Source organism: Pristis pectinata, chromosome 16, assembly GCF_009764475.1.
Source record: "Pristis pectinata isolate sPriPec2 chromosome 16, sPriPec2.1.pri, whole genome shotgun sequence".
Taxonomy (NCBI): Eukaryota; Metazoa; Chordata; class Chondrichthyes; order Rhinopristiformes; family Pristidae; genus Pristis; species Pristis pectinata.
The window spans coordinates 40,969,065-41,465,759 of record NC_067420.1 but is presented as its reverse complement, the minus strand read 5'-3'; the positions used below and the strand labels follow the sequence as shown (position 1 = coordinate 41,465,759).

The 496,695-nt window shown below is 45.2% G+C and overlaps 7 protein-coding genes and 2 long non-coding RNA genes across 20 annotated transcripts; 5 read left to right on the top strand and 4 right to left on the bottom strand.

Moving 5' to 3' along the window:
• The first annotated feature begins 4,449 nt into the window (after positions 1-4,449).
• On the top strand, positions 4,450-31,182 carry sdc4 (syndecan 4). The gene is made up of 5 exons (XM_052030965.1): positions 4,450-4,700; positions 22,334-22,472; positions 24,371-24,399; positions 25,721-25,907; positions 27,176-31,182. The coding sequence occupies exons 1-5, from the start codon at positions 4,632-4,634 to the stop codon at positions 27,325-27,327; spliced, it is 576 nt and encodes a 191-aa protein (XP_051886925.1). The 5' UTR covers positions 4,450-4,631; the 3' UTR covers positions 27,328-31,182.
• A 31,030-nt stretch (positions 31,183-62,212) lies between these two features.
• On the bottom strand, positions 62,213-469,899 carry LOC127579052 (uncharacterized). Its single transcript, XM_052031684.1, has 4 exons — positions 469,472-469,899; positions 445,119-445,180; positions 428,926-429,106; positions 62,213-62,231 (listed from the first exon to the last, which is right to left on the bottom strand). Exons 1-4 carry the CDS (start codon positions 469,897-469,899, stop codon positions 62,213-62,215), a joined length of 690 nt encoding a protein of 229 aa, XP_051887644.1.
• Positions 80,237-104,324, top strand: LOC127578979 (uncharacterized). Of its 2 annotated transcripts, XR_007957610.1 has the most exons (5): positions 80,237-80,332; positions 81,915-81,994; positions 83,072-83,183; positions 101,804-101,896; positions 104,141-104,324. It is a non-coding gene; the product is annotated as an uncharacterized LOC127578979 (long non-coding RNA). The 2 variants fall into 2 exon arrangements; XR_007957609.1 differs by lacking the exon at positions 104,141-104,324 and having other exon boundaries at positions 101,804-101,952.
• On the top strand, positions 114,834-159,393 carry LOC127578980 (uncharacterized). Its single transcript, XR_007957611.1, has 3 exons — positions 114,834-115,021; positions 119,203-119,351; positions 159,246-159,393. It is a non-coding gene; the product is annotated as an uncharacterized LOC127578980 (long non-coding RNA).
• On the bottom strand, positions 181,147-213,031 carry oser1 (oxidative stress responsive serine-rich 1). 9 transcript variants are annotated; one of them, XM_052031583.1, is made up of 5 exons: positions 212,903-213,023; positions 199,453-199,571; positions 190,401-190,510; positions 187,197-187,316; positions 181,147-185,676 (listed from the first exon to the last, which is right to left on the bottom strand). In XM_052031583.1, the coding sequence occupies exons 3-5, from the start codon at positions 190,478-190,480 to the stop codon at positions 184,959-184,961; spliced, it is 918 nt and encodes a 305-aa protein (XP_051887543.1). In that variant the 5' UTR covers positions 190,481-190,510; positions 199,453-199,571; positions 212,903-213,023; the 3' UTR covers positions 181,147-184,958. The 9 variants fall into 9 exon arrangements, with proteins under 9 accessions (XP_051887543.1, XP_051887545.1, XP_051887542.1 ...); XM_052031585.1 differs by having other exon boundaries at positions 212,906-212,971; XM_052031582.1 differs by lacking the exon at positions 212,903-213,023 and adding an exon at positions 212,858-212,899.
• On the bottom strand, positions 321,715-376,843 carry rbpjl (recombination signal binding protein for immunoglobulin kappa J region-like). The gene is made up of 12 exons (XM_052031577.1): positions 376,711-376,843; positions 358,404-358,584; positions 353,287-353,412; positions 350,642-350,712; positions 341,682-341,797; positions 334,347-334,521; positions 331,031-331,168; positions 329,746-329,855; positions 328,079-328,219; positions 326,604-326,759; positions 324,724-324,827; positions 321,715-322,749 (listed from the first exon to the last, which is right to left on the bottom strand). The coding sequence occupies exons 1-12, from the start codon at positions 376,757-376,759 to the stop codon at positions 322,476-322,478; spliced, it is 1,641 nt and encodes a 546-aa protein (XP_051887537.1). The 5' UTR covers positions 376,760-376,843; the 3' UTR covers positions 321,715-322,475.
• Positions 358,182-419,195, top strand: matn4 (matrilin 4). Of its 2 annotated transcripts, XM_052031575.1 has the most exons (12): positions 358,182-358,331; positions 390,744-390,899; positions 393,608-394,177; positions 395,678-395,800; positions 398,051-398,173; positions 402,619-402,741; positions 405,120-405,242; positions 407,982-408,104; positions 413,241-413,363; positions 414,996-415,409; positions 415,936-416,088; positions 418,686-419,195. In XM_052031575.1, exons 2-12 carry the CDS (start codon positions 390,788-390,790, stop codon positions 418,901-418,903), a joined length of 2,205 nt encoding a protein of 734 aa, XP_051887535.1. In that variant the 5' UTR covers positions 358,182-358,331; positions 390,744-390,787; the 3' UTR covers positions 418,904-419,195. The 2 variants fall into 2 exon arrangements, with proteins under 2 accessions (XP_051887535.1, XP_051887536.1); XM_052031576.1 differs by lacking the exons at positions 358,182-358,331; positions 390,744-390,899 and adding an exon at positions 393,251-393,353.
• LOC127578978 (uncharacterized) lies at positions 438,610-444,807 on the bottom strand. The gene is made up of 3 exons (XM_052031589.1): positions 444,413-444,807; positions 441,871-441,926; positions 438,610-439,573 (listed from the first exon to the last, which is right to left on the bottom strand). Exons 1-3 carry the CDS (start codon positions 444,590-444,592, stop codon positions 439,198-439,200), a joined length of 612 nt encoding a protein of 203 aa, XP_051887549.1. The 5' UTR covers positions 444,593-444,807; the 3' UTR covers positions 438,610-439,197.
• Positions 469,541-495,028, top strand: si:dkey-43k4.5 (potassium voltage-gated channel subfamily S member 1). 2 transcript variants are annotated; one of them, XM_052031579.1, is made up of 4 exons: positions 469,541-469,863; positions 470,339-470,865; positions 482,433-483,427; positions 487,192-495,028. In XM_052031579.1, exons 3-4 carry the CDS (start codon positions 482,462-482,464, stop codon positions 487,516-487,518), a joined length of 1,293 nt encoding a protein of 430 aa, XP_051887539.1. In that variant the 5' UTR covers positions 469,541-469,863; positions 470,339-470,865; positions 482,433-482,461; the 3' UTR covers positions 487,519-495,028. The 2 variants fall into 2 exon arrangements, with proteins under 2 accessions (XP_051887539.1, XP_051887538.1); XM_052031578.1 differs by having other exon boundaries at positions 469,542-469,863; positions 470,339-470,802.
• The last annotated feature ends 1,667 nt before the right edge of the window (positions 495,029-496,695 follow it).

The window sequence follows — 496,695 nt, the reverse complement described above, 5'->3', positions numbered from 1 at the left end:
TGCCCAGAAGCGATTTACAACCTTGCTGTACCAATGCGCGAAAGGCAACAACCAAATTTTTTTTTGTACAGCAAAAGCATTGAGGTAATGAAGCAGCCCCACACACTCCCCAAGCCCTCCGACACTAGAGCTTGAAATGTTTGCTCTGCAATCTCTGGAGTGGGGTTTGAAGATCTGACTGGGGTGTAGCAATAAGCCACAGGTGATGGGACTGAGCAGGAGAGTGAGGAAGGGTTGGCAGACTTGGCTACACAGTGCAGTGTAATACACAGCTGAGGAAGTAATCCAGGTGGCTTTAACTGTTCCCTACAAAACGTCACAGAGCCTTGGTCTACCCCACAAACCGCAACACAGTCATTGCAACGTAGGGAAACTACATCCTTTTTTATATCATAGTTATCTGTGATCAGCCTGGCATTTCTAAACCACTGATGTAACACCGCAGCATATTTTATCTTTATACTGAGTTGCAGAGGAGAACACTGTATGACTGATGGGTGCTGAGTTCAGCAGGGGGGTGGGAGGAGGGGCAGTGTTGTAATTAATCTCCAGAGCTCCGCGGAAGGGTGAGAAATCCAGTTCCGGTGTTGTCAGCTCTGGTCTAGTGGGCGGCTTCAAGTCAGAAAGTTAAAGCCATTCAGTCCCAATCAACAGACTTGAACACGTAATCTACCCTGACCTTCCTGCACAGCGCAGTTGGGCATCTTTCAGATGACGTTAAACAGAGTCTTCTGTATAAAAGATCCCAAGACTGCTCTCTGGAAGAAGAGAGAGGGGGATCTCTCTTTCATTCCAGCCAATACTTACCCCTCAGTAAAAATGAAATGTTTGATTATTTATCTTGCGCTGTTTGTGGATCTTGCTGTGCACAGTGGGGTCCTACATTATCGCGTTAATTCGACTGGACTGGTGGCTCTAAGGTGCTTTTGGGAACACCCCTGAAGCTATAGAAATGCAAGCCTTTCTTGCTGGCAAGTGCTGGATTCGAGCAGGACTGGCATGGTCTCTGATGCATCCCTGTAGGTACTCGTCAGTCAGGCCTAATTGGGGTTGGGGCAGGGAGATAGATCAATGTTCACTGGTGTGGTTTCTAGCATCTGCCCTGGCATCTCGATAGACTTTCCAGAAGTACCCAGGGTACTGAGAAAGAACTTATCAACCTCTCTTCAAGGACTCTCTTAGATGAACTGGGGAAGTGGGCCAAGAAATGGCAGATGGGCAAGTGCGAAGTGTTGCGTTCAGGGACGTTAAACCAGGGCAGGACTTCCACAGGAAATGCCAGGGCATTGGAGACTGTTGTAGAACAGAGAGACCTAGGGGTACAGGTATATAGTGGTGACACAGGTAGACAGGGTGGTGAAGAAGGCATTTGGCACACTTGTCTTTATCGGCCAGGGCACTGAGTACAAGAGTTGGGGCGTCATGTTACAACTGTACAAGACATTGGTGAGACCGCACTTGGAATATTGTGTGCAGTTCTGGTCACCTGGCTATAGGAAGGATGTCATTAAGCAAAAGAACTTCACAAGGATGTTGCCGGGACTGGAGGGCTTGAGTCATAGGGAGAGTCTGGATGGGCTTGGACTGTTTTCCCTGGAGCGAAGGAGGCTGAGGGGCAAAGATAAGGGGAATGGTCACAGTTTTTTCCCCAGGGTAGGGGAGTCTAAAAATCAAAGGCATAGGTTTAAGGCGAGAGGGGAAAGATTTAAAGGGGACCTGAGGGGCCACTTTTTCACACTGAATAATGTGGAACGAGCTGCCAGAGGAAGTTGTAGAGGCAGGTACAATTACAATGTTTAAAAGATATTTATTCAGGTACATGGATAGGAAAGGTTTAGAGGGATATGGGCCAAACACAGGCAAATGGGACAAACTCAGTTAAGCACCTTGGTCAGCATGGAAGAGTTGGGCCGAAGGACCTGTTTCCATGCTGTATAACTTTATGATGCTAAGAACGTCCAAGACACTTTACAGCTAATTTTCAATGACACATCTTCTTCTTAGGCAGTTCCGCGGGGTGAAGGTGACACACTTCCACTGTGGGTTCGGAGATGACTGACGAGGCCGAAGTGGGGAAGAAGAGACTCTACCCAGGTCCCTGGCACTGTGAGACAGCAGGTCCAGCAGCTGTATCACAGTACCAACTCAAGACCATCCTGAATGTTCCTCTACCACATAGAGCGGACATGGGCCAGAGATTCCCAGGAGCTGTGGGGAGATGGGAAATGTTCAACGTTTCAAAGAACATAAGAAACAACCAGATGAAGGGTCTCGACCTGAAACGTCAACTGTCCATTTCCCTCCACAGATGCTGCCTGACCCGCTGAGTTCCTCCAGCGGATTGTTTCTTGCTCCAGGTTCCAGCATCTGCAGTCTCTTGTGTCTCCAATGAGAAACAACCTGCCTGCTACTCAACACCGTGCAGGACACAAAAGACTGCAGGTGCTGGAATCTGGATCACAAAACAAACTGCTGGAGGAACTCAGTGAGTCTGGATGAAGGGTCTCGACCCGAAAAGTCCACTGTCCGTTTCCCTCCACAGATGCTGCCTGACCCGCTGAGTTCCTCCAGCATAGTCATAGAGTAATACAGCACAGAAACAGGCCCGTCGGCCCAACTCGTCCCTGGGCAGGCACGGTAGTGTAGAGGTTAGCGTAACGCTTTACAGCGCCAGCGACCCGGGTTCAAATCCGGCCGCTGTCTGTAAGGAGTTTGTACGTTCTTCCCGTGTCCGTGTAGGTTTCCTCCAGGTGCTCTGGTTTCCTTCCACATTCCAAAGACATATGGGTTAGGAAATTGTGGGCATGCTATCTTGGCGCTGGAAGCATGGTGACACTTGCGGGCTGCCCCCAGAACACTACGTAAAAGATGCATTTCACTGTGTGTTTTGATGTACATGTGACTAATAAAGATATCTTATCTTATCTTATAACCTTGGTGCCACCAATCTAGTCCTTTCTCACAATTGGCCCGTATCCCTCTAACCTTTCCTATCCATGAACTTATCCAAGTGTCACTTAAATGTTGTTATTATACTTGCCTCAACCACTTTCTCTGGCAGCTCGTTCCATACACGCAGTTGTTTCTTTGATTCAATGCCATGCCGTGATCACTGATATAACTTGGGAAAATGTGGAAAGAGAAACCGAGATAATGTTTCAGGTTGAAGATCCTCCATCAGTTCCTTTTAAGTAACGTTAACTCATTTTCTCTTTCTACATGTGCTGTCTGACACACTGAGTGTTTTTTAGCTTTTTCTGTTTCCTGTCTCTCCCATTCACCCTGTATGGGCCTCCCACAAACACCTCCAAGAAGTTCATAGAACAGAGAAGAGAACAGCACGGGACAGGCCATTCGGCCACATTGTTGTGCTGACCTTGATGCCAATTTATACTAAACGTCTTCTCCTGTGGATCATCCATACCCCTCCATTCCCTTCACATTCATGTGTCTATCTAAAAGCCTCTTAAACTCCACCAAACCGCCTGTTCCCACTACTACCTTGGTAATGGTGGTGTAGTGGTTAGCACATTGGTCTCACACACGAAAGGTCCCCAGTTCAATTCCAAGGGCAGGCACAGTAGTGTAGCGGTTAGTGTAACGCTATTACAGCGCCAGCGACCCGGGTTCAATTCCCGCCGCTGTCTGTAAGGAGTTTGTACGTTCTCCCCGTGTCTGCGTGGGTTTCCTCCGGGTACTCCGGATTCCTCCCACATTCCAAAGACGTACGGGTTAGGAAGTTGTGGGCATGCTACGTTGGCGCCAGAAGCGTGGCGACACTTGCGGGCTGCCCCCAGAAAACTACGCAACAGAAAACACTGTGTGTTTCGATGTACATGTACAATAAACAAGTATCTTAAAAATATCTTAACCCATTTCAGGCACACACCACTCTCTGCACTCTCGTCACCTTTCAACCTCCCCCTTCCCAACCTTATAAACATTGGTGTTTGATATTTCTACTCCCCGGTAAAGACTCTGTCTATGCCTCTCATAATTTTAAAACCCTCTATCAGGTCTCTAGGGACAACAACGCAGAGGTTCGTTTCATAGAAGCCACAGAGGGAATTCCAGAGGACAGATGACATTGCGAAAGTGCATGAGCTCATCGGAATTTTTGTTTTAACGATCAGCCAAGAAAATGGAGCCATGTTCCGCCACCTCTCACGGGAAGCCCGCAGAATGTGCTTGAAAGAAATGAAATCCCCCTTTCTATTGCTTCTGGAGGGCTGGTGTGAAGTTAGTTTAACCCGGGGGGGTGGGGGGGGGGGGAAGACGAACCCCAAAACAATTCTACACCGGGGCATTCTTTCCCCAGTTGGTCTACTTACGTGCCAGAACACGGGTTTTTTTTAAAAGCGTGTTCCAGCACGTCATAGACGTAGACGTAATGTAAACTGGAAAATTGCCAGCGAGAGGCGGAGTATAAAACAGGAACGCTCCTGTAGCGGGCTGGCACTGCTAATGCGAGTTAATTTCTGGGTGAAACGTACAGGGAAACTCGCCTCCCAAGTTATCTCGCAGCTCGGGACCCAGCGGGAGATCGGAGGAAATTTAACGCCGAGAGACCTCCTCAGTTGAGACATTTCAGCGCGTTAAAACTTCAGGAGGTTTAATCAGAAAGTTCAAACATGTTTAAAATCTGGGCAGTGGTTACTGTGCTGGTTATCTTCACCTGGAACGTTTCTTCAGCCAAGGCGGTAAGTTGTTTTGTTCTTAAAGTAGTCACTTCACTAGAACAAGTAAACAGCCCGATTTTTATTTAGCGTGGGTCGGGGTTACTGGGGTCGCGGCAATCGAGTTGTTTTTTTTTGTTAAATAAAACTTGTTTTTAATCTATGTTTACTATAAGTACCCAGTTCCCCCAACCCCTTTAACTACAATCTACTAATCCCTTTGAGTGATTTAGATAAACGAGTATCAATGTGTCTGCCTGCGACTAGTTTTGCATCGTTCATTGGGATTCCTTATACTTTCTTCTGAGGGAGGGATACGATTCCTCCGGCAAGGAGTCCCAAACGTTTACTTCAGTCGTGAAGTGACATCCGTTGCACTTCCCTGCGAGTCCCTACGACTCTCGGAGCAGCGGTAAAACTTTCCATCGCTTTTACTAGCCCCCCCCCCCTCCCAAATCTCCTCCAGACGGGATCAGAAGCCTTCCTCAAATGAGGAATTGAAGCCCAGAGCGTGTGACTTTGTTTCCCAGAATTACTGGGAGCAAGGGATTGGGTGCAGGGCTCCGGGAGACCACAGGCACTTGGGGTATTTGTGGATGGATTGGGATGGCGCCCTCCCCTCTCTCTACAGTCTCCCCCTTGGTAAAATCCCAACTAACCTACCCCTCCGGACGGGCGGGGAAGGTAAAAGGTTATCATTTACCTGTCTGCTAAACGTGCCTCCACTAACAAACTTTTACTTGGAAGAACTTTTAACGTCGTTTATAAACGGCTACACTTCGCCCGCTGATATATGGTACATATTGTACCAGAGTACTATCTCGGTTGGGCCTTTACATTGCAAACTCTTAATCAGAGTGCATTGAAACAATGTCACTGGCGCTGCTGAGTACTTTATAATGAAAGTTTGCAGTTAACACATACTTGTTACTGTGCATGAAGGCCACTTGGTCTAGCGGGTCCACACTGCCTTGCCAGAGCCGTTCCATTGGTTCTATTCCCGTGCACCCCTGCAACTTGTTCTCTCACAAGCCTATCACCTGCCCTCTGTTTCCTAGACTGGGGTGATTTATAGTGGCTAGTTAACCTACCAGTGGGAGGAAACTAGAACACCCAGGGTAAACCCATGAGGTGGCAAGGAGAATGGGTAAACATCACACAGACAACACTGGGTTAGGATAGGATTCCTTCCCCAGTTATGGCATCTTGATCAGAATTGAGAATGAGGTTTGCTGTTGAGAGACTTTTGTAGCACAGGGCCATTTGTATCTCTCTGGATGTAATCGTTCACCACCCTGTTCTTGCTCTAATCTTTCCTGTTACAAGCATCTATCCAATTGGCTGTGTAATGTTACAGGCTGTGTCTTGCTGGCTGTAATTTAAGACATTCAGCGCTAAGAATATTTCAGAGTTCAACAAGTGATACTTACACTTGTTTAGCTTCCTAAACCACACTTGGACTTGGTATTATTGCAATGTAATAAAACCCTGCAGGTAATTAGCACATGGAACAGATCATTTGTTGTGGCACTGAATAGATCATTTGTTTTGTTTTTATTGGTGGTGATACAACAACATTTACCAAAGGTAAAAGTCTGAATTTTCTCAATACAGTGTATTGTTATCAGCAGATTAGAATTTCCGTGATCCTTCCAACATAAAATGTTGCAGGGGCTATCGATTCTCAAGTGCTATTTTTCGCCAAATTAAGAATGGTTGACTTGAAGGATGATCCTTCCTGTTCCCTCTCAAACTAAAGTTTGTGCGGTTAGCGCCAGTGTCTCCTGAGTTGGTTACAGGCTGGGTTGGAGGGGGTATTAAGGATGAGCTTGCTTTTGTGGCCAGGCAACATGGAGGGAAAAGAACCAGAGGGTAACACTCTGGTTGAGATGGGCACATTAGCGATGTTTGAAAGCCATCTAGATGAGTACATGGATAGGAGAAGTTGAGGGCTATGGGCCAAACATGGATACTTCCAACTAGCTCGCTGGGCAACAGTTGGCATGGATGAGTTGGGCCGAATGGCCTGTTTCCATGCTGTAAGACTCTGTGCCTCTATATTCATCTTTGCACCCTTTCTCCCCCTCCAACCACTAACCCACAGTGATACAACCCTGATATTTCTCGCCTTGACTGAGTTATCAGGAATATAAAACATTTTCCCCACTTCACTCTCCTTGGTGGTTTATTCCAGAAATTATTTGTACAATATCCCCTCTGTTGCAAAAGCCTCCTTTATCACCCTACCCCTCAGACTTTGATGGGCTATTAATGTGGGAAGCTTTCGAGAAGAGCCTAGAGCACTGGGCTGTCCTGTCATGCATTTAGTCTGCTGGTACTTGAAGCATTCTATTTGTTTTTGTACATAATGATTTATAAAGTTTGCTTTGAGCATGTACATATTAGCATTCCGGGAATTCCTAGAGTTTTGAAAAAAAATAGGTCAGTTACTTGAGACTACACTGGAGTGTGTTGTCCTTTTACTGTGAAGTGATGGAGAAATCTGTGCACTGAATGGGCCCCAATACATCTGAGTTACAATTAAAATGATTTTTATTTATTTTAAGTTGCATGCATTGGATAGCAGACCATAATGTCTTTTCTGAGGGTACGTAGCAGACCATAACGTCTTTTCTGAGGGTACAATGTCACCTTCACGGTGATATTGGCCTCTGGGGTAATATTGCCTCCATGTGGTAGATTGTCATTTATCGTAATCAAGCTGCAGTATTTGGCAAATGCATAGGAAAGGTTTTTCAGAACCTGTTTAAACTCCCATTGGCTTTGAAGCAACTATATTTCTAAAAGATCTCCATCTGCAGCATGGATTGGGAATATTTAATGTTTAATATTCCTTGTTTTTACCTTTTTTGAGCTTGAATTCAGTTGATGATCTTGTTCTTCTCTCAGCTTGATCCCACCACTTGTGTACCATGGCACTTGGCTGTTGCAAGACATTGTTTGCCCACTTTAGGACTACCTCTTTGTAAATGAGTTTCAAACTGAGGTTTGGGACCCATTTGATGGTTTATATAGTGAAATGGCCATGCAGGTTAAGTAACTAACCTGCAGTGGCACTTTGTGTAATTGGAACTGTGTTTTGATTTAGTTGTTCAATTCACTCTGGGTGCAATTGTAAAACTACCTATTTATGCCATGAGTGAGCTACGGTACAAAACATTCCTGCTTGTGTGGTGTTGAAAGAAAAAGGTTGTATTTGTAACGTACCTTGAGACTTCTATAGGAAGGAATCTTATTATAAACCAGTGAAGCTTCAGCTAAGGGTTTTATTTCCTTCGTCTGAACACAGGCAATGAACTTGTGGAGAACATTTTCCCTGTCAAAGGAAAAAGTCCTATTTCAAACCAAATTGTTGTGCTCTTCTCTGAGATGCCTGAATGCAGGCAGTCAAAATACAAAATCTGTCTGTTGCTTTCTGAATCCAGATTTCTGTATGCACAGCAGAAATGCTGTTATATGGGGCTGAAGGATGGGCTTTCATTTTCCTTCAGAAAGTTGGAGTTTATTAGAAGTTGATAGAAAGTTATTTTGTCTAGAAGCAAGTTTTGGAACCTTTAAAGCTAGCTTGTTCATTGGTGATGCTGGGAAACCTTTCTTTATATTCCCATGGCTCTACTGGCTAGGTGAAGCTCTTTCCACCCCTTCCTTCCCTGCCACAGAGGCTGGAAGGTAACTGTGAAATTGAGTTTTATTTTAGATTGCAGAACAAGTATTTAGATGGCGAACATCCATTTTACTAAACACATGGTGGGATAGTCTCAGGTGGGCTGAGTGGCCTTCTCTTGAAACTGTGATCCAGAGGATCGCAGATAAGGATCTAATTGAGGTGGCAATCATTTTAAAAAGTAATTGTCCCCTCCCCAAGACAGATTTACAACCTATAATTAAAGTTGCAGGTTTATACACAGTTTGCCCTCAGCGTATGACTAGAATCCCACCATTTATCTAAAATGCCTTTCTGTTAACACTTGAATTAAACAAAAGACAGCCAGGTGTTTCATATAGCCTGGATGGATACATTGGGAGGTTAGATCTGAAATTCTCTGAAACTCAGCATGCAGTGTTCAGAATGAAGCTCTTTCATTGTTAATCCAAATTTATTGGGACTTGTATTTCTTTTAATTCTTTCATTTGTAGCACCCTTCACAAACTGAAGTCTGTCGTGACTTTGTTTGCAACTGGAGTCACGAGGAACAGAAATCCTGGGTAATTTCCTCTGGCCTACCCCTAGTACTCCTTTGGTTGTCACTGGCACTGCTGGCTAATGCTGAGACTGTGGTACCTCAGGACCGGTGTGGCTTAATCCACCAACACACTTTAATGTGATCACAAGGCAGAGATGCAGAGTTGGCCATTCAGCCCACTGGGTCTGTGACTACCAATACTTGTTTGTTCCACAGTTTGGAAGTCTGACTTGTGACACTTTGGGGTGTTTGGGTGTTGACTAGCAGAATGCAAAGCAGTGTTTTTTTTTTGACATGTACCTGGGGTTTAAATGGCAAGAGAACCAGTTATTTTTAAACTGTGGAGGTGGTCCTGTCATTGAATAGTGTGACACCTTTATCTTCAAAGAGATGCATTATTACATCTGTCAGCATACTTTGGGGGATTTTCAGCCTATTAGTACCATGACTTGTTAGTAGTGACTTTCTCTTTGTATAGAGTTGTATAGGATCAGAAAGCAGGCAAGGCAACAAATCTGCAGAGAAGGAAGCAAGTTGACATTTGGGTTAATGCCAGTGGTGGAAAAAACTGCTGTGTAAATTGGATGTCAAGATTAAACAGGGTTATTTGTGTTATTGGTGAATATTGTCCAGACCATTAGCTCCCCCTGTTCAAACTAGTGTCAAGTGCCTACTTGAGTACACTTGAGAGAAGAGAGTATGGTTTAGTTTTTCCACTGGAAAAGTGGCACTTTTGACTTGCACTCCCTCAGTACTGCACTGGAATGTTGGTCTGGAGTTTTCTGCTTAGACTCTGGGACTGGAGGTGTGTCCCCTCTTCCCTTTTGAAGGGAGAGGAGTACTGTGCCACAGTTTCAGTGCTGTCAGTAATTGGTGCCCACAAAGGGACCACTGCTGGGCTTGTCCTGGTTGTGTGCCACCTCTAGTTTGGACAGACCTAGTTCCTTGTGTATGAACAGCTCTCCTTGGGATGTCTCTTTTAGTCTGGTCTTTACTTCCTTCCTTTGCAGAGTTGGACTGTTGCCATAGCCAGGTGCAAGGTTCTGATGTATGTGGGCTCAAAGCTGGTGGTATCAGAAATGATGGTTGAATTGTCTAACCTAGAACATCACTGGATATGTCAGTTTCTCTTCCCTATTTTCTTTGTGCATGTGAGATTTTGGAGACTTCAAGGTCTCTTTACATGAACTGCTATCTGCATAAATTAGATTAAACTGCATGGCAAACAGTTACATTTTCAAATGAGTAGACAATTCAGCATCTAACTGCTTGAATAGCAATCTCAGCTGCATTGTTTTGGACTTCTTTGAAGGTGTATTTTTTTTCTTCCTGTTTGAACTAGTTAAAATTCTGTGGCCAAAGACCTTTTTCTAATACAAAAGGCCCATGTTATTCACAATGCACTCTTGTCAAATCTACTTCCCTTGCTGAAGGAAGGGGATTTTGAGGGGAATTGACTGGATGGTCCATTGGGCTTGGTTCAATGCTCCATCCTGGTGATCTGGAAGGATTACAAGTTGCTGCTATGCTTGTCTGTTAGTTAATGTTCCTGCTAATCATCCCAGCTGGGGATTCTTCCTATCAGTCTCTATTACCCCCAGTAGAGGATGCAAATAAATGCTCCCTTGGGTACTTGAGCTTGCAGAGCTCTCCTGGGCAAGGTTGAGATCTAGTTCTGATTGAGATGCTTCTCAGGGTTGACAAGCAGTCCACCTCTGACAGGTCAATGTACAAGAGTGACATCTTGGCCAAAGTAGCATGGGAACCATGTGACCTCCAGAAGGTGAAAGGTACGGAGGATGGCGTTGCATTGCAGTTAGCAAAACTCCCACAGAATGTCACTACTTTTACTTCATCAAATGGAGCAGGCCACCACTTACAAGTTCCCCCCACGTTGCATGCCATCCTGACTTGGAGGTGCATCACCAGTCCTCCATGTCACTGGGTCTAGATCCTTGAACTCCTTCCCAACAGCACTGGGAGTGCCTCCACCTGAAGGACTATAGAGGTTCAAGAAGGTGGCTTCTTGAGTGCAGTAAGGGATGGGCAATATGTGCTGGCAATGCCAGTGATGTACAGGTCTTTTAAAAGCTTAATTTTTAGAAACTTCATTCCAAATCTCCTAGGTGTATTGCTTAATTTTAGACCCTCAAATGTCTGCACCCACTTACAATAGTCCCTGGTGTTTTTGTGTGTGAGTTGAGGTAGGAAAGTGCCTCCCCAGAGCAGGGAGTGGCTCCCTTCTATTCTTTCACCAGTAGGCAAAGTGGCAAACCTTCCAGCAGTTGCATCAGCTACTGCACACTGGTTTAGGAAAGCATTGCACCCTTGCTAGTGAAACAGGTTTTAACTCTAGAAAGTGGTCTTAATCAGTGCACTAGTGTTATTGTTTGTGTAACTTTGCAATCCAGCCCCTCCAACTTATTAATTAATGGGAGTTGCCTTGCTTCAGAAAAGGTGGTTTCCTTGTCCATGTTTATGGAGTAGCCTCAAGCTGCTGTGTTACCCCAGTCCTATACACTCAGAATGCTGTGGTTGTGATCCTATACAAGGAATGGGAGCATGAGTTAGCCACCTGACCTTCAAGTCTGCTCTATCCATTCAAGATCATTGATCTTCATTCAAAACAAATCCAGAAATCTATTGATCATTAAGGGAATCAAAGGATGTTGGGGGAGAAAATGGTGCTGAGATTGAAGTTGGTGATTCAGCCTGGGGTTGGTTTGGTGGAGAAAATTCCAAATATTTGCTGCACTCAATGTGAAGAAATCTCTCTTCCTCCTTAAATCTCTCCTCCTATTAATCCTAAACAGACTGCTCCCTGGTTCTCAGCTCTTCTGCCTTATCCAGCCTGCAAAGCCCTGAGGCTTTAAGTTTTGGACCTGAAACCTTTATCTCAGTAACAGTTAATCACCTGTGAAACTTTCCAAGGAGAGTTGGCAAGACATTTGAATCTAGTGTTTCAGTACAAAGATCACTTGGCCCACCTCACTGTACTAGCCAATAAGGTGCTTCCTAGACTAATCACACCTCCCAGTTCTTTATCTGGAACTCCACAGGCCAGGCAGCATCTGTGGAGGGAAATAGGCAATTGCCATTTCAGGTCAAGACCCTTCACCTGCACTGCAGTCCAAATAAAGGGACTTGATCCAAAATGTCAACTATCTATTTCCCTCCACAGATGCTGCCTGACCCACTGAGTTCCTCCAGCCACTTTTTTTTGCTCCAGATTCCAGAATCTGGAGTCTCTTGTCTTAAGCTAAAGCCTTGTCTGTGCTATTTCCCCCATGTGCCTACGGTGTTTCGGTGGCTGCAGAATCAACTATAGCCGAGGTTTTGGGTTGAGCTGAAGCTAAGAAAGATTGCATAGAAATGCAACTCTTTGCTCCCATATCTGACAATAATTAAAATAGTAACTGTTGGATCCACTGGCCCATTCTGGTGCTCAGGAGGTTTCTGTTGCCTTGGGTGGAGTATGCTTTAGTTCCTAGCAAGGTATGAAGTCCAAGCAGTTCATATATAGAATTTGAGCCAATTGAAGTCTGCCATGGCCTGGCAGATGTTTGATCTGTGCCTGGGGGCCACTGTCTCTCCTTCCCCCTATCCTCCCACCATTGTACTTTGTTTCAAGCATAAATAGTATGGAGTTTTAGGAACTTTTACTGAAACAAAAGTCAGAATTCTTTTCTCAAAGATCAGTGACTAGAGGTCTATTTGACTTCTGCCTTAAAAACCCTTATCACCTTGTGTGTCATTAAATGGGGCAAAGGTTGGGGGTCCCCCTCTTAAACTGAGGGGGATTAAGTGATCTTGTGGGCATCAGCCAATGTTGAGATGAGGAAGATGAAACAAAGAGATGGAAGTATTTCAGTGAGGTAAAAGGTTTGAGGTTTTAAATCTAGGAATGGAAAAGTAGGATCTGTTTTGCCTAGAGATTGATAGACAGCAAAGGTTCTTCTCACAGGTGTCCTAGTCAACTGCGTATCAGTGTTAACAAAAATAGGACTTGTTTTGGGAGCTTGCTGTGCACATTGGCTGCCACCCCTTCAACACTTCAGCTGTGAGGTACTTTGAGGTATCTAGGGGCTGTGGAGAATGCAACATGAACACTAGTCTTTATTGGGACTGAAGGGTATTTGAGTTTGAGGCCACCTTTTGGTCTCTTCAGTTGGAGTGCCATTGACTGGTCTAAGTCACCAGATTGGCATTAAAGTTTCCTCTATAGTGGCATCCCACTGGGAATGCCAATGATCCGAGAGGGTGTGCAATCTAACTTGAGTTATTGAAGGGGATGTTGCTATCCTGCTGGCCCACACAGCTGATCCTGGTACTTGCTGTGAACATCAATGGATCCAGGAGCATTTGGTTCAACTGAATGAACAGTCTGCTTGAGATATGCCTGTGCAGATAGAGGAGCCAGTAACTCCTCCACCTGCTGTTACCAAGGGCAGGCTCAGGGGTTCTTGTCCTCACAGGACAAGCCTAATGGTCCTGACTGGCTGCCCCCATGCTGATAGCAGAACCAATAACGTTCAAGTCCTCTGTGGTGCATAAACCCTTGTCTTGACCCATTTAAGTTGCCTTTTAGACTGCTGAAGACATTCTGCCTCTCAGCTGGTGGTTTTGAGAAGGTGTACTGATAGGTTTGTGTTGGCAGCTTGCCTTAGTAATGGTCAACACTATGTATTGCACGTTTTAATCTCAATCCTGGTAGAATTGGGTTACCCCATCTTCCTCCACCCTCTTGGATTGCTGGTGTGATTTTAGGTGAACATTATCATTGGTGTGTGCAACTCTCCCACACTTGTAAATCTTGCAACCAAAGATACACACTCTGGCTTGTGTGCTGTTGTCTGGCATATCTATGCACACTGATGCTCCAAAGCTGTAGCAGCTAGTAGCAACAGCTTGAATTCTTCGTAGAAATAAGAATTGGACCAGAAGCCACAGCCCTTTGAACCAACTCCAGCATCCATTGGGATCATGGTTGATTTTCCACCTTGGTACTATTTTCTTGCACTATCCCCATGTCCCCTGATTCCTTTAATGGCTAGAGATCTATTGATTCCAACTAACACAATGACTGAGCCTCCTTTCTGTTTAATACAATACCTAAGCTACTCGTTACCTGACAAATTTTGACTCTGAAACTAGAATGTTGGGGTAGTTGACCAAAGGATTCTTGAAAAAAGATTAAGGCTTGAGGTTAAGATTTAAGGTGGTTTATAGCCATCAGTGGACAATGGAAAATCGAAGGAAGAAGATCACGGAGAGGGTTATTGGGCTGGAGGAGGTTACAGTGACAGTGAGGTAATGGAAATACAAAGGTTTCAGAAGTTTGTTGCAATTCTAGAACTTTCAATCAGTACAGTAACTCAAGCAGCACTTCGTGAATTCAGGATTAGGAGTACAGGTACATAGGGACTGATTCTTGTAGAAAGTGTCATCATGGTATGGAACATTTACCTTAAGTGATAGTTGAAGCAAAGTCATTGTGGCATTTAGGAGTAGCTGAGGAAGGAGAACATTAAAAGGTGTAGGGAATTGGAATTAGCACCACCCATGTGGACTCCTTCCATCCAGTGATCTTGGGTGCTGTTTGGGAGCCTGCACAGGAGCAATCTCTGCTGCTAGAGAGAGATTCTTGCAACAGTCTGAATTTTGGGCTGTTTCCAAGTGTTTGCAAGTCCTGACCTGAGAGATCGGGGCGATAGTGGTATGATCATGATCAAAACAGAATGGTAGTCACTCCCTACACTCAGCTTGTTTCCAGAAGTCCCTTGTCTCTGGGTGTATTGAGCTCTTGACCAAGCCACAACATGTACCCACCCAACCTGCACTGTGGCAATGAAAGCAAGACTGGGAGTGGTTTTGAGTTGGATTGCTGCTACTCACTCGCCCAGGAACAACAGAACCACCTGAAAACTACTCTTCAGATGTGGGATATGTTTCATGATGTGTAACTCTGGAAGCACCAGTGCCAATAGCTAGGTTACAATTTTGCAAGTTGAGAGCTACCAACCACAAAGGTAAAGGGCAGTCAGACCTTTAAAGCTTTCCCTTGGAAGCTGAAGGTTGAATTAGAAATTTTCCATAATATGATCCAGTTTGTAGTTTGTGACATCAATGGGCTTAAGATTTTGTCATGTGGGATACCTTGCTCCCATAAAGTCCACATTCATGTAAACCTGAGTAAAATTTGTAATGCTCATCAAGTTAGAGCTTGACTGGTGATGAAGCAAAGTGTAGACCTATATCCCTATGATGTAACAAACTGAAGATTTAATAAGTATGTAATCTGATCTAGAAGTTGGACAATTCTTCATGAGGTCCCTTTCAGTTGTGGGGTGGGGGGGGTGGTGCATTACATCCAATTTGCCAGAGCCTTTAAGGCAAAAGTGTCATTATCTTAATCCAAATTAGTGCTGCCTTCAACTAATCTTCAATTAAGGATTGGCAAATTCTGGTCAACTTCTAGTTTGAGATGCCAACAAATATTTTTCTTGGCATTAATGTTTGTTAATCTGATGGAAGCAAGTCTTTCAGGTGTAAAACTAACAGATACTTTTATGTGCACAAAGTAGAAAATTGGAACTCTTTTCTAGAAATGGCAATTGATGCTTAGTCAGTAATTTTAATTACTAAGATTTTTCTAAACTAAAGACAGTTTAGATTTGGGTTAAGGGCTGGCCATTATTGAAAGATGAATGTGGTTTGGAGGTGAATATGGGTATTCCCATATCCTTGCAATGAACCTTCCTTGGGGAGGGTGGTGGTGGGTGGGGGGGGGGGGGGGGGGGGGGTGTCCTTTCTTTAACAAAAAACACAATGTTGGAAAAACAGACTGTCAGACAGCATCTGTAGAAAGAAACCAGTCAATATTTCTGCTTTGAAAACTGTAAACCCTCCACTCTCTGCCTGCCACTCCCTCCAGTTCTGAGGATCTGAAATATTGGCAGGTTTCTCTCCTCAGAGGTTGCTTGACTGTGACTTCTTCCAGCATTTTGGTGGCTGCTTCAGATTCTGGCATCTGTAATTTTATTTCTTTTCTCCATTAAGAACTGATGTTTGACAATTAATCCAGAATATGACTACATTGCACTTTCAACCTGAGCATTCAAGATCTTGATATGAACCTTTGCAAGATTTGGTATTTTTTTTCAAAAAACTCCATGGGGAGGGAGAGAACTGTTAATTTTCCCTGACTTGGGACAGGGATTGCTTTATCTGGTTTGAATTGAACATTACATGATGATACCTCTTTCTAATCTGAGTTGACCTTGTGATATTAATTAGTGGGATTTTCTGCTCAGTAGATCTGCCCATTGGTAGGGGGTCCCCCTCTCTGTGGGAGAAGGGTGGGTGTCTCTGAAGGTACTGACAGTGCTGCCTCTGCCAGTTTGCAGGTTGCACATTGATATCCTCCAGCAGAGAGAGCATGCAGATGTCAGCTGTTTGATATCAATCTTTTCAAAAAGTATGCAAGTTACATAGTCACATTACATCTGGCTTTCTGTCTGGGGCCAGCCTTTCAACAGGGAAGTGCAGAATTCAATCCAGTGAGAACTGTCCAAGCTATTAATAAACTAGCTTAATAGAATATTTCTTAGCTGCTGTCTGTTTCAATTAAACCAAAAGATTAATTGAAAGTCAAGAGGCATGTGTCATTTGGTGTGGATGTGTTTCCAGCTATCTCTCTCTGCCTCTTGTGCTGAAGGGTAAGGGGCCAGTTACTGCGGACTCTGGGACAGCACATATTGGCCACAAGACTTTGGGTGTTGGTTTGTTTTCTTGTGCTGCTGGTCTCTGAAGCTCATCAATAAACAGTGCTGGAGGAGTGGAGACCCCTGTCTTCTCAGGCAGCAGGTTGTGTGTTGGGTGAGCAGGGAGCCAATGCAAGTCACTTTCTGGATTGGACTTTGGCTCTTGGGTTTGGTCATGTTCCCAGGCCATTAGGCTTTGGAGTTGTCCTTGTTCAAGAGTGGATATGTGGCAAAAATCACTGTCCTGGGACCCCAGTGCTGAATGTCTTATCTGGATATTGGGTGAGATTGGGATTGAACAACATGGGCTTTCTTCCACCAAGGTGTAAGGAAAACCTTGTGCTGGGGTGGGCAGTTCATCTGGGATGATGGAAGCAGGGCCAAAGGGAATTGAGCAGACGCTGGAGAGAAAATGACTTGCTGGGCTATCGGGAAAGTGGAACTAATTGAATTGCTCTACAAAGAGCAAGTATAGACTCTATGGGCCAAATGGCCTCCTATTTTGCAATGGTGTGTTTAGATGGTGGCATTGAGACCAATCCAAATCTCCATGGAAGATGTTCCAAATTACTTGAAATGGGAGGGTCAGGTCCACTCAAGCAAGTCTTTTACCTGGGCTTTGTTACCACAGTGAGGGATGCTGGCTTCACATCCAGTGCCTCTGACTTGCTCACTTCTGGGCAATGCAGGGATAAACTACCAGCCTGTAGCTTTGTTACAATCTGTGCACTCAAATCAAAAGGCACCTTCTGTTCCAGTTATTTAACTTGTTTGGTTAAAGGGTGCAGAGGAGATTTATCAGGATGCTGCCTGGTTTGGAGAGTATGCATTGAGGAGAGACTAAGGGAGCTAGGGCTTCTCTCTTTGGAGAGGAGGAGGAGGATGAGAGGAGACATGATAGATGTACAGAATATTGAGAGGAATGGATAGTGGACAGCCAGCACCTCTTTCCCAGGGCACCAGTGCTCAATACAAGAGGACATGGCTTTAAAGTAGTGGGTGGGAAGTTCAAGGGAGATATCAGGAAGGTTTTTTACCCAGAGAGTGGTGGGGGCATGGAATGTGCTGCCTGGGGCAGTGGTGGAGGCAGGTACATTGGTCAAATTCAAGAGATAAGCATCTCTCTATTTTAAATTCCTCCATATGTGGGAGGAAGGGGTTAGATAGTCTTAGGTGAGGTTTAAGGGCTGGCACAACATTATGGGCTGAAGGGCCTGTATTGTGCTGTACTGTTCTATGTAAATGCTTGGAAGTTCGCCTGCTGTTACTGTTCGCTTTGCAATCATGCAGGCTATTGACTGAGCTCCAACTTGTCCTGACCAGCCAGATGTGACTGGTGAAGGCACTTTTTCTTTTCAATTGCTCCCACTTTATGGCTGGTCTGCCTGTCCTGTGCCAGACTCCCATGTTTACACAGCTGTAGTGTGAAGATGTTTCTGACTTGATTATCCTGCTGCCCAGTGGATTTAACAGAGCCTCTTTCTGCTGTGGTCCCAGTCTGTGATATTTATGCAGTGCCTCTGCCTCTATGGCTTCATGCAGGAACAATGCAGAAGGCTCAAGTGACCTAGAGCTTGAGCAAGAAAGGATGGTGAAGTCCAGGGAGGCCCAAGGTAGAAGTGGTATGATTTTAAATTGGGGATGGGTACAAAGATCAAAGGACCTTGCAGAGAGGGGCAAGAATATGGAAGGTTTCAAAACCAAGGTTGTGGGTTTTGTATTTGAAGTGTCTTGAGCCAAGACCAGAAGTGTTGTGGCATGCAGTCTTGTGAAGGTTTTGTTCTTGGAACACAGAAACAGTACATACAGCACAGGAACAGTCCCTTCAGCCCACATTGTGTGCTGACCATGATGCAAAATTCAACTCATCCCTTCTGCCTGCACGTGATCCTTATCCCTCTATTCCCAGCAAGTTCATATTCCTATCTAAAAGCCTCTTTAAACACTGCTACCACACTCCTTCCACCACCCCAGAAGCCCACTCCAGGTATCTACCACTGTTTATATTTTAAAAACAAACTTGCCCCACACACTCCTTTGAACTTCCCCCTTCTCGCCTTAAATGTCCTCCTAAATACTTGACATTTCCACCCTGGGATAGATCTGTCTACCCTATCTGCACCTCTCCTAACTTTATGAACCCTCTATCAGGTGTCCCCTCAGTCTCCAATGCTCCAGAGAAAACCCAAGTTTGTCCAACCTCCTTTTAGTTTGTACTCCATAATCCAGGCAGCCATCCTGTTACCCTTTTGCCCTGGAGCTGACGAGAGAGATGGCCATGATATGATCAGCCTCTGAATTCTAGGGCCAGGGAAATCAGTTGGGTTTTCCACCACTTCCGCTTACTGTTTGGAGATCCAGCTCTGTGAAGGATGTTTTAAGATTTGGCAAGAGGCAAACTTGTATGTCCTGTTAAGCTAAAAATTTCCATGACTAAGGATGTCACAAGTGAATGAATCAGTAACATCTCAGAACAAATTCTTCATGACTAACCTAACTTTGTCACAGATTGTTTTTGAAACAAATCTGCCCTGCGTCAAATTGTAAAGTTACAGACTATTTAGTACAATTGGAGGTGAGGGGGAGGAAATGACTTTAATTTTAATGCTGACAGGCTAAAGCTGAATAGCATTGACTCAACCCCAGTGTACTGAATGGTAGGAGCCATTTGGCTCCTCTATACTAGCCTGTCATTCAATTTTTTAAAAAATTGGCAAATATAAAGAGTAGAGACACGAGAGACTGCTGGAGATTCCAGCAATATCAGATGCTGGAGGAGCTCAATGGGTTAGGCAGCATCTGTGGAGGGAAGTGGACAGTCAGTGTTTTGGGTTAATCCTTCTGGATTCTGGGAAACATGAATAGACTACTTGACCCTTTTGAACTTATTCTGTTGTACAATACAATGATAGCAGGTTCTCTGTATCAATACTATATTCCTCACCTCTCCCTATGCCTCTTAGTACTTTTACTATTTGTAAATCAATTGCCATCCTTTAAATTTCCTCAGTGACTTGTCCCCTCGCTTGCCTTCTGTGGCAATGGTGTGAGATGCTAATCAGTTAAGTCCCTCAAATCATGATTGAAACTTAAAATTGCCTTCATTCCTGCAGGATCTTGGGCTCCATCACCTGCATAGGCTATGAAAATTCTGAATCATTCACTTGGAGGAAGAGGTTATTAGTTGCAGACATTATCTACAAGAATGTTGCCAGGACTTGGCCTGAGTTCTAGGGAGAGCTTGGGCAGGCTAGGACTTTATTCCTTGGAACATAGACTGAGGGGCAACCTTAGTGTATAAAATCATGAATGGCACAAATGGGGGTGAATGCGGAGACCTTTTCCAAGGCAAAGGGAGTTTAAAAACTAGAGGGCATGTGTTTAAGGTGGGAGGGGAAAGGTTTAAGAGACCTTGGTGGGGGATGGTGGGAAGAGAATTTCTTCAGAGGGTGGTGTGTATATGGAACAAGGTGCCAGAGAAGTAATTGAGGCAGGTACAAGAACAATTAAAAGACTTATTTGGATAAGTACGTGATTAGGAAAGGTTTAGAGGGATATGGGACTAGCCAAGGTGAGCACCTTGGTCAGCATGGGTGAGATGGGCTGAAGGGCCTGTTTCTGTGCTATATTACTGATTGTTTAATGATGGGAGGCTCAATCTGTCAGGAATCATTGGAGCATGCAGTTGGAAGGAATAACTTCAGTCTGGTGATACAAGAGATGGTGCCTCCTTAATCCTCATGTATGAGGGATGGGTCAGTAAAATAAATTAATTGAAGTAGTGTACAGTGGTAATCCTATCTCTGCATTAACTGGCTGGGGAATCTGAGCTGGCATCCCAAGTGCAAGTTAGTGCTGTCACTGAGAGACCAGTTGTGATGAAGGTTGTTTGGGTTACTTGATCCTGTCATTCCACGATCTCTCAATCACTGCCCCCCCACCACCAGAAACCCTTATAAAAAGGACTAGAGGGATCAGATTGGATGCAGGGTTGAAATGGGACTGTGGATTAATTTTCAAGCCTCAAACCCTGCTCCACCCAGGATGGAGTGCAGTTGAGCTGCAGGAAGGTCACCCACTTGTGTACAAGTGGTGCTTGGAAATGGGAAAGCTGCCAATTTAGCTTCGTTGAGCTGTTTGCTGTTGCTAGCTGCTGGAATGTTAGATATGTGGCTTATGAGCTGTAACTCTACACGGCATCTATTTTAAATCTCCCCTCTCTCCTACTTGCACCTTCTCTCTGGTTCTGTGGACTTGTCTCCCTCCTCCTGCCCCCACAGCCTAAGTGACCATTGCTTGTGCCAAGGCATAGATGTGGGTACAAAGTTTGGGCTTGGTTTCTCAAGAGCTCCTTCACCCTAATCTAGAGCCCCTGACCAATCTTCCATCCTTGGGAGCCCTGAAAGCATTTGAGTGCTGAGTCTCTACTGGGCTGTTCTTTCCTCTCCCTTTTTTTATACTGGCTGTAACATAGTAAGGCAGCACAAGCAGGGGCCCTTCAGCCCATCTAGTCTATGCCAACCAAGCACTCGTTTACACTAATCCCCACTGCCCCCAAATTCTACCACTAATCTACACACTAGTGGCAATTTACCATGGGCAGTTAACTCTCCAAACTGTGCACCTTTGGATGTGGGAGGAAACTGGAGCACCCAGAGGAAACCCACGTAGTCACAGAATGTGCAAACTCCACACAGATGGCACTATGGGAGAGGGTGGGTCAGTATTGAACTTGGGTCCTTGGAGCTGTGAGGCAGCACCTCTTACCGTGACATTGTATTGCTCTGAGAATTTTTGTTACTTGCTGTCTCATTATCCTACACCTGTAAACCAAGGGGGGGAGCTGGTTCTCATATTTCCATTGCTCTACTGGGTGTTCCTGAATACATTGCTGTCAATTTTAGTCTCTGACACTGTCTTTCCAACAGTTCCCAACTCCCACATTTTTAGGAAAAAAACTCTGTACTCTGATCATGGCAAAACCAAATCTCCCAATAGGAAGTCTGTATTCAGTCTGATGTATCAGACTGAATGTTCCATTTAGCTGAGCCAAGGTCAAGGCTCCCTGATGTTTGTTCCATCTCCCTCAGGACATCAAGTGCTGCTGATGACACCAACACACATTATAACTTAATGTACCATTCATTAAATGTGCAGAAGAGTTCTGTAGGGTCCTTTACTGAAAATGGGCACACCCTTATTGAGTTACATTCAATACAAGTGCAGTGTATTGTGATAACTGTTTGGATCAAACCAGTTAAATTGCATTTTCTGGTATGGTCACAATGGGTTTTAATGAAATTGTTGGAAAAAAGAAATTGAAATTAGATTTTGCTGTCACAGTAGAGCAGAAGGTCTCTTTCATCCAGTTGCATTGATAAGTAGGGTATATATTTATAGCTCCCTTCCTGTTTGTCCTCAGTGGAATGCTTTAACTCTAACAGCAAGAATGTAGCACTTGTTTCTTTTCTAACATGTGATTTGGAGCTTGTGCTAGACTGACCTTGTTGGGAAGGAGAAAATGGGGGAGACACTGAAATAAAAATCCCCAATTAACTATAAACTAGTGTTAAACTGTCTGTAAGAGGGAGGTGGCAGGGGAAAGAAATCTACCTCCCTGATAATTAATCCAACTATCTCTAGTGTTGTGCACTCTTCACTAACAATATATCCTTTAACCCCGAAACAGCAAAAAGATTTGGCAAAGGATTCTGACAGGAGCCACCTCAATGAACTGGAGGGTTCTGGTTACCCAGGGCCAAGCCTATACCCTGACCAGATGGAGGACCATGGCTCTGGCTGGGCTTCTGGAGATGACACTGACAGTGGTAACTATCTTGTTTCTTGATCTACTTCAGTTTTTGAGGGAAATGGCTTTTGTTTTTAACAATAAGGGTTTTGTGATGGAGTAGCAAGATGGATTGATTTTTACCCTTGGAGACTCAGAGGGGAAGGATCCATAAGCTCCCACAAGGGAGCCAGGAATAAGACCTCCAGCATTCCTAATAATACAAGGCACTCCATCTATAACAAGTATTCAACTTGCCAACACTTGTAACCCTGCTCCCTCCTAATACAATTCCCACTTTCTGTGCACATTGAACCCCACTTTTTTTAAGTAATCTCCCACTTTATAATTGCTTTAGAACAGCCAAGTTCCCAATCAGCCACTTGCAAAACCTCTAATCTGTACACACTTTGCTCGCAATTAACCTTTTTATCATTATTCTCTTAAACCACAAAGACCACTTTTAGCTTGCTTTTGGTTTAAGGTTGACTACAAAAAAAACCCAGACTATTGCTTCATAATTCATTGCAATGTGATATTTGCATATCCCTTCCTGTATTCTTCTCTGCTGACTGCATGAGATTTGCAAATAAATTCAGACAATGGAACCTGGTCCCCATAGCCTTGCCCAGGGAAGGAGTGTTCCAAAGTCAGTCTCTTAACTGGCAAGTCATTCACTTTGAGAGGGATCCAAGACCATTTAGGATCTTCTTGTTGCTGGTTCCAGATTTCTTGCAGAATAGAGTTGCTCTGGATTCTAATCCCTGACTGGTCTTGTTTTTAAGAACAAAGGGATAGAGCTAAATATTAGGAGAAGGAAATAAGATTCAAAAGTCCTATTGAAAGCACTGCTTCTAAGTACTTTGCTCTTCAGTGGCTAGACCAACAGGTCTTCCCTATTGTCACTTAAAGCAGAGGGAGAAGGGAAAGAAGTCACAATTTTTGCACTTCATGGAGCACGGGCTAGCAAAGGAATACTTTGGATTTGTGATTGTGTTCAGGAATAGAGGCTTGGTGGGAGTCAGGCAAAACTGTTTTTTGATCTGTGGCTGAGAGGAATCCTGAAAGTTTGCCAGCTTTTTTCCCTCATTCCCCTGCTTCTTTACAGGGCTGTCATGTACAGTGCTGAGCTGCTGCTGAAATAGGAAGTGGTTTTGAGGATTGCAGTGTTCTTAGCTATTGAGGCCTCTGCTCCTATATTACAGTAAATCTGTAACTGCAGGGGTTTCTCTGCTCTGCCTGTTAGCATTGCATTTCTCGTCCCCACCTTTGTTCTGACAGCAAGCAGTGGAATTTCCAGCTTGCTTGTTTGTGGAAAGGCTGCTGACACACTCAAATCTTTATCACCAGTGCCTAGGTGTAGGCACAATGAAATTGTACACAAACGTATACACCATTTAACTGCATGCTGACTGTCTTTGTGCCTCTACAACTTCATTACTGCCCTGCCTAACAAAGCAAGCACCCAAGAGTTTCATTAAACTATCTGGGCAGATTGATTTACCAGCCTACTGGGAAGAAGCAGTGGAATGGAACTGATGGGATTTGCTATTCAAAGGGCTGGTGTGGACACAATGGAGGGGTCTCCCCTCGTTTGTCCTGCTGTTGCCTTGTGTGGTGGCAGTCTACCCTGTGGGAGAGGGTGCAGAAGAGGTTCACCAGGCTGTTGCCTGGATTAGAGTATTATCTATCAGGACAGGTTGGACAAACTTGGATTGATTGATTTTTTTTTTCTGGGGGGTGACCTGATAGAAACTTATAAAATTGAGGTGTAAATAAGGGTAGATGTTCCACCTCCCACCTGCCGCTGCCCCCCCCCCCCCCCCCCCCCCCCAAGGGTGGCAATGTCAAATACTGGGAATATAATCTTGCTGTGCATATAGATGTTGTAAATGGCAGTGTTTAATTTGCAAATGACCAACTTTTTTTTTCTTTCAGATGAAGATGGTGATCTAGATGACAATGAGGTGAGTTGAGTTCTAGTCTTCAGGCATCAGTGGGATTGTGTGGGCACCCAATGATAAAAACATTAGGCAATTTATTGACTGGTCAATGGGTTGAGTTTAAAAAAAATCAGATTTATCACTGGCATGACATGAACTGTGGTGTTTTGGAGCAGCAGTACAGTGCAAAGACAAATCTATAAATTACAAAAATTAATGGTGCAAAAAATGCAATAATGAGGTAGTTTTCATGGATCATTCAGGAATGTGATGGCAGAGGGGAAGTTGATCCTGAATCATTAAGTGTGGGGCTTCAGGTCTCATACCTGCTCCCCATTGGTCGTAATGAGAAGAGGGCATATCCTGGATGGTGAGGTCCTTAGTGATAGATGCCTCCTCCTTGAGGCACTGCCTCTTGATGTCCTTAATGGCAGGGAGGGTGGTGCCTGTGATGAAGCTGGCTGAGTCTACAACCCTCTGCAGCCTCTTGTGATCCTGTGCATTGGAGGCTCCATACCAGGCTGTAATACAGCCAGGGATCCCCATTGACCTTTCTGCCTAACCCTAACCAGAGAAGGGCAGAGGACTGAGACAATTCAGCCCTTCACCTTGGTGACAGCTGTGTACTGGACAATCCAAAGTGAACTTCCAACATGGATGTTGCTGCCATCTTGTCCACTTCTAGCATTGTCCTCCCTGAGCTGAGGAACTAGTTAAGAATCCATCTGGAATGGCACCAGTGCCAGACCAAGGATGGCGGATTTCCTCTTGAATGACATGAAACTGTAAACCAGATAAGCTTTTAACTGCCAATCCAGTAGTTTCATAGCCACCATTATGGAGGCTAGCATTTTATGAAATAACTAGAATTTTGGGGAAAAGTCTTAAATTTCCAAGTTACTGTAGTGAGACTTGAACTCTCTGGGCCATAGTCCCGAGCCCTGTATGCCAAGATCTGCAAACAACCAATAAGCCATCTTATCTGCTGGCCTCTGTTCTCCCCATGGCAGAGCTGCAGCCCTTGCCCATGTCAGGCAGACTGATGTGGACTTGTTGCCTGCTCTGAATTCTGCTCCAAAGCAGATGTGTTGCAGAGTCATGGGACTACTTGGGAAGATCAGATCTTCCATTCCCCACAGAAGTGTAACAAGACCTGGGTTAGGTTGCCAATAATGACATTGTGGTGGGGCTGGAAGTGATCATTAACAGCAGATTTCAACTGATTGTACAGATGTTGAAGTCCTGACTCATTAGTCCAGAGGCAGTGTTTTGGTTTCACTGACAGAACTGGGACACTTCAGGAGAGAAATAATATCTAATAATGCAACTGTTCCTCCTTTTTTAGGATGAAGAGGAACTTGACAATTACATCGTTGAGGATGAGAACATGCCAGTCAAAGAGAATCCTATTCAGAGCAATGAGGTGCTCTTGAACAAAAATGCCCCGTCGCACGACAACATCGACAACAGGGTTGCCATGGCGAGCACAAACAACAACAGCAGCATGTTTGCAAGCACAGAGATGCTAGCAGGTACAGGATAAAGATGGAACGTAGGGTTTGGTGTAAAATGTCTTGCAATCCAGTTACCAGGCAGAGGACAGATCTTCTCCCTTGTCCTGTCCCCACAAAAATATCCAACATGGAAACAGTCCATGTGGCTTGGCACTCCATCCCCTTTTGTTTGGAGTCATTGGCAGTGCCCACGTCATCCATCTGTAACTGCTCCTTAACTGTGGAAGCAATTACAAATGGCCACGTTGAGTCTGGCATCTTGCATCAGACTGGCAAAGGATGGCAGATCTGTCCCTGACTGGTAGTGGTCAACAAAGGAGTCAAGCTCTTTATCATGCTGAGCTGTTGCAATTTGACTATGGATACTGAGGCTGGTTTAGAACGAGACACTGATTTGACCTCAAGGAATTTTACTCTTCCTCCAGGTTGTCCTGCAGTGAATGCTTTTTGATCTGGGCTGTCTTCTCAAGGCTTGTAATGGTTGGACAACAATGGTTCATGTGTTGCTCGGGGGATGAATGTTGAAAGTACAAAGAAAGCTTGGGTTGATGTAGCTTAATGGATGGGTTGTGGGCGGTGGAGTCAGTGTGGTCTTGACTCTTGGCCACTGTTTAGGGGGCATTACCTTGGCTCCAAGGTAGGAGTTGTGGGTTCAATCCCCACTCCAGAGTTGAGCACATAATTTGGCGGTGTTACCATGAATGAGGAGCACTGAGAAGTCTAAGGTGCCACCTTAAACACAATGTGCTCAAGGATGCTAGATGTGAATGTTGGGATGTGCCATTAAGGTGAGAGGGGGAATGTTAAAGGAGATATGCAGGGCAAGTTTATTTTGGTGGTGGGTGCCTGGAATGCACTGCTGGGGGGGTGGTGGTGGAAGCAGATGCAATAGTGGCATTTAAGAGGCTTTTAGATAAAGAAATGAATCTGCAGAGGATGGAGACACATGGATCATGTACAAGCAGAGATTTGGCTTAATTCTGCATCATGCTCAGCACAAACATTGGGCTGAAGGGCCTCATCCTGTACTGTTCTAGGGACAGATTCCATGACAATCTAGAGGAATGGGAAATTGTCTTGGTTAAAATCAACACCTAGCTTTTGCCTTTCTGTGGGAGCTTACTCTGAACTAACTGGCTGCCACGTTACATCAGTAACAGCACTCCAGACTGTAGGATATTCAGGAATGTTTAAAGATCATAAGTCCTAGAAATGGAGCTTGTGTTGGGAGATATGATTGCAAGACCTCACTGATGACTCTCTCTCTCTCTCTCTCTCTCCCTCAGCAATGATTGCTGGTGGTACCATTGGCCTCCTGTTTGCCATTCTCCTCATCCTGCTGCTAGTCTACCGCATGAGGAAGAAGGATGAGGGCAGCTATGACTTGAGCAAGAAGCCCATCTACAAGAAGGCCCCCACCACAGAGTTCTACGCATAAACCTTAGCAGGAACTTCTGAACAACAGACTTTGTATTCTCTCCAAGAGCTTCTGCCTTAACAAGAAAGAAGTGGAGCAACACTTGCAGCTAGTTTAAAGTCTCTGCTAATCTTTTGTATATTACACATGAAAAGTAACAAAACCCACTGTAAACTGGGATAATTTGTCAATCCCAGATTTTGAAAACATTTTGTAAAGTACGAGGCTGGAAAACTACCTCTGGCATCGTCTATTGTCCACAATGAGTATTTCTGCCAAGGTTTGAGGAGGAGGAGGAGGTAAAGAAAGATTTCACTGTCCTAACATTTCCATTTTTTTGTTTTTCCCTTGCTGTCTTCCTTGGGCAGGTAACTCGATGGGTTAGCCTCGCTTTCCCACAAACCTGCAGTCTCAAACACTAATCAGCCAACTGCAGCATCCCTTTTCAAGAACCACAATTGTATTTCCTTCTGGAAGTTTTAAACATCAGACTGCTTTGAGAGTTGATCTTTCCCAACACAGGAAATTGTTTTCTGTTGCTTTTTGCATCCTGTGCTTTCTTCTCCTCCCTGAAACTGATAAATTGGATTTTGTTAAATTGCTATAGTCATGTGTTTAATCATAGATCAATTTTGTAGCATTTTGCTAGTATACAACTACATTCATTGACAATCTTTGTAGAATTGGTTCTAACAAATTCCATGCTTTTTAAAAATTAATTTAATGCTTTAATTCCCTCTATTTCCATGTGACTTTTTTTGAATACAATGTTTTGGATGAATGACTTAAATTCTAGGACAATATTTCTAATTGCAATTTCATTTTCTAACCAATGTGGCAATTGATAGATTCCCATCACTGGGGCAGCTGTCATTTCCTTTAAATTGATGCATCACAAGATGTAGGTCAGTCACAAGTGAGTGAAAGGTTTCCTTTTTATTGGAGAAAGGAAACTTGCAAAAAAAAAAAAGTTTCTGAAAATGCCCTTTATTTTCTGCAGGTAGGGGCAGAACAAAGAAACTGCCAGCATGTCACAGTTGAATAGTCTTCAATCTTCACTTACTGAATTTGACCAAGGTTCTTGTTGCTAGGAGACTTTGATATTCTGTAAGAAATGTGCAAAAGTCAACCACCTATCAGTTTGCACTCCTAGTCCCTAGGTACTTGAGGTCATTTTAATTTAAATCCTTTTGGGGATATTTTGTACACTAATCTCTCAAGTAGTTGGAATCTCTTAATTTTTGTATAAACTCTAACGTAAAGGCCTTGGACATCGATGCTTTTTATTAAATTGGCAGACATGAACATTTGGCTGGGTTAATTCCTCAGTCAGTTTCATGAGACTAACATCCTATGACAATTGGAATGAACCAGTAAAAGAAACTGATCTTTTACAGACACTGAAACTTTTGGGTTCTTTGTTTGTCCCCAGTGACTTGCCATTTGAGGAACCTTGGCTCTGGAATAAATTAAATCTTCCTATGCCTCGGTGTACAAGTAAATCTATAGACTGCAGAGTATGGAAAACCAGTTTGTGGGTTTAAATTACATCTGGAATAATTTCTTGGGTCCCATTCATGTTTTTGTTGAACAATGCCACTGAGACTGACAAACATCTGTCTTTTTCCTTTGCTTTGAAAGAATTTTCATCCCTTTTAGATCTAACCATTGTCCACTCAAGGCCAAATGCATTCTGTAGGCAGGGTTAGTCCATCTGAGACTGGATTTTTTTTTGTTGATGGAGGATGGTTATCTTAAACTTTGGTTTTTTTTTTGTGACACTGTCCAACATCCTCGTGCTGTTTTGCAAGAACATTGTGGCTGTGTCCAATTTTTGAAGAGGGGTTTGGAGGGAATTGCAAACGTAGGGACCAGATAGTTGGGGGCATGATAAATGGGAACAAAAGTTGCAGAGGTGCCTTTTCGTACTAAAATGTAACCTTGAGGGGATTTGGGCCTTCACCAAATTGGGGGAAAAATAACCCCTTTTCTCATTTGTTCCAGCAATCAAATGCTTGAAGTGCCCTTCAATCTTGCGGGATGAGATTCCAGCAAGCCCTTGGGGTAATATCAAAACTATGCAGAACTGTAATGGCTGGGTTCTTGTGTAGAGGTCTTTTTAGAGGTTGAGATATTGGGTTAACAACTTCTGATTTAAATGAGATCTGCTAGTTGGGTACTGGTCTTGGTATTTGTTTTACTCCCAAAGCTTGCTGTGCATCAATGTTGGCTTTATTCAAGCTGGAGGTGGGGGTTGGATTCCATGGGTTCCAGGTCTTTCTCCTTCCTACTTGACTTGCTAGAACAGACTTGTCTTTTATTTAGAGAGATTGGGATGGAACTTGTCCTCTGCAGGATGTGTCAATTGTCAATAATATACTCTACTTCCGCCCACTTTAATGGAACCAATTTTATAACGTGTAGTTGTTAAATTACACAATTAATGCATCATGAGGGCTGCTTAACATCCCATCAGTGCCACAAATTACTGAATTGTTACTTTACTGGAGTTCAGCTAAGCCAATACTATTTCTGTATTGTTTGACCAAGATAGTGACCCATTCTCTAATTGTAACCCCATTTTTTTTTTTGCACCTTTATGCCACCCAGTAAGAAAGATTGAACTTTTTTTTAAAAATCCTTATCTGCTTTGAAACACTTTGCAAAGTGCTCATGTACTGTCTAGTATTTGAGAAGTATGCCCAGGTACAAATCACTATATATTAAAAGTATAATTTTTGGTTTTTCAATAAAACTATATTTTGGTACGTAAAAGAATTTTAGTGATTCTTTGGATTAATGTTGGTGTAAATATTAATGGTAACATTCTTAATGGCACTTGGTGTAGGAGAGGGGAAGGGATTTTATAAAACGGGTGTACCATAGAACATATCTGTGGCTGCAACCCCTGCCATAATTCAGCCCAAAAATAAAGCATAACAGGAGTGAGATGGGGCATTTCTTTTAACATTTGGCTTTGAAGTCCAGCTTCTTTCTTCTGTGTGCTAACTTTCGTGTTTAACCTCAGGGTCCGAAGAGCTCTGGTGTTTGAGGGAGGGTTGGAAGCTTCCTGTGCTTCACAGTATGTGGCTGCCTGGTTTCTGGAGTGGTTTGAGAGTTGGGAATAGTTTTGAATTGTAAGTCTAGTCACTAGACTTGCTTGCACAGTCCTTGAGGACTTGAAGCCCCTGTGCTGCATGAGTGAAATGGGGTTTCTTGAGAATTGGTGATGTTCAGTAGAGAACTGTAACTCTCCCCCAGTTGAGGGTGGGGATGCTCAGGTGTGTAGGTGGTGGAGGAAGTGCCATTGTTTGCTCTAAGTATTTTGGGTAAAATTTGTGTACCTGGACAGGTACATTAGCTGACTGCTGGAGTAGTATGGCACCAGTGAGTGTAATATGTTCCAATTTAAGATTGTCGCTACTCTGAATACCGGTATTCTTTGTGTGTGTGTGTGTGTGTGTGTGTGCGCAGTATCTGCATTGGTCTGGGTCTACTGAAGATCCATGCAGTTAGACCCAGTGTCAGCAGATAACTTTTGAGGGCAATTTTTACCTGTTAACCTGCCAGGTGAGAAACAGATGGGGTTAATTGGAACACTGGTTTCACACCTGGTCTGACACTACTGAGATTCCATGGAGTACTGTCTGACCAGATCTCATTAGTTTCCTGATTAGGTTAAAATTGCTCCCTCAAAGTTGCAAACTGTCTTAACACCAGTGGAAAAGCTGTAACTTGTCTTCTGTTAACTAATTATTTTGTCTATGGATTTAAAAAAAGTGATTTTGCTATTTTCAGATCTGTATATATTCATATGTTTTAATTTGTTCTATTTCTGGATGTATTATGTATAAATAAAGCTATCTTTACACAGGCTGGGATGTTCTGCCTTTGTAATGATTGATGGGAGATTTGGTTACATAAACTTGAGTTATCCCCAACTGCATTCACATTCTTCTGTGCAAGAGATATGGTAAAATTTTGCATAGCAAGATCTCAAGCTCCAAGCTAATTGCAGGAAATCTAATTAGGGAGGACACCAGGGAGAGATCCCTTGCTCTTGAAATAATGCCATAGAGTGAGGTGTTCTGGTTAAACATCTTTCCCAAAAAAAACACTTCACTTCCCACTACTGTTCTGAGCTTTTGAGCAGAGAATGCAGTGTCCAAAGGTTTTGCTATTAATCTTTTGCTATCAATAGCTGAACCTTGAAGATAGTGGTGAACCATATTCTTGAGCAGCCTTGGACCTTGTGAAAGTACTCCCACAGAAATTCTGGGGATGTTTACCAGTGATATCAAAGGTACCACAGATACACTTGCAAATTAGATGCTGTGTGAATCGAAGGCAGTGGTGTGTATTATCTGTTGCCTTTAAAGGTGGGGGAATTCCCAATGTTGGTCTCCCTAGCCCTCGAGCTACATGCAGAAGCCAAAGCACCTCGGCACTTACAAGTTTGACACATGAAGTAGAGGTGATGTTTCTGTAGGAGTGTTAAGGTCAGTAATTATAGATTCAACCCATAGAACAATACAGGCCTTCTGGCCCACCATGTTGTGCTGACCTTTAAACCATACCTAAGACTATCTAACCCCTTCCTCCCACATATCCCTCTATTTTAAATTCCTCCATATGCTTATCTAACAATCTTTTGAACTTGACCAACTTATCAGCCTCCACCACCACCCCAGGCAGCACATTCCATGCACCAACCACTCTGGGTTTTAAAAAAAACCTCCCTCTGATATCTCCCTTGAACTTCCCACCCATTACCTTAAAGCCATGAAGCCATGCCCTCTTGTATTGAGCATTGGTGCCCTGGAAAAGAGGTGCTGGCTGTCCACCATCTATTCCTCCTAATATTTTGTATACCTCTAAAATGTCTCCCATCCTCCTCTCCAATGAGTAAAGCCCTAGCTCCTTTAGTTTCTCCTCATAATCCATATGCTCTAATCCAGGCAGCATCCTGGTAAATCTCCTCTGCACCCTTTCCAATGCTTCCACATCCTTCCTATAATGAGGTGACCAGAATTGGACACCAAGTGTGGCCTAACCAGAGTTTTGTAGAGCTGCATCATTACCTCATGGCTCTTAAACTCAGTCCTACAATTTATGAAAGCTAACATCCCATAAACTTAACTACCCTATCCACCTGTGAGGCAACTTTCAGGGATCTGTGGATATGAACCCCCAGATCCCTCTGCTCCTCCACACTCCCCAGAATCTTGCCATTAACCTTGTACTCCGCTTTGGAGTTTGTCCTTCCAAAGTGTACCACCTCACACTTCTCCGGATTGAACTCCATCTGCCACTTGTCAGCCCAGCTCTGCATCCTATCAATATCCCTCTGTAAGCTTCAACAGCCCTCCACGCTATCCACAACACTACTGACCTTTGTGTCATCTGCAAACTTACTAATTCACCCTTCATTGTGAGAAAGGTTCTTTTGGATCTTAAAGATAGAGATCTGGACACAGTCTTTGTACTTCAAAAAGGAGAATTTTTATTTCCAAAGACAGACGCAGGAACAGAATGGAAAAGAACAAATGCACACTCGTGCACTCTCAAGCAGGAGATCGCAAATGTGGAGGGAATCGCAACGGGGTGAGGTGCGTGTGTGCACACACACACATATACAATAACTGGTTACAAATGATCAGGGAATAAACAATACAATGTTTGAACACCCTGACATTCTGGACAAATATTGGCTCTTTGGTCTCAGGAGTCCTTAACTAACTGCCCTCAAGTAGTGCACAGCTCACCTCAACATCCTCGGAGACAGAGAGAGCAGTAGAAAACCACACATGCAGCACTTTTATACTGCTGGGGGGCTGGGTGGTCCAACAAGGACAAAGGTGTTTAAACGGGCCAGTGGTAGGTGTGCCCAGGAACAAAAGTGCTCGCACAGACCAATCCGAGTGGTCCAGCAAGGACAAAGGTGTTTACCTAGTGGGGTGGAGCCAAACCTTGATTGACAGTGGTGTTGCTTTCAGCCATGTGCTCAATGGTGTCATCCCAGCCAGAGGGGTCAGTGTTGTCATGGTCACATGACAGCCATGACCTTTTACACTACACCCTTCCACCCCCTCATTCAAGTCATTAATAAATATCATGAAAAGTAGAGGTCCCAGAACCAATCCCTGTGGGACACCACTAGTCACAGCCCTCCAATCTGAATGCACTCCCTCCACCACAACCCTCTGCTTTCTACAGGCAAGTCAATTCTGAATCCACACAGCCAAGCCTCCCTGGATCCATTGCCCTCTGACCTTCTGAAGAAGCTTACCATGTGGATCCTTGTCAAACACCTTACTAAAATCCATGTAGACCACATCCACTGCACTACCCTCATCAATATTCCTGGTCACCTCCTCAGAGAACCCTATCAGGCTTGTGAGGCAAGATCTTCCCTTCACAAAGCCGTGCTGGCTGTCCCTAATTAGTCCATGATTCTCTAAATGCTGATAGATCCTATCTCTTAGAATCCTTTCTAACAGCTTGCCCACCACAGACATAAGGCTCACTGATCTGTAATTCCCTGGACTATCCCTACTACCATTTTCGAATAAGGGGACAACATTTGCTACCCTCCAATCCTCTGGTACCATTCCCGTGGACCACGAGGACTCAAAGATCCTAGCCAATGATTCAGCAATCTCCTCCCTCGCCTCACGAAGCAGCCTGGGGAATATTCCTTCAGGGCCCGGGGACTTATCTGTCCTAATATTTTCTAACATCTCCAACACATCCTCTGTACTGATATCTACATACTCTAGAATATTACCCTTACCAAAACTGTCCTCAGTGTCATCAAGACCCCTCTCCTTGGTGAATACTGAAGAGAAGTATTCATTGAGAACCTCACCCACTTCCACAGCTTCCAGGCACATCTTCCTACCTTTACTCTCGTCATCTTTCTGCTCTTCACATACGAGAAAAGAGCCTTGGGATTCTCCTTAACCCTGCTCGCCAAAGTCTCTTCATGTCCCCTTCTTGCTCTCCTCAGCCCCTTCTTAAATTCCTTCCTTGCTACTCTATATTCCTCACGAGCCCTATCTGATCCTTGCTGCTTACACCTTATGTACGCTGCCTTCTTCTTCCTAACTAGTTGTTCCACCTCTCTCGTCACCCATGGTTCCTTCACCCTGCCATTCTTTCTCTGCCTCACCGAAACAAATTTATCCCTAACGTCCTGCAAGAGATACCTGAACATCGACCACATCTCCATAGTACATTTCCCATGTTATGCATTTACTGACTTTCAGTACTACTTGACCTAATGAAATTCAGGTGGCATACAATGGTGTGGTTAAACCTATAATATAAAGCAGAATGTTTGGAAGTGCTCAGCAGATCAGGTGGTAGGTATCTGTGGAAGGAAAAATAAGCTTAACATTCCAGGTGAAAAAATCTTCCATCAGACGCTGCCTAACCTGCGAAGTGTTTCCAACCTTTCTGGTTTTGTGTCTGCTTTCCAGCATCTATGGGTTTTTGGTTTTGAATCAATGGTTTCCCATTAATTCATGGATGACATTGGCAAGGCCAGCATTTAATGCCTTCTGCCAAGTTGCCCCTGAACGTGATGGCTCACTGGGTCATTTCAGAGGGCAGCTGAGAGTCAACCACATTGATGGGTCAGGAGTCATGTGTCCACTAGGTTGGAGAAGGAGGCAGATCTCCTCCACTGAAAGCCAAAGGAATGAGATGGGTCAAGTAGTTTCATGGTTAGCATTGAATTTGCAGATCCTTAGTTGAGACTAAGGAGAGGTTGGCCAAGCTAATTCAGCACACAGAAAATGGGCAAAGGGTAAGGTCTCAATGAAAACTGGGATTGGTACGTTTGGGGAGGGAGAAAACCAGGGAAGGAGAGACTGCAGCCAATTTAGGTGTAGCAAAGTTGTTTGTCAGGATATTGAAACTCTGACCTCAAACAATCGGAGAAGCAGAACCCTTTTGTAGAGGAAACTTAACGGAAAATGGATTGATAAGCCAAAGGAGAAAGGCATGGGCCCATTCTCTCCAGAGTTTACAAGAATGGGAAGTGATTCCATTGAAGCATGTAAAATTCTTAAAGGAATTGACTGGGTAGGAGCAGGAGTTGTGTCAAGTTCAGGTTTCAAGTTCATGTTTATTTTTGTCAAAGACATACATAGAAAAATTCCATGAAAATTAGCTTTTTGCAGCAGCAGCACAGTTCCTTACAAGATGAGGTCAAATATGTTAACATAAACTTAACATAAATTACACATAATTTACACATTTAATTTATGTGAATTATGGCATAATTCATGCAGATTATGTTGCATCTGGCTGACGTATTGGACCCTGGGGGTCTCAGCCTCACAGTAAGGGGGGTCAGCCATTCAGGGCTGAGCTGAGAACAAATTTCTTCAACAGGAAGGTGGTGCGTGTTTGGAGCTCTCTACCCAAGAGGGTTGTGGGGGCAGAGTCGAGACTGACATCGATAGATCTTGGATGGTTAGGGGATGGGGACAGTGCAGGAAAGTGGCACTAAGGCAGAAAATTAACTGTAAACTTATCAAATAACAGAGCAGGCACAAGGGTCTGAATGGCCTCTCTTTTACTTCTTGCATTCTTATAAAAGGCTGTCAGCTGAGCAAGCTTGGAGGGGATACTGTTATTATTTTTGATTCTCTTTTTTGCTCTCTCTCAATCTTCTTCTGCCTTTTACTGGACTAAGTTGTCCAAAGCATTCCCTCTCTTTTTTTGGAGTCAATCAGCATGGAAGCAGGCCCTTCGGCCCAACTCATCCCTGCTGACCAAGTCGTTTAGCTGAGCCAATCCCCGTTTGCCTGTGTTTGGCCCATATTCCTCTAAACTTTTCTTGTCCGTGTACCTGTCTAAATGTCTTTTAAATCTTGTAATTATACCCGCCTTTACCACTTCCTCTGGCAGCTCCTTCCACTTACCCACTGCCCTCTGTGTGAAAAAGTTGCCCCTCAGGTCCCCTGTAATCTTTACCCTCTTACCTTAAACCCTCCGGCTTTAGACTCCCCTACCCTGGGAAAAAGACAGCGACCGTCCACCCTCATGATTTTATAACCTCCACAAGGTCACCCCTCAGCCTCCTACGCTCCAGACAAGACAGCCCCAGTCTATCCAGCCTCTCCTTATAGTTCAAGCCGTCCAGTCCCAGCAACATGCTTGTGAATATTTTCTACACCCTTTTGAGCTTAATGATATTTGATATGGCATTTGATTTAAGTAACCATAAAGCCTTAGAATCACAGAGTTGTACAGCATAGAAACAGGCTCTTCAGCCCATTGCATCTGTGCCAACAGAATGCCTATCCACGCTAATCCCATTGCCTGTATTAGTTCCACTTCCCAGTAAGGCTGGAATAAAATGCCTGATACAAAAACCATATAACAAACTCCAGAGCTCTGAAACCAGCTAGTGTGCCAATCCTTGGGGGTGGCGGGGGAGCACTAGTTGTGGGCGATAGAAGTCAAAGGCTAAGAGAAATGAGCTGTAACTTTTGTTGGTTTCACAATTTGTTGCTGGAAAGAATTGAACAAAAGTCCCTTAAGGTTTATTTTCTGAAAAAAGAAATGCCGCATTGCTGAAGTGTGGGGAAGTGATACATACCACACAAAGGAAATGAATCAGATGTGAAATCCGAACATTACCAGGTTCCCGATTATTTGCATATGATGTTTGTAGGTGATAGGAGTCTGGAGTCCTGATTATAACTTGAGATTTAAACGGTTACAGGTATCGCTGTCTTTCTTCATTAAATCAACTGGGAGAGGACGCTTGGCCCATTGTGCCTGTGCTAGTTCTGTGAGAGGAGGGTCCAAAAGGTTCCCCTCCCTTGCTCTTTCCCCACAGCCCTGCTTTATAATTTGGTATTGGTACTGGTTTATTATTTTCACTTGTACCGAGGTACAGTGAAAAACTTATCTTACATACTATTCACACAGATCAATTCATTACATAGTGCATTGAGATAGTACAGAGTGCATTGAGGTAGTACAGAGTGCATTGAGATAGTACACAGTGCATTGAGGTAGTACAGAGTGCATTGAGGTAGAACAGCGTGCATTGAGGTAGTACAGAGTGCATTGAGGTAGAACAGCGTGCATTGAGGTAGAACAGAGTGCATTGAGGTAGAACAGAGTGCATTGAGGTAGTGCAGAGTGCATTGAGATAGTACAGAGTGCATTGAGGTAGTACAGAGTGCATTGAGGTAGAACAGAGTGCATTGAGGTAGAACAGCGTGCATTGAGGTAGAACAGCGTGCATTGAGGGTGCATTGAGGTAGTACAGGGTAAAAACAAGTGCAGGGAAATGGAATTAATGGAATAACTCTTTCAAAAGTTGATGGGATGAATGTCCTCGTTCGGGTCTTGATCGTATCATACCCTTTTAACTTCTGGAGAATAAAGCCTTAGTTTGTTGAAACTCTTCTCCTAATTTAACCCTTAGACTCCAGGGATTATTATGCTGTTCATCCTTCAAGACCAATATGTCCTGCTTAGGGTTCGAACTGTTCTAAAAGTCTTGGTGCAGGAGGGGTTGGAGAAGGGAGTAAGTGGGATACAACACTGAGCCACTGATATGTCAGAATGGCTGCCGAGTTTGAAGCTTGGACTTGCATCTGGGCTGGAGGTTACAACAGGGCCCAGAGCTCTGGTAACATCTCTGAAGCCATTCAGATTCTTCAATAATACTGTAACTGGTAATTGCTTTATTATTGTCACATGTACCTAGCTAGAGTGAAAGACTTTGTTTTGCATGCCATCCATACAGATCATTTCATCACATCAGTGCATTGAGGTAGTACAAGGGAAAAATGATAACAGAATGCAAAATATAGTGTTACAGTTACAGAGAAAGTGCAGTGCAGGCAGGCAATAAGGTGCAAGGGCCATGACGAGGTGGACTGTGAGGATAAGAGTCCATCTTTATTCTGCAAGAGGTCCGTTCAATAGTCTTATAACAGCAGGATAGAAGCTGTCCTTGAGCCTGGTGGTATGTGCTTTCAGGCTTTTGTATCTCCTACCTGATGGGAGGGGGGAAGAGAGAATATCTGGGGTGGGAGGGGTCCTTGATTATGTTGGCTGCTTTCCTGACTCAGCAAGAAGTGTAGACAGAAGTCCATGGAAGTGAGGCTGGTTTCCGTGAGGTGCTGGGCTGTGTCCACAAGTCTCTGCAGTTTCTTGCGGTCACGGGCAGAGCAGTTGCCAGACCAAGCCGTGATGCATCCGGATAGGATGCTTTCCATGGTGCATCTATAAAGATTGGTGAGGCTTAATGGGGACTTGCTGAATTTCTTTAGCCTCCTTAGAAAGTAGAGGCACTGGCCATGGCGTCTGCTTGATTGGACCAGGAGAGGCTATTGGTGATGTTTACAACTAGGAACTTGAAGCTCTCAGCCATCTCCATCTTAGCACCATTGAGGTAAACAGGAGTGTGTGCACTGCCCGCTTCCCGAAATCGATGACCAGTCCTTTCTTGAACCAGTGTACCATACACCAGTTAGCAATATCTCTCGACATGATATCACTGAGTATATCATTCAGGGCAGAGACTCTGAACATCTTAAAATCATTCCATTGATCAGAGAGGGATTGGCAAGGATTTGTAGATGGGAATTTGTGCTTGTGGAAAATAAGTCTAGTTTAACGAAGGATAAAGTAGCGGACAGGAACTTCCTATAGGAGTGAGTTGTAGAAAATCATTTGATAAAGTCCCTCATTTGATAAAAGGACTTTATCAAATGCCTTTTTACAACTCACTCCAATAGGAAGTTATTAACAAAACTTGAAGCTCACAGGACTGAAGACAATTTATTGGCCTGGATTGACGATTGACTGCGCAGAGTCACAGAGTCATAGAGAAATACGGCACGGATACAGGCCCTTCGGCCCAACCAGTCCATGCCGACCACGGTGTCCACCCAGCTAGTCCCAATTTCCTGCGTTCGGCCTATATCCCTCGAAGCCCCGTCCCTCCATGTACCTATCCAACTGCTTCTTAAATGATACTGTTGTACCTGCCTCACCCACTTCCTCTGGCAGCTCGTTCCATATACTCACCACCCTCTGTGTGAAAAAGTTGCCCCTCAGGTCCCTTTTAAATCTTTCCCCTCTCAACCTAAATCTATGCTGCCTAGTTTTGGACTCACTTACTCTGAGGAAGAGACTGTTAGCATCCACTTTATCTATGCCCCTCAGGATTTTATAAACTTCTATAAGATCACCCCTCATTCTCCTATGCTCTAAGGAATAAAGACCCAGCCTGGCCAACCTCTCCCTATAACTCAGGCCCTCTAGTCCTGGCAACATCCTCGTATATCTTTTCTGCACTCTTTCTAGTTTAACCATGTCTTTCCTATAACAAGGTGACCAAACCCATACACAGTGCTCCAAGTGCAGCCTCACCGACAACTTATACAACTGCAACATAATGTCCCAACTCCTATACTCATTGCCCTGACTGATAAAAGCCAATGTACTAAATGCTTTTCTCACCACCCTGTCTACCTGTGATGCCGCTTTCAATGAACTGTGCACTTGTGCTCCTAGGTCCCTCTGTTCCATTACACTCCCTCGTGCCCTACGCTGGTTTGACTTTCCAAAATGAATCACCTCACGCTTACCTGTATTGAAATCCACTTGCCACTCCTCGGCCCACTTCCCTAACTGATCAAGACCCCCCTGTAATCTACGATAACCTTCTTCACTATCAACAACACCTCCTAATTTTGTATCATCCGCAAACTTACTAATCAATCCTTGTGCATTCGCATCCAAATCATTTATATAAATAACGAATAACAAGGGTCCCAACACCGAGCCCTGCAGCACACCACTAGGTACTGGCCTCCATTCTGAGAAACAACCTTCAACCACCACCCTCTGCTTCCTACCTCTGAGCCAATTTTGAATCCACCTAACTAGCTCTCCCTGCATTCCATGGGACCTAACCTTCCAGAACAGCCTACCATGTGGGATTTTGTCGAAGGTCTTGCTAAAGTCCAAATAAACAACATCCACTCCCCTACCCTCATCTACCATTACAGTTACCTCTTCAAAAGACACTGGAAGTTTTGTCAAGCATGACTTTCCATGCACAAAGCCATGTTGACTCTTCCTAATCAGACTCTGTCTATCCAAATACTGGTAGATCTTGTCCCTCAGAATTCCCTCCAGTAACTTCTCAATTACTGATGTCAGGCTGACTGGCCTGTAGTTCCCTGGTTTGTCCTTGCTACTTTTTTTAAACAACGGAACAACATTAGCCACCTTCCATTCTTCGGGAACTTCACCAGTGGCTAATGATGAAGCAAGTATCTCCACAAGGACCTCCGCAATTTCTCCTCTAGCCTCCCACAAAGTCCGAGGATGCACTTGGTCAGGCCCTGAGGATTTATTCACCTTAATGCACCATAAGGCTGCAAATACCTCCTCCCTGGTAATATGAATGTTCTCCAAAACATCCCCATGAGTTTCCCTTATCTCTTGAGAAACCATGAGTTTCTCCTCAGTAAACACCGAGGAGAAATATTCGTTAAAAATCCCACCCAACTCCTGTGGCTCAAGACACAGGCGGCCCTGCTGATTTCTAAGGGGACCTACTCTCTCTCCCTGGCCATCCTCTTACTCTTTATATAGCTAGAGAGCCTCTTAGGATTTTCCTTAACCTTACCTGCCAGATCCATCTCAAACCCTCTCTTTGCCCTCCTGATTTCCCCCTTAAGACTAATCTTAATCTTTTTATAGTCATCAAGGGATTCACTCGTCCCCGACCTCCTAAACCCAATGTAGGCTTCCTTCTTTTTCTTGACATCTCTCATCAGCCAAGCTTCCTTAAACTTGCCAGGTTTACTCTTCACCCTAACAGGAGCATGCTGCTCCTGGACTTTGGATATCACAATCTTACAAGCCTCCCACTTGCCTGAGGTGCAAGGGCCACGACGAGGTAGGTTGTGAGATCGAGAGCTCATCCTTAGCATATAAGAGGTCTGTTCAAGAATCTGATAACAGCAGGCTAGAAGCTGCCCTTGAGCCTGGTGGTACGTGTTCTCAAGCTTTTGTATCTTCTGCCTGATGGGAGGGGGGAGAAGAGGGATGTCTGGGGTGGGTGGGGTCTTTGATTATGCTGGCTGTTTTCCCGAGGCAGCAGGAAGTGTAGACGGAGTCCATGGCGGGGAGGCTGGTTTCCGTGATGGACCAATAGAACCCAATAGCATGGGCAGAGAGAGGCTACTCCCCCTGAATGGGGAATCTTTGACAAGGAGGCAGAGGCTAACATTAGAGATGGGGCTTCAAGGGCTTTAATCCAATTGCACAGTACGGTAGAAACGTGCATCTCCCTTCCATAACTGGCTATTGACATTGGATTATTTGTCAATTTTGAATCTGTGATTGATAGATTTTTGTTAACCCGAGCTTTCATCTGAGTGAGACGGTGGTGCTTGGAGATAGACAGCAGATCAGTCTTGATCTTAATGAATGTGTGAACAGGCTTGAAGAGGCTTTGGAGAGGTTGCCAGAGAAATTCACAAGATCATTAATTGCTTTATTGATTGTGATCAATAAATATCATTTATTGGTATTTATGATATTTATGCATTGTACCAAGACACAGTGAAAAGCTTTGTTCTGCGTGCTATCCAGATAGATCATTCCAAACATAAGTACATCGAGGTTACAGAAGGGAAAACAATGCAGAATATATTGCTACAGTTACAGAGAAAGCACAGTGCAGGTGGACGTAAAGTGCAAGGGCCAAAATGGTTGCAGCTTCGAGGGATCAGACATTCAAGAGCGTGCGGAAGGAGGGGCTGTTCCCTTCAGAGCAGGCATGGCTAAGGGGAGATTTGATAGAAATGTCTCAACTCGGGACTGGCCTCAGATCAAGTAAATCAAGTTTCTACTGCCTGAAGGGTCAATATCCAGAGAGCACAGGTATAAATACACCAGGGTAGTGGGAAGCATCTCAGTGGAACACCCTGTGCAATTGGGTGGAAGCAGATTCCATGCCAATCCCCAAAGGGAAATGGAGAGGTGTTCAAAGGAGCAAACAACTGCAGGGAATGGGGGCTGACTAGATTCGTCTTTCTGTAAATGGCCTCCCCCTGAGCTGCGGTGATGTGTGACTCAGGACGCAGTCAGCACTTCTGTGTTCCTGTTCCTCATCACTGGTTAATAAAGGGAAGTAGTAAAAGGCTCTTCTGAGTGATTCACCTGTGTTGTGAGACTCCTCGCCCACCACCCCTGTCATATTCACTCCCCTTGATGATTAGCAATATAAATGTGTGTCTGTGTGTGTCTGTTTGTGTGTGTGTTTGTGTGTCTGTGTGTGTGTGAGTGTGTGTGTGTGTCTCTGTGTGTGTGAGTGTGTGTCTGTGAGTGTGTGTGTCTGTGTGTGTGTGAAGGTGTGTGTATGTGTCTGTGTGTGTGTGAGTGTGTGTGTCTGTGTGTGTGTGTGTGTGTGTGAGTGTGTGTCTGTGAGCGTGTGTGTCTGTGTGTGTGTGTGAGAGTGTGTGTGTGTCTGTGTGTGTGAGTGTGTGTCTGTGTGTGTGTGTGTGTGAGAGTGTGTGTGAGAGTGTGTGTGTGTGTCTGTGTGTGTGTCTGTGTGCGTGTGTGTCTGTGTGTCTGTGTGTGTGTGAGTGTGTGTCTGTGAGTGTGTGTGTCTGTGTGTGTGTGTGAGAGTGTGTGTGTGTGTGCGTGCGTGTGTGTGTGTGTGTGTGTCTGTGTGTGTGTGTGTGGGTGTGGGTGTGTGCGTGTGGGTGTGTGGGTGTGTGTGTGGGTGTGAGAGTCTGTATCATTATTATTGTTATTACCATCTTGAAAAATTCTTTGAAATTGTGGGAGAATTTGCACAAAGTCAGATTGCCAGAAGTCAGGTCTTCTGTATCCTGGAAAGCCCCTGTATATAATTTGGAATTTATTTCTTTCATTTAGATACAAGACTGGTGGGAATAGAGTGAATCAGGGAATTGAATAACTACTTGGGGGAAAATATTTTACAGGTAACTGAATACATTGCTCCACTGGGAGCCAGTTGGGGATCAAATTGTTTGTGTGCCTTAGGTATGTATGACTCAATGATGTGGTGCCTTTAACGTATTGAACTGTCTCAAGGTGCTTAACTGGAAGTATCAAACAAGTTCTGACACACAACCGTATCATGAGATGTTCGGACAGAAGTTGAGTCAAAGAGGGAGATAGCTAGATGGAGAGGTTTAGGGAGGGAATTCCAGAGGCTGGGATTTCTGCAGCTGCAGGCACATCCACCATTGGTGGATCAATTAAATCTGGGATCAGCAAGTAACCAAAACCAGTGTGGAGATCTCAGAGGGCTTTGGGGCCAGAGGGGTTGACAGCGAGAGGGTCAAGATTGCAGGGGAAATTGAGAACTTTAAAGTTCGGATGAAGAGCATGCAGTATGAGTTTGGGCTCAGGCAGCTGAATTCTGGATGAGCTTAAGAGTATGAAGATTGGAGGGTGACTGGCTGCCAACTAATGGGTCCCCTGCGGGTTAAGGCCCTATGACATGAGCAAGAATGCCGTAGCTCAATGTTAGCACACTTGTTCTGAATTAGGAGGTTCCCAGTTCAAGACTCGCTTCGGAGACCTGAATACCCAAAGTGATAGTTGATCCTCTCTTTGCAATACTGAGGGAGCTTTGCACTGTCAATGGTGCTGCTGTTCAGATAATAGGCTGAGTCCTGGTTCTCTCTCTCAGGTACTGAGATCCCACATTTTGAAGAAGACCAGGGAGATTCCCACAGTTTTTAGGCCAATATCTACCTGTCAACCATTAACTAGTTAACTAACTAGTCAATTATCACATTGCTGCTTGGGGAGCAATCCAATTTGGCACCCAGGTTGTATACTTTTCCGTCGTGCCTACACATCAAATGGGCTTCATTGGTTGGGATGTGAGTTACAGTCATAGAGTTCATAGAGTCATACAGCATGGAAACAGGCCTTTCAGCCCAACTGGTTCATGCCAACCAAGATGCCCCAACCAAGTTAGTCCCATTTGCCAGCGTTTGGCCCATAACCTTCTAAACCTTTCCTGTCCATGTACCTGTCCAGCTGTCTTTTAAAAGTTGTTGTTCTACCTGCCTCAACCACTTCCTCTGGCAGCTCGTTCCACATACATAATACCCTTTGTGTAAAAAAGTTGCCCCTCAAGTTCCTATTAATTCTTTCCCCTCTCACCTTAAACCTATGCCCTCTAGTTCTTGATTCCCCAACCCTGGGAAAAACATTCATCCAATCTCTGCCCCTCATGATTTTATATGCCTCTATAAGATCACCTCTCAGTCTCCTATGCTCCAAGGAGTAAAATCCAACCTCTCCCTATAACTCAGTTCCTCAAGTCCCGGCAACATCCTTGTAAATCTTTTCTGCACTCTTTCCAGTTGAATAACATCTTTCCCATAGCAGGGTGACCAAAACTGAACACAATATTCCAAGTGCGGCCTCACCAACGTCCTGTACAACCGCACCAAGACCTCCCCACTTTTATACTCAGTGCCCTGACTGATGAAGGCCAGGGTGCCAAAAGCCTTCTTCACCACCCTGACTACCTGTGACTCCACTTTCAGGGAAACATGTACTTGTATTCCAAGGTCCCCTTGTTCTACAACACTCCCTAATGCCCACCGTTCACTGTGGAAGTCTTACGTGATTTGACTTTCCAAAATGCAAAACCTCGTACTTATCTGACTTATGATGTCATTCTGTGACCAACACTATGCTGCTTTAAAATGTGGGTCTAGATTCATGGAGTTATAGAGTTGTACAGCACAGAACTTGTCCGAACTCATTCATGCCGACCTTGATGCCTTTCTATACTCATCCAATTTGCCCACATGAGGCTCGTATCCTTCCCATCCAAGTAGCTGTCCAAATGCCTTTGAAATGTTGCAATTGTATCTGCTCCCACCACTTCCCCGGAGCACCAGAGACTGAGAGGTGACATGGTAGATCAGAATCAGGTTCATCATCACTGACATAGGTTATGAAACCTGTTGTTTTGTGGCAGCAGTACAGTGCAAGACATAAAGACATAATGTAGCGGTTGGCGTAATGCTATTACAGCGCCAGCAACCTGGGTTCAATTCCGGCTGCTGTCTGTACATTCTCCCCGTGTCTGCGTGGGTTTCCTCCGGGTGATTCGGTTTCCTCCCACATTCTAAAGACGTACGGGTTAGGAAGTTGTGGGCATGCTATGTTGGCGCCGGAAGCATGGCGACACTTGCGGGCTGCCCCCAGAACACTCTATGCAAAAGATGCATTTCACTGTGTGTTTCGACGTACATGTGACTAATAAAGATATCTTATCTTAGTTCTTGATTCCCCAACCCTGGGATAAAATATGTGCACATTCGCCCTATCTATGCGCCTCATGATTTTACACCCCTCTATAAGTTCACCCCTCCTTCTCCTACGCTCCAATGAATAAAGCCCTAACCTACTCAACATCTCTCCATAACTCAGTCTCTCGAGTCCAGGCAACATCCTCGTAAATCCCCCTTTGCACTCTTTCTGGCTTAATGGATTCACGCTATCTATGCCCCCCTCATGATTTTGTCCACTTCTGTAAGATCTGTGGTAGGGTGGAGAGCAGGTGACACTGAATGATGATAGTTGAAAGAGGCTGGTCAAGACTCTTAACTGCAGATGATCTATCCGTAAACTCTGTTAACAATAGATGAGTATTTCTAGCAGTTCTTTTTTTCAATTTTGGCCTTCCAGCAGCTGCAGCTTTTTTATTTAGACTTTTCCTGTCTATATCACTTTGTGATCACTGTGACTCAGAGCACATTCTCAGCCAGCTTTGTATTGTCAGCAGCGTTGGACACAGTACAATCGGGTGCTTTATCTTAGTCACTAATATAGATTGTAGAACGATTGTAAACAGTTCATTGTAAGGTTTTTCCATTTAGTCTGAACTGCTGACTGAGTCAAGTGTGACTGTGGACAGATGTAACAACTTACTTTCTCTGCAATGCTTTCCGAGCCCGTTTGAAACTCAATCAGATCATCTGCAGTGAAGAAGCCTTCACTTGGTTGAATCTCAGACCTGTGGATCGGTGTCGAGTGAGGCCAGACCCTGTCTGCTGCCTCCTTCAAACTGTATCAGTTTCAAACATTAAATTTATCCCCTATTCATTTCCATGGCAGCCCTGCGTTATGTCAGCGGTTGCCATGGCGATTTTTGTAAGGAGTAAATAGCATTCCTTGGGAAAAATAACATTGTAGGGAGTGGCGCAGTAATCTTTGAAAATAAAAAACGTCAGGATTCAAGTTTATGGCAGAAATAAAAAATGATCAGGGCCTGTGTATTACACATTCACCCTGTGATTACAGTCTGTGCATTACACACTGGCCCTGTGATTACAGTCTGTGCATTACACACTGGCCCTGTGATTACAGCCCATGTATGACACATTGACCCAGTGCTTACAGTCCATGTATGACACACTTACCCAGTGATTACAGTCCATGCATTACAGCCCATGTATGACACACTGGCCCTGTGATTACAGTCCGTGCATTACACACTGGTCTAGTTATTACAGTCCATGCATTATACACTGGACTTGTGATTACAAGCTTTGCGACATACATTCACCCTGTGAATACAATCTGTGCATTACACACTGGCCTTGTGATTGCAATCCATGTATTACATACTGGCCTTTGACTACAATCCATGCATTACACATTGGCCCTGAAATTACAGCCCATGCATTACATGTTCACCCTATGATTACAGTCCCTCTATTACACGTTGGCCCTGTGATTACAGTTCACGCATTACACTTTGGCCTGTGGTTCGAGCATCGATTAAAGGAATTGACACTGAGCCATAGGGAAGGATTAAGGGGGCTAGCTCCAAAAACTTGGTGAAACCACCAAGTGGGATTACAAGACCCTGAGTGTCCGTGGTCAGTCATCTGGCTCCTGCAGCTTCATGTGGGTGGTTGTCTCGGGGAGAGCGTTACTGAAGGGCAGCAGGTTTACACTAAGAGCCTGAGGTGATCCTCCAAGAGAGGTTGGTGCACCAGATGTTTAACCCTTGCAACATCGTCAGAGCTTGAAGCACAAGCTAGATTCTGTCTTCAGAATCAATGAACCAAGGGCAGGAAAGAGAGGCACATTTATATAGCACCTGCTACCCCCTCAGGGTGGCCCAGTGTGTTCTGCACCCACTGAAGAACCTCTCAAGGAATATTCATAATTGGGATGAGGGAATCACCAGCTGCCACTGTGTGCATAGCAAGATCCCGAAGAGTGATGTTTACTGAGGGATAGATATTGGGGTAACTCAAATAGACCATAAGACCATAAGACATAGGAGCAGAATTAGGCCATTTGGCCCATCGAATCTGGTCCACCATTCGATCACGGCTGATTTATTTTTCCCTCTCAACCTCATTCTCCTGCAGAAAATGAACAGAGAACATAGAACGTTACAGCACAGTACAGGCCCTTCGGCCCACAATGTTGTGCTGACATTTTATCCTGCTCTAAGATCTATCTAACCCTTCCCTCCCACATAGCCCCCCATTTGGAATGTTCAGCAGGCCAGGCAGGATCAGTGGAAGGCTGGTGACGTTGACATGAAGACTTAACCGTGTTTCTTGCTCCACAGATGCTGTCCAACCTGCTGAGTATTTCCAGCCTTTTCTGCTTTTATTTCAGATTTCAAGCATCTGCAGTATTTTGGGTCGGCAGTGAGGGTAATTCCCTGCTTCTCCGTGGTGCTGTGCTGGGGTATCTTTTATCTGAGATGGCAGATAGACAAGATAGGTGGGGGGACATGGTGGTGCAGGGAGTCTGCAGAAGGACTTGGACAGGTTGGGAGAATGGGCAAAGAAGTGGCAGATGGAGTACAGCGTAGGGAAGTGTGGGGTTATATGCTTTGGTAGGAAGAATAAAGGTGTAGATTATTTTCTAAATGGAGAGAGAATTCAGAAATAAGAGGTGCCAAGGGACTTGGGAGTCCTAGTGCAGGATTCTCTCAAGGTTAACTTGCAGGTTGAGTCAGTAGTAAGGAAAGCAAATGCAACGTTAGCATTCATTTTGAGAGGACTAGAATATAAAAGCAAGGATGTGATGCTGAGGCTTTATAAGGTGTTGGTCAGACCACATTTGGAGTATTGTGAGCAATTCTGGGCCCCATATCTAAGGAAGGATGTGCTTGGCCTTGGGGAGGGTCCAGAGGAGGTTCACAAGAATGATCCCAGGAATGAAAGGGTTAACGTATGAGGAGTGTTTGATGTCTCTGGGCCTATACTCGATGGAGTTCAGAAGGATGGGGGGGGGGGGGGGGGGGGGGTGGGGGGGGGGGATCTCATTGAAACCTACCGGACACTGAAAAGCCTGGATAGAGTGGACGTGGAGAGGATGTTTCCATCAGTGCGAGAGTCCAGGATCCGAGGGCACAGCCTCAGAATAAAGGGACGTCCCTTTAGAACTGAGATGAGGAGGAATTTCTTCATCCAGAGGGTGGTCAATCTGTGGAATTCGTTGCCACAGACGGCTGTGGAGGCCAAGTCATTGGGTGCATTTAAGGCAGAGATTGATAGGTTCTTGATTGGTGAGGGGGTTAAGGGCTACGGGGAGAAGGTGGGAGAGTGAGGTTGAACAAGAGATCAGCCATGATTGAGTGGTGGAGCAGATTCGATGGGCCGAATGGCCTGATTCTGCTTTTGTATTTTCTGATCTTGATTGACATATATCAATATGACACCTTATAGAGTGATGGAGTCATACAGTGGGGAGGCACCGGTTCTTTGGCCCATCGATTACATGTTGACCATCAAACACCTATTTACACTAATCTTATTTTAGTCTCCACACATTCCCATCAACTCCTCCCAGACTTTCCCACTCACCCACACACCGGGGGCTATTTACAGCAGCCAATTAACCCACCGACCCGCACGTCTGTAGGATGTGGGAGGAAACCGGGACACCCGGAGGAAACCCACGCGGTCACAGGGAGAACATGCAAGCTCCACACACGATCCAAGGTCAGGATTGAACCCGGGTCACCGGAGCTGTGAACCTCTAAGACTGTCCTTTATGACAGCTGAAGGGGAAAGTGGATTATCACCATTAACGCCCTGCTGATTTAATTATTTTAAGCAATCAGCTTTTATATAAGAAGGGCTTGAGGGGATGTGCATAAATCAAAACAAAATTGAAGCAATGAATTATGACAGAGGGCCTCTCCCATCAGTAGGATGCTAGCAGGAGTTCTGTTTGTTATTTGGGTTGTTGGTTGTGATTGGTGGGTGGGGGGGGGGGGGAAGGAGGTGTGGTCGGGGTGGAGGGAAGGAGGGGTGGTCACCTGCATGTCCCTGAGCCTGAAAGCTCTGGGATCAAATCCAGCTTCAGGGATTTGTGCATGAAGATTTATGTTGGTGCCATACTGAGGGAGCTCTGAGGTATTGTGTTTCAGGCGTGTTCAAACTGTGGTCCACTTTCAAGGTGGGTCTCATGGGACTCTTTATGGGGTGGGTTTGTTCCTTCTCCAATATCCTGGAGCTAGTCTTTAAACAACATCGCAGAAACAGATTAAACCGCAACGAAAATGTGCCAAGTATGGACAGACTTCACTTAAGAATAGGAAATGCAAGAACTTCTCAGGTGGCGTCTATGGAGAGCATGGAGAAATCGTTTTCTTTTCTGTTATTGTTTAATTTCCCCAGATGCTGCCTAAGCTGCTAACCCTCTCAAACATTTTCTGTTTTAATTGCAGATTGCCTGCACCAGAGGCATTTTGCTTTTGCATTCCTGCAATTGACTATTTAGTCACTATCTCACTGTTCTTTGGTAGGATCTAACAGGGAATAAATTGGCTGCCAACCTTCCAAAATATTACAGAGGCTGTACAGTACTCTGGGACTTCCTGAGGTCAAGAGATTTTGACTCCCTAATTGAGATAAATCATTCCCTCCATATCAGTAATGAGATGATACCACACTGTTCGCCTCTCCACAACCATTGCCTGACCCACTGACTCCAGCATTTTCTGCTCCGTTCAAGGGAGGCTTGTTTGAGCTAATATCCAAAAGCAAAAAAACACAGCTGATGGAATTCTGAAATAAAAGCGGAGGTTGCTGGAGACACTCAAAAGGTCAGGCAGCATCTATGAAGAGGGAAACAGAGTTAATATTTCAGGTCAATGACTCTTCGTCAGTTTGGTCACATTGCAGATTGCCGGAGCTTGCTCTGCACAAATTGGCTGCTATGTTCCCTTCATTAGGGATTGATCGTTTTAGGTATTGAGGGAATCAAGAGTTATAGAGGTGGTGAAGGATACTGGCATTGAGTTAAAAGACCAGCCATGACCTTATTGGATCATGCAGCAGATATGAGAAGCAGAAGGGCCTGCTGCAACTTCTACGCCTTTACTCTTGTGAGAGTTCAGACAACACAAAGACAAATGACTTCCATGGTTTTTCCCTGACCTCTGTGGACTGGAATGTACAGGCAACCCCTGCATTAAGGCTGTCAAGTTACAGAAATCCGCCCTTACAGAGTTCACAAATCACTACCCAAAAATTTGATATACAGAATAAAATTCACTCTCATGGAACTTGTGTGAAGAAGATGCAGATAAATCAGCACAAAATTTATATTTTTTCAACGCGTCTGTTGATGTGGCTTCACGTTCGGGAAAATCGTGATATAGGCCGTTTTCTGGAAACGCAAACCTCCCCCATAACACAGGGGTGGCCTGTACCTTCAGTATCCTTGAGAACATTTCTGTTGTGAGAAGTCCTACTGGTAGCACTGCGAAAACCAAGGAATTGCACCAAAGTTAAACACATGTCTCACCAGAAATAATACAGCAAAGTCAATTTACTTAATAAGCAGTCTAGAGAGCTGTAGTGGTGGCACTGCAGTCAAGTTACCACACAACACACAATCTGCTGCAGGAACTCAGCAGGTCGAGCAGCATCTGTGGGAGGAAAGGAATTGTCGACAATTCAGCTCGAAAGTCTTGATGCAGGGTTTCAACCCGAAATGTTGACAATTCCTTTCCTCCCACAGAGGCTGCTCGCCCCGCTGAGTTCCTCCAGCAGATTGTGTGTTGCTCCAGATTCCAGCATCTGCGGTCTTTGGTGTCTCCAATTAAATTACCATCCTAATAATGCAGAGTTGTAGAATAACAAAGGGACCCAAATTCACATCCTGCCTTGGTAGCTGCAGAGTTTAAAATTCAATTCATAATGATGAATTTGGTGAGTGAATAAGATAAGTGACCTTATTGAAACATACAAAATTCTTGCAGAGCCAAAGTAACAGACTCAAAACGAGGGATCAGACATTCAGGACTGATGAGAATAAATGTCTTTGCTCAGGAGATAGTGAATCATTAGATAAGATAAGATAAAGTTTCTTTATTAGTCACATGTACATCGAAACACACAGTGAAATGCATCTTTTGCGTAGAGTGCTCTGTGAGCAGCCTGCAAGTGTCGCCACGCTTCCGGCACCAACATAGCACGCCCACAACTTCCTAACCCGTATGCCTTTGGAATGTGGGAGGAAACCAGAGCACCCGGAGGAAACCTACACAGACACGGGGAGAACGTACAAACTCCAGCCTTTGTAATGACGACCATAAAATTCCATCTGGTTCACTCATCCCTATCAAGGGAGAACACCTGTCACTCTATGATGCTGGAGGAACTCAGCAGGCCAGGCAGCATCCGTGGAGAAAAGCAGGCGGTCAACATTTTGGGTCAGGATCCTTCTTCAGGACTCACGGATGCTGCCTGGTTGCTGAGTTCCTCCAGCATCATAGTTGTTTTCATCTAGTTTCCAGCATCTGCAGTCCTTTGTTTCTCACCTGTCACTCTTGATTGGCACCCATCAATCACCCTGAACATTGGTGCAGTGTGTACCATTTACAGAAAGCACTTAAGTTAGTCACCCAAGGCTGCTCCAACACAATTCCAAAACCTATCATGAAAACCAGCCTCCCCTCCGTGGACTCTGTCTACACTTCCCGCTGCCTCAGGAAAGTAGCCAACATAATCAAATACGGTAGTCTAGGACAAACTGGAATAGGCAGTAAGTGACCCTGGCTAGTGAGGTTGGCCAGGCTAGGTCTTTATTCCTTGGAATGTAGGAGAATGAGGGGCGACCTTTTAAACCATGAGAGGCACAGATAAGGTGGACAGTCTTTTCCCCAGGGTAGGGGAGTCCAAAACTAGGGGGCATAGGTTTAGGGTGAGAGGGGTAAGATTTAAAAGGGACCTGAGGGGCAACTTTTTCACACAGAGGGTGGTGAGTATATGGAACGAGCTGCCAGAGGAAGTGGGTGAGGCAGGTACAACAGTATCATTTAAGAAGCACTTGGAGAGGTACATGGAGGGGCGGGGCTTGGAGGGATATGGGCCGAACGCAGGAAATTGGGACTAGTTGGGTGGGCACCGTGGTCGGCATGGACTGGTTGGGCCGAAGGGCCTGTATCTGTGCTGTATTGCTCTATGACTCTATGACTCTAGATGGATTGGGAGTGAATTTACATTTTGAACCACATGCAACTGAGTTGGTTGTTAGGTTATTACTGAGAGTGCTTGAGAACCTGTGGAATTAAGAGTTAACCACACGGTAGTCACAAATGGGCCAAATTGGGCAAGGATTACAGATTTGAACCAGGAACACTTTTACAACAATCTGCAAACTCCACGATGACTGCTACTTGTTTTTTTTTCTAGATTTGTTTAATTACTTGAATATATTTTCCAGCTCCCGTGGGGGGGTTTTGAACTCATAACTCTGGAGCTGTGATCCAGGTCTCTGGGTTAAAATCCAACAATTTAACCACAGAATTGGGTGGATTGGCATTTTTTAGCAGAAGGGATGCCCAACCCACCCGATTTTTCCCACTTGTGTGGGTGTCGCTGGCAAGCTCAGAGAAGTTGGCAGGATGGAGCTTAACGCAGGGAAGTGATTTAATTCCATCAGAAGAATGAGGAAAGGTAATGGCCTTGAAACTGGATTTCACTCTTACAAAATAGGTGCTTCATGAAACCTTAATGTCCAATCAAGAGGCCTGCAACAAAGCTAGTGAACTTGGTCAAAAATCCTGAGGAAGGAAGCCACTTTCCTTCACTACGACTCTGTCTATACATTTCTCCACAACAGCAGTACACAGAGTTTACATCTGAATGTGGTGAGTTGAGCCAATGCTTTAAATACTTTGTCAGAGCCAGCCACAATACAATAACATCAGGCTGCCACGGAAGCAGGAAAGAAAGGAAATAGTTTCCACTTATCCTTTATTGTCTGTGACTACACCACCTCATTCTCCACCCTCGCATCTTTGCCACAATTGGCCCTAGGACATCGTGAGTCACAGGCTCATCATAGAAGTGGAGTTCTCAGGATCAACCACTGCTGTGGAAAGCACCTGTAAGTACTGTCTCTCATAGAAATAATCTCCAGTACAAGTGGACAGACAGGTCATCTTACTCAGGGCACACTGATGTCCCAGTAGGGGAGACACTTTAATTCTTGGTGTTGGATTTGCTACTTGTTTTAATGTGAATGAAAAATGCAATTCATAGGTTACACTTCATTGCTCCAATTTATGTCAGTGAGTTAACAGCATTGTGCATGTCGATGGCATCAACACCAGCATGGATAATATTCGGGAAATGACACCTATTTCAAAGGGAATCACACTTGTTAGGAGTTTGAGGGAATTCAGTCCATCACCAAAGACTCTGACAAATTTCTATAGATGTACGGTGGAGAGCATCCTGACTAGTTGCATCACCGCCTGGTATGGAGGCTCCAATGCACAGGATCGCAAGAGGCTGCAGAGGGTTGTAGACTCAGCCAGCTCCATCACGGGCACAACACTCCCCACCATCGAGGACATCTTCAAGAGGCAGCACCTCAAGAAGGCGGCATCCACCACTAAGGACCCTCACCATCCGGGACATGCCCTCTTCTCGTTACTACCATCGGGGAGGAGGTACAGGAGCCTGAAGACCCACACTCAATGTTTCAGGAACAGCTTCTTCCCCTCCACCATCAGGTTTCTGAACGGTCCATGAACCCACGAACATGACCTCTTTATTCCTTTTTTTTCACATTTATTTATTTTGTAATCTATAGTAATTTTTATGTCTTTGCCCTGTACCGCTGCCGCAAAACAACAAATTTCATGTCGTCCAAGTCAGTGATAATAAACCTGATTCTGATTCTGATTCTGGAAGTGCTTTATCTGATTTCTTGATTGCTGAAGTCCATGTAAATCACGCCTACCACTCGAAGAATTGATGAATTTTCTTAGTTACCTCCTCAAAAAAACTATCAGTTTGTGAGACATGACTATGCTGACTCCTAATCAGACCCTGTCTTTCCAAGTGAAATTCTGTCCCTCAGAAATTCCACCAGAAATCCGTGCAAATTATGCAATAAGAACAGGTAAACATTTGGTCCAATTTCTAGGCAAATGTATTAGAGAGGCCATAATTCTAAAAAGAGACCTCAATGTATGTTTACATCAATGTGTGAGGTGGCAGGATAGGTCAGTAAGTGGTTAAGAATAACGGGATCTAGGCATAAACTTCAGAAGTGAGCAAGTTAGGATCAATCCCACCAGGCTCAAGGACAGCTTCTTTCCCACTGTTATAAGTCTCTTGAATGGATCTCTCATATGCTTAAAGATGAACTCTTGATCTCTCAGTCTACCTCATCATGGCCTTGCACCTTACTGTCTACCTGCACTGCACTTTCTCTGTAACTATTCTGCATTCTGTTATTGCTTTCCTTTAGTACTACCTCGATGTACTTATGGATGGAATGATCTGTCTGGGTGGCACGCAAACAAAGCTTTTCACTGTATCTCAGTACATGTGGCTTTAATAAATCAATGTACCAATTACTGAAACCCTGGTTCAGCCACAAGTGAAGAATTGCATCCAATTAGGAAATGTGAAGGCCTTGGAGAAGGCGAGGTCAGGTTTTGCTCGAATGCTTCCAGGTGTGAGGGACTGAACAACTGGGATTGTTCTCCTTGGAGAAGGGAAGGTCAGGATATGTGGAGATGTTCTGAGTGATGAGGGGCCTGCATAGGAAAGAGAGAAGGAAACTGTCCTCATTGGTGGAAGGGTCAAGAATCAGAGCTTTAAGGTCAGTAATTCTCTGGTTCTTGACTGTTCCACCAATTAGCAAAAGAAGCAAGACGAAGAGCTTTTTTTAGACAATGGGTGGTTAGTGTCAGGGATGTGTTGACTGACAGGGTGAGGGAGGCAGTTTCAGTCCTGGCTTCCAAATAGATTTTGAATTGATACATGAATGCAAAGCATTGCCGGACAGTTGGGAGAGGTCGGCTGAGGAGGTCTCACTGCATTGATCATGGTGTGAGCAAGTATGGGCTTGATGGGTCAAACGGCCTTCTTCCTGGCTGTTTACCATTCTATGAAAGGACCTCTCAGTCCTTTCCATCAAAAGCTCCCGTGACACCACTTTGTAGAAGGATTGTTGAGTTCTCCCCAGTGTACTGGGTGCAATATTCATCCCCCAACCAAGAGTCAGCATTACCCTGTAAAGGTCAGAGGCAAAGATGGTAAGTTTAGGGAACCTTGGCTAATGAAGGATATTGAAGGTATGATCAGGAAAAACAAAGAAGTGCATGTCAGGTACAGGATATTGGTATCAAACAAGATGTTTGAGTTTTATAGGGGATATAGGAGAAAACTTAAGAAAGAAAGTAGGATGGCAAAAAGGGGCCATGAAATGATTTTGTCAAGCAGCGTTAAGAAGTTAAAGCCTTTTATAGTAGAAGCAAGAAGATAGCTAAGGAAGGAACAGGTCCCATCAGGCCCCAGAGGGGTAATCTATGTGTGGAGTCAGGGGATATGAGCGCGATCCTAAATGACTACTTCTCATCAGTATTCACCAGGGAGAAGGAGGGGTATGCTGATATTTTGGAGCATTATTGCAGGAAGGAGGACGTGTTTGAAATATCAGAGCATATTAGGGTGGATGAATCCCCAGATGCTAAGGGAAGCAAGGGAGGAGGTTGCTGGGGCTCTGACAGAGATGGTTGCATCTTCATTGTCCATGGGTGAGATACCAGAAGACTGGAAATTAGTAAATGTTGTCCCCCTTGTTCAAAAGGGGCTGTAGAGATAAGCCTGGAAACTACAGGCTGATGAGCCTTACATCAGTGGTAGGGAAGTTGTTGGAGAAGATTCTGAGGGACAGACTTATGTTCACTTCGAAAGGCAGGGACTGGTTAGAAATAGTCAGCATGGTTTTGTGCAGGGGAGATTCTGTCTCATTGACCTGACTGAGTTTTGTGAGGAAATTGATGAAAACAGAGCGATAGACATGGTTTACATGGACTTCATCGAGGCTTTAGACATGGTATCCACAATTGATTCGGGATCCAAAATTGTCTCCGTGATAGGAGGCAGAGGGTAGTGTGGAGGGGTGTTCTTCTGACTGGAAGTCTGTAATAAGTGGTATCTTGTAGGGATCAGTGCTGGGGCCTTTGTTGTTTGTAATATATATAAATGACTTGGACGAGAATGTGGTCTGAATAGTAAGTTTGCAGATGACAAGGAAATTGGTGGAGGCGTACATTGCAAAGAAGGCTGTCTAAGAATACAGCGGTTCATAGATCAGCTGCAGAGCGGATTAATGGCAGGTGGAAATTAATCTAGACAAGTGTGAGGTAATACACTTTCAAATTCCGGTTGGACATGTAGAGTAAACGGCAGGGAACTTAGGAGTGTTGATGTACAGAAAGGCCTTGGGTGCAAATCCATAGCTCCCCTGAAAGTGGTGACACAGGCGGATAGGGTAGTGAAAAAGACATCTGGTTTGCTTCCTTCATGGGCTGAGGCATTGAGTATAGAAGTTGGGATGTGATGATGCAGTTGTACAAAACATCGGTGAGACTGTATTTCGTGGTCACCACACTACAGGAAGGAAGTTGGAGCAATAGAAAGAGCACAGAAGAGATTCACCGGGATGGAGGGTTGTAAGGAGAGATTAGATGGGCTGGGTTTATTCTCATTGGAACATAGGAGGCGAAGAGGTGACCTTATAGAGGTTTATAAAATTATGAGGGGCATAGATAGTCTTTTTCCCAGGGCAGGGGAGTCTAGAACTAGAGGGCACAGGTTTAAGGTGAGAGGGGAGGAATTTAAAGTGGTAAGTTTTTCACACAGAGGGCGGTGAATATCTGGAATGAGCTGCCAGAGGAAGTGGTAGAGGCAGATATAACTACAATGCTTAAAAGGTGTTTGGGCAGGTTCTGGGATACGGAAGTCATAGAGGGAGACGGGCCTAGTGTGGGTAGATGGAGTTAGTGTAGATGGGCATCACAGTTGGCCTGTCTGAGCTGGGACATAAGGGCCCGTTTCTGTGCTGTTGATTCTATGATCTATGATTGCCACTGAAGCCAGTTTGCCTGGTGTTTATCACACTGCAGCCCATGGGATCTTGCTGTGTGACAATTATTTGCCAGGTTTCTTATGTTATTACAGTAACTACAAGAAGAACATTGTTGATTGGGATGTCCTGGGGTCACGAAACCAGCTGTAAATGCACTTTCTTCTTTTATAAATCGATTCCTTTTTAATTAGCCACCAACTGTGCGGATACATTTAATAGCTTAATTGGTGAGGTATTCGTGAAAGCAATAAGTATTGTTTGTGGTTAAATGTGCCCATAAAAATTAGATTCTCAGTCTCCAGTATAATTGCATTTAATTGAATTAATTCCGAGAAAAACCAAAGCACTGGGGAAAGACTGTGATGTGTTCCTTTGTAAAATAAAGTAATTGGAACAATCCAGGTGCAGGGGTAATTACTGAAGGAACTGTGCCAGTCGTGACATTACTCTCAGCTGCATTTCACTTACATAAAAGTTAATGTGGTCTGGAGTAACCCATGTGGACCCTGACAATGATGTCCCACACCTTAACTACACTGTTGCTGCCTTGTGTAGGCAAATCTCCACCAGCACCTGTTTCAGGCATTGGATTAAAATCTCGAAAACACCAACAACAAACAGCTCATTTCACGTTGTAGAAAGGTCTCATTGTGCTTCACAGGGGATATTGGGACAGGTGTTCATTGTGGGAGGTTTCAAGGAGTGTCTTAAAAGGGTAGAAGCAGGAAGGTTTAGGAAAGAGATTCCAGAACTCAGGACCCTGGCAGCTGAAGGAATGGCTGTCAAAGGCGGAGCATTAAATTCAGAGGTGTGCAGGAGACCAGGACTGCAGGATAGCCACAGAGCTGTTGCTAGTTCCAGAGAGACGGAAGATAGAGAATGTCACGCAAACCTTTCCATTGTGTTTATGTCAGACTTATAATGCGAACTGGCTATGTAAATGTGTTATTGTACCCAGAGAAAATAATAAGGGGTAACCATAACTGCAGGAGATGTAATTACAGTGTGATATGTTTACTAAGGTGATCTCTGTACAAAAGTGACCCTTGGAATTTATAATTGAACAATAGGATAGAAAGCACAACTTTAAAACAGGGAACAAGCTATATCAAAGTGCTCTGTTCTAATTATCCTGTAACTCCATTTCCCTGTCAGATGGTTCAATGTCAGTTCTTGCACGCCTGGGCTTGAAGCTCGATAGACTAACACAAAATACAGATTGACTCTGCCAGGGCATCACCAACAGAGTGCTGCACTTTCGTTTGGATGAGGTACCATCTGCTCTGTTGGATACCACGGCCAACATTTGCAACAGTGCAAAGGGCTTCTCCCCATAATCTAGGCCAACCAACATTACTAAACAGCTGGTGCGATTTATACACAATATCTGGATTACTGGACCAATGACATACGTGCAAGGCAAGTATTTTGCTGAGTTTTCACTGAGGTGACACATAGGGAGAAATGTTCGTATCTTTTGTCTTTGACTTCTGCAGTAATTGGCTTGAGATCAATACAATCAGTGCTGACACACACCAGCATTGAGTGGAGGCAGGAGTTGGCTGTAAAGGTCCTCCAGTCCACACCACCTTCAGTTCTCTCTGCCTGCCTGCAGAGCGGTTCCGACAGAGAACCTCCCTCTGCATTCTCTCTGCCACCATCACACTGCATAAAAGCTCAGTTCACTTACAGCTTTATAACCCCGAGCTGGAATTTGAATTTGTTCATTATTGTAACGTGTACCGAGATACAGCGAGAAACTTTCTTTGTGTTCTGTCCAGGCAGATCATGCCGTTCACAGGCAGTAAAAAGGAAACGGAATGCAGGGCGGACACCTTCTACTGATCGGACGGATGACTGTAAAGGATTGACTATCCACAGTTTCATGGTTGTTGGGTCTTCCCTGAATGTGTGAGGGCCCACCGTCCCACTAACACAGCCGTCCACTCTTGAGGCTTCCCAGGCCCCTTGTTTGACAACTTTCCCTCCAACCTTTTAAAACCCTCGTAATCTACTTCCTCCAACATCCAAAGCATTGCTCACTGAAGTGAATTGAATTGAATCGAATTGGTCACATGTACAGAGGTACAGTGAAAAACTTTGTTTTACATGCCATCCATATGGATCACTTCATTACAACAGAGCGTTGAGGTAGTACAAGGGAAAACAATAACAGAATGCAGAATAATGTGTAACAGTTGCAGAGAAAGTGCAGTGCAGGCAGACAATAAGGTGCAAGGTCGTGACGAGGTAGATTGTGAGGTCAAGAATCCATCTTTTCGTACTAGGGAACCGTTCAATAGTCTTATAACAGCGGGATAGAAGCTGTTCTTGAGCCTGGTGGTACGTGCTTTCAGGCTTTTGTATCTTCTGCCCAGTGGAAGTGGGGAGAAGAGAGATTGTCCGGGGTGGGAGGGGTCATTGATTATGTTGGCTTTGATTATGTAGTGAAAAGTGTAGACAGAGTCTGTGGAGGGGAGGCTGGTTTCCGTGATATGCTAGCTGTGTCCACAACTGGAAGGAACATGAAAGATACTAAATAAATACGAGTCTGTCATTACTCTTGCCACACTGGCCATCATTAGGGCATTGAGTACGGAAGTTGGGATGTTAAGTTGCAGTTGTACAAGGCGTTGGTAAGGCCACATTTGGAATATTGTGTTCAGTTTTGGTCACCCTGCTGTAGGAAAGATGCCACTGAGCTGGAAAGAGTGCAGAGGAGATTTACAAGGATGTTGCCGGGACTCGAGGGACTGAGTTATGGAGAGAGCTTGAGCAGGTTGGGACTTTATTCATTGGAGCGTAGGAGAATGAGGGGTGATATTATAGAGGTGTAAAAAATAATGAGGGGCATAGATAGGGTGAATGCACACAGTTTGTTTCCCAGGGCTGGGAATCATAGGTTTCAGGTTGAGAGTGGAAAGATTTAATAGGAACCTGAAAGGCAACTTTTTCACCCAGAGGGTAGTCAGTATATGGAACGAGCTGCCAGAGGAAGTGGTTGAGGCAGGTATATTAACAATATTTAAAAGGCACTTGGACAGGTACAGGGATAGGAATGGTTTAGAGGGATATGGGCCAAACGCAGGCAAATGGGACTAGCTTAGATGGGAATCTTGGTCGGCATGGACCAGTTGGGCTGAAGGGCCTGTTTCCGTGCTGTATGACCCTATGACTCTGACTCTAACCCATTTCCTGTTCCATTCTGACATTCTGTCAAATGGCTTGAGATGTTTTTTTAAGAGAAAGACACCACATAGGGGCTAATGATTACCCTTATCTTAAGCTAACATATGGCTGATCAGAGAATTATCCTCTCCAAGTCTTGCCCCACCCCTGATATCTTGCAAACAATTACAGTCAGAGCAGATGGTTGGTGAAGAAATTATGAAGATCCTGTCATAACACGGCAGCCAAACCTCGTGAAATAATTTGGAGCATTTTTGAATTGATTGGGAAATTCTGGGTAAACCACAATGCTGTGTCAGGTTTGATAAATTTCCAAAGCTGCAAATTCTTTGACCCTTGTGGTCGAGTTTGTTTCCCTGAGCACACACGTGCCTGCACAAATGTTTAGGGGCTGGCATGATCTTCAGTGAAGTGGTCTGGCAGCTGACCCAGAACGGACGAGTCCACTTGATTGGCACCCCTTCTACCCTGAAATCCACTCTTTTCACTGCCAGTTCCCAGTGTGGACCATCTACAAAATGCACCATAGCTGTTTGTACAGCCTGGATTCATCACGTGCAGCAACTGCTCTGTCCAAGACCGCAGGAAATTGCAGAGTTATGAACGCAGCCAGGTCCATCACGCAAACCAGCCTCCCCTCCATCGATTCCGTCTACACTTCCCGCTGCCTCGGGAAAGCAGCCAGAATATCAAGGACCCCTCCCACCCTGGGCATTCTCTTCTCTCCCCTCCTGTCAGGCAGAAGATACAAAAGCTTGAAAGCACGTACCACCAGGCTTCTACCCTGCTGTTGAACCTCGCTCTTGTAACAATAAGATGGACTCTTGACCTCACAATCTACTTTGTCAGGGTCTTGCACCTTATTGTCTGCCTGCACTGCACGTTCTTTGTAACTGTGACACTTTATTCTGCATTCTGTTATTGCTTTTCCCTTGTACTACCTCAATGTACTGATGTGATGAAATAGTCTGCATGGATGGCATGCAAAGCAAAGTTTTTCGCTTACCTGCACCACCTCAATGCACTCTGTACTAACTCAATATAACTGCACTATGTAATGAATTGGATCTGTACGATCGGTTTGCAAGACAAGTTTTTCATTGTACCTCGGTACAAGTGACAATAATAAACCAATACCAATACCAATACACAGTACATGTGACAATAATAAACCAATTACCAATTACCAGTTAAAAAATTTCAGCTTGGTCCTTGAATTTACAGGAGACTGCAGATGCAGAAATCCGGACCAAAAAATAAACAGCTTGGAGGAAACTCAGTGGGTCGAGCAGCATCTGCGTAGGCAGAGGATAGGTCAACATTTCAGGTCAAGACTTGGGATCTTAATGCAGGGCCTTGACCCAAAATGTCACCAATCCCTTTGCCTCCACAAATGCTGCCTGGCCTGCTGAGCTCCTCCAGCTCTTTTTTGTGATCTTTGGCTTTTGGCCCTTGGGCTATCACACTGACTGTTAAGTGTTTTTATTTTAGGAGAAGGATGAGGCCATTCAGCCCTTCTACCATTTATTCAGACCTCACCCACTGCTGCTTCAGATCCACTGTCTGTTCATCATCTAAAAACAAATCCAAACAATCATGAGGAACAGCTTGCAGCATCACTGAAGATCTCAAGGAAATAAGAGGAAGGGACAACATGGATGAAATGGTGGTTGGTGGAAGGGAATAATGGGCGAGGTGTTTTGGGGGATAGCTTGTTCTTATGGTCAGAAAACCTTATGGTCTCAGGGTGTCCTGTGTACTCTGCAACCAGGGTAATATCTTTTAAACTCCTATGATTGATATAAGAAACAGAGTGGCTTATGTGTAAATAGGAAGCTCCTATATACAACAGTAGTGTCTTGATGATGTGTTTTCCTGACAACCGAAGGATAAATCTTGGGCAGGACATTGGGTGAAGTCCTTCCTCTCTTTAAAAAACCAATATCTTTTTTCCAGGATTGAAACATCTAATACTAGAAAGTATGCACTTAAGTTGAGAGGGGGTAAGTACAAAGGGGATGTGTGGGGCAAGTTTTTTACACAGAGAGTGGTGGGTGCCTGGAATATGCTGCCAGGGATGGTGATAGAGACTGATAGCACCGGAGCGTTTAACAGACTCTTAGATAGGCACATGAATATGCAGAGAAGAGAGGGAGATGGTCAATGGGCGGAGAAGAGGAATTAGTTTAATTAGGAGTAATTGGTTTAATTAGTTTGGCACAACATCGTGGGCCAAAGGGATGATCCTATCCTCTACTGTTCTATGTTCTACGTTCTTTCAGACCTACCTGAGAGAAAGGACAGGACTTAAATGTCACATCCAAAAGATGACACCTCCAATGGTGCAGCACCACCACAGTACTGCATCATTAGCTGATATCCTTGTCCTCAAGAGGATCTTGAACCCACTACCTACTGTTCTAGAAACAAGAACTCTACCCATTGAACGACCACTGGCACGTCCAGCTAGCCAGGTACCAGTATCAAAAACCAACCTCAACTTGACGAGAGAGAAACAAATGACTGCAGATGCTGGAATCTCAATGAAAAAACACTGTGATGCTGGAGGAACCTCAGCAGGCCAGGCAGCATCCGTGGAGAAAAGCAGGCGGTCAACGTTTGGGTCAGGACTGAAGAAGGGTCCTGACCTGAAACGTTGACCGCCTGTTTTTCTCCACAGATGCTGCCTGGCCTTGCTGAGTTCCTCCAGCATCATCATGTTTTTCAGTGTGCAAACAGTGGTTTTCCCATGTAACGAATTCCAGTAGCCCAGATCAAGTGGCAGAATGGGCAATAGGGTCTGTGTGCCCAAGTTAAAATTGCAAAGAGAATGAACCTTGGTTTGTTTTACCTTTGCAAAGCCACAGGTAATGAGGCCAATTCTGGTTTCACCCAAGCTACGAGCGAGGGACTTTCCTGTTGTGTTGAGTTCAGTTCTTTACTTGTTAGAGTAAATTCTTAGTAAGGCTTTTCAGCAAGCCACAAACACGAAAAAGAAAAGAACACAAGAACACAAGAAAATAAGAGCAGGAGAAGTCCAGTAGACCCCTTAAGCTTGCCCCACCATTCAACATGATCATCGCTGATCTATGCTGGACCCAACTCCTCCTCTGTGTCAGTTCCCCATGACCTTCAAGTCCTCTATATTCAAATACTTATCTATCTGGCCTGCAGATAATCCTCCCTATGTATAATAAGTGATAGGGCTTTCAGAGAACCTTGAACCAAATGGAAAACCCCAACCAAGCAGACAGAATAAGCGACTGCAGAATCATCAGTACTTTCATAACTGCACCACAGAGATCTGACAAAAAACTGGCCTACAATTTAGCTGATGCAAACATTTTATATTTTAAGTGTTGATTTGATATCAGGTGAGATAGTGGATTTTACTCATTAGAGCTGCCACAGATTCTGTGGGCTGAGTGGCTTCCGTGAGTTTTGTAATAATTCTATGATTAGCAATAAATGCTTCGTTGACACTCAATGGCTAATGTGACCTCATCGTCCCACACCAATGTCCAAAGTCAAAGTGGAGTTTATTGTCATATGCACATGTGTGTACAGGTGCAATAAAAAACTTACTTGCAGCAGCATCACAGGCACATGGCATCAGATACACAACATTCACAAGAAAACATAAGTTAGCAATATAAATTATACAAGAACACAATTAGAACAAGAAACAACAAAGTCCATTGAAGTGTAAAGTGGTCCCAGTGTTGCTATACAGAGGTAGTGATTAAGGTCGTGCAGGTTGGTTCAAGAACCGAATGGTTGAAGGGAAGTAGCTGTTCCTGAAGTTGGTGGTGTGGGACTTCAGGCTTCTGTACCTCCTGCCCGAGGGTGGCTGTGAGAAGATGGCACGGCCCGGATGGTGGGGATCTGTGATGATGGAGGTTGCCTTCTTGAGGCAGTGCCTCCTGTAGATACTTTCGATGGTGTAGTTGCCACACCAATACATTGGGTATTTTATGTAAGTGCAGTTTCCCACTGTATGTGATGGCTAATTTATAGTATGCTAGTACTATCTCAGCAGCACAGACTAGTTGTATGGATTTCTTTTTATTAAGAACATGTTCATGTTGTTATGATGTCGGAGATCATGACCCCAGGAAACTTGCTTCAGGCCACTGCTGTGCTTCCTGGATTTGAACCTGTTTCATCACTGTTTTAAAATCTCTTTAACATCTTCCTGCCCTCCAACCATCTGAAACCTCTGCCCTCTGCCAGTTCCTTGCTTGTTCTGTGCACCGAGGGTGAGCAAAAGTCACCATGACAATGGCAGAGTTTGGACAATGGCCAAGAACGACGCCTCCTTTTGACTGCGACCCCTTGCAGCCCAACTTTTGCGATGACACACTCTTGACTGACCTGGAGAGTGCAGCACCAGCAAGTCTCAAGAAACTCGACACCTTCCAAAACAGAACAGCCCATTCAATTAGCACCCCATCTACCAGCCTAAACACTCACTCCCTCAGTACGCAGTGGCACCTGTGTGTACCACTGATAAAATACGCTGCGGTTACTTGCCCAGACTGCTCCAACAGCCCTCCCAAACCTGTAACCTCTTCCGCCAAGAAGGATGAAGGGCAGCAGTTCCTTTGGAGCATCACCACCTGCAGGTTCCCCTCCAAGTCCCACACCATCCTGACTTGGAATATATTGCCGTTCCTTCATTGTCATTGGATCTAACTCCTGGAACTCCCTCCCCAACAGCAGTGTGGAAACACCTTCGCCAGAAGGACTGAAGCAATTCAAAGTGCCAGCTCACCACCATCAAAGCCAAATAGGATGTTCTGTAAATACAAACCCCTCTTGCCTGCCCCACCATTCAATATGATCATGGCTATTCAATACAGGCCTCAACTCCTCTTCTGTGCCTGTTTCCCCTAGCCCTCAATCCCTTGATCCTTCAAATATTTATCTATCTCCACTTTAAGTATATCTAATGATCCAGCCTCCACCAGCCTTGGGGGCAGAGAATTCCAAAGATTCGCCACCATCGGAGAGAAGGAGTTTCTACATACCTCAGTTTTAAATGCGCGGCTCCTTATTTTGTAGCTGCGTCCCCTTGTTCTTGACTCTGCCTCAAGTGAGACATTCAACATCTAACCTTCCAAGCCTCTTTCTGATCTTATATGTCTGAATAAGATCACTCCTCATTCTCCTAAACGCCAAAGAATATTGTTGTCCCGCTTCTCATTATTGGACAACCCTCTCATTCCAGGAATCCACAGTGAAGATCAATGCAAAATTACTTAATGTTTGTGACTGTTCCTTGTTTGCTGGTATTAATCCCCCAAGCCTTGTTCCCTGGAGGTCCCATACTAACCTTAGCCGTTCTTTTATTCATTCACGCATTACAGACATCGCTGCTAAAGCCATTCTTTCTTGTCCTATCGCTATTGCCTCCTGGGCTACTTCAGAGAGTGGTTAGGACTCAATCATGTTGCTAGATCAATGGTCACGTATAATATCATGGGATGCGGTAGAGTTGCTATCTCTCAGTGCCAGACACCCAGGGTGCTCTCTGTGTGGAGCATGCATGTTCTCCCTGAGACAATGTGGGATTCCTCTGGATGGTTTCCGCCCAGTTTCCAAAGACATACAGGTTGGTAGAGTAATTGGCCACTGTATATTGTCCCTTAGTGTGTGGGTGAGTGGGGTGACTTGCTGAGAATGTGGGGAGGATAAAAATATGGGATTGACATAGGACTGGTGCTTGATGGTTGGTGTGGACTTGGTGTTTCTGTGCTGTTTCTCTCCATGAGACTCTATGAGACCCAGTAAGATTAAGATTATTTATTAGTCACACGTACGTCAAAACACACAGTGAAATGCATCTTTTTGCGTTACTGAGAATGTGCTGGGGGCAGCCCGCAAGTGTCGCCACACTTCCGGCGCCAACATAGCATGCCCACAGCTCCTAAGCCGTACGTCTTTGCAATGTGGGAGGAAACTGGAGCACCCGGAGGAAACCCACGCAGACACGGGGAGAACGTACAAACTCCTTACAGACAGTGGCTGGAATTGAACTTGGGTCGCTGGCGCTGTAATAGCGTTACACTAACTGCTACACTACCGTGCCGCGCTACTGATTTAATGGTAGACACAAGAGACTGGAGATGCTGGAATCTGGAGCAACACACAACGTGCTGGAGGAACTCAGCGGGTGTCAGACTACTCCAACAGCCCTCCCAAACCTGTAACCACTTCCGCCAAGAAGGACGAAAGGCAGCAGGAGCACTGGAGCACCACCACCTGCAGGTTCCCCTCCAAGTCCCACACCATCCTTGACTTGGAATACAACCAAGTGGGAATATAACCACTTGGAATATAACCTGTCTGTAACCCATGAGTTCCTCCAGCTGATTTAATGGCACGTTTCTTTCCCAGTAAACCAGAGAGATTTGCTTCTTAAAATAAAGTCCACCAGTTTCCTGTTTGCCTTTATAGAGGCTAGCTCCTCTAGAGCAGATTTTATTTATTGGTATTGGTATTGGTTTATTATTGTCACTTGTACCAAGGTACAGTGAAAAACTTGTCTTGCATACTGATCGTACAGGTCAATTCATTACACAGTGCAGTTACATTGAGTTAGTGCAGAGTGCATTGAGGTAGCACAGGTAAAAACAATAACAGTACAGAGTAAAGTGTCACAGCTACAGAGAAAGTGCAGTGCAGGTAGATTGTGAGGTCAGAGTCCATCTCATTGTATAAGGGAACCGTTCAATAGTCTTATCACAGTGGGATAGAAGCTGTCCTTAAGCCTGGCGGTACGGGCCCTCAGGCTCCTGTATCTTCTAGTATTTAATTGCTAGAGTTTGACATTTTCCAACTGCCAATGCTGCCATTTGAACTCATGTTTCTGGGATTTATCCAGGGCTGTGGAAATGAAATCAATCAACATAACCAGCCTGGCATCATTGTTATTGCACGTGAGATGAGATTGCAGTGGAGTTTTGAGGGTTTTCCTCCTGTGAGCTCCCACTGAAAGCTATGGCCTTTTGTAGCACAGGCATTGGGCGCCAGCTGGTTGACGTGGATGTTCCAGTGTCCTGCATCAGTGGAAGAGGCAGACAACGGACAGCCTGCCTTAGGCAGGGTTTCCATTGCGTACAAGGTAACATTACAGGGTATCACAGTTCCACCATGTTGTTGCAACAAGATTCACTGAACCGCCTCTCATCTCCATCTTTGATGCCTTTGACCCCAACATAAAAATATGTCTCATTCCTCATCTTGGTAACCTCCCCTGCCCCCCCCCCCCATTCACCCCTGTATGACTCCAACCATCTTCACCCATCCCAAGGCCAAAAGATGCAGATGTGAGTGCATCTGCCTTGTGACAAACTTAGCCATCCATCTCCAGTCGTCTATTCCACACTGAGTGACTCACATTCATCTCACACTGTTACTGCAGAGATCAATGCCACAGGAGATGAACAGGCAAAGTTGACACTGAGCCAAAGAAGGTAGCATTAGAACATGCTGATAGAGGTTTTAAAGAGCATCTTAAAGGAAGAGGGAGAGAGATAGACAGACAGACAGAGAGAGAGAGAGAGAAAGAAAGAGAGAGTGAGAGGAGAGTATGTGTGTGTGTGAGCGAGAGAGGGTATGTGTGTGAGAGAGAGAGTGAGAAAGTATGCGAGAAAGAGAGGGAGACAGAAAGAGAGAGGAAAAGAGAGAGGGAGAGTGTGTGTGAGAGAGAGTGTGAGAGAGGGTGTGTGTGTGTGTGTGAGAGAGAGTGTATGAGAGAGTGTGTGTGTGTGAGGGAGAGTGTGTGTGAGAGAGTGCATGAGACTGAGTGTGAGAGAGAGTGTGTGTGAGAGAGAGTGTGAGAGTGTGTGTATTTGAGAGAGAGAGAGAGAGAGAGAGAGAGAGAGAGAGAGAGAGAGAGAGAGAGAGAGAGGGGGTTGTTGAGAGACCACTCCAGAACTGGAATTATATAACTGAAGGCCAACCAGCGACAGAGAGACAGGAAGAAGCTTTGTACCAGCGGTCAGATCTGGAGGAAGGTGGAGGTTTTGTGTGGATGAAGCAGATTACCGTGATAGAACGGTGACTCCTGACTCGCCTTAACTTGAATAACACATTTGCTAGCTCTGAACATGAAGAAACCTAATGAAGGGCTGAATTACTGTACAACTCTTCCTGTCTCCTGTTGGGCAATGTTCGCAAGGATCAGTGGTGTTTGAAGTGGTTCCTCTCCTGCAATTGATCTGTCACTTTAGTGGTCTGAAGTCACACTAAAACTCAGTGTTTAGTACCAGAATCAGAACCCAGGGGAATTTTCAAGCATCTCTTAAGGATCAGTAAATGAAAGTCGAAGGCTATAGATGCTTGAAATCTGAAATAGAAACTGAAAATGCCGGAAACGCTCAGCGAGTCAGGCAGCAGTTGTAGAAAATAAATACAGTTAACATTTCAGGTCCAAGAGCTTTTGTTAGAACTGGGAAAGTGATGAGGTAAGTTTGACGTGGCAGAAGAGATGAGGAGAGTTGGATAGAATGAAAAGGATATCTCTGATAGGAGGAGGTCAGGGTTGCTATGGTGATATGCTGTTAATGAAGTCTGGTTGATGGATTAATGAGAGGGAGGGAAAACAAAGAGACGTGTTAAAGCCGTGAAATGTAGATGTGGCACCAGAAGGAGAATGCTGGAAATGCCCAGCCAATCAGGCAGCGTCTGTGGAGGGAGAAAAACCAAGCCAATATTACAGGTGGATAACCTACAGCGGAACTGGTCAGTCATAGAGTTATACAGCACGCCAAACGGGCCCTTCAGCCCAACGCGTCCATGCCGACCAAGTTGCCTACCTGAGCTAGTCCCATTTGCCTGCATTAGGCCCATATATTGGTATTGGTATTGGTTTATTATTGTCACTTGGACCGAGGTACAGTGAAAAACTTGTCTTGCATACCGATCGTACAGGTCAATTCATTACAAAATGCAGTAACATTGGGTTAGTACAGAGTGCATTGAGGGAGTACAGGTAAAATCAATAACAGTACAGAGTAAAGTGTCACAGCTACAGAGAAAGTGCAGTTCAATTAGGTGCAAGGTCACAACAAGGTAGATCGTGAGGTCAGAGTCCATCTCATTGTATAAGGGAACTGTTCAATAGTTTTATCACAGTGGGATAGAAGCTGTCCTTAAGTCTACTGGTACGTGCCCTCAGGCTCCTGTATCTTCTACCTGATGGAAGAGGAGAGAAGAGAGAATGACCCAAGTGGGTGGGGTCTTTGATTATGCTGGCTGCTTCACCAAGACAGCGAGAGGTAAAGACAGAGTCCAAGGAGGGGAGGCTGGTGTCCGTGATGCGCTGGGCTGTGTCCACAACTCTCTGCAGTTTCTTGTGGTCCTGGGCAGAGCAGCTGCCGTACCAAGCCGTGATGCATCCAGATAGGATGCTTTCTATGGTGCATCAGTAAAAGTTGGTGAGGGTCAAAGGGGACAAACCGAATTTCTTTAGCCTCCTGAGGAAGTAGAGGCGCTGGTGAGCTTTCTCGGCCGTGGCATCTACGTGATTGGACCAGGACAGGCTGTTGGTGATGTTCACACCCAGGAACTTGAAGCTCTCAACCCTCTCGACCTCAGCACCATTGACGTAGACAGGTGCACGTACACCGCCCCCCATATCCCTCTAAACCTTCCCTATCCATGTACCTGTCCAAATGTCTTTTAAATGTCATAATTGTACCTGCCTCCACCACTTCTGGCAGCTCGTTCCACACACCCACCACCTATGTGTGGAAAAGTTGCCCCACAGATCCCTTTTAACTATTTCCCCTTTAACCCAATGTCCTCTAGTTTTGGACTCCCCAACCCTGGGAAAAAGGCTGTGACTATTCACTTTTTCTCTGCCTCTCATAATTTTATAAAGCGCTGGAGGGTCACCCCTCAGCCTCCTATGCTCCAGGGAAAATAGTCCCAGCCTTTCCAACCCCTCCTTGTAACTCAGACCCTCCAATCCCAGTAACATCCTCGTGAATCTTTTTTGCACCCTCTCTGGTTTAGTGACATCCTTCCCATAGCAGGGTGACCAGAACTGTACGCTGTACTCCAAATGTGGCCTTACCAACGTCCTGTACATCTGTAACATGATGTCCCAACTCCAGTACTCAATATCCTGACCTATGAAGGAGAGTATTCCAAACACTTTCTTCACCACCCTGTCTACCTGAGTCGTCACTTTCAAGGAACTATGTACCTGCACCCCTGGGACTCTCTGTTCTACAACACTCCCCAGGGTCCTGCCATTTACTGTGTGAGTCCTGCCCTGGTCTGTCTTGCCAAAATGCAATGGCTCCCGTTTATCTGAATTAAACTTCATCTGCCATTCCTTGACCCACTGGCCAAGTTGATCCAGATCCCATTGTAATCTTAGATAACATAGAACATAGAACAGTACAGCACAGTACGGGCCCTTCGAATGTCCTCTGATATTTGCTATTGCCGCCCTGGGGAAAAGGTGCTGGCTGTCCACTCTATCTATCCCCCTCATAATCTTATACACCTCTATCAAGTCGCCTCTCATCCCGTGTCACTCCAAAGAGAAAAGCCCTAGCTCACTCAACCTTTCCTCATAAGACATGTTTCTAATCCAGGCAGCATCCTGGTGAATCTCCGCTGCACCCTCTCTAAAGCTTCCACATCCGTTCTATAATGAAGTGACCAGAACTGAACACAATACCCTAAGTGTGGTCTAACCAGAGTTTTATAGCGCTGCAACATTACCTCGCGGCTCTTGAACTCAATCCCCTGACTACTGAAGGCCAACACACCATACGTCTTCTTAACCACCCTAGCAACTTGCATGGCAACTTTGAGGGATCCATAGACTTGGACCCCAAGATCCCTCTGTTCCTCCACACTGCTCAGAATCCTGCCGTTAACCTTGTACTCCGCCTTCACATTCATTCTTCCAAAGTGTATCACTTCACACTTTTCTGGATTGAGCCCCATCTGCCACTTCTCTGCCCCACTCTTCATCCTGTCTATATCCCGTTGTAACCTACGACAACCTTCTACACTCTCCACAACCCCTCCAACCTTTGTGTCATCCACAAACTTACTAATCCATCCCTCCACTTTCTCATCCAAGTCATTTATAAAAATCACAAAGAGCAGGGGGCCCAGAACAGATCCCTTCTTCACTGTCCACTATACCAGCAATTTTAATGTCATCTGCAAACATACTAACTATGCCACCTACACTATCATCCTAATCATTAATATAAATGATGAACAACAGTGGACCCAGCATCGATCCCAGCGGCACACTGCTGGTCACAGACCTCCGGTCTGAAAAATAACCCTCCACCATGACCCTCTGTCTCCTACCAAAGTCAAAGTCAAGTTTATTGTCATCTGCACAAGTCCATGTGTGCACAGGTACAATGAAAAACTTACTTGCAGTAGCATCACAGGCACAGAGCATCAGATAAACAGCAGTCACAGGAAAAGCATAAATTAAGCATGTTAAATACAACTTTTACAAGAAAGAACACAATTAGAACAAGAAAAATGAAGTCCATTTTAGTGCAGTGATCAAAGTGGTCATGGTGTTGCTATACTGAGGTAGTGATTAGGGTTGTGCAGGTTGGTTCAAGAACCGAATGGTTGAAGGGAAGTAGCTGTTCTTGAACCTGGTGGTGTGGGACTTCAGGCTTCTGTACCTCCTGCCCAGTGGTAGCTGTGAGAAGATGGCATGGCCCAGATGGTGGGGATCTTTGATGATGGATGTTGCCTTCTTGAGGCAGTGCCTCCTGTAGGTACCACTGACGGTCGGGAGGGATGTGCCTGTGATGTATTGGGCAGAGACCACTGCTCTCTGCAGCTTCTGACGTTCCTGTGCATTTGAATTGCCATCCCAGACCATGATGCAACCAGTCAGGACACTTCCACAGTACAGGGAGAGTGAGTTAGGTGAAACTGTTGACATCGATATTGAGCCCTGGAGGTTGAAGCCTACCCACAGAAGATAAAGTGCTGTTCCTCAAGCTTATGTTGGTCCTTACTGTAACAGTGTGGGCGGCCACAGACTGATAGTTCAATGAAAGTGGGATAAAGAACTAAATTTGGCTCCATTACCTGTTATATAGAGCTACTCAATCAATCCCAAGTTTTTATCCAATTTGCTTTTGAAAGCTGCTATTGAATATGCTTCCACCATTCTTTCAGGCAGAACCTTCCAGAACACAGCATCCTGTATACAGACTGAATTCTCCTCATCTTCACCACAGCTGGTTTTGCTAATTATTTTACGTCCACAGCTTCTGGTTCCCAAGGCCCCTGCCTAACGTCCAAGTCCACTGAGAAGGTCCGACCTGGGACACGTGAGGGGTAAGCACTGGTGATGTTGGGTTCAAAGTCAGAAGGAAATTGTGCCAGTGCTCTGTTCCATGCACAAACTCTGACCTTTATCCTTCTTTTGATGGAGTCTCACTAAATTTGTCCCCTCACTTGGGAACAGCTCAGGCAAATGTGTCCAGCTGCAATTAAATCCTCCCACCGCTGGCAGAGCTATTTCACCTTCAGTACTGGGAGGGTGTAAAGTCAACATGAACCTTCCATGGGTGAGGAATTGGGAATTTGTGAAGCAAAGGGGTGCTGGAAAAGAGACACCGATTTATGTGTCTTGTAATTTCTTGTAACCTCCATGGACTCTGTCTACACTTCTCGCTGCCTCAGTAAAGCAGAATCAGAATCAGAGTTATTAGGCACGGTAGTGTAGCGGTTAGCTTAACGCTATTACAGCGCCAGTCACCCGGGTTCAATTCCTGCCGCTGTCTGTGAGGAGCTTGTACGTTCTCCCCGTGTCTGCGTGGGTTTCCTCCGGGTGCTCCGGTTTCCTCCCACATTCCAGAGACGTACGGGTTAGGAAGTTGTGGGCGTGCTATGTTGGAACCGGAAGCGTGGCAACACTCGCGGGCTGCCCCCAGCACACTCGACGCAAAAGATGCATTTCACTGTGTGTTTCGATGTACATGTAACTAATAAAGATATCTTATCTTATCATCATAACATAACATAATCAAAGACCCCTCCCACGCTGGACATTCTCTCTTCTCCCCCTTCACATTGGGCAGAAGATACAAAAGTCTGAAAGCACGTATTACCAGGCTCGAGGACGGCTTCTATCCTGCTGTTATAAGACCATTGTACGGTTCCCTAGTACAATAAGATGGACTCTTGACTTTAAAATCTGCCTTGTAATGACCTTGCACCTTATTGTCTGCCTGCACTGCTCTTTCTCTGTAACTGTAACACTTTATTCTGCATTATGCTTTTCCCTTGTACTATCTTAATGCACTGATGTTTTGAAATGATCTGTATGGACGGTATGCAAAACAAAGCTTTTCACTGTACCTCGGTACATGTGACAACAATAAACCAATTTACCAATTTAATCTGCAGTATTTAGTCCCATGGTAGTTTAGTGGTTAAACTACTGAGCAAATTATGCTAAGATCTAGACCAATGTTTATGAGTCCAAATCTTACCATGGAAGCTATGGAATTTATTTCAGCCAGTTAACTAAATCTGGAGTAAAGGTCAACAGTGGTAATGTGAAACTGTCTTCCAAAACCTATGTGATTCATAAACGCCCTTTGAGAAAAGAATTATTGTCAGCAGCTTTGGCCTGTGCATGATTCAGGAGTCATACAGTGTGGTTGACTCTTAATTCTCCACTAATAAGCCAGTCAGTTCAAATTCCTTGCCCGTGATACCCTCATTTAATGAATTAATTTGCTCCTGTACTGTGTACTGACTCTGAAACAGCAAAATTCAACTTTGACCACATCTCTGATTCCGTTGAACTATAGTTCCCTTTAATTCCATTTCTGCAAACACATTTAATTTGGGGGAGAAAAAACGAATGTATATTTCTCAGAAGGAAGCACTAAGGCAGTGTTCTGACTTGGCACTTAGTATTCTGAAGTTACATAAACTCTAACCAGTGTCCTGGGAGGAGCGTTAGAGGCCACATTCCGATGAAGGAATTCCGGAACTTGTATATCCCATGGAAAACTTGGATACTTGGATCAAACTTGGATCAAAGAAGGTTCATGAATTGAAAGACTCCTTTGAAAACTTCACCAGAATCCTGAGGTTAAAATCCAACAGGGAGACGGTTAGCATAACGCTTTACAGGGTCAGTGATCTGGGTTCAAATCCGGCCGCTGTCTGTAAGGAGTTTGTATGTTCTCCCCGTGTCTGTGTGGGTTTCCTCTGGGTGCTCCGGTTTCCTCCCACATTCCAAAGACGTACAGGTTAGGAAGTTGTGGGCATGCTATGTTGGCGCCGGAAGCGTGGCGACACTTGCGGGCTGCCCCCAGAACACTACGCAAAAGGATGTATTTCACTGTGTGTTTCAATGTACATATGACTAATAAAGGTGTCTTACCTAAGGAGAATTCATTTGACACTAGTGGAACTAGAATCAATAGGACGTTTCAGAATGGAGTAGTATTACTTGTAAAGGAATGTTTTACAGGGCTGTAGGGAGAAAGCATAGAGCAATGCACCACGGAAACAGGCCCTTCAGCCCAACTCGTCCATGCTAACAAAGGTGCCCACATAAGCTAGTCCTAATTGTCCAAGTTTGGCCTGTATCCCTCTAAACCCGTCCTATCCATGTACTTGTCCAAATGTCTTTTAAATGTTGTTATTGTACCTGCTGTTGTTATTGTACCTGCATGCGATTGGTACTTATTTGAGAATTTTCTTAAATAGCTAGGAGTAGGCTTGAAGGGTTGAATGTCCTTTTTGTGAGGGTGTTGTCATTCATTTCGCATCAAACCATTCAACACTGGCAGAATAGAAGTTCCCCTCAGCCATCACTGGTTCCTCCATGCGCCTACGGCAGCTCTGCCACCAACCTCTGGAAATGTACAGCGGCCAATTAACCCACCAACCTGCAAGCCATTTAGATGTGGGGGAAACTGGAGCACTCAGAGGAAGCCCCTGCTCCCACCGGCAGAGTGTTTCATCCCTGTTTTTACATCTCCTTAACCTCACATTTGAGAAGTTGGACTTCAATCCCAAACCTTATGTCGTGTGATTGCACACCCTTGTTTGGTGAAGGGTCTCGACCCAAAACATCGACCATCCTTCTGCCTCCACAGATGCTGCCTGACCCGCTGAGTTCCTCCAGCTGTTTCTTTTTGCTTGTTTTTTTAAAAATAAAATTGGTTCATGTCACTGGCGATGCCAGCTCAGAGAGTGGTAGGACTCAGCCAGTTCCATCACGGGTACAGCTCTCCCCACCATCGAGGACATCCACCATCTCAGGACGTCTCAGGAAGGCGACATCCACCATCAGGGACCCCCACCATCTGGGCCGTGCCCTCTTCTCAATGCTGCCATCAGGCAGGAGGTACAGGAGCCTGAAGACCCACACCTCAAGGTTCAACAACAGCTTCTTCCCCACTGCCGTCAGGTCTTGAACCCACCTGAAAAACCTCAACACTACCTCGGACTGGATTTTTTCTCTCTCAATCCTGCACTAGTGTCGTTATGTTTATTTTATTGTTAACAGTGGTGGAGGTGGATATGATAGGGTCTTTTAAGAGACTGTTGGATCGATACATGGAGCTGAGAAAGATAGAGGGCTATGGGTAAGCCTAGTAATTTCTAAGGTAGGGACATGTTCGGCACAGCTATGTGGGCCGAAGGGCCTGAATTATGCTGTAGGTTTTCTATGTTCTATGTTCTATGTTTATTTTCCATGCATGTAAATTATGTATAACGTATGTTAATTTAAGTTTCTGTTAATTATCTTTGTCCTCACCTTGTAATGTACTGCACTGCTGCTGCAAAAACCAAATTTTCATGGCATTTATTCCCTGGATATGTGTGCCGATGACAATAATAAACTTGAACTCTTGTCCTTGAACTCCATTTTATGTCCATCACTAATTTCCCCTGAACTGAGGAGGCAGTTAAGAGTATCAACTGCATTGGCTGGGGCTGGAGTCACACATAGGACGGACACACCCAGTAGGGGCAACAGAGGCCTCACTTGGAGTATTAAGATATCTTTATTCATCACATGTACATCGAAACACACAGTGAAATGCATCTTTTGCATAGAGTGTTCTGGGGGCAGCCCGCAAGTGTCGCCACGCTTCCGGCGCCAACATAGCATGCCCACAACTTCCTAACCCGTACGTCTTTGGAATATGGGAGGAAACCGGACCACCCGGAGGAAATCCATGCAGATACACGGGGAGAACGTACAAACTCCTTACAGACAGCGGCTGGAATTGAACCCGGGTCGCTGGCGCTGTAATAGCGTTATGCTAACCGCTACGGAGTATTGTGTACAGTTTTGGTCACCCTGTTATTGGAAAGATGTTATTAAACTGGAAAGAGTGCAGAAAAGATTTACCAGGATGTTTCTTGGACTTTGGGAGGGGTGGCCTGAGTTACAAGGAGAGGTTGCGTAGATTATATTCCCTGGAATGTAGGAGATTGAGGGGGTGACCTGACAGAGGTGTATAAGGTCAGGAGGGGCATAGACAGGGTGAAAGCACGTAGTCTCTTTCTCAGGGTTGGGGGTGCTAAAAACAAGAGGGCATAGGTTTAAGATCAGAGGTGAGAGATTTAAAAGGGACATCAGGGGCAGCTTCTTCACACAAAGGGTGGTGTGTATTTGGAATGAGCTGCCAGAAATAGTGGTTGAGGTGGGCACATTAGCAACATTTAAAAGCCATCTAGATAAATCCATGGATAGGAGAGGTTTAGAGGGCTATGGGCCAAACATGGGCAGATGGGACCAGCTCGCTGGGCAACTCAGTTGGCACGGACAAGTTGGGCCGCAGGGCCTGTTTCCGTGCTGTATGACTCTATGACTCTACGCAATCTCCTTCCTAAAGTGCATTACTGAACCAGATGGGTCTGTAGAACAATCCAATGGTTTCATGGTTAATTAAAATTGAAGAGTTTAAATTCCTTAGAGGCTGTGAGATATGAACTCACAACTCTGGATCAATGTTCCAGATCTCTGGGCTGGCACTCCCATAACTTCATCACTCCTCTACTGTAACATTAATACTACCTTGTAAATTGGCCCATGGACGTCCTGTAGAGTTAACCATTACCTCCTGTTCCAGGGTGTGTGCCTGAGACCATTAAGCCCTGTCGTAAACTTACTGCTTGCTGGCAATGGTTTCCTTCAGCATGTTTTACTCTTTGAGGCTAATCTTATAAACCATACAATTCTGTGAAACCCCAGTCTCACCTTGCAAGTGTCACAGAGTACAAGAGAGAAAGTGGCCCTGGTTTTATTCACAAACCCACATTTTGTTTTTTGAATGTTTCACCTTGAAGTGTAAAGAAACTCACAACCTCTTTTGTTTGTCTACACGGGCTGGGACTTAGGTTAACGCCAACCCGCCCCACAAATTAGCAGAGCAATTGTTTAACAATCACAAAGATGATTTAAAAAAGGTAAGAGTTACATTTCTAAAGCACTAATGCTGGGCACTTTGCAACCAAAGAATGCGGTTACTGTTGCAATGAGGGGGAATATCTATGCACAGCAGGTTCCCACAAACAGCAAGAAGGATTCTGTCTTAAAGCAAGCAAATAGGTTTAGTGTGGATGGGCCAAAAAAGGATGGCATGGAAGCAATGGGCCCCTTTCTGTGCTGTACATTTTATAACTCCATGCGTCCTTTGTTACAAGATAATCTATTGACATGATGATGAGACAACAATAAGAATTTACCAATACAAGAGGTCTTGCTCTTCAAAATCATGCTTTGAGATCTTCAGCATTGTATGGTAACCTGAAGGAGAAGATAGGACCTCAGTTGAACATCTCCCCCAAAAGATGGCAAAAAATGCTCCTTCATTATCACCATGGGGGTAATGGTGTTCAAAGACGAAGTCGAGTTTATTGTCAGATGCACAAGTACATGTATACACAGGTGCAATGAGAAACTTACTTGCAGCGAATGGGTCTTGTATTCACAGCTGCCTGACTCAAACATAAGAATGTCACCCTCTGAATCTGAATCAGAATCAGATTTATTATCACTGACTTATATGACGTGAAATTTGTTGTTTTTCAGCAGTCCAAAGATATCAAATTACTATAAATTACAAAAATAAATAACTAGAGCAAAAAAAAGAATAACGAGGTAGTGTTCATGGGTTGATGGACCGTTCAGAAATCTGATGGCAGAGGGGAAGAAGCTGTTCCTGAATCGTTGAGTGTGGGTCTTCAGGCTCCTGTACCTCCTCCCCGATGGTAGTAACGAGAAGAGGGCATGTCCCGGGTGGTGAGGGTCCTCAGTGATGGATCCCACCTTCTTGAGGCACCGCCTCTTGAAGATGTCCTCGATGGTGGGCAGGGTTTTGCCCATGATGGAGCTGGCTGAGTCTACAACCCTCTGCAGCCTCTTGCGATCCTGTGCATTGGTGCCTCCGTAACAAGTAGAATGAAAACTTAACAGGACTGGGAGCACATTACTGCTTGAACTGACATCCAAGTGTCTTGACCTGAAACATCGACTGTCCATTCCCCCCGACGGGTGCTGCCTGACCCACTGAGATCCCCCAGCATCTCGTTTGCTGCTCCAGATTCTAGCATCTACTGTCTCTTGTGTCCCTATCTCTCTGAACCCACTCCCCCTTTCAACAGCTGCCCCTTCTAAACATTTGAGAGTCTCTGTGTCGTATTGCCTCTTGGCTTCTGTGTTGATCTGGTGAGGAATGCACAGTGGGTGCATCATAATCCCTAGGCCAGTTCATTACATACGTCTGCAGTGCTGATCAAGGCCTCTCGTACCAACACCGCTCCTTGAAACTGCCTTATAACTGTGGCCTTGCCAGAATTAGTTTGTACTTGATATTTCATGCACTGTCCAAACTGTAGTCGGTTGTTCTATTGTTCAGCTTTCGATGAAGTTGGCAAACCCGACACTAGTATTAGCCAAGAATGTCACAGCTGGTTGGCACAAGCCTGTGTCCTCACTCTGAAAATGCTCTGGGAGCCTGACTAAGTCCCACAGAATAACTTACATCACTATTGTTGATGGAAGTCATCCCTCATTAACCAGATTCCCTGGCAGCTGCATTTTGCTTGCACAATACTGGGGTTTTGGCTTCCATCCATCTTTGCCTGATTCATTGTTACACGTTGGCTCAACCTCATGATTTAGTTTGTGCAATACATGCTCCGTGCTAACAAAATGACAGCTTGCTCCTCCTCCCCACCCCAACACCAACCACCTCTTGGCTTGGTCAATTGGAATAAAGGTTGTTGTGCCAAATAGTATTGCGAGGAATCAGATTTGTGTCTTGCAGGTTGAGAGTGTTGGGGTGGTCCATTGGATATTAGAGCAACAAAGTAGAAGCAGAGGGAGACCATTTAGGAGGTGAGTCTCAGGTCCGAGGGCACAGCCTCAGAATTAAGGGACGTCCCTTTAAAATCGGGATGAGGAGGAATTTCTTCAGGCAGAGGGTGGTGAATTCGTTGCCGCAGAGGGCTGTGCAGGGTGTATTTCAGGCAGAGATTGATAAGTTTTGATTGGTAAGGGGGTTAAGGGTCACGGGGAGGAGGTGGGAGAATAGGTTTGAAAAAAATCAGTCATGATTGAATGGTGGAGCAGACACGATGGGCTGAATGGCCTAATTCTACTCCTATATCTTATGGTCTTGTGGTCTTACTTGGGCCCTTAAGCCTGTCCTAATACTTGGTAAGATCAAGCATGACCCTGTGGCTGATCCGCTCTCCTGTTCAATCCCAATTTCCCACTTGAAAATACTCAACACCTGACTATCGACGGGCCTCTGGAGTGACAAATTCCAGGGTTACAACTATAATGTAAAGAGATTTCTTGTCATTTCCCTGTCAGCTTGGGTTGTTTTCTCTGGAGCGTCAGAGGCTGAGGGGAGACCTGATAGATTATAAGATTATGAGAGGCATAGATAGGGTAGACAGTCTGAATATTTTTCCCAGGGTAGAATATCAAGCACCAGAGGACACGCATTTAAGGTGAGAGGGGGAAAGTTTAAAGGAGATGTGCGGGGCAAGTTTTTTACACAGAGAGTGGTGGGTGCCTGGAATGAGCTGTCGGGAGTAGTAGTGGAAGTAGATACAATGCAGGCATTTAAGAGGCTGTTAGAAAGACAAAAGGATATGCAAGGAATGGAGGGATATAGATCATATACAGGCAGAAGAAAATTAGTTTAATTTGGCATCGTGTTCAGCGCAGACATTGTGGGCTGAAGGGCCTGTTCCTGTGTTGTACTGTTCTATGTTCTATCTCAGGCTTCATTGATTAACCCCTTCTCCTAAAGTGAAATCCTCCAAAATCTAGCATCATTATTTATACATAAAGGCAGGAGTTAGGGTGGTATGTGGGAGGGGTGTGTGAGGGTGCAAAGAGAGTCCAAGGACTAAGCACCCATTTCATTACATTGACAAGGAGGGAGGAAGAGTTGGGAGGGGGGATGGTGGGGAGGAGAAAGCTAGGATCCCTCTAGTCTAGGCTTTTGGAAGAGGCTGCATCCTATCAGCCAAAGCTGAAAGATACGAAGGGCAATTAAATGGGTAAATGTGATCATCTCATTGTGAAATGTGTATTTTTTCTTCATGTTGATACTTTGGTTCCAGTCTCACTTGAGGCATTAGAAATTTCAGTTACTGAGGAAAAATGGCAATTAAAAATATTGCACCCAAATTATTTTGAATGACTTAGTCCACTTTTTTTTACACTGCTCAGTTGTTCTGCCAGAACATTGAGGGGAGGTTGTTTACATTTTAGAAATTTTCCCTTTTTTGATGTTTTTGGCAGTTCCAGTTTATATGTTTTCTATTTCACTTCCACTGTTACTCACCCTGAACCGTGAATAGCTTGGAGCCTCCCCCTACAGTCTCCCTCATCCAAAGCACTGCAATGACCAGGTGAACAAATGCCATTCACACAAGGGGTCTATTATTTCCTTTTGTTACAGAAAAGAGCATAGAACCTGAAGGAGACGGAACTCTCTGGAGGAGATCCCTCATCATTCTCATAGCTAACAGCCACAGAGGGGTAAGCTCTGCAGTTAAATGCCTCCTTGAGGTCTTTGGGTGTCAAAGGACTGAACCAACTTTAGTATCAGGCCATCCACAACTTAGTCAGTCAACTATGATCATCTCCATAACTGTAGGTTATAACATTATGGAGTCTAATATGGCCAAGTGTGAGGTCTTGCACTTTGGGAGACCAAGTGTAAAGGGCCAGTAAACAGATAATGGCAGGATCCTTAACAGTGTTGATGTACAGAGGGATCTTAGGGACAACGTCCATAGCTCCCTTAAAGTGGTTGCACAGGTTGATAGGTGGTAAAGAAGGCATTAGTCAAGGCACTGAGTTCAAGAGACCGGAAGTTATGTTGCAACTTTATAAAAATCTGGTTAGGCCACATCTGGAATATTGCATTCAGTTCTGGTCGCCCCATTACAGGAAGGATGTGGAGGCTTTGGAGAGGGTGCAGAAGAGGTTTACCAGGATGCTGTCTGGATTAGCGGGTGTAAGGACACGTTGGACAAACTTGGGTTGTTTTCTCTGGAGTAGTGGGGGTTGAGGGGAGACCTAATAGAGGTTTATAAGATTATGAGAGACATAAGTAGAGTTGACAGCCAGTATCTTTTTCCCAGGGTCTAAATGTCTAACACCAGTGGGCATGCATTTGAGGTGAGAGGGGGAACATTCAAAGGAGGTGTGCGGGGCAGGTTTTTTACACAAAGAGCGGTGGGTGCCTGGAATGTGCTGCCAGGGGTGGTGATGGAGGCAGATACGATAGATATGTTTAAGAGGTTCTTAAATAGGCACATGAATATGCAGAGAGTGGAGGGATGTGGACCATGTGCAGGCAGAAGGGATTAGGTGTCATTAGCTTAATTAGTTCAGCACAACATTGTGGGCCAAAGGTCCTGTCCTTGTGCTGTACTGTTGTATGTTCGATGTTTTATGTTTTATGTTTCCCTTTGTCCTATACATCCTCCCACTCCCTCTCCTCCTACATTTACTGCAACTTAAAACTAACTTAAATCTAACACTAATTCTGTTTTTCTCTCCACGGATGCTGCCTGACCTGCTGAGTGTTTCCTGCATTTTTTGTTTCAGGGTCCTGGCTCTATGGTATCCAGACAAGGAAAAGAATATCTTTTGAGGGCAGGAACAGCGGGCAGATTGACCCTGTCACAATCGACCTGCATCCTATCACGTATCGCTCAAGGTAAACAATAATGTTCAGATTGAAAATACTGCTCATTTGCAATGTAAACTTTAAAGAACACACAAATTATTGTACTTTACACTCCGTTCCCGGTTATTAACATCAGTCATTTTGGGGTGTGTATATTGACTTAATTGGCAACGACAAGACTATATCGAGGTCAACAGATACAGAAGAAAGTTACAGAGAGAGAAAGGCTGAGAGAGAGAGAGAGAGAGAGAGTGACAGAGAGACAGAGCGGGAGAGAGGGGGGGAAAGAATGAGGAGAGGGGAGAGAGAAAGGGGACAAAATGTGAGGAAGAGAGAGAGACGAGTGAGAGTCACTGGGTGCAAAGAGGGGAATGAAGAAGAGAAGGTGAGGTGTGGGACAGAAGAGAATAAGAATTAAGAAGAATGAGCAGAGAACGAAGCAGCGAAAGAGAGAGAGAGATAGAAAGAGAGAGAATGAGACGGAGAGAACGCGAAGAGAGAATATAGAACAGAAAGAAAAAGCAATGTGATTTAAAAGTGAGAGATAGAGAGAAGGTAAGGGAGAAAGAAAGAGGGAGAAAGAGAGAACGTCTGAGACAGAGAAAGAGAGATGGAATGGGAGAGAAGATCAAGAAAGAAAAAAAAGAGAAGAAAAAAGAAAGTGTGAAAGAAAGAAAATGAAGCAGAAATAAAACAGAATGTGGATGAGAAAAAGAGGAACATGCAGATAAAAATTCCAGGAAACTCTTGGGTTGCTGATTTGGATTCCTGGAACTGTATGACCTTATCTACTGAAACCCTTGTGATCTCCTATTGTCTTGTGCTCTTATGGATAAGTACCTAAAATGAAAGGGCTGTGAGACGGAGTGAGATTGGCTGGATTGCCCTTACCAGGAGCCGATCTGGATTCGATGGGCCGAATGGCCTTTCCCCCTGCTGTAAATATTCTATGGTTCTGTAGAGCCAGTCAGCTGCATAGTTGTACAGCACTGATCGTTTGGGGGGTGGCGGTGGGGGGTGGGGGGGGATGTTATCATGAAAGTACTTGCCCGAACTGATCCAGGACACCAACAGAGACAGAGAGGGAATCAGACACGAGTTACAATGGGCTGATTTTGCAGAAATCTGCTGCTGGAAATGAGATGGAATGTGATTACAACCCACATTCATAGACAGCCATTGATGCAGTCTCAAATTAGTAGGGGAATGTTGATAAATGTATGCACTAGTAATTACCAGAGCCACAGAGTTTTATGGTGACTGGCTCTAGAAAAAAATGTTTTTTATGGAATGCCCAGAGATTTTTTTAAGAGATCAAATGACATGACTCCTTTTTCTTTGGCGTTATGTCTTGTAGTTTGTGTTTCTGTCCTGTGTTCAGAGCCTGTCTGTTTAACAATGCGACACTTCATCAGTGAAGTGCAGGCTGGTGGAGAAATCCTGTCTGGCCAATCCTGTCAGAGCTCTGACCAAGTGATGTGCGGTTCACTGCGAGACATCACTGCAAGACATCCAGTTTCCTTCCCCACTGGTACATGATGCATGTGGAACTGCCCACAACAGTGTTCCACCCAGCCCTGGAAATGGCCAGAGCCTTGGACACCCCTCCTCCAGTAAGCTCAGGTCCCATCACTTACACTCCCACATAAAGCCTGAATCCTTGGGCAGGATACCAGAGGAATGATCTCCCAAGGATGGTGGCATGGATCTTATCACATGTCAACATCTCTCCTAGTGGAGGGAAGAGTTTCTCTTCGGGCAAAATAGAACATAGAACAGTACAGCACAAGAACAGGCCCTTCGGCCCACGATGTCTGTGCTGACCATGATTCCCAATGTAACTAATCCCACTGGCCCAAACATTTTCCCTCCATTCCTTTTTTTAAACTTCATACCACACGGTAACAGGCCCTTCCGGCCCAACGAGACCGCGCTGCCCAATTACACCCTTGTTAACCTCCTAACCCGTACGTCTTTGGAATGTAGGAGGAAACCGGAGCACCCGGAGGCCACCCACGCAGTGATGGGGAGAACGTACAAACTCTTTACAGACAGTGGCGGGACTTGAACCCCAATCGCCGGCGCTGTAATAGCGTCATGCTAACCGCCACGCTACTGTACCACCCTACATGTTCACCTGCCTGTCTAAATGCCTTTTAAATGCCACTATGGTGTCTGCCTCCACCACCACCCCTGGCTGCCAGTTCCAAACACCTATCACTCTCTTTGTCGAAAACTTGTCCCGCACATTTCCCTTAAACTCTCCCCCTCTTGTGTTAAAGCTATGCCTTCTAGTATTTGACAATTCTACCCTGGGAAAAAGACTCCAACTATCTACTCAATCTATGCCTCTCATCATTTTACAAACTTCCATCAGGTCAGCCTCCTCACCCTCATCTTCCAACACTCCAGAGAAAACAATCCAAGTCTGTCCAACCTCTCCCTATAGCTAAAACTCTCAAACCTCTCCGGGCAACATCCTGGTGAACCTCTGCACCCTCTCCAAAGCCTCCACACCTTCCTGTAATGGGGCAACCAAAACTGAACCCAATACTCCAAATGCAGCCAAACCAAAGGTTTATACAGCTGCAACATGACTTCCTGAGTCTTATACTCAGTGCCCTGACCAATGAAGGCAAGCATGCCATACACTTTCTTTACCACCCTATCACTTGTGTTGCCACTTTCAGGGAGCTATGGACTTGGACCCCCAAAGATCCCTCTGTATATCAATGCTTTTGAGAGTCCTGCCATTTACTGTGTACGTTCCCCTTACATTTGACCTCCCAGAACTTAGACCTAAGAGTATTGCTGTGAAGCTTAAGTGCTATCATAGACATATTAGACTGAATGGACTGCTCCTGTTCAATAAATTCAATGCAATTCAACACAGACACCTATCACATTTAACATTCACTCCCTCCACCACCAGCGCTCCATTGGGCAGCACAGTGGTGCAGATAGTAGGGCCGCTGCCTCACAGCTCCAATGATCCAGGTTCGATCCTGACCTCGGGCACTGTCTGCGTGGAGTTTGCACATTCTCCCCGTAACCATGTGGGGTTTTCCCGGGGTGCTCCGGTTTTCTGCCATATCCCAAGGAGCAGGCTGTAAATTGCCCCTAGTGTGTAGGTGAGTGGTAGAGAATAAAACAGGATTAGTGTGAATGGGTGTTTGATGGTCAGCACAGACCCGGACAGCTGAAGGGCCTGTTTCCATGCCTTGTGACTCGGTGACTCTATCAGTCTGCTGCGTGAGTCTTGCTGTGCCACTCTGTTTACATACAACATTCGGAAAGCAACTCAAACAAGCATTGACCGGTCTAATCTGAGTGCAATTCAATGCTTAGCTGTGTGCACACACATAAATATCCATCAGAGCATTTACCATACATCAGACAGATTACAACCAGCTGCAACTTCCCAGTCTAAATCATTTTCATACAATGACTGGAATGAAACATTGCAATGAAGTTATGAACAGACTTATTATGTTCCAGCTCATTATGAGTCCACTAGTTTTAAATGAACTCAGGTTTTTTGAACACAGATTCTTTGAATCTGTAAGCACTCCATAACCAAAGTGGTTTATCCTTTCTTTAAATAGATCTGTGTCCTTGCTAAATGATAGCATGGCTGTTGCTGGGGGCGTATGTCAGGATAGGGAGCTATCTTCAGAGAGCTGGGGGGAAGACAGATTTAAGCTCCCTCCAGTGTATAACGCTATTTGTACCACTGGGACCCTTGGTTATTTGTGACATATCAAGTGGGAAAGCAGTTGTATATAGAGACATAGAGCAATACAGCACGCACACAGGTCCTACGGCCCGACCAGTCCATGCCGACCACTGTGCCCACCCAGCTAGTCCCAATTTCCTGCGTTCGGCCCATATCCCTCCAAGCCCCGCCCCTCCATGTACCTATCCAAGTGCTTCTTAAATGATACTGTTGTACCTGCCTCACCCACTTCCTCTGGCAGCTCGTTCCATATACTCACCACCCTCTGCGTGAAAAAGTTGCCCCTCAGGTCCCTTTTAAACCTTTTCCCTCTCACCCTAAACCTATGCCCCCTAGTTTTGGACTCCCCTACTCTGGGGAAAAGACTGTTACCGTCCACCTTATCTAGGCCCCTCATGATTTTATAAACCTCTATAAGATCACCCTTCATTCTCCTACGCTCCAAGGAATAAAGACCTAATCCACCTTCTAGTAGCAGTATCTGCTACTGCTAGTTTTGCTTTTTAATTTCCTTCTCCACTTTTTTTTATTTGCCTTTCTGTTTGTTGACTTCTCTTGTTTCTCAGTCTTTCCATCTTTCCTTCCTATGCCTGGCTTCTCGTCTTCCCTTATCCTGAAGGTGCTGACTTTTGTCAAGATCTTGATTCAACTACCATGGTCCATACACTGCAGTAACTCGGCAAACACAATTTAACAAGAGCCACCACAGCAGACATCAGCCCAGGCAACCAAATCCTTGAAAATCAAAAGACTACAGATGCTGAAAATCTGAAATAAAAACAGAAAATGCTGGAAATGCTCAGCAGAAAAGAGAAACGGTGAAGAGTCCTGGATGTGAATCAGTGACAATTTTTCTCCACAGTTGCTGCCTGACTTGCTGAGTGTTTCCAGCATCTTTTGGTTTTGATCCAAACTTTTGAAGTAGGTCTTAAGAAATATCTTGAGGAAGGAGAGAGAGCTAAACTAGTTTAGGAAGCTTATTCCAGAGAATTTACCCTCCATCCTGACTTGGAAGTGTATCATTGTTCCTTCAGTATTTCAAATACGAGACAGCATAGGTTTAAGGTGAGAGGAGGAAAGTTTAAAGGAGATTTAGGAAGCATTTTTTTTACACAGAGAGTTGTAGGTGCCTGGAACACATTGCCTGGGGAGGTGGTAGAAGCAAATACAATAGCAACATTTAAGATAAGATATCTTTATTAGTCACATGTACATCAAAACACACAGTGAAATGCATCTTTTTGCGTAGTGATTTGGGGGGCAGCCTGCAAATGTCGCCACGCTTCCAGCGCCAACATAGCATGCCCACAACTTCCTAACCCATATGTCTTTGGAATGTGGGAGGAAACTGGAGCACCCGGAGGAAACCCATGTGGACACAGGGAGAACGTACCAACTCCTTACAGACAGCGGCCGGATTTGAACCCGGGTCGATGGCACTGTAAAGCGTTACGCTAACTGCTACACTACTGTAACAGGCAGGGAGTGGAGGGATATGGACCGTGTGCAGGTAGATGATGGGATTAGTTAGAATGGCATCATGGTCAGCACAGACATAGTGGGCTGAAGGGCCTGTTCCTGTGCTGTACTGTTCTATGTTCTATGTTCTATGCTTGTTGGGTCCAAATCCTTGAACCCCACCAAACTGCTTGACGGGAACCCTTTCACCAGGACGCCAGCAATCCAAGAAAGCCACTCCAATTTACAGGGGGGAGTTAGAGGTGTGGAATAAATGCTGGCCTTGCCAACGATGGCCACATTCCGAAGATTATGACTGAGTCTTTCCTTCCCTGGCCAACAGTTAAGAGAGAGGGACCCCAACATCACTGGAATTTCATCACTTCCTTGAGGTGTCCTGAGGAGCCGTGATCACAGGTAGCATTTGCTGAACGTCAACAGATTACATCACTTGGGCTGTTTTTCCATGCTGAAGGTGCTATGTAAATGCAAGTTGTTTCTTTATTGTGTTTTCCACCCAATACTTTTTCTTAGAAAAGAAAAAGCAAAGCTCTGCAACAGTGAGGGAGGAAACCTTACCGCAGAGCAGACCTCATCTCTGAAGGTGTCTCAGACCCATAGTTACAGGGTTAGCATTTTTCAAGGGAGGAGGTTTTCCCTCGTAATTATAACTTGAGTTTATACACAGTCGTCACATTTGCTGAGCTGATGATGTGGGTGCACCATGGATGTATTGTGGGGGTTCCTGATCCCACATAGCGTTCAGACGGAGAACAGAACCATCATGTTACAAGCCAACAGGCAGAGAACTATAGGCTCTGAGAACGAGCTGCTGGCTCGGGCTCAGTCTTGGCAGAAGGTTGTGAATTCAAGTTCTACTCCAGAAACTTCAGTTTATGAAGCAGACTGTTGCTATTTTCTGTGTAATCATGACCTTTGCAAATTATTGTGTGCAGTTGCATGACAGGTTTGTGGGTTGGAGTCCAACTCCAGTGATCTGAGACACATAAACTAAGGAGACACCCTCTGTGTTTCTCAGTCCTGATGCAGGGTCGACCTGAAACGTCGACAATGTCTTCCGCGCCCCCCCCCCCCCCCCCCCCCCCCCCCCCCCCCCCCCCCGACCCGCTGAGTTCCTCTGGCACTTTTTTTTTACACCCTCTGTGTTCTCTGAAGGATTGGGACTCAGGTTAGCTTATTGTCATGTACACCATGGTGCAATGAAATTCCTTGCTCACATGAAGCTCCCAGAGTATACATGGTAATGATAAGTTGGACAATAAATACAGCAACAAACACAAAGCAACAGAATGGTGCAAAGGTTGTTGTGCAGTCTGAAGTAGTGCAGGAAAAAATGCTGAAGTGACAATAATGGAACAACTGAGAGAGGTAGAACTGAGAGTCTGAAAACGTGGCAGCACCACTGGGAAGGGGATGGGAAAGAGGTGATTGGTTTAGAAGTCTGAGAACAGTGGGGAAGAAGCTGTTTTAAATCTGTTCGTCCAGGCTTTCGAGCTCCTGTATCTTCTCCAGAAGGTAGAAGAGAGAAAAGGGAGTGGTCAGGGTAACAGGCATCCTTGACGATACTATTAGTCTTCCTAAAGCAACGTACCGTGTAGATGGACTGGATGGAGGGAAGTGACGAGTCTGTGACGGACTGGGCAGTGTTTGCCACTCTCTGCAGGGTCCATCGGTCCAGAGCAGAGCAGTTGCCGTACCAGGCTGGGATGTAACCTGTCAGAAACACGGCACGATCAAAGGCACGGTGTTTCAGATGAGACATTGAGCCAAGCCCTTGGGTGGAAGTGCAGAATCCTCACAGCATACTTCTGCTCTGGCACTCCCTCGGGATTAAGGATGGCTTGTCCCCACTCCACTTCTGTGGGTGCTGAAGTGGCTGATGAGGCCAATTTGTGCCCTGGAGACTTTGCCACGGGGGCAAGCAGGCAGGGAGTAGTTTAGGAGGTGGTGTGATCTTTCCAATGCTTTACTGAGCTTCCACATACTCCGGACAGAGACACTCTAATTGCACAGGGCCACCTTGCTTTAATCAACCATGGGCCAGGGATTCCCAGGACCCAATGAGGATGTTACCTTTTTTGCTAGGTTTTGAGAGTTAATTTGAGTTTATTGTCATGCGCACAAGTACAGTGAGGTACAGGTACACTGAAAAAATTGCTTGCAACAGCATCACAGACACGTAGGTACAGGCACCACACAGAACATAAATTATACTGTACATAAATTATATAGGATAGTGAAGGAAAAGACTGTGCAAAACAAGACTGTAGTGCAAAAAAAAATCGGAGACAAGTCCACGGCAATGTAAGAGGTGGTGTGTAGTGTTCCGTTGCTGAGGTAGGGTTAGGGTTGTGCAGGTCGGTTCAAGAACCTGATGGTTGTAGGGAAGTAGCTGTTCCTGAACCAAGTGTTTCCTCTGTCTTCCTGGCAAACGTTGTGGAACCCGGAGCAGAATGCCTATTTCAGGAGTCTGGTGTTGGACATCCGGGTGACATGGTCTGCCCACTGGAGTGTGATTGGAGACGTAGTGCTGGGGATGTTGGCCTTGGAGAAGATGATGGGATTGGCCCACTTATCTTGGAGAAATTTGGGGGAGACAGTGCTCGTGCATACAGGGGGAACAGGGAAAGCATCCTATGCACCATGGAAGGCATCCTATCTGGATGCATCACAGCTTGTTAAGGCAACTGCTCTGCCCGGGACCACAAGAAATTGTAGAGAGTTGTGAACACAGCCAAGTCCATTGCACAAACCAGCCTCCCCTCCATTGACTCTGGCGACACTTCCCACTGCCTTGGGAAAGCAGCCAGCATAATCAAGGATCCTCCCACCCTGGACATTCTCTCTTCTCCCCCCTCCCATAGGATAGAAGATGCAAAAGCTTGAGAGTGCATACCATCAGGCTCAAGGACAGCTTCTATCCCACTTTTATCAGACCTTTTATATGATGAAGGTGAGCTCTTGACCTCTCAATCTACTTCATTGTGGCCCCTGCACCTTATCGTCTACCCTGCACTGCACTTTTTCTGTAACTGTAACACTATATTCTGCATTCTGTTGTCTTCCTCTTGTACTACCTCAACAGAATTGGCTTGCTCTTCTCCCAGTGATGTCGAAGGAAATCTGAGGGAAAGACCACAATCCCAACTCTAAAACAACGGTCTACTCAGCAACAGTGATTGGTAATTGGTTTATTATTGTCACACGTACTGAGATACGGTGAAACACTTCTGTCTGTGTGCCATCCAGACAGATCATTCCAGTACAGCGAAGTAGCACAAAAGGAAAAGCAATAACAGAATGTAGAATATAGTGTTATAGTTACGGAGAAAGTGTCTCTTTATACCAGCTACCTTCCCTCTCCACCCTTAGTTTTGATGCAGCGTCTCAACCCGATATGTTGTTCATCCATTTCCCTCCACAGATTGTGTACTGCTCCAGATTCCAGCATCCGCACTTTCTTCTGTCTCCAAAGTAATGAGAAGCCCAGACAGGGTGATTAAAAAAGGACAAAATTATCCAAAAGGTTAGTTTTAAGGTAACTGGAAGGTTCTAAGCAGAGATAAGGAGTGATGGAGACTAGAAATGACAGCCTGAAACATCACTGGAGCTAGAGATCTGTGGCAGAATTTAAAAAGTAGTGACCTACAAGGGCAGGCACCAAGAAGTGTGACCAACCTAAACTGTCAATTTTTGACCAGATTGACTGTGATGGGTTGCATGGCCTCCTTCTGTGCTGTCAATTTCGACGATTACTCTTGATTTGATGTATGCACGCTCTGTACAGCAGGAATTATCGTCACCCACACATGATCTGAGAGACGATGCAGTACAGTGGAAGGAGGCGGACTTATCCTTGGGTCAGATTGTTGGGGCGTTGGGACAAATTTTAAGAGCATCAACAAGTGTACACTATCACACGAGCTTTATCTGATAGAAGTTTATAAGATTGTGAGATGCATAGCAAGAGTAGACAGCCAGTATCTTTTTCCCAGTGTGGAAATGTCTAATACTGGAAAGCATGCATTTAAGGTGAGAGGGGGAAAGTTCAAAGAAGATGTGTGGGGTAGGTTTTTTACAGAGAGGGTGGTGGGTGCCTGGAATGTGCTGCCAGGGGTGGTGGTGGAAGCAGATATAATAGAGGTGTTTAAGAGGCTCTTAGGTGAATGTGCAGAGAATGGAGGGTTATAGACCTTGTGCTGGCAGGATTAGTTTCATTAGGCGTATTTACCTTAATTAGTTTGGCACAACATCGTGGGCTGAATGGCCTTTTCCTGTGCTGTACTGTTCTGTGTTCTATCTTATTAAATGACAGAGTAGGCTTGAGGGGCTGAGTGGCCTCCTAATTTGCATGTTCATCTTACTGGCATAAACTTTCCTTTGGAATACTGAAGTACTTATTCAAGCAAACCAGGTTATCAGCCCTCCATCTGTATGTGTGGCCTCCTGCACGGTTAAAACACAGCCTAACGTAAGCTCAAGGAACAACTTGTCTTTGGTCTGGGCACGTTGCAGCCTGTAGGACTCAATACTGAATTCTCCACTTTCCGATAACTTGCTCTTTCCTTCTATTTGTATCAGGACTTGCCGTGTTTGCTTCCCTCTCTACCTCTCTTCCTTTTTTACTTACACTTGCATGTCCCAGCTTGCTGGGCATGTCCCAGTACGATACAACATCACCCATACTTACATACAGACAAGGGAGCTTAATTATTGTTTGCCTGCGCTGCACTTTCTCTGTAACTGTAACACTTTATTCTGCATTCTGTTATTATTTTCTCTTGTACTACCTCAATGCACTGTTGTAATGAAATGATCTGTATGGATGGCATGCAAAACATGTTTTTCACTGTACCTCGGTACATGTGACAACAATAAACCAATTTACCAATTTAATGGCTACATTATCTCACCGGATTGCAGACATCCCCTTTTTTCCCCCACCTTTTCTCAGTGTAGACTAACTTGTTTTCCTTGTTAACCTGATGCAGGGATTTTGGCCTGAAATGTTGACAATTCCTTTCTCGCCACAGATGCTGCTCATCCCGTTGAGTTTCTCCAGCGGATTGTGTGTTCTCCAGATTCTGGCATCTTCAGCCTCTTGTGTTTCCACGTTTTTTCAGCTCTGTTGAAGGATCTTCAACTCGAATTGTTTTGGGTTTTGCTTTCCACAGATGCTGCCTGACCAGCAGCTGCAGTTTTATTGTATTACCATCTCTCCGATCCAATCCCTTTCCCTCCAGAACTTGCTTCTGGAATACTGGATTGCACACCTTGAGCTGCCCAGGGAGATGAAGGGATATTGGGAGGAAGGGTCGATTCAGATCAAGTTGACATTGAGAGAATTTTTGGGAAAACAGACGTTGTGGAGCAGGAAACACTTCACCTGAACTAAGTTCAGTGCAGAGAGGGTCCATTAGATGGATGGGTGTAAGCTAGTGATGAGAGAGCTGGAATAGAGAAGGGCAATCAAAGCCCAGAGAGGTTTGTGAGCGTGGTGTGGCTCATGAAGAAGGGAGGCTTGAATGGTTGAGAGAGAGAGAGAGAGGGAGAGAAGTTCTAAAGAGGAATAGACTTGGGGAGGGCAGGAGGGACATTCAAAGAAGAGACAGTGAGAAACCAAACGAGGCTTTGTGGACGTCACAGGGAAGATAGAAGTGTAACCAACACACAGGGCAGCAGAAATAATGGAGCAGATTAAACTGAGCAACAGCCAGTGTCTCTGACCTCCTGCCTGGCCACAGACCCAGCAGCTAAGAACTGACGTGCAGGATAAGATAAGACAAGATACCTTTAATAGTTGCATGTGCATCAAAACACACAGTGTAATACATCTTTTGCGTAGAGTATTCTGGGGGCAGCCCGCAAGTGTCGCCACACTTCCGGCGCCAACATAGCATGGCCACAACTTCCTAACCCGTAAGTCTTTGGAATGTGGGAGGAAACCGGAGCACCCGGAGGAAACCCACACAGACACGAGAGAGATGATGGGTGAGAGGATGGGTGAACTCTATGCCCAGGAGTGCTGGCGAATGCACAGAAACTCCTGCCAATTAGGTTCATGGAGTCAGACAGCAGGGAAATAGGCCCAAATGGTCCATGCCAAACAAGATACCCATTTCAGTTAGTCCCATTTGCCCATATTTGACCCATATCCCTCTAAACCTTTCCTATCCCTGTACCTGTCCATGTTCCTTTTAAATGTTGTTAATGTACCTGCCTCAGCCACTTCCTCTGGCAGCGCATTCCATATACAGACCACCCTCTGGGTGAAAACGTTGCCCCTCAGCTTCCTATTAAATCTTTCCCCTCTCACCTTAAACCTGTGCCCTCTTGTTCTTGATTCCCCAACACTGGGAACAAGACTGTGCACGTTCACCCTGTCTATGCCCCTCATGATTTTATACACCTCTATAAGATCACCCTTCAGTTTCCTATGCTCCAATGAATAAAGTCCCAGCCTGCTGAACATCTCTCCACAATTCAGTCGCTCGAGTCTTGCCAACACCCTCGTAAATCTCCTCTGCACTCTTTCCAGCTCAATGGCACCTTTCCTCTAGCAGGGTGACCAAATCTGAACACAGTATTCCAAACGTGGCTTCACCATTTGTAATCGGTTTGTTATTGCCACATGTACTAAACTACAATGAAAAACTTTGTTTTGCATGCCATCCATATAGATCATTTCACAACATCAGTACATCGAGCTAGTACAAGGGAATAGCAATAACAGAGTGCAGAATATGGTGTTACAGTTCAAGAGAAAATACAGTGCAGGCAGATAATAAGGTGCAAGACCATGATGAGGTAGATTCTGAGGTGAAGAATCCATCTTACCATACAAGAGGTTCATTCAATAGTCTTATAACAGCAGGAAAGGAGCTGTTCTTGAGCTTGGTGGTATGTGCTTTCAGGCTTTTGTATTTTCTGCCCGATGGGAGGGGGGAGAAGAGAGGGTGTCTGGGGTAGGAGTGGTCTTTGATTATGTTGACTATTTTCTCGAGACAGCGAGAAGTGTAGACAGAGTCCATGGAGGGGAGACTAGTTTCCATAATGCGCTGAGCTGTGTCCACAACTCTCTGCAGTTTCTTGCAGTCCCAGGCAGAGCAGTTGCCGTACCAAGCCATGATGCATCCGGATAGGATGCTTTCTATGGTGCATCTATAAAAATTGGTGAGGGTCACAGGGGACATGCCAAATTTCCTTAGAATCCTGAGGAAATAGAGGCTTTCTTGGTGTGCTTTCTTGGCCACGGCGTCTACGTGGTTGGACCAGGACAGGTTATTGGTGATGTTTACATCTTGTACAGAGGGAATTAAATGGGGAGTGCAGGTAAATATTTGAATTTTTATATCTTGTTTTAATATTTTTAAATAGCATTTTAAGCAACTCTACTTAGCTTTAAGTAGTTTTTCTTTCGCACTGTTTAAACCTATTTTAAGCAATTCTCTCAGATGTATTGAGAAATTGAAAAGATTTGACTGAGTTGAGTTGCCATGGCGTCCAGGAAGCAGGCCTTGGGAGTTTGCAGCCTGAGGTCTACTTGCCATTGTGAGCCCACATTACCTCAGGAGGACAACCAGGTCAGCTCGTCCAGCCCTCTGCTTCTGAAAAAGGTGAGGCTGAGCAGGCAAGAAGTGCAGGCAACAGAATGGGCCTAGCACAAGCAGGCTCAGAATTGGCCGGGAAGAAGGAGAAGGAATAATTGTGGCAGAAAGCTGCGTCTAGTTGCTTTAAATAAAACTTGGCTTCAGTGGAGGGGTCAGAGGAGTTTTCGTAGAGTAAGGAAAATCAAGAAGGAAATCGCTGCATAATTTATTAAAGAGAAGGCTACGGCTTTCAAAAGCCAGTAATAACATTCAGGTGGTGTGTCTGTGGACTGCTCTGTGGAATATAAAAAGGGTTTCACATTGCTGAGTGCCCTTTACAGTGAAATGGTTTAAAATGCAAGTGAAGAGGAAATCTCCCAACAGTTCAAAGAGATATAACAGGACCATTAAAATGGAGGCTTTAACCATTTGTAGACTGGTAGCACGCATCTGTAAGGCTTTAAATCGAAAGGAATTCATAGTCCAACTGGTGTAAATTAAGAAAGAAAACCTACTGCTTGTGAAGTAAAAATTAATGTAATAAACTACAGATGCATTTCCAACAAAACGTTCATTAAGTAGGGAGAAGTTAATGGCTCAGAACCAACTCCACCTATATCCTCCTTGGGGAGAAGGGGTCAGGGGAAATAATTCTGGGGGGTGGTGAATAATTTTCAAATTGCTGCCGCTGTATGTTTGGTTCCCTGGGAGACAGGAGTCCCTTATGTAAAATTATGTTTCAGTTGAGTTTCTGGTTGAAGTGGGAATTTCGACGCCTAAGAATGGAAACTAATTTTAACTCTGGGCATCCACCTCTGGCACTGAGGATTTAGTGCAGCATGAGTGGCAGTTGACAGGTAAACGACCTTCCACAAAGGCTCGCCGTCAACACAGAGATCCACTGTATCTGCCGCCATTGACATTTTAGGGAAAAGCCTGGTCTCCAGAGGTGATCCTGGAACCCTGGAGAAAAGCTGACGTTCCTTCTCGACCGGAAACTCTGAATCACTCTCAGCTGACATGATTCATTGTTACTTCAGTCGGGAAGCTCCTGTGTATTCTGAAGCAGGATTTCGCCACTCACTGCGCAATATCCTGTGCTGTGTCAGGGCAGAGGAATGCACTGAAATTGTCACCATGAGTCGCACTCCCCCCCCCCCCCCCCCCCCCCAACTTCTCATCTTCAATCATTTCCTCATCTTAACAGAGAGCTGCCCGTCGCACGGCCAAATCATTTCCAAGCCTTCCAACAACGTGTTCCCCACTGGTGCAGGAAGATAAAATAGTAAAGGAAAATAAAGGGAAAAAAAACTGTTATTGTTTGAGATCAAAAACCTCAGTTAATTGGCGGGGGGATGATTGAGGGAAAGCGTGTAATGGGGCTGACAGCCTCAACACATTTAAACAAGACCGAGAGGACACTGGTGTGCTGTAACCTGGGAGACCTCAGACTGAGAGCCAGAGTGTGAGATTAAACACCTACTGGCCTCCTTCTAGAACGCTGAACGTTGTAAATTGATTTATTATCGTCACATGTACTGAGGTGCAGTAAAAAACTTGTCTTGCATAAAGGTCATACAGATCAATTCACTACACAGTGCATTGAGGTAGTACAAGGTAAAACAATAACAGAATGCAGAATATGGTGTTACAGTTACAGAGAAAGTGCAGTGCAGGCAGACTATAAGGTGCAAGGCCATAACGAGGTAGTTTGTGAGGTTAAGAGTTCATCTTATCGTACCAGGGGACCATTCAATAGCTTTATAACAGCGGGATAGAAGCTGTCCTTGAGCCTGGTGGTACGTGCTTTCAGGCTTTTGTATCTTCTGCCCGATGGGAAGGGGGAAAAGAGAGAATGTCCCAGGTGGGTTGGGTCTTTGATTATGTTGGCTGCTTTACCGAGGCAGTGAGAGATACAGACAGAGTCCGTGGAGGGGAGGCTGGTTTCCATGATGCGCTGAACTGTGTCCACACCTCTCTGCAGTTTCTTGCGGTCCCAGGCAGAGCAGTTGCCGTACCAAGCCATGATGCACCCAGATAGGATGCTGATTGTGCATCTATAAAAATTGGTGAAGGTCAAAGGGGACATGCCAACAGAGAACATAGAACACAGGACATAGACCAGTACAGCACAGGAACAGGCCCTTTGGCCCACGATGTTGTGCTGAACTAATTAAGCTAATGACACCTAATCTCTTCTGCCTGCACAAGGTCCATACGCCTCCATTCTCTGCACATTCATGGGCCTATCTAACAGCCTCTTAAACACCAATATCGAATCTGCCTCCACCACCACCCCTGGCAACGCATTCCAGGCACCCACCACTCTCTCAGTAAAAAACATACCCCTCACACCTGTTCTGAACCTACCCCCTCTCACCTTAAATGCATGCCGCCTGTTATTGGATTGCTCAATAATGGGAAAAAGATATTGCTTGTCCACCCTATCTATGCCCCTCGTAATTTTATACACCTCCAACAGATCGCCCCTCAGCCTCTGCCGCTCCCGAGAAAAGAGCCCACATTTGTCCAGGCTGACAATAATAAACCAATTTACCAATTTATAGAAGTGCAACCTTTTTAGAATGAGGCTCCATCTGACCACTCGCATGCATGTATAAGATCACAGGGCACTCTTGCAAAGAAGGAAAGCAAATTATACCACCCCTCCTTCAGCACATTACTACAAACACATTTGCCCAGAAATTAATTTTCCGGTTGATTGTTTTAAATGAGCAGTACAGAGTTGTTCTACTCTCTTTCCAAAGTTCAGTCTATTGAAGCCAATGGAATGGAGTCCAGAGGCAGAGTATCACGCACTGACGCAGATGTGCTGTGCAATGGTGGAAGATGAACTTCCAGAGGAAGGAAAGGCTTATTAATGCCTTGGGGTTAATAGGAACTTGCTGTGCACGAATTGGCTGGTACACCTTCCCACATCACCGAAGTGATGATTGGCTGTAAAGCACTTTGGGTGGTCCTGGGGCTATGGAAGTTCTTCTGTACACTTGAGGCTGGGTTGTGCTCCCTGTTCTAAATCGATCCCTCAGCATTTCCCAAGGTGCCAGCATAAGGCATGTAAGAACTTTTAGCACATGGTCAGAGGCCGCCCTCTTCCTGACCTGCCAGTCCCATCCCTTTAACAACAGTACTTGGTGTTGCCATGGGTACCAATGGGTGAGTGCACCGTGCAGTAACGTCCAATTTACCTGTGCAGTCGATGTGGGATGATCCTCACCCTATGAGTCACGCTGTGTTTTGCACTGTCTCCCACATGACATATCCTGGCGCTAGTCTAGAACCCAGCTGTTGATCTGAACCTGACTTGGGCGCGGCTGGGCTCAGGTTATGCCAGCCCGCACCTATCCAGATCAGGGGGATTTATTTACTACTATTGCACCTGTCCTTTCTCCCACTCAATGTGTTTAATGCTACAGTAGATCGGGGATGATCAAGGTTGTAAAACTCACGATGATGACCAGGTCCGGCTGGGTATGGAAAAGAAATTGTGCATTCTTGGGCAGGGTTGGGTACAGGTCGATATCAGTCTGGACAGCTTTGGTTCAGCTTTTGATTTTATACCTGAGTAGATCACCCCAGTGTTCCAATCGTGCTCCACCCCAGTGCTCCATCCCAGTGCTCCACCCCAGTGATCCACCCCAGTGATCACTCCAGTGCTCCACCCCAGTGCTCCACCCCAGTGCTCCACCCCAGTGATCACCCCAGTGATCACTCCAGTGATCCACCCCAGTGCTCCACCCCAGTGATCCACCCTAGTGATCACCCCAGTGATCACTCCAGTGAACTACCCCAGTGATCACTCCAGTGCTCCATCCCAGTGCTCCACCCTAGTGATCCACCCCAGTGATCACTCCAGTTCTCCACCCCAGTGATCCACTCCAGTGCTCCTGATGAAGGGTCTCAGCCCGAAATGTCGATTGTCCATTTCCCTCCACAGATGCTGCCTGACCTGCTGATTTCCTCCAGCATTTCGTATGCATTTCTCCAGATCTCCAGCAACTCCAGTCTCTCTTGTTTCTCCGAGATATTAAGGATATCACTTGTTACTGACGGATAACTGGAACAGTGAGAGCTGTGAGCCCTCAGCACAGGTCTGGATGAGTTCAAGTTTGCAATATGTGTGAAGGGTCTATATTTCAATCTGATTATATTGGATCACAGGAAGACATGACTGTACAAGACTGGCGCTCTCAATTCATGCTCTGGTTTCTAGGTCATGCATATTTCAGGCTGTGAAATTAGAAATCTAATTACTGATTAGTTCCAGCTGGGAGGGGCAGACAAAGACAACAGTCAGCAAGATCCCAAATTGTTGTGGGTGCCACCAATGCTCCCGTTGAACCTTCAGCCCTGTGACAGAATTATAAAGCTCCAAGAATCTGGGGCTGAGCCACAATTCCATCAAATCATCACATCCCACTTGCCCTCCAGTGCAACAAGACCAAGGTCTGCTTGAAATCATTTCCGACAGCAATGTCTGAAGGATAAATCAATTCTGTCTCATATCAGCAAAGGTTTCAACAATCCGACCCCTTCCCATTTCCCACCAACCCCACCTTGCTCCACATCTGCATCACGAACATCAGTCAAAATCAGAACCTAAGCATTATATGTATCTAAAAATCCAGTAAGGGCGCATCTGGAGTATTGCATTCAGTTCTGGTCGCCCCATTATAGGAAGGATGTGGAGGCTTTGGAAAGGGTGCAGAAGAGGTTCGCCAGGATGCTGCCTGGATTAGAGGTCGTGTGCTATAAGGAAAGCTTGGACAAACTTGGGTTGTTTTCTCTGGAGTGGCAGAGGCTGAGGGGAGAGCTGATAGAAGTTTACAAAATTATGAGCGGCATAGGTAGAGAAGGCAGCTGGTATCTTTCTCCCAGATTTGAAATATCTAATACTAGAGGGCATGCATTTAAGGTGAGAGGGGGGAAAGTTCAAAGGAGGCAAGTTTTTTTACACAGAGAGTGGTGGATGCCTGGTGGGTGCCTGGAACGCACTGCCAGGGGTGGGAGTGGAGGAGATACGATAGAGGTGTTTAAGAGGTTCTTAGATACACAAACGAATGTGCAGTGAATGGAGGCATATGGACCATGCGCATGCAGAAGGGATTAGGTATCATTAGCTTAATTAATTTGTCACAACATTATGGGCTGAAGGGCCTGTTCCTGTGCTGTACTGTTATTTGTTCTCTGTTCTTCTTAGGGAGTCCCATGGGATGGACGCTGACTTGCTTCCACTCTGGATCTGTGGGTCCGGAGGTGACCGATGAGGCCAATGTGGAATCACAAACTCTTCCACGGATGGAGCAGGAGATGCCTGACGGGATTTGTGGGAGGGTACTTCTTGAGGTGGCGCATTCTGTACGCCCCCGAGTACTGACTCAGTAGGAGTGCTGCATTTCTTCAAGAAGACGTTGAGCACATCTTCGTATCCTCCTGTGTCAGCCGTGCACTCCCTTCCCAGACAGGAAATTACAATGGAGCCAAGCATTATGGGGAGAGGGGGAGAGGGGTGCTGAGGCCATGGTTACATCTGTCGAACGGCAGACAGGTTAGAACAGCTGACTAGCCGACCCCGTTTCTTATGTCCTTATGTAAGTATTAGATGCTGAAGATTTAGAATTGACATGGGAATTGGAAATATAAATCAGCAGTCATCTGTCACCCAGCACGGCTGAGTGTACACGTTAACCTCAGGGCTTCTTGTTCATTAGCGCACTTTGATCAGGTTGGTTAGTGATTAGAACATCAGGTATAGTTTTGTAGAATCTATGGATTATTGAAAACCTCCGTAAATCATCATGTTTTCAATCTGTCTTATCTTCCAGGTCCTCGCCAGGATCCGACAGGGTTCGTATTCTTACCCAGGTCAGAACTGAGTTCCCACACGACAGAAGATACCTACAACCCTGCAGCAGCCGGTGAACTTTACACTTTATTCTGCATTCTGTTATTGTTTTACCTTGTACAACCTCGACGCCCTGTGTAATGAATTGATCTGTACGAACGGTATGCAAGACTAGTTTTTCACTCGGTACAAGTGACAATAATAAACCAATTCCGATTCTAATTCCAAATCCATCCCACTAGTCTCCCAAACATTCATTTGTATGCATGGGCCGTACATAAGTCGGATGTTTGTAACCTTGGTAGGACCTGTACTTATTTACAGAATGCAGGCAGCATTTGTTTTCCATCTGTCAGTACCCTTGAATTGAACAGCTCATTGAGTAATTCCAGAAGACAGTTAAGAGTCGACCACTTTTGGACTGGAGTCACACATAAGGCAGATAAGGATGGGAGATTTCTTTCCTTAAAAATTGAACCAGATGTATTTTACGGACAATCCAGTGACATCATGAACACCATTACTGATGGTACCTGTAGATTTCAAGTTCCAAATTTATTAAATGATCTGAATTTAAATTTCTCAGAAGATGCGGCAGGGTTTGAACTCCTGTCTCCAGATCATCAGACCAGGCCTCTGAACTTGTCTGGTAATGTAACCACAATGCCATCCCTCTGACTTTTTCCGAGAACCCCACCTAAAACAAATACAGGACAAGCCAGGGTTTAGATCAGGGCCTGGAACCATTTAATAGCATTTTCCTTTGAAGCAACTGTATGAGGCTTGTGGGAGTTGCCAGCTCTGGTTGGAAGAATTTCTGGAGTTTACCACACAAGGCTTCCCACATCCAATTTCAGTCCAACTTCTGTCAAACAGCCTTTTGTTCCCCACTTTCCCAATCATTTTACAAGCAATAAACGAGGGCGTTCAAAGCAACAGGAAAAAGACAATTATTATTGGTGCTGCTATAACTTTTCACCCATATTTTGCCAGCAGTGAGGAATGGGAACAAAATTCCTCAATCTGTCAGTCTCAAATCAAGTGAAGTCGAGTTTATGGTCATGTGCACAAGAGCGGTGAGGTACAGGTACAATGAGAGACTTGCTTGCAGCAGCATCACAGGCACGTAGGCACAGACAACACACAGAGCATAAATTATACATAAGTTATACCAGACAGCGAAGAAAAAAAAGTGTACAAAAGAAGACATTAATGCAAAACAAAACACAATCAGAGACAAGTCCACAGTAGAGCAGGAGGTGGTCTTCAGTGTTCCGTTGCTGAGGGAGGGTTAGGGTTGTGCAGGTTGGTTCAAGAACCGAATGGTTGAAGGGAAGTAGCTGTTCCTGAACCTGGTGGTGTGGGACCTCAGGCTTCTGTACCTCCTGCCTGACGGTAGCAGCGGGAAGATGGCAAGGCCCGTACGGTGAGGATCCTTGATGATAGATGTTGCTTCCTTGAGGCAGCGCCTCCTGTAGATGCTGCCAGTGGTGGGGAGGGCTGTGCCCGTGATGGACCGGGCTGCATCCACTCCTCTCTGTACCTTCTTGCATTCCTGTGCATTGGAATTGCCATACCAGGCGGTGATGCAACCAGTTAAAATACTTTTAACAGTGCATCTGTAGAAGGTTGTCAGAGATTTCAGTGACATACCAAATCTCCTCAAGCTTCTTAGAAAATAGAGGTGCTGTCATGCCTCCTTCATGAGTACATCCATGTGCTGGGCCCACAACATAGACTCTGCGACAATCCTAGGATTTTGGCAATGCATAGGTCTAGGGCTGGACCAGAGGTCAGCTTATGTATAGGGTTAACGGTGAACCAACATAAACAATAGATCATTGAGCTCCAACTCCCGTGTAGATCAGCCCACATTGAAGCTGACAACAGCAGTCAACAGCTTCCCCCACCCCACCAGCCCCCCATCACCCTGTTTCTTTCCCCTCCTCCCACCCACTCCATCTTCCCGTCACCCACACACCCCTCCCACTGGCTCCCCCCAACCCCCCCCCCCACTGTTCCCATCTGTCCATGGTCCACTGTCCTCTCCTACCAGATTCCTTCTTCTTCAGCCCTTTGCCTCTTCTACCTATTACCTCTCAGCTTATTACATCTTCTCCCCCTCCCCCACCCACCTACCTTCCCCCTCTCGCCTGGACTCACCCCTCACCTGATCTCACCTGTCACCTGCCTGCGTGTGCTCCTCCCCCCACCTCCCCCCCACCCCCACCTTCTTATTCTGGCTTCTGCCCTCTTCCTTTCCAGTCCAGATGAAGGTTCTCGACCCGAAATGTCAACTGTCCATTTCCCTCCACAGATGCTGCCTGACCCGCTGAGTTCCTCCAGCAGTTTGTTTTCTGCTCCAGAACTCTCCTGTTCTTCAAAATAACAACATGGGGTATTATTTCTTCTTGACGTGGAGCCTCCATTCAACAAAGCATCCACAAGACAGCACCGCCAACAGTGACGCACACCTGCAGCACATCAACTTTGGCTTTGCTTTCAAGCGAGCTTGGTCCCACCGAACTGGCTGCTCTGACTGCAGACACAAGGCACTGCAGATACTGGAATCTGGAGCAACAAGCAATCTGCTGGAAGAACTCGGCGGGTCGAGCAGCATCTGTGGGAGGAAAGGCCAGAACTGATGGAGGCTCACGACCCCAAACGTTGACAGTTCCTTCCTCCCCCCTACAGATGCTGCTTGACCCGCTGAGTTCCTCCAGCAGATAGTTTGTTGCTCTGATTGCAGAGATTGAGAGGTTCGTGGTTGGTAAAGACATTCAGGGTTACGGGGAGAAGGCAGGAGAATGGGGTTGAGAGAAAAAAAGAATCAGCCATGATTGAATGGTGGAACAGACTCGATGGGCTGAATGGCCTAATTCTGTACCTATATCTTATGGTCTTATGGTGTTTGTTCCATATACTGCAACAGTAACTGCAGTTCAAAAGTGTAGAGAGGGCCAGAAGTGCCTTGGGACATCCTGAGGTCGTTAAAGGGTGCACACACATGCAGCTTCTCTGCTTTTATTACAAGGTTGATACGTGATATGCCTTGATACATGGTACACAACCACCAGTGACTGCTAGATGACCCAAGCAGCCTTTGTTGCTCTTTAGAGCTACCCTAAAGGAAGAGTGAAGTTTGAGAGACGCTATTGTGCGGGCACTCTGGAACTTCCTGTTGAGTTCCCGACGTTGTTTCCCAGTCCGGCAAGTAGCCAGAAGCCTTTTTGTGCAGAGATCGTCATTGATGGAGACTCTTTTTATTTCAGATCATTTAAGGTTGGGAGGGCGTTGACAGCTTGGCTAAGATTTATTGCCCATTGCTCACTGCCTTCCTGAAGCAATTGTGAGCAGCCATTACAATAGTGACTGCGCTTCTGGAATGAATGTAAAGTGCTTTGGGCAAACCTACAATGGTGGAGGGCAAATCCCAAACCTTTCTTCAACTGCTCCTGGTGAAGATGCTCCCACTGTGTTGTTGGGGGGGGGGGGGGGGGGGGAGAGTTCCAGGATCTAGACCCAGTGATGATGAAAGGCCAGTGATATATTTCCAAGTTTTTTCTAATTTTATTTACAGTGTGGTAACAGGCCCTTCCGGCCCAACAAGTCCGCACCGCCTATTTTAAACCCAAATTAACCTACCCGTACATCTTTGGAATGTGGGAGGAAACCGGAGCACCCGGAGGAAACCCACGCAGACACGGGGAGAACGTACAAACTCCTGACAGACAGCGAGGGGAATCGAACCCCGATCGCTGGCGCTGTAATAGTGTCGCGCTAACCGCTACGCTACCGTGCCGCCAGAGTGGATGGTATAGGTACAATAACAACATTTAAAAGGACAGGTACATGGGTAAGAAAGGTTTAGAAGGATCTGGGCCAAATGGCGAGCAAATGGAACTAGCTAAGATGGGCACCCTGGTCAGCATGGACCATTTGGGCTGAAGGGCCTGTTCCTGTTCTCATGCTCTTTGACTCTTCCTGTGTGTAACTTGGAGGGGAGTCTGCAGATGGTGGCACTCCCCTGCACCTGCTGCCCTTGTCCTTATAGGTGGTGAGATCACGGGTTTGGAAGGTGCTCCTGGAAGTGCTTGCGCAGGTAATTGCTGTGTTTTATAGATGGTGCACACCGCAGCCACAAGGCAGCAGTGGTGTTGGAAGTGAATGGGGTACAGATCAAGTTGCTTTGTCCTGCATGGTGTCGAGAGCTAGACTCTTCCAAGCAGGGGAGAGTGCTCCATCACTCTCCTGACTTGTGCCTTGACGTGAAAATCAAAAAACTGCAGACGTCGAAAATCTGAAGCCAAAACAAAAAAATGCTAGAAACATTCAGCATGTCAGGCAACATCTGCAGGGAGACGAACAGAGCTAACATTTCAAGTCCAGGATCTGACCTGAAATGTTAACTCTCTTGCTCTTTTCACAGATGCTGCCCGACCTGCTGAGTGTTACCAGCACTTTTTGTTTATATTTGTTCCTTATGTAGTGTTAGTCAAGGAAGAAGTGAGTCATTCACCACAGGACATCCCACACCTGCTTCACTCTTGTGACCACAGTGGCTGGTCCAATTAAGTATCTGGTCCATGGTGACTCCCCATCAATATGATGAAGTGAACGACGTCAGTTGCTTTGGATGTAACCTGCAACTGGCTGAAAGCCGTGAGAAGATACTAAGGCCCTGAGCTTCACTGGGTCAATCACTTTAAGATAATTTTCGAAATGATATTACGTAGCAGCACATTAACTTGCTGTGACTTGGGGAGATACAGGGAGTAAGACGAAGGAAGGTTGAGATCCGATGGAGTTCATAGAGTCATAGAACTGTACCACACAGAAAGGGGCCCTTCAGCCCATCATGTCCATGCTGACCTTTCTGTCCATCTACACTAGTCCCATTTGCCTGCATTAGGGCTATATCCTTCTGTGCCTTATCTGTCTAAATGCCTCTTAAACATGCTTTGAAGAAGCAGCATGTGCTGTGGATAAAGGGGAACCACTGGATGTATTATACTTATACCTACCTGGATACATCACAGCTTGATACAGCAAACTGCTCTGCCCGAGATCGCAAGAGAGTGGTGGACACAGCTGAACGCATACCGGAAACCAGCCTCCTCTTCATGGACTCTGTCCACTCTTCTCGCTGCCTCGGTAGAGCAACCAACATAATCAAAGACTCCTCCCACCCTGGACATTCTCTCTTCTCCCATCAGGCAGAAGATACAAAAGCCTGAAAGCACGTACCACCAGGCTCAAGGACAGCTTCTATCCCACTGTTATAAGACTATTGAACAGTCCCCTAGTACAATAAGATGGACTCTTGACCTCACAATCTACCTCGTCATGGCCTTGCACATTATTGTATGCCTACACTGCACTTTCTCTGTAACTGTAACACTTCATTCTGCATTCTGTTATTGTTTTCCCTTGTACGACCTCAGTGCACTGATGTGATGAAATGATCTGTATGGATGGCATGCAAAACAAAAGTTTTCACTCTACCTCGCGGTACATGTGACAATAATAAACCAATTTACCAATTTACTCAGATTTCCAGAGGATCTTTGATAAAGAATCACATCAAAGATTATTGTGTAAAATGATAGTTGATGTCTAGATGGTAACATTGGTGTGGCTGGAAGATTGATGGACCAACAGGGAGCAGAGAGTAGACATCAATTTTCCTTCTCTGGTTGACATGATACAACATGTGGTCTGTTACAGTGACTGGTGCTGGAGACACATCCTTTTATAATTTATATCAATGAATTAGATAAAGGCACTGACGGTACGGATCGTAAATTTGCAAATTTTATTGTAATTTATAGTAATTTTTATGCCTTTGCACTGTACTGCTGCCACAAAACAACAAATCTCACGTCATATAAGTCAGTGATAATAAATTGGATTCTGATTCTGTTTCTGACAAAAACATAGGTCAGAAAGTAAGTAATGAAGAGTCTATAAGATGCTCCAAAGGGATGTGGATAGGTTATGAGAGTGGACAAAGATCTGGCAAATGGAAAATAATAATTTTGGCATAAAAATATTAATGAGAAATATATTATCTAAAATGGAGAAAGACTATGGAGCTTGGAGATGTGGAGGGATTTGGGTGTCCTAGTGCATGATTCACAAAAGACGAGTGTGTAGGTACATTAAGCAGTCAGGAAAGTTCACAAACTATTATATTTCTGAGGGGAACAGTCAGAATCTGTTCCCCAGGGTAGAAATGTCAAACACCAGAGGACGTGCTTTTAAGGTTGGGGTGGATTAGTTCAAAGGCGACGTGAAGGGCAAGTTTTTACGCAGAGGGTTGTAGGTGCCTGGAATGGGTTACCGGGGTAGTAGTGGAAGCAGGCAGTTTGGTGGAGTTTAAGAGGCTTTTAGATAGACACAGGAATATTAAGGTAATGGAGGGATATGGATGATCCACAGGAGGAGGGCATCTTGTATAAATTGGCATCAAGATCGCCACAACATCGTGGGCCGAATGGCCTGTCCAGTGATGTAATGCTCTATGTTCTATTATAGTTTATTATGAGGAGAAAATGTTGGCAGGTATGTAGTGCATTTGAGACCACACCTGGAGTGCTGTGTATCGTACTGGTCTCCTGATTGAAGCAAGGGTGTGAATGCACTAGAAGCTGTTCAAGCTGATGACCCTTCCTTGGAACTGGGAAATGTAGAAAGCAGGCATGTCTTAAATTGTAGGGAAGAGGGAGGGGTGACGGAGACAAAGGAAATGTTTGTGATAGTGTGGAGACTGTGAATGATACAGATCTGTATCAATGGAGAGAGCGTGGCAGAGTCTTGCTAATAGCAGCTAATCTACTTAACAGAGGTGTAAATAGAGGGAGAAAGAGAGCAGAGGAAAGGCGAAGGGGAGATCTGAACTGTGACATGCAGAACACAGCAGCTGCTGGGAAACTGAGGTGAGGAGGAATTTCTTCAGCCAGAGGGTGGTGAATCTGTGGAATTCATTGCCACAGAGGGCTGTGGAGGCCAAGTCATTGGGCCGTATTTAAGGCAGAGATCGATAGGTTCTGGATTGGTAAGAGGGTTAAGGGTTACGGGAAGAAGGCGGGAAAATGGGGTTGAAAACAAATCAGCCATGATTGGATGGCGGAGCAGACTCGATGGGCCGAATGGCCTAATTCTGCTCCTATATCTTATGGTCTTATGTCTTATTATTATTGGTTTATTATTGTCACATGTAATAAGATACAGTGAAAAGATTTTGTTTTGCATGCCATCCAGATATGTCATACCATGCATAAGTGCATCGACGTAGTAAAATGATAAACAGGATGCAGGATATAGTGTTACAGTTACAGAGAAAGTGCAGTGCAGGCAGATAATAAAATGCAAGGGCCACAACCAAGCAGACTGGGAGACCGAGAGTTCAGGTGTTCACCTTTTAGCATTTGAGACATCTGTTCAAGGGTCCGATAACAGTGGGATAGAAGCTGTCCTTGAGCCTGGTGGTACGTGTTTTCAGGCTTTTGTATCTTCTACCCTATGGGAGAAGAGAGAAGAGAGAATGTCCGGGGTGGGAGGGACCCTTGATTATGTTGGCTGATTTCCTGAAGCAGCGGGAAGTGTAGACAGAGTCAATGGAGGGGAGGCAGAAAGCCCAGCAAGTCAGGCAGCATCTGTGGAGCAGGAAGACTTGTGTTACACAGACATGACTAGGGGCTGAAAAGCAAACAAAAACCCACAGAGGATGAAAATCTGAAACAAAAGTAGAAACTGCTGGAAATGTTCAGCAAACCAGACAATACTCACAGAGAGAGAGAGAGAGAAATAGAGCTGGGGTCTCAGGTCAATACACCCCCACACACCATGAAAGGTCATTGACCACAAACACCAACCCTGGCTCCCTCACCACAGGTTCCTCCAACATACCCAGTACTCCTATCGGTTCTGGCACAAACAGGAAAGGCTGGTTATCTGAAATTGCTGAATTGAATGTCGATTCCCAAAGGCTATAACATGTCTAGATGGAAAATGAGATGTTGTCCCTAACACTGATGTTCGGCTTTGTTGCAACAGTGCTGAAGGCCATAGACAGAGAGGTCAGAGTTAAAGTGGGATGTGATTTATAGTGCCAGACAACTGGAGGCTCAGGGGCACCTCTGGGACCAAACAGGGAGGACAAATGGAAGCCTATCCTAGCTCTGGGTGGGAGGAGAGGAGAGAGGGGTGAGATCTGAAGTACGGGAACTTATTTTGCTTCTCTCTCCTCTATCCTGTCCCTCTATTTTACACCTTCTTTGGAAAATAGCAAGACTTCACGTCCTTTCTCAATCGATACCAACTTGTGCCATCCATTTTCTCTTGGCCTCCAGCCTATCACAGACGATCCATTTATTCTCGAGCCCCACCGCCTTCTCTGCAGCTCCAAACATTCCCACTGTCCAGATCTTACCAACTCTAGCCAAGGGTCGTATGAGCAAGGATCATAGGAGAGGTGTAGACCATAGAGTCATAGAGCCATGGAGTAATACAGCATGGAAACAGTCCCTTCAGCCCACCTAGTCCATGCCAACTATGGTGTCCACCTAGGACATCCCATTTGGCCCATATCCCCCCAAACCCCTTCTATCCATGTACTTATCCAAACGTCTTTTGAATGCTGTTATTGTACCTGCCTCAACCACTTCCCCTGGCAGCTCCTTCCATATACGCACCACCCTCCGTATGAAGATGTCGCATCTCAGGTTCCTTTTAAATCTTTCCCCTCTCACCTCAAACCTGCGCCCTCTAGTTTTAGGTTCCCTTTCCCTATCTATGCCCCCTTATGATTTTATAAGGTCACCCCTCAGTCTCCTGCGTTCCAAGGAATAAAGACCTAGCCTGCCCAACCTCTCCCTATAACTCAGGCCCTCGAGTCCTGGCAGTATCCTCATAAATCTTCTCTGCACTCTTTCGAGTTTAATGATGCCTTTCCCATAATAGTGTGACCAAAACTGTAGATAATACTCCAAATGCGGCCTCATGAACATCTTGTACGACTGCAACATAACGTCCCAACTCTTACACTCAGTGCCCTGACTGGTGAAGGCCAACGTGCCAAACGCCTTCTTCTCCAACCTGTGTACTTTCCCCCTGACCCCTCAAGACTGGTCTATCATTTTATAAGATCATGGCTAACCTCAAGGCTGCACTCCCACCTACCTGAAGTAAACCTTCACCCCCTTTATTATCAGTATCCATCTACCTCGACCTTAAGAATATTCATCAGTCTCCTTCTTTCCCGTCCCCCACCCAGTCCGTCTGCCCACCACCCACACACCCCTCCCACTGGGTCCCCTCCCCCACTGTTCCCAGCTGCCCTCCCCACCTCCCTTGCCTGGTTCCATGCTCCACCTTCCTGTCCTATCAGATTCCATTATCTTCAGCCTTTTGTCACCTCCACCCATCACCTTCCAACCTCTGGTGCTATTCCCACTCTCCCTTCCCTCATCTGTCTATCACCCGTCCTCCCCTGGATCCCCCTATCGCCTGCCAGCTCTTGCCCTACCCCTTGTCCCACCTCTTATTACAGGCTATCTTTCAGTCCAGGTGACAAAATAAACTACTCATAATAAAAGAAACTATATACAATAATAAAACAGTTCAAACCTTTACATTCGTGTACAGTTCAATTCTTAGTGTTACCTTTTTATATATAAAAAACACAGCACCGATGCCACACGTGTGGCTCCCTGGGGTGATACCCCAATCCCATATTTACAACATTTGAGGGGCTTCCTCCCCAGACCCCTCCCCTCCCTCTTCTGTGGCAGAAGAACCCTAAACTGTCGTCTTTCCTCACCGAGCCCTTGCGTTGGCTGCACCCAGCTTCAGTGTGTCCCTCAGCACGTACTCCTGCAGCCTGGAATGTGCCAGTCAGCAGCATTCCCCTACGGACATCTCGCAGTGCTGGGAGACCGACAATTTTCGGGCAGACCAAAGGGCGTCTTTCACCGAGTTGATGATCTTCCAGCAGCAGTTGATGTCCGTCTCTGTGTGCATCCCCAGGAACAGCCCGTAGATCAGAGAATCCTCTGTTACGCAGCTGCTGGGGATGAAACGTGACAAGGACCCCTGCATCTTTCGCCACACCCTCCTCGCAAACCCACAGCCCGCAAAGAGGTGGGCGACCGTCTCGTCCCCAGCGCAGTCCTCCCGGGGGCAGCGCGCGCTGGGGGTGATGCCCCAACCATGCAGGATGGATCTGACTGGGAGGTCCCCTCTCACCGCCAGCCAAGCGAGGTCTTGGTGCTTGTTGGTGAGTTCTGGCGATGAGGCATTCTGCCAGATGTTCTGGACAGTCTGCTCAGGGAACCACCCCACAGTGTCCATCGAGTCCTTCTCCTGCAGTGTCTGCAGGATGTTCCATGCTGACCACTTCCTGATGGCCTTCTAGTCCAAGGGATTGGTCCGGAAAAACTTTTCCACGAAGGATAGGTAAGCAGCAACATCCAGCTGACCGGGACGCCGTGTGGCACGGGGCCGGGCCCATCCTTCACAACAGCCGGGACAGGTAGAACCTCGGTACGTAGTGACACTTGGTGCCCACGTACTTGGTTTTCCATGCAGAGCCTGATGCAGCCACAGACGAAGGGGTCATCAGGATGAGGGCGACACTGGGACACCTTTACCCCCATTGTCCAGGGACTTGTGCATGGTGACCCGTCGGGGATCGCCTACGTGCAGGACAGAGGGGTGGACACCTGCCTGGTCAGCTTGGACCAGGAGAAGGCCTTTCGAAAGGATATCACACACGTACATGTTGGACATGCTGTCCAAAATGCGCTTTGGGGAGGGAATCAGAAATTGGATCCAACTGCTCTACGTAGACATCCGTAGTGCAGTCCAAATCAATGGGTGGGAAACAGACAGCTTTCCCCCATCGAGTCTGGAGTCAGGCAGGGCTGCCCTCTCTCCCCTGTCTTGTTCGTGTGCTGTATAGAACCCTTTGCCGAATCCATCAGGAAGGACCGAGAGCATCAGAGGGGATGACGTTGCCAGGCAGTGAGGTCACCCAGGTGAAAACCTCCCTGTACATGGATGATGTCGCCGTCTTCTGCTCGGACCCCGAGGTCAGTTTGCAGACTCTGACCAGCATCTGCGACCAGTTTGAGTTGGCATCAGGGGGCCAGAGTCAATCCGCGCGAAAAGCAAGGCCATGTTCTTCGGCAAGTGGCCCGACCGATCCAACGTCCCCTTCACTGACAGGCCTGATTATCTGAAGGTGCTGGGGATCTGGTTCGGAGGGGCCGGGGCGTGCAACAAAAGTTGGCGGGAGCGGATTGGGAAGGTGAAGCAGAAACTGGGACTGTGGGAACAGCGCTCCCTATCGATAACTGGGAAGAACTTTGGTCATCATGGTTGTGAGGTGCTCTCAGGGTTGCTGTACTTGGCGCAGGTGTGGCCTGTTCCTTGCTCCTTCAGCTTGGAAATCACCCGTGCCGTTTTCCAGTTCATCTGGAGTCCAGATGATAGATCTCGACCTGAAACATTGACTGTCTATTATATGATACAGGTAAACTCTTGAAATCTCAATCTACCTTGTCACGGCCCTTGCACCTTATTGTCTGCCTGCACCGCACTTTCATTGTAACTTTAACACTATATTCTGCATTCTGTTTTCTTTTTACTACCTCAATGTCCTTATGTATGGAATGATCTGTCTGGATGGCACACACAAAGCTTTTCACTGTATCTTGGTACATGTGACAATAATAAACCATTTTACCATTTCCCTCCACTGATGCTACCCGACCCACTGAATTCCTTCAGCAGTTTGTTTTTTGCTCCAGATTCCAACATTTGTCATCTCTTGTGACATCAAAGACTCTACTTCCACTGCCCTCTGTGAGAGAGAGCGATCCAAAGTCTGACAACCCTCCGATAGTGGAAAATTTGCATCACCTCTGCTGTAGATTTTATTTTTAAACATTGACCTGAAACATTGACTTAGAAGTTTAAGGAGGTTCGGCATGTCACCGAGCACTCTGCAGATGTACTGTTGAAAGTATCCTGACTGGTTGCATCCTGGTCTGGTACAACAATTCAAATGCACAGGAAGCTGCAGAGGGGAGAAAACAGTGCAATACATCCCTCCCCACCATCGGGAGTATCTACAGGAGGCGCTGCCTCAAGAAGGCAACATCCATCATCACAGATCCCCACCATCCGGGCTGTGCCATCTTCTCGCAGCTCCCACCGGGCAGGAGGTACAGAAGCCTGAAGTCCCACACCACCAGGTTCAGGAACAGCTACTTCCCTTCAACCATTCGGTTCTTGAACCAACCACACAACCCTTATCACTACAGTGTAGCAACACTTGTAAAAACTGTGTTTAATATATGTTTAATTAGTATTTATCTTGTGAATGCTGCTTATCTGATGCTGTGTGTCTGTGATGCTGCTGCAAGTTTTTCATTGCACCTGTGCACACATGGACTTGTGCAGATGACAATAAACTTGACTTTGGCTTTTGACTTGGACTTTGACTCTGTTTCTCATTCCTCAGATACTGCCTGACCCGCTGAGTGGTTCCAGTATGTCCCGTCTTCATTTACAGAATCTGCAGTTTGTGCCAATAAAACATGTCAGAACGAGATATTTGTCTCCCAGCTTTCCTTTGTCCTGTTCCGTTCTGATAACCCATGTAAGCATCCTCTATTGATGTGAGATGTGCAGTAAGGTAATCAAGAAGTCCTCATCTCACCCACAGAGGACACCTTCCATGTACACTTCCAGCATGGGGTTAAAAAGAAAAATGAGCACCGTGAATCATCAGAACTTGACTCAGTGACTTTACAGAGTCATTACACAAAAATTAACTCATGCTGTTTTTCTCAATGCAGATTATAGAATATTCTTTATAAAGTGATTGACAGGATGAGGTGTGGTTAGAAATAAATTTCAAGATTATTTTGTCACGGAGTATCATAAGTCATAGGGTCAGGGAGCACATAATTAGGCGCTTCAACCCATTGAATTTGCGTCGATCGTCAAGCACCCATTTACACTAATCCTGCATTAATCGTATTTTATTCTCCGTCCAGCACCCACCTACAGTAGTGGCAACTTGCAGCAGCCAATTATACTATCGACCCACACGTTGTTGGGGTGTGGGAGGAAACCGGAGGACCTAGAGGAACCTCACACGATCACAGGGAGAACCTGCAAACTCCAGGTGAGCAGCACCCAAGGTCAGGATTGAACCCGGGTCGCTGGAGCTGAGAGGCACTGGCTCCACTAGCTCTGCCACTGTGCGACCATTTGGCATCTTCTCTAACAAGACGGATGCATGAGTTCTTTTCATAAACTCACCAAGAGACAAATAGAGTGAGATTGATGACAAATAATTAATTAATAACTGATGTTTCATTAAATCTATCATTCATCCAGTTTCTGCTGGATTTAGACTGATCAGTGATTAAACGATTAATGAATGGTGCCCCAATGACCCTCTGATGTCATAAGTACATTAGAAGTAGGAGTAGGCCATTCAGCCCTTCGTGTCTGTTCCACCATTTAATAAGATTGTGACTGGTCTTTTACTTCATTGTTACTTCCCTGCATTAACTCCATCTCCAGTGAGTCCCTCAGTACCTTAGCATCTGTTAGAACATAGACACAATGACCTGCTGAGTTCCTCCAGCATTTGTGCTTGTTGCATTAGAACATGGAACATAGAACAGTACAGCACAGGAACAGGTCCTTCAGCCCACGATGTCTGTGCCGACCATGATGCCAAATTAAACTAATCCCTTCTGCCTGCACATGATCCTATCCCTCTATTCCCTGCATACTCATGTTGCCTGTCTAAAAGCCTCTTAAACGCCACTATCGTATCTGCTTCCACCAACACCCCTGGCAGCCCATTCCAGGCACCCCGCACATCTTTAAACTTTCCCCCTCTCGCCTTAAAGCTATGCCCTCTAGTACTTGACATTTCTACCCTGGGGAAAAGATTTTGACTGTCTACTCTATCTATGCCTCTCATAATTTTATAAACTTCTCTCAGGTCTCCCCTCAGCCTCCGATGCTCCAGAGAAAACAATCCAAGCTTGTCAAACTTCTATCACTAACTATCTATTGACTACAATCTTAAATATTGTCAGCGATTGATCCTCCTTAGCTCACTTGGGCAGAGAATACCATAGGTTTACAGTACACTGGGTAAAGAAATTTCATCTCATTTCTGTCCTGAATGGCTATCCCTGATTGTGATCCCTGGTTCTAGGCACCCCAGCCAGGGAAACATCTTCCCTGCATCTACCCTATCATTCCTGTAGGAATTCTATGCATTTCCTTCTGTAGTCAATTAGTTTGAAGCTAAAAGCGGCAGTTTCCAGTCTGGTTCGACAACCAAGCTGAGCGTCATACATTAGGCAATTTCTTCAGGCAGGTTAGTCAATTCAAATCAGTTTTGACAAGACCACGGGTACGTACATGGGAAGAACTGAACACAGTCAGTCCTGATCTCACCCACATAAAATCCAGAGACGCGCAGGTGAAGGCAAATAAATAATCTGCCTCAGGACGCCCCTAGCTCCCGCACCTTAAATAATGACTGCAGATTTCTTTCATTAGCATCTTCTTCCCCTAAGGCTATAACTATAATTTAACTATTTGTTAAACTTCTGTGGGATGCTGGTTGGGATACACTTGAGTGCAGGATTCCTTGACTTATGAAAGGCTTGTATTTCTTAAGTAAAATTTTGTAAATCATAAATGCTTGGACAGAATTTGTGATGGGTATTTGGGTACAGTGCATCCTTGTGAATGGAGAGCAGTTCACTTTTCATTATACCAAAAAATAGATTCAGAAACCATGTACTGAAGGGTTAACGGTGTTCTAGTGAAAATTCATCAATAGACTGTTTATAAGTCAAGGGTTACCTGTACTGTCATCATATTAAAAGAAGTGATAATGTGATATATTGTATCATAGGTTCATGGAGTCATGCAGCACGGAAACAGGCCCTTTGGCCCAACTCGTCCATGCTGTCCAAGATACCCATCTGAGCTAGTCCCATTTGCAAATGTTTGGCCCATATCCCTTTAAACCTTTCCTATCTATGCACCTGTCAAATGTCTTTTTATATTGTTATTGTATGTACTTACCTCAACCACCTTCTCTGGTAGCCCGTTCCATATATGCAACGTCTGTGTGAAGAAGTTGCCCTTCAGGTCCCTTTTAAATCTTTCCCCTCTCACCTTAAACCTATGCCTTTTAGTGGATAAAGTGGACGTGGAGAAGATGTTTCCAGTAGTGGAAGAGTCTCGGACCAGAGGGCACGGCCTCATATTTCTGTGGAATGAATCCTGTGGAGTCTAAGTCATTGGGTATATTTAAAATGGAGGTTCATAGGTTTTTGATTAGTTTGGGTGTCAAAGGTTACGGGGAGAAGGCAGGAGAATGGGGTTGAGAGGGAAAAATAAATTGGCCATGATCGAATGGTGGAGCAGACTCAGTGGGCCGAGTGGCCTAATTCTGCTCCTATGCCTTATGGTCTTATTAAGCCTGGCACCCAAGTCCCTTGAGATGATAAAGCAGCTTCCATGTCACTACTGGCAAAGATACGAAGGTCTGACCAATATTTAAACCCTCAACCATAATCATTGCCGTTGAAGCTTGCCTTGCACAATATCAGCTGCACTTTCATTGGCTGTGAAGCAGTTTTGAGGTTGTGAAAGGTGCTCTGCTCGATACCTCCAGGGTACAGGAACAGGAAAAGCCACTCATTCTCGTTTGTGTGGTTCACCTCGCCCTTCAGGAAACTGGAGACTCGGGTGGCACAGTTCGTGCTTGTGCTTGTTGTGGGCCAGTAGAGAACAGGAGGAGGCCATTCAACCCATCGTGCCTGTGCTGCCTCTTTGAACTCTCCCTTTGACCCAATTCCCCTGCACTTTCTTCCTAGCCCTGCACACTATCTATCCAATTCCCATCTTGAAGTTATCAGCCGAGAGGTATTGTTGCAACTATATAGGACCCTGGTCAGACCCCACTTGGAGTACTGTGCTCAGTTCTGGTCACCTCACTACAGGAAGGATGTGGAAGCCATAGAAAGGGTGCAGAGGAGATTTACAAGGATGTTGCCCGGATTGGGGAGCATGGCTTATGAAAGCAGGTTGAGGGAACTCAGCCTTTTCTTCTTGGAACGACGGAGGATGAGGGGGGACCTGATAGATGTATATAAGATGATGAGAGGCATTGATTGGGTAGATAGAGGCTTTTCCCCAGGGCTGAAATGGTGGCCACAAGAGGACACAGGTTTAAGGTGCTGGGGAGTAGGTACAGAGGAGATGTCAGGGGTAAGTTTTTTACTCAGAGAGTGGTGAGTGCGTGGAATGGGCTGCCGGCAACGGTGGTGGAGGCGGATACGATAGGGTCTTTTAAGAGACTGTTGGATAGGTACGTGGAGCTGAGAAAAATAGAGGACTATGGGTAAGCCTAGTAATTTCTACGGTAGGGACATGTTCGGCACAGCTTTGTGGGCCGAAGGGCCTGAATTGTGCTGCAGGTTTTCAACGTTTCTATATTTCTATTGAATCTGGTTACAACAGCCTTCCAGGCACCTTGAGACAACATATTGTATAGAATGATTGTCTCACGCAAACAATGAATCTCAGACACTGCAGAATTCACTCAGCAGAGCACTTGGACTGCCAACCTTGTGTTCATTCACAGTACGTGGTCCCTACCTGTGTCTCATATCCCCAGAATATACAGTAAGGGGTAAGGAGATCGACCCTCTCTGGTAGATCCAACCAGTTAACCCTAGTCCAAGCCAGAAACTGCAGACTCTGCAAATCTGAAATAAAAACTGAATGTGTTGTTCATGTTGTACAAGATGATAAGAGGCATAGATCGAGTGGACAGTCAGAGACTTTTTCCCAGGGTGACAGTGACTAACACGAGGGGGCATAATTTTAAGGTGATTGGAGGAAAGTATAAGGGGGATGTCAGAGGTAAGTTTTTTACACAGAGAGTGGTGGGTGCATGGAACGCACTGCCGGCAGAGGTTGTGGGGGCAGATACATTAGGGACATTTAAGAGAGTCTTAGATAGCCACATGAATGATAGAGAAATGGAAGGCTATGTGGGAGAGAAGGGTTAGATAGATCTTAGAGCAAGATAAGATGCCAGCACAACATTGTGGGCCAAAGGGCCTGTACTGTGCTGTAGTGTTCTATGTTCTATGTTGGAGATACTCAGCAGGTCAGGCAGCATCTGTGGAGAGAGAGCATTCAACTGAAAGGTCACTAACAATGAAATGTTCACTCTCCATGACTGCTGCCAAACCTGTTGAGAATCTCCAGCTTTTTTCCCTTTGTATATCTCACTCCTTTGTTCTCTCTCTATAGTTCAGGAATGTTTTCCTTTGGGCAATCACACTTCTGAAGGTTCCCGGTGAATTGGCTCTGTCCAACCTTCCTGTCATCGGACACCAGACAAAGTTGTTGGGACAGGTGACAATACCAACAACTCACCGTTGAAGAAATAATTTCCTCAGGTCAGTTAATCAATCATTCAACTCTGTCCTCCCATGCTGTAAAGATGCAAAAGCTGTAATGTATAGTCAGGAAGTTATGTCGCGGCTTAATAAAACTCTGGTTAGACCACATCCGGAGTATTGCATTCAGTTCTGGTTGCCCCATTATAGGAAGGATGTGGAGGCTTTGGAGAGGGTGCAGAAAAGGTTTAGCAGGATGTTGCCTGGATTAGAAGGCATGCGCCATAAGGAGAGGTTGGACAAATTTGGGTTGTTTTCTCTGGAGCAGCAGATGCTGAGGGGAGAGCTGATAGAAGTTTATAAAATTATGAGAGGCATAGATAGGGTAGACAGTCAGAATCTTTTCCCCAGGGTTGAAAAGTCTAATACTAAAGCGCATGCATTTAAGATGAGAGGGGGAAAATTCAAAGGAGATGTGCGGAGCAGGTTTTTTAGATAGTGGTGGGTGCCTGGAATGTGCTGCCAGGGGTGGTGGTGGAGGCAGATACAACAGAGGTGTTTCAGAGGCTCTTAGATGGGCACATGGATGTGCAGGGAATGGAGGGATGTGGGTCATGTGCAGGCAGAAGGGATTAAAGGTCATTAGCTTAATGAGTTCAGCACAACATTGTGGGTTGAAAGGCCTGTTCCTGTGCTATACTGTTCTATGTTCAATGTTCTAAAAGGTCCGATACTCCAGAGAAAACAATTCAAGTTTGTCCGACCTCTGCTTATAGCTTATACTTTCTAATCCAGGTGAACCTCCTCTGCACCCTCTCCAAAGCCTCCACATCTTTTCTGTAATGAGCCAAACAGAACTGCACACAATGCTCTAAATGCAGCCTAACTAATGTGTTATACAGCTGCAATATGACTTCATGACTCTTATACTCAATGCCCGACTGATAAAGGCAAGCATGCCGTACACCTTCTTTGCCGCCCTATCCACTTGTGTGGCCACTTCCAGGGAGTGTTGGACTTGGACCCCAAGATCCTTCTGTACATCAGTGCTGCTAAGGGTCCTGCCATCCATTGTGAATGTTCACCTTACTTTCGACCTCCCAACATGCAAAACCCCACCCTTGCCCGTCAAATCTGCGGAGTGAACTAAAGCCAGGTTTGGAAAAATGATGAGATCTTGGAGGGTTGTGGGGGTGGAGGAGGGAGGGAGGGAGGGCTGAGTTGAAGAATGCATTCAAAAGATGAAGGAGAGGATGTTAAAATGAGTTGTTGTTTAACTGAGAGCCAGTGTCGGTCAGTGAGCACAGGGGTGTTGGGGGCGAATGAGAATCAGTGTTAGTTAGGACACCAGCAGTGTTTTGGATGTCTTCATGTTGAAGAATAGGGAGGGTGGTCAGATATGCACTGGGAATTGTTAATCTGGTGTTAACTAGACACCGATGAGAGTTTCAGCAGATTCAAGCATGTCTCCGTGGTCTTAATGAAGACCCAGATATGTGATCCAGAGCTCACCTTTGATCAAATATGACACAAGTTTGTGAACAGTCTGGTTCAGATTTCCCAGGGAGGGCAACAGAGGCTCTAATTACTGGTATTGGTATTGGTTTATTATTGTCACTTGTACCGAGGTACAGTGAAAAACTTGTCTTGCATACCAATCGTACAGATCAATTCATTACACAGTGCACTGAGGTTGTACAAGGTAAAACAATAACAGAATGCAGAATAAAGTATAAAGTACAGGGTAAAAGCAATAACAGAATACAAAGTGTCACAGCTACAAGGAAGTGCATTGCAGGTAGACAATAAGGTGCAAGGTCAAAAAAGTCCATCTCATTGTATAAGGAAATCATTCAATAGTCTTGTTGTGGGATAGAAGCTGTCCTTGAGCCTGGTGGTATGTGCCCTCAGGCAATTAGGAGTTTGTGTTAGGCACTGAGGTCAATATTCAATTGGAGGAACCAAAGTTTTATACAGTTGCATCGTGACTTCTCAACTTTTATACTCAATGTCCTGACCAATGAAGGCAAGCATGCCGTACATCTTCTTCACCACCCTATCTACTTGTGTTGCCACTTTCAGGGAGCTATGAACTTACACCTCAAGATCTCCCTATGTCTGGAAATGTTTCCCTGTTGGAAGATTGCTAGATCCAGCTCAACTTTAAGTGGAGGTATTTTGGAAACCCTATTTCTCACTTTCAACTAAGCATATCAACAGCCCTTTCAAGAGACGCTCCTCAAGGGAAAAAAACATTTCTATCTTTATGTAGTCATCCAATTATTATATTCACAAAGAAAAATATTGCCTTTAGCTACTGTCACTGATGGTTAAGATCGATGGAGGTTTAATGTTCTGTGTTAGTCTTGGCCCTGGATGTGGGTTTAGTCCATCTGATCACACAATAACTGAGTGTGTCAGGAAATAGTTTAGGAATGAGGATTTAGATGTAGCTGGTCTAAGGTTTCTTTTGGATGTTTCTGCCAGCAGATTATCTAAACTCTCCCACACATCCACTGCAGGAACTCGGAGGGATTCTGTCCCTCTGCGACTTCACCACTGTCCCAAGCTTACTCCAGTGTAAGGTTTGAATTTCACTCACACTAGAACGCAGGGAACCAGGAGCAGGAGTAGGCCACTCGGCCCCTCAAGCCTGTCCTACCGTTCAGAATGATCATGGCTGATCTGCCCGAGGGGTCACATCAGAGAGTTGTACAGCCCAGAAATGGTTCTTTCAGCCGACTATGTTCAAGCCGACCTCTCTGCCCATTTGCCCGCATTAGGACCATATTAGGCCAGTATAAAAAGGTGGAGAAATGTGGGGAGGGAAGGTTTTATACCAGCTATCTCTCCTCTTTCTTTCAGTCTAGATGAAGGGTCTCAAAACATCCGAAACATCGACTGTCCATTTCTCTCCACAGATGCTGCCTGACCCGTTGAGTTCCTCCAGCATTTTGTGTGTTGCTCTAATATTTCCTCTGTGGGTTTAAAATCGATTTTCCTTTGGAAGTTGTCACTAAGTCTCTTTCAGATGGTGCAACCTAGATTATAACAATTTATCTCTACACGACATATATAATTATAAATTCTAAACCCTTTTCCAACTTGAAGCAAAATATTTGGCATTTCTGATGATGGAAAAGTACAATTACTATGTGACATCTTTACGTGGGCAGTTTCTGCTATAAATACAGAGAAATTCCTGGATCTGTCATCAACCCAGAGACTTTAACATGTTAGAGACAATGGGTGATGTACATATTTGCCCTCCTTATTAGCTATTCTGCTTTATCAAAATGGAGGACTTCCTGGAAGGAGAATAGAATGCAGGCACGGTAGTGTGGGGCAGGCACGGTAGTGCAGAGGTTATTTATTTCCTGTTCGACTGTTGACTGTTTATTTCCCTCCAAAGATGCTGCCTGACCTGCTGAGTTCCTCCAACACTTTTTGTGTATGTTACACCGTCACTTGACAAGCAGTCACGTGTGTCACGATCATTCTTCTATCTACCTCACAGGTGGATAGAGCAGTTAAGAAGGCCTATGGGATGTTAGCTTTCATAAATCGTGGGATTGAGTTTAAGAGCCGTGAAGTGATGATGCAGCTTTACAAAACTCTAGTTAGACCACACTTAGAGTACTGTGTCCAGTTCTGGTTGCCGCATTATAGGAAGGATGTGGAGGCGTTGGAGAGGGTGCAGAGGAGATTTACTGGGATGCTGCCTGGATTAGAGCATATGGAATATGAGGAATGGCTTAAGGTGCTAGGGCTTTATTCACTGGAAAGGAGGAGGATGAGAGGAGACATGATAGAGGTATATAAAATACTGAGAGGAATAGATAGAGTAGACAGTCAGCACCTCCTTCCCAGGGCACCAATGCTCAAGACGAGAGGGCATGGCTTTAAGGTTGTGGGTGGGAGGTTCAGGGGAGATGTCAGGGGGAGGTTTTTCACCCAGAGAGTGGTTGGTGCATGGAATGCACTGCCTGGGGTGGTGGTGGAGGCAGATACATTGGACAGGTTCAAGAGTTTGTTGGACGGGCACATGGAGGAATGTGAGATAGAGGGATATGCGGGAGGAAAGGGTTAGATAGTGTGAGGGTGGTTTGATGGAGGGCACAACATGGTGGGCCGAAGGGCCTGTTTTGTGCTGTATGGTTCTATAGTTCTATGGTACCTTTCAGGACTTTTATTATTTATTTTATTACTTCACTATTTTATGACTAACTCTTACCTAAGTGCAGCGGTTAGTGTAACACTTTACAGCACCAGCAACCCAGGTTCAATTCCGGCCACTGTCTGTAAGGAGTTTGTACGTTCTCCCCGTGTCTGTGTGGGTTTCCTCCGGGTGCTCTGGTTTCCTCCCACATTACAAAGACGTACGGGTTAGGAAGTTGTGGGCACGCTATGTTGGCGCTGGAAGCATGGCAACACTTGCGGGCTGCCCTCAGAACACTCTACGCAAAAGACGTATTTCTCTGTGTGTTTCAATGTACACGTGACTAATAAAGATGTCTTATCTTTTTCACATGGTCACACTGTCAATCACATGGGCTAAAATCCGTTAAATTACGATGACAGAAATCAGCGTTGTATTCCCTGGAATTCAGAAGGCTAAGAATGTCAGAAGGAACTGATAGAGAGAGAGTGCTTCTACTCTAGAGGCATGCTGTGTGGGAGTACATTAGCAACACTTCCACACCCAGAGAGTGATAGGAAATTGGAAATGTCTTCCTCAAATGGAAAATAGTGCTTCATCAATAGTTAACTTTAAATGTGAGAATGAGAGATTTTTGTAAACCAAAGGCTTTAAGGGATATAGAATCAAGATGAGTCTATGGATTGACCTTTCTCCTGCTGCTGGGGAATTGAGAATGAGATGGCATCGTTTTAAGGTGAGAAGGGTGTGTTTTAGTAGGAACCTGAAGGGCAACTTTTTCACCCAGAGGGTGGTCAGTATATGGAATGAGCTGCCAGACGAAGTGGTTGAGGCAGGTACATTAACAATATTTTAAAGGCACTTGGACAGGTACATGGATGGGAAAGGTTTAGAGGGATATGGACCAAACGCTGGAAAATGGGACTAGCTTGGATGGGCCATCTTGGTCGGCATGGACCAGTTGGGCTGAAGGGTCTGTTTCTGTGCTCTATGACCTCTCTGAATGACCAACCAGGTTGAAATACCACCACCTGTTCTGATGTTCCTATGCCAACAAGACTGGTTGTAAGTTTTCCACATTCCCAAAAATAATTGAGGATTCAGGATTCCTGGGTTGTTCTGGGATAACGCTTGTGGGATTTGCCAAACTGACAACGTCTCTGACTCCTTCAGGTGAAGGTAGAAGTTTCCAAGGCTTGACTTTGAAGAAGGACAATCCCTTGTTCTCCAGCAAATTGTTTGCAGTTTTGTTAATTTTGGCCCTGGACTACTGCACCTTCAGATATAGAAAAGGTCAGGCAAGACTTTGGTAACCTTCAGTGTCAAAGGACCCACAGTCACTTGGATGTGTGTGCCTCCCCCAACGAGAGAGCAGCTACCAATTCATTGCTCTACTTCAAGGCAACACCATCAAAGGGCAGAAAGCTTAGCACTTCTTTGGGAAAAGTATATCACTGAAGGAGAGGAAGGTGTGGGTGGGAACTTTGTCTTTATCAATGGAATCCAAGAGCAGGGGGTTACACTGGAATTAGAACTCTGTGTACAGTTTTGGTCACTGCACTCCAGGGGGGATGTGGTTGGACAGAAGACGGTGCAGAGAGGGTTTACGAGGCTGGAGGATAATCATCACTCTGAAACATTAACTCTGTTTCTCTTTCTGTGGATGCTGTCTGACTTGTGGATGCTGTCTGAGTGTTCCGTCTTCTTCTGGAGAAATTAGGTCTGCTTGGGTATGAAATTAAAACTCAAGCTGAAGCCAAACCAAGAAAGGCCAATCTAAACCATAGCCAGGCCCAATGCATCTTAAGTACATAAAATGACGAGTGATCTGGTCAGGGTGGATAGGGGGAGGTTGTTTCCATTGGAAAGACTGAGGACACAGATATAACACAAGGGGGAAGAGGATTAAGGATGATATGAGGAGAAACTTTTTAATGCCACATGTGATTGGAATTTGGACTGCATCACCTGGGGATGATGTGGGCAGATCCCTCTGTGGCCTTCAAGAGGGAACTGAATAAATACATGGTGAGGAAGCATTTGCAAGGCTGTGGGGAAAGAGTTGGTGGGTGTAACTAGAGAGTTGCTCTGGTAGAGGGCTGGCCTGGACATGATGGGCTGAAAGGTCTGCTTCCATGCTGTAACCACCCTATGATTCTATAAGTTTTTGATCCTCCGTCCAACCCTGGTACGGCGACTGCTCTGCCCGTGACTACAAGAAGCTGCCTCCCCTCCACTCTTGTCTATACTTCTTGCTGCCTCGGTAAAGCAGCCAGCATAATCAAAGACCCCTCCCACCCAGGACATTCTCTCTTCTCTCTGCTTCCGTGATACAAAAGCTTGAAAACACACACCACTAAGCTCAAAGATGCTGCTATAAGACTCTTGAATGGACCTCTTGTACATCAAAGGTGAACTCATGACCTCACAATCTACCTCATCATAGCCCTTACACCTTATTGTCTGCCTGCACTGTACTTTCTCTGTAACTGTAACACTCTATTCTGCATTCTGTTATTGCTTTTCACTGGTACTACCTCAATGCACTGATGTGAAGAAATGATCTGTGTGGATGGCATGTAAAACAAAGTTTTTCACTGTATCTCAGCACATGTGACAATAATAAACCAATTCCAATACCAATGAATAAACTGAAGGATCTGCTTCTGAGTGTGGGAAAGTACTTTGGTTATATGGAGAGACAGTTGGGGTATTCTTTGAAGTATTGGAAAAGGTTTAAGATGAAAGGATCTGGTAGATAAATGCCCTCCAAAGTCACTGAGCTGCTTTGGTTTTAGTTCAAGCTGGTCTTGCAAAGATGGGAAGGATGGGGCCACTTATTCTACACAAGCATCAAGTGACATCCCCCAACAGTCGGACACCCGAAGGATTTTAATAACCCACAGCACCACACATATCCGAGATGGTACATTTCCAACTAAAACAGGCCTCTTATCGTAAATTATCCCTTCTGCTGTAAAATCACAAGGAATGTTTGTTGAGAATTAAGTTTAATTTGTATAAATCCTGTGTTTTCGAGAGAGGGGTTGAACAGGACACTGTGAAAGAGTTGAGCTCACATCTCACAGGCTGATGTGTAAACAACCAGAGCAGCAAAGCTGAACAAAGAAAGCCTTTCACGACTGTCAAACAGCCTGGGCTCTCCTGTGCTGGATACAGTGTCACTGTACTGTATTATAAGATAGGCTCCAAGGTGTCTGCTCAGTCAGTGTTGCAGCCAAGACTGGTGGCCACTTGATCACAGTCGTTTAGTTTCCAGCAGCCTTTAATATCCTCACTTATGCTTGCAATCAGAGGTCACGAACATGATAGTAATTGAGCAGATGAAGGGTCAGACTGCATTGATGGCCTTTCCCATGTGACACACACCTTCCCCATATTCCATTGATTGAGATACTAAAATGCTTTACGTATCTCCCACACACCCATGCATGTGTTCCACACGCAAACCCATATACATATGTACGTGCAAGCCCATTTGCCCAAGTATGTGAATTTGCATATGTACACACTCATACATAAGCATGTTGTTCTTCATCTTAAGCAGTCCGTTGGGATCGAGGATGAATTACTACCAACGTGGTTCTCTAAGTTGGAGACACAAGAGACTGTAAATGCTAGAATCTGTTGCAAGCTGCTCTCTGAAGATCTACTATAATCGTTACACTTTACTCTGTATTCTGTTATTGTTTTTACCCTGTACTACCTCAGTGCAGTGTGAAATGAATTGATCTGTACGAACGGTATGCAAGACAAGTTTTTCACTGTACCTCGGTACAAGTGACATAGTAAAAAATTCCAATACCAACAAACAATCTGCTGGAGGAACTCAGTGGGTGGAGCAGCGTCCGTAAGGGGGAGGGGGGAGGTGGGGGAGGAATTGTCGACGTTTTAGGTCGAGACCCTGCATCAGCTGGGGTGTTGTAGTGTGGGGTATGTTGTGAGTATAAGGCACATGGAACTTGTGTAGGTGCAGGTCCTGATACAGGGTTTCGATCCGAAACGTGGACAATTCCTTTCCCCCCACACCCACAGCTGCTGCTCGACCTGCTGAGTTCCTCCAGTAGGTTGTTTGCTGGTCCTCTAAGTTTTCTGATGAAGACAATGTGGGGACTCCTCCACAGGAGAGGCAGCCGGTGGTTGACAGGACAGCTGGGTGAGTAGTCTGTGAGCTGGTGTGCTCTTTCTGCCACTTACACAGGGAGTCTATGTGCTCCAACACGTGGCCTGGACGTCCTCAGTACCACCCTGAGTGTTCCTTCTCCACTTTGATGTCACCAACTGGGTCAGCCCAATGTAACCTCGGCCTACAATGCTGAGGACATTGACCTGGGAAAGGAGGCTAATATTAGTCCACTTATCCTTCCCATGAGTTTGTAGGATTTTCCAGAGGTAATGTTGATGGCACCTTGAGGTGCCTGTTATAGGTAGTCCAGGTCTCAGAAGCATATAGGAGGGCAGGGATCACTGTTACCCACTAGACCATGAGTGTCGTGTCATTCCGATGGCTTGATCTTCAAATTCCCTTTTCCTCGATCGACCAGAAGCAGTCCAGGATCTTTGAAGGTAGGGTTGACTTTTATCATTGATCTCTGCCTTCTCTGAGAGGTGGTTCTCAACAGGTGGGAAGTAGTCCACTCCACAATACACGTTGTTCAAATATCACAAGGCCTTGGGAACAGATGGTATCCCAAATTAAAGCCTAAAACTTGGCAGTGAAGACCTTCAGTCACAAATCCATCGCCCTATCACCAACTTCTGGGAATCCTCAAAGATATGGCATTTGTGACAATCTTCAAGAAAGGAGCCTGTGATAAACACACACCACCCTGACTTGGAAATGTATTCCTTCACCATCACTGGGTCAAAATCCTGGAACTCTCTCCCTCACCTCAACTCACACCTCAAGGACTGCAGCCGTTCAAGAAGGCAGCTCACCACCACCTCCTCGAGGGCAATGAGGGTTGGGCAATTAAACGCTGGCTCAGCCCGCAAAGACGACATCCCCTGAATGAATAAAAAAAGGAGAAAGAGTGACCAAAGGCTTGGCTTAAGGGTTGTTTTTAAGGATGTCCCTGGAGAATGGGGGAAGCAAGCTGGAGAAGCTTTGGGAGGGAATTCTAGAGCTTAGGATCGTGGCAGTTAGCCACTAACAGAGTGAGGGGTCAGAACTGGAGGAACTCAGAGAAAAACCTTCAAGGTGTTTCTCTAACATAAGATGAGTGAAAAATCTTCAAGGATCAAAGTGCAGGTCTGCTGGGAATAGAATTCCAGAGCTTGGAGCTGATGCAAAGGTCATGGACTATAGACCAGAATGTAGAGGAGGCAGAGAGATGGCATACTTGGGATCAGAGAGTCGGAGGAGATTCCAGAGGCTTGAGAAGCAAAGCCCGAGGGTGCGTGGTTCAAACAAGGTTAGGGACTGGGGGAAACTGACTCGCTGTTTGTGGAAGAGAGGTTGGAAATCAGATGACATTCAGCACACAGGGGGTGCAGGAGATCCCACTGAGATGGGGTTGGTGTGGTTTGGAAAGAGATGGGGATGGTTTCCAAGGACAGGGAGCATGCAGACAGAAAGACACACAGATGGATAGGTAGATTTCATTTAGTTTTGGATTCAGCCTGTAACTAACAAAACTCATTTCACACACCCAGGTGTAAAGACTGGCACAAAGTAAGTCTTGGCGTGCACCAGCCCATTCTGCTTTATTTGTTCTTCGCATAACACAAATGAAGTCTTTTTCTTCTCTGCTGGACAAAGAAATATGCCGAGGGATTGTCTGCTCACCTGTCTGGACTGTACATTGAGACACTTAACACTTTTGGACATCACATCTAGACAGCTGTAAAAAATTAAATCACAGCAAAATAATTTGCTCAAGCTGATCTTTGCATAAAAATTGGGATCCATTTTATCCTTGTTTGTGCCTGTGTATCTGGTTACAATGTCGCAGCCATCATAATCCAGGAACCGAGAGCACCCAGGGTGGGCGACACACTGCTTCATTTCTGTTCCCAAACAAAGGTAACACCTACCTTGGCTGCTGCTAAGGTGCACATCTGCCAGGCAATTTAAAGCAAGGATTTAATATGTGTGTGTGTGTGTGTGTGTGTGTGTGTGTGTGTGTGTGTGTGTGTGTGTGTGTGTGTGTGTGTGCATGTATGTTTGTGTGTGTGTTTTTGTGTGTGAGTGTGTGTGAGTGTGTCTGTGTATGTGTGTGTGAGAGAGAGTGTGAGAGAGTGAGTGTGTATGAGAGAGTGTGTGCATATTTTGATATACTCTGGTGTATATGCAGTATGCACGTGTTTGTGTACATGTGTGTGTCTGTGTGTGTATCTGTAATGGATATATGTACATGCATGTGTGTCTGCGTGTGTGCATGCATGTACATGTATATGTGTGCATATATGGTCTGTGTAGGTACATGTGTATGCGTATACATGGATGTGTGTGTGCATGTGTACACCTGTGTGTGTGCAGTCATGCTTGCACAGGAATGTGGGAATGCAGAAGGCTGCATTTGTTACTTGTTCATAACCTGACAACTGAGAAAGAGCAAATGAAATAGAAGCTGGAGCAGTCCATCTGGCCCCCTGTGCCTGCTTCACCATTCATGGACGATCTTCTACCTCAGTGCCACCTTCCTGCAGTAACCCCATTTCCTTGATGCCCATAATACCCCCAAATTCTATTGGTCACCGATGTCCCTGTACCCAGTGACTGAACCTCCACTGAGACAGAGAATTCCAAAGAGTCACAACCCTCTGGGTGTAGAAGGTCCTTCTTATCTCAGTCCAGAATGGCCAACTCCTATTTTGAGACTGTGACCTCTGGTTGTGGATACCACAGCCAGGGGAAACATTTACCCTGCCAAGCCCCTTAAGAAATTAGTTTTTTTCAATGAGATTGCCTCTCATTCTTTCAAACTCCCTATAGCAGTATAAGCCGAGTTTACTTGATCTCTACTCAGAGGACAATCAAAACCCCTCCCACCCCAGACATTCTCCCCTTTCCCCCCTCCCAAAGGGCAGAAGATATAAAAGCCTGAAAGCACGTACCACCAGGCTCAAGGACAGCTTCTATCCCACTGTTACAAGACTATTGAACAGTTCCCTAGTTTAGGATGGACTCTTGACCTCACAATCTACCTCGTTATGACCTTGCACCTTATTGTCTGCCTGCACTGCATTTTCTCTGTGGCTGTTACACTTTATTCTAAATTCTGTTATTGTTTTACCTTGTACTACCTCAATGCACTGTTGTAATGAATCAATCCGTATGAATGGTATGCAAAGCAAGTGACAATAATAAACCAATTCAATTCAATTAATCCCCCTCCCTTCACAGAATCAATCTGGTTATCCTCTATTGAACTCCCGTTGACAGGAATATATCCTTCCTTACATAGGGAGACTAGAACCATCCTGTGTAATTGAAGTAAATGTCTCACCAAGTTATTCTACAGGGGTAAATCAATTAGTGGGTGAGGATGTGCAGGGGCTGTCTGCCTAATTTTGGCACATGTGCCGCTTAGGTAGTTACAAACAGGCCATCACATCACAGCAGGGCAGGGGATGGACACTGAGGGTAATGACCCCACATTGAGAATGGAGTCACTAGGCTAGACAAGGATTGGAAGGGTGATGGAGTGGTGGATTAACCAACAACTGAAAGGATAAAGTTAAACGAAAAATCACTAATCTTCTGCCACAACAGGAATAGAACCCAATCTCTGAATCCTGTTCAATCATCACCCATGTTCTCAGTGACCTACACAGCAGAATTTACTTCCCTTCAACGTCATTAGTCGAGACATCGTCTTCAAGAGTCAAGAAGTTGCGTTGCAGCTTTATAAAGCTCCGGTTACGCCGCATCTGGAGTATTGCATTCAATTCTGGTCGCCCCTTTATAAGAGGGACGTGGAGGCTTTGCAGAGGGTGCGGAAGAGGTTTACCAGGATCCTGCCTGGATTAAAGGGCATGTGCTTTGAGGAGAGGCTGGGCAAACTTGGGTTGTTTTCTCTGGAGCGGCAGAGACTGAGGGGAGACCTTTTAGAAGTTTATAAGATTACAAGAGGCATAGATTGATTAGACAGCCGGTATCTTCTTCCCGGGGTTGCAATGTCTAATATTAGAGGGCATGCATTTGAGGTGAGAGGGGGAAAGTTCAAAGGAGATGTGCGGGGTAGGTTTTTTACACAGAGGGTGGTGGGTGCCTGGAATGTGCTGCCAGGAGTGGTGGTGGAGGCAGATACGATAGAGGCATTTAAGAGGCTCTTAGCTAGGTACATGAATGTGCAGAGAATGGAGGGATATGGACTTTGTGTAGGCAGAAGGGATTAGTTTAGTTAGGTGTTTAGTTACTAGTTTAATTAGTTCAGCACAACATCGTGGGCAAAAAGGCCTGTTCCTGTGCTGTACTGTGCTATGTTCTATGTAACTACTCAGTTCTTGAACCAACCTGCACAAACGTAGTCACTACCTCAGGATGACTTTGATCACTTTGCACTAAAATAGACTTTTTTTGGTTCCAATTGTGTTCTTTCTTGTATAGTTTTATATAATTTATGCTTTTCTTGTGAATGTGGTGTCTCTGATGCTCTGTGCCTGTGATGCCGCTGCAAGTAAGTTTTTCATTGCACCTGTGCACACATTCACATAACATTAAACTCGACTTTGACCTATCATATGGCTTGGAATCTCTACCAGTCCTCCGGCTCCTTCAGGATCCTGTTCTCCTCCAGTCCCAGCCTCTTGGACATCTCCAGAGTTAGCTGGAGTTCCCTCTGTAAACCTCTCTCCAACTCTTCACTACCTTGTGCAATCTCTCGGCCTACGTCCAAGATTCCCAGCACCTGCCAAAACGTGGCTCAGTGTCAGACTTCTTGTGATAACGTTCCTGGAAGTTGCCTGAGGTGTTTTATAATGTTGGAGGCGCTGTGTAACTGTTGTTGCTATCAACCAGAGTTCCTGGCTGGTCAATGGGTTATGAAGGGGCAGCAAATGGTTGCAACACTTCCAGCTTTTCACAAGCCAGCTGAGAGGACATGACACACTCGTCCACACCCCCCGCGTAGCTTTCGATTGCCATCATGACGTTGTGGGCCGAAGGGCCTGTTCCCGTGCTGTACTGTTTCTATATTTGAAGTTCCTATGACTGCACAAGAACACGGACATACTGTAGAAGGCACGTGGACAGGGCTTGTGGTTGTGGGTCTGGTAGGCTGCAGCTGGGCAATGGTCCCCCTCTGTCCCTTTTCTCTCTCCTCCTGATCTACCCAGTTCTTCCTACACCCACCCCAGCCCCCATCACCTTGGTTATATCCACTCCATTCACCCATCACTCATACACCTCCTATTGGTTCCCCTCTTCTGCTGTTCCCATCTGCCCTCCCCACCTCCCTGGATTGATTCCATGCTCCACCTTTCTCTCCCATCAGAATCCACCTTCAGCCCTTTGTCACCTCCACGGCACGGTAGTGTAGCGGTTAGCGTAACGCTTTACAGCACCAGCGACCCGGGTTCAATTCCGGCCGCCATCTGTAAGGAGTTTGTACGTTCTCCCCGTGTCTGTGTGGGTTTCCTCCGGGTGCTCCGGTTTCCTCCCACATTCCAAAGACGTACGGGTTAGGAAGTTGTGGGCATGTTATGTTGGCGCCGGAAGCGTGGCGACACTTGTGGGCTGCCCCCAGAACACTCTATGCAAAAGATGCATTTCACTGTGTGTTTCGATGTACATGTGACTGATAAAGATATCTTATCTCATCTTTTATCTTATCTGTCACCTCCCAGCCTCTTGTCACTTTTCCCACCCTCCCCTCCTCCATCTGCCTATCCCCCCTCCTCACCTGGATCCACCCATCACCTGCCGGCTCTTGCTCCAACCTTCCCCTCACCTCTTTGTACTGGCTGCCTCCCCTCTATCTTTCAGTCCAGATGTACAGTAAGGTCTCGACCCCAAACGTTGACTGTCCATTTCCCTCCACAGATGCTGCCTGACCTGCTGAGTTGCTCCAGCATCTCGTGTGTTGCTCCACGTTCCATCATCTGCCGTCTCTTGTGTCTCTATCCTGCAACATTACCATTGCTTGCTCGCTCACGGTCGAGCCCACGCAGACATCTCGACTGACCCACAGAGCGGAGTTACAATTGGTCACATGTTTGTCTGTAAGAAGATCAGAGAGATGAGACTGATAAGCAGGTTGCTCTGATGGAGCAATAAGTAGCCTCAGGTTTTGTGATAGAGTAGGAAATGGAACAACATATGCTTACCACTTGTTGTCATATTTTCCACACAGACCAGGGAACAGACAAGCCTAAACCAATGCTGCCAGATCAAAGCTCTTCCTTTCCCAACACCTCGGAAGGAAGGTGTGGAAATCCCCAGCCTGGATGATATAATTCCTGAGGCTTAGTTTCTGACTCCAATGGATTTAAAGCAAGTCCGCTTGAAATCCAAACAATCTGCTGGAGGATCAAGCAGCATCTGTGGGGGGAAAGGAATTGTCGATGTTTCGGGTCAAAACCCAGGTGTCAATCTCAGGGTTTGCTGAATCTTGGTAGCCAGTGGTGATATTCATTTCTTGTTTAATCGTTTACTGGGGGCCTTGGTGGCTTTGCCAGAAGTTTCTTTCTTAACAACTGACTTGATCACACCAACAACCACCGTCTGTCTCACATCACGGACAGCAAAGCGACCAAGAGGTTGATATTCAGGAAAGCTCTCGACACACAGGGGCTTAGATGGAATCATGTCAACAATGGCTGCATCTCCCAACTACACAAATTTGTGACCATCTTCCAACTTCTTGCCAGTTCGATGATCGATCTTTTCCTTCAGCTCATTAGACTTGCAGGCAATGTGAGCAGTGAGACAATCAAGTACTGGGGCATAGCCAGCAGATATCTGGCCAGGATGGTTCAGGATAATGACCTGTGCAGTAAAATCAGAAGTTTCTAATGAGGGATCATTTTTGTTGTCACCAGCAACATAGCCCCGACGGATATCCTTAACAGAAACATTCTCGTGTGTTGCTCCAGATTCCAGCAACTGCAGTCTCTTGTGTCTCCGGCCTGAAAACCAGTTGGCTGTCACTATCACTGTGCAGAGCTCAGTGTTTTTCTGATGCTCCCCAATGAACCAGCTGACTGGAGCATCTCGACTCCCAATCAGATTCCCTCCCTCCACCTCACTATACCCTGACCACTTCCCTCCCTCCCAACCTTTATACACAAAGAATGATAAGTTTTCATAGACTGTTTCATCTGAACATCCCAAAGCACTTTGCAGGCAAACTTTTATATTCTTTTTAATGTCATGTGAGTACCCACAAGTCTGCCATACATTAGACATCCTGTATTACCACTTTCTTAGTGGCTTGCTGTAACATTTAACAGGACAGCCAGGGTGACTGTGGGTCTGGAGTCAGATATAGGCTGGACCTGAATGACTTATCTACTGGTTTCATGGTTACCATTACCAATACCATTTTATAAATATTTGATCAACTGGATTTAAAATTCCCATATGCCACAGTGGGATTCGAACTCAGGTCTCCAGATCGTTAGCTCAGTTCACGAATTGCTACTCTAGTAAAATGACTGCTGAGGGGCCACATGGTTCAGCATTAATGAACTATTGATGCATAGTTAGGTGGTAACACAGAAAATCTGCAGTCAATTTGAGCACAGCAAGATCCCACAAACAGCAATGTAATAATAACCAGATATTCTGATTAAAAGCAAGACTGACTAAGAGACAACATTTGCCCAAGCATCTCCCTACTTTCTTGCTCCCTATTTACCCAACCTGATTCCATATCTCCTGATATTTTAACCCATCAAAAGACTAACAATCCTCGTTTTGTCATTTACATTCTGGTTTTGGGCAGTGTTAAATGTCTCAAACATCTGTTGTGAAACTCTTGAAGTGTCTGGCTCTAATTTCACGTTACGCCCTTTCTCTAGTCTCTCCCGTCAATGGAAATGACTTATCTCTCTCCATCCTATCAAATTCTGAAATCTTATTAAACACCTCAGTTTAACCTCTTCATCACCCATTCTCTACCAAACTCAAGGCTATAATTAACCCTTCTAGTTCCCATCATTCTGGTGAATTGAGGCAGTCACCATTTACCAGTAATGTCCCTCAGTTAAGTTTGACCTGACTAGTGGACGACATGTTTCTTGGTCACCTCCACTTTTCCCCGTCCTCTATCATTAATCATCTGTACACTTCACTGCAATCAAACTCTGCTTTCTTTTATTACAAGTCTTGTTCACCCATGGCCAATGTATCCACCAACCCAATTGGAGTCACCAACCGTCCTGCATTTTACGAGACTTTCTGTATCTAAAGGTGAACTTGGCTGACCTGGAAAGCCCATAGAGGGTGGAATGGTGCTAGGAATCCCCATAACAACCCATCTGCCATTAAAGGAGTATCTGGTGACATAACCACTCAACTCACGGCAAATTTAGAAAGTCTACACCACGTGGTGACCAGGATGAATTTTCTGTACCACTACAATGCCGACTTTATCCAGTGTTGGAGACGAGCCCACCCAGGGTGACAGGGTCTCAGCTGGAGGAGAAAGATGAGGAGAGACTGGAGAAGGGGAGGGTAGAGAGGCTCACTGTGGGTGCTTCCTGGGTCACCAGTAGTGGGGACTACAAGTCATCGTCTATGGGAAGCTCAGTGGTCCAGCAAGGACCCTAGGAGAAAGACACAGGTGGAGTCCATAGATAGGCCTATGGCTCTACTGGAGCACTTGTACCAGTCCAACCAACTCCCAGTTAGAAAAGGCTACAAGTGAGGTAGATGAGTATCGCCCGCTCGTACAACCTGGGGAAAGTGATGCCCTGCCCACAACAAGCCCGGCTGTTAATGAGTCCCATCCACAACTAGCCCTTATTTCCGGCATACTACGTTGGCAACCGGATTCTCAGAGTCATAACTGGAAAGCAAAGTACAGCAGATGTTGGAATTCTGAAGTAAAAACTGTGAATGCTGGAAAGACAGAGCAGGTCAGGGCAGCGGCTGTAGAGAGAGAGACAGAGTTAACATTAAAGCAGGAGTAGGCCATTTTGTGTTGATGACCTTCCACCAGAACTAGAAAGAGCTTAAAACATATTTTAAATTGCAGAGAAGCCTGGGGGGTGGTGGGGGGGAGGGCGGTTGCCTGTAGAGTCCGATCATGGCTTGAACATAAAATTCTCATCCTTGTTTCGAACCTTGTTGATGGCCTCATCCTCCCTGTCTCTGTATTACCTGGTCCAGTCCTGCAACCCGTTGAGTTCTCTGAGTCCATCAGGAAAACCAGCCTCCCCTCCATGGTCTACAACTCTCACTGCCTCGGGAAAGCAGACAACATAATCAAAGACCACACCCACCCTGGACATTCTCTCTTCTCCCCTCCCATCGGGGAGAAGATACAAAAACTTGAAAACACTCACCACCAGGCTCAAGGACAGCTTCTATCCCGCTGCTGTAAGACTATTGAACGGACCTCTTGTACTATAAAGATGAAATCTTGACCTCACAATCTACCTCGTCTTGGCCTTGCACCTTATTGTCTTCCTGCACTGCACTTTCTCTGTAACTGTAACACTCCATTCTGCATTCTGTCCTTCCTTTCCCTTGCACTGCCTCTATGTATTAATGTTTTGAAATGATCTGTATGGATCTCTGTATTTCAGTACACGTGACAGAATCAGAGTTAATATCCTCAATGGCAGGGAGGGTTGTGCCCGTGATGGAGCTGGCTGAGTCTACAACTTTCTGCAGCCTCTTGTGATCCTGTGCATTGGAGCCTCCATACCAGGCGGTGATGTAACCAGTCAGAAAGCTCTCCACCGTACATCTATAGAAATTTGCAAGAGTCTTGGTGACATACCAAATCTCCTCAAACTCCTAATGAAGTAGAGTCGCTCGCTTGCCTTTGTGGTGATTGCATCAACGTGTTAGGCCCAAGATAGATCCTCCGAGATGTTGGCGCCCAGGAACTTGAAGCTGTTCACACTTTCCACCGCTGACCCCTCAGTGAGGACTGGTGTGTTTTCTCCCAACTTCCCCTTCCTGAAGTCCACAGTCAATTCCTTGGTCTTGTTGAGTGCAAGGTTGTTGGTGTGACACCACTCAACCAGCTGATCACTCCTGTACGCATCCTCATCACCATCTGTGAACAGTAAACCAATGACTAATTTTGGCCTGTTGTACCTTCAGACTTGTGGCCATGCCTTCAACTGTGCAGACTATAAGTCTGAAATTCCCTCTCTTAATCTCTCCATCTGTACAAGATGCTCCACCGTTCAACATGATCTTGGCTGAACTGATTGTAACCTTAACTCCACCTTCCTATCTACTGCCCTTTGAGGAAGGGAGTCCCAAAGATTCATCACCCTCTGACAGAAAAAAATTCTGTGTCATCTCTGCTTCATGGATGTTAAACAGTGACCCCTTGTTCTGCAACCCCCCACAAGAGGAAACATGCTCCATACATCCACTCTGTCAAAACCTCTCAGTGTTTCAATCAAATCGCCCTCTCACACTTCCAAATTCCAGTGGGTGTAACCCAGCCTGTCTGACCTCTCCTGGTGAGACAACCTGTCCATTCTAGGTATTAGTCTGGCAAACCTTCTCTGAACTGCTTCCAATGCAATAACATCCTTCACCTCATTAGGAGACCAGTATTAGAGTCATAGATTCACGGAGCCACATAGAAATGAAATGGGCCTTCAGCCCATCACATCCATGCTGACCTTTTTGCCCATCTACACTAAACTGATTTTCCCACATTAGGACCACTTCTTTCTGTACCTTGCCTATTTAAGTGTCTGTCTAACTGCTTCTTACATGCAGTGATTGTATCTGATTCCACCAGCTTGTCTGGCAGCGCATTCCAGATATCAAAGTCAAAGTCAAAGCCGAGTTTATTGCCATCTGCACAAGTCCATGTGTGCACAGGTGCAATGAAAAACTTACTTGCAGCAGCATCACAGGCACATGGCATCAGATACACAACATTCACAAGAAAACATAAGTTAGCAATATAAATTATACAAGAACACAATTAGAACAAGAAACAACAAAGTCCATTGAAGTGTAAAGTGGTCCCAGTGTTGCTATACAGAGGTAGTGATTAAGGTCATGCAGGTTGGTTCAAGAACCGAATGGTTGAAGGGAAGTAGCTGTTCCTGAACCTGGTGGTGTGGGACTTCAGGCTTCTGTACCTCCTACCTGATGGTAACTGCGAGAAGATGGCATGGCCCGGATGGTGGGGATCTGTGATGGATGGATGTTACCTTCTTGAGGAAGCGCCTCCTGTCGATACTACCAATGGTGGGGAGGGATGTGCCCGTGATGTATTGGGCAGAGTCCACTACTCTCTGCAGCTTCTTACGTTCCTGCGCATTAGAATTGCCATACCAGATCATGATGCATCCAGTCAGGATATTTTCAGCAGTATATCTGTGGAAGTTTGTTAGAGTAGAGAAACAAAGGACTACATACTGTATGCTGGAATTCTGGATTGAAAACACGATGATGCTGAGGAATTCAGCAGGCCAGGCAGCATCCGTGGAGAAAAGCAGGTGGTCAATGTTTCGGGTCAGGACCCTTCTTCAGGACTGAAGATAGGAAAAGGGGAAGCCCAATATATGGGAGGGAAAAGCAGAGCAGTGGTAGGTGGACAAAAGAGGGGAGGTGGGGTGAGCACAAGGTGGTGATAGGTAGATGCAGGTAAGAGATAGTAATAGGCCGGTGCAGGGGAGGAGGGGAGAGCAGATCCACCAGGGGACGGGTCAAAAGTAAGGAGATAGAGGAAAAAAAATGGGTAGAAAAAAAGAGATAGGCTAGGAAAAGGAAGAAGAGAAGAAACATGGTGGGGGGGGGGAGGTGTGATGTGGGGTTGTGGGGAAGGGGGTGGGGATTACTTAAAGTAGGAGAATTCAATGTTCATGCCATTAGGCTGCAAGGTTCCAAGACAGAAAATGAGGTGCTGTTCCTCCAGTTTGCGCTTGGAATTCTCCTGGCAGTGGAGGAGGCCGAGGACTGACGTGTCAGTGATAGTATGGGAGGGGGAGTTGAAGTGACTGGCAACGGGGAGATGCAGTTTGTTAGAGTGTCCGGTGACAAGCCGAACCTCCTCAACCTCCTAAGAAAGTAGACACTGGCGTGCTTTCCATGTGATTGCATCTACAACTCTCTGTGTAAAAAACTTTCCCTTAAACCCACGCCCTCTTGTTTTTGATACCCCTACCATAAGAAAAAGAATCTGACTACCTACCCTATCTGTGCCTCTCATAATCCCACATATTCTGTCAAATCACCCCTCAGCCTCCTTCTCTCCAGAGAAAACAAGACCAGCCCATCCAATCATTCTCTGCAGCGAAAGTCCTCCAATCCGGGCAACACCCTGCTAACTACAAAACTCCAGGTGTGGTCACCCCAATTCTCTATATAATTGAAGCATAACATTCCTACTTTCATAATTACGTCACTCCACTATAAAAAGGAGAGAGAGAGGGGGGTGGGGGGGAGGGGGGGGAGAGAGTGAGAGAGAGAGACAGACAGACAGACAGACAGACAGAGAGAGAGACAGAGAATGACGTGGAGTAGATTGGAGTAGTTAAAACCGGAGGTGCCAAGGCACAAAAGCGAGTTTGAGTGATAAACAGCTCAGCTGCCCGAACCCAGAATGAATGTGGATCAGAAACCAGGTGGAGTTCCACAGGTTCCTTGCTGAACAACTCAAATTATGGCAGGTTCGTTCTTGCCTGTCATTCCAGACACTGTTGTTATGATAATCTCAGCGCTTTGCCATTAAATGATCTCACTTTCCTCATGTGGGCAGGTGTACAATGGAGTTGATTGCACTTCCTCACAACAAGTTAATGTGGGGCATGATTGGCCAAGGAATCAGATTAAACCGGCTCAGTCAGAGATCCCAGCTCTGAGCCTTTGTTTGTGGTGGATTGCTGCTAAATCATAGAATCGTAGATTAACACAGCACAGAGACAGGCCCTTCGGCCCAACTGGTCCATGCCGACCAAGATGCCCATCTAAGCTAGTCCCATTTGCCTGCATTTGGCCCATATCCCTCTAAACCTTGTACATGTCCAAGCGTCTTTTAAAAGTTGTTATTGTACCTTCCTCTATCACTTCCTCTGGCAGCTCGTTTGGCAGGAACGGTGGTGTAGCAGTTAACGTAACGTTATTACAGCACCAGCGACCCAGGTTCAATTCTGGCCGCTGTCTGTAAGGAGCTTGTACATTCTCCCCGTGTCTGCGTGCGTTTCCTCCGGGTGCTCCGGTTTCCTCCCACATCCCAAAGTCATGCAGGTTGATAAGTTAATCGACCACTGTAAGTTGTCCCTAGTGTGTAGGTGAGTGGTAGAATCTGGAGGAAGTTGATGGGAATGTGGGGAGAATGACTTATAGGGAAATAAGTAAGGGAATAGGATTGGTGGGATTGTTGTGACAGCCAGGTTAGATGATGGGGCAAATCATTCGTTTATACATGACCATTATTTGCTTTGTGCTAAGTTTTGCCCACACACCAACTGTGACTAAACTCCAAAGTGTTTCAGGATATCAACCCGTTATGAGAATTGCTACCAAATGAAGTCTTTTTTTTATGTTGTGTGGGTACTTTCGGAAGGACAGGGATCTCATGACTGTGAGAACTTGTTACATGCAAGGTCAGGTAGGAAAGTACACCGTGTTCTCTCTGTTAAAGGTCACATTGTCACTGGGTCTTCTAGGCCAACATCTCTAATGTTGCTGCTTCAGTGTACACTGTAGTCTCTTACTAAATTGTGTGCAATTCTGGCCGCCCCATTACAGGAAAGATGTGGAGGCTTTCGAAAGGGTGCAGAAGAGGTTTACCAGGACGCTGCCTGGATTAATGAGTATGAGCTATAATGAGAGGCTGGACAAACTTGGGTTGTTTTCTCTGGAGTGTCGAAGGCTGAGGGGAGAGCTGATAGAAGTTTATAAAATTCTGAGAGAGTAGGTGCTCAAAGTCTTTTTCCCAAGTTGGAAATATCAAATACCAGAGGGTGTAGCTTTATAGTGAGAGGGGTTGAAAGTTTAAGGGAGATTTGTGGGGGCAAGGTTTTTAAAAAGAGAGTGGTGGGTGCCTGGAACAGGCTGCCAGGGGTGGTGGTGGAAGCAGACACAATAGATCTGTTTAAGAGGCTGTTAGACACGTGAATGTGCAGGGAGTGGAGAGAAATGGATCACGTTCAGGCAGAAGAGAATTAGTTTAATTCTGCATTGTGTTCAGTGCAAATAACATGGACTAAAGGGCCTGTTCTTGTGCTGTACTGTTCTATGTTCTAAAGCTTCCAAGAAGTGATTATCTAAGATTTGTTCATCTGGGTTTCTAGGAGTGAGAGGGAGATTGGTGAAGGGGTCAGAGGGAATCATGTAAAAGTAAAAGGAGGCACAACACCCATTAGATCCGTGCACAGCCTCAATGCTGACAGCAGTAGGAAGTGTGAACGTCATTAAACAGCATCTACGTCAAGGCATGAGACCTTGGGTTTCACTTCATCCCTGATTCCGTCCCTTTGCACACAGATGATCTTGTAATAAACTGGACATCCTGTCCCAGGAAAAGCAGTAAGCTTGAGAATGGGGCACATTTTTGAATCCAACACAGGATGACAAAAGAATTGATAAAGCGAGAGAAAGTAGCAGATGAGAGTAGACCAAGAAGAATCATAATGTAAGAGCTTCTATAGGTTGGTTACAAAGGAAAAGTCTAACAAGGGCAAGAGAATGTATTACTTGGAACAAGGAAATGGGAGAGGAACTTATAACAAATACTTTGTATCTATTTTCATGGAAGACACAAAACTCTGAGAGATATTGGAGAACTAAGTCTCCAGTACAATGCAGAAGTAAAAGTGAACGTGGAGAGGATGTTTCCATCAGTAGAAGAGTAGGATCCGAGGGCACAGCCTCAGAATTAAGGGACGTTCCTTTAAAACTGAGATGAGGAGGAATTTCTTCAGCCAGAGGGTGGTGAATCTGTGGAATTCGTTGCCACAGAGGGCGGTGGAGGCCAAGTCATTGGGTGTATTTAAGGCAGCGATCGATAGGTTCTTGATCAGTAAGGGGGTTAAAGGTTATGGGGAGAAGGCGGGAGGAGGGGGTTGAAAGAAAAATCAGCCATGATTGAATGGTGGAACAGACTCGATGGGCCGAATGGCCTGATTCTGCTCCTATATCTTATGGTCTTATGGTCTAAAAGAAAAGCATTAATTGAAGAGATACTGAGATCCCAGGGACCTGTTCCCTGAGTTCTAGATGAAGTGGCTCCGTAGGTATTGGATGTTCTAGTCATCATTTTCCAAAACTTCTGTGGATTCTGGAATGCTTCCTGTGGATTGGAGGGAAGCAATTGCAACTCACTAATGAAGAAAGGAAGGAGGGAAACAGGGAACTCGTGATCTGTCAGCCTGACACCAGTACTGGGGAAATGCTAGTGTTGTATTCCACTCCTCAACCCTTGGTTGTAGTTGGGAGGGGTCACCATATAGTCTTTAATTCCAAGGGTGTTCTTGACTAGCTTACTCAAGGGTAAGCTAGCTTTGAAATTTGTCAATATTCAGCCTGCAAGTTTCAAAGCTAGCTTACCCTTGAGTAAGCTGGTTCTGCCTGGGTGTTTTCCCTGGTTAGTGTATCTGGGAACACCCACCCTCTCCATCACCCCAGTGAGCCACTAATACTCCTGAAACCAATGTGTTCCAGCCCATCCAAGAACTGTTGCTGCTGGGCGATCTGATGGCTGTGGATTGAAGATCCAGCTGGTGCAGTGACACTCAGACACCTTTCAACACAGAATAAGTCAGTCAACTCCAACTCCAAAAGAGCCAGGGGCAAGTCAGGGGTTTCTTCACACCCAATGAAGTTTGCAGAATGGGGTGGAAATTTAAGATGTAAAATAAAAACAGAGAATTCTGTGAAGACTCAGCAGGTCAGGCAGCATCTGTGGAAAGAGAAACAGAGTTAACATTTCACTAGGGTCTAGGGACTAGTCCCTTTGTATCTATTCGCACTGAACTTCCATTTTGGAAGGAAAAATGGAAGAACAGATTATCATTTAAATGGTGAAAGACTGCAGCATGCTGTTGTGCAGAGGGACTTGGGAGTGCTTGTGCATGAATCGCAGAAGGTCGGTTTGCAGGTGCAACAGGTTATCAAGTAGGCAAATGGAATGTTGGCCTTCATTGCTGGAGGGATTGAATTTAAGAGCAGGGAGGTTATTCTGCAACTGTACAGGGTACTGGTGAGGCTGCACCTGGAGTACTGCGTGCAGTTCTGGTCTCCTTACTTAAGGAAAGATATACTGGTTTTGGAGGCGGCACAGAGGAGGTTCACCAGGTTGATTCCAGAGATGATGGGGTTAGCCTATGAGGAGAGATTGAGTTACCTGGGACTATACTCGCTGGAATTCAGAAGAATGAGAGGGGATCTTATAGAAACATATAAAATTATGAAAGGGATAGATAAGATAGAGGCAGGAAGGTTGTTTCCACTGGTAGGTGAGACTAGAACTAAGGGACATTAAACATAAATTAAACACAATTTTTACAAGAAAGAACACAAGAACACAATTAGAACAAAAAAAAAGTCCATTGTAGTGCAAAGTGATCAAAGTGGTCACAGTGTTGCTGTACTGAGGTAGTGATTAGGGTTGTGCCGGTTGGTTCAAGAACCAAATGGTTGAAGGGAAGTAGCTGTTCCTGAACCTGGTGGTGTGGGACTTCAGGCTTCTGTACCTCCTGCCCGATGGGAGCTGTGAGAAGATGGCATGGCCCGGATGGTGGAGATCCATAGAACCATAGAACCATACAGCACAAAACAGGCCCTTCGGCCCACCGTGTCGTGCTGTCCATCAGACCACCCTCACACTACCTAACCACTGCCTCCCGCATATCCCTCTATCTCACGTTCCTCCATATGCCTATCCAACAAGCTCTTGAACCTGTTCAATGTATCTGCCTCCACCACCACCCCAGGCAGTGCATTCCTTGCACCTTGACGGATGTTGCCTTCTTGAGGCAATGTCTCCTGTAGATACTACCGATGGTGGGGAGGGATGTGCCCATGATGTATTGGGCAGAGTCCACTATTCTCTGCAGCTTCTTATGTTCCTGCGCATTCGAATTGCCGTCCCAGACCGTGATGCAACCAGTCAGGATACTTTCAACAGCACATCTGTAGAAGTTTGTTAAAGTATTCGGTGACGAGCCAAACCTCCTCAACCTCCTAAGAAAGTATCTGACCTCTCAGAAGCACTTCCAACCTTTGAGTCACTGACAGTGGCCTTTGGATGGCCCTTCCCTCCCTCTTGGTATGAAGGCATCTGCCTGGGATCCAGTCTTTCTCCTTGCTTATTTTTGCCATGTGTGCGTGCATGTGTGTGTGCATGTGTGTGTTTGTGTGTGTGTTTGTGTGTCTGTATCTGTGTCCATTTGTGTGTGTGTGTGCATGTGTGCTTGTGTGCATGTGTATGTTTGTGTGTGTGTGTGTGTGTGTGTTATGCACAGAATGATGGACAGGGAACATCACAAGGCAAAAACCTTCAGGAGATTCAAATAAAGGCCACTTACAAGAAGGATAGTAATTGGTGGAGAAATTCTTTGGTCTGGCCATGAAGGGTAAGTGTGAGTATGACAAGCCACTGAATGAGAGTGAGAAAGTAGTAAACTCACAACCTCCCCCTCCCACCACCAACCCTACAGTACTAATGGCAACGTCACCAAATTATTCTTTGCTCCTTATGTTCTGAGCAGTTTCAATTCCCTGCAAGGTTTTTTTGCTCTTGGTCAGTCTCAATGACGCCTATCCCTCTCATCCTTGACTGAGTGTGCTTACATGTGAGGATTAGTGATTGTGACATTGTCAGTCAACAAGAAATAAAGGACACTTGTTTACCAGTACAGCCTGCACCTGAGTGAATCTAATTATATGCTGCAATGTTTTTGATATTTCACACTGCTGTTGTCTTTGCTGATCTCGGAAGGCACAGTCAACAAATTCACTTCCCTGTCTGAAGGGCCAGTTTTAATCTCATCTTGGGTACAATGAAGGTTTGTTTGAACAACATTAATCTATAATTAGATGTCATGTTCGATCAGGTGTGTAAGCTGTTGAAGATTGGTGACGCTGCTCCCGAACTTTCCTTTACCGGACAACAACAAGTGCATCAAAAATTGCCCCAGGTAGGTTGGGGTGATGCCACACCTTGTATAATGGGACTGCAAACATAATGTTCCTTGGTCACAGTTGTTTTCCGCTTTGGCTCAGTTGGAAGCACTCTCTGCTTGACTCAGGTGGATTTCACGTCCCAGTCCTTGAGCTGCCTGGCACTCCACTGTTGCACTGTTGGGCATGCCACCTTTCAAATGAGATGTTAGTACAAGGGCCCTGTTTGTTCTTTACCATGGATGTGATGCTGGGGAGTTCACTGAATGTAGCTGTGGTGGCAGCAACCATTCCTGCTTCCCTGTCAGCATCTCGGCCCACAGCTGCCAAAGGTAGTGATAGGAGCAGCAGAGTGACACAGCCAGTAGAGCTGCTGCCTCATAGATCCAACCTCCTCCGGTGCCAGTCTCACACAACTTGCGGTTTCCTTCCACATCCCAAAGTCGTGTGGGTTGGTAGGTTGATCGGCCGCTGCAAATTGCCCCTAGTGACTGGGTGAGCGGTGGAATCTGGGGAAGTGGGGGCATTGATATTGGTTTATTGTTGTCACTTGTACCGAGGTACAGTGAAAAACTTGTCTTGCATACCGATCATACAGGTCAATTCATTACACAGTGCAGTTACATTGGGTTAGTACAGAGTGCATTGATGTAGTACAGGTAAAAACAATAACAGTACAGAGTAAAGTGTCACAGCTACAAAGAAAGTGCAGTGCAATAAGGTGCAAGGTCACAACAAGGTAGATCGTGAGGTCAGAGTCCATCTCATTGTATAAGGGAACCGTCCAATAGTCTTATCACAGTGGGGTAGAAGCTGTCCTTAAGCCTGGTGGTACGTGCCCTCAGGCTCCTGTATCTTCTACCTGATGGAAGAGGAGAGAAGAGAGAATGACCCGGGTGGGTGGGGTCTTTGATTATGCTGGCTGCTACACCAAGGCAGAGAGAGGTAAAGACAAGAGTCCATGGAGGGGAGGCTGGTTTCCGTGATGCGCTGGGCTGTGTCCGCAACTCTGTGCAGTTTTGTGCAGTCCTGGGCAGAGCAGTTGTTCCACCAAGATAGGATGCTTTCTATGGTGCATCGATAAAAGTTGGTGAGTATCAAAGGGGACATACCGAATTTCTTCAGCCTCCTGAGGAAGTAGAGGTGCTGGTGAGCTTTCTTGGCGGTGGCATCTACATGGTTGGACCAGGATAGACTGTTCACTCCCAGGAACTTGAAGCTCTCAACCCTCTTGACCTCAGCACCATTGATGTAGACAGGTGCATGTACACTGCCCCCTTTCCTGAAGTCAATGACCAGCTCTTTTGTTTGTTGACATTGAGGGAAAGGTTGTTGTCATGAGTTAGGGTAAGATTAGTTTAAAAATGGCTGCTTGATATTTGGTGGCGCCTCGGTAGGTCAAAGGGCCTGTTTCCGTTCTCTACGGGTCAGTTAAAGGTGCCCTGCACTAACCCCCTCCTTCACCTAAGCTGCTCCCCAGACCTCTGCATTCAAGCCGAGAGACGCAGATTCCCCACAACGACAGGCAGCCAAGCCCCTCGGAATCAGAGCCCAGTCCTGATGCAGGGTCTCGACAGTTCCTTTCCTCCCACAGATGCTGCTCAACCCACTGAGTTCCTCCAGTCTGTCGACCGATAAACAAAGTGGCTTCGTGGTGATCTGTCATTCTTGATCTGTGTAATGAGTTGTGAATGGTAAGGTGGTGGGACTGACACGGAGGAGGTGTAATTAGGGGAATATGAGTAATGGTACGCAACTACCAGAAAAGAACTCTGATTGTTGGAAATGTCGAGGTCGGGACGGATAATTGTCTGAACTTAATATTAAATCTGGAAAGCTTAATGTCTCTACTGGGAAATGTGTAGGAGGCCAACTACAGTGTTTATACACTGCTAAGAAAACTACTTAGTCAAAAGAAAGTGGTGCATCAACACTGAGTGTGTCTGGAGATGAAGCAAACTCGACAGAAAAACAGCGTCATGCTGAGGAAACTCCACTACAGACTGGCTCCCGGACCCAGCCCACACTGCTTACCGTGTCCATACACTTGACTGTGCATGTGTTTCTATTTGGTCATCTGTTCATGTATCTGTGTGTAGATCTGTATTCTCAGTCCGCAAGACCGGTTGCATCACGGTCTGGGACGGCAATTAGAATGCACAGGAACATAAGAAGCTGCAGAGAGCAGTGGACTCTGCCCAGTGCATCACGGGCACATCACTCCACACCATCTAAAGTATCAACATGAGGCGCTGCCTCAAGAAGGCATCAAAGACCCCCACCATTTGGGCCGTGCCATCTTCTCGCAGCTACCACCGCAGCCACCAAAAATACGTGAACACGGATAAGGACTGAGGCTACTGATGTGGCGGACATTTGTGGTTACGTGCAGACATTGTTGGAATCTGCCTTCCAGGTGAAGCAGTGATTCACCTGCACTTAGTCACAGAGTCATACAGCACAGAAACAGGACCTTCGGCCCAACCTGCCCATGCCGACCAAGATTCCCATCTAAGCTAGTCCCATTTGCCTGTGTTTGGCCCATATCCCTCTAAACCTTTCCTATCCATGTACCTGTCCAAGCGTCTTTGAAATGTTCTTATTTGTCTTTTAACTATTGTTAATACGCTACTTCCAATCTAGTCTACAGCATTCAGTACTCACAACATGGTATCCTCTGGACTGGAGAAACCTCTGCTCAAGAGGTCTCCTCTGTACTGGGGAAACCACTGGAGAACTCCTCTGCCCAAGACCACAGGTTGGCTGACCGCTTTGCTGAAAACCTTTATTCAATCCACAAGTGCGACCCTGAGTTTCCTAGTGACATGGCGTCAAGACAACCACCTCTCCCTCGATGTCAGCAAAACAAAAGAGCTGGTCATTGACTTCAGGAAGCGGGGAGGAGTACACGCCCCCGTCTGTGTCGATGGCGCTGAGGTGCAGGTGGCTGAGAGCTTCCAGTTCCTAGGTATAAACATCACCAACAATATTACGGCGGAGAATTCTCACCAGCTGGAAGAAAGCACTACTTCCTTTCATTCAGCATGTCCCCGATGACCCTCAACAATTTTTACAGATGCACCATAGAAAGCATCCTATCCGGATGTATCACGGCTTGGTACGGCAACTGCTCTGCCCAAAACCGCAAGAAATTGCAGAGGGTCGTGGACACAGCTCGGTCTGTCATGAAACCCACAATCCAGGCCATTGGAAGCTGGTCCAACAACTTCACCACTGTGCCACCTGACCCCCTCTCTCATTGTATTCTCAGCCTGTGTATGCTCCTGTGCCATATCCTGTACCGCCAGTTCATGCCTACATGTGTGTCTGTGTGCATGTATGTATTTGTGTCTATGTATGTATAACATACATGCATTTGTCTGCAGTGGTCTATTTGCATGTACGTACATGCATATGGGTTTGTGCATGTGTGTACACACGTGTGTGTGCGCGTGCGTGTGTGGGTGTGTGTGTGTGTGGGCACACGTGTGTGGGTGTGTGGGCGTGTGTGTGGACATGCATGTATGTGTGTGTGTGTGTGTGTGTGTGTGTGTGTCTGTTTGTCCTGCACTCTGTCCCAGGAAGAGATCACCAGGAGGACAGAGGAGAAGGTTCGGGAATGCTCAAAGCCTCGATGGAGAAATGCAGTCTCCCTACATGTACATCTGTGTGTATATGTGTGTGTGTGTGTGTGTGTGTGTGTGTGTGTGTTTGTGTGTGTGTGTGTTTGTGTGTGTGTGTGTGTGTGCGCGCGCACGTACAGGTATAGCTGTGGTTCCGGGTGTTTCAAGGCCACAGTTTATAAACCATAGCCTCTCATCACTCACAGTTTACAGTGCCAAGCACTGTCTCTATGACTCATGATAAATCCCAGGTCATGTCCAGTTTATCAAAACAAATTATTCCCATTGGTAATTACTGTTACATTTTCACTTTGCAAATTTACGACAATGGAGGGTGGGTTCTCACTTTTAACAGATATTTCCCGAACATGACTTTCAGGAGGTGGTGTTGAGTGCTGGACACAAGCCATGATTCACTTCCCTTCCTCCTGTTGACGAACTCCATCTCACCACCTCTCCCCTACAAAGTTTTTTTCACTTCAGTTTTTAGGATCTGGGTGTCACTGGCAAGGCTAGCATTTGTTGTCCATCCCTAACTGCCCTTGAGCTGAGTGGTTTGCCTGCAGGTGCATCAATCGCGTTGGTTGATTAGGGTTCTGTCAAAGGAATTGTCAACGTTTCAGACTGCATCAGGACTAAGGAAGGATATAATTGTGATAGGTGGGTAAATTGGTAAATTGGTAAATTGGTTTAGTATTGTCACATGTACCAAAGTACAGTGGAAAACTTTTGTTTTGCATACCGTCCATACAGGTCATTTCATCGCATCAGTGCATTGAGGTAGTACAAGGGAAAACAATAACAGACTGCAGAATAAAGTGTTACAGTTACAAAGAGAGTGCAGCGCATGTTGAGACTGTCAGCTTGGAGAGTCCCAAGGCAGAATATGAGGTGTTGCTCCTCCAACCTGCGCCTGGCCTCTAAGTGGCAGTAGAGTGGTAGATTTCTGTAATTTCCGGTAATCCCCTCAGTCTTCCCCATTTCTCCTCACCCCCCCCTTTTGTTTTTTCTCATTCCTGTGGCCCCTCACCCCTTCTCTTCCCCCCACCCCCCCATGACTTGCCCATCACCTCCCTCTGGTTCCCCGGTTCCTTCCCTTTATTCCAGGGTCCACTGTCCTATCCTACTGGATTCCTTCTTCTTCAGCCCTTTGCCTCTTCTACCCATCACCTCTCAGCTTATTACACCTTCTCCCCCCCCCCACCCACCTATCTTGCCCCTCTCACCTGAACTCACCTATCCCCTGCCTGCATGTTCTCCTCCCCCTCCCCGTCCCTTCTTATTCTGGCTTCTGCCCTCTTCATTCCCAGTCCTGATGAAGGGTCTCGGACTGAAACGTCGACTGTTTATTTCCCTCCATAGATGCTGCCTGACCCGCTGAGTTTCTCCTGCACTTTGTGTGTGTTGCTGCAGATTCCAGCAGCTGCAGAATCTCTTGTGTCTCAGTGTAGTTGTTCTGTGTGGCTTACTTCCGGCTCTTTACACTCACCTCCAGGAGCTTGGGAAGGAGGAACGGTAATCAAGGCAAATATTTGGACTGTGTATTTCAGGAAAATGAGAAATTATTGACATTATCTTTGCATTTGGCACAACAGTGAGACAAAGCAAGCAATTCAGAAACGGGCAGGAGCTTGGCAGTATCAGATCCAATGGTGCGATGAAAGGTCAGACAGAAACATGAAACTTTAGGGGCGGCACTGTCGCACAGCTGGTAGGACCGCAAGCTCACAGCACCAGAGACCCAGGTTCAATCCTGACCTTGGCCGCTGCCTGCTGTCTGTGTGGAGTTTGCACGTTCTCCCTATGACCATCCTCCCGGGTGCTCTGGTTTCCTCTCACATCCCAAGGACATGTGGATTAGTGGGTTAATTAGCTTCTGCAAATTGCCTCTAGTGTGTAGGTGAGTGGTACAGTCTGGGGGGAGTTGATGGGATTGTGGGGAGAATAAAATGGGATTAGTGCAGAATTAGTGTAAATGGGTGGTTGATGGTCAGTGCAGGACTCAGTGGGCCAAAGGGCCTGTTTCCATGCTGTATCTCTCTGATTTGTATTACGAGGTTCAGGAACAGCTACTTCCCTTCAACCACTCAGTTCTTGAACCAACCGGCACAACCCTAATAACTACAGTTTAGCAACACTGTGATCACTCTGCTCACTTGCACTGAAATGGACTTGGTGTTTTTCTGTTCTAATTGTGTTTAATTTGTGCATGATTTACGTTTAATTTATATTTTTCTTGTGAATGCTGCTTATCTGATGCTCTGTACCTGTAATGCTGCTGCGAGTAAGTTTTTCGTTGCACCTGTGCACACATGGACTTGTGCAGATGACAATAAACTCGGCTTTGATTTTGACTTGCATTACGATGCCTTTCACATCTCCTTCATGTTGTGAACGCAACCCAGCCTCCCTTCCATTGACTAACTCTGCCTCCTTCTTCACAGACAACACCTGACCCACGAAACATTGCCTGCAGTTTCACCTCTTATTTCTGATCCAGGAGTGACATTCTGGAAGGTCAAAGTCATCATGACTTATTCTGCGGATTTCTTGAGAACTCTGGTATCACTCCTCTGTGCACTCCCACAGCACCAGTTCACATGCATGGGTGGCTGAGGTAGCGTTTGGATCCGAGACCTTCGGATGTAGTGGTGAGAGTGCTAATCCTGAGCCAAGTGTGGCCTGCTGATTTGGGTGAACAGAACTCTGGTTTTGAGAAAGTACCTTGGAGCAGGAGACAGCAGGAAGCTTCGTCTCAATCCCATGGGAACAGTTGGCAAGGTCACGCAGGCTGCCGGATCTGGGATGAAATTGCAGGGGAGCACTTGCTAATGTTGGGAAGGACTAGGAAGCTTAGGGTGCAGAGAACAACTTGCACCACATGCCTTTCACATCCCTTTCATGTTGTGAACACAGCCCAGTCCATGAGGCAAACCAGCCTCCCCTCCATTGACCCCGGCTGCCTCGGGAAAGCAGCCAATGTAACCGACCCCTCCCACCCCGGACATTCTCTCTTCTCCCCCCTCCCATCAGGCAGAAGATACAAAAGCTTGAGAGCACGTACCACCAGGCTCAAGGACAGCTTCTGTCCCGCTGTTATAAGACTCTTGAACGGACCTCTTGTATGCTATAAGATGAACTCTTGATCTCCCAGTGTACCTCATGGTGGCCCTTGCACCTTATTGTCTACCTGCGCTGCACTTTCTCTGTAAATGTAACACTATATTCTGCATTCTGTTTTCCTTTTTACTACCCCAATGTACTTATGTATGGAATGATCTGTCTGGATGGCATGCAAACAAAAGCTTCTCACTGTGTCTCAGTACATGTGACAATAATAAACCAATACCAATAAAATACTTCTGAATTACTGCCATGACTAGTAGAAAAAAGAGCAGGTGAGTTGTGCACAGAAAGCGCCAATGAACAGTGGTGTGGTTGCAGCTGGATTACCTTGATTTAGAACATAGAACGCAAAACATAGTACAGCCCTTCAGCCCACAATGTTGCGCCGAACTAATTAAACTAATGGCACCTAATCCCTTGTGCCTGCACGTGGTCCATATCCCTCCATTCTCTGCATATTCATGTGACTATCTAAGAGCATCTTAAACACCTCTATCGTATCTGCCTCCACCACCACCCCTGGCAGCACATTCCAGGCACCCACCACTCTCTGTGTAAAAAGCTTGCCCCGCACATCTCCTTTAAACTTTCCCCCTCTCATCTTAAATGCATTCCCTCTAGTATCAGACATTTCGACACTGGGAAAAAGATACCGGCTGTCTACTCAATCTATGCCTCTCATAATTTTATAAACTTCCATCAGTAAATTCTAAATCCTTTATCACTAAATTCTATTTAGATTTATGATCCCAGAGATAGAAGGTAGTAGGCGCCATGGTAGTGTAGGCGGCACAGTAGTATAGCGGTTAGCATAACGCTATTACAGTGCCAGCGACCCGGGTTCAATTCCGGCCGCTGTCTGTAAGGAGTTTGTACGTTCTCCCCGTGTCTGCGTGGGTTCCCTCCGGGTGCTCCGGCTTCATCCCACATTCCAAAGACGTACGGGTTTGGAAGTTGTGGGCATGCTATGTTGGCACCGGAAGTGTGGCGACACTTGTAGGCTGCCCCCAGAACACTCTATGCAAAAGATGCATTTCACTGTGTGTTCCAATGTACATGTGACTAATAAAGAAATCCTATCTTCAGTAAAACCTTCTACATCCACCTGAGAGAGTGGGCAGAGCGCTCATTTGTATGTCAGCAACTTTGACCTTGCAGAATTCCGGACTCAAACGCCGGCTCTTGCCACCCACCAGCCCCAAAGTTCGGACCTTGGCCCTAGCTCCAGCCACACACCCCAGCTGAACTCTGGACCCCCGACTCACAGTCCAGACTAACAAGTGAGCCAAGTGCTGGACCATCAGGATTTCTGAACAATCAGATGTCAGATGCCGGGGTGCATCTCAGCCTGGAATGGCAACTGCTCTGCTGTGGACCGACGGTGAGGGGTAAACACTACCCAGTCCGTCACAGGCTCCTCACTTCCTTCCATCCAGACCACCTTCACCGTGCGTTGCATCAGGAAGGCTGACGGTATCGTCAAGGATTCCTGCCCCCCTGGCCATTCCCTTCTGTCTCTTCTACCTTCTGGGAGAAGATACAGGAGCTTGAAAGCCCGGATGTCCGGACTCAAGAACAGCTTCTTCCCCACTGCTGTCAGACTCCTGAACCAGCCACCTCTGTCACATCCCCTTCCCAATGGCACTGCCATGTTCTCAAACTCTTTCTATCTCTTCTGTTATTGTCACTTTAGCATTTCTTTCTGCACTACCTCAGATTGCACTACGAGCTTTGCACCATTCTGTTGCTTTGCCCTGCTCACTGTATGTATTGTTGGATTTATTATTATCCTGTACACTGTTTACTCTGTGAGCTTCACGGGAGCGAGGAATTTCATTGTACCCTGGTGTATATGACAATAAACTTAACTATCAGAGCTTCATCCATGCTATAATTCCTTTCAGGTAGGAACAGGAGCCTGAAGACCCACACTCAATGATTTAAGCAAAGCTTCTTCACCTCCGCCATCAGATTTCTGAACGGTCCATGAGCCCATGAACACTACCTCGTTATTCTTTTTTTTTGCACTATTTATTTATTTTTGTAAGTCATCGTAATTCGCACTGTACTGCTGACACAAAACAACAAATTTCAGGTCATAATAAACCTGATTCTGATTTCTTCACTATTAAAACAGAAATACTATTCGAGATAGCTTCCGATAACATGCGGTGAAATGCACCTAGATGGCTGTTCCGCTTGGATTAAGGTTCATTTTATCAGGAAAGGTTTAGACTCACATGTTGATCTTAATCAAGTGTCCTTAATGTAATATGGAACCAAAACAGCTGCAGAACAGATCCCTGCTAACTCTGGGTATGAGCTTCGGGAACTGGAGCTGTGGATTTCCAAAGTGTTTTGTGGAGCTTGCAAGGTTAACCATCGCAAAACCGCCACGCTGTTTCTGAAAGCCTAAGAATGGAAGTTATTTTCTTAAAGATTGTTTCAGGATGTGTCAAAGTCTGCTGAGACCACCAACAGTGCCCTTTTTATAGAATCCTATATGGTGGTCTGATGTAAAGAGAGAACACGAAGGAACCTGTTGCCTGTGGCCTAACTAATTGTCAGCCTGCTTGCCTGACATCCCTGTGCTCATTGGTCTGCAGGGGGTCTAGGGATTTAAAATTCCCACTCATCTTATTCTTGCTTTACACTGGAACAGAGCTACCTCCGGTGGTCTGGAGAAGGGTATGGAATTTGCAAAACACCAATACCTCACCTACTCCGAGAGAGAGAGAGAGAGAGAGAGAGAGAGAGAGAGAGTGGGGGAGCAAGAGAGAGAGAAGGAGAGAGTGAAGGGGAGAGAGAGGGGGAAGAGAAAGGGGGAAATGGATAGAGAGGGGGAGAGGGGGGATAAGAGAGATGGAGAGAGAGGGAGAAAGTGAGGGAGAGAGAGAGAGGAGGAGAAAGAGAGGGGAGTGAGAGAGAGAGGGAGAGGGAGAGAGAGCATATTTACAGGGCTACGGGAAATAAGGAGGGGGGGATGGGACTGCTGGCTTTGATCTGACATTCCACTGGGAGCTGGCATGGAGCCAGTGGGCTGAATGGCCTCCTTCTGTGTTGTAAAAGGTAAGTTGTTTTTTCAATCTTGCCTTCAGTACCTTGAAACTTCAAAGATGACAATGAAAAGGTGGATGGCGGCAGTCTTTTTCCCAGGGTAGGGGAGTCTAAAACTAGAGCGCATAGGTTTAAGGTGAGAGGGGAAAGATTTAAAAGGGATCTGAGGGGCAATTTTTTCACACACAGGGAGTTGAATGCATGGAACGAGCTGCCAGAGGAAGTGGTAGAGGTGGGGACAATTACAACATCTCAAAGGCATTTAGACAGGTACATGAATAGAAAAGGTTATGGGCCAAACGCAGGAAAATGGGACTGGCTTAGATAGGCATCTTGGTCAGTATGAATGAGTTGGGCCAAAGGGCTTGTTTCCTTGCTGTAACTCTATGATTCTATAACTCTATGACCCTAAAACTCAATGACCTTTTGACTCTATAATTCTATGGCTCTATACAGAATCTATAATCTTAATACCCTTATAAAAATGCCCATTTCAGTTTTGGAATTTTGATTTGACCGCAGACTTGGCAACCTGTTGAAGGAGAGCGTTCCATCTTTTGTGTTAAGTCACGCTTGCTGGTGTCACTGGTGAATGGCCTGCCCCTAACTTTATGGCAGCACTCCTTGTTTTGTATTCCCTCCCACCAAAGGAGTCAGAATCTACTCTATCAACTCCATTAATCATTTGAGTTCAGAAGCAACAGCACTGATCTTATGGCAATGCATGAGGCTCCGAGGACACTTGGTAAGGTAAAGTTTCGTCTGGCAGTGAATAAGGGGCCTCCGTTTAAGACGGAGGTGAGAAGTAATTTCTTTTCTTAGAGGTTTGTGAGGTCTATGTATTCTCTACTGCAGGAGCTGAGGAGACTGAACCACTGGAAAGACTGCAACAAACAATCTGCTGGAGATCACAAGATCACAAGACAAGGGAGCAGAAGTAGGCCATTCGGCTCTTTGAGTCTGCTCCAAAGAAAAGGAAAAAAGAAAAAGAAATGAGAAATTGGGGGGGGGGCAAAAAAAACCTAACCCCAATTTCCGGCCTTATCCCCATATCCCTTCATACCCCAACTATTTAGATATCTATCTATCTCTTCCTTAAATGCCTCCAATGATCTGGCCTCCACTGTTGTACGTGGCAAGGAATTCCACAAATTCACCACCCTCTGGCTAAAGAAATTTCTCCTCATCTCCGTTTTAAACCTGTACCCTCTAATTCTAAGATTGTGCCCTCTGGTCCTGGACTCACCCACCAAGGGAAACAGCTTGACCACATCTACTCTGTCCAGTCTTTTCAACATTTTAAATGTCTCTATGAGGTCCCCTCTCATTCTTCTGTACTCCAGCAAGTACAGTCCAAGAGCCAACAAACGCTCATCATACGTAAGCCCTTTCATTCCGGGAATCATCCTCGTAAATCTCCTCTGAACCCTCTCTAACATCAGCACATCTTTCCTAAGATATGGGGTCCAAAACTGTGCACAGTATTCCAAATGAGGCCTCACTAGTGCCCCATGGAGCCTCATCAACACTTCCTTACTTTTATACACTATACCTCTCGAAATGAATGCCAACATAGCATTCGCTTTCACCACCGATCCGACCTGGTGGTTAACCTTTAAGGTACCCTGCACGAGTAGCCCCAAGTCCCTTTGTACTTCTGTACTTTGAATTTTCTCTCCTCTAGATAATAATCTGCCCATTTATTTCTGTTTCCAAAGTGTTCAACTGCACATTTCTCAACATTGAATCTCACCTGCCATTTCCTTGCCCATTCTCCTAAACTATCTAGGTCTCTCTGCAACCTTCCTGTCTCCTCAATACTCTTTACTCCTCCACCTATCTTGGTGTCATCCGCAAACTTAGCCACAAAACCACTTACTCCAGCATCCAAATCGTTAATGTACAAGGTAAAAAGATTGGCCCCAACACCGATCTGCAGTCTCTTGTGCCTTCACTGAATATATTCAAGGTCAAGACAGGCAGGACTTTGGTCTATTGGGCTCTGAAGGGTTATGAGGAACAGACAGGGAGGTGGAGCAATGTCAGCTAAACAAAAGAGATGGTCATTGACTTCAGGAGGTGGGGCAGTGCTGAGGTCAGGAGGGTTGAGAACTTCAAGTTCTTGGGTGTAAATATCACCAAAAGCCTGTCCTGGTCCAACCATGTGGATGCCATGGCCAAGAAAGCTCACTAGCACCTCTACTTCCTCAGGAGGCTAAAGAAATTCAGCAGGTACCCATTGACCCTCACCAATTTTTATAGATGCACCACGGAAAGCATCCTATCCAGATGCATCATGGCTTGGTACTGCGGAGAGCTGTGGACACAAAAACCAGCCTCCCCTCTATGGATTCTGGCGAGGTAGATTGTGAGGTCAAGAGTCCATCTTATTGTACCAGGGGATCATTCAATAGTCTTATAACAGCGGGATAGAAACTGTCCTTGAGCCTGGTGGTACGTGCTTTCGGGCTTTTGTATCTTCTGCCTGGTGGGAGGAGGGAGAAGAGAGAATGTTTGGGGTGGGCGGGTTTTGATTATGTTGGCTGCTTTACTGAGGCAGCAAGAAGTGTAGACAGGGTCCACGGAGGGGAGGCTGGTTTCCGTGATGTGCTGAGCTGTGTCCACAACTCTCTGCAGTTTCTTGCAGCCAGTTGCCATACCAAGCCATGATGCATCCGGATAGGATGCTTGCTATTGTGCATTGATAAACGTAATGTCAAAGGGGACATACACAATTTCTTTAGCCTTGTGAGGAAGTAGAGGTGCTGGTGAGCATTCTTGGCCATGGCGTTTACGTGGTTGGACCAGGAGAGGCTATTGGTGATGCTCACTCCCAGGAACCTGAAGCTCTCAACCCTCTCGACCTCAGCAACTATTGTGAGAATAAGCTACACAAAGCATAAACTAACAGGGGAAAGCAACTGAGTCATGGACTAAAACAACAAAGGAAGGGGGTGTAAAGTCAGCTTAAAATCAGATGCAGAAGGAGAATTAGAGAAGTAGAAAGGACTGGAAGGGAAGGTAAAAGTTTTTTATAAATTAGTTTTGAAACTTTTAAAGTTGCCAACAGAATCTGAAATTAAAAGAGATGTAATGGTTAGTTTTCAGGGCGGAGAGGTTATACAACAGTGACTGACATGGTTTGTATTGTTAAAGGGTACTTGATTTAGAATTTCTTAACATCCGTGTGAGTCGAGCTTACAGTTACCACTAGAATGCAGCAAGTTCACTCCATTCACTGCACCTCATTATCGAGTCACCACATGTGCAAAACCAATGGCAGACTGAGGTACGTTGCTGAAGTAGCTTTTGGGCACTTAGATTAGCTCGTTCTGATATATTATGGCTTGGTATGGCAACTGCGCCGCCCGAGACCACAAGAAACTGCAGAGAGTTGTGGACACAGCTCAGTACGTCACGGAAACCAGCCTCCCCTCCATGGACTCTGTCTACACTTCTCGCTGCCTCGGTAAAGCAGCCGGCATAATCAAAGACCCCACACACACTGGACATTCTCTCCTCTCCCCCCTCTCATTGGGCGGAAGATACAAAAGCCTGAAAGCACGTACCACCAGGCTCAAGGACAGCTTCTAGGCCACTGTTATAAGGCTATTGAACGGTTCCCTGGAACGATAAGATGGACTCGTGACCTCACAATCTACCTCATTATGGTCTTGCACCTTATTGTCTGCCTGCACTGCACCTTCTCTGTAACTTTAAAAAAACTTTATAAAACTTTATTTTTACAGCACGGTAACAGGCCCTTCCAGCCCAACAAGCCTGCGCCACTCAATTACACCCATGTTAACCTACTAACCCATACGTCTTTGGAATGTGGGAGGAAACCGGAGCACCCGGAGGAAACCCGCGCAGTCATGGGGAGAACATACAAACTCCTTACAGACAGCGGCCAGAATTGTAACATTTTATTCTGCATTCTGTTTTTGCTTTTCCCTTGTACTACCTCAATGTACTGATGTGATGTAATGATCTGTATGGATGCCATGCAGAACAAGGATTTTCACTGTACCTAGGTACATGTGACAATAATAAACCAATTTACCAATTTACATTGAAATTTATATGTATTTTGTGCTGCAAGTTGCTGCAAGTGGGAGCTGGTGATGGTGTCGTGAGATAGGGCAGTTTAAGGTATGTGGAACCAAAGCTAACAGTAGAAGCAATTGTGTAAAGGACCAGGACATAAAGATAGGAAGAAGAGAGAAAGGAGGTATAGATCAGACAAAGCCAATTTGAAGCCATCAGGCAGTGGTCAGCTCGGACAGTCCTGTAGACACCGTGGGACAGGGAGCCGATGGATTCTGTGGGGTGCTTCCCTGAGCACACTGTCCAAATCATCTGGCAGAACGCCTCATTGCCAGAACCCACCAACAAGCACCAAGACCTCACTTGGCTGGCGGTGAGAGGGGCCCTCACAGTCAGATCCTTCCTGCACAGACAACATCTCACCCCCAATGTACACTGTCCTCGGGACGGCTACGGTGAGGAGGAGACGGTCACCCACCTCTTTGCAGACTGTGGATTTGATAAGAGGGTGTGGAGACGGATGCAAGAGTCCTCGTCCCATTTCATCCCCAGCAGCTGCGTAACAGAGGACTCTCTGATCTATGGGCTGTTCCTGGGGACACACACTGAGATAGACATCAAGTGCTGGTGGAAGGTATTTGTATTGGTTTATTATTGTCACTTGTATCGAAGTACAGTGCAAAACTTAGAACATAGAACATTACAGCACAGGACAGGCCTTTGGCCCACGATCTTGTGCCAACATTTTATCCTGCTAACTTACCTTGTCTTGCATACCGTTCGTACAGAGTAATTCATTACACAGTGTATTGAGGTAGTACAGGGTAAAAACAATAACAGGATACAGATTAAAGTGTCACAGCTACAGAGGAAGTGCAGTGCAGGTAGACAACAAGGTGCAAGGTCATAATTGTGAGGTCAAGAATCCATCTCATCGTATAAGGGAACCATTCAATAGTCTTATCACCATGGGATAGAAGCTGTCCTTGAGAATGACCTGGGTGGGTGGGGTCTTTGATTATGCTGCCAGCTTCACCAAGGCAGTGAGAGGTAAAGACAGAGTCCATCATCAACTCAGTGAAATACGCCCTTTGGTCTGCACAAAACTTGTTTGTCTCCCAGCACAGCAGGATATCCGTAAGGGAATGCTGCCGATTGGCACATTCCAGACTGCAGGAGTACGTGCTGGGGGATGCACCGAAGCTCAGTGCAGCCAATGCACAGGCTCTGTGGGGAAGGACCACAGTCTGGGCTCCTTCCGCTACCGCACATGGAGGGGCTGAGTCGGGTGGAGAAGCCCCTCAAACATTGAAATGGTGCATCACCGCTGGGGGACACATGAATGACAATGGTGCTATGGTTTAAATAAAAGTTGTTAACACTTGAATCAGAATTAGAATCAGGTTTATTATCACTGACATATGTCATGGAATTTGTTGTTTTGGGGCAACAGTACAGTGCAGGGCATAAAAATTACTTTAAGTTACAAAAATAAGTAAATAGTGCGATGGAGGACTAACGAGGTAGTGTTGACGGTGAGTGTAGAAAGCTTTGCACTGTGGTTATGCTTTTGTATATATATTTTTAATATTAATAAAGTTTAGTTTTATAATTAAAAAATATTGAAATCGTTCCTGAATCATTTACTGTATAACACTGGGGTACGGTACCGGTGGGGACGGGTCTGCCACTGTATAACACTGGGGTACGGTACCGGTGGGGATGGGTCTGTCACTGTATAACACTGGGGTACAGTACCAGTGGGGATGGGTCTGTCGCTGTATAACACTGGGGTACAGTACTGGTGGGGACGGGTCTGCCACTGTATAACACTGGGGTACAGTACCGGTGGGGACGGGTCTGCCACTGTATAACACCGGGGTACAGTATTGGTGGGGATGGGTCTGTCACTGTATAACACCAGGGCACAGTGCTAGTGGGGATGGGTCTTTCGCTGTATAACACTGGGGTACAGTACCAGTGAGGACGGGTCTGTCACTGTATAACCCTGGGGTACAGTACTGGTGGGGACGGGTCTGTCACTGTATAACACTGGGGTACAGTACCGGTGGGGACGGGTCTGTCACTGTATAACACTGGGGTATGGTACCGGTGGGGACGGGTCTGTTGCTGTATAACACCGGGGTACAGTACCGGTGGGGACGGGTCTGTCGCTGTATAACACCGGGGTACAGTACCGGTGGGGATGGGTCTGTCGCTGTATAACACCGGGGTACAGTACTGGTGAGGACAGGTCTGTCACTGTATAACACCGGGGTACAGTACTGGTGGGGCAGGTCTGTCACTGTATAACTGGGGTACAGTACTGGTGGGGATGGGTCTGTCACTGTACAACACCGGGGTACAGTACTGGTGGGGATGGGTCTGTCGCTGTATAACTGGGGTATAGTACCGGTGGGGACAGGTCTGCCACTGTATTCCTCACCTGAAGCCACTATACCACCTGTATCTTACATAGCAGCTAGTTCACTAGTGTTATAACCATTCACTAGTCTTATACCAGTGGGATAGAACAGGGACAAAGAAACGGAACTGGAAAGGCATTGATCAGCAAAAACACAAACTGACTAAGAGGAAAAGAAACCAATTCAGCAATTGTTCAGCATAAGAACCTTAATCTCTCAGCAAAAAGAAATTATGAATTAAGGAGGTGGAAATCAAAAGGGAACTGAAGACGTGTGAAATGCTTTTACTCATCAGTTCTTGGCTGAAGATACGTTCACTGGGTTACATCAGATCTAAGTTTCTAAATGTGGAACAGACAGCCACGTCTCCAAGTTTGCTGATTAGACAAAGATAGGCGGCACTGTAATCAACATAGAAAGGAGCATTAAATTACAGAGATTTTAGCCGATTGAATGGGCAAAACTGCGGCAAATGGATTTCAGTGCCAGTGATTGTTATGTCACCGTCTCAGGGCCAATAAAGGACAGGGCAGGATACATCTTGATGGATGGGAAGGAAGATCCAAAGGGTCTGTGTGTGTAGATCATTAAACTGTCACGATGGGTCCAGAGAATAACCATAGAGGTGATTGGAATGGTGGCCTTTTTATCTTGAGGACCAGTAAATGAGAGGGTAAAAGGTGCAGAACTGGTGGGGATGGGTCTGTCACTGTATAACACTGGGGCACAGTGCTAGTGGGGATGGGTCTGTCACTGTATAACACTGGGTACAGTATTGGTGGGGATGGGTCTGTCACTGTATAACACCAGGGCACAGTGCTAGTGGGGATGGGTCTTTCGCTGTATAACACTGGGGTACAGTACCAGTGAGGACGGGTCTGTCACTGTATAACCCTGGGGTACAGTACTGGTGGGGACGGGTCTGTCACTGTATAACACTGGGGTACAGTACCGGTGGGGATGTGTCTGTCACTGTATAACACTGGGGTACAGTACTGGTGGGACAGGTCTGTCACTGTATAACACTGGAGTACAGTACTGGCAGGGATGTGTCTGTCACTGTATAACACTGGGATACAGTACTGGTGGGGACGGGTCTGTCACTGTATAACCCTGGGGTACAGTACTGGTGGGGATGGATTTATCACTGTATAACCCTGGAGTACAGTACCGGTGGGGACGGGTCTGTCACTGTCTAACACCAGGGTACAGTACCGGTGGGGATGTGTCTGTCACTGTATAACACTGGGATATAGTACTGGTGGGGACAGGTCTGTCACTGTATAACACTGGGGTACAGTACTGGCGGGGATGTGTCTGTCACTGTATAACACTGGGGTACAGTACCGGTGGGGATGTGTCTGTCGCTGTATAACACTGGGGTACAGTACTGGTGGGGACGGGTCTGTCACTGTATAACACTGGGGTACAGTACCGGTGGGGATGTGTCTGTCACTGTATAACACTGGGGTACAGTTGCAAAACACAACAGCACTCTTTCCAGCTTAATGACATCTTTCCTATAGCAGGGCGACAAAAACTGAACACAAAATTCCAAATGCAGCCTCACTTTTTCCGTGCTGTATGACTCTATGTCTTGGTTTCTCCAGTCATTTGTGATAGTGATTTCCACACTTAACCACTGAGTGAAGACATTTCTGCATACCTCCATCCTAAATGTCTGACCCCATATCCTGAGACTGAACCCTCATGCTTTAGACACCTCGGTTGTGTCATCAGCTGAGTCTGTCTGGCCGTGTCAGAATTCAGTAAATTTCCATTCACTCCTCTCTCATTGTTCCTAGCTGTATGGATCACAGGCCTGGGTGTTGTAACTTCTCTGCAGATGGCATTCCAGTAATCAATCTGGTGAACCTTCTCTGCAATCCCTCTTTGGTAAGTATAATCTTCCTTAGGTTCCGAGAACAGAACCACACACACTACCCAAATATGGTCTCACATTGGCTGTTTAATCTGGAATCCCAAGATGTTGAGACTAGTTAAAATATTATTCTATCTTAAAAATGCCTGAAATTCAGATTCCTGGAACTCCCTGGCTCTTCCTCTCCTATACACAAGAAATTTCTCACTATTTATCTTCAATGAACTACAGGAGTCCCTGTACTTATTTATATGAAGGAGATTCAAAATGTTTGCTTCACCAACATAATCAAAGACCCCAGCCACCCCAGACATTCTCTCTTCTCCCTTCTCCCATCTGGCAGAAGATACAAAAGTCTGAAAGCACGTACCGCCAGGCTCAAGGACAGTTTCTATCCTACTGTTGTAACACTATGAAAAATCCCCCTAGTACGATAAGATGGACTTCTGACCTCACAGTCTACCATGTCATGGCCTTGCACCTGATTGTCTACCTGCACTGCACTTTCTCTGTAACGGTAACACTTTATTCTGCATTTTGTATTACACTACCTTAATGTACTGATGTGAAATGATCTGTATGGATGGCATGCAGAACAAAGTTTTTCACTTTACCTCCGTACATGTGACAATAATAAACCAATTTACCAATTTATTTGGCTCATTCAGAAGGTAGTTGAAAGTCAATCACAATGGTGTGATTCACATCTAGGCCCAAACTGCGTGTGAGCTGTTGGTTTCCTTTGCGAAAGGTCATTAGTGAACGTGTTGGGTTTACAGGACACTGTGGCACAGCCAGTAGGACTTCTGCCTTACAGCTCCAGTGATTCAGGTTCGAACCTGACCTTCGCAACTGTTTATGTACAGTTTGCACATTATTCCCGTGACTGCGTGGGTTTCCTCCGGGTGCTCTGGTTTCTTCCACTTCACAAAGACCTGCAGGTTAGTAGGTTAATTGGCTGCTGTAAATTTTCCCTAGTGTGTAAGTGAGTGGTGGAACCTGGAGGATTTGACAGGAATGTGGGGAGAATTAAAATGGGTAAGGGTAGGGCTAGTGTAAAAAGGTGCATGTAATGGTTGGAGCAAACTCGATGGGCTGAAGGGCCTTTTACTGAGCTGTATTTCTCTATGCTGTTTCAAAGGCATTTAGACAGGTACGTGGATAGAAAACGTTTAAAGAGATAGGGGCCAAATGAAGGCAAATGATACTAGCTCGGATAGATATCTTGGTTGGCATGGATGAGTTGGGCTGAAGGTTACCTGTTTCCCTGCTGTGTAACTCTATGACAATTGAACATAGCAAAGTAATTTACATGAAGGAGGTGGTGTGGGCTCTGGTGTTCCATTGAATGAAGTTAGTGGCCTATCTGCAATCTGGGCCTAAATGCCAAACCACACCATTGTTGTTGACTTATGACTGCCCTCTGAATAAACCTACCAAATTACATGGTACAGGTCCATGGTTCCCTGAAAGTGGAGTCACAGGTAGACAGGGTGGTGAAGAAGGCTTTTGGCAGGCTGGCCTTCATCAGTCAGGCCACAGAGTATAGAAGTTGGGATTTCATGTTGCAGTTGTACAATATGTGGTTGAGGCCACATTTGGAATATTGTGTTCAGCTTTGGTCACCCTGCTATAGGAAAGATGCCATTAAACTGGAAAGAGTGAAGAAAAGATTTACAAGGATGTTGCCAGGACTGAAGGGACTGTGTTCTGGAGAGAGGTTGAGCAAGCTGGGACTTCATCCATGAGTGTAGGAGAATGAGGGGTGATCTTATAGAGGTATATAAAATCATGAGGGGCATAGATAGGGTGAATGCGCACTTTTTTTCCCAGGGTTGAGGAATCAAGAACTAGAGGGCGCAGGTTTGGGGTGAGAGGGCAGAGATATAATAGGAACCTGAAGGGCAACTTTTACACCCAGAGAGTGGTCTGTATATGGAACAAGCTGCCAGAGGAAGTGGTTGAGGCAGGTACATTGACAACATTTAAGAGGCATTTGGACAGGTCTACGGATAGGGAAGGTTTAGAGGGGTATGGGCCAAATGTGGCAGCTGGGACTAAAATGGAACCTTGGCTGGCATGGACCAGTTGGGCCGAAAGGCCTGTTTCTGTGCTGTATGACTCTATGACTCGGTGACTTTGTGACTCTACTCACTTGAATGAGAACTGCTACCATTGATTCAAGAAGGCAACCAACTACCAGGGCGGCTATTGATAGGCTCTATCAGTGGTGTTGACATCCCCAACAATGGTCTTTAAATAAAATGACCCTTCTATGTTGTGAAGCACCCACTTATGTACACATCAGAATGGCAAGGAAGCCCTGCCAGTGCCAAGAAGAATAAAAATTACTATAGTGTAGGAGAGCAGGAGAGAATGAGAAACCATAGGTTTCGGGAACCTAAATGACGAGAATTTAAGGCAACAATAATATGTCAGGTCATTTCACCATGAAATTGGTAAATTGGTTTATTATTGTCACATGTACTGAGGTACAGTGAAAAACTTTGTTTTGCATGCCATCCATACAGATTACTTCTTTACATTAGTGCATTGAGGTAGTACAATGGAAAACAATAACAGAATGCAGAATAAAGTGTTACAGTTACAGAGAAAGTGCAGCGCAGGCAGGCAATAAGGTGCAAGGCCACAACGAGGTAGATTGTGAGGTCAAGAGTCCATCTTATCGTACGAGGGAACTGTTCAGTAGTCTTATAACAGCAAATAGAAGCTGTCCTTGAGCTTGGTGGTATGTGCTTTTGTATCTTCTGCCTGATGGGAGGGTGGAGAAGAGAGAATGACCGGGGCGGGAGGGGTCTTTGATTATGTTGGCTACTTTCCTGAGGCAGTGATAGAGTCCATGGAGGCCTCCAACATTTAGTTTCTCTACTGGTTAACATATTTGAATAATACTTGCATTTTCATTCCAGTGCAGATGACAATTGTGATACATGTTGGGCTCATAGTTTCATTGTCGCTATGCTCAAACAGGGTGGAAAACTAATTTGCAAACACACCCTCTTTACTTTCATACAAATTCCACGTACAAACCATTGCTGATACTGCAATTACTGGCCAGGAAGCATGGAGATAAATACATTTCACAGCTGTGTCTGTACTAGCAGTGTTAATGTGGTAATAACATTGAGTCATCCATCACCAAGTTCACAATTAGGTCTCAGGTTTGCAAAGCAACCTTTGCATAACAACGTGGAGTTTTACCTAATCGGTCTGTGTTCATGGGCATTTGCTTCTAATCCTATGTGTCTGTTTTGTTGTTGTGTCACTAGTTTCATCCTGAATGAAGGGGTAGAAAATTGTCCTTGATTGTCTGACCTGAACATAGATCAAAGAACAGGCCCTTCAGCCCACAATGCCTGTGCTGACCATTATGCTAATTTATACTGCACATCTGCCTGCAGATGGTCCATATCCCTCAATTCCCTGCATGTTCATGTGCCTTTCTAAATGGCTCTTAAATGTTGCTCTTGTTTCTGCTTCCACCACTTCCCCTGGCAGCATGTTCCAGACACCCACCACTCTCTGCGTAAATTGGTAAATTGGTTGATTATTGTCACATGTACCAAAGTACAGTGAAAACTTTGCTTTGCGTGCCATCTATACAGATCATTTCATTACGACAGTGTATTGAGGTAGAACAAGGGAAAACAATAACAGAATGCAGAATAAAGTGTTACAGTTACAGAGTAAGTGCAGTGCAGGCAGACAATAAGGTGCAAGGCCATAACGAGGTAGATAACGAGGCAGGCACGGTAGTGTAGTGGTTAACGTAACACTATTACAATGCCAGCGACCCGAGTTCAATTCCGGCCGCTGTCTGTAAGGAGTTTGTGCATTCTCCCCGTGTCTGCGTGGGTTTCCTCCGGGTGCTCTGGTTTCCTCCCACATTCCAAAGATGTACGGGTTAGGAAGTTGTGGGCATGCTATGTTGGCACCAGAAACATGGCGACACTTGCAGGCTGCCCCCAGAACACTCTAGGCAAAAGATGCATTTCACTGTGTGTTTCGATGTACATGTGACTAATTAAGATATCTTATATCTTTTAAAAACTTGCCTCATAAAAGACGGTCTTTGGTCTGCCGGAAACCTTATGGTCTCCCAGCACAGCGAGATGTCCGTCAGGGAATGCTGCTGACTGGCACATTCCAGGCAGCAGGAGTACGTCTTGGGGAACACACTGAAGCTTGGTGCAGCCAATGCAAGGGCTCCACAGGGAAGGACCACAGTCTGGGCTCCTTCTGCTACTGGACGTTGAGGGAATGAGTCGGGTGGCAGAGCCCCTCAAACAAAGTAAAGGTCGCCACGAGTGGCAAAGGAGTTATGGTTTAAAAACGTGTTAACACTACTGAATGTATTGACCAAATCACAATAAGAATGTAAAGAGCTTTGCACTGTGTTTTTCTTTTTGTATATATATTTTATTATGAATAAAGGTTATTTTTAAAATAAAAGAAATATACTTTCATCAGGTCACCTCTCCCATACCTGCCTCCCTTTATATATCTGTCACTTGCTGACAACCCCAAAGGCGCTACCAGTGTTGCTCCCACCTCTATGCCTTACCTCACCTCCACTGCCACTCTTTGGATCTTTCCATGCACCCATCAGCTCAAAGCTTCCTTTGACCTCTAAATTATTCAAACTGCAAACTAAAAACAGTGCAGCAAGAGCCACTGCCACCTCAGTGATTGACAGGACAAACAGCCCTTAACCCATGAGACTCGGATGCAGAAGTGAATCAGGGAAGGAAATGGAACATATTAAAGCAAAATCTAATATCAAAGGAGAAATGGACAGGAAAAGAATTGAGAAAGATGAAAGAAAATCAGATGTATTTAAAATCTTCAACAAGCATTGTCTGAAGGAATGAGACTCCATATGCTTAATATACGTAATGCTGCCTGACCTGCTGATTTCCTCCAGCAGTGTGTTGCTCCATAATATGAGACAAGAGGTTGATTAACAGTCAAGGGAAAGTTGTTTGGATAAACTAACTGCAGAGGAGCTCAAATTAATAAACAACTTGGGGGTCTCCCTTTCTTCCCTGCCGTAAGTGATTCACTCATCAATAATGGTGTTTCTGTATTCAGATAATTTTTTAAATTACGTTCTGGATGACGCCTTGCAATTGTGGCTTTATATGTACACTGCAGAGGTCCAGAGCACCTCAAATTCAGCATTAAATCCGAAATTGCATTTTTAGGTGACCAAAACACCTCAAAGTTGGATCTTTTCTGACTCGAACCCAACTCGAACCCAAACATAATTGGCATCACTCAAAGCTCCCAAACAAGAAAGACAACAAGCAGCTAATTCAGGCTTGTTGCACAGTCTTTCAAGTGCGCTGGAACATGTCCAACTTGACTCATCCACATGAGGAGTTTTGTTTAATGGGTGTTTTTTTTAAATCTAATCCCCAAATCACAAACAGATATAAAACACTCTCCTGACAAGTATAGGCATGCTTTGCAATTCCAGTCAGATCCACATCAAGAGCAACTGCAGAGGGTTTCCCAGAAGTGCCTTTTATGACTATCATATTTACCCGTCCCTGTGATGCTATCTGTGAAATGACACAATATTCTTGCTCAGAGGCACCATCAGTCACATTAGATGAAGCAGAGTCAATGAAGTCAGTAATTCATTTAGTTCCATTCATTTGCTCCAGATCAAAAATGAAACAATGGGAACCCTAAACTAAGACTGAACCTCTTGAGGGATATGTAGAACATTCCTAGTCCAGTTCTGTTCAGGCTGCATCCCCCACCGTTTTTCTGATACGTTGATCACTGCATCGGTGCTGCATGAATGAATGCATTCTGACTGGTTGCATCACGGCCTGGTATGGAAACTCCAATGCACAGGAACGCAAGAGGCTACAGAGAGTGGTGGACTCAGCCAGTTCCATCACGGGTACAGCTCTCCCCATCAGTGATGACGTCTACAAGAAGTGATGTCTCAGGAAGGTGACATCCATCATCAGTGACCCCCATCATCCGGGTCGTGCCCTCTTCCCGATGCTGCCATCAGGCAGGAGGTACAGGAGCCTGAAGACCTACACCTCAAGGTTCAACAACAGCTTCTTCCCCACTGCCATCAGGTTCTTGAACTGACCTGAGAAACCCTAACACTACCTCAGACTATACGTATTTCCCTCAACTTGTACTAATGTCGTTATGTTATTCTTGTTTATTGTATCATGTAAATTATGTATCCTTTATGTTAATTTAAGTGTATGTAATTTATGTTTGTAATGTACTGAGCTGCTGTTGCAAAAAGCTAATTTCCATGGCATTTATACCCTGTCCATGGCAATAAACTTGAACTTGAACTAAACTCTCTTATCGACTTGAAGGTTTCATCACTTTTGCTGCCACTGTCAACCTGCTCTCCCTTTCAAATTATGCACCAATTCTTCCCTTTGTCAACTTTTCTACCATGCAGAGGATGGGTCAACTAACCCGCCTACCTCTGGATCATCGGCAAATGTGGTCCCTTCATTGAAATCATTTGTATTGATTAGATTCTAAATAATTGAGATGTCAGCACCAACTCCTGTCAAAGTCAAAGTCGAGTTTATCGTCAGATGCACAAGTTCATGTGTGCACAGGTGCAATGAAAAACTTACTTGCAGCAGCATCACACGCACAGAGCATCAGATACACAACATTCACAAGAAAATTAAACATAAGTTATACACAATTTTTACAAGAAAGTACACAAATAAAATAAAAAAAACAAAGTCCATTGGAGTGCAAAGTGGTAACAGTGTTGCTATACTGAGGCAGTGATTAGGGTTGTACCAGTTGGTTCAAGAAACGACTTGTTGAAGGGAAGCAGCTGTTCCTGAACCTGGTGGTGTGGGACTTCAGGCTTCTGTACTTCCTGCCCAATGGTAGCTGTAAGAAGATGGCATGGCCCGGATGGTGGGGATCTTTGATGATAGATGTGGCCTACTTGAGTCAATGCCTCCTGTAGGTACTACTGATGGTGGGGAGGAAATGTGCCCGTGATGTATTGGGCTGAGTCCACTACTCTCCACAGCTTCTTACGTTCCTGCGCATTCGAATTGCCGTACCAGACCATGATGCAACCAGTCAGGATACCCCACTAGTGATTCCAATCCAAAATAACCCATTTATCCTGAATTCTGTTTCTGTAAATGTTCTTTGCACCGTCTCCACTGGCTCTACATAATTTATAAATACTAAGTGTGGTCTGACCAAGGTTCAGTACAGGTTGAGCATAACATTCCTGTTTTTCAGTTCTCTCACTCTCTCTGGAAATAAACTTTAGTGCTTGGTTTGCTTTTTTTATGACCTTACTAACATGTGAAGCAACCTGTGGTGGTTGGTGTGTTTGTGTTCCGAGATCCCGTTGTTTCTCTACCCGGTCTAGATTCACACCTTCCGGATAATAAGTGGCTTCTCTATACCTCTTATCAGAATGTGCTGCCTAGTATTTATCTTCACTTAATGGGGAAGAAGCTGTTTTTGAACCCTGAGGTGTGGGTCTTCAGGCTCCTGTACCTCCTGCCTGATGGCAGCATTGAGAAGAGGGCATAGGGCATTGGCTTGGCAGCATGGTTAGCACTGATATGTTGGGCTGAAGGGCTTGCTCCTGTGCTGCACTGTTCTACATGCTATATTCCACAAATCCACCCATCACCAGTCATTGCCTTTCTTTCTTATCAGATTCCATGATTGTGCAGCCCTTTGGAGACACAAGAGATTGCTATTTCTGGTGGAGAGCATTCTGACAGGTTGCATCACTGCCTGGTATGGAGGCTCCAACGCACAGGATCACAAGAGGCTGCAGAGGGTTGTAGACTCAGCCAGCTCCATCACAGGCACAACCCTCCCCACCAAAGAGGACATCTTCAAGAGGTGGTTCCTCAAGAAGGCAGCATCCATCACGAAGGACCCTCACCACCTGGGACATGCCCTCTTCTCATTACTACCATTGGGGAGGAGGTACAGGAGCCTGAAGACCCACACTCAATTGATTCAGGAACTGCTTCTTCGCCTCCGCCATCAGATTTCTGAACAGTCCATGAACCCATGAACACTACCTCGTTATTCCTTTTTTTTGCACTATTTATTTATTTTGTAATTTATAGTAATTTTTATGTCTTTGCACTGTATTACTGCTGCAAAAAAAATTTCATGTCATGAGTCAGTGATAATAAACCTGATTCTGATTCTGGTTCTGACAGTAACTGGCCAACATATGGGGGAGGGGGAAGGTGCTAGTCAAAGGGAGCTCTGCAATGAAGCTATGTGCTTACTTAATTAGAAGCACACAAGATGTCAAAAAGCTGGAGGTTTATTTGTGAGAAATGAGGAAGTGTTGAAAAGCTAACTATCTGATCCTGACTCCAGTCAACCTGACACTGTACTGAACACAAAAGTGTAAAAAGAACCCACTTTTCAAGGCATGTTCTCACTGTAACTAAGAAATATTAAGATTAAGATATCTTTATTAGTCACATGTACATCAGAACACACAGTGGAATGTACCTTTTGCGTAGTGTTCTGGGGGCAGCCCGCATGTGTCGTCACGCTTCCGGCGTCAAAATAGCATGCCCACAACTTCCTAACCCGTACGTCTTTGTAATGTGGGAGGAAACCAGAGCACCTGGAGGAAACCCACGCAGACACGGGGGGAACGTACAAACTCCTTACAGACAGCAGCTGGAATTTAACGCAGGTCACTTGCGCTGTAAAGCGTAACGCTAACCACTACACTAAGGTAAGAGTTAGTCATAAAATAGTGAAGTAATAAAATAAATAAAAAAAGCCCTGAAAGGTAAATAGAAGAATGATTGTGACACACATGACTGCTTGTCAAGTGACGGTGTAACGTACACAATAAGTGCTGGAGGAACTCAGCAGGTCAGGCAGCATCTATAGGGGGAAATAAACAGTCGATGTTTTGGGCCGAGACACTTCATCAGGACTGGAAAGGAAGAGGGCAGAAGCCATTGATGCTGCCTGACCTGCTGAGTTCCTCCAGCACTTTTTGTGTATTGCTTCAGATTCCAGCATCTGCAGAATTTTTTGTGTCTCTGTGTGACGGTGTTGCGCAGCTTTGTTAGGTATGGAAAGGAGAGGTCTAGTCAGAGACCGGACGAGGACAATTTAATCATTGAGTCACGATGTGCCATATATTTCCCTAGTTCCATTTTAATGAAAAGCCCTTTCCATTTGTCATATGAAATTAAACTCAAAGGTCTATTGTTTAAAGCAGGATGTGTTAGATAAAAGAGCTTTGTTGAAATCAAGGTAAACAATAACCCATTCAGAGTGATAGCATCCAGCCAAATAAGGTTATTAGATAAATCAACATAAGGGGCACAGCCAGCCTGTATTCAAACAACATGCATTTTTATTATGCCTTGAAGGTAATAAGACATCCCAAAGTGTTTCATGGGAACAATTATCAAACAAACTCTGGCATGGAGCCACATGATATCATGAAAGGTGGCAAAGGGTGTTATTAAGATGTTTGAAAGGAGGAAGGGGAGCTGGAGAAGTTTTGGGGAGGGGGTTTCAGAGCCCAGCGTCCCTGGGAACTCTGCATTTAGTTTATAGAACATAGAACATAGAACACTACAGCACAGTACAGGCCCTTCGGCCCACAATGTTGTGCCGACATTTTACCTTGCCCTAAGATCTATCTAACCTTTCCTCCCCACATCGCCCCCCATTTCTCTATCATTCTTGTGGAAGTTACTGAAGCTTCATATCTCATGGCAAAGACAAGGACATTGCAGAATGAAATCCAGTGCTGCTAATGCTCGAACTGGGGGAAATGCAGACATCAGATTGTAGTGCTGTGGTTTAGGGAGAGAGGGAGGTGCATGGGCATGGAAGGATTTAAGAACAAGGATGAGAATTTTATAAAAACAGAAGGTTTGTTTAACCATTGAAGGTGATCAATGAAGGTAGAGCAGTGGCTGTTGACTACATGGACTTTAGTAAGGGATTTGACAAGGTCCCTCATGGTAGGCTCATTCAGAAAATGAAAATCCATGGGATCCACGGTGACTTGGCTGTTTGGATTCAGAATTGGCTTGCCCATAGAAGACAGAGGGTAGTGGTTGATGGGACTTATTGTGGCTGGAGGTCTGTGACCAGTGGTGTTCCGCAGGGATCCGTACTGGGACCTCTGCTGTTTGTGTTTATAGATAAACAACTTGGATGAAAACCTGGATGGGTGGTTTAGTATGCTTGCAGATGACACAAAGATTGGTGGTGTCGTAGAAGGTTGCCAAGGGATACAGAGGGATATAGATCGGTTGCACAAATGGGCGGAGAAATGGCAGATGGAGTTTGATCCAGGCAAACGTGAGGTCAAATGTAAAGGGACAGGACACAGTTAATGGCAGAACTCTTAACAGCATTGATGTACAGAGGGATCTTGGAATCCAAGTCCATGGGTCCCTGAAAGTGGCTGCACAGGTTGGTAAGGTGGAAAATAAGGTGCATGGCATGCTTGCCTTTATTAGTCGAGGCACTGAGTTCAAGGGTCAGGAAGTTACGTTGCAACTTTATCAAACTCTGGTTAGTACTGCATTCAATTCTGGTCACCTAATTATAGGAAGGATGTGGAGGCTTTGGAGAGGTTCACCAGAATGCTGCCTGGATTAGAGGGCACGTGCTATAAGGAGAGGTTGGACAAACTTGGGTTGTTTTCTCTGGAGTGGTGGAGGCCGAGGGGAGGCCTGATAGAAGTTTATAAAACTATGAGGCATAGACAGGCAAGACAGTCAGAACAGCAACACTATGACCACTTTGCAATACAATGGACTTTTTTTTTGTTCTAATTGTGTTCTTTCTTGTAAAAATTGTGTATAATTTATGTTTAATTTATGCTTTTCTTGTGAATGTTGTATATCTGATGCTCTGTGCCTATGATACTGCTGCAAATAAGATTTTCATTGCACCTGTGCACACATGGACTTGTGCATATGAAAATAAACTCAACTTTGACGCATGGCTTTACATCTAAGAAAGCAACAATGAACCATGAACAAACCCCCAGAGAGATGCAAGGAGCAGTTGATTCACCAAGGCTGCCTCACGCCACAGAAACTTCAACCCACTGAGTTCACACTGATCTATTTACACTAATCCTACGTTAATTCCCATTTCTTATTCCCCCCAGATTCTACCCCTCACCTACACACTAGGGGCAATTTACAGTGGCCCAATTAATGCACCAACCTGCATAACTTTGGGACGTGGGAGGAAACCAGAGCACCTGAGGGAAACCCACGCGTTCTCAAGGAGAACGTGCAAACTCCACATGGACAGAAACTGAGGTCAGGATTGAACCCATCTCACTGGCACTGTCAGGCAGCAGCTCTACTAGAATCATGGCCAATCACTTACTTCCTCATGGCATGTACTAGAATACAGAACAAGTACAGCACAGGAACAGCTACTTCCCTCCAACCATTCGGTTCTTGAACCAACCGGCAAAACCCTAATCACTGCCTCAGTACAGCAACGCTATGACCACTTTGATCACTTTGCACTAAAATGAACTTTGTTTTATTTTGTTCTAGTTATGTTCTTTTTTGTAAAAGTGGTGTATAATTTATGTTTACTTCATGTTTAACTTATGTTTTTTCTTGTGAATGCTGCTGCGAGTAAGTTTTTCATTGCACCTGTGCATACATGTACTTGTGCAGATGACAATAAACTTGACTTCGGCCCATGATGTCTGTGCCGACTATCTCTGGGACGGGAGATGATGGGAGAAAATGTTGCAGTGCGTCCCTGAATTACAGAAGTGCTGGATTCTGACAACCTGAGGAATACAAACACAAGAGTGTCTCTTCTCACTTATTTGATGCTCCTACAAAGATTGTTTTAGTTTCACTTAACATAGAAAGTTTAAATTAATTTAATTTAAAATAAATAATTTAATATTTAAAAATAATTTAAATTTAAATTAAGTTGGCTTATTATTGTCACATGTACTGAGGTACATTGAAAACCTTTGTTTTGCATGTCATCCATACAGATTATTTCATTACAACAGTGCATTGAGGTAGTACAGGGAAAACAATAACAGAATGCAGAATCTAGTGTTACAGTTACAGAGAAAGTGCAGTGCAGGCAGACAATAAGGTGCAAGGCCGTGGTGAGGTAGATTGTGATTTCAAGAGTCCATTTATCGTACTAGGGGGCAGTTCGATATTCTCATAACAGCGGGTTAGAAGTTGCCCGTGAGCCTGGTGGTCCGTGCTTTCAGGCTTTTGTATCTTCTGCCCGATGGGAGGGGGGAGAAGAGAGAATCACTTAAGTCACGTTTTGATGTTTAGTTCCTTGGACAAAAGAAAATCCTTTGTTTGAAAGTAGAATCACAGAATGGTACAGAAAATCAGGGGTCCAGCAAAAAAAATCTTTTAAGTCTGTATCTTCAAGTTCAAGTTTATTGTCACAGGCACACATACCCAGAGTATAAATGCCATGAAAATTAGCTTCTTGCAGCAGCAGCGCAGTACATTACAAACATACGTTAACATAAGCAACGCACAAAACGCTGGAGGAACTCAGCGGGTCAGGCAGCATCTATGGAGGGAAATGGACAGTTGACGTTTTGTGTCGAGACCCTTCATCAGGACTCTAGATTTCCAGCAACTGCAGTCTCTCTCGCGCCTCCATAAGTTAACATAAACTTAAATTAACATAACTTACACAACAAAATAAAAAAAATAACATCAGTGCAAGTTGAGGGAAATATTGTCACAGATAGAATTAAGGTTTCTCAGGTCAGTTCAAGAACCTGACGGCAGTGGGGAAGAAGCTGTTGTTGAATCTTGAGGTGTGGGTCTTCAGGCTCCTGTACCTCCTGCCTGGTGGCAGCATCAAGAAGAGGGCATGGCCCGGATGGTGGGGGTCCCTGATGATGGATGTCATCTTCCTGAGACATCACCTCTTGTGGTGGGGAGAGCTGTACCCGTGATGGAACTGGCCGAGTCCACCATATGCATACCAGATTTGTTCCTGTACTTGTATCAAGAGGTCTGGACTATTGACAAATTCAAACCCCAGCTTTGTGAGTGAAGAATTTAGACTCAAGTACTTAAATAAAACTGGAATTAGAAAGCTAGTGTCAGTTAATGGTGATCATGAAACAATTGGATTGTTATGAAATCCCATCTTGTTCACTAACCACCTTTAGAGAAAGAGATCTGCCATTTCCAAATTCTGAATGACTCTGACATGGTCTATTTAGTTGAGGGTGCAGGAAGAGGTGAACAATGAAATCCACGTCCCACAAACGAATAAATAAACGCAGAATATTTTTGTTTCTCAGATTTCCAGCATCCACTGTATTTTGTATTCCTTTCAGGAAGCATTGTTTAAACCCAGGAGTGTTACAGAAGCACAGGTATCACATCTGTGACAGCCACTAAGCACAAAAAATACTTCCACTAAAACCACTGGAGAAACAGCTGTTTTGAACCAGATGTGCTACTGAGGCAGGAGGGGAAATGGAAGCCGGGAATTTTTTTAGGTCATTATTCCTATCCAGCGATCAGTTGCGAGTTGGAAATCAGGACCGCAGTACCCAAAAGCAGATTCAGTAGTAATCTTCAAAAAACATATGGAGGGATAAATTTGCGAGCATTCAGGGAAAGCAGAAGTGTGGAACAAACTGAATCCACAGAATCAGTTGAATGGTCCCTTTCTTTGCCATTATGATTTCATAAGACCGTGACTATCTAAGTACTACTGACTTGCACGACCTTAATCCGACCTCAGCAATGGAAAACTACTGACCACCATTTGCACATTGATGCAATCATGAAGAAGGCACGCTGGCGGCTCTACTTTGCTAGGAGCTTGAGCAGATCTGGTATGTCACCAAAGACACTTACATAGATGTGCGGTGGAGAGCATTATGACTGGTTGCATCACTGCCTGGTATGGAGGCTCCAATGCACAGGATCGCAAGAGGCTGCAGAGGGTTGTAGACTCAGCCAGCTCCATCACGGGCACAATACTCCCTGCCATCGAGGACATCTTCAAGAGGCGGTGCCTCAAGAAGGTAACATCCATCTCTAATGACCCTCACCATCCAGGACATGCCCTCTTTCCATCAGGGATGAGGTACAGGAGCCTGAAGACCCACGCTTAATGTTTTAGGGACAGCTTCTTCACCATCTTGATGGTCCTCTTTTGCACCACTTATTTTTGTAACTTATAGTCACTTTTATGTCTTGCACTGTACTGCTGCCACAAAACAACAGATCTCACAACATATGTCAGTGATAATAAACCCAATTCTGATTCCTTAAATATTACCCCTCTCATCTTAAACTTGTCCTCCAGGTTTAGACTCCCCTAACCTTGGGCATCAACCCTATGTATGCTCCTCAGTTTTATAAACCTCTACAAGGTCACCCCTCAGCCTACTGTGCTCCAGTGGGAACAATCTAGCCTATTCAATCTCGTTGTAATGAAAACCTTCCATTCTGGGCAATGCTCTGATCAATCTCTTCTGCACTCTTTCTAGCACTACCACATCTTTTCTATTGTGTGATGAACAGCACACAATATCCCAAGCGTGGCCTAACCAATGTCTTGTACAGTTACAAGATGTCCCAACTTAATACCCCTGCCAACAAAGGCAAGCAAGCCAACGCCATCTCCACCACCCTATGTGGCATTTTCAGGGAACGAGGAACTGCACCCCAAGGTCCCTCAGTACATCAATACTTCAAAAGGTTCCTGCCATTTACTGTACATGCCCTGCTGCTGTTAGACGACCCAAATTGTATTACCTCACACTTGCCTGAATTAAATTCCACCTGTCACCGCTCCACTCAACTTTTCAGCTGATCTATGTCCCTCTGTATCCTTGGGTGTACAATTCTATCAATCTTCCAGTTGCCAGCAGACTTATCAGACCACAGATATTCTTATCCAAGTCATAATTTATGTACTAAAACCCTGCTAAAGTCCATGTCTAACACCTTGCCTTCATCAATTTTCTTAGTAACCCTCTCAAAAACATGATTTATGAGCCAGGAATTCCCCTGTACAAAACTATGCTGACTCCACCTAATTAGCCCCTGCCTTTCCAAGTGATTATAAATCCTACCCTTAAGAATGTTTTCTAAGTTTCCCTCCTAACAGCTTGTGGCTCAGCAGTCTAGTTCCCTGGTTTATCCCTACCACCCTTCTTGAACATGGGAACAACATGTTCTATACCTCACCTGTGGCTAAAGAGGATGCAAAAATCTGTCAGAGCCCCAGCAATCTTCTCCCTTGATTCCCACAAGTACTTTGGGATAGATTCCATCAGACTATGGGGATTTATCCACCTTAATGTTCAGCAGTATCTCCAACACTTCTTCCTGATGCACAGGTTCCAGACCATCAGTGTACACTGACCCCACCCCAATCTTCCATCCTTCCCCTTTGTGAATTTGGAAGGCATCGAAAATTGAAAACACAACTGTCAGGTAATGAGCTACTGCAACCCCCTGGGTGGACGGACTACAATTCACTGGTGGTAGGAGGTGGTGCCTAAAATAAGCCAGGACTCCAGATTCTGTATTAACATTAGCAGCTCCCCGTGCAAGTCTGGTATGTGGCGAGGTGAAAGGTAGACATCAAGTAAGTGGGGGTGGGGAGGGGGGGGGGGGTGGAAATCAAAGAAAAACTGCAGATGCTGGAAATCTAAGATAAAAACAGAAAATGCTGGAAACACTCAGGACAGGTAGCAGCTGTGAGAAAAGGAGCTAATGTTTCAGTTCAGAAACATGAACTTTGTTTCTCTTCCCACAGATGTGGCCTGAGTTACTAAGCATCCCTGCACTTTGTTTTTGTTGAAGGTTAGACAGCAACTGAGAACTGTAACTGGATCCTTGACTTTCTAACAAACAGACCGCAATCAGTGAGAATAGTCAGCAATACCTCTGGCATGATTATTCTCAACACTAGTACCCCACAAGGCTGCATCCTCAGCCCTCTACTCTGCTCCCTATACACTTATGACCATGTGGCCAGATTCTGCTCTAACTCCATCTACAAGTTTGCAGATGATACCACCATTGTAGGCAATATCTCAAACAGTGATGAGTCAGAGTACAGGAAAGAGATAGAGAGCTTAGTGGAATGGTGTCATGACAACCTTTCCCTCAATATCAACAGAAGAGCTGGTCATTGACTTCAGGAAAGGGGGTAGTGTACATGCAACTGTCTACATCAATGGTGCTGAGGTCGAGAGGGTTGAGAGCTTCAAGTTCTGGGAGTAAACATCACCAACAGCCTGTCCTGGTCCAATCACATAGATGCCATGGCCAAGAAAGCTCACCAGCACCTCTACTTCCTCAGGAGGCTAAAGAAATTTGGTTTGTCCCCTTTGACTCTCACCAACTTTTACCAATGCACCACAGAAAGCAGCCTATCTGGATGTATCACGGCTTGGTACGGCAACTGTTCTGCCCAGGACCACAAGAAACTGCAGAGAGTTGTGGACACAGCCCAGCACATCACGGACACCAGCTTCCCCTCCTTGGACTCTGTCTTTACCTCTCATTGTCTTGGTGAAGCAGCCAGCATAATCAAAGACGCCACCCACCTGGGACATTCTCCCCTCTTCCATCGGGTAGAAGATACAGGTGCCTGAGGGCACGTACCACCAGACTTAAGGACAGGTTCTACCCCACTGTGATAAGACTATTGAATGGTTCCTTTATACAATGAGATGGACTCTGACCTCACAATCTACCTTGTTGTGACCTTGCAACTTATTGCACTGCACTTTCTGTAGCTGTGACACTTTGTACTGTTACTGTTTTTACCTGTACTACATCAATGCACTTTGTACTAACTCAATGTAACTACACAGTGTAATAAATTGACCTGCACGATCGGTTTGTAAGGCAAGCTTTTCACTGTACCTCAGTACAAGTGACAATAATAAACCAATACCAAAATACCATCAGACTTAACTCCAGACCCATCAGGCTCAAGGACCGTGCAAAAGCAGATAACCTGAGGGGAATATGCCACTTTTGAAACCAAGAAAGGAGGTTACATGTACTAGTCAGGAAATCACAGAGTGGAATTAATTTTGAGAATGAAGAAATTTTACCAACTTTAATTGAATTGATCTTTGCAAAATGAATTAAATCTAAATGGGATGCTCTATCCCTCTGAACCAACCCCCATTTAACCCTGTATCAACAATGTATGTAATGGCAGTACAGCCCAGTACAAAGACACAGTAATCCGATTACCTATTTACATGTGGCTTTATTGGAAAGAACATCATAGGTTTTGATGCATAAAATACTCACTGCAGCATGGGAACATGGTATTAGCTTCAGAATTTGTTAACATTCAAAACAGGGTTTGACAGTCTTTGTAGAATTCTGGCACATCCAATTATCTGTTTAAAACTAAGAACCTAGACAATACAATCCAATGTGATCCTACCATGAAACAGTTCAGAATGGTACAGTATATACATGCAGCTATCATTTTCTCATTTGGCCACAGAGGTTTTCACCATGAACTTGCCTCAAGGTCCTAGGTTATTTTTTCCTTTTGAAATTAATAAAAACAGATGGAATTAAGACTTATCCACTCATTTTATCCATTGTATACATCCTCAACAACATCCCAACACCCATTTTGAACATTATGTCCACTTAGTCCATCACAGTTGTGAGGTTACGTGCTCAATTCTTGGCGTAGGGTTAGGATCCACACACCTCTGGAGGCAAGCATATGGATAACTAATGCAGGCTCTAGCTCAGACTTGTAAAGGTAACCGTCAGCAGGGATGAACTTTAGAAAGATTTAACAGCCCATTATAAAGCAAGCATCTCTACACAATGAGAGTTTACCTTGAATCTGTATGGCGATGTACAGGTTTGTATGCAGTGATGGGATGGAGGGCAGAGAAATTGACATAACTAACAAAAATCCCCAAACATTTAACAATAAGCAGCAAATTTTATAATTCAGGAAACATTACACATTTTGCACTGTTGAAATGGACATCACGATGTATCAATCTTTACCGCGAGGTTCAGTGAATACATCAAGCCATAACACTTGATTACGAGCATCATTGCAGCTTTATTTTTGCAAGATCTGGTTTTTCAGCATACTTGTCCAAATATAATTTCTGGGATCTACTAAAATAAACAAGTCATGCATATGCAAATGGCAACACCCAGGGATGGAACTGCAACATATTTTACTTAATGCAATAACATTTCAAAACATACAGCAAGGAGAGGGATGCAGTGCTCAAGTTGCAATGGATCACAGGATTAGGTAGCATACATCTTTAAACAGCTATATGAAACTTCAGCTGTGATACATTTCAAAAATGGCAGTATTGTTATTAGAAAAACCTTATTTCCATCCCTGATCAATATCTAAATTAATGTGTTTGAAGCCAAATGGTAACCTCTGCCGCCAGTCAAAATGGTCATTTCCTGAATTTACTTTAGTGTAAGTTTGGCACAATTGTTAACAGTGTTAATCATGCTGAGGTTTTATTTTTAAATAACAAATGGCCTCCAAACCAGAACAGAATGGTGCCATGTACAGGCACAGCAAACGATAATTTTATATATGGACTTGTACAAGCTTGCAAATATTACATGTGACAAGCTACTTTTCAATTTAGAACTTGAGAGAAGCTATGTTGTGGCCAACTCTGAACTACCCTCCGTCTTCAACAAGCCTCCAATCTGTTGCACCAAATTATCCATCTCCGATTCAGTGCAGCTTGGAGTTGGCTTTGTAAGCAACATCCACTTTGCGAAAGTAAATTACCTGCATTGCCTCAACGTTTGTTTTAAGTGCTTCACCTATTGGGCAGTCAAACCACAGCCAGTACGTCAGGAACCGAGGACTTCAGCAAGCAGAAGCTCACATTAGCTGTTTGACCACTGTTGCTAACTGAAGTAAAACTAAAATGTATTCCAAGTTAAATAAGATTTTAAGTTAGATCTTTGGAGGCAGTAAGTCTTCTATCCTTTCCCACTGCTAAATTCTGTTTTACTGATTCAAACTGATTTGAATCATCCATTTTTGTTTGGTGTGCAAAAAGACAGTAAACAATATAAGGAGTACTCATCCTACTTCAGAACTTCTAGGATTACCTCCACTTTAATCCTACCAGAAGGATCATTTTAATACTCAATGCACTATCTTCTGTTGAAGTAAAGAAATCTAAAAGAATTAAATTCAACAGATATGGCACAATCTGTGATTGAGTCAATCCAAAAGAGCTCTCCAGTCTTGTCTGTTTCAGAGATGTTTTAAGCTTTGTTTTCTCCAAAATAGATTAGCTTTAAATAGTTCACTTCCTCAAAACTGAAGTTCTGTTAACCTACCAAATTTCTCTTTCACAACCCAGGTGAATAATTAACTGCAAGTCAATTCCCCACTCTCTATACACACCCACAAGCACACACATACAACCCGGGAGTGCAAGGGCCAGCTGCAGCATTTTATCCACTTCCCAATTAAGATAGTTTACCTTAATGGGTCAGGAACTTCCCATTTAAGATCATCTACCTTAATGGGTCAGGAAGGGATCAATATACTTGGGTTTCATCATTCAGCTACTCAATGACTTAGCAAGCTAGTGCAGTAAGCAACTATTTCAAGAAAAAAACCTGAAGGGTACAAATCAGTTTGGGTCACAGCCATCAGGTAATTCCAAATCACAGTATCCAGCTAGTGTAAACAACTGGTAGAGCCTCAAATCAAAGGTCAATTGGCTGTTAAGATTTTAAATAGTCATAATGTAAAACAAAAGAGCTGGAAATGCTCAACAGGTCAGGCAGAATCTACAGTGAAGGGAAAAAGCAGTTACTGCTTCTCTCCAGACTAGTTGACCTGCTGATCATTTCCAGCATTCAGTGGTTTCTTTTGGGATTTCCAGCATCTGCAGTTTTTTTTGGATTGTTAAATCTATCTGCCATCAGATTTCTGAACAGCCCATGAATGCTACTTCATTATTCCTTTGTTTTGCACTATTTTGTAATTTATAGTAATTGTGTCTTTGTACTGTACTGCTGCCACAAAACAAAATTTCACAATATACAAGTCAGTGATAATAAACCAGATTCTGATTCTAAATACCTATCATTAACAGCTGACATTAGCCAAGGTCTCTTCAAAATGGATTGGTGTTCCAATAAATTAGAGTTGTGTACAAAGTAATTCTGAAGAATGCAAGTAGCCAGTTATGCCAAATAACACTGACTTTGCATTGTCTGCTTCCAAAATTCAATTCCATTGTAGTCCATAGGCCTGATTTTTTGGAAGTAGAGTACAACGTGTGGCCACTATTGTTTCTACTCGTTTAGTACAGGGTGAATTTCTACCCCTTGGTCTTTCATCCAGCTCAGAAAACACTTGTGATCCATGCTACTGAAGACAGAGTACACCTTTGTGAATAAACTGGAGAGCAATACTCCATCACCACTCCGTTCAGAGAGGAGAAAAGTACAAGGTTAGGGTGGCACTAGATTTTACACTCAAAGAGAATGCATTAGAAATGGCTGTCACACTCAATATTACCATGTTTAAATTACATGGCAATTCAGCCTTAACATTCCAGCCAAGGGTTGTTTAGACTGTTCTGTTAGAGGAATTCCAGCCAAAGTTGTACCCTACAGTTTCTTTCAAAGCCTCCATTTTTTAAAAAATTTGTGCAAAAAACAATTTTCTCTGCTGTAGATATAGTGCGAACGCAAGAACATTTTTCTGATTAATTTGATTGCTGACTTTATTATGTAAACAGTTAACTTCAGACATCTTAAGCCTGTGTCCTAAACACGCACATTGGACCAACAGCTTCATATTTTCACGTGACACTCGTGAAGGCTCCAAACTACATCAAGGGGCAAAAAAAAGGGAGAAGTGGGCGAGAGGCAGGGAAAAGAAATTACTTCAGAAGTCAAATCAAAACAATAAAGAAATCAATTCTTGCATAATTCATCTAAGCCAGTCTTCCTTCCAACTTTTGTTTTCACACCAGTCACATTAGTTTGAAATCAGCCATTGAGGGTGCAATCCTTCTTTTAAGTGTACATCATTTCTGCCATGTGTGACATTTTTTTGGGGATGTACAGGTAATACTCCATATATCCTGAAAGGTCTTCGATGGTGATGTCTTCAACAAATGCCCTGGCCTCCTCAGAGCAGGAACGCGGGGAACCTGTGGCCCCGGAGCCCGGCTGAGTTCTTCGGCAAGGTGACGTGTGCCGGCCAGCCTCGGCTGCGCCCCTCTCACACTCGGATATGACACTGCGGAGCCCGGTGAAGGAGTATACCTCGACGTCTTGCCACCGCTTGCAGCGGCATTCCTTCTCTTGCGAGCAACGGCACAGGTCGGTCTGGTGAAGCTTCGACAGAGACTGGAAGTCGGACGTGGGCTTAGACTCCTGGCTCGACTCCAGTGCTGCTGCGGCCGCTGCCAGTTTGGGGGACTCGGATGGGGAGTCAGTGCATGATTTGGTGCCGTTTACACTGGCAGATTCTTCCGAAGACTCCAGTGAGAAGACAGTGGGAACTTTAGCACCAAACACAGCGTCAGGCTGCCCGGCCTTACAGCACTCTTTCGGAGGCTGAACAGCAAGGCCCTGGTAAGGCTCTGTTTGGTTGCCGTGTTTCACCTGAGAGCTGGCTGCAGGTGCTGTAGAACTGCAATAAGTAAATTTAGGAGGGTGAAGAATTGGCGATTTGGAACGTCTTCTCCGCTGCGTTCTGATGGCGCCACGCGGTGGCTTTCTGGTAGAGCTGTAGGTGGGTAAAAGGAAAAACAAAATTGTTAATGTTTGTCAGAAGTGTCACCTTTCAACTGCAACAACGCACTGGAGTCTACGATGCACTTAATTTGTGAACTGGGGCTCGAGACCAACCCCTTGGTGACTGGGGGAGGCACCTACTCAATAGCTTGACTTGCAATGGCAAGAGTCCCAGCCCCACCAATTGAGAACATAGGCAAGAGGTCTTACCACAAACTAGAAATACCTTGCCACAGACACCAAACATTGGACACTGTCAAAAGGATGGAGTGAAGAGGAACAAATGGATAGACTGGTATTTCTACAGCGCCATTCAGGACAAAGACAACCAAGTGCTTCTGAAGTGAAGCCACTTTTGCAATGTAGCATGGTACAGCAAGCTCTCACAAACACCAATGCAACAGGGAATCTTAAATAATCTGCTCTGGTAGTGCTGATTAAGGAATAAGTACTTAAACCCATTCCAAAAATAGCAATTAGCTCTGAGCAAGGCTCCTTACTTAAGAATTTAAAACTTAAGAATGATATGTAGGGGCATGTACACTACAATTAGAAGGTTCTTCACAAATGGATGCAAAGTATTCACAGCATATACACATTAAAGAATGTTTTCCAGTCCCTACTAAAAATTCAAACAAAGCAATGAGAAAGCTGTATTCCAGGTAGTAGATGTTTCCTACATATAGACACTTCTGTTGTGAATGGGATTCTTCATGAGTAGAGTCACCTCACAATGTACAGTGGAAAGGGTTACTCAAGTCTGCTTGACCACTTGTGGCATAAATGATCTGCATGTCGAAGTCACCCATTCAGATCAGGGATCAGGATATTCACAAAACAAAGTGGGATCAGACACAGGGTTTAACACTCAAGGCAAATATTCACTTTATTGATTCCTCGTCAGTCATTAATGATGAAGATTCAATGAAAATCTACATCAGAAAAGAGGGACTTTAGCCTTAAAGCAATGATATCTAATACGACCTTTGCAAGGACATTAACATGATGGAACAAACTTGAACAGGGTAGGGGGGGAAGGGGTAGGGGAGAGCCATTTTGAGAGCAAAGTGAAAAGTTTGATGCTTTCAATCAACCTTTGGTGCTATTGAAATGTGGCACAGCAGAAGGAATTCTGTATGGAGCTGAAGTTCTGGTTACAGTTCTTCATCCTGTCACTTTGTGCACAGCCTTCAAAAGGTTTGCTACTCAGAGCATCTGTGCAGTTTGACCTAGACCAGAATTCCAATTAAATTGGAATCCAGTTAAAACATTAAACAGCAGCTCTATCAAGATTGCCCATCTACAATGATTGGTTCAATAGATTTCACCTCCTCAGAAGTCCAAGATAGTTTGCTCAACCCTTGCAAGCTTCCAGTCAATAATTCAACCTTTATGTTGTGTATTTATTATATTATGCAACTAGAGGGTAGAACTGGTTTAGTGAACAGGTTTACACAAACCTCAGACTTATGGATGCAATCTTCAAAACCAATGCGAGTAACAGCTGCTTACCCATGCCAGCTTTCTTTGGAAGAACATACTGTCCTGGGTTTAGCTCCATCAGGGCTGCCTCGTATTGATGTCCTTGAAGTAGCTGTTTCAGTGTTTATGTGGACAGATGCAGGCGCAGCACTGCAAAGCAGAAATGCACACAACAGACGGCAATAATTTTCTCACTTGTTCTCAATCCATCAGCTCTAAAAGACAAGTGTTAAACATGCCTACTCTGATCACAAGCAATTCATGCAAATGAAACAAATTAACTTATCTGAGACAGCACAAGTCAACTACTCCCTCTCTCCACCACCCCCCCCAAGAGTAAACAGAGGTGGACACTTTCCATTCTAATGTGCACTGTGAGAAACCCCAGCAAGAAACAAATGTACCCCAATATTGAGTCTAAAACCTAAAATGAAAATTTAAAGTAACAAATTGCCAGTTTCACTGGACTGCAGCTGTTAACTTGCATTTTCTCCCCCCAACATGAGCTGATAGATCTCCAAAGTAACACCCAGCTTATACCAAATAACTGATTAAGTTAGATAACAAGATGCTTTATTGTTCCCAACTTATGACAACAAACTTAAAAATAAAATCACTCACTTGCTGTAATACTTCATTTGCTGTTTTAATACTTGCACCAACACCCACCATAAATACAACTTTGAAAGTTATTTATAAAATCACAGCAAAGGACAGAGAACAAGACTGTGCATATCACTGTGCTCAGATGGAAGCGACTCTAATCTTAGGGTTTTCAAAAGCTTCATAATCATTGTGGGATCTTGAGGCAGCTTAGCCTGAAGCCTGCAGACATTCAAAGGAGCCAACAGTAACAGTCAGGATATTAACTAAATCAGGGCCCAACTAATATGATGAAATAAAAAAAAACACAAAATGTTGGAAATTATGTCGGGCAGCATCTGTGGAGCAGTAACAGAATTGAAGTTTCAGGTTGATCATCTTTTGTTGGAATTCAGAAAAAAGTTAGGGGTGGGGGTGGGGGGGGGGGGAAAGAGAAGGGAGAAGATGCAGACAGACTGAATGACACAAATGGTGGTGGTGGCAGCTGAGGGGGTGTAATGTCTTGTTAAATGTAGCCAGTCCATCCAGAGGAGATACAACTAGAAGGACAGAGAGTAAAATAAAAATCCTGATACCGTGGGATACACAACATGGCACTTGCTGGAAATGTGTAATAAAAGATTGTGACAAAACTGATCAGAGTGCCTTTTGATTAGTGAGCTACCAGATCTTGCTGACCAAGGTGGAAGGCATCGAAAACTTCCAGATGCCAGTTTTCATCATTCTCAATAAACGTTTTGCCAAAGCAAGGCAAACCAAATATTTTAGAATCCACTTTGCCTGCAATGATTAATTGAGCAATTTTCAAATCAATGAGCAGGTATCACAACATCAAAAGCAGTTTTAAATCCCCCTTGGCTTTTGACATTGATGTTGTCACTTGACCCCATTATTTGCCTATTTGTGATTCAACTTTCTTCTACTTTAGTAAAACATTTGACAAGGCCCCTCATAGTAGGCTGAGCCAGAAGATTAAGGCATATGGAATACACAGGGACCTGGTGGATCGGATTAAAAATTGGCTTGGCCATTGCTGACGGAATGTAGTGGTGGAGTGGTGTTATTCTGACTGGAGATCTGTGACCAGTGGCGTTCTGCAAGGATCAGCGCTCACACCTCTTGTTTGTGATATTTTGACAAAAATGTAGGTGGTCTGATTAGTAAGTTTACAGACAACAAAAAATTGGGGCAGTGGATAGTGAGAAAGGTTGTCACAGGACACAGCAGGATATAGACCAGTTGGAAATTTGGCAGAGAAATGGCAGATGGCCAAGTGTGAGGCGTCGCAATTTGGGAGGTCAAATGCTAGAGCAAAGTAATGGCAGGACCCTTAGGAGCAATGATGTACAGAGGGATCTTGGGGCACAAGTCCATAGCTCCCAGAAAGTGGCAACACAAGTGGATAGGGTGGTACAGAATGTGTACGGCATACTTGTCTCCATCAGTCAGGGTTTTGAGTATAAAAGTTGGGAAGTCATGTTGCAACTGTACAAAACTTTGCTTACGCTACATTCAGAGGGTTGTGTCCAATTCTGGTAGCTGCATTACAAGAAAGATGTGGAGACTTTGGAGTGGGTGCAAAGGAGGTTCCCCAGGATGTTGCCTGGATTGGAGTGTATTAGCTACAAGGAGAGGTTGGATAAACTTAGATTGTTTCCTCTGGAGCACTGGAGGCTGGAGGGAGACTTGATAGGAGTATATATAAATAGTAAGCATAGCATAGATTGGGTAGGTAATCCATCAGCGTCTTTAACCCAGAGTGAAAATGTCAAATACTAGCGGGTACAGCTTTAAGCTTGGGGGAGGGAGGTAACAAAAGATCCGAGGCAAAATTTTATTTATACACAGCAGCAGGTGCCTGGAATGTGCTGCCAGAAGAGATACTGGAAGCAGATATGAAAGCAACGTTTAAGATGCATTTTAAACAAGCACCTGAAGCGATATAGACCACATGCAGGCAGATGGGATTGATTTAATTTGGCAGTATGGTCGGAATAGACACTGTGGGCCGAAGGGCCTGTTCCTGTGTTGTAAGTTCTATTTAAAGAGTGGATCCTAGAACTTAAGAGTCTACAGACTGAGGAGCAAGTGGCTGTCTTCTGGAGAGTCTCCCTTTCAATGCTTCCAGAGGAAAGATAATGAAGGGATTACCACACAAATATGGATTGCTAGAAAAAGTCAAAGAACAGATAGTTTACCCGAGCTGCTCTGGATAGGTGGCACTGACTGCTACAATTACCTCCCTTTAATGGATCTATAGCAATTGGCCCTAAATAGCTCACCTGTGTATAAACTCCATTTCCAGAATGTGGCACTTGCTGCTCTTCTTTTAGACTTTGCTGGCTTCCTTGCTAGTCAAGTTGTCTATTATCTCCAGTGCTGCCAATGCAGTTAGTCAGCTTTATCACCTTCTACTGCACCAGATCTTGGCTTTTCCTCCTGTGATTAGTTGCCCCCCTCCAATTCTGGCAAATATTCAGGATCCACTTTAGTCAGCTCCACACTAACAATACATGAAATGCTACAAGCTGGATTTGGGCTCTCTCAGAATCAATGTTCCCCCTGAAGGGCTGGATGTAGAAGGATGACATTCACGTGCACTCCCCCCACTGAATGGCCATCTGGACTTACCGTTCAGAGTCCACTTTAAGTTTTTTGAATGCCATCTGCAGGCTCTCCTCATCCTCACCACCTTTCCCCTCTGATTCCATATTGGGGACAACAGCCTGGCTAGATGTTATCTGTAACAGAGATCACAAAGCAAGTTGTCACAAAATTGAAAGTCTACATTTAAAGAAGTTTCAGGTTTTCAAAATTCATTCAAGTGCTACACTGATTGTACAAACAAAAATCCCTGCAATCCTACAAGCTCCAGAAACTCTAATCCATCAAACCTGGTCTCACATGGTTCCCACTCTCTCCCCCCAACATTAGTATCTTACACATTTCCTACATTGTTATTCCATAAGGATAGGTTGCGTGAGCTAGGTCTTTTCTCTTTGGAGTGAAGGAGGATAAGAGGTGACTTGACAGAGGTGTTCAAGATGATAAGAGGCATAGATAGAGTGGACAGTCAGAGACTTTTTCCCCCAGGGTGAAAATGGCTAACACAAGGGGGGCATCATTTTAAGGTGATTGGAGGAAGGTATAAGGGGGATATCAGAGTGTGGTGGGTGTGTGGAATGCACTGCCGGCAGAGTTGTGGGGCAGATACATTAGGGACATTTAAGAGACTCTTAGGCAGGCACATGAATGATAGAAAAATCAAGGGCTATGTGGGAGGGAAGGTTTAGATAGGTCCTAGAACAGGATAAAATGTCAGCATAACATGGTGGGCTGAAGGGCCTGTAGTGTTCTATGTCTATTCTCTCTTTCCCACCCACCCAAATTAATCAAATCTAAAAATTAAAAGCAGAACATGCTGAAAATACTCAGGTCAGGCAGCATCTGTGGCGAGAGAAACCGAGTTAATGTTTCAAGTTGAAGAGTCAGATTTACAGTACTTGCAAATTTTGCATTTTGATCAGAGTTAATATTTCAGGTGGCTAACCTCACCAGATCTTTGATCCTGCCCTTTAAAATTATTCTTGAAACCTTTTGATGAAACTTTTACCCATCACTCTCAGGTTTTGTGTGAATTGTTACAACATTTTGCACCCTCGATCACAAAGCAAAGTTGTTGAGCACATCCGAAGTGAAGAGCTTTTTGAAGGTTTGGTGCCATCATGTGGTCAATGAAGTGAACACCAGCACCAAATTATTTGCACATCAGCCCAAGTAATGGTCCTGCCAACTACAACCACCCCTGCAGAAACTTTCTTGTAAAATGAGCAAGGTGTCTAAGCTCATGCTCTATTTTAAAGTTATAAACTCTCCCTCCATTGAATGAAACATCTTTGACTATAATAACAACACCACAAAGAGACATTGAAGAGGAGAGTGGAAGTAGAGGAGTTCAGACCAATACATGATTAAGGAGGTGGTAACTAAACAAATTTTAAACTCAGGCTTTAAGGAGAGCTGTAGGTTTAACAGAAAACAAATGTTAGTTGCGGGCTCTCCCATTGAAATTGGAAGAGGGAGAGAAAGATGCTTGGTATGACAACTGCTCTACCCAAGACTGGAAGAAACTGCAGAGTTGTGGATACAGCTCAACACATCACGAAAACCAGCCTCCCCTCCATGGACTGTCTACAGTTCTCACTACCTCAGTAAAGCAGCCAACACAGTCAAAGACCCCCCCCCTCCTACCCCAGACATTCTTTCTTCCACCCCCCACCACCCTCAAGGACAGCTTCTCTCCCACTGTTTTAAAACTACTGAATGGACCTACTGTACAATAAGATGGACTTGACCTCCATCTACTTTGTCATGGCCTTGCACCTTATTGTCTACCTGCACTGCTCTCTTTTTCAATCTTATTAGTTTTCAAATTAATAAACATTAATATAACATCAATGTACATGTAATACAAAGATCAGGAGAACAATCATGGCATAATCATAAAGAATAATAAGGAAAAATCAGTACATACAACGATCTCTTAGTAAATGAATATAATACAAAAGAAAGGAAAGAAAAAGATATATAAAAAAGAAAGAAAAAATCCCCAAATCAATAAGAAAAATTATAAACAATATCAAACCAAACTAAACAAAAATTTCAAAAGAAACAAAGAAAAAAAGACTGGACTGAAATTTCAGTAGAAACAGAGCACTATTATGTCATCAACTCTGTTCCTCTAAATTGGAAAGTTATTGAAAGGGGATCTATATCATGTGAAAATATTGAATAAATGGACTCCAAATATCTCACTGCACTCTCAGTGTAACATTATATTCTGTATTCTATTATTGCTTTTCCCTTGTACTACCTCACTGTACTGATGTGATGAAATGATCTTTATGGATGGAATGCAAAACAAAGTTTTTCACTGTATCTTTGTGGATGTGACAATAATAAACCAATTTGATCAGTCAGACAAAAATATCAGGGTAGTGATTAGGGAAAGATGACAGGAGAAATAAAGTTACTGGAGAATTAGCCAACAGAGGTGATATAGATCAGGGTGATAGGAGAGCTCCACCATGGAGATGGCAAAGCAGAGATCTGGATGAGAGAGGTTGGCTATATTGGGGCTGGGGAAGTACCTAAAAAAAACTAAGGCACAGGTAATAAAGGCAGGGGAAGTCTAAGTGACAACTGAGGGGATTTACAGCTCTGTTCAGAATTAAAGAGGGCAGCACAGGTTGTGCACGTACAGGTTCAGTCTCAGGTAACAGTTCAAAGATAGAGTGAGTGCTGATCAAATCCCGCTAATACTGAACTACAAAACGTTCTAGTTTATCCAAGGTGGTTTAAGCCAATTGTACATGACAACCACGTACTTGATTGCTGGTGGAGAAAATGAAGCCCAGTCTTATGACAAAGTGATGAGAGGTGCACCTGTCCTGGTCTTGTGGCTGCCAGCAGGGTAGAAACCAAACCATACAGAGAATGGTGGGAGGGGTGGCTAGTGATGAAATATTATACAAGAAACACTTATACAAAATACAGATGGAACTGTGAGAAAGCACAGCAGGATGCAAGGCTCGTGAGCAGTCATCGTAAACACTACAAAGTCCTGCACAAAATTGATTTGAAGTCGAGTATTCAGAAGTCATGGAGGTGAAAATCCTGGAATCACTTAAGAAACAGTCAAAACCAATGTCAGGCAGGGAGCAGGTTGTGTCAGGGAGCACGTGGGGAGGTGGTGGTGAAGAGGCAGCACTCTTACTGACAGGACAGGTAGTAATTGGAATGGTCTTTGCTGTCATTAACTGTCTTAAAATTATAGGGGGGAAAAGTTACAAAAAGCCACAGTACAAGGTTCCAATGGCTGAAATTTTACCATCTTAAAACTTAACCATTATGCTCTGATACAGTGTGGTAACAACTATACAGCTACAGTCATTGATATATTCACATAACAGCTATACCTTGGGAAGATTAAAGTTACTATATTAGTGATTTAAGGAAGTGACAATAAGGATGTGATCCAACCACTGAAACAAACAGTATTTATTCCCAAGTAAATATTTTTCTCTCAAAGGCTAAACAACTGGCAATGAAGATAGTTATGGGTGCAAATAAAGTTACTTAGTTTAACTGCACTATGGCTGATTAATAGTTAAGGGGCCAATGATTTCACTCCTGAACAGAAGCCTTTGAAGGACAAGTCATGCAAAAACAGCTGCTATTAATTGTAAAGAATGGCAGGCAAATTAATTCACCCAGATCTGCACGAAATAGATTTAAGGGAAAGTGAAAGTAAATAATCCTAAATGGGAGAAATTAGTGTCATTCAACAGAATTAAATTGCAGAATTAAATTGCAGACTGTGGCAGGTCACTTCTCAACTTCATGCAAGCCTCTCCCCATAATCCATTTTACAAGTGCACATCAGCATTGCCAGTTCTATGTCACCTCTCTCCCAAAATTAGAAGTTATTTGCTACTTTATCATAAACAGAAAAATGGCTGAGTTGTCCTCACACTGGTCGACTAGATTCAGTGAGTTCTCATCTGCAGACTTGCTCCACAATAACAGTGGAATTAATGTTCTCTGCACAGCACACGTTGGACCCACATTAATTAACCACACTAACTTCATCTTTCCCCACTTCTTTTTGAGAGGTATGACTGAATGTCCACCCTCTACCTTCAAGAGAAGTCTTTCAGATGGAAATACTACACAGATCACTGTTACAATCATCAACCTAATCTACAATCAGCAACCTGCAAGTGTCCAATTTGATAATTTTTATTAGCTTCGGAGTCTGGGACTCCTTATCCATTGCCAAGCCTGTTCTCCCCCAGGAAGCTGCCTGACTTGCTGAGCCTTTCCAGTATTTTGCTTTTCAGACCTCCAGCATCCAATTGCTTTTTCCTGGCTTTCTTGTTTTCTAGACTGGGGATAGCAGCAGCATAAGAACAGGAGTTGGTTCAGAACTCCAATAACCAAGATTCAATTCTGAACTCTACTGGAGCCCATGTGGAGTTTGCACATTCTCCCTGTGTTTCCATGGGCTTCCCCCAAATGTTCTGGGTTCATCCCAAAGACATGTGGGTTGGTAAGTCAATTGGCCACTATAAAGTGCCCCTAGTTGTTTGACAAAACCTATTTGGGGGGGGGGGGGCGAGAAAAGGGAGAGGGGCAGAAGTTGTGGGAATGTGTAGAGAATACGTTACAGGAAGATTACTGAGGGAATGGGATTGCTTTATAAGCTGGTACAACTCACTGGGCCCAATGCCACCCTTCTGTCAGAAAATATGGTAACAGTTCATTTTTATTTGCTTCAGCTAACAGAGTAAAAACACAATCCACAAGAGGATCTCCCGGACTGACATTCATCCACCTTGTGCAACTGTATTCACACAGCCACCAAGTGGCGCCATGGAGAAGCCTGGCAATGTAAGGCAATGCTTTACAGCTCCACCAACTGGCTAGCGGAAAAAAAGGTTTTAAAATTCATCTTTACATTATGACCTGCATATTCTCAGCAAACCTTGCTAACTAGCAATTCCAGAGTTTCAGACATTAAAACCTTAGCAAGTCTTACATATGTGCTGTTGAGTGCAGACCCCAGATACTTGCTAACTTTTTAAAAAGAAATCTCAATGAACAATACAAGTCTTCAGTAGGCTTATGTTCTCAATCTTGCAATAAAATAATCAGTATTCATACCACTGAACTAAACAAAAAAAAAGGGGCAAAATGCCATTAAAGAGCTACAATTTGTGTCTCCTTCATACAAGGAGGAAGTGACAGGTCACCAGGAGACAAATTATGTGGTCTGTGCAGTTTAGTGTGTATAAAATTTACATGGTTTGGCATCAATCTATATAGTATATCACATGACTGCAGTTTCAAAAAGAGCTGATCAAAGGCTGAATCAAACAGAAGGCCTCCAATGGAAACAGATCTATCATTCAGTCTCCTCTCAAAATCACATATTGGAATGCAGCATACAAACTACATGGCTGGTGAAGAAATTCTACTAAGTGCTGTATTTGGTACAAGCCATTTTCTTCTCCCCATCAGAAAGGCACCTCCAACTGTTTTACAAAGAAGCAGAAGAATTATTAGTGAGCAGGAGTGAAAGGAGGAGGATACATAGAAATATTTACAAGAATGAGTTTGTAGGTTGTAAACATAGATAGCGAGGTGAAGAGAATGGCTAAAGATGCACTGACTGCCAGCAATGGGAGGAAGTAAATGAAAATAAATACACCCCTTCCATACGCAAGGGTGTATGGCAGATAAATGAACGTCACTACCTGATGATTAATCACACATCAGCACCATTGGCCTTAGCAACCCTGATCAAATATTTCTATGCAAACAAAGCTTCCATAAGTGTGTAAAACAAGTGAAATTCTTCTGCCTTTGTTTACTCAAACCAATGGCTATAAATGAAAGCCATAACTCACAACAAGACTAAAATGGAATCAAAGACAGCTGAATTGCTAAGAATTCACCTTGTTCACATAAAACTCTCTCACCTTGAGGCTTTGCCAAAAGATAAATCTGACTCAAAAACATCTTGCTGAGGATCAGACCCAAAATGCAAAGTTCTAACAAAATGGTATTTACTAATTATGTACAGTTTATTTAACATAAATTATGACCAATATTTAGACACTTATTCGGTTTGAGGAAATGGCAAAATGTGCTCAGGGAATTGCACACATTCGCAAATAAATATGCAAGTGCATGATTGGAAGCTAATTATAGCCAGCAAGACAATCTACACATGGGAAATTTGATCTGCACCTGGAAATTCCAGACCAAGGCAGATCAGAAACATAAAATTCTGGGGGAAAGCCCAATCTGAAATGGTCACTGAAGCAGGATAACATCTGGGCTTTGCTAAGCAGTAATTACTACGTTTTCTGCTTCTGTTGAATCACAAATTTGGAGATACTTCAAAATAGTTTCAAAACAAACTACAATTCCTACAAAACAAACTACCATTCTAGCACAGCAGTACTTTACAATAAAATTTAAATACAATTCCCAATAGGAGCTTTCACCCATTTCAGAACCTACATTCACTCACTCATTTTCACCAACTTGACCAGCAAACTGACAAGTTGATTCCACAAGGCTCTGCAATAGACAAACAGTCTCCATTTCAATGGGATAAGCACACAGGTGCTATAAAGAATGGGTGAAACACTCAATTTGTTAGAGTGACAAATAAATGCCAGGATTTTACCACCCAAATTGTGAAGGTGATTTGTACTCCCAAATGGAACTGGCTACCAGCAACTAATCTATCCCAGATCACAGGGACATCTCTGTAATGGTCATACAGTCAGCTTTGACTCTTCAAAAATCTTGTGCTGAAGGCAGATTTTCCATTTAATTTCTTTAGAATAATTTTCAGTCTCATTAGTCACTACATAACCAGATTATACAGATCTGATGTAGGAATCATTCAGCCAACAATGTGACTACTCCTTATGCAACCAGTAGTTAGTCTCAAGGTAACAAACTAGGACTTGTGCATCTTGTATAGTACACTTTTAGGATCTGCAGAGACAATCACAAGATAAGGGAGCAGAAGTAGGCCATTCGGCCCATCGAGTCTACTTCAAAGAAAAGGAAAAAAGAAAAAGAAATGAGAAATTGGGGGGGGGGGGGGGGCAAAAAACCTAACCCCAATTTCCGGCCTTATCCCCAAATCCCTTGATACCCCGACTATTTAGATATCTCTCTCTTCCTTAAATGCCTCCAATGATCTGGCCTCCACTGCTGTACATGGTAAGGAATTCCACAAATTCACCACCCTCTGGCTAAAGAAATTTCTCCTCATCTCTGTTTTAAACCTGTACCCTCTAATTCTAAGATTGTGCCCTCTGGTCCTGGACTCACCCACCAAGGGAAACAGCTTGACCACATCTACTCTGTCCAGTCTTTTCAACATTTTAAATGTCTCTATGAGGTCCCCTCTCATTCTTCTGTACTCCAGCGAGTACAGTCCAAGAGCCAACAAACGCTCATCATACGTAAGCCCTTTCATTCCGGGAATCATCCTTGTAAATCTCCTCTGAACCCTCTCTAACATCAGCACATCTTTTCTAAGATATGGGGCCCAAAACTGTGCACAGTATTCCAAATGAGGCCTCACTAGTGCCCCACAGAGCCTCATCAACACTTCCTTACTTTTATACACTATACCTCTCGAAATGAATGCCAACATAGCAATCGCTTTACCACCGATCCGACTTGGTGGTTAACCTTTAAGGTACCCTGCACGAGTACCCCCAAGTCCCTTTGTACTTCTGTACTTTGAATTTTCTCTCCTTCTAGATAATAATCTGCCCGTTTATTTCTGTTTCCAAAGTGTTCAACTGCACATTTCTCAATATTGAATCTCATCTGCCATTTCCTTGCCCATTCTCCTAAACTATCTAGGTCTCTCTGCAACCTTCCTGTCTCCTCAATACTCTCTACTCCTCCACCTATCTTGGTGTCATCCGCAAACTTAGCCACAAAACCATTTACTCCATCATCCAAATCGTTAATGTACAAGGTAAAAAGGAGCGGCCCCAACACCGACCCCTGCGGAACACCACTAGTAACCGGTAGCCAACCAGAACAAGATCCTTTTATTCCCACCCTTTGCTTCCTGCCAACCAGCCAATGCTCCACCCATTCTGTTATCCTACCTGTAATCCCATGACCTCTCATCTTATTAATCAGTCTTTTATATGGCACCTTGTCAAAGGCCTTTTGAAAGTCTAAATACACAACATCTACTGCTTCTCCCTTATCCACCCTGTGATTTCTTCAAAAAACTCCAATAGGTTGGTCAGGCAGGATATTCCCTTCACAAAACCATGTTGGCTAGGACCTATCTTGCTTTGCACCTCTAGGTATTCCATAACCCCATCCTTGAGGATCAATTCCAATAACTTTCCCACCACTGACATCAGACTAATAGGTCTGTAATTTCCTTTACGCTGCCTCCCACCTTTCTTATACAGCGGAACTACATTTGCGACCCTCCAGTCCTCTGGAACCATGCCGGAGTCTATCGATTCCTGGAAAATTATCACCAATGCCTCCGCTATCTCTAAAGCCAACTCCTTCAGAACCCAGGGATGCACCTCATCCGGTCCGGGAGACTTTAGTCCATTTAGTTTTCCTAGCACCTTCTCCCTAGTAATCTTAAGTGAACTCAGTTCCATTCCATGAGACCCCTGACTAACTGGTATATTGCTGATGTCCTCCACAGTGAAGACCGATGCAAAATACTCATTTAGTTCTTCTGCCATCTCTTTATCATCCATTATAATCTCTCCTGCACCGTTATCGATTGGTCCTATATCAACCCGTGTCTGTCTTTTACTCCTTATATATTTAAAAAAAACATAGTATCCTTTTGAATGTTATCTGCCAACTTCCTTTCATAATTCATCTTTTCTTTCCTAATGACCTTATATAATCAGAAAGACCAGGCAAAATTAAATAGAATGCACAAAAAAATCCCACTATTTGCTTAATAAAAGACCACAATGACGATTCCACTTTGTTCAAAGGTAGAAAATTACTTTCCTCTCAATATTTTAATAATATTGCAATGACATCATTTTCTAATCACATGCCAATTTTTCATTCCCACAGGAAGTCCTACCTTTAAACAGTCATACAAGCAACTGGAATTTCCCTCATTTAGTTTCTCGAAGTCATTGATCTTAATCTTTCTCTTGCTCTCATTTTCTATGCAGCCTTGTGAAACACTGGTCAGTTTTTCTTGCATGTGGGGAGAAAAATAAATGTAGGAATGACTTGACATTCAAAAGCAAACAAAGAAATCACCTTTCAGCACACAATCAGGATATAATTAAAATCCATAATTATTTTGTAGATGACATCGCAGTTAACATTACTTCGCCTTCCTCTCCTTTGATACATATATCTGCACCTTAGTTTATTATTACGTTTCTGTAAATTGACTCAATGGGTAAAGTTTAAGGTACCACTTCAAATACTATGAACCCACCTAGTTAAACAATTCTTCTAATAGGAGTGAAACAAAGGACCCTCCTCACTTATTGCTAAAGCTATGCAGGATTGCTGTAATACCAGAATTTTACAGGAACAACTATAGCTAAATATATTTGATCACACACAAGACATTTTCATTTGTGTTTGTTAATTGATTTTAGAACTAAAAAAATTTAGTAACAATCACCATGAAACAGCAGCCTGTCATTAAAATTCAATAAATGTCTTTTTGGAAATATAATTGCTGCCTTTAGTATGGCAGCTTTGCCCTTTAGGACCTGACAAACTCAGTGTTGTTGCCATGATACCTTGGCAAGGGGCAATGGAGTCCCCACTCATTCTATGCCTTCATTCTATGGCAGGACAGCCAGCATCTTTTTCCCCCAGGGTTGAAATATCCAATACTAGAGGGCGTTCATTTAAGGTGGGGGGGGTTTAAGTTCAAAGGAGATGTGTGGCTTTTTTTTATATATATATAGGCACATGAATGTGCAGAGAATGGAGGAATATGAACATTGTGTAGGCAGAAGGGATTAGTTTAGTCTGGCATTTATTTACTGGTTTAATTAGTTCGGCTCAACGTCGTGGACATATCAGCATTGATATGTCAACTAAGGGTAAGCTGTATCAAGTTTCCTTGCTCATGCTGGACCGGATGTGAAACTTCAGTGATTACTCACTCCCTCTTATGGCATATCACACTCATGCCACTACTGATGACTCTTCTCTGGAGGTGGGATAGAATGTAACCACGGAATATGCTGGAAGAGTCTAAGAAAATGGTCAAAAGATCCAATACTGATAGTACATTACTTTATTAGCTTTTGGGACAGCTCTCTCAATTTCAGCATGTCCCCAAATGTTTGTGAGGTGCACAATTCAGAGTCAACTGGACTGGGTGTACTTCAGCTAAGACCAAATCCACTGTCTAGGTCAATGCTTCACCAGGGCTTATTATTGCTGCACTTTGCCTAGTGGTTAAGGTACAACTGAGTGAAATTGCTGGGCAATTTCAAATAGCATAAAAATATGGTTGAAGGATATGGTCTTCAACCATATTGCTATGGATGTAAAGACCAGAGCAAGGGCAATATTATTACCACCACCACCACCCCCCCCGCCAACAAGGATATTTGTGAATTAGGCGAGTGTTTATCAACCACTATTTCATTGTCAACATTATTGACACCTCAATTCTGGATTCAAATTTAACTAATTGAACTTCAATCCCCAGCTGCCGTGAGATTTGAACTTAACTCCAGATCTCCTGTCCAAGGTAATAATTTAACTATACCATTGCAATTACAACAACAACTTTGTGCATTAACACTAACCTGTAGAAAATATTTCACAAGGTCTGACATTGAACTACAAGACAAACAAATTTAGGTGATCTAAACCTTGGTCAAAAGGGCAAGTCTTAACTAACATCTTAACAGAGAAGCTGGAAGTGGATAAACTTGAGGAGATACCGCAGTTTAAGGTACAGGCAGCTGAAGGCACAGCAGATACACAAGAAACAAGTAATACCAAGAGCCCGGAAGACTTAGTATGTTGTATGGTTGAAGGAATGCAGAGATAACGAGGGGCAAGGTCATGGAGGGATTTGAAAATATGCTATATTTCTCATAGTCAGTGTTTGTTTAGTCTGACTTTTCTTTACCTTTTATATTCTTTAATCCAAGAATAGGAGTGAGAAATTTTGTACTGCAAGACTGGGCCTCATTCACTACAATCATGGCTAATCCTATGCCCAAGTACACTTTGCCATCTGATCCTGATCACCATATCCTCTGATGCCCTTGGCTCTAGCATCAATTGCTCTCGCCCTTAAATATATCTGATGACTGCCACAGCAACTGCATCTACAAGAGTCAACTTAAAGTCCATTCAGCAGACAAAACTGATTTGATGTAAACCTTGTACTACAAGAATTTCCAATTCATTTCAATGTTGGGAGCTTCACAATTAAGAACACAGTGCATTATATTTTTTTTTAAATCTAATACCACATTGCAGCAATACACAAGAAGTGCTGGAGGAACTCAGCAGATTAGGCAGCATCCATGGAGGGAAATAAACAGTTGGCATTTTGGGCTGAGACCCTTCATCAGGACTGGAAAGGAAGAGGTTGGAAGCCGGGGGAGGAATACAAGCATGCAGGGGAAAGGTGAGTTCAGGGGATAGGCGAGTCCAGGTGAGAGGGGAGGTAGTGGGAGGGGGAGAAGATGTAATAAGCTGAGAAGTGATAGGTAGAACAGGAAAAGGGCTGAAGGAGGAGGAATCTGGTAGGAGAGGGCTGTGGACCATGGAATAAAAAAGGATGGGGGAGGGAAGGAGAGGAGATGGGCAGGTCAAGGCAGCCATACGAATAAGGGAAGACAAAGGAGTGGGGAGAAAAAGAGAGGGATGGGGTTGGAGAAATTAGAGAAATAGGAGCTGTTCTTCCTCTCACCTGCGCCTGGCCTCAATGTGGCAGTAGAGGCAGTCATGTCAGTATGGGAATGGGACGTGGAATTGAAGTGGGTGGCCACCAGGAGATCCTGGCTGTTGCGGTGGACTGCATACCACACTGCAAAGTTTCAGAGCTTTCCACACAAATATTTTTGAATTGTGTATATTTGCTAGACTTGTACAGTCATCAGACTAGGCTGGACTACCTCCTACAAATTATGGTAGGATTAGCGGAGGAGGAATATATGCCAGGAAGCTTCCCCACCCTTCATAAGTGGGATTCTAATATCCATCTATCCAGGTAAGTGATGTCAAAAACAACAACATACAGCCCCCTTTCACCTAAATATCTTAAGGTACTTCACAAAAACAATACATCAATGATCAAATGCAGTAATTCAAAGAAAAGTGCAAATGATACCAAAATTAGCAGAGAGACTTAGTGGACAAGACGACAGTAACAGGTGGGCAAAATTCAATCCAGAAGTACGAGGTAATACATGAAGACCAAACAAGCTTGGCACAATAAACGTTAGGATACTGAAGTATCAAGAGATCGTGATTAAGACCCACACAGATACTGCCTTGAATGAACTGAGGCACAAAATACAAGAGCAGGTAGGTCACGATGGAACTGTATGCAACACCAGTTGGCCTACAGCATTAGTACAGTGTACAGTTCTAGTCACTTTTATAAATGAAGGATTTGATGGCACTAGAAAGGAGGCACAAGAAATTTACAAGAATGTTGTAAGAGAAAGAATTTCAGGAATAGAAGAGGTTGGCTAAGCAGCATTGCCTTTATTAGGTCGAAAGCAGGCTGAGGGGGAATGTAATGAGGATGCATAAAATTACGAGTCTAGACAACGTCACCATCCTAAATAGTCACTCTCCTTCAACATCCACTATCTACAAAACGCACTGTGACAGCCTGCCATGGTTTCTTCAGCAATACCTCCCAAGCCTGTAATGATTACCAGCTACAAAAGGCAGCAGGCACATGAGAACACCAACTTTTGCAAGTTTCCCCTTGTGTCTCACACACACAATCAGGACATGGAAGTATGCAACCATTCCTCTATTGTGGCTGTCGAAACCCTGGAAAACTGAGGTGGCAGCAGCAGCAATGCAAGGCAGATCTACTATCTTTTCAGTATTATGCAACAAGCAACTAGAGATGGGTTATGCCAGAACTGCTGTCACGACCTGGATAGATTCAAAACAAAGGTTTCATATTGAATCTTACATAACCAATCACCTGCTAACCAGTACCAAAAGAGAACTGATATTTAAGTTTGAAGCCCTTTTTTTAAATAACACATCACATTCTTCCTCTTCACTCCTTTATTTTTCAGCCAAATCCTATCTGGCATGCTTCACTTTATTACAATGTGATCATTTGGATGAAGCCAAAACCAAGCCTCTACAGTTGGCTCTAATGGATGTTAAGAGGTCACAAATTTAAAGAGCAGAGAATCCTTTCAGTATTATGGACAACCACACCATGCATTCATGTCCCTGCTTCTAGCTCAGTTCAACTTATGGCATTGAGAACTTCAAGTCCACAACGATCACACATCCCTCCACCATCTCTCTGGAGTCCTCTTCCAATGCCTTGACCTGAAACATCAACTATTCCTTTGCCGTCACAGATGCTGCTCAACCCACTGAGATACTCTAGCAGTTTAAAACACTATGATGCTGGAGGAACTAAGTAGGTCCGGCAGCATCTGTGGAAAAAAGCAGGTGGTAAACGTTTCGGGTCAGGACCCTTCTTCAAGACTGAAGATAGAAAAAGGGGAAGTCCAATATATAGGAGGGAAAAGCAAAGCAGTGATAGGTGGACAAAAGAGGGGAGGTGGGGTGGGCACAAGGTGGTGATAGGTAGATGCAGGTAAGAGACAGTGAAAGGCACTTGCAGGGGAGGAGGAGAGGAGAGCAGATCCACCGAGGGATAGGTCAAAAGGAGGAGGGGGTGGAGGGAGGTAGAAAAAGAGAGAGAGGCAAGGAAAGGGAAAAGAGACACGGTGGGCATGAACATTGAATTCTCCCACTTTAAGTAACCCCCCCCCCCCCCCCACCCCCCTTCTTCCCTTTCCTACCCCTCTTATGGGTTCTATATAGCCTTCAAAGGCCATATTGTGGCTTCAGAATAGAAGAACAAAAGCAATGATATAAACTAAAGCAACTCTGTTTTACACTGCTCGTGCAGGATATTTATAATGGAGCCAGCTCATTTCATTAAAAGATATTAAATAGTCAACTCAATAAATTTGGGGTGTGCCAACAAGGCATTCAATACTGCAACTCCAGAAGTCAGGCAAGCCTTTCAAACTTGTTCTTAAAAAGCACATCTCAAATTCTGCTTCCAACATTAACAAACTTGATACAATATTTAAAACATCTTAAATCTTAGTTACCAAAGCACGAGGATGCAGCTTGCACTCAGACAGGACTGATGATGAACAGGTGCCTCATGAGTGGTTTTATTAACTTCTGACCATTTGCTCCCTCAAGATTTCCTGCACAGTGGCCTCAAAAAAGAAACAACCAAAGCCCCAGTGCTGGAAATACACATGGTAAACATCAACACTAACAAAATGACCAAGGCAAGCCATTCAGTGCTGGCCTGAGAGAAGAGTGGCATTTCACTCTCAGTGCATCACCAGTAGCTGTTCAACTCCCAGGGTCAGATGTCTGGCCCGCAGCTCCAGATAGAGAGCGAAAGGATGACATGGTGGTAAAAGGAGACCGTAGATCTCCTGCTCAGTGTATCACATTTACTAAAGCACAAGTCTGTTTGTTTTATCAAAGCCTCTTGATGTACAATTCTACATTTGTGTATGCAAGGGAACCAGTGCATGCTTCACATCGCTGGCAAAACCAACATGTACCATCTATACCTTTGTCCATGACAGTGTTGAGCCCGAAGTTTGATGAAATACTCTCACTTGCCAGAATGAGTACAGCTCCAACAATATTCCTGTTGTGCATCTTGCAGGTGGTGAAATGGCTTCAGTGTCAGATGGAATCACTTCACCGCATAATACTGAAGAGCAGCTTTAAGAGCCACACAGTAATTCACATGGCAAGTTCAATTTAGTTACTAGTCAGGAACTCAGGTGATAGCAATGCCATGCAATATCAAAGATAGGTTATACTTCCTTGCTGGAGATGGTCCAAGCCTTCCATTTGTGTGGCACAAATATTATTTGCCACTTACCAATCCACACCTGAATACTATCCAAGTCTTCTACATCCAAGCATGAACTACAAATGAAATTGAACATGACAATCTGAAGACCTGCTTCTGATTTTTATTGTGGATGGTAGGTCATTGATGAAGTTAATAAAGATGGTTGGGTCTAGGACACAGCCCCAAGGACACAGTGAGATCCAGAGCCTCAGATGACTGATCTCCAACCAGCACTTTCTTTCAGGCAAGCTACGAGTCCAACTATTGGAGCATTTTGTATTTGAAACTCATTGACAAGTTTTTCCCAGAGTCCTCTGATATCAACTTGGTCAAATGCTACCTTGGAGGTTGCCCTCACCTCAGCAATTCAGCTCCTGGATCCAGGTTTGGACCAAGGCTGTGATGAGTTTTAGCACCAGGTGGTGATGGTAAAATTACAACTGGGCATCTACAAGAACAAGCAGGAGCAGGAGTAGGCCACCAGATCCCTCAGGCCTGCCCCACCATTCATTATAATCATGACCAACCTATGCTGACCTCAACCCCTCTTCTGTGCCAGTTCCCCATAATCCTCAATCTTCAAATATTTAACTCCAGAAATAAAATGATTTAAGCAGGTTATTGGAGAACAGATACTGCTTCTTAGCATTCCTAATGACACCTTCCATCACTTTGTTAATGATCAAGACTAATAACTGTACAGTCTAGTTAAACCGGATGTGTCTTGCTTTTGTAAATATAAAGCAACTTTCCACATTATCAGGTGGACATCACTGTTGAGTGTACTGGGACAGCTTGCTTGGAGCCATGGCTAATTCTGGAGGAGAAGTCTTCATTACTACATCCAGGTTATCGTTCAATCTCATTACCATTACTATTTACAATGCTCTGTCAGCCATTTCTTGATGTGGATCAAATTTGCTGAAGGTTGTGAGAAGATCTGTGATGGGACCTCACAAGAAAGTCAAAATGAATATCCACTCTGTACATCCAGCTGAGCATGACGCAATTGCTTCAGTCTCATCTCTAGCGCTCGCATATTGAACTCCACGGTCTTTGAGATGGGGATACTCTTGGAGCCTCCTACAAGATGTTTAATTGTTCCCGACAGGGCTGTGACAGGATTGCAGATCTTTGATCTCATCAGTTGGCTTTTCCCCAACTAATGCAATAGTTGCTACACCAGCTTGGCACTTCATTTTTAGGCACGTCTCACGCTGCTCCCAGCGTGCCCTTCTACACTCCTCACTGAAGCAGAATTGATCTGAGCTTGAATGTAGTGATAATATGATGGATATGCTGGGCCACAAGTTTACACATTGTAATGGAACAAATTTCTGCTGCTACTAATGATTTCCAGTGCCTCAAAGATGCCCAGCTTCCAGAGGTGATGCAAAAGTGACTATCCTTGATATCAAGGTAGGATATGGAGTGTTTAAGAGCACTAGTAAAATTTCTCAATGGGAAGCAGGAGCAAAAAACTCTTCACTGACTGGCATCACACCAAGAATTGTCGCCATTATATTTGTACAAGGAGGTCAATCCAAGAACCCCAGGTCACATTCTGCAAGGTACTGTCCCAGGCCATACAGTTTTCAGTTCTTTTACCAATGATCCTGCTTTATCACAAAACCAGAAGTGGGATTCCTGCTGATAAGTACACAACATTCCTTTCCATTGTCACCATTTCAAATAGTGCATTTTCTCTGCAACCTAAAACATGTTTGATTTCTAACTTTTCCTGGTTCTGATGAAAAGTCATAACTTATTTTGTTAACCGTTTTTTCTCCCTCTGCAGTTCTGCTGAGTATATCCAGCATTTTAGTTTTTATTTTAGCTAGTGAAGCAGTCTGAGAGAGACCTGGACAACACCAAGAATCAGTCTGAGTAACAATGGCACAACACAGATAAACAGCATTGACAGTTTCCAACAAGAGAGATCGTAACCTCCACTCAACATTTATTAGAACATAACTAAAAGCAGGAGTTAGCCATTCAACTCTTGGAACCTGCTTCATCATTCAATATCGTGGTTCTACTTTCCCACATGATCCACAGCATTTTCTGTTTCATTTCAGATTTCCACTATTTCATCATGATCAGTGACTGGAGACGTTAAACTCCCGATTCTTGTGGCTACTAACACACAAAAGAGTCTCACAAACAATTTAACAAGGATGAATCTTTGAACATAGAATGGAATCTTTTCCTTTGAAAGCACTCAGCAGTTTAAAAACTCACCAGTAGTCTTCCTCCAACAGCCTCACTGATTACTCTGCCACTTGGTCCCATCTCTGCTTCTTTTAACTATTCATCTCACAAATAACTCTCAATATACAGAGAGAGAAGAACACGGCAATTATACTACGAATATGTCAGACGTGGAACCTGCCGGAAGTTTAGATGAATTATGAACTTGGCAGACTGGCGGGATACAAAACATTAAACTAAGTTCTAAAAATCAATTACAGAACATTAGTACTAATAATGAATACAAAATACAAGAGAAGCTCATTTACAATTGATACATTTGCCACACTACTACTACTTGATGCAGCCAATTTAATTGCAAAATTATAATGCAAGGAAGTCAATTCACTCCACGGCTACTGGTACTTAACTATTTAAAATAGCCCGCATAGACAACTACAGGAAGATATCTGAGACCAAAGAATTAATGAGAACTCAACATAGCACTAGTTCATTAATGACTACGCATCTCAAAATTGCTGGATTGTACAGCAATGGAAAAAACATACCATGTCTTCTTAACCATCTACATGCTTACATTCATTAACTGATGTAAAAGGAGTGTCCCACTTCCCTAAACAGATGATTTTTTTTTTTAAGTGATGCACAAGGATAAACACCAGGAGAATTCCCCCGTTTGTCTTCATATAGTCCCATGCAATCTCCTGTACTCACCCAAGAGAAAATATGGGCTGTGGTTTAAATTACTCAAAGTACCACAGACATGGCAGCACCTGTTCAGAAATGCACTTAGAGAATCATACTAGATGGTCTGCACTAACCTCTAGATTGAAGCTGAAATCCAAAGCTTTCTGGTTAAGGAAGGATGGTGCCAGGTGAGTGGGACTAGTAGAAGCTACCAGTTCAAATTTATTCCAGAAATTAATCACTAGTCCAGGATGGGAACTCTCAATAATCAGAGTTATGGAACTCTCAGTAATCAAGCCAACAAAAAAATGATTAACCAAATTGAACTATACTACCCATAAGAAACCTTAAAAAAAAAGTGTAGTTATACCCTTTATAATATCTGGAAGGTTAAGGTACAGAATACTATCCCAATTCTGAGCTCATTAACCAATAGGGCATTTCAACTGCCCACAGCACCCCTCGGGAAAAGGAGATTACAAAAAAAATGCTAATGTCTCTACTATTGGTCACTATCTAGAGATTTGTGGAACTGGATGGCCATTTAGAAACCTCACGATATACCTTGTTGTGACCTTGCACCTTATTGCACTCTGTAGCTGTGACACTTTACTCTGTACTGTTACTGTTTTTAACCTGTACTACATCAATGCACTCTGTACTAACTCAATGTAACTGCACTGTGTAATGAATTGACCTGTACGATCAATATGATCGTACCTCGGAACAAGTGACAATGATAAACCAATACCAGAAACAATAGCTTTCTCCCTTCTCACCTATCCAAATACCTTGATGTACACGGACTCCCCACCACAACTGAATAGCAGCATAAAAAAAACTGCTGGAGGAATCCAACATGTCAGGGAGCATCTGTAGAGGGAAAGGGATGGCCAACCTTAGATGCTGCCTGATCCACTGAGTTACTCCAACAGTTTGGTTTTTTTTGCTCCAGATTCCAGCATCTGCAGTCTTTGTCTCCACAATTGAATAGTTTGTCAAAGTTCTACTCTGGATTACATGGGAGAGGGAAAAAACTATACAAAGAAAGAGATATAGGAGCAGAATTAGGCCATTGGGCCTACTGTCTACTCCAACATTCAATCATAGCTGATTTTTCTTCCTCAATCACATTCTCGCCATAACCCTTAGCCTCCTTACCATTCAGGAACTTATCAATCTCTGCCTAATGACTTGGTATCCACAGCCCTCCATGGTAACAAATTCCACATATTCACCAGACTCTAGCAAAAGAAATTCCTCCTGATATCAGTTCTAAAGGGACATCCCTTTATTCTGAGGCTGTGCCCTTGGATCCTAGGCTCTCCCGCTGATGGGAGCATCCTCTCCATGTCTACTCTATCCAGGCCTTTCAGTATTCAGTAGGTTTCCATGAGATCCCTCCCCATTCCCCCATCCTTCTGAACACCCTTCTCAAGTACAAGCCCAGAGTCATCAAACGCTCCGTATACATTAAGCCTCTCATTCCTGGGATCATTTGTGTGAACCTCCTCTGGACCCTCTCCAAGGCCAGCACATCCTTCCTTAGATACAGGGCCCAAAATTGCTCACAATATTCCAAATGCGGTCTGACCAGACCTTATAAAGCCTCAGCAGTATACCCTTGCTTTTATATTCTAGTTCTCTTGAAATGAATGCTAATGTTGCATTTGGAGAGAAGAGAAAACAGGAGAGCAGTGAGAAAAGGTCACACAGAACTCCCATTGGAGAGAAGGTCTTAATGCAGGGTTTTGACCTAAATCGTCAATAATTCCTTCCGTCCACCCACCACTCCCCCGCTACTCAACCCACTGAGTTCCTTCAGCAGATTGTTTGTTGCTAAACATTGCATTTGACTTCCTTACTACCAATTACCTTTCTGCCAAAACTAACTAGAAGCACAAAAAAGAATTGCAAGAAATACTCTGCAGGTCAGGCAGCATTGGTGGAAACAGGTTTCAGATCCAAGACCTTCTATCAGAGCTGGGAAAACAAGTTTGATGCCAATGGTTGATGCCCTCAAAATAATGGATTAGCATAAATAGGGGCATGAATAACCAACAAACAATCTGGTGGAGGAACTCTGGATTCATCCTGATGCAGGACTTGGACCCGAAATGTTGAGAGTTCCTCTCCCTCCCCCTACAGATGTCCATGTCTCCAAAGTTTTCACCTCCACTAGCCCACCAAGAAATCCAATCCAAACGTGTGAAGAACCTCTCAGAGGTTGAATTTGCCTCTCTGGTGGAAGTAAAAGATCCCACGGTACTACCCAAAGAGGGGCAGTGCAGCTCTTCTTGGGTCTGTTCAACATCATTAAGAGACCATAAAACATAGAAGAATTAGGCCACTCAGCCCATCGAGTCTGCTCCGCCATTCGATCATGGCTGATTTATTTTTTCCTTTCAACCCCATTCTCCTGCCTTCTCCCCGTAACCTTTGACACCCAAACTAATCAAGAACCTATCAACCTCCGCTTTAAATACACGCAATGAATTGGTCTCCACAGCTGTCTGTAGCAATGAATTCCACAGATTCATCACCCTTCGGCTAAATAAAACAATTCCTCTTCACCTCAGTTCTAAAGTGACGTCTTTCTATTCTGAGGCTGTGCCCTCTGGTCCTAGACTCTCCCACTACTGGAAACATCCTCTCTATCCAGACCTTTAAATACTTGTTTGTACAGATTTGCCTTGCATCAACTGAATACCAAGTTTCCCCTACACTTAAAAAAAACATTTCATTGATTGGAAAACTGTGACATCTTGATGTTGTGAAAAGCCAAATACAAATCCAACCAACTTTTACCAGTTTACAACCCATGTCACCTTGCTGAACTCCATCCAGTGCAGACCCAGAGCCATCCAAAGCCTTTCATTCCTGGGATCATCTTGAGAACCTCCCCTGGACCAGCACAAACTTCCTTGGACAAGGGTCCCAGAATCGCTCACAATATTCTGAATGCAGTCCTACTCTCCCAATACAACGTCAAAACAATTCCCTCCCTCCCCACACACATCCCTCCCCAACCTCCACCCACCATCATCCCCCACCAACACCACCCTCCACACCCCATGCGCGCACACACAACCCCCCCACCCCATCATCCCCCCCACCGACCTCTATGCACACTGCCCTCCCCACCCACCACCCTTCCTTAGACAAGGGGCCCAGAATTGCTCTCAAATATTCCGAATGGAGTCCTACTCTCCCAATACAATGTCAGAACAATTCCCTCCCTCCCCACACACATCACTCCCCAACCCCACACCCACCCACCCCCACCAACCCACACACCCACCACCCTCCACACCCCTCACACACGCACACAACCCCTACCCCATCATCCCCCCACAACACCGCCCTCCCCACCCCACACCACCCCCACCATTCCTTAGACAAGGGGCCCAGAATTGCTCACAAATATTCCGAATGGAGTCCTACTCTCCCAATACAACATTAAAACAATTCCCTCCCCAACCCTACACACACACCACCCCCCACCCCATCATCCCCCCACAACACCCTCCACACACCACCCCAACCCTTGCTTAGACAAGGGACCCAGAATTGCTCACAAATATTCCGAATGAAGCCCTCCTCTCCCAATACAACGTCAAAACAATTCCCTCCCCAACCCTACACACACCACCCCCCCACCCCATCATCCCCCCACAACACCCTCCACACACACCGCCCTCCCCACCCCATCATCCCCCCACAACACCCTCCACACACACCACCCCCCACCCCATCATCCCCCCACAACACCCTCCACACACACCGCCCTCCCCACCCCATCATCCCCCCACAACACCCTCCACACACACCATCCCCCCACCCCATCATCCCCCCACACACACCGCCCTCCCCACCCCATCATCCCCCCACAACACCCTCCACACACACCGCCCTCCCCACCCCACACCACCCCAACCCTTGCTTAGACAAGGGGCCCAGAATTGCTCACAAATATTCCGAATGAAGCCCTACTCTCCCAATACAACGTCAAAACAATTCCCTCCCCACCACCCCCCCCCCAAACACACCCCCCCGCCCCACTGAATTCTTCCAGCAGCTGCGGTCCCCCAGGTGCCCTCCATGAATGAACAAGCCCGGGCACAGCCGAGTGACACAGCAACGTGGGCCTCCTGCTGCGGCTCCGCACCGGGCCGCCCTTCCCCGCACCCCGGGGTGAGTCAGGAGTTTTGAGCGGGGAAAGGGACGAGTTCCCGGCAGACGTGGTTACAGCCCCCACCGGGAGGGAAACAAGGCCAGGGCTCGGGGCTGGGGTCCAGCCTTACCTGCCGTGTCCCCGGCCGGGCGGCCAGGCCCCGGGAGTTAGGCCGCGACCGCCGGCTGGGCGAGGAGCGGGCACCGGCGGGGCCGAGGCCTCCCGCCGCCGCCCCCCGGTCTGAGGGAGGGAGGGAGGGGGGTGCCCGCCGAGGCCTGGAACCGTGCCGACCGACCGACCGCCGCCTACCGCTCCGTGACCGAGCCCGACGCCGCTTGTTTACATTCAACCCACCACCACCGCCGCCGCCGCCGCCGCACAGAAACGCGTGACGTAGACAGACAGAGCTCGCTGACGTCAGCTAAATTGGCGCGTCGCCTTCGGTCTTCGGGGAGAAAACCCCGGCGGGGTCGCCGTTCCCGCCTCCTCGCCGGCCACGTGACCACCAGCCCCGACGTTGAATATTAATGAAGGGGCGGAGCGATCCCCCCCTCCAACTTGGTCTTGAATATTAAAATGAGAGGGCGGTCTCCACGCCCTCATTTGGGCTGCGGGTGGAATATTAATGAGGGAATGGGGCGGGGCCACACAGGAGTATTGAATATTAATGAAGGGGCGGGGCAAGCCCTCCAGGTGAGTGACAGGTGGATGGGAGAGGGTTCTGCAGGATAAATGGGAAGCTGTTCGACCTCTGCAATTTGCACTCTGGAACGAAAGTTTAATTCGAGCCAGGTCAAAGTCGAGTTTATTGTCAGATGCATAATTATATGTGTGCAGAGGTGCAGTGAAAAACTTACCTGCAGCAGCATCCCAGGTACAGGGCATCAGATAAGCAGCATTCACAAGAAAAAAAACAAATAATACACAATCTTTTACAAGAAACACAATGAGAAAACTTTCAGCATTAGACTGGTGAATTCACATCTGGAATCACATACAGAAAGCTAAACAAAGTAAGGCAAAGAAATGGTTTCAGAGAGAGAGGAGATGCAAAAGCAATTAATTTTCAATGTTTTAATGGAAATATTTCTTGGTGACTGCCTGACAAAGGAGTATATTACACCTAGCCAGTAGATGGGGCTACAGAACCACAGGGAACCTCTGTGCTAGTGTTAATGGCAAACTCCATGTACATCACCATCGCACGTCACCATGACCTTGCAAACAGCCAGCACATCCAGCTCATCTCCTCTGGTTGTCCTGCATCACAGCATCCAACTCTTAAACAGTCCTAGGCCTTTCAGCACTACAGCACAGTAAGGGCCCTTCGGCCCACGATGTTGTGCCGACATTTTATCCTGCTCTAAGATCTATCAAACCCTTCCCTCCCACATATCCCCCTATTTTTCCATCATTCGTGTGTCTATCTAAGAGTCTCTTAAATGTCCCTAATGTATCTGCCTCCACAATCTCTGCAGTGTGTACCACGCACCCACCACTCTCTGTGTAAAAAAACTTACCCCTGACATCCCCCTTAAACCTTCCTTCAATCACCTTAAAATTATCTCCCCTCATGTTAGCCATTGTCACACTGAGAAGAAGTCTCTGACTGTCCACTCGATCTATGCCTCTTATCATCTTGTACATCTCTTATCATCTTTGCTTGTATTAACTCAGCCAAAGACAGTTTTAGCTGCTGACCACTACATATGTAGTGTTTCCTGATATCAGACCCAAATGTGCTTGCTTTATTTACTGTTGTCTTTATGCCTTTGTCCTGAGGTAGCTTTAGATGCTAGATTATCATAAAAACCTAAATAATTCACTAACATTCTTTCAATGGAAATAGTCTGCCGTCCTTAATTGATCTGATCAAAAGGTGACTGAAAGCCTACATACATGGCAGTAGTTGGCACTAGCTACCCACTAAATGAGTGGTGCTCACTTGCACCAGCAGTTCAAGAAGGAGGGCTCCCATCTTCTCAGGGCAACGGTAAAAAGACACTAAATGCTGACACTAGAGAGTCATAAAAGGGAAAATAGGGAGTCCTGTCTCCTCAGTCTGAATCTTCTGAGCTCTGCTTCCATATTTGATCACATTAGATTTTCTTGAGAATAACGGTCTATGAGTAATTGGAAATTTGAGACAGCAAATTTAGTATGGGTTGTGGTGGGGTGGGGGGTGTGGCATGGAATGGAGGGGGAAATTAGACCTCTGATTCCCAAAACTGTCCATCTCTCGGTGTTTCCTGAGAATCAACTTACAAAAAATTGTTGTGGTTAATATGGAGACACAAGAGACTGCAGATACTGGAACCTGGAGCAACCCACAAGATGCTGGAGGAACTCAGTGGGTCAGGCAGCATCTGTGGAGGGAAATGGACAGTCAGTGTTTTGGGTTGAGACTCATCATCTGGGGAGTTGGAGAATTTTGGGAACCAGAGGTCCAATTTCCACCCCCTCTGCCCCCAACCCACAAAATACTCACAATATGACGTCTCTGATTACTCAGACTGTTATTCTCTCAAGAAAATCTGATTTGCTCAAATATGGAATCAGAGCTCAGGAAATTCAGACTGAGGAGGCAGGAATGTTTGTTGGAATTGGTTTATTATTGTCACATGTACCGAGGTAGAGTGAAAAACTTGTCTTGCGTACCATTCATACAGATCAATTCATTACAGAGTGCATTGAGGTAGTACAGGGTAAAAACAATACAGAATGCAGTAAAGTGTGACAGCTACAGAGAAAGTGCAGTGCAGGTAATTCTTAGAGGCATAGAATTTAGATTTCAAAGAGTATAATGATTATAATGGAAGTAATGAGTAGATCTGCAGAGAGCAGCTTGCAATGAGTCGCCACGCTCCGGTGCCATCTTACATATGTAGATAGGAATGCCCTATTTTCCCCGTTATGACTCTATATTGATCAACATTCAAAAGATTTTCCAGTTCTTGGAGGGATTGGGCCCTACTGTATATAAATTGAAATTGGAATTGGTTTATTATTGTCACTTGTACCGAGGTACAGTGAAAAACTTGTCTTGCATACCGTTCGTACAGATCAATTCATTACGCAGTACATTGAGGTAGTACAGGGTAAAACAATAACATAATGCAGAATAAAGTGTTACAGTTACAGAGAAAGTGCAGTGCAGTTAAAAAATAAGGTGCAAGGCCATGAGGAGGTAGATTGTGAGGTCAAGAGTCCATCTTATCATACTGGAGAATGGTTCAATAGACTTCTAACAGTGGGATAGAAGCTGTCCTTGAGCCTAGTGGTATGCACTTTCAGGCTTTTGTATCATCTGCCTGATGGGAGGAGGGAGAAGAGAGAGTACCCGGGGTGGGTGGGGTCTTTGATTATGTTGGCTGCTTTACTGAGGCAGTGAGAAGTATAGACATGGAGGGGAGGCTGGTTTCTGTGACGTCCTGAGCTGTGTCCATGACTCTCTGCAGTTTCTTGCGATCACGGGCAGAGCAGTTGCTGTACTAAGCTGTGATGCATCCAGATAGGATGCTTTCTATGGTACATCGATAAAAACCGCAGAGGGCAAGCACTTATCACTCATTTCAAACCTATGTCACTGAGTATTTGGGGCGTATTTGTTCATTTTTGTCACATGTACTGAGATACAGTGAAAAGCTTTTGGTCACGTGCCATCCAGACAGATCAAGCCATACATGAGTACATCAAGGTAGTAAAAAAAGAAAAACAGAATGCAGAATATAGTGTTGTAGCTACAGAGAAAGTGCAGTGCAGGTAAACAAATAAAGTGCAAGGGCCACGACAAGGTAAACTGGGAGATCAAGAGTTCGTCTTTAGTGTATGAGAGGTCCATTAAAGAGTATGATAACAGCGTGATAGAAGCTACCCTTGAGGTGGTATGTGCCTTCTGTCATTTATTAGTATTGGTATTGGTTTATTATTGTCACGTACCGAGGTACAGTGAAAAACTTGTCTTGCATACTGATCGTACAGGTCAATTCATTACACAGTACAGTTACATTGAGTTAGTGCAGAGTGCATTGAGGTAGTACAGGTAAAAACAATAACAGTACAGAGTAAAGTGTCACAGTTACAGAGGAAGTGCAGTGCAGGTAGACAATAAGGTGCAAGGTCACAACAAGGTAGATTGTGAGGTTAGAGTCCATCTCATCGTATGAGGGAGCCGTTCAATAGTCTTATCACAGTGGGATAGAAGCTGTCCTTGAGCCTGGTGGTACGTGCCCTCAGGCTCCTGTATCTTCTGCCTGATCGGAGAGGAGAGAAGAGAGAATGATCCGGGTGGGTGGGGTCTTTGATTATGCTGGCTGCATCACCAAGGCAGCGAGAGGTATTTAAAAGGCTTATAGATGATTGTTAGCTGCCCAGTTAGTGCAAAAGCAGTGAACACAGCCTTCAAACACATGAATCAATTAGAGGTGAATTTTGGAAACTGTCTCAGGGAGATTGCCATCGCGGTGAAGCTGTGACCCTGATCAGAACAGTAGGAATGGTAAGACCAGTAGAGGGCAGTCTCACCCAGCATTCCTGAAAGGATATCTCTAGGTTCATAGAAGCTTCTATCTAATACACAGAATGTTCCTATCAATCTTCTTACTATTTTTATCCATGCAGCTTTGAAGACTGTTGTTTCCACCACCGACTCTTGTTATTAGACAACGACACCTTGCTGCTACCTGAAGCTTTATATACACTGTCTCTTTCTAAAGAATGGCCTTGACACCAAAGCATCTTTTGACCAGGTACCAAGGAGTTCCAGCAACATTGAAATCAATTGGGATGAAGGGGAAAACTGGTTGGAATCAAATGAGCACAAAGGAAGATTGTTTTAGCTGTGGAGAGCAATCATCTCAGTCCTGGGACATCACTGCAAGGGTTTCTCAGGACAGTATCTTATACCAATCATACTTAATCTTTTTGATTCATTCCCACACGTAATAAGACCTGGACAACATTCAGGATTGGATGGATAAGTTACATGGAGCATTCATGCAGCATAAATGTCATAAATCTCCACTAAAAGCACATAAAACATCTTAAGACAGACAATGGAACCACCAGCACAGAATCCCCCCCCTGTCTCTATCTTAGGAGTTACTATCGACCACAAGGTTAACTGGATGGGCCACATAAATGCTTTGACTTCAATAGCAGGTTAAACGCTCAGTGACTCTCTCCCCAGTTCCTCAAATGCATCTCATTATCACCAACCTTCAGGGCACATGTCATTGGTGTGGTAAAGGAGTAGTTCACTGCTGAGTAGCTCAACAATTTCTTCTCATAGGTAATTAAAGACTGTCTCATAAATTAATCAATTACATAAAAAGAACAAGACTTCCAATTTTGCTAATTATGAAAGGGTATATAGTTACAAAAGGAACAAGCAACTATCTACTGTTGTGCTCAAATGGGAGCTTAAATAGTGAGTGTCAATGGACCATACAATCCATGCAGCAAAACAAGCCCAGTTTTAACATCCCCTGATATTTATGTATACCTGTGCTTTTTGCAGTTAGGGCTATAATGAGGACATGCTAAGATGTTGAACTAATTATTCCGTAGCCTGGACTAATAATCCAGGCTATATGAGTTCAAATATGAGTTCAAATTCACTAGATCTTTGATTGAAGTTTATAAGATTATGAGAGGGATATAGTTGAGGCAGGTACAATCTCAACTTTTAAAAGACAATTGGACAGGTACGTGGATTGGAAAGATTTAGAAGGTTATGGGCCAAATGGGACTAGTTTGGATGGGGCATCTTGGTGGGCATGGACCTGTTGGGCTGAAGGGCCTGTTACCATGCTGTATGACTCTATCACTGTTGTGAAACAGATTCGGGGTCTCAAAAGGCAAGGACTCTGAACACAATCTGGCAGTAAATGATTTATTTACAAAAGACAAGCAGGGCAAATGGTAAGGGGAATAACACACACACACGCGCACGGTTTATAGTGAACGTGGGAAAATCACAACGGGGGTAAAATACACACACACACACACACACACGCGCACGGCTTATGGTGAACGTGGGAAAATCACAACGGGGGTAAAATACACACACACACACACACACACACACACACACACACACACACACACACACACACACACACAAAAACAAACTAGGTACATACAATCAAGGAAAAGCCAATGATTTCTCCAGCGCCATTCCACAGTACTTGGCCTGGAGTGAAGCAGGGTGGTCCCTCAAACGTCACAAAGGGAAAGATCCAAGCACATGTGGCACTCTTTATAGCGCTGGAGGCTGGGGGTCCAGCCCAGGTAATTTACAAAGGCCAATGGCCCGGTGCCAGCAAGGACTAATCGATTACAAAGGCCAATGGTCAGGTGTGCGCTGATGGCTGGGGCGGGCCAAACCTTGATTGGCAGTGGTGTGTCTTCCGACCAGGTCGGGGGCAGTGCTGTCACGTGACAGCCACGACCCTCCACAATACAATCACTCCATGACTCTAAGAGATAGGGTAGACAGTCAGAATCTTTGTCCCAGGGTAGAAATGTCAAGTACTAGAAGACATGCATTTAAGGTGAGAGGGGGAAAGTTTAAAGGAGATGTGCGGGGCAAGTTTCTTTACACAGAGCGTGGTTTGTGCCTGGAATGGGCTGCCAGGGCGAGTGGTGGAAGCAAGTACAATAGTGGCGTTTAAGAGGCTGTTAGATAGACGCGTGAATATGCAGGGTATGGAGAAATATGTACAGGCAACAGGGAATTAGTTTAATTCGGCATCGTGTTTGGCCCAGACATGGTGGGCCGAAGGGCCTGTTCCTGTGCTGTTCTGTTATGTTTAACCCTCAAAACATTCCTCTATTGACAGACCTCCATCTGATTCATACTAGCATGCAAACCATGATGGTCACCAACGGATCCACCTAGTGTAGACTGGGATTAAGGCAAGCTGCTTGCTGGAGTAGAATTAATAACAGGAGAAGATGGGGACTGTTCAATCTTTTTTACCTGCGTTTCAGAACCAAAACCACTCAACATCAGTCTTGATTCCATATGTGCATACATGGGAAGCGAGCTCCAAACCATCACTGAATTCCTCATTTGCATCTCTCCTCAGTCTGCTTGGAAGGAAGCTCCAGACTAGCCAATCTCTCTGCATTACTGTAAGCTTGCAGCCCCGCCGGTCTCCATGTAAATTTCCTCTGCACCCTCTCTAGTCCAGTCTGATCCTTCCTGTAGTGTGGTTATATTTTTAAACATTCAGAATCCAGTGCAGGTGTCGAACCTGTATGCATTCAGCAGAGCTATGGACTAGCTGTATTGTGTAGCCAATAGAGTATAGAGAAGTTACATGGGTAATGTGGAATAGGTGTTGGGGTCAAAGAGTTACGTAAAACTTGTCTGAACATCTTCAGAAGTAAGAGAGGAATTTCTTAGAGGCATTTTTTTCCTAATTTGACTGAGGATTTAGTTTTGCCAGCTCTCAGGAGATGGTGTAGTTGATCGGGAGAACACACACCAGTCCTCATTGAGGGGTCAGCGGTGGAAAGGCTGAGTAGCTTCAAGTTCCTGGGCATCAACATCTCAGAGGATCTATCCTGGGTCCAACACATTGATGCAATCACAAAGATGGCATGCCAGCGGCTCAAATCCATTAGGAGTTTGAGGAGATTTGGTATGTCACCAAAGGCTCTCGCAAATTTCGATAGAGAGCATTCTAACTGGTGGCATCACCGCCCGGTGTGGAGGCTCCAATGCACAGGATCGCAAGAGGCTGCAGAGGGTTGTAGACTCAGCCAGCTCCCTCACGGGCACAACTCTCCCCACCATCGAGGACATCTTCAAGAGGCGGTGCGTCAAGAAGGCAGCATCCATCACTAAGGACTGTCACCATCTGGGACATGCCCTCTTCTCATTACTACCATCGGGGAGGAGGTACAGGAGCCTGAAGACCCACACTCAGCAATTCAGGAACAGCTTCTTCCCCTCCACCATCAGATTTCTGAACCGTCCATGAACCCATGAACACTACCTCCTTAATGCTTTTTGTTGCACTATTTATTTTGTACTTCATAATAATTTTATGTCTTTGCACTGTACTACTGCCACAAAACAACACATTTCATGACATATAAGTCAGTGATAATAAAGATAAGATTTCTTTATTAGTCACATGTACATGGAAACACACAATTAAATACATCTTTTGCGTAGAGTGTTCTGGGGGCAGCCCGCAAGTGTCGCCACACTTCCGGAGCCAACATAGCACACCCACAACTTCCTAACCCGTACGTCTTTGGAATGTGGGAGGAAACCGGAGCACCCGGAGGAAACCCACGCAGACACGGGGAGAACGTACAAACTCCTTACAGACAGCAGCTGGAATTGAACCCAGGTCTCTGGCGCTGTAATAGCGTTACGCTAACCGCTACACTACCGTGCCTGTTTCTGATTCTAGTTCTGACTGGGTTTGTGGGGATGCAAGAGTGGATGGAGTTATACGTGGTAGTTTAAAGCAGGCTGAATGGCCAGATCATCTTTTATTTCACTTTGGAGACTTGAGCACAGAAATGTATGTTGATGCTCAGTGCACTGAGAAAGAAATACACCGTCCGAAGAAGCATATTTTGGATACAAGCCAAGGCATCCCTGAGTCTTTCACATAAACGTTCCCAAGGCATTAATTTCAAGAGGAGCTATGTTTGCATCTTCAGCAATACTTACCCCTTAATTAGCATCATTAAAACAAATGAATTTAAAAAAGAATTACAATAGTTTATTCAATTAGTTTAACAGAATTTTGATTCTGAGGAAATATAATTCGAACTGCTGATTCTGTTTTTGGTGTCTCCCAAGGTGCTACCCAGCTGGTAAACCTTGTTACTTCCATAAATGCTGAAGAGTAAATGAAGCTAGTGTGTGATTCCTAAATATAGCTTTCTGCAGCCCCTGGAGGTTCCCTGTAAAGTCTCCACACAGTCCAACCTTGTTATTGCAAAATGAAGGCAGGAAAAACAAAGTGGCTATTTCATTTCACCTTGCCTCTGCGCTTTAGTGTCTTCCAGGGCCACAGACACTGGAGGTGGTGCAGTCCTCTCTAAGGCCTCCGGCAACATTTAACCAGCTACCAAGATGTGGACAGCAACCTCACAGTCCCTTGATCTGTGTGGATGGGGACAATACAACAAAAGTTTCAATCTACTAACTGAAAATAAATTAAAAAAGTGCAGATGCTGGAATCTGAAATTAAAGCAGCAAATGCCGGAAACACTTAGCAGATTAGGCAGAACCTGTGGAAAGAGAAACAGGGTTCTGATGAGGGATTTTCAACCTGAAGTGTTATCTCTGTTTCTCTGATGCTGCCTCACTTGCTTTGTGTTTCCATCATTTTCTGGTTTGATTTAAATCTCATAAAACCTCCAACTTCACTGGAGTATCATCAGCCAAAGGTTCACACCAAGTTACCGAAGAATGTGGACATCAGTGGCAAGGCAAGCATTTCAGCATTTCAGCATTTACTGCTCCTCCCTAACTACCTATCAGAAGATGATGTTCTTGAATCAGTGTAGTCTTTCCAGTGAACACAGTCTCACAGTGTTGTTGGCAAGAGAGTTGAAGGCTTTACACATAGCGATGATTAAGATATTAGAGTAGAACATAGAACATAGAACACTACAGCACAGTACAGGCCTTTCAGCCCACGATGTTGTGCCGACATTTTATCCTGCTCTACGATCTATCTAACCCTTCCCTCCCACATAGCTCCCCATTTCGCTAACATTCATGTGTCTATCTAAGAGCCTCTTAAATGTCCCAAATGTATCTGCCCCCACAACTTCTGCTGGCAGTGCGTTCCACACACTCACCACTCTCTTTGTAAAAAACTTACCCTTTATACTTTCCTCCAGTCACCCTAAAATGATGTCCCCCCGTGTTAGCCATTGTCACACTGGGAAAATGTCTCTGACTGCCCACTTGATCTATGCCTCTTATCATCTTGAACACCTCTATCACCACAAGCTTGGTCAAAGAGGCACAAAGCAGACATGTGACCAAAAAGATCCAGGAGTTGTGGGTGTAGATGAGTGTCCCCTATAAGTACAGCTGTGTTTTTTAACCTTAGAAATTTGTATCACTCCTAAAGGTTCTCAAAACCTCCTTGAAAAATGTAATAACACACTAAACACTGGCGGAACTCAGTGGGTCAGGCAGCATCAATGGAAGTTGACATTTCGGATTGAGACCCTTCCTCTGGACTGAAAGCTAAAGGGGATACCGCCAGTATAAAAAGTTGGAGGGAAGGGATGGAGCAAGAGCTGGCAGATGATAAGTCGATCCAGGGGAGGGGGGTGACAGGTAGATGATGGAAGGGGGGAGAGTGGGAATGGCGTCAGAAGCTGGGCGGTGACAGGTGGAAGTGACAAAGGCCTGAAGATAATGGAATCTGATAGGAGAGGAAGGTGGAGCCTGGAATAAAGGGAGGGGGGTGGGGAGGGGACCCAGTGGGAAGGAGTGTGTGGGTGAGGGGCAGATGGAGAGGAAAGAAATGGGGTGATGGGGGCCGGTGGATCAGGAGGAGAGGGAGAAGAGAAAAGAGGAAGGTGGGGGGGGGAAGCAGTTACCGGACGTTGGAGAATTCAATGTTCATGCCACCGGGTTGGAGACTACCCAGGCAGAATATGAGGTGCAGTTTGCGCTAAGCCTTTGCCAGGCAGTAGCGGAGGCCGAGGACAGACATGTCGGCGTGGGAATGGGAAGGAGAATTAAAATGACTGGCCACAGGGACATCCAGGCAGCCAAGGTGGACGGAGCGAAGGTTGGAGTGAGAGATGGATCGGACTCACCATCTGCTCAAAACGGAGGAGGCGCATTTGGGATGGGACTGAGGATTTCAAGTCCATTCGTCCATTTGTTACGAGCACACAGAAGTCCAGTGAAACCGGCCGAACGATTGCATCACCTCCTGCTCCACCTCTGGTTGAGTTGGCAGGTCCCTCACTGGCCTCAACAGCCACCTTTGAACCCACCGAACTGAAGTCAAGGCAGATCATCCTCCCTCCGCAGTGAATACCTAGAAAAAAAGATTACTGATAAACTCCATTCGAATTTCCGGCATCTGCCAGTTCTTGGACACGTGGCTTATAGCTCACCAGCTACACATGTGCACAATACCACCAGCGTTCTTCCAGCTTTCAGAACATGCCATTTCTTTCACCTTGGCTACTCCAACATTTCCTGGGTGCCAAGAGCTTCTCCCAAGGTTTACTGATAGACACATCAAGAGGCTGGCGGATCTACACCCGTGGCGGTATGAACATTGAATTGTCCAACTTGGTGACTGCTTCTCACCCTTCCCGTCCCCATCCTTTTCCTCTCCCCTCCTGGTCTACCTGGTCCCATCACCACGCTTCCTCCCATCCGCCCATCACCCACACACTCCTCCCACTTGGTTCCCGTCCGTCCTCCCCACCTCCCTCCCTTTATTCCAATGCTCCGCCTTCCTCTCCGATCACGAGATCACAAGATCACGAGACAAAGGAGCAGAAGTAGGCTATTCGGCCCATCAAGTCTGCTCCATGAGCTAAACTAAAACTATTCCTATCTAGCCCCAATTTCCAGCCTTATCGCCGTACCCATTGATACCTCGACTAATTAGATACCTATCAATCTCCTCCTTAAACGCCCCCAATGATCGGGCCTCCACAACGAATTCCATAATTTCACTACCCTCTGGCTAAAGAAGTTTCTCCTCGTTTCTGTTTTAAACCGGTACCCTCTAATTCTAAGATTGTGCCCTCAAGTCCTGGACTCACCCACCTTCCATCATCTTCAGCCCTTTGTCACTTCCACCTATCACCTCCTAGCAACTGGCTTCATTCCCGCTCTCCCCTCCTCATCTGCCTATCAAACCCCACTCCCCCTCACTTCTGTCCACCTATCACCTGCCAGCTCTTGCTCCACCCCTTCCCTCCTCCTCTTTATACTGGTATTTCCCCTCCATCTTTCAGTCCAGATGAAGGGTCTCGACCCGAAAGGTCAACTGTCCATTTCCCTCCATAGATGCTGCCTGACCCACTGAGTTCCTCCAGCATCTCGTGTGTTGCTGGTGGATCTCATACCCTGCAGGGCGGCAAGTTCCACAGGATATTTCTCTCAGGACTTTGAAGAAGCCTGCAATGGCAGCAAATAACCTCGTTTAGTCTGTTTAGTACTGTGAGCTGAGGGAGAAGAAGATGAGGTCTGGTCTTGTGGAGCAGAGAGCATCCATTATTCCACTAATGCAGCAGCAGTGATCGACCAACTGTGACATGCATCATAAATCAATAAATGTAGTCTGGAAATAAGCTGGAGGCTAGGGAGTTTAGAAGGAATATAACAGACTTCCACTGTCAGAACAGTACAGGAAAAAGTTCCAATTTGTGTTTGAGGTTTTCTGAAGTCACAGCTGTGAGTAAGGACTACCTTGTGGAAACATTGTCTATCACGAACTTGGCTTCTCTGAGAAAGGTAGTTAAGAGGGAGTTGATAATGTGTCATTGTACACATTCTGCAAATGGTGCCCATGATACCCAGGAGGGTCTTTTGTCCTTGCACATCACTCATGTAGAAGAAAGTTATGCCGAGACAAATAGGCATCAGTAAGCATTTTTGGTCACTGCATTTTACGGGAAGGATGTGGAGGCTTTGGAGTGGGTGCAGAAGAGGTTCACCAGGATGTTGCCTGGATTAGAGAGAGTGTTAGCTAAGAGGAAAGGTTGGACGAATTTGGGTTGTTTTCTCTGGAATGTCAGAGGCTGAGGGGAGGCCTGATAGAAGTTTATAAAATTATAAGATGCTTAGATGGGGTGTTAGCTATAAGGAGGTTGGACAAACTCTCCTTCTAGCTAGTACATTCTTTTCTCTGGAGCGTTGGAGGCCGAGGGACAACCTGATAGAAATGAATAAAATTATAAAAGACACACACAGGGTGATTAGTCAGTCTTTGCCCCAGGGTAGAAATGTCAAATACTCAGGGCATAGGTTTCAGGTGAGAGGGAGAATGTTTAAAGGAGATTTACAAAGCAAGTTTTTTACACAGAGAGTGGTGGGTGCCTGGAATGGGCTGCCAAGGGAGGTGGTGGAAGCAGATACGACAGCAACGTTTAAAAGGCATTTAGACAGGCACATGAACAGGCAGGGAATGGAGGGATTATAGACCAGGCAGATGTGCAGTTTAAATTAGCATTGTGGTCAGCACAGATGTTATGGGCCGAAGGGCCTGTTCCTGCGCTGTAGGGTTCCATGTTCTGTGTTCTATGTTCTATGTTGCAGCAAAGTGTTTGAAGATACCAGGCTTAGCCTTCAGTGCGAGCGGTGTACAGAGGAAGCTGTGATCATGTGGAGTAAGTGCAGTGGTCTGACTACAAAAGCATGATTGTCACTTTAAGTAATTTATTCGGCATTAGTGAAACCTGGTTCTTTAGTGGGTGAACAGCATAGGTCATTTTTCAGGGCAATGTGTTGAAAGTCTTACTGACGGTGAGTTTTGGGCACTGCGTTAGTGTTAACGTCCTTTGTGTAGGCCTGATGCAGGAGAGTGATAGTAAGTATGAAAATCTTACCCAAAAAATGGGCATATGATGGTAACACACAGAAACATGCTCAACATTGCTTTACTCCGTATTACAGCTTCTACCCCACTGTGATAAGACTATTGAACGGTTCCCTTATACGATGAGATGGACTATGACCTCACGATCTACCTTGCTGCAACTTTGCACCTTATTGCACTGCACTTTCTCTGTAGCTGTGACACTTTACTCTGTACTGTTATTGTTTTTACCTGTACTACATCAATGCACTCTGTACTAACCCAATGTAGCTGCACTGTGTAATGAATTGACCTGTACGATCGGTTTGCAAGACCAGTTTTTCACTGTACCTCGGTACGTGACAATAATAAACCAATACCAATACCAGTACGTCCTTGCAACTCTTCCTTTGGCATTTTGCAAACAAATTCTAGGTCAATTTGCATAAATCTTATCGGTCCCTTTGCCTGAACTCAATCAATCATACGAGGCCGACACCACTACCTCCCTCTCCACCAACCCCACCCTCCTGCAGGAAATTTCCACGAGAATTCCTGCTGTCGGAGAAAGCAATGTAATTTCCCTCATGCTTCATCATTTTATTTTCAGTGTGTTTGCTTTCATTTTATCCTCACTGACACCCACTCGATATGACCTGTTCTTTTTAATGGACTTTGATGGCATCAGTTATATAATCACATTAAAAATTGATAAGGTTCCCTGAGTGGAGGTTCTTAAGTACCCAGTGCCTGTTGTGCATGAATGAAGGTTGAATGAGTCACACACAATAGAGAGCACAGAAATACTTCAGCCCACTTGTTCCTTATTGTTGCTTCTGATCCACGTGAAGCCTCTCCCCCTCCTCTCATCTCTCTACGCAAATCCTTTCTTTTTCACGGACTTATTTAGCTTCATCTTAAGTGCACCAGGTTGTAACTTTCATTATAATGTTTAAGGAAGGGATTCTGTGGAGTGGGTTCTTTGGACATAGGAGCTGGAACATTATGTTGCAGTTGTATAAGTCATTTGTGAAGCCGCACTTGGAGTACTGTGTACAGTTTTGGTCGCCCTGTTATAGGAAAGATGCTATTAAACTGGAAGGGGCGCAGAAAAGATTTACAAGGATGTTGCCAGGACTGGAGGGCCTGAGTTATAGGGAGAGGTTGGCCAGGCTTGGTCTTTATCCCTTGGAACGTAGGAGAATGAGTGACCATAAAGAAGTGTTTAAAATTATGAGAGGCATAGATAAGGTGGAAGGTAACAGTCTTTTCCCCAAGGTAGGGGAGTCCAAAACTAGGGGGTATAGGTTTAGGGTGAGAGGGGAAAGGTTTAAAAGGGACCTGAGGGGCAACCTTTACAAGCAGAGGGTGGTGAGTATATGAAACGAGCTGCCAGTTGAAGTGGTTGAGGCAGGTACAATAGTATCATTTAAGAAGCATTTAGATAGGTACATGGAGGGGTGGGACCTGGAAGGATATGGGCTGAATGCAGGAAATTAGGACTAGCTGGTTGGGCGCCGTGATTGGCATGGACTCGTTGGGCCAAAGGGCCTGTATCCATGATATATTGCTCTGTGACTCTGTAACTCTAAATAATCCTAGGTTTTCATTTCACCCTTAACATTCTGTGAACAATCTTATATCACACTTAAATATAAACAGTGCTTTAGCAGATGGTTTACATTAATGTCTGTATATAAACTCAATCATGTTATACCATACACAAAATTCCTTCTGTGTCTCTTTCTAAAGTATTTTCTTTGAGCTTAGCTAATAAATGGTGAAAGCAAACAACTTTACAAGCAATTAGTCATCTGTCCCATTTCACAATATTTAAAGGCAAAATCATGGGCTTCATTTCACTCTCCTAATAAATCAGTATAAATCCTCATAATCGGTAGGTACAGCCGAGGGAAAACAGAGGAACTGGGCAAGGAGGGACACTGCAGTAACAAACAATCTGCTGCAGGAGCTCAATAGGTCGAGCAGGAGCTGCGGGAGGAAAGAAGTTGTCAACATTTCAGTTCGAAACCCTGCATCAGGACTGAGAGCAGGGTTTCGACCTGAAATCCTATCCGGATGCATCACGGCTTGGTACGGCAACTGCTCTGCCCAGGACCGCAAGAAACTGCAGAGAGTCATGGACACAGCCCAGCGCATCACGGACACCAGCCTCCCCTCCTTGGACTCTGTCTTTACCTCTCGCTGCCTTGGTGAAGCAGCCAGCATAATCAAAGACCTCACCCGGGTCATTCTCTCTTCTCTCCTCTTCCATTAGGCAGAAGATACAGGAACCTGAGGGCATGTACCAACAGACTTAAGGAGAGCTTCTACCCCACGGTGATAAGACTATTGAACGGTTCCCTTATACGATGAGGTGGGCTATGACCTCACGATCTACCTTGTTGTGACCTTGCACCTTATTGCACTGCACTTTCTCTGTAGCTGTGACACTTTACTCTGTACTGTTATTGTTTTTACCTGTACTACATCAATGCACTTTGTACTAACTCAATGTAACTGCACTTTGCAATGAATTGATCTGTACGATCGGTATGCAAGACAAGTTTTTCATTGTACCTCAGTACAAGTGACAATAATAAACCAATACCAATACCAATACCGATTTCTTTCCTCACACAGTTCCTGCTTGACCTGTTGAGTTCCTCCAGCAGATTGTTTGTTGCTCCAGATTCCAGTGTCTGCAGCCTCTTGTGTCTCCAGGATACTACAATACTCCTTTCCATGCTAACATTATTGAAAAATGTTCTGCTCCCTTCCCAGCATCATCCCTTACCATCTGCACTCGACAGTCCCATCACCATCCTTGACTCTCCCACTTTAACATCACAGCAGGGGTAGTGTTCAATGAACCCAGCTGATGTTTGTGTCTCCAAATGCCAAGCCATTTCCCTTGGACGACAGGAGGGGAGCAGTGGAACCCTAAGCATCAGTGATTGTTTATGGATTCAGAAAAGTGATGCCCAGAGTCTCCATAATTTCCTCCCTTCTTTTAACGTCCTGGGATGTATTTCATTCAGGATGGCTTTTCTCCCCTGTCAAAGGTGGTATACACTTAAATACTTCTTTCCTGACTGTTTATCCCACCTGATATCTCACACAATTCTTCTTTAAATACAGCAACAGCATTATCCTCTCTTTTGTGAAGACAATCATAAAGTATTAAAAAACACCAATCACATTACCCCCTCCTGTTGTTCTTTTATAATCCTTCCTTAACCTTAGTTTTGTTCTTTCTGTACTTAAAAGAAAGCATCTGTGGCTCATGCCCTCTCTTTACTTTTCTAATTTCCCTTTTAATTTCACCCTTCCACTTTCTATTGTTTTCCAAGCTTCCTGCATTACTATAGCCAGTGTATGATATAAGCTTTCCTTTTATTCTTCATTCGGCCCATCAAGTACACTCCGCCATTCAATCGTGGCTGATTTTTTTCTTCTTTTATCAACACCATTCTCTGACCTTATCCCCCTAACCCTTAACCCCCTTACCAGTCAAGAACCTATCAATCTCTGCCTTAAATACATGACTTGGCCTCCACAGCCCTCTGTGGCAACAAATTCCATAGATTCACCACCCTCTGGCTGAAGTACTTCCTCCTCATCTCAGTTCTGAAGGGACGTCCCTTTATTCTGAGGCTGTGCCCTTGGATCCTGGACTCTCCCACTGATGGAAACATCCTCTCCACATCCACTCTATCCAGGCCTTTCAGTAACCGGTAGTATTCAGTGAGATCCCCCCCTCATCCTTCTGAACTCCATCGGGTACAGGCCCAGAGACATCAAATGTTCCTCGTATGTTAAGTCTTTCATCCCTGGGATCATTCTTGTGAACCTCCTCTGGATTCCATTGTAAAGTGCAGATTTCACATCTGTACAAACCACTGGGTGAACCAATGTTCACCCTTCTTAATTCAATTGTCAAAATGACACCTTCATCTTTCAAAAAGGAAAAAGCTCCAAATTGTGAAAATTTGAAATGAAAACAGAGCAGGCCAGTAGAAGAGAGAGATAACTAGCATTTCTAACCTTTCATTTTATCTTTTGTTACTTTGATCACGCCTGACGTTGATATATTTCCTAACATTCCGTCTTCTTCTGATTTCAACCATGGACCCTACATTTTTGTCTTCTGTCACCTAGGAACAGAAACTTCCCACCTACCTTCGCCTAATCACATGGCATTAGGAAGGGAAGGCTTCAATCTCAGTTTAAACAAAGGACAAACATTTATTAAACGGGGCTTGTTTTCTTTGGGAATGAGAAAGATTTCTAGTTGCCTAATTTAAGTCTTCAGTAATATGAGAAGTTAATGGAGATGCAGCTTAGAAAGATTTAGAAAGTTAATTCAAGGAAATAGTTCATTTTTAATTTCGGGACCTTTGAAAAGCAGATTTCGCTGGTACATCACCAAAGAACAGCCATACTGTGTAATTGATGTGTCATCCTGAAATCTTGCAGGACCTCCAACATTGCAACACTGACAAAAAGCCAATTAATGTACAATATTTAATTCTAGACAATGTGCATGTGCAGGTGAATGGAGGAAAATAAAAAGTGAAAATAAAGTAATGTCGACAATTCCTTTCCCCACAGATGCTGCTCGAACCGCTGAGTTCCTCCAGCAGATTGTTTGTTGTTCCAGATTCCCGCATCTGCGGTCTCTTGTGCCTCCAAAGTAAGGAACTTGTTCATCTCACTGAAAAGTATTGGAGGTTAGATCAGTAAGTTCTAGGAATTGTGCCTTCATATATGCAGAGAATGTTTATCTACATAATTAAAAATATGGAACTGAGATTTTAAACAAATTCAGATTGAAACAATTTTTGACACTGAAGAGATTTTTGTTATTCCCATACTGCAGGTATCTACTTAAATTTGATTAGCAATTGCTTCAGAACTTAACCTGAAAGTTGCCTCACAGGTGGATAGGGTGGTTAACAAAGCGTATGGGATGTTAGCGTTCATAAATCATGGGATCGAGTATAGGAGCCGCGAGGTAATGATGCAGCTTTACAAAACCCTGGTTAGACCACACTTAGGGTACTGTGTCCAGTTCTGGTCGCCTCATTATAGGAAGGATGTGGAAGTGTTGGAAAGGGTGCAGAGGAGATTTACCAGGATGCTGCCTGGTTTGGAGAGTATGGATTATGAGGAGAGACTAAGGGAGCTAGGGCTTTACTCTTTGGAGAGAAGGAGGATGAGAGGAGACATGATAGAGGTATACAAAATATTAAGAAGAATAGATAGAGTGGACAGCCAGCGCCTCTTTCCCAGGGCACCAATGCTCAATACAAGAGGACATGGCTTTAAAGTAATGGGTGGGAAGTTCAAGGGAGATATCAGGGGAAGGTTTTTTACCCAGAGAGTGGTTGGGACATGGAATGCGCTGCCTGGGGTGGTGGTGGAGGCAGGTACATTGGACAAATTTAAGAGATTGCTAGATAAGCATATGGAGGAATTTAAAATAGAGGGATATGGGGGAGGTAAAGGTTAGATAGTCTTAGGCGAGGTTTAAAGGTCGGCACAACATTGTGGGCCGAAGGGCCTGTATTGTGCTGTACTGTGCTATGGTTCTATGATTCTATGATAATAACTTGGCTCAAAGTAACATCAAGCAAAAGTAAAGGTCCAAATACCTGACAGAGAACACCAATGAAGAGAACAGAGCAAGCAACATTTTAATTTGGGCTTAAAAGTGGCTGACGTTTGACACTGTAGGGGAACGTGGTTTGATAAAACCTGGTTTCAAGTCAGGCAACAAAAGCGTCCTTTACCTGGATTTTTCCTTCTCTCAATGTCCTGCATTATGTCTATGGGCTGCTATCGGAAATGTGCACCCATTCTCCATGTAAGTTATTTTTAAAGTATGTTATTAGAAAATAATTTGTAACTTTAGACCTTGGGGCTTTAATTTGTCCCATTTCAAAGAGTCTTTTTAAAGGTCATGCTGGAAGAATTGAGCTGCCTCTATTGCTTCATTTTTTTCCCTATTTTATTAGATGGGGCAGAATTTGTTAGGTGCATCCAGGAGGATTTCTTGAAACAATATGTAGATTGTCCAACCAGGGACATACTAGACTTGAAATTGGGGATTGAGCCTGGTCAAGCGGTCGAAGTTACAGTGGGGAAGCATTTTGGGAACAGTGACCATAATTCCATAAGTTTTTAGATAATAATGGATAAGATTGGTCCTCAGGTGAAAGTGCGAAACGAGGGAGGCCAGTTTACATCAGTGTTAGGCGGGCACTGGGGAAAGTAGATTGGGAGCGGCATTTTGAGGGTAAGTCCTCATCTGATGTGGGGGTCTCTTAAAGGCCAGTTGATTAGAGTTCGGGACCAGCATGTTCCTGTGAGCATGGAGGAAAAGGAGGCAAGGTTCAGGAACCTTAGCTGACAAGAGACATTGTAAGTATAGTCAAAAAGAAAAAGGAAGCGTATGTAAGATTCAGGAAGCTGAAATCAGACAAGGCCCTTGAGGAATATAAAGGAAGCAGGGAAGAACTTAAACATGAAATTAGGAGGGCAAAAAGGGGCAATGAAATGTCCCTGGCAAGAGGAATTAAGGAGAATTCCAAGGCATTTTATAAATATATTAGGAGCAAGTGGGTAGCTAGGGAAAGGGTGGGTCCACTCAAGGAGGAAGGAGGGGATTTACTCGTGGAATCAGAGGAAGTGGGTGAGATCCTCAATGAGTACTTTGCATCGGTATTCACCAACCAAAGGAATAACCTAACAATTGAAACACAAGAGGCCGCAGATGTTGGAATCTGGAGCAACAAACAATCTGCTGAAGGAACTCAGCAGGTCGAGCAGCGTCTGTGGGGAGGAAAGGAATTGCCGGCGTTTTGGGTTGAGTCCCTGAATCAGGACTGAGAGCGGAGAGGGGAGGGAGCCAGTATAAAAAGGACAGGGGAGGGGTGGGGGAGACAGGGGCCAGAAGGTGACTGGTGGATCAAGGAGGGGTGTAGGTGATGAGCAGATGGACCCAGGTGGGGAAGGGGGAGGGATGATGTTGGGAGGCAGAGGCAGCTAGATGATAAATGAAGACAGACAAAAAAAAAGATGGAGTCAGGTGGGGGAAGGTGGTAAGTGCAAACACAAAGGCTACCAATGCTGGAATCTGATAACTGATGGGAGCCATTAGAGGATAGATATAATATCCTGACAAAATTGATTTTAAAAGGGGATGTAATTGGCACTAGGGAAAATACATTGGATAGGATTTTGTCAAAGGAAGGAATGTTCATGGCAGTGCAAATGATCGGTAGTATTCAGGATAAATCCATCCCATTAAGACGCAAGACCAAACTAATTAGTAAAAACATATCATGGATAAATAAATAAAGTCAATACTGAAGCTTAAATAAAAGGCTAACACTAAAATCAAAGCCAAAATAAAAGAGGATGATAAACTAGAGCCTGAAACAACAAGGGAAAAGGCAAAAAATAATTAAATTGGCACACAGCTAAGATATTTTATATACTTAAAAAGAGAGCGAGGAAAGGTCGAGTGGACCAAAGATCTAAGAAGACCAAAGAAGGGCAGGCACGGCAGTGTGGCGGTTAGCGTAACGCTATTACAGCACCAGCGACCCGGGTTCAATTCCGGCCGCTGACTGTAAGGAGTTTGTACGTTCTCCCCGTGTCTGCGTGGGTTTCCTCCGGGTGCTCCGGTTTCCTCCCACATTCCAAAGACGTACTGGTTAGGAAGTTGTGGGCATGCTGTGTTGGTGCTGGAAGCGTGGTGACGATTGCGGGCTGCCCCCAGAGCACTCTACGCAAAAGATGCATTTCACTGTGTGTTTCGATGTAAATGTGACTAATAAAGATATCTTTATTGCTTAACTTGGTAGTGGGAAAGATAATGAAATATCTAAATCTAACTGAAAAACATCCAGAAATGTAAAATATCATAAAGAATAATAGGCATATACAGAGTCATAGAATCATACAGCACAGAAACAGGCCCTTCGGCCAAACTCGTCCATGCTGACCAAGATATCAAGCTGATTTAGTCCCGTTTGCCTGTGTTTGGCCCATATCCCTCTAAACATTTGCTATCCATATACCTGTCCAAATGGCTTTTAACCATTGTAATTGTACCTGCCTCCGCCACCTCCTCCTCTGGCAGCTCTGTATGAAAAAGTAGCCCCTCAGGTCCCCTTTCAAATCTTTGGCCTCTCACCTTAAACCTACACCCTCTAGTTTTAGACTCCCCTATCCTGGGAAAAAGACTGTCACCATCCACCTTATTTCAAAAGGGAAAGTCAGGCTTGACCAACCTATTTGAATTCTTTGGAGAGATAACAGGAGGGCAGCACAGTGGTGCAGCTGACAGCACCGTTACCTCAGAGTTCCAGCAACCCAAGTTCGATCCTCTCCTCCTCTCCTCGGGTGTGAAGTTTGCACGTTCTCCCTGTGAGGGCATGGATTTCCTCCGGGCACTCTGGCTTCCTCCCACATCCTGAAGATATTTGGTCAGTTGGTTAACTGATGACTGTCATTGCCACTTGTGTGTAGGTAAGAGGTAGAATCTGGGGAAAGTGTGGGGAGAATAAAAAATGGGATTTAGTGTAAATTGGTTCTTGATGGTGTGGACTTTGTGGGCCAAGCTGAAAGGTCCTTTGAACATGATGGGGTTGTTAAGAAGGCGTACGGTGTGTTGGCCTTCATTAGTCAGGGTATTGAGTTCAAGAGCCGTGAGGTGATGTTGCAGCTTTATAGAACTCTGGTTAGACCACACTTGGTGTATTGTGTTCAGTTTTGGTCGTCTCATTTTTGGAAAGATGTGGAAGCTTTAGAGAGTGTGCAGAAGAGATTTACCAGGATACTGCCTGGATTGGAGAGCATGTCTTATGAGGACAGATTGAGTGAACTAGGGCTTTTCTCTTTGGAGAGAAGGAGGATGAGAGGTGACTTGATAGAGGTGTACAAGATGATAAGAGGCATAGATCGAGTGGACAGTCAGAGACTTCTTCCCAGGGCAAAAGTGGCTAACACGAGGGGGCATAATTTTAAGGTGATTGGAGGAAGATATAAGGGGGATGTCAGGGGTAAGTTTTTTACATAGAGAGTGGTGGGTGCGTGGAACGCACTGCCTGCAGAGGTTGTGGGGGCAGATACATTAGGGACATTTAAGAGACTCTTAGATAGACACATGAATGATAGAGAAATGGGGGGCTATGTGGGAGGGAAGGGTTAGATAGATCTTAGAGCAGGATAAAGTGTCGGCACAACATCATGGGCCGAAGGGCCTGTACTATGCTGTAATGTTCTATGTTCTGTGATAAGGATTTGACAAAAGTAGTGTAGTAGAGGTAGTATGTCAGGATTTTCAAAAGGTGTTTGATAAAATCCTGCACAGTAGACTCATAATTACATTCAGAAACTATGGGATCTTTAACAAAATGGATATCAAACTGGACACCTCGCCTGGTCCGTGCAGTGATCAAGAAGGCACATCAGCCCATGTAATTTCTTAGGCATCCGTGAAGATTCAGTTTGTCCATGAGGATTCTCTTGAGCTGCTACAGATGAGCTGTAGAAAGTATCCTGATGGGTTGCATCTCAGCCTGGTACGGCAACTGCTCTCCTCTGGACCGACAGAACCTGCAGAGAGCGGTAAACACTGCCCAGTCCGTCACAGGCTCCTCACTTCCTTCCATCCAGTCCATCTTCACCGTGCGTTGCTTCAGGAAGGCTAACAGCGTGGTCATGGATGCCTGCTCCCCTGGCCATTCCTTTTTCTCTCTTCTACCTTCTGGGAGAAGATACAGGAGCTTGAAAGCCCAGACTTCCAGACTCAAGAACAGCTTCTTCCCCACTGCTGTCAGACTCCTGAACCAATCACCTCTCTCACATCCCCTTCCCGGTGGTCCTGCCACATTCTCAGACTCTCAATTCAACCTCTTCTGTTATTCCATTATTGTCAATTTAGCATTTCTTTTTGAGCTACTTCAGACTGCACTACAATCTTTGCACCATCCTGCTGTTTTGCACTCTTCGCTGTATTTATTGAAGTATTTATTATTCCAATGTGTACTGTTTACTCTGTGAGCTTCACACGAGCAAGGAATTTCATTGCACCGTGGTGTACATGACAATAATCTGAAACTGAGAACCGAAAACAGAAAATAGGGATTAAAGTGGGGTTGGACTGGGATATTCCAGATGGATAGATTCTGGGACCAGGGTTGCTTACCTTTATTTGGACGGTAGGTGGCCTTGAAGAACCTACACATGTCACTTGCTGTCAGAGAGTTGCCGAGCCTCCTACATTCCTACACTCTCTCAATCCACCATCTGTTCTTTGGGTCATTGGTTTCTGATGGATCTCTTCCTGCAGAGCTGTTTGTTTTCCCTTGAAGAATGGAGGAGATTCCAATCTAAGAATGCCTTATGATTACGGTTAATTAGCTACTCAATCTCCTGATCATTCTCAGTCCTGGTTCTTCTTGGCAGAGAAGTCAAGCGTCTCTTCACGTGCTGATTACGGCAATCTGGGACAGCCCATTAGCTGTGGACACTCTGCAGCTCCTGTAGGCTGGAAATTGACTGGTTGTTTGTGAGGCACATTTTACGAGAACGTTGCCAGGACTCAAGGACCTGAATTATAGGGAGAGGTTGGACAAGTTAAGACTTCATTCCTTGGAGTGTAGGAGGCTGAGGGGTGACCTTATAGAGGCGTATAAAATTATGAGGCGCATAGATTGGGTGAACGGTCACTGTCTTTTCCCCAGTGAAAGGGAATCAAAAACTAGAGGTGAGAGGGGAAAGATTTTAAGGGGACCTGAGGGACAACTTCTTCACACAGAAGGTGTGCATGCATGGAATAAGTTGCCATAGGGAGAGGTTGCGGTAGACACAATAACAACATTTAAAAGACACTTGGACAGGTACATGGATGGGAAAGGTTCGGAAGGATGTGGGCCAAACATGAGCAAACAGGACTAGCTTAGATGGGCATCTTGGTCGGCACGGACAAGTTGGGCCAAAGGGCCTGCTTACGTGCTGTATGACTCTATGACTCTGTCTGTGAAGAGCTGCCTTTCTGGAGTTCTGGAGATCTTCGACATCGATCTTCTTTCAGCAACACTTCTGTGGATGCTGATGTTTTGGGACCAGGTTGATGGACATGTGGAATAGGCAGTGATCCATCCAGTGGTCAGCGGTACCTACTGTGGCACAGTTGGTACAGACCTCTCTGCAGTTCCTTGCTTGGACAATGATATAGGCTAACAGGTACCAGTGCTTGGGTTGGGGATGTTGCCATAAAGTCTTGTTATGACGGGATGTGGGTTATGATAAGATTGGTAAAATCGATTTATTATTGTCACATGTACCAAGGTACAGTGAAAAACTTGTCTTGTGTACCGTCCATACAGATCAGTTCATTTCACAGTGCATTGAAATAACAGAATGCAGAATAAAGTGTTACAGTAACAGAGAAAGTGCAGTGCAGGTTGACTCCAAGCACTTTGTTAGAGAAGGATCCCTTAAAGTTAGCTTTTCCTACTCCTACCCTGCCAATCCCACCTTGCCGGGGTGTTGCTTCTCTCCCCACACTGGTGTTGAAGCCACTCGGGAGGATTACTTTGTCTCCTGGGATGCAGGGCAGGAGTTCTTCACGATCACAGTTGAGCTCCTCATTCAAAGCTTCCAGGTTGGGGCATATGCACTAATAATGTGTTGGTTGTGTATCAGGGTGAGCCGAAGATGTTCAATAATTCTGCGGGGGGATTGGTAAAATGCCAGAGTAGCTCATTCTCAATGTGAAAGCTCACTCCATGAAAATGATAGTGTCATAGAAGTGACTCTAGAACCATAGAGTCAAACGTCATAGAGCATAGAAATAGTCCTTTCAACCCACTGAGCCCATTCCAACCATTATGGGACCACTTACCCCAACCTTACACAAATCCCATTTTATTCTCACCACCATTACCAACAACTCCCCCCAGATTCTGCCACTCACTTACACACGAGGGGCAATTTACAGTGGCCAATTAACACTTCAGCCTGCAACTCTTTGGAATGTGGGAGGAAACCGGAGACCGAGAGGAAGCTAACATGGTGACAGGCAGTATCAGAGGTTAGGATTGAACCCACAATGCTGGAGCTGTAAGGTAGCAGCCCTACCAACGGCACCACTGTGCCACCCAGTTTGCCCTTCCAGAGAAGGTGCATCCAACTTCTTGTGCTTTCAACTGGCCTTTCTCCCGCCTGTTGTGTCTCACTCAGGGCGGTAATGTCGATGTCAAGGCACCTGGGTTCCTGAGTTGCGATAGCAGAGTGACTTCAGATCTCTCAGTGTTGTGATTGCCCATGATGATCTTGGGCTTCCAGTACCTGAACTTCATATTGTGAAATGGACATTGCCTGTGTGTACTTTCTTTTAACTTGGAATGGTTGTGGCACATCATCTACCTCAAGGGCTTCACAGAGCAAGATCTTTATCCAACAGCAAGGGGGCCAAGACAACTCAAAGCTCTGCGAGTCCATGCTACTTCTTTGAACACTCCTTTGCCTTTCATTTCTACAACATATTGGGCATTGTTTGAGCTTCGGACAGTATTGTTGCAATCACCTCTTCCAATGTTCATCAACAGGCTTGCTGTTAGATATACCCAAGAGGTCCAAAACCTCCTATCTCTCCATTGTCACCATGCCATGGTTGGGGATGGGACTCACTGTCACTGTGACGGGAGAGTCATGGGGTGGTTATAATAGAATTTGTGTGTTGAGACGTATCTCCATCCAGCTTTCTAGAAATGGCTCACATCTCCGTCCTCACAGGAGACTCAGAACAGTACTTGCCTTGAGTGCTACTCTCCTGGGAACCTGCCTACCAATCATGTTCTCAGTCCCTCAAGCTGCCAAAATACCAACATGGTTAATCCACAATAAGTTTCCTCATTGAAGGCATGTGCAGCACCCTCAAGCATAAATAGTTTGGGTTGGCTACAGTAAAACGACCTCTGTCAATTTTTTTTTATATGAGGTCGCTGAAAGATGTCCAGTGTTTTGAGTTTAGCCATGCCTTGCATGACTCTGTTCCAAGTGGAATGTTATTTGCTCAGAGCTGAAACCTGGGACAAGCAACTTTTCATTTTTTAAAAAATCATTATTACCTTGGTTCGGTTTCGTGAACTCAAAGCTGCTGGGCATAAGTCAATAATATAACAGTGTGCAGGAATAAAGGCTTCGAAGAGGACAGGGAAGGAAAAATAATTCACTTCAAACCTCCACAGAAGAGGTCAGGAATGTGGTACTCACCACCAGAAGGAGAGTCTGAGACAAATAGAGTTAAACAGGATGGAAGCAGACCCTTCAGCCCAACTTGTCCATAGTGACCAAGGTGTCTAGTCCCATTTGCCTACATTTGGCCCATATCCCTTTAGATCTTTTCTATCCATGTAATAACATGGGAAATTAGATAAACATTAGGAAGTAAAGAGTAGGTTTATTTTGAGAGGGTGAGATGAAGAGCAGGAGAACGAGGGTCGTGTGAAGCATAAACCGTGGACCCACTGGGTCAACTGGCCGGCATCCTGGGCTGTACATACTCTGCAATGTGTGAAGAAGTAGAAATGGGCTGGGAGAAATTCATCAGGAATTGGAAGTCCTAGAGCCAACATCGAGACTACAAAGTACCAAGCAGGCAGGTAAGGATAAGGTTTCTGGTTGAGTGCTCAGGTACAGAGTTGCTGGAACTTACCAGGATACTGCCTGGATTAGAGGGCACATGCTATAAGGAGAGGCTGGACAAAGTTGGGTTGTTTTCTCTGGAATGGCGGAGGCTGAGGGGAGACCTGATAGAAGTTTATAGGATTATGAGAGGCATAGATAGAGTAGAAAGCCAGTATCATTTTCCCATGTCTAATATTATGTCTAATGTCTAATGACATTAATGACATCATAATGACATGTCTAATAATAAATGTCTAATATTAGAAGGTGAGGGGAGGTAAGTTCGAAGAAGATGTAAGGTAAGATAAGATAAGATATCTTTATTAGTCACATGTACATCGAAACACACAGTGAAATGCATCTTTTGCGTAGAGTGTTCTGGGGGCAGCCCACAAGTGTCGCCACGCTTTCGGTGCCAAAATTGCATACCCACAATTTCCTATCCCGTACGTCTTTGGAATGTGGGAGGACACCAGAGCACCCGGAGGAAACCCACGCAGAGATGGGGAGAACGTACAAACTCCTTACATACAATGGCAGGAATCGAACCCAGGTCGCTGGCGCTGTAAGGCGTTACACTAACCACTACATGACTGTGCCTGCCCATAGATGTGTGGGGCAAGTTATCTTACGCAAAGAGTGGTGGTGCCTGGAATGTGCTGCCAGGGGTGGGGTTGGAGGCAGATACAATACAGGAGTTTAAGAAGCTCTTAGATAGGCACATGAATGTGCAGGGAATGGAGGGATCTGGGCATTGCACAGGCAGAAGGGACAAGTTCAGTTAGGCATTTAATTATTAGTTTAATTAGTTTAGCACAACATCATGGGCCGAAGGGCCTGTTCCTGTGATGTGCAGCTCTATGTTCTTAACCTCAGTATAGAGTAGGTTCATTGTGGCCTAGAAATCAGGGTCCTATCATGTAAATTGGACCTAGAACATCATTTTAGCCTGGATGCTGTTCTATGCTGGATCCAAACGTTTCAACAGCAGAAGAAACCAAAGATGTAAGATACAAGTGCCAAATTATCTCGGTGAACTCTGGAGAAGAAACAAGAATTCACTTCATCCCCTTCTCCACAGGCCCATTCAAATAACCTACACTCCTGCTGGGAACACATCTACCAATTTGTACAGAGTATTTCCATGTTGAGCAATGTATCGATAACCAGTTTAACCAATCTGTTTCTAATGATGTTGGTTGAGGGATAAACATAGACAGTGACATGGAAATCTTCTTTGGCCTTTTTGAAAGGTAGGATCTCAAGCCTCAATATCTAATCTGAAAGACCATTTTGGATGACGTAGGACTGCCTTAATGCTGCATCAGAATCTCAGCCTAAAAGGGAATTTCCAACAGTGCACCATTGCCTTAGTAGTGCACCAGAGGGTCATCTTAATTTGGGGCTCAAACCCAGCTGCAATAGAACTTGAACCCACAACCTCCAGTCTCGTGAAAGGGTGCACCCACTGAGCAAGTGCAGATAGAGTCAGAGCACTAACTAAGCTTGACCTTTGTTAGCCCACCAACTCCGATGCGTTAGGGGCTTCTCAGACGTGTTTGCTATTCGACATCATAGTTGATCCTGCACTTCGGCTTTTGCTGTATCTCCACAGGCCTTCATTTCCAAAGAGAACACTTGCTACAGGTTCACTCAGAGTGAAAGAAGAAGTAAAGCTTTTACTCCTGTGTATTTTTGAAGTTGCCATGAACAGAGGTGAGCATACACCAAGCTGAATTTAAGAAGGCTGAATTATGTTCTGAAAAAGAACAACTTAACTGGCCACACAGCTTCTCATTATAAGGGACTCTGTTCAGGAGACTGGCTTTCAGCCACAGATTTCAAGACTGTTTGTTTTCACCTCGTATTCAGGGACAGAACTGAAAATACAAGAGGTTTCCCATTCGAGAAAAATATTTCCCAATACAAGCTATTTCCTTTCACAAATTCCTTGCCTCCTAGAGTCTTAGAAAGCACTTTCGAATAATGGCAGCTCTGTGAACCTCCTATTAAAAGAATTCACATTTCTGCTTGGTTTAGTTAAGTAGCATTTCAAACTGGCAGTTCTTCAAGAAGCTGCTAGGACAACTTTCCAGCAAAGCTTCTTCCATATGATGCAGACTGTTTTATTGTCTAGAAGTTAATCTTACTTATCGTTGATGCAACTTACAGGAGCTAAGTTGTATCTTAGGAAAATATCCAATGGCCTAGTGCAGAGGCAAAAGAGAACCGTAGGGAGGGAAACATTGGAGGTACGGCCTAAAAGTTTAGCCAACAATCTACAAGAATCTTGAAGGAGGAAAGAGATAGCTGGTTGGTTTACAGGAGGGAATTCAAAGTACAGAAGGCAGACAGATCTGGAGTCGGAATCTCCCAGCAGACGTCTGATAGGGAGGTTCATGACGCAATGACCAGAGAAGGATGTGAGTCAAGCGTTCAAGGTTTGAGGGAACCATGGTCTTGGCTTTACCCTTCGGAATGAATGAAATTTCAGATATTTTAACATAAATGAAAATCAAATAAGCAGGAAATCAGAAAGAAAAACAGAAAAAGCTGGAAACACTCAGTTCTGATGAAAAATCTTTGATCTGACCATTAACTTTGTTTCTTTTTCCACAGACACTGCCTGGGTGTTTCTCTCATCTCTGTTTTTGTTTCAAGATTGGTTGCGGTAAATGAATCTGATAACAGAGCGCCAGTGGAGAAGGTTGTGAGGTGGTGACAGGCCTCAAGCCAGGCACAGAAAATATTTTATTTCTACAGCACAAACTAAGGCATTGAGTCTGTCAGGTCCATATTGGCTCCTTTACCCCTGCAACTTGTTCTTTCTCACACGGCTATCAATTCCCTTTTGATTCTTTTGCCACATACCTACATTGACGGGTAATTTACAAGGGGTAAATAACAAGCCAGCACATATTTGGGATGTGGGAGTCAATTGCAGCTCCCAAGATAAACCCCGCACAATCACAGGGCAAATGTGCAAAGTGCACACAGGGAACACCCAAGATCAGGATTAAATTCAGGTTCCTGGAGCTGTGAGGCAGCAACACCAATTGCTGCATCACTGAAGTGTCCTAAAATTTCAAAAATTCTCCTCAGGCACAGTAGTGTAGCGGTTAGCGTAACACTATTACAGCGCCAGCAACCTGGGTTCAATTCTGGCCGCTGCCTGTAAGGAGTTTGTACGTTCTCCCTGTGTCTGCGTGGGTTTCCTCCGGGTGCTCCGGTTTCCTCCCACATTCCAAAGACGTAAGGGTTAGGAAGTTGTGGGCATTCTATGTTGGCACCGGAAGCGTAGCGACACTTGCGGGCTGCCTCCAACACATTCTACACAAAAAATACATTTCACTGTGTGTTTCGATGTACATGTGACTAATAAAGAAATCTTATCCTATCTTAAATATTGGGAATGCTGACTTCTTTTAATTGTAGGACAATTTCAAAAGTATTCACCATTGGTATGCCTCTCATGGTTTGTGAAAGTTCTTTTGCTATGACATTTAAACCTGGTCTATATATTTTACCAGCGCCACTTCTTCCTCAGGAGGCTAAAGAAATTTGGCATGTCCCCTTTGACCCTCACCAATTTTTATCGATGCACCGTAGAAAGCATCCTATCCAGATGCATCATGGCTAATATTTGGCCTGTTGTGCCTGTGACAGCTCTTTGAAAGAGACTTCCAAATCATCCCACTCTCTTGGCTCTCTCCCACCTACGATATTCCCTCCAATGACTATTTACCAAATATTGATCCGGTCTGTCTCCAACCGCCTTTCAGGCATCCTATCCGGATGCATCATGGCTTGGTACGGCAACTGCTCTGCCCAAGACCGCAAGAAACTGCAGAGTTGTGGATACAGCTCAGCACCTCACGGAAACCAGCATCCCCTCCATGGACTCTGTCTACACTTCTTGCTGCCTCGGGAAAGCAGCCACTATAATCAAAGACCCCACCCACCCCTGACATTCTCTCTTCTCCCCCCTCCCATCCAGTGGAAGATACAAAAACCTGAAAGCACATAACACCAGGCTCAAGGACAGCTTCTATCCCACTGTTTTAAGACTATTGAACAGTCCCCTAGTACGATAAGATGGATTCTTGACCTCACAACCTACCTCGTTATGACCTTGCACCTTATTGTCTGCCTGCACTGCACTTTCTCTATAACTGTAACACTTTATTCTGCATTCTGTTATTGTTTTCCCTTGTGATACCTCAATGTACTGATGCTATGAAATGATCTGTATGGATGGCATGCAAAACATAGTTTTTCACTGTACCTCGGTACATTTTTCCCAGGACGACAATGGCTAACACGAGGGGACATAATTTTAAGGTGATTGGAGGAAGGTATAAGGGTAAGTTTTTCACACAGAGAGTGGTGGGTGTGTGGAACGCACTGCCGGCAGAGGTTGTGGGGGCAGATACATTAGGGACATTTAAGAGACTCTTAGCCACATGAATGATAGAGAAATGGGGCGCTATGTGGGAGGGAAGGGTTAGATAGGTCTTAGAGCAGGATAAGAGGTCGGCACAACATCGTGGGCTAAAGGGCCTGTACTGTGCTGTAATGTTCTATGTTCTATGTGACAATAATAAACCAATTTACCAATTTAAATTTAATTGTTTATTGGTACAACAACATCAGTTGATAAGTAGAAGGCAGGTAAGGACTGATGGCTGGATTGCATTTTCTTGGCCTAGTATTGAACAGTGGTGCAGCTGGTCAAGCTGCTTCCTCACAGCTCTGGCAACCCTGGTTCATTCCTGGCCTTGGGTGCCGTCTGTGAGGAGTTTGCATGTTCTCCCCGTGATCACACGGGTTTCTCCCGGATGTTCTGATTTCCTCCCATGTCCCAGACCATGCCGGTTGCAAGGTTAATTGGCCACTGTAAATTACCCCTAGTGTATAGGTGAATGGTAGAATCTAGGAGAAGTTTTTGGGAATGTGGACAAAATAAAATTGCATTGCAAATGATGATCAGCATAGTCTTGATGGGCTGAAGGGCCTATTTCCATCTCTGAATGAATCAAAGGAAATCTATTTCACAAGGCTCCCTCAGAAGCGTGGCATTAAAGAGAACTTGTATCTCCCACTAAGGTCAAGGTTATTTCTTCAACCCAACGTAGGGAGTGAGCTTTATTACATTAAATAGTAATGTATGTAACTCAATCCTTGTTACTTAGAGCAGTGCAGTCTAATGTCAGGGCAATAATCTGCACAATTATGGCTTGGATTAGCCTGTCAGAACATGTAATTTTAAGTGCGCTTAGTGACAATTCTAATTGTAGGACGCCCTTAATTTTCAGCATTAAGTGTTTACAAGTGTGCTCAGATCTCAGAGTGGAGTACACGGTGTTACGTGAAACCACAACCTTTAAGAATCTGAGAATGTATCCCCTGTCCTGTGGTCCTTTTACATGGGAACACTGCCAACGTTCAGATCACTTTGGCAGAGGATGCTGCAAGTGCTAAGTAATCTTAACAGCCATTTCTTGGGTGCAGTTGTCTCAGCTACTTTTGGAAGCTCACTGCAGACAGGGATGAGAATACTCAATCCTCGATGGCCCACCCAGGCGGACAAACCCACAGGTGCCACCTGTCACTTCTGAGATGATTCCACAAGATCACAAGATCACAAGATCACAAGATAAGGGAGCAGAAGCAGGCCATTCGGCCCATCGAGTCTGCTCCAAGGAAAAGGGAAAAAGAAATGGGGTGGGAAAAAAAGAGAGAGAAAAAAAAAAACTATTCTAATCCCATTTGCCAGCCTTATCCCCATATCCCTTGATACCCTGACTATTTAGATATCTGTCTATCTCCTCCTTGAACACCCCCACTGATCTGGCCTCCACTGCTGTGCGTGGCAAGGAGTTCCACAATTTCACCACCCTCTGGGTAAAGAAACTTCTCCTCAACTTCTTCCATAGTAGGAAATGTTACAGGCATTAAATCGAAATATCAGTTCAAGTGAGTAATCCATGTACAGACAAATTTACTAAAAGCTGAGAGCATTGTTGTGAAATTCCAAACCATCATTCTTAGCGGACAGGCCGTCATGGAGAGAGAATGTGGAATTCCCTGATAACTAACTCTTCCTTCCATTTGTTGAGAGCAGTAGGACTGATTCATTCCAACCAAGTGTCCAATCTCTATGCCACATGAACTAATGTCAGTCTCCATCCATTTGGGAGAAGATGCAAGTCCAATGTTAGTCAAAATTTGATATACGTGCAAGTAATGGAAGACTCGTTTGTGATCTTTCAACTCCAGCCTTTTAACCTTTCTCAGAACTTTTGGCCTGTCACTGGTGGCCATGTTTTCAGCCACCCACGTCCTAAGTTCTGGAAATCCATCTTTCAGCCTCTTCTCAAGAAAATCTTTCAACCTTACTTCCCTGAGTTCCATTTTAATCACGAGTCCAGCATTTGCTTCTGTGACTTATTGCCAAGTTTTTGTCTAAATGTGTTCACATGAAGCACCTCAGGCTGTTTTACCCATGTAAAATAGAACTTATTGTTCAGATTGTCCATTGCATGCTATGAGGTCAGATGGAGAGTTGATATAGAGATTGGAAGTGTCCAGAAACTCTTCCAAGTGTACGAACCAAACTAAAACAGGGAGAACTTCACAACTAATCACTACCATATGTTATGTGGAAATGCTTGTTGGTGATGTTGAAAGATAAAAATGGAAGATATTATTTTCCAACATGGCCGATTCTCACTTTGGTCAACAAAATGTACTGACATAAAGTTGAAACATGTTTAGTTTCTTAAATTTAATTGAAAAATTGGTGTCTCCACTGTCTCATTTTGGTGTGGAGCAGGCCACACATGTCTTGGGTTCAAACGCTGGTCTACCTTGAGTGAGGTGATTTAGGCCAGGTTATTAGGAGTAATAAGTTTCAATATACTTGAGCTCAGAAGGAGCAATAGTTCCCATTCCCATTTGCTAGTTGGAAAATGCTTATGATCTATCCATCAGCTGAAAATAGGCACTTTTGAGATGCCAACAGAGTCAAATCCTCTGCCTGCATTGTTAAGGATCACACATGAAGAATGGCCACTTGGCTGTCAACTAAGGTGCTTTACCAATTGATCAATTTCCCTCAAGTTCCCTGTGATCTGACCCATTGTGGACTGTGGCAGCTAAATCCTCTGGTGTAGCTTAATAAAAAAAACACTCATCTGGCATTTCCATGCTGTGCCAATACTTTACAACCAATGAAATGCTTCTCCAGTGTAATCACTGCCATAATTGTCACTGCCAAAGTGATGATGACCAGATAATCTACATTAGTCGTGTTGATTGACAGAAGTTCTCTATCTTTCTTTGAAATAGTTTTAGATCTTTTCCGTTCACCTGGTTTAATATCTCATCCAAGATCCATCAGTCCAGCAGTGCACCCTTTGCTCAGTCCTGCATTGCAACATCAGCCTAAATCTTTGTGTTAAGGTCCCTAGAGTGAGACTTAAACCTAGACCCTTCCTGACACAGAGGCAAGAACACAAGCCAATGTGCCACAGTAACAGCATGGCACGGAATCTAAAACTTAGAACAATAAGTCCTATGAAACCAAGATATCATACTAAATGATGCTGTCCTGATGAAGGGTCTCAACCCGAAACGTTGATTGTTCATTTCCCTCCACAATTGCTGCCCGACCCACTGAGTTCCTCCAGCTCCTTTGTGTGTTTCCAACATCTGCAGTCTCTTGTGTCTCTATCATACTAAACTAACTCTTCAGAAGTATTTAATTGGATACCCTGTAGTTTTGAAACACAATAGAACATAGAACATAGAACAGTACAGCACAGAATAGGCCCTTCGGCCCACAATGTTGTGCCAACATAGCTAATCCCTCCTACCTACAGAATGCCCACATCCCTCCATTTTCCTCTCATTCATGTGCCCGTCCAAATCCCTTTTAAAATCCCCCAATGAATTTGCCTCCACCACCCTATCGGGAAACACATTCCAGGCATCCACCACTCCCTCAGTAAAAAACTTACCCCTCACGTCTGTTCTGAACCTACCCCTGCTCACCTTAAATATATGCCGTATAAATGAACATCTTATGTATTAAACTAAAATCTGATCGGGTGATGGACCCAAGTACCTGCTCTAAAACCACTGGACTGTCATTGGACCCAACTGTCTGTCAGAGAAAGAAATCCCTTTGCAGCATGATCTACCTATCACGTGTTTGTTTCTTCAGGAAGTGGCTTAGAAGTCAGGGCAACCAAGAACAGCCAATAAATATATTTTCATCCCAATTCCAACTATAAATTGGAACTAAAGACTGTTGAATTTCGTTGGACAACCACTGTGGATTTGGTTACATCAGAATGTCCTCTTAAAAACCACACTGAGGACGGTGGAACAACCTGTAGTTAACCAAGTGCCAGGTGTCAGCCACAGAACTTGTAGACCAGACTGGGCAGGGGCTTCTTTCCCTGAAACCCTTTGTGGAACTATGCTGAGGTACCGCTTGGCTTAAAGACCATTGAATGCAGGACAGCGGCAGGTGCACACATGAAACAGCCAACTATAACTTCTATCATCCAAAGCTGTCAGTTAATGACAACAAATCAAGGAACTGGCTAAATGCTTTGACTGTGTCAGTGGAAGACAAGTCAATGGTAATCGCTCTACCAGCAATCTTTGCACGTATGGTGCATATAGATGAAAACTGCTTGCCTCAGTAACGCTACCACAGTGTTTATTCATAGCAGGGACATTTCTCCCAATTTTCCACTCTGCCTGGCAATTGAGCTATGAAAGGTTTTATTTTTGTTTGGAATATCTGCTGAAACCGTCAGATTAACCTTAAATAAACGATGAAGCCCATTCAACTCTGACCTCAGGAAGTGAAATGTCTACAGGCTGAAAGCCAAAAGCACGCCAAATAAACAGTGTGCCCCAGTCCTCGCTTATTCTTCTGATCTTTAGGATGATCCATTAGGCAACAGCAGACATAATAAACAAAGGATCTCGCCAAGTGGGGAATGATAGGGTGTCCGAATCCAGCAAGGACTTTTAAATAAGCAAAGTGTTTGGATCTCAAAGGCAGGTGGTGGATTCTGGCTTTCCATGAGGTGCAGAATAACTAACGTTTAGAACCAATAACTCAGTCCATCTGCTAAATAATGCCCAGCTTGCAAATATAACTGGGCTCAAACGGTGTTTTCCCATCGTTGATTAGAACAGATCATTGGTAGGTCTCTTGGGCTATGGACTTAAATATTGTTGGATCCATTTCCATAGTGGGCCTGAAACAGAAATGATGCCAAATGTGTGTTGCATTTACAAATACACAAATTTGTCGACGCCACCTCTGTTGTTGGACGAATCATGGGTGGGGATAAGTCAGCTTCCCGGAGCGGGATAGGACACCTGGTTGAGTGGTGCTGCAACAACAACCTTGCGCTCAACGTCAGTAGAACTAAAGAGCTGATTGTTGACCTTAGGAAGGGGAAGGAGGGCGAACGTGCGCCAGTCTACGTTGGGGGATCGGCGGTGGAGAGGGTCAGCAGCTTTAAATTCCTGGGCATTAACGTATCGGATGACCTGTCCTGGGCCCAGCACATAGACGCAATCACAAGGAAGGTGCGCCAGCATCTTTACTTTCTTAGAAGGTTAAGGAGGTTCAGCAGGTCACTGAACACTCCAACAAACATCTACAGATGTACCATTGAAAGTATCTTGACTGGTTGCATCATGGTCTGGTACGGCAATTCGGATGCGCAGATGATAAGATTCATTACGAGCACGTCCCTCCCCACCGTCGGTAGTATCTACAGGAGGCGCTGCCTCAAGAAGGCAACATCCATCGTCAAAGATCCCCACTATCCGGGCCATGACATCTTCTCACAGCTCCCATCGGGCGGGAGGTACAGGAGCCTGAAGTCCCACCCCACCAGGTTCAAGAACAGCTACTTCCCTTCAACCATTCGGTTCTTGAACCAACCAGCATAACCCTAATCACTACAGTTTAACAACACTGTGACCACTCTGATCATGTTGCACTAAAATGGACTTTGCTTTTTTTTCATTGTACCTGTGCGTACATGTACTTGTGCATCTGACAATAAACTCAACTTTGACTTTGACATTTTTGGAGGTGCTGTCTTTGCAATGATGAAGCAACGAGTTCTTGTCCCATTGGGTCTCCTATTACAATTCTTAAGTATCTAAAAATAAAAGTGCTTATATATCTAATACTAGCACATTTTACAGTCTGAGGACATCCCTGGCACTTTACAGCCAATGGAAGTCTTTTTGAATTGTAGGCACTCTGTGGTGTAGTGTGGGAAACAACAATTTATGTACTTCTACATCCCACAAACCACAATGAACATGTTATTTATTTTCAGTGTCAATACAGGAGTAAATATTGTCCGTGACATTAGAACATTCTGCCCTGCTCTTTAATACAGTACTCTGAGATCTTGCATATCCACTTGGGAGGGCAGAGAGAGCCTGCATTTCATATATGACAGTGAAGTACTCCTTCAATACTGCACTGAGTCATCAGCCTAGATCTTATAGTCAAAAATTCCTGGACTGACACTCAAACCCATAAACCCAACTCTTCAACAAGAGCATAATCCAATGTGCCACAGCATTATACATGGGACTGTGTGGCTTTCAGGATTTGGAACAGGTTTAAATGCATCTTTTGTGTGTATTTGTTTTGTTTGATTATATGGTGCGGTATTAACTACAGGTCTGGGATTCTCACATTCCCAACTCAGACTATTTTCATATGTGATTAGGTTTTATTGATGGCTTTACTTACATTCCAGTCAATATGTATCTCTACAAACTGCCCTCTTTCTAACACTAGCTCTATGGACTCTAAGGCTTATTTCCCAGTTCCTTACCATTTGTTACAGAAAACATGTAGTTTCCATTGGTCAGGCCAATTAATTAATAGAAGACGTAGCTGAGAATATTCTCTAAAGTGTGAATCGTCGACTTACTACAACTTTGCTGACTGCATTTATTGTCAATTGCTTTAATTAATTACAAAGTAGTCCGTAGCTTCCTTTGAGAGAAAAAAGTAATATAACAAGGCCAGAAGTTTAGGATTTTCTTGCATTTCTATTTTGTCTGTGTATGGGAGAGGAGCTACAAGGCGACACTATGGCAGTTCAAATGTGTATAAAGAGCTTTCTGTACATATGGAAGAGGACTGTTCAGGATGTTAAGAATGCTCCTGTTTTGAAACAGGCAGTATGAATTATGCAGTGGAATCTGGCTAAATTTAGCTGAAGAACTCTACACAAATGTGGTTGATGTTTAGCTAAGGTCAGCCACAACAACAATTTTTGGAATGTTGACATCAAGATGGCCATAGAGAGATACAGCACTGCATCACATAGAGGGACACAGCACTGTATCACATAGAGGGATACAGCACTGCATCACATAGAGGGACACAGCACTGTATCACATAGAGGGATACAGCACTGTATCACATAGAGGGACACAGCACTGCATCACATAGAGGGACATCACATAGAGGGACACAGCACTGTATCACATAGAGGGATACAGAACTGCATCACATAGAGGGATACAGCACTGCATCACATAGAGGGACACAGCACTGTATCACATAGAGGGATACAGCACTGTATCACATAGAGGGACACAGCACTGCATCACATAGAGGGACACAGCACTGTATCACACAGAGGGATACAGCACTGTATCACATAGAGGGACACAACACTGTATCACATAGAGGGATACAGCACTGTATCACATAGAGGGATACAGCACTGTATCACATAGAGGGACACAGCACTGCATCACACAGAGGGATACAGCACTGTATCACATAGAGGGATACAGCACTGTATCACATAGAGGGACACAGCACTGTATCACATAGAGGGATGCAGCGCTGTATCACATAAAGGGATACAACACTGAAGCAGGCCCTTCAGCCCGCCACGTCAGTGCTGACCACCATGCCTGGCTATACTAATCTCACTTACCTACATTAATTCCACATCCCTTTATGACCGGCTCATTCAATTACCTGTCCAGGTGCCTCTTAAATGTTGTTACTCTTCCTGCCTCCACCACCTCCCCTGGCAGCTCATTCCAGAGACCAACTTCTCTTTGGGTGAAAAACTTACCGGCAGTTTTAGAGACCCATTCCATGGGAAACAAACTATCTACCCTATCCATTCCTCCCATAATTACATACACCTCTGTCATGTCACCCCTCAGCCTCCTTTGCTCCAGGGAAAACAACCCCTCCTTATAACTCAAGCCCTCCAACCCAGGCAGCACACTTGTGAATCTTTTCGGTATTCCAGCAATAATTATATCTTTTCTGTGGTGTGGTGACCAGGACTGCAGACAATATTCCAAGCACAGCCTAAACAATGTCAATGTACAACTGTAAATTGATGTCCCAACTCTTGTACTCACTGCCTTGGTCAATGAAGGCAAGCATGTCGTATGTCTTCTTCTCCAACCTGTCTGCTCATGTTGCAATGTTTAGGGGACTATGTACTTGCATTCCAAGTCACTGGTCGACAACACTCTCCAGGGCCCTGCATTGACTGTGCATGTTCTTCACAAAGTGGTGTGGCTTCCCATGTTGTCAAAGAATGTATGAGCTATGATTCAACAAGAACAAATCTTACCCCAAGAGTACAATTGATTGGCAGTAAATGAAGCACTCTGAAGGTCTTGGACACCTCAGGAATTTCTTAGACTCCACATGAAACAGAGGCAATACCTTCTGAGCTCAGGACTACACTTGACTACCTGTAACATCACCAACTGTGCTCTGGTACATGATCCAGATATGGAAGTCTCAAGTTACTCTTCCTTGGAAAATATAGTCCACTTTGAACCATTTTAGAATGAGCCATTATAAACGCAGCCACGCAGAAGACAAGTAGAAATTGAGACAGAGTCCCAACTGCACAGGTTGATGGGGCAGTAAGGAAGGCTTATGGCATGTTTGCCTTCATTAGTCGAGGCAATGAACTCAAGAATCAGGAGGGTATGTTACTGCTTTATAAAATTCTGGTTGGACTGTATCTGGAATATTGCATTCAATTCTGGTTGCCCCCATTACAGGAAGGATGTGGAGGCTTTGGAGAGAGTACAGAAGAGGTTCACCAGGATGCTGCCTGTACTAGAGGACATGTGCTATAAAGAGAGGTTGGGCAAAGTTGGGTTGTTTTCTCTGGAGCGGTGGAGGCTGAGGGGAGACCTGATAGAAGTTTATAAGATTGTGAGAGGCATAGATAGGATAGAAGCTGATATCTTCTCCTCAGAGTCCAAATGTCTAATACTAGAGGGCATGCATTTAAGTTGAGAGGGGGTAAGTTCAAAGGAGATGTGTGAGGCTAGTTTTTAACACGGAGAGTGATGGGCGCCTGGATTGTGCTGCCAGGGGTGGTGGAGGAGGCAGATATGATAGAGGTGTTTAAGAAGATTTTAGAGAGGCACATGGATGGGCAGAGAATGGAGGGAAATGTGATGTCAAGATCGTCGACATTGTAAGTAAAGAAGTAACATGTACTGTGGAGAAAATTGAACCAATGCATATACCATAACCGGATTTCCAGGATCTATTTGCGAAAGTGCCATATCAAAGGTTATTTCAAAAAATAAGAGCTCATGGTGTAGGAGGTAAGTTTTGGTGTGGATGGAAGATTGACTGGATAACATAAAAAATAAATTAGGTGTAAATGGACCTTGATCCAGTTGGCAAGATGTCACAAGGATCAGTGCTGGGGACTCACCTTTTTACTATTTATATAAATGACTTGGATGAAGCCACCAAAGGTATTGTTGCTAAATTTGCTGATGACACAAAGGTAGGTGGAAAGTAAGTAGTGAAGAGGATTTAGGAAGGTTACTAAGGGATATGGATAGGTTACGTGAGTGGACAAAGATCTGGCAAATGGAAAATAATGTGGGAAAATATCGGATTGTCCACTTTAGCAGAAAGAATTAAGAAGAAACCTATTATCTGAATGGTGAGAGACTGCAGAGCTTCGAGATGCAGAGGGATGCATGATTCACAAAGGCTAGTATGCAGATGTGTCAAGCAGTTGGGAAAACTAACAGTGTTGTTAAGGGAATTGAATACAAAAGTAGGAGGTTATGACTGAATTACATTGGAGCATTGGCAAGACCAAACCTGGAAAACTGTGCACAATATTGGACTCCTTATTTAAGGCTGGATTTTAATGTATTGAAAGCAGTTCTGAGATTGACTAAACCAATCCCTGGAATAGGCAGGTTAGAGTCATAGAGTTATACAGCACGAAAACAGGCCCTTTGGTCTAACTCGTTCATGCCAACCAAATTGCCTGTTTACCTGCATTTGGCCCATATCCCTCTAAATCCTTCCTATCCATGTAACTGTCTTAAATGCCTTTTAAATGCCATAATTGTACCCACCTCTACCACTTGCTCTGGCAGCTCATTCCTAATACCCACCACCCTCAGTGTGAAAAATTTACCCCTCAGGTCAGTTTTAAATCTTTCCCCTCTCACCTTAAACCTCTCCCCTCTGGTTTTGGACTCCCCTACTGTGCAGAAAAGATTTTGGCTGTTCACCTTATCTATGCCGCTCATGATCAGATAAAGGTTGCCTCAAGTTATAAGGTTGTCTTATGAAGAAAAATTGGACTGCCCAGGTTTTAATGCACTGGAGTTTAGAAGAGTGCGAGGGGACTTGATGGCAGCATACAAGACTCCTCGAGGTGTTGAAAGGGTGGACATGACGGGGATGTTTTCTCTTTTAGGAGAATCTAGAACGAGAGGTTACTGTTTAAAAACAAGGGGTCACCCATTTAAGACAGAGGTGAGATTAATTTTTTTTCTCTTAGAGGACCATGAGTCTTTCAAGCTTCCTTCCTGCAAGGAATATTTTTGTTTATCAAGGGGATGATAGATACCTGGGAGCACAGAGTTGAGATTAAACCCAAAGACGCACGGGTTAGGAAGTCGTGGGCATACTATGTTGGCGCCGGAAGCGTGGCGACACTCACGGGCTGCCCCCCAGAACACCCTACGCAAAAGGTGCATTTCACTGTGTGTTTTGATGTACATGTGACAAATAAAGAGATCTTAAATCAGGTCAGGCATGACGTTATTAAGTGGGAGAGCAGGTTAGAGGGGATGGGTGGCTCCTAGTTTGTGTGTTCTCATGCATTTGAAGGAAAAAGTACTACAGGACTGAAAGAAGAGGGCACTGAGAAAGTTGGCATACATTGATTGGCTTCTTTCTTTAGTTGGGTTTCTATGAATCTGAACGGCCGAGTTGGTTACAAGTAAACTTCAGTAAGAACCAAAGGGTAAACCCTAGGACAATAGGGTGATAAATGCTGCTTCTGAACTCCTACTGCACATCACCGATGCAGGATTGCCCACAGCAGCCCAGCAGTGAGCAGCTTCAAGTTCCTGGGCGTCAACATCTCAGAGGATCTATCCTGGGCCCAACACATTGATGCGATCATGAGGAAGGCACGCCAGCGGCTCTACTTCGTTAGGAGTTTGAGGAGATTCATTATGTCACCAAAGACTCTTACAAATTTCTACAGATGTACGGTGGGGAGCATCCTGACTGGGTGCATCACCGCCTGGTATGGAGGCTCCAATGCACAGGATCAAAAGAGGCTGCAGACGGTTGTAGATTCAGCCAGCTCCATCATTGGCACAACCCTCCCCGCCATCGAGGACATCTTCAAGAGGTGACATCCATCACTGAGGACCTTCACCATCCGGGACGTGCCCTCTTCTCATTGCTACCATCAGGGAGGAGGTACAGGAGCCTGAAGACCCACACTCAACAATTCAGGAACAGCTTCTTTCCCTCCGCCATCAGATTTCTGAATAGTTCATTAACCCATGAACACGACCTTGCTCTTTATTTATTTCAGTAATTTATAGTAATTTATGTCTTTGCACTGTACTGCTGCTGCAAAATAACAAATTTCACGTCAAATGTCAGGGATAATAAATCTGATTCTGATTCTGATTTTTCCAGGAACGCAGTAGAAGAATCTGTTCCTCCTGAATTTTCCTGGATTGCCTGCATGTGAAAGTTTCTAATTCCACTGTGGAGTGGAGGTATCCACGGTACTGCACCAAGAGTTGGAATTCCAGTTTCTCCGATTCTCCAGGCCACAGGAATCTGTAATTCTATTCCAATATCTCTGCTTAGAGGAATTAGTGATTCTAATGCCCACTGTCTTGGCTTCAGCTCCTTTATTTACTCTCCTGGGTAGAGAAGTTATTTATTTCACAGTCTGCACTTCTGGCGCCAACGATCCTGAACTCTGTGAACGGTGCTGAGAAATTGGATAGCGCTGATTTTCTCAGTGTAAGTTGGGTGCCTAAGGGTCCAAGATGGTGAGATGTGTGCATAATGCGCAGTACTGAGGGGACATTGCATTGTTGGATGAGACATTTGACTGAGGTCCTTTCGGTGGATATAAAAAGGAGACCATAGTGTCAAAATCAGGGATTATGTCTTGATGTCCTAAACAATATACTCATTCCCAGTTATCCGGAGACTTGCCTCCACGGATCCACATACTGGGATACGGGAAGTGTTGGTGAACATCACATGGCCTTCTCCTCTGGTGTCCATTCTGCTGCCTTGTATAACTTATGTTCTGTGTGGTGTCTGTACCTACGTGCCTGTGATGCTGCTGCAGGTTTTTCATTGTACCTGTACCTCACCGTACTTGTGCACATGACAATAAACTCGAGCAACACACACAAAACGCTGGAGGAACTCAACGTATCAGGCAGCATCCGTGGGGGGAAATGGACAGTCGATACTTTGGGTCGGGACCCTTCGTGCGGACTGAAAGATAGAGGGGAGATAGGCAGCATAAAGGTGTGGGGGGAAGGGGTGGAGCAAGGGCTGGCAGGTGATAGGTGGATCCAGGCGAGGGGGATGATAGGCAGGCGGAGGTGGGGACAGTGCGATTAGTGTCAGAAGTGGGGAGGTGATAGATGGACGTGACAAAGGGCTGAAGGGTTTTATCACCTCTACCTATCACTTCCTAACTTCTGACGTCATTCCCACCCTCCCCTCCCCCATCTGCCTATCACCTCCCCTCACCTGGATCCACCTATCACCTGCCAGCAATTTCTTTTAATCCAGATGAAGGGTATTGGTATTAGTACTGGTTTATTATTGTCACTTGTACCGTGGTACAGTGAAAAACTTGCCTTGCATACCGATCGTACAGGTCAATTCATTACACAGTGCAGTTACATTGGCTTAGTACAGAGTGCATTGAGGTAGTACAGGTAAAAACAATAACAGTACAGAGTAAAGTATCACAGCTACAGCCACAGAGAAACGGTTACAGGTCTCAACCCGAAACGTCGACTGTCCATTTCCCTCCATAGATGCTGCTTGCCCCTCTGAGTTCCCCCAGCATTTGGTCTGTTGCTCCAGATTACAGCATCTGCAGTCCCTTGTTTTGACTTTAAACTCGACTTGACTTGAAGAGGCCTTTGCCTGAGACATCCCGGGAAGCAGGACCATGTATCCAGCCTCTCCCTAACTAGGGCAGGACCTAATTTTGTGGATTGGGAACAGGGCTGAGCTCTGAATGATGAGGCAGTGCCTGGAAATCCTCTTGACCTCACTGGCTTCAGACAAAGCAATGGTGTGGCTGCAAGGGTAAAAGAGCAGCAGCAAATAGTCAGAGGTATGCGGTGTGCCTGTGGAATTTGAGAGGCCTCCGATTAACAGAAGTCATTAACGTGAAGGTTGCTGTGGAGACGGGGAGAATCTCAGCAAGGGACTTCCATCCCACGAGTTTCACTAGAATCAGTTTAAATGTTTCCAGATTTAGGAACAGGAGGTGGGGCCCACATGTTTTAATGCTTTTCATGGGAGGGGCTCTGAGTGGTATCCATGTTTTTTGTTATCTGCTAGAAGTCTCTGCCCCTGTCCCTCACAGATAACAAGGACTGAGTATATTCATTCTTCAACTTAACTACTGGAACAGATTATCTGGTCAACATGACACTGTTTCACACTGGAGCTTGTTAGAACATAGAACAGTACTGGACAGGAACAGGCCCTTTGGCACCCCATGTTGTGCTGAATTAAATAAAATAGGAATTAAATTGCCCAACTAAACAAATCCCTTCTTCCTACACAAGTCCATCTCCCTCCATTCTCTGCACATTCATGTGCCTATCCAAGAGCCTCTTAAACGCCTCTATTGTATCTGCCTCCACCACCACCCCTGGCAGCGCATTCCAGGCACCCACCACTCTCTGTGTGAAAAGCTTGCCCTGCACAATTTCTTTGAATTTACCCCCTCTCACTTTAAATGCATGCCCTCTAGTAGTAGACATTTCAATCCTGTGAAAAAGATACCAGCTGTCTACTGTATCTATACCTTTCATAACCTTATAAACCTCTATCAGGTCTCCCCTCAGCCTCTGCCGCTCCAGAGAAAACAACCCAAGTTTGTCCAACCTCTCCCCATAGCACTTATTCGCTAATCCAGGCAGCATCCTGGTAAATTTCTTCTACACCCTCTCCAAAGCCTCCACATCCTTCCTATAATGGGAAAACCAGAATGTAATATTCCAGATGTGGCCTAACCAGAGCTTTATAAAGCTGCAACATAACTTCCCAACACTTGAACTCAGTGCCTTGACTAATAAAGGCAAGCATGCCATATGCCTCCTTTACCACCCTATCAACCTGTGCAGCGACTTTCAGGGAGCTATGGACTTGGACCTCATTTGGTCATTGTTTTGTGTGGGAGCTTGTTGTGTGCAGAATAACATAGTGTCATAGAGAGAGATGCAGTGCAAAAGTAGGCCATTCAGCCCACTGAGTCCTCATTGACCATGGGGCTACCCCTTTTTAATACTAAAACTATCCTTGCCCAAAGCCGTTTCATTCTCCCCACATTCTCATCAACTCTCCCCAGTTTCTGCCACTCACCCCCACGCCAGGGGTAATTAACAGTGGCCAATTAACCTACCAACCTGTTCAGTTTTGAGATCTTGGAGGAAAGCAGAGCACCCGGAGGAAACCCACGTGGTCACAGGGAGAGCGTGCAAACTCCACACAGACAGCGCGGGAGTCAAGATTGAACTCGGGGTCACTGGAGCTGTGAGGCAGTAGCTCTACTAGCTTCACCACTGTGCCATCCAGGTATCTTCCATGCCTTGCACCAATAAAACACTTCATGGTGTATCTCAGTGACTGTAGAACACTTTGGGATGTCTGAGGTTATGAAAGGTGCTTTATAATGGTAAGTCTTTCTTCCCCATCCTGACTAATCCTCGATGGAAAACTTCTAACCTAAAAGTTATTTTATTTCATGCATACACTAAAGTGCCCTACAAAAACAAAGTACAGAAAACTGATGTAAAAACAAACAACGCTAGTAATACTCAGCAAGTCAGGCAGCATCTGTGGAGAGAGGGACAGAGCTAACGTTTTGGGTCATTGACCTTACATTAGATGAAAGGTTTTGATAAAAGGCCATCACACGGAGATGTTAATTCATTGTCTTTCTCTGCAGGTGCTGCCCGATTTGCCGAGTATTTCCAATATTATCTGTTTTAGTATCAAAATGCCTTAAGATATTTGATCTAATGCCTCGGGTAATAGAGAGAATTAATTTTTTTTATTAAAGCCTCCCCAAGCATTCTGCTTGGCTACTGCTACAAAGCCCTGAGAGAAAAAAATAGTTGAAAAGAAAATCAGTAGATCCTTTCCCCACCCTCATCCCAGTGTATGAACCTTCAAACCATCATTGTCTGAAATCACACTGCATGTGGTTTTAAAGAGCAAATTGCTTCTGATTCATGGCAAGGTGAAACAGTGGATGATCAGTGATTACATACCACTCCTGCTCCATAGATTCATGACTGTCGTGGGGTTAGGATTTACTGTGCTGCGGGTTCTAAATGTTTAATGCTTTGTGTTTTATCTGTAACTTTAATCTAACCCCCATAATAAATCAGCAATGCAATAAAACCATTCAATTATTATTCCGGCCTGCAAAATTTACATACCTAGTGCTTCAAAACTCTATTGTACATTTGCTCTCTTTCCAAAAGTTGAAAGGAAAAGGATGTCTTTGTTGGCCGCCACAGTGAATTCACTTACTAAGACAAATAATCTTTCTTCATAAGCTCTCTTCTCGAATGTCAAAGCTTGGTTATATTCTGATTGTTTCTTCAGATGTAAGTCTTGGCTCCTGATCTAATAATGCCTCAGTTTTAAAATTCTGATTTTTTAAAAATCCCTCCTTAACCTCCCCAGTCATTAATTTAGAACATAGAACATTACTGCACAGTACAGGCCCTTCAGCCCACGATGTTGTGCTGACATTTACCCTGCTCTAAGATCTATCTAACCCTTCCCTCCCACATTGCCCCCCCATTTCTCTATCATTCATGTGTCTATCTAAGAGTCTCTTAAATGTCCCTAATGTATCTGCCCCCACAACCTCTGCCGGCAGTGCGTTCCACGCACCCACCACTCTCTGTGTAAAAAACTTGCCTCTGATATCCCCCCATACCTTCCTCTAATCACCTTAAAATTATGTCCCCTTGTGTTAGCCATTGTCGCCCCGAGTAAAAGTCTCTGACTGTTCACTCGATCTATGCCTCTTATCATTTTGTACACCTCTATCAAGTCCCCTCTCACCCTCCTTCTCTCCAAAGAGAAAAGCCCTAGCTCACTCAACCTATCCTCATAAGACATGCTCTCCAATCCAGGCAGCATCCTGGTAAATCTCCTCTGCACCCTCTCTAAAGCTTCCACATCCTTCCTATAATGAGGCAACCAGAACTGAACACAATACTCCAAGTGTGGTCTGACCAGAGGCAGCTCTTGAACTCAGTACCCCGACTAATGAAGGCCAACACACCATATGCCTTGTAACAACCCGATCAACCTGTGTGGCAATCTTGAGGGATCTATGGACGTGGACCCCATGATCCCTCTGTTCCTTCACACTGCTAAGAGTCCTGCCATTAACCTTGTATTCTGCCTTCAAATCCAATCTTTCAAAGTGTATCACTTCACACTTTTCCAGGTTGAACTCCATCTGCCACTTCTCAGCCCAGCTCTGCATCCTATCAATGTCCTGTTGTAACCTACAGCAACCTTCTACACTATTCACAACACCACCAACCTTCGGATCATCTGCAAACTTACTAACCCACCCTTCCATATCCTCATCCGTTATTTATAAAAATCACAAAGAGCAGGGGTGCCAGAACAGATCCCTGCGGAACACCAGTGGTCACCAATCTCCAGTCAAAATACGCTCCATCTATAACCACCCTCTGTCTTCTATGGACGTGCCAATTCTAAATTCACACAGCCAAGTTTCCCTGGATCCCACGCCTTCTGACTTTCTGAATGAACCTTCTATGAGGAACCTTATCAAATGCCTTACTGAAATCCATGTACATCACATCTACTGTTCAACTTTCATCAATGTGTTTTGTCACATCCTCAAAGAATTAAATCAGGCTTGTGAGGCATGACCTGCCCCTCACAAAGCCATGCAGATTGTCCTTAATCAGCCTATGCTTCCCCAAATGCCTATAAATCCTGTCTCTAAGAATCTTCTCCAGTAATTTGCCCACCACCAAAGTTAGACTCACTGGCCTGTAATTCCCAGGGTTGCCCTGCTCCCTTTCTTGAATAAAGGAACAACATTTGCCACCCTCCAATCATCTGGCACTGCTCCTGAGGTGAGTGAGGATTCAAAGATCATTGCCAAAGGTGCAGCAATCTCTTCCCTCACTTCCCGTAATAACCTTGGATATATCCCATCCGGCCCCGGTGATCCTAATGTCTATCCAAATGTTTTTCAAAAGTTCCAGCACATCCTCTTTCCTCACGTTGACATGCCCTAGTGTATCAGCCTGTTGTACGCCATCCTCACCATCGTCAAGGTCTCTCTCACTGGTGAATACTGAAGCAAAGTATTCATTAAGGACCTCCCCTATCTCTTCTGACTCCAGGCACAGGTTTCCTCTTTTATCCCTGATCGGTCCTACCCTCACTCTAGTCATCCTCCTATTCTTCACATATGTGTAGACTACCTTGGGGTTTTCCTTGATCCTACTCATCAAGGCTTTCTCATGCCCCCTTCTAGCTCTCTTATGTCCATTCTTAAGCTTTCTCCTAGCTGCCTTGTAACTCTCCAGGGCCCTGTCTGATCCATGCTTTCTAAACCTTTGGTAAGCTTCTTTCTTCCTCTTGACAAGATGTTGTATGTCCCTTGTCAACCACGGTTCCTTCACTCTACCATCCTTACCCTGCCTCAATGGGACAAGCCTATCCAGAACCCCATGCAAGTACTCCCTAAACAACCTCCACATTTCTGCTGTTCCCGACTTATGCTCCCAGGTTCCTGCCTAATAACATCATAATTCCCCCTCCCTCAATTAAATACTTTCCAATATTGTCTGCTCCTATCCCTCTCCAAGGCTACGGTAAAGGTCAAGGAGTTATGGTCACTGTCTCCAAAATGCTCTCTCACCGAGAGATCTGAAACCTGATCAGGCTCATTGCTTAGTACCAGGTCCAGTATGGCCTCTCCTCTAGTCAGCCTATCCACATACTGTGTCAGGAATCCTTCCTGGACACACCTAACAAACTCTGCCCCATCTATCCCCTTTAAACTAAGGAGGTGCCAATCAATATTAGGGAAGCTGAAATCGCCCATGACAACAACCCTGTTATTTTTGCACCTCCCCAAAATCTGCCTCCCGATCTGCTCCTCAGTGTCTCTGCTGCAATTGGGAGGTCTGTAGAAAACTTCCAGTAGAGTGATCGCTCCCTTCCTGTTTCTGACTTCCACCCACACTGACTCAGTGGACGATCCCTCCAGGACGTCCTCCCTTTCTACAGCTGTGACACTGTCCCTGATCAGCAAGGCCACTCCCCACCTCTTTTACCTCCGTCCCTGTCCCTTTCGAAATGTCTAAACCCCGGAATATCCAGCAGCCATTCCTGCCCTTGTGACAGCCAAGTCTCTGTAATGGCCACCACGTCATAGTTCCATGTACTTGCCCTGGCTTTAAGTTCATCATCCTTGTTCCTGATACTTCTCGCATTAAAGTAGACACACTTCTGCCCATCCAACTGACTGCAATTTTACCCTTTCAACTGCCTATCCTTCCTCGCAGTCTTTCTACATGTTGCATCTACTTGTACACTAAATGCACCAACCTCTGACCTATCACTCTGGTTCCCATCCCCCTGCCAAACTAGTTTAAACCCTCCCCAACAGCTCTAATAGTTTTACGTTAATTTAACTTAATATTAACTTATGTTTATCCTCAGTTTGTAATCTATTGTGCTGCTGCTGGCATTTATACCCTGTGTATGTATTCCAATGACAACAATGGACCTGAACTTATAACTCCCACCGATCTCAAGGCATCTACCTTGGCCCTCGGTGCTTCCAAACTTCCAACAGTTTGCCATTGGCATCCATTCCTTCAGCTGTCAAGACCTTAAGCTGCAGAATTCCCTCTGAAACATAACTGCCCTCTCCTCATTTAAAAAGTTCCTTAACATTGACCACTTTGACTGACTTTCAGCCTTCTGTCGGGATATCTATTTATGTGCTTTGTAATCAATTGTCTTACTTGCTAATAGAACAGAGAACATAGAACAGTACAGCAGAGGAACAGGCCCTTCAGCCCACGATGTTGTGCCGAAATAATTAAGCTAATGATGCCTAATTGGTTCCGCCTGCACATAATCCATATCCCTCCATTCCCGGTATATTCACGTGCCTATCCAAGAGCCTCTTAAACATTGCTACCGTATCTGCCTCCACCACCACCCTTGGCAGTGCATTCCAGGCACCCACCACTCTCTGTGTAAAAAACTTGTGCTGCACATCTCCTTTGAACTTTTGCCCCTCACCTTAAATGCAAGCCCTCTAGTATTAGTTATTTCAACCCTCGGTTAAAGATACTGGCTGTCTATTCTATCTATGGCTTTCATAATTTCATACACTTCTATCAGGTCTCCTCTCAGCCTCTGCCGCTCCAGAGAAAACAACTCTAGTTTGTCCAACCTCTCCTTATAGCACACACCCTCTAATCCAGGCAGCATCCTGATAAACCTCTTCTGCACCTTCTCCAAAGTCTCCACATCCTTCCTATGATGGGGACGACCAGAATTGAATGCGATCTTCCAGATGCGCCCTAACCAGAGTTTTACAAAACTTCCTGTCAATCTTCCTGTCAAGCCTCTGGGAACATTGTGCTATGTTAAGGGTGCTTTTTAAATGCAAGTTGATGTTAGTACATTGGGCTTCCTACATTGTCAGTTGGGAGAGTCACGTTGTGTGAACATTGGTTGCGAAGAACAGTAAGATCCCAAGTTCCATCTTTGGTTTCTGCTGAATTACCTGAACTGGGAACATTCCTCCGAACAGCTCCCACTCACGATATTTCCACATCTATGATCCTGGTTTTGTAGGATCTACATTGGGAGTTTGAGGAAATTTGGTATGTCACCAAAGACCCTTGCAAATTTCTACAAATGTACGGTGGAGACTATTCCGACAGGTGCATCACCGCCTGGTATGGAAGCCCCAATGCGCAGGATCGCAAGAGGGTGCAGAGGGCTGTAGACTTAGCCAGCTCCATCACGGGCACAACCCTCCCCACCATTGAGGACATCTTCAAGATGCGGTGCCTCAAGGACACATCATCCATCACTAAGGACCCTCACCATCCAGGACATGCCTTCTTCTCATTACTACCATCAGGGAGGAGGTACAGGAACCTGAAGACCCACACTCAACGACTTAAGACCAGCTTCTTCTCCTCCGCCATCCGATTTCTGAACAATCCATGAACCCATGAACACCACTTCATTATTCCTTTTCTTGTACTATTTATTTATTTTGTCATTTATAGTAATTTTTGTTTTTGCACTGTATTGCTGCCACAAAACAACAAATTTCACATCACAAGAGGGTAACGATGAACCTGATTCTGGTTCCGATTCTGAAGCCTAGTCTCAGGGACAGATGTAATATGTCAGAAATTAGCCAGAATTCTCTCTTCTAATCACTCACCATTGAATGAACTGTGCACTTGTCTAAGGAAAGAAATGGAGCCCGTGGGGGTAGAGGGGAAGGAAGTCAGCTGTGGTGTGGTGCAGTTGAATGTACTGTCCCTAATGGTGGTGATGGAACCATATTCCAGCTGCATTACTGACTTCAGGAAATGCGGGAGAGCAAGGGAAAGAGTGGAGCGTATTGATGTCCCTGAAGAAAATGAAAGGTTAAGAAGTGGAATGAACAGCTGGAATCTCTGGAAAACGGAAACCATTTTAATGAAAGGTGAGCCAAAACCAAACAAAAATCAAAGGAAGCATTTCCACCAGCCCACAAAGGACTTTCCAGCTTCTGAAGATGTCAGCTGGGGATATGGGAGCTTCTTTGATTTCAGCACAGAAATAAACAGGTTTTTCGGGGAAACCAACTTCAGTTGAATTAATGATGTACAACTTTTGCCAGTCGGATGCATAATAGTTCACTACCTTTGTGTGTGGTGTAATGTGAACAGAATCAGAATCAGGTTTATTATCACTGACATAATACGTGAAATTTGTTCTTTTGCAGCAGCAGTACCGTGCAAGACTTAAAAATAAGTTACAAAAATAAATAAGTAGTGCAAAAGAGGAATAACGAGGTAGTGTTCTTGGGTTCATGGACCGTTCAGAAATCTGATGGTGGAGGGGAAGAAGCTGTTCTTGAATCATTGAGTGTGGGTCTTCAGGCTCCTGTACCTCTTCCCCGATGGTAGTAATGAGTAGAGGACATGTCCCGGATGGTGAGTTCCTGTTTTGGGAAGGAGAGACTTTCAAGCAAAAGCAGTCTTTGTTCCTGTGTTTTCTAATGTTTGTTTAAAATGCATAAATTTAATCAAATGTATGCATATTTGTGAGGTGGGCGGTTTGTCTCGTGGATTAGTTACATCAGCCACGCTCTGTTAGGAACCATCCAGTCATGGGATGTGTTCTAATGACATGTTCAATCCCCTGTTTCAGATTATTGTTTCTGACCCATTTGTTTTACTGCCTCCCTCGTTTCTGCCCACACCAAAGCCCTGCTAATACTAACACCCTGGAGGAGACATGCCCATAGTTCACCGGAGAATGAACAGAGGTAATGGAGAGGGATGTGGGGAAATGGTATCAAGACCTGCGAGCTCCAGTGCAAGGTCATAGTTGGTCTCTGTCTGGGGAGGTAGATTCTGGGGAGATGGAGGTGATGGTGGTTGAGTTATCCTTTGTTGCTCTGCTTTCTCCTTATGCTGGGCACTTCCATAAGAAAGTCCAGATAAGACAGAGTGCAGAGGTATCCTTCTTATTGCCTTCGTTGTTGGCCAACATTGATGAAGGCCTTTAAAGTAACATGCTACGAAATATGCCATCAGGAGATTGATTGCAAAACCGCTTGATATTATGTGGGGCCCATGGGAGGAACGCACTTGAATCATTGAGGGACTTCTTTCAATTAACTTATAGCCTCTAACATTCTCCTAGCCACCTCTTACTGTCTTAACATCTGTATTCTGTTCATAATAAAGCACAATTGTCTGGAACATGCAGCAACAAATGCGCTGGAGGTACTCAGCGGGTCGAGCAGCATCTGTGGGGACAGAGGAATTGTCAACATTTTGGGTCAAGACCCTGCATCAGATTCCAGCATCTCTTGTGTCTCCTACCTGGAAAAAGGATTGTGCTGCACAATGAATTGAGTTACACACAGAAAGCTGGAGGAACTCAGAGGGTCAGGCAGCATCTATGGAGGGAAATGAACGGTCGCTGTTTTGGGTCGAGACCCTTCTTTTGGTCCAGACCTGAAACGTTAATTATTCATTTCCCTCCATAGATGCTGCCTGACCTGTTGAATTGCTCCAGCTTTTTGTGTGTTGCTCCAGATTCCAGCAACGGCAGTCTCTTGTGTCTCTCTGAAATGAGTTATCCTGGAATAAGATTTCCCTGGTGATCAGTTCTGAGTGATGTGGTAATGACCAGGAAACTGAACTGGGTACTTTCAAAAGCTCTTCATATTTGTACTTATCCAGCAACAGACATCACCTAATGACATGCAGCACCCATATCTACAATAAATTGGAGCCTTAGGGTGCAAACTATGAAGCTTGTTGAACAGTGTCTGTCCAGTTGGGAGCAACAAACACTACTTTGTTGCTTTTTCCACTACCCAAAGTGACACTGGTAGACTTCCCTGGCTATGGGCTGCTTGTGTCCTTTCCAGAGTCCATAGAATCATCTTAATTTAAAGGGAATACCTTCTCCAGCATTTAGTTGCAGAGAAACACATTTGATGGGTATCTCAGTGGTGATGCTGTTGGCTGTACTTCATTACAAGAGGCACAAAAGACCCCACCCACACCGGACATTCTGTCTTCTTCCCCCCTCCCATCGGGCAGAAGATACAAAAGCCTGAAAGCACGTACCACCAGGCTCGAGGACAGCTTCTATCCTACTGTTATATGACTACTGAACAGTCCCCTAGTACGATAAGATGGACTCTTGACCTCACAATCTACCTTATTTTGTCTTGCACCTTATTGTCTGCTCGCACTGCACTTTCTCTGTAACACTTTATTCTGCATTCTGTTGTTGTTTTCCCTTGTGCTACCTCAATGCACTGATGTGATGAAATCATCTGTATGGATGGCATGCAAAACAATGTACCTCGGTACATGTGACAATAATAAACCAATTTACCCATTTTACTGTTCTAGTGTAGCGGTTAGCATAACGCTTTTCAGTGCCAGCGACCTGGGTTCGATCCCCGCTGCTGTTTGTAAAGAGTTTGTACGTTCTCGCCGTGTCTGTGTGGGTTTCCTCCGGGTGCTCCAGTTTCCTCCCACATTCCAAAGATGCGCGGGTTAGGAAGTTGTGGGTGTGCTATGTTGGCGCCGGAAGCGTGGCAACACTTGCGGGCTGCCCCCAGAACACTCTACGCAAAAAAAGATGCATTTCACTGTGTGTTTCGATGTACATGTGACTAATAAAGATATCTTATCTTATCTTATGTCATCTGTTGTCGGCATCAGTCTGCGCTGCGCGGTACGCCCAACAGGTGTGCAATCAAGCAATCCAAAGACAGCAGTGGACACCGGGAGAAGAACAACAGGAAGATCTGGGGCCAGAGGACCTTGGGTCACAGGCTGAGGAACAGCTGGGACGAGGAGGAGGGAGGAAGATGAGGTAGGCTGCCTGGGTGATGACTGACAGAGAGTGACCTGCCTCCCCTCCCAACAGAGGGGAGGAGGGAAGCAGTGATTACGCAGGCAGTGAGGGACTCCCTGAGGAAGAACGCTTTACATAAGGGGTTGCTCCTCACATTCTGGCTGCTCTTCAGCTCCACGCTCCTGACCTTGGGCACCGGGTGCGGTGGTGGGGGTGGGGGGGGAGTTGGGGGTGTGGTGGGGTAGATGGGTGGGTCGGTCAGTCAGCGGACTGCTTCGTCGGTCTGCTCCTGGGCCTGGCCAAGGTGGCCTTTCACTGGTACAGGGAGCAGGCCACTGGGGGTTCTCCCTGAACCGACTGCCTGCCCCTCTTCTGAGGATACTCCCTGTCCGGGTATCCCCAGACGGTGACCACTGGCTCCTTCTGGGACCAGTGGGGCTGAAGTGCATCCTGGCCAGAGGTGATCAAGTTTAAATTTGATTGTAAAAAATGAATTGAGAACAATGTAAATATTGTAAAAATGTAAATAAGCCTCTTTTTTTTTAAGAAAGGGCCATGCTAAATCATAGCCCACAATCTAGACCAAGTGACCCTCTCTAATCCGTAACTCCCAGTAGTCAGCCTGAAGCTCTCCCACGAAACAGAATAATCCTTCACATTCTCCACTGCTGTGATCATAAATGAATGATCCCCTGATCCGGTTACTGAAGCTGACTCACCATCACAGTTTGCGGTGGTGTGCAGATCACTCCGACCTGGTCTCTGGGAGCATGAAATCTATCTCTGCATCGCTTGAATGAGTGGGGATTATCACACCTGGAGGAGACTGCTGGAGCCATCTCCTGCTCTTTTTCCTCAGGCCAAAGAGGCTTACACCGCCTCTGGAACACAGTACCTCCTGCCCAACATTTATCTGGCTGATGAGCACCGTCAGATCTCTCTCACTGATCTCTGCCTCTCCTCTGCAGCCCCTCTCTTCCTCTGCAGCCACTGTGTTTAGCTGCCATCTGGAATGTGCCCTTAAAGACTGATAATTCATTTCAGATCGGCACAGAGTGGACAATTAGAAGTTGTATTCAACTGTGGTCCTATCGGGTCCTGTTTTAATTCAGGTTTCTTGCTCTGCGTGGGTTTCCTCCGGGTGCTCTGGTTTCTTCCCACATTCCAAAGACGTAGGGGTTAGGAAGTTGTGGGCATGCTATGTTGGCGCCGAAAGCATGGCGACACTTGCAGGCTGCCCCCAGAACACTCTACGCAAAGGATGTATTTCACTGTGTGTTTCAACGTACATGTGACTAATAAAGAAATCTTATCTTATCTAATGCACAGACACGGTAGTGTAGCGGTTAGTGTAACACTTTACAGCGCCAGCGACCCAGGTTCAATTCAGGTCACTGCCTGTAAGGAGCTTGTACGTTCCCCTCGTGTCTGTGTGGGTTTCCTCCGGGTGCTCCGGTTTTCTCCCACATTCCAAAGACGTATGGGTTAGGAAGTTGTGGCCATGCTGTGTTAGCACCAGAAGCGTGGTGACACTTGCGGGCTCCGCCCAGAACACTCTACGCAAAAGATGCATTTCACTGTGTGTTTGGATGTACATGTGACTAATAAAGAAATCTCATCTTAAGACTTTCTTTTCAGTCTAATTCATGATCTTTTTCAGAGGAAATTGAACTAGCCTTTTTAGTACAATAGCAAACATGAAATATAGTTTCCAGGCTGATAATGTGTTAAAATTTCTAGCTGATAATATTTATGAGGGGTGAGCTTATAGAAGTGTTTAAAACTATGAGAGGCATAGATAAGGTGGATGTTGACAGTCTTTTCCCCAGGGTCGGGGAGTCCAAATCTATGCGGCGTAGGTTTAGGGTGAGAGGGGAAAGATTTAAAAGGGGCAACTTATTTACTGAGAGGATGGTGAGTATATGGAACAAGCTGCCAGAGGAAGTGGGTGAGGCAGATACAACAGAATCATTTAAGAAGCACTTGGATAGGTACATGGAGGGGCGGGGCTTGGAGGGATATGTGCCGATCGCAGGAAACTGGGACTAGCTGGGTGGGCACTGTGGTCGGCATGGACTGGTTGGGCCGAAGGGCCTGTACCCGTGCTGGATTGCTCTATGAATCTATTTCCCTCATCAACCTTTTTTTTTGTCTTATTCCTCAGAAAGTCTGTCATTCCGTTAACATAAGAAGAGTTGTAAATGTAAAGGAACATGTTGTACTGATAGCTGGGTGAGTGAGGTCACCATGCTCCGTCTCTGCACGCGACTTGGCCAGAGATATATTAGCCAAGAAAATAAACTCACCTTTGTTGCTCCACTAAACATGAAGAAATGCTGGCAGGAAAATCAGCATCATGTGCACCAGGGGTTTCAATCTGCCAGTACTGTGGCAGAGAGAACAGGAAGATCAGAACGTTTTGATTCTGATGGACCTCAGTTTACACTGAACCTCCATTCCCACAGTCTGAACATTCCTCTTATATCTACACCTCAACTTTAAACATACCAATTTGCCAGTTTTCTATCCAAATGTGTTATTGTATCATCCCATGGCTTCATGTAAAGTCATAGAGCCCAGAAACAGGCTCTTCAGCCCAACTCGTCCATGCTGACCAAGATGCCCATCTAAGCTAGCCCTATTTGCCCACGTTTGGCCCGTATCCCTCTATGCCTTTCCTATCCACGTACCTGTCCAAATATCTTTTAAATGTTGTTATCATACCTGCCTCAACCACTCCCTCTGGCATATACTCACCAACCTCTAGGTGAAAATGTTGCCCCTCAGGTTTCTATTAAATCTCTCCCCTCTCATGCTATGTTGGCGCTGGAAGAGTGGCGACACTTGGGGGCTGCCCCCAGCACATTCTCAGTAACACAAAAAGATGTATTTCACTGTGTGTTTCGATGTACGTGTGACTAATAAATAAATACCTTAAACCTATGACCTCTAGTTTTTGATTCCCTTTCTCTTTAAAAAAGACTGTATGCATTTACCCTACAGGATAAGATAAGATATCTTTATTAGTCACATGTACATCGAAACACACAGTGAAATACATCTTTTTTTGTGTAGTGTTCTGGGGGCAGCCTGTAAGTGTCGCCACACTTCCGGCGCCAACATAGCATGCCCACAACTTCCTAACCTGTACGCCTTTGGAATGTGGGAGGAAACCGGAGCACCCTGAGGAAACCCACGCAGACACGGGGAGAACATACAAACTCCTTACAGACAGCTGCGGGAATTGAACCCGGGTTGCTGGCGCTATAATAGCATTACACTAACCGCTGCACTACCGTTATCTATGCTCGTCATGATTTTATACACCTCTGTAAGGTCACCCCTCAGTCTCCTACGCTCCAGTGAATAAAACCCTAGCCTGTCCAACCTCTCCCTATCACTCAGTCCCTTGAGTCCTGGCAATATTCTCGTAAATCTTCCCTGCACTCTTTCCAGCTAAGTCTAGGAAATTCTGGAGAATAAACTGGTGGGTTATCTAACCCAATAAACAGTCAGGAAATTCAGCATCCCTAAATTATCATCAACCAGTGACAGAAATTCCAGAGTGCTCACAGATCTCAGTGTTCTTTCAGGTTTTAGGAGCGCAAGGGATTTTGGAATTGGCCCCTACTTTTACGGTGGTTCAGATGTGTTCTGTTGTAACTCCAACCCACGCTGTAAAATAAAGCAATCCTTGTACCTAAGAGACAGAAATGTGCTTCAAGCCAACCAGTTAAATCCAACAGAGCGACTGATCCTTCAAATTAAGGAGCATTTTGGCATGTCAGTTACTAACCATCAGTGCCTTAAAGCAACATGATTTAAGAGCTTCTCAAAACTCTATGCCTTTGAACAGGGTTTAGTGAGGGAACACTAATAAACCGTGGATAAATTAGTAAGAGTTATGGCACACCTCCTAGTTGCAGGGTTTCACTTCAGGGAACAGTCTTTGTTCAAGTTAATCGAATTAAGGGACATGACCTTACAATTACAGCAAGTCTGTTCAGGAATGACGTGAGGAAGCACTTCTTCACACAGCGAGCTGTGGAAGTCTGGGACTCCCTTCTCAACAAGCTGTTGAGGCCAGAGATTCAATTGCAAATTTTAAAACTAGTGCTGAAAGATGTTGGTTAAGCAAAGGTGTTAAGTGTAAGTTAAGGTACAGTTCAAGTGTGATCCAACTGGATGATGGGACAGGCATGAGGGGCCAAATGGCCTACTCTTATTCTTGTGTGATGGGTTGTTACAGCTCTGGTGAAGTAAACAGAAGGGGGTCATTGCATCTGCAGGCTGGAAGTATTGATAGGAGAAGGGAGAGGAAAAAGAATACTCAGTGGGTCCACAGTAAGTAAGGACTAGAACATAGAACATAGAACAGTACATGGATGGGGCAGCTTGGTTGGCATGGACCAGTTGGGCCAAAGGGTCTGTTTCAGTGCTGTATGACTCTCTGATTCTGTGGCTCTACAGCAGAGGAACAGGTCTTTCAGCCCACAATTGTGCCAAACTAATTAAACTAATGACGCCTAATCCCTTCTGCCCACACATGGTCCATATCCCTCCACTCTCTGCATATCTAAGAGCCCCTTAAACACCTCTATCGTATCTGCCTCCACCACCACCCCTGGCAGCGCATTCCAGGCACCCACCACTCTCTGTGTAAAAAAAACTTGCCCCACACATCTCCTTTGAACTTACCCCCTCTCACTTTAAATACATGCCCTCTAGTTTTCGACATTTTGACCCTGGAAAAAAGATACCGGCTGTCTACTCTATCTATGCCTCTCATAATTTTATAAACATCTATCAGGTCTCCCCTCAGCCTCCACCGCTTCAGAGAAAACAACCCAAGTTTGTCTGACCTCTCCTGAAAGCACACGCCCTCTCATCCAGGTAGCATCCTGGTGAACCTCTTCTGCACCCTCTCCAAAGCCTCCACATCCTTCCTGTAATGGGGTAACCAGAACTGAATGCAAAACTCCAGCTGAAGCCTAACCAGAGTTTTATAAAAGTTGGAGAAACTTTGCCTTTTGTCTTTTACCTCAAACTATATGAACACCAATGCCTTCCTGTCAAGGCTTTTACTTTAATACTTCAGTTCATGGTAAAAATTGGACTGCAACAATTGGGTGAGATACTTGAAGCACAGGATATGAGATAATCCAAACATTCTTCATTGGGTCAACAGCTGCTGGTGCTAACAGCGGGATAATGTCATTTGATTCCCTCCAATTCTTCCCTGTGGGAACAGGAGACCTCCCTATTCAAGTGCCTCAATGTCCTGGTGATCCACACAATCCGCACCCAGTGAGTCAAAACAGATTTCAGATGAGCTTGTGATTGTGAGCTGTGTATCAGAATCAGAATCAGAATCAGGTTTATTATCACTGTCTTACACATGAAATGTCTTGTTTTGCAGCAGCAGTACAGTGCAAAACAATAAAATTACTCTAAATTACAATATAAATAAATAGTGTGGAATAAAAGGGACAATGAGGTGGTGTTCATGGGTTCATGGACCATTCAGAAATCTGACGGCGGAGGGGAAGAAGCTGTTCCTGAATCGTCGAGTGCGGGTCTTCAGGCTCCCGTACCTCCTCCCCGATGGTAGTAACGAGAATGTCCCGGATGATGAGGGTCCTTAACCTTGTTTCTGCATGCACATCTTCACCCTTTAACGTTAAGGGTTAAGTGCATGTGCCCCAACAAAGGCTGGCAAATTTAAATCCTTGTACACCCCCAGTTGGGAACTGCTCCTACACTGTTCACTCCTCAGTAATTTAGAAAGGGAATTCCTTCATCTGGCCTGCCAACCCCACCCCATAGCTCCCTGGCTCAAGGTCACTGGGATCAACTTTAAACCAATAAAACCATAGGCTTCTCAAATCTATTGATGGACTAAGGCAAAACTGAACAGAGCGATGTGGAAGTCTTCAATTGTCAGCACAGCCACATAGAACCGAGGCTACCCAATCAATTCGGAATTTCAGGCACCTCCACGCTCACGTCTATTGATCCCTGTGGTTGTCATGTCCAACAGCCACCTGTGGTCCAGCCTGAGGCATCCTTGCCTTAGAGTCAGACGTTTTGGTTCCAGATCCTGTACTTAAAATTGAGTGCAGTGTTATGGAAGTGCTGCAATATTGAAGGGTAGGATGATAAATTGAGGCCTTCTAGATGTAAGAATTCTCACGGGATGATTTCAAAAAGTCGTAGGGCGATAGGATTGATTTCCTTGCTGATTTTCACTTGCCCAATATTACCCAAACAGATTATCTGTTCATTATGATGTTGTGGTTTCCAGGGTAATGTTGCGGACAAACGTCCACAGTGTTTCCTGCATTATGATAGCAACTGTACTAAAAATGTCCTTGGGTCATTAACAGAACAATATCATTTCTTTCCTTATAATGATGCAAACAGTCATTCAGTCTGTGAAGACTGTGCATCGGAGACTGAGCTTACATTTAGAATCAATGGGATTGGATGCATTTAGCTGTCCTTGTACATGTCCACTCCAAAACCTTGGGTGTTGCTAGCAGTTCATGGTAAGTTCACTGCTCTGTTGGAGTATGTGAAGCCTGAAATCTGAGCTTGTCTGTTGCCTGAATTGTTAATATTAAGATGTACTCTGTCAGTTTCTGCTGCGGATAAATATACAGAAATAGCTAACTGATGAATTGCAGAATGGATTATTTTCACTCTGATTGTCATATCTGGTCTTCATTACTTTCATCCATAAACACATTTTAGGCTGCAATGCAACATATAGTTTACAGAGATTAAACCCCCTTAAACTCATTGCCAGAATGTTGGGCAAGACACGTCCAGCTTGGCTTCCATGTCTGTAGAACTTCAATGCAGGCACAGTAGAACCACTGGGAACTGAAGGCAGGTGAAAGTGGTTATCACGTCGAGTTGAATGTTTTCTGAGATAGAACTGTCTTCCTTCCCCCCCTCTCCACCTTCAATGACTTTCCCAATTTAGGATCTATAAAGTCATGGAAGAGCTCATTTGTGTTGGAATTGGAATTGGAATTGGTTTATTATTGTCACATGTACGGTGTACAGTGAAAAACTTGTCTTGCATATTGTTCATACAGATCAATTCATTACACAGTGTATTGAGGTAGTACAAGGTAAAACAATACAGAATGCAGCATAAAGTGTTACAGTTACAGAGAAAGTGCAGTGCAGGCAGACAATAAGGTGCAAGGTCATAACAGGGTAGATTGTGAGGTCAAGAGTCCATCTTATCGTACTAGGGAACTGTTCAATTATCTTATAACAGCAGGATAGAAGCTGTCCTTTAGCCTGGTGGTATGTGCTTTCAGGCTTTTGTATCTTCTGCCCGATGGGAGAGGGGAGAAGAGAGAATGTCCGGGGTGGGTGGGGTCTTTGATTAAGCTGGCAGCTTTACCAAGGCAGCAAGAAGTGTAGGCAGAGTGCCTGTATTTAGATCAATTCAGTTGAACAGATTGGGAAGCATGGATTAAGTTTAAACCATGTAAGATTAGTGAATAGTAGGTCTCCAGAATACATTGCTTGTTAGTCTTCTGGATGTAACCACATTGAAATTACCACACCAAAATAGATGATTTGGCTAACTAGCCCACACTTGTGTTCATGTTCCACAAGAGCCTTCTCCCACTCATGTGTTACTTTAAGAACCAGAGCTGAACCAGACCGTGATTGGGCAACACATCATATTGCATAGAAGTCTAGAATCTTCATAAATAACACTTGGTCAACGTGATCTCCTGGGGCGACTTGGTTCCACCTGCTGGGTTGCGAAGGAGTTTTCCAGGGGATCTTTTCCCCTTATTTTTTGCTAAGATTTTTCTCAGTACTTTGCCTTTCCCAGCTGACGACTTGGGTGGTAAAGGTCAAAAATGTCCGTCACAATGCTCCTACCATCACAAACGTGAGCAAGGCCTGATGGACCAGCTGCCTTTTCCCATTGTCCTTGTACATACAGAACGTCCATCTCCAGTGCCAGGCTCAGTGGAAGTGGAGATTACAAATTTGCCACTTCAGGTACTCTTTCCTCAGGCTTCAGCATCCATTCCACATGCACTTGAAGCAGTCGCTTTACTCATCTTCCTCCCTGCTGATCTCCCATTCTAATAGGACTTCTCTCTTGCTGCCTGAGATGGTGTACCAGTCAAACCTGTCTTCTCTCATCCCACTTACATGTGAATGAAAGCCGTAGTGTACACTCCCTCATACTCAGATAGTTTGCCAAGAAATGGTAGGACCAAGATTTCTGTGTGGAGAATTTCTGGAGCACTCTTTCGCCCTTTACTTTCTGACTCGTTTCCTGAGGGTTTGGTGTTTCAGGCAATTCTTGGAAACGAGCTCCGGAGTGTCCCGGAGAAAGAAGGAGAGAGAGAAGGAGAATTAGAGAGAGAGAAAGAAAGGGGGAGAGAGAGAAAAAAGCAAAAGGAAAAGAGAGAGAGAGGGAGAATAAGAGAGAGAGAAAAGGGAAAGCTTAGAGGGATATAGGCCAAATACAGGCAAACAGGACTAGCTTAGATAGGCATCTTGGTCGGCATGGATGAGTTGGGCCAAAGGGCCAACATGAGATGAAATGGACTCTTGACCTCACGATCTACCTTGTTGTGACCGCGCACCTTATTGCACTGCACTTTCTCTGTAGCTGTGACACTTTATTCTGTACTGTTATTGTTTTTACCTGTACTACATCAATGCACTCTGTACTAACTCAATGTAACTGCACTGTGTAATGAATTGACCTGTATGACCGTTATGCAAGACAAGTTTTTCACTGTACCTCGGTACAAGTGACAATAATAAACCAATACCAATACCAATAACATTTCTGTGCTGTATGACCCTACAAATCTATGACACTATGAGAAAGAGAGAGAGAGAGACACTCAGAGAGAGAGAGAGAGAGAGAGAGAGACTGAAAGGTAGAGAGGGAAACACTGGAGTTGACCAAAGTCCCCTTTAGGGTAGTTCAGCTTCTAGTTTTAGCTCATGACTTCACGGTACCAGTGTTCTCCTGGAGACTTACGTTGCATCAGACTTCAGCAGTTGAACAAGTACATTAAACAGTAAAAGAATAAGCAGATTTTTGCCTGACTAGGAGATCACAACACTGTGAGGGCGGGCTACAATGGGTAATAGTTGGTCATGATGTACCCCATCAATATGACTGGCACTTAATCTTTGATCTAATGTTAGTAACCTCAGAAGGAGTTTCCCAGCATGTTTGATCCCTTTATAACCTTTGACTTCCTTGTGTTTTTCTGTCTATCCCAGGAAATGATATGGCTGCTGTGGGAAAGTGAATGGGGAAGGTAGAGCATAATACCTTGATGCCCTGTCTGTTGTGTGTACTGGCCCAAGCTTGACAGACCTGCTGATCTTGTCCTCCTCACCATTTCTCTACGCTCATGGAAAGTCTCTCTGCTAAGAAACAAGACTTACTGGCTGATTAGAATGAATATTCCTGCCAAGTTAAATCTTTTCACCCACATTTCCCTGAAAGTGGCATCACTGGTGGACAGGGTGGTGAAGAAGGCATTTGGTCCCCTGGCCTTCATCAGTCAGGGCACTGAGTATAGAAGTTGGCATTTGGAATATTGTGTTCAGATTTGGTCACTCTACTATAGGAAAGATGCCATTAAGCTGGAAAGAGCGCAGTGGGGATTTATGAGGATGTTGCCAGGACTCGAGGGACTGAGTTATGGAGAGAGGTTGAGCAGGTTGAGACTTTATTCAATGGAGTGTAGGAGAATGAAGGGTGATCTGATAGAGGTGTATAAATTCATGAGGGGCATATACAGGGTGAATGTGCACAGTCTTTTTCCCAAGGTTGGGGAATCAAGTACTAGAGGGTATATTTTTTAGGGTGAGTGGGGAAAGATTTAATAGGAAACTGAGGGGTAACTTTTTCAACCAGAGGGTGGTCCATATATGGACCGAGCTGCCAGAGGAAGTGATTGAGGCGGGTACAATTATAACGTTTAAAAGACACTTGGACAGGTACAGGGATAGGAAAGGTTTAAAGGGATACGGGCCAAATGCGGGCAAATGGGAATAGCTTAGGTAGGAATCTTGGTCGACGTGGACCAGTTGGGCCAAGGGGCCTGTTTCTGTGCTGTATGACTATAAATCTCATGCTGGATTGCTAAATTAGACGCCCATCTGTTTAGCATGAAGACCATCTGACAGCAGTAAGTGAATCCATTAAGCTGATTTATACTTTTGAACAAAAAGGCAAGAAAACGAGAACTGCAGGCTGGAACCAGTCCCAAAAGAGAAAATAAATAGTGGACAGAACATGTCCAGTGTTTAGTGATTCAATCAGCAACACTTGAGAATTGCAAGGCAGTCCAATATAAACCTTCTGTTTAGTTCAGTTCATGACATTGTCTGGTTACTTGACCTTGTAGTCCACTGCTACAGAGATCCTATGCTGATGTTACCCTTGTCTGTGCCATTAGTACCTACAAACACAACTATTGCACTGTTCTCCTGACAGACCTCACACCCTCCACACCACCCACAAGGCCTGTGTCCTAGGATCTGAAAGGAAGTGGCTGCAGAGATAGTGGATGTTCTGTACTCTTCCAAAATTCTGGAGTGATCCCAGGGGAATGGAAAACCACAAATGTAATGGCTCTATTCAAGAAAGGAGCGAGTCAGAATGCAGGAAATGGTTGGCCAGTTAGCCTAACATCTGTCATTGGGAGAATTCTGGATTCCATTTTGAACAAAGTAATAACAAGTCACTTAGAAAATCATAAGACAAACAAGCAGAGACAGTACATTTTTATAAAAGGGAAATCACGTTTGACAAACCTGAGAATGTAACAAATGGGGCCGACCAGGGGGAGTCAGTAGATGTGGAATATTTAGATTTCCCTGCTCACCTTCATCAGCCGGGGTGTTGAGTATGAAAGTCAGGAAGTCATGTCTCAGCTGTATAGAACTTGGGTTGTCCAGACTCCCAGAGCATTCAGGAATAGCTCAAGACACACACTCAGCAGATCAAGAGTTGCTCCAACGTGACTCCATCCTTTACTCTACATCTCTGCAGCTTGGAAAAAATGGGTGTTAAACGAAGGTTAGGATTGGTTTAAGGTGAAGGTTCTTGCTATCTTCTGGACTATCACAGTGGCATCTCCGCACCTCGGGTCCTTTTGGCTCGTGATGCTGATTCAGTGTTTGCTCTGCTCAGATTACTCTAAGAACATTTCTGCAAACTCTTAGTGAAAAATGTAGAAATTGGTGAGATTCAGTATGGGATGTTGCTCTTTGCCAAGCCCTTGCTAAGGTTACAAAGCAATTGATGGTTACAAAAGCAGAATATTGCAGATATTGTAAATCTGGGAAAGAAAAAACATAAGATATTGGAAACACTCAGCAGGTCAGGCAGCATCTGTGGAGAGAGAAACAGATTTGGCTTTTCAGGTCAATGACCTTGCATCAGAGCTTGGAAAAGTTAGAAATGAAAATCAAATGTTTCCAATTAATGCTTGCAGCTGTTTTCTCCAGATCTGCAATGCACATGTATGTAAGTACCACTGGTATTACTATTGGTTTATTATTGCCATTTGTGCTGAGGTACAGTGAAAAACTTGTCTTGCATACTGTTCATACAGATCAGTTCATTACACAGTGCATTGATGTAGTACAGGGTAAAAACAATAACAGAATACAGAGTAAAGTGTTACAGCTACAGAGGAAGTGTAGTGCAGGTAGACAATAAGGTGAAAGGTCATAATGAGGTAGATTGTGAAGTCAAGGGTCCATCTCATCGTATAAGGGAACCGTTCAATAGTTGTATCACAGTGGGATAGAAGCTGTCCTTGAGCCTGGTGGTATGTGCCCTCAGGCTCCTGTATCATTTGCCTGATGGGAGAGGGGAGAAGAGAGAATGTCCAGGGTGGGAGGCGTCTTTGATTATCCTGGCAGCTTCACCAAGGTAGTGAGAGGTATAGACAAAGTCCATGGAGGGGAGGCTGGTTTCCATGATGTGCTGGGCTGTGTCTGCAGTTTCTTGTGGCCCCGGGCAAAGCAGTTGCCATACAAAGCCGTGATGCATCCAGATAGGATGCTTTCTATGGTGCATTGATAAAAGTTGGTGAGTGTCAAAGGGGACATGCCAAATTTCTTTAGCCTCCTGAGGAAGTAGAGGCACTGGTGAGCTTTCTTAGCTGTAGCATCTACATGGTTGGACCAGGACAGGCTATTGGTGATGCTCACTCCTTGGAACTTGAAGGTCTCAACCCTCTCGACCTCAGCACCATTGATGTAGACAGGTGCATGTACACCGCCCCCTTTCCTGAAGTCAATGACCAGCTCTTTTGTTTTGCTGACACTGAGGGAAAGGTTTTTGTCATGACGCCATGTCACTAAGTTCTCTATCTCCTTTCTATACTCCGACATCGTTATTTGAGATACAGCCCACTATGGTGGTATCATCTGCAAACTTGTAGATGGAGTTAGAGCAGAATCTGGCCATGCAGTCATGAGTTTATAGGGAGTAGAGGGCTGAGGACACAGCCTTGTGGGGCATCAGTGTTGACAATAATCGTGCCGGAGGTATTGCTGCCTATCCTCACTGATTGTGGTCCGTTGGTCAGAAAGTCAAGGATCCAGTTGCAGAAGGAGGTATTGAGTCCCAGGTCTCCGAGTTTGGTGATGAGTTTGCTTGGAATTTTAGTATTGAAGGCGGAGCTGTAGTCATTGCCAGCCAGCCAAGACTGACCATGCATTGTGAATCATGCCAAGAGAGCACCTACCTTTCTGCTTGCCTGGGACAGAAAGGAGACCAGATCAAAAACTCAAGGGTCTTGACCCGTAATGTTGACAATTCCTTTCCCCCCACAGATGCTCTTTGACTTGCTGAGCTGCTCCAGCAGTTTGTTTGTTGCTTCAAAAACCCAAGACCATTAGTGGCAGAGTTGGTGATTGAAACAATTCCAGGGAACCACTCTGTCCTTGATCTGCCTGAGAGTCATAGAGAGGTAGAAACAGGCCCTTCAGCCCACCGAGTCTGTGCCGACCATTAGCTACCCATTTACACTGATCCTACGTTAATCCCATCTTTTTATTCTCCCTACATTCTCATCAACTTCCCCCAGATTCTACCACTCACCTACACACTAGGAGCAACTTACAGCAGCCAATTAACCTACCAACCAGCCTTTGGGATGAGGGAGGAAACCGGAGCACCCGGAGGAGACCCACACGGTCACAGGGAGAACGTACAAACTCCTTACAGACAGCACCCGAGGTCAGGATTGAACCTGGGTCTCTGATGCTGTGAGGCAGCAGCTCTATCAGCTGTTCCACCACAAAAAGTGCATTTAACTTGCCTCCTTATTGAGCGATGCAATGTTCTCCTCAGCCTAGAACCGGTTCTATTCTCTTCCAAACACACGGTGAATCAATGCCGATCAAGGTCAAGTCACCCGTGAGAGTCCTAAATCTCTGTTTGAATGAATGTGTATAGGTTAGGGGAGAAGAATCAAGAATAGTGTGCTGAAAGAGTTAAAACAAGGCTTGAACATACAGATTATAAATGGATTCTAAGGAAACAAACTTTATACATGGGTTTTTATATGGGATTATACTTGCTAGAGACTGAGATAACAATCTTAAATATTTCCTTTATGGTTACTGTTCCTCATTCTGTTTTCAGTTTATTCTATGAATGAGTTTGTTAATGTAATAAAGACCCTTTCAGAGAAAGGAAATCTCTGCAACCCCTCCTCTCTCCAACTCTCCACTCCCCCATACACCATCCACTGCTGCTGAAGAGTTAACTCTCTCTCTCCCGGACTGCATGTTCTGATTGTGCTCGAAGCACTCCACCCTGTACAGAGGACAACATCTGTGGGGACTGCCAGGAGCCAAATGTTTGAAAGGTAAATAATGAGAAAGGCAGTCAGTCCAACATCAGGATTTCTTCTTGCTTGGAAAGCTTCTACAGACTAAACATTAACAAAAAGATTAAGAGAAGTGAGCTTTCCTCTGCCCTTTTCCATGGTTTTATTTTATCACCCTTCCATTTTTAACTCCCTTCCTAAGGACAACTACACCAGCTGAATGGATTCTCCTGTCAACCAAGTGCCTGGAGATGTATTTCTTTGGCCATGGATGTTCTGAGGCTGTGGAAGAAGCAAAATAAAGACAAATGCTTTTTTCCCCATCCTTTCCTTAATGGAAAGCTTTTTAACTATGAATAGTCTTTGATTCTGCATCAGTGCTAAATGCCCTACAAAACCTGAAATAAAAGCAGAAAGTATAAGAAATATTGAGGCAGCATCTGTGGCAGAGTTAATGTGTCAGGTCAATAACTTTCTATCAGATGAAAGATCCAAAGTCAAAGTCAGGTTTATTGTCATATGAACATGTACATGTAGGCACAGGTGCAATGAAAAACATAGTTGCATTCAGATTCTGATGGAAGGTTATTGGTCTGAAACATCAATCCTGTTTGTTGCTTCACAGATGCTGCCTGACCTTCAGAGTATCGCCCTGTTAATAACGAGCTGATATGGTTTGGGTCCTGTACAATGGGAAGACCTGTGTACAGCGTTTATTTTAACAGTAACTTTATCTAAAGAATTCATTTGACTCACCTGAATCAAATGACAGAAGTTCGGTGGGTAGAATTAGCACCTCAGCTGACCTAGAATTGGAAGAGCAAAGGGTTGTAGGCCTCGAAGATTGGGAGGGGGTAAAGCCATGGAGAGATTTGTAAGCCAGGAGGAGAATTTTAATGAAAAACACTGTGATGCTGGAGGAACTCAGCAGGCCAGGCAGCATCCATGGAGCATTCCTCTCTTCGACGGGAGCTTCGCGAGTCCCTCTCTCACTGCTCCCCCTCTGTGATCTCCTCTGCTCTTGGGCTCCTTGACCACATGCTCACTCAGACCCGGTTCCACAGCCAGGTGACCTTCCTCCCTCCTTTGTTTCTCCAGGAGAATTTTAATGCTGAGGTATTGTTGAATTGGGCAGCAGCCCAGGAGGAGCAGATGGTGTGAGCTAGGGTACAGACAGAAGGATACTGAAGGAGCTTGGGTTTACTGCGGTTGAGGGAAGGGGAAGGGGTAGAAGATAAGAACATAAGGAATAGGCCAGCTAGCCTGTCCACCATTCATTATGATCATGGCTGATCCAATCTTGACCTCAATGTTGAATGGCCCTCTTATACGCTGAAGGTGAACTCTTGCTCTCTCAATCACTTCATTTGTCTACCTGTGCTGCACTTTCTCTGTAACTGTTACACTATATTCTGCATTCTGTATGTCCTTCTGTACTACTTCAATATACTTATGTATGGAATAATCTGTCTGGTTGGCACGCAAACAAGATCTTTTCACAGTATCTCAGTTCTTGTGACAATAATAAACCAATGACCAATTACACCTTGCTTTCTCTTTCCCCGTATCCCCTTGTAGTTTGTAATTCCAAAGATTCACATTCCTCAGAGAGAAGAATTTTCTCCAAATCTTTGTCTGAAACAGGCCACCCCTTGTTCTGAAACTACACCCCTAGTTTTGGATAACCCCACCAGGCGAACATCCTTTCAGCATTCATTCTGTCAATCCCCCTCAGAATTTTCATAGAACATAGAACAGTACAGCACAGGAACAGGCCCTTTGGCCCACGATGTTATGCCGAACTAATTAAGTTCATGAAAACTATCCCTTCTGCCTGCACATGACCCACATCCCTCCATTCCCTGCACATTCATTTGTCTATCCAAGAGACATTTAAACGTCTCTATTGTATCTGCCTCCACCACCACCCCTGGCAGCACATTCCAGGTACCCACCGCCCTCTGGGTAAAAAATCTGACCTGCACATCTCCTTTGAACTTTCCCCCTCTCACCTTAAATAAATGCATGCTCTCTAGAATTAGGTATTTCAACCCTGGGAAAAAGATATTGGTTGTCTACTTTATCAAAGCCTCTCATAATTTTATAAGCTTCTATCAGGTCACCCCTCGGCCTCCACTGCTCCAGAGAAAACAACCCTAGTTTGTCCAACCTTTCCTTAGAGCACACGCCCTCTAATCAAGGCACCATCTTGGTAAACCTTTTCTGCACCCTCTCCAAAGCCTCCAAATCCTTCCCGTAATGGAGCGACCAGAATTGAATGCAGATGTGACCTAACTAGAGTTTTATAAAGCTGCAACATAACTTCCTGACTCTTGAGCTCAATGCCCCAACCAATGAAGGCAAGCATGTCATATGCCTCCTTTACCACCCTTATTAAATTCACCCTCTCTTCTTCTACACTGCAATGTGTATATTCAACCTGCTCAAACCTTTCCCAGTATGTCAAGCCCTTTATCCCAGGAATCAACCTCATGAACCTTCTCAGCATTGCCTCCAGGCAAGTACGTCCTTCTTCAAACTGTACACAGCTGTAGTCTCACCAGCAACCTGCAAAGGTGCATCATACCTTCCCTGCTGTTATACTCCATAGCCTTTGCAATAAAGGCTGACAGTTCATTAAGCTGCTAAATTTTATGCAGCAGCACTATCAGATCCCTTTGTATTCCAACATTGTGCAGTCTTTTTCTGTTTAAATAATAATTTGCATTTCCGTTCTTCTTTCCCGAACTGGATAACCACATACTTTCACACCTTAAGCTCCAACTGCTGACATCTTGCCCACTCAATTAACCTATCTATATCCCTTTGTGGACTCCTTGCAACCTCCTCACAACTTTTTATTCCACCCATATTATCAGCAAATTTCGTCACAGATCACTCAGTCCCTCAATCCAAATCATTAATAGAGATGGTAAATAGTTGAGGCGCCAGCATTGACCCGTGTGGTACTCCTCTACAGGGTAATTGTTAATCCAAGAATGATCCATTTAACCAAACTCTCTGTCTTCAGCTGGTTATCCGCTCCCCTAACCATGCCAATATATTACCCTGACCCCATGCATTTTAAGTTGTTTTCTGACCTTTTACGTGACACTGCAATGGACTTCATTCTAATTGTGTTCTTTGTTGAAAACTTCTGTATAGTTTATGTTTAATTTACGTTTTTCTTGCAAATGTTGTGTATCTGATGCTGTGTGCCTGTGATGCTGCTGCAAGTAAGTTTTTCATTGGACCTGTGCACATATGGACTTGTGCATATGACAATAAACTCCACTTTGACTTTATGGAATGCCTTCTGGAACATAGACCATAGAACAGCACAGCACTGAAAAAGGCCCTTTGGCCCACAATGTCTGTGCTAGCCATGATGCCAAATTAAATTAATCCCATCTGCCAGCTCACCATCTATATCCCTCCATTCCCTGCATGTTCATGTACCTGTCTAACAGCCTCTTAAACGTTGCTGTTGTATCTGCTTCCACCACCTCCCCTGGCAGCACGTTCCAGTCACCCACCACTCTCTGTGTAAAAAAACTTGCCCCGCACATCTCCTTCAAACTTACCCCTCTCACCTTAAACCTATGCCCTCTAGTATTTGTCATTTCCATCCTGGGGAAAAGACTCTATCAACCCTATCTCTGCCTCTCATAATTTTATAAACTTCTATCAGGTCTCCCCTCAGCCTCCAAAGTTCCAGAGAAAACAACCCAATGCATTTTTCTTAATTTTTTTTCTAGGTACAAGTATGTGCATGATTATCATGACAGGAAAACAAATATCATATATGTGCTTTGAGAAACAGGCAATAATTCCAGCAGTGAATAGTTAAAATTCATACTTGAGGTGTGTACATTTTGGCAAGACTGGGACTTATTGCCCACCCCTGGTTCCCTGAGCTGCTGTTGATAGATCCACTCCCTCCGGCTGGCTTGTTGTGCCACATCTACAGTAGTAAAAAGTGACAATAGCAGACAATGCTGGAAACACTCACAGTGTCGTAGAGTTATACAGCACGGAAACTGGCCCTTCAGCCCAACTGGTCCATGCCGACCAAGATTCCCTTCTGGGCTAGTTCCCACTTGCCTGTGGTTGGCCCTCTAAATCTTTCCTATCCATGTACCTGTCGAAGTGCCTTTGAAATGATCTTAATGTGCCTGCCTCAACCACTTCCTCTGGCAGCTCATTCCATGTACTGACCACTTCCCGGGTAAAAAAGTTGCCCTTCAGGTTCCTATTAAATTTCTCCCCTCTCACTTGAAACCTGTGCCCTCTAGTTCTTGATTCCTCAACCCTGGGAAAAAGACTGTGCACATTCACTCTATCCATGCCCCTCATGATTTTACACATTTGGCAGGTCAGGCAGCATCAGTGGGGTGCGAAACACAGTCAATGTTTTCTGGTGAAGGATCCTTCCCAGCATTTTCTCAACTTGTTTCTGATTTCCAGCACCTGAAGTGTTAGCTCCAATCGGTAAAGGGTGAAACTGGTTAGAGCACAACAGTGGGCCATTCAGCCCAAGTTGTTCCAGCATTCTGTGAGATTGTGACTGACCCTATACTAACCCAGGTGGCATCCATCACTAAGGACCCTCACCATCTGGGACATGCCGTCTTCTCATTACTACCATTGGGGAGGAGGTACAGGAGCCTGAAGACCCACACTCAACGATTCAAGGACATCTTCTTCCCCTCCGCCATCAGATTTCTGAATGGCCCATGAACCCATGAACACTATCTCCTGATTTCTTTCTTTTCCACTATTTATTTATTTTTGTAAGTTATCATAATTTTATGTCTTTGCACTGTACTGTTGCCACAAAACAACAAATTTCATATCATCTAAGTCAGAGATAATAAACCTGAGTCTGATTCTGGTTTCATCCTGTCCTAATCTCATACCTTGTGATTCCATTAGTGTCCAAAATTCTGCCTCAGTTTTAAGTTATAATAACTGAGTATTGCCAGCTCTCTGAGGTCTCTGACTCATTAGATCAGGTCAGATTTAGTCTCTTCTATAAGTAAGGGCTGGGGGAAAATCCAAGCTAAGTAAACCATCTGTGCCTTGACGAACAATCCACACAATGCTTTAGTTCAGTAGAGCTCCTGCATTTACTACTACAGAGCGTGATTAGGGTAGTGTTGTCATGTTAATGGATACCGCATGAGAGTTCAGAAGTTCAAACAGCAATGATTCAAAATTGAACTGCTTAAATTAAGAGGAGAATTACCAATTAAATTGTGGGTTGTTGAAAAAGCCCAGATGGCTCTGTCTTGGATGGGAACTGATGGTTGTTGCCTGGTCTTGGCCAGACGTCTTCAAACCTATCCCATCGTGTGCCCCTCTGAACTGTCCTGGAAAGCCACTTGGTTGTGCAAAGAATGGTTCAGGAAAAAGACAAACCATTTAGTCATGGAGCCATAACGTTATACAGCACAGAAACAGGCCCAACTGGTCCATGCCGACCAAGGTGTCTATCTGAGCTAGTTTGGCCCATATACCTCGAAACCTTTCCCATCCATCAACCTGTCATTGTACCTGCCTCTGCTGCTTCTGGCAGCACATTCCATATACCCTCCACCCTCTCTGTGAAAAGTTTCCTCTCTGGTCCCTTTTAAATCTTTCCCCTCTCACAGAGGCACAGAGTGATACAGCACGGAAATGGGACTTCAGCCCAACTGGTCCATGCCAACCAAGATGCCCACCTAAGCTAGTCCCAATTGCCCACCTTTGGCCAATATCCCTCTAAACCTCTAAACCTTTCCTATAAGATAAGATAAGATATCTTTACTAGTCACATGTACATCAAAACACACAGTGAAGTACATATTTTGCGTAGAGTGCTCTGGGGGCAGCCAGCAAGTGTCGCCACGTTTCCGGAGCCAACATAGCATGCCCACAACTTCCTAACCCGTACGTCTTTGGAATGTGGGAGGAAACCGGAGCACCCGGAGGAAACCCACAGAGTCATAGAGAGAACATACAAACTCCTTACAGACAGTGGCCGGAATTGAACCCGGGTCGCTGGCGTTGTAATAGGGTCACGCTAACTGCTACACCACTGTGCCTATCGATGTTCCTGTCCAAGTGTTCTTTGAATATTGTTATTGTACCTGCCTCAACTACTTTCTCTGGCCGCTCGTTCTATATACCAACCACCCACTTCGTGAGGTTGTCCCTCAGGTCGCTTTTAAATCTTTCTCTTCTCACCTTAAACCGATGCCCTCTGGTTCCCTTTCCTCTGAGGAGCAATAGATAGGATGTGCATTCACCCTACCTATGCTCTTCATGATTTTATACACCTCTATAAGGTTATCCCTCAGACTCCTATGCACCTTGAGTCCTGGCAACACTCTCATAAGTGAAAAACACGATGATGCTGGAGGAACTCAGCAGGCCAGGCAGCACCCGTGGAGAAAAGCAGGCGGTCAACGTTTCGGGTCAGGACCCTTCTTCAGGACTGAAGATGGGAAAAGGGGAAGCTCAATATATAGGAGGCAAAAGCAGAGCAGTGATGGGTCAGTCCTGGCAGTGGAGGAGGCCAAGGACTGACATATCAGTGATAGTGTGGGAGGGGGAGTTGAAGTGACTGGCAACGAGGAGATGCAGATCGCAGTTACGGACAGAGCGCAGGTGTTCTATGAAACGGTCATCTATTCTGCATTTGGTCTTGCCAATGTAGCTTCCTATCTTCAATCCTGCAGAATGGTCCTGACCCGAGACGTTGACCGCCTGCTTTTCTCCACGGATGCTGCCTGGCCTGCTGAGTTCCTCCAGCATCATCGTGTTTCTCATCTAGATTCTAACACCTGAAGTCCTTTGTCTAACATTCTCATAGATCTTCCTTGCACTCTTTCCAGATTAATGACACCTTTCCTATAACAGGGTGTACATAGTACTTCAAGTGCAGCCTCACCAACGTCCTGTACAACTGCAACAATCCCAACTCCTGTACTCAATGCCCTGACTGAAGGCCAGTGTACCAAGTGCCTTCTTCCTCACCTTAAATCTATGTCCTCTAGTTTTTGACTTCACAACCCTGGGGAAAAGTCTGTGACCATCCAGCTTATCTATGCCCCTCATGATTTGATATATTTCTCTATAAGGTCACCGCGCTATCTTCTCAAGGAAAACAGAGATGGATAATTAATTCTAACCCTGCCAGTGATGCTCACATCCTGAGGTGAAACTAACCAAAAATTATTTTTACCGTGTCCTTCTCCGCAAGACGATGGTGAGGCTGCATTTGGAATATTGTGTTAGTTTTGGTCACCCTGCTATAGGAAAGATGTCATTAAGCTGGAAAGAGTGCAGAAGAGATTTACAAGGATGTTGCTGGGACTCGAGGGACTGAGTTATGGAGAGAGGCTGAGCAGGTTGGGACTTTACTCATTGGAGCATAGGAGAATGAGGGGTGACCTTATAGAAGTGTATAAAATCATGAGGGGCAGAGATAGGGTGAATGCGCACAGTCTTTTTCCCAGGGTTGGAGAACCAAGAATTAGAGGACATAAGTTTAAGGTGAGAAGGGAGAGATTTGATAGGAACCTGAGGGGCAACTTTTTCACCCAGAGGCTGGTTAATATATGGAATGAGCTTCCAGAGGAAATGGTTGAGGCAGATATTTTAACAAAAGGCACTAGGACAGGTACATGGATAGGAAAGGTTTAGATGGATATGGGCCAAATGTGGTCAAATGGGATTAGTTTAGATGGGAAACTTGGTCAGCATGGACCATTTGGGCTGAAGGGCCTGTTTCCGTGCTGTATGGCTCTATGACTCCCTATGACTCCACAGTCCCATGGAGTATCACACTTTCTCACAACAGATCCCAACTCTCTCCAACACACACACACACATATAACTCACATCACTCCCTGATACACATCATACTAGCTATCTCTCTTCTCTCTTTCCAGTCCTGATGAAGGATCTCAACTCAAAATGTCAACTGTTCATTTCCCTCCATTGACGCTGCCTGACCCACCGAGTTCCTCCAGTTTTTTATGTGTTGCTCCAGAGTCTAGCATCTGCAGTCTCTCTTGTGTCTCACATCACTCCCTGATATTCTGGGTATCTGCATTGCCTTCAGAGATCTGCTTTGGTCCATTACTGACTCTGTTAGCCTCTTCTGCAGAATTAAAAAAAATATCAGACAAGAGTCCCTTTTAAAAGACATTATTTGGCCTCAATTTTGATTTCTGCTGCCCAAAAAATTCTTTCGATAACATCCCCTAATATAGTTATATTTTATTTACCAAAACATCTAAAGAAAATAAATTTTTTATTAATATAACAAATATTTATTTGTGCCTGAATCTATTAGGTCTTTATCTTAATACTGCCATTGGCACATCGCCACTCTTCCCATTTGACTTCTCCATGGCATGAATAAGACGATGTTTCCCTCAGTAAACATGAGCAAGAGTAGGATATTCTGCCCACATTTCCCACATTACAAAACATAGGAGTTGCTTCATTGGCTGTTCAGAGTGCCTTGGAAAGTTCTGAGGTCACAAAAGACACAGTAGAAATGCCAGTCTTTCCTGTTTCACTAATCTACTAAGAATGGTACGTTGGCCTTCATTCGTCGGGGTATTGAGTTCAAGAGCCACGAGGTGATGTTGCAGCTCTATAGAACTCTGGTTAGACCACACTTGGAGTATTGTGTTCAGTTCTGTTTACCTCATTATAGGAAAGGTGTGGAAGCTTTAGAGAGGGTGCAGAGGAGATTTACCAGGATGCTACCTGGATTGGAGAGCATGTCTTATGAGGATAGGTTGAGTGAGTTAGGGTTTTTCTCTTTGGAGAGAAGGAGGATGAGAGGGGACTTGATAGAGGTGTACAAGATGATAAGAGGCATAGATCGAGTGGACAGTCAGAGACTTTTTCCCAGGGCGAGAATGGCTAACACAAGGGGACATAATTTTAAGGTGATTGGAAGAAGATATAAAGGAGATGTCAGGGGTAAGTTTTTTACACAGAGAGTTGTGGGTGTGTGGAATGCACTGTCTGCAGAGGTTGTGGGGGCAGATACATTAGGGACATTTAAGACACTCTTAGATAGACATGAATGATAGAGAAATGGTGGGGGGGGGCTATGTGGGAGGGAAGGGTTAGATAGATCTTAGAGCAGGATAAAATGTCAACACAACATTGTGGACCAAAGGGCCTGTACTGTGCTGTACTGTTCTATGTTCTATGTTCTAATGTGCTAGCACTGGAGAAGGTACAGAAGAGATTCACCAGGATGTTGCCTGGATTGGAGCATTTGTTATAAGGAGAGATTGGATGGACTTGGCTTGTTTTCCCTGGAGCGAAGGAGGCTGATGAGTGACCTGATAGAGGTTTACAAAATTAGGTGGGGGATAGATAGGTAGATTATAAGATTCTTTTTCCTATCATGAGGATGTCTAAAACAAGAAGGCCTAGGTTTCAGGTCAGGAGTAGGATGTTTAGAGGGGATCTGAGGGGGATTTTTCACTCAGAGGGTGGCTAGTGAAGGCAGACACTCTCACAACATTGAAGAAACATTGAGACAAGCACTTGAATCACCAAGGCGCATAAGGCTATGGACCAGATGAGACTAAATGGGATTAGTGTGGATAAGTACAAAGGTTAGCATGACATGGTGGACTGAAGGACCTGTTTCTCTGCTGCATGACTCTGTGAGTAACCTGTGGCAGATCAGTACCACAACTACATTTATCTGAGTAATTGGCATCCGCTTTGCAGTTTTGCCCAACAAAAATCTATCAATCATTATCCAAAAGCGCCAGCATTTTGACTCTTTGGGGGTGGGAGCTCCAGTAGCCTTTGTATATAAAATGGATCCCTGTCTTCTCTCCCAAGTACACTAGGCTCCAGCCTGGTCTTCCCTGCAGGGATTCCCTTTATCATTTAAGCCCACCTCTCCACACACCTCATCACATCTGAAAGGCCACCGTCTTCACCGTGACGAGGGGAGAAATGAACCTGCCCATCTCCAAGCTGCGAAGATTGCACCTACAACCCTGCGAACTGTAAAATCCTCTGGCTTATGCCAGTCTAGACCGTGGTTTTGGTCAAAAGGCAGGCATGTGGCATCTTGCCCAGGACCCCAACACGACATTGCTTACACCACAAGCAAGCAAGACCAGTGGGTCAACGGTGTTCAATAGCGTGGTTCTTGTACTGAGCATGGTCTGAAAGGATTCTCTACTAAGCCAGCCTTGTTCACTCCCCCGCATTGGAAGGTCTCAGAACATTTTGGTAAGGAACCAGCTTGAAAATCATTTTCAGAAGATATAACTTGCAGAATAATTTATTTTAAATGCTTTTCCTTTTCGCATTCTTCATATACTTCTCCTCAGATTGTGGGCATTGCTGACAAGACCGTCATTTATTGCTAATTCCAGGATGGCTGTGAAACAGGAGTTACATCCAGGCCAGCCTAGCTAAAGGGCACCAGGTTCCCCTTCCTAGAAGACCTCAGTGAACCAGTTAGGTCCAACAATGGACCAGAAGTTTTGTGTTTATGGTTGTTGTCGGTAGAATTCTATTCCAGATGATTAGAAAGCTGAATTGCAAGTTCTTAGGCTGTTTAGCAATATTGAACCCATATCCTCTAGATCCATAGTCTAGGTCTGGCTCTTTTGTTGGTCCAGTAACAAAACCACTACCGTACTGTACCCACAGTGGGTCTACTGATCAATGTAGTGGCAGTGGAGCTGGGGTGTGTGGTCAATAAGGTGGCCAAAGGTAAACTGTCCTGGGGAAAAGGGAAATGGAAGGTACGTAAAGGGTGGTGTGAGAGAGGGACAGGAACACACTTGGAGGCAGGCTTCTAACAACTTACTGCTCAGGTTTGTTGCTTTCAGACTCCTGCTACCAACAAACCTCCTCCATTTTCCCCAATGTGACCTCAAGGGCTGGAGAGGATACCTTCTGGGACCGATTGTACCAAGTTAGCCTAGGCATTTGCTGGTGGCTGTGGCAGTGAGTTGTAGGTGGGTGGGCTTTAGCAGGTAAATCTTGGGTGGATGCACTCTGGGAGTCAGTGGGCTTTAGGTGGGTGGTCTCTGCGGCTATGGACTTTGGATGGCTGTGCTCTTGGAAGTAAGCTCTAGATGGGTTGGTATTGGATGGGTGCGATCGAGGGATGGTGGGTTGGGGTGAGTGTGCTTCGGGGATGGCGGATTGGGATGCATGTGATGTGGGGGTGGTGGGTATTGGGTGGGTGTGGTTTGGGGTGGTGGGTATGGGGTGGGTGTGTTTTTGGGTGGTGGATGTGGGGTGAGTGTGGTTTGGGGGTTGTTGGTATTGAATGGGTGTGGTTTGGGGTGGTGGGTATTGCATGGGTGTGGTTTGGGGGTGCTGGGTTTGGATCAGGGTGCTGTCGTGAGCTGGGCATTGAATGGGGAGTTGTGGGAGGATGTTTGAGGTTTTTGGAGGTGCAGTTGGTGGATGGAAAGTGAATGGAAACTCAGTAGCTGGTGTGGAGACCAAGACCTCTAGTCCCCGGGAATGTCAGCAGGAAGCAATGCATAAATGCACAGTGTGGAGGAACCTTCCCCTGTTGGTGGGATTGTGTCTGTGGACTGTCGGTCCTGTGTAGCACTCACACCCAAGGTGGAGGGAATTCTAGGCTTGCCTTGCGGAGTCCAGAGGTCCTGCTCCCCAGGACCCATAGCCTCTCTTGACCTCTGCCCACAGATCTGGTCACCACAGACATCTCCCTCCAGTCACTTTCAGCCCTTGTGCTTTCCCTTAGATTAGGTCCCTGGGACAACGACAAGAACTTGCATTTGTCCAGCATCTCGGGTGTAGTTGAACATCCTGGGGAGTTTAATTCAGTGAATAATAGATTTTCACACAACAGAAAGAAGCCACAACAGGGGACAGGAGAACCTGTGTAAGAATAGGATTAATTAATCATTGCCCTATTAATAAGCCACAGGCCATTACTACAACATGATTCATTGTGTAATGTAACTGGCTGCCTGACGGAAATATTTATCAAACAAATCATTCAGACAGATGAGGAGTTTCACTTGTGTAAGCATTTCTCTCTTTCCATCTCTCGCTCCCTCTCTCTCCTCTTCTCTCGCTCCCTCTCTCTCTCCCCCCCCCCTTCTCCCTCTCCCTCTCTTACCAACTGCAGCTATGTCTGATCTAGCACCCCTCATCACCCCCCCCCCCCCCCCACCAGATCAGGACACAAGAGGGAGTTGGTCCTCTGACAGATGAACCTCCCCTCACCTCTCACTTCCAACAGCACCTCTTACAACCTCACCCTTCAATACCTGGGTGGACTGTATTGGAGGGCGTGGGCAGAATAACAAATCAGCTGCGGTTAGTACAATATCTCCAATTTCTATATCTATGAAAGTAAATGGAAGTGAAACATGGATTCGTACAGAAGAAACGAAGGAAGAGATGTGCATTTATATAGCCCTGTTCACTGTCTGGGGACTTACACTGAAATACTTCTGAAATGCAGCCACAGTTATTCTGTTGGAAATGCGACAACCAATTGGCAAGCAGAAACGAACATTAAATGGCCAAAACTTCCAATGGAACAAATTTAAAATCATTTATTGAACTCAACAATTACCTGCCGTCCACTGTCAAGCCCCTCCTTTCTTCCCAAGGGGTCATTGTTCCTCCAAAGTGAAAGTCGAGTTTATTGACAGATGCACAAGTCCATGTGTGCACAGGTGCAATGAAAAACTTACTTGCAGCAACATTACAGGCACAGAGCGTCAGATAAGCAGCATTCACAAGAAAAACATGAATTAAACATAAATTGTACACAATTTTTACAAGAAAGAATACAATTAGAGCAAAAAAAGTAAAGTCCATTTTAGTGCAAAGTGGTCATAGTGTTGCTAAACTGTAGTGATCAGTGTTTTGCTGGTTGGTTCAAGAACAGACTTGTTGAAGGGAAGTAGCTGTTGTTGAACCTGGTGGTGTGGGACTTCAGGCTTCTGTACCTCCTGCCCGATGGTAGCAGCAAGAAGATGGCCTGGCCCAGATGGTGGGGATCTTTGATGATAAATGTTGCCTTCTTGAGGTAGCACCTCCTGTAGATGCTGTTGATGGTGGGGAGGGATTCGCCTGTGATGCGTTGGGCAGAGTCCACTACTCTCTGCAGTTTCTTACATTCCTGCACGTTCAAATTGCTGTACCACACCCTGGTGCAACATTGTTTGGAACTGAATTTGCTTTTCCTTTCTGGAGTAGGAAATGTGTTTTCTGGTTTCTGAGAGAATTCAGGTGGAATCCACTTGTCTTCCTTCACTTCAGTTTTAGATGCTTTTCTTCAGGTCTCACTGGTGTAAATTAAATCAGGAACTGGTTGTTCACCCCCTCTGAGTTTTCAAGGGGATCTGTGAGAGTAGGTTGAGAACAATTATTTCTACTGTTTAGTGGGTCTGGGACTTGGGAGCAAAATCAAAAGATTAGAATCAGAACAACAGAAGAGTCGCACACAAGGTGACAGAGCTGCAAAATAAGGGGCCAGTCATTTAAAACAGCTGCATAGAAATTCTTCTTTCTTGGGGCAGTGAATCTCTGGACAATTGAGGCCAGATCATCAGTGCTGGAGTGGATGCACAGGAGATTGACCAGGATGTTGCCTGGATTGGAGGACTTTAGCCTTGGAGAGAGATTGGACAGGCTGGGCTTGTTTTCCTGAAGCAAAGGAGGCTGAGGGGTGACCTGATAGAGAAATATATGATTATGAGAGGCATAGACAGGGTAGATAGTCGTAATCATTTTCCCATGATAGAGGTATCAAAAACAAGAGGGCATGGGTTGAAGGGGAGAGGTAGGAGCTTTAAAAGGGTCCCGAAGGGAATTTTTTTTACACAGAGAGTGGTTGATATCTGGATCACGCTGCCAGAGGAAGTAGTGGAATCAGATACTTTAAAGAGGTGTTTAGACAGACACTTAAGGCAAAGAAGGATGCGTTCCTAGTGCAGACAAATGGGGATTAGTATTGGTATAGGTATTGGTATTGGTTTATTATTGGTACAGTGAAAAACTTGTTTTGCATACCGATCGTACAGGTCAATTCATTACATGGTGCAGTTACATTGGGTTAGTATAGAGTGCATTGAAGTAGTACAAGTAAAAACAACAACAGTACAGAGCAAAGTGTCACAGCTACAGAGAAAGTGCAGTGCAATAAGGAGCAAGGTCACAACAAGGTAGATCGTGAGGTCAGAGTCCATCTCATCGTATAAGGGAACCGTTCAATAGTCTTATCACAGTGGGGTAGAAGCTGTCCTTGAGCCTGGTGGGACGTGCCCTCAGGCTCCTACCCAGTGGGAGAGGAGAAAAGAGAGAATGACCCAGGTGGGTGGGGTCTTTGATTATGCTGGCTGCTTCGCCAAGGCAGAGAGAGGTAAAGACAGAGTCTAAGGAGGGGAGGCTGGTGTCCGTGTCGCGCTGGGCTGTGTCCACAACTCTCTGCAGTCTGCAGTCAGCATTTTGGTCAGCATGGACAGGTTAGGCCAAAGGGCCTGTTTCCGTGCTGTATAACTCTATGAATCTATGAATCAGACTGCCAGATATCCAGGCACCTGACTGCTTAAGAACAAAGGTGACAGTCATCCCTTTAATCTGATTGTGGCTGAACTGTATTGCAGCCCGATTTACTGAACACCATGTCCTTTGAAACATCTAAACAGAGTCCCAGAGTGTCACTGGCCTCTGTGTTAAGTGTGCTCCCTGAATTCGCTCCTAAATTGTTAAGCAACCGTCCCTCTTCAGGATTCCCCTTCCAGAGGAAATGGCTTCTTTGCACTTGCCCTACCAAATCCCTCCATTGTGTGCAAGGCCTTGGGCAGATCAATATTCGGACATCTGAACTTAAGTGAATACAAGCCAGTTTTACGCACCCTCTGCTCATTTTCTGCTCATAAATATTAAGGACAGCACAGTGGCATAGCTGCAGAGACCCGGGTTCAGTCCCGACCTCCGGCGCTGTCTGTGTGGAGTTTGCACGTTCTTCCTATGACCACGTGGGTTCCCCCCGGGTGCTCTGGCTTCCTCCCACATCCCAAAGACGTGGGGGGTCGGTGGGTCAGTTAGCCGCTGTAAATGTCCCCAGTGTGTGGGTGAGGGGTAGAATGTTGGGGGAGTTGACGGGGATAAAAAAATTGGGATTAATGTCGGATTAGTGCAAACGGGTGGTTGGTGGTCAGCATGGACTTAGTGGCCGGAAGGGCCTTTCTGTCCTGTATCTCTCTACAGCTCTAAAACGTTGCATTGTGTCGTGGCAAGACTTGAAGTACCCTGTCCATTTCTCTCACCCACGTGCTTGCTAACTTGCATTGTGTCTTGATTTTAAAATTCCCCGTCCTTCTTTTCAAATGGCGCCATGACCTTATGACTCCAAAGCGAATGTTCTGCCCACAGAGCCAAGGCTGACACCCAGTGAAGCCAACCAAATGTAGCAAAAATGTTATGAGGAAGAAAGGAATTTTTTCTTGGCAGAAGATTACATTATCAGTATATTCCATAGCTTGCACTACGAATGTGCAGCCTCCAAGTTTGATGCATTTGGCACCTATCTTGAGCGTAAGACTAACAAGCTCTCAAGCATGACCCGTATCAAGAAAGATGTTTCCCACCCCCACATCTGAAACAGCTAGAGCTGTGTCAACCCAGAGACCTCGATAAATAAAACAGCTGGCTGGCTGCCATCAGTCTTGGCTCTGTGATTAGCTCACACGCCTGTGAGACAGAAAATTGTGGGTTCATGCCCCACCTCATAGACCAAACCTCTGCTAATACCCCTGGTTAGGGAGTGCTGCACTGTCCGAAGGTAAAACGTTAAGCAAAATGGCTCCCTTGGCATAAAAGATTCCTGAAACAAAAGAGTTTTTTCCAACATTCAAACAAATCATCCTCCCTGGGGCACCTAAAACATTATCTCATTGCTATTTGTGAGACCTTTCTGCAGCTTTTCCTCACATACAATAGCAATAGATGATCTGTTTTGGGATGTCTTGAAGATGTAACAGACACTGTATAAACACAAGATATTCTTATATGGTTACAAGTGAAGTTCACAGGAGAATGGAGGATATTTCATTTGAATCAGAGCCAGGTTTATTATCACTGATTTATATGATGTGAAATTTGTTTTGCGGCAGCAGTACAGTGCAAAGACATAATAATTACTATAAATTACAAAATAAATACATAGTGTAAAAAAAAGGAATAACGAGGTAGTGTTCATGGGTTTCTGGACCGTTCAGAAATCTGATGGCGGAGGGGAAGAAACTGTTCCTGAATCATTGAGTGTAGGTCTTCAGGCTCCTCTACCTCCTCCCTGATGGTATAATGAGAAGAGGGCATGTCCCAGGTGGCAAGGGTCCTCAGTGATGGATGCCACCTTCTTGAGGCACCGTCTCTTGAAGATGTCCTCGATGGTGGGGAGGGTTGTGCCCATGATGGAGTTGGCTGAGTCTACAACCCTCTGCAACCTCTTGCGATCCTATGCATTGGAGCCTCTGTACCAGGCGGTGATGCAACCATTTAGAATGCTCTCCACCATGGATGCGTGTGTGTGCGTGTGTGTGTGTGCATGTGTGTGTGCGTTTGTATGTAAATTTCTTCCAACATTACAATCTGGAGGAGCCAACTCCAGCCGCGTCCTGCCAGGATCTTCCAGTGGTCAGCCGCCAGCCCCCAGTAGCATTGAAGACCTGTGTCCCAGCATGTACTTCATCCACTGGGATGTCTCAGTAAATCAGAGAACTCTCCTCCTGTAGCTTACATCCCCTTCCTCCTCCATGGCAGTCATAGTGTGTGTTGTGTCTGGCAGCCATGGAGACCGTGCCTTTAAGAGTTGATAGCCTCCGTATTGCTGAGCTGTAGTGTCAGCAGCTGCACTGTGATGTTAAGAGGAACATTCTGTGAGTAAGCCGTTGTAATGCTGTTTTAAATATTTTTTTTACAACTTCACTGTATGTTTGGACAGGACCTTATATGGCATTTCACACAGCAATGTTTTACTACACTGGCTAAAGTTGAGTCAGTGGGAAGCAGAGGGGAAGCCCTCTGCTAGTTGGAATCATACCTAATGCAAAGGAAGATAATTGTGGTGGTTGGAGGACACTTACCTCAGCCACAGGACATCTCTGCAGGAGCTCCTCAGGGTAGTGTCCTGGGCTTAACCATCTTCAGCTGCTTCATCAATAACCTTCCTTCAATTGTAAGGTCAGAGTAGGGATGTTCACTGATGATCGCACAATGTTCAGCACCATTCGTGACTCCTCAGATAACGAAGCAGTCCACATCCAAATGCAACAAGACCTGGACGATATCCAGGCCTGGGCTGATAGGTGGCAAGTAACATTCACACCACACGAGTGCCGGGCAATGACAATATCCAACAAGGGAAAACCCGTCTATCACCCCCTGACATTCAATGACATTACCATCACTGAATCCCCCATTATCAATATCCCAGGGGTTACTTTCGACCAGAAACTGAACTGGAGTAACCATATACACAACGTGGCTACAAGAGCAGGTCAGAGGCTTGGAATCCTGCAGCCAGTAACTCACCTCCTAACTCCCCACATCCTGTCCACCATCTACAAGGCTCAAGTCTGGAATGTGAGGGAACACTCTCCACTTGCCAGGGTGAGTGCAGCTTCAACAACACTCAAGAAGCTTGACACTATCCAGGACATTGCAGCCCGCTTGATGGGCACCCCGTCCACACCCATTCACTCACTCCACCACCAACACAGAGTAGCAGCAGTGTGTACCATCTACAGGATGCACTGCAGCAACTCACCAAGACTCCTTAAGACAGCACCTTCCAAACCCGCCACCTCTACCAGCTAGAAGGACAGGGCAGCAAAAGCCCGGGGACACCACCCCCTGGGAGTTGCCCTCCAAGCCACACACTGTCCCGATTTGGAAATATATCTCTGTTCCTTCACCGTCACTGGGTCACAATCCTGGAACTCCCTCCCTAACAGCACTGTGGGTGTACCCACACCTCAAGGACTGCAGTGGTTCAAGAAGGCAGCTCACCGCCACCTTTTCAAGGGGAACTAGGGAAGGGCAATTAAACGCCGGCTCAGCCCATGAAGCTGGCATCCGTTGAATGAATAAGAAAATAGGTGAAATCCAATCTTTCTACTTACACACCTAATGAATAATAATGGTGAGCAGACCCCAACCATCTGTCATTCAGGAGATAATTAAGATAAGATAAGATATCCTTGTTAGTCACATGTACATCGAAACACACAGTGAAATATATCTTTTGCGTAGAGTGTTCTGGGGGCAGCCCGCAAGTGTCGCCACGCTTCTGGCGCCAACATAGCAGGCCCACAACTTCCTAACCCGTACGTCTTTGGAATGTGGGAGGAAACCGGAGCACCCAGAGGAAATCCACGCAGACACGGGGAGAACGTACAAACTCCTGACAGACAGTGGCCGGAATTGAACCTGGGTCGCTGGCGCTGTAATAGCATTATGCTAACCGCTACACTGCAGTGCTTGCCCCATCTCTCCTGTTTATAGCACTCCTATCAGACTATTCTTGGTTTTTATTGCTTTGTGTTTAGGCTGATACCCAAGTGCCCATACTCAATACTGTGCCTACTATGCCAGCACCAGCGACATGGGCGAGGTTTAAAGGTCTTAGGCAAGGTTTAAAGGTCGGCACGACATTGTGGGCCGAAGGGCCTGTATTGTGCTACACTGTTCTATTTGCTATGTTTGAAAATATTTTTATAATTCATTCCTTGTTCTTTCCTGATTCAGCAGCAAGAGGTATTCGCAAACAAAGGCGACACTATACACGTGTTAAAGGTTATATAAAACTACTTTATTAAGATTATATATAGACTAAAATACAAAAAGAAAGAGAAATACTTAATAAAATACAGAAGGAAGCAAAATAATACTTATCAACCAATCAATGAACCTATCTATGTAATGCTGGAGGGAACCTCAGGTGTCTGACAGTCTTTCATGCAGCCTTCTCTCTGTCTCTGCCCCCTTTTTACACTCTTCCAAAACCTAACATAACTTTTATCTCAGTACTTTTCCATCCCTTTGTAGTACCAGCCTGTACCTTCTTAACTCTCATGACCTTTGGCCTAGGCACATAACTTGGAAACAGAGACAGCAGGTCTGCAAGGAAAAAAACATTCTTCACCAGTATCTAATCTCAAGGATGTGCGTCCATGTATGTCTTCGAGGATTCGAGGTCCTACATTCCAAACTGCCACCATTTTGTGTTACACACTACTGCACATACTGAGGAGGAATTAGAAATGACTTCTGGCTAATTTAACTCTTCCCTTACAAATGCCTTTTGAAAATCTATATACACCACATCTACTGGTTCCCCTCTATTGACTCTCCCTGTCACATCCTCAAAGAATTGAAGAAAATTCATCAAATGTGATTTACCTTTCACAAAACTATATTGACTAGGTTTGATTATATTCAGCTTTATTAAATGATTAGTTATTTCCTCTTTGATTACTGACTCTAGCATCTTGTCAATAGTAGATGTTAGACTAACTATCCTACAGTTCCCCACCTTTTGTCTTCCTCCCTTCTTGAACAAGGGGGTCACATTTGCTGTTTCAAATCCTCTGGTAACCTGGTTGAAAAATTTCAACCAATGGGTCCACCCACTATCTCTGTAGCCACTTCCCTTAAAACCCTTGGATGCAAGCCATTGGGTCCTGGTGATTTGCTCACCTTTAGCCCTGTGAGTTTTTCCAATACATTATCCCTTGGGATTGGGACTTTTACAAGTTATTTCCCGTTATTTGAAATTAGCCCACCCATTATCATTGGGATATTTACAGTGACCTCCAAGGTGAAGACTGATGCAAGAAGTGAATTAATGTGTTTGCCCTTTCTTTGTATCCTGTTAGTAATTCACTGGCCTTGTTCTCTAGAAGTTCCATACCTACCTAAGCAGCCTTCTTCCTATTTATATATCCATAGAAACTCTGACTGTTTGTTTTGATATTAAGCAAATGTTTTCTCTCAAAATCAATGTTCTCCCTTCTTATGAGCTTTTAAGTCTTCGGCTGCTGGTTTCGTCTGCTCTTGCCCTGGCACTTTGTATGCCCTGCTTTTCGACTTAACATTCACCTTGACCTCCTTTGTTTAGCACAGATGGTTCATCTTTCTCTTGGAATCCCTCTTTATAAAAGGGATAAATTTCTGTTTAGCATTCTGTTGACCACCTCTTTGAATATCTCTTCTATAGCCTTATCTCAGCTTACTGACTCAGTCTACTCCAGACAACTCCATCATCATACCATTGTTAAAAGCCCTTATTTAACTTGAAGACATTAATCTTGAGGTGTTCTCCCTCATACAGACTCAGGTGACGACCACTTTTGGGATCCTCTCATGACAAGGCAGATGTGGGTGCATAAGGAGATGATTAGCGTGTTCACAGAACTGTCTGGCAGAATGTAGGAGTTGAGAGGCAACACGGAAGGGACCAAAACCACATGGCAGAATGCCTCATCGCCAGATCTGACTAACAAGCAACAAGATCTTGCCTGGCTGGTGGTGAGAGGTGCCCTCCCAGTCAGAGCATTCCTTTACAGACGAGACATCACCCCCAGTGCATGCTGCTCTCGGGTCGGCAGTGGTGGGGAGAAACGGTCACCCACCTCTTTGCAGATTGTGGGTTTGCTCAGAGGGTGTGGAGATGGATGCAAGGGTCCTTGTCCTGGTTCATCCCCAGCAGCTGCGTAACAGAGGACTGTCTGATCTACGGGCTATTCCCGGGGACACACACACCGAGACAGACACCAAGTGCTGCTGGAAGGTCATCAACTCAGTGAAGGACCCCCTTTGGTCTGCCCGAAACTTGTTGGTCTCCTAGCACAGTGAGATGTCCATCAGGGAACGCTGCTGACTGGCACATTCCAGGCTGCAGGAGTACGTGCTGGGGGACGCACTGAAGCTGGGTGCAGCCAACGTAAAGGCTCTGTGGGGAAGGACCTCAGTCTGGGCTCCTTCCGCTACCGCACATGGAGGGGCTGCGTCAGGTGGGGAAGCCCCTCATAAAATGAAAGGGGTATCGGCTCAGGGAGCCACATGAGTGGCAATGGTGCCAGGTTTGTTTGTGTTTTAATTTAAAGTTGACACTACTGAATGTAACAACAATGAATGTTAAGGTTTTGTTTTTGCATTGTTTCTTCCTTTGTATATTTTTTTTATCAAGAATAAAGTCTATTTTTGAAACTTTTTTTAAAAATAAGTTGATCTCTGGAGGTCTTGTGCACTTCTTTCCTCGCACTCAGTGACAATCCCACTGCACACCCTTGCAAGTTCAGGGACATAGGTATAGATGGGGTTGCACAAAGAAATTTGGAGTGGGTGCTTTGAAAAGAGGTGAGTTGTATGCTCAGAAGGGAAGGGGGGAGAAGAGGAGAATGGTAGTGATAGGGAATTCTATAGTAAGGGGGGCAGACAGGAGATTCTGTGGACGTGAAAGAGACTCCCAGATGGTATGTTGCTTCAGGGTGCCAGGGTCAGGGACATCTCAGATCAGGTCCACAGCATTCTGAAGGGGGAGGGCAAACAGCCAGAAGTCATGGGACATATTGGTACCGATGACATAGGTAGGAAAAGAGATGAGGTCCTGAAGAGATAGGTAGGAAGTTGAAAAGCAGGACCTCAAGGGTAGCAATCTCTGGATTGCTGCCTGTGCCACGCATCAGTGAGGGTAAGAATAGTTTGATTTGGCAGATGAATGCATGGCTGAAGAGTTGGTGCGTGGGGCAGGTTTTCAGATTTGTGGATCATTGGGATCTCTTCTGGGGAAGGTATGACCTGTATAAAAGGGACAGGTTACACCTGAACTAGAGGGGGACTAATATTCTTGTGGGTAGGTTTGCTAGTGCTGTTGGGGAGGTTTTAAACTAGTTTGGCAGGGGGATGGGAACCAGAGTGATAGGTCAGAGGTTGGTGCATTTAGTGTACAAGTAGATGAGATGCAGCATGTAGAAAGACTGTGAGGAAGGATAGGCAGTTGAAAGGGCAAAATTGCAGTCAGTTGGATGGGCTGAAGTGTGTCTACTTTAATGCGGGAAGTATCAGGAACAAGGCTGATGAACTTGGAGCCTGGGCAAGTACATGGAACTACAACGTTGTGGCCATTACAGAGACTTGGCTGTTACAAGGGCAGGAATGGCTGTTGGATATTCTGGGGTTTAGGTGTTTCAAAAGGGACCGGGACAAAGGTAAAAGAGGTGGGGGAGTGGCTTTGCTGACCAGGGACAGTATCACAGCTGTAGAAAGGGAGGATGTCCTGGAGGGATCATCCACCGAGTCAGTGTGGGTGGAAGTCAGAAACAGGAAGTGAGTGATCACTCTATTGGGAGTTTTCTACAGACCTCCCAATAGCAGCAGAGACACTGAGGAGCAGATCGGGAGGCAGATTTTGGAGAAGTGCAAAAATAACAGGGTTGTTGTCATGGGCGATTTCAACTTCCCTAATATTGATTGGCACCTCCATAGTGTAAAGGGGATAGATGGGGCAGAGTTTGTTAGGTGTGTCCAGGAAGGATTCCTGACACAGTATGTGGATAGGCTGACTAGAGGAGAGGCCGTACTGGTCCTTGTACTAAGCAATGAGCATATGGTGTGTTGGCCTTCATTAGTCAGGGTATTAAGTTCAAGAGCCACCAGGTTATGTTGCAGCTCCATAGAACTTTGGTTAGACCACACTTGGAGTATTGTGTTCAGTTCTGGTCGCCTCATTATAGGAAGGATGTGGAAGCTTTAGTGAGGGTGTAGAGGAGATTTACCAGGATGCTGCCTGGATTGGAGAGTATGTCTTATGAGGATAGGTTGAGTGAGCTAGGGATTTTCTCTTTGGAGAGAAGGAGGATGAGAGGGGACTTGATAGAGGTGGACAAGATGATAAGAGGCAGAGACCGAGTGGACAGTCAGAGACTTTATCCCAGGGTGACAATGGCTAACACGAGGAGGCATAATTTTAAGGCGATTGGAGGAAGGTGTAGGGGGGATGTCAGGGGTAAGTTTTTACACAGAGAATGTGGTTGCATTGGAGAGAGTGCAGAGGAGATTTACCAGGACGTTGCCTGGATTGGACGACTTTAGTTATGGGGAGAGATTGGACAGGCTGGGCTTGTTTTTCCTGGACGCTGAGGTGTGACCTGGTGGAAGTATATGAGATTGTAAGTGGCACAGACAGGGTGAATCCTCAGAATCTTTCTCCTGTGGTAGGGTTATCAAAAACAAGAGGGCATGGGTTTAAAGAGAAAAGGAAGAGTTTCAGAAGAGAACTGAAGGGTAAGATTTTTACACAAAGAGTGGTTGATATCTGGAATGCGCTGCCAGAGGAGGCAGTGGAATCAGATACAATCACTACATTTAAGAGGCATTAAGACAGGCACTTGTATCGGCAAGTCATGGAAGGAGACGTTCCTAATGCAGGCAGATGGGATTAGTGTAGAGGGGTAAAAATGTCAGACATGGGGGAACGAAGTGCCCATTTCTATGCTGTACAACTCTGTGACTCTGTGACTTTCTGACTCATTCAAATTCACTGATTTCAAGCTTTTAAATAATGAAAAGTGTCCAGAGAATTACAGGCAGGTCTGGTGAGAAAGAATAATGTGTTACCTAAGGACAGCAGCTATTAATACTTCTGTACTACATAAGCAGGAGGATAAAGTAATAATTACAGCTGAAGTGCTGGTGCCAGTCACTGATTATTCTTTTGCTGTTTAATATATTTATCTTGCTTTAGGCTTTAACTGCTGAACAAGTGTTCAATATATCTGTTCAGCAACTAAAACTCTGAAAGAAGATCCTGTGAAGTTAGAAGTTAAAACCTCACAGCCAAACTAATCTGAAAAGGGTTTCCTTCCTATCCATTCTCTGGGTGGAACTATCAACTTAAATATCTAACAAAAGTTTTCTCCCTCTCTCTCTCTCTCTCTCTCTCTCTCTCTCTCTCTCTCTCTCTCTCTCTCTCTCTCTCTCTCTCTCTCTCTCTCTCTCTCTCTCCTCCTCTCTTTCTCCCCTCTCTCTCTCTCCCTCACTTTCTCCCTCTCTCTCCACCTCTCTTATCCCTCTCCCTCCCCCTCTCTATTTTCCCCCTTTCTCTTCCCCCTCTCTCTCCCCTTCACTCTCTCTCTCTGTCTGTCTCTCTCTCTTTCTTTCCCTCTCTCTCTCCTCTCTCTCTCTTTCTCTGGGACACATTGAAGTGGATCTCATCTCAGACAATAGACTGAAACAGGAAAATCTGAAAAACAGACCAGGGAGAAACAAAAATGGACTCAGTCTCTTGGAAGCACTTTAGATGGAAATTCTGGTCTTAGCGAACTATCTGAGTATCAGACAGTGTGCACTGGAGGTGTCATTCAGATGATAGGATGAGAAAGGAGATGGGATGAGCTGGTGGATTGGCCAAAGCAGCAAGTAAGAAGCCCCATTGATACAGGGAGATCAGCAGAGTTGAAGATATCTCCGAATGAGTCTAAAAATGGACCAGGACCTCAGTCAACAAATTACAAAGGGCTGAAAATGGCAATGGTCTGGACGGGAAGATTGACCAATGTCCCTGATGGCTTGAAAAATATAACTGGACACCTTGTCCCTTCCTTGGCCTCCATTCCCAACCCTTCCCCTCTCCATCCCACCTCCTTTGCTAGATCCAAATCTTCACCTGGGAGAAGAAAAATGTTGAGAAAAAAAACTCAGGGCCAATGGTGGAAAAGTTACTTTGGAAAATTCCTCTCAAAAGGTGATCAGAACCAATCTTGGAGATCACTCGATCCAACTGTCATCTATAAAGACACACCTTCTATGTGAACTTTCTCACCCTAATCAGAAAGGTGTTCATCCCCTCTTCATACACAAGACCCCAGCATGCAGCACATCTGCCTGCTATGTATTCCAATGATGAGAATGCACGGGTACAAAGCAACACAATTCTAGAGTGTAGGAAGCCAGTCTTCTCTGGAGTCACAGGAGACTGCAGATGCTGGAATCTGGAGCAACACACAAAGCGCTGGAGGAACTCAGTGGGTCAGGCAGCATCTGTGGAGGGAAATGGACAATCACTGTTTCCCGTCGAGACCCTTCAGCTGGACCGATGAAGGGTCTTGACCCAAAATATTGACTGTCCATTCCCTCCATAGATGTTGCCTGACCCAATGAGTACTTTGTATGTTGGTCTAGTCTTCAGCTGGGATGGCTTCTGAAATATACACTACATCAGCAAATCATAATGCCACAGGCAGCAAGAGATGTTTCTGTCAGCAAAATACTTCGGAAGGCAGCAGATCCTGATTCACGAAAAATTGTGGAGAGCTGCAAATTTGGAACCAGGAACCAGAAATCAGGCAGGAGTGTCATTGTGTTGAAGGATCTGTCCCAGTGCTTGCAGCTTCAATGCTTTTTTCTAAACTATATGCTTGTTTGTGGTTCAGTCAATGGGAGGATTCAATCAAGATTAGTAAACACACTCTCATTTGCTCTTGTAAGCATAGTTGCAACATTTATGGAGAAAGCATCCGGAAAAGGTAAAGAAGGTAAGTTACCAACATAACTATGCTTTAGAACCATGGAGCAGTATCAAATGCAGGAGTTCCAAAGCAGAATCCAAAGCATGTGGGTGAGACTGGCACCAACTACTGTTATAGATGTAACGGAAGCCATCCAGCGCACATATGTCAATTTAACATGCCAAGATGTTTAAACTGTCAGAAGAAAGGGATACACATGAAGTGCAAGTGTAAAGCCAAGGTTGTTAATCAAAGCAACTGCCCCCATGTGACTTCTTCAATGAACAGAGGTTATCATGGAGGAGGAGTCCCCATAGTACTGAAGTCAGTGTGAACAATGGAGAATGAGATTTATAGAGTCATAGAGTCACACAGCATAGGAATAGGCCCTTCGGCCCAACTCGTTCATGCCAACCAAGATGCCTTCCTGAGCTAGTCCCATTTGCATGCATTTGGTATTGGTATTGGTATTGGCGTTGGTTCATATCCATTTAAACTTTTCCTATCCGTGTACCTGTCTTTTAAACACTGCAATTGTACCCACCTCTACCACTTCCTCTGGCAACTCATTCCATGTACCCACCACCCCCTGTGTGGAAAACTTTGCCCCTCAGAATACAATATCCAGGTGCAGTCACGCCAACATCTCGTGGTCATGTAAAATGCAGCACTTATGTAGCACTCCAGTGACGCTACAATGGAAAGGAGTGACCTCAAAGTAAATGGTCGGCACACTGACATGTGTTTGGACAGGGCAGGATATTGCTCAATCCTGGGAATGATACACATCCCAGTACACTCTGCCAACTACCATTAACAAAGAGTACAGTGACAACATTTTCTGGTGAAATATTAAAGGCTTTAGGCCAAATAAAATGTTTAGTGAGTCACAGTGGTCAGCAAATAAAATTACTAATTGACCGACGTTGATGTGCAATGATTGAAGCTGGATGTGAAACATTAACTCTTTCTCTCCCAGAGACCTTGCCTGAAAGGCTGAGTATTTCCAGTATTTTATTTCAGATTTCCGTGATCTGCTATATTTTACTTTTCACTCATCTGGAGAGAAATGTTCAGCATGAATGCTTCAAAATCAAGCTTATACGTTCCGTTGGGATGGTGGGGAGTGTATTCCAGAATAAGAGATGACAAGGCCCTTATTTATGTCATGTTAGGTGTAAATCCAATCTACTGCAAACCTTAACTGGTTTCACTTTCATTGTAGAAGACATGGATAAATTAGAAATGAATGGAGTTCTAGAGAAGACAAACAGAGTGGTCAGAAAATACCAATTGTGGTAGTCCCATAGGCGCAAAAGACCGTCCAACTGTGCAGGAGATACAAGACGATCTTAAACCAAGCAACTGATGACAAGGAGTGTCACAGGATTTCTATGCAAAAACTCCTATCCAGGAGTCAAAGTTATCAAACACTATATCTATCACATGCATATGCACAGTTTAATATTGATAAGGAGAATCAGAAATATTTTGTATTTATGTCACAGAAGTCTTTACCTCAACACAATATGACCTCAAGGTGTGAAATTATCGTTTAATGCCTCTCAAGCTACCAACACAAGATACAGGGGCTCTCTGGGTTAAGAATGACCTGACTTACAGAAATCCAACTTTAAGCAAATTCTCCCACATATCTTAAAAAGTTTTTTTCAAGCTAGTAGTAATAATAATAAAATGTGTCGTGGTATTCCTTAACGACTGGATACAGTGTACATTCTATTAGTTTAATTATGGATAGTGTTAGGGTGATCATTCAACGAAATGAAACAATTATAGCAGGAGTACTTAAAGTGGTACAATATGGGTTTCTATAGAAAATGGATGTTTCTGACTTGCGGGGAAATTGGCTCAAGGACGATCCTCAGGAACGGAACCCTTACATAACCTGGGGAACTGCCTGTACAGCAAGGTACAGAGTATTGTTTTGATGTACTAATATCCACAAGTAAAGAAGAAGAAAATCAATTAATTTTGGTAGAAGTTTTTGGTTAGCTACACTATGTCAAGGTCAACAGAAGCAGGCGTGCACTGATACAGAAGTTATCTTGGACGAAGTGGATCCATTGAAACTAGTTAAAGAGGAATTGGAAGTAATTGTAAAAGTGGGGACTCCTGAAACCGTTCTGGGACTTCACTCCTCTCTAGGCTTGACACAGTTTTATGCGAGACTCTTGCCTGATCTTGCAACAGTAATAACCCTATGACATCAGGCACTGCGGAAGGATGAAAAATGAAATTGTGGCAAAGAACAACAAAAGGCTTGTGTCTGGGACTTTGTGAGTTCCCCAAGAGACTTGATTGTGGAGTACGATCTCAAGTTAGAATTAGACAGACCAACTGGGATGTAATCAGCTAGAATTAGCCAAGTCCACTTATGCCATGTAACAAAATGTTTGAGAAACTATCCTCACATGGATTGAGTTACAGGTCCTCCCCAGGTTACGAATCCTCATCATATGTACAGCCCACACATACAAACGAGTGTTTGGGAGACGGCAGGATGGATTTGCCAGCTGTTGTGGGACTGCAGGCATCTTCAGCCTTGTGGGAACTTGGTTCCTGGCAACATCATTGCTTCTTGCAGGGAAATCTGAATGGTTGAGTTAACTACACATTGCCCTTGGTTGGCCCAGGCTTTTATTTAAAAATATTGCCAGGTGGTTGGTATTGGTATTGGTATTGGTTTACTTGTCTTGCATACCGATCGTACAGATCAATTCATTACACAGTGCAGTTACATTGGGTTAGTACAGAGTGCATTGATGTAGTACAGGTAAAAACAATAACAGTACAGAGTAAAGTGTCACAGCTACAGAGAAGGTGCAGTGCAATAAGGTGCAAGGTCACAACAAGGTAGATCGTGAGGTCATAGTCCATCTGTGAACTGTCCAGGTTATGAATGGTTCTCAGAAACGGAACCTTGTCAAAACATGGAGTGGACCTGTATTGGGAATTATCTTTGGATTGTAAAGCTCTCATCAATTCCTATTGGGCAGAGCTTTCACTTTGGTCACAGCGAGTAAACCTTTATTAGCAATTCTGGGTCATAGATCAACAAAATCAACAACAGCTATGCTGAGAATGCAAAGGTGGGTGATGCCTTTGTCTCAGTCAGACTGAATAATCAAATACAGAAGCTGGAAACAAAATACAGTCACAGATGTGTTGGTGGGCGTGCCCTGTGCAAATTCAGACACAGGTTATGAACGCAAGGTTTTTACATTGAAAATGCGAAGGGATGATTGTCCCATTACGACAAAGAAGAGAGCCGAGAAGCCACAAAAAATAGCTTCCCAAAATGGCCCTCCCAAAAACTGTCCAGCTGATGACATAAGCCCATATTATAACCAATGTTATGAGTCTTAACAGAACATAGTTGCATAAAATGGGGTCGCAGAGCTGTCACGTCAGATTTTAAAAGAGCTTCACACCAATCATTCCGGCAATAGCCTGAAATTTTGTTCATTGCCTGTACTAGAGAAATATCTTGAAGAAAGCAGCAAATTAACGCAGTGTCTGTCAGGATTGCAAAGATGGAAATGGCAAATGAGACCTTTCCAAAGAGTACGCACTGATTATTGTGAAAGGTTAAGTCTTACATAATATGCATATTTAAATCATTCTTTGTTTTAAATTGGGGAGGCAGTGTAGTGTATGTAAATATATGATGTTTGACAATATGAAGGCATACATGCACAGGAGTAGTCAGAGGGGTGAATAAGTGAGTTGCACATGTTTTTTGCAGTTCATGATATCCAGAATTAGGGTAACAGCCAGATACACGGATGTCACAATGATGATGATTCAGAACAGGACGGTAGGGACAATTCCTTGTCCATCATGCTCCCACCCAAAAGGGGAGGGACCTTGCTCCGCACCCCACCTCTCCCCAAAACTACACTGGATTTGTCACCATGCACTTAAACTTGGGCAATGAGATGAACTTGTATCATCTCTAAAGAAGTCGAGGTTCCAGTGCTGACTGTGTGGATTTAAGTCTCTGTACAGTCGCTGATTTGTCATTCCTTCAGTCAGCACCTCTCCACGAGCCTGAATTCTGGATTGTAATCATTTCCCGCACAGCTGAGGAGCTGGAACAGTTGCCATGATATCTCCGTGCTCCCTTTAATAAACTTCTCAGCAGCTAGTACAAGCAAGCTTTGTTTCCCTGTACTTAAAGTCGTACTTCTCCTTGATGTGAGGCTGAATATAATGTGTTAGTGATGGCTGAGGCCAAGTCTCACAGAGGTGGCTTTCTTTGGGGAGCTGGCGTTTTGATCTACTGGGACACTGGTTACTGAGGCAGTCAGAGGTGTCACATATGGAGGATGCACAGACTTCACCCTGCAGCCCCTCTCTGCCTCAACAACACAAAGCCCTTAACAGTTCACATCCTCTGAACATTAACCCGAGCATTTGGATTCCGTCTGACTGCAATATGCAGCTGAACTGAAGGCTGCGGAATGTTCCTGAGCCCGTTCTCTATTGCGATCTCCCTCCGTGGTTCCCCATCAGTCTCAGCACCTACTTCTCCTGCAGTGTCTCCGTACGTGCTGACCTTCAAGAAGAGAGGGGTTGGGAGGGAGTGAGGAGGAGCGAGAGAGAGTGAGAGGTTAGGTGAGTGAGTGTGAGGGCATAAGTGGCTGAGAAAATGTGCGAGTGACAGAGGTGTACAAAATATTAAGAGGAATCGATAGAGTGGACAGCCAGCGCCTCTTTCCCAGGGCACCAATGCTCAATACAAGAGGGCATAGTTTTAAGGTAATGGGGGGGAAGTTCAAGGGAGACGTCAGAGGGAGGTTTTTCACCCAGAGAGTGGTCGGGGCATGGAATGCGCTGCCTGGGGTGGTGGTGGAGGCAGATACGTTGGTCAAGTTCAAGAGATTGTTAGATAAGCATATGGAGGAATTTAAGATAGAGGGATATGTGGGAGGAAGGGGTTAGATAGTCTTAGGAGTGGTTTGAAGGTCGGCACAACATGGTGGGCTGAAGGGCCTGTATTGTGCTGTACTGTTCTATGGTTCTGTGGTTCTATGGTAAGTGAGAGAGGGCAAGGGTGAGTGAGAGGGAGTGACAGAAAAAGTGAGCATGCATGTTTATGAGTGTGAAAGTGTGAGACAGTGGGTGTGAAAGTGTGAGGGTGAGTTAGTGAGTGTGAAGGTATGTGTGAGACTGATGAGTGAAAATATGTGAGTGACAGAGGGAGCGACAAGGGGTGAATGAGGGAGAGTGCACATCTACAGCCAGTGATTAGACTCCTTCTTCTTGGAGGTGGTCATTGCCTGGTGCTTATCTGGCAAGAATGTTAGCTGCCACTTCTCAGTCCACACTGGGCTGCTACCTTGGTGTTGCAGTACGCAAACATGGGCTGCTTCATTTCCTAAAGACTTGTACATAATGTTGAACATTGTGCAATTATCAGTAAACACCCCCACTTCTCACCACTTGCTGGAAGGAAGTCATTGATGAGGCAGCAGAAGATGTTTGGGCCCAGGACACTGCCCTGAGGAACTCCCACAGTGATGTCCTGGGACTGGGATGAGTGTCCTCCAACAACCACAATCTTGTGTGGGATATGACTCCAACTATTGGTATTGGAGTAATTTCCCCTCGATGTGCGTTGGCCAGGGTTCATTGATGCCACACTTGGTAAAATGTGGCCTTGACATTGTTGTAACTCTCCTTTGCTGGGAGAGCCAGACAGGAGGTGGCTGGAGTTGGCTTCCCCAGACTGTAACGTAACAAGAAATTTCATGCATCCATACACACACATACAGACACAAACACACACACACATGCATTCAAACACACACAATCAGAGACACACGTGCACATGCACAGACGCACACACACAGATACACACTTGCACAGACATGTCATTGTTGAGTTTATTGTCAGATGCACAAGTCCATGTGTGCACAGGTGCAATGAAAAATTTACTTGCAGCAGCATCACAAGCACAGAGCATCAGATAAGCAGCATTCACAAGAAAAACATCAATTAAACATCAATTATGCACATTTTTTACAAGAAAGAACACGATTAGAACATAAAAAAACAAAGTCCATTTTAGTGCAAAGTGATCAAAGTGGTCATAGTGTTGCTAAACTGTAGTGATTAGGGTTTTGCCAATTGGTTCAAGAACTGAATGGTTGAAGGGAAGTAACTGTTCCTGAACCTGGTGGTGTGGGACTTCAGGCTTCTGTACCTCCTGCCCGATGGTAGCAGTGAGAAGATGGCACGGCCCGGATGGTGGGGATCTTTGACGATGGATGTTGCCTTCTTGAGGCAGCACCTCCTGTAGATACTACCGATGGTGGGGAGGGATGTGCCTGTGATGTATTGGGCTGAATCCACTACTCTCTGCAGCTTCTAACATCCCAGTGCATGATATGATGTGTAGAGCACTTGATGAATCTCAGGGTTGGGATCATAAAGGAGAAGAGAGGAGGTGGTTTGGTCTTTGGCTAAGTGCACAGGAGGGCCGCGATCGATTCAGCTGCACATTAAGCACCTCTCTTGACTTTCCAGTCACTATGAGTAGCTGCTGTGTTAGTTTTCCAACTGCGGAAAATGGAAACGAGCTGCTTTATCTTCCCCCAGTGGAAAATGAAACATTGGAGCCCCATCCACTCTCTGGGAGCTGCTCGCTGAACACTCCCCTTGACACTGCGCAAGCAGCTATTACATGAAGCGAAAGACTGAGAAACGATTTTGAATGGTTCATTGTGAACCCAAGCATGAAGCGTGACTTGTCTGTGTGAGTTAGGTCCTTACATACACTAAGTCCAGTATACAGTGCAGTCTGCGGGAGCGCGAGAGAAAGTATTTTCTTCTCAAATAGCCACGGCAGTTACTTTCCAGGAAAAACAAAACATTATATGGGTTTCTGTTTTAAAAAAATAACTAAAGGTTGGTAATAAAACAAGGTGTTTCAGTGCAGGAGGGGACAGAACGTTGTTGCAGAGTTGGAACCGCTGAAAGCCCTGTGATTATACAAAAGTTGAACCAGGAGATTTCAGATATCAGCTTTGAAAACAGGATCACAAATAAATAACTACCTCTCAGAAGATCTGAAATGTTGGACAAATTAAAGTCCGACACCTGCCTCAGGCCATCGCAAATGACTTTATAACCAATGAGATACTGTGTAGGAAAACACAGCAGCCAATTTGGAAGCAACAAAGTCACATGATAATAACCAGGCCCATCATTGCTGGCTTTGGCATTGGGAACTTTAAGGCGTCAATTCTTTTGAATCCACCTGAGAGATCAAAAGAGGCCTTGAATGGTAAATTGGTTTATTATTGTCATATGTACCGAGGTATAATGAAGAATTTTGTTTTGCATGCCATCCAGACAGATCATCTCATCACATCGGTGCATCGATGTCATACAAGGGAAAAGCAATAACAGAATGCAGGATATAGTCTTACAGTTACAGTGAAAGTGCAGTGCAGGCAGACAATAAGGTGCAAGGCCATAATGAGGTAGATTGTAAGGTCAAGAGTCCACCTTATTGTACAAGGGGACTGTTCAATACTCATAACGGTAGGATAGAAGCTGTCCTTGAGCCTGGTGGATGCAGAATAAAGTGTTAAGCTACAGAGAAGGTGCAGTGCAGGCAGATAATAAGGTGTCGAGATCATAATGAGGTAGATTGTGAGGAAAGAGTCCATCTTATCATACTAGGGGACCGTTCAATAGTCTTATAACGGCAGGATAGAAGCTGTCCTCGAGCCTGGTGGTATGTGCTTTCAGGCTTTTGTATCTTCTGCCTGATGGGAGGGGGAAGAAGAGAGAATGTCCGGGGTGGGTGGGGTCTTTGATTATGTTGGCTGCTTTACTGAGGCAGCAAGAAGTGTAGACAGAGTCCATGGAGGGGAGGCTGGTTTCCGTGATATGCTGAGCTGTGACCACAACTCTCTGCAATTTCTTGCACTCTCGGGCAGAGCATTTGCCATACCAAGCCGTGATGTGTCTGGATAGGATGCTTTCTATGGTGCATCAATAAAAGTTGGTGAGGTTCAACAGGGACATGCTGAATTTCTTTAGCCTCCTGAGGAAGTAGAGATGCTGGTGTACTTTCTTGGCCATGGGATCTCCGGGGTTGGACCAGGGCAGGCTATTGATGATGTTCACTCCAAGGAACTCAAAGATCTCAACCCTCTTGATCTCAGCACCATTGAGGTAGACGGGAACATGTGCACCTCCTCTTCCCCACCTCCTCCCCCCCCCCCCGAAATCAATGACCAGCACTTTTGTTTTGCTGACATTGAGGGAAAGGTTGTTGTCATGACACCATGCCACTAGGCTCTCTATCTCCTTCCTGTACTTTGACTGATTGTTATTTGAGATTCGGCCCAATATGGTGGTGCCATCTGCAAACTTGTAGATGGAGTTAGAGCAGAATCTGTGTCAGAATAGTATCAATGAGATATTGTAGGATAACGCTGCAGCTGGATCGAAAGCAACAAGGTCACTTGATAATGACCAGGTCCGACATCAGTGGTATTGCCAACGAGAAGTTGGACCTGTAGGAGAGGACATCCCCCATTCTTCTCTGAAATTTAAGGTGTCAAGTTTTTTGAATCCACCTGAGAGATCAAAAGAGACCTTAATTTAACAGCACCTTCAAAAGACGGTGTCTCTGCAATGCAGCACTGCCTCAGTAGTAGCAATGAGACTGGGTAGGGACTTGAGCCCAAGAATGACGGACCTAGAGAGGAGAGAAGCTCTTCTGCTCCAACTCCCAATCCCGCTTAACCAAACACTGTCATGAGTGGGGTAAACATTTCAAGAAAAGCCAAAGATTCTTCTCCAACGTTGTGGGGTCATGGTATGCAGGGGAATTCCCAGAAAATCTCCCTCAAAGGTTCCTGAGGAATTTTTCATGTGCAACTCCTAGAAAACTTCGAATATTTTTCCAATTGGAAACAAATACAGCGTACACCAAGGAAGTTTGGAGAGATTAATAAGGTTAGGATTTTTCTTCTTGGACTGGAGAAGATTAAGCAATGAATTAATAAAGATGTCTAAACATTTAGCATGGATTTTGATGGAGTTACTTCCAGGAAGCTATAGAAGATTCCATAGAACAGGGCAAATCTCCTGCCTGTCCCACCAAATATTTACCCCTCAGCCAACACCATAGAATGAATTGACTTAAGGTTAACACATTGCTGGAGTTTGGAGCTTGCTGTTCACAAATTGGTTGCTACCTTACCCCAGTGGCAGCAGGTCAAAAATATTTTAACTGCTAAAAAGTTCCTGTGACAACCTGAGATTGTGAGAGAGGTTCTGTAAGTGCTAGCCTCTGTGACAACTGGACAAGAGGGTGAAAGAGGGCACCAGAAGTCAGTTCTGACATCTTCCAGTCTTTCTCTTAACGCAACAAGTGAGTATAAAACTTACTCGCCAATGTCCCAGGAGGGTGAATTCTAGATATCTACCACCTCTGGAAGGCTTAAAGTATTTGGTTTTAGGGTCAAAGGGAAAATAGGATCATAGAGTCACACAGCACAAAACAGGCCATTCAGCCCAACTGAACCAAGATGCCCATCTAAGCTAGTCCCCTTTGCCCACATTTGACCCATAACCTTCTAAACCTCCCCTATCCATGTACCTGTCCAAGTCCCTTTAAAGAGTTGTTATTGTATCTGTCTCAACTACTTCCTCTGGCAGCTCATCCCGTATACTGATCACCCTTTGTGTAAGATATTTGCCCCTCAAGTTCCTACTAAATCTTTCCCCTCTGACCTTAAACCTATGCCTTCTAGTTCTTGATTCCCCAACCCTGGGAAAAAGACTGAGTGCATTCACCTTATCTATGCCCCTCATGATTTTATACACCTCCATAAGATCACCCCTCAGTCTCCTACAAGTCAAGAAAAGCAGTCCTAGCCTGTCCAACCTCTCCCTATAACAGTCCTACAAGTCCTGGCAACATCCTTGCAAATCTTTTCTGCACTCTTTCCAGTTTAATAACATCTTTCCTATAACAGGGTGACCAAAATTGTACACAATACTCCAAGTGCAGCCTCACCAGCATCTTGTACAACCATACCATAAACTCCCAACTTCTATACTCAAAGCCCTGACTGATGAAGGAAGTCCTGCATGCCACCACCCTGTCTACTTGTGACCTCACTTTCAGGGAACCATGTAACTCACTCCAAGGTCCCTCTGTTCTACAACACCATCCCCCTGCCCCCCAGGGCCCTACCATTCATTGTGAAAGTCCTACCTTGAATAATAGGGATATTTTTTCAAGAGGGTGTTGGTGGTCTGGAACTCACTGCCCTGAAAGATTGGGAGAGACACCAGCCATCATCATATTTACAAAGAACATGAATGTGTACTTTAAGAGGTGTAATACCATGTAAGGCCATGGATCTAGTGCAGGAAGGTGGATTCAGAATGGATGGCTTTTCAACCCACACGGTCACATGAGTGATGTTGGCTCCACATGTGTTGTGAATTTTCTGTCATTTATATGATGAAATGCTTTTCAATATTGTTCCCAAGTGAGTTGGCTCTTAACTTGTGTTCCCTTTTTTCAACACTGCCATAGAAGAAATAGATCTTCGTTATCTCCCCTAGTAAATAGCGTAGCGGTTAGTGTAATACTATTACAACACCAGTGACCCAGGTTCAATTCCCACCGCTGTCTGTAAGGAGTTTGTACGTTCTCCCCGTGTCTGCGTGGGTTTACTCTGGGTGCTCCGGTTTCCTCCCACATTCCAAAGACGTACAGGTTAGGAGCTGTGGGCATGCTATGTTGGCGCTGGAAGAGTGGTGACACTTGCGGGCTGCCCCCAGCACATTCTCAGTAATGCAAAATGACGCATTTCACTGTGTGTTTCGATGTACGTGTGACTAATCTTAAAATCTTAAATATTCAACAGCTCTCTCCTCTGTCTTCTAAACTCAAGTGACATGCAACTTAAATTGTCTACTTAATTGAATCTTCTCAGCCCCTGTATCTTCCTAGTAAATTTATAATGCAACCTCTCCATTGTCAATACATCATTCCTGACAGGTCAAGACAGGCAGCACTGTTGCCTACTATTTGACGACACTAGGGGCTCCAAAGCTCCTGCTTCTGACTCCAGTGTGTTTATTAATAGTGTTGATGGGTTGATGTGTGGCCACAGGTAGTGTGAAGAAATTCAGGCTAAGATGCCATTAGGAAAAACCTAGTGGTGCAGAAGTCGGACAAAATATTTAATCTGAACATTCCATAACCAAATAAAATAACACTCTGTGGATGCTTTTCCAAAATGAAGTGAGAGATACTCTATAACCCTCAGTGCACTACAGTGGGTGTCGGCTAGTCTGCGTTGCTTACTCAAAGGGTGATCGTGGAATCGTGCTTGAGCTACACCTTAGGAACACTCTAAGTTACACCGTGGAGAAGTCAGTCGTATGTGTGGTCCTCTTCATGCTGGACTGAAATGTGTTATCATACAAGATTTCTGTGATCATAAAACAGAACAGAACAGCACAGGAACAGGCCCTTCGGTCCGCCATGTCTGTGCTGACCGTGTTGCCAATCCAGCTAATCCCATCTGCCTGCACATGGTCCATATCCCTCCAATCTCTGCCTGTTCACATTCCTGGCTAATGTCTCTTAAATGCCTCTACTGTATCTGCTTCCATCACCTCCCTGGGCAGTGCATTCCAGGAACCCACCACCCGCTGTGTAAAAAAACTTGCTTGTTAAATCTTTAAACTTTCACATTAAACCTACATCCTGTTGTATTTGACATTTCTACCTGGGAAAAAGACTCTATCTACCCTGTCTATGCCTCTTGAAATTTTACATACTTCTATCCCCTCAGCCTCCGACATTCCAGAGAGAACAATCCAAGTTTGTCCAACCTCTCCTTATAGCACATGCCCTCTAATCCAGGCAACATCCTGGTGAGCCACTTCTGCACCCTCTCCAAAGCCTCCACATCCTTCCTATAATGCAAAAAGACTGACTATCTACCCTACCTATGCCTCTTATATTTTATAAATGTCCATCAAATCCTCCAACTCTAGCCCCTTGCACAGCCCCAATGCCCTTTGCTCCATTGTTGATCACTGTGCCTTCCATTATCAAGGCAACAAGGTCTGGAAATCCCTTTCCAAACCATTCGCCACTTCTCTGTGCTCCTTGAAACCTACCTGTTGGGCCAAGCTTCAGTTGACCTTTCCAAATGTAACTTGGTAACAACCCACATTTTATAATGCTTGAAACCTGGGACAACTTAGGTGCTGCAGGTGCTATAAAAATGTAGAGATATTCTTTCCTTCTATTATGGCTGTAGCAACAGTTTCTTTCCCATTGTTGGATTTGACTGTTTCAAGCAGTTTTTTAACATGTATAGTGTTTAATACACCTCAAGTGGCTGCACAAGGAATGGCCGCTTCCTAGCTTATTGGTTCGTCCATCAGATGAATACGTGTTATCTCATTGGTTGGTTTTGCCGCAGGTATCTAATAGGTTTCCTGACTGGACTATTGTTAGTTAAGGAGTACCTCTTACCTCAGGTATAAAAAGTGTTGCTTTTTGTTAATCACTCTCTTGCCTCTATCTCTCTCTTGCTCTCTTCCCACCCCCCCCCCCCCCCCCCCCCCCCCCCCCCCCCCCCCGGCCCTAGCTCATCTTTAGTTCCTTTAGTCTCGGCTCATCTCCCGGTAGTAAAGCTGGTGCCATGTGCTCTGTGACTGTTTCTTTGTTTTAAACTTTTCCAATAAAACTTTGTGAAGCGCCAAGTTGTTTTCAGCTCATTCTTGGATTCCCGAAAGAACCTACGGATTCGAAAATAACTGGATCCAACACCGTGGACATGAGAACAGGATAAGAGCAGGAATAGGCCATGTCGCTCCTCTGGCCTCCTCTGCTGTTCAACAAGGTCACGGCTGATCTGCTACTTCAGACACCATCTTTCTGCCCTATCCCCATGCCCCCTGATTCCTTTAACACCCAGAAATCTATTGATTGCTGTTTTGAATGACCTCAAAATCTAAGTGTCCACAGCCTTCTGAATGCCGTATAGTTAAACAGCATGGAAGCAGGCCCTTCGGCCCAGCTCATCCATGCCGTCCAATTTGCCTACCTGAGATAGTTGCCTGCGTTTGGCCCATATCCCTCTCCCTCTAAACCTTTCCTACTCATGTACCTGCTTCTACCATTTCCTCTGACAGCTCATTCCATATACCTGCCATGTGAAGAGGTTGCCCCTCAGATCCCTTTTAAACCTTTCCCCTCTCACCTTAAACCTATGACCTCTAGTTTTAGACTCCCCTACCCTGGGGAAAAGACTGTGACCATTCACCTTATTTATGCCAAAATAACTCCTCATTTCAGTTCCAAATGGCGAGAGTTCCCTCACTACCCAGGGATTACATGAGAGACGAGGAATGGAATGTCCAGCCACATTCTTCCAGCCATCTGGGATCGGCCAGGGTCTTTGTTAGCCCTTCAATTCGGCACGTCCATATTACCCATTCAGCAATGGTCATAACTGGCCCAGGAGAGGCTGGGTCCATTCACCTTCTGACAAATACAACCAGCCCCTTCCCAAGTGGGCAATGAAGTCCAGATTTATTTTTGCACATCAATATCCAAATAAATCTCAGTAATTACACACATCCCACAAAAGAAGATGACCTCGTCCCTCGATTTTTCCAGGTAGGATTTACGCTTGTTGACAGCTGGTTGCAAGCACTGTGCTGAGGAAGGAGAGAGTGGGGAAGGAGAAGCCACATCACACACACATTCCAAGCCGCCACCTCACACCCGCGAATGCTCCGGTGGTGAAGCCGTTTGCCTTGATACTGCGCTTGTCCCCAGCTTTTCAGACTGAGAGGTGGCAAAGAAAGGGCCACCCTAAGGAAAGTGGACGTAAATGCACAGGATGCTGCCAGATGTCTGTCAGGAATGACTAAAGCAAATGAATGATTGAGGTAACCTGTTGATTTCAGGTAACCTGCTCCCCTCCGTCCCTTTTCTCTCTCCTCCTGATCTCCCCAGTTCCTCCTACACCCACCCCATCCCCCCCATCAACCTGTTTCTTTCCCCTCCCCCACCCAGTCCATCTGCCCGTCACCCACACACCCCTCCCACTGGGTCCCCCCCCCCCCCCACTGCTCGTACCTGCCCTCCCCACCTCCACTATTTGGTTCCAGGCTCCACCTTCCTCTCCTATCAGATTTGACCATCTTCAGCCCTTTGTCACCTCCACCTCTCCCCTCCCGGCCTCTGTCGCTATTTCCCACTCTCCCCTCCTCCATCTGCCTATCAGCCTTCCTCACCTGGATCCACCCATCACCTGCCGGCTCTTGCTCCACTCCTTCCCTCCACCTCTTTAATCCGGCTCCCTCTCCTCTATCTTTCAGTCCAGATGAAGGATCTCAACCCAAAACGTCAACTGCCCATTTCCCTCCACAGATGCTGCCTGACCCGCTGAGTTCCTCCAGCATCTTATTTGTTGCTGAATGATTTAGTTCATGGCATTGTGATCCAGTGTTAGGGATCCCCATCAATCAGCACGTCAACTTGTTATATACAGGTCCTCTAACAGAGCAAAACATGTGGAGGTGCTCAATGGGAGGTGCTGCCACCAAAAATCAATGCCAAACCACAGGAAGGGGAGTGGGATTCGGATGGGTCGGAACGGGCCCCTGAAAGGCGGGTAGAGCAGAGCAGAGGCTTGTAATACTTGTCGGGATCGATGTGGTTCTGGATCTGGGGAGGGAATTGAGGCAATGGCTCATGGTGGGGTGGGGGAGCGGTGGCAGTGGGGATGGAATTTGGACATAAGGATGAGAACTTTAAGAACGAGGTGTTGTCTAACCAGTGGCCAGTGCAGGTCAGTGATCTCAGGGTGATGGTGACTAGGACTTAACATGACCCGGGATACAATGCAGTAGAAGGAGAGCTGCGCTCGTCCCCTGTTAGCTCTGCATGAAGAGGTGAAAGTTGGTACGAGTGAACTCCTGATGGATGGTGTTGAGGAAGTTGTCGGAATCCTCGGGGGTTTCTCGGACCACCCTCTGGCTGGGAAAGCAACTCTGCTCGGGGGTGTAGGTAAAGGAGAAGGTGCTGGAGAAGATGAGCCCATCGCTCCTCATCAGGAACAGGGGTGCCGTGATGGGCTGACGAAGCCAACGCCACTCACTGCTGTATGAGCTGATGTCAGGGACCACGCACAGGAGCGACTTGGGGTTTCTGTGAAGAGAAGGTGTTGCAGAGTTCAGAGACCCAATCTCCACATTTCCACATCTGCCTCAGCTGTTTTAGTCCCTTTCATTGCTTACATCGCACGACTCCCCATTGGCTCAGCTTAAGATCATTTCCTTCGTTCCATCCAAACATTTGCCAGTATGTTCCACTTCTTTTCTGTTGCTTGTTTTTATCTGTTGTGGGTTTACAGATAGAGTCATGGAGCCAACCAGCACGGAAACAGCCCAACTCGTCCACGCCGAACAAGGACCTGAGCTAATCCCATTTGCCTGCATTTGAGCAAGATCCATCCAAACATTTCCTATCCATGTACCTATCCAAATGTCTTTTAAATGTTGTTATTTTACCTGCCTCTACCACTTCCTCTGGCAGCTCGTTCCATATACCCACCACTCTCTCACCTTAAATTGATGCCCTCTAGTTTTAGACTCCCCTACCCTGGGGAAAAGACAATGACCATTCACCAACGTTGAGGGTCATTAGCTGTGTACTTTTCCTATACATTTAATCTCCCAACGTGCAACACCTCACACATGCCTGGATTAAACTCCATCTGCCATTTCTCTGCCCATATCTGCGACTGATCTATATCCCGTCATATCCTTCGGCAGTCGACTACATTATCCACAATGCCACCGACCTTTGTGTCATCAATTGAGTACTAAATGACTGACAGCTCACTCAAACCTGGCAGTGTAGATACACAAAGTAATCAATCCAATCCCAATTTTGTTGTTAATCTACACATTTACTAGCACAACTCTTTCCGTCTCACAGTGATAACTCCCTTTAGTTGTCCGTATCTCTACACCGCAATTTTAGAAGCACATGTACTGTTAACAAGTTTTAACTGACGTATATAGTACTTTTTTTTTCCTTTTCATTATTATTTGGTCATTCTTTTTGAAAACCAGATTTTTAAGAAGCAGGTTGTTATGATCTGGAATGTACTTCCTGAAAGGGCAATGGAAGCAGATTTATCAGGAACTTTTAAAAGAAAATTATGCCATATCTGGAGTATGCATTCAATTCTGGTTGAGCCATTATAGGAAGGATGTGGAGGCTTTGGAGAGGGTGCAGAAGAGGTTTACCAGGATACTGCCTGTATTAGAGGGCATGTGTTATGAGGATGGGTTGGACAAACTTGGGTTGTTTTCTCTGGAGCAGCGGAGGCTGAGGGGAGACCTGATAGAGGTTTATAAGATTATGAGGGGCATAGATAGACAGCCGGTATCTTTTCCCAGAGTCAAATTATCCAATACTAGAGGGCATGCATTTAAGGTGAGAGGCGGTAAGTTCAAAGGAGATGTGTGGGGCAAGCTTTTTACACAGAGAGTGGGGGGTGCCTGCAATGAGTTGCCAGGGGTGGTGGTGGAGCCAAATATGATAAAGATGTTTTAGAGGTTCTCAGATAGGCACATGAATATGCAGAGCATGGAGGTTATATGGACATTGTGTAGGCAGAAGGGACTAGTTTAGTTAGGCTTTAAATTACTAGATTAATTAGTCCAGCACAACATCGTGAGCCGAAGTGCCTGTTCCTGTGCTGTACTGTTCTATGTTCAATGTTCTAAAGAAACAAAGGACTGAAGATGCTGGAATCTAGATGAAAAACACAATGATGCCGGAGGAACTCGGCAGGCCAGGCAGCATCCGTGGAGAAAAGCAGGTGGTCAACGTTTCGGGTCAGGACCCTTCTTCAGGTCATTTTATGTTCTAAAATTGGGTAAGAACTTGAAAAATAATATTTTCAATACTGTAGGTAAAGAGAGAGGGATTGGGACCAATGGTAGAGCTTACAAAAGTGTCAGTACAAGTGTGTCAGGTCACATAGCCTTTATCTGGGAAGAATGATTCCATGAATAACAAAAAGAGTTTTAAAAAGCTCATTGCAAATGCCAGCAATGGTGAGTCCAGTCAGCTCGAGAGAGCAGCGCTGGTTTCTAACATCTGCCTTACCTGTACATTGTTTCTGCCTCCACGTCACCGAACCACACCTTCAGGTCAGGGCTGAAGCTTTCTCCTTGGATTTCTAACGTTGCCACATCACCTCCTCCATTCAGCTTGGGAAGCAAGAACAAACTGTGGCACTTCACAGTCATAGAGGTCAAACCCGAGAACAAGGAGCAGCCAGTTAGTGACCAAGACCCAACATCAAACAAATGAGAAACCTCTCTCCTCTCTCTTCTGCAGTGAGGATGGGCAGGAAGAGATTTCACCCAGAAACCAGACAAGCAGATCCTTTTACTTTGGGGACAAGAACACTCAGAAAGCAAGGTTCGAAGTAGTGATCCCTGTAGAATTTCACAGTTTTCTAATCACAAGAATACCTCCCAATCAATACCCTTTGCTTCCTGCCTTGGAGGGAGCTTTGGATCTGATGTGCCACTTTCCACTGGATGTCATGGGCTTCTACTGTTTGACCATACTACCGTGTGGGACCTTAACAAAGCTTTGCCAAAATCCATGTAGATTACATCAAACACCCTGCCCTCATCGACCCTCCTTGTTACCTCCTCAAAAATTCAATAAAATTATTTTGACCTGACCTTCACTTAACAAGTCCACGTTGAACTGTCGCCAGATAATGTGTGCCTTTCCACTTGAGGATTTATACCGTCCCTTAAAATGAATTCCAAAATTTTACCCACCACCCAAGTTAATCTAACTTTAAGTTACTTGGTTTGTCCTTCCCCTTTTAAGCGACATGAATTGTCCATCAATCCTCTGGCAGCAGTCCTGTGGCCAGAGAACAGAGAACAGTACAGCACAGGAACAGGCCCTTCGGCCCACAATGTCTGTGCCGAACATGATGCTGAATTAAACTAATTCCCCTCTGCCTATCTTTGTCCGTATCCATCCATTTAGATATCCATCCATTTAAGATAAGATAAGATATCGCATGTACATCGAAACACACAGTGAAATGCATCTTTTGCGTAGAGTGTTCTGGGGGCAGCCCGCAAGTGTCGCCACGCTTCCGGCGCCAACATAGCACGCCCACAACTTCCTAATCCGTACGTCTTTGGAATGTGTGAGGAAACCGGAGCACCCGGAGGAAACCCACGCAGACACGGGGAGGATGTACAAACTCCTTACAGACAGCGGCAGGAATTGAACCCGGGTCGCTGGCGCTGTAATAGTGTTACGCTAACCGCTACACTACCGTGCCTGCTGTCTAATACGTGTCTATCTAATAGCCTCTTAAACGCCACTCTATCGTATCTGCCTCCACCACTCCCCCAACAGCACATTCCAGGCACCCACCACCCTCTGTGTAAAAACTTTCCCCACATATCTCCTTTGAACTTTCCCCCTCTCACCTTAAGTGTGTGTTGTCTAGTATTTGACACTTCTACCCTGGGAAAAAGATTCTGACTGTATACCCTCTCTATGCTTCTCATAATTTTATAAACTTCTATCAGGTCTCCCCTCAGCCTCTGATGCTCCAGAGAAAACAACCCAAGTTTTGTCCAACCTCTCATTATAGCTCATACCCTCTAATCCAGGCAGCATCCTGGTGAGCCTCTCCTGAACCCTTTCTGAAGCCTCCACGTCCTTCCTGTAATGGGGTGACCAGAACTGCAACAATACTCCAAGTGCGGTCTAACCAAAGTTTTATAGAACAGCAACATGACTTCCTGACTCTTATACTCAATGCCTCAACCAATGAAGGCAAGCATGCCGTATATCTTCTTAACCACCCTATCTACTTGAAAGGACACTTTCAGGGAGGTGTGGACTTTGACCATTATATCTCTCTGTACATTAATGTTGTACTGAGCATTATACAGAGGACTGAGATTGTCACATTTTCAGAGATACTGAGCATATCTTACCTCAAGGCTGTTGATAACAGGAACAGGGGTGACTGGAGAGTGCAGTTGAGCGAGGCTCTCACTGAATGTGTATTCCACGGCCTCGGTACCAATAATTGTCCAGCAGGCACCATCAGTCAACACTTCCTTGTTGGCTTCCTTAGAGCAAGGCATCGCCTTGAAGGGTCACAACAAGACATCCAGTCAAAGCTGAGTCATTCAAGAGCACTGATTGTTGCCAATTACTTGTGGAGATTGTCACACATCCACCATAAACTTTTGCAATTATAAATTTACTTTAAATAAGAAAGACATGGACTATTCAGCTAGAGACATGGAAGCGAATTCTACCACTGTAGAACCTGGGGTATCCACACTCAAGCAAATGTGGACTAATGGAGACACAAGAGACGGCAGATGTTGGAATCTGAAGCAAAAAAAAACTGCTGGAGGAACTCAGCGGGTCAGGCAGCATCCGTGGAGGGGAATGGACAGTCGACATTTCAGTTTGAGACCCTTCATCTGGACTGAAAGAAAGAGGGGAGGTAACTAGTGTAAAGAGGTGAGGGGAAGGAGCGGAGCAAGAGCTGGCAGGTGATGGGTGGATCCAGGTGAGGGGGGGGGTGAAAGGCAATGGGGGAGGGGAGAGTGGGAATGGCGACAGAGGCCGGGAGGTGAGAGGTGGAGGTGACAGAGGGCTGCAGATGGTGGGATCTGATGGGAGAGGAAGATGGAGCATGGAACCAGATAAGGGAGGTAGGGAGGGAAGTGGGAGCAGTGGGGGGGGGGGGGGGGAAGGGGGACCCAGTGGGAGGAGTGTGTGTGGGTGATGGGCAGTTGGAGTGTATGGAGGGGTATATTGTGGGAAAAGGTGAAATTGTCCACCTTGGCACGGAAATTAAACAGAGAATGCTGGAAACACTCAGCAGGTCAGACAGCACATCCCCAGAAAACAGAAAGGGAGTTAACATTTCAGGTTGAAAACCTTCGTCAGAAAGCACGTTACTTAATGGAAGTTCCTCATAGAAGTTACAAATGATGAGAGGCCCAGATAGGCTAGACAGTTAGAATCTTTTCCCAGGGTTGAAATATCAGACTCTAGAGGACAGCCATTTAAGGTGAGAGGGGGAAAGTTTAAAGTTTAAAGGGGATGTGCGGGGCAAGTGTTTTACACAGAGAGTGGTGGGTGCCTGGAATGTGCAGCCAGGGGTGATGGTGGAAGCAGATACGATAATGGCATTAAGTGGCTTTTAGAAAGGCACATTAATATGCAGGGAGTTGGAGGGATGTGGATCATGTGCAGGCAGAAGAGAGTTAGTTTAAATTTGGCACCGTGTTTGGCACAGACATTGTGGGCCGAAGGGCCTGTTCCTAGTCCTGTACTGTTTCTACGTTCTATGTTTCCAAACTGGCGAGCAACTGCAGAGCTCTGAGGTGCAGTGGATCTGGGGGGCCCAAAACACAGCAAAAGAATGGCAACTTATGGTCAAGTCTACCTGGAACTGTATGATCTTCTCATTGGAGAGGCACAGATACATCCTGCTAGTGTCCTTGATATGGAAGGCGCACTTGTGGAGTTGAGAAACAGGTTCGTCGACATCCAGCACTGCATACTGCTTGTATACCTTCCGAATGATCTGTCCGCACAATTACCACAAGAAGAAACAAGTTTACTTTACCATTGCCCAGACATGTCAGGTGGAGACCAATAGCGCAAGATCGGTAATTTGTGGCTGAGGAATTTAGGCCAATTTGAAGTTGATGGTCTCAGCCTAATGATCTGGAGACAACAAAATCATATCCCACAACAGCAGCTGGAGAATTTACTTAATTCAATAGAACATAAGAAATAGGAGCAGGAGTCGGCCAACTGACCCGTCGAGCCTGCTCCGCCATTCAATAAGATCATGGTTGATCTGGCAGTGGACTCAGCTCCACCTACCTGCCTTTTCCCCATAACCCTTAATTCCCCTACTATGCAAAAATCTATCTAACTGTGTCTTAATATATTTAATGAGGGAGCCTCTACTGCTTCCCTGGGCAGAGAATTCCACAGATTCACTACTCTCTGGTAAAAGCAGTTTCTCCTCATCTCCGTCCTAAATCTAATCCCTCGAACCTTGAGGCTATGTCCCCTAGTTCTAGTCTCACCTACCAGTGGAAACAACCTTCCTGCCTCTATCTTATCTATCCCTTTCATAATTTTATATGTTTCTATAAGATTCCCTCTCATTTTTCTGAATTCCAGTGAGTATAGTCCTAGGTGACTCAATCTCTAACCCAGAGGCTAACCCCCTCATCTCTGGAATCAACCTGGTGAACCTCCTCTGCGCCGCCTCCAAAGCCAGTATATCTTTCCTCAAGTAAGGAGACCAGAACTGCACGCAGTACTCCAGGTGCAGCCTCACCAGTACCCTGTACAGTTGCAGCATAACCTCCCTGCTCTTAAATTCAATCCCTCCAGCAATGAAGGCCAACATTCCATTTGCCTACTTGATAACCTGTTGTACCTGCAAACCGACCTTTTGTGATTCATGCACAAGCACTCCCAAGTCCCTCTGCACAACAACATGCTGCAATCTTTCACCATTTAGATAATAATCTGATCTTCTATTTTCCCTTCCAAAGTGGATGACCTTGCATTTACCAACATTGTACTCCATCTGCCAGACCCTTGCCCACTCACTTAACCTATCTATATCTCTCCGGAGACTGTCTGCATCCTCTGCACAATTTGCTTCTCCACTCAATTTAGTGTCATCAGCAAACTTAGATACGCTACACTCGGTCCCCTCTTCCAAATCGTTAATGTATATCGTGAACAGTTGCAGGCCCAGCACCGACCCCTGTGGCACATCAGTCACCACTGATTGCCACCAGAGAAACACCCATTTATCCCAACTCTCTGCCTTCTATTGGTTAACCAATCCTCTATCCATGCTAATACATTACCCCCAACTCCATGCATCCTTATCTTATGGATAAGTCTTTTATGTGGCACCTTATCAAATGCCTTCGGAAATCCAAGTATACAACATCCTCCTGTTCCCCTCTATCCACTGCGCTCATTATATCCTCAAAGAACTCCAGAAAGGTAAGTAAACAAAGTATTAGTGAGCACACTTGAATTTGTCTGAAATGAATACACAGAAGAAGCTCGCACCATGCTGGGGAGGGACACTCCAGTAGTGGTGCAGATTAATTTGACTGCTGATCCGTATCGGATATATCCATCACGGGGATAGAATTCGCCCTTCTGGCAGGAGTCGGTGTCTGCAGGGGAAATAAAAGGGTTAGATTGTGGTGGAAGGCACAGTGAGGAGATTCTCTGCTTCCCAGCAAGGGTTAATCATGGTGCCTGTACATCACCGTACGAGTGCACATGACTTGGTCCCATGGAACCAAGGAGTGACACCGCACACAAGGCCATTTGGCCCATTGTGCCTGTGACGGGTCTTTGAAAGAGATTTTCAAATCATCCCACTCTCTTGGCTCTCTCACACCTACGACATTCTCTCCAAATACTGATCCGGTCTGCCTCCAACTGCCTTTCAGGCATCCAATCCGGATGCATCACGGCTTGGTACGGCAACTGCTCTGCCCAGGACCGCAAGAAACTGCAGAGAGTTGTGGACACAGCCCAGCACATCACGGAAACCAGCCTCCCCTCCATAGACTCTGCCTACACCTCTCGCTACCTTGGTAAAGCAGCCAACATAATCAAAGACCCCACCCACCCCGGGCATTCTCTCTTCTCCCCCTTCTCATTGGGCAGAAGATACAAAAGCCTGAAAGCACGTACCACCAGGCTTGAGGACAGCTTCTATCCCGCTGTTATAAGACTATTGAACAGTCCCCTAGTACAATAAGATGGACTCTTGCCTCACAATCTACCTCATTATGACCTCGGCACCTTATTGTCTGCCTGCACTGCACCATCTCTGTAACTGTAACACTTTATTCTGCATCCTGTTATTGTTTTCCCTTGTACTACCTCAATGCACTGTTGGAATGAAACGATCTGTATGGATGGCACGTAAAACAAAGTTTTTCTGTGTCCCTCGGTACATGTGACAATAATAAACCAATTTACCAATTTATTCTGGAACACAACAACTCACTGCATGAGAAAGATTCTCTCTCTCTGGTTTCTCTGTCAATTGGGTTAAATCAATGGTTACCAACTCCCCACCAGTGAAAACATTCTTCACCTACTAATGATCTTCTTAATATGCTCTGCTCTCAGGTGAACAACACCAGATTCTCAAAGCTCTCCATTTCAGTACCTCATCCCATTCCTGGAAATTATGTATCCATCTTCTACAAAGTCCCTTTGAAAATATGGGTCCAAACCTGGACAAATTACAGCTGAATTCTGAACATTGCTCCATGAACAATTACCACAGCTTCCCATCCAAATACTGACGCAAAGCAGAGTGAACCCTTACCCAAGTGTAGAGTAAAAGCTCCCCACTGTCGTGCACTGGCGATGAACTCTCCTCCATCCACGCACAGGTAACGCGTACTGACCGTCTGAGACCGCAGGCGGTTAAACAAAGCCACCTTGGAGTCCGACGAAATACACACTAGGCACATGAAAAGAAAGAGGGCTCATTGAACACATCAATAGCTCATTCAGGCAGGGAACTGCAGAGATGTCATGTGAACATTGTGGATCTGTGTCCCACCTCAGAGACATGAACAGTAAAACTCTGCGGGTCAGCAAGCACCTACGGAGGGAAGTGGACAATTGACGTTTCGGGTTGAGGCCCTTCATCTGGACTGCTCCACTGGACTTCATCCAGTCCAGATGATGGGTCTTGACCCGAAACGTCGACGTCCACTTCCCACCACAGATACTGCCTGACCCGCTGAGTTCCTCCAGCACTTTCTGAGTTGTTCAAGATTCCAGCATCTGCAGTCTCCTGTGTCTACAATTAAACTCTGCTGCCCTACTATTTGGAAGTTCTGATAGTTTGGCATCAGTCTCACTAAGTGATGTTTGCCACACTTCCTTTCCACTCACCAGGGCCTCATTTCCATGTTCCCTTTAAACACACCAGGCCCTGGTTCCCAAACTCACTCTAAAAGTACCAGGTCTACTGGAAACTATTATACTCTTGTACCAAATTTTAAAAAACTCAAATTAAAGGTGTGGAAGATATAGATGAAGATATCTTTATTAGTCCATGTACATTGAAACACAGTGAAATGTATCTTTGCTTTAGAGTGTTCTGGGGCTGCCCGCAAGTGTCCGCCACGCTTTCGGCGCCAACATAGCATGCCCACAACTTCCTAACCTGTACGTCTTGGAATGTGGGAGGAAAACCGGAGCACCCGGAAGAAACCCACACAGAACTCAGAGAGAACGTACAAACACCTTATAGACAGCAGCCGGAATTGAACCCGGGACGCTGGCGCTGTAATAGCATTACACTAAACGCTACACTACTCTGCCTGCCGTGCTGTGATGGGGTATTAATAGATCCTATTGTCTATAAAATCCACAAGTCCAGCACCACAAACGTCTCAGGAGTGCCAGATTATCAAGCTGCTGGAGGAACTCAGTGGGTCAGGCAGCATCTTGGAGGCAGAGGGATGGTTGAGCGTATTGGGTTGAGACCCTGCATCAGGGCAGAGAGTGTAGAGGGGAGATATCCAGTATAAAGAGGAGCTGGCAGGCGATAAGTGGATCCAGGTGAGGAGGGGTTGGTGGGCAGATGGAGGGAGGGGGGAGTGGAGACAGCAACAGAGGCTGGGAGGTGGTTGGTGGGGACAACCAAAGGCTGCATTCTTCCTGTGGTGTGGTAACCCGAACTGTACACAACACACCACGTGTGGTCTGACCAATGTTTTGTACAGCAGGTGAGACAGAGATTCACCTGCACCACCCTTAATATCATCTACCGAATTCGGTGCTCCAAGTGTGGCCTCCTCTACATTGGTGAGACCAAACACAGACTAGGTGACCGTTTCGCAGAACACCTGCGCTCTGTCCGTAACGCGATCTGCATCTCCCCGTTGCCGGTCACTCCAACTCCCCCTCCCACACTATCACTGATATGTCAGTCCTCGGCCTCCTCCACTGCCAGGAAAATTCCAAGCGCAAACTGGAGGAACAGCACCTCATTTTCTGTCTTGGAACCTTGCAGCCTAACGGCATGAACGTTGAATTCTCCCACTTTAGGTAATCCCCACCCCCCTTCCCCACAACCCACCCCCCCACACCATCCCCCCCCACCACGCCTCTTCTTTTCTTCCCTTTCCTATCCCTCTTTTTTCTCCCCTTTTTTCCTCCTAACCTTTGCCCCATCCCCCGGTGGATCTGCGCTCCCCTCCTCCCCCGCACCTGCCTACCACGATCTCTTACCTGCATCTACCTATCACCACCCTGTGCCCACCCCCCCTCCCCTCTTTTGTCCACCGATCACTGCTCTGCTTTTCCCTCCTGTATATCGGGCTTCCCCTTTTCCTATCTTCAGTCCTGAAGAAGGGTCCTGACCCGAAACGTTGACCGCCTGCTTTTCTCCACGGATGCTGCCTGGCCTGCTGAGTTCCTCCAGCATCATCGTGTTTTTCATTTTGTACAGCTGCAACATGACGTCCCAACTCTATCCGGGTGCATCACGGCTTGGTACGGCAACTGCTCTGCTCAGGACTGCAAGAAACTGCAGAGAGTTGTGGACACAGCCCAGCGTGTCACGGACACCAGCCTCCCCTCCTTGGACTCTGTCTTTACCTCTCACTGCCTTGGTGAAGCGGCCAGCATAATCAAAGACCCCAGCCACCCAGGTCATGAAGATACAGGAGCCTGAGGGCACGTACCACCAGGCTCAAGGACAGGTTCTATCCCACTGTGATAAGACTATTGACCGGTTGGTTCCCTTATACGATAAGATGGATTCTGACCTCACAATCTACCTTGTTGTGACCTTGCACCTTATTGGCTACCAGCATTACACTTTCTCTGTGGCTGTGACACTTTACTCTGTCCTGTTGTTGTATTTACCTGTACTACCTCAATGCACTCTGTATTAACTCAATGTAACTGCACTGTGTAATGAATTGACCTGTATGATCGGTTTGCAAGACAAGTTTTTCACTGCACCTCTGTACAAGTGACAATAATAAACCAATACCAATACCAACTCTTATGCTCAGTGTGTTGGCCATCTTCACCACCCTATCCACCTGTGTCACCATTTTCAGTGATCCATGGTCTTGCATCCCAAGGTCCCTTTGCACATTGATGGTCCTAAAGTCCCTGCTGATTCTCTTCTCCTATTTCCAGTTCTGACGAAGGATCTTGGACCTGAAACATTAACCCTGTTCCACTCTCCACCGATGCTGCCTGACCTGATGAGTGTTTCCTGCACTTTCTGATGTTATTATAATTGATGAGGTCTTTTTGAATTGTAATCACTGTTATAGACAACAGGTGAGCACATCTGCAAATGGTAAAACATCCTTGTGATAAGGGCCACTTTGTGATGTTGATAGAAGAATAAAATGCCTCTGGTAATCTTTGGAACAATGCTGAGAGATCTTTATATCCAGCTAAGACGATGGGACATTGAGTTTAACACTGCATCTGAAAGACAATCCCTCCAACACTATAGCACTTGCTTCAGAACAGTACTGAGATCTCGTTCTCAGCTCCTGGAGCTAGGCTCAAGCCTAACTTTTCTAACTCAGCTTGCATGAACACAGTTCACTAAACCACAGCTCCCCATCAATGTGACAACCCCTCCCAGTCATACTTACACTCAGCATTTTTAATGGACTGCTTTTTCTGGGAAGGTTTTGAAATGACTTTGATCAGCTTACTGTAGAAGGTCCCGACCTCTTGGCCATTGCCGAGAAAAAGACGTAAAACTATCCGAAAGTGCTTGCGTTTGTCGGCGTCGGAAACATACAACGCTTTGGCACAGCCAAACTTCTGGAAGGACAGAGAGTTCATGAATTATCATAAGCCCTATCTTGCTGACCCTGGGCCAAATGGCCTTGTTCTCTGTCTTTTTAAAAGGCATTTGGCCAGGTACTTGAATAGGAAAGGTAGAAAGGGATGCAGAGTTAATGCGGGCAGACAGGATTAGTGTAGATACGCAGCACGATCCGCATGGATGAGGTGGATAAAGGGCCCCTTTCAGTGCTGTACGGTTTCTATGATTCTAAGAAATATGAAAATTGGCAGGTAAAAACTTGAAGGGATTTTTAAAGCATTATAATAACACGCAAAGTGCTGGAGGAACTCATCGGGTCAGGCAGCATCTATGGAGGAAAATGAACAGTCGACGTATCGGTCGACATTTACTCCGGAGTCCAGATGAAGGGTCTCGACCTGAGGTGTCGACTGTCCATCTCCCTCCACAGATGCTGCCTGACCCGCTGAGTTCCTCCAGCACTTTGTGTGTTGCTCCAGATTCCATTATCTGCAGTTTCTTGTGTCGCCCTGTTTTAAAAAATTATAGAGGCGCAAGAAATTCTACATATGCTGGAATCTGGAGCAACACACAAAAAGTGCTGGAGGAATTCAGCAGGTCAGGCAGCATCCGTGGAGGGAAGTAAACAGTCGACGTTTCGGGCCGAGACCCTTCATCGGGACTGGAAAGGAAGAGGGCAGAAGCCAGAATAAGAAGGTGGGGGGAGGGGGAGGGGGAGGTGCGTCCACTGCAACAGCTGGGACCTCCCGGTGGCCACCCACTTCAATTCCACATCCCACTCCCATGTCTATCCACGGCCTCCTCTACTGCCACGTTGAGGCCAGGCGCAGGCTGAAGGAACAACACCTCATACTCTGCCTTGGGAGTCTCCAACCTGACGGCCTCAACATCGATTTCTCTAACTTCCGGTAACCCCACCCCTTCTTTTTCTCCCCCCCCCCACTCCTTTGTCCTCACTTATTCCCGTGGTTCCCTTCCCCCGCCTTGATGACCTGCCCATCTCCTCTCCTCCCCTCCCCCATCCTTTATTCCATGGTCCGCTGCCCTCTCCTACCGGATTCCTTCTTCTTCAGCCCTTTGCATCTTCTACCCATCACCTCTCAGCTTATTACATCTTCTCCCCCTCCCTCACCCACTACCTTCCCCCCTCTCACCTGAACCCACCTGTCCCCCACCCACATGTGCTCCTCCCCCTCCCCCCACCTTGTTATCCTGGCTTCTGCCCTCTTCCTTTCCAGTCCTGATGAAGGGTCTCGGCCTGAAACATCGACTGCTTATTTCCCTCCATGGAGCTGCCTGACCTGCTGAGTTCCTCCAGCACTTTTTGTGTATTAAAAAATTATACGTCTCTGATCTTCAGAACCATTTAAGAAAAGTTTTAAAATTGACATAACTTAAAAAGATTAAAATGTCTTAAAAACTGAAAAATTAATAACTATCTAAAATGTTTTATAATGAAAAGCATTAAACAAAAGCAAAATCTTTCTTTAAAAGTGTTCCACAGACCCATTACCCACATTGAAATCAGTGGGGTCTCCAGAGTCTGACCTGAAGCAGGAGGTGTCTCTCTCTGGAGCGTACGCTTGAGAATCCCAGGAAGACCGTCTGTGTCCCGAACTCCCTTGTAGAGTCGGAGACACAAGAGACTGCAGATGCTGGAATCTGGAGCAACAAACAATCTGCTGGAGGAACTCAGGGAATCGAGCAGCATCTGTGGGGGGGGGGGGGGGGAAGGAATAGTTGATCCTATCTCCCCTCTCTAATCTCAGTCCTGTTGCAGGGTTTCGACCCGTAACATCAACAATTCCTTTCCCCCTCACGGATGCAGCTCGACCTGCTGAGTTCCTCCAACGGATTGTTTGTTGATCCCTTCTAGAGTTCACTGGCAGGTTGAACCGACAGACGTGGCGTTCTGAATCTTGGCACCCCTGGGAAATCCATGTCTGACAGCCTATATCTGGGTCTCACTGTAGCATACACAGCTCTGTGCTGGTGATCCCTTTTGCAACTGCCAGCACTGTCCTGTGAGATCCAGCCCATTATAAAGTAAAAGTACAGATGTGAAGGGGCTGCAGAGAACAAAGGGATCTGGAGATTCACTTACATATGTCCTCAGAGGAGAATTACACTGACAAAGCTGTCATATAAAATTAAGGCTCTTTGGCATTAGAACAACAGCGCATAGGTTACAGAAGAAACCAAGTTATACTAAACCCTTGAAGATCCACAGGTAGATCCCAGCATTAGGTCCAGTTTTTAGTCCCCACCCAAGGGTGTCAAAGCTTTCTGGTGGGTGCTGAACAGGTTATCCAGGATCGAGGCTTGGGTCAGGTGCGGAGAAACCAGAGGAATGAAGGTTAAATAAAGGGGCCTAATCTAGTCAAGAGTTTCAATGAAGTAAACAAGGGGAAATGGTTCCATAGATGAAAAATTGATAACTAGAGGACACATTTAATGAGCAAAAATTGCAGAGAGTCACAAGAAATTGCAGAGAGTTGTGAACGCAGCTAGTCTATCACAAAAACCAGCCTCCCCTCCATTGGCTGCGTCTACACTTCTTGCTGCCACAGGAAAGCAGCCAATGTAATCAAAGACCCCTACCACCCCGGACATTCTCTCTTCTCCCCCCTCCCATCGGGCAGAAGATACAAAAGCCTGAAAGCACGTACCACCAGGCTCAAGGACAGCTTCTATCCTGCTGTTATAAGACTCTGGAATGGACCTCTTGTGAGTTAAAGATGAACTCTTGATCTCCTAATCTACCTCGTCGTGGCCCTTGCACTTTATTTGTCTACCTGCCCTGCACTTTCTCTGTAACTTAACGATTTGGAGTAAATGGTTTTGTGGCTAAGTTTGCAGATGACACCAAGATAGGTGGAGGAGTAGAGAGTATTGAAGAAACAGGAAGGTTGCAGGGAGACCTAGATAGTTTAGGAGAATGGGCAAGGAAATGGCAGATGAGATTCAATGTTGAGAAATGCGCAGTCGTACACTTTGGAAACAGAAATAAACGGGCAGATTATTATCTAGAAAGAGAGAAAATTCAAAGTACAGAAGTACAAAGGGACTTGGGGGTACTCGTGCAGGATACCTTAAAGGTTAACCACCAAGTCGGATCGGTGGTAAAGAAAGCGAATGCTACGTTGGCATTCATTTCGAGAGGTATAGTGTATAAAAGTAAGGAAGTGTTGATGAGGCTCTGTGGGGCACTAGTGAGGCCTCATTTGGAATACTGTGCACAGTTTTGGACCCCATATCTTAGGAAGGATGTGCTGATGTTGGAGAGGGTTCAGAGGAGATTTACGAGGATGATTCCCGGAATGAGAGGGCTTACGTATGATGAGCGTTTGTTGGCTCTTGGACTGTACTCACTGGAGTACAGAAGAATGAGAGGGGACCTCATAGAGACATTTAAAATGTTGAAAGGACTGGACAGAGTAGATGTGGCTAGGCTGTTTCCCTTGGTGGGTGAGTCCAGGACCAGAGGGCACAATCTTAGAATTAGATGGTACAGTTTCAAAACAGAAATGAGGAGAAATTTCTTTAGCCAAAGGGTGGTGAATTTGTGGAATTCCTTGCCAGGTACACCAGTGGAGGCCAGATCATTGGAGGCATTTAAGGAAGAGATAGATAGATATCTAAATAGTCGGGGTATCAAGGGATATGGGGATAAGGCTGGAAATTGGGATTAGAATAGTTTTTTTTCCTTCCCCCCCCCCCATTTCTCATTTCTTTTCTTTTTTCCCTTTTCCTTGGAGCAGACTCGATGGGCCAAATGGCCTACTTCTGCTCCCTTGTCTTGTGAGCTTGTGAACTGTAACACTACTGATGCTGCCAAACAACCAATCAACCAATTTCATGTCATTTAAGTCAGTGGTAATAAATCTGATTCTGATATTCTGCATTCTGATTTTTTACTTATGTTTGGACGGATGACATGTAAACAAAGTTTTCCACTGTATCTCGGTACAGTGACAATAACAAACCAATTACCAATTATCAATGAGCAAAAAACGACAATGAAATAATGAGACATTTCCTCACAGAACAACTTGCTAGGATCTGGAATCCTCTGTCGAAAGTTTGGTGGAAGAGGATTCAATATCATCGAACACTATGGCACAGTACAGGCCCTTCAGCCCACAATGTTGTACCAACATCCTATCCTGCTCTAAGATCTATCTAACCCTTCCCCCCCACATTGCCCCCCCATTTCTCTATCATTCATGTGTCTATCTAAGAGTCTCTTAAATGTCCCTAATGTATCTGCCCCCACACCCTCTGCCGGCAGTGCGTTCCACGCACCCACCACTCTCTGTGTAAAAACTTACCTCTGACATCCTCCTTATACATTCCTCCAGTCACCTTAAAATTATGTCCTCTCGTGTTAGCCATTGTCGTCCTGGGGAAAAGTCTCTGACTGTCCACTCGATCTATGCCTCTTATCATCTTGTACACCTCTATCAAGTCACATCTCATCCTCCTCCTCTCCAGAGAGAAAAGCCCTCGCTCACTCAACTTATCCTCATAAGACATGCTCTCCAATCCAGGCAGCATCCTGGTAAATCTCCTCTGGTAAATATCATGGAATCAAAAGAAGTTACAGCTCAGAAGGCCGCTCAAACCCATCCTATCCCTGCCGACCTTTCCTGGTCATGAGTTCCAGAAGCCCGCCATCCTCTGGATGAGAAAAAGATCCTCAACTTCCCTACGTCAGTTTACTTAAATCCTTGCGCCTAAACTGTGACCTCTCTCTTAAGAGAAATAACTCCTTCTTATTCATATCTGGGCCTCCTGTAATTTTATGCCCCTCAGCTGTCTCCCCTCAGCCTCCCTCCACTTGAAAGGAATTGAGAAGGGAAACAGAACATACTGTGGACAAAGAGGAGGGAAATAAAATATTGCACAGCTCTTTAAACAGGTAGATGAGCTACATGGCCTCTTTTGGCGCTATATCTTTCAGCTGGAGCAGTCAAGTGATCATTTCCTAGATTTAAGGTATTGGTTGAAGATATTTGTTTTAAGGGACTTTGGCACAGCTGGTAGAGCTGCTGCCTCACAGCTCCAGTGACCCGGGTTCAATCCTGATCTCCGGTGCTGTCTGTGTGGAATTTGCATGTTCTCCCTGTGATTTTGTGGATTTCCTCTGGGGTTCTTATATTTCAAAGGTTTTGAAAATTAGGGGAAATGAGGATTTGGGGATCAGAGAAGGCAGATGGCTGGTGACAACCAAGACCAGTAAATGAAGAAGATAGTTCAGGGACCAATGACCAACTCCAACTTTTTATCTTCTTAAATGAAGAATGTTGGCTCACCTTCCCGACCACACCTAGAATTACAGGAACCTGCTACATAGGCAGAGGCCAATCAGTCCACTAAGCCCCTGCTGGCCCTTCGAAAAGCAGCCACGTTCAGTCCTACATCTCCATAATCCTGTGGACTGATGCAACTTTCCCAGGACATTTTCAGTGTAGGACAGGACCAGGCCATCTGAGGGCTACAGGAGAGCTCACGCCTCAAACAAGCAATGCCAGACACAGTATTTAGAGCCCCAGAGTTACACAGCATGGAAACATGCCCTTCGGACCAACTCATCCACGCGACCAAGTTGCCTACTTCCCATGTCACGTCCTGGGTGAGGAGGATGGGGGTGGGGGTAAAAACATGCTTGGAATCCAGCTGTGACTAACCAACCCAACAAACCCAGGAATGACACCTGGGGGCTCTGCCTATCTCTAGCAGAGACTTTGTCATGTTTTATGGGTTATTGGTAATTGGTTTATTATTGGCATGTGTACCAAGATACAATGAAAAGCTTTTGTTTGCATGCTACCCATACAGATCATTCCACACATAAGTACATTGAGGTAGGACAAAAGGAGAACAATAACAGAATGCAGAATAAAGTGTTGCAGTTACAGAAGAAGTGCAGTGTGGGTAGACAATAAGGTGCAAGGGCCACGACGAGGTAGACTGTGAGATCAAGAGTTCATCTTTAGTGTATGAGAGGTCCGTTCAAGAGTCTGATAACAAATGAGAATAAAACCAAGACTTGCATTTTTGTGGTGCCTTTTACAGCCTCAGTAAGTCAAAGCATACTGGAACTAAAGAACTACTTCCTCTAAAGTGCTGATACTGTCAAAATGTGGAAAATGTGAAAACCAATTTATGCAAAGCAAGCTCCCACAAACAGCAAATAGAGACCAGACAATCTGTTTCATTGACTTTGATCTGTTCCAGAGTCTTATCTCAGCAGGGTAGAAGCTGTCCTTGAGCCTGGTGGTACATGCTTTCAGGCTTTTGTATCTTCTGCCTGATGGGGGGGGGGGGGGGGGGGAGGTGGTGAAGAGAGAATGTCCGGGGTGGGAGGGGTCTTTAAATATCTTGGCTGATTTTCCAAGGCAGCAGAAAGTATAAACAGAGTCCAAGGATGGGACGTTGGTTTCCATGAAAGACCAGGTTCCTGTATCTGGCAGAAAGAAAATAAAAACTTGCATTTGTATAGCACCCGTTATGACCTCTCTGCATCTTTAAATGTCTTCCACCCAGTGAAGCGCACCTGAAGTCCACTCATCACTGTAGAGTAGGAATAACAGCAGCCATCTTGCACACAGCAAGATCCCACAATGATCAAGGAGAAAACGGCAGGTATCTGTGTTACCGTTGTGTACTGTTGCACAGCCTCAGAATAAAGTGACGTCCCTTCAGAACTGAGATGAGGAGGAATTTCTTCAGCCAGAGGGTGGTGAATCTGTGGAACTTGTTGCCACAGAAGGCTGTGGAGGCTAAGTCGTTGGGTGTATTTAAGGCTGAGACTGATAGGTTCTTGATTGGTGAGGGGGTTAAGGGTTATGAGGAGGAGGCAGGAGAATGAGGTCGAAAAAAAAATCAGCCATGACTGAATGGTGGAGCAGACTCGATGGGCCGAATGGCCTAATTCTGCTCCTGTATACCTAATGGTCTTATGGTATTAAAGGTTGAATATGACCTTAGAATCTTTTGAAATAGTGGCAGTGGGATTCTATCTAAAATCCCATCTGGGACTCCTTCACTGAGACATTGGAAACTTCATGTCCCGTGGCCATCTCCCTCAGAGGCAACACCACTCCCCACCAAGCCACAGTTAACACCGAGGCAACCTTGATGTCATTAGTACCTGTGAGTCTGGCAGTTCTTCAAAGTTGACCTTCAATGCATCTGCTTGACTGGTCACCACGTTATCCAAGCCCATGTAACCGCAGAGTCTGCAGCTCGAATCACTAAGGCCACATGCTGAAACAAAATTGGTATTGGTGATGTCACTGGATAAGCTGCTAATGCTGTGCCCAAGCTGACCAAGACAATATCAGCTGGAACTCACAATGGCTGAGTGATAATCAGGATGGACCTGTAATATAGTGGAGCCACAGTGGTCGGGAACATGGTGTTTGAGGTTCCCTGCATTCTCATCCAGCATGCGCCATTTGGAAATGCAGTGCAGTAAGGGGTGTAGACAGGGTGAATGCACACAGTCTTTTTCCCAGGGTTGGGGAATCAAGAGCTAGAGGGCACAGGTTTAGGGTGAGAGGGGAGAGATTTAATAGGGAGTTGAGGGTCAACTTTTTCACCCAGAGGGTGGTCAGTATATGGAACAAGCTGCCAGAGGAAGTGGTTGAGGCAGGTACAATCATAGCTTTTAAAGCACATTTGGACAGGTACAGGGATAGGAAAGGTTAAGAGGGATATGGGCCAAACGTAGGAAAAAGGGACTAGCTTAGATGGTCATCTTGGTCGGCATGGACCAGTTGGGCCTGTTTCTATGCTGTATAACTCTATGAACTCCATATGGATATTTAATCACACTTGCATCACACTCACAGCACAGTTATGGCAGTAAATGAAAATCAAAACATCAGCAAATGCTAAGAATCTGAGATAAAAAGCAGAAAATTCTGGAAACACTCAGCAGGTCAGGCAGCATCTGTGGAGAGAGAAACAGAGTTAATGCTTCACGTCAAAGATCCTTCAGCAGAACTAGGAAAGGGAGAAAACAAGTTAGTCTTCAGTAGCAGAGAAGGCAGGTGGATGGATGTGTAGAAAAAAGAGAATATCTCTGATAGGGTGAGACCAAATGGGTTGATATGGCAGATTATTCTTTGTCTGTGTTATGTGTTGCTTATAGCAAGGTTGTAGAACATGTCCAGAAGACCAAGCTGTATAAATAGAGTGAGAAAGCTATGGCAGTGTATGGGCAAAATGTTCGAGTGAATTCAGTGCAGAGGGCCCCAATAAAGAAATTGGAAAATTCTTTGAATATTTACCAGCCAAAGAACTAACAACATTCATGGCCAAGCTTCACTTGAATTTCATTGGCAAGCTGCCCATGCCCAATGAGTGGGAGTGTTTGAAAATCAGGTGGCACCTCTGCAGAGCCAATCTAAACTTTACATCTTAAAGGGGAGGGGCAGCAGAGGAAGCAACCTTTCAGGAGGCACTGCTCGCCTGCTTCTCAGGGATTGGGGGCCACAGAGATTTTGGCCCCATTTCCACAGAGCCCTTTAAGGGCTGCAGGTAAGGCTGCTCCAGGCTCTGTAACATTGGGTGGGTCTGCCAACTGCCAATGGAAAATTGCACAGGGATCCAACCTACCAGAATGGGACCTCTCAAAACACCTTTTAACGGAACTTCTGCCTGTTTCACCTGCTGCTGGCTCGAAAACCAAACACACCAGACTACTCCTGTGGGAAGTAAATTTTATTAAGTGTCTATACCTCCACTGTCTTCCTTTTCAAGGAGATTGAAACCTTAATAAAAATCATTTTCACACTCATACTTGTGTAAACATGAACCCATTAATAACCAGCAAGAACTGTTATATGAACTAGTGACAATTCTTGTGTGGGTCCTGATGCAGGGTTTCAAGCTGAAATGTCAATTCCTTCTCGCCCCACAGATGCTGCTCGACCCACTGAGTTCCTCCAGCAGATTGTGTGTTGCTCCAGATTCCAGAATCTGCAGTCTCTTGTGTCTCTCTGTGTGAAGTACCCCTGACTGCACAAAGAGACCAACTCTGAACAGAACTGTCAACACAATGGCAACTTTCCTGATTTTAGCTGTCATAACATCCTCCATTACTTCCCCCAACCTTCTCATAAGTTCTGAACCCGAGTTCCTGGGAGTGAACATCACCAGTAGCCTGTCCTGGTCAAATCACGTAGATACCACTGCCAAGAAAGCTCACCAGCACCTCTACTTCCTCAGAAGGCTAAAGAAATCCAATGTGTCCCCTTTGACACTCACCGACTTTTATCGATGCACCATGGAAAGCATCCTATCTGGATGCATCACGGCTTGATATGGAAACTGCTCTGCCCAGGACTGCAAGAAACTGCAGAGAGTTGTGGACACAGCCCAGCGCGTTACGGACACCAGCCTCCCCTCCTTGAACTCTGTCTTTACCTCTCGCTGTCTTGGTGAAGCAGCCAGCATAATCAAAGACCCCACCCACCCAGGACATTCTCTCCCTCCTCTTCCATCAGGTGCCACCAGGCTCAAGGACAGCTTCTATCCCACTGTGATAAGACTATTGAATGGTTCCCTTATACAATGAGATGGACTCTGACCTCACGATCTACCTTGTTGTGACCTTGCACCTTATTGCACTGCACTTTCTCTGTAGCTGTGACACTTTACTCTGTATTCTGTTATTGTTTTTACCTGTACTACCTGAATGCACTCTGTACTAACTCAATGAATTGACCTGTACGATCAGTATGCAAGACAAGTTTTTCACTGTACCTCGGTACAAGTGACAATAATAAACTAATACCAATACCAGAACATGGAATCACAGAGTCATAGAGCATTGAAACAGGCCCTTCGGCCCAACTGGTCCATGCTGACTGCGTTCCCCAGCAAGCTAATCCCATCTGCCCACTTTTGGCCCACAGCCCTCTAAACCTCTCCTGTACTTATCTAGATGGCTTTTAAATGTTGCTAATGTGCCCACCTCAACCACTATTTCTGGTTATCATCAAAATACTGTTTTTACAAGTTTAGATGGCTTGTTATTGTTCCTTCAGAAACAACCAAAACTAACAACATTGCAAATACAGGTAAAACAGGCAAGTTATCATCATCTCTTGATGGCTCAAATTTAACAGTTACTTGCATAATTAATGTTACTGGGCTCCACATTACTCTGAGTTAGGTTTGGCCTTTCTTATCTAGGATAACCAGCAAGACGTTGGTAAGGCCACATTTGGAGTACTGTGTACAGTTCTGGTCACCCTGCTGTGGGAAGGATGCCATTAAATCGGAAAGAGAGCAAAAAAGATTTACAAGACGTTACCAGGATTGGAGGGCTTGGGTTATAAGGAGAGGCTGGATAAGCTCGGACATTTTACCCTGGAGAACAGGTGGCTGAGGGGTAACCTTATGGAGGTTTATCAAATCATGAGGGGGATAGAAAAGGTGAAAAGACAAAGTCTTTTCCCCAGGGTAGAGGAGTCCAAAACTTGAAGGCATAGGTTTAAGGTGAGAGGGGAAGGATTTAAAAGGGACATGAGTGGAACGTTTTTCACACAGAGGGTGGGTAAGTATACGGAACGAGCTACCAGATGTTGGTACAATTACAACATTTAAAAGACAGGTATATTGATAAGAAAGGTTTAGAGGGATAGGAACCAAATGCAGGCAAATGGGACTAGCTCGGGTAGGTATCCTGGTGACTTGATAGAGGTGTACAAGATGATAAGAGGCATAGATCGAGTGGACAGTCAGAGACGTTTTCCCAGTGTGACAATGGCTAACACGAGGGGACATAATTTTAAGGTGATTGGAGGAAGGTATAAGGGGGATGTCAAGGGTGAGGTTTTGTTTTTACACAGAGAGTCGAGGGTGCGTGGAACGCACTGCCTGCAGAGGTTGTGGGGGCAGATACATTAGGGACATTTAAGACACTCTTAGATAGACACATGAATGATAGAAAAATGGAGGGCTATGTGGGAGGGAAGGATTAGATAGATCTTAGAGCAGGATAAAATGTCGGCACAACATTGTGGGCCGAAGGGCCTGTACTGTGCTGTACTGTTCTATGTTCATCTAACACCAGATATTCAGTAATAACTGATTTTGATACTGGGTTTTTAAAACATTGAATTCTTGCACAAAAAAAATCATATCCATAATTTTGCAAAAATTAAAGATGCCTTCTTCAAAAGCATTGCCCTGCCAAGAAGGGGCTGGCTGTCCATAGGCCTCGAGGATCCCAAGGCACAGTAAGAAGGCTCCTGTTCATTCTTCCCGGAATTTACTGCAAGCATCATTTGCCTCCGCGCTCCAGTGCATAAACAATTCCTTGCATCTCTTCCATGCTCTTGAATTTTTACAATGTATTATCAGGGTGTGAACCTTGTTGTTTGCCTCGTAGTTTAATTGGCAGGGTGTGAAGTTGAGAGAGTCCAGAAATCATTCATCAACCAAAGTGATGCCTCTCCGACAGGCGATCCACACTGTTTTCCTTCTTTCTACCTCATCTGTCCAAGTGGAGCAGATCCATACAGAGACCAGCCCTGATTAAAACATGCTACGCTGCCAAGAAATGTTATGCTTGGACAGGGATAATTCTGGAGCAAGATTCCTCTAACCCTTAGTTGCGAACCTTGCTGCCCAGTGCGCTTAATAGTTCATTCAGAGATTCAATTTGCACAAAACTGGCAGAGCCCTGGACTCGAGGCTGAAGCCACCAGCCTTCTATATCGTCCTGTTGCCTCCGTGTTAGCCTTGGCAGTGGTCTGACTCTGTTTTGTGGACACAGCTTTGCTGAGAACAGATAACTGAGAGACATTTCATGCTTGTTTTGGGAATTCTGTACAGTGGGAATAAACGGGATGTGGTTGGGCGCAAATGAGTTCCTCAGATTGGATTGCCTGCACATTTATTCAGAACTGCTATACGTGTTTTTGGCCTTAACTATAATGGTGGGGACAGTGTGGATAGGAAGTCAACTTAGAAGGAACAGAGCAGCCAAGCGTATTCCCAATATTCAGAAAACTCAACAGGTCTCCTACCCCACTCCACCATCTCCCTGTGACCATGTGGGCTTCCAATGGGTGCTCCGGTTTCCTCCCAGATCCGAAAGACACGTTCATTGGTAGGCTAAATTGGATTCTGTACCTTACCCCCAGTGAAGGTGGGTGGGAGAATGGGGGGAACTGATGGACATGTGAAACAGGTTAAGTGGAAAATAAGTGAAGGAATGGGATTGGTGGGATTGCACAGGAAACCAGCATAGACTTGATGGGCCGATTGGCTTCCTTCCATGTGATAAAGAAAATGAGATTTATTCAATACTTCACTTGGCTCTCAACCTTTCTACTAAAGCTGCTTCCTCACAGTTTAAACATGGCAATATTCTTCTCGAGGCTTCTGTATCCAAATAATATTTTTGTCTGGAGTAAATCCTTGTTTGATGAATTATCTTTAGGCTTCGTCAAGGAATGATGCTGATAGGAATCAGATTGAACCTTCTTTAGCCAGAGCAAGGTTAGAATGCAGCTGAGATGTAAAGTATGAATTATTTAAAGGAAAGTTGGATAAACACTTGAGGGAGAAAGGAATAGAAAGGAATAGCTATACAGTTAGATGACAGGGAGATGAAGGGGTTGGAATGAGGGCAGTTAGAGCATAAACTCTGGTGGTACAGCAGCAGACCAAATGGCCTACTTCTGTGCTGTGAATTCAGTACAAGAACCATTCTCATCTCAGACACTCCAGTACTGCTGTCAGACAGCCAAAAGTCAGCACTGTACAATGTTCTCATCAATTCATTCACATAATGTGGGCATCGCTGGCATGACCAACATTCGGTGCCCTAGAGAAGACCTCTAGTGAAGGTGCTTCCACAATCCCACCGAGGAGGGATTTCCAGGATTTAGACCCAGTGACAACGAAGGACTAACGATATATTTCCAAGTCAGGAAGGTGTGTGATTTGGTGGGAGGATGGGAGATGGGGTTAGTGATAACCTGCAAGGGGATGGTGTTCCCATAACCCTGGTTGCCTTCTAAGTGCCTCTTAACCTTTCCTACCCATGTACCTGTCCAAGTTCTTTTTAAATGTTGTTAATGTACCTGCCTCAACCACTTCCTCTGGCAGCTCATTCCATACACTTGACCACCCTCTCAGTGAAATGGTTGCTCCACTCACCCTAAACCTATGCCCTCTAGTTCTTGATTCCCCAGCCCTGAGAAACAGACTGTGTGCATTGACCCTATCTGTGCCCTTCATGATTTTATATTATAGAGGTATATAAAATCATAATATAACATTATAATCAGCCCCCATCCTCCTATGCTCCAATGAAAAATGTCCCAACCTGCTCAAGCTCTCTCCATAACTCAGTCCCTCGAGTCCCGGCAACATCCTTGTAAATCTCCTCTGCAGCTTAATGGCACCTTTCCTATAGCAGGGTGACAAAACTGAACACAATGGTCCAAATGCAGTCTCACCAACATCTTGTACAAGAGGGGAAATGGAACTGGTGGGAAAAGAAACCAGTTTCTTTTGTAATCTAGATGTAAAACATGATGACGCTGGAGGAACTCAGCAGGCCAGGCAGCATCCGTGGAGAAAAGCAGGCGGTCAACGTTTCAGGTCAGGACCCTTCCTCATGACTAAAGATAGGAAAAGGGGAAGCCCAATATATAGGAGGAAAATGCAGAGCAGTGATAGGTGGACGAAAGAGGGGAGGTGGGGTGGGCACAAGGTGGTGATAGGTAGATGCAGGAAAGAGACAGTGATGGGCAGGTGCGGGGGAGGAGGGAGCAGATCCACTGGGGGTTGGGTCAAAGGTAAGGAGGCAGGTGCCCCATGGGTGGAGGGCAGAAAAGGAAAAAAAATATTGGCGAGGAGGAAAAAAGAGAGCTAGGCTTGAAAAGAAGAGGCAAGGTGGAGGGTGGGGTTTGGTTTACTTAAAGTGGGAGAATTTGATGTTCATGCCATTAGGCTGTAACGTCCCAAGACAGAAAATGAGGTGCTGTTCCTCCAGTTTGTGTTTGGACTTCTCCTGGCAGTGGGGGAGCCCAAGGTCTGGCATATCTGTCAGTCAGGGGTAGGGATGAGAGCAGAGGTGCAGAAAATGGCAGGGATGCGGTGCGAGAACTCTTGACTACTTTGGGGGGGGGGGCCTCACCGCCCTCCGCTTCTTTCTTGACCAGAACCAGAACCAGTCCCCTTGCACTGACACTCTCTTCCACCTGGCTGAACTTGTCCTCACCCTAAACAACTTCTCTTTCGGTTCCTCTCACTTTCTACAGACCTAGGGTGTAGCCATGGGCACTCGCATGGGCCCCAGCCATGCCTGCCGTTTCGTTGGCTACATTGAACAGTCTCTGTTCCAAGCCTACTCCGGCCCCATTCCTCAACTCTTTCTCTGCTATATTGATGACTGCATTGGTGCCATCTCTTGTACCCATACAGAACTCGACAGTTTCATAAATTTCACCACTAACTTTCACCCTGCTCTCTAATTCACTTGGACCATCTCTGACACCTCTCTCTCTCCTTTCTCAATCTCTCCATCTCCATCTCAGGAGATTCTTTATCCACTGACATCTACTACAAACGCACTGAAGCCCACAGCTACCTCAATTATAGCTCCTCCCACCCTGTCTCTTGCAAGGACTCTATCTCTTCCTCTCAATTTCTCTGCCTCTCCCGCTCCTGCTCCCATGATGAGGCTTTCCTCTCCAGGACATCAAAGATGTCCAACTTCTTTACTAACCGTGGCTTCTCCCCCCTACTGTGGTCGAGAGAGCTCGCATCCACATCTCTGCCACTTCTCACACCTCTGCTCTCACCCCCACCCCTCCCAGACCGAAAAGGGATAGGGTCCCCCTTGTCCTCACATTTCATCCCACCTGCCTACGTATCCAACACATCATCCTCCACTACTTCTGCCATCTCTAATGGGACCCCACCACCAAGCATATCTTCCCCTCCCCACCTCTTTCTGCCACTCACAGGGACCGCTCTCTCCACAACTCCCTCGTTCACTCCTCCCTGCCACCCCCCCCCCCACCCATCCCGCTCCCACCCCGGGAACTTTCCACTGCCCCCACCATAGGTGCAACACCTGCCCCTACACCACCTCCATCACCGCCATCCAGTGACCCAAACAGTCCTTTCACGTGAGACAAAGATTCACCTACACCTCCCCTAATATCACCTACTGCATTCAGTGCTCCAAGTGTGGCCTCCTCTACGTTGGTGAGACCAAACGCAGACTAAGTGACCATTTTGCAGAACACCTGCGCTCTGTCCGTGACTGCGATCTGCATCTCCCCGTTGCCGGTCACTTCAACTCCCCCTCCCGCACTATCACTGATATGTCAGTCCTCGGCCTCCTCCACTGCCAGGAGAAGTTCAAGTGCAAACTGGAGGAACAGCACCTCATTTTCCGCCTTGGGACCTCACAGCCTAACGGCATGAACGTTGACTTCTCCCACTTTAAGTAAACCAACCCCTGCTCCCCACCCTGCCTCCTTGCCCTTTCCTAGCCTCTCTTTTTTCTTCTTGCCAATATTCTTTTCCCTCCTCCTCTCCCCTCATGGGGCACCTGCCTCCTTACCTTTGATCTATCCCCCAGTGGATCTGCTCTCCCCTCCTCCCCCTCACCTGCCTATCACTGTCTCTTTACCTGCATCTACCTATCACCACCTTGTGCCCACCCCGCCTCCCCTCTTTTGTCCACCTATCACTGCTCTGCTTTTCCCTCCTATATATTGGGCTTCCCCTTTTCCTATCTTCAGTCCTGAAGAAGGGTCCTCACCCGATACGTTGACCGCCTGCTTTTCTCCACGGATGCTGCCTGGCCTGCTGAGCTCCCCCAGCATCTTGTTGTTTTTGGAACTGGTGGGATTCCTCTGCTTGGAGCTGGAATGGCCTCCTTCAGGGTCATGGTATACAAGTTGAAATCTCTGCTTTATTAACCTAAATATGTTCTGGAGTTCAAAGAAGTTACTCAGCCACTGAGCTAATGTTGCATTGCAGTGCACAGATCCCAAGAAATAGATTCTCTCCAAATACAATGTAATCACTAACTAAATGTCCTGGTTATTGTTATGACATGCTTACATTTCAGCTGTTCATGTTTGATTCTCCATCCTGGGCCAGTCAGGTATACGGATGGCGGAGGACAGAAAAACCTGACAAAATTATAAAGGAAAACCGTCCATCAGTCAAGTTATGGTAAAACTCCGTTAACCTGGAACCATCAAGACTTTGGTTGTATCGGACTCACAGATTTTCCGGACCTCCCGATGTTATTACACTGATGCTCCAACACATTTTTCCTTCACATTTTACACAGTAGAATAATACATTTTCCAGCGAACCCAATAAAGTTCAAGGAGTGTGGGGAATGAGGCTCTGGTAAGTTTCAAGGGAGCACGGGGATTAGGGGACCCTTGTGAGTGGAGATGGATTGGAGCAAACATCATCTCGTGAGCCAGATGCCAACGAATCTGGATTTCCAAATAGTCCGAAAGCGGATTAATACTATTTTGGTTGATGTCGGCTGGTGCTGCACGTCAGGTCTCTCTGCCTCTCCAGTCAGAAGTTTACCGGTTCAAGACCCACTCCCGGAATTTGAACACAGAAGTGCAATACTGAATGGGGGAACGTGATGATTTTGAAATTTGACCACTTTTGGAGGAGACACGTTATTGACCCACCCGCATCTGTAAGCATGGAGTGTATAACACGTGCATAACTTTTGCATATGTGTATCTCAAATGTGATTACCCATTTTTCAGGGGGTCCACTGCCTTTGTGTAGGCACATTCTGGGTACTGAAGGTGTGCTGTGCTGTCTTTGGAGGGAGGCATTAAACTGAGGCCCCTTCAGCTCTCTTGTGAGAACAAAGGTCCCATGAGACCATTTTGCTAAATGGAAATAATCTACGTATCACATGGCAATTATTTTCCCCCACCTCCCCCCCGCCTTTGTTTTCCCTCATTCCTGTGGCCTCCTCACCCTTCTCTTTCCCCTCCCCCTCCCTCATGACCTGCGCATCTTTTCCCCACCTCCTTCCCTTTATTCCATGGTCCACTGCCCTCCCCTACTGGATTCCTCCTTATCCAGCCCTCTGCCCCTTCCACCTATCGCCTCTCAGCTTCTTACATCACTCCCTTTCATTTCCACTCCCCCACCCACCTACCTTCCCCCTCTCACCTGGACTCACCTATCACCTGGACTCACCTATCACCCACCAGCCTGTGCTCCTCCCCCTCCCCCTACCCTTTTACTCTGCCTTCTGCCCTCTTTCCTTTCCAGTCCCGATGAAGGGTCTCAACCCGAAACGTCAACTGTTTATTTCCCTCCATGGATGCTGCCTGACCTGCTGAGTTCCTCCAGCATTTTGTGTGTGTTGCTCCAGATTCCAGCATCTGCAGAATCTCTTGTGTGGAGCTGGCAAATGAGTAATGGGTTTATTATTGTCACATGTACCGAGGTACAGCAAAAAACTGTTTTGCATACCGTCCATAGAGATCATTTCATCATATCAGTACATTGAGGTAGTACAAGGGAAAAGCAATAACAGAATGCAGAATATAGTGTTACAGTTACAGAGAAAGAATTCTTAGAGTTAAAAGAATACAATGATTATAACAGAAGTAATGAATAGATCAGCAGGGAGCAGCTTGCAAAGAATCGCCACCCAACGTTTGTGTAATTTATGTTTAATTTATGTTTCTCTTGTGAATGTGGTGTATCTGATGCTCTGTGCCTGTGATGCTGCTGCAAGTAAGTTTTTCATTGTACCTGTGCATATTTGTACTTGTGCATCTTTCAATAAACTCATCTTTAACTTTGACTTTTTATCTGGTGATTGTCACCAGATTGGTGTTTATGGGAGCTTGCTATGCACAAAGTGGCTGCTACATTACAACAGTGACTGCACCTCAGGACCTGAGGAAGCCCCATAGTGCTTTATAGTCAATAAAGTTGCTGTGGAAACATCTCTCTCTTCCTGTGTAACCTGACTCTAAGACTTGTTCACTTTAAATAAAGGAAACATTCACATTCTGCTGCTCTCCCTATACAAGTTGTAGCGGTTTGCGATGGATATCTACACTCTGCTGAGTTGATGTATACCTCTTGCCAACTAGGAAGGTATGGAACAGGTCAGAGTCCCTGTGATTGAAGGTCAAATGAAACTGCCCGAACAAACCACCCAGCTGCCTCATCAGGCACCACTTGTCCTGCCTGTGGCAAGAGTGTGCAGATCCTGAATAGAACTCTTCAGCCATCCCCGAGCCCACAGATCTGGAGGTGGAAGCCAGTTATCTTCAGCCTTGAGGGACTGAACCCCTCCCATCGGGCAGAAGATACAAAAGCCTGAGGGCACGTACCACCAGGTTCAAGGACAGCTTCTAACCCACTGTTATAAGATCATTGAACAATCCCCTAGTACGATAAGATGGACTCTTGACCTCGCATTCTACCTCGTTATGGCCTTGTACCTTATCGTCTGCCTGCACTGCACTTTCTCTGTAACACTATATTCTGCATTCTGTTATTGCTTTTCCCTTGTACTACCTCAATGTACTGATGTGGTGAAATGATCTGTATGGATGGCATGCAAAACAAAATTTTTCACTGTACCTCGGTACATGTGACAATTATAAACCAATTACCAAATAAGAAATGTAAAGGAAATGCTTTCAAAGGAGATTATAAAAAATGTAGATCTGAGATCTAAGGTTGTGACTTTTTACCTCTTTTCATTCCCATACGATTTCTGAGCAACCTTAGCGTGTAGAATGAGCACAGTCTGGTTGGGCTGCTGCTGTAGGTATTGGCGTACAACATCACGGGTCACAGTGGGATGATCTGGGCCAGACCTGAGGAGGAATATAACCACAGTGTGATGGATGGTTCTGGATGCCACAGATCCCCATTCTCGGCCCTCCGGCAATACTACAGAGAGTTCTGGACACAGCTCAGCACATCACGAGAACCAGCCTCCTCTCCATGGACTCTGTTTTCCCTTGTACTACCTCAATGCACCATTGTAATGAAATAATCTGTATGGATGACATGCAAAATAGTTTTTCACTGTACCTCAGTACATGTGACAACAATAAGCCGATATACCATTTTACCACTCTTCTAATTCCTCATAGGGAACCGAGTATTAATGAAGACCGTTGAGGTTGCCTCGGAATAACCTAAAAAAATTCAATGTATCTAAAAAAAATTAATATTTTTACTCAGTTCCCCACCTATCTGCTTCTGGCCTATTTTCGTTGTACTGAAATGAAAGGTATGCAGTGGTCTGGTGCTCTTTCTGGAGGAATTCTTTCCAATCAACTCATTTCTTATCGAGAGTCATTCTCCTGGTTGAGCGCCACTGGCTGTCAGTTTGATGCAAGGTTCCACGACAGTATCCCATCAGATAGCACAACCTTGACCTGATTCCTGACATTAATCCAAGGAGTCTGTAATCAGTGGGTAGAGATCTGCTCTGCCAGCTAAACCTCATCCAAAGTGAAAAGTTGCTTAGAACAAAATCACAAGATCACACAACGCCATTTAGCCCATACTGTCTATACCAGCTCTTAGCTTCATGCCTCCTACTGTTTCTCAATCTCAGGCAATTGTTCCCCTTCAAGTACTTATCCAACTTTGCTTTTGAGGTTTACTATTGAATCTTCTTCTGTCATTCTTCAGCAGTGAATATTCTTGACTGCAGTTCTCCTATCAGCAATGGCCTGGTGAATGGGATGGGGGTTGTGGTGGTGTTTGAAACATTGAATTGGGCCAACCACATATATACTGTACCTGCAAGAGCAGGTCAGAGGCTGGTCATCCTGCAGCAAGTGAATCACCTTCTGACACCCCAAGGCTTTTCCATCATCTCTAAGATATGTTAGCACTGTGATGGAATGCTCTCCACTTGCCTAGATGAGTGCAGCTACAATATTTAAGAAGGTTAACACCATCCAAGACCCAGTAGCCTACTAAACCAGCACCCCATCCACCAACCCCTACATCCAGTTCCTCCTTCACTGCCCTGTGGCTACTGAAAATGCACAAAATTCACTGATGCAACTTACTGAGGCTTCGTCAATAATTTCTCTCAAACCCATAATCTTTACAACCTAAAACGATAAGGATAGCAAGTACATGGGAGCACTATCATCTACCAGCTACCCCAACAAATCTCTATCCTGGCTTGTAAAGACACCACTATTCCTTTACTGAGCCAAATTCCTGGAATACCCTTCCCAACCACGCTGTGGGAATATTTCTCCCTCCTATATTGTAGCAGGTCAACAAAGTGGTAAATTGGTTTATTATTGTCACAGTGAAAAACTTCATTTTGTATGTCATCAGTGCAGATCATTTCATCACATCAGTACATCGAGGCAGTACAAGGGAAAAGCAATAACAGAATGCAGAATGTAGTGTTACAGTTACAGAGAAAGTGCAGTGCAGGCAGACAATAAGGTACAAGGCCATAACGAGGTAGAATGCGAGGTCAAGAGTCCATTTTATCGTACTAGGGGATTGTTCAATGATCTTATAACAGTGGGATAGAAGCTGTCCTTCAGCCTGGTGGTACGTGCTTTCAGGCTTTTGTATCTTCTGCCCGATGGGAGAGGGAAGAGAGAATGTCCAGGGTGGGTGGGGTCTTTGATTTACCAAGGCAGCAAGAAGTGTAGACAGAGTCCGTGGAGGGGAGGCTGGTTTCCGTGATGTACTGAGCTGTGTCCACAACTCTCTGCAGTTTCTTGCAGTCTCAGGCAGGGCAGTTCAGAGCATCTTCTCAAGGGAAATTAGGAATAGAAACAAATGCTGGTCTTAATAGCAAATTGAAAACTTCCTGCTCTCTGGACTCTCCACTTTTAACCCCAGGTCCCAGAGCTGCAAACAAGTCCTTTTCTCTTCAACCTCATTGACGTTAAGCTCGAGAGTCATAGACTCATGGCATCTATAACTCTAGAGCTAAGAAGTGATCTCCTAATATAACCCTACTTTACAAGGATGCAACACAGAGCAAACTTCTTTAATCAGGATTATTGAATGAAACAGTCCAAAAACAACTGCCTGCTCTTCGGTTCACCCAACCAATTAATTCCCCTGCCTTATCTACAAGCTCCTAACCCTGCTGTGACCATCGAACATTACTCCTTCCAACCTTGGTAATGAACTGCACCTTTCGTGAAAACATCTGATGCTTGCTGGATTTTTCTGATGCCGGTTCCCTTGAACCCAAGGGGGTCGGGCCTGGAATATTAACTGTTTCTCTCTCCACGGATGTTGCCTGACCTGCTGAGTGTTTCTAGCATTTCCCATTCATAATTTGAGAGTGTTTTGTGTTGTGTTAGTGCTCAGGGCTACATTAGGATGAAGTGAGGAATTTGGAGAGCAAGGCCTGGGATGTGTAGGACACTGCATTGTTATTGAAACTGTGGTGGATAAAAGAGTCAGTGGTGTACATTTATTTGAAATATAAAAACACAGGAAAGAGGTGGAGGCAAACAAAGTTCAAAGGAAAAGGAATGTCAGAAGATTTGCAAGAACACTGCTGGGACTTGAGGGCCTGAGTTATAGGGAGAGGTTGGGCAGGTGAGGACTATTCCTTTGAATGTAGGAGACTGAGGGCTGACCTGATAGAGGTGTATAAAATCATGAGGGGCATAGACAGGGTGAATGCGCTCAGTCTGTTTCCCAGGGAAAGGGAACCAAACACTAGAGGGCACAGGTTTAAGGTAAGAGGGGAAAGATTTAAAAGAGCAACTTCTTCACACAGAGGGTGGTGAGTATATGGAACGAGCTGCCAGGGGAGGTGGTTGAGGCAGGTACAGTAACTTCATTTAAAAGACAGTTGGACAGGTACACGGATAGAAAAAGCTTAGAGGGATATGGACCAAACGTGAGCAAATGGAGCTAGCTTGGATGGGCACCTTGGTCGACATGGACGAGTTGGGCCGAAGGGCCTGTTTCCGTGCTGTATGACTCTCTGACAATGAAGAATAGCCTTCCGAAATCAATGTGGCGAGTTGACTCCTGGCAAGGAATCACATCTTGAAATACAAGTGAGAATCACAACTTCAGGCACCAGAATGCAGGGATAAATTGCAAACATCACAAAGCATGGATTCAGCAGGGGGAACTAACTGGCTGGAGGTGAGGGGGTAGGGCAGTGAGTGGGTGCAGGATGGAGGGTGAAGGGTTACATGATGAAGCCTTGCACCCCACCTCCCCCCCCCCCCCCCGTTTGGTTGGCAGAGATGGAGAAGGATGTGATATAACTAAGATCCCAAAGCAGGATTTGATTGGGTGTAGGGGGTAGTGAGAGCACGGCCAACGGAACAGACGTCCCATTTTCTGGAAAGCTGCCCCCATCATTGGATTATGTTTTCTTGGAATGGGGCACGACTCTGGTGAAGTAGTACTTTATGTCCATCCTTGTTGGCACCAGGAGTCCAGAACACCCGGTGGGACTGGAGTCTCACATGCAGCAGACCAATTGTGCTTCCCTCCCACTGGACAACCTGTTGTATTCTGGAAACCCAACAGCATCTCCTCTGCTGCTCCTGTAGTGCCAGCCCACCAACTAAATTCACAACAGGCGCCGGTGGAACAATCCAACCCGGGGCTCAGCCTCCGGCCTTGATCACTCGGCTGCTTCTGATGGTGACTTCAAGCTGAACCGGGCCAGTCATTAATGAGGGACATCAAGTCAATCAATCCCTGGGACTTCGCCGTTGGAGGAATATTTCAGTTCCGTACACTCCTCCAAAGGACTAACAACCTATTGTTTGAATTCCAGATATTTGCCATCAGGGAGATAGATCCCATCCAAGGGCTTGGGGGGTAGGTCTTAACTCTAAATCGGTGGGAAGTCCTTGGGGGTGGAGAGGGGATTCTGACCCCCCCCCCCCACCACCCCCCAGTGGTCGCCATTCAAGCAAGGAGTCGACTCTCGCTGCTCTCTGCTGGTAAACCTGGGACTGGGAGTCCTATCCGCCTGTCGCTCACACTTGAAGCCCTAACAAAAATAATACTCCTGAGCCTTCGCTACCCACCACTCCATCGTTCTAACCCGCTCTCATTCAAATCAATCAAACTCTTCTTGCCCATTACATTTCTAGAAGAGAAAAAATAATATGAATATATTCCAAAGACTTCTTAGACCCACTTTGGAATAAACTTTCTACGGGCATTGGTGTGGGGTGATGCTTTCTCTAAGTAATCCTACAATTCAATTCAACAGCCTAAGGTTATGCGCGGGTGTAAATTCAAGATCATAAATGAACGCTATTCACAGAACTTCTCAAAGGAATGCGCTGGGCAAGTAATTTTGCGCGGAGGATATATTTTTTTTGTTTCAATATCTCGCCTTCTCTGTTCCAGAAGCCTTCCTGCCAGTGAATTTCATCTCTGCCGCCATTTCTCCATTGATCTATTGCAGAGAAAAGCCCTAACTACCCTCGGGTGCGATTTGTCTTTCAATTGTACATTCATTCACAGTCCCTCTGATCCCCGACCCCTTGAGGATTCCAGAGGGTGGGGTTTATTTCTCCCGGGCTGGGGCAATGTATTAAAAACCTGCCCTACATTCCTCCTTTGCCAATTGCAGACAGACCCCTGTCCCGAAGGTTTATTTGAATAGTTCGCCGGCGGGGGTGCGGAGAAAGGATTTTTTTTGCCTCTGTTCATTGATCCTCCTGAGCGTTCGCTTTCACACCTTGCATCTCACTGGATTTCTGCAGAGTGCCGGGTCCATTGCACTGAGGAAGATAGGAAGCAGGTAACCGTGTCAGATTCTTCCCCCATCCACCCCCAAACCCAAGTCCCCGAAATATTCGTATTGCGAACCCACCTGTTTAGCGAGATTGTCCGGGCGAAGCTGCGGCCACTCTCCGCCTCCCTGCGCGGGTCGCCCGCAATCCGCCGCGTCCCGGGACCCTCCGGCGGGACCAGGTGAGTCTGAGCTCCGGTCAGAGAGCAGCACAACTCCGGGAGGGTCTCAGCCTGTGCTCCGCATTCATCCGCAGGTTGGGCTGCGTTGGGAGGGGGACAGAGAGTTGGAGGGGTTGAAAGAAAGTCCCTGACTTACTGGTGACCGTCTCACACACACAAGGAAATATTGCCCCGGGGGCGATGTCACTTGGTGACCTCCTCTGGAAGGCGAGTCGGAAAAAAGTCCTGCATTTCTATAGCGCCCTGCCGCGACCTCCCAGTTGCGTTCACTGTGGCGGGGGGAACGCGGCAGCCAACGCGCACGGGAAGATCCCGCCACGGGATAAATCTGTCGATGTTGGGATAAGTATTGGGCTCGGGACACTGGACGGGAAGATTCAAGAGAAGAAGTTGCACTTTGGTCTAGCCAAGAGTCCCACCAGCGGATGATCAGAGTGTAGTTTGGTGTGTGTGGAGATAGCGGGAGTGCGGACAGGGAAGGAGCTGATAACTTTTTTATTAGCTCCAGTTCAAGTAACTGACATCAGATAGAGAGGTGCCCATGACATCTACAACTCCCCTGCTGGGAGTGAGACCAGGGTTAAAGTGTCACCCAACCATTGACAGAACAGTACATACCCTTCGGCCCGCCGTGGCGGCACCGACCATGATGTCAATTTAAACTAATCCCATCTGCCTGCATGTAGACTATATCCCCTGCGTTCTCTGCATGTTCATGCGTCTGTCTGAATGCCTCCTAAATGTTGTTGTATCTGCCTCCACCACCACCCCTGGCAGCGAGTTCCAGGCACCCACCGCTCTGTATAAAAGAACTTGCCCCGCACATCTCCTTTCAGCCTTTCCCCTCTCACATTAAAGCTGTCCCCTCTAGTATATGACATTTCCAACTTGGAGAAAAGACTGTCTACCCTATCTTTGCCTCTCCTAATTTTATAAACTCCCCTCTACCTCAGATTCTCCAGAGAAAATAATTCATGTTTATCCAACCTTTCCTTATAACTAACATACATTCCAATCCAGGCAGCATCCTGGTGAACCCCTTCTGCACCTTTTCCAAAGTGTCCACCTCCTTCCTGTAATGTGGAGACCAGAACTCTACACAATACTCTATATGTGACCTAACCAAACTTTTATACATCACTTATTACAGGATTTATTAGGAAGGAATTAAACATTTAGCACATTCAGTGCTGGCATCTCACCACCTCCTTCTGGCTTCTGTGTTAAGGATTTGCTTTCAAGGACATGTAAATGATGTATATCTTCAGGTCCTATCAATGGGTGGTTGATAGTTAGCATGGACTCGATGGGCGGAAGGGCCTGTTTCCGCACTGTATCTCGTGGTGATTCTATGACTCAAACAGATTGTTCTTGCGATCTGCAAGGTAATGATGCAGCTCTGCAAAACTCTGGTTAGACCACACTTAGAGTACTGTGTCCAGTTCTGGTCGCCTCATTATAGGAAGGATGTGGATGTGTCGGAAAGGGTGCAGAGGAGATTTACCAGGATGCTGCCTGGTTTAGAGAGTATGGATTATGAGGAGAGACTAAGGAAGCTAGGGCTTTACTCTTTGGAGAGAAGGAGGATGAGGGGAGACATGATAGAGGTGTACAAAATATTAAGAGGAATAGATAGAGTGGACAGCTAGCGTCTCTTTCCCAGGGCACCAATGCTCAATACAAGAGGGCATGGCTTTAAAGTAATGGGTGGGAAGTTCAAGGGAGATATCAGAGGAAAGTTTTTTACCCAGACAGTGGTTGGGGCATGGAATGCACTGCCTAGAGCGGTGGTGGAGGCAGGTACATTGGTCAAATTCAAGAGATTGCTAGATAAGCATATGAAGGAATTTAAAATAGAGGGATATATGGGAGGAAGGGGTAAGATAGTCTTAGGCGAGGTTTAAAGGTTGGCACAACATTGTGGGCCGAAGGGCCTGTGTTGTGCTGTACTGTTCTATGATCTATGATTCGCTCCATCTGTGGGCACAGCCCCCACTGTGATAGGAGGATCCATGGTTTCAAAATCAGCTGATGCTCAGGAAATGGATAGAAACTATAATGCTCCTGTGAACCATTCTGCTGCTATAAATCATGAGGTCACGTTACATGGACTATGCTGTCCTTTAGGTATAGAAGGTCTGGGTTTAGTTAAGATAATGAAGATAATTAAAGGCTTTTCTGTTTTTTGTCTTTGCACATGGGCTACAAGAGTTCATAATCTTAATGTAAGGGCTAGTCCACTCAGCAGTAATGGGCTGAATGGCAACCCTCTGGATTTCAAAACTTTAAGAGCTTTTTCTACCTTGTTGTGACCTTGCACCTTATTGCACTGCACTTTTTCTGTAGCTGTGACACTTTACTCTGTACTGTTATTGTTTTTACCTGTACAACCTCAATGCACTCTGTACTAACTCATGTAACTGCACTGTGTAATGAATTGACCTGTACGATCGGTTTGTAAGACAAGCTTTTCACTGTACCTCGGTACAAGTGACAATAATAAACCAATAAACCAAAGAGGTTTAGACTCTTACAAAATTGGATAACAATTGTGTTTAAAAAGCACTCGTGCTTTAGTCCCTGGCTATTCATCCTGATGCTGTGATATTTTAAATTTAAAGTTAGCAAGGTAGAACCCCACCCCGACCCTAACCTGTCACCAACACCCTGCCCCCTTCCCTCTCTCTCAACCCACACACTACTAGGATCATGTGTGGGAATAGTAGGCATGTTACAATGTTCAGTCCTTGTTGAGGAATTCCTACCACAATTTCAGTTTTATTTCCAACCATGGTTGTGGTAACTCTTTCGGATGCAATCACAAAGCTTTCATTCATCTCCAGAAGCTGTGAATTACCCACTGCGTTCGAGCTTTGGAATCGACAGTACATCTGAGGTGTTTTCCTGAGGAGACGAACTGGCTGGCTTAAGCTTAGTCAGACTCCGTACTTGTGAAGTGAAACAGCATCAGGGCAAAGACTGTGTCACTAAAACTCTTCCAACACCAATCAATACTCGACCCACCAATTCAAATGGGAAACCTGAGGTTATACATTGATGTCACAGAGTCAGACAGAACAGCAAGATGGCACCAGAGTGTGGCAACACTTTGCAAGCTGGCTCCAGCAGATAATTTAATTACATTTATTATAATCATTTGAATCTCTTAAATCTCAATCCTAAAACTGTAAGAATTACTAACAGTGTTCTCTTACATCTCAGCAGTACATTCTGCATTCTATCCTCCTTTTACTACCTCGATGTAATTATGTTTGGAATGATCTGTCTGGACATCATGCAAAACAAAAGCTTTTCACTGTATCTCGGTACATGTGACAATAATAAACCAATCAACCACTGGTGGAGGCCATTTGGCCTGTTGAGCCTGTGCTAGCTCTTTGAAAGAGCCTTGAAGTTGTTCTCATTTCTCCAGCTGTATCTCCAATAACCCGCAGTGTTTATCCAACACCCTTGGGAAAAGTCCTATTAAATCAGCTTCTCTCACTGCTTTCGGCCATTTATTCTGGATTATAAAATCCATGTCTCTCTTTGGACTTTTCAATTACCTGGATCATTCAATCACCTTAAATCTGCGTTGTCTGATCACCAACCCATCTGCCATTGGGAACACTTTATCCAATTCACTAACATGATTTTAACCATTTCTCTCTTTGATGTTTAATAGTTCCTTCATTCACACTTGTATAACTGAAGTCCTCCTAAATCTCCTAACCCCATCTCCAATATAAAATATCTTTATCAGTCACATGTACATCGAAACACACAGTGAAATGCATCTTTTGCATAGAGTGCTCTGGGGGCAGCCCACAAGTGTCGCCACGCTTCCGGCGCCAATATAGCATGCCCACAGCTTCCTAACCCGTACGTCTTTGGAATGTAGGAGGAAACCGGACCACCCGGAGGAAACCCACGCAGACACGGGGAGAACGTACAAACTGCTGACAGTCAGCTTATCCTCAATCGACATCAATGAAACAGATTATCTGTTTGTGGGAGCAACACACAAAAAGTGCTGGAGGAACTCAGCGGGTCAGGCAGCATCCGTGGAGGGAAATAAACAGTCGACGTTTCGGGCCGAGATCCTTCATCGGGACTGGAAAGGAAGAGGGCAGAAGCCAGAATAAGAAGGTGGGGGGAGGGGGAGGAGTGCCTGCAGGCAAGTGATAGGTGAGTCCAGGTGAGAGGGGGAAGGTAGGTGGGTGGGGGGGGGGAGAAGATGTAATAAGCTGAGAGGTGATGGGTAGAAGAGGCCGAGGGCTGAAGAAGGAGGAATCCGGTAGGAGAGGGTAGTGGACCATGGAATAAAGGATGGGGGAGGGGAGGGGAGACGAGGAGATGGGCAGGTCATCAAGGCAGGGGAAGGGAGCCACAGGAATAAAGTAAGACAAAGGAGTGGGGGGGGCTGGGGAAAGAAAAAGAAAGGGTGGGTTTATCGGAAGTTCAAGAAGTTGATGTGAAGACCATTAGGGCTGGAGTTCCTCCAGCACTTTTTGTGTTTTGCTCCAGATATATCCAGCATCTGCAGAGTTTCTTGTGCACCTGGTTGTGGGAGCTTGCTTTGCAGAAATTGATTGTCACATTGCCCACATTATGACAGTATCAGCACTTCAGAGAAAGTGTTTCTTTGGTTCTTGTATACTTTGATTTCCTGGGGCTGTGGAAGGCTCTTCAGAGCAAGTGTTTCTGGTACAGCTGGGGCCAAACCAGTAATTATTAAATAGGTAAGATGCTGAAGGAACTCAGTGGGTCAGGCAGCATCTGCGGAGGGAAATGGACAGTCGACATTTCGGGTCGAGATCCTTCATCTGGACTGGTCAAAACATTTCCCTCCGCAGACGCTGCCTGACCCACTGAGTTCCTCCAGTGTTTTGTGTGTTGCTCCAGACTCCAGCATCTGCAGTCTCTCGTGTCTCCCGTGATTATTTGAAGATTTAGCATAACTTTTATGCTTCAGAACCCTCTACCTCTGTTTATTATAGATGAGTAACATGGTTTCTATGGTGTACAGGATACATGTGCCAAGCTGCTTCAGATTTCATTGGCTCCGTGTAACTAGAGGGTCCTGAACAACTTTCCTATCAGCCCTTCGTAGACTTTACTGTTTCACTCACCCTAGAAATCAAAGCAAGAAACATTCAGTTCTGCTGCCCTTTCTCACACCGTGGTGGTTTGGAAGGGAATGGGTGATGAAACAACATTGCATTTGCAAATGAAATGTCCCTCACAGGACAAATTTATCAACTCGGTAATTGGTTCATTATTGTCACATGTACTGATCCAGTGAAAGGCTTTTGTTTGCCAGACAGATCATTCCACACATTAGTACATCGAGGTAGTACAAAAGAAAAAAAACAGAATGCAGAATATAGTGTTACAGTTACAGAGAAAGTGCAGTGCAGGTAGACAAATAAAGTGCAGGGGCCATGATGAGGTAGATTGAGAGATCAAGAGTTTATTTTTAGTGTCTGTTCAAGAGTCTGATAACAAACAGGAATAAAACCAAGACTTGCATTTCTGTAGTGCCTTTTACAGCCCCAAGAAGTCAAAGCATACAAGCACCAAAGAAATACTTCCTCTAAAGTGTTGATACTGTCACAATCTGGAGAAGTGTGACAATTGATTTTTGCAAAGCAGTTCCCACAAACAACAATTGAAAACCACATAATCTGTTTCATTGATGTTGATTGAAGAGAAATTAATATTGGCCAGAACTCCAGGGAGACTCCTTGGTATGTCATCAAATAATGAAGTGGGAATCTTACACATCTTGCAGGGCAGACTGAGGGTTGGTTTAGGATGGGACCTATGCCTGTGCAGAACTCCCTCAGTACTGCTCTGGTAGTGTTAACTTAAAGAGTGAATTGACGGACAATGAATTCCAAGTGGTTAAAAATAGATTGACACTACAGGGGGCAGACTATGTTATCAATAAAAATAAATAAAAGATAAGATTTGCCATGGCAGAGGGCAGTAGTGTACAGTCACAGAGTTATAGAGTTACGCAGCACAGAAACAGGCCCTTCAGCCCAACTCATCCATGCCAACCAAATTGTCTATCTGTTCTAGTCCCATTTGCCTGCATATCCCTCTAAACCTTTCCTATCCCTGTACCTGTCCAAATGTCTTTCAGCCGTTGTAACTGTACCCGTCTTGACAGCTTCCTCTGGCAGCTCGTTCCATATACCCACCACCCTCTGTGTGAAAAAGTTACTCATCAGGTCTTCTTTAAATCTTTCCCCTCTCACCTTAAATTTATGTCCTTTGGTTTTAGACTCCCCCTACCCTGGGGAAATGACTGTGACCATTCCCCTTATCTATGCCCCTCCTGTTTTTATATACCTCTACATAAGATCACCCCTCAGCCTCCTACATTCCAGGGAAAAACAGTCCTAGCCTATGCAGCCTCTCCTTGTAACTCAATCCCTCCAGTCCTGGTAACATCCTCGTGAATTTTTTTCCAGACCCTTTCCAGCTTAATGACTTCCTTCCTCTAGCTGGGCGACCTGAACTGCACACAATACTCCAAGTGTGGTCTGGCCAATGACTTGCACAGTTATTGAACGGTCAGCTCCTGTAGATCACTTGGCTTAGAGAGACTGAAATCAGTAGCATTAGTTTACAATTTCTGCAACAGCTCAATAACAGGGCATAGAGCATCTTTGCCGTTGAAGATGCGGTTTCTCTGTAGTCCAGTGCTAGGATGGATCAGGAACTCCAGATCAGATTTATTTCTATTAGTTGTGTACAAAGGATATTTAAGGATGGAACTTTGTACATCTGTGGGTATTCCAGAAAACCATGGTTATCTCACTGTTCGACGTCACCTGTTGTGTTGGGTCTTGCTAAGTGTGCACGCATTTGTTGCATGTAATATAAATCACAGAGTCATGGAGACATACATCACAGAAACAGGCCCTTCAGCCCACCAGTTCCGTGCCAGCCAACAAGAACCCATTTACACTAATCCTATACTAATCCCATTATCTATTCTCCCCACATTCCCATCAACTCCCCCCAGATTCTACCCCTCACCTACACACTAGGGGCAATTTACAGCGGCCAATTACCCTACCAACACACACATCTTTGGGATGTGGGAGGAAACTGGAGCACCTGGGGGAAACCCACGCAGTCACAGGGAGAACATGAAAACTCTACACAGACAACACCCAGGGTCAGGATTGAACCGAGGTCTCTGGCACTGTGAGGCGACAACTCTAGTTGTAGTAGTGTTGAGTTGTGAAGGTTAGGCCTAATATGAACATCACAAGAATTATCTCATCTTTATTTTCAATTTCTACTATATTTAGGTAGATAGTGGGAACATAAAGAATAACTTGTAGGTAGCACAGCTTATCACTTGATGGGTTTAATAGGTAGATGTGTGTAGTTTATGACTTGGAATCATATGAATGGTGAAACCACAGTGGTTCCATTTCAGTCATGTTGAACCTCTTGTGTTTATGTTTGTTAGCAGAAAACTACCATGTGAAGTTGTTTTTACCTCAGTTTAGATTTAGCCAGTGGTCCAATGCAGTGTTACAGCAAGTCGAACATACTCACGGTGTTCGACCACTGTATTGGTCCCGGTGAAGCTCTGAAGAGCAAAAAGTAACATCTAAGATGGAATCTACCTCAGGATTTTTTGGTTGTTATAACGTTGTTCACCTGCTCTGGCTTCTGGTCTGGTAATACCTCAGTTTTAAAGTTATCATCCATTCTCTTTACGTTTTCAAATTGTCCCTTGGCCTTAAGCCTTCCTAACTTTGTAACTTTTTCCAGCCCTCCAATTGTCCAAGACCTCTGCCCCCTTTCATCTCTGGCCTCCAGACCACATCTGATTTTCTTCTTTCCAACACTGGCAGTTATGCCTTTACACGCCAAGGCCCAAAGCTTTGTAATCCCCTCCCTGAACCTCCCCAGCTCTTTCTTCTCCTCTGAGATGCTCCATGCTACCTGCTTCCACAATAAAGATTTCAGTCACCTTATCCTAATGATTCCTAAGGTTGCTTGGGATCAATTTTTTCTGATCATATTCCTATGAAACATCATGGAACCTTTTAACCTCATTAAGAATGGACAACTTGGTGGGTTAGTGAGAGATTTCTGATTTCAAGTAAATTAGAGTAAGGCTTGTTTGAAAAATTCAATCCAAGTTTCTTGCATCTGTGATAGTTTTGGTTATTTTATAGCTATAGAAGAGTTCTTTCAACATGGGTTAAGATGGTAAAAGTTTTTTTGGGAAAATATGGTAATTAATATGTGCAAAGTGTTACCTGAGTGAAGGCAGAATGTGTGTGCCACATTCAACCAATATTAGGCATCATATGTTCGTAGTACTTGCAATATTGGAAATTAACTTTTTTTAAGTTCAAATATTTATCAACTTTTACAAAAAGGTCCTTGGGTATTCAACATCACAAGGGCATTCTAAATTAAAATCTCTTCCGATTAGGTTTGTATATATTTCTAAAGAATCTGTTTATTGTAATTCTCTTGAATGAATCATCTTTAAAGGTCGTTCCATTTCAATGCCAAAAGCAAATATAAAATTTAATTAAATTCTGTTTCACTTTCTCCAAGAGAATACCAAAAAATACCCAAAGTCTGTTCTTGCTCCAGTGCTGTTTTAATTAATCACCCTACATCATTGCTGCAGGTCACTTACAACTGACCCAATGTGCACTTTATTCAGAGAATTAAGTGATATGCTTTCCAAAAATGTTTTCTATATAAGCCTGTTTTCTAAAAGGAAATGTCTGTCTGAAATTGCCATTGGCAAAAACTTTCCTGCTTCAGTGCATTTTGAATCCTAACTTGCCATTTTGTAAGTCGGAAAACTTAAACACAGAACATAGAACAGTGGAGCACTGGACAGGCCATTCGGCCCATGATGTTGATGCCAATTTATACTAAATGTCCTCCTCCTGTGTATCATCCATATCCCTCCATCATATTCATGTGTCTATCTGAAAGCCTCTTAAACTCCACCAAACCGCCTGCTCCCACTACTACCCCTGGTAACCCATTCCAGGCACCTACCACTTTCCGCATAAAAAACTTGCCCCTCACATCACCTTTAAACTTTCCCCCTCTAACCTTAAAAGAATGTCCTCTGGTATTTGACATTTCTCCCTTGGGGAAAAGATTCTGACTGTCTACCTCACCTACGCCTCTCATAATTTTAAAAACCTCTATCAGGTCTCCCCTCAGCCTCCACTGCTCCAGGGAGAGCAACCCAAGTTTGTCCAACCTCTCCTTGTAACTTATACCCTCTAATCCAGGCAGCATCCTGGTGAACCACTTCTACACCCATTCCACAGTCTCCATATCCTATGCTTAAGATTTTCATCCAACTTCTGTAAAATCTGGATGAAAACCTTAAGCATTCATATGATCGTGTTTTATCACGATACGTGGAAATGGTGGCCCTCACTAAATGAATAGCAATGTGCTTCCAACAGATTACTATCTCCCAAGTCCTTTTGTAGTTAATGTAGGATTGATGTTAAAGGATGGTTGATGGTTAGCACAGGTTCGATAAGCTGAAAGGCCTGTTTCTGTGCTGTATCCCTCTATCACTCTATCTGTGACTCTAATTTCCCAATTCATCGAAGCACGTGTTTTTTTACCAGAGGCCCAAACATCCAAGGAGGTCCTGATATGATGGGTTAGAAGTTATTATTTGACTGAATTAACAGTGCAATAGAACTTTTCATTTAATCTCGAGATAATGGAATTGCTGACAAGTATAAATTGGCATCCCAGTTGAGGGATGGTAGCAGAATAAGTTCTTGGACCATGGATGAGTCTGGTAAAGGTGCTCCCACAGTATGTATGAAGGACAATAGAAAAGCAGGCAATTTTATGACCTGGTTGGTGCAGTTGAATGGGATGCTTCAAGGGAGTGGTATTCCCATGCACTTGCATCTGCTGCCCTGTTGGTGAAGTTTGCAAGTTGGGAGCACTGCTGAAAAGCCCTGATGTTGCTGCTGTGCATGCTAAGTGCAGCCAGAGCGCACAGAGAGAGGAGGCTGGGACTTGTTGGTTCTCCCAGTCAACCATAGTAACCAGTGGGAATCCTGCTCGCTGGTGTCTCAGAGAAACGGTGACTGAAAGAAATTTGTGGCAACGATCTTTCATGATTTTATATTCCCAGTGCAATATTTACAGCAGAATGATATTTGGTTCCACTGAGGGCCTCTGGATTGTTTCAGTGATAACATAGATTTAACATAGAACATTACAGCACAGTACAGGCCTTTCGGCCCACAATGTTGTACCAACATCCTATCCTGCTCTAAGATCTATCTAACCCTTCCCCCCCACATCGCCCCCCCATTTCTCTATCATTCATGTGTCTATCTAAGAGTCTCTTAAATGTCCCTAATGTATCTGCCCCCACAACCTCTGCCGGCAGTGTGTTCCACACACCCACCACTCTCTGTGTAAAAAACTTACCCCTGACATCCCCCTTACACCTTCCTCTAATCACCTTAAAATTATGTCCCCTCGTGTTAGCCATTGTCACCCTGGGAAAAAGTCTCTGACTGTCCACTCGATCTATGCCTCTTATCATCTTGTGCACCTCCATCAAATCACCTCTCATCCTCCTTCTCCCCAAAGAGAAAAGCCCTCGCTTGCTCAACGTTATTAAAATCTCTTCCACATGCTGTTTATACACCATTGAATGACTGATAGATCAGGTGTGACAGCAATGTTTAGTTGCTTGCTCTGGCTCAGTAGGTAGAACTATTTTCTTTAAATCCAGAAAGTTGTGTGTTCAAGCCCCACTCCAGGGACTTGGCACAGAAGCCTTTCTTGGCATTCTGATGTAGAACTGTGGTCAGACTGTACTCAAAGAGATACCATTTTTCAGATAAAGTCTTACCATATCTAAGTATCTGTCACCCTCCGTTGATGGATGTAAAAAGAGCAATTGGTGAACTAATCAAAATATATCCTCACTCAATGCCATGAGGCACAGCTTACTTTCTCTTTGCTGTTGTATTTGGGACCTTGTTAGGCACAAACTGGCTGCTGTGTTTCCTGCAACACTGACTGCACTTTTAATTTTAAAAAAGAGCCTTAGAAAATGCAGACAGGAATACAAGTGCAACCTTTTCTTTCTGTCTACCCTGAAATGGGTTTTGGGAATGGTGATGTGGTGAGATGGACATTTAAAACATAGCCTGGCATTACTTATTCACTTAACCATACTTCACATGAGAAGTCTGGACCAGGTGCAGATTTTAGGTAAATTGGTGCAAGGAATGGACCAACAACAAATATAATACAGCCCCAATATTCATGTCATAAAACCCATCCTTATCATTTTCATTATAAATTCCCATGCTCGTTTTTGCAAAGTAAATTTATCGCGGTGTATCCTGGTGATGCTTCACCGCCTCACTCTGGCAAGGGTTTGTAATTACATCTTGACTGTTCCCAAAAGGCAATTCTTCTTACAAATGTAAGCACTGGAATTTATAATGTTGGAGTTGATGAATGAAATATTTTCATACGCCATATATACAATACAAATATAAGCTACTTTTAAGATCCAAAACAGCACAGGTAAGCTTTTCAGGGTAGTCTGGCTTCTTCTGAGGGAGCTTCAAGCAAGTTGGATCAGTCTGTTGCAAGCATAAAGGAATATCTAGAGACTGAGAAAGGCAGCCAGGTATTTTTCTCTGCAGTAAACAATTTTCTTCCTGGCATTCTGGTGAGGTTTAGTTTGAACTCCAGGCAACTCTCTATTGGCAGATGAGTAAGGTGATTGTATTATTTTTATCACGGTACTCCAATGTGTATTTGTACCTATTCATCTTTAAATACAGTAAAGTACATTGTATGATGTTTCCCATTTGACAATGGGTAATGCATATCTTCCAGCATCAGTACTCCAGCTATTTACTGCACAATTTCCTTTTGGGTGTTCAAAAGCAAATACAATACTCGATTACTCTTCACCTATCCCAGACCTATTGGTTATAAAATTAAAATAGTTGCTTCTCTAAAGCGTGTTCATTGTGTAACTCAAGGATGTTTAGAATTAGAACATAAATGTAATACAAAAAGGCAAACTAAAGGGCAGGCACGGTAGTGTAGTGGTTAGCGTAACACTATTATAGGGTTCAATTCCGGCTGCTGTCTGCAAGGAGTTTGTATGTTCTCCCCGTGTCTGCATGGGTTTTCTCTGGGTGCTCTGGTTTCCTCCCACATTCCAAAGACGTACAGGTTAGGAAGTTTTCTGGCTGCTGTCTGTAAGGAGTTTGTATGTTCTCCCCGTGTCTGCATGGGTTTCCTCCGGGTGCTCCGGTTTCCTCCCACATTCCAAAGACGTACGGGTTAGGAAGTTGTGGGCATGCTATGTTGGCACCGGAAGTGTGGCGACACTTGCGAGCTGCCCCCAGAACACTCTACGCAAAAGATGCATTTCACTGTGTGTTTCAATGTACATGTGACTAATAAAGATATATCTTATCTTATCTTACATTAGTAAGATGCAAAAAACAAACTGCTGGAGGAACTCAGTGGGTCAGGCAGCATCTGTGGAGGGAAACGGACAGTTGACACAGATTCTTTATCTGGAACTGAAACATCAACTGCCCATTTCCTTCCACAGATGCTGCCTGACCCGCTGAGTTCCTCCAGCAGTTTGGTTTTTTTTTGCTCCAGATTCCAGCTTCTGCAGTCTTTGTGTCTCTACTTTAGTAAGATTTTGGGTTATTCACCCAGGAAATGGCTCCAAATCAAACCACTCCTGACAGTTTTGCGTCAGAACCTCACTGGCTGGTTAAACAACCACAGCTTTTCTATCTATTTCTAATCTACTCCAGCAAGTTCCATAAATATAAATTTAGATCAAGGCTACGTCACTGAGCCCAAAGGTTTTACCATTTGTTTATTAATGTAAAGCTAATAATTTACCTGCACCAAGAAAAGATTAACCATTATAGATCAAGGAACTGTTTGAAACAGTAACGTAGATAGTTGTGCTCTCCATAGTTAAAAATGACAAAGAGGATCTGGAGAAGGAGCAAAAAAAGATTTATAAGAATGCCACAAGAAACAGTTTATGTAAAAGGGGCTGTTTTCTCTAGAACTAATCGTGAAAATAGAGATATGTAAGATGAGAAAAGAGTTTTATTGAGGTGACATCAGAAGAGGTTTTTCCCTTTGTTTGGAGGATGCCAAGAAAATAAAGTTAGAATTAAATCAGCTCTGATCTTATTGAATTGTGGTGCAGCCTCAAAGGGTTGAACAGCCCACTCCTGTTCTTAATTCCTACGTTTTCAGTTGGAAATTTGAGCGGAGAACTGGCAGATGGAGTTTAATCCAGACAAGTGTGAGGTGTTGCACTTTGGGACGTCAAATGCAAGGGAAAAGTGTGCAGTAAACAGCAGGAGCCTTAGGAGCACTATGTACAGAGGGATTTTGGGGCGCAAGTCCATCGTTCACAGAAGGTGGCAACATTATTGGATAGAGTCGTCATGAAGGAGTAGGGCATGCTTGCCTTCGTTGGTCAGGGCATTAATTATAACACTTGGCAAGTCATGTTACAGCTCTGATTAGACAACATTTGGAGCATTGTGTGAAGTTCTGGTCACCAGACTAAGGAAGGTTGTGGAGGCTTTGGAGAGAGTGCAGAAGAAGTTCACCAGGATTTTGCCTGGATGGGAGAGTATTAGCTATAAGGAGAGGTTGAACAAACTTGGGTTGTTTTCTCTGGAGTGTCGGAGGCCAAGAGGAGACCTGATAGAAGTTTATAAAATTATGAGAGGCATAGATAGGGTAGACAGTCAGAGTCCTTTTTCAGGCATAGGTTTAAGCTGAGAGGGGGAATGTTTAAAGGAGATTTACGAGGTAAGTTTTTTTCATTACACAAAGAGTGGGAGGTGCCTGGAACACACTTTCACGGCAGGTAGAAGCAGATACGATAGCAACGTTTAAGAGGCACTTAGACATGAACAGGCAGGTAATGGAAGAATATAGACCATGTGCAGGCAGCTGGAATTAGTTTAAAATGGCATCATGGTCAGCATAGACATGGTGGGCTGAAGGGCCTGTTCCTGTGCTGTATGTTCTATGGAATCTATGAATCAAAATCCAGAGGCCATAGATAAAAGACTGTCACTCACAAATCCAACAGGGATTCTGGAGAAGCGTCTTTAATCAAGGAATGATAAGGACATGGAACTCACTACCTTAAGGACTAGCTGAGGCGATTAGTGTAAAGGAAGCCCACCAAAGACAAGGAAGAACAGAGATGGAGTGGGGGTGTGGGTGTGATGAGGAGAGGAGGCAGGACCGGCAGGGCAGAATGGGCTGTCATTTTATGTAATTCTGTATAAAGAGAGCAAGGTCCAAGAAGAAGTTTCTAATCTTTCCCAAACCCTTTTTTTGTGTGTGTTATTGGTTCTGTTATGTGTTGCTACCATTTTCTTTCTTTTTATGTTTGTATGTTTATCTCACCATTCCTGGAGGAGATTACCAGTTGTTTGTGTTAGATGAGATCTCTAATCCTGTGCTAACCTCCCCTCCAAAGTTTTGTTTAAGCGTAGTAAAGGCGGGTTTTAACATTGTTTTACTGCTTAATCAAGTGCCAAACTGATCTTCTTTCAACAACCTGCTGCAGTATTTCATAGAAGGCAGGCTGACACCAAGGCTGACAGCCAGTACACGCCATCCCCAGAGTAACGAACAGGTTCCGTTCTTACACACGTCCTTAAGTTGATCTTGTCCGTAAGTCGGAAGATACACAAAAATCACTCAAACGGTAACTGTACCTCCACAGTGTTGTAATGAATGGCATCAAAAGCACGTAAGACTGATAAGAAAGAACAATTACTAAAAGTGGAGAGAGAGAGGAAACTAGTTTTGCTCTACATAGGAATAAACATATGTACGTGCGTTGGACTTGTGAATTTAATAATATTCAAATGTAGGGTGTCCACAAGTTGGGCATTTGTAACCCAAGGACAACCTCCCAAACCTCCAGACTGTACGACAACTTAGAGTCATAGAGTCATACAGCATGGAAACAGGCCCTTCAGCGCAACTTGTCCGTGCTGACCACGGTGCCCACCTAAGCTAGTCCCACTTGGCTGAAAGATGTTTTTTTAAAGATGAACGAAAGTAAGGTGAAAAGGATTGAGGAGAAAGCTCTAGAGACTGAGGCTGCTGTGATCTGTACCACTAAGCTTTGGACCAGCTCAAATAACCAAAAGAAAATGGAAAAGCATGAACTCTGTGTACATTACTAGACTGCTGGAAACATTCAAAAGATTGGACAGGATGTCTGGTCGAAAAAACAGTTAACACTTCCTTTTATTAGTGGATAAAATAGAGATCTTCTGTCACCATGCCAACACTAACCACTCAACTTGGGACAAAAGACTACCAACCAACTCGACCTGGCAACATGATGCATCAAGTTCAGGCACTCCAGACCCTGCTCCCCAGGCACCTTGGTCCGATATTTGCTAATGTCCCCTTGTTTAGTTTGGCTTGTTTCATCATCAAAGTCTGAACGTCTGGAGAATGCTGTTCCCTCATTGCATCAGCTTGACTTGCAACTCCTTGAGTTTAGACGACAGCAGCTGTACAGACTATGGTGAATAAAACATTGAAATAATTCCCTAGAGAGAATAACAATTCTTCTGTGGGGAAATCAGGAATGATGCACCAGAAGAGGCCACCTATTCAGGAGTAAAATCAGCAAGTACTTCTTCCACAAAGAGTAATGAGATGTACAGCTCCACCAGGAGACTACAGAGACCCCAGCGGTCAACAACAGCCTTCGAGTCTCAGATAGATTTGTTGGTAAAGATGTCAAGAGAAAAGAAGCTATTCTGATAGAACATGTAGTGTTGGGTGGGGATGAGTTATGCCCCATCAGTTTGGCTCTGGACTTTATCTCAATAATGATAATCTGTCCATGATTGCTAGAAATGTTCTTTGCTCTAAATCTGCAGTAAAGCATATGCAGCACAGCAAGTTTTTAATTCTTCCTGCTTTTCTGAAATTCCTCCCAATCCTGATGGATCAGGAATGGAAAAAAATTGTAAGTCATGAAGAGATACAGCATAGGAACAGGTTCTGCAGTCCAACAAGTCCACTCTGATCATTAGCCACCCATTTACACTATTCCTTACCATGATCCATTTTATGTAGAACATAGATTTCTTTATTAGTCACATGTACATCGAAACACACAGTGAAATGCATCTTTTGCGTAGAGTGTTCTGGGGGCAGCCCGCAAGTGTCGCCACGCTTCCGGCACCAACATAGCATGCCCACAACTTCCTAACCCGTACGTCTTTGGAATGTGGGAGGAAACCGGAGCACCCGGAGGAAACCCACGCAGACACAGGGAGAATGTACAAAGAACAGTACAAGATGTTGTGCCGATCTTGATGCCAATTTATACTAAATGTCCTCCTCCTGTGGAACGTCCATATCCTTCCATTCCCTTCACATTCATGTGTCTATCTAAAAGCCTCTTAAATTCCACCAAACTGCCTGCTTCCAGCATTACCCCTGGTAACCCATTCCAGGCACCTACCACTCTCTGAGTAAATAAAAACTTGCCCCTCACGTCGCTTTTAAACTTCCCCCCTCCAACCTTAAAAGCACGTCCTCTGGTGTTTGATATTTCTACCCTGGGGAAAAGATTCTGGCTGTCTACCCTATCTATGCCTCAAATATCTCCCCACACTCCCATCAACTGCCCCTCAGATTCTACCACTCATCTACACACTAAGAGTAATTTACTTCAGTCAATTAATCTGCCAACCTGCAGATTTTTAGGATGTGGGAGGAAACCGGAGCATCAGAGGAAACTTGCCCAGTCACAGGGAGAATGTGCCAGTACCACACAGACAGAATCCAAGGTCGGGATTGAACCCATGTCTCCCGAGCTGTGAGGCAGCAGCTCTACCAGCTGTACCACACTGTCACACATCCTCAGGCTGGGGTTGGGTTTGGACTGGGCACGGTCAGGTCGGATTTGGATTGAGTTTTAATCCCTAATAGGCACTGAGCTGCAAAAGTGTTCATCATTCTCACTCTAGTACCAATTTACAGCACCATCCCCCAGCTTGTTACTAATTCATTAATCAGTCGGCAGTTCATTATTCTAGCATTATCGATGCCACATCTTGCACCGGTATGGCACTTCAATAGAGAAAGTGTCCGGTGGCACTTGGAAAGAGCATTCTTGATGGGCATTTTGGCACTGAGCCCCAGAAGGAGATGTCAGGGGAAGTGACCAAGAGCTTGGTCAAAGGCTTCAAGGAGCATCTCAAAGGAAGAGAGAGCGGTAGAGAGACAAAGGTTTAAGGAGGGAATTCTAGGGGTTAGAGCATTGGTGGTGATAATATCCCCTTGTGCCTGGTCTCTCCCTGGTAATTCTCTCCTTCATCTTTATTTCAGCTCACCACTTACTCCTGAGGGAAAGAACTTGAGAGAAAGGGACTTTGAGGAGTTCAGGGGTGTCCTTGCAGGGGGATAACATGGGCCTGCAAAAGCATTGCTTCCAGTGCTTTACCTCTGAAAACCACTTATTTCTAGAGTGTAATATGAATGGGACTATTTCCAGGTCACACCAAACCACTCCAGAACCTGGGAAAGTCTGGTCGTAACTCACTCTTGGAATGATAAGAATGGCCATCAGGAATGACCACAGGGATTTAACGCTGGGAGTAACCAGTGAGAATGGCCATTGAGAAGTAATCCTGGCGAATGGTGAACAGCCATTGGGAATGTTGAACAGCCAGTGGCAATGTTGAATGGCCATTGGGAATGATCACTGAAATTAACCCTGAGAATGACCACTGGGTAATGACCATTGGGAATATCCAATCAGAAATGACCACTGGGGAATGACCATTGGGAATATCCAATCAGGAATGACCACTAGGGAATGATCATTGGGAATATCTAATCAGGAATGACCATTGGGAATATCCAATCAGGAATGACCACCGGGAATTAATTAACCCTGGGATGACCACAGGGAATGACCATTGGCAAGACAATGGGAACAACTTCTAGGAATTAGCCTGGGAATGCCTTTGGGATGATCATTGCCTCCCTAAATTGGGCAGTTTCTACAGTTGGCACCAATCCTCCTGCGTGTGCGGCGCCCCGGGACCCTCCCTCCATGCCCGGCTACTTACTGTGGAGTGTCCGGCCGTGGTGCGCGGAGAGCGGCGGCTCCCGGGACATGGTGGCGGGGCGGCTGCGGCTCCCTCTCCCTCTCCCTCCGCTGCCGTCTCCAGCCGCCCCGCCTCGCTCTGTTTGCGTTGCCCTCCGCTCCACCTGCTGCTCTCGCCGCCTGTTCTCACGCCCTCCCGGCGCTCTGTCAACAAGGGAGTGGGAGGGGCACGGCAACCCAGCCAGGGGGCTGAGGGGGGGGGGGGGGCAACCCAGCCAGGGGGCTGAGGGGGTGGGGGGCAACCCAGCCAGGGGGCTGAGGGGGGGGAGCAACCCAGCCAGGGGGCTGAGGGGGGGGGAGCAACCCAGCCAGGGGGCTGAGGGGGGGGGAGCAACCCAGCCAGGGGGCTGAGGGGGGGCAGTCCAGCCAGGGGGCTGAGGGGGGGGGGGGAGCAACCCAGCCAGGGGGCTGAGGGGGGGGGGAGCAACCCAGCCAGGGGGCTGAGGGGGGGGGGCAACCCAGCCAGGGGGCTGAGGGGGGGGGCAACCCAGCCAGGGGGCTGAGGGGGGGGCAACCCAGCCAGGGGGCTGGGGGGGGGCAGTCCAGCCAGGGGGCTGAGGGGGTGGGGGGCAACCCAGCCAGGGGGCTGAGGGGGGGGAGCAACCCAGCCAGGGGGCTGAGGGGGTGGGGGGGGGCAGTCCAGCCAGGGGGCTGAGGGGGTGGGGGGCAGTCCAGCCAGGGGGCTGGGGTGGGGGGGGGGCAGCCCAGCCTAGAGAGACAGGGCGGGGGAGGGGGGCAGCGGATTTAGGGAGAGAGAGGGGGGAGCCATACCAGAGACAAGGGGGAGGGAGGGAGAGAGGGGGGAAACACCCCAGAGACGAGGGGAGAGAGGGGGAGGAAGTTACAGGGAGAAAGAGAGAGATTTAGAGAGAGGGTGGGGATCTTACAGAGACAAGGGAGGAGAGAGCTGGGGGGCGGGAGCCATACCAGACACAAGGAGGGAGAAAGAAAGAGGGAGAGAGAGATAAAGAGAGGGGGAAAGTAAGATAGAGAACCATACCAGAGACAGTGAGGGAGGGAGAAAGAGATCGAGAGAGAGAGAGAACTTACCAGCGACAAGGAGGGAGGAAGGGAGAAAGAGATAAAGAGAGAATTTCTCCCTCTCCCCCCTCTCTCCCCCTCTCTCTCCTCCCCCCACCCCCCCCCCCCCCCCCCCCCCCCCCGCCCCTCTCTCTCTCTCTCTTCCTCCCTCCCTCCAGGTCTCTGCTATGGCTCCCTTTTTCTCGCTCTCTAAGTTCCCCTGTCGGGAGAGAGAGAATCATACCAGAGATGAGGAGGGGGATAGAGGGGTAATGAGAGGGAATTTGCCAGACAGAGGAAGGGAGAGAGAGAGGTGTGTGTGGGGGGGGGGGGGTCTTACAGAGACATAGGGGGGAAGCTGTCTGATTCGGGATATGAAGAGACAGGGGCAAGGATAAGGAGGGGGGGGGGTCGGGGGAAAGTTGCTCGGAGTCGGGGAGAGGGGAATTGGGAACTCGACAACGACACAGAGAGGGGGAGTTCAGCAAAGCTGGGGAGAGGAGGGAAGGAGGCGAGAACCCTGTGACATGTACCGCGTATAAAACGTTTAATACAGGCAGTAGCTACTGAATGCAAGCCGGCAGCACCTTCATTAAACATTAATGCATTGACGCTGGGAGACTGTTAGATTACAGCCACAGATCTGAAGTCTGGCGGGTTACAGTGGAAAGCCACCTTACATTCTGATTTTGAGCTGGTAATGTTCAGTTTGAGAGAGTTACGAAGAGGAAGTCGAATGTTAGCGTCTTAATCGAATCTTGAAACCCAAGACGTACTAGTTCAAAACTGCAATGTGAAATATCCCCTGCGTTTTAATGCATTTAAGGTGTCGTATATTGGTCCAGCACAGAAACCGGCCCTTCGGCCCACAATGCTCATGCCGACCTCTTTTGGCCATCGAACGTAGACTGTATTTGGGGAGCGCCCGTCCTGAAAAGCAGCCTGTGTCTGGAACGGATGCACCGGGACGCGGCAGAGACTGTGTCGATCAACAACATCGGAGGAAGTTCCCCTTCCTTGAAGACAGCCAGTGACGCCGCTGGATTTGTCCCATCATAATACAACACCGATGGTCATTGATTTAGGAATGAATTCAGTTTCACGCGTTGCCCTGGTGGGATTTGAACTCACAGTTTCTGGTCCATTCTTACTGAATGTGGGTCTCTGAAACTGCAACAACCAGCTGTTTGTTTAAAACAATAAAAAGTTGGCAAGGCACTTCATATTAGAAGAAGCCTCCTTACCCAACGAGTTGGGAGGGGGGGGGGTGAAATGTGGAACTCGCTCCATAGGGGATGGTTAAAGGGAACGGTATGGATGCATTTAAGGGGAAACTGGACAAGCATGTGGGGGAGGAAGAGACAGAGGGTTACACCCATTGACAGAGATGAGGAAAGAAGGTACACAAGAGACTGCAGATGCTCCAGATTCCAGCCACACACAAGATGCTGAAGGAACTCAATGGGTCAGGCAGCATCTATGGAGGGAAATGGACAATTGATACTTAGGTTCAAGACTCCTCATCTGGGAGGGAGGGAGGAGGCAACAAGAGAGAGTAGAAGAAATGTTGGCATGCTGGGCCGAATGGTCTCTTTCTGTGCAATCCCTCTAATGCAATTGTAAAGACCGTGAGAAATGATCAGAGGGGAGGTTTTAAGGGGCGTTTTAAAGGGGGAAAGAGATGGGGAGGTTGAGGGAGGTAACTCCAGGGTTTTGAAACTTGGTAGCTGAAGAGGGCAAAGAAAATCAGGGCTGTACAAAAGGGCAGAGTTGGAGGAATGCAGAGACAGGGAGCTACAGGGTGTAGGAGGAGACAGAGGCAGCGGGTGTGCAGGGATCTGAAAACAAGGATGGAAATTTTCCAACAAAGAATTGCCTTCCTGGCAGCCAGCGTGGGTGTGTCAGTGAGGAGAGGGCTGAAGTGTACTCAGGACTTGGTGCATGGAAAGACTTACACACCCAATGACCACCAGTTCATCTGCATTCCTGTTCATGGGAGCCAATTGCATGCCTCTTTATAATAGTATTTGTTTATCGGATGTGAGTGTTCCTTGCTTGTCTCGGAATTGTCCCCGAACTGGTTAGCTGGGTCACATCAGATGTTAGTGGGTCGGTCTGAAGTCACATATAACTAAAAAAGGCAGAGTTCCTTGCACCCATCTTGCTCCCATTGTCCGTAATAACCATTCTTAGTAATAACACTGTCTCGGTTTTAAAATTCACACTTCACCCTGGCATCTTGGGAATAGGGTTCCAGATGCTCTTCAGGACAAAGGGTCCCAACCCAAAACATTGATGGTCCGTTTCCCTCCACAGGTGGTGCCTGTCCTGCTGAGTTCCTCCAGCAGTTTGTATTTTGCTCCAGATTCTAGTGTTCTGCAGACTCTTGTATCTCGGTGCTCTTTGTCTGAAAGGAGCACTTTCTGACATCACCCCGGGCAGCCTAGCTGTAATTTTAAGATTATTCCCTGTGTTCTGGACCTCCCACCAGAGAAAACTACTTTTCTCTATCGTGGAAGGATACAGCTCAGAAAGAGGCCATTCAACCCATCAGGTCTCTACTGTTTCTTTTGAAGACTAATCTACTTCAGTGCCCTCTCCTGCTCTTCGCCACATCCCTGTTATTTCTTTTTGCATTTAACTACTTCTCCAACTCTTTTTTGAAAGCTATTAGCATCATGGAGTTTTACAGTACAGAACAGCCCATTCAGACCACAATGTTCATGCGTGCCACCAAGTACCTTTCTATACTAATCCCATTCACCAGCACTTGGCCCATAGTCTTCTATGCCTGATGATTCTGCTGCTCGCCTAGATAGTTCTCAAATGATGACAGAGGAGCTGCCTCCACCGTCATCTCAGAATCAGAATCCGATTTATTATCACTGACTTATATGACGTGAAATTTGTCATTTTGTGGCAGCAGTACAGTGCAAAGACATAAAAATTACTATAAATTACAAAATAAATAAATAGAGCAAAAATAATGAGGTCGTGTTCATGGGTTCATGGATGGTTCAGAAATCTGATGGCGGAGGGGAAGAAGCTGTTCCCGAATCGTTGAGCGCGGGTCTTCAGGCTCCTGTACCTCCTCCCTGATGGTAGTAATGAGAAGAGGGCATGTCCTAGATGGTGAGGGTCCTCAGTGATGGATGCTGCCTTCTTGAGGCACCGCCTCTTGAAGATGTCCTTGATGGTGGGGATGGTTGTGTCTGTGATGGAGCTGGCTGAGCCTACGACCCTCTGCAGCCTCTTGCGATCCTGCACATTGGAGCCTCCATACAAGGCGGTGATGCAACCAGTCAGAATGCTCCCCACCGTACATCTCTAGAGATTTGCAGGAGTCTTTGGTGACATACCGAATGGGCCTAACACTGGAAAATGGGACTAGCTTAGAGTGAGGTTGGCATGAACCAGTTGGGCCAAAAGGCCTGTTTCTGTGCTGCATTACTCTATGAACCTCCAATGCAATCATAGTAGAATCTGGTTCCATCTTCCTATCAGGTACTGCCTGATCCTAACCAGCTGTGGTGTGAAAGGGAAAACATCCTTATGTTGCCTTCGGTTCTTTACTTAAACCTGTTATCAACCCTTCGGACAATGGAAACTACTTTTCTTGTTTATCTAAATCCGCAATTATTTTAAACCCGTCTATCAGCTCTCTGCTTTAAAGAGAACCATTTGCTTCCTCAGTCTACCCAATTCCCCATCCCCAGGACGGTTCTTGCAAACCTCTTCTGCGCCCTTCACGTCCCTCCTAAAGTGTGGATCCCAAAGCTGTGCACAATACCCCAGCAGGGACTGAACTAGAGCTTTAAGCGGTTTAGCGGAACTGTGAACTGAGGGGTAAGTTTTTCACGCAGAGGGTGGTGAATATATGGAACAGGCTGCCAGAGGAGGTGGTGGAAGCAGATAGTATTATAATGTTTAAAAGGTGTTTGGATAGGTACTTGGACAGGAAAGGTGTAGGGGAATAGAGGTCTAATGTGAGCAAGTGGGTTTAGTGTAGATAACCATCACAGTTGGCATGGTCGAGATGGCCGAAGGGCCCGTTTCTGTGGTGATTAGTAATTGGTTTGTTATTGTCACATGTACCGAGATGCAGTGAAAAGCTTTGTTTGCGTGCCATCCGGACAGATCATCCCATACTTCAGTACATCGAGGTAGTAAAAAGGAAAAGCAATAACAGAATGCAGAATATAGTGCTACAGTCACAGAGAAAGTGTAGTGCAGGTACTGAAATAGCGTGCAAGAGCCACGGCAAGGTAGATTGGGAGATCAGGTGTTATTTATTGTACAAGACGTCCATTCAAGAGTCTAATAACAGCGGGATAGAAGCCTGGTGGAATGTGTTCTCAAGCATGTTTGTATGTGCTGTGTTGTATGTTTCTATGAATCCTAGCACTTGTGTCAATTCTCTTTTCATTGTATTGCACTCTTTTAAACTCAAAGGGCGTACATTTAAGGTGAGAGGGGGTCGGTTCAGAACAGACGTGAAGGGTACGTTTTTTACTCAGAGAGTGGTGGATGCCTGGAATGCGTTGCCTGATAGGGTGGTGGAGGCAAATTCAGTGGGTGCTTTTAAGGGGGACTTGGATGAGCACATGGATGAGAGGGAAATAGAGGGATATGGGCATTCTGTAGGTAGGAGGGAATAGATATGTCAGCACAACATTGTGGGCCGAAGGTCCTGTTCTGTGTTGTACTGTTCTATGTTCTATGAATACAAGTCTAGTCTAACAATATGATTCTTAAACAGTAATAGTGTTTTATCAATAACAGCATTAATGTGCACTTAATATTTGGTTTGTTCTTTGAGAGAAAGACTGACATTTTCCTTCAATTATGCCCTTTCCCTTTTATAACCGATCGGTTCAAGGATAGGTTCAACTCTGTGGCGTAATCTGTCCCCAGTGACTATTGAGATGTATCTGTTAAAGATAGTATAAAGACTGCAGAAAACAGGCTGAACTGTGAGCAGAGGGGAGAGAACAAGAGCTCCCTTTGTGCACCAAGCTCCTAGAACCTGTGCAGGAAGCCAAACATAAAGGTTAGATTATTTCGAACATATCCAAAGAGTTGTATCAAAGGTCTTCAACACCAAGTGGAATGGACCAGCCCTGGAAATGCACATCATCCAGCAGCCGACTCCTCCTGTGACGTATCAAAGCTGCTGCACTGAAGATATCTCAGCTCTGCTTTTATATAGCACCTTTCCCAACGTCTCAAAGCCCTTTACAGCAAAGGCTGTCATTTTTGTACTGCAGGAAAGGCTGCAGCCAATTTCTGCACAGCGAGTTCCCACAAAATGATAATTTAGGTGTCATTTGTGGAATAAGTACTGTTTGGGACCTAGAAGACTTGTCTTCTTCAAATGGTGTCTTCGGATCTTCTGTAACAACCTACAAGGGGACTCAGGGCAATGGATTAACATCAACGTCTTTGGGGAGCTGCATTCCCTCAGTACCGGCACTGGAGCACCAGTCTAGATATCGCACTTAGGCCCTTGGGGAGGTACTTGAACCCCAACCTCTTGGCTCTGTGTCCCAGCTACCCAGCTATCACTGTGTAACGTCATACACATACTGCATTGGAAGTACTGACAGTACATGGGCAAGTCATGGATAGAGAGACCTCAGATGAGACTTCCCACTCTTTATCTTCTGCTAGATATATACAGCAGAGAGCCTTTGTTCCTAGAGGGGGTGCAAAGGAGATTCACCAGGATGTTGCCTGGGATGGAGTGTTTCAGTTAAGAGGAAGGACTAGAGAGTCTCTCTGAAGCTGGGCTTCTGCTCACCACCTCACCCCAGCACTTCCATGTTCCCTCCCTTTGATGTTACCTCTTCCTTGCTGTAGCTGCAGTTGACTTGTAGCACACTCCCTCTGCTACTGCCAGGCATCCACCCTGAGTGGTTCTCAGGAAGGAGACACATGGTAGAGTTAGGACAAATGACTCCCTAGGTCCCTCTATTGTAGAATGGAGGGACCTAGGGGTACAAGTACATGGTTCCCTGAAAGTGGCGTCACAGGTAGACAGGGTGGGGAAGAAGACTTTTGGCAGGCTGGCCTTCATCAGTCAGGCCATTGAGTATAGAAGTTGGGATGTTACGTTGCAGTTGTACAAGATGTTGGTGAGGCCACATTTGGAATATTGTGTTCAGTTTTGGTCGCCCTGCTGTAGGAAAGATGCCATTAGTCCGGAGAGAGTGCAGAGGAGATTTACGAGGATGTTGCTGGGACTCAAGGGACTGAGTTATGGGGAGAGGTTGAGCAGGTTGGGACTTCTTGAGGCAGGTACTTGGATGGGTATGTGGATAGGAAAGGTTTAGAGGGATATGGACTAACAACAGGCAAATGGGATTAGTTTAGATGGGAATCTTGGTCGGCATGGACCAGTTGGGCTGAAGGGCCTGTTTCCATGCTGTATGACTCTGTGACTGACATCCAGCAGCATTATCATCCCAAACAGACAGCTAGCCCTGAGTATAATAGATATGTGACTTATTTCTTCAATATGGCACACATTGGTTAATAAATAACTGTAAAAGGCAAACAAGTTTACTGGAAGTTATTGCAAGGCGAAACTGTCATTGTATGGAATAGAATTACCACCTGGAATCAGAATTAGATTACAGCATGACGACGATTCCACGCCCACTGATCTGGCAACAGGGCCACCTCTTTACTGTTGGCCCAGTTCTCGCTTTATTTGTAAGCCCACACTGCACCCCCCAACCCCCCAGCACCCCAATCAGAGTTGCCTGCTTAGTTGGTGGAAAAAAAACTATTTGCTCAAGCACAATAGACAAAGAACATTAAGAGGATGTGATCTTCCTCTCTCATGTGTTATGCTGTCGGTGGTTATCATATACTGCACCCTTCTGTTCCAAAACAACCACCCTGACTGTAATTGTAAGGAACAGATGCTGTTCAGTGGGATATTTAACTTGGACTCAGAGCACAGGGCCAGAGGTCTGAATAGAAGATTAGCAAGTTGCAAATGGGTCCAGTGATACAAGATATTTTTCAATGCTTTAACATTATGTGGTACAGAGTTTCCAGCCATAACAGGAAATTAATCCTTGTTTTAAAGAAAGACCTCTATTTATGTCACACCTCTGGACATTCCAAAGTACTTTAGACACAAAGCATAGTCACCATGGAGGGAAAGGTGGAGGCCAATTTGCACATTGCTAAATGACAGAAGTTTACAAAATAATGAAATAGAGTGGACAGCTGGTATCTTTTCCCCAGGGTCCACATATCTAATACAAGAGGGCATTCATTTAAGGTGAGAGGAGAAAGTTCAGAGAACATTTGCGGGGCAGGTAATTTTTACACAGAGAGCAGTGGGTGCCTGGAATGCGCTGCCAGGGGTGGTGGTGGAGGCAGATACGATAGAGGCGGTTAAGAGGCTCTTAGATAGGCACATGAATGTGCAGAGAGTGGAGGGATATGGTCCATGTGCAGGCAGAGGGGAATAGGTGTCGTTAGCTTAATTAGTTCGGCACAACATCGTGGGCTGAAGGGCCTGTTCCTGTGCTGTACTGTTCTATGTTCCAAAAAATCCTGCGAATTTAGGTCCTGCCAATGTTGAGAAAATGTCTGCCCATCAAATACTGGATCTCAGAGAAACAGGCTAATGAGAAGGGCAGTGGTGACGTTGAGAGAGGTGGCAGTGAGATAGAGCTGGCGGTCATCAGCGCACACCTGTATTCTGCTGTCACCTTCCTGAGACGGGATAGAGTGGGGAGTATATTGTAATCCACATTGGGTGGACTCCTGGCATTAGTGGAGAGAGTGTGCAAGTCCACAGGAGCTGCAGCAAGGAGGACAACACACCAAAGGTTTGGAAGGGATGCAGAAGCCCTCCTCAAGATTCCAGAAAGGTCAACACAAGAACTAAGGATAGATCCACTGGGGAATGATGTGCAGTTGACTTTCAACTGCTCCTTGGAGTAGGACAATTAGAGATGGACAATAAAACAGAAAATGCTGGAAACACTCGTCAGGTCAGACAGCATCTGTGGAAAGAGAAACATTAACTCTTCTCTCCACAGATGCTGCCTGGCCCGCTGAGTGTTTCCAGTATTTTCTGTTTTTACTTCAGATTTCCAGGTTTTGCAGTTTTTTGATTGACAATAAATGCATCCTTTGCTGGCAACAGCCATATACTGTAAACAAATAAATTAAAGCAAAAATTGCTTAAAGTTGGTGCATGCACGAACAATCCCAATGAATAGGCATTGGAGGAGGATAGTGCAGATGTACCAGGTGACTGAAAATCAGGACCTACCTGAGACTGCTTCCCACACCAATCACCTTGCAATAGGACTTATCTAATCAATTCAGCCCCTTATTCATTGGAATTGCTGTGATCTCAACAGGACATGAGCCACAAAGGAAAAAGTAGAACTGGAAAGACTCCAGCAAGTATGAAAAATGGGCAGTTAAACTCACTTGATGTTTAGCTTCTTTACTCAATTAACAGCCTGATGTTTGTAGAAGTGACAAGGGGGAGAAATAAACAGCTATTTAAATAGAGCTGGGTGAAGATGGCAAAATTAAATAAAAATTACTCTTCCTATGATAGACTCAAAGGTCAATCAAATAAATTAATGGTTGAAATATTGCTCTAATAAGCTTTAAATGGGATAGACAATGTAGTAATGAAAAGTGGCTTGGTACATACATCAGATAATTTATTCCAGACAGTTGCAAGCATGGATGAGAGAATGAAAGGGAACTAAGGCTCTGGTGACAGTACAAGGCAGGCTGTAGCAAACCTGTCATTAGTTTTACGCTGCCATCAGTTTTCATTCAGACTGAAGGTCAGTAGGCAGCATGGCATCTCAGGGTTGGGAGGACTGATATACACTGGTGGCTTACAAGATTCTGAAAGGAATTATCAGGTTTGATGCTGACAGGTTGTTCCTTAAGGCTGGAGAGTCTAGAACTAGCAGACGACAGTCTTGGGATAAGGGGTTGGCCATTTAGGATTATGGGAGCTTAGGGCGGCATAGAAGAGCAGCTGGTAGAGTTGCTACCTCATAAATCCAGAGACCAGGGTTTGATCCTGAACTCGGGCACTGTCTGTGTGGAGTCTGCGCGTTCTCCCCCTTGACCATGTGGGTTTTCCCCGGGTGCTCCGGATTCCCTCCACATCCCAAAAGACGTGCATGTTGGTAGGATAATTGGCCAGTGTAAATCGCCCCCAGTGTGTAGGTGAGTGGTACATTCTGAGGGGAGTTGGTGGGAATGTAGGGAGAATAAAATGCATTAGGGTAATTAGTGTAAGTGAGTGGTTGATGGCCAGTACAGATTCAGTGGGCCGAAGGGCCTGTTTCTGTGCTGTATCTCTCTGTGGTTCTGTGATTGAGATGTGGAGGAAGCTTTTTACTTTGTAAATCTTTGGAATTCTCGACTTCAGATTCCTTGATGGGTTTTCTGGCAATGAAAGAATGTTAGGAAGTGGAACTATGGAGACAAGAGACTATTGATGCTGGAATCTGGAGCAAAAAGCAAACTGCTGAAGGAACTCAACAGGTCAAGCAGCATCTGTGGAGACAAATGGGATGTGTCGACATTTCAGCTCAAGACCCAACTCCAGTCCTAATGCAGGGTGTCAACCCAAAACTTCAACACACCCCTTTTGCCTCCACTGGAACTATGCAGTGCTGTGAGTGTGCAGCACTGTCAAAAGCTCTGCCTTTAGGACCAGCTCTTAAACCAAGGACCGGACTGACTTCTCAGGTGGATGTAGAAGTTATTATGGCACAGCTTCAAAGAACAGTGGGATTCCCCCTCTGCCTTAGCCCTCATTAATATTTCTAAAACAGATTACCTGAGACATTACCAATCTGTGGTTTGTGGGAGCTTACTGTGCACAAATTGGCTGCCACATTTTCTGACATCACAACACTGTAAAATGCAATGGTGCAGGCAGAGAACAATGTGAAAGGTGTCATCTAAACAAGTCTATCTTTTGAAGTGTCAGAAAGTTTCCAGGCCAGAATTCAGGCACCAGGGTGTGGGCCCCAGCACCTACTGGGAGTAATTTCCAACGCCACTCTTCCTCTGTCCCTCACGCTGCCTGTGTTTATCCAGTTACCTTGGCATGCTAATTTGACATGTCCACATTGACCCTCACCAGTTCTTATAGATGCACCATAGAAAGCATCCTATCTGGATGTATCACGGCTTGGTACAGCAACTGCACTGCCAGAGACCACTAGAAACTGCAGAGCGTTGTGGACACAGCTCAGCACATCACGGAAACCAGCCTCCCCTCAATGGACTCTGTCTACACTCCTCACTGCCTTGGTAAAGCTGCCAACATAATCAAAGACCCCACTCACCCTGGACATTCTCTGTTCTCCCCTCTCCCATCAGGCAGAAGATACAAAAACCTGAAAGCACATACCACCAGGCTCAAGGACAACTTCTATCCTGCTGTTATAAGACTATTGAACTGTCCTTTAGTACGAAAAGATGGACTCTTAACCTCACAATCTACCTCATTATGGCCTTGCACCTTATTGTCTGCCTGCATTGCACTTTCTCTGTAACTGCAACACTTTATTCTGCATTCTGTTATTGTTTTACCTTGTACTACATCAATGTACTGATACGATGAAATGATCTGTATGGATGGTATGCAAGACAAAGTTTTTCACTGTACCTCGGTACATGTGACAATAGTAAACCAATTTACTAGTTAACCAATTTCTATGCAACTGCACTGTTCAGCTGAGCCTTTCTATGTGACAGGGAGATCTACACTCCAACCACTCAACGGGCAAAGACGTTTCTCTTGAATTTATACAGCACCTAATTCCCAAAGCAATCTACAGCCATAGAAGCATTTTGAGCTGTGATCCCTTCGTAATGCAAGCTCCCATAATTATGCTTCACGCAGAAAAATAAAGTGTTTTACAATTATATCTTAACACAGTAATATTATCCTTTCAAAGGAAATAGAGTCTGAGCAGCATTAGTTCAGTTCAAAGTGCACAGATTAAACCACAAGAACCAATTCTCCTCTTAAACCTGGTGATAGCTTGATTTGGCAGTCTCTCTTGGAAAAGCAACAAGATTAAAGAGTGTGGGGAAAGGATTATCACATGCAAAGTTTGCCTTTGAGGTCGATTCTAAGTCTTGCTATTGTTGGATTGTGTACCTTTCATCTGAATCAATGTTATTGGAAGATAAACTTTCCGCCGCAGTTCACTGGCTGGAGTCTCAGCAAGTGGAGTCGCCATTTTTGTTGAGACTGCCTGTTGCCAAATGCTGCCGTGTTTTTCCCTTGAGCCCCTGTCTTGCTCCTTTCAAACTGACAAGGTTTCTGCCAGTCTGATACCCAGATGTCAAACTAACTTGGTCAACTTAAAACACACTGAAACAAAAGTGGCCAGAAGCCTTCTGCCCCTCACCTTCTAGTCACCTAACTATAGGAAGGATATCAGTAAGATTGAAAGAGTGCAGAGGAGATTTACTAGTATGTTGCTGGGTCTTCAGGAGTTGAGTTACAGGGAAAGATTGAACAGGCTAGGACTTTATTCCTTGGAGCGTTGAAGAATGAAGGGAGATTTGATAGAGGTTTACAAAATTATGAAGGGGAATAGACAGAGTAAATGCAAGCAGGCTCTTTCCACCTAGATTAGGAGAGATAAGTACAAGAGGACATGGCTTTAGGGTGAAAGGGGAAAGGTTTTGGGGGAATATTAGGGGGAACTTCTTCACTCAGAGAGTGGTGGGAGTGTGGAACGAGCTGCCATCTGACGTGGTAAATACGGGCTCACTCTTAAGCTTTAAAAATAAATTGGATAGATACATGGACGGGAGAGGTCTGGAGGGTTATGGACTGGGTGCAGGTCAATGGCACTAGCGGAATAAAGTTTTGGCACGGACTAGAAGGTTCTATGGTTCTAAGCAGCAAGCCTGGACATTAGCCATTACTCCAGTTCTCTCTGGTCGGCTCCCCAGCTCCCACTCTCCATTAACTTGAACTCACTTACTAATTAAGCATAAAATCAAAACACTGCAGATGCTGGAAATATGAAATAAAAATACTCAGCAGATCAGGGTGTGGAGAAGAAGAGAGAATTAACATTTCAGTTCGTGAGCCCATGGAGGACTCCCTGACTTAAAATGTTAACTCTCTCTCTCTCTTTCTCTCTTTCTTTCTCTCTCTCTCTCTCTCTCTCTTTCTCTCTCTCTCTCCCTCTCTCTCTCTCCACAGACCTACTGAGCATTTCCATCATGTGCAGTCTATCACCCAGCTTCCCATTTTAGCCAAAACTCTTCTAACGTGGCCTAACTTACACCGAGTCCCATTCACCATCTTGCTCACCGACCTAATATCGCTCTTGCTGTAGCCTTAAAACTCCCATTCTTGTTTCAGACCCCTCCAGAGTCTCGCCCCTCCCTATCCCAGTCATCTCCTCGAGGCCTACCCCATCTAATACCTTTCAAAGAGCCAGTACAGCCAGACAGCCTAAATGGCCTCTTTCTTTATAATGGGTTGTAGACATTGGTAGCTTTGACTATTGACCCTAAGACTGAGGAGGTGGTTAAGAGTCAACCACATTCGTGGGTCTGAAGTCACATATAGGCCATATTGGATAAGGAGCCAGGTGGGTTTTTACAACAATCAGAATCAGAACCAGAATCAGATTTATTACCACTGACTTATATGTCGTGAAATTTGTTGTTTTGCGGCAGCCTGAACAAGACTTCAGGCTTCTGTACCTCCTGGTACGGAGGAGAGGCAGAAGGTATCCCTTATACTACCTCAACTTCCAAATGTTGGCACTTCCAATGATACAACCATCCCATGAATTAATTTTAAAAGATTCCCACTGCCCTCCAACTATCAATGTTTCCAGACAGACTCAGCCATGGGAATCAGTGGCAGGAATATTCAGTGCAGATCTTTGTGTGGCTAAATGATTTTCTTTCTTTGCTCTCCAGGTGTGCGTCTGTCTCTCTGTCAATCCCACTCCTTGCTCTGAAAGATGAAGCTTCTCCTGGCAGCCGCCTTATTCCTAATAATGGAAGTTCTGCTCATGGACGGGGTTCAGTCGGCCAGGACAAAACAGCTGAAGATAAGGGACAAAATGCTTGCAGGTGAGAAAGGGTTTTGAGTTAAAAAGAAACGTTGAAGAGCAACATCATCTGAAACAGAGGAGCTGTGGCAAAGCTCTGTACGGCACACTATTGACAGTGTGTGACCTGGGACAAGAAGGAAATGGTGAGAGGAATCCATTCTCAGCTGCTCTTATTCAGTTACTTCTTTGCAAAAGCAAAATATTGTGGGTCTCACACTGTCATACAGCACAGAAACAGGCTCTTCGGCCCACCCTGTCCATGCTAACCATCAGATACCCATCAATATTAGTCCCATTTATCAGCACTTGCTCTGTATCTTTCAGTGCCTTGTGTGCTTAAAATAAAAGCGGAACTTCAGAAAATGCTGGAGACACTCAGCAAGTCAGGCAACAACTGTGGGGAGTAAAACAGAGATGACATTCTGTTGATAGTTCATCAACCTAAAACATTAGCTCTGCTTCTTCATCCTGAGGTATCCACAGACATGAGCAGATCCTGTGACGTCTGCTTTTATTATTGGAATTGGCATTGGTTTATTATTGTCACGTACCGAGACACGGTGAAAAACTTAGTTTTGCATTCCATCCATACAGATCATTTCAAAAGCATAACCAGACGCTAGAGGAACTCAGCAGGCCAGACAGCATCCATGGAGAAAAGCAGACAGTCAACGTTATATCGGAAGCCCTATATATATTGGGCTTCCCCTATCTTCAGTCCTGAAGAAGGATCCTGACCCGAAACGTTGACCGCCTGCTCTTCTCCACGGATGCTGCCTGGCCTGCTGAGTTCCTCCAGCATCATTGTATTTTTTCATCTAGATTCCAGCATCTGCAGTACTTTGTTTCTCCATTTCAAAAACATAAGTATTTTTAGGTAGTACAAAGGAAAAGCAATAACAGAATACAGAGTGTAGTGTTACGGTTACAGAGCAAGTGCAGTGCAGGCAGACAATAAGATGCAAGGGCCATGAGGAGGTAGATTGTGAGGTCAAGAGTTCACCTACAATGTACAAGAGGTCCCTTTGGGAGTCTTATAACAGTGGGGTAGAAGCTGTCCTTGAGTCTGGTAGTACATAGCAGCGTTCTGGAAAGGGAGAAGTAACTGAATAACATTGTGACCCTGGCTTATGTCCCAGGTTGTTCTTGAGCCACCTCCTAATAACCCACCTCTCTGGGTCTCACTTAGATATCCTCAAAAGAGCCTTCCTGTCCCTTACCAGTGCATGAAATAGAGTCACGAGGAAAAATTGGGGAGAAAAGAGAGGTTTTATTATTTTCCTCATCGAGGTCAACATTAATCCCATCCCTAACTGCCCTTGAGAAGTTGTGGTGAGCTGCCTGCTTGAATCTCTGTGGTACTGCTGGTGAAGGGGCTGCCACAGTGCTGTTGGGTAGGGAGTTCCAGGACTTAGATCCATTCCTGAGGGATTTCAGATCTCTGAAAAGAGATGCAGTTTCTCAAAAATGCACTGGTTTTTTTTAGAAGTACCTTTAATATCATTCTTTTTTTGCTTTGTATTATAGATTGCTAATTATAGTCAGGACTTTGCGTTAATTTGCTGACTTTTTCCCAGGGCGACAATGGCTAACACGAGGGGACATAATTTTAAGGTGATTGGAGGAAGGTGTAAGGGGGATGTCAGGGGTAAGTTTTTTACACAGAGCGGTGGGTGCGTGGAACACACTGCTGGCAGAGGTTGTGGGGCAGGTACATTAAGATAAGATAAGATATCTTTATTATTCACATGTACATTCAAACACACAGTGAAATACATCTTTTTGCGTAGTGTTCTGGGGGAAGCCCACAAGTGTCGCCACGCTTCCGGCGCCAACATAGCATGCCCACAACTTCCTAACCCGTACGTCTTTGGAATGTGGGAGGAAACCAGAGCACCCAGAGGAAACCCACAAAGACACGGAGAGTATAAACTCCTTACAGACAGCAGCCAGAATCGAACCCGGGTCACTGGCGCTGTAATAGCGTTACGCTAACCGCTACAGTACCATGCCTGCCCTAGAGGAATGAAGGAAGTCAACGAGAGAGAGGAAGAGAAAACCATGTGACATTAAAACAGGGAAACACAGATCAGAACCGTTACTGTGATATGAAATCAGAAGCTGAGGATGCTGGGAGTGCCCAGTGTCTGTGGAGAGAAAGAAGTTGTGTTAGTATTACAGATGAATAACTCTACAGCAGAGGTAGCCAGTTCTGATACAAAGAGAGAGAGCAGTTAATCTGAAATTGTTTGAACTGCTATTGAGACTTAAAGGCTTCATGCTCCGAGACAGAAGATGAGGTGTTGTTCCTCAAGCTTGCACTGGGCTTCGTTGGAACAGTTCAGACAGATCGGTCAGAGTGAGAGTGGGGATACAAGAGACTGCAGCTGGTGGACTCTGGAGCAACAAACAAAATGCTGGGAAATGAAGAGGAGTTGAGGCCGGTGTAGATCAGCCATGATCATACTGAATGGTGGGACAGGATTGAGGGGCCGAATGTCCTACTCCTTCTCCTGTTTTCTTCTGTTCTTATGTAGAAGTCAGGGGTTTGGGAGGTGGTTCGGAGTAACCTGCAGATGGCACACGCAGCAACCACAGGGCTCTGGTGGTGGGGGGGGGGGGGGGGGGCGGAGGGTGAACGTTTAGGATGATTGATGGGTTGTCAATCACAGGGCTGCCTTGTCCTGGATGGTGTGGAGCTATAACATGTCCTGTCTTTCTTTGCAGATAGAAGGTGCACAACCGGCCCCATTGATCTGCTGTTTATCATTGACAGCTCCAGGAGTGTCCGACCCTTTGAGTTTGAGTTGATGAGGAATTTTGTGATTGACATGATCAACTTCTTGACGGTGGGACCTGACGCCAGCAGGGTGGCACTGATCCAATACTCCAGCCAAATTCAGAACGTTTTCTCCTTCAAGACCTTCCAGAAGAAAGCTGACATGATCAAAAGCATCAAAGAGGTGATCCCGCTGGCCCAAGGCACGATGACTGGATTGGCCATCCAGTACGCCATGAATGTCGCTTTCACAGAGCAGGAAGGTGCTCGGCCCCTGGCAATGAAGATCCCAAGAGTTGCCATCATTGTAACGGATGGGAGACCCCAGGACAGGGTCACTGAGGTGGCAGCCCGGGCCCGCGAGGCTGGTATTGAGATCTACGCTGTCGGAGTGCAGAGGGCAGAGATGAGTTCCCTCAGAGCCATGGCCTCCTTGCCTCTTGAGGAACATGTCTTCTTGGTCGAGACCTTTGACCTGATCGAACAGTTTGCCAAGACATTCCAGGACAAATTGTGTGGTAAGTGCTAAGCAAATGGAGAATCAAAATGCTCAAGATCGTGTACAATATTCCATTTTATTTGCTACCCTCTACATTTCCCATTCCAGGTAATGTTCCTCCCTTTACATGATGCCTGAGTGTATGATGCATGACATGGTTTCTTATATCTTTGTAGGCAGCACACTCCAATCTCCCACACTCCAGTATACCTGTGTATAATGCACCTTGAGCACTGTCAGACATGTTATCATTATCCTAAACACAAAATAGCACATCTGGACTGCGTGCTACTCCAGATATATATTACAGCCTCTTTGATTGATGTACAGTAACAGGTACTTATTGTTTTATCCCTAACACTGTCTGATCTGTGTGTAATCACAGTTATAGATCTGAAGAAAAAAGCTGCAAATAATGAAAATCTGAAGCAAGAAATGCTAGAAATGCTCAACAGGCTTGGAGCATCAACAGAGTTAACATTTCACATCAATGACCTTTCATTCAAAACAGTTCCGAGTTATACATTGGAGATAAAAAAATCCTCAGATGCCTGGAGGTCTAAAGTAAAAACAGAAAATGCTGGCAATACTCAGCAGGTCAGGCAGCATCTGTGGGAAGTGGGTCTTGCTTATCCTCAGTGGAATCTCCTTCCCTTTGATAAGGTGTTGACAAAAACCCATTTGCACAGCCACAACTCTTTCATTGGGAATTGTCTCCAGCTCGAAACCTCTTCCCACAATGTGGCCTGACCTCAAGGTCAAAGTCAAGTTTGTCGTCATATGCACAAGTACATGTGTGCACAAGTGCAATGAAAAACTTATTTACAGCAGCATCACAGGCACATAGCATCAGATAAGCAGCATTCACAAGAAAAACGTAAATTAAATGTAAATTATACACATTTTTTACAAGAAAGGACACAATTAGAACAAAAGAAGTCCATTGTAGTGTAAAGTGATCAAAGTGGTCACAGTGTTGCTGTACTGAGGTAGTGATTAGGGTTGTGCAGGTTGGTTCAAGAACTGAATGGTTGAAGGGAAGTAGCTGTTCTTGAACCTGGTGGTGCGGGACTTCAGGCTTCTGTACCTCCTGCCCGATGGTAGCTGCGAGAAGATGGCACGGCCCAGATGGTGGGGATCTTTGATGACAGATGTTACCTTCTTGAGGCAGCACCTCCTATAGATACTACCAATGGTGGGGAGGGATGTGCCCGTGATGCATTGGGCAGAGTCCTCTACTCTCTGCAGCTTCTTACATTCTTGTGCATTTGAATTGCCATCCCAGACCATGCTGAATATTTCCAGCAGTTTCTGTTTTTATTTTATCCCAGTTGTATATTGTCTAGTACTAACACTCTTTGGTCTCTAAACAGTCCCTTTTATATATTGTCCTGAATATATCGCATGTAGTTCTGTGTTATGCATCCAGCCTTAACATTACCACACGTGCTTCATTCACTAATCTTGCTCCCAGGACAAAATGAGCACCTAAGTTTGATGCATCCGTCTAACTTTCCAGCTCAGGACCTGTGTGCTGATGGGAGACACGGCTGTCAACACATCTGTGTCTCCAGCCCTGGATCCTTCTACTGTGCCTGCCGTGAGGGTTACGTGTTGAATGAAGACAAGAAGACTTGTACAGGTAAAGTTTGGGGTGCTTCGTGTAAAGAAGCTGCAGTGATCATAAGCTGATCCGTTAGGGTCAAGGAGCAAGGGGCAGACACCAAATGCATGAGCATCAACCTGGATTAAAAATGAAAAGAATCTGCGGATGCTAGAAATCCAAACTAAAACTAGAAAATACTGCAAACACTCAGCAGGTTGGGCAGCGTCTGTGGAGAGAGAAACTGAGTTAAATGTTGCTGGTTGAAGACTCTTCATCAGAACTGTGACAGAGAGAAGTGAGAGTTCCCAATTCTGAGGAGAGATCGTTGACTCGAAACATTAACTCTACTTCTCTTTCCACAGACGCTGCCTGACCTGCCGAAGTTCTTCATTTAAAGAGCACCTTTCATGTCTCTTTCAGAATATGCAAAGCATTTACCATGAATGACTTTAAGTATAGTCTCTGTTGTAACGTAGGAATCATGACAGCCAATTTGGACTTTGCAATCTCCCACAAGTACAATGAGCAAATAATCTGTTTCACTGAAGCTGGTTCATTGGTTAAGACACTGGGAGAACTCCTTCTCTTCAAAATAGTGCCTTGAGATCTTTTAAGTTCACCAGGTTTAACATCTCATCTATAGGCTTTGAGGAACAATAATATCTCGATACTTCTTCTTTCTTTTCTTTTTTAATCTTTTTATTAGATTCCAAATTAATACAGATTAATATATAACATCAATGTTTGTACATGTGATACAAAGAGATCGGGAGAACAATCATGACATAGATAATCATAAAGAACAATAAAATATAAAAAAATCTGTAGATCCCTTGATCTCTTAGTAAATGAATATAATATAAAAGAAAGAAAAAGATTTCTTATATATGTAAAAGAAAAGAAAGAGAAAAACAATCCCCAAATCAATAAGAAAAATTATAAACAATATATCAAAACAAACTAAACAGAAAAATTTCAAAAAGAACAAAAAAGAAAAGAAGAAAAAAAAAGACTGGACTAAAATTTCTCAATAGAAACAGAGCAATATTATGTCGTCAACTCCGTTCCTCTAAATTGAAGAATTATTGAAAGGGGATCTATATCATGTGAAAATATTGAATAAATGGACTCCAAATATCTTCAAATTTAAGCGAAGGATCAACAGTACCACTCCTAATTTTTTCCAAGTTTGAGAGAACCATTGAAAAGTAGTAGGGGGTATTGGATCCTTCCATTTACTCAAAATGGATCGTTTGGCCATTAATGTGACAAAGGCAATCATACGGTTAGCGGAAGCAGATAAATGGCCAGACTCTATCCTTGGTAATCCAAAAATTGCAGTGATAGGATGAGGTTGTAAATCAATATTCAATACAGTTGAGATAATGTTAAAAATGTCTCTCCAATATTTTTCCAAAAGAGGACAGGACCAAAACATATGTGTCAAAGAAGCCACATTCAATTTACATCTGTCACATATAGGATTTATATGTTGATAAAAACGGGCTAGCTTATCTTTTGACATGTGGGTCCTGTGGACTACCTTAAACTGTATCAAAGAGTGTCTGGCACACATTGAAGATGTAATGATACTTTTTCATCACGTTGCAAAAGTTAATTGCTGGTGTTCACTGTTTTGTTACCAAGTTATCAAGTTTCTTTTAACTCACTGCCCACTGGAATGAAGACTTCCCTCTGTTCTTCCTAACCTAGTAAATCACATACATTAACAACGTGCAAAGTCCATTGATTAGGTCCTGGTAATGTTGGCACCCGGAATGGATAGGTACATGGATGGGAAAGTCTTAGTGGGATATGGGCCAAACATGGGCAAATGGGACTAATTTAGATGGGAATCTTGGTCGGCATGGACCCGTTGGGTCGAAGGGCCTGTTTCCATGCTGTGTGACTCTATGACTCTAACCTCTCTGAGAGGTTTTGAACCCCAGAGCCACAGTCAGACACCAAACCAGGCTCCTATCCTACAGATAAGAGACCAGAAGGTACCAGCCGGAAGTCACTGGGAAAATCAGATGAGGAATAAAGCTGGGAAGCTCCCTCAGAGCCACAGGGACAGCCTGCAAGGCTCACTTAAAATGCACTCATCCTGTACAAGATGCTGAATCTGAGGTTGGAGCAGGGGTTTAACCTGGTCTTATTGTATCTGGTCTGTCAGTACTTGGTCCTTGCACTAAATGGGGCAAGTGATGACTTTTGAAATAAAAACACAGGTGGGAGGATTAAAAAAGGCAAAAAATTGTTCAAAACTCCTGTGTGTCTCCATAGCCATCGACCTATGCTCCCACGGAGACCACGATTGTGAGCAGATTTGTATCAGTTCCCCAGGATCCTACAGATGCAGTTGTCGTGAAGGATTCAGACTGAACCAGGACAAGAGGACTTGCAGTGGTCAGTATTTCATCACTCGGTACTAACGCTGCACATAATTATTCTTTAACCATGATTCCAATTTATCTGCTTGACTTCCATCTGTCAAAATCTTTTTTTAATCACTTTTGGTGAGGCAAGATTAATCAGGAGACACAAGAGACTGCAGATACTGGAATCAGGAACAACAAACAATCTGCTGGAGGAACTCAGTGGGTCGGGCAGCATCTGTGGGGGGGAAAGGTCAAAACCCCATCAGGACCTGAAAGTCAACAATTCCTTTCCCCCAGTGATGTTGCTCGTCCCACTGAGCTCCTCACGCAGGTTGTCTGTTGCTCACGAGTTAATCAGATTGTGCTGAAGTCTTGAAAGTAACTTAGGCATACATAATTTTATTTGTTGTGTAAAGAGGAATCAGTCTAAATTGCAGAACAATTTAACGTACACAACTCTGTTTGGAGCACATTGCTCATTTTGGGTCTCCATATTACAGAAAGGAAAGAGAGATGCTAGCAGATAAGGAGAAATGATTAGCATCAGACTATCAGAGAAGAGTGAACAGGCGGGTTCTTTTCTGGAGAGAAGGAGTTTCTTTAATTAATTCTTCAGGGCCTGGATGTCAACTGAGGGATCGATGCAGCCATTTCAGAAGGTATATAAAAATAAACTACAATGATGCAGCTGATAGATCTGCTCCCTCATGCTCCAGTGTCATAGAACATAGAACATAGAACAGTACAGCACAGGAACAGGCCCTTCGGCCCACAATGTCTGTGCCGAACACGGTGCCAAATTAAACTAAATCTCTTCTGCCAGCACATAATCCACATCCCTCCACTCCCTGCATCTTCATATTTTTGTCTAACAGCCTCTTAAACACCTCTATCGTATCTGCCTCCACCACCACCCCTGGCAGCCCGTTCCAGGCACCCACCACTCTCTGTGTAAAAAAACTTGCCCCGCACATCTCCTTTAAACTTTCCCCCTCTCATCTTAAGTGCATGTATTTGAGATTTCTACCTTAGGAGAAAGATTCTGACTGTCTACCCTGTCTATGCCTCTCCTAATTTTATAGACTTCTACCAGAACTTCTATCAGTGACCTGGATACAATCCTGACCTTGGGTGCTGTCTGTGTGGAGTTTGCACGTTGTCCTTGTGACCATGTGGATTTCCCCTGGGTGATCCAGTTTCCTCCCATATCCCAAAGACGTGCGGGTTGGAGGGTTAAATAATCACTGTAATTTGCCCCTAGTACGTAGATCAGTGGTAGAATCTGTGGGGAGTTGATGGGATTGTGGGGAGAATAAAATAGGATTAGTGTAGGATTAGTGTAAATGGGTGTTTCATGGTAGGCATGGACTTAGAGTCATAGAGCAATACAGCACAGATACTGGCCCTTCAGCCCAATCAGTCCATGCCGACCACGGGGCCCACCCAGCTAGTCCCAATTTCCTGCGTTCGGCCCATATCCCTTCTAAGCCCCGCCCCTCCATGTACCTATCCAAGTGCTTCTTAAATGATACTGTTGTACCTTCCTCAACCACTTCCTCTGGCAGCTCGTTCCATATACTCACCACCCTCTATGTGGAAAAGTTGCCCCTCAGGTCCCTTAAGTCTTTCCCCTCTCACCCTAAATCTATGCCCCCTAGTTCAGACTCCCCGACCCTGGGGAAAAGACTGTTACCATCCACCTTATCTATGCCTCTCATGATTTTATAAACCTCTATAAGGTCACCCCTCATTCTCCTACGTTCCAAGGAATAAAAACCTAGCCTGGCCAACCTCTCCCTATAACTTATACCCTCGAGTCCTGGCAACATCCTCATAAATCTTTTCTGCACTCTTTCCAGTTTAACCACATCTTTCCTATAACAGGGTGACCAAAATTGTACATCAAGTGCAGCCTTACCAACGACTTATACAACTTCAACATAATGTCCCAACTCCTATACTCATTGCCCTGACTGATGAAGGCCAATGTGCTAAACGCTTTTCTCACCACCCTGTCTACCTGTGACGCAACTTTCAATGAACTTTGGACTTGTGCTCCTAGGTCCCTCTGCTCCATTACACTCCCTAGTGCCCTACCGTTCATAGTATAAGTCCTACGCTGGTTTGACTTTCCAAAATGCATCACCTCACACTTATCTGTATTGTACTGACTTGGTGGGCCGAAGGGCCTATTTCTGTGTCTGTGACTCTAACCACATGGGGTGGGTATACACGACTCTGCAGATGAGGATAGCAGGCTTGCTCGGCAGAAGGATGTTATGAAGCAGATGTGTTTTTACAATAATTCAGTAGATTTTGTGGGCATCATTGTCATTTTCTAGGCTATAAATGTGAATTTAAACTTCAGAGAACCCCATGGTGGGATTTGAACTCTAGATCCTGGACTGTTAGCCCAGGCCTCTGGATTGTATAGTATGATAGAGGTTGTTTAGTTTGTAAAGGGTTTTGAGAATCAGTGGAAGATTGCCTAGAAATTGAATTAGAAGAAACTGTTCTGTGTAATAAGACGCAGTGACCACTGAACTATTAAATTAAGGCTGCCTTTAGGCAGCAAGCCTAATTAAAAGCTGTAGTTCGGAGATCAGTAGCTGGATGGTTCAGTATTCAGCAGCCTGGACTGTTGACTTAGTTGACTTCAAATCTCACCACATCAACTAAGGAATTTAAATTTAAGTAATTAAATGAATTAGAAATTAAAAAACATCTTGGTAATGCCAACCATGAAACTGTCAGAGTATTGTAAAAACCCACCTGGTTCACTGATGACTTTAATGAAAACTGTTATCTTTATCTAGCTTGACCCATATGTGACTCCAGACCAACCAATCCGGGTGGATCCTCAAAATCCCTCTGAAATGGTCCTACAGCTATGCAGTTTGGGAGTATTTAGTGATTGGATAATAAATGCCAACCTTGCTAATTACATACACACCTCAAGAGCAAATTAAAAAAATATATATATTTAGTAACACGTTGTGCAGAATGGATTCCTCCTGAGACAATGCCTGGTTGGTCACTGACATCTAATGGTTTCAGTGGAACAGAATTTGAGAGGCAGAACACAACGCATTAGAGTCATAGAGTTATACAGCACAGAAACAGGCCCCTCAGCCCATCTTGTCCATGCCGACCAAAGTGCCTAGCTCAACTAGTCCCACTTTCCTGCGTTTGGCCCATATCCCTCTAAACCTTTACTACCCATGAACCTGTCCAAATGTCTTTTAAATGTTGTAATTGTACCCGCCTCTACCACTTCGTCTGGCAGCTCGTTCCATATACCCACCACACTCTGTGTGGAAAAAGTATCCCCTCAGGTTCCCTTTAAATCTTTCCCCTCCCACCTTAAACCTATGCCCACTAGTTTTAGACTTCCCTACCCTGGGAATAAGATTGTGAACATTCAACTTATCTATGCTCCTCATGATTTTATGTACCTCTATAATATCACCCCTCAAGCCTCTTACATTCCAGGGATAAAAATCCCAGCCTCTCCTTATAACTCAAGCTCTCCAGTCCAGTAACATCCTCGTGAATCTTTTCTGTACCCTTTCCAGCTTCATGACATACTTCCTCTAGCTGGGTGACCAGAACTGCACACAATACTCCAAGTGCGGTCTCACCAACATCTTGTACAGCTGTAACATGATGTCCCAACTCTTGTAACTACAGGTTAGTCTGACAGATCAGGAATAGTTTATTAAAGGAAGAAAACATTCTAAGAAGATAAGCACTTGAGGTAGAAGGAAGATGGGGGGTATTGAACAAGGCTCTGGGAAAGGAAATTGTTAAAATTTGATTTAATAAGGAACGAGGCCATCAAAATTAATCTCTTATGGAATTGTGTTAGATAATTCAGCTGGGTGAGAGTGGTTACCACATAAAACTATAGGACGTTGGAGCAGATACTTGAAAATTCTTTAAGGTCAACTTGAAGCTCTGTGTTTGAATTCCACAGTGAAAATCTCACAAGGGTTTTGTAAGCGCTAAGTGTACATTTCATGTGCACTTAATGCATCTGTGGACACCTAACATTTAACACAGCAGACTGGATGGTTTTGAGGAGGATACTGTGGCCCAGGAACCTCATCCTGAAGCAAACTGATATGGGGGGTCAAGCCGGAAAATGATTTTGAGGCACAGGATCAGCAATGATCTTATTAAATGGGGGAGAAGGCTCAATGAGTTGTATAATCGACCCCGCCTCTATTTCTTATCCTATTTAATGTGTAACCTTGAATTGGATGTTGACACTTTTACCCGTTTCTCCCATCTTCTGTCCACATGCACTTTTCGCAACTCTGTCGTTTTGCTTCACTGGTTTATATTGATGAACGTGGGTTTCTATTGATATGGAACTAGGTAGACTGTATCACATTTGACCGGTTTGATCCATGGGGCCCATTATTGTAACCTTTCCCCAAAAACTCACCCACCACCATCTCCTCCTTCCAGCCATTAATCTCTGTGACCTGGGGGACCACGGCTGTGAGCACATCTGCGTCAGCACCCCTGGCTCGTTCTACTGCCGCTGTCGATCTGGCTACACCCTCAACCGGGACGAGAAGACCTGCTCTCGTGAGTATTCCTTCCTTCGCGCTGTATCCAGTCCACAATTCCTGCCACACCCGTCAGAAATTCTTCAGAAACTCGAAGGTGTTAATGTCGCAAAGCCTGCGTCACTGAGTTTACCATTTATTAATGCCCCAGTGCCCAGACGCCAGTCCTTGCCCTGGAGACATGCAAGTCCTAATTCTTGGTAAACAGGGTCATCGCCAATTTCTTGTATTATGTCCCACAGCTAAACCCTGTGCCCCGGACACTACCCTCAGCTTGTCACTTTAATTCTTCCTCATGTTCAGACCATCGTAGTGCTGAATCTTTTCCTCACCCCTGTTAGCAGTGATGCCTGTTGAGAGCATAGGTAGGGCCTGGGTTTAATGTTTCATCCAGAAGGCACCACTTCAGAGAGTACAGCACTCCCTCATGGCCCTTTGACCCAAAAGCAGTCAACACACCAGTCCCCTGTACTCACGCAGCACCTAGTAAAGCAAAGTCAATCCACTTGATGGGGCTGTTATCAATTAAACATCAACATTAGTGTAACTGGGTATAAGACACCTCATGCCCCTCCTCCGTGCCAGGAGGTACAGAAGCCTGAAGTCCCACACCACCAGGTTCAGGAACAGCTACTTCCCTTCAATCATTCGGTTCCTGAACCGACCGGCACAACCCTAATCACTGCCTCAGTAAAGCAACACTGTGACCACCTTGCACTACAATGGACTTTGTTTACTTGTTTATGGTGTAATTGTGTTCCTTCTTTTAAAAATTGTTATAATTTATGTTTAATTTATATTTCTCTTGTGAATGTTGTGTATCTGATGCCATGTGCCTGTGGTGCTGCTGCAAGTAAGTTTTTCATTGCACCTGTGCACACATGGACTTGTGCATGTGACAATAAACTCAACTGTGACTTTGAGATGTCAGTGGGCCAAAGGAACTGCTTCCGTGGTGAGGAGCCACGTGAGGAGAAACTTAAACAGCTACCAAGACATTTAACTGAGCTTTAGAGTCATAGGGTTACATAGCACTGAAACAGACCCTTCTGCCCAACTCGTCCATGCCAATCAAGGTTTAAAAAGACTCTTTAAGGAAGAAGGTGAAAAGGTTTTGGAGGAAATTTGATAGCTACAGTTCGCTAACACTGAGATGACTAAAACCAAGAGTAACACAAGGCCAAATCTGGACAAACCACAGAGATCTGAGTGCTGGAGAGGTTGCAGAGATAGGAAAAAGTGGGACCATGGAGGCGTTTGAAAGCCAAGGTGAGAATTTTTAAATCTGAGCGTCATGAGATCATGAGCTGTCGTACCTGAGTGAGCACAAGAGCAATGGGTGACCAGGGCTTGGTGATCTCTAGGACCCTAGCGGTAGAGGGTTCGATGAGTTTGGGTTGATTGAGGATGGAAGGTGTGGGCCGGTTAGGACAGCATTGGAATGGCCACGTCTGGAGTTAACAAAGTGGATGAGGGTCCACAGTTGAGGAGTGGGCATAGGCAGGCAACATAGCAAATCACGGTACAAACAGAATTGGAATAGGTTTATTATTGTCACATGTGCCGAGGTACAGTGAAAAACTTTGTTTTGCATGCCATCCATACAGATCATTTAAAAAAAAAGTACATTGAGGCAGTACAAGGGAAAAGCAATAACATAATGCAGTATGACAGAGACACATGAGATTCTGCAGATGCTGGAATCTGGAGCAACACACACAAAATGCTGGAGGAACTCAGCAGGTCAGGCAGCATCCATGGAGGGAAATAAACAGTCGACGTTTCCTGATGAAGGGTCTTGACCCGAAACGTCGACTGTTTATTTCCCTCCACAGATGCTGCGTGACCTGCTGAGTTCCTCCAGCATTTTGTGTCTGTTGCAACAGAATGCAGAATATAGTGTTACAGTTACAGTTACAGACAATAGGTGCAAGGGTCATAACGAAGTAGATTGTGAGGTCAAGAATTTCATCTTTAATGCACCAAGAAGTCCATTTAGTAGTCTTATAACAGTGGGATAGAAGCTGTCCTTGAGCCTGGTGGTACGTGTTTTCAAGCTTTTGTATCTTCTGCCTGGTGGAAGGGAGGAGAAGAGAGAATGTTCAGGGTGGGAGGGGATCTTTGATAATGCTGGTTGCTTTACTGAGGCAGAAAAGGAGTAATTTTTCTGTAAACGCCTTCAGGGAAATCATGCAAGTAAACTTGGTGATGTAACATGTGGTGGCTTAAACCCAACATTATTGTACAGGGTCAGTGTTCAGTTTCCCCATCATCTCTGAGTCCCAGTCCCCAATCTCAGGGGGTGGTGAACCCACATTTGCCTTGCACACCATGCTGCCTTTCCTCTCTTTCCCACTGTGGGGTAACGTCAAGCCAAGTCATGCTCTTTCTCTCCAGCGCTCAACCTCTGTGACCTGGGAGACCACGGCTGTGAGCATGTCTGTGTCAGCACCCCTGGCTCGTTCTACTGCCGCTGTCGACCTGGGTACACCCTCAACCAGGACAAAAAGACCTGCAGCAGTGAGTACAGGGCCGCTGGTTTGTCTCTGCTTGGTGCTGAGGGGTTCATGGAATGGTTAGATCATGGGAAAAGGCCGTTTAGCCCATCATGTCTGTTCCAGCACAAGGTACAAGCAATCCAGATAGTCCCTCATAGTCTTTCTTCTAGCCAAGGTTATTTTCTATTTTTCTATTAGTTCGAAGTGGTCAACCAGAGGTTCAGTAAGGGTGAGGACTAGGTGATAGGACTAGTCCTCTCAGTAAGGGAGAGGACTAAAATCTAGTCTTATTCTAGGACTAGAATATAAAAGCAAGGATGTAATGCTGAGGCTTTATAAGGCATTAGTCAGACCACATTTGAAGTATTGTGAGCAGTTTTGGGCACCATGTCTAAGGAAGGATGTGCTGGCATTGGAGAGGGTCCAGAGAATGTTTATGAGAATGATCCCAGGGATGAAATGGTTAACGTTAACTTTTGATAGCTCTGGGCCAGTACTCACTGGAGTTTAGAACGATGAGGGGGATCTCATTGAAACCCACTGAATATTGAAAGGCCTGGAAAGAGTGGACATGGAGAGGATGTTTCCAGTGGTGGGAGAGTCTAGGACCAGAGGGCACAGCCTCAGAATAGAAGGATGTCCCTTTAGAAAAGAGATGAGGAAGAACTTCTTTAGCCAGAGGGTGGTGAATCTGTGGAATTCATTGCCACAGACAGCTGTGGAGGCCAAGTCACTGGGTATATTTAAAGCGGAGGTTGAAAGGTTCTTGATTAGCTAGGGTGTCAAAGGTTATGGGGAGAAGCCAGAACAGTGGGGTTGAGAGGGAAAAATAAATCAGCAATGATTGAATGGCGGAGCAGACTCGATGGGCCAAATGGCCTAATTCTGCTCCTGTGTCTTATGGTCTAGTTTGGACTCTCTGATACCACTGTTGGGAGATCGTTAGCAGAGTTACTCTCTACTTACCCCTCTTGGGAGAGACCACCCCTTCTGGACATACTTTTTGATCCATCCCCTCATTGTGAGGAGTTTATGTAACTTACCTCCCATCTCAGCCACCACGGACAGCTCAGATGTGCTGAGGAAGAGGTGGTCTTCCTCAAAGGGATCTACAACTACCTCTGGGGTGGGTACTGAGGGCCACTAAACCGTCGATATCCTGGCATTGGATTGTTTGGGAATCCTGACAGCCCAGCAACTGGCTCACTCATTAGTCTGGAAAGTGAGCGGGGGTCTAGAGAGCAAGTTGGGTGTGCGAGGGGTGCCGGGAATCTGGGGGTGTGGCGGGGGCTGGGAACCAGACTGCGGGCCAACTGTGTGGCTGGAACTAGATTTGGTGTCTGGAATATCAGGGTCAGGAATGTGGGAAGGGTTTGCAGCCAGAGCCAGGGTCCTGAGTGCATGTATACTATATGCTTCCTCTAAACTCAACAAGTTCATTTACTCTATTGCTGTATAACGTATAAAGAATGAAATGAAATTGTGCTTATGTGTTAATGGAAATAACATCCAATAGTCCAGAAAGACTGCTCATCCTGCACTGGCAAAGTCCCAAAGCTGCCGGATTATTGGAGTTTTACGATAACTAATATACCTGAGAGACTGATGATCCAGAGAATGGAGCTCAAATCCCATTTAAATTCAACTTATCAGTTGCAAAAATTTGGAATTAGAACTTAATATTAGTAATGGTGACTATGAAACTAATAGATTGTCATAAAGATCCTGCAGAAGGTGTACCGAGGGGCTTTACAGAAGGAAATCTACAAATCTTATCCAGTCAGACCTTTCCATGCTGAAAGATTAGCCCTGAACTGATGACATGGCCGTTACTTGGACCAAAAATGAATCAAGATGGGTACTAAATGCTGCCCTTGCCAGCGTTGCCCCCTCGCGTGAGTTTACGAGGGAGGGGAGGAACACAGCCTGGGCCTGGCACCTGTTTGAATCTGGTGGATGGGGAACTGCGATTGGGACCTCGGGTCCACTGCTGTGAGGTGGTGCCTCTACACTCTCGAGCTGTTCCAGTGATCACCTCCCACACCCTGCACCTGATACCATCCCTAAAGAGAGCACAGTGCATGTTTCTACATGCAACCATTTACTCAGACTCTCAACCCTGGCAATAATTCAACATCAAACGATACTGTACCTTGCAAAGGCTTTGAATGTTCATCTAACAAGTCAGTCCATGTTAACTCAATGGAGACGTATCATTCTGATCCAAACTGAGTGCTTATTAGGCTGGTTATCTATCTGCTGATTGGGTTAAAGCATTGCCCAGTGATGTAGCATTGACACTAAGATGTGTAGGATCCTTCAAACTCGTGAATTTGGAGCAGGAGTAGGCCATTCAGTCTCTCAAACCTGCTCCGCCATTCAACAAGATCATGGCTAATCTAATTATAACCTCAATTCCACATTCTCTTCTAATCCCCATAACCTTTCACCCCCTTATATATTGATAACCTAACTCAGCCTTTAAAATACTCAGAGACTCTGTCCTGACCATCCTTGAGGAAGGCAGTTTTAAAGACCATCTGAGAGAAAAGACTTCACCTTATCTCTGTCTTAAATGGATACCCAATTAGTTTCCAACAGTGACCCCCGAATTCTAGACCCCCGCACAGGGAAACATCCTCTCCACATCCACCCTGCCAAGCCCCCTCAGGATATTACAGGTTTCAATCAAATCTCCTGTCACTTTCTCTGAACTTCAGTGGATACAAGCCTAGCCTGTCCAAATCTTTCCTCCCTATAGTGGTGAATTACTGTTCGTTTGGAAACCACAGCTGCCAGCATGAATGTGTGAATGTCCTCAATGGATACTACTGCACATGTCGGGATGGGTTTGAACTGCAGAGTGATGGCAAAACCTGTAAGGGTAAGTGGGACCATGGTGGGGTTTCCATGGCTCTTCTCTGCCTTTAAGTTCATCATTTTGAGACCTCCTATCTCTGGCTAATTTCAAGCTGTTCCTTATTTGTCAATCTGTATATGGCATGTAATCTGAGGGCTTTATAAAGGAACCTTGCTGCTATAGAGTGGCTTTCAAGATGTTGTCTAGGACACTGAAATACAGTCATAAGAGTAATACAGCACGGAAACAGGCCCTTCAGCCCAACTCATCCATGCCGACCAAGGTGCCTTCCTGAGCTAGTCCTATTTGCCTGAATTTGGCTCGTATCCCTCTAAACCTTTCCCATACATGTACTTATCCAAATGTTATTGTACCTGCCTCAACCATTTCCTCTGGTAGCTGTTTCCATATATGCACCACCGTCTGCATGAAGTTGTCTCTCAGGTCCCTTTTAAATCTTTCTCACCTCACTTTAGACCCATGCCCTCTAGTTTTTTGGATCCCTTTCTCTGGAAAAAAGACTGTGTGCATTCACCCTATCTATGCCCCTCGTGATGTTATACAGTGCTATATGATCACCCCTCAGTCTCCTACACTCCAAGGAATAAAGTCCTAGTCTGCCCAACTTCTCCCTAGAATTCAGGTGCTTGAGTCCTGGCAACATTCTCGCAAATCTTCTGTACACTCTTTCCAGCTTAATGACGTCTTTCTTATAACAGGGCGGCCAAAATTGTGCATAGTACTCCAGGTGCGGCTTCACCACCTCGTACAACTGCAACATAACATCCCAACTTCTATCTTCAATATCTCCCTGGTTTCTTCTTCAAAGAAGTGCTGTGGGACACTCGGGCTTGTTTAACATCTCATCCAAAAGGAAGTATTGCCTCAGTACCACACTGGTGTGTCAACCCTGCTTGTCGGCTCTTGACTCTGGAGTTGCACTTGAACCCAGACCATCAACCTTCTGAAGTTGGCATGTTATCTTTGATCCAAGTCTTGCAGCTCACTACTGATGTAATAGAATGACTAATAATAAACTGGGAACACAAAACATTGAATAATACTTAATTAGAGAGGGCCATTTGGCCCATCATGTCCATACCAGCTATTTATTCCATTAATCCCATCCCCTATCCATAAATATACATAACATTTTTAGTCAAGAGAAAGAATAAAGATTCATACCTTAATTGTACCTCCCTTTCAGAACACCCTGAATTGCTTTACAGTCAATGAATTAACCACTGTTGCAATATAGGAAATGTGGCAGACATTTTGTGGACGAGAAGCTCCCAAAGACAAGACCGTCAAAGGAAAAGGTTGGTTGAGCCAGGACAATAAGGAAACCGCCCTGTACTTCTCTGAAGTAGGATCATGGACCTTCTACATCTGTCTGATAGAGAGGTGGCCTTGGTTTGACATCTAATCCAAACACCAGCACCATCGATGGTGCTGCACCCTCTTAATGCTGCAGTGCAGTCTGGCTTTCTGTACGCTCACTCCTGGTGCGGGACCTGAATCCCGAAACTGTTGCAGAAATTTTAGAAGACAAATAGTATGTTGACTTCTATTGCAAATGGATTTGAGTACAAGAATAAGGATGTCTTACGACAATTATTTAGGTCCTTACTAAGACACCAGGAGGACTACGATAATTTTTTAATAGATAAAAAAAGGATATACATTTTGTAGATGGAGAACAGTGAATATCGGTCAGACTGGTGTCATATGAGTTGAGTTTGAATGGACTAGGCCTCTGTTCTCTAGAGTTTGGAAGAATGATAGGTCACCTCATTGAAACATACAAATTTCTTAGATGCTTGATACGGTTGATGGGCAAAGGAGTCTATACTGGAGGGTCATTGGTTCAGAATAAGGCATAGCCATTTAGGATGGATTTGAGAAAATACATCTTCACTCAGAGGGTGTAAACCTTCACTATCCTCTACCCTGAAGGCTGTCATTAATTGTATTCAAGACTGTGATTGATAGATTTCTAGTTATTGGAGGAATCATTGCGGAAAGAGCAGGAAAATGATGTTGAGGTGAAAGATCAGTCAAGTGAGGCGGCACAGTTTCACAGCAGATAGACCTGCTTCCTCACAGCTCCAGCAACCCAGGTTTGATCCTGATCTTGGACGCTGTCTGTGTGGAGTTTGCAGGTTCTCCCTGTGACCGCGTGGGTTTCCCCCAAGTGCTCTGGTCTCTTTCTTAATTCATTCAGGGGATTTTGGCTTCACAGGCTGATCCAGCATCTAAGCCCAGCGACGGTGAAGGAACGGCGATATATTTCCAAGTCGGGATGGTGTGTGGCTTGGAGGCAACTCCCAGGGGGTGGTGTCCCCGTGCTTTTGCTGCCCTGTCCTTCTAGCTGGTAGAGGTGGTGGGTTTGGAAGGTGCTGTCTTAAGGAGTCTTCGTGAGTTGCTGCAGTGCATCCTGTAGATGGTACAAACTGCTTCTAATGTGCATCAACAGTGAGGTGAGTGAATGGGTGTGGATGGGGTGCCTATGTCCTGGATGGTGTCGAGCTTCTTGAGTGTTATTGAAGCTGCACTCACCCAGGCAAGTGGAGAGTGTTCAATATCTACAAGGCTTGAGTCACACTCCTGACTCAAGCCTTGTAGATATTGAACAGACTTTGAGAAGTTAAGATGTGGGTTATTCGTTGCAGGATTCTTAGCCTCTGACCTGCTCTTGTAGCCACAGTTCAGTTTCTCCTAAAGTCCTGCGGGTCAGTAGGTTAAATTGGCCACTGTAAATTGCCCCTAGTGTGTAGGTGAGTGGTAGAATCTGGGGGGAGTTGATGGGAACACGGAGAGACTAAAATGGGATTAGTGTAGGGTCGGTGCAAATGGGTTGGCATGGAACAGTGGGCCGAAGGGCCTGTTTCCATGCTGTCTGACTCCAAGATCTTGTTGAATGTTGGAGCAGGCTCAAGGGGGCATATGGCCTTCTCCTGATCCTTTTCTTATGTACTTATTCAGAGGCAAGCAAATGCAACAAGAGCATTTATTGACACATCAATTATTAATTCAATTCCCTGATGAAGTTCTATTAAATCTGCTTCCTAGCTGGCAGTGCATCCTAGGACACAAGCACTCGCTGTGTAGAAATAAAAGTTTCCCCAAGATGACTCTGGTTGTTCTGCCTGTTTCTTTAAGCCCAAGTCTTCTGGTTATCGAGCCTGTTGGATCTGGAACCATTTCAAATCAAAGCTCTGACCCTGGTCCATTATTGGCAAGGATGGAAATAACATGACATTGATGGAGGAGCTGTATTACCGTGTTACCACTGCAGCACTGGATGATAAAATATTTATCAGGCAGCAATAGCAATGATGCTGACCTTGTGATATTTTTGTTTTGTTAGAAGAGTGGTAAGAATGTGGACCTTGCTACCACAGGGATTAGTTGAAATACTTCAACGGAGATGTTGGACCAACATATGAGAGAGAAGGGAAGAGGGGCTGCACTGGTAGATTCATAGATTCATATTGTTGTACAACATGGAAACAGGCCCTTTGGCCCAACTTGTCCATGTTGCCTACCTAAGTTATAAGCTAGTCACATTTCCCTGCATTGGGCCCATATCCCTCTAAACCTTTCCTCTCCGTGAACCTGTCCAAATGTCCTTTAAACATAATTTTACTTACCTCTACCACTTCCTCTAGCAGCTTGTTCCACATGCCCACCACCGTCTGGGTGAAGAAGTTGCTCCTCAGGTCGCCTTTAAATCTTCCCCCCTTCACCCCTAGTTTCACATATCAGCTGCCAGCTCTTGCTCCACCCCTTCCCATCACATCTCTACACTGGCTCTCTCCCCTCTACCTTTCAGTCCAGATGAAGGCTCTCGACCTGAAACGTCGACTGTCCATTTCCCTCCATAGCTACTGCTTGACCTGCTGAGTTCCTCCAGCATCTCGTGTGTCCCTCCAATTTTAGACTCCCCTACACTGGGGAAAAGAGTGTGACCATCCACCAGGATAAGGCTCAAATGGAGATGAGACACCAGCATGGACTGGTTGGACTGAATGGCCTGTCTCTGTGCGATATATCCCTATGTCTTGTTGAGTCCCAAGGAACGTCCCATTGTCAAAGGAACTCCCAGGAGCACTACAATGTCCAACTCACCAGAGTGAGGAGGTTTCACTCTGAAATCCTTACATCACCTGGTTCCCAACTCTGGTGATCTCCTGGAGCTTTATCTAGACCTCCTTCATCTAAACATCTCACTCCCTCTTCCTGATATTGAGAGGGTATTTGTATTGGTTTATTATTGTCACTTGTACCGAGGTACAGTGAAAAACTTGTCTTGCATACCATTCGTACAGGTCAGTTCATTACACAGCGCAATTACATTGAGTAGTACAGAGTGCATTGAGGTAGTACAGGTAAAAACAATAACAGTAGAGTAAAGTGTCACAGCTACAGAGAAAGTCCAGTGCAATAAGGTGCAAGGTCACAACAAGATAGATCGTGAGGTCAGATTCCATCTCATTGTATAAGGGAACCATTCAATAGTCTTATCACAGTGGGATAGAAGCTGTCCTTAAACCTGGTGGTCCGTGCCCTCAGGCTCCTGTATCTTCTACCTGATGGAAGAGGAGAGAAGAGAGAATGAACCGGGTGGGTGGGGTCTTTGATTATGCTGGCTGCTTCACCAAGACAGCGAGAGTCCAAGGAGGTGCCCCATCTTCCTAGACTCATCCAATCGTTACAGGAGGACTACCACTCATGATGGGTGAGTCCAGGCCAGCTCTTTTGTGAACAATCTCTCCAGTAAGGCTCCCCTGCGTTTCTTCCCATAGGCCTGAAAATTATTTTTAATCAGGTGCGTTTCCAGTTCCCTGTTGAAGACTTCCACCAGCCCAGCAGGAACTGAGATTATCTCTGCATCAACATAAGTCTCACACTCCTCCTGCATTCTTTGCCCTCCACTTTATTTCTGATTCCGAACCCAACTGGATACCAAGCATGCTCCAAATTATAATAAATGGGACCATATTAATCAAACCTTTTCCAGTACTTTTATGACTAATAATTTAAAGCCAGAGAGGTTGTAAGTTAAAAGGTGCCCAGATATGTTAATGCCCAGGATCCACAGCTGTGGCGTATCAATAATGACTGATTTCCTAAGGTCTCCAGTGTTTTGCTTTGCAGCTGTTAACATGTGCAACACCGTGGAACATGGCTGTGAATTTGAGTGCGTCAGCACACCTGGATCGTACTTCTGCATCTGTCCCCCAGGGAGACAACTCAACGAGGATGGGAAGACCTGCAACAGTGAGTAGTACTCCCGGTGCCCTTACCTGCTCTGCCCCAACATCTGCCCACACAACGTGCCTGCTCTATGACAAAGCTGGAGGGTGAATCCCCATGAAAGCCCATTCAGCAGATCGATCCTCTGTTGGCTCCAGAATAACAGAAGAGTTTGGTACGGGAGGTCACTTGACCCACTGTGTCCACGCCAGTTAAAAATGAACCTTAGGTTAGTCCCACTTCCCTTCTGATTCCAGTGAACATCCAATTTGCTAATTGGTTTATTATTGTCACTGTGTCAAGCTACAGTGAAAAACTTTGTTTTGCATGCCATCCATACAGATCATTTCACCACATCAGTACATCGAGGTAGTACAAGGGAAAAGCAATAACAGAATGCAGAATAAAGTGTTACAGTTACAGCAAGTGCAGTGCAGGCAGACAATAAGGTACAAGGGCATACAAGGTAGATTATGAGGTCAAGAGTCCATTTTATCGTACTAGGGGACCGTTCAAGAGTCTTATAACAATGGGATAGAAGCTGTCCTTGAGCCTGGTGGTACATGCTTTCAAGCTTTTGTATCTTCTGCCTGATGGGAGAGGGGAAAAGGGAGAATGTCTGGGGTGGGTGGGGTCTTTGATTATGTTGGCTGCTTTATCAAGGCAGCAAGAAGTATAGACAGAGTCCATAGAGGGGACGCTGGTTTCCGTGATGTGCTGAGCTGTGTCCACAGCTCTCTGCAGTTTCTTGCGGTCATGGGCAGAGCAGTTGCCGTACCAAGCCTCTGGACAGAATGCATCTCCTAAGCTCCCAGCTCCTTAGTTGATAGCCCTGTAGGTCACAGCTCCAGATGCTCACCCGAGATCTTGTACTTCCACTTTCATTTCACTCACTGAAATAACTTGAATCAACTCCCCTCTAATTCTTCAACCAATTTACTTAAACCAATGCCCGAAGTTATTGATCTCTCAGCTAAGGGAAATACCTCCTTGCCCTCTCTGAGCCTTTTACCACTTTACACACCTCTGCTTAACTCTCCCCTCAGTTTCCCTTTGTTCCAAAGAAAAAAAACTCAAAGTAGACAGTTTGAGTCCACTTGTGACTATAACTCTCAGCAGTTAGTGCTGCTGCTCCGGGTTCGATCCTGACCTCAGGGTGTCATGTTCAACAATGGGTGGCCTCAGGACAACATCTCAGAGTGTCGTTAAGTCTTTGTGTTTAAGCGTTTGAAATGTCCTGAATCACAAGGTAACGTTCTCTTTGTTGTTATATCTGTACCCATCCCCAGTTAAAATCTAATAAATTGGAGTCAAGATGAGGCCTCTGTTTACACAGCATCATCCAATTAGCTGCAGCCCCATCCTACTCCTTTCCAAGCCCCACCACCATCCTTTCCCCTCCCCCAACACGACCCCTTTCCCATTCCCCCACCATTCTCTCTCTACCCATTTCCAACCTTACCAACCCCTCTCCACCCTTTTCCAACCCTACCAATCCCTCTCTACCCACACCACTGCACCTTCCCATCCCACCATCACACCTCACCCCCACCCCCTTCCAAACGCTCACCATCCCCCACGGGTACCCCCACCCCACCCCTCCCCACCACCGTTCCTGCTTCTTTACTCTGACGCAAGACTTTTGCCTTTGACCAGAATGCAGCCGTGCCAACATCGACCTGGTCTTTGTCATTGACGGATCCAAGAGTGTCCGGCCTGAGAACTTTGAGCTGGTGAAGAAGTTTGTCAACAACATTGTGGATGCGCTGGACGTCTCTGTCCAGGGCACCCGGGTGGGTTTGGTGCAGTACTCCAGCAATGTCCGGACAGAGTTCCCCCTGGGCAAGCACACCACCACCGCAGCGCTGAAGGCAGCGGTGAACGGGGTGCAGTACATGGAGAAAGGAACCATGACCGGTCTGGCTCTCAAACACATGGTGGAGAACAGCTTCACGGCCGCAGGAGGAGCCAGGCCAGAGGCAGCAAACTACCCGAGGGTGGGTGTCGTGTTCACCGACGGGCGCTCCCAGGACAGCATCTCAGAGTGGTCCAAGAAAGCCAAAGACGCAGGTAAGGCACAATTTACCATTGGGTGTCTGGGAGAGGAGGGGATCTTGGCTGGAAATCCCTACTCATTGTTATGGTAGAAGAGGCATAAGGACAGGACAATAAGAATGGGAGTATGCCATTCAAGCCCACTCCACCATCCATAGACTCATAGAGCTATACAGCACAGAACCAGGCTCTTCAGCCCATCTTGTCTGTGCCAACCAAAGTTGAGTTTATCGTCAGATGCACAAGTCCATGTGTGCACAGGTGCAGTGAAAAACTTACTTGCAGCAGCATCACAGGCACAGAGCATCAGATACACAACATTCACAAGCACACACACACAAACCACACACACTCAGCAGACACAATCACACCATATACACACACTCACACTCACACGCATGCACACCCCCACACACACATACACACATTCACACACGCACTCACACACACACACACCTCTATGATGGATAGATTTCATTGGCCCCCCTCTTTGCTGTGCAGTCTGTGTAACCCTATCCCCTGTTGCTATCCGCTCTTGTAGGCATCACCATGTACGCGGTTGGCATTGGGAAAGCAGTGGAAGATGAACTGCGGGAAATTGCCTCAGACCCAGTGGATCAACATTTCTTCTACGCATCAGACTTCAGCGCCATCGATCAAATCGCTGAAAACCTGAAGCTCAACATCTGTGAGGGTAAGTGTCTCTGTGTCTCGGTCACTGACTGACCCTCAGTCCTTTGATCACAGTGTCACAGGTGTAGAGAGGTCCATGGGAAGATGGACTTGGTCCATCCCATCTTCCACTTTTTCCTGCATATCACGACTCTTGTTCAAGGTTAAATGTCAGGAAAAAAGGATGATTGAACTTTATTTAGTTTTATCTCTATTTCCATTAACTATTGGAAACCTTAACCAGAGTTTCAGTTAGACCATCCATCCCCAACAGCACTGGGGGAGCATTTTACCAGAAAGACTTCAGTGGCTCAAGAGGGCAGCTCACTACCACTTTAAGGCCACATAGGGATGGGCAATAAATGCTGGCCTTGCCCATACCTGTATCCCTTGAAAAATGGAGTACTGTGCTCGGTTCTGATCGCCTCACTACAGGAAGAATGTGGAAGCCACAGGGAGGGTGCAGAGGAGACTTACAATGATGTTGCCTGGATTGGGGAGCATGCCTTATGAGAACAGGTTGAGTGAACTCGGCCTTTTCTCCTTGGAGCGACGGAGGATGAGGGGGGACCTGATAGAAGTGTATAAGATGAAGAGGGGCATTGATCATGTGGACAGTCAGAGGCTTTTTCCCAGGGCTGAAATGGTTGCCACAAGAGGACACAGGTTTAAGGTGCTGGGGAGTAGGTACAGAGGAGATGTCAGGGGTAAGTTTTTTACTCAGAGAGTGGTGAGTGCGTGGAACGGGCTGCCGGCAACGGTGGTGGAGGCGGATACGATAGGGTCTTTTAAGACACTTTTGGATAGGTACATGGAGCTTAGAAAAAAAGAGGGCTATGGGTAAGCCTAGTAATTTCTAAGGTAGGGACATGTTCGGCACAGCTTTGTGGGCCGAAGGGCCTGAATTGTGCTGTAGGTTTTCCATGTTGTGTGTTCTACATCTGCTTCCTTCTCATTTTCTTCCTCTTTTTTCCCTTTCTCTTTGATTTGCCTTCACTCTTTTTCCCTGATCATGGAAGGAAAAGTGGGGAGATCCCCCTGGTTGATTTAATTCCTCTCCTGTGATTTCACCAGGAGTAAGGCAGAATGGATTACATCATGTTTCCAGTAAATTGCATCAGATCTGGTCTAGCCCTGGGCAAACTCCTAGTTAGTGGTAGAATTCAAGAGGAAAGATGAGTTAGATTGTCAAATAGCTAATCCATCAGTCCAATGTTCTTTGAAAAGAGATAGTCCCAGACCTTCCTCCCTGATCAATGATACCAAAAATGTCTCCTTTTGAAGGACATATCCAAGATTAAGTCCCCTCCAGGCCTTGCCTTAGTTAAACATGTGTGAGCACATGTCCAAAGGTCTAACAATTCAATCTAAATCAGGTTAGGACTCAGACTTTGTTAGCTCATTCTTTTTAGAACATAGAACATGGAACAGTACACCACAGAACAGGCCCTTTGGCCCACAATGTTGTGCCGACATAACTAATCCCTCCTACCTACAGAATGCCCATATCCCTCTATTTTCCTCTCATTCATGTGCCCATCCAAGCCCCTCTTAAAAGCCCCCAATGAATTTGCCTCCACCACCCTATCAGGCAACGCATTCCAGGCATCCACCACTCTCCCAGTAAAAAACTTACCCCTCACGTCTCTTCTGAACCTCACCCCTCAAACCTTAAATGCATGCCCTCTGGTATTGGATTGCTCTATAATGAGAAAAATATATCGCTTGTCCACCCTATCTATGCCCCTCATAATGTTATACACTTCCAACAGATCACCCCTCAGCCTCCACTGCTCCAGAGAAAAGAGCCCAAGTTTGTCCAGTCTCTCCTGATAGCACATGCCCTCTAATCCAGGCAGCATCCTTTTCTTGCCATCATTTGGAATGGACATTAATCCAAAGTTCACTTGTCCTCTCAAAGGGATGTGAAAGGTCCCAAGGCTCCACTTTGAAGAAGAGCAAGGGATCCTGATTAATATTTACTCTTCAATCATTAGCACTAAAAGCAGAATATCTGGTCATAATCAGACTGGTAAACGGATGGTCCTTCCAACCAAGTGATGTTTGATTGATCTACATAGGGGGATTAACCCATTCATGAATTTAAGGTTACATTTGTCATGTTTGTAATGTACTGTGCTGCTGCTTCAAAAAGCTCATTTTCATGGTATTTATACCCTGGGTATGTATGCCCATGGCAATAAACTTGAACTTCATGGGAATTCCCGAGGAGACTTTATTTCTTGACTACACAAAAAGTTCTGGAGGAACTCAGCGGGTCAGGCAGCATCTATGGAGGGAAATGGAAAGTCGACGTTTCGGGTCAAGAACTGTCAGCTGGATCAGCCCATAGTCCTGATGAAGGGTCTCGACCTGAAACATCGACTGTCCATTTCCCTCCATAGATGCTGCTGCCTGACCCGCTGAGTTTCTCCGGCGCTTTTGATGTTGCTCCAGATTCCAGTATCTGCAGTCTCTTGTGTCTCCTCTTTATTTCTTGACTGTCCCCTTTCCTAACTACAACAGTGACTACTCCCAGAAGTGTAAAGGACTCTGTGATGCACCATGGATGTTAAAGTGCTCTATAAATACAAGTCTTTCTTTCTTTCTTTCTTTCAGAGGAAGTTACTGGACAGGAATCGATTAAAGACCCATGTGCGTGTGAAACTCTTGTAGCATTCCAACAGGACACACTCTCGGCATTAGAAGGATTCTCTCAAAGACATATCCTTCACTATTGCAGGCACACAGGGGAGAACATCAGACCAACCAGGGGTTTACAGATAATCAGTACAGTGAATGTAGACAAGAAATTGAGCAATAAGTTACCCAGATAATAAAATGTGGGGCTTTTTGTGTCTCATTAAGATCCCTTGATACCAGACACAAGCAAGACTGAAATTGTAGGTAAGATATAAACTAAAAGAAATTCTGATCGACCATTGACACATATGGGTTTTAAACAGCTGTAGATTGGAAGCAGAGGCGTGGATCCCATAAGATGGACTCCCAGTGTATGACAGAATTAAACCACGAGACAGACCTGTGTTTCAGCATAACCAGGGTACAAGAGGGAGGAAGTCTGTACAGGCTGATGAAGATTCAGATGAACAAAAAGCAGGAAACTGCAACTCCTGCACATCTGAAATAAAAACAGAAAATGCTGGAGATACTCAGCAGGTCAGGCAGCATCAGTGGAGAGAGGAAAAAAGTTGAGTGTTTCAGGTTGATGACCATTAGTTCGGATGAACTTAACTGAAAGTTCAGAGGAACAATAACTGTGTTAATGACTTATGAGGCCCTGCAATGTTATCAACTACAGGTGGAAGGAAGATCGAAGGTGGAGTTTTCAGCTTCCTGGATAATAATTACGTGTTTACTTGTAGGTGTAACCAAGATTTTTAAAAAAGCAGTAGAAGCCAATATTCTGAAGTTAAAAAGCAGTATATCAGGTCAGTTTGGGACTAAGAGAAGGACAGATATTTCAACTACAAATGTGTTATTAGATGTAATATCCCTCCTGAAGTATTATCCCACTGGAATATTAACAACTTTTATATTTTACATTCAGAATGGAAAAAGCCGAACTTGAAATAGCATATAAAAGATTTATAGGGATGAGGGCATACAACTCCATGCTGTATAGCTCTATGACTCTATGAATTTATGGCCTGGTTTATGGGAAAGGTCAGCGACTTCAGAAAATGATTTTACTTTCAAAGTTTCTATTGTTCGGTGGGTGTTTTAATGTGTTTTCAACAGTATTTGTTTTACTTATTTTACAATTTTTAAAAAATATTTACATCAATAGTTTCTGAATGTCTCTGAAATTTAGAGATGTTTAAAACATAGGTACAGTAAGTTTCAGATTCTAACGGGAGATAAAGCTTTAGCCCCATCATTGCCTTTTGTGGCCTCAGCAATACGTGGTCTGAAGCCTGGTTGCCATGAGGCGTAGTTGTCACTGGGGCTTATTCGCCACTGGGGCTTTGCTCCAACCCTGGATGCACAGGGTGAGATCAGCTCGCCACATCTGGCCCGAGTAAGCAGGAGTGGGCACCAATTCTGGGTGGCGTTGTGTGCTGGGATCAATGTGATCCAGTCCCTTAGATAAGCAATTGAAGTGAAAACATATTTACCCAGAGAGGAAGGTTATGTCAAGAGGGAGATGTAGATGGGAGGATACAGTAGGACTGAATAGCTGTACGCTTTGTGTTCATCTATCACTGAACCTTCCTCCTGATCTTCCTTGACTTCAAACACTGGCCCAGATGACAGCCAAGCTGGAAGATTTGGAAAACCGGTTTATCAAATCAGTGAAGTGAAATGGAAAAGTAAATCGCCACCATCTTCACATCATCAGAGGTGTTTCTAAATCGCTAAAATTGATTTAGCTTTATGTGTTTTCGTCTCATTTTCTGGGTGTTATTTTTTACAAAGAAAATATTCATTTAGGATGCATTTTTTCTACTGCTTCGAACTATTGAACAGTAAAGGACCATTTTTACAAGATAATTTTACAAGATGTATATCTTTTCTCTTTTTGTATTGTACCTGTGCATGCAATAAGAACCATTTGAGAGATAGGCATGTAAAACTGCGCATTAGTCAAAGAAAAGGCGGGATCCAATAGTGTCAGGACACAAGAGAACCTTTGAGAGGGAAAGGCTCAATGAGCAGCACACTCTGGGCTTGCTTCATAGGGAGATGAGGATTAGAAATTGGGAGGAATGTGAAAGAAAAACTGAAAATGCACAGATCCAGAGAGGAGATTGATTGGTTAGGCAACAGTGGCACCATCAGGCCTGCCCCTTGCTTTGAGGGGATACTGGAGGGAGAGCCTCTCACAAGGTTTATCTAGATGGGATTGAATAGCCAAGGCGTGGAAGGCTGTAGACCAAGTGCTGGTAAATGGGATTAGTAGAGATGGTGCATAGGGGCTAGCAGGGGGTAGTGGGCCGAAGGATCTTTTTTGTGCTCTATGACTCTATAACTAGACAATGTATCACCATCCACCACCCATATAAATAGTGTCCAGGGAGGGACCATGCCAAGGAAAAGCCCAGAGCCAACGAAAGACCATGGAAATAGCTATCCAGGCAACCAAAAGCAGTGCGTGGTGATCACACTGAGCAGGAGTGATCCTCCAAAACTCCCCATATGATGCATCACCGCCCCAGTCACAAATGAGCTCTCTGCTGAAGGTTAATTCAACAGCAAGACCTGTCGGTATTTATATAACACCTTCAATGGAGTAAAATGTCAAAATGAAAGACCGTCCAATGCTGAAATGGCGGTCACCCACCTTTCTCAGGTTAGCCGATGGATCCGCTGTGCATTTTCTGCTTTTATTGTTGTTTCTGAGGCAGGATCTCCCATTTTACAATTCGCGAGTGAGGTTGTCGACAGTGTGGTGGGTGCGGTCATTTTAATACGGGAGGATGGTGGAAAGCAGCAGATATCAAATTGCCCCATCCAGCTCATCCCTCCATTGGCATGGTTAGATGGGGAAATCAGACAGGATTTACTATCATCAACAATTTAATATCAGCTACTCCACACCACTGCCACTGTTGAAACACCACCGTGTAGTGCAGTCACAGGTGGACCCAGGATCCTGTGAGAGAAATAAATAGACAACACAGACTATGGTGGGCCTACCTAGACTTTTTTTATGAATGCAACAATCTATTTCATTAAGTAAAAACACTTGCAATAAACAAAATAAGACATTTCATCCCGTTGCCCTTCTGCTTAGATTTATACTCACAAAAATGTTGCTGGCGATGAAACATTTTTCCCACATGGTGTGTCTTTTCCAAGTATCTGGGGTAGAAAAGCACCAAATCAAACAGAGCTGAACCACCCTGCTTTCAAGTCTCAGCCAGAGGGATTGAAAGACAAACTGCTGGAGGACCTCAATGGGTCGAGCAGCATCTGTGGAGGCAAAGGGGATGGTCAAAGTTTCAGGTTGAGACCCTGCATCAGGACTGAGAGCGTAGAGGGGGGATAGCCGGTATAAAGAGGTTGGGGGTTGGGGTGGGGTGGGTGGTGAAGCAGGAGCTGCAGCCAAAGTAAATGAGGATTGAGTGCATGCAATTCAGAGAAGAGCAAAACGCCACTGGCATTATTACTGAATATATTGGTATTGGTTTATTATTGTCATATGTACATGTAAAAGCACTTGGACAGGTACATAGATAGGAAAGGTCTCGAGGGTTATGGGCCAAATGTGGGCAAATGGGACTAGATTAGATGGGAATCTTGGTCGGCACAGACCAGTTGGGTCAAAAGGCCTGTTTCCGTGCTGTATGACTCTGTGGCTCCATGACTCTATGTACCGAGATACAGTGAAAAGCTTTAGTTTGCATGCCAACAAGACAATTCATTCCATACATAGGTACATTGAGGTAGTAAAAAGGAAAACAGAATGCAGAATGTAGTGTTACAGTTACAGAGAAAGTGCAGTGCAGGCAGACAAATAAAGTGCAAGGGCCATGACAAGGTAGATTGGGAGATCAATAGTTAGCATATGAGAAGTCCATTCAAGAGTCTGATAACAGCAGGATAGAAGCTGTCCTTGAGCCTGGTGGTACGTGCTCTCAGGCTTTTGTATCTTCTGCCCAACGGGAGAGGAGAAAAGGGAGAATGTCCAGGGTGGGTGGGGTCTTTGATTATGTTGGCTGCTTTTCCGAGGCAGCGAGAAGTGTAGACAGAGTCCATGGAAGTGAACATGTATCTGTTGATTGGGGGTGTTTGTACAGATCGGTCACAAAAAGTGCACAACAACTCCAAGCTCACTATCTATTGTCCATCCCTAAGCACCCCACAAGCGGGCAGCTTGCTAGATCTCTACAGAGGATGGTCAGTGGGTCTGGAGTCACAGATAGAGCGGACCAGAGAAAGACGGAAGATTTCCTGCTTTGAAGGACATCAGTGAGCCAACCATCAGGAGGTCTCATGGTCACGACAGGAAGCTGGAGCGGACCATTTAGCAAAGGTATATTCTGATGGTAAAAGGGCTCTGGAAGCAAGATGCACCATCCATGGCTATCAAGGGAAGGTAAAGGTGTGATCAAATTGGAAGAAGAGACAGATAATGTAACGTAGATTAGAGGTAGACCAGTGGGCTGGGAATTTTTTAGGAATCAGCAAAGAATAACAAAAGAATTACAAGGAGGAAGACACAGAGTCTGAGAGTAAACTGACAAATAATATGAAAACAGAGTAATAATTCTACAGATGTATAAGAAGGAAGAGAGTAACTAATGTAGACATTGGTCCCCTGGAGGAAGAGATTGGGAAATTGGTAACGGGCAACAAAGAAATGGCGGAGATTGTCAATAATTATGTTGATCAGATTTCATAGTAGAAGTCACTAAAAACAATAGGTGATAGATAATCTCAGTGCTATAGGGAGGGAGGAACTTAAAGTCATCTCTATCACTAGAAGAAAAATGTACCTGACCTCAGGTATGGAGTTTGCATGCATTCCCTGTGACTGCATGGATTTCCCCTGGAGGCTCCAGTTTCCTCCCACATCCCAAAGATGAGTGGGTTGGCAGGTTAATTGGCCGTGATAACTTGTCCTCAGTGTGTAACTGAGTGTTAGAATCCGGGGCGAATTGATGAGAATGTGGGGAGAATAAAAAGTGGGATTAATGTAGGATTGGTGTAAGTGGATGGTTGATGGTCAGCACAGACCCAGTGAGGCAAAGGCTCTGTTCCCGTGTTGTGTCAGTCTTTGAATGGTGAGACCACACGTGGAATATTGTGTTCAGTTTTGGTCAGGCTGCTGTAGGAAAGATGCCATTGAGCTGGAAAGCGTGCAGAGGAGATTTACGAGGATGTTGCCAGGATTCAAGGGACTGAGTTCTGGAAAGAGGTTGAGCAGGTTGGGACTTTTTTCATTGGAACATAGGAGAATGAGGGGTGATCTTACAGAGGTGCATGAAATTATGAGGGGCATAGACAGGGTGAATGCACACAGTTCTTTTCCCAGGGTTGGGGAATCAAAAATTAGAGGGCATAAGTTGAGGGTGAGAGGGAAGAGATTAACAGGAACCCGAGGAGCAACTGTTTCACCCAGAGAATGACAGTGAATGAGCTGCCAGAAGAAGCGGTTGAGGCAGGTACATTAACAACATTTAAAAGGCACTGGGACAGATACAGGGATAGGAAAGGTTTAGAGGGATATGGGCCAAACGCAGGTAAATGGGACGAGCTTAGATGGGAATCTTGGTCGGCATGGAGCAGTTGGGCTGAAGGGCCTGCTTGCATGTTGTATTGACTCGATGCGTTGTACTGACGAGGTCAGAGGTCACAACCAACTACTGAACAGGGTAAAACGAGAGGCTCATCCGCAAGTATGTTCCAGTGTTTGGCACTGGAAAATCTTTGAGCTCAAGATCTGAACAGCAGCGGTCAATTGGCCCAGTTATTCTGATATTCCCAGCTTAGATGGGACTCATGGTCAGCTTGAGGCTGAAGGGTCTGTTTCCATGCTGTATGACTCCATAACTCCACTCAGATTCTCCTTCCACCCACCCACACTTGAGATAATTTACAGAGGCCAATTACCCAACCAACCCGCACATCATTGAGCACTGAAGGGAAACCCATGCGAACATAACGAGAATATACACACTCTACACAGACAGCAGCAGAAGTCAGGATTGAACCAGGGTCACTGGAACCACGTAGCAGCAGCGCCGTTGTAGCACAGGATAAATTTCAGAGGTCGAGTCGAGCTTGCCGCCACTAATGAGAGATTAATTCCTAGGCGGTTTTGCTTTCTAATTGGCTGTGGGAAAAGTGGGAAGTTGCGTGAATGAGTAACCCAATGGTGAAAGCAAGGGGCAAGGAATTTGGGGATTGCAAGAGGTCCAGTGTTGAAACCTTTCAGAATGTACTCAGTTGGCGTTGGCAACACAGACACCTAGACCAGCTTTGTTTATCAGCATGACATGATTAAAGACTGCGGAAGAGCAAATACCCTTGCTGCATGTGCTTTGCCATGACAGAAACATCTGTCTCCAGTTCATGCTCAGAACTATAAAATGCCTTCGCTACCCTCTAAACTCCTTCAAAGTTTATTTCCCTCTATTATTTTGAAAGGAAGAAGGATTTCCCCAGTGTGGAGTCAAGTGAGCATACTTTTATATGTATGTCAATTTTACCTTGTACTTTGAGTTTGTATTGGACGATGTTTTATGTATTGCTATAAAATTTTCTTCCTGTGGACAAGCACAGGCCTCATCCTTATTATTGTCCAATACTATCTTAGAAAATACAAGGTAAAATTGCAGGCGATTATCTGAGCACTTGTGCAACAAAATCCAAATTTTGGGAGCCCACTGTCATGCTGATATTCCCAGGACATTTCTGAACTGCCTTGGACATCATTACGGATCAATAGCAGTCAGCCAGCTGTGCCAATAAAGGCTTAACACACCATAAAGTTGATATAAAGTGTGGCCACTGTTGAGGAGGAATAGTGGGTTAGAGGGAGAGTACTAGATTTCCACTATAACGAAAACAGAAAATGCTGAAAATACTCAGCAGGTCAGGCTGCATCTGTGGGAAGGGAAACAGAGTTAATGCTTCAGATTGGAGACCCTTCAACAGAATGGGGAAGAAGACAAAAGAAACTTGTTAAACTGCAGGGAGGGTGGGGGACTGGGATGTCTCTGATAGGGTAAGACCAGGGTGACCATAGGGATAAGCTGTTAACAAGGTTCTTTGGTCAATGAGTGAATGGGAGCAGTTAGAGAGTGAGAACATAAAAGAATGTAGGAGTTGCAAAATGCAGAGTGGGAAGATGTGCCCGGCAGGTCAGGCTGGGCAAGTCCTCCTCTCCCAGAGGGAATAAAAGGAGGTAAAAAAAAAAAAACAATATCACAGATGGACAACTGATACAGACTAAGAAATCAAGTTATCTGAAGTTGTAGAATTCAATATTGAGTCTGGAACAGTACAGGGGGTCGTAGACCAGTCGGTCAGAGTGGGAGTGGAATAGAGAATTAGCAGCAGGTGACAGGAAGCTGGGGGTCACCCCTTGTGAACTGAACGCAAGTGCTATACAAAGTAACTGCCCAATCTGCGTTTGGTTTCTCCGATGTAGAGGAGGCCACACTGTGAACTCCGAATACTGTTCACTAGACTGGAAGAAACGCAAGTGGAGCACTGATTCACCTGGAGGGACTCTTTGGGTCCCTGGATGGTGGGAAGGGCTGAAAGGACAGGTGTTGCATCTTCTGCAAAGGAAAGTGCTGTAAGAAGTGGGTGGCTGGTGGGAATGGAAGAGTGGACCAGGGAGTCACAAAGAGAACGGTCCCTGCAAAAGGCTGGAAGGGGAGGAGAGGAGAAGATGTGTCCGGTGGTGGAATCTGGTTGAAGTTGGCGGAAGTTACAGAGGATGATCTGTTGACTCTGGAGGCTGGTGGAGTGGATGGTGAGGGCCAGGGGATCTCTATCCTTGTTCTGTCCCGGAGGAGAGAAAGTGAGAGCAGAGGCATGGGAAATGAATGTGTTGTGTCCAACATTCGTAGAGGGGAAGCCATGGTTCAGAAAGAAAGAAGGTATTTCAGAGGCACCTGTATGGAAAGTCTCATCATTAGAGCAAATAAAAGGCAAATATAAGCAAACATAGGGCATGCATTTAAGGTGAGAGGGGGTAGGTTCAGAACAGACGTGAAGGGTACGTTTTTTACTGAGAGTGGTGGATGCCTGGAATGCGTTGCCTGATAGGGTGGTGGAGGCAAATTCGTTGGGGACTTTTAAGAGGGGCTTGGACGGGCACATGAATGAGAGGAAAATAGAGGGATACGGGCATTCTGTAGGTAGGAGGGATTAGTTATGTCAGCACAACATTGTGGGCCAAAGGGCCTGTTCTGTGCTGTACTGTTCTATGGTCTAATATGATGGAGATGGAGGAACTGGGAGAATGGAAGAGAGTCCTCACAGGAAGTAGGGTGGGTGAAAGAGTAGTCGAGGTAGCTGTGGGAGTCAATAGGCATTAGTGGATGTTAGCAGCTAGCCTATCTCCTGAGATGGAGACAGAGAGATCCAGAAAAGGCAAGAGTCAGAGGTTGACCACGTGAGGTTGTGGGTGAGGGTGGAAACTGTTGGCAAAAGTAATGAAGCTGTTGAGTTCTGCATGAGTGCAGGAGCCAGAACCAATGCAGTCACTGATGTACCAGAGAAGGAGTTGAGGGAGTGGGCCCAGATAGGACTGAAACTCTGTTCCACACATCCCACAAAGAGCCAGGCACAGCCTGGGGCCATGTGAGTGCCCATAGCTTCACCCTTGGTCTTGAGGAAGTGAGTGGAGCTGAAGAAGGTGTTCAAGGTGAGAACAAGTTCCACCAGGTGAATGCGTGTCTTGGTGGAGGGGAACTGGTTGGGTCCCTGCTCCAGGGAGAAGCAGAAAGCTCTCAGACCATCCTGGTGTGAGATGGAGCTGTAAAGACATTGTGCATCCATGGTAAAGATGAGCCTGTTGGGACCAAGTCATTGGAAATGGTTAACGTGGCAGTGAGCATCAGCGGTGTCACAGATACAACTGGGAAGGGACTGGACTAGCGAGGAAAGGATAGAGTCAGGGTAGGAAGAAAGGTGAGGCAAGAACAGGCGGAAAGATTGGGTCTGGCAGGACAGTCCTGCTTATGGGTGTTGAGCAGGAGATAGGAGCAGGCTGTGCGGGGCTGGAACACTATAAGACTGGAAGTTGTGAAGGGAAAACCTCCCAAGATCCATGACTGTTTGCGTCATTACCTGATGTTCAATGGTGGGATCGTGATCCAAAGGGAGGTATGAGCAAGGGTCTGAGAGACAATGTCTGGCCTCCTGTGAGATTGAGGTCAGTTCATCAGCACCATATTGGGGTTGGTTCTTAGTGAATGGAATGCTGCACGTTCAGGAGGGGGAAGGTCAGAGTACAAGAGAGGGGTGGAAAAGTCAAGGTGGTCAATGTCTCGTCAGCAGTTGGCAATGAATAGATCTAGAGGGGTCCAGGCGGATCAGGTGAAAGGGTCCACGGTTTTGGGGGAAAACTCCTGGCCAAAGAACTGGGTCAGAGGGCGTAGGCAGCAGGAGATGAGATCAACGTCACGCGGAGCTCGAAACTCATTGAGGTGGGGACGTAGGGGAACAAAGCTAAGGCCTCTGCTGAGGACTGACCATTCGACGTCAAGAGAGGGGAAGATCAGAAGGGATGGTGAAGACACGGCAGGGGATGGGACAGGCGGGAGAGACACAGTCTAAGGAAAGAGAAGGAGAGGAAGGTCCCAAAGGATATTTGGAACACAAGAGCTGTTGGAGTTTACGATCTTTGACGCCTGAAAGGAAGGACAAAAGGCATCCATTGCAGCAGTGAATGCAGCAAAGTATAAAGTGGAACTGTGGACCACCGCAGCTTTGAGATACGGTGTTGTTGCAGAGAGAGGTCATGAGTATTACGTGTGCTGACACATGGATCTGCGGATGCCTCGAGACACGTTGGATAGTTTGAACGTACCCGTGACCCTGGGTGGGTCCGAATCGTGAAGGACGGAATTTCAGTTGGAATCCATGTGGGATGAGTTGGAACCAGAGACATTTGATGAGGAAAGAGAAGTGGCTGGGGAAGTGGGATTTGGTCAATACCTTAGCAAAAACAAGAGGGAAGGAGACAGTGTGGAGAGCGAACAAGGCAAGAGAGACAGACTACCCTCTGTGTAGTGTCTGCGTCACTAACCTATCAGCTTCTTTAATCAACTTAATGTAAATCACTCCTTAATATTCTACGCTCAAACCTGTGACCAATTTCTGTGACATCAGTATCAGTAAGAAGGTGCACAGTGTAACTTTAAACACGAACCTTGTAAAAACATGATCTTGACATAGGCTTCTGTGTGTTTTAGTTGTAGTATTCATGAAATAAATATGAATTAAACTCTCCATAGTTTTCGAATTATTGCACTGTGTTGCCCAGTACTGTGTGTTGAAGGTTACTCTTCCATTCCTACAGACTCCAGCGTGCTCCCAGAGAGCTGGCAATCCTGGGTAAACAGAGTTACAATGGCTGTGTAAGTGGCTGAAAACAGTTAAACCAATACACTCAAAGTTTGTCTCCTATCAAATAAAGTCCACTCACAAGTTCTGGTGAAAGCATTGAATTTGTGCCAAAGTGTTCTGCCTCCCTGTATATTTTGGCTGAATGAAAGGCAGCTCAAAGACTATAGTCAGTAAGAGTCGTGAATTAATACTCCCTTTCTCACACACCCAACCTCAGATAGGAAGAATTCTTCAAGGTCAATAAATAAAGCCCAATTTGTTTGAAAGTTCCAACTCAGTTGAAAGCAAAGACAGGGAAAATCTCTCGCCCACAAACTTTCCCCAAGCAAAACATAAATCCTGCACTTGCGTGCAGGCTGATAGAACAACGTGCTCCTCTCCATCCTGTGGTTAGAGCCTGTGTTTACTCAAGTGGATCAGGATTCTGACCCAGATTGGCATATGCTGAATGCAGAGGCAGCAGATGGGTTACACAAGAACACAAGAAAATAGGAGCCGGAGTAGGCCACCCGGACCTTCAAACCTATCCCACCATTCAATATGATATGAGAATATAGTAGGGTCAGAAGGTCCTTGAAAAAGATTCTGAGGATCAGGATTAATCTGAAAAGCAGGGATTCCTCAAAGATATTCAGCATGGTTTTGTTCAGGGGGATCCTCTCTGACCAACTTGGTTGAATTTTTCAAGGAGGTAACAACATGTATTGGTGAGGGCAGTGCTGTGAACAAGGACCCACATTGGAAACTGGTCCAAAGGATTCGAACCCATGGGATCCAGGGCACTTTGGCAAATTGAATTCAAAATTGGCTTGGTAAAGAAGGGAAAGCGTGATGACAGAGCGTTGTTATTTTGATTGGAAGCCTGTGACCGATGGTGTACCACAGGGACCTGTGCCGGGACCTTTACTGTGTTTTTTATCTACATTCAAAATTTGGACATGAATGTAAAACATGACTTGAAAATTTGAGGTGTTGTTGAGAATGACGAGGATGGTTGTAGGCTACAGAATTATATTAATTGGTTGGCAAATTGGGCAGAGCAGTGGCAGATGGAATTTAATCCTGAAAAGTGTGAGGTGATGCAGATTGAGAGGACTAAGAAGGGTAGGACACACACAATGAGCGGTAGGGCCCTAGGGCATGTTGAGGAATAGAAAGACCTCAGTGTATGAATCCAACAATCCCTGAAGATGGCACAACAGATAGATGAGGTGGTGAGGAAAGCACACGGGATATTATGCTTATACTGTATAAGCAGGGAGGTTATGTTACACCTTTATAAAACATCGGTTAGGCTACAGCTGGAGTACTGTGTACAGTTCTGGTCACCACACTATAGGAAGGATGGGATTGCACTGGAGAGGGTGCAGAGGAAATTCGCCTGGGATGGAGTGCTTCAGTTATGCGGAGACATAAGATAAGATTTCTTTACATCGAAACACACAGTGAAATGCACCTTCTGCGTAGAGTGTTCTGGGGGCAGCCAGCAAGTGTCGCCACGCTTCCGGCGCCAACATAGCACGCCCACAACTTCCTAACCCATATGTCTTTGGAACGTGGGAGGAAACCGGAGCACCCGGAGGAAAGCCACGCAGACACGGGGGAGAACGTACAAACTCCTTACAGACAGCGGCCGGAATTGAACCCTGGTCACTGGCACTGTAAAGCGTTACACTAACCGCTACACTACCGTGCCTGGCCAAGGAGGGTTTGTTTTCCTTGGAGCGGATGAGGCTAAGGGGGTGATCTGACAGAGGTGTACAAAATTACGAATAGCATAGACAGAGAAAAAGTATTAAATCATCCCCCATGGCAGAGGTGTGTAAACCTAGAAGCACACGAACAGGGTAAGGTATAAGAAGTTTAGAAGGGATCCATGGAAGAGCTTCTTCACTCAGAGGGGATCTGTAACACACTGTCTGAGCAGATGGTGGAGATGGGTACCTTCGCAACAACGTAGAGAAGCACTTGAATTGCATATGCATAGAAGACTTACAGAGCAAGTGCTGGAAAATGGGATTAGAATTGATGGGTACTTAATGGTCAGCATAGACAGGGTGGGCCAAAGGGCCTCTTTCTCTCTTCCCATCAGGCAGAAGATATAAAAGCCTGTAAGCACGTACCACCAGGCTCAAGGACAGCTTCTATCCCACTGTTATAAGACTATTGAGCGGACCTCTTGAACAATAAGATGGACTCTTGACCTCACAATCTACCTCATTATGGCCTTGCACCTTATTGTCTGCCTGCACTGCACCTTCTCTGTAACTGTAACACTACATTCTGCATTCCGTTATTGCTTTTCCCTTGTACTACCTCAATGTACTGATATGATGAAATGATCTGTATGGATGGCATGCAAAACGAAGTTTATCACTGTACCTGGGTACACGTGACAATTTCTGTGCTGTATGGCTATTGGTCCACCAAGAAAAAAAGTCTCGGGAGTAAGAACAAGAAATGCAGGAAACACTCAGCAGATCAGATAGCATCTGTGGAAAGAGAAACAGAGTTAACATTTCAAGTTAGATGTGTCTTTAAAACTCTTGTTTCTCCCTCCACAGACACTGCCTGAGCTGCTGAGTGTTTCCAGCATTTTCTGTTCTTATTTCAGATTTCCAGCATCTGCGATTTTTGTTTTGATTTTTAGCAAATCCAGGAAGGACAGCTGGTTTGTTTTCGAGCACTGGATTCCCAGAACCCATTTGGTGGTTTGGAATCCAATCAAGGGGTCCAATCGATTTAGGCAGCCAACTATTGACTGACAAGTATCCATCACATTCCAATATCACCCCACGCTGCTGAACCTCTCAGCCACAAGGAACACTATTACTATTAGTCCTGAAGCTAGAAGTTGTATTTACTAACAGCAATTAAATTTTGTGGCCTTGGAGGTTGTGGTTAGCTAAACAGGCTCCTGCTCAGCAGTACAACACTTGGGCCTTATATTGCAATAACATTGCTGCTATGTGTGGTTCGAGGATCAGGAGCAACATGAAGCCCTGACATGAGACTCCAATGTGCAGGATTGAAAGAGGCTGCAGAGGGTTGAAGGCTCAGCCAGCTCCATTATGGGCACAACCCTCCCCATCATCAAGGACATCTTCAAGAGGTGGTGCCTCAAGAAGGTGGCATCCATCACTAAGGACCCTCACCATCCGGGACATGCCCTCTTCAGGTTACTCCCATCGGGGAGGAGGTGCAGGAGCCTGAAGATCCACACTCAACTTTTCAGGAACAGCTTCTTCCCCTCCGCCATCAGATTTCTGAACGGTCCATGAACCCATGAACACTGCCTCATTATTCCTCTTTTGCACTATTTATTTGTGTAACTTATAGTAATTTTTAAGTCTTTATGCCCTGCACTGTACAGCTGCTGCAAAACAACAAATTTCACGACATACGTCAGTGATAATAAACCTGATTCTGATTCCTTTTTTTTTGTCTTCACTATCTTGCAAAATTTATGTATAAATTAATTTCTGTGTGCTATCTGTACCTATGTGCCTGTGATGCTGCTGCAAGCAAGTTTCACCTCACCGCACTTGTGCATTTGACAATAAACTCAACTTGACTTGAGCGTGCTTCTCCCTGATGGGGAATCTAACACTAAAGGGCATGGCTTCAGGATAAGGCGTTGCCCATTTGAGGCGCGGAGGAATGCGTTCTCCAAGAGAATCACAAATCTTCGGAATTCTCCCCCACAACACCCCCCCGCCACCCCTACAGAGCTATAAAGGTGAAGGGATTGAATATCTGAGACAGACAGATTTCAGGATATCGGGGAGATCAAGGGTTATGGGGAACTGAGGCCAGGATCTGATCAGCCTTGATCTTATTGAAGTCAAGAGCATGCTAATAACAGACTGAATACTGTCACAACACAGGCAGAAAAATGAATTCACCCTTGAAGATTGGAATTGCAGAAATTAAAAGCAGAGAAGGGAGCTATTTGGTCCATTTTGACAATGCCAGCTCTTTGAAAGCCAGTTGAATGTAGTCCCGTATGCTAAAGTTTCTCCCAATAAACCTATCCTGTCCAGGTACACTCCCAAATGACTTTTGAAGATTCCTCTGGAACCCATTTCATAATCCTTTCAGATAATGGATTCCAGATTGTGACGACTGTTAATTGTTAATTGGTTTATCATTGCCACATGTAGCAAGATACAGTGAAAAGCTTTTTGTTTGCATTCCATCCAGATAGATCATTCCAAACACAAGTACATTGAAGTAGTACGGGAGGAACAACAATAACAGAATGCAGAATATAGTGAGAGACACAAGAGTCTACAGATGCTGGAATCTGGAGCAACAAACAATCTGCTGGAGGAACTCGGGGGGGGGGGGGGGGGGCGGGTAACATCAGTGGAGAGGAATGGACAATCGATATTTCAGGTTGAGATCCTTCATCTGATCCATGCAGAGCATAGTGTGAGAATGCAGAATATAGTGTAATCCTGTTGGTTTCACTGCCTTAAGGACAGTGGTCACTATAAAACAAAACGAAACATTGCATCGTCTAAATACTGAGGCAGATCTACCCACACAATCACTCATTGCCAGTACAGTTGAGTGGGAAGTTTTAGGAAAGAGACCAATACCAACAAAGGAACAGTGAAATACATCCAAGGAAGGATGGTGTGTGACTTGGCAGGCAGTGATGTCTTTTGGTATGGTCCAACCATGGTCTTTCACTGGAAGGCCACCTACCAGCATATTGGCAAGGCCCAGCATAGTGTAGAGCAGTACAAGAACTCTCCCAGTGTAGTGACCAGCTCCCCCCCCCATAGAAAGGCATTGACATCAGTTCAGGCACTATCCCCAAGCTCACCGTCTATCAAAGTTGCCTTTGTGATGTCTCTGATTTTTACAAACATTCAAATAACTGCTAAAAAAAAGTTAAAAGTTGTTCTTTATTTACTTAAAAAATTAAAAGAGCAGGCACACGTACATACATTAAAAGCATTTATAACTAATTTAATTTAGTCAAGGAAAAGGCACTACTTACCTTTCTCCTGTCAGCCGATTTCTCCTGTTCAGCTTAATGGCACCAATCTACTTGAGGCAGCGATAGCCTGGCACTAGATGCACAGAGGTTCTGGGAAATTTGCGGAAGTTGTTGCTATGGCAGTGGACTTCACAGAGAGTGTACTGGCACAGGGACTGACGGTGCTGAGGGGTAGTCTGGCTTTTAGCTTCTGCTCAAGATTAACCCAGGTACAGGCTTATAGTGTCATAGAGTTATGCAGCATAGAAATAGGCCCTTCAGCCCACCTGGGCCATGCTGACCAAGATGCCCCATCCAAGCTCGTCCCATTTGCTAACATTTGGCCCATAACCTTCTAAACCTTTCCATGTACCTGTCCAACTGTCTTTTAAGTCTGTCCAACTGGCTTATCTGTGGCAGTTCTTGGCCTCAGTTCCCCCAGGCAGATTAGAGTGGAGGATCTGCCCCATTATGAATTGTAAGAGTACCACTGCCAATTCCAGGAAGTTCATGTTGTCATAGGGTTAACCTCACAGCTGCATTACATAAGAATATAAGAACATAAGAAATAGGAGCAGGAGGAGGCCATCTGGCCTGTCGAGCCTGTTCCGCCATTCAATAAGATCATGGCTGATCTGGCCGTGGACTCAGATCCACCTATCTGCCTTTTCCCCATAACCCTTAATCTCCCTACTATGCAAAAATCTATCTAACTGTGTCTTAAATATATTTAATGAGGTATCCTCTACTGCTTCCCTGGACAGAGAATTCCACAGATGCACTACTCGTTGGGAAAAGCAGTACCTCCTCATCTTCATCCTAAATCTACTCCCCTGAATCTTGAGGCTATGTCCCCTAGTTCTAGTCTCACCTACCAGTGGAAACAACCTTCCTGCCTCTATCTTTTCTATCCCTTTCATAATTGTATATGTCTATAAGATCCCCTCTCATTCTTCTGAACTCCAGCGAGTATGATCCCAGGCTGGAATTCAGATTCCGATCTGGAATAGAGCTTCCTGGTTGGATGTGTTCCTGGACATGATTTCCCGCCTCTGAATGCCCCCATCAGTGAAACAACCTTTGAATCCACCGCCAGTACCAACCAAACAAAAGTTCAAAGAAAACGGGGAGAAAAACAGAATCTTTTAAATCTTCCTCTGAGTTTTTTTTTCTGGGATCTTTAATTCCTGAAGCCCCTAAGATGACTCTGGAGGACTGACAAATCTAGCCTGCAATTCATTTCTTCACTCTCTCACGTGAGGTGGGTATTGATGTCAAAGCTTTATTTATTGCTCACCCGTAATTGTACTTGGTAAGGTGGTGGTGAGCCACCTCCTTGAACCTCAGAATGCTGTTGGGGAGAGCGTCCCAGGAGTTAGACCCAGTGGCAATGAAGGAACGGTGATAAACTTCCACATCAAGGTGGCGTTAAACTTGGCAGAAACTTGCTGGGGATGGTGTTAATGTGCCTAATGGCCTTAACCCTCTGGTTCACAGGGACTTAGCTTTGTGAAGTGCTGTTAGAGCAGTCTGGGTGATTAAACTAGTGTGCATTTTGCAGATGGTACACATAGCAGTCACTGTGTGCTGACGGTGGAGGGAGTGAATGTTGAGGGTTGTGGTTGGAGTGCCAACCAAGTCTATTGTTTCCTGAATGGTTTCGAGCTTCTGGAGAGTTATTGGGGCTGTGCTCTTCCAGGAGAATGGAGGGAATCCCATCACACTCCTGAAATGTGCCTTGCACATGGTGGAAAGCAATTGAGAAGTCATGAGGTGAGCCACACCCAGCTTCTGACATGCTCTTGTGGCCAGAGTAAAGAGGAGAAGGGGACTGGTGAGATACTGTACTGTCTCACCACTCCACCTCTCCTCTTTATAGCGGCCATCTCCCCATCCCACTGTCAGTCCTGATGCAGGGTTTCGACCCGAAACGTTGACAATTCCTTTCCTCCCACAAATGGTGCTCAACCTGCTGAGTTCCTCCAGGAGATTGTTTGGAACTCTTATCTCTGTTCTGTCACTGGATGCAGGGACTGGTAGGGTGAAAGTTAAGAACCAATGTGCTCCTCTTCATCAGCCAGTTAGGAATGATCAGACCTAAGTATATGCACAGTGTTAGTGCTCACCACCGCAAATAGGAGCACATGTTTGCAGAGAGGGACACCAGAGGACACATACCAGAACATCGAGGAGTCAGCAATGAATAATGCTTCAGTATTCAGCAGCTTGCACTGTTGTGAAGTGAAAAGCTCAAATGGAAGCTGCTCAAACCATAAACTGCTTCAGTTATCAGGAAGCAGAGTTTATTGTCAATCCCTCGGGTAAGAAAAAACAAAAGCAAAAAAAAGATTTTTTTAAAGGCAATTCATGGAGAGTCATTTTGGCTTCAGGATGATTTATATATGGAACCAATTCCCAGCACAGAGGCTGGAAAGGAAGCTCTGCCAAGATTCATAAAAGATGCTGACAAGTTCCTAAAACAATTTACATGGTTATTAAAGTTTGTAAATGATACTGATCTATCACAGGAGAGAACTGGGATATCTAGAGGAGCAGTTTAAATGGAATGATTGATAAACTACATTTCTGTGTCACTACACTACCACTTTACAACAGCCAGTAATACTGTCACTTCTTTACTGATGTTAATATATTACTCAATTACAATGTTACTAAATTACAATTGTATTAAATGTTGACAACATTACTCTATTATTTAACTACATTAGTATGCTACTACATTTCTTTGTTGCTCTGGCAAGGTTCTGGCAAGTATAGTAGAAGAGAGAGACCTTGGAGTGCAAGTACATAGTTTCCTAAAAATGGGAACACGGGTAGACAGGATGGTGAGGAGGGCATATTGTCATGTTTGCCTTTATCGGCCAAGGCACTGAGTATAAGAGTTGGGATATCATGTTACAGTTGGACAAAACTTTGGTGAGGCTGCATTTCGAGTACTGTGTGCAGTTCTGGTTGCCACACTATAGGCAGGCACAATAGCGTAGCGGTTAGCGTAAAGCTTTACAGCGCCAGCGACCCGGGTTCAATTCCGGCTGCTGTCTGTAAGGAGTTTGTATGTTCTCCCCGTGTCTGCATGGGTTTCCTCTGGGTGCTCCGGTTTCCTCCCACATTCCAAAGACGTACGGGTTAGGAAGTTGTGGGCATGTTATGTTGGCGTTGGAAGCGCGGCGACACTTGTGGGCTGCCCCCAGAACACTCTACGCAAAAGATGCATTTCACTGTGTGTTTCGATGTACACTTGACTAATAAAGATATCTTATCTTATATGAAGGATGCGATTAAGCCAGACAGGGTGCAGAAAAGATTCACAAGGATGTTACCTGGATTTGAGGGCATGAATTATAAGGAGAGATTGGATAGTCTGGGTCTGTTTCCCCTGGAGTGAAGGAGGCCGAGAGGTAACTTGATAGAGGTACATAGAACTACGAAAGGCATAGATAGGGTAGATTGCCAGTGTTTATTTCCCATGCTAGGGGTGTCTAACACTGGAGGGCATAGGCTTAGGGTGACAGGGAGGAGTTTAAAGGGGACCTGAGGGGTAAACGTTTCACACACAGAGTGAATGATATCTGGAACACTACGCAAAAGATGTATTTCACTGTGTGTTTTGACGTACATGTGACTAATAAAGGTATTTTATCTTATCTCAGCTTGCAATCCTGGACTTATCTGGCTCTTAATACAAATCTCCGGGAAGGGTTTGCTGTTTGCTATGGGAAGGGGTTGAATTGGGTTTACCTAAGCACACAAGGTGACTTACTCCACCAACAGTGAGGGTGATGGACAGCCAGGTTATTATATTGCTGTCCAACTTTGTCCAATATTAAACTATTTCGAATACTGTTATTATATTTTGGTTACCCTATCAATATATTACCACTGCTAAGTTATGTAACTATACTACATTTTCATATATCAAATTTACTGCATTGCTATATTACTATGTACAACATTGCATTATTGTGTGTTATGTGGATTAAAGATTGTGGGATTAGTCCTTATCTTTTATTTATGAAACAACTTCAAAGTGAATTACATCAAATATAGTACAATAAGTTAATATTTAAAATGTAATTAATTGTGGGGAAACGTCTGGGGAAACACTGTGATACGAAGTCACACGAGCCGTTAGATCCTGGGCTCAATTCTGCTCTTTCTGATTAGGTAAACACAGCCACAGAAGACTGGAAGCCAACTGCATGGTCTCCACTGACCCCTGGCTAGAGAGAAGGGCAAAGCCAGCTTGAAATCCATGCTCTAATGAAGTCCCCTATAAACTTTCTAGCCTTCCATCATCCCTGCTCAGCTCATCATGGAAACCAGCCTCCCCTCCATGGACTCTGTCTACACTTCTCGCTGCCTCGGTAAGGCAGCCAACATAATCAAAGACCCCACCCACCCTGGACATTCTCTCTTCTCCCCCTCCCATCAGGCAGAAGATACAAAAGCCTGAAAGCACGTACCACCAGGCTCAAGGACAGCTTCTATCCCGCTGTTATAAGACTACTGAACGGTTCCCTAGTACAATAAGATGGACTCTTGACAATCTATCTCATTAAGGCCTTGCACTTTATTGTCTGCCTGCACTGCACTTTCCCTTGTACGATAAAATGGACTCTTGACCTCACAATCTAACTCATTGTGACCTTGCACCTTACTGTCTGCCTACACTGCACTTTCTCTGTAACTGTAACACTTTATTCTGCACTGTGTTATTGTTTTCCCTTGTACTACCTCAATGCACCGTTGCAATGAATTGATCTGTATGGACGGTATGCAAGACAAGTTTTTCACTGTTCTTCGGTACAAGTGTCAATAATAAACCAATTTACAAATTTACATACAGCTTTACTAAGATCGTTGCAAGAACAGTCCCGTGAGTGGGATTTCTGACACCAGGTGACAGCAGTGGAAGTGGGGGAGGGGGTGATCATTTTGTACTGAAGTGTAGCAATAGAAAAGGAATCATTATTACTTGTGGAAAGGCTAGAACTTCCTCGGAGCCGTAAACCTTCCTCTGTTGCAGTTTGGCCAATAACCGTCTTGTGTCCATTGAATGGAATTTCACTGGACTGGCAGGGATGGAAGGAAGGCTCCAAACTTTAAGTTCTGGGCTGTAAAGAATGCATCAAAGCTGTTCAGCGTGTGGCTGGATAGTGAAATCGATTGAGTATCACTGCGGCGCAGTTTGTCTGCTCTTGTCTCAGTTGGGAGTTCAATCCTCACTCCAGGACCCTCAACAGGTACCATGGAGCAGTGAGTAGAGCCACTGTCTTGTGACACCAGAGACCCGGGTTCAGTCCTAGAGTTTGCACGTTCTCCCTGTGACCGCGTGGGTTTCCTCCGGGTGCTCTGGTTTCCTACGACATCCCAGAGACGTGCGGGTTGGTAGGTTAACTGGCCACTGGTGGGTAGGTGAGTCATAGAAAGTGGGGGGAAGCTGAAGAGAATGTCGGGAGAATTAAAAATGGAATTAATGATTAAAGATGGACTCTTGACCGCACAATCGACCTCGTCACAGCCTTGCACCTTATTGTCTGCCTGCACCCACACCTTCTCTGTAACTGTAATACTTTATTCTGCCTTCTGTTATTGTTTTCCCTTGTACTGATGTGATGAAATGATCTGCAAAACAAAGTTTTTCACTGTACCACGATATATGTGACAATAATAAGCCAATTTACCAATTTACAAATATGCCAATTTACTAATGTGATGTAGGATTAGCATAAATGGGTGGTTGATTGCCGCAGCCTCGATGGGCTGAAGGGCCTGCTTCTGTGTTGTATCTCCCTGTAAGTATATATTCCCACCAGATGCTCCAACGCAGTACTGAAGGAGTGTTACACTGTCTGAAGTGCTGCCTTTCAGATGACACATTAAACTGAGGCTCAAATAGATCCTACAGTACTATTTTGAAGAAGAGCTGGGTAGTTTCTCTGGGCAGCCTGGATGATATCCCTAAACCAAATGCACAGGAGTAATATTCTATCCCACTGTTATAAGACTATTGAACAGTTCCCTCTACAATAAGACGGACTCTTGACCTCACAACCTCCATGGACTCTGTCTATACCTCTCGCTGCCTCGGTGAAGCAGCCAGCATAATCAAAGACCCCACCCACCCAGGATATTCTCTTTTCTCTCCTCTCCCATCAGGCAGAAGATACAGGAGCCCAAGGGCACGTACCACCAGATGCAAGGACAGCTTCTATCCTGCTGTTTTAAGACCAATGAACCATTCCCTAGTATGGTAAGATGGACTCTTGACCTCACAATCTACCTTGTTATGACCTTGCACCTTATTGTCTACCTGCATTGCACTTCCTCTGTAGCTGTGACACTTTACTCTGTATTCTGCTATTGTTTTTACCCTGTACTACCTCAATGCACTGTACAAACGGTGTGCAAGACAAGTTTTTCACTGTACCTCGGTACATGTGACAATAATAAACCAATTTAACCAATTTATAATATCTGATTCTGTCATATGTTTGGGACCCTACTCTGTGTAACTTGCTCTTGCAAAGGTTTATCTTCCACTGCTTACACTCTAAGATCCCCTTCCTAAACATTTCTGTCTTCTTAGGCCCTCCTTCAAATCTACCACTCAGATCGCGCAATTGATAACTTGTCCTGATACCTCCTGAGACAGCACAGCTTTAAATTTGCTTCCCACATTACACCATGGATTACCATGCAGATTGTACTTGGCTGTAAAACACTTTGAGATGTCCAGAGATTGCCAAGGATGTAATGAATCACAGAGAAATACAGCCCTCCCTCACCAACTATCGAGCGCGCACTTACACTAATCCTGCCAGGCAATTTACAGCAGCCAACTAACCTACCAACCCACTCGTCATTGTAGGATATGGGCAGCACAGTGGCACAGCAAGTAGAGCCCCTACCTCACTGCGCCAGAGACCCAGGTTCAATCCTGGTTGATGCCTGTGTGGAGTTTGCACGTTCTTCTTGTGATCTTGTGTGTTACCTCTGGGTGCTGCAGTTCCCCCCCACCACATCACAGAGACGTGTGGGTTGGTAGGTAAATTGGCCGCTGTAATTTGCTTCTAACTGTGTTGGTGGCTGGTAGAATCTGGGGGGAGTTGATGGGAATGTAGGAATAATAAAAAATGGATTTGTGTCGGTGTGGACTCAGTCGGCCTGCTCACATCTCTGCGAATCCAGAGCACCGCGTGGTCGCAGGAAGAAGGTACAAACTCCACACAGGCAGCACCGGAAGTCAGGATCGAGCCTGGGCCACTGTGAGGCAGCTGCTCCACTGGCTATGCCACTGTGCTATGAGATATCTGGGTTGATCCTGAGCCGGGGGAGAGGGGCATATCAGTGTAGAAAATCCTCAGATAGAACTCTGACTCACAGAGGAGAGTTTTAACACCAGTGGATAGGGAGGTTGAGAGTTGCTGATAGCTGCAGGGGTTCCTTGAGAATTTACGGGACATTCCCAGCAAAGTTTAATATTTTCAGGAATTCCTTGACTGTGGAGACATATAAATGTGAAGGCAGAAAAAAGCCAGGGCTGTGGAAAGGGCAAGTACAGTGGAACCAAATGGAAAGGGATATGTGGGAGGAAGGGGTTAGATAGTCTTAGGTGAGGTTTAGAGGTTGGCACAACATTGTGGGCCGAAGGGCCTGTATTGTGCTGTACTGTTCTATGTTCTAAAGAGACGGCTTCAGATTTTCAGTTTCAACCATTCCAGAGGTTTCACTCACAATGTTTCTTCCGAGCACCAGCAGATGGCAATGTCTGGCAATCCTGCCTCATTCACCTGCAGAGTGAAGGTCAAATCAAGTGGAGTTTATTGTTGTGAAATGAAAATGGTTTATTACTGTCACATGTACCGAGGTGCAGTGAAAAACTTCCCCACAACCCCACTCCCCCCCCCCCAACCACGCTTCTTCTCTTCTTCCCTTTCCTAGCCTCTATTTTTCCTCTCTCGTCTTCCCTTTGACCCATCCCCCAGTGGATCTGCTCTCCCCTCCTCCCCTGCTGCCATGAAAAACTTGCTGGCAGCAGCATCAGAGATGAAGAAATGACTCCTCATGCTTACTTACTTAACATCCAATCACCCAGCGAGCAAGAATTCTCAGAATTATAAGGCACAGAAGGCTACAGCACAGTAGATTACAGACCAAGAGCAGATATATGGGATTAGTATTTGATGGTCAGCATAGACATGGTGGGCTGAAGGGCCTGTTTCTGTCTGTTATTACTCTATATATCTAACTGCTAAGCTCCTAAGCTCTGGAATTCTCTCACTAACCCTCTCTGCCTCTTCACCTCTCTTTCTTACAAGAGGCTTCTATCAGCCTGTGTTAAATTTTATCTAACTGCATGCTTGTGAAGTGCCTTGAGAGGTTTTTGTACATTTTGAGCACTATGTAAAGCAAGATGTAGGTGGATTGCTGCAACTCAGATACTTGTACTCAGACACAGAAATCAGCCTCCCTTCCGTGGACTCTGTCTACACTTCTCGCTGCCTCAGTAAAGCAGCCAACATAATCAAAGACCCCACCCACCCTGGACATTCTCCCCTCTATCCCCCCCACCGACCTTTTGGCAGAAGATACAAAAGCCTGAAAGCACATACCACCAGGTTCAAGGACAGCTTCTATCCCGCTGTTATAAGACAATTCAACGGTCCCCTAGTACGATAAGATGGACAACATGAATATTGAATCCTCCCACTTTAGGTAATGCCCACCCTCCCTTCCCCACAACCCGCCCACCCGCCCACCCCCCCCCCCCCACCAGGCTTCTTCTCTTCTTCCATCTCCCAGCCTCTCTTTTTCTACCTTTTTTTCCCTTCTCTTTCCTTACCTTTGCCCCATCCCCCGGTGGATCTCCTCTCGCCTCCTCCCCCACACCTGCCCATCACTATCTCTTACCCGCATCTACCTATCACCACCCTGTGCCCACCCCACCTCCCCTCTTCTGTCCACCTATCACTGCTCTGCTTTTCCCTCCTATATATTGGGCTTCCCCTTTTCCTATCTTCAGTCCTGAAGAAGGGTCCTGACCCGAAACGTTGACCACCTGCTTTTCTCCACGGATGCTGCCTGGCCTGCTGAGTTCCTCCAGCATCGTCACGTTTTTCATCTGGATTCCAGCATCTGCAGTCCTTTGATTGTCATGATAAAATGGACTCTTGACCTCAGAATCTACATCGTCATGGCCTTGCACCTTATTGTCTGCCTGCACTGCACTTTCTCTGTAACTGTAACACTATAGTCTGCATTCTATTATTGCTTTTCCCTTGTACTACCTCAATGTACTGATGTGAAATGATCTGTATGGATGGCATGCAAAACAAAGTTTTTCACTGTACTTCGGTACATGTGACGGTAATAAACTAATTTACCAATTTCTTGAAGACCACTGATGTTTCCTAATTTGGATCTGGATTGGAGAGACACATTCACCTTGAGGAGCTCCATATGTCTAGGACTATTCCTGGAGTCCAGAAACAACTCCATTGGTGCTGTGGTAGTATTGTGGTTAGCACCTACACTGCCCTACAATTAATATTAATCCTGATTTATTAGTCACATGCACATCGAAACACACAGTGAAATGCATCTTTTTGCTCTAACAACCAACATAGTCTGAGAATGGGAAGCCCGCAAGTGTTGCCACGCTTCTGGCGCCAACATAGCATGCCCACAACTTCCTAACCCATACGTCTTTGGAATGTGGGAGGAAACCGGAGCACCCGGAGGAAATCCACGCAGACACGGGGAGAACATACAAACTCCTTACAGACAGTGGCAGAATTGAACCCAGGTTGCTGGCGTTGTAATAGCATTACACTAACCGTTACATTACCGTGCCGCTCATTATTGATAGAGCAATAAAATGTTGGAGAATTTAAATTAATTTAATTGATTAAACTAGAATTAAAATCTAGTATCAGTTATGAACTAAATGTAAGCAAATGGGATCTTGGTCAGTATGAACGAGTCGGGCTGAAAGGCCTGCTTAGAGTCATAGAGCAATACAGCACGGATACAGGGCCTTCGGCCCAACCAGTCCATGCCAACCACGGTACCTACCCAGCTAGTCCCAATTTCCTGCGTTCCGCCCATATCCCTCTAAGCCCCGCCCCTCCATGTACCTATCCAAGTGCTTCTTCAATGATACAGCTACTGTGCTGTACCACTCTCTGAATCTAATCTGTGAATCAATGAAGGCTATGAAACTCATGGACTGTTATAAAAAATCATCTGGTTCATTAAAGGAAATCTGCCTTCCTACCTCGTCTGGTTGCATGTGTTGACTCCAGGCAGCTTCTGACGTGCTCTGGTGAGCCTCACTGGAGCTGTCGGGGTAGATAATAAGGGGTCCCCTAACCAGTGAAGCCCACATCTTGTAAGTGAACACATAAGTTAATAAAAAATACTCATTGCCCCAGTCAGAGAGACACGTAGCATCCATACAGTGTTTCTCCTGTCATTGAATGTCCCAAAGACCTTGCAACTAATAAAGATGTTTCTGAAGTGCAATCCTGGAGGTATATCTGAGCAGGAGAGGTGAGGTCAGCTTATACAGAGATCAATTAGAGCAGTGTGCTTGATGCAGAATTTATGGATTAAGCAAAGTATTTGACAAGGTGCCACATGGCCCTAGAATCAGAATTATTATGGTATGGACAGAGACCATTCAGCCCTTTAGGTCTGTGCCATTTCCTATCCCCCTGCTCTTTTCCCATAGCTGTGCCAATTATTCTTGCTCAAGTGCCCATACATTTCCCTTTGAAACCCCCATTTTATCTTGTTTCCTGCACCCTTACAGCGAGGGACTTCCAAACCACAACTGCGTTTGGCATCAAGAAAATCTCCTTGCATCACCTTGTCCCTTCACCCAAGGCTTCAAATCTGAGATTCCAGTTCTTGAACTGTCTGCTAATGCGAACAACTTCCTTTGTCTAAATCCATCATGAACTTGTCCACCTTTATCATACCTCCTCTCAACCTTCTTTGCTCCAAGGAGAACAACCCCAGCTTCTCCAATGTATCCCTGGAGCTGAAATAAGATAAGATATCTTTATTAGTCACATGTACATCGAAACACACAGTGAAATACATCTTTTGCGTAGTGTGTTCTGAGGGTAGCCTGCAGGTTTCGCCACGCTTCCAGCGCCAACATAGCATGCCCACAACTTCCTAACCCCTACGGCTTTGTAATGTGGGAGGAAACTGGAGCACCCAGAGGAAACCCACGCAGACACAGGGAGAACGTACAAATCCTTACAGACAGCGGCTGGAATTGAACCTGGGTCACTGGCACTGTAATAGCGTTACGCTAACCGCTGCACTACCGTGCCTCCCCCTCATCCCCCAGGAACCATGCCCATAAATCTCTTCTACACCCTTTCTTGGACCTTCACATCTATTCTAAGGTTAATGGTGAGAACTAGACACAATAATCCAGCTGTGCCCAAACCAAACATAAAATCGGAAAAGGAACATGTTTGGAGACACAAGAGACTGGAGGTGGTGGAACATGGAGCACAAACCAAACTCTGGACTGAGTACAGATGAAGGGCCTCGACTGAAATGTCAACTGTTTATTTCCCTCCACAGATGCTGCCTGACCCTCTGGGTTCCTCCAGCAATTTGTTTTTTTTGCAAAAGATAGTGGTTTGTTGGTTGGTTCCAAAACTAGGTCAGTGCCAGGCAGTAATGAGTAATGGTCAATGGGTGTCAGTGACAGGACAGCAGTTTATACTGAGGTTCCTCAGGGCTCAGAGCCCAGTCCATTGTTTCACACTGTATGTAGCACTGACCTAGACCTAAATGTAGAAGCTATGATTACAGGATCCCCAGGTTAAGAAATGTTTCCAGTTTAACAGACGTCTATGTCGATTTTGTCTATAAGTTGGAAAATGCGCAAAATCACTCGATACTGTAACAATACCCCCGTATTGAATGAATGGTGTTAATAAAGGCTGATTATCATGAATATTTATTAATTGTCTTCCACTCCCTGGTTACAATGCTGCAGAATCAGGATGTCCTGGGGTCAATACTGGTTTTGATGAGCTCAAGTATCATTGGATTAATAGAGTTTCACATTGTTTAATAGAGTTTCATTGCTCAAGTATCAATAGAAGTGATTGCTTGTCGATGGCTGGAGAGGGTTGTAGACTCAGCCAGCTCCATCACGGGCACAACCCTCCCCAACATCAAGGACATCTTCAAGAGGTGGTGCCTCAAGAAGGTGGCATCCATCATTAAGGACCCTCACCATCCAGGACATGCCCTCTTCTCGTTACTACCATCGGGGAGGAGGTACAAGAACCTGAAGACCCACACTCAATGATTTAGGAACAGCTTCTTCCCCTCCGCCATCAGATTTCTGAACAGTCCATGAACCCATGAACACGACCTCGTTATTCCTTTCCTTTTGCACTATTTACTTACTATTGTAATTTATAGTAATTTTACGTCTTTGCACTGTACTGCTGCCACAAAACAACAAATTCCACATCATATAAGTGATAATAAACCTGATTCTGATTCCAAAGCAACTCCCTTAAGTGGACTCACGCAGTGAAAATTGCAGTCTATATTCTTAGGAGACAATGGTGTCTGATTACTGCGGGAAGGTTATATGTAAACAGGCTTTTTTTCCCAAGACTGGTTCTCATTTGAATTTAATATCATGGGCCGAAGGGCCTGTTCCTGTGCTGTACTGGTCTATGTTCTGTGTTCTAACTCAAGATGGCATCTAACGGATGTAACAGGAAGGCACAATGCTCTGGTCTAACTAGTGATTTATAACTTCCTGGCATAACCTGCACATCTTATAATCTTATAAAGGAAAGTATCCCCAAGCCTTCCTCACCACCTTATCCACTTTATCCTGCTACCTTCAGCTATCTGCCGACATGCACTTCAAGGCTTAATTGTGGGAGCTCATTCATGTGTACAGGTGCCCATAACTCGGGTGCTTGTAACCCAAGTTATACCTGTACCAAGGTTGCAGATAATATAACAGTAGCTGTGCAGAGAGGAAGGAGGCTGCACTCCTCAAGAAGATATCAGTGGGCAGATAAATGAAAATGGATTGCAGTCCTGAGAAAATCACCTCTTTCACATTCCCTTCCAGGTGGTGCTGCCATATTCTCAGACTCCTAATTCTACTTTTCTCGGTTATTCCATTATTGTCACTTTACCATTTCTTTTTACTTCAGATTGCACTAAATTCTGTGCAGCATTCTGTTGTTTTGTGCACCTCATTGTGTTTATTATTACCATGCCTACAGGTTACTCTGTTTGCTTCACATGAACAATGAATTTCATTGGTATTGGTTTATTATTGTCACTTGTACTGAGGTACAGTGAAAAACTTGTCTTGCATACCGTTCACACAGATCAATTCATTACACAGTACATTGAGGTAGTACAGGGTAAAAACAATAACAGAATACAGAGTAAAGTGTCACAGCTACAGAGAGAGTGTAGTGCAGGTAGATAATAAGGTGCAAGGTCATAACAAGGTAGATTGTGAGGTCAAGAGTCCATCTCATCATATAAGGGAACCGTTCAATAGTCTTATTACAGTGGGGTAGAAGCTGTCCTTGAGCCTGGTGGTATGTGCCCTCAGGCTCTTGTATCTTCTACCTGATGGGAGAGGGGAGAAGAGAGAATGACCTGGGTGGGTAAAGTCATTAATTATGTTGACTGCTTCACCAAGGCAGCGAGAGGTATAGACAGAGTCCATGGAGGGGAGGCTGCTTTCTGTGATGTGCTGGGCTGTGTCCACAACTCTCTGTAGTTTATTGCGGTCCCGGGCAGAGCAGTTGCTGTACCAAGCCGTGATGCACTCTGGTGAGTATGACAATAAATTAATTTAATCTAATCAAAGAAGGGGATGCACAATGCTGCAAGAGATGTAGAGGAACAGAGGATCTCGGAGTGGACGTCAGCAGATAGCTGAAGGTAGCAGGATAAAGTGGATAAGGTGGTGAGGAAGGCTTGAGGATACTTTCCTTTATAAGATTATAAGATGTGCAGGTTATGCCAGGGAATTATAAATCACTAGTTAGACCAGAGCCAGAGCACTGAGCCTCCCTGTTACATTCGTTAGATGCCATCTTGTGTTAGAACACAGAACATAGACCAGTACAGCACAGGAACTGGCCCTTCGGCCCACAATGTTGTGCCGAACTAATTAAGCTAATGACACCTATTCCCCTCTGCCTGCACATGGTCCATATCCCTCCACTCTCTGAACATTCATGTGCCTATCTAAGAGCCTCTTAAACACCTCTATCGTATCTGCCTCCACCACCACCCCTGGCAGCGCATTCCAGGCACCCACTACTCTCTGTGAAAAGAACTTCCCCCTCTCACCTTAAATGCATGCCCTCTAGTATTAGACATCTCAACCCTGGAAAAGCGATACCAGCTGTCTACTCTATCTATGCCTCTCATAAGTTTATCACCTTTCGTCAGGTCTCCCCTCAGCCTCCGCCCCTCTGACCTCTGGTCTGGATTCCACCCAACAAGCTGGAAGCACACAGCAGCGTCTGTGGGCCTAACAAGGTGGGGTTTGTGTTCCAGGTCAATGACCTTACACACACACACACACACACACACACACACACTCTGAAGGATAGCTGCCACTCCACAGAAGTTGCCTGATAAGCCAAATGGCATCTGCATATTGACATCTCACCTGCATCCCCATCCTGAACCTAGAACCCAGTTTACAGTTAATCCTCTCCTTGATGTGGAGACATTGGCTGAAGGACTCACTCAATATCATTTGTTTAAATCTCCATCCTCATCATCAAGGATTTCTCAGCCAGTGGTGTTTTGTCAGCTCTCCAGGATCGTCCTGGTGTTGAGGACTAATCTCTGGAACACCAGCTTGAGTAACAGCAGGGAGACATGTCATAGAGGCATTAAAGGAAAATGATTTTCTTGAACATTTCTGCTTGTTCATTACATAAGTGTCAGAGATGGGACTATAAACTAGTTTGATAGGCTGTCTAGACTCATGCAATTGGATAATGAGATGTCTTACTCACTTTCCAATTGAGTGAATTAAGCTAATGACACCTAATCCCTTCTGCCTACACGATGTCCATATCCCTCCATTCACTGCATATTCATGTGCCTGTCTAAGAGCCTCTTAAAGATCACAGGAGCTGTACAATTATTCAGCATCACTCTCTGCATTCAACCACCCATTCCCTCCTTGGTCAGTCAGGACATTAAGTACAGGAGTTGGGACGTCACGTTACAACTGTGCAAGACGTTGGTGAGATGCACCTGGAGTATTGTGCGCAGTTCTGTCCACCATACAATAGGAAGGATGTCATGAAGCTGGAAAAGGTGCAGGAAAGATTCACGAGGATGTTACTAGGACTGAAGGGCTTGAGTTATAAGGAGAGGCTGCATAGGCTGGGATCTTTTTCCCTGGAGCAGAGGTGGCTGGGAGGTGACCTTATACAGATTTATAAAATAATGAAGGGCATAGATAAGGGGAATGGTCGCAGTTCTTTCCCCAGGGTAGGGAGTCTAAAACTAGACAGCATAGGTTTAAGGTGAAAGATTTAAAAGGGAGCTGAGGGGCAACTTTTCACTACAGAGGTTGTTGGGTATATGGAACAAACTGCCAGAGGAAGTGGTAGAGGCTGGTACAATTACAACAGTTAAAAGATATTTGGACATATTCATAGATGTGAAAGGTTTAGAGGGATATAGGCCAAATCCAAGCAAATGGGACAAGCTCAATTGGATATCATGGTCAGCATGGATGAGTTGGGCTGAAGGGCCTGTTTCCAAGTTGTATAAATCTGTGACTCTATGTCTCTTAATTTACAGACATGTATTACCTCTATTTTGAGTGAACTCAGCAACTGAACCTCCACAGCCCTGCTGGGGTAGAGAACCCCAAAGATTCATCGCCCACTGAATGAAGAGGTTTCTTCCTATCCCAGTCCTAAACCACTTACCCCTTATTCTGTAACTGTGACTCCTGGTTCTGGGTTCCTCAGCCAGGGAAAACATCCTCCCAGCCTGTCGAGCCCTTTAAGAATTTCACAAGTTTCAATGAGATGTCTTCTCAGTCTAAACTTCGGAAAGCACAGGCCAAGTTTGCTCAATCTCTCCTCATAAGACAAACCCAATATCCCTTGAGTCAATCTCGTGATTCTTCACTGCATTCACTCTATAGGTTAGCGTAACACTATTACAGCGCCAGCGACCCGGGTTCAATTCCCGCTGCTGTCTGTAAGGAGTTTGTACATTCTCTCCATGCCTGCATGGGTTTCCTCCCACATTCCCAAAGGCGTACGGGTTAGAAAGTTGTGGGCGTGCTATGTTGGCGCCAGAAGCGTGGCGACACTTGCGGGCTGCCCCCAGAACACTGGATGGGTGTGTGGATAATGAGTCAATGGAACCAGGTGGGGGAGGGTAACAAGTGTAGGTAATGGGGGGGGTTGGGGGGGGGGTAGAGAATAGAAAAGGTGAACAAAAGACGAGAGGCCCTGGGCGGGCTGGTGAGACTGGGAAAGGAACACAGGGGGAGTGGGTTATCTGAAATTGGAAAATTCAATGTTCATACCATTGGGTTTTAGGCTACCTGAGTAGAATATAAGGTGGGATTCTCCTAGATAAGGTAAGATATCTTTATTAGTCACATGTACATCGAAACACACAGCGAAATGCATCTTTTGCGTAGAGTGTTCTGGGGGCAGCCCACAAGTGTCGCCACGCTTCTGGCGCCAACATAGCATGCCCACAACTTCATTGCACCTGTGCATACATGTAAGTACATTTCACTGTGTGTTTCAGTGTACATGTGACTAATAAAGACATCTTATCTTATCTTATCTATGGAAAGTATATCCTATTTTAGGTAAGGAGACTAATACTGTGCACAATGCTCCAGATATGGTCTCACTGAAGACCTATATTGTTGCAGTAAGACCTCTTTACTCCTGAACTCAAGTCCTCTCATAATAAAAGCCAATGTACCACTTGCCTTGCTGATCATTTGCTACATCTACATGTTGGACTTCAGTGACTTGTACAAAGAGTGTCTTTGAGCATCAGTATTACCCAATCTCTCTCCATTTAAAACACGCTCCACTTTACTGTTTAGCTCACCAAAGTGGATAACATCACATTTTAACACATTATATTGCATCTCCCTCACACCAGAAGCCTTGTTACACCCTCCGCCCCACTTAGTTTCGTACGAAACTGACGTGCTGAGCTTTTCCAGCATTCTCTGACTTTAGGAATCAAAGTCAAGTTTATTGTCATCTGCACAAGTCCATGTGTGCACAGGTGCAATGAAAAACTTGCAGCAGCATCACAGGCACAGAGCATCAGATAAGCAGCATTCACAAGAAGAGACGCAAGAAACACAAGAGAAGACTGCAGATGCTGGAACTCTGGAGTAACCAACACAAAATGCTGGATGAACTCAGCAGGTCAGGCAGCATCTATGGAGGGAAGTCAGAACTGGATGAGGGTCTTGAGTCCCGATGAAGGATCTCAGCACCAAATGTCGACTGTTCATTTCCCTCCTTAGATGCTGCCTGACCTGCTGAGTTCCTCCAGCATTTTGTGTGTGTTGCAAGAGACATAAAAGACTGCAGATGCTGGAATCTGGAGCAAAAAACAAACAGTTGGAGGAACTCAGCGGGTCAGGCAGCATCTGTGAAAGCAAAGGGATGCAGATTGAAACGGTGCATCAGGACCAAAGGCCTTATATCTGACCATTCCCTAAAACCATCCTAACTTCCTCTCCATCTCTTCTCCCCTTAACATGTCCCTGAAAACCTATTATTTGACCAAGCTTTGGGTCACCTGATATCTCCTCCTGTGTCCCGGTGGCAAATTTTGCCTGTTCCCACTTCTGCTTAATAAACGTCATGTGTTACTTTACTATGGTAAGGGTGCTATATAAAACCAAGTGGTCTGGAACATCTTCCACACTCCTGCCCTGCTTTCTGCCTGCTTTATTCTCATGCCTGAGGCACGACACTGTTTGCCTTCAGTCTCCAGAAAAACAAGGCCCACTTCCCGTAACCCTGTTTCCCTGTAGAATATCTGAGATGTAGTCTGTAATTCAAGCAGATATATATAGAACGGTAAACAACTGGCCCAGCACCAAGAGAGCTCAGTGCAGCTGCATTCAGAAAGAACACCACTGATACCTTATGCGCTTTACATTTGGTACTCAATCCCCCTCCCTTTCCTCATTTAGTTTTTGTTCTCCACTCAGGCTCCTTCCTGTAAAACCAAGTCAGCACTTAGCAAGATCTGAGGTTGCTGTACTTGAATCCCCATGGTTGTCTCATTCTGTAAATTTTCTCTCTCTCTCTTCTCTTCCTCCCCTTCTCTCTCCCTCTCCCTCTCCCTCTCTCTCTCTCTCTCTCTCTCTCTGTTTTATATCCTATAGATTTTGCAGTCGATGAGATGAGCAATGTTACATTCCATTTTAGGGGAGCAACGTTGACATTGGGATGACGCTCTGAGTCAGATATGATGCCATCAGGTGCCCAGTAAGGCTCCCTTCGAAACACACAGTACCCGCAATTATCCATTTAGTCATCCTGTGGCCTGAACAAGAAACGATGTGTGTCACTCCTTCTTGACCTCAGGACTCCCTAGAACACTCTGCAGCCAGTACAGGACTCTTTCAGGATTCGCTGCAGCTCATTTGTGCGCCGCAAGATCCCATAAGCAGCGCTGCGATAATGACTGGTTAAAGAGGTTCGGCCATGTTGACTGAAGAATAAGTATTAGTCCAGTGACTAGTCCAGTGACTAATTGATTTTTTTTCACGCAGTGACACAAAGTCTTCCACACCCAAACAAGAGGGCAGACAGGACTTTGGTTTAACATGCACTCAAGAAAATCGGTCCCTCTAGCCTGCCCCACTGTTAAATATGATCATGGCTAATCTCCCCCAACTTCTCTTCTGTGCCAGTTCCCCATCACCCTCAATTCCTTCCCCCCCCCCCACACAATCTTCTAAATATTTATCAATCTCAACTTAAAATTCTAATGATCCAACCTCCACAAGTCTCTGGGGCAGAATACTGCAGAGATTCACCACCCTCTGCACGAAGAAATTTCTAAATTTCTGCATACCTTAGTTTTAAATGACCGGCCCCTTATCTTGAAACCATGTCCCTCAGAGAGGTTCTCCCACCAGTGGAAACATCTTGACATCTACCCAATCGTTTTCCCTTAGGATTGTACGTCATTCAATATAATCTATGGTTCAATATATGTAGATTAAGTCAAAAACTGAAGGAGCGCCACACCGCATGGATGCAGTTTAGCCCATGAAGAAGAGCCCTTCTTATAGCCAGCCAATATCTATTCCCCATTGAACATCAATGACTGATTACCTGTACATTATTACAATGTTGTTGATGTGAACTTGCTGTGTGCAAACTCACTGCCAAGTTTCCTTCATTAAGAGTTTTGGCAGTCATGTCTCTTGCATCAGCACAGTTCCAATGTACCTAACAGACTATAAAGTGCTTTATACAGCACATTATTAAAGACCTTATATAAATGCAACTCCCATTTCCACCAAACTGCAGCATCTATGACTGTGCAGCACACCCTCAGTACTGCACTGAAGGTTTTGTGCTTGGGCCTCTGGCATGGAACTTGAACCCAGAACTTTATGAGTCCTGGGCATGAGGTTCACGAACTGAGCCAGCGAGGGACATCTGTGTAATGTAGTTCTTGGAGACACAAGAGACTGCAGATGCTCGAACCCAGAGCAACACACAAAACGCCAGAGGAACTCAGCAGGTTAGGCAGCATCTATGGAGGGAAATGGACAGTCGATGTTTCGGGTCGAGACCCTTCATCAGTCCTGGGGCAACTTTTTCACCCGGAGGGTGGTCCATATATGGAAGAGGAAGCTGCCAGAGGAAATGGTTGAGGCAGGTACATTAACAACATTTAAAAGGCATTCGGACAAGTACACGGATAGGAAAGGTTTAGCGGGATATGGGCCAAAATGGGACTAGCTTAGATGGGCATCTTGGTTGGCATGGACTGGTTGGGCTGAAGGGCCTTTTTCCATGCTGTATGTCTCTATGACTCACTTCACCACCCAAGGATAAACATGAGTACTAGCAGTCATGAGCAGGATTTGAACTCAGAACCCAGAAGCAAAATACTAGTGATCTTCTTTGACTCTAGAATCCCCTATAGATTGTGTTAGAATCACAAAACCATACAGTATATCGTGAAGACATTCATTCCATTTTGCCTCTAAAAGTCCCATCCAATTAATCCCACATCCCTTACTCTATCCCCAGAGACCAGCAATAATTTTCCTTTCAATATTTATCCACTTCTGCATTGAAAGCCACTGGTAAGTCAGCAGGCAGTGCACTCCAGAGCATAATAATTCACTGCATTTAAAAAATGTTTTTCTCATTTGTCCTTTCCCCCAGGCCTTTTTGCCAATTATCTTAACCTGTCAGTTGAAACAATTTCTCTCCATCAAAAGCTTTCATAATTTTGAACACTCTATCAAATCTCTTAATCTTCTCAGCTCAGAAGAGAGCAGTCCCAGTATCACCAGCCTCCCCTCAAGTCAGCCTTCCCTGTCACCATTCCAGTGAGCCTCCTTTGTACCCACTTCAAGGCTCTGCCTTCCATTGTAGGGATTGAAGGAACCCTTCAACCCTTCAGGACGGCATGGTAGTGTAGCCGTTAGCATAATGCTATTACAGCGCCAGAGACCTGGGTTCAATTCCCGCTGCTGCCTGTAAGGAGTTTGTACGTTCTCCCCGCGTCTGCGTGGGTTCCTCCAGGGGCTCCGGTTTCCTCCCACATTCCAAAGACGTACAGGTTAGGAGCTGTGGGCATGCTACGTTGGCGCCAGAAGAGTGGTGACACTTGCGGGCTGCCCCCAGCACATTCTCAGTAATGCAAAAAGAGGTATTTCACGGTGTGTTTCAATGTACATGTGACTAATAAAAAAATTCCTATCTTGATGCCTAGTTTTGAACCGGAACATCGACGATTCCTCCCCCCATCCCCTCCACAGATGCAGTTCCACCCACTGAGTTCCTCCAGCAGATGGTTTGTTGTTCCCAATGAATCTCATTTTGCGATCTAAGGAGAAGGTACAGAGTGTAGCCGATCACCAGACAAAAATCCATTTAAAATATCATGAAGAAGAAATGTATTTTAAAACTTTGCACCAACTCTTTTTGACATTTCAGATCTATCACGGAGGTGCAATCTTAACTAACACTTATCCATCTGATGCTCTCATTATTCTTCCTGCTGTCTGTTGATGGTCAGGTGTTGGAGAAGCTTTGCCCATTATCCTGCTGTGCATCAGGCCCATTAAATTGTCATTGTTATTCAGAGGAGCCTCTCACTGTGGTGCTGAGATACAATCCTTCAGTTACAACTATGAAAGCTCGTTTCCACACCTGCAAGTTGCTGGCATGGGGAAAAAATGACCTTCTGAATTACCAGCACCACTGCTGTGACCTTTTTGTGGGTTTTACAGCATCGTTATTAAGCTATTGAACCAATAACCATAAAGTCCAATCCCACTATGCTAACTGGAGAATTTAACTTCAAGTAGTTAATCTGAATTAAAGCTAGACTCTATTCTCAGTGACATGAGTATGAAGTTACTGGATTGAATTGGTTTATTATCGTCACGTGTACCAAGATATAGTGAAAAGCTTTTGTTTGTGTGCCATCCAGACAGACCACTGATGTAACAAAAAGGAAAGAGAATACAGAATTTAGTGTTGCAGTCACAGAAAAAGTGCAGTGCAGGTAGACAAATAAGGTGCAAGGGCCACGACGAGGTAGATTGGGAGATCAAGAGTTCACCTTTTAGTGTATAAGAGGTCCATTCAAGAATCTGATAGCAGTGGGGTAGAAGCTGTCCTTGAGCCTGGTGGTACGTGCTCTCAAGCTTTTGTATCTTCTGCCCGATGGGAGAGGGGAGAAGAGAGAATGACTGGGGTGGGAGGGCTCCTTGATTATGTTGGCTGCTTACCCAAGGCAGTGGGAAGGTTTGAGGCAAAACCCAATCTGGTTCAGAAGGTCTCTGCAGGAAAGGAAATCTGCCATCCTTACCCAGACTGACTTACATATGGTTCTAGACCCATAATCTTTGGTTCCTGGGGCAATTAGGGATATTCAGTCAATGCCAACATTTCTCACAATGGCCACATCCTGTGAATGAATAGATGACATTAGGAAATTCAATCAGACTTTGTTGATACATTGCCCTTCAGGGAGAAGTGACGTTCATTGAAGAAGCCACCTGCTGTATAAACTCAGGAATCTGGAACTACTTTATAAAAGCTGGTAAGTCTAGAGTTCTGGAGTTCAGCTCTTTTATCCTTGTTGACCAAGGCTGTGAAGAGATTATGAGCCAAGACACCCTGGGGAAAGGTTATTTGTAGTAAGTGCCACTTGACAGCCACTATCAATAACATCTTCCATATTTAGCTGATAATTGAGAGTCAGAAGATTGGGTGCTAATTAGTGAGGCTGGATTTGTCATTCATTTGTGATGGGTCAGACATTGTTTAAAAGACATTTAGACGGGTTCATGGATAGGAAAAGTTTAGAGGGATATGGGTCAGATGCAAGCAAATGAGAAGAGCTCAGGTAGACAACTTGCTCGGCATGGAGGAGTTGGGCTGAAGGGCCTGTTTCCGTGCTCTATAACTATGACAAATCTCTGCATTCTAGGGTAGATGCCAATGTGTTAACTGTACTGGGACAGCTCAGCTAGAAGCTGGATCTGAAGCCTAAATGGTCAGCACTGCAGCTAAAGTGCAGTCTGGTCTCATACATTTTGCCAGTGCTCTCTACGATCTAAAGATTGTTCCCCATGACAGTATGATCCTCGGGGGAATAATTACTTTTTGCACCAATGCTGTGCGCTCAAAGATCCTTCCAAATGCAATGTACTGGTTTCTCTCCGTCTCAAAGATATTCGGTTTTCTGATTTTTCCAACCAAAGTGCAACATCGTCCTCTGTCCCTCGTGACATCTACCTGACACCTCCGTGCCCACTCGATGCACCTGTTTACACCCCTCTGCAGAGACGACATCCCTTTCACTTTCTCAACAAGGAACTCTGTTAAGATGCTGGAGCGAGAGAAATCTGCTCGAATTACTAATCCAATGACATAATCACTCTGCTCTTGGGGCATGGTAACCTAGTGTTTACATCACCAGCCTAAAAACCCAAAGGACTGGACTAATGATCCATAGATGTGAGTTCAAAGCCACCATGGCAACGAGGGACCTCTAATTCAATTAGATAAATCTGGAACAAAAATCTAGTATCAGTAATGATTAACAGCAAACTAATGAATTGCTGTTGAAGCTCATCTGGTACACTAATATCCTTCAGGGAAGGAAGAGATCCAAAGAAATTTACAGCACAAATCGAGGCCATTTGGCCCATTATTCCCGTGCCTGCTAATTTGCCATCGCTCTATAGGCTGGGTCATGTGTGACTCTGGACCCATAGCAATTTGATTAACTCCTGGCTGCCCTCTGATGTGACTCAGTTGGCCATCCAGTTCAAAGGTAGTCAGGGATGTTAAATAAATGCTGGCCTTTCCAATGATACACATCCTGTAAATGAATAATTAAAATGACATCATTTTCATTATCACCTCTATCCTGCAATAATTTAAAAAGGCAATGAGAAGAGTATGTTCTTTCTAGATGAATGAGGTTAAATGGACCAAGTCTTTTCCTTGCCTAGGATTTAATAAGTTCAGGAATAAGATTGGTCTTAAACCAGTTGCCTCATGTATTGATGCAAATCGTGTAATCCGCATCCAGCTTGAACAAACCCTCGCATCAATCACTTGTAGAAAGTCATGGGGTAATGTAAAAGATGTTAAAAATCCATTATTGGACACAAGCTCTGGCTAGCATTGTGCTTTGTGTATTATCGTTGCCAGGGTAACCGCAGATCCTATGAGTCCTGGAAGTGATTATATACGGTGATTCTATGAACCATTAATATTAAATTAGATCAACTGGAACTGAGCAATAATAGAACCACTTATGTATCATTGATCCACATTCAAAGGAAATTGATCTGATCCATTCCAGGTGAGTCTACATTTCATCACTTTTGCGATTTTCTTTCAATCCAACTAGCTCCAGATAAACACATGAAAATCATAGAGATAGGACTCCTACAGAACAAACTCCTTCCTTTTCATTCCCATTCCAATTCCAAACAGAAAACATTTATTGTCCCATGCACCAACCCAATCTCATTGCATGGAATTCCTGTATGTAAGTCCCTTTCCATTCACTCCTACTATAGAGTATTCCAAGAGACCAAACTCATCATATTCATCCCTTTGTGTGTAATTCCAAAGTAGCCAGCATTTCTGCATTTGATTAGAGTCATAGAGTCATACAGCACAGAAACAGACCCTTCAGCCTAACTGGTCCAAGCTGACCAAGGTTCCCATCTAAGCTAGTCGCATTCACCCGCAACTGGCCCACATCCCTCTAAACCTTTCCTGTCCACGTACCTGTCCAAGTACCTTTTAATTGTTGTTAATGTACCTGCCTCAACCACATCCTCTGGCAGCTCATTCCACATACGGACCACCCTCTGGGTGAAAAAGTTGTCCCTCAGGTTCCCATCAAATCTCTCTCCTCTCACCTTAGACCTGTGCCCTCTAGTTCTTGATTCCCCACCCCTGGGAAAAAGACTGTGCACATTCACCCTATCTATGCCCTTCATAATTTCTTACATCTCTATAAGATCACCCCTCATTCTCCTACGCTCCAATGACAAAAGTCCCAACCTGCTCAACCTTTCTCCATAACTCAGTCCCTCGAGTCCCGGCAACACCCTCGTAAATCTCCTCTGCACTCTTTCCAGCTTAATAGCATCTTTCCTACAGCAGGGTGACCAAATCTGAACACAATATTCCAAATGCGGCCTCACCAACATCTTCTACAACTGCAACATAACATCCCAACTTCTATGCTCTGACTAATGAAGGGGAATGTCAGGGGTAAGTTTTTATACAGAGAGTGGTGGGTGCGTGGAACGCACTGTCGACAGAGGTTGTGGGGGCAGATACATTAGGGATATTGAGGAGACTCTTAGGTAGCCACATGAATGATAGAGAAATGGAGGGCTATGTGGGAGGGAAGGGTTAGATAGATCTTAGACCAGGATAAAATGTCGGCACATATTGTGGGCTGAAGGGCCTGTACTGTGCTGTAATGTTCTGTGTTCTATGCCAAGCGCCTTCTTCACCACCCTGTCCACCTGTGTCACCACTTTCAGAGAACCATGTACTCGTACTCCTAGGTCCCTCTCTTCTACAACACTGCCCAGGGCCTGACTGTTCGCTGTGTAAAAAAAAATGAATTGGGACACCAAAAAAAATGCATTGGGACTCTCTCAAACTAACCTAACACTTCAATGCTGTGTTGAAATTCTTTTCCACTCAAGAGCTATGGAGACTAAGTTGTTAAGTATATTCAGGTCTGAGATAATTAGATTTTTAGACCTTAGGGGAATCTATGATAATGGGGCCCAGGAAGGAGTCCAAGATCAGACCAGCCATGATCTTTAGAATGATCTTGAACCAAGGTCCTGTCGACCTACTCTCGCTGAGAGGAAAGCATCCACAGCACTCTCTGAAGAAAAGCAGTGAGTGCATCCTTTGTGGATAATCATTTCCAAAACCCAACAAACTCGTCACTCCTGCATTGGGTGTTTGTGAGACTTGGCAATGAGAAAAGAATGGCTACTTAGTCATTAACAAGAATAGCTACAATTCCAAAGCAGTGCATTGGGTCTTGATACATCTCAAATCCACTGTATAAATGAGATGAAATACACCTACACAAAGTCCAGGTTAGACCACTACAATGAGCAATCTGGGCACCACAATTTAGGAAGAACATCTTGGTCTTGCAGTGAAGATTTAGCAGAAGGATATCAAGATTATACAGGTTAAATTACAGCAACAGCTTATGAAAACCAACACTCTTTTCTTGGCCATTCAGAATACTGAGAAGTGATTTGATTGAAAGGTTCAAAATAAAAAGGCATAGGATATTGCAGGTACGGTGGTGTAGTGATTAGCATAACGCCATCACAGCATCAGCAACCCAGATTCAATTCCAGCCATTGTCTGTAAGGAGTTTGTACGTTCTCCCTGCGTCTGCGTGGGTTTCTTCTGGGTGCTCCAGTTTCCTCCCACATTCCAAAGACGTATGGGTTAGGAAGTTGCGGGCATGTTATGTTGGCGCCGGAAGCGTGGCGACACTTGCGGGCTGCCCCCAGAACACTCTACGCAAAAGATGCATTTCACTGTGTGTTTCGATGTACATGTGACTAATAAAGAAATCTTATCTTATCTAATATACACCAAGAAACTATTTTTGCTGCTTAAGGAGTTTTGGACTTGAACATAAATGACAAATTAGCGCTGGCTCTTGTAGGAAAGAAGAAACACACACAAAGTATAGTAGAAAGTGGGAGTTCCCTTCTGCAACAAAAAATGATGCCAGCTCACTTGTTAATTTGCAATCGCTAGACCTTTCTTTGTCAAAATGTCATGAGGTTTAGGCAAGAGCAGATACTTGCACAGATTACAAATGAATAAATAAAATGCCAGGTCAGATTCAAGGAGCCACACCTGCAGTGCGATATTCCTAGTGAACCATTTTCTCCTTATTATACAGAATTTCAATGGACCAAGCCATTTCCATTAGCTCTACCTGTTCACCAGTGGGACATGGATATAATCTTCCATAACTTGTACTTTCTTCTTACTTCTGTATAAGGCTCCACACATCAGGAGGAATGTATCAATCTAATGGAGGTGCTCAAGGAATTAGAATTCTTGGAACTCCAATGGCTGTGCTCAAGGAATCGGAACAAGGAATTGAAAGGGTAGATATGGTGAAACTATCCTCCAGAGCAAGGGAGCATGTTCAAAACTGACGTTCATCCTTTCTTGGATGAAATTATGAAGTAATTTTGGGGTAACTTACAAAATAACGGGAATTAAAGGTAAATTGGTATACTGGTTTATTATTGTCACATGTACTGAGGTACAGTGAAAAGCTTGTTTTGCATACCGTTCATGCAGATCAATTCATTACACAGTGCATTGAAGCAGTACAAGGTAAAACGATGACAAAATGCAGAATAAAATATTACAGTTAAAGAGAAAGTGCAGTGCAGGCAGACAATAAGGTGCAAGGACCACAATGGGGTACATTGTGAGGTCAAGAGTCCATCTTATCATGCTAGGAAACCATTCAATAGTCTTATAACAGCAGGGTATAAGCTGTCCTCGAGTCTTTCAGGCTTTTGTATCTTCTGCCCGATGGGAGGGGGGAGAAGAGAGAATGTCCGAGGTGGGTGGGGTCTTTGATTATGCTGGCTGCTTTACCGAGGTAACAAGAAGTGTAGACAGAGTCCATGGAGGGGAGGATGGTTTCTGTGATGTACTGAACTGTGTTTCTTGCAGTCACGGGCAGAGCAGTTGCCATACCAAGCCATGATACATCCGGATAGGATGTTTTCTATGGTGCATCGATAAAAATTGGTGAGTGTCAAAGGGAACATGCCAAATTACTTTAGGAAGCAGAGGTGCTGGTGAGCTTTCTTGGCTGTGGCATCTACGTGGTTGGATCAGGACAGGCTATTGGTGATGTTCACTCTTAAGAACTTGAAGCGAACAGATATGCAAGCAAATCACAGAAAAGTATAAGAACGGTAGAGTTACAGTAATGGGGGTTTTTAACTTTCCCAATATTGACTGAGATTGTCTTAGTATAGGAGGGTTCAGAAGGGACAGAATTTGTTAAGTGTGTCCAAGAAAGTTTTTTGAGACAGTACATAGGATAGGTTGAGTGAGCTAGGGCCTTTCTCTTTGGAGAGAAGGAGGATGAGATGTGACTTGATAGGGGTGCACAAGATGATAAGAGGCATAGATCGAGTGGACAGTCAGAGACTTTTTCCCAGGGCAACAATGGCTAACATGAGGGGGCATAATTTTAAGGTGATTGGTGGAAGGTATAAGGGGGATGTCAGGGGTAAGTTTTTTTACACAAAGAGTGGTGGGTGCGTGGAACGCACTGCCGGCAGAGGTTGTGGGGGCAGATACATTAGGGACATTTAAGAGGCTCTTAGATAGACACATGAATGATAGAAAAATAGGGGGCTATGTGGGAGGGAAGGGTTAGATAGAATTTAGAGCAGGATAAAATGTCGGCACGACATTGTGGGCCGAAGGGCCTGTACTGTGCTGTAGTATAGAGAGTTATATGAGAGACAGAGCAGTACTCAACCTTGTCTTAGGAAATTAAACTGGCAAGGTGGTGGAAACGTCAGTGGGGGAGCACTTTGGGAACGTAATTCTGTACATTTCAAGGTAATTATGGAAAGGGATAAGGTTAGTCCTCAAGATAAGATCCTGAATTATGGGAAGGCTGATTTCAAGAGAGAACCTGGCAGAAGTAAATTGGGAGCAGATGCCTGAGAATAAAACAACAGCTGATAAGTGGGAATATTTTAAACGAGAGTCAGCGAGAGTTCAGGGCCAGTATGTTCCAGTGAGGGTGAAAGGCAAAGATGGCAAGATTAGGGAACTTGGATGGCAAAGGATAATGAAAGTTTGATCAGGGAAAAAAAGGAAATGTATGTCAGATATATGCAACAGGGATTGAGGGAATTTCTTGAGGAATATAGAATGTATAGGAGAGAAATTGGGGAAAATAGGGGTAGGGAGGACCCTTGAAATATCCTTGGCAAAGAAGATTAGGAGAGTCCCAAGATGTTCTATAAGTATATTAGGAGCAAGGGGATAGCCTGGGAAAGAGTAAGACCCCTTAGGGACCAAAGGGATTATCTATATGTGGAGTCAGTCCTAAATGAATAGCCCTTATCTGAAGACACCAAGGAAAAGGGTTAGGAAGATAGTGTGTTCTGGGAGGGGTACGTGGATAATCCAGAGCAGGTCAGTATTAAGAAGGAGGAGGTGTTAGATGTACAGGTAAAGACGTATGGGTTAGGAGTTGCGGGCGTGCTATGTTGGCGCCAGAAACGTGGCGACACTTGCGGGCTGCCCCCAGCACATTTACACAAAGATGCATTTCACTGTGCGTTCGATGTACCTGTGTTTAATAAAGAAATCTTAATCTTAATATTATGAGACGCATAAGTTTTGATAAATCCCCAGGGCCGGATGAGATGTATCCTAGGATGCTGTGGGAAGTGAGGGAGGAGATAGCTGGGGCTCTGACAGAGATTTTTGCATCTTCGTTAGCCACAGGTCAGGTGCCAAAAAGAAACCAGAGGGTAGTTAATGTTGTTCCCTTATTTAAGAAGGGCAGTGGGTTTAAACCGGGTAATTGTAGAGTCAATAGATATTATTTGGAAAGGGTGTCAAGCAATTTGGAACAAAGCAGTCACAATCTGATCAATTGGAAGAACAAGTTTGAAAGGCTGAATTATCTCCCCTAGGATCTGTGCTCCCACGAATCCATGGCTTGGTGCTTCAGAGATCTGGAAGCTCCTCACCCAGAAAGAAAGGACTTGCAACCTTGGGATCTCCCAAAATGACTTACAGCCAAGGAAATACTCTTGCAGTTACTGTTTCATTGCAGGGAAACCCAGCAGATAACACATGCACAGGAAGGCCCCATAAAAAGCATCATGACTCTTCCTGTTTAATGATACCTTCGTCAAGTTAAACAGCTGTTGTCATTCCCACTGCAACTATTTTCACCAAATTGATTAAATGGCCCAATAATCAGGGACATTTATATTTGGAATGTGAGTAAGCTTCCATTTTAAGTGCAAGGGATGCCAAGGTTTTCACTGCAGTTTTGGGTATCCCATTCTATCCAGATATATTCCTTGAAAACCGTGGGTTAGGGAGGTGAGGTCCGGTGTACCCGCAGTCCAGTTAACACACGCTTCATTTGCAACAATACCATCACAAACAGCAACACACAACCTGCTGGGGGAACTCAGCAGGTCGAGCAGCATCTGTCGGATCTGTCGGGGGGTTGGGGGAGGGAAGGAATTGTCAACGTTTCGGGCCAAAGCCCTGCATCAGGACATTAACCCTGTAGAGTCCTGATGTGGCGTTTTGACACCAATTTTTATTCCTTTCCCTCCCACAGATGTTGCTCGACCCACTGAGTTTCTCCAGCGGACAGTTTGTTGCTCCAGATTCCAGTACCTGCAGTCTCCTGTGTCTCCAGTGTTGTTGCAAAACTAATTTATCACCAAGATAAAATGGAAAGCAGGTACAAGCTGGAGAACAGGTGACAGACCCCTGCAATTAGAACTCGTCAGCGTGCATTAATCTTTGTTGTTCCGTGTCTTTGTAGAATTAAATGGGTAAAGACAGAAAAACAGATTTATATCGTTCTCCTAAAGTAGCTTACTGGTGTTCTGGGGCATATTCCAGTCTCACTGAGGGAGTACCACACTGTTGGACGTGCCACCTTTCAGAGGAGCAGTTAAACTAAAGTCCCTCCTGCTCCACTTATCGTGGCACTATTTCAAAAGAGATCAAGGGAGCTCTGCCTGGAGTTTAGACAATATTTATCTCCCATTACACCACTAAGATAGGTTACCTGATTACTATCACATTTTCTGTTTGTGGAACACTGATGTATGTAAACGGGTACTGGGATTTTCTATATTGCACAATGGATGTTTCCTGGATTAGAGAGTATTGGTAAATTGGTCTATTATTGTCACATGTACCAAGGTACAGTGAAAAACTTTGTTTTGAAAGCCATCCATACAGATCATTTCACTCCATCAGTGCATTGAGGTAGTACAGGGGGAAAACAACAGCAGAGTATTAGCAAAAAGGAGAGGCTGGACAAACTTGTTCTTTTTTTCTGGCGTGTCAGAGGCTGAGAGGAGACCTGGTAGAAGTATGTAACATTATGAGAGGCATAAATAGGGTAGATAGTCAGAGACTCTTTTCTCCCCCAGGGTGGAAACATCAAACACTAGAGGGTATAAGTTTAAGGTGAGAGGGGGAAAGATTAAAGGAGATTTACAAGGCAAGTTTTTTTTACAGAAAGAGAGGTGGGTGCCTGGGACGGGCTGCCAGGGGAGGTGGTGGTAGCAGATACAAAGCAATGATTAAGAGACATTTAGACAGGCACAAGAACATGTAGGAAACAAACCATGTGCACACAGATGGGATTAGTTTGGACTGGTATCATGGTCGGCACAGACATTGTGGGCCGAATGGCCTGTTCCTCTGCTGTACTGTTCTACATTCAGAAGTGACTGTTCCTCAAATTAAAGGTGCTTCATCCTGAGGTCCTGAAGAGGTTTGACAGTGAGATGTCAAGATGTTTTCATTCGTAGGAGAGTCTCAAATGAGGGGACACAGTTACAACGTAAGGGACCGGTCATTTAAAGGGGTGGTGGTGCAGAAATTCCTTTTTGCAGAAGTGGTAAATCTCTGGAAGTCTCTGCCCCAGAGGGTGGCAGATGCTGGATCACTGGAAGTATTTAAGGTGGAAGTAGATCATTTTTTTGAAAGATTGAGGAACTGAGAGTTACGGGGAACAGGCACAGAGGAGAAGCTGAGGGTCAGTGTAGATCAGCCGTGAGCATATTGAATGGCAGGAAAGGTTTGAGGGGCCGAGTGGCCTACTCCTGCTCCTATTTTCGTGTCTGGGAAAGGAACACAAACGAAGTAACACAAAGGTAATTCCTAATGTGAAGCCAGCATCTCTGCATAGAGAACTCCCTGCTTATCTTTACACGGGGTTAAATCTTATCTCCCAGGTCACATCCCCAGCTCTAACTACACCTCATTCACAGACCCGACTGCTGCAACACTCCATTCCAAACTCTGTAGGAAGAGATTACAGGACAGAGGATGTACTCAAAGCCTCATTAGAGAAATACAAGACCATAAAACACAGGAGCAGAATTAGGCCATTCAGCCCATCGAGTCTGCTCTGCCATTCGATTATGGCTGATTTATTTTGTTCTCTCAACCCCATTCTCCTGCCTTCTCCCCGTAACCTTCGATGCCCTTACTAATCAAGAACCTATCAACCTCTGCTTTAAATACACCTAATGACTTGGCCTCCACAGCCATCTGTGGCAATGAATTCCACAGATCCACCACCCTCTGGCTAAAGAAATTCCTCCTCATCTCAGTATTAAAGGGATGTCCTTCTGTTCTGAGGCTGTGCCCTCTGGTCCTAGACTCTCCCACTACTGGAAACATCCTCCTCACATCCACTCTATCCAGGCCTTTCAATATTCGGTAGGTTTCAATGAGATCCCCTCTCATCCTTCTAAACAGTGAGTACAGGCCCAAATGCTCCTCATACATTAACCCTTTCATCTCCGGGATCATTCTTGTAAACCTCCTCTGGACCCTCTCCAATGCCAGCACATCCTTCCTTAGATATGAAGCCCAAAACTGCTCACAATACTCCAAATGTGGTCTGACCAATGGCTTATAAAGCCTCAGCATTACATCCTTGCTTTTATATTCTAGTCCTCTCGAAATGAACGCTGACATTGCATTTGCCTTCCTGACTACCAACTCAACCTGCAGGTTCAAACCACCCCACTGACCACTTGGAATCCCTGGCCCAGGGCCACCTAAAGTGCAGGAGGACCGTTGGGGGGGCTCTGAGATCCTAGCAATACAGAGCAGTCAGAAGCCCAGAAAACAACAGGAGGTGCGCACCACCTCATCTGATTGGTTACACTAGCTAGCCTCACCAGCTACCTCACACCCCACAGAACCCACCTGGAAGCAATTGACTCAACCACAAAGAAGTATGCAAGAGAGAGAGAGAGGAGAGAGAAGCAGAGAGAGGGGGAGGATAGAAAGACAGAGAGGGAGAGGTAGACAGAGAAAAGGAAGTAGATGGAAAGTGGTAATGGAGGGGGGGTCGACAGAGAGAGAGAGGTGGAGAGGAATGTATTGCCCAGCACTCCGGGGCGAGGTTCCCCCAATCTGCCTTGTCAGAGAGTAATACAGCACGGAAACAGGCCCTTTGGCCCAAGTCGTCCATGCCCACCTCGGCTACTCCCATTTGCCTGTGTTTGGCCCATATCCCTCTGAACCTTTCCTCCTTATCTAGAGCATCACACAAAGGAGCCTGAATACTCAGCAGGTCGGGCAGCATCTATGGAGGGAAATGGACATGTACTTATCTAAATCTCTTCTGTAGTGGGGCCTTTTCCCGAGTTTAACATTTCTCATCACTGGTGTCACCGAAAATTAAGCTTCTCCTGGGGCTTAAATCCATCCGAATCGACATTACCCATCGAGAGACCAGTGTAGGAATATTTAAACAACCCCCCGCCTCCCGAAATGAGTGAAATCCGTGCTCCAGAACCACCTTGGAAATATTAATTCGCCCCTCAGTGCGGGCGGGCGCTCGGCAACGTGAGCCTTTATTTTATGCCCCGTTAATCTTCGCATTCACCATTTTATGTCGGTGATTCGCCCACTGAAAAGATTGTCCCCTCGGATGGGAAAAAGCTCCGCTCTTTTACCGGGAGACAAAAAATGCTTTGGGAAAAGGAAGGCATTAAAAGAATATGGCATCGTTCTGTGGAGAAGGGAAGCAGAGAGGGAGGGGATTCCCCGCCGGGGATCCCCCCACGTAGTGACGTCAGCAGAGACTCCCCAGACCCAAAGGGGAGGGGGAGCGATGGAGGGAGGACACGTTGAGACTTTCATCCAGCTTCAGAGGAGAAAGATACAGAAGTCTGACAATAAATCTGCTGTTTAGCAAGAAGTAAATGTTACTGATCATTCCTTCAGTGGGATTTGGTGTTGATCCCTGCCAAAGCAATGCACCAGCTCTCTCTCTCTCTCGCTCCCCCCTCTCTCTCTCTCTCGCCCCCCCTCTCTCTCTCTCTCGCTCCTCTCTCTCTCTCTCGCTCCCCCTCTCTCTCTCTCTCGCCCCCCCCTCTCTCTCTCTCTCGCTCCCCCCTCTCTCTCTCTCTCGCTCCCCTCTCTCTCTCTCTCGCTCCCCCTCTCTCTCTCTCTCTCGCTCCCCCTCTCTCTCTCTCTCTCGCTCCCCTCTCTCTCTCTCCGCTCCCCCCCCCCCCCCTCTCTCTCTCTCTCGCTCCTCTCTCTCTCTCTCTCGCCTGCTCAGGCTTTGTCTCTCGCCCATCTGTCCGGCTGTCTCTTGTCTCCCGTCTCGCACCTTCCAGCCTCCCGCACTCGGATGGCATTTTGTGTCTCCCCCTCTCTGTTGCTGTTTTTCTGCCTCTCTCCTGGCTCCCTCTGCGCCACTCTATCTATTCTCCCTCCTCTCTCTCTCTCTCTCTCTCTCTGCTTTGTCCCTACATCTGTCTGTTTCTCTCTCTCTGTTTGTCTATCTTTTTCCTCCAGTGTCATTCTCCCCTCTCTTGCTGAGTCTACCTGTCCCACCCCACCGCCTCTCTCTCTCTCTCTCTCTCTCTCTTAGCTTTGCCACTCTCTGTCTCACTCCGTCCTTTGTTTCTTTGTCTTACTCTGGGTGTGCACCTTTCCCCTTCCCATCTCGCTCTGTCACTGTCAGTCCCCATTTTCTTCCTTTCCTCTCTCTCTCTCTCTCTCTGTCCACCCTCCCTTTCCGTCTCTCCGTCGCTTTTTGTGTCTCTCTCTACCTCATTCCCTATCTCCCTTCCCCCGTCTCCCTCTCCCCGCTTTCCCTCCAGTTCTCTCCTCCAAGCTCTCCCGCCCCGCCTGCCTTTCTGTAAAATTAAACGATGCATGAAAACATAATTAGGAAATGAACGAGCTCCAGAGATATAAATCGAGCCAGGTTGACCAATATCACTGAGCCGGTGGCGGTGGCCAAGCACCCGGACTCTTGACCAACACAGGTTACAGGCAGACCTCCCCCCCCCCCCCCCCCCACCCCGGCTCAGTCTCCAGCCCCCTCAACCCCGACACTGATTTCTGGAGAATCGACTTAAATCCCGAGGGCCCAGCAGTGGCCGTTGTACAGGAGACCATTCGGCCCATCTAGCCCTTTGAGATCTACAATCTCCCCTCTCTCTCTCTCTCTCCAACACTGAAATCTTTCTCAATTCTTTTTTTATGAAGCCCGGGGTGTTACCGCAGCCACGGTTCTTCGGTGCCTGGATGCCTCCGTTGTTTATTGATGTGTCGAGTTCTCTCTCTCTCTTTCCCTCGCCCTGTCTCTCCACAGTCAGAGCCTGCTCTTCCAGTGTGAAAAGTCTTCACCCACCCACTCCCCCTTCGCAAAGCCCTGCCCCTGACCCGCGGGTTCCAGCCCCACGCACCGCCGCTGAAAGTTGTCCAACGAGTCAACAAAAGAAATCCCGGTCGGATCCAAAGTCCCTCTGGAGTTCATCCCTGACACTGGCATCAGATGGGAGTATTCCGTCTGATCCGGAGTATTAAACGTGATATTACCTAGACAGCCCCCTCTGTCATCTCTCAGCCTTTGCGAGCCCCCGCGCTCCCTCCCGCCCGCCCCCATTGTCCCCAGCCACAGGGACCTCCCTCCAACCTTGCCCGAGCGGTTGGAGAGGTCGGAGACAGTCGCCAGTTCAGCGACCTGCCCCAGATGGACACGGATTCTGACGTCCCGGTGTGGGGAGAGGGGCAGTCGCTGTTCATTCTGCTCGCTTTGCCGCTCCTTCAACACTCGTTTTGCGGTACAGAGCCCAAGGTAACGGCGAGGAGTTCTCTGGCATCCTAACCCCATATCCCCATCCCAGTAATTCCCAACGTACAATTTCAATCAGAATCACTGTAACTAATCTGCATGGTCTAAGTCTTTGATTTAGGGAAAAAAAGAGATAAAATACTTTATTTATATAGCTGTCTATGTACATGGATTTGAATAGAATCATAATGCATGGATTGTCATATATTTCATTTGAATGTGTGTAAATGTACTATATGTGTGGATTTGGATGGATTCATTATTATTCATATGAATTCGTGTCTAAATTTAAATGTCAATAATTTATGTTGGTTTGTATATATCTAGTTTAAGTCAAATTTGCTTTACAGATTCAAATTTACAAATTATATAATTCGTAATGCAATCTTTCAATTGTTGTAAGCCGTGTACAGAGATAGGCAGTACACACTGAGGGTACATTTTTAAATGTATTTATTTTACATTGGTTTCTGTTTAGGTATCAGTTGTCCATGGGTCCTTGTGGATGCGATGACTTGTGGGAAATTCTCGGTTGTCCGGCTCCGAGGAGTGAAGATTTCCGCGACCCAGTCTGGCGTGTGATCCCAAATCCAGCGACATCCCGAGAAAGGTTAGGACGGTTTCAGTAGATGCAGGGCATCTACACAACGGGGAGGCAGACAGCGTGCAGCAAAAGCCCAGAGACCGAACCGCTCAAACCAGGACCACATCTTAACTTTATACAAGTGGAAAGCTAGCGGAGATTGGAAGTCGTGGAGAGGTCCGAGAGGCCGTCATTCTGCGCCCGGAGGCTTGAGGAGACCTGAGTAGACATTGGGAGAATGAAGCCCGGAACGCGGGGAATAGGGGTAGGGTAAACCCGAGATTACACGTTCCAGACAGAAGACGAGGCGTCTGAACCAGACCAGGAGCGAAGGAGTGCTTGCACATATCGCTGGGAAGGTAAACTGAGTTAAATCATACAATCCAAGCGAGGAGGTGATCAACAATTAAGGGTTTCCTCGGGTAGGTTCTGTTATAATTTCACACGTTCTTTTATTTAATCTTCCCATTTAATTTATTACAGGCGCTCTCTGTTCCCCGGCTCCTCGGCAGTGAACTGCCCGTTGACTTTGTAAACCAGTTACAGCCCGATGCTATCTTTTTAAAAATAAAATCGGTTTAATCTTAACTCCGCTCCCGCTATAAACCCCTCAAGCAGTTGTTGAATCTGTAGTGGATTTCAATCCCTGTCCAGTGATCTATTTTTCTGTGGTGTGGCTGATTTATTTTAAATACACATTGGAGGCAGGATTAGAAGACTTCGGGAGCGGGGATAAAACGTGACAGAGGTGGGTGCGAGCAGAAGAAGGACAAATTCACCAATTGGCAAAGTGAAGATGAACAAAGATGGAACGTTAGACCCGGGTCCACTTGTAGATTCCCGTCTCCCGGCGGGCTGAGATAGATTGTCCATTGTTGGTGCGTTAGAGGGGGAGAGTTTGGTGGCGGGTGAGATGGGGGGAGAGGGGGGAACAGGGGGAGAGAGGAAGGTATGGGAGAGACGGGGGAGACAAGGGAGGAGGAAACTGAGAGGTGGAGAGAAGGAAACCGGGGAGGAGAGGAAGAGTGGGAGAGGGGAGAGAGACTGGGGGAGTGGGGAGGGAGGGAGATTGGGGAATGGGGAGGGAGGGAGACTGGGGAATGGGGAGGGAGGGAGACTGGGGAATGGGGAAGGAGGGAGACTGGGGAATGTGGAGGGAGAGAGACTGGGGGAGTGGGGAGGGAGGGACTGGGGGAATGGGGAGGGAGAGAGACTGGGGAATGGGGAGGGAGGGAGACTGGGGAATGTGGAGGGAGAGAGACTGGGGAATGGGGAGGGAGAGAGGGAGAGAGACTGGGGAATGGGGAGGGAGGGAGACTGGGGAATGTGGAGGGAGAGAGTGGGGGAGTGGGGAGGGAGGGACTGGGGGAATGGGGAGGGAGAGAGACTGGGGAATGGAGGGGGAGGGAGACTGGGGAATGGGGAGGAGGACTGGGGAATGGGGAGGGAGAGAGACTGGGGAATGGGGAGGGAGGAGACTGGGGAATGAGGAGGGAGGAGGGAGACTGGGGAATGGAGGGAGAGGGAGAGAGACTGGGGAATGGGGAGGGAGAGAGACTGGGGAATGGGGAGGGAGAGAGACTGGGGAATGGGGAGGGAGGGAGACTGGGGAATGTGGAGGGAGGGAGACTGGGGAATGGGGAGGGAGGGACTGGGGGAATGGGGAGGGAGGGACTGGGGGAATGTGGAGGGAGAGAGACTGGGGGAGTGGGGAGGGAGGGAGACTGGGGAATGGGGAGAGAGATAGAAGGGGAGAGAGAGAGAGAGAGGGTAAGAATGAGAGTTGGATGAGAAAAAAGGGAACAAAAAGAAGAACAGACGGAAATGTGTGCAGAGCTGGCGGGAGCGACGTAAATATCCCTTCCCTTCCCTTCCCTCTCTTGCCTATGGCAAACATAAATTTGGGAGATAATTTGGAGGTCAGGTTACTGCTGGAGAGACATGAATTAGGCTGCAGTTTCTGAGGTGTTTGATACAATACTGCATCGTCTCCACCCAGCTACCTCAATGGGGTTATGATGTTCTCCCCAAATCTAGGAGACTAGGAAATTAAGAAACCTACATGGCAGTGGATTAATCGTTCATTCCATCCCTGCATTTATGCAGTTTCAGCTGCTTGAAGGGCAGATTTAACTCTGACATGATTCCGTTTTGCATTTTTGGCACTAATTCCTCGTGAAGCACACACACATTCTGTCATGGTGTGCATTAGATCAATGGGGAGGAGTGACAAATCACTGGGATCCTGCTCTACTTTCTCTCCCCTCTCCCCCTCCTGTGCTTCCCCCTTTCCTTCCTCCTCCCTCCTGTTCTCTATCCTTGCTTTCCATTTTCTGTATACTCCCTCCCCCCTTTCTAACCCCTTTCCTCACTCCCCACTTCTGGCCCAAACCCAAGTCCAATACTTAACTGGTTAGAGATGAAGACTGAGTGGGTAATGAGGGACTGGGGGAGGTATGGAATGAGTGTGAGGCAGACTAAAAATTAAAGCAGTTCTAAGTTATTTGTTTTCTCATTGATTTATTGAATATTGCTTTTTGAACACTGCAGAATTCCCTCTCTCTCTCCCCCCTCATTTTTCTCTCTGTCTCTCCTACCCCCACCAACACCACACTAAAGTAGCCCTGAAGAAATCATTGTATGTGAATTGATGTTTACAAGACTGAACATTACAGACCCATCCATGAGTTAATCATGTCCCCACTAAGACAGTTCATTTCACCATTTACAGCCGCTGCTCCCAGTCAATCTGCTAAATGATACCATTAGCCATCACTAATTAACTGCAATAATTCGATGGATGGGATTACAAAAATGAGCCATTATTTTAATTGTTTAAGCTCTAGAAGTAATATATGGATAAAGATTCATTCTATCTGTAATAGATGTAATTAAAGAGGGAGTCACGCTTTGGCCCATTGTGCTTTGATGGAACTATCCAATTAGTTTCGCTCCCCCTAGTTGTTTCTCCTTGCCTTGTTGATTTTTTCCCTTTGCGTATTTATTTAATTCACTTCTGAAAATTACTATTGAATTAGTGCATCAGGCAGTGCATTCTAGATCACAGAAATTCAATGGGTAAAGGAAACATTTCCTTGAATCACCTAAAATTATAGAATTGTTACAGCAAAGAGGAGATCATTCGAAGTCTGCACTTCTCTGGCCTGTCAGCTTAGTTCTGTGTCCTCTGGTTACAGACTCTCATAGTCTGGAAGTACTTTGTCCCTACTTATTCTATGAAAGTTCTTTAAGTTTTGAACATTTAACTGGCTTTTCTTATGAGGAAAGATTGGACAAGCTAGATTTGTCTCCGCTGGAGCTTAGAAGGATGAGAGGTGACTGAATTGAACTACACAGCGGTCTTGACAGGGTGTCTAATGAGAGAATGTTTCTTGATGTGGAAGTGTCCTCTCCACATCCCCTCCTAGGCAAATCCACAACCAGGAGAACAACAAACAATCTGCTGGGGAGAAATTGTCGACATTTCAGGTCAAAACCCTGCATCAGGAACATTGATAATTCCTTCCCCCCCAACAGATGCTGCTCGACCCGCCGAGTTCCTCCAGCAGATTGTTTTGTGCTCCAGATTCCAGTATCTGCAGTCTCCTGTGCCTCCAGAACCAGGGGAAGGGGTGGCCCACTTAGGACAGACGAGAAAGATCTTTTATCTCTCAGAGGGTTGTGAGTCTTTGGGAGTCTCTTCCTCAAAGGGCAGAGGTCAATGGATACTTGACAAGCAAGGGGGTGGAAGGTCACTGGGGGCAGACAGGAATGTGGATCAGGGCAACCATGAACTTTTCAAGTGGCGGGCAGGTTTGAGGGGCTAAGTGGCCTATTCTGCTGCTAATTTTGTGTGTATCACTATAAGGAATTCTCGGCTGTAACTAGAACAGAGGCAAGATCGCGGTCCTTTTTATTTGCACCAGGAGAATCATTTCACAGTATTTCCATGTAATCCATTAAAATGGGCTAAATGCTCTCCAACATTTGTAGTTCCCCTTCAATTTTGTACACTAATTTACAAGGTAGATACTAGCATTCACGAGGTCATAAAAGATCGAAAATACTGGGACTCCTCTGCCTGAAAAGAGACTTATGAGTGACCTGATAGAGGTCTTTAGGGTCACAAGGGACTTGTTCCACTCGGGGGAGTGAAAAATATCAGTATGATATTTTTGTTTTTAATGTTTTTAAATCTGAGGCTGATATAACTTATTTAGGGATTTGGGATAAAGCTGAGTACATGAAGTTGGATCACGGATGATCAATGATTTTGTTGATCAGCCAAGTAGATTTGAAGGGCATTTTCCTTCCTCCAATATACCTGCGTGGTGACCAACAAACCTTTGGAGTGTCCAGGACACGTCTCCTTCCTCAGAGAGTGGTCAATATGTGAAGGGGGAGTGGCTGAAGCAGACGGCAGAGGGATATACCAGGGAACGATGGACAAACACACAAGGAGAAAGCAACAGAAGTATCTGCCGAAAGAGTGAAGTGTCGCTTGTTGGGAGATCAAATGTAAGGGGACAGAACACAGTTAGTGGCAAAACCTTTAACAGTGTTGGTGTACAGAGAGATCTTGGGGACCAAGTCCATAGCTCCCTGAAAGCATCTGCACAAGTCTATAGGGTGGTAACGAAGGCGTGTGGCATGAGACATAAGAAATTCTGGAGATGCTGGAATCTGGAGCAATACACAAAAAGTGCTGGAGGAACTCAGCAGGTCAGGCAGCATCTACGGAGGGAAATAAACGGTCGACGTTTCGGGCCGAGACCCTTCACCAGGACTGGAAAGAAAGAGGGCAGAAGCCAGAATAAGAAGGTGGGGGGAGGGGGAGGAGTGCACGCAGGCGGGGGAGAGGTGGGTTCAGGTGAGGGGGGGAAGGTAGGTGGGTGAGGAAGGGGCAGAAGATGTAATAAGCTGAGAGGTAATAGGCAGAAGAGGCCAAGGGCTGAAGAAGAAGGAATCCGGTAGGAGAGGGCAGTGGACCATGGAATAAAGGATGGGGGAGGGGAGGAGAGGAGATGGGCAGATCATCAAGGCTGGGGAAGGGAACCACAGGAATAAATGAGGACAAAGGAGTGGTGGGGGGGGGAAGTAAAAGAAGGGGAGGGGTTACCAGAAGTTAGAGAAATCGATGTTGAGGCCGTCAGGTTGGATACTCCCAAGGCGGAATACGAGGTGTTGTTCCTCCAGCCTGCGCCTGGCCTCAGCGTGGCAGTAGAGGAGGCCGTGGACAGACATGTCAGTACGGGAGTGGGATGTGGAATTGAAGTGGGTGATCACCGGGAGGTCCTGGCTGTTGCGGCAGACGGAGTGAAGGTGCTCGACGAAACGGTCTCCCAATGTGCGTCAGCATGGCATGCTTGCCTTTATTAGTTGAGTTCAAGAGTCGGAAAGTTATGTTGCAGATTTATAAAACTCTAGTGAGGCCACATCTGGAGTATTGGTTTCAATTCTGGTCGCCCCATTCTAGGAAGGATGTGGAGGCTTTGGAGAGGGTGCAGAAGAGGTTTACCAGGATGCTGCCTGGATTAGAGGGCGTGTGCTATTAAAGAGAGGTTGGACAAACTTGGGTTGTTTTCTCTGGAGTGGCAGAGGTTGAGGGGAGAAAGGCTGATAGAAGTTTATAAGATCATGAGAGGCATAGATAGAGTAGACAGCCAGTATCTTTTTCCCAGGGTCGAAATGTCTAATACTAGAGGATATGCATTTAAGGTGAGAGGGGGAAAGTTCAAAGGAGATGTGCGAGGCAGGTTTTTTTGCACAGAGAGTGGTGGGTGCCTGGAATGGGCTGCCAGGGGTGGTGGTGGAGGCAGATACGATAGAAGCATTTAAGAGGCTCTTAGGTAGGCACATGGATGTGCAGAGAAGGGAGGGATATGGACCATGTGCGGGTAGAAATGATCAGTTTAATTAGGCATCAGTAGATTAATTAGTTTGGCACAACATGGTGGGCTGAAGGGCCCATTCCTGTGCTGGGGCTGTTCTATGTTCTATGTTGCTTTGTGCATCATTAACTCTGGGTTAGACCACTTGGGCCGAATGGCCTGTTTCTGACCTACAGTTGTGCTGAGATTCCATGTACCATTCCCCCAGTACTTTCCCTCAGAACTGTATGAAATCCCTAGTTGTATCTGGCTCTGCTGCTTCACCACTGCCCTAAACCACACTGCTCGACAGAATAACTTCAGGTCTTAGGGGTTATTGCCATAAATTCTAATTGAAGAAGATTTCTGGATCTGTCACTTTGCAGTTGCAAAGCAGGTATGCAGAACCACGAAGCCACAATCACCTTTGATGACCTTTCTCTCATCTTTACTTACAGCATGCCATCCTGTCTGTTGCAGGGACATGACAGTAATGTGCAGTGGGCTTGGTCTGCCAGAGTAGACAAGGTTAAAGGGAGCAAGAAACAAGATGCTGGAGGAACTCAGAGGGTCAGGCAGCATCTGTGGAGGGAAATGGACGGTCGACGTTTTGGGTCGAGACCCTTCATCTGGACTGAAAGATGGAGGGGAAATACCAGTATAAAGAGGAGGAGGGGAGGGGTGGACCAAGAGCTGGCAGGTGATAGGTGGATCCAGGTGAGGAGGGGTGATGGGCAGTTGGAGGAGGGGAGAGTGGGACTGGCATCAGAGGTTGGGAGGTGATAGGTGGAGGTGACAGAGGGCTGCAGATGATGGAATCTGATAGGAGGGGAAGGTGGAGCCTGGAACCAAGTGGGGGAGGTGGGGAGGGCAGCGGGGAGCAGTGGGGGGAGGGGACCAATGTGTGGGTGATGGGATCTGTGGGGAGTGGGGGAAGCACTGAGTAGATCTGTAGCAGAGAGAAAAGAGACAGAAGTAGGGGAGCAGTTACCTGGAACTGGAGAATTCAGTGTCCATGCTGTCAGGTTGTAGACTACCTTAAGGGGAGGATTAGTAGAGGAACTCACAATGCTGAAGAGTTCTGCTCAAGTAAATAAGGGGAAATTGTATCTGATGGAACAGGCTTCAGTAGCTTGAGATCACATTCGAGAAGTAAAAACGTACACTGTGTTAGTCTGATCTGAAGTGGCAACGGAAGCAGCTTCAAAGGCAGCTCTTGACCTCACAACCTACCTTGTCATGGCCCTTACACCGTATTGTCTACCTTCCCTGTAGCTGTAACACTATATTCTGCATTGTGTTAATGCCTTTCCTTTGTACTACCTCGATGTACTTACGTTTTGAAATGATCTGTGTGGATGGCATGCAAAACAAAGTTTTTCACTGTACCTCGGTATATGTGACAATAACAAACCAATTACCAGATTACTGCTGATATTGGAAATCTGAAATAAAAACCGGGAATCCTGGAAATCCTCAGGAGTTTAGTCAGCTACAAAGTCATGGTTTCAGGTCAATGACTTTCATCGTGACAGATGCCAGGTGGCCTGTTGAATATTTCCTGCCTTTTTTGTTACCAATAATATCTCTGGCCTGTGAATCTGATAGATAGGCTGCAGGAGAAATAGCAGGAACTAACTTGATGGCACTTTCAAAGGGCTGGCGCCGGAATGAAGAGCTGAGTCACTTCCTTCTGTGCTGTTACATTTGATGACTCCATGAATTGTGCCTTTCTCGACCTGAGACCAACTCAAGCACTTTGCAGTCCGTGGAGCTTTCTCCAAGTGTAGTCACTCTTGTAATGTAAGAAATGGCACAGCAGTCTTAAGAGCCTTTTTACAAATACTAAATTGGTAAATTGAATTGGTAAATTGGTTTATTATTGTCACATGTCCCAAGGTACAGTGAAAGACTTTGTTTTGCATACCATCCATACAGATCATTTCATCACATCAGTACATTGAGGTAGTACAAGGGAAAACAATAACAGAATGCAGAATAAAGTGTTACAGTTACAGGAAAAGTGCAGTGCAGGCAGAATATAGGATGCAAGGCCATGATGAGGTAGATTGTGAAGTCAAGAGTCCATCCTACAGTACAAAGGGACTGTTCAATAGTCTTATAATAGCAGGATATTGGAATTGGAATTGGAATTGGTCTATTATTGTCGCATGTACTGAGGTGCAGTAAAAAGCTTGCCTTGCATACCGTTCGTACAGATCAATTCATTACACAGTGCATTGAGGTAGTACAGGGTAAAACAACAACAGAATGCAGAATGAAGTGTTACAGTTACAGAGAAAGTACAGTGAAGGCAGACAATAAGGTGCAAGGTCATAACAAGGTAGATTGTGAGGTCAATGGTCCATCTTATCGTACTTGGGATCATTCAATAGTCTTATAACAACTGGATAGAAGCTGTCCTTGAGGCTTTCAGGCCAGTGGGAGGGGGGAGAAGAATGTCTGGGGTGGGTGGGGTCTTTGATTATGTTGGCTGCTTTACTGAGGCAGCAAGAAGCGCAGACAGAGTCTATGGAAGGCAGGTTGGTTTTCATGATGTGCTGAGCTGTGTCCACAACTCTCTGCAGTTTCTTGTAGTCTCAGGCAGAGCAGTTGCTGTATCAAGCCTGGATGTATCCAGATTGGATGCTTTCTGTATATTCCACTAATCAGAGAGGTTTAGGGTAAAGCTGCAGTGCCGGATGGATAGGAAAGGTTTAGAGGGATACGGGCCAAATGCAGGCAAATGGGACTAGCTCAGGAAGGCACCTTGGTCAGCATGGACGAGTTGGGCCTGGATCGAGCGGTCGCGGAGAGGATGTTTCCATCAATGTGAGAGTCTAGGATCTGAGGGCACAGCCTCAGAATAAAGAGGCCCTTTAGAACAGAGATGAGGAGAATTTCTCCGTCCAGAGGGTGGTGAATCTGTGGAACTCATTGCCACAGAGGGCTGTGGAGGCCAAGTCATTGGGTATCTTTAAGCCAGGGATTGACAGATAGAATCTTGACAGGTAAGGGGGTTAAGGGTTACAGGGAGAAGGTGGGAAAATGGGTGTTGAGAAAAAAAATCAGTCATGACTGAATGGGCCGAATGGCCTAATTCTGCTCCTTATGCGTATACAAATGATTAACACTCTGACTCTAGCGTCAGAAGTTCATGGTTTCAAAAGATTTTCACACAAGATGTCAGGGGTAAGTTTTTTACTCAGAGAGTGGTGAGTGCGGGCAATGGGCTGCCGGCAACAGTGGTGGAGGCGGATACGACAGGGTCTTTTAAGAGGCTTTTGGATGGGTACATGGAGCTGAGAAAGATAGAGGGCTATGGGTAAGCCTAGTAATTTCTAAGGTAGGGACATGTTCGGCACAGCTTTGTGGGCCGAAGGGCCTGAATTGTGCTGTAGGTATAGAAACATAGGTTTTCTATGTTTCTATACCTTATGGGCTGAAGGGCCTGTTTCAGTGCTGTGTAACTCCGTGTAACTACTGATATCTGCAGGTACTTCTGTTCCTGCCTCCTCGTGTGTTTATCCAGTTTCCCCTTCAAAGTAAAATCAAACTGCTGGAGGAACTCAGCAGCTCAGTAGATGCTGCTCGACCCGCTGAGTTCCTCCAACAGTTTGTTTTTTTGCTCCAGATTTCAGCTTCTGCAGTCTCTTGGGTCCCCGTAAATGTATCTCTGTTGTCTGCTTCAACCACTCATGTCTCACACTCGAACCCCTCCCTGGGTCAGGGAGTGTCCCCCAAGTTCTCTGCAGCTTTGTCAGTCAAAATGTGGGAAAGGAAAAGGCAGTTTTGCTCCTCAAGTCTACGATGCTATTTAATAAGATAATCGGTGATCTAAGATTTACCTCCATAAACCCACCTTTTCCCCAAACTCCTAAGTAACTTTGGTTATGCAAAGGGGAGGAAGATATAGGTGTAAATGATCACTAATTATTCCAACAAAGAATTTGGGACAATCTTCTTTGACCAGTAAGTGGTTCAAGTATGGAATTTGCTACTTCAAAGTGCATTTGAAGAAAAAAGCTTATACGAATGATTAGTACTCTAGCATCAGAAGTTCATGGTTTCAAAAGATTTGCGCACAAGAATCTGGACCGATAGTACATTGCAGTACTGACAAGACAAGATCAAGACAAGATATCTTTATTAGTCACATGTGGATCGAAACACACAGTGAAATGCATCTTTTGTATGGAGTGTTCTGGGGGCCACTATTCCGGCGCCAACATAGCATGCCCACAACTTCCTAACCCGTACGTCTTTGGAATGTGGGAGGAAACCGGAGCACCCGGAGGAAACCCACGCAGACACGGGGAGAACGTACAAGCTCCTTACAGACAGCAGCCGGAATTGGACCCGGGTCTCTGGCGCTGTAATAGCGTTACGCTAACCGCTACACTACCTTTCCTGCCCTTAGGAATAGCAAAGGGAAAAAATAACTGGTGGAAGTTGTCTATAGGCCACCAAGTAATAACATTACAGTGGCACAGGCAATAAACCAAGAAATAGATGTAGCAGAGGATGCAGAGAGTCTGCAGGGAGATATAGATAGGTTAAGTGAGTGCTGAGAGAGTACTTCTCATCCTTTTTCTTGACCCTTGTTCGTTCCTTTTCCAAAGGAGGTTTATTCAGTGATTACAGCATCACATCAATACAATATGACAGTATTCCACGATCCACACTATCTACAGTCAATACTTTCAAATTATAATGCAGTCATCACAATCCAGAACACATTCAAGCCCCTAAGGTGCCCACCGGTCCCAGAAATCCCCCATTGTACCCGTGGATACCGTGTGCTCCTTCTCCAGGGACACACGGGCACAGAAGTAACCCCGGAAGAGGGGCAGGCTATTAGGTCGGGCAGACCTCTCGACCGCCCGCTGCCTGGACCCATGAATGGCCAATGTGGCCAGGCCCAGGAGAAAACTGATGAAGTCTCATCCTTGGGATAAGATGTAGAATCAAGGCCTCATCTGCACTCACAGGTGAATGTAAAAGATCCCCTGGTGGTATCTTGAAGAGCAGAGGACTTACCTGGACAATATTTATTCCTCAATCAATATTTCTTAAGACAAGAAATTGGACGATTGACTGCAGCATTTCCTTCTCTAGAACACAGAACAGTGCAGCACAGGAACAGGCCCTTCGGCCCAACATGTCTGTGCCAACTATGATGCCAAATTAAACTAATCCCATCTACCTCCATGTGATCCATATCCCTCCACTCCCTGCCTGTTCACGTGTCTGTCTAAATCCCTCTTAAATGTTGCTGTTGTATCTGCTTCGACCACCTCCCCTCACACCTACCATTCACTGTGTAAACAAAAACTTGCCACGTAAATCTCCTTTAAACTTTCCCCCTAGTATTTGACATTTCCACCCTGGAAAAAAAGACTCTGGCTCTCTACCCTCTCTATGCCTCTCATAATTTTATAAACTTCTATCAGATCTCCCCTCACACTCCAGAGAAAACAATCCCAGTTTGTCCAGCCTCTCCTGATAGCTAGTACTCTCTGATCCAGGCAACATCCTGGTGAACCTCTTCTGCACCCTCTCTCCAAAGCTTCCAGAGGAGGTGGTAGAGGCAGATACAATTACGTCATTTTAAAAATGTTAGGATAGAAACTTGGATAGGAAAGGTGTAGAGGGATATGGGCCTAATGCAGGCAAATAGAGTCATCAAATAATATAGCAGAGGAACAGGCTTTTTGGCCCAGTTCGTCCATGGTGCCCACCAAACTGGTCCCATTTGCCTGCATTTTGCCCATACCCCTCTAAACACTTATCCAAATGTCTTTTGAATGTTGTTAATGTACCTGCCTCAACCACTTCCTCTGGCAGCTCATTCCATATACCCACTACCCTCTGCATGAAGAAGTTGCCCCTCAAGTCCCATTTACATGTTTTACCTCTCACCTTAAACCCTCTAGTTTTAAGTTCTCCTTCCCTGAATGGGATTAACATTGGTAGACATCACAGTCACTGTGTATGTTTCTATGAACACCAGCATATACAGGTGGGCCCAGAGGACTCTTTCTGTTTCTGGAGTTCTGGGAGTGCTGCCCAGTAATCTCCACTGTTTGGTATAACCATATCTCTTTGTTGGTTCCCAGGTTGTTACAGATCTGTTCTACTGGTTACCATGGTGAATGAGACATCTCGAACCTGGGATCCTAAGTTTGAGGATCAGGCTATTAATGTGAATGTTGGAGGGCTGAAGAGAAAGTTAAGCTCCAGCACCCTCTCCAAGTTCCCCAACACCAGACTTGGGCAGTTACTCACCTGCGACTCGGAGGAGTCCATCCTCCGAATATGTGACGACTATGACGTCTCAAAGAGAGAGTTCTACTTCGACAGGCACCCGGGACTTTTCCCGTATGTCTTAAACTTCTACCAAACCGGGAAGCTGCACATGATGGACGAACTCTGCGTCTTCTCGTTCTCGCAGGAGATCGAATACTGGGGCATCAACGAGTTCTTCCTGGACTCCTGCTGCAGTTACCGATACCATGAGCGTAAGACGGAGAGCAGACGCAAGAACTGGGATGACGAGAGTGACGTGAGCAGTATTGACACCTCTCCGGACGACATCTCCAATTTTAACCGGGACTTGTTGAGATTCCAAGGGATGAGGTATGGAAACTGCAGGAAGCAGCTCTGGTTGACCTTGGAGAATCCTGGATACTCCATCCCAAGTAGACTCTTCAGCTTCATGTCCATCAGTGTGGTGCTGGGCTCCATTGCCACCATGTGCATTCACAGCATGCCCAAATACCAGAACTTTGACGAGTTTGGGGTGGAGGTCGATGACCCCAGGCTACAAATCGTGGAATATTTTTGCATCGCTTGGTTCTCCATGGAGGTCTGCTCACGGCTGCTCCTGACTCCCAACGTCAAGAGGTTCTGCTTCCACCCACTCAATATGATCGATGTTATCTCGGTGCTCCCGTTCTACATCACCCTGCTGGTGGACCTGATCTTTGGCCAGTCCATGGACCTGGAGAACCTGGGCAAGGTGATCCAAATCCTCCGGCTGATGAGGATTTTCCGGGTGCTCAAGTTAGCACGCCACTCTACAGGTCTGCGGTCGTTAGGAGCAACCTTAAAGGTTAGAAGGAATCTTTTCTGATTGCTTGACATTAGTATCAAGTTTCTGATTCATGAGAAATTGAGGAATGACCACAAGACCACAAGACAAAGGAGCAGAAGTAGGCCATTCGGCCCATCGAGTCTGCTCTGCCACTTCACCATGAGCTAAACTATTCTCTCATCTAGCCCCAATTCCTGGTCTTTTCCCCGTATCCCTTGATACCCTGACTCATTAGATACCTATCAATCTCCTCCTTAAACACCCCCAATAATCGGGCCTCCACAGCTGTATGTGGCAACAAATTTCATAAATCCACGACCCTCTGGCTAAAGAAATTTCTCCTCATCTCTGTTCTAAATGGGTACCCTCTAATTCTAAGACTGTGCCCTCTTGTCCTGGACTCACCCAAGAGGGAACGATTCAAACTTGTTTTACTATCAATCTTTGTTGCAAAGGGGCTGGAGAACAAAAGTCGGGAGGTCTTGTTGCAATGCAGAGGGATATTGGTGAGGCCACATTTGGAGCTGTGAGACACCGGCTCTACTTCACTGGCTGTTCATCAGCCCATCACATCACCTCCTCCCCCACACCCCAACTTCCTCATTCTCCTCTTCCCGCACCCCCCGCCCAATCCTCCCCCTGAGGCTCAATGGGAGGAGGGAGATCCAGAGTTCCACAGCCCTTTGAGGACGTGCTTCTAGAGATAGCTTCACCAGAGGAATGTTTTGCCTATTCTGTCAAATCCTTTAAACACCTTGATAACGTCACCCAGCTGATCCTTCCTTGGAGAAGCTCTGAGCTGAAACCTGTGGTGGGATGTGGGTGTGGTCAGAGTGGAGAATGGGTAGGATGATGTGTGACTGCAGCACTGAGCATCAGCCATGGCTCAGTCTGTAGCAGGCTTGCCCTTGAGTCAGAAGACTTCTGGTTTAAATCCAACTCTGGAGATATGATCATTAAAACCCCAGGCTGAAGCACAAATATGGTACTGTGGGAGTGCAGCACTGCCTTCACACACAAGACACTTAGTCAAGACTCTTGCCTGCTCTCAAGGATGTTGCCGGGGACTGGAGGGCTGGAGTTTAAAGGAGAGGCTGGCTAGGCTGGGGCTGGTTTCTTTGAGAGGTGACCTGATAGAGGTTTATAAAATCATGAGGGGCATAGATAAGGTGAAAGGTCACAGTCGTTTTCCCAGGGTAGGGGAGTCTAAAACTAGAGGGTATAGATTTGAGGTGAGAGGGGAAAGATTTAAAGGGGACCTGAGGGGCAAGTTTTTCACACAGAGGGTGGTGGGTATATGGAACGAGCTGCCAGAGGAAGTGGTGGAGGCAGGTACTATTACAATGTTTAAAAGACATTTGGACAGGTACAGGGATAGGAAAGGTTTAGAGGGACATGGGCCAAATGCAGGCAAATGGGACGAGCTCAGGTAGGCAACTTGGTCAGCATGGATGAGTTGGGCCAAAGGGCCTGCTTCTGTGCTGTATAACTCTATGACTGTGAGTCTCATGGTTTGATGTAAAAGATCCAATGGTACTAATTTGAAGAGGAACAGGAAAGTTCTCCCTCCTCTGTGGCCACCAAACGCCCCCTCCTTGTCGCGGCACCTTCCCTTCCAACAGCCGCCCTTACCCGCCTCTCCCCTCCTTACAATCCGGGGATCCAGAACACCTTCCACAGACCAATGATTCACTTGCACTTTCTTCAGCTTGGTGGTCTTCTCCACGTCAGCGACACCGGGCATGGATCGAGTGCCTGCTTTGCGGAACAGCTCTGTCCAGTCCGCAGGGAGGAGCCCGAGCTTCTAGCTGCTTGTCACTTTAATTCTGCACCCCACTCTCCGCTGACCCCTCTGTTGTTGGCCATGGAGTTATACAGCGCGGAAGCAGGCCATTCAGCCCAACACTTCCATGCTGAACAAGAGCCAGTCCCATTTGCCTGCATTTGGCCCATATCCCTTTAAACCTTTCCTATCCATGTACCTGTCCAAATGTTATTGTACCTGCCTCTACCACTTCCTCTGGCAGGTCGTTCCATATACCCACCACCCTCTGTGTGAAATACTTGCCTCTCAGATCTTTCCCCTCTCACCTTAAACCTATGCCCTCTGGTTTTAGACTCCCCTACCCTGGGGAAAAAGATCGTGAGCATCCACCTTATCTATGCCCCTCATGATTTTATGATGAATTGCTCCAATAAACTTCAACATGAACTTGAGGGACAGCCCCTCATCTCCCAGCCAGGCACAGCACTGCCCTCAGGACTAGGAATGTTTGACTAAACTTTTCCCTGTTCTAATGAAGGGCCTTTGACCTAAGAGGTTAACTGTGTTTCTCTCTCCACACGCGCCGACTCACATCTTGTGTACTTCCAGCTCTTTAGTTTCTACTGGAACAAGAACATCCATTCACAATGAACACAGTAGGACACTCGGTCCCTCAGCCTGCCCCACCATTCAATATGATCAGGTCTGATCTTCTCCCTCAATCTCATTGTTTTGAAATCCATCAATCCCTGCTTTGAATGAACTCAACGACTGACCCTCCACAATCCTTTGGGATGAAGAGTTCCAAAGCTTCCTTCTCACTGAGTGGAAGAAATTCTCCTCATCAGGGCATTGAGTATAAAAGTTGGGAGGTCATAGTGCAGTTGTACAGGACGCTGGTGAGGCCACATTTTTTATTGTGTTCAATATAGAGTATTGTGTTCAGTTTTGGTTGTTATTAAACTGGAAAGAGAGCTGAGAAGGTTCATAAGGATGTTGCCAGGACTTGAGGGACTGAGTTATAGGGAGAGTTTGGACAGGCTGGGATGTTATTCCTTGGAGTGTAGGAAACTGAGAGGTGAACTGATAGAAGTGTAGAAAATCATGAGGGGCATTGATAGGGTGAATGCACTCAATCTTTTTTCCCAGGGTTGGGGAATCAAGAACCAGGGGGCATGGGTTTAAGGTGAGAGGGGAAAAATTTAATAGGAACTTGAGGGCAACCTTTTTACACAGAGGGGTGGTCAGTATGTGGAACGAGCTGCCAGAAGAAGTGGTTGAGGCAGGTACAATAACAACTTTTAAAAGACAGTTGGACAGGTCCGTGGATAGGAGACTGTGGGCCATATGCTGGCAAATGGAAATCAGAATCAGGTTTATTATCGCTGACATATGATGTGAAACTGTGTTGTTCTGCGGCAGCAGTACAGCACAAGACGTAAAACCTATGACGGGCTTGGACGGGGCATCTTGGTCGGCATGGAGCAGTTGGGCCCAAGGGCCTTTCTCTTCGTGCTGTATGACTCTATGACTATCTCGCTTCCAGATGGCCCACCCCTTACTGTAATCGCTTCACCATCAGCAGCTGTGCATTCAACTGCCGAGACCCCAAGCGGTGCCACCCCACGGTTCCGTGTTACTGATCATAGAACCATAGAACAGTACAGCACAATACAGGCCCTTCGGCCCACAACCTTTAAACCTCACCTAAGACTATCTAACCCCTTCCTCCCACATATCCCTCTATTTTAAATTCCTTCATATGCCTAGCTAGCAATCTCTTGAATTTGACCAATGTACCTGCCTCCACCACTGCCTCAGGCAGTGCATTCCATGCCCCAACCACTCCCTGGGTAAAAAATCTTCCTCTGATATCTCCCTTGGACTTCCCACCCATTACTTTAAAGCCATGCCCTCTTGTACTGAGCATTGGTGCCCTGGGAGAGAGGTGCTGGCTGTCCACTCTATCTGTTCCTCTTTTCCGTGTTACTGATGGTTCCTTGTGTCTGTTTTGCAGCACAGTTACCGGGAAGTTGGGATCCTCCTGCTGTACCTGGGCGTGGGGGTCTGCGTCTTCTCCGGAATGGCGTACACTGCGGAGAAGGACGAGGACGTGGGACTGGACACCATCCCGGCCTGTTGGTGGTGGGGCACGGTGAGCATGACGACGGTGGGCTACGGAGACGTGGTGCCCATCACGGTGGCCGGCAAGCTGGCCGCCTCGGGCTGCATCCTCGGGGGCATCCTCGTGGTGGCCTTGCCCATCACCATCATCTTCAACAAGTTCTCCCACTTCTACCGGCAGCAGAAGGCACTGGAGGAGGCGGTGAGAGGCAGCCGCTGAGTGGGGAGAGAGCGCAACGGCGACGGAGAGGGGGACAGCGAGGAGCCGGGGCAGCCTGACAACGGCGCCTCACCCCACTCTGTTGGAATGGAGCGCCAAGAACCAACCACAAAGTGAGACTGTCAATCGCACAGGGGACCGTCCCATCGAATCTATATTAGATCGCAGGGCTTTCTTTCCCCAGGAAGGTTCTGAATCAATAAGGACTGTTGTCAAAACTTTATCATTGCTACATTTACGTTCACCCTTGAGAAGAACTTCTGTAGGCTGAAGGCAACCTCGGTGTGAAGGGTGCGGTGCAGTTCCCCAGTCTATTGCTCATCCAGCCCCACACCCTGCCTGTTCCAACTGTACGCCGGTGGTCTAACTTCCCCACCGTAGACCCAGCAACCTCCCTCAACCTCACCAAACCCAACCACCTGGTGTGCATCGTCCTCGCTTGTTATACACAGCAATAATCGAAACACTACCCTCAGAGGGGAAGAGTGACCAAAACCCTCAGTTGGCCTTCTCAGCTTCAATGCCAATTAGTGCTATGCACGGCAGCAAGGATTTGCATTTATACAGCACCTTTAATTTACAAAACTCCTACAGCTGCCCCACAGCAGCACTACCCAACCCACTGTGGCTCGAGGACACCTGAGGAGATACCAAGGGCAGGAGGTTGGTCAAAGAGGCTGGCTATAAGAATGTTACTAAAGGAAGAGGAAGTGAGGCGGAGGGGGTCTCGGCAGTTGAATGCACATTCACCAGCGGTGGAGCGATTAAGTTCAGGAGGTCAGGGATCTTGGAGGGTTGTAGGGCTGGAGGGGGCTACAAAGAGAGGGAGCGAGGGAGGGCAGTGAAGGGGATCCAACACAAGGACAAGTCAATGTCAAAGTTGAGTTTACAAAGTCCATGTGTGCACAGGTGCAATGAAAAACTTACTTGCAGCAGCATCACAGGCACAGAGCATCAGATACACAACATTCACAAGAAAAACATAAATTAAACATGAATTATACACAATTTTTACAAGAAAGAACACAATTGGAACAAAAACCAAAGTCCATTTTAGTGCAAAGTGATCAAAGTGGTCATAGTGTTGCTATACTGAGGCAGTGATTAGGGTTGTGTCAGTTGGTTCAAGAACCGAATGGTTGAAGGGAAATAGCTGTTCCTGAACCTGGTGGTGTGGGACTTCAGGCTTCTGTACCTCCTGCCCGATGGTAGCTGTGAGAAGATGGCATGTCCCCGATGGTGGGGATCTGTGATGATAGACGTTGCCTTCTTGAGGCAGCGCCTCCTGTAGATACCATCGATGGTGGGGAGGGATGTGCCCGACATTTATTGGGCTGAGTCATAAAGAACTTGAAACTGGAAGCACAAGTGTGAATGAAGCCCAGTGAAGGTTAATGGGTCTGGGAGTGAGAGCAGGATTTAGGATAATCCCAGGTTGTTGAAAAATGGGAGGGCAGAGAGCAGAGCCCCAGAACAGTTGAACCCGGGGGCAGTAAATTGAAGAGCAGGCCAGGTACAGACAGTTGCAGCAAAACTCAGTGGCAGGTCATCGGAAAGCAAGAAAAGAAGTTGCCATTTTACTCATCAAGCCCCACCCTTTCACTCAGTTGGAGCACAGTCTATTCCGCACAGCATCTTAAACTCTCGTGCGAGAGTATGGCCAAAGAACCTGCACGAGCTCATTAAAAAACCACAAAATATTCAGTTAATTATGCAACTCTTATTTGAAGCCCAATCTCTGCAGATAATCTCAACTCTGCCCTCCCCCCCACCCCGTCACTGGGATAAGCCTCTCGCCACTCAGGATCACTGGAACCAATGCTTCATTACAAGTAAGTTTCATTGCAGTGAAGTTATCTCCTAGATGGAATGGTGTGTGTGACCAGGAAGGGGCTCCTACTTGTGGGTTGTTCCCAGACCCCAGATGTTCCTCTCCTTCCAGGAGCTGGAGGGGGTGGCTCTGTGGTGTGGGGAGTGCGGACAGAAATCTGACATGGAGCACCCCCCCCCCCCCCCAAAAGCCAGTGAACCTGCTGCCCATTGTTGTTCTTGCTTGCCACACTGCCCCACTTGTTTGTGTGTTTATTGAAGCTGCACTAACACACGCTTATTGCCACACGAGTAATTGTCCAGTTTCTAAGCAGCGTCATCTTTGGAGTTATTTCAGGCTCGGAAGATGAACTAAAGGGGAGAAATGTTGCCAGGACTAGAGGGCCTGAGTTATAGGGAGAGGTTGGCCAGGCTAGGTCTTTATTCCTTGGAACGTAGGAGAATGAGGGGCGACCTTATAGATGTGTTTAAAATTATGAGAGGCATAGATAACGTGGATGGTAACAGTCTTTTCCCCAGGGTAGGGGAGTCCAAAACTAGGGGGCATAGGTTTAGGGTGAGAGGGGGAAAGATTTAAAAGGGGCCTGAGGGGCAACTTTTTCACACAGAGGGTGGTGAGTATATGGAACGAGCTGCCAGAGGAAGTGGTTGAGGCAGGTACAACAGTATCATTTAAGGAGTACTTGGAGGGGCAGGTTTGGAGGGATATGGGCCGAACGCAGGAAATTGGGACTAGCTGGGTGGGCACCATGGTCAGCATGGACTGGTTGGGCCAAAGGGTCTGTATCCGTGCCGTATTGCTCTGTGACTTAACATGGAAGACCGGATGAGTGAGGTCAGATTCCAGGTCCAGGGCTGAGAAGGAACCACAGCCTGACATATCCTCCAGAGACCAGCTGACTAGTGACACATGTTCCGGACACCAAAACACTGTTTACCACCCTCCTCCTCCCCTCCCTCCACAATCTACAGGCTTTCAAATCCTAAATTTGGCATCAGCTACCCACGGACCATTGATTCATCTCATGACCTTTGAAGGGGTTTTGCAAGAGTAAACAAAGTGAAACGATTCCCGCTGCCAGGAGGAACCATAGATTCAAGGTCATTGCAAAAGGAATAGAAGGGCTTTGAGCAGCAATTATTTTACGTTGTGTGAACTGGAATGTGCTGCCTGTAAGAACGTTGGAAGCAAATAACTTTCAAAAGGGAAATTGGCTAAATTGGCATCACGAATTATTGGGTGCAGATTCAGCAGCTGACTCCTTCCCTCTGCAAGATGAAATGAGATGATTTAGTGCGGTGAATTGCGATTAGGAATGTGGTGTGTCTCGATCTTTCTAAAATGAACTGCCTGAATAATTGAAAGGGAGAAATATACAAAGCAATGGGGAAAGGCCGGTGAATGGGACTCTGAGTGGACCTGAGGCAGGGCTTCAACCCGAAACGTCGACAATTCCCTTCCTCCCACAGATGCTGCTCGACTTGCTGAGTCCCTCCAGCAGATTGTCTGTTGCAGGGGTATGGGACTGATGGGGTAGTGCTTTCGACAGCCAGCACAGGAACTGTGGGCTGAAAGGCCTCACTTGTCCTATGAATCTATGATACATATGTTGGCCAACAGTGCCCAGGTGTGTGATACCTTCAACTTACAGCTGTTCACCCTGTGGATTTGTGAAACGTTCTCTCAGCCCAAAATGCAAAACGAAACCATTCAACTGATACAAGAGAAAATCCAATTTCCCAATTGGATGACAATACAGTCCAAGGTGTCACAAGTACAAGTGCCAAGAAATCACCACAATGACCTTTACTGTTTATCCTTTGTAACAGTTATTACAGAAGGGACCGATCAATGGAAATGATTAAAAAGCATCAGGAGAAGAAAGGCAATGAAAGCTGGAATAATAGTTTCAAGATATCAGTGGATATTGATATAACATGACTGATGGCCTCTCGCTCCTTAGATGTCCATGTTATTATTGTTGGAGGATGTAGTGAGTTCCAGTCCTGCATTTCAAAAACCTCTCATCAGTCTTCACCATGGATACAGAACTGAGTGAATGAATCAGGAAATCATCGCACTGTGAAATCCAGTGAGGTACTCGCCAGGTAACACGAGTGACTAGAATCACAGTTGTCCTCTGAATCCAATACACAGCTGAAGAGAAACATATTGACACTTCTACACACATTTGCGCGCACACACACACACACACACACACACACACACACACACACACACACACACACACACACACACACACACACACACACACACACACACACACAGCACTGAAGGAACTCAGTGGGTCAGGCAGCATCTATGAAGGGAAATGGTTTCGGGTTGAGATGTTCAAAGTCCAGATGGAGGGTCTCGACCCGAAACGCCGACTGTCCATCTCCCTCCACAGATGCTGCCTGACCCACTGAGTTCCTCCAGTGTTTTGTGTGCTTCTCCAGATTCCAACACCTGCAGACTCTTGTGTCTCTATACACACATGTGCACACGCATGTACACACGCACAAACACACACACACACACACACATTTGCAAAGGGAGACACATGTACCTATAAACACATACACAAATGCATCACATACACAGGCACATATACTTAATATATATGTACACATATTTTTATACAGTCTTTTTCCCAGGGTTGGGAAGTCAAGAACTAGAGGACACAGGCTTGAGGTGTGAGGGGAGAGATTTAATAGGAACCCAAGGGGCAACTTTTTCATCCAGAGGGTGGTCCGTATATGGAACGAGCTGCCAGTGGAAGTGGTTGAGGCAGATACATTAACATTTAAAAGGCACTTGGACAGGTACATGGATAGGAAAGGTTTAGAGGGATATGGGCCAAATGCGGGTAAATGGGACTAGATTAGATGGGAATCTTGGTCGGCATGGACCAGTTGGGCCGAAGGGCCTGTTTTCATGCTGTAATGGCTCTGACTATATGCACAGAAATATCCAACACACTTGTGCTCAAATACATAAGCACACACGAACACACACACTCGCACACACATACACACACACACTCAGTCACACACACACATATACACACGCACACACACACTCAGTCACACACACACACACTCACATATACACACACTCACTCACTCACACACACAAGCATAAGTGCACATACCAACAACAAACACACACTGATACATATAGGCAAATGTGTGCTGGCACATAGAGGTATCCATGCAGTTAAAGGGTCCATGATGTACTGTAATACAACATTACTACTGGAACTCATTATGTGGCTGTCAGATAATTCAGGTTCTGTAAAGCCGTCAGGGTTCTGATGAAGTGAGTCTGGTGCTATTCTCAGCCCTGCCTCCTGTGGGCACCGACCTACAACACAAATGTCATCTGTTTGTGATTTGAATTTAAAGCCGCCCAGATCACCAGGGGGAAACTCCCTCTGGTCTTGAAGGAGTGCTGGGACTGAGGTTATGATTTCCCTGTTGTATCTGTTTACGGAAGTGTTACGACCCAACTGATAAAGAAGAGGCTGTGGTGGGGTGTAAGGACAGCTCTGCTCAACAGTGACACAGCTGATCGTGGCTCGGGAGAGTCTGATGGTCCTAATGGGACTCAGACTTTCCACACACTCACAACAGCAATGTGTTCCTCACTATTACATTTTACATTTTCCTACACTAACACTCTGGGCCTCAAGGAGAACAAATTTTCCATAAACATCAAATAAAGTAATGATAAAGTCATGAAGAAAAATCTGCATTTGTGTAGCGCCTTTCACAGCCTCAGGACACCCCAAAGTGATGTGCAGCTAATGAAACTGGCTAGTCAGTCCTGTAGTGCAGGAAACACAATAGCCAGTTTCCTGTAGTGCAGGAAACGCAAGATCCCACAAAAAGCAATGAGTTAAATTATCATGATAATCACACAAATGCATCACACAAACACCTGTATACATGGACAGGCATGTGGACAAGAACATGTATGTATGGACAGGAATATATACATGGACAGGAACATGTACACATGGGCAGATATGTGAACAGGAACACGCATACATGGACAGACACATGGACAGGAACGTATGTATGGACAGGAACGTATGTATGGACAGATATATGGACAGGAACATGTATACATGGATAGGAACATGTATGCATGGACAGATATGTCCAAACACACGTTATCTTCGTTTGCGATGTGGATCAAAGGATCAATGTTGTCCAAGGAACCGTGGACAATATTCAAAGTAGTGGTGTGAGATCTTTTGTGTTCACCCGAGAAGGCAGATGGACTCTCAGTTTAGCTTCTCATCCAAAAAACGACACCTGAGACAGTGCAGGCCTTTCTCAGCGTTACCCTGGGACTGTTGGAACAGATTGTGTCCTCCACTCCTGGAGTGGGACATGCAACCAGAATCCTCAGAGCAAACTGTGCGGAGTCACCCACTGAGCCGTACCTAACAACAAGCTGCTGGGCTGAGCAGCTCCTGTCTCTCTGCCCAGTTCAAAGGAGAGAACCTCATGATCTACCCCTCGTGAGGAACATTCCACCTCCCTTTTTTTCCATTCATTTTTTTCAGAGGATGTGGACAAGGCCAGAACTTATTGTCCATCCCTAGTTGCCCCAACTACAGGGGTACTTAAGAGTCAACCACATTACCTGAGGACAAATTTAGGAACAGGATTGGCCAGTCTGTTGCACCATCCCTCAGTAATTTAGATCTTATCTCCATCTAGCCACTACAATCCTTGTAACCTTACCTAACAAAAGCCTATCTGCTGCAGTTCCGAAATTCTCAAGTGACTCCTCCAGTCTCAATAGTTCTTCAAGGGAGAGAGCTCAAGATTTCTCAGTTTCTTTATGTGAAGTGGTGCTTCCTAGGATCAGCCCTGAATGATCTGGTCCTTATCTTTCCTGATAACCTCTTTAATCCTCTTAGATACCTCAGTTAAACATCCTTATAGTCAAGGGAATACAAGTCTACCTAATCTATGCAACCTCCCATCATTGTTTAATCCCCATTCTGGTGACTTTTCCCTGCATCTTCTCGAAGCCCACTCCATCCCACCGTAACTGGAGCTTTTTGTACATATCTACAAAGTGTTGGGTTCCAACCTGTTTGACCCTTGGTTGAAGGTCTGTAGAGAGGTGAATGGTGGAAATATGGCTCGGAAACGGGAGGGTTAATCAGTCTCAGGATGCAGACATTTATTGTACAGTCCTCCTTGACCCTTGAGAAGGTGATTGTGCATCTTGAGAAATCAAAGGTCCACATGTAGACCCTCCAACAGGAGGAAGACATTATACCTCAACAGCACAGTGCCCAGACCTTGAGAAAGTCTACCAGAAATAAAAAGAATCATTCAATTTTTCAAAGTTTAGACATATTCAGATTAATTAAAGTTTGAGCCAAAGCCAAAAGCACTTAAATTAAATTAAACTACAAAAAAAGTTACTAATCTGAGGTCAATGCACCATAAAAACAATCTCCTGGGACTATTAGTCATTTGCAGAAATTTGGTAAGGTCTGTCTCAATAATGGCATTGTAGGAATAAACTAATATTCAGAATAATCTATCAATAATACTGAGGATTAAACTGTACTAATAATTGCATGTGGAATTACATGCAGTTAAAGACTATCTATGCATGCTGTACCTTATCATGTAAAACAATACTCGATTCAATAAAGAATATCATCAGTGAAGGTTGTCGATTGATTAGTGTTCATCAGTGAATTAAAAATACTCTCAAACAGGTTCGTAAAACAACACAATGACACCAAGGAGATTGGGTGAGTTCCCATAAATCATTCCCCCATTGGTGGTGGTACAACTGAGGATCATCCTTCGGTATGTATGCATACACACACTCCAAAAGGAGCCCAGCTGTGGACCAGGCTGAGATTGCAACTTCAATGCACAGGGATGGACTAGGATTGACACTTGCTCAATTTCTGCACCTGACTGTGACACTGGCCATAAGGACCCTGGGGAGTGTTGTAGAACAGAGGGACATAGGGGTACGTACATAGCTCCCTGAAAGTGGCACCGCAGATAGACAGGGTGGTGAAGAAGGCTTTTGGCACGCTGGCCTACATCAGTCAGGGCACTGAGCTGGGACGTTATGTTGCAGTTGTAGAAGGTGTTGGTGAGGCCGCATTTGGAATATTGTGTTCGGTTTTGGTCACCCTGCCATAGGAAAGATGCCATTAAGCTGGAAAGAGTGCAGAGGAGATTTACGAGGATGTTGCCGGGACTCAGGGGACTGAGTTATGGAGAGAGGTTGAGCAGGTTGGGACTTTTTTCAGTGGAGTGTAGGAGAATGAGGGGTGATCTTTTTGAGGTGTATAAAATTATGAGGGGCATAGATAGGGTGAATGCGCTCAGTCTTTTCCCATTGGGAATCAAGAATTATAGGGCACAGGTTTAAGGTGAGAGGGGAGAGATTTAATAAGAACCTGAGGGTAAACTTTTTCACCCAGAGGGTGGTCTGTATATGGAATGAGCTGCCAGAGGAAGTGGTACATCAACGACATTTAAAAGACACTTGGACAGATACAGGGATAGGAAAGGTTTAGAGGGATATGGGCTATACAGGCAAATGGGACGAGCTTAGGTGGGAATCTTGGTCGGCATGGACCAGTTGGGCTGAAGGGCCTGTTTCCATGTTGTATTGACTCGATGCGTTGTACTGACGAGGTCAGAGGTCACAACCAACTACTGAACAGGGTAAAGCAAGAGGCTCATCTCTAAGTATGTTCCAGTGTTTGGCACTGGAAAATCTTCCAGCTCAAGATCTGAACAGCAGAGGTCACTTGGCCCAGTTATTGGAGACACAAGAGACTGCAGATGCTGGAAACTGGAGCAACACATAAGATGCTGGAGGAACTCAGGGGGTCAGGCAGCATCTGTGGGGGAAAAGGAATGTCAATGTTTCAGGTCGAAACCCTGCATCAGGACCTGAAACTTCGACAATTCCTTTCCCCTCACAGATACTGCTCGACGCACTTTGAGTTCCTCCAGCAGATTGGTGGCCAAGTTATTGCCTCTGTTTGATATCCAAATGATGCCTTTCTGCTATCAACCTGCTAATTACAAATACTTCTCTTTCTTTATCCAGTTCCCTCATTACTTTATTACACCTAAGGGAAAACCCCACAAAATGTCAGAAGTGCCTTCAGGCTTTTTATTCAGTGTGAGTGTTCATTCCTCCATACCTCCTGTAGGAAGAGAAAAACAGAGCTGGTGTTTCAAGTCATTAACCTTTATCAGGACTGGAAGATGAGAGAGATTTAATGACTTACCCGAACCGTAAATCCTGGCCTATTCTCTGCAGAGCTTAGAAGA

Bases quoted from the DNA above. Each gene is read 5' to 3' on its own strand.
- LOC127578978 (XM_052031589.1), bottom strand. From the start codon at position 444,592: ATGGATGCTACGTGTCTCTCTGACTGGGGCAATGAGTATTTTTTATTA. The intron at 441,927-444,412 runs GTAGGAAGGCAG...TTCACTCTGCAG, and splicing joins AACACATGCAACCAGACGAG to GTGAATGAGGCAGGATTGCC. The intron at 439,574-441,870 runs GTGAGTGAAACC...CATTCTCTTCAG, and splicing joins TGGTGCTCGGAAGAAACATT to CTTCCCCCCACTTTCTATGA.
- oser1 (XM_052031588.1), bottom strand. From the start codon at position 190,480: ATGGAATCAGAGGGGAAAGGTGGTGAGGATGAGGAGAGCCTGCAGATG. The intron at 187,317-190,400 runs GTAAGTCCAGAT...TCTGCTTTGCAG, and splicing joins CTTAAAGTGGACTCTGAACG to TGCTGCGCCTGCATCTGTCC. The intron at 185,677-187,196 runs GTAAGCAGCTGT...ACCCACCTACAG, and splicing joins TCCAAAGAAAGCTGGCATGG to CTCTACCAGAAAGCCACCGC.
- rbpjl (XM_052031577.1), bottom strand. From the start codon at position 376,759: ATGTCCCGGGAGCCGCCGCTCTCCGCGCACCACGGCCGGACACTCCAC. The intron at 353,413-358,403 runs GTGGGTTCGCAA...ATTCCTCCTCAG, and splicing joins CGGACAATCTCGCTAAACAG to GTCTGGCCCAGATCATCCCA. The intron at 329,856-331,030 runs GTAAGGGTTCAC...TTTCCCCTGCAG, and splicing joins AGCTTTTACTCTACACTTGG to ACACCGACTCCTGCCAGAAG.
- LOC127579052 (XM_052031684.1), bottom strand. From the start codon at position 469,899: ATGGGGTTAGGATGCCAGAGAACTCCTCGCCGTTACCTTGGGCTCTGT. The intron at 445,181-469,471 runs GTGCGTGGGGCT...ATCTTATTTCAG, and splicing joins TTGGACAACTTTCAGCGGCG to CTCCAGGGATACATTGGAGA. The intron at 429,107-445,118 runs GTATGATAAAGG...CTGTTTACCCAG, and splicing joins GCAAAGAAGGTTGAGAGGAG to GATTGCCAGCTCTCTGGGAG.
- matn4 (XM_052031575.1), top strand. From the start codon at position 390,788: ATGAAGCTTCTCCTGGCAGCCGCCTTATTCCTAATAATGGAAGTTCTG. The intron at 398,174-402,618 runs GTCAGTATTTCA...TCCTCCTTCCAG, and splicing joins GGACAAGAGGACTTGCAGTG to CCATTAATCTCTGTGACCTG. The intron at 405,243-407,981 runs GTGAGTACAGGG...TCCTCCCTATAG, and splicing joins GGACAAAAAGACCTGCAGCA to TGGTGAATTACTGTTCGTTT.
- si:dkey-43k4.5 (XM_052031579.1), top strand. From the start codon at position 482,462: ATGGTGAATGAGACATCTCGAACCTGGGATCCTAAGTTTGAGGATCAG. The intron at 483,428-487,191 runs GTTAGAAGGAAT...TCTGTTTTGCAG, and splicing joins CGTTAGGAGCAACCTTAAAG to CACAGTTACCGGGAAGTTGG.
- sdc4 (XM_052030965.1), top strand. From the start codon at position 4,632: ATGTTTAAAATCTGGGCAGTGGTTACTGTGCTGGTTATCTTCACCTGG. The intron at 24,400-25,720 runs GTGAGTTGAGTT...CTCCTTTTTTAG, and splicing joins GTGATCTAGATGACAATGAG to GATGAAGAGGAACTTGACAA. The intron at 25,908-27,175 runs GTACAGGATAAA...TCTCTCCCTCAG, and splicing joins AAGCACAGAGATGCTAGCAG to CAATGATTGCTGGTGGTACC.